The sequence below is a fragment of the Phascolarctos cinereus genome, unplaced genomic scaffold (assembly GCF_003287225.1).
Source record: "Phascolarctos cinereus isolate Bilbo 61053 unplaced genomic scaffold, phaCin_HiC Scaffold_4;HRSCAF=312, whole genome shotgun sequence".
Classification (NCBI taxonomy): domain Eukaryota; kingdom Metazoa; phylum Chordata; class Mammalia; order Diprotodontia; family Phascolarctidae; genus Phascolarctos; species Phascolarctos cinereus.
Window position 1 is genome coordinate 364,551,585 of NW_027555847.1, and position 576,716 is coordinate 365,128,300.

Genomic DNA, 576,716 nt, shown 5'->3' on the forward strand with positions numbered 1-576,716 from the left:
AGTTAGCTTCCTGCTGTGTTGGTGTCCTCCAGGGTTCTGCCCTGGGTTCTCTTCTCTTCTCCCTCTCTACTACTTCACTTGGTGATCCCACTAGCTCCCACATATTTAAGTATCATCTCTATGGTGATAGTTCTCAAATCTATTCTTCCTGCCCCAACCTCTCTGCTGGCCTGTCATCTCACACCTCCACAGCCTTTCATACACTTCAAACTGGATGTCCAGTCAACATCTTAAACTCAACATGTCCAAAACTGTTCTCATTATCTTTTCCCCTAAACCTCCCCGCACTTCCTCACCTTAGTTTTCCTGTTACTGTGGACAGCAACACCTTCCTGCCATCCCACGCTTGAAACCTAGATGCCCTCTTCAGCTTCTCGCTCTCTCTATATTCAATCTGTTGCCAAGGCCTGTCAATTTCACCTTTGCAACATCTCTGGAATACATCTTTTCATCTCTGACACTGCTGGCACTTGAGTGTAGGCCCTCATCACCTCATACTTGTAGTGTTGCAATAGCCTCCTGGTGGGTCTATCTGCCTCAAGTCTCTCCCCACTTCAATCCATCCTTCATTCAGCCAACCACATCATCTCCATCCCCCATTCGATAAATTCCAGTGGTCTCCATTGCCTCCAAGATCAATACAAAATGCTCTGTTCGGCATTCAAAGCCCTTCATAACCTAGCCCCCTCCTGCCTTCCCAGACTTCATACACCTTACTCCCCATTATGTACTCTTTGATCCAGTGACACTGGCCTCCTTCAATCAATCAATTAACATTATCAAGCACTGACTATGTTCTGGAACTGCCCAAGGCAAACTGATGGAGGCATAATCAGAGAGTGGGATGATGTGACTGTGGGTAGGTCAGAGTGAATGGACTCCATCTTACTGATGGGTTTCATCATGTGGCTACAATGCTAGAAGAAGGGAATTACCTCTGGCTGCTGTATCTGGGCTGCCCCCACTTGCTACAGGGACACTATTCCATCCCTCATCAATGGCATAAATTTCAAGGTTTATGAGTTGAACCTCTAGGGGAGGAAAATGGAGATTACTAACCTGCTTCTGCAGGTCAAATAAGGACGTTTCTCATATTTCACCAGAAAGGTTAATTCACAAATAGAATAAATTCTAGAGAGTGAGCAAAGGACATCAGAGGGCTACCCAATGTAGCTAATAAACTTCTAGTCAAAGAAGCTAATCTTTGTTCATACCTTAGATCCCAAGTACTAGCTTTTCAGCTCAGAATGTAAAGTTTCAGTGTTCCAAGGTACATTCTTTCAGGTTGAGACGATAGACTAAGTGGTAGGGAGAGCAGAGGATGATCTGACATACTAAACATAGCCAAGTCTCCATTCCTCTTGTGAAAGTACATTTTCTAGACTTTATCTGGGGGAAGAAAAACAAAGAGTAGAATGGGGAAACCATCCTTGTCTTCTATGTAAAATGCTTTCCAATACAATTCATAGATATTTCTAGGAACAATCAGATCTGTAGCTGGAATGAGATTGACTGGACTTTTGTCAGTATCCAGAGGGCACCCATCATCCCCTTGGAGTAGCTACATTGGGACACTACCAGGCTCTCACTCCTTTCCTCTCCCAATCCATATCCACATCTCAACTGAATTTGCCCTAATTATGGCTTGGAGTACAGTACAAAGGTTGATGCTCTGATCACAGATCTGCCTGTTCCTAAACACGAATTCAGAAAGCACTCTGAGTAGGAGATAGTCAGTGGAAAACAAGTCAGGTTTTTGTTACATTTTAGTTTTTCTCCTGTACAGTTCTATTTAATCTCCCTAAAAAAAAAAATTTAAATTCTTTGATTTCATTTCAGGAGTACTACATCCTTTGTAAAAGGGCAATTGATTTAAATAGGTTTCCAATATTGGAAACATCAATATAGTTTAATGTTAGATGAAAACACATTATATGTATGGGGCAAGAAGGAGACAATGGCTGATCTCCTATCACTAAGTAGCAAAGATGGGGTTAATTTGAGAAAGAGAAGAATGGAGTCTTGCCCAGTTTCTGACCCGGTAGTTTGTGAAAGCATGCTTGTGGGATATTTCTATCATGTTGACTTTGGAGGTGGAAGGCAGAGAAGAACATTTTTTGCAATAAAATAGACAACATTAGCACTCTTTGGAAACTTATTTTTGAGGGTAGGGGAGACCTGAAAACAAACGGGAAGGTTTCCCTGGCCCAGGGCAAAGGAGGATTTAGGTGAGGAAATGTGGCAATATCAATCAATAAACATTTATAAAACACTTGCTTACTTGCCACATACTGTGCTAAGCAAAAGACAGGCCCTCCCCTCAACAGTTTAAAACCCAGTAGGGAAGTCCACATGCAAACAATTATATACAAGGCAAGCTATACACTGGATAAATAGGAGACAACTAACTGAGGGAAGGCACTAGAATTAAGAGGGGTTGGGGAAGTTTTCCCATAAAAGGTAGGATTTTAGTTGGGACTTTAAAAAAGCAAGATGTATGAAGTACAGGTATTAGATTTTTTTAAACAATTTTTCCTTTCAGAGATATGGTAGGTTGCTGCAACTCCCTCCCTCACTATTGGTACTCAAGTTTTTCTCTTCCTCTTTCCTATCTTTCCTTTAAAATGACTGCTCACTTTTTGTTTTTGGAATAGGATGCCTGAAGGCTTATCTAGTCATAAAGCATATATGGGGGGGGGGTACAATGGAATACTGGCCACTTGCTTCCCCAGATCCCATCCCATGATGGGTCTCGGGGACAAGGAAGGCAAAATACTAATTTTGAAAATAAGGTCTGAAAAGTTGTTTGAGTGGGACAATAGGAGAGGCTGAAAAAGAGAAGGGATGAGAACTGAAGAGCCAGGGTGGTGTTTGGCAAAGCTCTGAAGATTAGCAACTCCTTCCTAGACAGTGAAGCCAACAATGGTGCTCCCAATCTTTCACTCCAGCTAAAGAGAGCCAGTGACTCATTGAGTATCATCATCCATGCCATTATGATCTCTCCTCTGATCTCTCCAGTATTTGTCATCTGCTTCATTAGCTATTACTCCATAAGCTGCCTTCAAAACCTGCTCTGTCTTCGTCACCCTTCTCTCACTCTTCCAAAAAAAAAAAATCATGGATCTGAACACACCTGGAGAATGAAGAGACATATTCACTGATTAGTCAAAACACAATAAATTTTAAGTGTATTTCTATCTTAGTGGTAAGGAAAATGCTTGTCTTCTAGAAACAGATACAATGTGTAGTTGCACTACTTGGTTTTTGGACAAATTTTCTGATCGATATATTTAAAGCAGTTCACTTCCTACTGATCTGTCACTGATTTGAAATAGCTTTGTACAGAGACAGAGAGAAGGATAACCTTAGGTATAGGATAGGACCTGTGATTTCATTTGTACAGAAAATTCCAAGATGAGGAAACTTCATCCACCAAAGCAGGTCTTTCTTTGCAATTACAGAGAATTTCCTAGAGCTTGGGTAGGCAAACTACAGCCCAAGGAGACCCACTTCCTGTTTTTTATAAAGCATGAAAGCTAGGAATGGTTTTCACATTTTTTAAAAGAATTTTCATTTATTTTATTTTTAATTTATGGGATAAAAAGCATTTCCATAACATAGTATAATAATAAAAAGATTGCACATGAAACTGTAAATCTAGTATGTATAACTTCCTATTCCATTTAAATATATAATAAAGTTATCATGTAAATTTTTTTTTCTTCCCTCCCACCTCCCCATTCAAGAGATGGCTACCATTAGATACAAATATAATCATTCTACATACACTTCTATTTATCAGTTCTTTCTCTGGATGCAGATAGCATTTTCCTTCATATGTCCTCTAAGGGCCACTAAGAGAATGGGAAATAGTGCCTAATTCCAGTGGACAGATCTAGGAGGTTGAGGAATTATTTTTCAAACCACATCCTATCTCATCAGTGATTTTCAGTACGTAAATAGGCAATCCAAAGGACGATGGAGAGCTGTACAAGTAGGAGGCAGCAGGTTTTCACACTTGATGCAGGTACTAAAAGCAGAGCAAGGCAATGGTGTCAAACCTCCAATAGAAACAGTTGCACAGTGCACAGAAACCCACCAATTAACAATACCTATGTTGAATTACATCTTAATTTATATATATGTGTGTGTATATATATGTATTATAACATTTCCCAATTACATTTTAATATAGTTTTACAGCACTCAGGAGTTTTGAGGGTCCTGAGGGCCATGAATTTGACATCCCTGATGTAAGGCACAGTCATTTAAGTGAATGTATGATCAGAAGAGGAAGCGGGTCCATCTTGTGGCAAGTTCAAGAGATAAAAAAGATGGACAGCCCAAATGCTCCACTGATAGTCAGAGCTACAGGAGCACCTCTAGAGTTTTAAATGGGTTCTCTACAGAGGCTTTGTAGAAGAACGTGGATAAGAACTGAGTAGCATGAGAAATCATGGATAGGCTGCAATCTGTAGCAAAGGAGGAACTATTCACATTGGTGAGATTATAGATCTATCAAAGTTGATGTTGCAGGGGACATGCACTCATATGGGGGAAAAATCTGGCCCCAGGACGTAAGAAAATCACACTTAGGAATGTAGCAAACCTTTTAAAATCATGTTTAAAGAAAAGTCAATACCTTTATGATAAAATATTGATAACACTTAAAAATTCAGAGAAAAAGAATGCAAAGTAGCAATGGCTATTTTTAAATTTGGCACAATGGCTGTAAGGTTTGAGGAGATACAATAGTTTAAGATGGCAGAACCAAGAAATAATTGGTTGTCTTTAGGGCATCATCATGCAGCATATTGAACATAGCTGATATGGATTGTAAAGTCACTCAATTTTTATCAAATTTCATCTCCCTTCTAAGCTAAATATTCTAAATCATATATTCTTCAATATTTCAAAAGATTCACGATCTCATTTTCTTTCATCAATGCCTTACCCTAATCTATTGATGCCTTTATGGTTTTCAGGAGTTTCTGTGGCCAAAAAAATGGTGGACAACTTTTTAGTGATGAGTCTCATTGAACCCAGGATGATCTATGGAAAACAAATCAGTAATATCATGTGGCCTATAATCTAAGCTTTTTATTCCTCTCAAAACTTGTACTCTACTGGTACTTTTAAAAATTCAAACTTATTTCCACACTTCAATGAGGTCTTGGAATAGGACTTTAATAAAGACAACTAGACAAGATGAAACAATTTTCTTTGGTTACTAAGCCCATTTCTTTGAATTTTGTGGAATAATAATAATAATGATAATAACTAATATACAGTTTGTATAGCACCTACTATGTGCCAGGCACTATGCTAAGTACTTTACAAATTTTATCTCATTTCATTCTCATAACAACTCTGGGAGTTAGGTGTTATTATCCTTATTTTACAGATTAGAAAACTGAGGCAAACAGATTTGTGACTTGCTCAGGGTGACAAAGGTAGTAAATGTTTGAGATCAAATTTGAACGTGGATCTTCCTGATTCCAAGCACACTGTGCCGTGTTGCTGCTTAATATTATTATTATATTTTATATTAATTTAAATCTATTAACCAGCTTGTGAATTAATCATTTGATTTCTTAGTAAATGTATTATTATTATTATTATTATTATTATTATTATTATTATTTTCCAGGAAAGCCAGGAATAGAGGTTCAGAGGGATAGCACTGCTGTAATCTTCCTTTTAGGGCCTGTTTCCGTTTGGGTTTTAGTCCTAGATTCCTGACTGTATGACTTGACCTCTCTGGACCTCATCTATAAAATGAGATTTAACTAGATGGCTTCCAAGATTCCCTTCAGCTAAACGTGCACATATTTCTGTGGTCGACACACATTTAGACAATTGTAGTGGTAGACAGCCCCTGTGATCCTTAGCATGACAGTTAGATGGAGGGCAAAGGCAATACAATGATTAGCTCTCCAATCTTCTGTGATTCTGAACCACACATCCTGATGACTTTGTTCTTTTCTACTCAGCCACCCACATGCTCACTTCAGCAAAGGTCAGGTAGCGTTTCCTTCTCCTGCTTTAGTTCCATTTTGGTGCCATGTTCCACTAAAAGCTCTCCTGGAATGCCTCATTAACATGATGAGCTTAAGGCCCTTGCAGATTATGCCTGCAATACGCATACATGCTCCAGCACGTCCTGCCAGGTGGGAAAGGCTTTGAATATGGGTCTGGAGATGGGTTTTGTGTGCCCATCAATTGGGAATTAGTCTAGTTAAATTGCATGGACCACATAGAAATTTTGCCACCAAGAAATGAAGTTTTCTGATCATAGCAACTCATTGAGAAATTGAAATCTCTGTCATGAAGGAGGCACCCACATTGGTGAAATCATTGAGCCTTTAAAGTATGAAAGATGTTGAATCGTTTTTAAGGACACATAATGAAAAGTTTAGTGATAGCAACACAAATGAAAATGGCAAAGGAGCCAGAACCACCATAGAGATGCTAGCTTTTGGGTGAGGGACTGGACCTATAACTCCACCAACGCAGATAGTGTAGAAATTGCAATTATTAAATTGTCAGTTACAATTATGAAAATTGTAATAGCTTCCAAAGAGCAGATAATAAACCATGTATGGTGTGTGTTACCTGTCTTAATAACTGTTTAAATGTGTATAGTTTCCATATTTCCCTATGCGTTACTACTCCTAAACCTGCTCCTTATCATCACTATGACCTCTAACCTATCTCTCACTCAGAGTAACCCCTTGTAATTACTCCCTGCTTTGTCTATACTCTCTCTTCCCAGTCGTGATTCCTTGGCGAATCAGTTCAACTTCATATTATCCTCTGCTCCCTTGTTCCCCGATTCTATTGCTGATCACACTTTGCTAAAGACGAATCTTGAATTATTCCCAACATCTGTTGCTAAATGAAACTATAGGAAATCATGAAACCACATTGATTGGGTCCATTCTCAATGAATGCTAGCTAATCTCACCTGGGCCCTCACTGCAGCAAGGCAACCTTGCTGTCACCTTAATGACTACCTATCTGACTCACCACAGAAGCTGTTCCAAATCTTCCATTTTCTTCTCAAGCCTCCCATGATACCTCCCTTGCCCACTCTCTGAGCTGAGGAGCTTGCTTCATACGTCACTGGAAAAAAATGAGGTCATTTTCTTCACCACCTCATCTCTTATCCCTCTGACACTTTTCCCCATTATCTCCTTTACTACATTCTCTGATGAAGATGTGACTCTTCCGTCTAGATATTTTCTCCTTTATGGGTTTGCATGAGGATGCTCTCTCATGGTTCTCCCCCCTCCTCTCTGATTGCTCCTTTTCGATCTCGTTTGCTGGTTCTTCATTCTAGATCATGCCCACCAACTGCAAGTGTCCTTAAAGGCTCTGCTCTGTTATCTCTTCTCTTTTCTCTTAAACTGTCTCACTGGGAAAACCAGCTTAGCTGATATAGCAGGGCACCCTGAGAGGGAGATAGATAGGAAGCAACATGTGCCAGGCAAGTAGAAACACTGCTACCTTGACTACCAACTCTCCTTGGACCCTGATGGAGACTATCCAGGAAAGAAACAAGGGAATAAAGATTTTAAAGACACCTAATTTGTGCCAGGCACTACACTAAGTGCTTTTTACAATTAGTATCTTATTTGAACTTCACTACACTGCAAGGTAGGTACTATCATTATCCTTCTTTTATATTTGAGGAAATTGAGGCAAACAAAGGTTAAGGAACTTGCCCAGGGTCACACATCTAGTGTTTGAGGCTGCATTTGAACTTAGGTCTTCCTAAGTTCTACTCTGCCAGCATCTGCCTTTGAATCCAAGAACCCTGGGAACAACAATGTCCCCAAAACCATCAGACCTGTTTCCAGCACAGCCATAACTGATGGGAGAAATTATCATGTAGAAGGGGCCCACCATTTTCATCCCCATGAGTAACAACTGGTGACCAGCAGCCACCAATAGTAGATGAGAACAACAGCCCCATCATCTCATCATCTCCCAATGGGATCAAATATCATCTCTGTGTTGATGATTTCCAGGTCCATAGATTCAGCCCTAGCCCCTCTCCAGTTCCACATCACTAACCGCCCATTGGACATTTTGAACTAAATATCCTATGGATACTTGACATATCAAAATCAGAACTCTGTCTTTTCCCACAAACTCATCCCTCTTCCCACCTCTCAATTATTACTTAGAGCACCACCATCCTTCCACTCACCCAGGTTCTTACTTTCAGTGTCACTCTCAACTCCTTACTCTCATTTACCCTACATATCCCATAATTGCCAAATCTTTTCATTTCTTTCCCTCTCCCAAAATTCCCTTCTATCCACTCACACAGTTACCACCTAACTCAAGCCCTCATCACCTCTCACCTGATTGACTGCAATAGCTTTCTAAATGGACTCCCTGCCTCAAGTCCTCTTTATTACAAACCATACAATTGCTAAAGTGATTTTCCTGAAGCATAGGACTACATCACAGCTCTGCTCAATAAACTCCCAAAGCTCCCTATTACTGATGGGATCAAATATACATTCATTTCATATTTAAAGCTTTTTACAACCTGGGCCTTATCTAGTCTTTTAATACATCAGACACCACTATACTCTCTATGGTCTAGTTAAACCGGCCTATTGGCTGTTTGTCTGCACAACACACTCCACCTTCTATGTCCATGCTTTTGCATTGGCTGGCCCCCAAGCCTGGAATGCTCTCCTTCCTAAACTCCCCTTCTTAGAATTTTGGTTCCCTTTAAGACTCAAGTCAAGTGCTAGCTCCTTAAGGAGGCCTCTCCCTCTGACTAATGATACCTTCCTTTTATTCTGTATGTGTCCTCAGCTCTTTGCACAGTCACTGGTTCGTAAGTTCTTAATAAATGCTTGATTGATCAATTACAATCAATTATAAGTCCCTTCATGTTAGAGGTATTCTTTCAATAAGATGACTTGTAAAGTGCTTTGAAAATAAATGGGCTAGTGCATAGAGGAGAACAAAAATGAATTTAGTTAATAATTGTTCATCTCAAAGAAGATGAGGCATCTAAGCCACTTATTTCCATTTAAAAGTTATGGAGTGGACATAGGATGTCCATGGCACCCAGATTCTAGTGCTGAATTTGCTGCTTAATTGTCTCCAGGCAGGTTATTCTTTCTCATCTGAAAAAAACCCCAAACCCAATACCTATCTCCTCAGGACATTGTGAAGTAAGTAGTTGTAATAAGTCTGGGACTTTTAAAAGAAAGTAAACAAAAGTGGATAGTTTCATATTATTATTTGAATAATGATAATGTCATATCATGATGTATGTTCTAGAACAGAAACAAAGACGATGTTGATCACAAGAAATAATCAGGGGTTCTGCTGCTTTGAGAATATGGCTGGAAGGTGTTAGATGCCCTCTGACACACTTTACATGTAAGCAAAAATGAAAGGAACTCAAATAATTTGACATGTGTCTGTAGAATGAATGGATCTGATGTTGAGAACAGAACAAGTTGTTCACCTTTCTAAAGATCCAATAACTCGTATGAAAAAGCTTCTGTGCTACCCAACTTGGGAAGATCTTGGGTAGCTTGAAAGGGTTAACAAACTATATAAGCAAATTCAAAATTGAACAAATTGTGAGATGTGAGCCCAAAATATGTTAATCATTTAATATAAAAAAAAAATTTGCCACAGTAAACACATCATAAGCTGCAGCTTTTGGTCAGACTTGCAGGCAGCCCCCATTCATAGGGATTCCTTTACAAAATGAAATGACTAACAAAAACTGGCATCTACTATATTTGAGATTTGATGGGGGGGAGGATGGAGGTGGGGAAGAGCTAAGATGTGAAAAGCATGTAAAATTGGGTGCTCAGTTCATTTTAAGGGCAATTCCAAGCCAAAGCTATTCTGGGGTCTTTTTAGTCTGTAAACAGCAAAAAGAACTGAGCATCTAATTTTTGAAGTTCTGGCTTTTCTTTTTGACCTTTGGTATTTGTATGTATTGACGCTCTCTAAACCATTGTACAAAAACACCTTGAAGTGTCAAGCTTTAAAAATGAGTCTTCTTTTCTCTTTCTCCTGTGCAGCTTGGATTATCTTGGCCTTGTCAAAATACATTCTCTAGTTAGAGCTTGGAAATATTTCCCTCCTGGCTCCCAAGTATTGATTTTTCAACACTCAGTTCTGTCCGTCAGCTGAAGAGGTGAAAGGTGAAAGTTCATCTAGCACTGCTTGGCTTTACCTTCCTATTAATGTCATGCCCTTTCCACATTTGATCAGATTATGTGATCACCAATCATACAGGGCTTTTATTGCCCCTACTTTACCCATACAAAAGCATTTAAATCATCATTGGATGCTAAAACAATTCATGGTTCCAGACACTCTAGGCATTTGAAGCGTCAAAACTGTTGTGATCAGCTCCTTTTATGCTTATCTAATTGTCACAGAAAATTATATTGTTACATAATGACTGACTCAATTCGAAGTGTCCTATCTTCTTATCTGAAAATTGAAAGAAAAGGATTACATCTACTGCTTGCACTATAAACCTCTGGAAGCAATAATGACCTATTTTGTTATTCTTGCCCTTGCTCAAAACCAATTATGCTTTTACCTTGGGGATTCGAATTCAAGTCCAAACTGAGTATTAAATGAAATGAATTTAATGATCTTAGCTTCCACAGGACAGCAGCCCCTGTTACCAAATCTAACAATGTATAATTTGGTGCAATTAACAGGATACTTAGGAGCCAGGGAAGACAGAAATAATGATAAGGAGCACTACTGCTCTGCCCAGGCCACAGAGGGTACTGGGTTTTGGCCAGGCAGCCTGTCTTCACCTGATCCTATCACACTTCTAACAGCATCCAGGGAAGGAATTTGTACTCTAATGTCTTTTTTGAGCAAAGTCTTGCCTTTCTTAGACATGATTTTCTAGATTCATTGGGAAGTAAATAACTATTTTAGTAAAGCACAGGTTTTATTTTAGTGGTGAAAGGGAAAAAAAAGGTAATAAAATCAGCATAAAATGTCATTTGAAAAGGTGTAAGAAGAGTGAATAAAATAGCCGATCTAAACAGACAGCACAGAAAAGATGTTTTTCAGTACAATTCAGTTTTATTTCACACACATATGTACACAGGGACATTTAGTACACAGAGCATCTATTAAGTGGAATCTGGCAGACATTTCAGCTCATTTGTGACCCACAGCCACTTCAATCATCACAACATTTTCATACAGGTGTCCCATCATGTCATCTTTTGCTTGTAAACTGCCAATGAAGCCACAGATGTCTCTACATTTACAAGGACAAGTCCAAATACAGTACTAACAAATCAATAAAACACTAAAAGCTTACACTGGAGTGACAATACAAAGTTTACCATGGTGCTGAGAGATCTAAGCTGTAATGAAGTTTGGGACTGTAGCTGACAAAGTGGTGAAGAGGTTTGTGATTAACTAATAGGCCAATTTTTGTGTAGTAGGTGGATATGTCTAATAGCTAACATCACCCCACTCCAGGGCTTGCTAACAGAACCTGCTCCTGGCCCGTAGCTCTGATGGTCTGCTTGGACAGATATTGTGAGAGATGAAAAGATGTTAACCTCTGGAGCATTTTGACTCATGTAGCTCTCCCAATTTATTTAAAATCTCTATGCCACAACTGTATTTGGAAGAGATGAAAGGAGGCTATTGTCTTGTCCTGTTTCTTCTTGTGAAATATTTTAATGGTTTGTTTATAAAAGAAACACAGGCAGTTTACTCTTCTTAAGGTACACTTTTACAATATCATACCAAAATATTTTTGCACACTAGAAGAAATTCTCTTTTAGATTCAGAAAATAAACATGTACGTGCTCCTTCCAAGAACATGACTCAGAACGTTCATGGCTCAGGTAGCCTACTGGAAAACAAAGTGCACCTTTTAGTTTTTCTCCATAGCTCTCTATCTAAATTGAGCACGACAGCATATTCATCAAACAAAGATCATGCTGTATAGCTCTTTACTTCTTCCTTGGAAACTACATATATAGTCTTTATAAATAGAATATTCATGCATGTGGCATAAATTCACTTTAAAAAACATCCATACTACAGAATTTGACCACCAGGAAATACTACAGCTCTTCCACAGTTAGAAATAATACACTTTACAGCAATATGAGAGAAACATTCCTAATGGTCTTAATTTCTTTTTCTGTTCTTTAAAAACTCAGTTCAGTAAAACAACAGATGTGTTGCTTCTAGACTGTGATCCTACTTTTTTCATATATTACATAAACTCTCTCTTTGAAAAATCAATGCTTTTTAAATTTAGAAGCAATCATTTGCTTTCTTCCTGTATTACCACTTTTGGTTTCCCAGTGAGTTCCATATTTTCTTTTTCTCTAATCATTTACTTATAGAACATTTTTCTTTTGTGAGTTTTCAGATAAAATGGACACTAGCTCCCTACCCCACAAATCCTTAAGCCAACAAAACTATACATGTGTCAATGTTAGGAATAATTTATACAAATATTATTTTAAGTATTTCTTTCATTACTGTGAGCATGAACTAGCATAATTTGACAAACTGATATGTAGCAGAAAAAAATGAACACCTAAAGTTTATGTTGAAGAAGGAAAAAATCCTCCTTTGGATATATGTTCAAGCAAACTTACAGAAACATAAGTCATTTGCCTTTCAAATGTTTTTCAGAATTTTTTGCTGTATTTGCTACTTTTCATTTTGGCAGAGCTTTTGCAAAAACAAACAAGACCTCCTCCTTACTCAATCAGTGGTTTTCGAAGGCTGAATTCAACATTAGAATTATTAGCATGATAACGGACATGTCACAAATGTAATTTCCTACAATTTGATTCATAGATTTGAAATATTTCTGGGGGGGAATAAACTCTTTTTCAGAAAAAAAAGTATCTCCATATATATGTATACAGAATGCTCTTCTTAGATTTTGTTTTTTATTGTGCAAAACTGAAGGTATTGTTATGTGGACTAGATACTTCTTTTGTTTAGATCACAAAAAGCAATGGGTTAAAAACAACTATTTAATGAATAAGCCGTCACTTGAGCATTACAGAAGGGCATTTGCCTGAAAGAGGCTGTGTTGAAAATTTCTCCACGTACTTTCTTACTTCTCTCAAACCAGTTAGATCCTTAAAAAGGAAGGTAACTAATAAGGCCTAGGACACTGGACCGAGTAACCACCCAGTGATCACCTGAAGAAAGTACATGTAGATGTAGAAACTTTTTGGTAAACAGTAGAATGCATTAAGAAACCCAAAAGAAAATTATGCTGATAATTAGGACTGCCATGTTACCTCAACATCCAATATCAAAGCTACTAGATTCTACTGTATGTCAGAGCTTGGGCTTAAATTCCTGAAAATGCTGGGGAGTGCAATCACAGTGTTTATTGATTTTCCAGCTTCTGCTGCACCAAGCAACAAGAACCTTCCCAATAACTGCCTTCTTTTCCCTCCCACCAATGGCAGGGAAAAACCATCCGTGATCAAATAACCATATACTATTGAGTTGGTATGTATGTGCCTCTGAATCCATAGTTGGTACAAAGGGGATTCTGCCCTACAGAAAGAACCATGCACAAGTGTTGCTTATCTGGCTGATCCCACTGGATGACTTCTATAGGCACTGATGTGGGTAAATCCAGTATGAGTAAGGATGGAGAAATATAGGCTCACAGGGAATTTTAAAAACAAAAATTATAATAATGTAGACATTAGTTCTAGACCATAAATCGATGCTCCTTTCCATCGTGGGCCATTAGAATAACATTACGATTGGAAGTCCAGATCAGCCGGGCCAGTCTGAGTGCATTATGTGATCCAGGGGATGCAGGCTGGACAGGGGGCACCTGGTAAGTTTTAATACAACGGAGTTGGGGTGCTGAGTTCAGCATGCCAATACTTCCCAACAGTGAGGTATTCATCTAGAACAAGAAACAGAAAATGACTTCATTATGTACCTTTAAAATATTTTTTCTTTAATAAGGTCAAAATCTATATTAAATAGTATTCATTCAAGCACTCCTTCTCAAAATGGGTATTCATCATCTTTAAATTATTTTCTTAAATCCTGAAGAACTTCATACACAACATCTGAAATACTCCTGATCATGTTTCTGTAAATTTTGGGGAAAAAAGGAAAACTTTTTCTTTGACATATTTGTGGGCTGAATTCCCTAATTCTCTGTTAATATTTGAATAGGAATTTACCTGAACTATAGGTGCTGATACTACATGTAAGAAAGGCTTGAATTTGAAAATAATATATGTGCTTGAAACTATTCATCTTCTTGCTCGATATCAAAGCTAACACAATTCTGTTTTAACATGCCATGTATGGATGGGAGATACCTTGCTGTGAAAGAGCCCTATAAGTCAGTGCGTTTTTTCTACCGATTCAAATGCCTTAAAATTTTTTTTTTCATTTTGTAATCAACAAACAGTAAGTACAACAAGGCCTTATATTTCCTAAAAGAAAAAAAAACAAAATAAAACCATAAACGACCAAACAAAAAACTACTGTCTAGTTTTTTTGTGAATTATGGTCTATAGGAACAAGGAAATGGTAAAATTGAACAACAGAGTGGGAAGATGCTGATTCAGATCCCACAACATAACCCTTTCTCCTCCATGTCTTACTCAGTCCTTTGGCTCTTGTCTCCCTTCAAATTAAACCGAGAGATCTTAATCAGCATTTCAGCACTGTTTCTATAGCTCATCTATGATGTTCCATGTCAGATAAAGAAAACACAAGGCTTGAAAGCTTATTATGATGCATTTTGCCAGGAAGTAAATCAAGTCTGGGCACAATATTTATTAAAAAAAATCCTTTAACTTCTCTTATCAATCCATGAAAATTAATAAGGTAATGTTAAATTATGAATTATACACTTAGGGTACATCATTAACAATTTAAAAAATTAAATTCCAAAAATACATTGGGGTATAGTTATCTTAGCAATTTCATCTAGCTAACTGAATGTTTGAAACACTTTTCTGAAGAGCTTTTCTTTGGAGATTGTTCAGTACACACTGTTGATGCTATGATGAACACCTTGAAAGTCAGAAAGGAAATCTCAGAAACAGGTTTTCCCCCCCTTCTCTTGTAATAACTTTTATTTCCAGTTCTTTTCTTCAGCAAAATTTCCATCTCAATATATTAGGTTATTGGGATTTGTATGGCCCAACTGCATATGTAAAATGTGACACATAAAACCTTGGCAAATCTTAGAACATTTAAGATATGTTATTGCTGAAATCATGTTCTGAATTCTGATCAGTACAAAATATAAGCCATTACTTTTTCTGGCCCTTCTCAGCGGCAGAATGGTGTCAGAGAGTGTAAATCACCACATCTCTAGCAGGGAGCATGCAAGCAGCACTGACATTTTCACAATTTAAATCATCTTGAGTAATAACCCTTTTAAGATGACTAATGTTACTGATTTTCCTGCATTAATAATAGTGCCGAATACAACACAGAGGTGAACAAAATCACTAGTGTATGAGGTCACATTTTAAAACCAAATGTATGGTTATGGTTAACTGTTTCTGCTAAAGTTAGCCTGACATTTAGCATATTTCAAACCAAACAGTGCCAAAGTCTTGATCCTCTCAATGTTTTAAGATCATTTTGAAAGATTTAATGAAATTTAAAAATCAATTCCTTAATGCTTTCGAAAGATCCCCAAATAGTTTACACAAGGATAATATTTCAAAAACCTTGCAGTTACAAGAAATAACCACACTTAATAATTCAATCCTCATTACAGCATGACTGACCAAATGACCCAGAAAATTAATGATTAAAAATTAACTGACATTAAAAAGTATATTATATTTTTTAAATATCTAATTTTGGGGCAGCTAGATGGCACAGTGGGATAGAGCAGTGGCCCTAGAGTCAGTAGGACCTGAGTTCAAATCTAGTCTCACACCAGACACTTGACACTTACTAGCTGTGTGATCCTGGGCAAGTCACTTAACACCTCACAATTGCCTCACAAAACAAATAAATAAGTAAATATCTAATTTTTAGTTGACAGAGACAAATTGTTCTTTTTCGTGGATTTTCTATGAAAACGTAAACACACGAAACTCATACTGTGCTCATGAGTCGCATCAGTAGCCACATGCTCAGGTACTTCCTCTTTTTTCCCCTCCTCACCTCCAGGGTTAAATCACATGAAAGAAGTCCATGAAGGCAAGGGTGATACTGTAGGCTAAAGGCAGAAGGTAGAACAAGGGGGGGGGGAGAGGAATTCTCTCTAGGGATGCCACAGAAAGTAAAACATTTAGGAAAATGCTCCGTATGGGTAACTAGGTGCCTCTCATCAACTCATGGCATGGCGTTGATTTATTCCTCCAATGACTACTGTGCTGCAAGAGAAATTCTGCAAGTCACAATTAAAATAATATGCTCAACTAAGCTAAAACTATGGAAATTCACTGAATTCCAGAGTTGGAAGGCACCCTAGAGAACATTCATGCTACAGTAACTAAAATATTTCATTTCTCTTTTCAAATTTGGGATCAATTCAATGTGTTTGGATTGATAAAGTTTTGTCAAAGAACCCAAGGTTTCAACCATTTTATTATTAAATTTCAAGATCTTTCTTGACCAATCACTATATACTATGCCAAAATGCATGACTTCCTTTAATGAACCAGTGAAGTTACAGGCTTATTTAAAATGGTGAGCTGAAGAGAAATTTCAGTGGAAAAGTTCTACACATAATACAAAAGATACAGATAATATAAAATAATGGCTAACTGAATATCACTGCCATCTGGCTTTGGAAACACATAGATACTAACACACACAAACTCATAAACAAAAACTCTCACCCCTCTACTATCGTCCCTTACCCAATCCAGCAGTCAATGACCTGAGGCTCTACTCAGGGTAGAAGAAAGGAGTTGCTACATTTCTGAAGATCATTCAAAAAGCAGAGATTTACTATGTGGATGGCTAAAAGCTAGTAAGTATTATTTTCATATTATACTCTAGATATATCAGAAAACAATGAAAGGACATATCTTAGTTCTTCAATGCACACTACTCTGGGTAAGTTAATGGAATGTAAATCACCTATTACATTTTATTCTCACTAACGTAAGAAATGAAATGCGTAAATGCTGTAAAAATGCCATTTTGGTTAGATTTCAACTTTTTCCTTTTTTAAATCTTAGTCAGAGCTATAACAGCAAGTAACCAAACAGACAAATTTCAATTTCATTTCCTTTCATTACATTTGTCTACTCACTGATGGAGACATTTCTGAGTTATGAAAAATACAAAAAGCAAGAAATATGAAATAAGCTTTAATACTATTTTCAATATAAGTACACTTCTGCATCTCTCCCCATGTTTCTCCCTTAGCCACACGTCTACATCGTTAAAACTAAATATCTAAATAAATCAGTATTTAGAAGGATTTCCAGGATCTCACACTGCAATACCTATAACACAGCTTTTGGGAATCTCCTCAAATATAAGATCTTCAAGATACTTACTGGCAGTAGTTTTAATGCATTTTCTTGGTAAAACAGAAATTACTCTTAGTAGTGTTATTTCCTTCCATTTCCTTTGAAGCAAAGACCTGATACTTTCATTTGGCTCTAATCTAAATATACAAGAAACAAGCTGCATGCTCATTTGAAAAATAAATACAACGTAGTCCAGTGCAAGTAGCATTAAACTTAGAGGCAAGGTAATTTGATTGTTGGTAGAAACGTCTTCTTTGAATATTTACTGAATGTTCATGTATATTAAAGTGCCAGACAGGACATGCTTATAATGTAAGTCTTGCTTTTCAAAAGGCAGTGTACCTTATCAGAAAGAGCCCTGGATTTAGAGCAAGAGGAATTGGATTTAAAGTGAAAGTGTGTTACTTACTACCTGTATGATACCAGGCCAATCACAACTCTTCAGTATCTCAGTTTCTTCACCTGTTAAAGCAATGGGTGTGTGTGGGGGGGTAGGGGTTGGACCAGATAACCTCAATAGTCCCTTACAATCTGAAGGCTCTGATCCTATGACAAGAGGTGCTACACCTCAACCATCCTAAAGATGCTGCACATATAGCTCTTGGTATGATAGAGTAGAAAGAGCACTTGACTTTGGAATCAGAGTATTTTGGTTTAAATTCTGACTTCAAACCTAACCAGCTGTGGGATCTTGGGAAAGTGAGCTTCTCTGACTCCTAGTTTCCTCATCTGTTAAATGGGAATAACAGTATCTGCATTACTTACTTCAGAAGCTTGTTGGGAAGAAAGTGTTTTGTAAATTGCAAAGAGAATATACATTATTTTTTCTTAGTATCTTCAGGTGAAGATCAGAAAACTGAAGCTAGGCTTGGATAGAGTGAAAAGGGCATATAAAAGAAGCTTTGTTCAGGGTTCAGGCTTTGTGCACCTAAAAACTCCCTTTGTAGGCCTTGGTAAATTAATATTTTAAGAAGGGTTCATTATGGAACTGTTAATTGGCATAAAGAATAGCTTCTGTTTTCTTTAACACCTGGTATCTAAGAGTGGAAAAAGGAGGCATCATGGGCAAGTTTATATTAGGTTGATGGGAAGGGGGAGAGGGAAACACTTAAATGCCAAGTATAAGCCAGGCACTGTGCTAAGTAATAGCTTTACAAATATCTCACTTGATCCTCACAAAAACCCTGTGGCGTAGGTGCTATTATTATCTCCATTTTGCAATTGAGGAAACTGAGGTAGGCAGAGGCTAAGTGACTTGCCCAGGAACACAAATTTGGTAAATTGTATGATTTTGGATGTGAAAGCCCAGTGCTTAATCTACTGTACCACTTAGCTGGGCCTTAAAACCCAGTATTAGGAGGGTAGGTCTAGCCCTAGTTTCATCATCTATGTGCTGTTCAGAAACAGATGAAAAGGAGAATAAATTCAAAGGACTAATACAGACAGACATAAAGAGTAAGAGGAGGAACAAGTTCAAGTCAACGAGAGTCCACTCAGTACAATAATAATGACAATAGTCAACATTTATAGAATGATGTAAGATCTGTAGAACATTTTATACATATCTGATCCTCATGAGCCTGTCAAGGACATTCTATTATTATTCTTATTTTACAGATAAGCTGGACCTGGAGTTGGGAGACTTGGCTTTAATTCCCAGCTCTGACAATAGCTTTGTGAGGGTTACACTCTGTGTCTGTTTTCTCATCTATAAAATGGGTATGGTAATCCTTTATTATACATCTCATAGAGTTGTGAGGAAAGCGTACTACAAATCTCGAAATGCTATTCTAATACAGTTATTACAGTTATGTAGAGGGGGCAGGGGAAACGAATAATTTTTTATAAAGAAATGAAGGGAAGGCTCTGTGTTGGATATGGATATCATTACAGTTCTTTTCCTTGCACCTCTTCAAATATTACAAGAGAAGAAGAACATAAGATGAAGAACAAAGTACAAATTGATATAGCAAATAAAAATTTGGTAAGCATTAAATAGGAATAACATTGGTTGGTAAACTCTTTAAAACACATACTTCTTACAAGAGTCCAATTTAAGGCCAGCTAATGGCCTCACTATGGGATCTAAGTAGCATAAAATAAGAGCACTGTGGCTACACACTGGGAAAAAATGAAGACTAGGTAATATCTTTAGGGAAAATAATTTAATATAAGCTAATTAAGATATTAGAGGTATATTCTGGAAGCCAGGATAATGAGAAAATAAACTGGAAAACTAAATTAGATGAATGAAGAAAAAGTCTGTGACAGATTTGGAAGTTGTCATGCTTTAATAGTATGTTGTTAATTAAGCAATTTATCGTATCCATTTTACATTTTATTAGCTATTGATTTTTTAAAGCCATCATCAAGTTGTGTTCAGACCTTGTTCAAACTCTTTTTTTTTTTAACCTTTTAAGGCAATAAGTAGAATCTCATAAAGTATCCTTGGATACTAGAAAAAAAAGTAAATGTGGAGAAGAATGACAAAAGTCTTAACTACCTATGGGAGGGGCAGCTAATGCTTAAATGTTAATAATTATCAATGGCAAAGGAGAAAGGCAATAGTTCCATTATCATTAGCTGTAAAAGAAGGAAAGGGAAAGGAAGGATTTACTACAGAGAAAGTAAAAAGAAGTTAAGATGCATAGAGACAGATAACTTAAAACTTGTAAAATACCTTAGAGGTCAAAACCAAACTGTTGTAAAAGTTCATCTTAATCAAAGAATAGACTAGGTAATTAAATGGCAACCAAAGTCTGTGAGATTTATAACAAATAGTTTTCATGGAAACTTATAAGGTCTAATATAAATCTACTGGAAATAAGATGCTTTATGTAAAATACAATAATTTTTTAGCTTTTCTCTCCAATGACTCTTCTTAGTATAATCTTGTTGCTAACTCAAGTCTTGATTATTTTCTAACTAGTTTCAATATTAGCTGACTTACATGTACTAAAGGCTCAAAATTCATACATATTATATGCTATATCACAGAATCAATTTATAGCAGTAGCAAATATACCTACCTGCCAGAAGGAAATGTGACTGTCAGAGTTTGAGTAGGTGGCAAGATATCGTCCATCAGGAGCAAAAGCCACAGCAGTTATTGGCCCCTTGTGCCCATGAATTGTCTAAAATTAAATTTCAAAAGTGGTTAGTGATATTAATTTCTCAGATACATTGTCATATTGTGTTATCTCAATTATACATATACATACAGATAAATATACAGAATGTTCAAAAAGTCATTTTTATGAATTGTAACTTTAATTTTTTTTCCTCTTTACAAATCAACTTTTATAATTGTAGCTCTAAAATTAGCAGGTAGTTTCTTCACTGCTCTATCAAAATGCTTTAGACCTTTTTGGGTGAATCCATCTGTGTCCTGGCTTTGGGGACAGTGGTGGGCTACTTAGTTTGGAAGTATCATTCCTGACCCAAATGTAAAAGAATTCATGAACTGGCCTAGTATCCTTCTTTTATTATCTCCTGCCTCTACATTCTTGGGTGTCTTTAGATAAACCACAGGGTTTCCATTTTGGACCTTTTTAAAAGACCCTAAATAAGAAGCTAGTTTTACAATAATTAATTGGTCATCTAATTCTTTGCAAAAAAATCTTTTGGTTCTAGTGAAATAACCTGATACTTGTACATCAATGCTCATGAGTGAAAAAAATTTAAATGAAATTATAGCTAATATAGGTAATAACAGTTAAGATTGCTTATGTATGGGAGGAGGCAGAGCCATGATGGGTGGTGTGAAAGCAGTGACTTGCTTAAGCTCTTCCCCCAAACTCCTCCAAATACCCACAAAAAAATGGCTCTAAACAAATTCTAAAGCAGCAGAACCCAACAAAAAGACAGAGTAAAACAAATTTCCAGCCCAAGACAGCCTGGATGGTTGATCGGAAAGGCATATCGCGCGGGGCGGGGAGAGAGCAGTTCTGCGTGGGCGCGCAGGCCGCGCTGAACCTGGAGCAGGCCTCAGAGGACTGAATCATAAGCAGCTGTGGCGGTTTCCACACTCCTCAATCCACGAACGCCAAGGACAACTTAGAAGGTCAGTGGGAAAAGTCTGTTTTTGCGGTGAGAGAAGAGATAGGTCAGAGCCAGTTCCACAGCGCAGAGCGTGGGTGCCGGGGCAGTGGCTGTGTCCTGAGGTTCCGGCCCACAGACTGAGGGGGAATCAAGTGGCTGATCAGAGATGGATTGCAGGGATCTCTTTGCTGGTGCTGAGGCAGCAATCTCTTGCTTTGCTCATGCTTGGATCTGGGTCACAGTTCTGGGTGGCGGTCCTGGGGTAAGGAGGAGCGCTGGCGCGGTGGAGTTTGTAAGTGGCTGGTGGAGAGAAACCCTCCTCACTGTTCCAAGAGAGAAAAGACTGCTTGTGGTGGGTCACTCAAAGACCAGAGCTCAGGCCAGGAAAAGAGTAAACACCTCGACCCTTATCACACCACCTTGGAAGAACTGAAAATTTACAGGTCCTTAGAAGTAGCTCTGAAAACAGCTATACAAACCCCTGAAGCCTGGGACAGTACATTCTCCACATTGGACGCAGACTTTTACCTTAACAAAGAGTTTAAAACTCAAGTAGTTGGCTGGGATCATGAGCAAACCTCGCAAAAAGAGTCAGACTATATTATCTTACTTTGGTGACAAAGAAGATCAAAATATACAACCAGAAGAAGACAACAAAGTCAAAGCTCCCACATCCAAAGCCTCCAAGAAAAATATGAATCCGTCCCAGGCCTTGGAAGAGCTCAAAAGGGATTTTGAGAAGCAAGTAAGAGAAGAGGAAAAACTGGGAAGAGAAATCAAAGTGATGCAAGAAAATCATGAAAAACAAGTCAACAGCTTGCTAAAGGAGACCCAAAAAAATACTGAAGAAAATACCTTAAAAAATAGCCTAACCCAAATGGCAAAAGAGGTCCAAAAAGCCAATGAGGAGAAGAATGCCCTAAAAAGCAAAATTGGCCAAATGGAAAAGGAAGTCCAAAAGCTTACTGAAGAAAATACTTCCTTAAAAATTAGAATAGAGCAATTGGAAAATAGTGACTTTATGAGAAATCACAACACAGTAGAACAAATCCAAAAGAATGAAAAATTAGAAAACAATGTGAAATATCTCATTGGAAAAACAACTGACCTGGAAAATAGATCCAGGAGAGAGAATTTAAAAATTATTGGACTATCTGAAAGCCATGATCAAAAAAAGAGCCTAGACATCATCTTTCAAGAAATTATCAAGGAAAACTGCCCTGATATTTTAGAACCAGAGGGCAAAATAGAAATTGAAAGAATCCACAGATCTCTTCCTGAAAGAGATCCCCAAAGGAAAACTCCTAGGAATATTGTAGCCAAATTCCAGAGTTCCCAGGTCAAGGAGAAAATATTGCAAGCAGCCAGAAAGAAACAATTCAAGTATGGTGGAAACACAATCAGGATAACACAAGATTTAGCAGCTTCTACATTAAGGGACACAGGGCATGGAATATAATATTCCGGAGGGCAAAGGAGATAGGATTACAACCAAGAATCACCTACCAGCAAAACTGAGTATAATCCTTCAGGGGAAAAAATGGTCATTCAGTGAAATAGAGGACTTTCAAGCATTCTGATGAAAAGACCAGAGCTGAATAGAAAATCTGACTTTCAAATACAGGACTCAAGTGGAACATGAAGAGGTAAACAGGAAAGAGAAATCATAAGAGATTTATTAAGGCTGAACTGTTTATATTACTGCATGGAAAGATGATATTTATAACTCATGAGACCTTTGTCAGTATTAGAGTAGTGGGAGGGGAAAATTATATGTATGTATGCATAGATAGATAGAGGGCACAGGGTGAGTTGAAGATGAAGGGGTGATATCTGGAGAATAAAATTAAGGGGTGAGAGAGGATGATACTCGGAGAAGAAAGGGAGAGGTAGAATGGGGTACATTATCTTGACAGTGGAGGGGAAACAAGGGAAAGTGAGAGGAAATGAGGGAATCTTATTCTCATAGGATTTGGCTTAAGGAGGGAATAACATACACACTCAATTGGGTATGGAAATCTGTCTTTCCTTACAGGAAAATGGGGGAGGAAGGGGACAAGAGAGCAGGGGGATGATACAGAGAAGGGCAGATTGGGAAAGGGGTAATCAGAAGAAGTACTTCTGAGGAGGGACAGGGTCAAAAGAAAGAATGGAATAAATGGGAGGGCAGGATAGGATTAAGGGAAATAGAGTTAGTTTTTTACAACATGTCTACTACAGAAGTGTTTTGCATAACTGCACATGTATGGCCTGTATTGACTTGCTTGCCTTTTCAATGAGGGTGGGTGGGATGGGAGGAAGGGAGAAAATTTGGAACCCAAAGTTTTAAAAGCACATGTTTAAAAAAAATGTTTCCACATGCAACTGGGAAATAAGAAATACAGGAAATGAGGTACAGAAATCTATCCGGCCCTACAGGAAAATAGAAGGGGAAGGGGATAAGACAAGGGGGGGAGAGATAGAAGGGAGGGCAGACTAGGGGAAGGGGTATTCAGAATGCATGTCATCTTGGGGTGGGGGAGGGGCAAGATGGGGTGAAAATATGGAATTCAAAATCTTGTGGAAGTAAATGTTGAAAACTAAAAATAAATAAATTTATAAGATGCTTATGTATGGATCTAGGTACCTCATTAATTTCCAACCAAAAATAGCATATCAATTTTCTGGAAATGAGTTACATATTAAAAAATTTGATATCAAGTGTGTTTGTATATATGTATATATATAAAACATACATGTACTCTATATACAAGTACATACAAATGTGTGTATACATATAGTTATATATAAGCATATATATGCATAACCAGTTATCACATGAAATATATCATACCACATTTGAAATATACTATATACCATATAATATACTTGTACAGGACATATATAATTATATATATCTACTTTATATATACTTATGATGAATACACATTTATATTGTAGTATTGTTATGGAGGGTAGTAACTATGTAAACGAACATTAAAAACAAATTAATAATCAGACAAATAACCATGAACAGCGAAAATGAATTTAAGAGTAAAACTTTGATTAAAGAAATCTGATGAAAAATACGATCAATACTTTTAACCCTAGTAGTTTTAATGATTACAGAAAACAGTAGAATGGCAAAAAGGTAAGTACCATATTGTTTTAATCAAAGACAAGATTACAAATAAAACTTCTTAAAAATTGAAAAACCAACAGCTACAGAAAATGTTAATTATATATTATTGCTTCCTTAAGGTGGTCCCATGTAATCTATTGTGACTCTACAGCTCTAACAGCAAAATTAGACTGAATCTATCATCTACCTTTACATATAAGAAATTCAGGAGGACTTCGTTAAAATGTTTACAATGATAGGTAGGGGAGGAAAAGAAAAAAGAGTATGAGAACTTTCCTAAGATATCTTTGAATATTATTTTACTATGTTACTTGTTTTTCAAGGCACAGTGGAAACAAAATTATACGACAAGGTGCATATTTATTGGAAACAGTCATTAAGAAGACTGTTACGATGCAATCTGAGCTATTTAACAAACTGAGTACATTATTCAGTGAAGAAACAGGGGAAAATACTGTAATCACATCAGATTACAAGTCTGCCTATACACAGAGTTCTGAGGAATGCCAGTTAGATGATAGCCTAGTGTAATACACACTTGGTAACTGTCCATGGTACTACCCAGACATAGCTCACAAGACATTGCTCAGATTAAATATAAGCTAAATAAAAATTTATAAAATATTAAATATTGCTTGAAAGTCATACAGACCCATCTTGTAAGAATGCAAATGCTTCTGGTTCAGAAGTTCTTGCTGTTTTAAACTATTTGGTACATCTGGTGAGTCTGTTACAATTTCAACCTAAGAAGTGCTTCAGCCCTGGTGTAATGGAAGGAAATGTTGCTATTGTCTTTTGTTCAGAATCTCATAACTTCTGCGATCGGCAAAGGCACCACCCGAACTGACTTTAACCTCTATATTCCTGTATCAGGGATACAGCTGTGCAAAGATCACAGCTTTGTGACAAGCCAAAAAACCCAGTGGTTTGGATCTTAAATGCTAGACTTAAGAACAGTTCATGCTATCTGGAAAGGCCAAAATAAAAAGAAAGAAGTTTGTTTGTTTGTTTGTTTTAATGCACAAGTGAATTTCATGCCTCACTACTGTATTGGACAAAGATATTTCTGCCTTGTAAAGAGAGAAATGGAACATAAATTGATATAATTCAGGAAATGCTATTAAAAATAAATCAAACACTTATTCCTAGCAGGAAACCAAGTGTTCTGTTGTTAAGCATCTCCCTCTCTTAGAAAAGAAACTGAGAGACAGGATTGGTAATAAGAAATGCTTGCCCTTACATAACAGTTTTCAACAGACACATCCGATGTGCTATGCAAAGAAAGGTGATTAATCCCATCTTACACAGAAGGAAACAAAAGCATGTATTTGTTAGATGGCTTGTCCAGTGTCAACATAAACGGTAACTGTCTCTAGTAGACAAGACCATTCTCTTTAAAACTCCAACTCACATGGCCTATCATTCCCTAGGGTGCTTGCCATTCAGCTTCCAAATGTCAAGTTGGAGGATTAAAACTAAGAAGTAAGACTTTATTATATCTGCTTTGGGGGTTAAATGGTGTAAAATGGAAGACATTTTACATTATGATAATTGATATCATATATCATATTATTGCCAAGTAATTATTAAGAAAAAATCCCCAAAGAATGTTTTTTTTAATTCAACAGTGACTATTTTAAAATTCCACATAGAACTAAAATCCTGCTGTAACAAGTACTAGCACAATAAAAAGCTCTGCAAAAGCCATAGCCCCTACTTCTTTTTATATCAAGAGAAACTAAAACCAAAAGAATCTCGACAGTCCTTTGAATTTCAGGGCAATGAAATGTAAATTATATTACTATAATGCAGAGGCAACTAATGCTGGAAAGAAGATTTAGAATCTACAGAAAAATTAGAATCTTTAGAAGAACTAAGATCTTTCAAAGTTCTGTTTTACACCCTATCAGAGCTCTCTCACAATCAGTCCTTGGATAAGATAAGATAGTATGATTTGAAGGATGCAAAATGATGAGACCCCAAATATCTACTCCCATTGGTTCTAGGTTGAGCTTGGAATCCCCACCATTAGAGTTACTTTTGGGGGTTTATTCATTAAGCACTTATTAAGCACCCATTATGTGCAAGGCTGCAAGAACACAAAAATAAAAATAATATGCTGTTCCTTCTTCACATCTTCCCTAGTACCACTACCACCACACACACTTTGAGAATGCACATGTTTGTTAGCAGCAAACATATGAAATGCACAAGCACAACCTCCACAATTGGTTGTCAGACTCAAAGACTGAGACAATGAAAATGTGTAAGTATGCATGGAAAAAGTCCTTGATTTGGAGTCTGAGAACCTGGACTTATATCAAGGCTCTTCCACTTAATGCTTGGTTGACCTTGGCAAGTAACTTAACCATGCTTTCTGAGTCTTAGTTTGAAAAACGAGAAGAACAGAACGAATGAATTCAAAGGTCTCTTCCAGGTCTAAACTGATGATACTCTGATATTCCCTTAAAGGATTTATAATCTAGAAGTAGAAAAAAACATGTACACACAAATGGTAATAGTTTATTTGAATTAAGAGCCCAGGAGAGGTCTAAATGAGAGATTGAAGAAAATGATTCCATCTGGTTTAGAGTTGGGTGGGGAAAAAATCAAGAAAGACTCCTGATGGCTTCTGAATTTGGTCTTGCACACTGAGAAAGATTTTAACAAGTAAAGGTAGAGGAAGAAGAAGAAAGAGTGAATTAATTTTAGACATGAAGGCACAAAAGAAGGGGAAGGCTAATGCACAAAAAATAAAGTCCCTGCTAAAATACAAGTATTCCATCTACCACGAGGAGTAACAACTTAACATATCATCCGTCATCACATTAGCAGAGAGCAAAACACTAAGGAAATGGGACACAGGCTGGATTTGAAGTCCAGAAGACTGGGGTTCAAATGCTGCTTCAGACATAAGCTGTGAGATCGTGAGCTAGTGACTTAGCCTCTTTGTATCTCAGTTTTCTCATTTGTAAAATGAGAGGATTGGATACTATAGCTTCTGAGGTCCCTTTTAGGTCCAAATCTATCATCCTATGAACATAAATACATTTTGATGAGGTTGCAAATTTGCCAATTCAATTCAGTACACATTTATTAAGGGCCTACTATGTGCTGGGCACTGTGCTAAGTGCTGGCGATATAAATAAGAAAAAGCAAGACAGTCTCTGCCTTCAAGAAGTTTACAATTTAATGATGGATGACAATGCACAAAGGAGATGTAAAGGGGTTGGGGAGCCAGGGAGTACCAGTCATTGGGGCATGATGTTTCATGGAGTTAAAACCAAGCAGAGCTGCTGCTGGAAAATGGAGAGGACTAACACTAATCATAGAATGCATAGAATTAGTCCTGTCCTAACCTAATTGGTTAAAAAAAACCATTTGCTTAAGACAGCATGGTGGAAGGATAAAGAGCTGGCCTTGTAGCCAAGAAGACCTGTGTTCAAGTCTTGCCTCTGACACATAGTGGCTGTGTGAATTAGGGTGAGTTGTTGAACTGCATTGTGTTCTAAGCAACTGTATTCAATTCAATAAATATTTATTAAGTGTCTTTTATATGCCAGACATTCTCTAAGACTTTAAGTTGCAGACAAGGTGCCAACCCGCACTTGGAGGTGGGGAGAACTTTCTCAGCTGGAAGTTCTCTATACTAATGAAATCACAGGTCCTAATGCTAACTTAGGGAGCACACCTACAGGCATGTCTCCTTTGGTATCAGTCACTGAACACACAAAGAATATATTTTATTATACTATATCACAAAGGAAGTCAAATAATGAAAGGTAACTAGGGCTGCATGTCTTTATGACACCTCAACACAAATGGCAACTTATTTCATGGTTAACTGGCATTGAGGGAACCAAGGAAGGCAGAAAGAAGACAAAGACAGCTTCCTGATTGACAACCTTGCTTGTTAGACAAGGAAAAAGGAAACCATACTTTAAAGAAAAGGCATCTCAGTATACAGGAAAAGTGAAAAATTAATACACTTTCTTTTTCTTCCAAGCAACTGATGTTTTCCAGATTTTATTAGGTATATACATTCACCTGAGGGTTTTCCCTTATGGTGAAATAAAATCTGTGACACAGTAAGCAATTTACAGAGATACTAGCAACACAGATACAAGTTATATAAAAATATAGGTGGCTCCTAACATATCTATAGAGAGCCCAGGAGTAATAAACTGTGATCTACTTGCTAACAGTTCCTCAGTCTTACTGAACTCAGGGCTATCCAATCACAGTAAAGAAAGTGCTCTTAATAATAGTTAGCATTTATTTAGCATTTTAAAGTTTATAAAGTCTTTATATTATCTCATCTTAGTCTCACAACAGCTCTGTAAGTGGGTGCTATAATTATTCCCATTTTACAGAAGAGGAAATGAGGCAAATAGAGGTTAAGTGACTTGCCCATGGTTACACAGCTAAGTATCTGAGGACAGATCTGAACTGAGATCTTCCTGACTCTAGGACCAGCACTCTAACCACTGCACCTAGCTTCCTTAAAATATTATCTTTTCCATTCTACCAAGCATAGTGAGCAGATAAAAATCTATTCTGTTTTCAAACACCTCCAGAGAAGATTCTGTGACCACCTTTGAGACTCCTTTTCAGTGTTTAACAATGTGTACTGTCAGGAAATTCTTCTTTCTATCAAATCTAAATCCACATATGCTACCATTTAAGCTATTGTCTCTTGTTACAATCCTCAGAAGAAATGGAAAATAGCCAGGAACCAGTCTTCCTGATGAAAGCCTTTTGTAGCCATGCAGACTACTATTAACAAACCTCTCAACCTTTTTTATTTTCTGGGCTGCAAAATCCTAGTGATTATAATATTTTTTTCAAATATCTTTTCCAGTTGTGATACTTCAGAAAACTTTTCTGTTTGTTATTTCTTCCCACTAGCTTCTCTTACAGTAGGTTGTTTCTGCTCCTTCCCCATTCTTGCTCTTTTTGAAAACTTCTATGCCTCATGCTTGTATGGCGTAGGTTTCTTCTGGACATCTATAGCATCTCCTTGAGAGTGCCATCAAAGATAGGAATCCAGGTGGGTCCCTTGCTCACCTGTTGATCAAGCCCATGGTCCTCACTTTCATCACAGCTTGTGCTCTGCTATGGAGACAGCAAAGACTTATGGATTCTACTTCCGGACTAGGAGGAGCAAGTGAGACGATGGAATTTGGGTGTGCCAAAACTTAGTGTATCTTCTTATAAGACCATGATTAAATTTAATTTCCACTTGCTATGGCCTGAAGACTGAAGGAAAACTCAAACACCAAAAATGGAAATATATAATGGACACTAGGGGAAAAAAATCTTATTGTTGATACTTAAAACAGTGTTTCGATTTTTGTTTGAATTTGTTTCCTGCAACTCTTGGTATTAAAGAAGGTCACTTCAATATCTACAGTGATTTGACTACATGATTTATTTACTTTTTCAGTAAAGAGGAAACCACATTAAGAATTATCATAATCCCAAATTTTGTTGTGATTTAAATCTCAGTGATTCACAAGATTTGTAAACCAGATTCAATAACAGACATACTGAATTTATAACTGTACCTGAAATGTGCAGGTTTATACAAATATACCCCACAGTCAGGTAGGAAAGAATATACCTAAATTCAAAGCAAAGGTATTAGAGGTCAAGAAATTGAACTTCTACTGAAATGTTTACTTACTGTATATCAAGGAGGAGATTTGCTGGCTTTAAGAAACCATTGTGTCTTTAATGTAATCACTATGGCCTAATGATAAGGAAAACTAAAAGGCCAATTAATTATAGAATTCAATATTTAGACCATCAAACTCTTTAGTACTTAACAAGCAATTAATATTTGTCAATGAAAAATGTTTTGGTAATACAAAGGTGAAAATCAATAGCACTAGCACACTTGTTACAGTCTTTACTACTGACAATTTATCCAAATAATTGCAATCCTTAAGGGAACAAAACTGCTTTGTTTTAATTTATGTGCTTGCTCACAAATGTTGATCCTTTAAAACAGAGTTTCACCCCTTTTTTGTCTTACTCAGAATATACTTCTTAATGATGGTGTATTTAATTTGTAATTATGATAATTTCTGTATTCCTCTTGCAAATATATTCATTTTTTAAAAAAATTATTTCCTTTTATGTATGACATTCAACATGCACTTCTATAATACCTTTTTATTTATTTATTAGGGAAATAAGCATATAATTAAAATCAATATGACTCAATCAACAATTCTCCTTTTAGGCCTGAGTGATTAGAGAACAATTTGCCACTTTCCTGAAAAAGGTTATGAGTCACTTAGTTTTAGTAAAAAAAAAAAAAACGAATTTAAGTTGAAATATAATTTTATGAAAATCATTCCTATCCATATGATCTGAGTGTGAGAATTTTTGCATCACGCCTCCCTTTGTTCTGCAGCAACTTAATTTTTATTAAAGATGAGTTTTTATATTGACAGTGAAACTGAGATAAATTTTAGTTTTTTTAAAAAATTGGGTCACAAGTAAGGCATTTTGTGTGTGTGTGTGTGTGTATTTTTATATATATATATGAGATGTATATATATCTATGAGATAACTTTACCATCAGAATAAATATGAATAATGCTTTTATTATAGAAATGAGTACAATATTCACACAAAGATGGCATTTACTAATACTTATCTTTCCCTATGTCATACTCCAGCTGAACCTATTCTTTGTCCTCCCATCCTTCCATCCCTTGTTACTCTCATGGGTCATTAATGCTGCTCTGGGTATACCCTTCTACCTTCCTAATCTTGATACCTCAGTGAACCAGTTCATTTCTATACTGTCTCAAATCCCTAAATCCCCTGTCTTATCACCCATCATACACTGTCAAACCACAAGTCTGGATTACTTCCATTATTTACCTTCTTGAATCCTACTCACATGCTGTCAGATAGAACCGGAGGAAATCAAGAAACAGTACTGAATCGGTTCAATACAAATTTCTGCTAATTAATTTCACCGGGCCTTCACTGCAGCAAGGCAACCTATTAATCCTTTCTAATTTGAGTCCCTATCCCACTTACCATAGCAGCTATTCTAAACATTATCTCCTCTTCTCATTCCCTTCTCTGCTACCATGTCACCCCTTCCTCTCAACTGAGTAACTCACATTACACATTATGAAAGAAAACTACCTTTCATCCCTTTTTCCTCATCTAGTATTCCTTTGACATCATTTTCCACCATCTCCTTCACTCCAGTCTCTGATGGAAGGGGTGGTCCTTTTATTTGCCAAGGTCAATCCTTCTACATGTACCCTTGACCCTATAGAATACCATCTTCTTTTGAAGACTGAAACCCTTGGCTGGCTCAGGGGACAACTAAAATTTCAAACCTTGACATCACTTCATTGTTATCTGAGAACAAAGCAATGGCTAATGGACCACAACATATAATCAGGCAAAGGAGTTCTCCTCAGCTAAATGAACGCGAGGTATCCTCAAGGTTTATTTGTATGGCATATCTTCCTCCTGCTAGGGCTGTTAAATGGTTATCTGGTTCATTCTCTACTGTCAATAGCCCCATCTCCCTCATCACCGAAAACCACCTGTGCTAGCTATCATTTTATCTCTCTCCTTGACTTCTTAGCTAAAGTCCTTGAAAAACTTCATCTATAATTGGTGCTTCTACTTCCTCTCACTTGCTTTTAATCTCACTGAAATCTGTCTTCCAACTTCATCATTCAATTGAAACTACCATCTTTAAAATTACTAATGATGGCCAAATCTAATGGCTTTTTCTTGGTCTTCTTGATCTTTTGCAGTTTCTCACTGTTGACGACTTTCTATTTTTGGAGTCTCTTTCTGCTCTCTCCCGGACTCTCCTATTTGTCTGACTGATTCTTCTCAGGCTCCTTTGTTGACTCTTCATCTATGCCATCCCCACTAACTGTGGGTGTCCCCTAAGGTTTTGTCCCAGGCTTTCTTCTCTTTTTCTCTATACTATCTTACCTGGCAATTTCATTAGCTCATCAGCAATTGAATGGGTTCAATTGTCTTCTATGTGTAGATGATTACCAGATTTAAATATCCAGTCCTCATTTCTTTCCTGAGCTCTAGTTCCACATCATCACTGCCTACTGGTTATTTGGAACTGATGTCCCTTAGGAACATCAAATCCAACATATTTAAAATGTAATTATTTTTCCCCCACAAACCTGCCCACCCCTCTTCTGAATGTCCTTATAACTGCTGAGAATACTGCCATCCTTCCAGTCATCCAGGCTCCCACCTTTAGGATCATCCTCAACTCCTCACTGTCATACAATATATCCACTTAGTTGTCAAATCTTACCATTTATTCTTCTATAATATCTTTTTTCTACTCACATAGCCACCTCCCTAGTACAAGTGCTCATCAACTCTCACTGGGACTACTGGAATAGCTTTTTAATTATGATTCACTGACTCAAGTTTCTGTCTGAAAGTTTCTCCACACAGCTTTCAGTGATTTTTCTAAAGAGTAGGTTTGATCTTGTTTCTCCCACTCCCTACTCAACAAACTCCAATGGCTCCCTATTATTTCTAGGATCAAATATGAACTATTCTGTTTCACATTTAAAGTTCTTCCCCACCTGGCCACTTTCTATCTTTCCACTCTTTTACCAGCTTACTCCCCTCCACACACTCTATGATCCATTAATACTGGCCTACATGCTTTTCCTCACACAGAATGCTACATCTCCTGACTCTGGGCCTCCTTGTTCTTAAAAGTGTAGAAAACCATAAGATGTTTCTATTGTGATACTGGCTATCTCCCATGCCTGGAATGCTTTCCCTCCTAACCTCAGTCTTTTGGAATCCCTCATTTCCTTTAAGGTTAGCTCATGCTCCACTTCCCAGAGAACTTTCACAGTACCCGTAGCTACTAGTATCTTCTCCTCTAAGGTTATCTTCTAACTATTCTTCACATATCATAGATAGATAGAGTCTATAAATGAATGCATATATCTCATTACTGATTTGCAAACGTGGTTGCCTCTATTAGAATGTAAGCTCTTTGAAAGATTGATTTTGCTTCTTTTTAGTACAGTGCCTGTCAAGAAGTAAGAGTTTAATAGTAGATACTTGTTGATTGATAAACATATGTATGAAAAATGAAAACAACCTTACATATCAGTTTTACTGCTTTATATTCCTATACATTAAAAACCATGTTTTTAGTTTCAAAAGACAATACATACTACTTAACTTCTACATAGTTCTCTATAACACATAAAGAGATGGAAACTGTCCAAACCATATCCCTTACAACAAAGGGTAGGTCCTCCTGTAATGAGAAAGTCTCTTTCAAAAAGAAACACTGGAATGCTCTAAATCATTATTGATTAGAGAAATGCAAATCAAAACAACTCTGAGGTACCACATCACACCTATCAGATTGGCCAACATGACAAAACAGGAAAATGATAAATGTTGGAGAGGATGTGGGAAAACTGGAACGCTAATACATTGTTGGTGGAGTTGTGAAATGATCCAACCATTTTGGAGAACAATTTGGAACTATGCCCAAAGGGCTACAAAAATGTGCATACCCTTTGATCCAGCAATAGCACTTCTAGGGCTAGATCCCAAAGAGATCAAACAAATGGGAAAAAGACCCACATGTACAAAAATATTCATAGCAGCTCTTTTTGTGGTGGCAAAGAATTGGAAATTGAGAGGATGCCCATTAATTGGGGAATGGCTGAGCAAGTTGTGGTATATGAATGTAATGGAATACTATTGTTCTATAAGAAATGATGAACAGGCTGACTTCAGAAAAACCTGGGAAGACCTATACGGTCTGATGCTGAGTGAAGTGAGCAGAACCCAGAGGACTTTGTATACAGTAGCAGCCACGTTATGCAATGACTAAGAATGTTAAACTGAACCCTTCTCAGCATTAGAAGGATCTAAGACATCTCCAGAGGCCTCAGGATGGAAAATGCTGTCCACATCCAAAGAAAGAACTATGGAAGTCGAATCGCTCTCACTTAATTTTACCTTAAGTTGAATTTTGCTTCATCTTTCTGATGGTTCCTCCTATTGGTTTTAATTTTTACTTACAACTTCACTAATGTGAAAATATGTTTAATGGGTATGTAAATGTAAAGCCTATGTCAGATTGTGCGCCGTCTTGGGGAGGGTGGGGGGGAGAAAAAGGGAGAAAAATTTTCAACTCTAAATTCTGGTCCTCCAGACTTTTTGTTAATTACATAATAAATAATGAAGAGGGGGAAAAAAAACAAAAAGAAACACTGGATCTTAAGGAAAGTAGGGTTTTTTTGTATCATTATAGTGGTAATTTTGTTGCAAAAGTTTTCATTTAAGGTTCAATTGAGATTAGTATTTAGACAGACAACTGCACATTATAATATATACTATATAATATAATAATACTGCAGTACTATAGGAGTACTTAGGCTTACTGATTTTTAATTTATGATTTCTCAGGAATAAGAGTCTATAAATGCCTTAACAAAGACTAAATTTTAAAAAATCCCAAATAGTTAAGTGTTGTTCTTAAAAGCATTGCAAACTTAAGATTTTAAACCTATGTATACCAATATCATAGTTAGGCTTTGGGGTCCTAAACATGAATACACCAGGGGCTCCACGGACTCCATGATTCAAACTGTTGGGACTACAATTATGGAAAATCATGAGCTCAAAGAAAAACTGAAGAATACATTTCCATATTCTGTTATGACAAAGCATTATCCTAATGAAATTGCAGAGTACATCTTAAGTCAAATTGGTTTTCGTTTTTTTTTTTTTTAAAAAGGCAATTGGGGTTAAGTGACTTGCCCAGGGTCACACAGCCAGTAAATGTCAAGTGTTTGGTTTGAGGCCAGATTTGAACTCAGGTCCTCCTGACTTCAAGGCCAGTGCTCTTTCCACTGTACCACCTAGTTGCCCCTTAAGTCAAATTGTTAAGTGATATATATATATATATTTGTGTGTGCTTGTTTCCTGTTTGGGAAGATATTAAACTATTTAGGATGGCTGTGAATGAATATGATGTTTCTCTTGTTTTCTTTTGGCATCTGAAAATGTCTCTTCTTTAAATATGGCTATTTGTGGGCAGCTAGGTGGCACTGTGGATTACTAACCTTGGAGTCAGGAGGACCTGAGTTCAAATACAGCCTCAGACAAATAACACTTACTAGTTGTGTGACTCTGGGCAAATCACTTAACCCCGACTACCTCACCAAAAAGCAAACAAATAAATATGGCTATCTGTGGTTTCCTTTGTACTTACAGTGATTCACAGCATATCATACTGCATTCAGCATCCACTCTATCTTTAAGCATTATGCTTGTGACAGATTCAGTGCCCTCCAGTACTTCAGCTCAAGCAGTTCTCAATTTAGGAAGGAATATGCTCTAAAAGTTTGTTTGAAATTGGTTGTTTGGAATTTAGAACATATTTGTCCATAAAAACAAAGTTGTTCATTGTGGTCAGAAATGTAACTCAAAACATCTGAAAACAGTACTATTTCAGCAAGATTTATACATTTACATCATCATCTATGTGAAAATATGGTCTAACTTCTAAGTAAGAACCCAAGAGGTACATCTCTCACCTTACTGACAGTGGGGCAGACACTACTGAGCACCAGCAACTTGTTTAACTCTTTATATCTCTACATTTGTATAAAAGAAGGTATCTCTCTTGGTCAAGGGAACAGAATTAAATTAGTCTGGAAAGCCAGACTGTGGCAAGGTGTGAAGGTCAGTTTGGATTTTATTTGGGAGACAACATGTGACCAGATTTGTTGTTAAGGAAGATTAGTCTTCGTTAGTTTAGGCCAACATTAACCAGAGCTTTACTAGGATGGTAGCAGAGGGGAAAGGGAAGTGTTGGATGCTTTGGGGGTAAAACGGACACAATTAGAAAGAGGCTGGATATTTGAAATGGAGAATGTAGAGTCAAAGATAAAAACCAGGATTTCAAACATGGAATATTTGGTGAAAGGTATTACCATTGAGAAAAAGTGAAATGAGAATGAGGAGTAGGTTTCTTGAGAAAGATAGTCAGTTTGGTTAAGTTTGAAGTCATTTTGGGGCAGCTAGGTGGTGCAGTGGATAGAACTCTAGCCTTGGAGTCAGGAGGACCTGAGTTCAAATCCAGCCTTAGACACATAATACTCACTAACTGTGTGACCCTGGGCAAGGCACCCTGACTGCCTCACCAAAAAAGAAAAAAAAATTGAAGTCATCATTTAATTTTTTTTCAAGAAGGGAGTAACTACCAAGTAGATTTCAAGGCTGTGATAGCACTTATTTCTGAGGGTACGTATATAATTTAATTCAAATCAAAGGTTGGATTAATTAATATACAAATTCATCTGACTGAAGATATTACTTGCAGTTACTTCAAAAGATGAGGGATTTCATTAAAGTATGTGGCAACATAAATGATAACTCTTTCCACCCCTTAGAAGGATGTTTCATAAGTGACAGCGGCCAAAAATATTCATTCCCTGGTTTTCTGGTTATGCTGTCCAGACTTAAGTCGGATGGTCTGTGGATAACAGTCTATCACTTGGCCTACAGTCAAAACACCAGCTTGATGGGGTCTGTCAGAACTTGTGTGCCATAGCCATAGCCTGCGGGGTAGAGCAAGGTGGTGCAGTGGATACAGAATTGGGCTTGGAGTCAGAAGAACAGAGTTCAAATCTAACCTCAGATACTAGCTTTGTGACCCTGGGGCAAATCATTCACCACCTGTTTGCCTCAGTTTCCTTATATGTTAAATGGGGATAATAATAGTCTCTGCCTCCAAGGACTGGTACGAGGATCAAATGACATCACAACTGTAAAGTGCTTAGCACAGTGTCTGGCACATAATAAGTGGTATATAAATGTTAAGTATTTTGAGCTATTATAGCCCTTAAGAAGGAAGTGTCAACTCTACAACACAGTAAGACTCTGATGTACGTATTATGTTATGATTTTTGCTTGGCAATTTTATGTGAAAAATTAGTAAGTCAATGTATACTGTGAGAGCAGTAGTTAACCACTACAATGATAATCTTATAGAATCTCTTAATGAAGCTTCAATATAGAATCATATATTTAGAGATGGAAGGGATCTCCGAGGACTCTCATTAGGCCTCTACTCCAATGCTCTTATTTTACACATGACAAATGTGTAAGGAAAACTGACAACTAAGGCCCAGGGACTTTAAGTGATTTGCCCAGGGTTATACAAGTAGCAAGCAAGAGAGGCTTAGAATACAGGTCCTTTTACTTTATTTAAAACCAATGTTTCTTCCTTTATACCATGAAATTCTATTATTAAAATATATGATGTTCCATATAATTTGATATGCTAAATGAAGACATTAAATAGTGTTCCATATGTAAATACTTAATTATGTGACATTTAAATATTGAGTTAAATTATGGTTATTTTATAACCAGAAAAATGTAGCATGGCCTTGAGTATTAGACTAGACATAAAAAAAGTCTTGTATTTTCTGTTGCTGCTGTGTAATAATTCTAAATTTCTTTAAAAGTTAAACTATTTGAATGTTTCAGATGTTACTGAAAACATTTTCTTTGGATTCTGTCAAATGTAAAATAGAACTTTCATAATTTCTCTACATATAATTTCAATAGTGTTATTTTATAAAGGTTCTTCAAAGAACTAAAAAAAAGTTTTCAAATAAAAACTATGAGACCACATAGAAAAGTCATCATTAACGTGGAAAAGTTCAAATTTTGCTCACATGTTCATTTAAAAGGGGGAAAAACATATTGGTCCAGCATCTTACAAATCTGTGTTGTAAGATTCTGCTAAATCCTTCAAATGCAGCAAAATGAGATCATGGTTATAGAGACATTTTATTTAACTCAAGCTATATAACAATTAGTGATTAATTTCATAGTTCTTTAAAGTTTTATCAGGTATTACAATTATTTAGAATTGAAATGTGACTTGCATGAATCCTATTAGCTGCATACAATGAAAGCATCAAAAGACCTTGAACAGCAGCAGTGTATAAAAATATATTTATCACTGAAATGGCATGCTGGCTGTCAGTCAATATATGCTTCTCATTTGTTAGGAGGTTCTCCTGCTGTGATTCCCTCATTACAATTTGCTTTTACTTCCTGGGCAAATGACAACTAGAAAATGAGGCAGCTTCTTTCTTGACCAAACTTAATCCAGAAAAAATTAGATGACAGCTGCAGCCACTCAAGTGTTACAGGACATTTTACACATGTTTGTAAAATGTATAATTATATATTCTAAATATTGTATCACTAAATATGACAGCTAACAAACTCATCTTGCTCTGAGTCCACTTCATCAGTAGTAGGAGGTGCATTTGCAATATAAAATGCCTTTTTTCTTAAAAAAAAATAATCCTATTATCCCCCCAGCCAAATTTGTAACTGATAAAGAATATTTAGACATAAAGTGCTTATAAACTTTAAATTTAGGGAAACACTTAGGAAATACTTTTAAAAAACAATAAGTTATATTATCCATAGCAAACTTCTGACAAGGGTATTTTACTCTTATTGTACATTTATAATTATGTATTTTAAGGATGCAAGTAGACATTATTATAGTCACGTTTAACACATTCTATATTTTCATTTTTCATGTCCATTTTTTTGCTCTAGTTATTTCCAACCCTAGTTAAGACATTCTTCTAATTTCTCTATTTCACAAGTGATATTGCAAAATTTTTTTAAATCCTCAAATCAAAACTGTTCTTTCCTTTTTAATTTAAAAAATAAATACAGGCTATGCAGAAAAGAAAAAAGGAAACAAAAAACTGAACCATCAATGTGTAGCAACTCTAAGAAGAATCACTTCTAATTAATAGCTCACTTTTTTAATCTCTACATTGGTTACGTAATTTCTGGTGTGAATATGTCAATAGGCTAGGGTTCTTATTTCAAACATTTCACTCAGTATTAGTCCAAGGAAACAGAATGGAAATAATACGTTGGGAATAGTGAGTTACTAAAAAAAATTAATGGTGTTCTGCCCGGCCCTCACCCACCCCCACCCCCACCCCCACCCCTACCTTTTCCCATCCCTTCCACCAACACTCATTGCCTGGAATCACAGAAAATGCAGAAGCAAATGGATAAGTACTTAAAGAATCCTCCAATCAGTTTGGAGCTGCTCCTTAGGATAAGTTTTCTGGTTCTTCATTCCACCTTCACAGAGAGTATGCCTATAACTTCCCTTGGGAAAGTAAACCACAACCTAAGATGTCTCAATTAGAATACCTTTCCTGTAAGTTGGCTAAAAATACTCCTTTCCTAGAATTCTTGTCAATCATTTGGTCCTTTATGTCCATCTATAGTACTATATTTTCTCTTTTGATAAAAATGCTTTTTTCTTGATTTAGAATCTTCTGTTTTAAATCAAGAAGTTTTATTATTCTTAATTTTTGTGCTTTCAAGATTTGTATCTGAAATTGTTCCACATGAAACATTTAATTTCAATTCTTAGTGCATGATATTAAAAATTCTCAGAATTTTCAAATATAAAATTTACATACTTGAAAGTTTCTAAATTTGTGAATTAAAAGCCATTTGCTAAGTGCTTAGCATGTGCCAAACACTATGCTAAGTGCTGAGCATACAAAAAGAAAAAAATGAGACCACCCCTGTTTTCAAAGAGCTCATACTCTCTGTAAAGGAAACAACACATAAAAGAAAGTTCAGGGGCAGGGTAGTTGGCAATTTCTATTCAATGGAAATAGAAATGGATAGAAATAATCTGCATCTTTTCACTGATATTCTAGCTTTTTACATGAATAAAATCTTCTATTTTTCAGAGGCTAAATGCAAGGGCAGAGCTATGATTCTAGCTCTTACTTTACCTCAGGAACTTTTAATAGTAAAAATTCAATTCAATAACTACTTGGATGCCTACTAGGTGCAAGGCAAATCCCACTCCAAATAAGAGTAACTGCATAACAAAGAAAAAGATCAAGAATTATTAGACAATATCGATCCATCCTAAGAATGTACTATAATATTCATTAAAGCAGCACACAGCAAAAGGGCAAAGAAAACTGAACAACAGTCTTCAATGGAAACAGAAAAATATCAATATTTCTCGTAGTCTCCTTAATCTACTCTTACCTTAAGATGCCAATACAGGGAATGAAACAATACAAAATCGCTGATATTAGAAACTGAAAATAAATATAGCATCAGTCATTCAAATCCAAGCATATCAATGGGAGTGAATAATTTCATTCCATCGCATGGGGATGTGCTTGTCTTCTGCCCAGGTAACATATTTTACCCATATAGTTGGAGAGAGGGAGCAATTTTCTTTGGAAAGTTTTCCCGAAGTGTGGGGGACTGTTTTGACATTTACCCACACTGATAAAATATCTGATGCTTTCTATATGCTGAAGAGGTTCCCCTTTGTTAGTATCAAAATTTTTTAATCTCTTTCCATTGCTGGTACAGTACCTTGTAGGCAGCAGGTGCTTAACAAATGTTTGATAAGCTGAATATTTAGACCTCACTGAAGAATTGCCACAGGAATTACAAAATTTGTGTTAGAGTATGGTTGTGAAAAGGGAATAAAATATTAAGTTCCTCCACCTCCCTTACCTATTTTTCTTTACATTGGATGAAAAAATAATCTTAATACAACGTAAACTTTCATTTGAATAATACAAAAAGATATTAACTCATTTACAATTTTCCCATCTTCCATTCCTGCCAATTGCTTATCTTTCCAAATTCCTTTCATTTAGGCATTTCCTTTCATTTTCATCTTTCTGACATTTGCAAACCAAAACTAAATGAGTTCAACTTGTCATATTCAGGCAGAGAGAAAGTTTTACCCTTACTGTTTTATGTAACTACATGCTTTTGAGTAAATAGTTCAAAATAGTACTATATTGGTATATTTTTCTTTCTCTAAATGAATCAAAAGTAGATCCAATTTACCATTTTTAAAAACTATTTTTATCAGCAACTTTCCCTTAATTATGTTTCCATATCTATATCTATATCTATATCTATATCTATATCTATATCTATATCTATATCTATATCTATAGATATAGATATCTATATCTATATCTATAGATATAGATATCTATATCTATAGATATATAATTTAAGTCTGTAGATATATTAGCTTCGACTTTTCTAAGATGCTCATATAACTAAATTTTCTATATCAGTATACTGATACTTCTAAAAAAAATCCAAACAAAACCTCAAAAATTCTTTGTCAAGTGCTTCCTGAAATTTATGTAGCACAAATCAAAAAGATATTTTAAAGTGTAAAAGATCCTGAATTATGTTATTACTTGTCAAAAAAATTTAATACTGAACAATACCAATATTGTAGCACAAAATACACAGTTTAATTTTTTATGTAAAAACATACGCCGGACAATAGCTGGTTTTTATAAAGTATAAAGACTTAACCAGTGTTGAACTTAGAACCAATGGCATACGACTGCTAATGTGGACAATATTTCTCGATTTCTTTTAAAAGTATTTGGAACTAAAAAAAATTTTTTAAAAATGAATGTTAAAATTTGTCTTTACGTGTAATTGGAAAAAACAAAATACTATTAAAAATATTTGACGTGTTTTTAGGAGGAAAAACCATGTAGCTAGTTTTGTTCTTTCATTTATGTTGTTCTCTTTTTAAAACAAAACAAAAACCCAAATAAAACAAATAACATTAGCCTTTTAACATACATGAAATGTACAGCAAATTACGACACTGGTTCTATATCACACGGGTAGGAAGGACATCACTGTAATTAATTATCAAATTTGACTTTTTATTGATCAACATCAACTAATTTTTCCTTGTAACATCCTTGTGTTGGAGAGATTATTCTCACTTTCTGACAAAGTAGAGTAAAGAAGGGCAGAAGTTAAAAGCCATTCACAGGACACAAGAGGCACTGCTTTCATAGCTGCCAAAGTGACATAGACCTTTAGAACTCAGTTCTGATCCCACTGGACTGTGTTTCACCAAACAACCTCTTCAGTGTAAGAGGATTCTCCTAGTTTATATTTTAAAAGATTTTACCCTTTATTTTATTCATCAGGACCTCTAAAGAAAGCATCTTAAACTGAGTAGGTGTGGTATCAAATATGCATGTCAGAAGCTAGAAGCACTTGACCTTTGGCTTTAAGATGCCCAGTGGAAGAGAGTCATGCATCTGTGCAGAAATCCCAAAAGACCAGCATTTTAAACAAAATCACTCATAAGTCCATGGGGGGAAGGAAACCCCAGAAAACTCAGGCTTCACTGCTTATACATTGGGGGTTTTGTTTTTCAAAACAGTCTTTTAAGAAACGCCCTGAGACCTCAGCAGTATGCTTGTGCTATTGAGGAGTCTTGAGATGCTCAGAGATAGAAATGATTTGTCTTCTGCTCCTTTTCTTGTCTCAAAGGAGAGGAGAAGCAGGAAGCAACACAATGATTAGAAGGGTGGCTTCTTTCCCCTCCCCCTATCTCCCTGCAAAGACAACAACATGGCTTCTCCAATAAAATAAAAGAGGAGTGAAAGATCTCTCTCTCTCTCTCTCTCTCTCTCTCTCTCTCTCTCTCTCTCTCTCTCTCTCTCATACACACACATACACACAAACACACACACACACAATTAGGGAGGCTAAGCTCAAAGAAAGGCAAGTAGACAGAGAAAAAGGAAGGATAATTACTTTCTCCATTAATTTTGGGTCTTTCCTACATATAGTATTTCATATGTCCAATGTCAGCAGCTAATCTATGATACTAACCTACCTGTACTCCTACACATAAATTATTGTTCCCTTATGAATAAATTGTAATCTGGGGAATAATTCCACTATCTTGCACACAGAATTCACTTTTTAATGTTTACTGAATTTGTTGAAGGGCTGCTGCCACCTCACCTTGCCAAAAAAATATTAAGTCATGTTATGTCATATCCTATACTTCCATGGACTGAGACATTCTAAATGATCATTGTGGTTCCCTTCAATAAAGTTCTAATTTTCCATTCTGTTGTGAAAGTGATTATTTTTTTGCAGCCAAGGAGTTGCAAGTTCTGGCAAATCCCACCAAGCTGAAATTTTTTTTAAAAAGATGTCTCAATGTCCTTCTTTCCTTCCTTTTTTTTTTTTCTGCTGTCCCATCCTTATTACTCCTCTTTTGCTGTCCCCATTGGAACAAGGAAAGAAAAACTCATGTCACAAATATGTGTAGTCAAGCAAAACAAATTTTCACATCATCCATATCTAAAAATGTATGTTTCATTCAACATCAAAGAGAGTATCACTCTCTTTCAAGAGGTGGGTAGCATTTTTCATCATGAAAACTCTGGAATTGTGATTAGTCATTACACTGATTAAAATTCTCAAGTCTTTCAAAGTTGTTTTTCTTGATAATGTATTGCTATTGTATTGTAAATTGCTCTCCTAGTTCTGCTCACTTTATTTTGTATCATTTCACACAATGCTTCACAAATTTCTCTTGGTCCTTCGTTATATTTAATAAAAATATTGCACTTTAAGGTTTCCAATGCACTTTATATGTAACTCATTTGATCCTCATAATAATTAAGATATTATCCCCATTTTACAGGTGAGAAAACTGAGGTTAAGTGACTTGCCCAGGTTCACAAAACTAATACGTATAGCAGATTAGAACATTGTCACTGATATAGTATATCTGAATTTCATAAGGCATCTGACAATGAGAAATAATACACTTTTCCTCGGTTTGCAGAATTTCCAATTCTGTATCATTATTTTTGTTTCTCACACAAATGAAATAGCTTTTGAATACCTTAGCTCTAATACGCTAACGCATTTGTGATCATACTTAAGTGGATATTCCCTCTAATGATGCATTTTGCAATTTATTCATGCTTGGTCATTGTGCGCATCATGTGGTCACCATTGTACATATCTTCTTGCAAATTTACCACGGCAGGGAAGGGATAAAATCTGCCTAACATGATAGTGGCATGCCTCTCATTCTCTTGACTTCACGTGGATATCAGTGGTGAATGTGGGCTGTTCACTGCTTTATTCCTCACTTTTGCTACATGATTGGCCCATCTTTTTCTTTTCTTCCCCTTCCTTGCCTGATAATAATATAACAACAGTGAAAGATCATCAGTATTATAAAGGTGGCTCTGTATTTCAAGGACAACAGGGAGGTCATCAAAACAAAAGTACAAATTCCCAAAGGCAGTCCTCCTCAAAGTACTTCTTTACTTCCCTGGCGCTGGGCTAGTATGTTTAACCTTTATTTTGGAGGATCAAGACCAGTTTGAAGAATTCATCATAACATAAGTTTCTAGATTAGCTTCTCATTTCCATAACTGATATCCACAGTTTCAAGTCAAAACAAGGAATAGGCCTGGCCTACAGACCTGGCCCAGAGGGAAATTCAAGAATACATATAGCCTGTTCCACAAATACCTAAGCTTTGCCTCAGATGTTTACAAGTGTTATAAACATTTATTCTTTTCGATATCAGCCACTCCTATGAGGTTATTGATCATATCATACTTGAAAACACTCTGGGAGAGACCATGAAGAAGGGATATTTTGTTTCTGAAAAGTAATTGCTTCCTCTGTGGTATATGGTTCATTTTTAATGAGTTTGCTTTAAATCTAAATTTTTACATTCTATAGCTTCTTTCTAAAATATTCAGCAGATTAAAGACAATCATCATAATTTTCATCAACACTGCATAAAAGTGATGCTGCTTTTGGTTTAAAAATCTGAGTCTGCAGTGTGGGGGACAGACAGTTTAAGGAACTAGGCCATTTGGGAATAATTCTAGTCAAAATGTAAATACATTCTGTCATGTACTTTTTTCCTGCTCTCAAATGGATTAGCAAATGGTACACCAATAAAAAAGAAAATAATACCTTGATCTTTTAAAGTTTTATATAACTACTGAAAGAGTTTTTTTTTAACATTTAAAGAGAATTTAATATTCAGGTTTTTAAATCAATAAATTTTGCTGCCTTTAAAATTTGCTTCTTATTAAAATGTTAAGACAGACTGTGAAAAACTTGGCATACTTGTGGTTTTTCTGTTTACTGTTTGGGGCTTGCTTCTTTCCTGAGGAACATGAAGGAGAACTCTGTTGTGGTTGGTAAAGTGAAAGGAATAAATATGCCAGGTAGGCTTGACCACATACCTCCTTAAAGTCAAGGCCTACCCACAACCTCTCACAATTTAATTTAAATCAAGCTGCCTGGAGGAGCATTGAATTTTACAATTTCTTAAATCTTACAGTAGCCTAAGTTTATTTGAATCTTGACTTGTCTCTGGCATACAAACAACAGCATTTCCCCCCCAAAACTACATGCAATTTTACATTTAGGTAATACTTTCCTTTCCTCTCTGAACCTGTGTTTTGTAACAGTTTACTATCATCCATGGCCTATAAATAAATATTTCTCAAAGCTTCTGTCTGACTGTCTCTCTTATAACATAAGCATACAAGAACTTTATCAGGAAACTGTTGTTGTTTAGTCATTTTAGTGCCTGACACTTTGTGACCTTATTTAGGGTTTTCTTGGAAAAGATATTGGAGTGGTTTGTCACTTCCTTCTCCACATCATTTTATAGATGAGGAAACTGAGGCAAACAGGGTTAAGTGATTTGCCCTGGGCCACACAGCTCGTAAGTTTCTGAGGTCAGATTTGAACTCGGGGAGATGAGGCTTCCTGATTCCAGGCCTGGCACTCTATCCGCTGTGCCACCTAGCTGTCCTAATCAGGACCTAGCTTTTCCCTTTTCATTGATTCTATTCATTTCCTGGGGAACAGATGTAAAACTAAAAGCAGAAGCCTGATTTCATGGCACTGGTTCTTCAATTAGTTCCGGGGGCGGGGGGGGGGGGGGGGGGGGGGGGGAGAGAGAAGAGTAACAACAACAACAAAAAACCCACGGAAGGTTCCTTATTGAATCTAATTCAATGGCAGATGAGAAAGATAATGCTCCAACCTCCTCTGGCTGTCAATCACAAATTGTTGCCATATTGTTTGAGTTTCAGTTGGGTTCATATGGAAGAAAATGGCCTAGCCACCAAAATGGTTCTAGTTGTCCTTTTTATAACGTCTTGCAGTGTTCATGTGACTGGTACATTGGACAATGTATCTTTTTAATCTTTTGTAATTATGTTCCTGAAAATGAATTCATAGTTAACATGTATATAGATCCTGGAACTATGGGTATTACATATGGGTTAAGCACAGGCAGAATATTTTAGCAGTAATTTCAGAGATGGGGTGTTTCTAAAATATTTCTGCGTCATATGTGCTGGGGAATGGGTATGGAGGGGAGAACACAAAAGGAGTTGAGGAATAGAATCTTGACATGGCCTCAGGTAAACCTAAGCTTGGTCCCACAGTCATGGACACATTTCATGAGAAAGAAATCATGTGACACAATCACAGTGATACTGAAGACAGGCAATTAATACTTATGTGAAGGAAATAAATTTTAAGATCAATTGTGGTTTCTTCAATTTAACAACACCAATTAAGCATCTATTACATTCAAGGGACCAGGCTAGGTACTGTGATACAAAGATAGTAACAAAATAGGCCCTGCTTCCAAGGACTATTTTTAATGGGGGATGAATATAAAATGAACATGAATTAAGTACCCTAACACCTGGAGGAATTAAGAAAGGCTTTATGAGGTGGCACCTGAGTTGAAAGCCTTGAGAGGTGAAAGTGAGGAGAGAGCATCTATTTCTGTCAAGCTCCTACTCTTCTCACATGGTAAAGTATTAGCAAGAGGTAGCTGTCATATACTTTGCAGTCATCTGTACTTTGGATCTTGTGCTAATATCATAGTTTGATTTAATAAGCACCATTATTAAGGTGCAGTAAAAAGAATGCTGGATCTTGAGTCCAGGACTTGGGTTCAAAACCAGTTTCTTAATACTGATGTGGTTCAGACTACCCTGAAGATATCTGGACTGCAGTTTCATCTATAAAATGAAGGAGTTGGCCTAGATGACCTTCTGGCTTTAAATTTATGATCTCACCATCATAAATTGTGTACTGTACAGTGTAAGTACTGAGTATACAAAGGAAAAAAAAAACAACAAAGACCATAATGAACAAATAAACAAAAACATCCAATCAACTCTCCAGGAACTTAAAATCTAAATAACGATGGACAGGCTGCAACATGTACACAGAGAGTATAATACAAGGCTGAATGTAGTAAGTTTAATTGAGAGGTCTAGATGAAGTACTAGACTAACAAAAGCAACTACCATGACTTTCAAATTTGTTTTACCTTAAAAAAAGTCATAGAAAACCACGGTTGAAATAAAATAAGCTAAAAATCTTTATACTGATGATGCCAAAGTGTCAGGAAAAATCCTATTTTATTGCCTCATCTATCATGATGTAATGTGATCTGGTACCTGAAGGTTAGGCCATTAGAGCACAAGGTTTTGTGGGTCCTCCCAAGCTAGAAAGATTTCCTACCTAGGCCCAGCAATGAATGTCTTCTGTTCAATGATGAGCCTTGCTAAGCTTGTGGAGATTCATCTGATTCAGAGCATTGTTGGCTAACAGATTATGACACTTTTTTAGCCAACAACAACTGACAGACTGACAGGAATTGTGATTTGCACTAGTGGAGGGAGTGCCCACAACAATGAAACTATGGCTCCTTGAAGGATTAATACATAACAAGAGAAGGTGAGCAGAAGTGACAGTCACCATAAAGCCTCTTACCATGACAATTCCCTCAAGCCTTCCTATTATTTTCACTGTTTTTTTTTAATTTTAGGAAGCTACTAGGTAGAACTTGGTTGCATTTAAAGCTTAGTTAGTGATAGCTTTATCTAGAGAAACAACAAACTTTTACTCCAAAAGTTAAAAATCCTCCTTCAGTAGGATTAGATATAAAGATAGATATTAGATATAAAGCAAGGAGCTATATCTATCTCACATGGATGAGCTGAACAAGAAGTGAACTGTATGTTTTGTAAATACATCGGTCAGACAAGCTAAATGGATATCAAAATGGCTTCGAGACAATGGTACCATTTAAAAACTTACTGAATACCTTGGAGTGCACCAAGACCAAAGGGAAGTAGCTTTTATATATATGCTTCAATCACTTAGCCTATGAACCAGGGCAATAATGTCTTAAAAACCCTCTTCATAGATCTAGAGCAAGAAAGGCCCTCAGAGACCATCTAGTACAACCTTCTCTCTTTAGAGATGAAGAAATTGAGGCCTAGGGACATGAAGTATGGTTGCACAGGGTTGGTTTCCCTTCTTTGCCACCTGAAGCATAAAAGGGTGGTGTAGAAAAAAGGAAGCCATGAGTGATTGGATGGCCTGATATAGGATCCTGGAATTCTGTGGCAGTGGAATTACAAGGGAAAAACAGGAAGCTTCCATTGACCCCCTTTGTTAGCTTGATGGATACTTAAGAAACTTGACAGGGATGGTAGAAATATAACAAAATTAAGTATCCTGTGGCTTTTTAAAATGGTTTTAGAAAAGTTGGATCACCATTGTAAGGAAAATGAAGATACATTATCTTCGGGCATTTGGTAACAGGATACAGTAGTAAATGTACTTTTCATTTTTAAGGACCATACCTTGAAAGCAGGAGAGTGGCTCACGGATCTAATAGCACCAGTGAAAAGTGTAATGCTAATGGAGATGGGAACTGATAGGCTCAAGATGAGAAGTGTGATCTCTGACGTAGAGTTTTCTCTGAAGAATGTGTCTGAGCTCCGCTGAGATTAGGGCTATAAACGAAGGGAATGGGAGCAGAAGTAAAGCTAAAGACTGGGAATTGGTGTTGGTGGAAAGAGAGCTTTGGGTTTATATCACTACTACACCCCTTCTCCTTTCCCCCCGATATACCACCTCTCATGAGTGACTTTTCACCATAGGGAAATCAGAGGGCACCAAGGAAGTAAAGGTGATGGGTTGTCACAAAAGTTCAACTACCAAGCTAATGAATCATTAGAGCAATGGATGAGGATGTGGTCTAATGAGGGCAATGCAGAGTTCTTGTCAGCTGAGAAGATCTATTAGCTTGGAAATTTTACAGAGGGTTTCTCTTACAAAGTCACTTGAAAACAGTTACAGGCTCAAGATAGGAATTGCTGCATGTGTCCTTCTCAGGTGGCTTAAATAAGGAGTTGGCAGTACTTGGTCCTCTACTTCTTATTCCCTGAAGGGGGACAGCAAGGGAAAGGGTGGAATTCTGTAAAGAAATGGGTCTAAAAGGCTAAACGTGCACCTCTGAATCACACTTCCTTTCCATTGTGGCCAGCCTGTCTAGAGTGCAATTAAATCTCAACATGTGGGTGGCACTCCATCTGAATTGTATCAGGATTTAGGTACCTGCTTTGGGAGGACAGGGCTAGTTTCCCTTTAAAGATACAGGAAGGATTTCTTAGAATCATCATTGGTTTGGTCTGTGGGGAACTTGTTTTGGAAGTTTTAGCACAATTCTTGCTGCCTTTTTGATCAAGCATGGCCAGTTGCTGTGGTGAATGTGGAGGTAGAGGAGAACAGCATTTTATGTGAATCAGTATCCTTTTTAACATTAGGAATTACATGCTTTTAAATAATTTTAAATAGAAGTCTTTTTACATTTTGTGGTCCATTAGTGTCTCACTGCATTCAAACCCCAGACCTGAATTAATGGTCTTACCTGAATCAGTTCTGGCCCAGAATATGAAGTTACTTGGTTAAAGTTACACAGGTGATATGTATCAGAATAAGGATCTGAACTTGGGATCTCTGATTCCAAAGCCAGTGGTCTTTCTATAGTATAACCCTGCTTCCTTTTGCTTTTAACTTTCAATTTGGAAATTAACTATGATAGAATTCATTTAATTTTGCCTTGCCCTACAAAATGCTCACTTAAGAAAACAATTTCAGAATTAAATACAGTCTTTGATTTAGGGGTCTATCATATTTCCCAACCTGATCTTTTTGCTAGCAGGTCATCATTATAATACACAGTAATGTTTCTGGGAAAATAATGAATAAATAATTTTTTTATCTATTATTTGTGTATGCATTAAAAATTAAATCCCCAAAATGTTGAGATTAGAAATGCTTGAACAAATGGTGGTTGTCAATGTCTAGAAGCATATTATCTGCTCTTTAGGAATAAAGCTTTTTACTCCTGTAACCTAGAATTCTGGCAGCCTTAAAACTCACAAAAGTTATACTCATATGATAGTAGGGAAGGTTCAGAATAAGTTAGCCTGGCATACATTCTGAGCTTGTTAATATAATGATTGTGGATATACCAGATATTAAACATAAGTGATGAGAAGTCTTCTATTATTTTAAAATTGGATTATGTTAATTAAAACTCATAGGTTTAAAAAGTTCAGTGGGGCATGGGGAGAAGGACTTGGGAAAATTTAGAGAGAAAAATATCTAAGTCACAACCCAACCATTGTCAGCTATACAGTTAGACTATAAGAAACTATACTTAATGGGAAGAAAATTAGTCTGGCAAGTGGAATAAAAGAAGTCCTCGTCCCAGAGAAACAGACACGCCATGAGAATAAAAACTAAGTTTTTGAAGCATCTCAATTGCTTCACTGTAGTATATAGGAAGTATAGAATACAATGAATGGACCATTTTGAAGAGTAATGGCTCAGCAGTAATAATTGTCTGCTTCTAAATTGTTCAATTTTTATCAACAGAAATGTAAGAAAAGTGACACCCCAAGAAAGAACAGCCTGTCTCACCAAGCTCTTGTCATACAACTGACCGATTACAATTTATCTGTCTGATTCCTGCCAAATCTGTATACAGTAATCTGCAGATTATCCTGGAAGCTGCCTGATCACTTTACAGGAAAATATCATTCCTGTGAAATTGTTTCCTACAAGGAAGGGTGAACAAGAAAGGAAAAAAAACCAACAACAAAACCACTGTTCTTCCCTGGACAGCAGCTCCCTTTGACAGCTTGAACAAAAATGCTTTACTAACACACTTAAAATGGAAGCATCCACAGAGTTAAAAGCTGGAAAAGGCTGATCCAGGGAAATGGTAGGTAAATTCAATACATTTCTGCATTCCTTCTGATGCAAATTCACTTTTTTAAGAGCCCACAGTTTTTTCTTCCCTTTATCCTAGACACTACGTCACACTTTTTATGATAACAACAATTTAAAATCATTGTACTGGATGATATGGCTTTGGAGACAGTCAGCATGATGACTATTTTTCCAGGCATGCTAGGTGCATGATAGCAAATGGCCTCATTTATTCCTCTCCACACACTTTTCCAAAAGGGAAAAGAAAAATGTTAACATTGATTATTGTTTCAAATTATAGTCCTTTATATGATAAATTAATCTCAGGAACTAAATTTGGATAGAATTTAGAATAAAGAGAATTTTCCTTTCTAACTGTATTTTTCCTCAGTAATTTTGACCAAACTTAGCCAATTCTTGCAGTTAGATCTAATTGATCTAACATCTAAGTGATATTAAATACTGAAATTATCTATCACAGCAAATCACCTATGGAACATTTTTCATGTCTCTTCTGGAGTCAATTCATCTAAAGGCCTCTGTTTCATGAACTTCTAACCACTAAAAAATTCTACACATTTCTATGTATGTGCAAATAGACGATATGTACTAATGACGTTTTTAGGCTTTGGGAATGTTACTGAAATTTAGCTTTGAATAGGGGACAGAAAAGAGGTATAGGGGATTGTGGTAAGTAATTTTAGAAAATGTAAAACCGTTAAGAATCATTAACTCAGGCCTCCAGGGCTTGAAACTTACTGAAAGCAGTATCACAAGTGATTTGTTGATATAGCCAGTTCATACAGAGGACATATGGTAAGCTTACTGGGCAGAGGGCTACTAGGCTTTTTAAGGAGGAGTGAACCAGTCCAGGTTGGAAAAAAATGGAACAAGTTAATATTTCTGTGCCAGTCAGTACTGGCATGAGAGCTGTGAGTGGCCACTGTACTTACAGCTTGGGCAAGACAGGGAGACACACTAGGAAGGTAGGCAAGAAGGGAGGAAGGGAGGAAGGAAGGTCCTGATATTCTTGATAATGACTTCATTGCACATCACTGATTCACTAAATTAATGCTTCCTTTAATTTCTTAAGACTGAGCATAATCCTGGAAAACCATGGGATGAAGAAGAAGGAACAGATTCTAGCTGTCTCTGGACTTAGCTTTGTATCACATTGTTTCTCATAATAATCTGTCTTTATTTGGAATGATTCTGTAAAGTCTTAGCTTCAACTCAGGCCTATCCATCTACTCAATTATTACCCTTGAGATCAGACCAAAATTTTTTTTCTATTCATCATTTTTTTCTATTTAATTATGGACAATCAGAGCTTTATTTTCAATGCAGGTATCTGTTAAAACATATTCAGACTTCATTTAGGTGGTCTATATCACTTAGTTACCACTTTAATTTTGTGAATGGCATATAGAAAGAAAAGGAGCTGTAGGAAGATCTGCAGAATCTATACCTTTGGCAGGCTCTTCCCATACACCTAAATCACAAATATCTTGGCTATAAAGCACTGCAGCTATTCCCATAAAAAGGCAGCCCACCCCACTCTCCCAGCTATCTATCATTCACTGGGATGCATTTTGCTATTGACACATGTCTAGCTTGGAACGATTCCTAGGTTAAAGGAGTGATTACAGAGGACCAACTGCCTTAATAGAGATAGGTAAGGGAATAAAGGAAGCTGTTATTTGGTTAACTGAATTATTCTTTTTCATTATAAAGCCTTTATAAAATTAAATGGTAGGGGCTCTAGGCTACTTTACACTGAGCAGACCCCATATCTTCAATTTTAATTGATTAATATGATTCATCTCTAGAAGAAATTCAGATTAAGAAAATTAGGTAAGCAATATTTATAATTTAAGCAGAGAAAATTATATATTGTGAAAGATATGAATTGTCTGAATCTGTATGTAAGGTTAATTCTGCCATTAAATTACACATAAGCTTATGGAGGGCAATGTCTAACATAATTAAAGTAAGTGAACAGAAAAAGACAAGGGCATTCTACTAGTTATTAGTTCTTATTATACAGCACTGTGATAAAAACTCCTGTATAAACTCACACTCACACACACAGATGCACACAATCAATACCTGTACTATTTCCAGAAAACCAAATTTTTATAATAGAACGTAATGCAGTTCACAGATAGATATATTTTCCTCGTATACTCTATTAACATCCAGACTCCTTGCTGGCAAAAACAGTGACGTCGTGATTCAGTAACTGCCTGGTCAGGTGAACATTCTTTCCCTCTGCTAAGCCTCTCCCACATATTCATCCCAATCTACCTAAACCCTACCAATACACTGTCTATATATTATATTCCACTCTACCTTTTTCCTTCTAATGTGCCATCTGTAGCCCCTCTGTTTTTTAAGGAATATTTTTATTTCTTTTTTTGTTTTGTTTTGACATTGCCTGTCCACCTTCCTTCCTTCCTTCCTTCTGTATTTCCCTATCTTGCCCAAGTTGGAAGTGCAGTGGCTACACATGGCTCTGAAGCTCAAACTCAAGCTTTAACTTGCTCTGTTTTTCCAATCCGGGCTGGTTTGCTCTTTCTTGGATAGCCTGGTGGCCCTCTGCTCAGCAAGCTCACCACATGAATGCTAGACTTAGTGAGGACACCCAATCTGCTCTAGTATGATTGCAGCTCAGAGCTCTCAAGCTCAACTGATCCATCAGACTTAGCCCCACCCAAGTAACAGAGATCACAGGCATGCATTATCACCCTCAGGCACCACATTTATTTATGATACATGTCCATTCTTTCTCTTCTATCTAGAGAAACATCCCCTGTAATAAAGAATTAAAAAGAAAGTTCAGCAAAACCCAAACATCAATGGTTTCTGATAGTTATATATATAATATTTTACTTCAACAGTCTTGTATCTCGGCAAAAAAGAGAGGAGGTCCATTTTCTCAACTCTTTTTGGAGACGAGCTTGATTGTTATAATTATGAGAATTAGGGTTTCTTTTTTGTTTGTTCTTTCCATTTACATTGTTGTAGTCATCGTACACATTGCTTTTTCGATTCTGCCTATACTGCTCTACACCAATTCATATGTCTTCCCACACTTTTCTGAATTCTTCACGTTTCTTACCACTTACTTCTATGTACCACAATTTGTTGAGTCATTCTCTGATTGATAGGCACCTACATTGTTTCCAGTTCTTTGCTAACACAAAGTGTTGCTATACATATTCTTTGGTGTATGTGGGAACTTTCCTTTTGTCTCTGACCTCTTGTGATATATTCCAAGCTATGACACCGGTAGGTTAAGGTTATGGACACTTTAATCACGTTAAACATAATTCCATATCACTTTCACCAATTCACAGCTCCATAATGGTATGTTTGTGTGCCGATTATTCTGCAGCTCCTCCAAAAGTCACTATTTGCAAATATTTCAATCTTTTGTGCTGGTTGTCATTTGAAATCTCAAGAGTTCATTTTACACATACTAGAGGTTTAAAGCAATGTTTATCTTGTTAATAGTTTAAAATTCTTTTGAGAACTGTTTGTTCATATCCTTTGACCACAAATCCACTCGTGAATGGCCCTTGGTTTTATGTATCTATAGTAATTCAGTATACATATATGATATTAGACCCTCATCAGAGATATTTGATGTAAAACATTTACTCCCTCCCTCACCAATCTTCTTTTACCTTAGCTGCATTCATGGGGTGGGTGACCAGGAGCTTTTCAATTTCCTGTAAGATCTCTATTGTTAACAACTCCTACTCCCTCCACCCACTCCTTTCAATCTAGGTCTCATCATCTCACAATTTTTCCATCTTCTGGCACTCCATGGAAACTTGGCTCCATATGGAAGAAACCATATCCTCACTCCAGTACTGGGTGATTTTTTTTCTCATGTCTTTGGCACACATGGCCAGAAAGAGAATGCATACACCTTTTACTGTCTCTTCCAGATAATATTATTGCCATCATTACTTAGCAAATTTCTCTTCCATTGAGGTTTCTTGATTCAAATACTTATTGTATTATCTATTGGCCTCTAAGAGTTGATTACTTAGACCAGAGACTTCCTCTCCTCTCCACCCCAATCACTGCATTCATACTCAGGTAGTATAATATAAAGTCCCCTCAAATGCCTTGGTCTCCAAAATCATCAATGACCTTACAGATCTTCACTCTACCTCAGCCAATCATAGGGGTGGTGACAGTTTAGTAATCAGTCAAAAAGCATTTGTGAACAGCATGCTATGAATCAGGGTCTGTGTTATGTGCTTGGGGTATCTATAAGTAAATTACAAAATATATGTAAAATAAATACAAGGTAATTTCAAAGGTGGGGAAGCATTAGTAACTGGGGATGAAGAAGAGCTCGATGTACAAGACTACACTTGAGCTGAGAGGATTCTAAGAGCTGGAGCTAAGGAATGATTGCATTTCTGGCATATGGGCCAGCCTGTGCAAAGGCATGTAAATAGGAGGCAATGTTACATTTAAGGAACAGTGAAAGGGAGTAATGTGTAATAAGCCTATAAGTGTAGAATGAAGCCAGGTTGTGGTGAACCTAAATGTCAGAAGAGACTATACTTTATTCTAAAGACAATAGGATATCTCTGGAACTATTTGAACTGGGGACTGACATAGTCAGACTTGTGCTTTAGGAATATCACTCTGGCAGTTGTGTGGAGGATGGATTAGAGAAGGGAGTCCAATTAGGAGGCTTTTGGTAATAATCCAGATGAAGGTTAATTAGGGCCTGGATTAAGGCCATGCATCTTTGAGTAGAAAAGGAAAGATGCAAGAGACATTGTAGAGCTAAAAGCAAAAAGACTTGGCAATTGGTGGGATAGATACAGGGGTGGGGTGAAGGAATATAAAAGATGATTCATAAATTTAGGACCAAGTTGATTGGAAAAACAGTGGTGTCACTGACAAAAATAGAGAAGCTAAGAAGGTGGCAGGTGTGTGGTTTTGAGGGAAAATAATGAGTTCTGTTTTGGACATGGCATATTGAGATGCCTATAGGACATCCAGTGGGAAATATCCAATAGGCAGTTGATGACATGGGACTGGAACTCATGAGAGACACTAAATAGGGCAGGATATATAGGAGTCGTCTGCATAAAAACAATAATTAAATATATAGGAGATATGAGATCATTAAGAGGATAAAGAGAAAACAAAAGATAGTTCAAGACAGGGCCTTGGGGTATAGCCCCAGTTGGGAGGCAGGACCATGGACAACATGTCCAGCAAACTGGACTGAGGAGTGGCCAGATGGGTAGGATGAAAACAATAGAGAACAGTGTCAAGAAAATCCAGTAGAAAGAAAGCATCCATGAGGAAAGGGCTGACAAGTACTGCAACTCCTGTGTCAAATAATATAGAGAGGTTAAAAGAAAAAGAAAAAAAAAGAAGACTGTGAAAAGGCCATTGGATATGGCAATTAAGAGACTGCCTTTGGAGATTGCAGTTTCAGTTGAGTGATGAGATCAGAAGAGAGGAGAGGAATTGGAGGCAACTAATATAGACAGGTTTTTCTAGGAGTTTGGCTATGAAAAAGAGAAGAGCAAATGCAGAAGTTTACTGCAGACAAAATCCAAGAAAATATGCAGTAAAAGAAACCACAGACTTAGTTATCTATGCATAAATAAGCCTCCAGGTAACTCTATTTTCTATCAGCAGCTCTGCTAGGTTTTAATCCGTGGAACATCTTGTCTCCTCTGGTAAGCTAATCACCTGAAATCTCAACATCATGCAGATAGACTCAGTTTTTGATACTCAACACCTTCTTAACTCCACCAGCTGCCTCTCCCCTCGGATTACAGGGCTGCAGGGTAAAGCAATTTATTTCTTGCAGAGGACCAAAAACATCAGATGGATTATATCTTGACTTGCAAGTGAATTGGATTTAAGTGAGGCACAGCTGTGCAAAGTCATCAGCCACATCTTCACTGGAGTCCAGTAGCAAGACTTAGGTCAGAAGGACTGGCAATGACCCTGAGGGTAAAGCAGTAAACCCCTCCCAAAGACATCCTTTATAAAGGGCTTAAAACTTTGTAGGTAACCCTACAGAGCATCATGCCCCAGAGGTGGAGCCTCCCAGCAGCACCCCCCCCATTTGTGTGTTGTCTTTCCTCATTAAACTTTAAGCTCTTTGAGGGTAGAGATTTTCTTTTTCTTGTACCCCAACTACTCAGCACAGTACCTGGCACACAGTAAGCCTTATTACTGAATTGAAAATGCACAAAGTATATGTGACAAGGAAGATGAAGTAAAGGTCCTAATATCAAAGAGGAAAATTTGACTTCATGTATTGAAGGTATTCAAGCACAGCCTAGACATGCCCACTTGTGTGGTGTGATGTTGAGGAGATTCCTTTTCAGGTGGAGTTGAGCTACATGGCCTTTCAGTTCCCTTTTAGCTCGGATTCTGTGATTCTTGCAGCAGCCAGGTTCCCCCCTGATTCTTCCCTGTTCTACTGGCTTCTCTTCTCTCCCCATATGCAGTCATGCCAAGTCTAGTCCCCACTCCTAACAGCATCTCTCACATATGCTCTTCTGTTTCCAGCCATACAGTCAGTGTTCTAGTTTAAGCACTCACTACTTTTTGTCTGGAATATTGTGATAATGTTCTAACTAGTCTCCCTGATTCCAGCTACCAAAGTAATCTAAGTTTCAAGTCTGACTATGTCACCCCTCTGCTGACAAATTTTCACCAGCTTCCTATTGATTCTAAGATAAAATATAAATTTCTCAAATTGACATTTAAAACCCTCTGTAATTTGACTCCTATCTATCTTTTCAAACATTTCATATTATTCCCCTTCACATACTCCAATGCTTTAGCCCAGATGACACTGTTTCCCAAATTAGGTACCTCCTCCTCTTCTTTTTTTTTTGCTTTTTGGTGAGGCAATTGGGGTTAAGTGACTTGCCCAAGGTCACATAGCTAGTATTAAGTGTCTGAGGTTGGATTTGAACTGAGGTCCTCCTGACTCCAAGGCCAGAGCTCTATTCACTGCACCACCTAGCTGCCCCTACCTCCTCTATCTTTCAACTTCCTGCCTTGGCATAAGATGATGGTCGTCCTCTTAGACCTGGAATGCATTCCCTGAACTCTGTCTTTTAGAATCCATGGCTTCCTTCCAAGGCTTAGCTCAGATGCCAACTCCTTTGTAGAACCTTTCATGATCCTCCCAAGTTTTTAGGGGCTGTCTCATTCCTCAAATTGTCTTGTATTTACTCATCTGGATATACTGTTTATCTCCTGAATAAAACCGTTATATTTCATTTTTGTATCTTTAATTCCTAAAACCCACCACCACAGTGCATTTGCTCAATAGCAGGTGCTTAATAAATGTTTGATTTCAACTGAGATAAATAGTTTTATTTCAAATTAAATAAAGTCCAACAATCAAGGTTAATCTCATCAGAACAAGGATCAGTTTTACTATTTGCTGACTGAAAAGGCAAAGCAGTTGGAGAGAGAGTTTTCTGCTTTGTTATCTCTTCAAAAGCACACTGGACTTGGAGTTAGGAGACCTGGGTCCAAATACTGCCTCTGCCTCCTACTTGTGAGGCAGCTGGTGGTGTGCTGGATAGAATGCTGTGTTTGGAGTCACAAAGATCTGAGTTCAAATCTGACATCAGACAACTGATTAGCTGTGTGACCCCAAGATGGACACCTAACTTTTTTTGCCTCAGTTTCCTCAACTATAAAATGGGAATAATAGTAGCTCTTACCTCGAAGGGCATTGTGAGGATCAGATTTGTATGAGCACTTATCATAGTGTCTGGCACATAGAAGGCACTACAGAAATGCTCATTTCCTTCCCTTTGGCAAGGCATTTAACCTTTTTGAGCCTCAGTTTCCTCATCTCTAAAATTAGGAGGTTGGACCAGATGACTAAGGACCCCTTCAATTCTGAACTTGAGTCTCTCATTTTAGAATACCTACCACTACTTTCCTCTTGTATTAAAGTTTTATTTCCTCTAATAGACTGAAAACTTTTTGAGGAGTATGACTCTGTTTTTGCTAATCTCTATTTCCAAATGAACTTATTGTACCCCATAAAAACTCAGCAAATTTTCAACTGAAATGAATTAAGTTATCTCCTTTTGCCCTATTTCTGATTGTTGAAATCCTGTGTTTTAGGGCTCAGTTAAAATGCCCCCCCTTCTTCCATGAAATCTTTCCTGAAGCCCCCAACCAGAAATGGCTCTTCCTTCTATTAAATTTCAAAACGCCTTACTCAAAAACCCTTTTATTTATTTTTATTCTCTTTTGTATTATACTTAACTAGATTCATATCTATTGCTTCTCTTTGAGAAGCAAGGGCCATATCTTACTTATTTTTTAAATGTATGCTACATGAGTTAATGACACCTTTCCTTACTTATTTTCTTTCATTTAACTGGCCAAAACCCATAAAAGATATTTATAAATATTCCTTCTCTATGTCCTTTAATAATTATGATATATTATACAGCATGATATATATGATATATAGAATTATATATGATATAACTATTCCCCAAATATCTCGTGATATTCATAAACACAGTAGATCTGTTCTCAAACTTTCAGGGACTATTTATTTTCCTTTGCTGTCCTTTTCATATTATTAAGGAAAATTGATTTGGATTGATAATTTTACTTCTGTAACACCTGTTTCCCCCGTATTCCCTTCCATCTTCCTCTCAGATATCTGATTTAGCCAAGATTCTTTTTTAAAGAGGAAGAGGGGGAAAGAACCCAGTAAAACTGATAACATATTAATAATACACAATATATATACCGTTCCACCCCTATGCCCAACTCTACCTCTGCAAAGGCACTGAGTTGTTTTTTCATATCTCTTCTTTGGTGAAATGCTTATTTTTTGTAACTGTGTAACATTCACTTTCAATTGTTTTGTGGTATGGTTCTTTCCATTTATACTGTGGTAGTCATTGCATATATTGTTTCATTCTGTATAAGTTCATGTATCTTTTCACATTTCATTGCAGCTATCATATTCATTGTCTTACAGGACAATAACATTTCATCACATTTATGTACCACAATTTATTTAGATATTCCCCAATCACTGGACATCTACTTTGTTTCCAAATTTTTGTGACTACATAAAGTTCTGCTATAAATTTTTTGGTGTCTGTGGGATTTTCTTCTTATCAATGGCATCTCTGGGATATACTACTATGTGTAGTAATGGAATCTCTGCATCAAAGGGTATGGACATTTTAGCCACTTGATTTACACAATTCCAAACTGCTTTACAAAATGGTTGTATTATATGGGAATTTGTTTTGCATGACTTGTTACAAAGATTTTTTTTTCCTGGGGGGGGGAAGGCATGAGAAAATAAATGCTTTTTATTTTAAAATTTCAATTTAATTTAAAAATCTATTGTATTAATTTATAGCTTCACCAACTATGTCTTTCTTTCTATAACTCCATCTAATACTCACTATCTGTATCTTTGTCATCTTGGTAAATTTCCTAAATGGGTGTGTGTGTGTGTGTGTGTGTGTGTGTGTGTGTGTGTGTGTGTGAGAGAGAGAGAGAGAGAGAGAGAGAGAGAGAGAGAGAGAGAGAGAGAGAGAGAAACTTAAAGGGGTTGTTTTGATGTGTACTTCACTCATTATTATTCTTTTAGAGCAGAGAGGTAAATTTAAAAGGCAAAAAACTTCTGACTGTAGCTGATTCAGATTACAATGTAATTGGGAAATGTTTAACAAAATAAAAATACAGCACAACATAGATAATGTTAGTTTGTAGTTTTCTAAGTCAACATGCTGTTCAATTTGAGTGTGACACCACTACTCTGGAGCATTCTTTCATGTGGCTGTCAATAATTTATAACTGTTTATAATTGTTTTAAGAAGTCTTTGTTATCAGAGGTATACCTACATTTGTTGCTTTTTGAAATGAAAATTATAAAACAAAAATTGATGAATCACACAATAATAGTTATATTAGCTTTAAGGGAAAATTCCTCTTTTAGGAACAAGATAATTCTTTTTGATTAGGAAGATCAGTGGCATCATATGTTCCCCTTCTTCTTCCCCCTGTCCCTCTCTTTTCCTTCTTCTTTGATTTTAAAAATTGGCACTTAATATTTATAAAACTATAAAACTGCAGATATAGTCAACTGTTTTGAAACAACTTTATCTTACTTACTTTTCATTTTCTCATGGAATCTCAAACCTGATACTCAAAATCCCATTGCCCAACCAAATTTTTTGCCTCTCAGTGAAGACAGAAAGGCCTAGGAAAAACAGCATCTGATGATTTGGTAGGAAGTGGATTGAAAATCTTTTTGTCTCACGATTACTTAGTTTTAACTATAACAGGTATATATGACATATGAACAAAGAAACTTACTGACTTTGATGTTTGAAGGAAAAAGTTGAGGTAAGGTAATTCTTATTACAGATCTAAGAAAGCCAAAGGGATGTTCCACCTGTGCTTCTGGTCCATGGATGTCTACCTATAAATCACTTAGCTGCACTCTGATGGAAAGGCAGCAATGGTACAATGGTATTTCTATTTAAAATCTGATTCCCTGTGAGAAAGAAAGATCAGAAAGCCTTCTAATTCTACACTCATCAGTGGAACTCTAAATGGAGTTTCCTATGTCTTTATACATACAAGCCTTGCTATTTCACTGGTTTTAATATTAATGAAATAAGCCTCAATGCAGGAATGTGCTTTAACTAAATATAATCAAATTTCACAACACTGGTTGCTCTAACTGTATTCAAGAAACAAACTGATACAAGTCTGATAATTAATCAATAGGTGTTTTAATAATACAATTTTCTTTTTAAAAGAGAATGATTTTACTATTTCAAAGTTTATGTTTTATAAGGTTGAGGTTAGTTGCAAATTCTAGTACCATATTACAAAAGATATCAACAGAACAGTTTTTCTTGGCAGAGGCCAAATACTGAATGGGCCATAGCAACTGAGCTATCTGCCTAATGAGTTAAGATCTGTGGCAAAATATGTTGACTTCAAGATGATTCATCAAAAGGATCAGTCATGAGGTGCCAAAGGGGTGGAGAATAGACATGAAGACAAGACAAGATGAAGAAAGAAGACAAAAGAGTTTCACAAAGTTGCTAAACTTGGATAGTATCCAAGATTTAAGTAAAACCTTTTCTAAGCTGCCTAAACAATTTCCTGCACAAGCCCAGCAGATTTTGGTTCTATCAAACTATCCAAACATTAAAAAATAAAAGTTCTATTTCACTCCACGAAATATAAAAATGGGAGCAAGAAACATGACATTTGTTATGTTTATTTATAGTATGTATCATAAGCAGTTCTGCCATTTTTCATTAATAAAAGATTTTTTAGAAAAGTAATTTTGTCTGGGAAAATTCTTAATGTAATCATGGGACTACAATATATGCTGAACACAACTGACAAGAATTTCTACTACCTGAAGACAGTAAAAATTTAAGCCGGGAGAACAGTTCTAATACAAGATATTAAAAATTCTTATATGAGTAATAACACTATAGCTGTATTCTAACATCTTTTTCATCTCTTCTGAACATCAAAAGCAATTAGATCATAAAGTGGGCTAATTACTTGGAAAATATTATTTTTTTAACCACAGCCATCCATTTCCTAGTAATTGTTCAAGAAGAAAAGATTGAATTTTCTAGGTTTTTTTTAGAAGAAAAAAGTTACCTTAAACTCATGCTTAAAATATCCAAAAGTTTGCAATATGAGTCTATTTTTCCTTAATGGTATGACCACGAAGCCTATACATCATATCATTTTCCCTTTCAAACGTTAAAATGCTGTTAGGTGGGGAGATAAATAAAAGTTAATCTTTCATTAAACATTTTCAATTATCAAAAATATTTTGATACCCAAACTGAAAAAAGTTAAAGAATCTATCTAATCTTAGTGAATTCAAATTTTAGAGTTAGAAGGGTCCCTGAGAGATTATTTAGCCTATTTGAGGTTTCTTGATTCTTAGCCTATGCTTTTTCTACATCATATTACTTCCACTAAAAGATATGTAACCTAAGATGGCTGAAAATGGTCTCATTTCATGATGAACTCTAAAAATTACACTTATGTAACAATTAAGAAAAAATAAAAATTAAATATGAAATTTATCTTTATAAATAAAAAGGGAGTTGAGTATATTGTTGAGGGAAAATAAAGACACTGGTAGAGTGTCATATGCAGAATAATGACTGTCAAGTCACATTTCAGAGCCTCAGTTTCTCCATTTGACCACCTTCTTCTTGGACAAGATGCTCCACCTCTCAACTCCTTGCATTTTTACTGGTTGTTCTTCATGTCTGCCATGCTCTCATTTCTTGTTTCCACCTCAAAGATTCCTTCCAGTATCAGCTCAAATTCTACTTTCTGCAAGAAGCCTTTCCTGATCCCCTTTAACACTAATGCCTCACCTACTGTGAACTACCTCCTATTTATCCTGTGTGTATCTTGCTTGTACATAGTTGCTTGTGTGTTTTCTCCTTTACAGGAGAGCTCCTTGTGGGCAAGGACTGTGAATTCCCAGTACTTAGACAGTATCAGATACACATAGGATGTGCCTGATAAATACTTGTTGCTTGATCTGTAAAATGGAGAGAATTGTTGTATTACCAAACTGAGCATTTTGATAAGGAATGTACTTTGTAAACCTAAGTGTGTTATATAAATCTGGCTCCAAGCTACCTTTTAAGTCTTGTTTCATGCTATTCAATTTTATACTCTAAATTATCACCAAACTGGACTATCAATTGTTCCTGGGTCTCATCCCGCCTCTGTACAATTATTCAAACTATTCCCTAAGACTGAAATACACCTCCCAGTGAAATATTTCTCTTCCTTCAGGGCCAGTCTCATCACATTTTATGCTGTTTCTATACTTGTCAGAATACATGTCCACATCTCACTCCACTCCTACACCTTAATGTAAACTCTTTGAGGGCAGGAATTGAAAAGACCATTTTGAATGGCAACCCACTGGGGACAGTGCCTAGTAAGGAATGTATGAAGGGTTTTAATACACCTTGTTTGGAAAGGCGGACTGGAACCTGACTGCACCAGGTTTCAGATAATAGCCTAAGGACTTTGTATTCTAACCTTGGGATGATAGGAAGCCACTGAAGATTTCTGAACAAAGAAATGGCATGATCAACCTTTAGGAAAATCAGCCTGGCAACTGTAGAGCAGAAGTGTCAAATATAGAGCAAGTGGCCTGAACCAGATTAACATAATTGGGAAATGTTTAATAAAATATTATTTAAAAAATAAACACAGTTAACATTTCATTTTAAAAACTAAGTCAATATGTGGCCTGCTTGGATCCTAATGTACATTTTAATGGCTCCTGTTTTCTATCTGAGTTTGACACCACTGATGTAGAAGATAGATAAGAAAGAATAGAGGCATGGAGAACAATTAGGAGGTTATTGCAATAATCCAGGAAAGAAGTAATGTAGCCTTATACAAGGGGAGTGAGCAGGTAAGTAGAGAAAAGGAGACAAATATCAGAGGTGTAGAAGCAGACTTGACAAAACTTGAACACTACCGAATATGGGGTTGAGAGAGGTAAGAATCAAGGATGTCTAGAGATGTAAACTCAGGTGAATAAAATAAGTCATCATCAAACCAATCACATGTTTAGTTTGGGTTCATGTAGTATGTTCGAAACAAAATTATTGATGCCATTTTAAAAACACCCTAGTCATTTTCCGATATCTCCATTCCCCAAACTTCCTTTATAACAAAGATGTTTTTCATCTGAACAACTTGACAAACAACCACACCTGCCAGCATATGCAACATTCAGTTCTCATAGTGCCTTACCTCTAGAGGTCTACTCAGAGAAGGAAAGTGCTTCATCATCTTTTTTTCTGGGACAAAAATTCCAGACCATAGTATCAAAGCAAATCAGAAGTCTATGTACATGTATACATATAAAGTACTATCATGATCTCTGGGTCATACAACTGATAACAATCTGGTTAGCTTAAGCACACAAAATGAGTTACATGACTTTTCCAAAAGTAAGAAATTAGTTTTTTTTAAACAAAATTCCCAACTGTCAACAATATAAAACAACAACAATCTGTGAAATAGGAGGATCATATACATCAGTAGTGTCAAATTCAAATAGAGTTAGATATCTTTAGGCCACTGATTGACTTAGAAAACTACAAATTAACATTATCTATGTTGCACTGTATTTTCATTTATTCTATAAAACATTTTCAATTACATTTGAGTCTGGTTCCAGCCAGCTTATGGGTGAGTGACATCTCTGGTGTACACGGTCTATTCCCTTGAGTTCAGTGGAATTCTTATAGTTCCAGGACTTAGGGAATGAAATTCCATTACATATTCCAAAATTATCACACCGGACAGTATTATTCCACTGTGACAACCTGATTAAAGTAATAATTTTTAAAAGTATATTTTAAATATAAGTATGACAATGTAATTTAAGCAAAAATCTTAAAAGTTTACATTTTTGGTTTGTAACTATCAGTCCCCATAATCATTTTATCCACATAACTATTTTGTAAAACCAACAAAAGTTGTTTTGCATGGAAATAGCAATTCTACCTAAACTACAGTGGTATGGACATGCTGCTATGATATCAATGAACTGCAATGTGGTGTGTTTATCATGAGATAATCACACCCCTAGAGGATTAGAAGCACTCAGCTGAACCTTGTGCCTCATAACACACTTGGGGTGTCATTATCTCATGATAACCATACTCCCTGTCAAGCCTTATTGCTTAATTAGGGGTTACGAAGGTGATAACAAGACTAAAAGAAATCGGATGAAGAACACCTAAGATGAATGATACCTTAATCAACTTAAACCTTGTTGCAGAAAGAAACATGGTCAACACATGCATGCAAGAGTTATGCATTTTTTTAGAGGAATGGGTTAATAATTGATAAAGAGAAATCAAGATCCACATATCTTTGACTTTCATTTGCCAAGTGTCATAATTTCTTGTGATCAATAATTTAAATTGTGTTTTCATATACTGTGTAAAATGCTCAAGAAATTAATGGCAACACGAAATTTAACTTTGACCTTAGATACCTAGCTCACACATGACAGTGATTCATCATAATCCAAATGTGGGATTTAAGTATTAAGTCTGCAATGGATCTAATCAATAAGACCTATGCTATGCAAGACTTTAACAAACTAATCTGAATCCAAAGATGAAGCACATGATTATTTCACTTCCTTTTTTTTAAAATTAGAAATGAAAACTGGCAGATGCTAAATAAAAAGTACAGCACTGAATATTTTGCAAAAACCATGCCTGAATACCTAATTTCAGTTCTTTTGTTCTATTTTATAAACAATTGCCATATTTGTGGATAGAATACAGCTCCAGTTACGGTACACTTGGAACTGCTTTCCAATTCACTGTGAAACATCAATTATCGTTATCAAATAACAGTATCTCATCTCAGTCCATTATCAAGATGGAGTCTTATTTTAGCTGGACTGCAGCCCTATCTGTATATCAAGGCTGGCCGCAGTGGCAGAGAGTGAGTGAAAGGCTGTGAAATAATCAATAATAATCATCAAATTGTGGTCGAAAGGTTGTGAGGATGGAAGTTTTTGATGAAACCTCAACCTTTTTTTGTGCACAGATGATAAGGCTTAACCTTTGCAATACCTGATAACTATGACTCAGTTAGAGGCAGCCCTACATACACTTTAAAGTGGTTCTGAATGTCCAAAGACAGCCTGAAATACTATGGTTTAAGTGGAATGCAAACCTCATGCCATCAAACACCATCAGATGGGAGGACTCAAAACCATTGTGAGCTTAGTTTATTGTAAACTTGCAACTCTACTCATAGAATTCAAAACCTTACTTGCTGTAGGTGTTAAATCTATACAAGTAAAGGTCAGACCCAAAAGAACAATGTTTGCATAACAATGGGTAAAGTGTATCCTGCTATTTTTCCCAGAGGTTATTGAACTGCTGCCTAAGCCTGTTCTCTGGGAGTTGAACAAAAAGCCTGCACTGAATCCCTCCCCTCACCCTTCCCCACTAATAACTGACCCAAGTCAAAATGAAATTTGGGAAAGTGTTGTTATTAAGAAAAACTCAGAGCCACTTCATATGGACATAAGGTGAAAGCAAGCTGGCTGCAGCACTGCTAAAATCAGCTTAGAGGATTTTCACTTGGGTTTTATTTTTTTTAGGCTGACCATGGAAACAAAGGAAGTCACTTGGAAAAGGTCACATTACACACCCAAAGGATAACACAGTTTTCCCTAAAAGTTAACTGGCTTGTTTTGTTTTGTTATTATAATATCCTGTATTGTTGTTATAAAATACTGTCCTTCAAACTCAACAAAAAAAAACCAAAAACCCCACCTCAACTCTTAAAAAAAAAAGGACAGATTTAAGTCAGAATTCACTAACTACCACAAATGAAATGTGCTTTTGATGTCTTCATAAAAGTGTTTTCATATACTTGTTGGTTAAAAAAAAAAGACACCATAAATAGTATTGTCTCTCTGCCTTGTTATCTTAAACGGTCAAATGTATCATGGAATACAAGCAGAGTTAGGTTTTACATTTAACATTAGTAAGTTACTGTTCATTTTAATAGCAAGCAGACTGAAATTATACCCCTGAACCATAGCCCCGTTTCCATGGCTTCATGAAGCTAGACTTTTGCTGACAAATAGAAAGGTGTTTTACTAAAGATTCCCCAAATCTGGGTTGACTGAATAACATTTAAGTTTTAAAGAAAATTTTAAGGGTCTTCTGACTATTAAAAATATTTTTAAAAATCAGCATAAGAAAATCTGAACAAATAATAATGATCATATGTGAAACCCATATGCATTTTTGCTTTGACATAATCTTTTATATAAAAATGGTCTAACAGCACTAGCAAGAACAGAAGAAAACACCTTTTTGGAAGTGTATCAACTTTTTGAAGTCTACTGATCATCATTTGGATAATAATAGTAAAGTAGCATTAAATGCTCAAGAACGATTAAGAACTATGAGCATTTTAATCCTTTTTTACTGATATGACTGTATATCTTGAGGGTCTTTGAGTTTCCTCCTAAGTTTGTGAAATGCTACAAACTAACTACATAATCAACAAGCAAGTTACAAAGCAATTTTGAGTGTATTATATAGTGCCTGGGAAAATGAAAGAAAATATATTCTTTTTAAATTTAGAACAATCCAATATTAATAAGAGTACTGAGCCCCAGAGACATAAAACTAAAAGCTACAGAGGGAGGCAAACCCATTTTTCATTATTTACATCTTCTAAAGAAAAAGAAATTCACCAAGGTAACCAAAAACATGAAATGGAAGGTTTTACATGATTTTACCAGTACAGATTAATATACTTCAGAAGAGATGTAAAATCAAAATACATTCAGAATGCATTGGTTATAGTAAATTCAGAACACAAAGCTGTTCAAATATGCTTAGCAATTTTGCAATAGAGAATCACTGTAGTAGATTCAAAACTGAGTTTTGAAAATTCATGCCACTATTACAGAAAAAAAAACACCACCTAATAATATTTATAGGGAAAATACCTTCAACTGGATCAATGTTTTTAAAAAGTATTACGGTAATAGTGTAAAATTTCAGATGTAAGGCTACTAGCAAGCTCTTCTTTTACTTTAGGAAAATAAAATTTTGTTGTGTGGTGCTGAATCTTGCTATGCAGGTATCTACTAAAACAGCACACGACACACTCTTAAAATTGCTACAACACTTTACCCCACATACAATAAATGTTCTCCAGAAATGTTGCCGTTGTTCTGAGGCTACATCAGTTGGCTCCCAGAGCTGAGTAGCAATAAGATAGTATGTTTTATTATGAGTGTCATGGAGACGGTGTGAAAATCCAAAAGCCACAGGCAGTAAGCGGCAATGGGTCAATACTGCTCACAGAGACATTGTGTAGATAATCAACAACGAGGCCCTGGGTTCTCCATGCACTGCAAACAGCTGAAGGGCAAATCAATACAGCCAGGGGAAGGACACTGCCCTGCTCCACTCCCCACAATACACTATTACCACTTTAGGAAAAACACTCTAAAAATGAAATGAAATCAAACTTTCAGTGCAACTAACAATCAACTACATAATGTAATCAGGTTCATCCTTCAATTAAAGCTCTTCAAATAGTGTTTGGGGGAAAAAAAATCAAAGAGGCTCCAAGATAATTTTAAAGATGGTTTATAACTTAAAGTCTTCCTAAAATTTAAGGGAAAAAAAAGATTGGTAAGAAAAATTGTTTTTACTCAGAATTACAAAAACATGGACTAGGATATAATTACTTTAATGTAAAATGGATGAGAAAGCTTCTTATTCATCTGGTGACATACTGCTGATAGCCATAAAAATTACAAGTAAGCATTTGAACTAAAAGGAAGTTTTCCTTGTTTTAAAGTTGAGATGTAATATTGTTAATAATTGATTGATTAGGTCCATTCTGAACATCAGGGAAAAAAATGAACAGGAAATAATATTGTACTAAATTAACAGAACTGTAAATTATATTTGTATTTCTATAATCACTATGTTTCCAGAAAAGAAAGATAACACTAATGCATATTACTGGTTCTAAGGGCAACATTTTATAGGTAGTATTTGTATCTGACACCTTGTTAAATATATGATGCTAATATTTCAAGTTTTTCAGTAAAAATTTACAGGTAGGAAAATGTTGATTTGTTATTTCTTGAGAAAAAGGTGATTCATCACATCCATCATTCTGTTAATCATAAGACGTTATTTCTAAGCTACTATGTAAAGCCATCTTTCTTGAAACAAGAAGAAAATTGCTGGATGGAAAATTAATAATAGGAAAATTAAAATATTTATTTCTGTTTATTCAAAGTTAAGGCTTCTTTAAGTTTCTAACAGGGTGAAACTATGTATACATAGATGCAGGTCTGGCCTGTATACTCCATTAACAAAATCTTACAGAAAGGAATGTAGTATGTCCCTATTGTTTACTACATCAAAAGAGAATGCAGCAGAAGCCACTGCTATTGTGGAAATGTAAAATTACATCTAAGTGAACTCAAGGAAAGAAATGTTACCTAGAATATTCAGTGTAGTAATAGGGTAGCATTCTCTAGTTTTTAAATCAATAACAAGTATTTCAAGGTGATTAGGAAATTCCCACCATATCCTTTAATGCTTCAATAAAATGCTAACATGAAGTACTACAGAAAATGAGACTATAATTGGTCTGGTGATGTCCATTAAAAAAACTACAAAGGATCTGGATTCATAAGCAAATGGGTGATTGTAGTACTGTCAGGAGACTCTACGACTGGGAGTCTGTGTGTTTACAGTATATGGGGTTTTTTTTCTTTAGCTTAATTACAGGATTCCTGTTGAGTGCTAGAACTTGAAGCTAGATGTATCTGTGGCAGTGACTGAATACAACCCTCTCACTCTGAACTACATGCTTATGAACTGGTAGTTGATACAAAATGGTTTAAAGCAATTTTCCATTTTTTTGCAAAGTTATATTACATTATCTAGTTACTATGGCAACCAAATTGTTGCACTGTTGCTAGTCTTTTGGGGAAAAAATGCTTTACAAAAAAAATACTAGCTTTTATAATGGTTTTAAGTTCTCTGAATAGAATACTCACCCCCCCCAAACAACTCATCATAAAAAATAATTTAAATAAGTGATTACACTGAACAGTTTGAACATATGAATATATGCCACTGTCAATGAAAACAGTTCAGGCTGAAATGTTAATGATGGGAAATCTGAAGAAGGAAAGAGCAATACCCCTATTCTCAAAGCAGACTGCTTACCCATGGGACTTTTTATTGTCCCTTCATATCCAACTATATAACAGTATAGAATCTATGCTGACCAAATGAATTCTGGACTTTCCACCTCTTTGTCAGATGCAGCTAAAATCAGCTTATTCAAGTTCTTCCCTTGTTATGTGACATGATGTACAATTTATTTGCATATTGTTCTCCTATTGGCTAAAGAATCTACTTAGAATCTATATATCGTGAGAAAGAAGGGCCCAGATTAAAGTTGCTTGTTCATTTAGAAAACCAAGCATATCTAAAAATCACATCACTATGAATTGGGTTTTTTTTGGTTACAGGAGAAGAGAAAAAAGATAAGAATATGATTGTTAGAATACATGCTAGCACATTTTAAATCCGTAAATTCTAATTCTATTTAGAGGTGATTCTGTTTGGTGGGATTTTTAAAAGTCTCATAACTACATGATCAATCCAAGTGATTTAAAATCAATCCCAAAGCCAGACAAAGCCTGTTATAAACAGCTCTCCATTTGCTTTATTGAGGTGAAAGATCAGACAGAAGCTCTTGCTTCAATGAGATATCTCTTCTATACAAAAATTACTCATTTCAACAATGTTATTAGAATTCACTCCCATTTTCTTGGTGGACACTCACAGTAGGAGGGCAGACTTCACAGACTATGCTAAGTAGATCTATGCATATGCTGTGTATTGAAAAATAAGTACAAAATAGCTAAAAAAAACCCCTGTAGTCATCAATATCATCAATACCTCTTTCTAATTTAAAGAGAGAGCTATTATTGCTGTGAAGTACACCAAATTTCATCATTCACTGAAAACAATATCATTTTTGATCAATTAGCACTAGGGTCAACTATAATATCCAAATCAAATATTTCTTTCTTTGGAACATTCAGAACATTATTCCTGTCAACTCCAAAATAATCCTCTGTTCTATTTGTGTGAAATCTGATGTCCCTTATGTGCTGCTGACAATGTACCGAGCAGGTTTAGGGGCAGCTAGGTGGCCTTGTGGATGGATTTCTGGACTTGGGAGTCAGGAAACTTTGAGTTTTAATTCTGCGTCAAATACTTCCTAAATTCTGTGACTCTGGGGAAATCATTTAATCATTCTCAGACTCAGTTTCTTTATCTGTAAAACAGGGATAAAAATAGTAATACCTACAAGACAGGGTTGTTGTGAGGATCAAATAAGATAATATATGTAAAGGACTTTGCAAACTTTAAAGCATTATATAAATGCTAACTATTCCTATTAAGCAAAGCATAGCCAAGTTGGAAGTGCAAACTCACAGTATGTATGTACCCCATTAGGTTCTTCTCAACCCCAGAAACAATTCAGGAGCTTCTGGAGACTTCAGGATGCTGTTCAGGAATATCATCATAAATGATATGTGTTACTGGGGATTCCACTGTGATTAACAGTAAACACGAGAGGCACATTCCAAACCGTTCTTGTGGATCAGATCCCAGGCAAGAGAAAGGGAGAAAAAAAAAGTCTGATCCTCTGACTGACTTTCTGAATTGGGAGAACCCAGACTTCAAAACAGATCTCTTCAACCCTCACTAGGGCCAGAGGCTCATCCAGTCTATTCTGATATTCTATGATGATTGTGGAGGCTCTGGAATTAATCATGGTCACAAGGGTGGGGACTGCTGACTCCTTGGAAACCTCTGCAGGAGGCAGTGGCCCAGGGCAAACATTCTAGTTGCTGTCTGATGTGGAGATTTCACCATTGCTGGCCACTGTAAAATATATTATTGGATATGATCTGACAAAATGATTAAGATGCTGACAAAAATGATTAAGAACTCTGATTAGACCTAGGGTTTTAAAAGTAGTGCTTTCCTATAAATGTAGATCATATTTACCTCCTGGAATTTTCATAAGACTCATTACTGGACCCAGGATAATAATGATAATAATAACATTTCTATAGTGCTTACTATGTGCCAGGCATTGTGCTAAGTGCTTTACAATTACTATCTCATTTGATCCTCACAACAACCCTGGGAGGTGGGTGCTGTTGTCACCCTCATTTTACAGATGGGTGAACTGAGGAAAGCAGAGGTGAAGTGATTTGTCCAAGGTCACACACAGCTAGAGGCCAGATCTGAACTCAGGACTTTCTGAATATAGGCCTCGTACTCTATCCAGCAGAACCAACTAGCATCCCTGAAATCCAGAGCAGAAAAAATACTCCATTCCCAACATACTTGGTCAGAAAAAAATGGTTCCCTTTCAAAAACAGTTTTTGTACAGTATCTTACTATATGGACACTCTACTGGAATCACAAAAGTTTCCATTGAGAAAGGATTTTTAGAGAGGGGACACGGGAGACAAGCCCCAGATTACTTAAGAAAACTACAAGTGATAGTTAACAACAGAGATGAGTCTCTACATTTTACCATATAAGTCTCTACATTGTACCATATAAGTTGACCTCACAAGATTGTTTTGAGGATCAAATGAGATTTTGTACAGCATTTTGTAAATCTTCAAGTGCTACATGAATGTTAGTTACACAATTCTAGAATGAATTCCATATTCTTCTCTTTATTTCTAGAGCCCTAAATGGATGACCCTGGAGGCAATAAAATTGACCTTTATCAGAAATGTGAAGTGAGCATTTACATGTCATATGCTCCTGATGTGGTCCATCAGCTAAACCACAATGACTTCTGAAGTTATATAAAATGTCCACATAGGCTCTTGAAACATATTTACATATGGGACCACAAGTATAATCAAACAAAATTAGAAAATCTTAGAGGCAGAAAGAGACTCAGAGGGCACCTAGTGCAACTCAATAAAAGAGGCATAATCCTTGTTTGACAAAAACAATATTTAACATTTTTATAGAAGCTTAAAAGTTTTTGAAGAGGTTTCACATGTTACTTAATTTGTATTTTTTTAAATATAAATTTATTTATTTTTAGTTTTCAACATTCACTTCCACAAGTTTTTGAGTTCCAAATTTTCGCCCCATCTCCCCCCTCCCCCCACCCCAAGATGCCATGCATTCTCAATATCCCTTCCCCTAGTCTGTCCTTTCTTCTATCTTTCCCCCCTTCTCTTATCCCCTTCCCCTTCTATTTTCCTATAGGGCAGGATAGACTTCTGTACCCCATTTCCTGTATTTCTTATTTCCCAGTAGCATGTGAAAACATTTTTTTTAAACATGTGTTTTTAAAACTTTGGGTTCCAAATTTTCTCCCTTCCTCCCATTCCACCCACCTTCATTGAAAAGGCAAGCAACTCAATATAGGTACATGTGCAGTTATGCAAAACACTTCCATAGTAGACATGCTGTGAAAAACTGACTGTATTTCCCTTAATCCTATCCTGCCCTCCCATTTATTCTATTCTTTCTTTTGACCCTGTCCCTCCTTAGAAGTATTTACTTCTGATTACCCTCTTTCCCAATCTGCCCTCCTCTCTATCATCCCCCTGCTCTCTTGTCCCCTTCTCCCCTTATTTTCCTGTAGGGTAAGACAGATTTCTGTGTATGTTATTCCCTCCTTAAGCCAAATCCTATGAGAATAAGATTCACTCATTCCCTCTCACCTTCCCCTGTTTCCCCTACACTGTGACAGACTTTTCTTTTCCATTTTTTTTTGTGAGATAATTTACCCCATTCTACCTCTCCCTTTCTTCTTCTCTGAGTATCATCATCTCTCATCCCTTAATTTTATTCTCCAGATATGACCCCTTAATCTTCAACTCACCCTGTGCCCTCTATCTATCTATATATACATACATATAATTTTTGTCCTTCAACTACCCTAATACTGACAAAGTTCTCATGAGTTTTAAATATCATCTTTCCATGCAGTAATATAAACAGTTCAGCCTTAATAAGTCTCTTATGATTTCTCTTTCCTGTTTACCTCTTCATGTTCCACTTGAGTCCTGTATTTGAAAGTCAAATTTTCTATTCAGCTCTGGTCTTTTCATCAGGAATGCTTGAAAGTCCTCTATTTCACTGAATGACCATTTTTTCCCCTGAAGGATTATACTCAGTTTTGCTGGTAGGTGATTCTTGGTTGTAATCCTATCTCCTTTGCCCTCCGGAATATTATATTCCATGCCCTGCGGTCCTTTAATGTAGAAGCTGCTAAATCTTGTGTTATCCTGATTGTGTTTCCACAGTACTTGAATGTTTCCTTCTGGCAGCTTGTAATATTTTCTCCTTGACCTGGGAACTCTGGAATTTGGCTATAATATTCCTAGGAGTTTTCCTTTGGGGATCTCTTTCAGGAGGAGATCTGTGGATTCTTTCAATTTCTATTTTGCCCTCTGGTTCTAAATATCAGGGCAGTTTTCCTTGATAATTTCTTGAAAGATGATGTCTAGGTCTTTTTTTGATCATGGCTTTCAGATAGTCCAATAATTTTTAAATTCTCTCTCCTGGATCTATTTTCCAGGTCAGTTGTTTTTCCAATGAGATATTTCACATTGTTTTCTAATTTTTCATTCTTTTGGATTTGTTTTACAGTGTCTTGATTTCTCATAAGTTCCTTGCTCAACTCCCTAATTTTTAAGGTATTTTCTTCAGTAAGCTTTTGGACTTCCTTTTCCATTTGGCCAATTTTGCTTTTTAGGGCATTTTTCTCCTCACTGGCTTTTTGGACCTCTTTTCATTTGGGTTAGGCTATTTTTTAAGGTGTTATTTTCTTCAGTATTTTTTTGGGTCTCCTTTAGCAAGCTGTTGACTTGTTTTTCATGATTTTCTTGCATCACTCTCTTTTCTCTTCCCAGTTTTTCCTCTACTTCCATTACTTGCTTCTCAAAATCCCTTTTCAGCTTTTCCAAGGCCTGGGACTGATTCATATTTTTCTTGGAGGCTTTGGATGTAGGAGCTTGGACTTTGTTGTCTTCTTCTGGTTGTATATTTTGATCTTCTTTTTCACCAAAGTAAGATAATATAGTCTGACTCTTTTTGCGCTGCTTGCTCATGATCCCAGCCAATTACTTGAGTTTTAAACTCTTTGTCAGGGTAAGAATCTGCTTCCAATGTGGAGAGTGTACTGTCCCAAGCTTCGGGGGTTTGTATAGCTGTTTTCAGAGATACTTATAGGGACCTGTAAATTTTCAGTTCTTCCAAGGTGGTATGATAAGGGGTGAGGTGTTTACTCCTTTCCTGGCCTGTGACCACAAGTACTCCTTTCTGTCCTGTATCTGTGAGGAGGGTTTCTTCTCCACAGCCACTATAAGCTCCACCGAGCCAGCGCTCCTCCTCACCCCAGTACCCCCGCCCAGAACTGTAACCTGGATCCAAACACAGGCAAAGCAAGAGATTCCTGCCTCAGCACTGGCAGAGAGATCCCTGCAATCCCTCTCTGCTCAGCCACTGGATTCCCCTCTGTCTGTGGGCCGGAAGCTTAGGAAGCAGCTGCCCACCCAGGGCCACTCTCTTGGGGAATGGAGCTGAAACCCCGCCTTCCTCTCTGAGCATGGCAGAAACAGATTTTTCCCACTGACCTTCTAAATTCTCTTTGGCATTGGTGGATTGAGGAGTCTGGAAACCTCTACAGCTGCCTTCAATTCAGTCCTCTGAGGCCTGCTCCAGGTTCGCTGTGGCCTGCGTGCCACGCTGCGCTGTGCTGCGCTCCCAGCCTGGCGCGATACACCTTTCTGATCAATCATCCAGGTTGTCTTGGGCTGGAAATTTGTTTCACTCTGTCTTTTTGTGGGTTCTGCTGCTTCAGAATTTGGTTAGAGCCATTTTTATGAGTATTTGGAGGGGTTTGGGGGAGAGCTCAAGCAAGTCACTGCTTTCACTCTGCCATCTTGGCTCTGCCCCCTTAATTTGTAAAGTTAACATAAATGAAGAAGGGAGAATAGGTATCACTTCCAGTTTACAGATGGAGAAACTGGAGTGTTATTATTATTATCATCATCATCATCTCACCTTTCTATAACATTTGTAGTTTATAAGTAATTTAACTCCTAACTCCATTATTATATTCATCTGACACATGGGGAAAGTGAGGCTTAGTCGGGCTAAATGATTTACTTACTCATTACCAGATAACTAGTAAGTGTGTGCAGCTTATAGCTGGGAAAGGAATTCATGTCTCGTGGCTCCATGGTGCCTTACGGACAAGAAGTGGGGGGATCCAGAGTTAGCCATTGTCCTTTTGACTCCTTTTAGAGAACTCATTCCACTAAATCAGACTTTGAGGGGAATTCAGCAATATGAATGTTTGATGACTGATGAAAATGGGATTTCCTGATATTTTCCACACATCGTTGTGTTTGGTATTCATCCCAAAGAGTGAGAAACTCCTGTGTGTCTAATTGCATATACGATGTGACCTTTTCTTATCTTCACCTGTAGAGGAGGCTATAATTTTACATTCTGATATAGATGGCCACCAGTACTATAAAGGCCTGAAATATAGCTGTACACTTGCAGCTTTGTAACACGCAGCTTTAATTCATTTCTGACAATGCATTTACATAAACTACAGAAATCCTAGTTTAGGATGACACTCTCAAAGGAAAATTCAAGATACTGACTAGATGCTTCCTGCACATGAGGAAGTATTTAATCTAAGCCAGTGGCCTTTACCTTCAGGGTTCTATAGAAGGCTATATTTTGCTGCTACTTTTCCTTTGGGAAAAAGAGCTATTTCATTTACAATTCTCCACATTAATGAATAATTTGATCAAAACAACTCTGAAAAGTGACAAGACTACTAAACTGGCAAACATAAATGAAACAGGAATTTTTAAAAGGTATACTTTCAGCAGAGGCACTGTGGGGTAGGGGACAGAGCTCTAGGTTTGGAAGACTTGGGATAAAATCTCACATTTGACATTTACTATCTGTGTGACCCTGGACAAGTTATAAGACCATAGGATTAGTGCTAGAAGGGACTTCAGAAGTCACTTAGTCCCACTACCTCATTTCAGAGATGAGGAAATTAAGGTCCACAGAGGTTAAATGACTTGCCAAAGGTCACACAGTTCATAAGCAGTAGAGAGGTAGCATAGGACCTCAGAGTCCTGAGCCAGTGTTCTTTCCACTGTGTCCTGCTTCCTTCTATTGATGCAGCAACCTCCGGTCTAATTCTCTTCATGCATCTTAGGTGATTCCCTAAGACTTATCTGCTGAGAAACAGACAGGTTGGGCCAAGACTTCTATTTTAGCTGCTTGACATCACAACCACAAAAGGGACAAGACTGACACTTTGAAGTAACAGTACTAGTATTGAACTTAGGAGAAATTGGCTTTATTAGTCAGACTTCCTTATCAGAGTAAAGTAAAATGCTTTTTCATATTTTGATAATCATTAGACAGCACAGGTCATTTATTCTACCTACTTACTTCCATACGACTTCACTGAACCAATTCCTAAGAAACTGTTTACTCAATGTTAGAAAATTCTAAAAAACAAGTCATCAGAAACTCCCTTGGTAACAAGTTTCACAAGCCCTGTATTCCAGAAATCTCTCTATGTTTGCCTAGCTCAAGTTCTTCCTGTTAGAATTAAATTCATTCCTTCCTGAATTTTCCACAGAAGACATTTAACTTTCCCTTCTACTTCATTATAATATTATTATACCCTTCTTATTTGGCAAGTACCTACATTTATTCCATAGCATATTTTACATTCAGATAAATAGCATTTAAATATATGATAAAATACGTGTATTTTAAAAGATCATATTGAGAATTTTTAATAGATAAATACCAACTAAACATTTATTATTTGAGGCTGAAGAAAGTCTCAGAGAATAGTCACAAGTTACAACTTAAGTTGCTAATAAATATGGTCAATAAACTATTATGTTTAAAATAGCAGAATCCACTTTCCGTGCTTCATATTTATTTTCATTTGGGGCCCTTGGTAAAGATTCAGTGTCCTATCTTGGCATAAACATTGTGAATTCTAGCACAAGATAAGACAAATTCAAGAAAAAAGAAGAAAAGAAGAAAGGAAGGAAGGAAGGAATAAAGGAAGGAGAAAATAAGGAAGGAAGGAAGGAAGGAATTAAGCATTTATTAAGCACCTACTATGTGCCAGGCACTGTGCTAAGCACTTTACAAGTATTATTTCATTTGATTTTTAAACCAGTCCTGTGAAGTAGGTGCTATTACCTTCATTTAACAGTTGAAGAAACCGAGGCAGATAGTTAAATGACTTGCCCAGAGACACAGAGCTTTGTGTCTGAGGTAAGATTTAACTGAGATCTTCCTGACCCTGACCCCTGCTCTATTCACTGTGTCACCTAGCTGCCTCACACATCAATCCATCAACATGCAGTGTCTACTATGTGCTAGAGTCCCTTTTATTAAGGGAATTTGTTCTATGAAGTTTGGATTCAATCAAAGGGCTGCACTTGAGGACTTAGAGGGCCATGTTTGTCTTCGAGGCCATGGGTTCCCCAGCCCTGTGCTAGACAATGGAGATACAGAAACAAATAACCAAACAGTCCTGATTCCCAAGGGACTTAACATTCTACCTGGGAAGGCAACAGCTCTATACGTGAGTAGACACATGGTAGAGAAAAGGAAGACAATGAAAAAGGACTCAAACTACAAAATTAGCCTTTTAATGCTCTTCTCACATTGAGGTAATGATATTTTCTTGTAAATAAAATGAATTTCTTTTAAAAATCTTTCAAAAAATTAAGTTTCACTATAATTGTGGAACTATGATAATTACATATATCGCTCCATTTGTTTTTGGACTGGGCATAATCATTCTCAAAAGAGAATTTCATTTTTAAAATGGGATACTTGTTAGGGAATTCCTTAATGCTGTGCCAGGAGGCCATTGTTCTTACCAACGATTCATCTTATCACCCATGACGCTCTATATCTGTCTATTGCTCTTAGGATGGCAGAAACAGCCCTGCCATAAAACCTAGCACTGAAAAGAGCAGGAGGAAAATGCTTCAGATGTCACTGTCTGACCAAGTGCTGTGGTCAATTCTTACTGCAATTTTTTGCAATCACCAGATAAGTGCCCCTGATGTATAAGCATTATAGACTTTTGTACTGTGGAAAGTGTGCCTGAAGCTTGAGCACTCTGTCTTAAAGCAACATCAATCTAACTGTCCATCAGGTCCCTAAGGTTCATTGCTACTCCTAACTAGGAGTAAAAATCTTTTTAAAAAGTTATTTTTAGAAGATTAACGTTTTATGAGTTTCTATCAATTTAGATGTGCTTGCTGTGGTTTCTGCTTAGTTCTAGATATGAACTTTCTTTCAGAATTATGATTATTATGATTTATATAGTTTTTGCTAGACTTAAATGTACTAAAACACATTTCCCTCCTTATTCTACTTCTGCAAAAATGTCAGTGACCTCCATGAGCATATTAAAAATTCCATACCAAAGACATGTTTGACCTATTAATTATTTAACACAAATGCCACATATCCTAGCACATATTTTTTTTCCCCAAAACATATTTTAGGCAACAGAAAATTCAAAAACTCCATTAGATCATAAGAGTCAAGTCACCTAAAATTTTAAGTATGCTTTTGTAAACAAAAATCTATGTTTCAGTTTTAGCTTTTAATAATTTATGGCATAAAAACCTTGTCTATTTGTCTCCTGGAATTAAGCATTGTTTTTCCACTGAATGTTTGGGCATTTCCCAGTAGTGTTTACCAAAAATTTACTGTATCTTGAATCATTCAAAGATTTATAGGAGGACATATTTGTAGTTTCAGAAGCAGAAATATTTATAGAATACCTGCTGTGTATAAGGCAATGTCCTATGTAATTGGGAGAATATTAAGAATGACCTATCCTATGACATTTTTTCAAATAACCTATTTCTAAAAATTAGTTATAACATTTAAATACAGGTCAAATTAACCTTGAAAGTTATAAAAAAGACCAAACCCAAGGAATGACCTCAGGTATAGCTAGAATACAGATAGTTGAGCATCTTTCACTTTTGCTTTCATCAGAAAGAACCTAAAAACTATGGTACATCTTTCCAGCATGAAGTTTATGAGTTTGCTAATGGAACTGGGATATCATCTCTGTGAGAATGGGATGCTCACAGCTTATAATCTACGATTATAAGCAAAGGTTAAAAACTTTTATTTTGGTAGCAAAAGAAATGAAAAATTGGGAGCTTTAATCTACTGATTCCTTTTCTCTTGCCTTCAAATATGCCCAGATTGTTCCCATCTTAAAAAGAAAACAAAAACAAACAACAACAATAACAACAAAAAACCAACTTTCCCCCTGACTGCACTAAATCCTAAATGTACCATCTTATATATCTCCTCCCTTTCAAGTTTTCTTCTATTTACTCCTTTGTCAATTGCTGTTATTTGCCAATGGGAAGTCAACTTCCTGAGGCCAAGGGCTGTTTGTCTTTTTTATCTTTGTGATCCCAAGGTCCAGAATAGTTTCTTCCGTTTAGTAAATGTTTACTACATTAAATCTGTAATCTACGCTGATGAAGAATAGTAACCTGCTGACAAAATTGTGCCCCCATTATCACCAAGGCAAAGTGGTATAAGGGCTCCTTCTCACCTCCTCCCAAATCCTCCACAAAGATGCCAAGTTTTGTAACATTCTCTCAGAGTTGGAGAATCTCAAATTTGGAAGGGACATCCTCCTAAAAGGGAAGTCTTTTTAGTCAAACACATACCAAAACCTGGGTTCAGATTTTGCTTCTGACATACCAGCAATGTGATCCTAAGTAAATGATTTAACTTCTCAGTGTTCTAAGCAACATTCTAAGAATGGCAAAGAAAGGTACCCACTGGGATTAGTAGAGTGAGTTTCCTTATCAAGAAGTTACCTATAGCAATGAAATCCCTGTCCCTATCCATAACTAAACAAGGATCCCTTCTACAATAGACCAAACAAAGTACACCCAGAGGTCATCTAGCCTTTGCTTGGAGTCCCCCAGTAAGGAGAAATCTACTACCTCCCAACACAGCCCATTCCAATTCAGGATGGTTCCAATTGTTAGGAAGCTTTTCTTTACATCAAGCCTATATCTGCCTGTTTGCAATTTCCATCCATTATGCTCTTTGAATCAAGCAGGACAAGTCTACTGTCCTTCAAATTCTTGAAGACATATAATGTTTCCCTAAAGTCTTCCCTTCCGTAGGGCTAAATATCACTATTTGTTTCAAGTGATCTCCACGCAGAATGATTTCAAAGGAGCTCACCATCACAGCCATCCTCCTATGGATACCTTTCAGCTTCTTAATGTCCATCCTAAAATACTTTTTCCAGAACTGAACACGATATGCCAGATGTCATCTGATCAGAGCAGAGTTTAGTGGGACTGTCACCTTCCTAGTCTTTGACACTGTGTCTCCCTTAATGCATTCTAAGATCACATTAAGTTTTGGCTGCTGCATCAAACTGTTATTTCCTATTAAGTATGCAGCCCGCTAAGCCCTAAGATCTATTTTTTCTTTTCAGAAGAACTGCTATCTTGTCATGTCTATTGCATCTAATAGCAGTGTGAAGTTGATTTTCATAACTTAAGTGTAAGGCTATGTTTATTCTGATTAAATTTCAGTTTAGATAATTCTGCTCAATGGTACTGTGATTGATTGGAGTGCTGTCCTAAGAATCAGGAAGACCTGGGTTCAAGTCTTGCCTTGGACCCACACTGACTGTGTGATCTTGGATGAAACTTTAGGTAACTGTAAAACTAGAAGTTACAGAAATCTGAATGGGTAGTAGAAGTTTCCCCATTCAGGAGTTCCTTATGTTTAGGGAATCAGAGGACCAGTTCCCATCCTTACCTCAGTGTCCTAACATATCAAAGTATTTTTGGCTTTGGAACTTGTTCAATATTTTAGCTATCCATCCTAATTTGGTGTCATATTCAAATTTAAGCCCGGTATCCAGGCTTTTGTTCAAGTCATTAATAAAGATATTAAGTGGCAAATAGCCAAGCACAGATTACTGAAGCACTGAACTACTACTAAGTAGCTGCTGGAGTCAACCTTTCAACTAATCTTAAATCTACCTACCTGTAGTATCTCCTAGCTCATATCTCTATGTTTGGTCCACAAACATAACATGTGAGACTTTATCAAATGCTTTAGTAAACCTGTCATTAATGAAAACAAAACTGGTCTGGCAGTGTAGTGTTGAAGTAAATAGAGTAAGGAACCTAGCATCAGGAAGACCAGAGTTTGAATCCTGTTGCAGACACTGGATAAGTCATTTAAACTCTCTGTACCTCAGTTTACTCATCCCTAAAATGGAGATAATAATAACTACCTCACAGAGTTGTTGTGAGGATCAAGTTAAGTAAAGTGCTTGCAAATCTTAAGATGGTACATAAATGCCAGTCATGAACCCAGGAACTTTTTGTAATCACTGTACCTCCTTTTCTAGGTGTTCATTAACCTTCCTTTGAATAATACATTCTAAAGATTTGCAAGGAATTGAAAACAAGGTCACTGGCCTATGCTATACAAATCAGGAAAGTATTTTCCCGTTTCCAAATCAGAGAAACCTCTTGTTTCCCCTGATCTTTCAAAAATCAAGACACTGAGTCAGTAATCATAGCACAGTTTTTCAGAATCCTAGGATGTAGCTTATCTGCCATGAAGGACAGCCAGGTGCTTCTCCTGTTTCTATCTCCCTAAAACTCCTGGGTTTTAATTCCCAATTAGTTATTTTTGTTCTATCCTTTTCAGGTTGAAGATTATTCAACTCTGAAAGAGAAAACAGTTTTCTATGTTTAGGCTACCACTAATGTTCCTTTTAACAAGATATTAAAAAATTGATAGTGGCGAAGAAAGGCTAGAGTACAATTCATTCTAGGCCTGGTACCCACTGGGGAATAGTTACAGATGACCACATTAAGTTAAATTATTTCAGTATACATACACAAAGACATACTAAGGAGACTTTGATATTTGTTCCAGATATAGGATATACCCATTATCTGTAGTGTAGGTAATAATTCTAGACATCTGATAGCAGTCTCCAGGTAAGCCATCTACATGAATTATAACACTGCTCTTGTGGATGTATTTTGCACAGTAAAACTACCTAAGTTACAGCAACATAATAATAATATGATATTCTTAATTAAGAGATCACAGCTTCACTCTCTGCTTCTGCTTGGGGAGGGCCTGAATAGTACGTATTCTTGTTACAAACCTAAAGATGTGTTTTCACATAAAATTAATAATTTTGTTATTGACAGTTTTCAGTAATCACATGATTATAGATTCAGAGCTGGAAGAAACTTTAGAGATTATCAATAAATTTTACATATGAGGAAAACTGAGGCCTAGAGAAGTTTAGTAACTTGTCCAAGGTCACACAGGTAGTGAGAAGCAGGGCCAGCCTCTATGCCCTGTTTCTCTGTCTCTCACTCTTTCTACCAGCAGTGTACCTCCTTTTCAAAATGGAGGTCTCTTTTCACATCATACTGCAGTAGAACAGTGAAATTTCTTTTACTGTCCAAAGTTACATCAAGTGAAATTCATCAGAGAAGGTGTGCACATATGATAACATCGTTAATTGTTATGCAAATTTATCTAAGAAGCACAACATATTCAAAACCATGAGTATACCATTATTTCCCTGAGAGTAATTTTGAAGCATTCAACAGTAGGATACAAATCCTATACCCGCAAAAAAGGCCAAAAACCTAGCCATCTGATTGGATGATAATAGTCATTGTTTTGGGCCTCGTGTGGTCCAATCTTTCTGCATAAAGCCTAGACAGACAAATGTTTCCTACTATGAACTACTTTTACAAACCATAAAGTCAGTAATTCAGTAACCGGAAAGGCACAGTTCTCTGACAACAGTAATAGTAACAATAGTTATGCCCTAGGACAGTGCTGGTGTCCATTCCGCAACTGCAAGCTCAAAGATGATACAAGTTTTCAAAATGTGGTACCTAAAGGATTATAATGCTCTTTACTGATGATTTTTTCTTTTATAGAATTAGAATGTTTGTTAAATTGTCTGCTATCACTGCTATACTTGTAAATTAACTTTAGTTATGGGCCTTTGCTTTGTGTGTGTATATACATATTTAGTGTATACTATGTTTTTCTATGTATAGAGTATAATATATATACAATATACACATCTAATATATGGCTGCATGTATGTCTCTCTCTGTTCAAGTCTGTGTGATCCAAGGTTTCTATATATATTTATATTTATGTTTACTCTGCCTGGGACCAGGAATGGAGATGGATGAACTCTCACCTCATCTACATAACTTCTCAGCCATCTCTAAACTCTACTATCTGTACTCTGCCCTCTTCCTCCTTCCTACTCCACCCCTAGAACCCTGGCCTCTGATAGATGTTTTCACCCTATCCTGGCCAGAACCTGGAGCCACCACACTTTCCTGCCATCTCCAAACCATACTGCTACATGCATATGCTTAGCAACCCTGCCCTTGGCTCTCCCATTCTAGATTCCCTGTACACACTGTTTTCTATTAGAATATAAGCTCCTTGTGTACAGGGACTCTCTTGCTTGCTTTTATTTGTATCTCCAACACTTGGTAAAGTGCCTAGCACATAATAAGAACTTGATAAATTTTTTTCATTCATTCATTCATTCATGTACATTTTGTCTCCCTGATAGAACGTAAGCTCTTTGAGAGCAGGGATTATTTCTCTTTTGTCTGTATCCCCAGAACCTATCACAGTGCCTCACACAAAATAGGTGCTTAATGAATGCTTAATTCCTTGATCACTACTATATATTATACAAACTCATTTTCTCTGATGCATGGGTTTCAACTTAATTTTTTTCTTGGTCTGCATCTTTGATTTCACTGATATAGGGAACTTTCAGTAAAGAAAATCCCTCTACCAGTGCAGCTCAGCAACTGTTCTGTAGGTAATAAACATAGAGCAATAAGTGGGGCACTTGGGAAGTCAAGTGGTTTTCCCAGGGTAATACAGACAGTATCTGCCTGACTCTGAGGAAGGCTCTTAATCTATTTATTATGCCACACAATATCTGAACTTACTGCTTGACACGCTAAGTTCAAACTTCTGTCTTAATGAAATGACCCAATACTGCCGTAAGTGATATGGAAAAGCGGGCTTCCTTTCCTTGTAGCCCAAAGAATTTGGCACATACCTGAGGTTCGTATTCAAAGAAAATGTTAGTCCTGGAATCAACTGTTCTACATATTTGCCTTTCAGAACATTCCAAAGGATATTAGTGAGAGCCATTGATGGGAGGACCACTGAAGTTTTGCTTTAAAGTAGGAGTGGCTTTTGATTGCATTGAAGCAAATGCCTTGTACATATTCAAGTTACTTAGCTCTGTGGTCAATGGTTAGATTTTGAACTGATCAAAAAATTCATCATCCTTTTTGGGAATATCTTTTGGGAATATTTGGGAATATCTTCTTTGTTCCCTCCTCTAAAGTAGTTATTTTATTATCACATCATTTATCAATGAATGAACAAAAATACTCATAGTTTCCAAATTATTTTCTCTAGTTTCTCGAAACAAAAAAAAAATCCCCTTGAGAGCCAAAACAACTACAAAAATGTAAGTTTATCAAACATTCTTGGTAGTTTTAGAGGAAATGTAATAACCAACACAAGTTAAAAGATGAGAGCATAAGTTCATATTTACAGTATGTTGAAATTCTTTCTAAAAGATCGTTAAGTAAGTATTCTGTTTCACTTCAATATACTTCCAAAGGAACAGAACTGGCTATCCTTTGTCTCCTTTGGAAGTTAATATTTTATTATCATAAAGGAGAAAGAATCCCCCTCATCTTCAAAAAAAAAGTATGCTTTAGAGTTCTACCTCCTTCCCAGAACAACTACTTATCCAAAAGATGTTGTCCCATTCAAAAGGAAAAGGAAAGACACCTGGATCCCATCTCCCCAGACCACTTCACATGTTTCTCTTCCCTCATCTCTGTGTTAAGTATTAACACTCAGGGCTAAGTCACTCTACCTTAGATTCTCATAAGTGAGTGAAGCTTATATGGAAAATCCAATCTTGACTGACAGGTTCTCGTTCTCTCTCTCTCTCTCTCTCTCTCTCTCTCTCTCTCTCTCTCTCTTCTCTCTCTCTGTCTGTGTGTGTGTGTGTGTGTGTGAGAGAGAGAGAGAGAGAGAGAGAGAGAGAGAGAGAGAGAGAGAGAGAGAGAGAGAAAGGACACAAACTTCACAGGCAGTTTCATTTTAACAAAAAAGAAGAAATTGAATTGGGCATTGGCCATAGCCTGTCAGATGTGGAATTGAAAAAGGGTGATGAATTTTTAGACCAGTTCAAAATCTAATCGAAATCAGATAGAAATAAACTTAAAAATCCTAACTTTGGGGTTACTATGATAACTTTAAAGCTTCCTAGCTCTTCACGATTTATACAGAACTTGATTTTATGATGCAAGAAAACAGAGCAGATAAAGAATTCTATTCTAAAAATATCAAGTTTGAAAGGAAAAATAAAGTGTGTCACCACAGATAAGGAAAGAATGTAATGTAATTAGCTACTTGGGAACTTAATCATGAACACAGAAAAACTGAGATCAACTACCACAAAAAGAGTAGAAATGAATGTTAAAACTATTAATCTTATTTTTCAAAATCATCTCTAACCAAAAAAAATGAGGAAAATAAAGCCAGAGAATTAGAAAGTAATAAAGTCCTTGAAAAACCAATAAAGATAAAAAGGTAAAGGAAGATTGAAATATATGCAAATAGGTAGGCTTAAATCAATAGATATGCTATTTAGAATACTGATCAGTGAACACAAGATCCACTTAAAACTACTCAAAAACATGAAAAGTAGTACATTATTACCAAAAATAAAACCCCAAAGCCACTAATCACACACATTAGTTTTATAATATTCAAATTTGAAAATCTTAATATTTATGGAATAATTTAGGATAAAAGTATTTATTGAAAAAAATTTACATCAGATTCATTTGAAACTTATTTTTGGCACTGGAGTAAAGGAATAAAATGTAAGTAAGGAAAGAAGAAAGAATATGTCATAAAGAAGAGAAGTATAAAATAAGAAAAATTATTGTCACAAGTATGGTGTTATACAGCTTATAAAGTATCAGCACTTTACTGTATCCTTGCAACAATCCTGGGTGGTAGAGTTTACAGGTATTAACCCTGCATTTATATCAAAACCTCTTAATAACCATCCCCCATTTTCTCTTCCTCGACTTCAGTCTCTATGAAAGAGGTAGCCCTTCTCCTTACCAAGGCAAACCCTTTCAATTTGTGTATCCCTGTCACTTTCAGCAGAATGCCCACATAATCATTCCTTCTCAGTCTCTCTCTAATTCTGAATTTCTCTCTATTTACTGGCTCTTGCCCTCTAACTCCAAATGACTTGCATGCTGCAGTCTCACCACTCTGAAGAAAGACTTATGTAACACTACCACCACTTCCCGCTATTGTCCCATCCCTCTCTTTCGTACAGTCAATTTCTAGAAAAAGCCATTTATCTATGCTCATTGCTTCTTCTTCCTTTCCTCTCACTCCTCAACGATCTCCAAACTGACTTCATCATCGTTCTGTCTAACATTACCAATGATCTCTTAATTGCTAACTTCAATAGCTTTCTCTCAGTCCTCACCCTTCTTATCTTTTCTGTCGTATCTGACACTTTTGGCCACTCTCTTCTTGAATTCTTTTTGGGTTTTATGATATGGTTCTTTCTTGGCTCACTACCTGTCTGGTCACTTCTGAGACTCCTTTCCTGGTTCTTCCCTATCATGTGCTCTATCAGTGGATATTCCCAAAGCTCTATTCTGGACCCTCTTCTATAGTCTCTCTTCTACACTTTCTCACTCAATCATTTCATCAGTTCTTCAATAGCATAAAAACTAATGAGCATGTGGACTGATGGCTCTTTGTTTACGTTTTTTCAAGTCCTGACTTTGACATATAATGGCTATGTGATCCTGGGCAGGAAGCTTAACCTATCAGTGCTCTAGGTCAGTACTGCAGTAGTATCACACTCAAATAGGAACCTGAACTCTGTGGGCCATATATTGATTCAGAAAACCACAAATGAACATTATCTGTGTTTTGTTGTATTTTTATTTATTTTGTTAAATATTTTTCCAATTACATTTTAATCTTGTTCTGGCAGTTTGACATCTTTATTCTAGGTAATTAAAACTCTAAGTTACAGAGGTACTAAACTATATCATTAGAGGGAATTCCCTTTGCTAATAAAATCACAGGTAAAATATCTACCCTTTCTCTGGACCTTTTCGTTTCCCATTTAAAGCCCTTTGGATAAGATTTATAAGATTCCAGGCAAAGGTATTCTGCCTATGCTTCCATGCTTATAGTTTAAGCAGTCTTCTAGAAACTCAAATCTCGTTCTCAGAAATCATCTTTTTAACTAATTATTCACTTTCCAAATCTGTTTCTTTCTTCTGGAGTCCTTGTCTTCAATGAGCAGCAATAGCAGAAATACCACCTGTGACTGTAAAGCCTTATTTCTCTAACTTGTGGATCCATACCACCATCCCCTGAGGAGAAGTAGCTGCTTTCTCCTCAGAGATTCTAGTGCTCTCCTCCTTGCTAAGAGGTTCATATCTATACCTAGTTCCCAATGTTTGGTGATCCTTCTCTTTCTCTGTATCACATTCTACTACCATCAAAACTTTCCATACAGGTCAAGATTTCTTTCCTCTTCTTTAGAATCTTTTTCTTCTTTGTTTTCATACTGAAACCCTCTTTTCATTTGTTCTAATATAAACATTTTTCTCATTCATAATTTAGTTAGTGATGTCTTTTTAGGTACGAGACTAGCTTTGACAAAACACAGATAATAGTCTCTTAGTCATGGCAGAAATACTAACATCACATACTCCACGCAGATCACTACAAAATTCTCCCTGATCTGTATGCTTGTTGGAAGTAAGATGATCATCACTTTATTTCTCAGGCTAGTAGCTGCCCTGGAGACAGACCAAATTCAATCCTCCAATCCTAAACTCACTTATGAGCTAAAGATCCCTCTCTCCATCCATTTACAGAACATTTCCAATTGGATGACCCACTGGCATTTCAAACTTAACATGTCCAAAACTGCATTCTTCCAACTTCAAGAAGTCTATATAGGATTCCTGTAGGGGAATCAATAACAGCTCCATTCAGATGCCAGGTCCCTTTGCTTGTTTTCTGATTATTAATTATGCTGTTTTAAAACAATAGTTTGTCAGTTATTGGCATTGTTTTTCATTTTTCAACTGCATTTTCTTTCACGCTTTGGAGCAGAGGGAGCATGGGACCAATTGTCTCTGAAGTGGTATCACTTTATCTCAGCTTCCAGAGTCTTAACTGGGGCAGAAAAAATGAATCTGTAAATATTTGCCAAGTGTCTACTTTAAGCTATACACTGTGATAGGTGTTGGGGAATGAACACATAAATTAAACAGTCCTTAACTTCAAGGAGCTTACATTCTATTGGACAAGGCATTGTCTCTGTTCCCTGCTTCAGGATTTTCACTTTGAGATCTTCAGGGTTGTTAACTGGTCATAGCTGTATTTGAGGGATGTACCTTAGTGTATAATCTAGACAAAATTACTTATCTTACAGGGGATATGATGTCAGGGATATTTTCAACAAGTTAAAGTTTTGTGGATATATTTCACTTACACATATTTCTTTTATTAGGGAACTTTATCTCTGATTGAATGAGATAAAAAAAAATTTCTTTAATTGTAAAGTAGAGTGAAGAATTTATACAATTTTTTTCAAACAAGAGACCTAAAGAGGATTTTTTTTTTTTAAACAGGGTTGCTCACCTGGAGTTACAAGTGAACCTCCATGATTTGGGACTGATTTAACAATTGCTTTTTGGACCTTAACCAGTCATTACAATACATTCTCACTCATTTCTCATATCAGATCTGTTGCTAGGTACAACTAATTTGACCTCCAAAATGTGTCTACCACTTCTCTCTTCCTCTCTTCCCACTGAACACAACTGTAGTAGCTTCCTAAAAGGTCTTCTCAACTCTTATCTCTCCACTCTACAATCCATCCTTCATACAGCTGCCATATTAATCTTCCATAAATTGATTTTTATATCCCTTTTGTGCTCAAAAATGTTCAGTGACTCCCTATTGCTTCACTAATAAAATTTAAATTGTTTTCCTGTTATCAAGGCACCTCTATGATCTGGCATCACTCTACCTCTCCGGCTTTCCCTTCTATTACTTTTCTCTATACACCCTATACTCTTACTAAACTGGACTGCTCTCTGAACTGAAACATACTCTACATCCTCCAACCCTCTATGTCTCTGTATATACTGTCCCTATGCCTTTCCCCTTGGCCTTCAAACAGGACTTTTAGGGTGCTTCTGTAATACTGTGCACTATAATTATTTGTGTTTGTCTTATTCTTACTGAACATTTTAAGTAAGCTCCACGAGGGAAAGAACCTTGCCTTATTTAAACTTTCTATCTCCTCTGGTGTCTAGCAAGTGTTCTACATAAAGTAGGTGCTCATTAAATGTTTGTTAAATTAATTATTAATGCGTTTGTAAATAGAAGAATAATTGAGTCCCAAAGGATAACTTGTGGGGAAGGAGAGTAGGATCACAGTATCATTATGGAAGAGGGATTAGATTTATTTGCTTTTTGAAGACAGTTCTAAAACTTATGAGTAGCAGCTACAAGAAGGCAGATTTCAGCTCCACGCAAGGAAGAATTTCCTAACAATTAGAGCTTTCCCATAATGGAATGCTTCATCTAATCAAAGGTAATGCATAGCCTCTTAACACTCCTGACACAAGCCTTTTCAAGCAGAGGTCTGATCATTTATCCAGAAATGTTGTAAAAGGGATTTATACTTCAGGTAAAGGGTTGGATTGCGTGGTCCCTTTCAGCTTTGTGACTCCAAATTACATCTACCTCATCAACCTTCTTTAATTAAACCTGCTTTTAACTTTAGAATTTAGTAGCATTCAAGAAAAAATAAAGATTTAACTTCAATTCTGATTTTCAACATTATTTAATTACAAGTATTGCAACATATTACTGTCAATTATTTTAGGTTGCAAAAATAATGCATTTCAGTCTAATTGTGGGTTAAGTATGTTTTTATGGGCTGACATGGGAACCTATGATAATTATTTCTACTGGAAAATATATTCCTTGTCCCAAACACCTGATTCATAAATGAACTTTTATAAGTTAAGGGATGTCTGTCCCCAGTTCCAAGAACTGCACGTTTACTTGTAGGCAGCAGCTCTCAGTGTCTCCTGGATGTAACTGCATTCTATTTGGATGCTCTCTCTAGAAAGGAAGAAAGGCTAATTCAAAAGGTATCTTTTAATAATTTCTTATTTTTTAGGGTCCCAGTGGGCTCATCATTTACCGTGTCCTACTAAGTCCTTTGCAAATAACTCATTTCTAATTTCCTTATACCAGTCGTCTACAATGCTCGCTACCTCAACGAAAACAAACATTTTTTACTGAGCATCTAACAGGTGTAAGGCACTATGGGGGGATACAAGCACCATCATCATAACTCTCATGTAAATGGTGTTTTCCTCCACGAAAGTCTAACTCCAATACCTCATATGTGACACAGAAGTGACCCTGTCTTCTTGAAAGCTATTTCAGCAAAGTTTTAAGTTCGGAGAAACTGAAATGTCTAGGCTCAGTAGTCAACTATTTCTATTATCTGATGATCACTCTAAATTCAGAGAGGCTCATCATGAGAATGACAGGCTACGACGCGATGGTTTGTTGGCTATAGTGACTCATGAAACTGTCAACTAGGGTAAAAAAGAGATTATTTACATATACATTGGTTATACATACATTGATAAAGTATTGTTTCAAGGATCTGAGATTTTAACAGTTTATAAACCTGCCCCCGCCAAAAAACTCCCCAAGACAAAACCTGTGAGATAGAGAGAACAAACATAGTTACCCTCATTTTCAAAAAATTTTGGCTCAGAGGGCCTTCCTTAAGTCACACAGCTAATAAATGTTGGAGCTAAGACTTGAATTCAGATCTTCTGAATAAAAATCTAGTTGTCTTTCCCCTATTCTATGCTTTCTTAAATGAACATATAATCTGGTTGAGGGGGTTAGATTGCCAAAAACTTAATACAAGGAATTACTTAATACTTAAGTGGCACAGGCAATAAAAGTTACAGTGAATCAAAGGCAGATAAAGAGACTGTAGACTAAAGTGATGAAGGAGGAATTCAGATAGTTTTGAAGAATACACAAATATGGATAGAAGGATGGATGGGCAATCTATGCAGGCATAACAGCATGAGCAAATTTGAGGTGATAAGGTACAAGAAAGTTGTATTCCTAGGATGGTGGATAGAGAGGGTCACAGAACCATAGGATCATAAATCCAGAATTGGAAGGGCCCTTGGAGGTCATGAAATCCAAAGCCCTCATTTTATATATGAAGAAACTTAAGGCCCAGATGTATTAACTGACTTGCTTAAGGTCACATAGACAGTAACTAACAGGGTTCAAGATGTTTGCAGAAGAACTAGAAGAAATAAAGAAGTGTATTGTGGGTAAAAGGCTCTTAAATATCAAGTTGAGAAGTTTGGATTTTACTCCATAAAAAATCAATGAACAAGTATTTGATTGCTACATACAAGGCACTGCAGTAGGTGCTGGGGATACAATTACCAAGAATAAAACGATCTCTACTTGAAGTTTGTGCTCTAATGGAACGTATAATGAACACATATAAAAATGTGAATATCATAAATATAAAATTAATAAATACAAATATATACAAAGTAGTTGGGAAGGGAGATGACCAGGAGTTGGGAAATCCGGAAAGGTTTCATGAAGAGGATGCCTGAGCTGCATCTTAAAGAGAAGGCTCCTATGAAGTGAAAGTAAAGAGGGCATACATTCTAGGCATGAGAGATGATGGCAAGGGCAAAGGCAGAGAATGACAGATGGAGAACTGTGTCCAACGAACACAGAGAAGATACCAGTCTGGGTGGATCACAGAATGTGGAAGGGGGAGTAACGTTTAATGAGGCTGTAAAGACAGATTAAGGAAAGGTGGTATAGGGTTTCTGTCCTTAAGGAAAAACTGGTTTGGTATCATTGTATGACAAACTGGAGTGGTGAAAGCCAAGGCAGGGAGACTGGTCAGAAGTCTATTGTCAAAATTTAGGTGAGAGGGGAGAAGGGGATGGACTATGGTAATGGCTATGAAAATAAGGAGAAGGGTTCAGCTGTCAGAGATGTTATGAAGATAGAAATGACAACTGACTGGATATGTGGGGTCAGTGACAGTGACGTATGGAGGATAATAAAAGGTTACAAACCCGAGAGAATTTAAAGATGGTGGTCAGAAATAGGATAGAAATAGGAGAGTTTGGAAAAGGGAAGAGTCTCAGAGGAAAGATAATGAGTTTGAGATATGCTAATTTTAAGATGGAGAGCCATTGAAAGTGTTTACTTAAGAAGTGATCAAGTATTCAGGAAAATCAATCTGATGCTATAAAGTATTGTGGTGTAATAGACAGCCAGCCTATGAGTTCTGGATTCAAGTCTTGCCTCTGACACATACTGTTTATGTTATGCTGGGCAAGTCACTTAACCACTAAAACTTCCCTTTCCCCTACCTCCAACTAAGACTCAAGCTGCAAAACCGGTGCCCATTTTTACTGGCAGAGAAAGTTCCTCACCAGGAGTTCTCTACGCCACTATTCCAGCCCCCTTTCCCCTCATTCCCTCCCCCACCAAATCAGATTGTAGCATAGAGTATGAGGAATAAGTGGAGAGAAAACCTGAGGAAAGAAACCAGTGAGAAGTTGATTATACCTATGCATGAGGCAATATGTCTATGCAAGGAGTAATAAGTGTCTGACCCAGTGTTTGAGCCATGGAAAGAAATGCTTTTCAGGTATGATTAAAGAAGACTCAATGGGCTGATGGGATAGGATGGTGAAAAAGAGCAGGAAGAGTTGAAGACAATCCTGAAGTTGTAAATCTAGGAGACTAAAACTCTTTCTAGAGTATATAGGGATTTTGAACCAAAAGGAGGCCAGGGTCCTGATACAAGAGGACACTCGGTCTTAATGGCAATATAGAACAGGAATTAAGAGTTAGAAGTCACCTGTAAGGACTTGATTTTTCCTCAAGGATTATGTTTTAGTTCAGGCGTGGAAACCTGTGGCCTCAAGGCCACATGTGTGGCCCTCTAGGTCCTCAAGTGTGGCCCTTTGACTGACTCCAAACTTCATAGTACAAATCCCCTTAATAAAAGGATCTGTTCCATAAAAGTTAGATTCAGTCAAAGGGCCACACTTGAGGAACTAGAGGGCTACATGTGGCCTCGAGGCCACAAGTTCCCCACTCACATAAGAACTATTCGTCATTTTGGGATAAATTTGGGGGACTGAAGAAAATCTGGCTGTAGATTTCTAGTAGTTGGGATGATCATGTATCAGAAATAAAGGCTCCCAGGAGAAAGGAAAGGGGGCCTTCAACCTAAGATTTGTAACACAAAATAACTTATCATATCTTGCTTAAGAAAATATACTAAAAATTTTAAATATGAGCTTTTCTCATAATGCTACTAACTTTAGATAAATGATCAGATAATAGCCTGAGACAATCTATCAATGAAGTCACTGGTTATTATACAGAATTAATTTTTAAAGTATTGAAAAAAATCATCAAGATAAGCTATTTTAGCAAGCATGCCAAACCAAGGGCAAATCTTGCCAGTGGAAAGATTTTTACTATAGATTTCCTCCGCACTCCAAGCTCTAAATATTTAATACCATTAACTAGGCTGACTATCCACACCTCTGGTTTTCAAAATGTACTTAATGACAGAGAAGAGAAAAAATATCACAGATTTTGGAAGCCATGTACTCTTCAGGGACAAAGACAAACTCTGCAAACATTTTAAAGCAATAGGAGAAAAATGGGGTGAGGGGAGTAGTAGCCAAAGTCAAAGGCTGGAAAGTATGACTTGGCTTTTCTTATTGTACCCTCCACCAACCAATCTAAAAAAAAAATCTCTTGGGACAGCTAGATGGTGCAGCGGATAGAGAGCTCCAACCTTGGAGTCAGGAGGACCTGAATTCAAAACCGGCCTCAGACACTTGAAATTTACTAGCTGTGTGACCTGGGGCAAGTCACTTAACCCCTTTCGCCTCACCAAAAGAAAAAAAAGAAAAAGAAAAAAATCTCTCTACTTTAACTTTAATGCTTCATCACCTCATGGTCTCCACCCCTCTAGAAAAACCCAAGCACCTGCTATTTGCATTTCCTAGATCTCTCTGTAGCTTTGTTAAAAATCAATAACATTCCCTGGACTAACTTTTCCCTACCAAATGATAACCAATAAAATTATTTAAGAATTACCTCAAAAACTTATCTTTGTTCAAGAAGTCTTCTCTGATTGACCCAATTCTACTTTGCTCATTCCTTTAGGAAATATTTTGCAAATACACAAATTATTTATTTAAAGTACTTCTGGCTGTACAAGGGACTTTGTGCTGAATACAGATGCAAAAAGAACATAGAAAATTAAAGTAAGGCCAAGCAAAAAAATTGATGAGTTGTAAAAAGTGACAGATCTGAAAACAGACTGTCAAAAGGGCTCAAGTCAAGAATGAGTTAAGGCAAGCAAAACAGAGGCTGAGTATTCCCTTAAAGCTATACTGGTGACATATGTACCTTGAAAGGTAGTTTAGAGGTGTCAGTCAGGGAGGAAAGCTACTTGTGCCTCTGACCTAAGAAGAATACCCTTTTATGAAGTAAAGTTGTTCTGGCTGAGTATATAGCTTTAAAAGTGATACACATGGAGTGGCGAGGGTGGAAAGAATTGCTTGTCTTGTCAGCTAGACCACCAAAGTTAAAATCAACAATACTGATAATAACTAGTATTTGGGGAGTGCTTTAAAGTTTGCAAAGTGTTTTACAAATCCCATTTTATTTTACTTTATTTTATTTTACAAAATCTCATTTTATCCTTACAATAGTCCTGGGAAGGAGATACTGTTACTACCTACTCCCAGCCCCTTTACAGATGAGAAAACTGAGGCAAGCAGTGACTTGCCCAGTCACCCAGCTAGTATGTTTCTGAGGTCAAATTTGTATTGTCTGAGCCAATTACTGGGAACACCAGGTTTGGATTCATCTCAGTATTCAATGTTACAGAAAAGGAGAAGTATCAGAAGAAAATCAAGTTGGGAGGAAAAGCTGGACCTAACCAAAACTATAAAGGAAATTCATGCTTGGACTGACGCGATTTTAAAGGCATGATTCAGGGATTAATATATAGCATACGATATAGCATATGATAGCAACTTACATTTCTAGAGTTTTTTATGTTTTTCCTACAACTCTGTGAAGCAGGTTAAATATATTATTTTATAGGTGATAAAGCTGAGGTTTTAAGGAGAATGGAGACTCTAGAAATGTTGAAAAAAGGTGACTGAAAAGCCAACAGTTTCTCCTGATCCAAGGTGAACTTCCTCATCTTTAGAAAGTCTTTCTGAGAATACCTTATGCATTTAATTAGCATTTTCTTGGGGAAAATGAGAACAAAACAAGCAAACTCACATAAATGATTCTTAACATCAGACCATACATATTTTCAGTTAGCTAAATGAGAGCTATAGAGAACGTAAGATCTCATTGTGTTTTTACTGCTTGATTAAAAAAAAAGTACTTGATTTGGTAGGATAAAATCAGCTTACTTAAAGGCTCTCCTCCAACAAGATGCTTCCCTTATATGTATTAGAACCTTTAAAGATTCCTTAATAGATGAAATCAGAGAAATTACTCAGTGATCCTCTGGTTACCATGGGAGAAGGATAAAATAAGGAGATGCCCCAGTATGATGGATGACACAGTCAAAATAGAAAAGGTACTCCCTTATCGATAGTGAGGTGTTCCAGAGACTTACGTTTCCTACTACGGGCAAATAGGTGGTGCAGTGGAAATAGGAACTTGGACTCTGGAAGGCCTGCTTCAAACAATTACTGGCACTCTGACCCATGGCAAGAAATAACCTCTCTCAGCCTTAGTTTCTTCATCTGTAAAATGAGAGGGTCCCTCTTGATGATATGTAAGTCCCTCACCTCTAAATCTGTGATCTTATGAGCTACAGAACGAACAATGTGCTGATTGCACCAGAACATGAAAACACTACAGGATCTCCTCAATGACATCCATAGCCACCTTGAAGAGAAGAGATTATTAACACACACGGGAAAAGCAAAGTAGATGAAGAATTCACATTACTCGCATTTTGAAATATAAACTGTATGCACCTTACATTGAGTGAATTCATCAATGCATAGATCTTGGACAAGATCTATCTGCAGACAAAGACAGGGGTGGGGAACCTGTGCTTCAAGGCCACATATGGTCTCCTAGGTCCTTGGGTGCGGCCTTTTGACTGAGTCCAAGTTTTACAGAACAAATGCCCTTTATTAAGGGGATTTCTTCTGTGAAGTTTGGATTCAGTCAAAGGGTGGCACTTGAGGACCTAGAGGGCCACACATGGCCTCGAGGCTGCAGGTTCCCCACCCCTAGACTAATAGATAGGCCTAGAATTGAATACAAAGAAACCACGTTCAAAAATCCAAGTTTGCCACCAAAGTCCACATTTTTGACATCAACATTCTCTTGATCCTTCTACAAAGCTATACTTGGATGTCTCATCATAGCAGGGAAGTAATCCTGGGCTTTCAAAGGCCACAAGCTCTGGCCAATTTTACAACGTTGGAAGAGTTTTGAATATAGACCTGGAAACAGACTGCTTGCCTTCCAAGGACAAACTTGAATAACATCACAAGAAATGAAAGTATCTACATTTTATAAGACAGGAAAAGACTGAAAATTAATGTGTCATCCCTAAATTAGGTATCTTTGTCCAGTCATACCACTGACTTATTGGACCATCAGAATTAATAGAAAGAATAATTATGAGAAAAATATTTCACATTCAATTGAAACAATTTAATCTTGAACTATTTAAACAAGAAACTGATAAGGAAAAATGAGTAATGGCAGTATAAATGACACTGGCATTGATTATAATAATTTCACACAAAAGTTAAATGGAGACCAAAAAAGTCTGACAATCACCTTAATCAATAGAAACTGGACTTACTTGCAAAACACAAAGAGATAGTGACCAGAGGCAACACAGGTTTAGAATATAAACGAGTTTGTAAAATGTTATGAAAAAAGAAGATGGATGATTAGGAACAGTATTGTTTCATAAAGGAGAGGCTAAAACCAGTTTAAAGAAAGCCTAGAAAGAAATCCAGCTAAGCACAGTCATCCCAAGGGCATTAAAGGATGAAAATTTAAGGAGGATAAGAAACAGAAGAAAATGGACAAGATGTATAAAAGTTTATACTTGTGTACTGTATGCACACACACGTACACACATACACACCATACGCACAAAGCACTTAGTAAGCACTCACTATGCGCCAGGTGCCACGCTGAGTAATTTACAAACATTACTTCATTTGATCCTCACAAGAACCCTGGGAAGTAGGTATTCTTATTATCTCCATTTCATAGTTAAAGAAACCAAGGCAGATACAGGTTACGTATCTTGTTCAGGCTCATACAGCTAGTAAGTATCTGAGGCCAAATGTCAACTCTGGTCTTCCTGTGTCAAGACCCCGGTTTTCTATCCACTGCACCCCTGAGCCAGCACAGTTTATTAAGCAGAGGGGTAACATGGTCAGATCTGTATTTTAGGAAGATCGCTAGGATAGCTAAGTGAAAGATGAACAGGACTGAGCAGAGACTTGTGGGAGGCACACTTACCAGCAGGCTATCGGAACAGTCCAGGCATGAAGTGAGGAGGTAGCATACAAGGGTGGTGGCATGTCAGAGGAGAGAAGGCGGCACACACAAGGTAAAATGGACAGGCCTTGTCAACAGAGTGGATATGGGGAATGAGAGATCGAATCGTGGGCCTTAGTAACTAGGAAGATAGTGATGCCCTCAACAGCAATAGGGAAGAGTAGAAAGGGTTTTGGGAGAAAAATACTAGCTTCAATTTTGGACATATTTAGTTGAACAGGACACTAAACTAGTTAGACCGTAAACTTCTTCTACTCACAGAGCCAGCCACCATCTGAATTCAAGCCCTTTTTGTCTTTCATCGGGATTATTTTAATAAACTTCTAACTGGATTCCCCAACTTGTTTCTTACTACTTTAGTTCATCTTTCAAATAACTACTAAAGTGATTTTCACTAGACATAGTTCTTAACATATCCTCACTCAATAAACTCCAATAGCTCCCTATTATTTCTGGGACTAAAAATAAATTCCTTTGTTTGGGATTTAAAGCTCTTTACGATCTGGCCCATTCCTATCTTTCCCATATTTAAACACATTACCCCCTTTTACATATATATTCTATGACCTATGATCTATGATCCAGTCACATCAGCTTACTTGCTATTCCTCATAAATGATGCTCAGTCTCCTTATCTCCATGAGCCTGCAATGGCTGAACTCACGACTAGGATGCTCTTCTTATTCATCTCTACGTCTTATAAGGTCTGGATTTCTTTAAGACTCAGCTCAAAACAACAGTTCCTACAGGAGGACTTTTCTGGTTCCCTTAGAGCAGGGGTTCAATTAACCTTTCTTTAGTCACTGGTAAAGCCTATTGACTTCTCAGAATAATGTTTTTAAATGAATAAAATAAAATACATGAGATTACAAAGGAAGCCAATCATATTGGAATATAACTATCAAAATATTAAAAAACAAGTGCACAGATCCTAGGACAAGATCTTCCACTCTAGATGCTAGTATTTTCTCTTCTAAGGCTTTTCCCACCATACTTATTTACGTTTATGTTGTCTCCTCTCCCTTTAGAAGGTTAGCTCCTTGAGGGCAGGTGTTGTTTTTGCTTTTTTCTTTGTATTCCTTATAAATGCACTGGGCATATAGTAATCACTTAATAGCTGATTAATTCAACTACCTTTCCTTTTCAGATGTTTAACTAACACTAGAAGTTTAATATCTCTTTAATATCTAATTTTAGGATTCTGCCAAGAGTAAAAGTTGCTTACTGGTCTACAATTTGTGGATTCTATTCTCTTCCCTTTTTCGGAAAACCACTGCTCTTCACCTTATTAATATTGAAAAAGAGTATATAAAAAACTACTGACCTATAAACCCAGGAAGTCCAGTGACTTTTTTAAGTCACTACAGGCAGTACATAGCAGTGCAAGGATTTGGATCTGAGTTGTCTGACTCCAAATCCAGTCCTCCTTCTACTACTTAAAATTTCTCTCAGAAAGAGTCTGTATCTCTTACCCCTGGGCATTTAAATATAATTTAAAGGAGGTTTTTGAACAGAGACTTAAGGTGGTTTCATCATGGCAATATATAACTTACTATAAAGGAACATAATCCATATTCAAGATTGATGAGTATTTTCAAAATTTATTTCTTAAGACCAGAAAATTTATGTAAACAAATCCAATAATTCATGATAGCCTAAGCAAATAATTTAGAAGGCTCAACCAATTCTCTATTAAATACATCTTCTAATTACCCTGTGTTCAAGCCTAATTTAGCAAACAATTCAAAATCTCAACTAGTTGCGTAATAGTTCTGAATTTCTTTATATTATCTCTTAAAATTTTTGATAGAGTAAATATATATGTAATACACCACCACTAGTAATGACATGAGGTGAAATGTTAGAAAGCATGACTCAAAATGTAAAACAAACTCATCATTGACATGGGCACAGGTAAGGTTAATTTTCATTCAGGCACGTTAATAGGTTTCAAGTTTTAATTTCAAAATTCAAAGCAGATTGCAATATATGTGGCTGAAAAGTCTATTACCTACTTCTGCTAAGATCATATCTTGGTTAACATTTGAAAAGTTATTTTTGTGAAGTCATATTATTATCAAAATGTAGCATCATAAATTGTTCTTTACAGAGAAACTTGGCAAAATATGCAGCACAACTAAATTCTGCATAATGCCAGACAATTTTTTTTTTAAAGATAAGGCTTGTTGCAAGGTAGCTTGTGAGCAGTAACACCTTACTTTGGGCTCATATTATTAACCCATCTATGGCAGCCCTTCAGTTCCAGTGAATGAAGACAGTAGGGCTCTATACTCTTGGAGTCCTTCATTAAACTATTGATCCTTTTAGCATTATCCATAATGTTCCAGCAGCTCAGCATGTCAACTGGGGCAGTGCTAGGCTCTCTTTGCTTTCAATAACTTCCACACTTTATGGAGAGGAAGTCACAATGATTTATTTACCTGACATTTTCCAGTCCGGATGTCGTACAGGGCCACTGAACCATGGCGAGCTCCAACTGCTATTCTGTGATTCCGTTCATAATAGCTGACCATGTAGAACCTGAATTGAACATTATAACAAGAAACAGGTAAAACTCATCTTGCATGTGGACAGGAATATTAACACATTTCAGTGATCAATTCTAACGATGATTTAAAAAATAAACACATGAATCCATTGCAATTAAGAATTAAGATTCTTTAGTAACTTTTAGAATCAACTGAAATTTTAACAAAACATTATGATGTTGAATTTGATTTTGGCTTTTTGACAGTATTTTGAAAGATATGGGGTTTTTAAATAGGTTGAAACAAATCTCACAATTATTAATATATTTGAATAATGAAAAATAAAAACAGGTGAGATACCAAATCATTAGAGGATATAGTCTGTTATAGTAAATAATAATATCCACATATCTGAATTTGACCATGAATAGAAACAATGTTAAATCCTGAATTTTAGTCTCATTCTGTTATATTATAAAACAAAAATACTTTTATTGGATAGAATAACAAATAAAGCTGATTCAATTGGTTATCATTTTGTCACATCTTTAAAAATAATCAAACTTTGTAATAAAACAATATTTCATGTGTAATTTGAGTAGAGGAATCATGTAACTGTAGATAATATGCAGGTATAATTTTTATCCTCTCAGACACTTGTAGAAGACCCTGGCTAGGTCAGGTATAGTGTATACCACGTAGATATAGGTATACCACAGCCACTGGTTTTCTCCCAGTGGCTTATAAGGAATTCAACAGAAGACTTTGGAAGAGAAGAAAGGCATAGTTGCCTCCCTCTTGGACAAAGACAGTAGTCTAATCATAGAGTTAAGCTCAAATGCTGGTTGGTGTTCAGTATGAGGCTAGCCTAGAATAGAACATTTAATTCTAGGTAGTTCTAATCAGTTAACTGTTGAGCACCTGAATAATTTATAACTCTTTAGAATATAAGTACAGATTTTAACTCTGTACCTTGTAAGTAAATAATGTTTGCTTAAGTGATGATTGCACTTGGGATTGTGCACCAACTATGAACACTCAGAGATTGGGGGCTTTCAATGGTAGAAAGACAATAATAGATAGTGGGTAACAACTTGGGCAATTAGTGAGGAGAGGTTTCCTGGCCTGGGCATGAGTGAAATTTGAATTCCTGAAACAGCAAGTTTTTTTGTGTTTTTTTTTCATAGGCTTGGATCAGATAACTTAAATTGACTTTAAAAATCTATCCACCTTAATAAAAAGTTATAATTTACAAAAAGTTCCCATTTTCCTCATATTTACCATGTCATAAAAATAAATGACACAGCTAATGCTTTTGACTATAAAAGGAAGCAACATGGTATCAGTAGTCTATGTCATTTTGAAATCTTATTATAATTGTCAACTATTTAACTTTACATACAAATAAGCATTTTTTTATTGCTTTTAGATGGTTTTATTGTCAAGTCAGAATGATTTATTTTAGCTTCTGTTTACTCCTCTGTTCTTGGATCTTGGGCCTGTATACATTTATGCTAATTTCCAAGACGATTAAATATTTCTATTCCTTAAACATATGATGGTAGCTTGCTTTGCTTATTTGTTGTTCAATGCAAAGTATGCAAAGGTGAAAAGAAGGATGACGGTAAGATGACTGGTTTGGGTTCCTATGCCAAATGATTTGCTAATGAGTCTTATCCATTCATTTTCCATGTCAGATCTGCTTGATTGTACATGATAGTCCATATGATATGTTCATGAGTGACTTACATCAAAGATATTAAACATTCCCCCTCCCCCCCACCTTTTTAAAAGTTCATTCCCCTTTCTTTTTCGGTTCTTCCTCCATCAACTATTAATCTATTACATACTTTATATTTGAAGGTATTTTTAATATTTTCAAACAAATATAATTTAGAAGTGTTTGTTTGATAATTTTTGGCATATCTTGATGACATTAATCCATGTTTGTGACAAAGTATTGTTTACCATATAACTAGTTGTACTCTATTGTGGTAAATAAATGAAACTAGCTATTTTTTGAAACTTAACACAGGCATTTTGTACATTACACTAAGAGCCCTAGAAAACTAAAGTGACAAGATGCATTTAAAAAATTTTACACAGACTTTATAACTAAGCTGTTAAAGTCATTTTGCAAAACATGATGTCAGTTACCTTTAAGAAAACAAACTAGTTAACTGTATTAATGTTGACCCAAATCGAATATAGAATTTTCTTATTTTGTTTAATACACTCTGTAACCAATCTTATTCTGTCACATTATCTACAAACACCATTATGTATGGTTAAAAAAAAGATCATATCTATTCTTGAAAGCAAATCTTAGTCTTTATGAAAAAAAAGTTTTACAAATCTATTTTTTTTCATGCTTTACAACTGACTTTGAAAGTAATACATGTATGTTTTTGGACAAAATCCTTAAAGAATGCTAGGCACTAAAGAACTTAAGGCACAACTTTCGTATTTAAATCTTCAGCAAAATTTTCTACCCCTCTATCTGTTCTGAATTACTTTGCCTATTACATGGTTGGTTACTACAGTTTAACCTATGAGAAGGTGTATAACTTTGATGTCTATTCATAACTGTCTGGTTGATAGGTATCTGCTTCCAGCTGAATGTGGAAAAAGGAACAAGAGAAGTAAAAGAACTTGAAGGGAAGAAGAAGGAATTGTAAAACAGGTCAGAGACTGAATCAGGGGAGAGGAAATTTGGGAAAACTTGAAAAAGATTAAGGGAGAAGGAACAGATAGATTTAATAAAGAGGAGGAAGACTAAACAGCACTCCATCTAGAGTCCAAGCCCTGGGTTCGAATCTAGCTCTGCCACTTACCACCTGTGTGTTCCTGGGTAAATCATTTCACCTCTCTGGGCCTCAGAGATTGAACTAAAAGGCCTTTGAGGTTCCTACCAGCTCTGAATCTATGATTCTATGATCTGATAAGGAAAAAGAAGCAGGAGAAATGAAAGGACCAGAAAGGAAGCAGGAAGAGGATAAGGACTTGTGCTGAATGTGGACTACTGGAAGGGACGAAGAGGATCATTCATAAAGATCACATGATATCATAAAGTAAGAAGTTGGTCAAAGGGAGTCAGGTGCGACTGTAAAGCCATGAAGAGGTACTAAAGGGCCTGTCAAGGTGTTAATGGGGAACTAAAAAATCGAGAGTAACAACTCAATAACTGAGCATTTATTAAGCACTTACTATGTGCTATTCACTATGGTAAGCACTGAATTATAAAGGAAAAACAAAATAGTTCCTGCCCTCAAGGAGCTTATATTCTAACAAGGGAGACAACATGAATGTAAATAGGTACATATAAGGTATAAACAGCAGACTAAAGGTAATCTGAGAGAAGGGAAGGCATTAGTATCTAAGGAATTGGAAAGGCCTCCTGAAAAAGATGGGATTTCAGCTGAGTGTTGAAGGAAGCCAGAGAAACTAAGAGGTGGTTGTAAAGGACCAAGCATCACAGACATAAAGGAGAATCAGTGCAAAGGTAGGAGCTGAGAGACAGAGTGACAGGTCTGAAGAACTCCAAAAAGGCCAGAGTAGCTACACTGTAAAGTACATGGAGGAAAGTAGGGTATATGAAGACTGGAAAGGCAGGAAAGGGGCAGGCTATTAATGAGCTTTAAATGCCAAAGAGTTTATATTTATTTGATCCTGGAGGTAGTTTGGAGTCACTGGAGAAGTGCTACTTTTTCATGTGAGAAAAGGAAGGAGGAGACAGTGCAGGGAAAGCATCTGAGGGACGTGAGATGAAGATGAGGAGATACAAGGAAGCTCTTCCTGAACAGCCTCAAATTTTTAAGGCAGGGTTCTTAGCTGAGAGGGTGGGAGCATGGAGGGAAGGATGGAAGAGTGGTGAGAGATCTAAGGAAAGACTATTAGGGAAATGTAAAAGGATTAACTTTCTACAGTGATGGCTCAGTTGAGATTACTTAACATAAACCTGTAATGGACTCAACAGTTTGGTGATTTTTTCTAGCTTCATTCAGCAGCACGTAAGAGCAAAAAGGCAGGAGATAGTGGGTTTCATCTAAGGTTGAGGCTTGGAAGGGCAAGACCTTTTGGCAGGATAAGATGGTAAAAGACCTGAGAAAAAAGTAAAGTATAGAGTTGAACTGGTTCATCAAGGGGTGAAGTCAAGAAAGGAAAGAGAATGTAGCCAGTGTAGGGATGATAACTTAGGAAAGAAGTGAGGGGTGGGGGAACTAGAAGTCACGATGAGGATGAAGAACAGGGTGAAGGGATGCAAGAAGAGATAGAATGACAATAGATTATGATCAGATAAAGGTATTTCAGAGTTCAAAAACATGAAACTGGAATACTTGTGGGTGATGGCAAGATCAAGGGGATGACCATCTCTGTCACCTCTGTAGTTTAGGTGAGGCTGAAGAGTAGGTCATAGGAAATGAGTAAGCTGAGGAATTATGATATTAGAATGTTTAAAGGAGTATCAGTAGGTATGCTGAAGTCCTTATATTTTGAGCACAGGAGTTGGGGAGAAGAGGAAGACAAAGTCTGGCCCTAAACTCATTGAGGAAAAAGGATACGCCTGGAGAGAAAACAGGCACCAGAATCTTGATTGGATAATAAATATGGATTGAATGAACCTTAAAGGAGGAGAGGTTAACTGATTAATGGTGGTGGAGGGAAAGCCTCGAAGTGGAAAGGGTATTCCAACTCTCTCACTATAACCAGTTAAGTTGGGCTATGAGTCAAGGTGCAATCTGTGCTGGAAAGTTAAAAGAAATGTCCTCAATTCAAAAATTTATTGAATGCCTATCATGTACAGGATGCTCTCTAAAGTGGCCACAAGAGGAGATGCAGTCCAGCGCCTGGGTTAAGTACTAAGAATGGTCAAAACGCCTTCCTCCAAGTTGGTGAGCTATTAAGTATCAGAGCAGAGACACTTATTATGCCATTGGTAATCCGTATCTCCTAACTACAAATTGAATGAGTTTTCTCCTCTATCACATAGACTTTCAGTGATATGAAAGCATGGACACATCCTTTAATGACTGGAATATTAATTGTGCTAAAAGATTCACTGTTCCTGAAAAAAAATGTATACTTTACAGTAGGCAAAACAATAATTGAGAAAGCATTAAGAACCACTAAAAAAGGAAGGCAGAGATTACCATACTGGGTATTTGTCCCCATTTCCCTATTACAAATGTATTTTTAATTCAGTCAAACAATTGCAGATTTACTAGAAGCTATTTATAATGGACCCATGAGCCAGGCTACATTAGCATGAAACTGACAAGTTTTTAAATGGAAGACACTTGATCATATCTTTAGAAAATAGGAAAATTTATCTCAGTTGAAATGCAAAAAGGCCAATACAATTAAAATGACTAAATGTGTAAAATGAAAAAATTATTATGTTGCATATGCTAAATGATGTACTGGAAAAAAGTAGTATCGGGGATTGACACAAACACTCTCTATATGTTAAAAATTTACAAAAATTTTGATGGTCAAGATACTATAACATCTAACATCATAACAAAAAAAACACCCTGGGGCATTATAATTAATTCATTATCAAGCACTAAAATGAATCACCAAGGGGAGAGTCTGGAATCTCTCACTTTCAAGTCTTTAAAAACAAACAAAATAAGTTATAAAGTTTTATGAAATATGGCATGTATGGTGGGGGAAGAGAATGGGGGCGGGAGGAGAGAGCAAGTGCATTTACCCAAGTGTTTATTATATACCAGTCACTGTGCTAATAGCTGAGGATACAAATTTAAGCAAAGAAGACTCTGCCCTCTAGGAGCTTATACTCTAATAAGACAAGACAATAGAGAAAGCATAAAGGAAGGTTTGAAAGGCTAAGGAGGAGACTTGCAACTGCAGAGGCATGATCTGGATTTGGTGTGAAGTAGTGTGAAGGCCTGGTTTGGTGAAACAGAAGGTGAAAACTCACTCTAGAGTCCAGCTTCCTAAGACAGAGTCTAAAGTTCCAATAGGAGTAGGAATGGGTAGGGGATGGAGGAAAGGGAATGAAGATAAAGCCTGGCTAGTGTGCAGGCAGCACAGTGTGAAGATGGCTTGGTAACCATGGGGAAATCATTTGATCTCTCTTCAGCCTCGGTTTCCTCATATGAAAAGCGGTATTTTGCAAAACGGTGTTGTTAGCTACCTCACATACAAATAAAATGTTTTGCAAATCTTAAAACCTTTGTAAATTTTAATGAAGTGTTATTATTTTTGCTGCCATCTAAGATGGTTAGGACTGTTTTTCCTCTAAAGGTAGTATAACAATGTAAATAAGAATTGAAAGTTAGTTTTAGACCCATTAATTTTTAAAGTAAAGCTTACCAGTTATTATACGCAAAACTTATGCACCAGTGCCTCTTTGCAAGCATTTCGGTGAGCCTGTGTTTCTAAAAGCTATGCCAGTGGAATGCAGGCTCTAATAAGTTCTACCTCTCAAGTGTGTGTATGTACATAAGTACATTGAATCTGCTTTGGTTGGCCACTGGGTAGTTAATTCTAACCCATGTCTCATTTAACTAATTAATTCACTTAAGCCAGAAACGGACTGTTCAGCAGGCAGCAGATCTTGGTACAAAACAATCATTCTCATGGTCTTAGGGAACAGTGGTGCTGTAGAAACCCACTGAGGGAACACCTGCCATCTCGAGCCAGTGTCATGCCCACAGCAGCTTTTCAATAAACACTCATTAAAATGAAAAAATATTATGTAACATTTAATAGCTGTTGATTTTCTTTTGATAAAATTTCCTTTTAGCATATTGTGGTAGATGTTCTTACAAAGAATGGGAGTTGCCACCAGCTTGCTAAAATGTCCAATGGAAACAATTTTCTGTTTCTAGGTGGAAACCCAAGCCAGTAAAAGTGTGATGCACCTAGATCATAGGTTCTTCATGTCAGAAGAACTCCTGAGTAGGTATGCATGCAAGAAGAGATACACCTAGTTAAATTGGTTTTAATGGGTAATACATTATTAATACTGTAAATGCCACAGCTGAACAGTACAAAAAAGCTCATTATGTAGGTCATATTTCTGAAATAATTCAGAATATAAATATAATATAAACATAATTTCTAATTATGTGAGTTAGAGAGGAAACTGGCAAAGGAGAAAGGTTATCTATCCTTTGGTAAAATTATGACTCTTTAGCAAAACTACTACCCTCTTTATTCCAAACAGTTTAAAAGAAAATATTCTTCCTGTTAAACAATGAAATGGGTTACTGGAGGAACCTGTGGATTTTTTTACCTGGAGGTCTTTAATAATGAATGGCAGTAATTTGTTGAGGTGATTTTTAGGAGGATGGGCAATATCATTCTGGGGATCTAGCTGGTCTTGTAACTCCACGAGTAACATATATATATATAATTATTATCAAAATCATTCTCTCATAACATTAATTTAAGATTTCACAAGTTGAGGGGGATAACTATTTTAAATCCCATTAGTGCTGCCATTCTCTACTGAGTAAGAACAAACCACAGGTTTGGACAAGATTTTTTAAAAAATGAGATCACACTGTTATTTTAAAGTAGACAGCATTCATTTCCTTACTGGATTTTAAGTGCCCATTTAGGTGAACAGAGCTGATTCAGCTTTTTTGCTTGAAAAGCAGAATCAATCAGTCTGTCTACTTAATAACAAAGTTACAGAAAACATAAACTGTCCCTGAAAATATATACTTTTAACTAATGCATAGATTGTATATCTACTACTCTATTCTTTCGCATTTTCAGTTCAAAAGCATAAATATTTCTTTAGTTCTGATTTTTTATACCATATCTTAATGCTGCATTTCCAAGAAACTTCCAATCATGTATTTTTCATTATTCCTTTCAGCTAAGTTACACTAATATTTTAATGGAAACATCTGCTAATGTGCATTACACTTTCTTTAGAGAGCACATGTGAATAATGATGAGTGTTTTACTGTAAAGTATACACTATATATGTAAAAAATGCAGTGAGTCATTTTTTAAGCCACCAATAGCAGAAGTCAGCTAAAAGACAATGTGCACAAAACAGCTAAACTATATGAGGACATTTTAAATTCCAATGGCAATATGACTTCTGAAAATCTAGGTGATTTATCCCTTCCAAATCTTGGCAGATTAGATAAATCTATACTCTGGGAGATGACTTATTATTGTTCACAGAATAGACAGCAGCCAAAAAATAAATGCTTACATAGTAGCACACACTTCATTGTCATACTCTTTATTCAACTCACACACGATGAATGGTAAGTGCTCCACGAATATGGGGTTTTGAGGACAAGATGAAGATGTAACATGGTTTATGTTCCCTTAGTTAGATAAATGTTCAGTTCTAGTTTAATTATTAACATTCAGTCATTGGTATCACTTTATATATTTTGAAGATATCTCTAACACATAAATAAGGGATATTAGATATATTTTCCAGGAATTGAAGATTTAAAATTGGGCCATGTTGATGTATAGATTACAGACCAGTGCCTACAATAACTCTCACTGTATATATTTATCTTCCTGATTTCTGAGAAAACATTTTGTACTCTGACATTGAAAGTCTGCATCTTTTAATTGCTATAAAACACAGCTAAGTGCTAGGGTTGCTCTCTCCAAGGGCTGTTATGTGTTACTGTAATACACATCCAGGTAACGAGCTAGTATATGATTGAATTCCCTAAACATTGAAATGCTCTTGTAGCCATAAAATAAATACATTAGAGTAAACTTCAGAGTCAAACAATGTAAGATATGGTCAGTAAAAAGAAAGTATTTCTGTTTTTTTTTAAAGTGTTTCACATGAACTGAAATAGTATAAGAGAGAAAACAGTGAAAAATAATTCACTGGAATAATAAATTTACTCTTACTTACAAAAAAAACAAATTTAGCTCTAAACCTAGCTAAAACTTTGTCTCTGTGTAAGAAAGACTTCTTTGCTATCTTTTCAACAAAGACTACAGTAATGCCATGAAAAAGCTTATGAACCTTTATGAATGAGGATTTTTTTCTCTTGTGTTTGCAATTTCATAAATTTATAAAACTGAAAGGAAACTTTTAGATCATTTAATCCAATCCTCTTAGTGAATAGATAATGAAACTCTAGGCTCAGTAAACTTCTAAAACCATCTACATATATTAACTAGTTACTATTATGAACAAATTTTTCCTGGACAGATATTGCATGTGAACAATGAACTGCTTCCACAATTTAAAAGGAAGTAGGCTGGCTCACATCTGGCAAACTGTGAATCATATTTAATGACCTCAAATTTCTCAAAAAAAAAAATGGAGAGGCAGTCTAGTACAATGGATAAAGAGATATGAAGTCAAAGGGTTCAAAATATACCTGAGACACTTAACTCTGTGCCCTGAGGCAAGTCATAACCCAGAGAGGTTTACAGTTTCCTCAGTGATGAGAATGGCCTAGAAGACTCCCAAATCCTTTTTAGCTCTAAACCTATGATCTAAAGCTGTGAAACACAGACTTCCATGTATCCAAAGAATTAAAGAGGCAGGTCACCTGAAGGGCACTGTAGAGACAGATACATGGCGGGTGAGTAGGCTGGAGCATATCACAATGAAGATTATGCAGGAGAAGTAGCGTAAAATATATTATTAGGGATGCATAACTGGAAGAGGAGGAAGATTTGTCATTAACCAAGAGTGTGGGATTACTGATGGATAGCCTGTTTGCTCCAATGGTACTCACACAATGACATGGGACTGATCACAAGCTCCCAAGCATCCTAAACAGATCCTATGGATGATTTTCAGGAGAACATGGAGGACAGACATCATACAGTGTAAAAGATGCAGAAGCGTTAGGATCTGTACTACTGGAAGGAGGACTAACACTGATGAGATCACAGATTCAGCAAAAGATCAAAGCAAATATTTACTTAGTGCAAAACGACCATTTTAACAGAATACATAACAGGAATTGTTGTTAAGTCATGTAAGAATCACCTATTAACTAACACTATTAATATGACTAAATAAGAAGCTACTGGATTCCATTATAATCCAGGCAGTATTTTTAAAATCAGTACATGACACTATTATGAAACACTGTCAGATGTCTCATGAAATTAGGATATACTATGTCTATGACAGTGATAGGTGACACAGTGGTAGAGAACTGGATTGGAGTCAAGAAGACCCAAGTTCAAATTCAGTCTCAGGAACTTACTAGCTGTGTGACCCTGGGCAAGTCACTTAACCTCTATCTGTATCAGTTTTCTCCTCTGTAAAATGAGGATAACAATAACAATAACCTCCCTGGGTTGTTGTGAGGATCAAATGAGATAATAACATTTGTAAAATACTCTTGAAAACCTTAAAGTGCTACATAAATGCTAGTAATTATTAGTAGCAGTAACTCTAACTAAAATGATTTGATTTAACATGTCTTGCTCTTAGTGAACCTGTATTTGATCCTAGTGGTACTTAACAATGTCAAATATAGAAAGAGATCCAGAAGTATTGGGGAAAAGGCCAATGAATCTGACATCTGGGTTCTTTGGGAAGAACAATTTCAGTGGTTATAAGGTACAAAAGTATCAAATTTAGACAACTTTTCCCAGAAGTCTGGCAGTAAAGCATAAGCAAATAAGATACTTGAAGAGTAGCAGGTTCAAAAAACTTTTTTGGAAGATTTTTTTTATGGTTAAAGAGACGCTAATTTGTTTATAAGAAGAAGGAAAAAATCTGGTAGAGAAGTAGAGATAGAAGAAGAAAAAGGGGTGGGACTTGAAGGTACAAGTAAAGGAATTAACCCTTGGGAGGAAATAATACATATTCTGAAGTGGTAATATCTTTTCTAAGAAAATAAAAGGAGGAAGAGGAGAAAGAAAAGAAGATGATGAGGAGGAGGAGATAGGTGAAGGGAAGGAGAAAACTGGATGAAATGAGGTTTGAAAAATCATTTTTTTAAATAGAAACAGCAAACTTTTTCTATGTAATTACAGAAGAAGTGAACTATGACCAATAAGCAGAAGTTATGTGAAGCCTGATTTGAACTCGTAAGGAAGAACTCCTTAACCATGAGTTTTATCTGGATATAAAATGAGTTGCCACAATAAGCAGACAGCCCACTATCATTGGATGCATACAATTAGAACCTTGATTTTCACTTACTAGTAATGTTCTAAAAAAGGATTCAGCTTCAAGGACAGACTGAACTCTAGGGTGGCGTCCAGCACTGAGATTCTATGATAAGCTGAAGGAAGCTCAGATTTCCTTGGGCAATCCCTCACCTAGGCCACTGAGGGCACGGACTCTGTCACTTTTGCCTTTGTGTGCTCAGTGCCAAGCACAGTGCCTGAATATAGTAGGTACCTAATAAATGTTAGATGATGGATTAATTAAAGGTTTCCTGGTTTTATGCATTTTATTTTTTAAAAATTCAAGAACATTATTGGTTACAGAATATTAAATAAAAGACACAATCATAATTTCAGAAAAGTTTGTTTCCCTAATTGCAACCTCAATATACCATTTGAGAAAACAATTCACTGAACCACAAATTTCTTTGGAAATTTTCAGTAAGTCAAATATTCAATGTAATACTTTGTTTTACTTCTTCCCACTCCAACACACACACACACACACACACACACACACACACACACACACACAGAGATAATAATATTGGTAGTTTTTAGAAGCCTAAACAACTTAATTCTATTTAGCCATATTACTTAAGAAAGTATAACTTTAAGGGTATAACAAAGAATATTGATATTATACGCTTCTTGATATTTTTAAATTTGTGAACTAACGAAACACTTAGTTTTCAAAGTATTTCTAATCTATTGAATTACTTTAAATGTAATACTGAATAAAGTTAATTTTAAAATTGAAATTGACAAAGAAGAGCCAGTAGTAAGTGACAGGCTGGATTGGAACCCAAGTATTGTGATTTCAAATCCAGAACTGTTTCCCATAGTCCATGAGATACTCTCTTTTTTTAGAGAGTAAAATGGAGGAAATTCCTGGAGGACTTTGTCACCCCTCCCTGTGCAAATTCAGAGAATTCCTTGAGGGGAAAATATATTCCCCAAATCAAATACGGAAAAGGCACAAGCACCTTTTTTGGTCACCCTGTCTGGGTGCAGAATTTCTGAGGGAGATTTTAATGTGGCTGGATGGGGAGACAAGAGCTTCCATGCAAGGGTTCCATGGGAGAATATAAAGGAAGGAATGTGAGCTACAGTAAGGGGCACCCTGGTATGCTTCTCTGGTGCTAGATCAGTGAATTCTGTCTACAAGGGCAGTAACCAAAATCAGGTCAGAAGAGGACTTTAATTGGCTCCACTGTACTGCCTAGGGTATATGATAGGTTTCCCATAGAATGACTCTGAGAGGTGTAAGTGGATTCACCAAGATAGGGGATTTCCCTCTGTTCTTTTATATCAGGGGAATTGTTACTCACAGATTCACAAAATATTAGAGTTAGAAAGACTATAGAGATCACTTACTCTAACATGTTCATTTTGCTCAAGAAGGGTAGTAACTTGCCTAGGGTTATACAGCAGCAGAAAAGCTAAAAAACTCAAATTGTATAACTCCAAGCCACAGTTTCTCCCTGACTCAGTTGCTGTGAGTCTCAGCAGCCTCTCAAAGGGAACAGAATCACATTGATACTGGTGATTCGGCACGCAGCTCCTAAATTAGAATGGCACACGACTTATTACATCAGACTGACAGGGTTTTGTTTTACTTTGGTCTGTTAACACCCTAAAAACAGTTCTTTAGTTTTCTCTGTAAAATCAGAAGGATGAACTAAATACCCAATATCCTTTATTTATAGCTCTAAGACTCTGGCACTTCTCTAGGTTTCTATAAAAATGGTTCAGTGAGCAAGTTGCTTACTCTTGCCCTTGCACAAAATAAAAGAAATGGAGATGGAAGATACCTCATGGGTCATCTAGGCCAATTTCCTCATTTCACAAATGAAGAAACTGAGGACCAAAGAGGTTCTATTTGTTCAAGTACCATATTGAAGGAACAGGAATAAGTGGTATGGATACTGGAAGGGAATAATAGTAACCTTAAGGAACCACATTCATTGGCACTATGTTGAGAGCTATGAAACCTATACAATAAATTAGCGGATAATGTCCCTGCCCTTCATCTATGTAGTTAGGGAGATGAAACACATACACACACACCCCTAAAATAATTTAGGAGTACATTCAGGCCACATTTAGAAAGTAGGGAGGTAGTTTATGGCATGGCCATGCATGCACAGTAGCCCCACACCAGCTCTTGATAGGTAATGCTGAAATCTGAGAATGTTGCAATCATACCGATCCTCTCAAGTCTCCTGTTTATTTTACGTTATTGGAGGGATGAGGTTTATAGCTTTGATAGTATACTGCCTAGGGTATTAACAAAGGATAGTTGTTATTAATATCACAGGTGATACGACAAAATTTATTTAGAAATGCCTGTCCTTCAGATTGAAATAAACTACAGTGCCTTTTAGAAGATTATTGAGGAGACAACATACTAGCACACATTTCAATGAGATTCTAGAAAAATGAAATGGCAGTGATGCTAAACAGCAGATACATCAGAAGGAATTCACTCATTATTCTAAAGCTGTTAACATCATAATGTTATTCTGATATAATAAATATGATAACTCTTGGCCTCATTATGCATGCTACCAAATTAACTCAGAAGAAAAAGCAATGTTGTTCCTTTGTATTTTAAGAACAGCATTTAATTCCTATATAACAATGAACACCTATTTGTCATACAGATGAAAAGTCCTTGACAGTAGAAGCATTTTGTATGACTGGGTTCTGAGTCAGAGTATTTGTGCTGTATTCAATCTCAAGGGCATAGAAATCTAAGCAATTTTCTTGTATTATTAATGGAAGTCACTGTATTATTAATAATATGCCTGGAACTAAAATGTAAATTATTAGAACACACTTAAATCTATGTCTATAATACTTGGATGTAACACTGATGTGTTTCTGATATTGTTTTACTGAAATACTATGGAAAATGTCTTCAGGTATAACAACCAGCCTATAAGGACTTACAGATGACAATACAGAGGTATCTTATTAAACAAATGTTTATCACTCACCAAATTAGACTAGGTACTATCTACACAGGGATGATATTCCTCAATTTAGAGAATATCCAGGCTTTTTCTTCTTTCTTTTCTGAGCTGCTCACCTTTTGGATATATCTGTGTTCACAGAACCTTTACCACAGTATACATAAGAAGTACAAATAAGAGGTGCTAAAACTCAAGCACGTCAGTTTTAATTTTTATCATGAGCCTCAGTTGTAAGGTTTGATGGAGAAAAGAAGTGACAGCTCCTGGCCAGTGTTGTTTTGGAGTTATCTACAGATTTCAATTATTCATGCTATTCCTATTTTGTGTTACCACAGAGAGTCAAAGAACTGTTTTTGGTAACAGGATTATGCTGATGTCCAATTGAGTGATTTTCTTTTCCTGAAAGCTATTCTAAAATAGTGGTTCTTAAACTTTTCCACAGTAGTAGGACCCTTCAATTTAAACCAAACTTTGGCAGAACCTTTACAAAATCCTCTAAACTTATCGTTGTTAGAGTTGATTAGCACAACATAAAGTTCATTAAAACAAACAAACAACTTTGGGTGTCTCAGTGTTCCTTGAAGAACAGTTTGAGAATTAATGTTCTAAAACCATACATTTTTAAAGGCCTGGATCAGAATGATTTTACCCGGAGAATAAATGGTGAGGAAATGACAATAATTCTGATTATATTACAATTAAAATAAGCGTATGATTGAATGATTTGGGCTCATTGGCCGAAGCCTAGTGCTTAGAAATGATATTCCTGTGTGCTCTTGTCCATTTCCATGTCCAAATAAAAACAATCACAATAACCTCTAACAATTTATCTAAAATATAACTAAGTAAAAATAACTGGGATGGTTAACTTTCTTGCACAATTCCTTCAAGTCCTTTATGCTTGAATTTCCTAATTTTAGGTTAAGGATTAAATGGATTTGGTGGGGGTGAGGACTCATGGAATCAAATTAGAGGGTGATTCGTTAATTATGGCCAAACTCTAAATTCAGTAACACAGTCACTTAGAAATCAATTCCATTTATATCAGTGACAACTGAAAACACCAAGCATATGATGAAGATTTGCTTAAACAAAACATTTCAATTTCACATGCAATCTAAGAAATGACTGTCACACTGTTTGGAATGTATGAAGAAAATCTTGGCAGAATTGTGATTTTAAAGCTACAAAACTATGATTTTTAAAACTGCACACAGTAGCATTTAAATAAGTAGGACCATTTTCAAGCACTAGTCCATATTTTTCCATCTCTCTCTTGTACAGATATTGTTTCCTCTGCTGGGAATATCACTTAATACACCCACCCACTAAACCAGCCTCTGTTGAAATGCTTACTTATCCTCCAAAGTCGAATTAAAGGGCCACCTCCTTCATGAAGTCTTACTCGATCTCTGTCCTCTTTGCTACTCTTCCACAACATTGAAACTCTTATGGTACCTATGCTTTTCTACATATATTGTAATTTTTCTATGTATCCTTCATTACCAGAATTACATTTTTAAATGTTAAATTATTTAAAAAACAACTCTAAATAACATCAAAATCAGGGTCACTTAGCATCTTACTGATCTTGTGACTAAGAAGCAATTGTTAGTTCTATATATGGGAGTATACTTTTAATTATAAAAGATCTTATGAACTTCTGTGTTATATATTAACTTATATTCAAAATAACAGAAACATAATTTTCCCCCACAGCAATCTGCAGTGTTTACTTATTGCCCAATTGTGAAATTATTCTTGAGAATAAAATAGTTTATATATGAGAATAAAAATACCCTACATTTTAATCATGTGTTCTTTCAAATATATGTTATTTCTGCTTAATGTATTTTTTTAAATTTTCAGATGATTTTCTAAGAGACAAGAAACAAAAATGAAAGTACCACTCCATGTTATAATATACCTTTGGCATATGTTATAGTACATAATGCTAACACTTACCATTATGGAGGACGGTCTGCACTATAAATGGAGACAGCTAAAGCAGTTGCAGAATAGCATAAGATACATAAAGATTTAAAGAATAAATACTATATGAGAGGGTCTATTCAGTTATATAGCTCTATGTTGGTTATAAATTTAGATTTAATATGAAGTTTTTGTGACTAGAGACTGTCATTTTAGCTAAAAGTTGGTATAAAGGATATAGCAATGGAATACATACAATATCCATTCAATTGTTTTCCTTCTGGTTTTTTGCCCTACTTCAGATGACCAGATTAGAGGTTCCTTCTAGCATTACCGTTCTCTTAGGGAAAACAGCGCAATACAGTGGGAAGTGTTAGACTTGATTGAGGAGACACAGGTTTTAGTTCCAGCTCCATCATTTACTAGCTGTGTGACCTTGATCAAGTCCCTTAACTTCAGGAAGACTATGTTTCTTCATTTGTAAAGTACCATCTATTTACAAATGATTGTTGTCAGGAAAGCATTTTGCCAACCTACATAAGTGTGAGTTACATTAAATGCAATATATAAATAAGTTCTCATTTTCTGAACTTCATCACTTAATGTTTATGCTACTCATTTAACATTCAGCATATGTGGCTATTATTAGTTATTTTTAGTTATTATTTATTATATATTTAGTTGTTATTATTAGTTATTTTAACTCTATCTCCCTAAGTAGTTTATAAACTATTCTGAGGTGAAGACTATGCTCTAACCTCAATGAATTTGTCAAATTATCCTCAAAATTACAGATTGTCAGATTTATGTACTGGTATAAGCCATTAAACATTTTGGCTTGAGTTTAATTTTACCCATACTTGATAAAATCAAGGAAAAACATTAAAAATGTCTATGTTGAATATATTAATCCTAGAGACACATATCCTCTCAACAACCATACAGATGCTCAATATTTAAAGGCTTAAATGAGCACAAGACTTTACATGGTCATTTGCGTGTATGTGTCTGTGCTTGTACACTATCTATATCCCATGTCTACCATGCTGCCTCTCCTATTAGACTGTATCTATACTACACTATCTATATCCCATGTCTACCATGCTGCCTCTCCTATTAGACTGGGAGCTCTTTGAGAGCAGAGACTGGGTTTTTTGCCTCTCTTTGTGCTTAGTTCAGTGGCTGCTACATAATAGGCACTTAAATGATATGTGACATGGAGAAAATCTATGGATTTTCAGGTCCATGACAGCAGTCTTGGCTAAACTCTCTATTTCCCCTAGCAGGTAATATAGTGCTCTCTAAAAATAGCTGTTCAATAAATATTTGTTGAATGACTAAATAAAAACCAAAGAATCCATGCAATGAGAAATTAGGGATGGTGGGGGCATCCTAAGAAGTCACTCCAAGAAGATCTGTTAGTTGCTTAATTGTGTATACGTGTAACATGCTATTACTAAATAACTCAAAGCCTAATTTAAAAATCCTTTTACAACCATTTTCCTATTCTCACTTAAGCTTTAGTTTATTTACAAAATACCCAATTTGGAAAACACAACTAAAACTTTCCTTAAAAATTCACTAGCTACAACATAGTCTCATACTCTTTGTACAAGGAAAAAAACTGCTCCATTGTAACATGAAAGGAAAACTCATATTCTTATATTCTAATATACCTATATATCACCCATTATGTAGAAAATATGGAAAAATATTTTGAGACAGTACAAAACTATAGTAGAACATCTGCCATTTCTCTTTTTAAATATTTCTCTTTTAACTTTTTTGATGCCATAAGCTAGACAGAACAGCAAACTAGAGGGCCTAGGATGGGTGGGCAGCCAGAAAAAAAAACCCAACAACTTTAGGGAACAGTGTTACAGAGTTAAGGCATTAAAAACTAATGATAATAAATGTGCTCATGTGGGTGGACACATTTTAGGACGGCAAGAAAACGAAATGTGTCCAGCTAAAATTAAATGTGAATTTTGGGAGATTTTAAAGTTAACTTCAATCTTGCTTAGTTTGGTACCATTTCTACTGAAAACCTCTAGGTGGACAGGCTGTTCTTTCATAAATGGATCTAAAGGCAGCTTTAAAAGCAAAATTAAGAAAAACTAATGCTAACACTTTCCCTTTTTAAATGAGGAAATTTGCTTCCACTGGATGTGTTTATGGCAATAAATAAAACTATATATACACAGTTATTATAGGTATAGTTTATGTATTCAACATGAGTCTTATCTCAATGCAAACAGAAATAGGTTTTCCAACACAAAATAAGACTAAATGTGATGCAATTAAAATACAAGTTTTGGCCTTGGCATTGATTACTGCTTGACATTTTACATGCAGAATTCCTTGGTGAAAAAATGAAGTGGAGATCAGAACATTGACAGAAGAAGAGAATTTTTCATTTTACTAGGAATGTATTTAGTAAGTAGTTTTAAAAGCAGAGTGACACTAGTTCATCTTCAAGAATGTTTTTTCTAGCTCCTGAGGAATAGATATCGGAGTATAGGCACAGTCATCAGATACTCTATCTTTTCTATTTCTTAAAATCAAAATTTTAGCTTAAAACATGTTAAATGTCATAATGCTCTAATTTCTAATCAGACTAGACTAATAAAACACAAAGTGTAAAAAACTATTGCATTGCACATAATTTGCTTCGCTATTTTATTAAAGATTTCTTTACCTGCAGATGGCTGGGAAACACTCTTGAAGTCCCTTCTTTTTAACTAAAGATCCTTCAAGACAGTACATTATAATGTCCATAACCTTTGGGAGGAAAAGCCACAGATCTGACATTATTTTCAAATAATTAATTTCCTTTTTTTCTTTAACTTAACACTTTTAATTTCTAATTTTGCTACTTTTTAGTTTCAATGTTTATGATTTTAAAATGTCTTTGAAATATTTTGTTTTTATGTTACATTTACCAATCACCCGAACAGTGAGAGGTAACAAAGTAACAAAGTAAAACAAGTAACAATATCATTGACCTCATTGAAAGTATGTATAACATTCCACATAGGTAGCCCTCAAAACAAATTTCCTAATTGGCTATATGCAAAAGTATCAATGTCTCATTCTATACCTTAAATCCATCACCTCTTTGTCATGGAAAGCATTGATGTTCTCTAATCATAGATGATCACTGTATTGATCATAATTATTACAACTTTCAAAGCTATCTGCCTTTACCATATTGTTATTGTGCAAGTTATTCTCTCAGTACTGCTTATTTCATTCTTCATCAGCTTATAAAAAGTCTTCAAAATTATTCATTTTCAGAATATTGGTATTATAGTATAAATTGATCTTTTGGTTCTGTTTACTGCTTTCTGAATCAGTTCTTTTAAGTCTTTCCATGTCTCTTTGAAATCTCTATTTTCTCATGTCTTATAAGACAATTCCATCACATTCATACACTGTAACGTATTCAACTGCTATTCAATTGACGGACATCCCCTTAGTTGCCAGTTTTTGTTTTGTTTTGGTCACCACCAAAAAAAGTTGCTATAAATATTTTTTTGTACATATAGGACTTTTTGCTCTTTGTTGGTCTCTCTTGGGTAAAGGAGCTATGTCAAAGGGCATGTACTGTTGAGTAACTTGATGAATATAATTCCAAACTGCTTTCCAGAATGGTTGTATCTATTAACAGGCACATAACAGTTCATCAACATACCTGTTTTCCCATGGAAAAATGATAGTAACATTTATAATTTTCCTTTTTTGTCAGCTGTGCCAATCTTATGAGTGTGAGGTAGAATCACAGTATTGCTTTATTTTATATTTCTCTAATTAGCAGTGATTTGGAGCATTTTTTCATGCGGTTATAGATGGTCTTGGCTTCTTCCCTTGAGAATTATCTGTTCATATTAGATCATTTATCAATTGGATAATGGCTTTTACCCTTATAAATGTGAATCAATTTCTTATATATCATATCATGCCATTTCTACATATAAATTCAGAGAAACTTGCAGTAAAGATTTTTTCCCAGTTGTTTCCCTATTTTACAAAAATTGCTTGAAAAACTGGACACTAGTATGGAAGAAATTAGACTTAGACCAACACTTTACAGCTTATACAAAGAGAGGCTATATAAAAGAAGCATCATAAATTAGGGAAACAGAGAAAACATAAACAACTAGATTTATAGGTAGAAGAAAAGTTCATGACCAAACAAGGGATGAAGAGAATTACAGAAGATAAAATGGATTATATTGATAACGTAAAATTTAAAAGTTTTTGTAGCAGCAAATCTAATAAAGCTAAAATTAAAGAGGAACCCATGTTTACTTTTGAGGTCAGTTATTCATAGATTGTTAGAAGCAGCAGAGAGAGTTGTAATTTATGAAAAGGTAGTATATTTGTTATGTTTTACTTACAAAGATGGATATACATGAGAAAATTGCATTGAAAAATTTAATTTGGTCTAGCTCTAGCCCATAAACTATAAATGGAAATTGTCAGTTACTTGGTTTAAACTAGAAATTTAAACAAGAAAAAAATCTGGAAATGATAGGGAATTCAAACAATGACAACCCCTTCCAGAAGTTGATATGAACTCTAAATGTTACATATGTGCATAAACTCTTTTAGAGATACTAGAAGGAAAATGCAGTTAGTTGCATTATATTACTGCACTGGAATATTTGTTATCTTTTTTATTTACTGGGGAAATCATGATAATACCTCAACAAGAAGATCAACAACATCTGTGGGCATTTTTTCAATAAGGATTTCAATGACTCTCAGGATCTCTCCTTTAGCTCGAGCAAGAGTTGTAGTGTGGATATTTTGCTGTGACTGGGTGTTCGCTGCTAGAGCAGTATGTCTATGTACCTACAAAAAGGACAAGATAATATTATATTAGCCACTCTATTAATATTTCATTCAATCTTATATTCTATATAAGCTTTTGCTTATATATTATTAAACCTTGACAAAAAAAATCAGCAAAACCATAAAAACATCTAGCACATATAGCACCTGAAGATTTGCAAAACCCTTTACAAATATTATTTCATTTAATTCTCATAACAATCCTGGGAGGTAGATGTTATTATTATTCCCATTTTACAGATGAGGAAACTGAGGTAGGTGGAGGGTAAGTGATTTGTCCAGAGTTGCAAAGCTAGTAAGTTTACAAGGAACACTTGCTAGATTTGGATTTAGGTCTTCCTGACTCAACATTTTCTGTGCCACCTTGCTGCCTCTTTGGGTTAGGTAAAGAAGTATTTTTAAACCGCTAATAAAAATCACTAACTTCCAAACTGTACATGGGATTATATGATCTACTAAGAAATATTAATAAAAGATAATTTTTTATACCTATCATTTATAGGGCTTAACATAGAAGCAAGCATACCAAAAACATCCAAAAAATTACAGATTGTCTGACAAAATGTTGAGTACCTTTATTTTAGTATCTGTACATTTCACAAGAGAATGGGTTGGTAAAAAATCTTTCTATGAACTAGTGAAATTATCAAATGTTATACACTTGTAATACATCAATGTACATTACACATGCAATATATATAGATAGATAGATAGATATAGATAGATAGATAGATAGATAGATATAGATATAGATATGCTAGCACATACTAAATACTATTTACCACAGAAGAAAACTGAGATAAGGTAGATCTGTCTTGGATTTAAGCCAGCAGTATGTTTTTTTTGTTTGTTTGTTTGTTTTTGTTTTTTGGGCAATTGAGGTTAAGTGACTTGCTCAGGGTCACACAGCTAGTAAGTGTCAAGTGTTTGGTCTGAGGCCGGATTTGAACTCAGGTCCTCCTGACTTCAGGGACAGCGCTCTATCCACTGTGCCACCTAGCAGCCCTCTTGCGGGATTTAAGGACATGACAAATTTAATATGAACTATAAGAAAGTATCAATATGTTACATATATTTATTAAGGTTAAATGTAAAATAGAAAGTAATGGTGACATTAATCAGAAAACAATATTTAAGTGAAAGTAATAGCTCACTTTTATATAGTACTTTAAGAGGTATAAAGTGTTTTATCAACAACAACCCTCACAGGGTACAGGGTATTATTAGCAAAATAGTACAAGTCCTATGACTCCCATTTTCCGGATGAGAAAAGTGAAGCTCATAAAGGTTAACTGGCTTATTCATAGTTACCTAGTTGCAAAGCCAGGATTTAAATTCCATTCTTCTGATTTCAAATCCAGCGATTTTTCTACTCTATATTACAATGCTCTTTTTTTAAAAAAAAAAAAAGTTGAATCTATCTCCTTGATGGCTCTTCCTATACAGCTTATAGCATGGACCGCAGTTTACTTTGGAGAGGGGAGGGGTACATGGAAAATAGATACAGACAGTGCTGGAAAGTTCCGTGAAACTGCAAACAGGAAACTGGGTTTGGGGTGTGGCTTGAGCAGGGTCTTATAAACCACAAAGTCTCTGACCCTTAGTTTCCTTTTCTGTAAAATAGGTATAATAAGAGCAGGAACTATCTTTTGCATTACTTTTATTCCCAGGCTGGCACACAGTAGGCACTTAAATGCCTGTTAATTTGATTTTACACAATACCTAACTCATAGTGTGGTTATGAAGAAAGCACTTTGTGAATCCTAAGGCCTTAATTATTAGCAATTAAGTAATTAGTAATTAAGTACTTTATTAATAAAGAAGCTTAATTATTAAAATGTAGAAATAACATTATAAATGGTAAAAACAAAACTGTAGGGGGAAATATTTACCAGTTGGTTATATTTACATGTAAACAAGTTCATATCAAACTTGTTTTGTTAGCCTAGATTAAAATGACTGAACCTGATTGTTACCTAAAAGGGCCTCAGTTTCTTCATCTGTAAAATGAGAGGACTGGACTAGTTAATCTTTAGAGTACCCCTGAAGCTCTAATAGGGCAGGTAGGGTGGCACAGTAGATACAGTACTGGGCCTGGAGTCAACAAGATTCACTTTTGTGAGTTCAAGTCTGGCCTCAGATACTTACTAGCTAGATGCCCCTGAGCAAGTCACATAACCCTATTTACCTCAGTTTCCTCACCTGTAAAAATGACCTGGAGAAGAAAATGGCAAACCACTTCAGTATCTTTGTCAAGAAAACCCCAAAGGGGGTCACATGACTGAACATGACTGAAACAACTGAACAACAAATGAAGCTCTAATATTCTGTGATATTCATGGAAATACATTTCCATTGCTGGCTTTGAATCATATAAGCAAAAAGGTTTTATGGGGTGGTGATCAGGGAGCCACCCTCAAAAGCCCCAAGAAGATGTGGGTTCAAGTCCACTTCTGATACATAGTAATATATGACTCTTAAGAAGTCATTCTGTTGAGTACTGAATTACTTCTCTAAGTTACAGAGAGGTACTGATCTAAATTGGTAGAGAAAGTGTTCCTTATCTGAGAATTCCCCCATACCAATGAAATCACAAGTCTAATCCCAGACCTATACTGTTTCCCTCCTCAGATGTGAAACTCTTTGAGGGCAGGGTCTGTCTTTAGCCTCTTTAGTATTCTCAGTTTAGCACATTTTGGAACATAGAAATTGCTTAATAAATGTTTGATGTTTGATTATTGACTGACCTTAACCCAGTGAGCTACTCAGTGAGTGTTTAGGTTCATTCAAAAGGTATTTACTGAGTTTCCATATAGAGATGGCCCTGGGGGTAGACCTGAGTTGAAGATCTATGAATTCACAAATTGGTACTTCTGAGGCTACTCAGTACTTATAAATCTATCTCCACTACCAGAAAAAACAACTCAAAGTACATAACTAACTGAGTAACATCATCTTAGCACATGAAGGACAGCATACTACTTATGAGACAATAAAACCATTTTTAGTATTCTCAATCTTGCCTTCTCTTCGTTTCCTCCCACAAGGCAAAGAACCTAGCAGAGCTTTACTGGAAAGATAATTTATTGTTCTTTCTTTGAATTTGAAACAGGTAGTAACATTAGCCCATTACACTATAGCCAATGTCGAAATCAGCTGATAGTCAACTCTTTAGTTTTGACCTACAGTAGAGGAAAATCAATTAGTAACTTCAGTAATATTTCTGCTTACACATCTACTGCCATAGCAAACTAGTTGATTTTAAATAGGCAATTCCATCTTGATTAGAAGCAAATACTTGGTAAATAGTTGTTTGTATTTCAATTTAACATAATTACTGAGCACATAACTATACAGTACAAGTTATACTAGGTTCTCAAGGGATACAAAGATGAATAATGCATAATCCTTTCTCATAAGGAAATTATAATCTAGATTATTTGAATTTAAGAAGTCTTGAGTTTCGTGGTAGGAAACCAGAACCAATAAGAATTTTTTTTTAATCACTATCTTTGAAAATAGGAATGTACACAAAGCGAAATAAATTAATCAGCTAATTTTTTTCTGCCGTACACATTAACTACTACTTAGCCTTTAGTGTAAATGAGCTTATTCATTCATCCATATTAATTTCTCTACTTTAGCACTGAACAGTTATTATTCTATAAGGTTTAAATTTCAACATTTAAAGACTGAATGTCACAATCAAAGTATTCTTTTGGAGAGAGAGGCTCAGGGATTACTCAAAAGCTCCTCTTACCTCCTTGGCAATAGTTGTGATAAAGGCGGGTGGTCTGGCAGTGGCAATGAGTGAGAGGGCATGTCTTGCAGAGCGGGCGGAGTCAGCTGCTGGACTCAGGGGCAGCCCCATTGTGATGCTAAATGAGGATCAGACAAAAGGGAAAAAAAGAAAAGCATTAGAAATATAGACTGAAAAGATTAGACACAGCTTATAATGTCGGTTCAAGGTCAATGGGAGCGCTCAAACAGTTAGAATATAATGGACTGCCAACAATGAGTAGTGATTAGGAGTCAGGGTGTTCTAGCATCAAATACAAAATCGAATAATTAACCGTGAAGATTGAAAACAGTGTGTGCATCTGTCCAAACTGTTAAAAAAGCCTTGTTAACAAATTATCAAGCCCTAGTACTGAATAAATATCACAAAGCCTAGAACAAGTCAAGAAAGAATGTCTTGAAAAGTTTTTTTCTTTTACATTTTCCTTTATAAAGTCAAAAGGAATATGCATTCGAAAGTCAGCATTTCAGACATTAAAACCAAAGTTCTCTAAATAGCATTAATACTCAGATAAATATCACCAAAGAAATGAAAAGGACAAAACTACTTCTGTCATTTGTGATGTTATAAGATGTTCTAAGTAAGACTGGCTTACCTAGACACAATGCTTAAGCAACCTGCATTATTGTTCTTGCTCAAAATACATGAAGTATTTGTAGCAATATATATGGCATATTAACCCATACTGACATTCTATAGAACAGAAAAGATCAGGCATAAGATATTTTAGGTTGTGGATAAGGAAGGATGCACATTAAAATCAACATCTTCCAAAAATGAAAAAATAAATATCACTAAAAGCTAGTGAAATGATGAAGTGCTGAGTTTCACTGCACCCCCTATCTCTCCCAATCAGTTCTACTAAAGTCAAAGTTACGTATTTTCTTCTCTCTGTAACCCTTACTAATCACAGTGGTAAAGGTATGAATACAAACATGATAACTTCTGATTAAAGAGTTAGGCATAAGTACTCATTAATCATATAAGGAACTTTCTTACATAATGAGATTGGATTTGTTTTCTAGCCTGTAATGTAAATTCATGTTTAAAAAACCATCAGAGGGGCAGCTAGGTGGCACAGTGGATAGAGCACCCGTCCTGAAGTAAGGAGGCCCTGAGTTCAAATCCGGCCTCAGACCAAACACATGACACTTATTATCCGTGTGACCCTGAACAAGTCACTTGACCCCAAGTGCCTCACCAAAAAAACAAACAAGAAACCCATTAGAGATGAATGAAAGATTAAAGAATGTTGCTAAGATGAGGCTTCATTTCTCAAGCAAATGATGCTCACTTTAAATTCTTAGATATTCAAAATCTGTTCTCCCAAATTTATCTAAGGTTCAACATTTTAAACTTTGGTTGGTACCAGAAGCATAGCCATTTATACAGTGTTCTTAAAAAAACAAAAACCTTTTATACTATAATTTTATAATCTTTATTGAAAATGTACTTTTAAAATATGTATAAAACCACATATATTATTACACACATAATTTACTTAACCCAATTAGCCTTCCAGATAAAGATATTTACATATAACACTTACCATTTTACCCTTCAAACATTTAATGTTGAATATCATTTAAAGTGGAAGAGAAAGGAATAAGAGAAAAATTGTGGAGAAACAGACAAGCGCAATTGAGAAAGAAATAGTGAAAAAAGGCCTTTTCTATACAAAGGTATGCTTTTGATTGACTGAGAAACATTGACCCATCTCAAAAAAGTGCCAAAGAAAAATAGTGTCAGTTGACTAACATAAATAATAAATAAATAACATAAATAACATAAATAATAAATAGTGTTAGGTGATTGGCTTCAGCTTGCTCAAACTTAAAAGACTTTTATAATCTGACCTAAAATTAATTCAGACCTTTGAACAGCTTTCCTGGGCTTCACTAATTTTAACCCCAATTCAATTCAATAAGTACTGAGTAACTAAAATAGAATTAGTACTGTGGTTTGAGTGTTTTATTTGAATTAGCTTAAGCTACAGAGTAGGACAGATCCATGTGCAGATGTACATTTTTAAAAATCACATTCCAAAATTATTAAAATGTTTCTGAAATTAGCCATGCTAGTATTTCTGTCTATGAATGTCGATAAACAAGTCTTGACAATACTAATAAAGACAAAACACAAAAGAATAATTTAGTATATGGAATTTATAATGTGTCCAAATATATTTTAAACCATAAAATTTTTTTTCCTATATCAGGGTTCATTTGATGTGTTATATCTAATCAAAGATGCTGAAAATATTTTGTATATTGTTAGTATTCAATGAATATTTGTTTTAAAATCTTCACAATTTGTTTGATTCAGAATTAACTCATTAAGGATAATTAATATTAACATCACAGAAGCTGATAATTTTTAATGAACTAAAGAAACAAAATAGTTGATTATAATAAAGAGCTTTTAAAACAGAGCAACTAAGCAATGCCGGTTTGACAGATTTGAGGTCTCAATTTGGGTAGCCCTATACTGTTGCAGAGCATAACCTATTCATGTCTTCCATGATGAACTAATGTCTAAGATGATCCATAAATTCCCCATAAAGGATCTACCTAACATGTCTGAGCCATTTTTCTAAGTCTTCTCATATGTGGTGGACACCAAGACAGTTCTTGGGCTGCTCACTTGGTACCCCCTCAGTACATGACTTTTACCAAACTGTCAATGGAGTCCATGATACAAGAAAAATTTGCCTGAATTGGAGGAATATGATATGTATACAAGTGAGCAAACAAATTATATACATAACATTACAAAGTACCTTCAAAGGGAAGAGTGCTAATAACTGGGAGCATCAAGAAAGTCCTCATGTAAGATGTGTTTAAAGCTATGATTCTCTTTGAAGGAAGGATTCTGTGAGGTATAAGTGAGCATTCCTTAATATACAAGACAGACCACTTATATTAAATCAATGAGGTGGGATGTGTTATATTACATATGGAGAACATCTAGCAAGACAGAGTGACTGGAATGGACACTGCACTGAGATGGAGTAATATGAAATAAAACTTGAAAGTGGGGAGACAGAGTTAAGGTCTTTAAATGTCCGGCTGAGAGTACATTATATTTTGTCCTTTTGTCAAGAGGGGAGTTGCAGAGGATTTTTTAGTGGGGATGGGGGTGGTCACATGGTTCAGATCTGTTTTAAGAATAGTAATTTGGCAGCTAGCTATGAGGAGGATGGTTTGGAGAAGGAAGAGACTTAAGGTGGGGAGACCAATTAGGAGGTTACTCATTAGACTAGTCTAGGTGAGAGGTAATACGCACCTGAACTAAGGTAGAAAGGAGAAACAGAATTGGATGCAAGAGATGTTGCGGAATTAGATAGACAAAACTTGATAACTGGTTAGATATGCAAAGAGAGCGAGGAAGATGGAAGAAATAAAGAGAATGGGGAAGTCTGGAGGACAGATGAATTTAGGTGGAAACAATGAATTCCATTTTGTACATGTTGAATTTGAGTTAAAGTTGATTCAACTAGAGATAACAAGAAGGGAGTTGGTAATAAAAAACTGGCATCAAGAAGAGAGATTAGGGCCAGATACATAGATTTTGGAGTCATCTACATAAAGATGATAATTGAACCCCATGGGAATTGAGATCATCAAGATAGAGAAATGAGAGTCCAGGATAAGAGACTTCAAGGGCTGCTCACATTTAGCGAGTGGAGAGAAGAAAAATGATCTAGAAAAGGAGCCTGAGTGGTCAGACAGATAAATATGTTGATTGAATTGTTAATGAATGGCTTGTTCAGACACAAACCCCAATACGGACAATATGCATTCTTTATCCATTCGCTTGCTCCTAAATGAACTACTATGATAGTCTCTTGAGTGGCTATGGATCTTCTTGAGGAGGCCTCATATCTACAGGACACCAAAATAACTGAATATTCAGTCAAGTAAATTGGATTTTCCTCCCTACTTTCCTGTCATCTTACAGCAATACCATCTTTTCCTCAGTCACCCAGGCTCTATAACACATAGTGATTTCTCAGTCACAGTCAATAAACATTTACTAAGCACCTATGTGCAGAGTATTCCAACACATGGGTAATGAAAAATGGCTGGAACTGAGTACCAAGGCTGGAAAACACTGGGACAGGAACAGATCCCAGGGGTACAGGAATGGTTGCCATCTGGAAGCTCTATCACACACTACTCAGTTCTGGGTCATATATCCAGGGTGGACTAAGGAAGAACTCTGTATCGAGGGGTGGCAGAGAGGAGTGGGCTCTAGATGTGTATTGAAAAACAAGCTCAGAAACAACAGAAGATGTGTGGCTTTGATCTCTGAAAGAGACCTTAGAGGTCATCTGGACCAAACAATTATTTTACATATGAGGAAACAGGCCCAGAGTAGTCATTCAGGTAGTAAGTGGCAGAGATGGGATTTGAACCCAGGATCCCTACCCTCCAAATCTAGCACTTTTTCCCACTGCATATGAGTGTTATTTCTGGCTAATTCAGACTACAAATGACACTCTAGAATGCTAGCTAATCACATAACCCCCAAGTGGTCAGCACTATCCCATTCTAATAATTTGTTCTTTATTCTCACCTCAAACTTGGACGTAGAATCTGATTTATCTCTCTTCCCTAATCCAAACCCTATCTATCTAGGAGGCAGTATAGTATCACAGATAGATTGCTGGACTAAGTTCATATCCTACCTTAGACACCAAAACCTCTCTGAGTCCATTTTGTCATCTGAAAAATAAAGGTACTTTGTAAGGTCAGCTACTTCTCTAAATCTATGATCCCGTAAGCCTATGCTTTTTCAGGGCCCTAATAAAATCCAATTTCTTCAAAAAACCTTCTCGGAGGACTTGTTTTCTACATTGAGCCCTGACTTCAAATTCTGAAACTCCATTCAAATTGGCCCTTACTCATACTGCTTCAAATTGTTACTTAATTTTCCCTAATAAACTCTGTATCTTAGATATCTTTCTATCACTCAGGGCAACTGGGCATAACAGTTTACAGAGGGCATTGATAAAATGGAGAGGGAACAGAAGAGAACAACTAGGATGGTGAAGGCCCTTGAGCTCATGTCACATGTGGACGGGTTGAAGAAATTACATTTGTTTTACCCAGAAAAAAAAAAGAAGAAAAAGAAGATGACAATGATGACTCAGAGGAACATAAAGGTTGTCTTGAAGAATTTAAAGGAATGTTGCACAGAAGAGTGATAGATTTGCTCTGTTTGGCTCCAGAGAATAGAACCAAGAGAAATGGGCAAAGTTGCAAAGAGGCCAATAGGAAAAATTTCCTAACTATTAGAACTGCCCAAAAGTGAACTGTTTTCCTCAAGACAGTACAGATAGTATGGACAGCTTCACCTTAGTGAAAGTATTCAAACAGAGGCTGGACAACTATCTGCAAGATATATTATAGTGAGCGTTCCTTTCATGTAGGGGTTGAACTAGAAAACTGCTAAGGTCCTCCTAATTCTCAAAATCTATGACTCTATTAAATGTTTTCATGCATCTCTGAATTCTTCATATTAGATCTTTTAATATTCCAGTACATTCATATGCCACAATTTGCTTACCATTCCTCAATTAATGGGACTCTACTTTGTTTCCAGCTATTTGCTATCATTAAAAAAAAATGCTGCTGTATGTTTTTGTGCATATGGGACCTTTTCTTTAACTTCTCTGGGGTAAATGTGTAGCAATGGAATTTCAAAGTTAAAAGATACAGACATTCTAGGCACTTTTTTTTTTGCATAATTCCAAATCACTTTCCAGGATTAAATTAAATTAAATTTACCACTCTACAGACAATGGACATACAAACCCCAACCCTCCATTTTAAAGATGAGGAAACTCAATGAAACTTGGGACGTTTAAGTGACTTGTAAAAAAAAAATCATAGAAACATTAATGAACAGCAGAACAAAGATGAATTTTAAGTCCCTCCAGTGATCTTTTTGATATGGCCTTTCGCTTCTTGCTTGATAACATAACTATTAAAGTTATCTCATTGGTGATATTAGGATTTCATCATCACTTTTTTGTACAGCTCCTAAAGTCAAGATTATCCATCTATAAAAGTATAAGATTCTATAAAACCTAGAATTTAATACAATACTCTTTTATAGAATGGATGTGGAGGTTATTCTGTTGATCTGTAGGGAATCAAAAGGAACTATAGGCTGCATGTTCTGATATCTAGAAAGTTATCAAAAATCTCTACATAGGATATCCATCATAAATTACCATCTGTGGGGAAGCCAAGTACTAGATGGGGAGCTAGTAGACCTAGGTTCAAAATCCAACCATTTCTGGTTGAACTTGGGCAAGTTACTGAAAATTTCTTTCTTAAGTTTTTCATTTAAAGGAAGAGATTGCATTAGGTAATTTCTGAGATCCTTTTTGGCTTTAAATACCACAAGCCTAGGACCAAAATCTTTTAAATTATAGGACTCAAAGGGTTAAGTAAACCAAGGTGGCTTTGAACTATTTAATTTTTTTTTGTCAGAATAAAGCTTAGTCTTGAATAAAAGCAATGTTATCAGGCTATATTTTGTTTATAAAAACACAATATAAAGGATGCAACAGAACAAATTAGATATGTTCTTACTGAACTCAGTGTGAACATAGTTGAATGGGCAAAAAAGAAAAGAAACTGCTTTCATAAATTAATCATATATAGAGGAATAGCTGTAATTTTCTAGGATTTTCTTCTCTTTCATATGAAGAAATCTTCAAAGCTAGACCATGACCGATTTTCCAGTCAAAAGAAAAACATAACATAATAAATACAATATACATTACAAATAAATTTGTATAGAAAAAAATCTCCCATTCACAATATGACTGTTAATTCTATTCTATCCTTCTATCCATCTGTTTCAAAGTAATTTAAATGTTACATTTAAGAAAATTTCAGTTAAATGTCACTATGCAAAACTGTCAGACTTAACCATCTGTCAAAATGAAATATGAAGCAAAAGAATAGAGTAAACACACATGTACACGTGTGGGTGCATATACAGATGCACACACATTTTAGAACTTTCTCTCAAGAGATAAAAACAACCTAATCGAACAACAATAACAGTATACTGAAGACTAAAAAAAGATTCAATGACATTCAAAAATTACTGGATATATGTAGTCAATATAAAGTAGAAAAAAGTTTGGTTGTTCTATTGTATTTCCTCCTCCAAAAAAAAAGCCTTCCATCAATCCCTTCAATTCTCTGGGTTATCTTTAAAGCATTTTTTTTCTTTCATGAATGGTCCTTAATTTTCTAGGTCAATGAGCTGCTTGAAAATACAACCAAATTTTATAGGAGATTAGTGCTGATGAATTTGTTTTTGTTTTTGTTTTCTCTAAGATTTTTAGAAATGGAAGATACAATAAGAACATGATTTTAAAATACAAATCTTCTGCTATTAACTAATTTCAATTCTATTTTATACAGATTAATACATGAAAACAAAATAAAACCCAAACCCCTTTAAGAGGCTTACCACATAGAGAATTTATACCTAGATACATAGGTTTCTGTCAGTGGGCTGTTTTCTTTTTTCCTTAAGGTTTACTAAGGTATGACTTTTCTAGAAACGCAACAGGCTTCTTGTTCATTCATTAACATCACACGGCACTGGTCATGAGTGGACAGAGATTAACCACCACCTGCAGCTGGGCCAGCTGCTCTGTATGCCCTCTTTCAGAGCAAAAGCTCTGCATGATGGAACGGGCATACTGAAGGCAAGATCCCACACCAAAACAGAGACAAAGCCTGGGCTAACATTCCCAAAGCATCAGTAGTCTCTTAGTTCGTCTGAAAACATTATTATTCTATTGTTTTACAACAATTTCACTTTTTCATATTTCATCAAGATGAAAAACCCAATCAGCAAATATAGATTTTAAAACAGGCAACACATGCAGCTATTTTCCTCACTTTTCAGAGCATGGCCCATTCTGTCATTTGGAAATAACATGCTCTCGATTTTTTACTAAACAATGTATCATGATAGCAGCATGATGCAGTACATAGAGGGCTAGTTTTGGGGTCAGGAACACTGGTAGTCAAATCCTGCCTCTAAACCCACTAGATGTGTGACCCTAGGCAAGTCACTGAACTGTTCAATGAGCCAGACAACTTTCTAATATTGCATTTTATATATAAGATGCTGATTGGCATTGGTAGGCAAGTTTCTCACCTCATAGTTGCTGATACTAATGAAATAATAGGTCCAGATTCCCCTCTCTGCTCCAATAATAAGCAAAAATAAAGTCTTAAAAATGAATCAACCTTCCAAAAACTTTCTTTTATTCAAAATACATTTATTAAGCACTTACTGAGTGTAAGACACTATGCTAGGTTCTGTGGGGGATACTTGGTGCTTTGAAAATAAGTTATTTAATAACTTAATTATATAAGGCACAATTCCTTCCTTCTAGGGTATAATTTATATTTAAATGAATATTTAATAGAGGAACGGTGTTTTTCACTACCCCAAGAAACTACAGTGACACCAAAAAAAATCATCCCTTTTAATGCCAATAATCTCATTCTTCTACTAATCCCTACTCTGCCGCCTCACTATGGAATGAAGGCATCCATGGTTCTCCATAACTCTGCCAGAGAAGTATAAGAGCAGGAAGGTCATACCACAAGGAAATGGCATTGTATATGGGTCCAAAGCTGAACTGCAACATCACTCATCTGAGAACTAGCCCTGCAAAATTTGGAGAAACTCATTCGTCACCAGGTGTTCAACCACAGGGTGACTCTTTTCAGTTAAAACAATTTTCAGAAAATATCTAGTATATGAGGTGTATCAGTGAATAAAGTATCCAAATCAATGAAATTGTGGGTAGAAAAGCATGGTGAGCATAAAGTGGCTGAAGTATATTACTAATGATTACTTCTTCATGAAAAGTGGTACAAGGGATCTTATCTAGGAAATCTCTCTTTGAAAAAAGGATGCAGGACAGAAAGGGCAAAGTGGCAAGATGGTAGGGTAAAAGATCAATAGTCCAAGTGATACAGTGGTACTCACAAACTTTTTTTAAAAGACCAGAGGAAGGTCCCCATTTCATTGTGTAGATCCTCTCTGGGAGGACTAATGGGAAGACAAAGCCAAAACTTACACAGGATGAGAAAGCATGGATTAGTTGTGATTTGAACTGATGGAAAAGTTTCACACCTCTGAGATCCTAGATCTATTTAGTGAACCCAAAACCCTTTACATAAAATACTTTATTCATTCATTTTCACTTTCCTTTTTCTTATGATCTTAATAATAAAAAAGACCTAACTTAACATAGAGAGAAAAAAGGGGGTTTGTACACAATTGTAAAATTATGTAGGTTTCTAGAAAGTATATGGAATATATAAATATTATATATAAATATTATATATATAGATATAGATATAGATATATATGAAACAAGAGAATAACAAACCTGTTGCTTATGTCCCTTTCTTGCATTTTGAAAAGTATTTTAATGTTTTATTGGTACTGTTTTATTTCTTATACCTTTATCACTACCCACTAACTCAGCTTCACTTTCCTCAACCCAAACCCAACCCCCCCCCACCCCGATCCAAACAGAAGCCTTCCTTTGGAAGAAATAAATATAATCAAACAAAAGAAATTAACACATTGGCCACGTCTGAAAAGGTGTGCCTCATTCTGTGCCTACATTCTATCATGTCTCTGCCAAAAGATGGGCACCGTCGTTTAATATGATTGACAACTGCTCTAATCAGCGTTTGTAAAGTCTTTCAAAATTGTTATTTAATGATGTCAGAACTGTATAAATTTTTCTTCTAGTTCTGCTCATTTTACCAGTTCATACATGTTTTCTCAAGTTTCTCTGAATCTATATTTGCCATTTCTTATGGTGCAATAATATTCCATTACGTTCTTATACCACATTTTTTTCAGCCATTCTTCTTTTATTATCTTGGCCAATCTGATGCATGCTAAATGTAACTTCAATTGTTTTTAATTTGCATTTCTCCTATTAATAGTGATCTGGAGCATTTTTTCAGATGTTTGATAACAACTTATACTTTTTATTTGATAACTACCTTATTCATATTACTTGACCACTAAACATAGACTTCCTAGATCTGAAAACATTATACAAGAGTTTCCCACCCATGTGTTCTGGAATGTGATCCTGTTTAATTCAGTATTTTGTGATTTACTCCCTTACATGGTTACGTAATTATCTTATATGAATCAATTTTGTTTCTGAACCATACTCTAAGCTTCTTAAGAGGAGGAACCAGTCATATACTACTTTATAACCCCCCTCCCATAATGCTTAATATAATTCTAGGCAGGTATAAAACAGTCAATTAAAAAGTCATTAAACTCAACTATAAAAACATAAATGCCCAATAAAAATAACATGAAATTATTTTAATTATCAACTCTCATAAATAAGTATAGATACACATTCACTTTTTTTGTGTGGAATTTGTGATTTCTCTAGAATACAGAACCCATGAAAACTACTCCTACCACTGAGGTCATCATCTGCCCTGCAACTTGTGGACTAAGATCTGAGTTATCAAACGGTTAAGTGTTTGCCTAGGGTCATTCAGCCAGTATATGTCAGAGGCAGAATTTGGATCCAGGTGTTCCTTACCATGAGGCTGCTACTCTACCCACTATGCCACACATTGCTCTAGTTACTACAGTACCAGCACAAGACTAGGCCAATGGAAACTCCAAACTCCCACTCTCAAAAACCTCCTAACCCTGGAAATCTGTGACTACTTCTAGCCTCCATGCCGTTTCACCGGTGTAGTGTGCAAAGCATTGAATTTAGAGTCAGAGGCCCTGGGTTCCCGTCATGTAATATATACATACACAGAATGATTAAATATTTAGCTAAAACACAGGTATATGCACAAAAGTCCTTCAAATATGGAAATGGAACTGTTTCTTATCTCTATTGAACATGCATGGATTTCTACATATAGTTAGACTCTATACTGTACAGTCTTCCTCATAGTTTTAAAGAGTGATTTTAAAGCCTGTTTAAAGATTTTTTTTTTTGGTGAGGGTTAGAAGGCGTTTTTCATTTCATGGGATACTTAACTTTACTGAAAAGTGAACTTTATTTGTTTTCCTTCACTAGTAAATAGCCTATGATATCTTCTTAAGCCTTTTCTCATAAATATATAATATAAATAAAACTATGGGATTGTAGCAAGTAGTTGTATTAATTCTACTATATTGCAGCACATAGTGGGCACTCAGTAAACACTGACTAAAATAACACTTTTAAAAACACTACTTATTTTTAACATTCTATTCTTTTAAAATTTTGAGTTCCAAATTGTCTTCCTACCTCCAACCCCTACCCCACCCACTGAGAATGTAAGCAAAATATGAATTACATATGTACAATCATACAAAACATATTTTCATAATAGCCATATTTTGAAAAAGCAAGAAAAATTTAAAAATGTGAATATTATACTTAAATTTATACTTGAGTTCATCAATTCTCTCTGGAGGTAGACAGCATTTTTCATCATGAGTCCTTTGGAACTATCTGTGATCATTGTACTGATCAGAGTAGCCAAGTCTTTCACAGTTATCATTACAACATTGTTGTTATACTGCGCAATGAAGTCCTGGTTCTTCTCACTTCACTTTGCATCAGTTCATATATGTCTTGCCATGTTTTTTTTTCTGAAATAATCCCCTTCATAATTTCTTACAGCACAATAGTACTCTATCACATTCATATACCACAACTTGTTCATTCATTGCCCAAATGATGAGTACCTTCCTCAATTTCCAATTCTTTGCCACAACAAAAAAGAGCTGCTATACATATTTTTGCACATATAGGTCCTTTTCCTTTTATCTCTTTTGTATATAGACTTAATAGTGGTATTGCTGGATTAAAGGGTATGCATAGCTTTATAGCCCTTTGGGCCTAGTTCCAAATTGTTTTCCATAATGGTTATACTGGTTCACTACTTATCAATAGTTCATTAGTGTACCTATTTTTCCCACATTCCCTCCAATATTTGGCATTTCTTAGATGTGAGGTGGTATCTCAGAGTTGTTTTAATCTGCATTTTTCTAATCTATAGTGATTTAGAGCATTTTTTCAAATGACTACAGACAGCTTTGATTTCTTTGTTTGAAAATTGCCTATTTATGGGGCAGCTAGGTGGCGCAGTGGATAGAGCACCGGCCCTGAAGTCAGGAGGACCTGAGTTCAAATCCGGCCTCAGACCAAACACTTGACACTTACTAGCTGTGTGACCCTGGGCAACTCACTTAACCCCAATTGCCTAAAAGAAAAAAAAATTTGCCTACTTACACCCTTTGATCATTTATCAAACAGGGAATGACTTGTACCTTCATAAATTTGACTCGGCTCTATATTTAGTGTACATATTTGAGAAATAAGGCTTTTGTCAGAGAAACTTCCTGTAAAAACTTTGATGTTACCATATCATCTATAGTACCTTGTAGCAAAATGTAGTTTCCCTGATTATACTTTTTAATTAGGTCTATTTTTGCTTTTGCTTGGTCTGAGATCACGATTGCTACCCCTGCCTTTTTTTTTAAAGTTTATCTGAATCATATTATATTTTGCTCTAGCCCTTTGATTCTGTGTGAATCTTTCTGTTCCAAGTCTGTCTCTTGTAAAAAACATAGTTAGATTCTGGTTTCTAATCCACTCTGCTATCCATTTCTGTTTTATGAGTGAGCTCATCCCAATTCACATTCATGGTTATGATCATTAACTTTGCAGAGAGCTTGGAATTTGATATTTCAGAAGTCAAAGCAGCTAGGATTATAACCAAGAATAACCTATCCAGCCAAACTGAGTATAATCCTTCAGGGTGAAAAATAGATTACTGTGTTTTTGCCTCTGTTCCGTTTCTTCTGTTTCTTCTTTCTCTTTTTATCCTGTTTCTCTTCAAAAGTCTATTTTGCTTCTAAATCATTATTGATTAGAGAAATGCAAATTAAAACAACTTTGAGACATTATCTCACACCTATAACATTGGCTAAAATGACTGAAGGGAAAAATGACAAATGTTAGAGAGGATGTGGAAAAATTGGGACATCAATACACTGTTGGTGGAACTGCAGACTGATTCAACCATATTAGAGAGCAATCTGGAATTAGGCCCAAAGAGTTACAAAACTATATATGTTTTTTTACCCAGAAATACCACTATTAGGTCTGTTTCCCAAGATGATCAGGGGAAAAGGAAAAGAACCTACATGTTCTAAAATATTTATCTCAAGGGGCAGTTAGGTGGCACAGTGGATAGAGCATCAGCCCTGAAGCAGGAGGACCTGAGTTCAAATCCAGCCTCAGACCCAAACACTTGACACTTACTAGCTGTGTGACTCTGGGCAAGTCACTTAACCCCAATTGCATTAAAAAAAAAACAGTAGTTCTCTTTGTGGTGGCAAAGAACTAGAAATTAAAGGGATGCCCATCAATTGGGGAATGGCTAAACAAATTATATCATTGTGATGGAATACTACTGTGAGGGAAGAAATTATGAGCTGGCTGATTTTAGAAAACATGGAGAGAATTTCATGAAGTAATGAAAAGTGAAATGAGCAGAACCAAGAGAACCTTGCAGACAGTAACGGCAATAATTGTTTGAAGAATAACGTGAACAACCAAGTTATTCTGAGTTTTATAGTCATATGAACTACAAAGGACCTATGAAGGAATATGCTTTCCATTACCACAGAACTGATAAAACAAAGTAATCACAGTATGGTTTTACATATATTTATAAATCTGTGTCAAATGGTGGCTTTCTCTAGTGCGGGGTGGGACAGAAAGAAGGGAAACAGTTTGGAACTTAAAAAGTAACAAGAATGAATAATTTAAAAAAATAAAAGGTCTATTTTGCATCTAACCATTCCCTCCCTTAATCTTCTCTCCCTTTTACTGCCCACACTCCCCAACTTTCTGTTATCCCCTTCCCCTTCCTATTTACTTATCGGGTAAGTTACATTTCCGCATATGATTGAGTGTGTATATATTCTTCTCTCTTTGAACATATTCGATTGAGTGTGAAGTTCAAGCATTGTCTACTACTGTCACCCCCCATTTCTCCCTCCACTATAAAAGTCCTACCTTGCATGCCTCTTTAATGAGAGAAAAATTCTCCCTTCTCCCAGTGCATCTCTCTTTCTCATCCATTAATGGTTTTTGATCATTCCAACATAACTGACTCACATCCATGCCCTCTGTATATAAACTCCTTTTAACTGCTCTAATAATGGTTAAGTCCTTAGGAGTTACATGCATCATCTTCCCACATAAGAATGTAAAGAGTTTAACTTTATTGAAACACTTATGATTATTCTTTCAAGTTTACCCTTTTATGCTTCTCTTGAAGTTTTGTGTTTGAATGTCAAATTTTCTATTCAGCGCTGGTCTTTTCATCAGAAATGCTTGAAAGTCCCTATTTTATTAAATATTCATTTTCCTCCTAAAGGGCTGGACTCAGTTTTCTGGGTAGGTTATTCTTGGTTGTAATCCTAGATCTTTTGCCTTCTAGAATATCATATACCAAGCTTTCTGTCCTTTAATGTGGAAGCTACTAAATCTGTGTATCCATGATATTTGAATTATTTCTTTCTGGCTTATTGCAATATTTTCTTCTGGCTCTGAAATTTGGCTATAATATTCCTGGGAGTTTTCAATTGTGGGATCTCTTTCAGGAGATAATTGGTAGATTCTTTCAATTCATATTTTAGCCTCTGGATCTAAGATATTGGAGTTTTCCTTGGTTATTCCTTGAAATATGATATCTAGGCTCTTTCTTTGCTCATGGCTTTCAGGTAGTCCAATAATTCTTAAATTATCTCTCCTTGAACTATTTTTCTAGTCAATTGTTTTTCTAATATGACATTTCACATTTTCTTCTACTTTTTTTTCATTCTTTTGACTTTGTTTTATCGCTTCTTGATGTCTCATGGATTCATTAGCTTTCACTTGCCCAATTCTAATTTTTAAAGAATTCTTTTCTTCAGTGAGATTTTGTACCTCCTTTTCCATTCTGCCTATCCTGCTTTTCAAGGAGTTCTTTTCCTCAGGGAATTTTTGTGCCTCCTTTGCCATTTAGGCCAATTTTGGTTTTTAAGGTGTTATTTTCTTCAGTATTTTTTTTTGCACCTCTTTTACAAAGCTGTTAATCCTCTTGTCATAATTTTCTTATATCACTCTCATTTTTTCCCAAAATTTTTCCTCTACCACTCTTATCTCTTTAACTCTTCCAGAAATTCTTGTTGGGCTTGAGTCCAATTAGCATTTGTCTTTGAGGCTTTGTTTGTAGTTGTTTTCATACTGTTGTTTTCTTCTTAGTTTTCCCTGCCATCATAGTCACTTTTTATGATCAGATTTTTTTGTTGCTGTTTGCTCATTTAAAAAACCTATTTCTTGACTATGAACTCTATGTTAAGGCTGGGCTTTGTTTATCTGGGATTGGGGAGGCACTGTGTCAAACTGTAGGTATTTTTGTGCTATTTTCATAGCTAGTTCCAGGACGTTCCAAGTTTTAGTGCTTCTGAGGTGGTGTGATGTGGATAAAGGTGTAGCTACTGCTCTTCTGGTCTATGCTGTGGGCTTCACCCAGGAAGGGCCCCGATCCCCTGTAGCCACCAGTGCTAATACTCCTTTGCCTTGGAATTGCAATCAGGGTCCTTGCTCCCTTGTGACTGAAGTCCAATACTTGTCCTCACTGTGGAACTATATAACCTCCTCACCATCTCTGGGTCAAGAGCTTCCAAAGTTTCTACTGCTATGGCCACTATTACTGCTGCCACATGTATAAAGACAAGCTTCTACCACAGTATCACAAACTTCTACTGGCAACCATTTAAGTTTTCTTAGACTAGAAAAAGGGTCTCACTTTGACCTTTTTTTCCCCCATTTTGACCTTTTGTTGGCTCTGCCACTCCAAACTTGATTTGAAATGTATTTTGAAGTTATCTGAAAGGGAGTGTTGAAAGACTTCAGCTGGGTTGCCTATAATCAGCCATCATGGAAGTGGTATATTGCATTGGCCAAGAATAGCATAACTCTTAAAAGTCACCAATGAAAACACTATCTTGTATTTAATGCCCTGCATTTAATCTTTTCAATGTAGAATCCAATCTTGCTGGTGATATTTAAGAGATAACATAGAGTAGTGAATAAATCTCTGGATTTAGAGTCAGAGGACTTATATTTCCTGAGCATCTGGGAATAATTTACAGTTCTGGGAGTTTCATAACCTAATTTCAAGTTTTGCCATTAACTACATGTGAGACCTTGGATAAGTCATTTGACCTTCTAAGACTCAGTTTTCTCGTTTGTAAAATGAAGGATTTGTACTAGGTGACTGCTGCAGTTCCTTCCAGTTCTCACCTATAATCCTGTGAATTTATTGTAACCCAGCTTCTATTCAATTCCAGGAGATTTTTTGTGTTGATACACATATGGAAGGAGATTGGCCCTCCTGAACAACATAGAGAATTCTAAACACAATATTTTGACCTGTGTTAATGGAACTTTTGAATTAATTCAAGAGACTCTTGGGATGGAAAGACAGAATGCCATCACCACCATCATCATCATCAGTATCATCATCAAACATTATTATTATCTTGGGGAGAGAAATGAAGACAGAGGACAACCCAGAGAGAGAGTGGAGAGAAAGGCTTTGGAATAGCAGAAATGCATAGAAAGTCAGCCACATCATGTCCTTGGACTTGCTTGAAATTCTAGAAGTATTTAAAGAGGTGAAGTTCCTTTGATAGATTCCTGTCAAAGACCTATTGTTAGTTCCTTTTCTGAAGCACAAGGACAAATAGCTTAGGCTTCATTTCATGCAACTGAGATAATAATATTTTGTCAAATACTGATTCAATGAAAATGTCAACATCTTGTGATTTTTAAATGAAAATGCTCATAGATCCTCTAGCAGTTACAATAGTATTACCTCTAATATTAAGAAATATAACGATAAACATCTCCATTTTTCATTTGAACTATAAAATGATTCCACAATTAATAATTTAAAATTTCACTTGAAATCTAGAAGTCACTTTCCCTTTTATTCAATCAGTATTTTCTAAAGGCCCAAAGTTTCTCTTAGGAATTTATCCTCTTATGTATAGGAAAAAAGGTCCCATGGAAAGAAAGCAAAGATAAAAAAATTCTATTCAACAAAATCTAGAATATTGCTCCTAGTCGTCTGACTGTCCAAAGTTAAAAGAGCTGAATATTAGCATTAGGAAATCATTTACCAAAAAGAGAATTAAATTAGCTAATAATTTTTTCATTACGTGCAAGAAGTTACTTCCTAATTATTAAGATCAAGTCTTCAAAAGTAGTTCAAGGGATTAAGGAAGATTATATCCAAAAGAATTTGCACAGTCACATGAATAATTTAATGTGGAAGACCTTAACACTGGAAATTACCTTATTTTTTATTTGTGATGATATCTTCATCAGTCTATAACATTAATAAGCTATAACAAGATTTCCTCTATAATCAACTAGATTCAAATGAAATGAAGATTATATAAATATCTTAACAAAAATCACTAGCCTCATTAAATTCTCAGTAAATGCTTAAATTAATGTGGTGAAATGTTTTTTAAAAAAAAGTAACCTGAAGCAGTATTTCTGATGCAAAAGTAAGTAGCAACATAATCACTTTCCTTAAAATCAAAGCTTAATTAATTTCAAGTAAAATACTTTGTTAATCTTTATGGGCAGAAGGTTCAGCAAGGCTTGTGTAATGTGATATGGTGACCTAGCAGAAGAAGTCTGGGACAAGTGGGGTCCAAGCTAAAGGCATTCAGTTATGAGATGCTGCAGACTGAGGTAGCAAATCTGAGCTAAGACTTTTTTTTTTTTCTGGAACGAAGAAGAATGAGGCTAAAGAAGGAAATACAGCTTGTATGTTTCTCAATAAACATGAACTGAAATTTTAAAAAGCACAGCCTGGTATAAAAGCTCTTTCATAAAACATGCTTAACCTCACAGACAGAAGTAAGGCAGCTGTACACTGTTATTGCATACATGGTAAATCAGGCACAAAAAAGGACAGCCCAGCAGGGCAACAGAAGGGTAAGATGCACACTTCAAACCCTACACAACACTGCTGCTCCATCTCTCTCTATCTTGGTCCTTCCTGCAGTTAGTACTATAGCTATCATGGATGTAACAGGCCATTTTCAATCTAAATCTTGTTATGGATTAATAAGAAAACACTTTCTTGCTTATTATGCAATTTATCATGATGAAAATTACATTGGGCTCCTCAAGGCTACATGCTGATACATTCATTTATTCAATGCTGTGTACAGAGACTCATACTAATCTTCGTGACAGAAAAGGATGTAATAGCAAGATTAAAATTACCTATTGAAAAACATAGTGTTTGCAAACACACTAACATGTAAATACAATATAAATGTATCTTTGTGTTTATTGGGATAAGCAACAAGTAAGCTTATTTTAAACAAATAATCAGACTGAATACTATAACAACAAACATACTGTTTACCAATTTTCCTCAGTAGAAACAGAATAAATCACAAATTATTTAAATTTAGTTTAGAAATTAAGAAAAAATAAGATTTTTTTTATATTAGAAAAATGCTATAATGACTCAAGATAACTAAAAGATCCTATCAAATTATGATCCAACTTTGGACACCTTTTTGGAGATTATGATAGAAGTAACGGCAAAGGGAAACTAGGCATTATATGAATGACATCTGGTACTGCCAAGTTTTAGAATCTGCCAGGCTCATATCCATAAATCCTTAGACATGCTAAGAAAATCCAAGGATTGCTATGTGTAAAAGTATTACCTGTTTTTTCTTGCTCAAAACTATTCATTTTGGGGATTAGAAAAGCTCTCTGCCTAAGCTATTTTAGGAGCAGTTTAATTTGGTAAAGATAGGGAGGGCACTGTCCTAGGTTTATATATAATAGTTCCCTATCATAAAATAGATCAACCAGGCCTTACCCAGGAGTCATTATAAGTTTTAGGAATATAGGCTCAGAATGCTTTGCATTTGAGCAGCGAACACTGTCTTATAGTTCCTAACCAAGTGGCAATTAGTCATAGGCTAGAACTTTCTAGGTAGTAGTAGTAGCACTCCTACAGGGTGCTGAAATGTTAGAGGCTTGTATCACATTGGGAAGCTAAGACATTTTTAAAAAATATTTAACACTGATAAAATATTAAAAAAAAACAAAGATAGAAAGGATTCAATTTTAATCAAAAGAGACAGTATGGTAGTGTAGCACCCTCTCTGGGCTACTTGTGCAATTCCCACTGGTGTTCACAGTCTGAGTCCACAGAGGGTAGTGGTTTAGGGTTCTCTAGTATTGTGGCTCATGAGCACCCCATTTCCCACTGATTATCATTTGGTCATCCAGAAAGTCTGAGCTAATTAGATTTTAGAAGGGGTACTAAAAAGGTAAAATAAGGATTTGTTGTTGAGTCATTTCAACTGTGTCTGACTCTATCATCCCATTATGGGGTTTTCTTGCCAAAGACATTAGAATGGTTTGCCATTTCCTCCTCCAGCTCATTTGACAAATGAGGAACTACTGCAAACATGGTTAAGTGAGTAGCCCAGAGTCATACATCTAATACGTATCTGAGGCTGGATGTGAACTCATGAAGATGAGTCTTCCTGATTCTAAGCTCATGGAAGATATAGAAACATCTCACCAAACTGAGGACACATTCTCCCACACACAAGATTTCTGAGGAAAACTGGAGCAAACTAGAAAGCAGGAACCAACTGGCATGCTTTGGGTAATGGGAAGCCCTTTACTCCCTTCACGGAGTTCTCATGAAATTCTCGGCTATAGCTCTCTGCTGGGCTCCAAGGATCAGTGATTTTGTAGAAACCATAGCCATAACTTCCTTCACCTCAAAGAGGTTAATTTTTGGAGTCAAGATGCCTCCTGTCCTCAGTGTGTCTACTTTAATCTCGGTGTATCTCTCAGGTCCTGATGTCTATAGACATCAGTCACTACTGTGCTGGAGACACTGATAGCAACTCTGGAGTATGCTGACCCCGAACCCTGAGGCTGATAGGAGCTCCAGATCTTCTGATCTTTCAAAGTTTATAAAGTTACCATACGTTTGAGAGGGGAGAGGGAGTGCAATATTCTCTCCAGCATCACTCCTTCTTGCTGGCCTTTTGTATAGATGCAAGAGACTGCTACCTATACACAGGCCCAAAGGGATGTCTAATTTTTTCAGCCAATCTCAATATTTTCCTGCATAAGGAAATTCAACCAACAGTGTAGAGCTCTTCACTTCTCCAAAAAATGATTAAGAAGGTGTTCACACTATTGACTGACTGATTCTACAACTTAATTAGCAAGGTGTTCTCATTAGATAAAGTATCAGGGCATAAACTAATGTTAGTTACTTTAACTGTCCGGGGGAGTGGAGGGGGGGTGTTGTGCATGGTGAGGCACTCCTGTCACATTAGAATGGAAGAAGCCCTGACTGAAAAAATCAGATCTGAATTGTAGTCCTGAATCTGCAACTAACTAGTTCCATGGCATTAGGCAAGTCACTGGTTTCATTTTCTTCATCTGTAATGAGGGGGCTTGGACTCTAAGGTCCCTTTATGCTCTAAAGTTTTTACGATTTTCTTAGATAATGAATGCAGCAAAAACATGGGGAACATAATAATTAAGAAAATATTTTTATTTGTTTCTTATAATAGAAAATGAGAGGCAGCATAGTTTGAGGACAGAGAGCTAGTCTTGGAGTCTAGAAGACCTGGGTTCAAGTCTAGCTTCGGACACAACTGGTTGTGTGGCCGAGGGTAAGTCACTTAGCTGTGACCCAGGCAACTTTCTAAGACTATGAAATCACAAGTCCACTCATTATCCTCTATCCTATAATAAACAAAGTAGTTTAGAAAACGCATTGGCAATTTTGAATTTAAACTGATCAGAATTTACGTCCTTTGAAGCTTTTACTACAGTAGTGCAGTGGAAAGAGCACAGGAGAGTCAGAAGGGCAGGCCTGGAGCCCCTACTCAGCCACTTACCAGCTGCATACGTCACTTATTCTTAGCTTTCTCATTTCTAAGACGAGGTACCTACCTCAAATGAAGTACTGTGAAAGTGCATTGTGACTATAAGTTGTTATATAAACATAAGCTATTGTTACCATAGCCCATTTCTGGTTATCTAAGAAATTGTAAATTATGACACTAGAAAAAATTAGGTTAACACTGTACCAACTAATAATTAGCTTCAAAAGTCATTCAAACTAGCATGAAATGATTTTTTAAAACACAAAATTTGAAACAAAGGATTTCATTTGAGTCTTTTGCTTTTTTCCTTTCCACCTTATTTCTGAAAAGATCAAGAGAGTGGAAAGGAGGATTTCTTCATTACCACCTCCAGAAACCACTGATGGCTACCTTGAGGCAAAGGCACATGGGATATGCCTTTGTTCACTCATGAAGTCCACTGGCTAACTTTGGCCTTCCTTTTTTTTTTTTCTTTCCAGGCACAGTTCAGAGACCAGCAATCTGAAATAAATACTTTTCTGGGGTAAGAGATGAAAGCTGGAGGGGTAGTGGTGAAATATCGTATAGAAACACAGGAGACCAGCTGCGCTCACTCATAAGGCTTAAGGGGAATTCAATGGTTCACAGATCAATTTCATTTTTGAGCCTTCATCTCTTGTATGGAGGACTGGGAATTTCTGAGCCTTTGAAACAGAGAAGGGAAATTATTTGGGCAATTCTAAGGTACTAAATCACTTCCCAAGTAACTCCAAATTTTAGGAAGTCTTAGAGGATAGAGTTCCTGTCTTCCATTCTGAGGAAAGGAATTTCCTAAGAAATAAGTCTTTTAGCGAGCAAAGAGGATCACTCACACAGACCCTAGCTGAAGACAATGAAGAACTCAAGTTGCTCAGACAGTGAAGGCACAGGGAAAGGGGACTCCTAGCCCAACAGTTCCATGGGTATTTTCTCTTCCAAGAGAATCCAAGCCCTCAGACATCTCTAAGGGGTGGGTGTGAATGGCTGAGTTGGCAGACAGAAGAATAAAAAGGAAAATGACATATGTTGGAGAGGCTGTGGAGGAAAACAGGTACACTATAGTACTATTAGTGGAGCTATGAAGTGGTCCAACCATTCTGGAAAGCAATTTGGCACCATGCCCAAAAACTATTAAACTGTGCATAACCTTTGACCTAGCAATACCACTACTAGGGCTATACCCCAAGGAAATCAAAGTCAGGGGAAAAGAATTCATATGTACAACAATATTTACAGCAGTTCCTTTTGTGGTAGCAAAGAACTGGAAATTGAGAGTATACCCATAAATTAGGGAATAATTGAACAAATTATGACATGTGAATGTGAAGGAATACTACTGTGTTTTTAAAAATGGCAAAGGTGATGGTTTCACAAAAATCTGGAAAGAGTTTTATGAACTGATGCAAAATGAAGTGAGCAGAACCAGGAGAACACTTTATACACTAACAACAATGTCAGAAAGATAATCACCACTGAACGACTTAGCTGCTTATGGTCTTTAAACCTTCTCTTTATGTACTTCTTTGTATTCATTTTTGGCATCCATCACTCCTCTGTATTTTGTACATTTATATAACAGAGTAAGATACTGGCTGTCACATATGGCCCCACAAAAGGATTTCATTTAAGGTATATGTTGTCATGATACCTACAATGTGCCTTTCCAAATAACACAAATATTCTTTCTTAAAAAGTTATACTACTCACCCCACCTCTCATGTGCCAAAAGCCAAACCATCTTAAAGGTATTATTATCCTTATCAACAGCATACAGGAAAGCATAATCTTTTAAGGACAAGATGTGAAATTAAACCAAGTACTAATTTACTGCTGAGGGTTTTGACAAAATCCTTGTGAAGTTATAAACTGTAATTATATAGGCTGTAGATACAAGAAAAATTATCTATAAGTAACACTTAAAAGCAAATTTATTCAAGTTTAGGACTATACACAGTACATAGCATATTCCTAGTTCAGATCCCACAGAAAAGAAAAAATGGCTACTACAAAGATGAATCTATGCTCTTTGACCACTGGAATTTAACTGTGAAAATAAATCACACCACTTACTAGGAGCAAATTACCAACTGTTTCTTAAATACATACAGCTTAAGTTGGGTTTTTAAAAGTTTAAACATTGCAAAGACTTTAAGAAGCCTCATTATAGTAATTTTCTAAATCCATCTTTAATATAATTCAATACAATTATCACATGCTCCTACTCATTTTTACACATAAGTATTCATACACACACACACACACACACATATACACATTTGATAAAACAAGTAAAGAGTAAGAAATCTAAACCTGACTTCTCAATTTCATTTTCCACTCCTCCTTCTACTTCCAATATATTTAATATTTCCTCTTTCCTTCTAATTTCAAGCAGGCACAGGGTATTCCTAATCCTTCAAGATCATTTTTTGGCCCCCAACTGCCAAATATCTTACATGGTAGACACTCATCCCCTCCATTTATTCACTATTCCTTTGAAACTACACCCTCAAGGATGAACAAAATCTATAGCTATTTGTCAGTCTTTCATTCCTCTTGCTCTATCTGCTAGAGCTTTTACTACTGACTGGTACTTCACTCTTGAAACTATCTCCTTCCTAGGACTGTATTACAATATACTTTCCTGGTTCCCAAGGCTTTTTCTTTAATCCTCAAATATCAATTATTCACCAATTTCTCTCTATATTCCTTTGCAAGGTTCCTTAAATTAGTTCTCCCTTTTCCATCCACAATGCCCACCTCATAATCCAGGACCTCTCACTACTTTGCCTCTCTTTAATGTTTTTAAAGACATATCATAAATCCAGGAACATTATAGTTCTTTATGGTTTTCTGGTGACTTTCAAAAATTTGGGGTTGTTTGCAGATTTTCCAGACATCAGAGAGATTCAGACAGGATAGTGGAAGCCATAATCAATAAAAGTATTAAAGCAGAATTATTTTTTTGGTCTGCAATAAGGATAAAGTCAACTTAAAAAAATTCACTCTCTTAAAAAAAAAACAACTATGTATGAGCCAAAATAAACTTTTTTCTTTAAAAGAAATGCCTCATTAAAACAATTTATGATTAAATATTTGTTAAAATAATGTACACACAATATTCAATCATTTGTTTTTTTTTTTTAGGTTTTTGTTTATTTATTTTTTTTTGGCGAGGCAATCGGGGTTAAGTGACTTGTCCAGAGTCACACAGCTAGTAAGTATCATGTGTCTGAGGCCAGATTTGAACTCAGGTCCTCCTGAGTCCAGGGCTGGTACTCTATCCACTGCACCACCTAGCTGCCCCAATCATTTGTTTTTAGTAGAAAGGCACAGAGTAGTTCAGTTCAATTCAATTCTACAAACATTTATTAAGTGTTTCATGTGCATAACATTGTGATAAATGTTGAAGACACAAAGACAAAAAAACAAAACAGTCCGTGTTCTCAAGAAACTTGCATCTTACTAGAACTCAAAATTTACTTGTTGGCTTCACATCTTATCTATAGCTGGAGTTGTCTGTCCCAAGGTGGCTGCTAGATAATTTATTTAAACAAACTTTCTCAAAAAAATAGATTAATACTGCTAAGATTGCCAATTCTGTAAAGTCTGATGACTTAGCTCCATATTTTAGTACAACATCCAATGAATGAGTTGCCATTCCAAAGAAAACCAGATTTCTTATTATTCTTATCAGTATTCATCATGGTAAATGGATTATGTGGTCCCACAGCATTTTTATTTTTGGAATAGGCAAAGGTCCAGTAAAGTGTCACTAATGCCTCTAAGTAGTCATGGAAACTATGAGGTGACTGATTAAAAGTTGACATTTGACTGCTGGCATTTAGGAGAGTGAAGACGTCTCTAGAATAAACTGGAGCCAACACCTGTCTTTACAGCTGTTCCTCTGCAAGAAGCATAAGTTCATTTTTATTTCAATCTGATGACATTTTTCTATTTCTTGACCATTCTTGGGTAATCAATGTCAATTCTCTTTAGGCCAACTGGTGTCTGACTGCTTTTTATCCTGCCGATATTTTTCATAATGACTACTGTCATTGTATACAGTATATATTTCTATTTGTTTTGTCTTGCAAAATAAAACCTATCAGAGGTAACATGGTACAGGGTGTGTGATATAGAGCAAAGGTATAAAAATGTGAGATATTCAGAAGACTTTACTTATGCTCAGAATTTTTGAAAAGAAGAATTTTTTTTATTTCTACAATCTGAACAGCTGACAACATTTAGATTAAAATCAAACAAAGCTAAAAATTACCAATAGTTATCCTGAGTTTTGTAATACAAAGATGAAAGAAATCTGCTGGTAAATCTAATTTTGGTTTATCAAGTACCTCGTTTCCACATTTCTTGTTGTGCTAAATGTGTTTTGTCTAGCAAAATTCATTTTCTAACATAAACTGAAAAGCTGCCTGATCCTTTAGCTAAACGATATTAGGTGAGGTCAACAAAAGTTTGAAATTTTATAAGACTACCTAAAACATGTCAAATCATTTAGATCTTTATCCTCTTTCATACACACATACACAGTGTTTTCCTTGTATATGTATGTGTGTGTGTGTATATATATATATATATATACACACACACGTATACATATATGTGTATGTATATACATACATACACACATATACATATAGTGTTTCCTTGTATTACTACTGACCCCCATATGAGTGCTTGTCTTGTGTGAGTTCTCTGTAAAATAGTCTTTTTAGGCAAAAATACATATGGCATTTGAACAACACGGCTAGCCCACTGGAGTTGCGCTCTGCAGCAGAGTTTAAATGCTTAGCAGTTCAACTCGAGAAAGGACCTCAGTTTCTGGTACCTTAACTTACCAGAGGGTCATAAGAAATGATACAAGGATACTCTCAAGGTCCCTCTAAAGATACAAGGATACTCTCAAGGTCCCTCTAAAGAACTTTGGAATTGATTGTGAGACATGGGAGACACTGGGACAGGACTGCCCAGCACGGCATACCCACATCAAAGAAGGTGCTGTGCTTTAAGAGCAAAGCATAATTGCAGTAATTCAAAAGAAGCTTTGAGATGTGCAAATTTAGAGACATCTCCATTCCAAATGTTTATATGGACCATTTGTACCCAACCTGTGGTAGAGCCTTCTGAGCTCTTACTGGTTTATCAGTCATCGTACTTTTTGACCCTCACATAGTGATGTCATTTTGGTCCTCTTCAGGCATGAAGGACAACAACTACATAGTATTTATTTCTAATAAATGTCATTTTGTATTACACACCCATAGATTACACAAATTTTGTTAAAGTAATTACAAAAACATTTTCTGATGAATTCATTATTTATAGAACAAAACAGGTACAATATTGAGAATTAGTCTAACTAGCAACTAACTTACACTGCTGAGAGATACATACGTCTTCCTCCACAAAGCATACTTTCCTCGGATGTCCTGTTGTGACTGGGGGTGGGAGCATAACCCACCCAAGCCAGATGACCCTGAAAGCATTTAAAGGTTAAAATGCAAGAAGGACAATGACTAAACAATGGAAAAGCCTCTAAAGATTTCAGAAACAAACTCTTCTCCCTCAAAGAAAGCTGAGCTACCTTAAGAAGTAAAAATGCCACTAATAAAAACAGGGGGAAGAAAAGCAGTGGGACTAGCCCAAGTATACACACAGGTATCACAATGTTGAGAATACAGAAAAACTGATTCTCAAAATACATTAAAAAGAGCTTGATACTAAACATTTGAAAAAAAAATCTGTGACCTTATTACTCTTCAAAGCGACAAAGACAATATCAGAACTACGGTTCCATATACCTATTTTCCATGTTGACAAAATCTTTATAAGAATGTCTATGCATGCATGCATCAAGGTATGACGACAGTATGAGAAGGTAATAAGCAGGCTTTTGCAAGGAATATTCTGGAAAACAATTTGGAATTGCATGAGAAAAATGAGTAAAAAATTGTTCATACCCTACCACCTAGTAATCCCACTACTGGACATGGATTCCAAAGAGGTCAAAAAGAAAGGCCTTGTGTTTACCAAAATATTCACAAAAGCACTTTTTATTATAGAGGGGAAAAAAAGGAGATAAAGAGATTGGGAAATGACTGAGCAAACTGTAATATGTGAAATACATTACAATGTAAGAAACTACAAAGATGAGGAATTTGGTGAAACATAGGAAACAGTGGATGAACTGATGCAGACTGAAGTAAGCAGAATCAGAAGAACCATATGCATAACAACAATAAGGCAAATGAAATCAGGAAAAAAAATCTATGACCAAAATTGAATCCTGATGTTAGATGACAACAGATCCATACGTGGCAGATGAAGCCATAAATCTGCTTTACCAAGGATTTTAGTGCCCTGCTCCCAGTCTTCTTTTCTACACCAGCTCCTGGACTACAAAAATCATGTTGATAGCCCTTCTAACAACCTGACCATATCATACCTCAAACCCAAAGAACTTTTTATTCACCTCCCTCCAGGGACATACCAGACCTCATTTAGACCTGAGAGATCCTCTCTCAGCATCGTGTGGCTTCTAATATCTAATATTCTGAAATTCTATTCTCCAATTACAATTTCCTACCCTTTCAATTCTTTAACTCACACACATATTAACCCTATTCTTTGTCCTTGTCCAGACTTTTGGTTCTTTGAGTCATCTATATTCTCTAAGCCATTTGCCTCCACATCTAACCTTGACCCCATGGCCTGCCATTTAACTTGTGTGTCATGAACTAACAGACGAGAATCTCATGGACTCTACAATCTGTTATTCCAATGAGTCCTCAAAATGGGAGGGAGCTAATCTTTCTGCTGCTCTTGTTGCCAAGTGTTTCAAGAGAAAACCACAAAAATGAACTGATTCCGCCTACTACAATCTCATGTTACATGAACTCATCCGAGTAATCCCTACTCTGTTTGGCACTCCCTTTAGCTTTATGGATGCCTTATCTTAATCCAAACAGTTACTGTTTCAACCTTTTTTCTTTTTTATCTTTTTAGGCAATTGGGGTTAAGTGACTTGCCCAGGGTCACACAGCTAGTAAGAGTCATGTATTTGGTCTGAGGCGGGATTTGAACTCAGGTCCTCCTGACTTTAGGGCCAGTGCTCTGTCCACTGCACCACCTAGCTGCCCCAACTTTTTTCTTTTAGAGACATTTCAAATTGCATTTCCACTTCTCGTGAACTACATGGGGTCCCCTGCTCTATCCTCAAATTGCAATATCGTCACTCTCCACCCACCTCCCTCTCATTGGTGACAGAAGTAGCATCCCTCCTATTGATGAAGGCTAATCTTTCTACCTGAAAGCTTAATCCCATCCCATTTCTTCCCACTTTCTCCAGGATCTTAAGGTCATTAGCTCTCTCATACAAACTCATTTAAGGCTTAGAAAGCATTTCTCTCAAAACTTCCTTAGAGAAGTAAACTTTACTAATCTCATTGTAAAGATGGAAGCCTACCCCATATTGTATTTTCAGTCTTTCCTTCCCACCTTGCCTTCAAAAATGCTCAAGTCTCTCTAACATCCCAAAATTCTCCCTTGACTTTTACAGCCCATTCAAATCAACAGATCTTTATTAAGCACTTCCCACACATAAAGTACTATGCAATCTTTCTCCCACTTTTCTACTTCCCCTTTACTACTAAACTTAAAAAAAAAAAACCCTTATCTTTATGCTGTATGAAACAATGAATATTATGAATTTCGAGAAGCACGGAAAGACTTATAGGAAGTGATAGAAATTGAAGCAAATACAGTCACCACAAAACAATCAAAAACAAATATCACAATGTTACAAAGAATAGGCTTGGTCCCAAAGAAGAGATATGAAAAGACACCTCTCTCTCTACTCTTTTGCAGAGGTAGGTAGTACACAGGTATGGAACATTGCATATATTGCCATATTTTATAAATTAATCATTTTTGATGATTTTTTTCCTCTGTCATATCTTGGTTATATGGGATGGCTCTCTGGAATGAGGTAGGGGGAAGGACACTAGGGACAATTTAGACAATGTAGAAACAAGATATCCATACAAATATATTTATAAAAGTTACCTATACCAGATAATACTATTTCCTCACTACTCTAATTTGTTGCCAAATCTACCTTCATACCATATACAATGTATATGTGTATATGTACATATATGTGTAAATATCTAAGTATGTGTGCATAAACGTGTGTGTGTGTGTGTGTGTGTGTGTGTGTGTGTATATACAAGTATATATGTGTGTGAATATATGTATTTACATATGCATCCTTACATACACATTCACACAGCCATCACTTTAATCCAGGCCCTCATCACCTCTGGCCAGGGCTATGGCAATAGCTTTCTAATGCATACACTTTCTGCAAGTCTCTCTCCAGTGGAATTCAGCCTCCACTCAAATGCCAGGGTAATTTTCCTCAAGCGCAGATGTGAACATATGAACTCCCCTGCTCAATAAACTCTAGTGGCTACCTATCACCTCCAGCATTAAATATAAACTGCTCTGTTTGGCTTTTAAAGTCCTTCAAAAACTGTAACCTTCCCACTTTTCTAATATTCTTGTTTCCCTCCATTCGCTCTACTGGCCTACTCACAGCTTTTTTGAAAATAGCAGTCTTTGTGCCTTTGCAGTGGCTGTCCCCCATACCTGGAATGCTTTCCCTCCTCACTCCCAACTTCTAAGTTTCCAGGGCTTTCTTCAGAACTCAGCTCAAATCTCCCCCTTCTGTAGGCCTTTTCTAGTACTCTTAGTTGCTAATACTTTTCTTTCAGATGAGACTCATCTATTCCATGTTAACTTGTATGCTTCTAGTACTTTATATGTTGTCTCCCCTATTTGATTACTTTCCCTGAGGGCAGGGACTTTTTTTTATATTTGTTTCTTTGTATCTCCAGAGCCCAGTAAAGTGTCTGGCACAGAATAAATACTTAATAAACATTTTCTGACTGGCCCGCACTCTCCTTCAAAACGCTTGTACTCACCTTGCCCCTCATGACTCTACATTATTTCCCAACTGTTAAATCCAGTGGCCTTTTTTCAGTGCTTTTCACTCATAAATCACTTTGTACCCTCTGGCATTATCAACCCACCCTTCCCAATAGGATACATCCTCCTTCCTCAGCTTCACAAATATCACACTTCTGATTCTCCTGTCTCTAATAATTCCTTCTGTGCCTCCTTTGCTAGTTCTTCTTTTTCAGGTTGACCTCATAGTATGACGGTTCCCTAAGTGTCCAGCCTTGGTGCTTTCTCTCTAACCACTTTCCCTCAATTTCATTCACTCCCATAACTTCAACCACTAACTTTATTCAGGAGATTTCCAAATCTATCTCTTTAAGATAGACCACTCTTCTGAGCCCCAGATATTCAACTGTCCACCTTGAAAGGCAACATTTCCATCCAAAACCAAGCTTATCATTACCATTAAACCTGCTCTTTTTTCTGACTTCATTATTTCTAAGTCCCCATCTTGCTCATAATCTTGGGGTTTTCTTTGACCTTTCTCTCTCCCTCAAATCTTAGTCAGTGACCAATTATGTTATAAATTTCAGTTATAAATTTCACCTCCAAAACATTTATGTCTGTTATCTCTCTATCCCCAATGCCAAAACCTTACTCAGTGCAGCCCTTATTACCATAGAACTGAACAATGATCATGGTATTCTAACAGGACCCCTCATCTCTCTTTTTTCTCTAATCCACCTCACACACTACTAGAATAATCTATCTTCAACATTCTAAAAAGAGAAAGGTTATTGAGAATTAGAACAGTGAAGTCTAAGTTTAGAGATGAAGGGAATTTCTTCTGTGTCTTAAAGGGCAGGGAAGATTTGAATCTATGGAGAAGCGAGTGAAGAGTATGCCTAGCAAAGGTGACAACAGGAACCTCAAGTAGGGCATTGCGTACATACCAAAGAAAGAATACTAACATAGACTACGTGTAGGGAGGCTAGCAGAGGAACCCTAATTCTTTATTAGGCATTTTTATTTGTATATTTGGTGATGAATAAGAGTCCTACTTTTAAAACTGAAAAAGGGGACTGTATAATTGATTCAATAATTTGGTGGATTGATTATCAATTCACTTTTTGCTCTTTAAAGTTATGATTTGCTTTTGGTGGCATTTTTCCAGTTTTTAATCAATCTACTTAAAATATGTTTACTGAGCACACACTATGTACCCTATACTGTATTAGGCATAGTAGGCATTATAAGCTGTTAGAAGATCCCATCCCTGAAGAAAGAAATAATATAATTTGGAAGTCCCTTAAAATTAGGATTATCACCAGAGAACAGAACTAGAAGGTAAAACATAAATCTGTCATTTCTGTTACCTGTAAGCAGTATTATTTGCAAATAATATGATTGACAAATATGTAAACTATAAGCTAAAATGAGATTATGTATACTACCATCTACCATACTACCACAAAATCAAGAGTTAATTGTACTTTCTACCCACATATTAGTTAGTCCTCAGTTTTTCATATGTCTATGATGTGAAAATCAATACTATGCAACCTAAAGAAAAAGAAGACTGAAATGTTATACTTGGTATTCAAACGCATTTTTACATATTCTTCTATAATACATGACTAATGCTGCATTCTACTTCCAACTACTCAGGAGTCCAACAATGCCTTCTAGAATGAAATGGGGAATTATGCTAAAGTACAGATCCATATAAAATTTATTTTTTGTGCATAAAGAACAATGAACCACAATTTGAAACAGTGATGGCAGTGAATACATTTACATTGCATATTTAACAGCAGCTGATTTTTAAAAGCCAATAAAATAGCTTAAAATTAGACTCTGCTTGCTAAAGCAGGTAAGGCTAAACACTACATATACTTATCCAAAATATTAATCTGTCATTGCAGAATTATGTAAAAGAAAACACATTTTTGTCAAGATTACATCACTTGGCAGTTACGACACAATAACTAGTCAGTATAACATTTAATATAAAAACAAAACCCAAATCACTACAGAAACAAAACTGATACTTTTAATTTGCCCCCAAAAGATGTCAATTTTTAAGCTCAATCAGTAGCAGAAATGAACAAACTAGGGAAATAAGGATGATGAGATGTTCAGAGAGATAGTAGAGGGTAAATCCAAGATAGACAAATTGAGGTCCTCCACATCCAGCCAATACACAAAAATCTTTTAGCAATATACCAATGTTAAATATTGAATAGAACCTGTACAGCAATCAAGGTTTCTGGTATAAATGCTTTCATCAATGTTAATAGGTCAACACTGTTCTGCTTAGGTATCAAAAGAGATTAAATTTCCTAAAGAGAATCTGAATTTCACTTGAGGATGATTTTCTATTTTTATTTAATGACCAGATAAGTACAGCTGAACTAGAGGCTTGTTCTGATCTGATCTCAGTCCCTTTATGATTCTCTTGCTAATCCCACAGATCCTCACTTTGCTCTCTATTATTAAATCCTAATGAATATAGCTCTATACCCTGTGGCTGTAGACTGGAGTGAGGGCAAAGGTAGGGGGAATAAAACACAATGAACAAAATAACAACAAAAAAGCAAATAAATCTGCATTTAATTTTTACCAATGCATAGTCCCCATCCTAAAAAGCTCTCACTAAGTCATCACAGCTCTATCCCCAAGGCTACTAAGGCAACTTTTTCTCATACATTTCATGCTTCTTTTCCCTGAAGAGGAGTCTGGACTTCAACCTCAGGCCCCACCACACCACCAGGAATATCTCCAAGGGAAGCACAGAACTAAAAACTGAAAATAGTTATAGTAAGGATCTCATTTTATACTTTCCCTCAAAAGAAGCATTCAGAGGAGCCTGGATTTGGGGCTGAAAAGGACCTTAGATCATCTAGTACAACATGTTCATTTTACAAATGAGGAAACTGAGATTCAAGAATATTTCAAAGCAGCAGCTAGGTGGGCAGTGGATGGAGCACCGGCCCTGAAGTCAGGAAGACCTGAGTTCAAATCCAGCCTCAGACTAAACACTTGACATTTACTAGCTGTGTGACCCTGGGCAAGTCACTTAACCCCAATTGCCTTTAAAAAAAAAGAGTATTTCAAAAACACACACATACACATCCATGTTTGCCAAAAACAGTAACTCAATCAAGATTCAGATGCACTATACTACTTTAATTGCAGTGTTTTAATTACTGATCTTATGTATTTCAGTTCTAGTATATTTACCTATTAAATTTGCAATGTATATTCTTGTTTTTATTTTTTCTTTATGGAATTCTTGTCTAGAGATAACCTTTAAATTTAGATAAAATACCTAATCTTCAGTAGGCTCATTATTCAATCACTATATGTATAAAATGAAGATGTGGGACTAGATGAAATTTAGGGTTCCACCTAATTATAAAATCATATGATTCCAAGATTGTGTTGCTATGTTATGAGAATGCTGGACTATCATCTGTCTCCTGCTTTCTAACTGTGATTTATCCCACAAGGCTCTGTCCTGGAGTCTACCTTTTCTTTATACTCTTTCTTTTAGGATCTCATTATTTTCCCTTAGGTTCAGTTATCATCTGTATGGAGATAGTTTCCAAATCTAAATATTCAATTCTAATCTGTCTTCTGAACTTTAATCTTGCATTATGAACTGTCTGCTGCACGATATCACCCAAATGTCCATAAGCATCTCAATTTCCACCTATCCTGGAACTCATTGTCTTTCCCCATAAATCCAACTCTTGTTCACATTTCCATGGTTTTATTGGGGGTACCACTATTCAACCAGGCTTTGAGGTTCGCATCTTCAAAATCATCCTTCACTATTCCCTCTCACTGACTCTTCCCCTCATATCAAATGAATTGCTAAGTCATTTTTCCTCCAAAATATCTATGACATCTCACAAGACCACCAACCTAGTTCAAGATATCATCTTTTGCCTGGATTACTACAGCAATCCCCTAACTGTCTGCCACAATAATCTTAAGTATAGGTCTTATCACATTATTTCCAATTTGGCTTCTAGGTACCAATTCCAGAACCGTCTTAGCCTTCCTTCTTCCAAAACTGGAATTTTGTTTGTGGGGATTTTATCTCAAACACAGTTTATAAAAGTTCTTTAGAATTAGTAATGGCTTGGAATAATAGAGTAAAGGGCTGGTCTTGTAGTCAGGAAGACCTAGGTTCAGGTGTAGCCTCAGTCAAAAACTATACAACTTTGAATAAACAAGCCATGGAATTTCTATGCTGCAGGCAATTCTCACATTAAGTTGAAGATAATCTCCCTGCATTGGTGAATTGAGTTTCCACAAGGAGTTCCCTACATAGATGACTTTATAAATCAAGACCACAAAAAAAAATTTTTTAATAGAATAAACAAATGAATAAAAATAACAGAAAGTGGGCACATACTTAGCAAGTTGCTTCTCAGCATCGGCACACAGCTCAAGAAGGCCCATCAGGACAGCAGACACATCCATATATGGCTCCCATACTGTAAAACCTCGTCCGATTAGATCAATAGCAGTTCTTCGGATTGTGCTATGTGGAGGGAGCTTAGGACTAGGTGGTTGTAGGAGAAGGAATGTCAATGCCTTGCCTAAGGTACAAAACAAAATGCAAAGGAATATGTTAATTTTGCTTCTTATGTTTTTTTGGGGGGGCTGAGACAAGTTTTCACATTGTATTTCAGACATTAAATTGAATTAGAATTAATTCAGAATATAAAGTAGTATACTGTGACAATAAGACACGCTTCCAATTCATAGATGAGTAAATCACAAACCTTAAGCATCTCAATAAAATGACCAAAGTAGAAATTAGTGCTCTCTATGTAGACTATAGAAAAGTCATTATATTAACTTATGTTTAATATTCCAAAACCATTTTTTAAATTGGACAACAAAAAATATTTCTACCAAAAGCATAGTTGTTCCCCTTAACAAGAGGTGGCATGGCACAATGGAAAAGGCATTGGATTTGGAGGCAGGAGATGCAAATTCAAATTCCAGTTCCACTACCTATGAGCTCCATGGGAACTTGGATTTTCTAACAAAGTGCTGGACCCAAAGTCAGGAATACTTGGGTTAGAATTCTCATACACTTACTAATTGTGTGACCCTGGGCAAATCACTTCACTTCTCTCTCCTCAGTCTCCTCATCTGTAAAATGAGGGGTTTAGATTTAATGACTCATAAGGTCCTTTCCTGTTCTAAAACCATGATGCTTTGAACTTCCTAAAAGATGTTTTTCCTACTTAGTAATCTTTACAATATAGTTATCTTTCCCTTTTCCTAAGCTAACACTGTAATTGTCTCCTTTTGAATGCATTTTAATTACTGAATTTGATGCCAAGTTGTTCTTGGGAAGGGTTCCCAAACCACTCAATTCAGACCCATTCACAGAACTCAAGGCTTTACCTGCTCAATATCAAATCCAGTTGTCATTGCTTCCCCCATCCCTTAAGAGTGGGCTCAGATTCCCATTAGGATTGACCATGGCCTATTGTGTTCCCTACAGTTCTTCAGGCACTTTATACCTGACGCTATCCTAACTCCCTCCATCTCCAGGTTTCAAAATCAGAGAAGAACAGACTTCCTATTATATGCCTTTGGTCTCTGATAGCAGGTATTTTGAAAAGAGAACTATACAGAGAGGCAGAGTGGTTAGAGCTTGCACCAGTAGTCAGGAAGATCTGGCTATACTCATACTCTAGATTTTTTTTTTTAAGTTGAGAAGGTATTTTGAAATCTATTAAGGGTAATTGACATATTATTTGTATTTCAAAGGTGGCTATCACTCAAGGAAGAATCATCGAATGGCCAATCAACTGGTAATGACCCTTTTTATATTACTCAGGTTGGTCCCTGGATATAATATATCCATGTGAGGAACTTTCATAGTAGGATTGTCAGAGCATGCCTTTTTCTAGCACAGCCTTCAAGATCTCAAGGTCACCTGACATGCTAAATAAGACTTCACTGAACATTTGTTAAACCAGTGCATACGGCCAGGTGCTGAGGATAGAAAAGCAAAAACCAAAACTATCCCTTCCCTCTAACAGCTACATCTTCCTGGGGAAGAAACAAGAAGTCTAAGAGTAATAAGGACAATCACCAGTCATTCTTGCAGGAAAAAGCACTAACAACTGTGGAGTCTGTGAAGAGAAGGATTCCAGAAGAAATGGAAACTGAACTAAGACTTGAAAGAAAAGATAGATTCTGAAAGGCCAAGATAGGGAAGGAGAGTACATTGTACGAATGGATTCAAAGGCAAGAGGCAGACAGCTGTCCATCTCATCTGGAACAGACTCTATGAAAGAAAGTACATAAGGCTGGAAAGGTAGATTGAAAGCAGACTGTCAATCAATAAGCATTTATTAAATTTTAAATGTGTGCTAAGCACCAGGGATAAAAAGGGGAAAACACAGTCCTAGCCCTTGAGGAGCTCCTATGCAAATGGGGGAGCACATGTAAATAAATAGGTACATATAAGAGATATACAATGTAGATGGAAGGTAATCTCACTTCAAGCATTTAAAGCTATCTTTCTGAGAGGTGGACACAGTAAAACTTTTAAGGTCATTCAAAAGATTGTGAAAAGCCTTAAATGCTAGTCTAAGGCATTTAGATTTTATTGTAAAAGCAATAAGAAGGGAAACATTAATATTTTTGAATATGGAAGTGATATGGTTACACCTGTACTTTAGGAAAGGGTTTTTTTTTTGGAGGGGGGAAGGGTAGCACTGTGGAAAGTGGATTAGAGAGGGAAAGACTGAAGGCAGGGAAGCTAATAAGTAGGCAATTTATAACAGTCCAGAATAGAGGTGATAGCCCTTGGTTAAAAAGAAGGTCAGTTAGAATCAATAGGATGTGGCAAATGATTGGCTATGCGTCAAGAAGAGGAAAGAATTGTGGATGATTAGATCATACAAGTAAATACCTATGGTAAGAGAATTAAAATGGCAATTATTCAAATAAAGAAAACTGTTTTGAAAAAGGTAGTCGCTCTCACCCTCCCCTATCAACCTCTGAAAACCCAGAAAATATCACTCCAGAAAAAAAAAAACCCTGGAACAGCTGAACTAGAAAAAAGACGGGAAGCAGCAGTACAGCAGCCCAGCAAACGGGTCTCCCAGTACCTCAGCAAAAATAAGGGAAGCAGCACTACAAAGGGCCCCAGGGGGATAAGCACCCAGCAGCATTCACCTGAAAGGAGCTGAAGAAGCAACCTAGAGTCTTCCTAAAGTCCCAGCCTTGCTGATTCCAACCCAACACCAGGTAAGCTGTCAGAACGCTACAGCCTCCAACTGTCAACCAGAAGGGAGATCCTGAAGCCCAGATGGTAGAGCAGGCAAACACCAACACTTAGACCTCCGAGTGTCTCAGGGAGGGTGGGGGAACCAGTGGAAACCAGCTCAGAAAACTACCAGGTGCCTCAGCACCATACCACAAAGGAATCTCCCAGTGCAGCAGCAGAAACAAGGGAGGCAGCATCGCAAGGGGCCCCAGGCAGATAAATGCCCTGCATTAAAAGGAGATGAAGAAAGTTAAAGGAAAGGAAAAGCAGGCAACCTAGAACTGCCTGAAAGTTCCAGCCTTGCTGATTCCAGCCCAACACGAGGTAAGCTGCCAGAAACCTACAGCCTCCAATTGCCAACATAAGAGACCCCAGCACACAAAGCAAGTGACCAAGACCTAGGCTCCCAACACAAGAAGCTTGGGTCAGTGCCCTCTGTTCCCCAGCAGGAGAGCTCAATCTCTTTAAAGGCCAGGGAATAAAGAAACCATGAGAAAAAAAGAAATGTACGATAGATTCATATTATGAGAAGAGTGAAGATCAAGGCAGAAATTCTGAAGAGGACAACATTGTCAACAAACCCACATCTGCAACATCAAAAGGGAATATGAACTGGTCTGAAGCCCAAAAAGCCTTCTTAGAAGAGCTCAAGAAGGATTTTAAAAGTCAAATGAGAGACGTAGAAGAGTCCTTCAAAAATACAATTGGCCAATTGGAAAAAAAGTACACTGAAGAAAACAAGTCCCTAAAAACACAATTGGCAAACTGGAAAAAAAGTACACTGAAGAAAACAAATCCCTTAAAAATACAATTGGCCAATTGGAGAAGGAAGTACAAAAACTAACAGAAGAAAACAATCTGTTAAAAACTAGAATTGGACAAATGGAAACTAATGACTCTATGAGAGAGCAAGAATCAGTCAAACAGAAACAAAAAAATGAAAAAAAAGATGAAAATGTAAAATACCTCATTGGTAAAACAACTGACCTGGAAAATCGATCCAGGAGAGACAATTTAAAAATCATTGGACTACCTGAAAATCATGATGAAAAAAAGAGCCTGGACAGTATCTTTCAGGAAATCATAAAGGAAAACTGCCCAGAAGTCCTAGAACCAGAAGGTAAAATAACCATAGAAAGAATACACCACTCACCACCTGAAAGAGATCCCAAATTGACAATGCCAAGGAATATAATAGCAAAATTCCAAAATTACCAGATGAAAGAGAAGGTATGAAAGCAGTCAGAAAGAAACAATTTAAATATCATGGAACCACAGTCAGGATTACATAGGACCTTGCAGCTTCTACATTAAAAGACCGCAGGGCATGGAACATGATATTCTGCAAGGCAAAGGAGCTTGGATTGCAGCCAAAGATCAACTACCCTGCTAAAATGAGCATGATTTTTCGAGGCAGGAGATGGATATTCAACGAAATAGGGGACTTCCAAACCTTCCTGATAAAAAGACCAGAGCTCAACAAAAACTTTGATCTTCAAGTACAAGATTCAAGAAAGACAAAGAAAGGTAAATGGGACAGAAAGATACAAAATGTTGTTAATAAGGGCAGACTGTTTACATGATGACACTTGCAACTCTTGAGAACTGTATGGACCATGTTAAAGGAGTATACATAAAGGGGGTGGATATTAGTTGACTTTGATGTAATGATAAAAAAAAATCTAATCAAGTGAGTTAAATGAATCCAAGTAAGTGGATTAGTCTGAGCTTAGAAAATGTACTGAGAAAGGAGGAGGCAGACAAGGATAAATTACATTACAGGAAAAGAGAGAAAATCCTATTACAGCAGAGGGAAAGAAGGGAGGGGGGTGAGCACTGTTTGAACCTTACTCCCATCAGATTTGGCTTAAGAAGGGAATAACATAATCAGTAAGGTACAGAAATCTAACTTGCCCTATAGGCAGTAGGAGGGAAAAGGGGAAAGAAAAGGGAGGGGGGAGAGAAGAGAGGGAAGAAGCGGTAAGGGCAAAGGGGAAGAAAAGGGAAAGGGATAATAGAAGGTAGAAGAGACTGAAGGAGGCGGTGGTCAAAAGCAAAACACTAGTGAGGCGGGGAAAGGAGAAAGGAGAAAGAAAAGCATAAACGGGGGGAAAAGGATGAAGGAAAAAGACACAGATAGTAATCATAACTGTGAATGTGAATGGGATGAACTCTCCCAGAAAACGGAAGTGGATAGCAGAATTTTTTTTTCCTCTTCTGTTGAGTTTTGTTTCCTCTTTCTGATGATTCCTCCTATTGGTTTTAATTTTTACTTACAACTTCACTAATGTGAAAATATGTTTAATAGTAATGTAAATGTATAGCCTATATCAAATTATGCGCTGTCTTGGGGAAAGTGGTGGGGAGGAAGGGGGAGAAAAATTTTAAACTCAAAAGCATATGGAAGTGATTGTTGATAAATCAAAATAAATTAATAAAAAAGAAATAAAAAAAGAAATAAAACAACAGAAGAGATAAAAATAAAAAATTAAATAAAAATAAAAAACAAAAAAGAAAACTCTTTTATTATCCATCATGTATTCTATATTTATCTATAAAAATTAAGAGAAAAGGGGCTTAAATTGTCTCATATTTGAAACCATCTATATGTGTCTATCCACATTTATACATATAATTGCAAATACAAATATGTATAATTGTGTATATAAATATGGATGACTTCTTAGCACATACATTTTTTATGGTTCCATTATATTGTGTAGCTTTATGTAGATACTGGTTAAGGACCCAACTGGAATGCTTTCGAGGACAGTCTTGTTTGTTTTTGAAGAAAGGAATTTTTTGTTGTGTTCTGTCTTTCTTGGAAGGTATAGCTAAGTACACCCAGTCATTGTAAACAAATCCTCAACAGAACAACCAGCAAAGTTCAGAAGCAAAAACAAACAAACAAACAAACAAAATTATCTCATTCAAAATCCTTTGTGTTCCTTGTATTATCCTGAACAATTCATTCCACCTTTGGGGCTGGGTACAAACCCAGAAAATGGCAAAAATACTTTTGCTGCATCACTAGGTTACTCTATCTTTAAAAGCCACAGTCTTTATACTCCATGTCTCCACTCCCCATTTCAAAGCTGCACTTAGCATGATAACAGTGAATACTATGCACTGCTGATAGTCCCCATCTTTTCCTCTTGCTCTCCAATTTCACATAAAGGAATGGAAATGACAATATTTAGAAAACATCTTGTTGCTCCTCTTGCAAAGCTTTGGGTAGCCTTGACTCTTTTCCTTCTAACATTGTATGTATGCTCAGGGGTTTCCCCTTGCATTGTTACATTGACTACTACCTCTTCTTCCTCCAGCAGTTTATCTTGCATTCCTTTCTCTAATGCTTGCAACATGACTTTTTTTGTTTCTGTTTCCTTGATCAGTTTAGACTCTGTGTCCTCCATTGGTTTAGACTCTGTATCCTCTATCAGTTTAGATCTATGTCCTCCTTTTCTTTCTTTTGATTCTTTCTTCCACAGGTGACCCACTTCTTCCTCTTTTTTCATGTTGATCATTATTTTTACTTCCTGCAACACTTTATTCTGCTTCTAACTCTGCTTCCGACTTTGCCACTTGTGATTTTACATTTTCCTGGACCAAATCTCTTCTGGCTTTAATTTATATTTTTTCTTCTGCTTTTACTGGATTACTTATCACATCTTCCTCTTTTTTTTTTTTTTGGTGTGAGTATTTTTGTTTTATCTTACATCTTATTCTCATTCATGTCATCTTTTTTTCTGCTTGATATCTTTGGGCACTATTTCATCTTCCATGTTGCTATCCCAGTCTTGCACTCTTATTTGCTTGAGCTTTAATAGTCTTTTCCTTCATGCCAGCCTCTCTGATCTAATTTTACGCATTAAATAAGAGCACAACATGTTTGAGGAATTTCAGTTATAGTATCACTGAAGTTTTCTTCCTTGTCTCAGCACATATATTCTTAATAGGATATCAAAAAGGGTTTTCACTTATCTGGTCAATAAATTTATTTTTAATATTCTAAAAGATAGTCATACGTTTAAACAAAAAGCTATCTATAGTGAACAATGAGTTTTCATATTTTTAACATTAGAACGGTGCCCAGCACATAGTAGGTATTTAAAACACATTTTGTTTTGTATGCAGAGTTGAAATGTAGGTAGCATTATTACAGGCAATTAACAGAGGGGAAAAGTGAAAATCTAAACAAACTACTGATCTTTATCATTTTCTAAGTAGCTTTTAAAAATTATAGGGGAATAGAGAGTCTTAACATCATTATTGTAACTATAACCTTCGTGAGCTTTGCTATTATCCAGACACTTTGACAATCAAAACGGAAAAGACAAAGACTTATTTAAAAACAACACATATACAATAAGACTACTGTATTAACTTATTAAAACTAAACTTATTTACCACACAAAAAGATATACAATTTGTAGGACTCTAATTACATTTTAAATCCCTCTCTACTTCTTAAGTAACCATACGGACTTTAACTAAAGAGTCTTATGATTGGCTGAAGAGAGGGACATTGGATCAGAATTTTCATTAATTATCCTTCTCACCTCATCAGTAACCTTATTATTCAATTAGCAAAAACAACAAGTTTTGGTCACCCAGCCACAAATCACCATGCAGTAGTGTTGGGTCATTAATCAGCACTCAAAATTTTTATGGCATAGAAAATATGAATAGAGATAGCATATAATGTATTTACAAGAGAAAAAGCTGTTTGATTTAAATCTCATTTCCATTCATCATTGCTAATTATTTTTACAAAGTAAATATTAAAATTAAAAGAAAAAGAAAAACAAAAGATAATAGTCTCTCTATGCTTTATAGAAGAAACAAAAGAAGTAAATATTGCATTTAAGTTGCTAAAACTTATCTCTGACATCTCTATAAACCAAAATGCTATATTAGCTTTCAATCTTGATAAAATAATTTTAAATGTTTAAACTTGAAATCCTCTAAGCAGAAAATTTTAAAATATATTTTTTCAACCCCCCCCAAAATCTGTCCTCTTAAACAAAAATTATAAATGTTCAACTTCAGACTTTCTCTGAATGATGTAAGCAATTTTTAGTGACCTACTGCAAAAACCACAGGATCTGGAAGTCCTAGAGACTTGGACCATTAAGCCATTAAGCTGTGTGACCTTAGGAAAGTCCCAATCCCTTTGAGTCTCAGTTTTCATTTCTATAAAATAAAGGAGTCAAACTAAATGATCTCTAAAGCCTATCTTGCTCTAAATGCTATGATTTTATTAGATCATTAATACTTATGCATGCATGCATTGAGTCCATTTTTTTTCCTTTTCATAACTTCAAAGTAATGATCAATGTGAAAGAATGCTAAATATATAGCAACATGCTCCTCTATCTTTTACTCCATTTGTCTTTAAGATCCATCACACTTCCTCATGTTAAGTTAAAGTATGACCATGTGAAAAACTAAAGTTGGCTATAAAGATTAACTGAGAAGAACGTATCTTTTTGTATTCAAGTGAGAACAAAAGGAAAATTTCAAAAGGAAAGCAATTAGCTGCAAACTAGAAATTAGGTAAACCAAGAAGAATCTGAAGTAAATCTTGCAAAGGATTTCCAAGCCAATAATAAAACAATTTAATTTTCTACAATTTGCATTGCTTTACTGCCATTACCATTTAAGTCATTCCTTCATCATCCATAACTTCCTACTATTCCCTCAATTAAATGTTAATAACAGCTAATATTTAGGTAAAACTTAAGAGTTTATAAAGCATTTTATGTGTTATATAATTTGATTTTCCTAATGATTCTATGTGGCAAATGCTAAGGTCCTACACATGTATCATCACTTACATCTTATAGATGAGCAAACAGCTTAAAGGAACTAAATGATTTTACCATGGTCATATAGAGAGGTTTGAACTCAGGTCTTTCCAATCTCGGACTTTTCCCACTATACCACACTGCCTCTCACTTAACTAAATATAAGTATCTGGGTTTAGTGAGCAACCTTGGTTTCTTCCGCAAGCAATTTCACAAATTTCCAATAAAAATCTAAAATATTTGGTTTCATCTGGGAGATTCTATGCAAATGAGTCCAACATCTGCATCTCCAGCACATCACATTATTTCAAGGGGTGGAACCAAGATGGCAGAGTAAAGGCAGGGACTTCCCTGATTTTGCTTAAAAATCTCTTCCAATAACTTTAAACAATGCTTCAAAATAAATTCTGGAGTGGCAAAACTCATAAAAGGACAGTGTGAAACAATTTTCCATCCCAAGACAACTTAGAAGGTTGGCAGGAAAGATCTGTCACACTGGCCTAAGAGTGGAGTGCTTTTCAATGGAGGCTGCAAGAGCACAGGCCATGCCACCAGAAACCAGCATCAGGCCTTTTGGATGATTGAGTCAGTGGAGACAGTGGCTGCTTCTGTAGCTCTCAGGTCACAGACAGTAAGGAGATCAGACAACTGGTCAGAAGATTACAGGGGTACCTTTACTGCCACTGGGTGGAGGACTCTGTTGCACTACTCATACTTGGATGTGGGTCACCGTCCCAAGGTGACAAGTTGCACTAGCACACCACAATTTGGGGAGCAGGGACTGTGGTCACAATTCCAGGGAAGAATTGTGGTCACTCAAAGACTACAGCACAGGCTAGGAGAGTAGTAAATACATCTCTCTTCAGATCATACAACCACCTTGGAAGAACTGAAAGCTTATAATCCCCCAGAAGTAGCTTTGGATACAGCTGTACAAAAACGCTGAAGCTTGAAACAAGGAACCCTTCACCTTGGGAACACAGCCTGACTTTAATATTAAGATAAACGTCAAGAAATAGGCTGGAAAAAATAAGCAAACAATAAAAAAAAGATTCTGACTGTGAAAAGTTACAATGGTGTCAGGGAAGATCAAAAAATAAACTCAGAGGAAGATAACAAAGTCAAAACCGCTACATCAAAATCCTCAAATAAAAATGTGAATTGATTTTAGGCCCAAAAAGAATGTCTGAAAGAGCTCAAAAAGGATTTTGAAAGTCGAGAGTGGTAGAGGAAAAACTGGGAAAAGAAATGACAGTGATGCAAGAAAATCATGGGGGAAAAAAGTCAACAGCTTAGCCAAAGAGGCACAAAGAAATACTAAAGAAAATAATAACTTAAAAAACAGAACAGGCCAAATGGTAAAAGTGGCCCAAAAATCCAACGAAGGAAAGAATGCTTTAAAAAGCAGAACGAGCCAAATGGAAAAAGACGTACAAGAATTCACTGAAGAAAAGTACTCCTTAAAATGTAAAATTGGACAAATGGAAAAGGAGATTAAAAAAGTTTAATGAAGAAAATTATTCCTTAAAAATCAGAATTGGACAAGTGGAAGCTAATGACTCCATGAGACATCAAGAAGCAATAAAACAAAATCAAAAGAACGAAAAAAACAAAAACAGAAGAAAACGCGAAATATCTTACTGGAAAAACAACTGACCTGGAAAATAAATCCAAGAGACATACTTTAAGAATTATTGAACTACCAAAGTGTTATGCTCAAAAAACGAGTCTACAGGGGCAGCTAAGCTGCGCAGTAGATACAGCACCAGCCCTCAAGTCAGGAAGACCTAAGTTCAAATCCAGCTTCAGATCAAACACTTGACACTTACTAGGTGTGTGACCCTAGGCAAGTCACTTAACCCCATTTGCCTAAATAAATAAATAAATAGATAGATAAATGAACAAATAAGCAAATAAATAAATAAATAAATAGCCTAGACATCATCTTTAAAGAAAATATCAAAGAAAACTGCCCTGATATTCTAGAACCAGAGGGTAAAACAGAAATGGAAAGAATTCACCAATCACCTCCTCAAAGAGAGCTCAAAATAAAAATGCCCAGGAATTTTAAAGCCAAATTCCAGAGCTCCCAGATCAAGGAGAAAATATTGCAAGTAGCCAGAAAGAAACAATTCAAGTATCATGAAGCCACAGTCAGGATAACACAAGATTTAGCAGCTTCTGCATTAAAGGATCAGAGGGCTTAGAATATGATATCCTGCAGGGCAAAGGTGCTAGGATTACAACCATGAATCACTTAACCAGAAAAACTGAGGATAATCCTTCAGGAGAGAAAAATGAACATTTAATAAAACACAGGGCTTTCAAGAATTCCTAATGAAAAGACCAGAGCTGAATAGAAAATCTGACTTTCAAATACAAGACTCAAGAGAAGCATAAAAAGTTAAATAGGAAAGAGAAACCATAAAGAATTCAACAAGGTTAAACTATTTATATTCCTACACGGAAAGATGATACTTATAAATCCTAAGAATTTTCTCATTATTAGGGCAGTTAGAAGAAGTATTCATAGACAGAAGGCATGGGTGTGAATTGAGTATGATGGGATATCTAAAAAAATAAAATTCAGGGGTAAGAAAGGAATTCACTGGCAGAAGGGGGAAGGCAGAATTAGAATGGGGTAAATTATCTCACATAATAGACGTACTAGAGAGATTTTATAGTAGAGGGGAATCTGGGGGTAGTGGGCAGACACACTTGAACCTTACCCTCATTGCAATTGGCTTAAAGAGGGAATAACATACACACTCAGTTGGGTAGAGGTAACTACCATACCTTACAGGAAAGTAGGAGGGAAAAAGGATTAGAGATGGTGGGGAGGCTGACAGAAGGAAGAGCAGGCTGGGAAAAGTGGTAGTCAGAAGGAAAACACTTTTGAGGATGGACAGGGTGAAAGGAAAGAGAGAGTATGATAAACAGCAGGGGGCTCAGGACGGATTAGAATGAAGGGAAATAAAGTTAGTAATCACAACTGTGAAAAAGTATTTACAGCAAGTACCTCTGATAAAGGTCTCATTTCTCAAATATACAGAGAATTGAATCAAACTTACAAAAATAAGAACCATCTGATAAGTGGACAAAGTGATGTGAAGAGGCAGTTTTCAGACAATGTTATCAAAGTTATCTATAGTCATATGAAAAACTGCTCTAAATAACTTGATTAGAGAAATGCAAATTAAAATAACTCTAAGGTACTACCTCTAACCTATCAGACTGGCTAATATGACAAAAAAGGGAAATGACAGGTGTTGGAGAGCATGTGGGAAAACTGAAACATTAATGCACTGTTGGTAGAGTTGTGAATTGATCCAACCATCCTGGAGAGCAATTTGGAATTATGCCCTACAGGCTATGAAACCATGCATACTCATTGGCCCAGCAATATCACTACTAGGTCTGCATCCCAAAGAGTTGAAAAGGAAAAGGACCTAAATGTACTAAAACATTTATAGCAGATCTTTTAGTGGTGGCAAAGAATTGGAAATTGAGGGGATGCCCATCAATTGAGGAATGGCTGAAAACTACTGTACTATTATAAGAAATGATGAGCATGATGTTCTCATAGAAAACTGGAAAGATTTACATAAACTGATACAAAATGAAGAGTAGGACCAGGAGAACAGGGTACACAGTAACAATAATACTACACAATGATCAGCTGTGAATGACTTAGCTATTCTCAGCAATACAATGATCTAAGACAATTCCGAAAGACTTTTGATGAAAAATGCTATCCACTTCTGGAGAAAGAACTGATGGAGTCTGAATGCAAATCAAAAAATACTTTTTTTTACTTTTTCTTTTTTTTCATATGTGTTTTGTTTCACAACATGACTAATATGGAAATATGTTTTGCATGACTACACACGTATAACCTGGATCAACCATATCAAAGTGCTTACTTTCCCAATGAGAGGATGGGGAGTAAGGGAGGAAGAGAATTTGGAAATCAAAATCTTAAAAAAACAAACGTTAAAAACTGTTTTATATATAATTAGGTGAAAAACATTAAATTTTTAAAAATGCATTTTTCCTAGGTTACTTCTGGCAGTTACATTTGTGTTAATACGAATAACCAGAAATGAGCAGTAGTTATCTGCTTTAACAAGTTTTGGGAGGTTCTGTTACATACTGCATGTACATCCCAGGAAGACAGCAGACATACAACACTTACTGTCAGGTTGACAAATGGCTGCTTCAGAATCCCTCAGCAAGGTATTACCAATCACTACTGCTCATCCTTTTCTACTTTCTCAGATCTTCTCTGAATGACCTCTTACATGGTGGTACCTGTGGATCCACAATATCATTCCTCACTGGAAAACACATCTGCTTCCTAACTGGAGGCCTTTGGGCAGGGCCTCATATTGATTACTGACCTCTAAGTACTTGGTGGCTCTTCTTCCCTTTTGTTCCTTTCATATTCTTCCATCCTCCACACACATCAGGATTCTTGTCTACATCTTTAGATTCTTTCTCTTATTTGTTTTTACATTAAAATTACTTTGGAACACAATTTTCTTTGCTAACCTGGAGGACACAGAGGTTCTTCACCTTCTCTTTAAGAAGGGAGTGTAGCCTGCACTTTGAGCACGGACAACAAGTACTATGGCAGAAAGATAAATTACTGGGCACTCCATTCTGTCACTGCAAAAGTTGTGGCTGGTACATAATTTCAAGCGGTATTTTACAAAGCAATAGCTCAACTCCAATGACTATTTCATAAAAGAATATATTAGAGTGCATGCAAATCTTCTGTTTTCATATGCAGTAAAAGTTCATAGCAAATAAGCTGGGAAATTATTTAAAGATAGCTCAAGAAATACATTTGCCTTCACAGACACATATATTCCTCATGCTGCTCACAACACTCAGTTGTTGGAATGCTATTTCAAAATGTCAAGAAATCTCCCACTTCCCTGTTTATTCTTTACTTCTAGGAAGTTGTAAGAGCTGCAGAGAAAATCCTGCTGCTACTCTCTAAGGACCTTCTCTAAGAAACCAGCAGCAGTGGCTTTCAATCTAAGTGAATAGGGCTACCTGGGGACATATCTTGGGTAAGTAATATTGCAAAGGTGAAGTAAAGTTTCCTAAGTACAATGTTTTATAGTATTTCAATCATTATTTTCCCTAAATGTACCCCACCATTGCTGTGTTCATTACAAGAAGGAGCATTCTGGCAGTAGTAGAGACACTGCTGAATTCTAACAGTCTCTGTGGTGGGAGCTCTATAGGCAACTTACTCACTACTCTGACAATTTTTTCCTAAGAGCAAAAATAAACAATGAGTAAGTGGGAGATTTCTTGATATTTTCAATCATTCTTCTGACAAAGTTAAATAGAAAGCATGGGGAAGGTGACCACTAGCCTCTCATATGCTGGTAGTGTTTTAACTATATGACAGAATAGGGAAAACCAGCAATGGTCCATAAAAGATCTTTTGCCCTGGAATGGACTACATGTGTGGCTGTTGCTACTCTGAGAGTGATTGACGCTTCGCACAAAGGCTACATGGTTGTACAGAAAATGCAGCTCTCCTAAGCATTTACTCTTCCAAATCACATCTCCTTTTAAAAAATGGTCCTACTTTGTTCCCTTATATTTCACACTACTAATTGAATCTGAGTAATTAACCATTTCCTCTGTTATGAAATAAGCAAAACTTAGATAACCTAGTAAATGAAACTATAGTAGTGAATTCACTATTTATTACTGACATCTAACATTCAACACAAATAAGATAGCAAAGGCCATAGAGCCTTTCAACTCTCCAAATACCCTTTTGGACTTTTTGATATTTCAGTGGAGAGGCAGTTTGTTAATATTGCCATAAGCAACAATCCAGGGGTAATATTTGGCTCTCTAAGCTTAATGCTTTCTTCAACATAATTATTTTTCACTGGTGTTAAGCAAATAACTTTTTAAAATTTGCTATTCATGAACATAAAAGATGAATACCAGAGAAAAAGAGTGTAACAGATTAATTTATCTTGAATATAGCTACAAAATTAATTTTCCTAAGACACAGCTTACTCCGTTGGTAAAATTTTTAAATGCCTCCCTATTATGTACGGTATAAAATCTAAACTCATTATTATGGCATTTAGGCTACTCCATCACCTGATTCCAACAAAGCTTTCAAAACTTATCTATGACTCTTGCCACCCCCATGTCCTACCAACCTCCTGGTGCATTCAAACTGCTCAATGCTTTCCCATCGCTATACCTTCGAAAATGCCATTACATCTCCCTATTATACCCCCATTACCTACCTTGTCAACTCCTCTCAGCCTGTATAATTCCTTCCCATTCTTAAGATTCAGCACAAATTCTCCCTCTTTTCTTATAAAGCCCTTGATGTTCCCTTTAGACTAAACTCTTCCTTTTCAGAACTCCTAAACCAATGACTTGATACAAAATTAATTTGTGATAAACCATGTGCTTCCTTATGAAATCATTTCATTTAATTTTTATTCTTTTAAGTCTTCTCTCTCCCATCTAAATTATTAGCAATCTGATGGCAAGAACATGTCATACATTTGGGTATCCCCCAAAAGTACTTATGCACTCAGGAAATACTCACTTACTTGAAGAACAGTGAGATATCATGACGTAAGCAATTAAATTTAGCTTTATTCAATAAATTCCTTATTCTGAGACATGCATAAAATAAGAATATCCTCAGCTGAAATCTTTTAACCAGTACATTTAAAAATGAACACAGCTTTATATCATTACTCTATATGACACAACTTGGTAGCCTAACAGGGTTAATATGTACAGTTTTTTGTAATGTGTTCCCACCCTATGGCCAAATGTGATCTCAACGACTAGTTTGCAAATGATGTCTTAGGATACAGACACACACAGACATGCAGACATAAAGACACCCCCCTCCGAATTTTTAAACCCAATCAGATCCAAATTAGCTATAACTCTGTAGCTAGTACAGAAAAAGGAATTGTGTTATACTGTCAACATAGTTCATATTTAACTGTTTTGCAGGTTTATTTTTTTTAACTGCAATAAAACAACTACCCAGTAAAATATTCTTTCCTGCCTTTAAGTCACTGTTTGTGTATTTTTTTAATGTTTTACTGTAACAAAGAACAACACTAGAAGAATATATTTTAAAATGTTTGACTGTAACAGGAAAACTGTAACAAAAACTAAAACACTCAAGAAAACTGAAATAAGAGTTGAGATATGAATAGCAATATGATCCAGAATACTAAAATGAAGAAAGAAAAATTAGATATAAATGATAGTAAAAGGGCACAAATATTTGATGTTCTGGCTAGAAGAGCCCAAGGCAATCCTGACCTAGCTAGTCTAAAGTTAGCTATTATCTTTGTATTTTTACTACTCACGATTGTTAATTTACACACAGTCATGTCAGGAATTATAAGTGGATCTAGTTGTAACATAAATATAAATTCACCTTATAAGTAAACATTCCCAAAAGATGAATATTGCTTATACAGATATGAGTAATACGTATATATGAGGAATATGTGAGGAACATATATATGAGCAATAATTCATATTAAATATATTACTCAGATATACTCACAAGTATATCTATTATTTGCATCAAATAATTAGGAATGACTACTATAGACATTATTGAATAAGCAACTAGATAGTGAAGTAGATAGAATTCTGGGCCTGGAGTCAGGAAGACCTGTATTCAAATTTAGCCTCTGACATTTACTAGCTACGGCACTGAATCTTTGTCTGCTTCAGTTTTCTCATCTGTAAAATGGACATATTAATGGTACCTACTTCCCAAGGTTGTTGTGATGATAAAATTTGGTAGTATTCATAAGACTTGTTCATCAGCCTTAAACTACTATACAAATGCGAGTTATAGTAATAGTAATAGTAGCAGTAGCAGTAGCAGCAGTCTACATATTTAGCCACATTTTGCAAAACTGTTTTGCGTTAATGAAATTTTAATGCGAAGGCTAAATTAGTTGACATTGGTAATTTTTTTTTCATCCCTTATCTAACTTTGAGCAAAACAATTTTGCAAAATGTGGCTAAATAGGCAGACTGAGGCTGGAGACAAAACTGGTAAAATTATAGTGCACAGGCAGGGTTCAGGGAACATCATCCCTGGGGCCGTGGGTAGGACTGTAGGTCAATAACTAAGATTCCATTAATGTTAGTGCTTTCCCTTTTAGATTATCTCCAATTTATCCTGTATTTTCTTATTTGTACAAAATTATTTGCGTGTTGTCTTCCTCATTAGATTATGAGCTCCTTGAGGGATCATTTTGGTCTTTCTTTGTATCCCCAGCACTTTGTATGGTGCTTAGCACCATAGCAGACACTTAATAAATGAGTGTTGATTAACTGTCCAGGGGCCCAAATCACACCATATTAACCAGCTGTCCATGTCTAAATTATGCCCTCTTTATTTGGAAAGTCTTCAATTAATAGTAAGAATGAAAACACCACCTATGCTCTTAAAGTCTTCAATTTTTAGCCCAAATCTTTATTATATTAAACATTTTTTATAAATGCTTGTTGACTTGACTTGATCTAGGACCTTTAACTTCTATTATGCATAATAACTGTCATATGATATGTGTAGGAAAACAATGACAGTGATGACACCTAAAGTATATATAACAAGTACAACTGTTGATATCCAATCTTTGGATAATCCAATCCAAAATAGAGATGATAAAGAATTTTTCAAAATGAAGAGAAATACTAAATACTTGAAGTTGGTCTGGCATATAAACCTGCTAATAATTAAAGCCATTAAGTGAACTGCTTACTATGTATGCCTAAGTGCTATCCCATACAATAATAATTATATGTCTCAGATTAACTTTCTTCTAAGTTCTTCAGAGAGAAAACTGGGCACATATGCGCAACCTTCATAATCTGCTGCTATGAGCATATGCCGTAAATATCTGCTCACAACTTTTAAAAATGAAATATGTTGTTTCCAATGTGCCTCCATCAGAACTTTTACTATTCTTGAAATAACTCAACTCTCCTTTAGGAAGAATACTAATAAGGCACAAATCTGGCAAAAATCAGTAATCAGAAGTAATCTTGGTCAAGTCACTTGAACAAGGTCTACTCTCTCAGCTTCAGTTTTCTCACTTACAAAAATAGAAGATAAACTGGAATCTCTCATTCCCCTTTCAGATCTAAAACTTTTATTTTATGATTTTCATAATATTATTTTTGTTAGATAAAACACATAATTTTCTCAGCTTTCTGTATGGACAGCTATGGACAAGCGTCATGGTAGCAATAAGATTCTAATGCCTGTAAAGAAAATCCTGAATATACAAAGGAAGAAATAGTAACTATCTATCCATGTAGCTGAAGTAAAAATAGAAAAAAAAAGACATTAAAAATAATGATACAATAATTAATAGCTCAATTACAAAGAAATTCCTGTGGATAAGATACTATATGCTTTACAGCCAAATGAGTTTATGATGATTTATGTTATTACAATAATGCCAAATGAATTAATAATGATTGGGCACTTATTTCATGGTGTTACCAAGTAAAGAAAGTCTTTGCCCACTCACTAGCACGTGTGTCACACAGCAAAGATGGCAGAAAGCCACAGCATCACAGGAACGGTCTATCTAATTGAAAATAATTGGAAGGCAGGGCCCATTATGTGGAAATGGAATTATCTAAATGCAATCACTCTCTTAAGTTAGATGTTTTGCCCTCTATTAACACAATTCTTAGATACAGTTTTTCAAAATTTTCTATGGAATGAAATCCTAGAATTTTAAAGTTGTAAGAGACCTATCTCTGAGAGATAGGTCACTTAATCACTTAGTCACATTATTTTATGGATGAGGAAAGTGAGGCCCAGAATAGTCAGTAACTTGTCTTAGGTCACAAAGATAGTAAATGACAGGCAGAAGGAAAACTTAGGCTTTCTGAGTTCTATTTCAGTACTCTTGGGGGCAGGGAGAAAGGGAAATAAACAATATGACTAGTAATTTAAGAAATCAGTATAATATAACCTAATTACATTAAGAAATCAGTTTAACAAACAAGTTTTTTAAACCTCGTTAATCTGATAATGATTTACTCAATATAGTGTCCAGTTCAAAGCAATTAGATGTTTTTTGTCCTTTCACTGAAATTCCATAGCACAAACATCCTTAACTCAAAATATATATTTTTTGGTATCCTAAGTTCAAAATTAACAAGATTTTATTTTCTAGTATACTTCATGGTTTTGACTCAGTTTAATTAGCAACATTTCATTTTTAGTAGTGCTTGATTTAACTCTTTTAAAAACAGTTCAAATTACATTAAATACTGAAGAAATATCTTGTCTCTCCTAAAAACTAAACATATGCAGCTTTAAAAGAGGAAGTCACCTAACAAACATTTTTTAAGTGCCTAAGTGCTGATCACCCTTTCCCAGTGTCTTCCCTCTAAGACTACCTTCAATTTATCCTGCCTATTGCTTGTCTTCCTCATTAGACTGTGAGCTCCTTGAGAGCAGGGACTATTTTTTTTAACTTTCTTTGAATCCCTAGCACAGTGCCTGGCTCACTGACTGACATGAGAAGTCTGAGATTATAAGCAAGATGTATTAATGGAAGTACATAGCATGAATACACAGAAGCAAGAAATGGAAAGTAGTTCAACTTGCCTATGGACAGCAAGTCTATGAAAGAAAGTACATAAAGCTGGAAAAGAGATTGGAAGCAAACTGTCAGTTAAAACAATTTATTGATTACTGTATGCCAGTCACTATTATAAGCACTAGGTATACAGAGAAAGGCAAAAACAGCTCTTACCCCAAAGGAGTCTGAATTCTCATGGGGAGATAACTTGTAAATAACTAGGTACGTTCACAACGTATTAAGCAGATAGAAGGTAATCTGAAAGGAGGTGTTAGCAGATGCTGTGTTTTCATGATACTGTTGTTGCTGTTGTTTTCCTCTTTAAGACCCCATTTGGGGTTTTCTTGGCAGAGACACTGGAGTGGTTTGCCATATCCTTCTTCAGATCATTTTACAGATGAGGAATGGAGGCAAACAGGGTTAAGTGACTTGTGCAGGGTTACACAGCTAGTAAGTGTCTCAGGCCAGATTTGAACTCTGGAAAAAGAGTCTTCCTAACTCCAGGCTCAGCACTCTATACGACGTACCACCTACCTGCCCCTTTCATGATAATATGCATCATTTCCCCCCCACACCTGACAGACCAATATTTCCCAGTCACCTTTAAGGACAGTCATCCATGTTATTGCCTTTATGTATGAATGTCACCCAAAGCTCTGACCAGAGGCCTCTCCTCTTCTCTCTCTACATTCTCTTACTGATTTTATGAGTTTCGATCAATTTGAATACCATTCTATGCAGATGGTTCCTAAATCGATATGTAAATCCTTCATCTACCTCTTGAGCTCCAGTTCTTTATCTTTACCTGAATGTCCCACAGGCACTGTAAATCCAACATGAACAAAACAGAACTTTCTACCTAAAACCATTCTTCCTCCAACCATCCTTATTTCGGTTAAGGAACCATCATTCTTCCAGTCACCAAGGATGGGAACCTGAGAATCATGTTTGATTCCTGAATGTCATCTCTGCCTTATCCCTCCATATAAATATTGTTTGACAAGTCTTCCTTCTGAAATTTGTTCCCTTCTCTCTACTAAAACTGCAACCACTCTACCCCAGACCCTTAGTATCTAACTAATCTAAATGCATTTATTGTTTCGTCTCTACAATCTACCTTCCACATGGCTGCTAAATTGATATTCCTAACGTGTAGGTCTGACTGAGATACTTTTCTACCCAATCTCCTGTCCAACATTCAAAACCCTTCATAGTATGACTTTAGCTTATTCTTTCAGGCTGATTACACACTACTCTGCTTTACACATGGTACTGATAGCCAAACTTGACTACTGCTGTTCACCATACATGTATGACAATTCACCTGCTGCTTTCATGGCTTTGCAAAGGCTAATTCCTATGACTGTAACTCCCTCTGTCTCATGGCACTCCCAGCTCCTTTCAAAGCTCAGCTCAAGGACCATCTGCCATACAATTTTCTTGATTATTCTAGTTGTTACTATCACTTACCTATTTTGGATTATTTTCTGTATTTATTTAGATGTGAGCAGACTGTATTCCTCTAGCACAGGGATCTTAATCTGGGGTCCATGAATCCCCAAGGAGTTAATGAATAGAGTGCAAGGACTCCACTGAACTTGGATGGGGGAAAAAATTACACTTTTCACTAGCCTCTAATGGAAATTTAACTTTTCCTTCAATTGAGAATATAGGCAACATGTACTCTGAGAAGGGGTTGACAGGCTTCACCAGATTGCTAAAGGGGTCCATGACACAAAAGAAGATAAGTTTTCCTTCCCTAGTAGAATGTAAACTCTTTAAAGGCAGGAACTGTTTCACTTCGGTATTTGTGTCCCACTGCTTAGGAAGGTGCTTGGCACATAGTTAGCCTTACATAAACATCTGTTGAGTGAAAGACTGGTTAAAATCAATAGGAAACATGTGAGGTGAAGAGATGACAAATGTAAAGCACTTTACAAGTCCTAAAGTATATAAAAATTCCAGTTATTAGTATTAGTTACATTTTATGAATTTCAAATATGAATAATTCAATTCAAGTCAACAAAAATCACTAAGTCCCTATTCTTGGCAAGGTACTATGAGTAGAACAGATAATGGTGTGAGCTGCATTTCCTACAGGTGGGTTTTAAGATGGTGCCAGTTTAGGGACTAGATACCAAGTCTTCTAATTCTAACAGGAAAAAGCTAATACAATTCCTTGCTTTTGCAGTTTCGATCATTTTTACAACTTTTTCAACTGTCACTTCCTGTTTATTAGGGTCATTGCTATCTGATGCTTGAATTAAAGTCCTGACTTAGGGTCAATGAGTTCTCTAATCACTCAAGTCATGGAGCTATGAACAAAGTAGCTAGAAGCCAAACTTAAGAAAGCTGGAAAAATGTACTCCAGGTGAATGAGATCCTATAATTAGAAATTTAAAATATGTTAACAGCTTAATATAAACCTTTATAAATTATTAAGAATTACTTTTTAAAGTGTAAAAGAATTAATATGTATTATGTTAAGTTTTCTATCTCAGAGCAACTATTCAGATACAAAGTCTCATGATATGTATTTATAAAGTAATATAATAATAGAAAGCATTTATGCAGTACCTTATGGTCAGCAAACCACTTTATATATCTCATTTGATAATGATATTTTAAATGTATTAAAACTTATACAACCAAATGAATATTATACCCTGAAAATACTCACTGTCACTATTCAAAATATTTCAGAGAATTATAAAATGTTGGAACTGAATGGAACTTTACAGATAGACACTGAGATCATATTTTGTAGATGAGAAAACAAAGGTCAATCAATTGATCATTAAACATTTATTAAACACCTACTATGAACCAGACACTGTGCTAAGCACTGGGGACATAAAAAGAGGCAAAAAATAAAAATAAAAATAAAAATAGGCAAAAGCCAGTCCATAACCTCAAGGAGCTTACAGTCTGATAGTGAAGTGAGTTAAGGTCTACTTTTTAAGCAACTGCCTTCTGAGTCATTATATCTTCTTTTGAACCTCCTCACTGGCAACAAATTCTCACCCTTTGAAAGTAAATGTTCCCCAAATGAAGGCCAGAACTATGTGATGCCCCATTGGGAAATGTGTAAGCTCTTCACTGCATTGCACTTAAGGTAAACACAAACTTCTCTGCATAGTATTCAAAGCTCTTCATAATCTTTCTCCCTTCTACCTTTCAAGCTTTATTGCAGATTCTTCCCTTCTACCTTTCCAGCTTTATTGCAGATTCTTCCCTTCCACATACTCCACTACCCAGCCAAGGGGGTCTTCTTGCTTTTCCTCACACATGACACTTCACACCTAGAATACACTTCCTCCTCACCTTTGTTTCTTGGAATCACTGTTTTTTTTCAACTCTGCTCAGGTGAAACTTTTTTCATGAATACTTTCTTCATCCCCTACCCATTAATACTCTCCTCTCACCAAATTATGTTAATGTTAATATATTTTGTATATATTGAGCATCTTATTTCCTCTCTTAGAATGAAAGATCCTCAAGGATAGGAACTGTTTTACTTTTCTCTTCCTATTTCCAATACTTAGCACACTGTGTGGCATACAGTAGTAGGTGCTTAATAAATGACTGCTGATTGATTAATTAGGCTAACAATCAAGCCAGATAATCATTTTTTGGTAAAATTCACTGTGGGGCTAAAAAGTTGCAAAACTAATTTTTTTTGCATAGTTCATTAATTAACTATGCAGATAAATTAAAAGGGAATTCTACAAATACTTTGATTAATGTCAATATTGTTGGAGTGCAGTCTTTCAGTAGGACAACATTCATTTGCTAAGTTCAGCTATGAGTTAGGGAAAGGGCAAGAAGAAAGTCTTATCTCTTTAAGAGAGAGAGAGAGAGAGAGAGAGAGGGAGAGAGAGAGAGGGGAGAGAGAGGGAGAGAGAGAGAGAGAGAGAGAGAGAGAGAGAGAGAGAGAGAGAGAGAGAGAGAGAGAGAGGAGCGCGAGAGCACTCAACTAATTCCATACTTCACTGAATCTTTCATCCCATCAATGAGAGAACTCCCTCCACTCAAAGAAACTGGAGCCTATTTAGGCCTTCTTCTTACCCTTATTCCACAAGATAGACATGTGTCTTTCTCCTCCCATCAATCTTCAAAATGTGATCCACACAATATACATGGAGCCTCTCTCTAGATCTTCTAATACCAATGCAGGAATGCTCTTTCCCCATTAGCAATCCCATCCTATGTTCTCACTACATGACTTCTTTCTTTTCAAGTCTCTCTGCTGGCATACTACACACCTGTCTTCTGCTACACAATTCTTTGTTATTAACATATTGCGGCCTACTCATTACTATATTATCTAATGTTAAAATCCTAAATTTATTTATATGGTTTTAACAGTACCACTTCTGAGAAAGGAGTGAGAAGCTAGACATTTTAACCCCTTAAGGAAATTTGTGTCCTATTAAAATACCATAAGAAATAATTTACAAAGCAGTTCTTAGTGGTCTTAAGTCTAAAGTGAGGAATTTACTCCTCAACAGAAGGACGATATCCAATTAATTTTATCTTCAGTAACTGCCACTTGCCTGTAGTAATTTAATTATTGTTGAAAAGTAAGTGAAGCTAAAGCAATGATATTTCTTGAGAAAGACCATTTGTGTTAACTGCAAATGTGACAAGAACCTAAAAGGAAGTAAAAAAATGTTATTTATAAGTTCATAATTGCTTCTTACTTCCTTTTTAAAAAAATAATTCAAACTTGGTTAATTAAGTTATTGGCTGCCATCAGATAAATGTCAAGTAATTCTAACAGGCATCTCACTGGAAAAAATTAAAAGTAATAAGAAAAGCAATTTGATTTTTAAAATAATAGCCACAATAAAATAAGGAAGTGGTAACTACCTTAGAAAAGCACTAGTAATTAACCCTTTACAGACCTATATTTAAGGTCAACAGTAATTTGTTCCTGATTTTAAAAAAAAGTTATGATTTGCAGACGTGCTACTTTTCACAAAAAATGATTACTATTATTAAAAACACTAGAAGATGGACAGATGGTTGGCAAGACATGTATCCTAAGTAATACTTTCTCATGTACTTTATTGAAGTTGAGTAAAATAAGAAGGAAAAAAAAATGAGCAAACAAAAGTCATTCTGCTTCCCGTTTCTCAGTCTGGACATCTTTGTTTAAGCTTTGACTTGGCTTAAATGAACGAATTAATATTGACAAAAACATCAACTAAGCTAATGAGTTGTTAGTTAAAGCAATAAACATGTCACATTAGAGTCAGCGCAGTAAAGAGGTAATTAGCCCTGGAAAAGCTCCGCTGATTGGAGCTGTTGAGATCCTTTGCTCTTAACCTTTCAGTCCATTATCTAATGCAGAACAAGTAGTGGCTATGCTAATTTGACTTTGCCAATACATATCAGCCTTGCAATAGTAGCCAAAGCCTAAATGAACAGTTTTGCAATGATGCTACTGTTTTCTAAACATATTTACAATCTAGCTATTAACAAATAGATAGACAAGCTTAAACTGCACCTCATTTTTAAACATAGATGAAAAATTCAAACCTACATAAAAATAAAATAAAAAGGTACATATCTAAAAATTATTTACATTTAAGCTTGAATGAAATATACTTAATAAAACACAAAGAATACCCCCAACCACAAAATACTCTCCGTTTCATAAAAAAAGGTTGCTATAGTACTCTACATATCATGGTGATAAAAATAATAGTAGTAACTGACACTTTTATCACATTTTAAAGTTTACCAGATGCTTTTCAATATTTCATTTGATCATATGATCAGCCCTATGAGGTTGAAACACAGGTATTATAATCGAACATAGAGCAATAAAATGATTTGTCCATGATCACACAACTGGTAAGTGTCAGAGGTAGGATTTAAACTCAGGATTCAATTGATGGCAGTTACACACTATTATCTGCTACACCATATTGTTTTGTGCCAATGGATGCCTGATGTACATAATCCAAAATACCAGATAATGTTCTCACATGTGAAATAAGTGCACAGATGCTATAATGCTTTTCAAGTGTGTGAGCTTTTATCTACAGATTCATTTCATTTTTTCAGAACAAATTATTCTCTGTTCTCACATACTCCTTTTGTATCTTATCATTAATATTTTTTATTTCACTTTGGAACAAATAACTCAAACTGCATTTAGTTTACACTCAGGAAAAAAATAAGAAAAGAACACTGTGTAGAAAGTCAGAAATGTCAGCCCAAAGGCTATAAGCACATGGAAAGAAATATTCATCAAATACAACAGCAATATTTATAAGATTCCCCAAATAATTCCCACATAGATGAAAATAATATATCCAAAAATCGACTAATTTTGCTTCTGTGTATTTCTCTAATATAAGCAAATCAGGATATCATTGATTAAATATAAAAACTGAATTTCAGATGAAAAATGTTTGAATGTGTATGCATATATATGTATACATATAGATAATTATCACTGAATTGACTTCATTAAGAGAAGTCATAAGAATAAAAGAAAAAAATAAAATTTCAAAAGGAAGGCACTAAATCCCACAATAAATCTGTCTGGTGCTTCCCCCCCCCCCGGTGTCTAAATTCCTATAAACATAAGTTAAAATACATTAAATACTTCAGTGTTTAAAATGTATACTGACCTTCCTTTTATGTGTTTAAAAATTGCATGCAATTTTCTTCCAAAGAGAATGACTGAGAACTAATCAAAGACAATGTTTTTCCCCCTCGATTTTAAGCAAGGTGGATTACCGACAAGGACAGTTATGCAGCTAACTTGCCCATGCAAGCGTGTATGTGCGTGCACGTCTACATGCACATGTGCATGTATGTGTTAGAGAAGGAGAGACAATGGGACATTTACTATACAGTAAATCAATAAGTACTATCTTCTTCAGTCTGAGTAATTTTGAAAGGGACAGGAAGCAATTAGCTGTCTCACGCCTTATTGGCCAGAGCACAGTTGTGATATTTTTTATTTCTCTCCTCTCATGAGAACTACACACTGCAAATCTACATAAACATCTAAATGGCATAATGTTCACTTATTCTGGGGTGTTAGAGCATAATTTATATTAAGTAAGTCAAAAGTTATGTTTTTCTGTCAAATCAAATGACAGAATACAATATGAAAGAATACATATATAAACATATATTTTTCTGTTGGTCATTTATACTTCTTTCTTCACCATGTGGAATTTTTTAAATGATAAAAATGTCCTAACAATAAACATTATTTGCTATCTATATTAAGAAAAAACAAAGATGAATAAAGATGTTAAAATACTTTTCATAATATAAATCTTCATTTTTAATATCATTCCTATACAAAACTTCCAAACTTGAAATAAAATAGTTCCACAATTGTTTCCTTTAACTAATTTATTTGTGCATTATATAGATATACAGATGATGTAGTGATTCCTTTTTTTTTTTTTAAAGAAAATCTGGGTAAAATGCTTGTACTTTTTAACAAATGTTAAATAAAATACACATGAAAAGTATTCAGATTGTTGTTTCAAAAGTGGCACAAAATAAAAGGTGACAGAAAAATTACACAAGTTATTAAAGGTTATTGAACTGTATTTTTTGAAATTTCAAATTAGAAGACTATAATTTGTCATATACCAGATGTCCTTTCCAAAGTTATTTTTAAGCTAGACACTTCATATTAAATATACCTCCTTGAGTTTTATCTAGGTAATCCTATACATTATAAACTGCCAGGATAATGATAAAATAATGAATCATTTTGCACATATGAAAGGTGATGACCCAAGCTAGTGAAACAAAAGAGCTAGACTAAATTAACTTTATTGAAAGGAGTTAGAGTGTTCTGAAAACCAACAGTTATAAAGCAAAGCAAAAAGGAAAATAAACAGAAATGTTATAACAACTGGTTTGCTAGCCTTTTCTAACTCTGGCCTAGTTAAACTGACCTAACAATGCTATTTTTCTTCCTCTCAAAATCTGCAGTGGGTGAATCAAATGTGAAAGCAAGATCAATTCTGTTCCAAGACAGTAAATGAGCTTTAGATCAGACTTGTTTCAATTTATGGAGAGAGCCCAACTATGCCAGCTCAAATGCATGCTCAACTTGAGAGTATAAAACTATATTACAGAATCATGAAAAGGGAGAATGATCATTTCCCCTTCCTTTGGCCATTCAAAATTTTTTGTCACAGTCTCGTAAATTGTGTGTGTGTGTGTGTGTGTGTGTGTGTGTGTGTGTGTGTGTGTGTGTGTGTGTGTGTAGGGGGGACTTAGTGGGAATTCTATGGGGTGGGAAATCAATGAGGCTTGTGACATATCACATTCAGCAACTGTATTTAAGTTCACTAAAATTAATTTTATATTTTTAGGAGATTTTCAGACCATGAGTGTTTAAATTTTCACATTTCATACAGCTATCTGGGAAAAATATAGAGCCAGCTAGCACCTTAAAGCAGAAATATAAAAGCTGTTATTCTAGTAAATTATTATGATATAGTAATATTATGGTAGAGTTTCAGAAAGTTCCTTTTTCACAATAAGTTACATAACTTTTATCTTTAGTATAATATAGATACCATCTAATAATGATAATTTGTACTTTTTTCTATGTAATTTTAAGTTTCATGAAAATCTGGCCCTCAGCATCTCAGGAAGACTATATCTAAAGGTGGAAATATTTACTAAAGATACAACAAAGTATGCCAATTTATCTTTCCTATATGTAATTAAATACTCTTCATCATCTGGAAATTCATCACCTATATTATTTTCATTTCAATAATAAAGTACTGAGAAATTTTTGTTGGCCTTTGAAGATTAGCAAACACTGACAATGAACTCAAACATATATTTACAAATATAAAAAGACAAACTAGTGATCAAAATATTTCTGTAATATTCCTCAAATACTGTGTATTTTTTCCCTAACTTTTTCATTTTCTGGCTCATGTAAGAAAGTATCATTTGTCATTACTTTTGTGACATTTCTAAAGTCATGAAGGAATAAAAACTTTAAATTAATTAATCTATTACAAAAAATAACCAAATGTATCTTTTTATTTTATTAATTTATTTTGATTTATCAACAATCACTTCCACATGCTTTTGAGTTTAAAATTTTTCTCCCCCTTCCTCACCACCACCCTCCCCAAGACGGCACAAAATCTGATATAGGCTATACATTTACATTCCTATTAAACATATTTTCACATTAGTGATGTTGTAAGTAAAAATTAAGACCAATAGGAGGAACCATCAGAAAGAGGAAACAAAACTCAACAGAAAAGAAAAAAAAAAGAGCAATCCAAGTTCCATAGTTCTTTCTTTGGACGTGGATAGCATTTTCCATCACGAGGCCTCTGGAGATGTCTTAGCTCCTTGTATTGCTTAGAAGGGTTAAGTTTATCAATATTAGTCATGGCACAATGTGGCTGTTATTGTGTACAATGTTCTCTTGGTTCTGCTCACTTCACTCAGCATCAGACCATACAAGTCTTTCCAGGTTTTTCTGAAGTCAGCTTGTTCATCATTTCTTATAGCTCAATAGTATTCCATTACATTCATATACCACAACTTGTTCAGCCATTCCCCAATTGATGGACATCCTCCCAATTTCCAATTCTTTGCCACCACAAAAAGAGCTGCTATGAATATTTTTGTGCATGTGGGTCCTTTTCCCATTTGCATGATCTCTTTGGGATATAGCCCTAGAAGTGCTATTGCTGGGTCAAAGGGTATGCACTTTTTTATAGCCCTTCGGGCACAGTTCCAAATTGCTCTCCAAAATGGTTGGATCATTTCACAACTCCAGCAACAATGCATTAGTGTTCCAATTTTCCCACATCTTCTCCAACATTTATCATTTTCCAAATTTATCTTCTAATAAAATTGCCTAAAATTTATGCACTACATTTTCCAGGAGTTGAATGAAACAAATAAGAGATTTGAGGTACTTATTAAAATGCCATATGTGACATAAGAAAAAAATGGAATATGAAAATAGTTGATTGTCAAAATCTATATTACTACTAACCCAAAGTCACAGAGCTAATACAGGAATGAAGTGATAAGAGGATCACACTAGGATGATTAGCTAAATAGCTGTAGTTTGAAGGATGCTTCAGAAGATAGACTAGAAAGAGAAAGACCAGTTAGAGGACTATTTTAAGTTCAGATAGAGGTAATGAGGACCTAAACTGTGGTTGCAGTGGGGTGGGAAGGAGAGAGATGAAGGTTACCAAGGCAAACCCAAGAAGCTACCTTTCTAGGCTTCAGGGCCATCCTTGCTATCTACTACATCACAATAACTCTTAATATTACTCCATTCTATTTGTGTTCTATACTCATTATAAGATGTTCTTTGGTTCATTTGTAGATTATATAAGCTTCTCAGCTGGGAATTCCCATCTTCGGTACTCCTTAAGTATCTACTACTGAGACACTTTCCCAGGGACTTATGGAAGGGAAACAAGAATGAAGTCTTTCCTGTTTACCTTAAATGACAGTGTAAGGTACTGTGAGACAAATACTGAATTAGATGAAAAGAATGAAAGAACACGGTCAATCTTCCCTACACAAAATTCAGCTTATTAGAGGGAAGGACTGTTTCTTTCGTTGTTTTTCCCATATAATTAATCTGCAATGCTATACAGCTAATAAACATTTGTTAAATAAAAAAAAAAGAACATGTTAATAAAATTTAGAGGCTGGTACCCAAATGAAAAGTATGGGAAAAGAAACAGTTCGAAACAATAAGACTGCCACTTCTCTAAGAGCATGGCTGCTGGCTAGTAAGAGGTTTAGTACACTGCTAATCCCTGGATAAGATCCTATCCTAAGTCACTGGTAGATCCCTTACTAGATCCCTGATGTCTCCTCACAAGAACAGTAACTATGTCTGTCCAAGGAAGCTTTATTCAATCATAATCCCCATGTTAGCATGGAGGAGCATGGACAAGCTGAAATTTTGAAGAACCATTAAAAAAATCCTGATTCTCTTTAGGGTGTCAGGACACTTACCAACATATGCACAAACCTACTAATGAATGTAATCTTTACATATGTTCAGTACATACAAACAAACCAGCGTACGATGCCTCAGAAGTCCTATTAGAAGGCTTGCTCTGCCGTCACTTTTCTTCACTCCCAAACCCAATCCTTTAGTTAATCAGTTCAACTTTATATTATTTTCTTCCCTTGTATTCCTTGTCCCTAGCCCTATCATCACTGCTCATGTCTTGTCAAATGCCAAACCTGGATTACCCACCCACCTGATCCCTTCACTCCCATTCATATGCTTTTTAACAGTGCTAATGAAAGTCAAGCAATTATGATGACTAAGTCAACTATAAATTTCTGCTGTCTAATCTCAACTGGAGAGGCATAAGGCAGAGCAGAAAGAGTTCAACGGATTCAAAAGTTGGGTTCTAGTCTTGCCTCTGACACGTGGTTGGCTATGTGATGCTGAGTAAGTTGCAATCTCTCAGTGCTTAAGGAAAACTCTCTTAACACCACAGAAAAGGTACCTTACCTGAATTGGTAAAGGGAGTTCCTCATCAAGAGTTTCCAATGCAATGAAATCATAGGTTTAGCTTTAAAAAATCTCAACTGATCCCTCACTGTGCCGATCATCAAGTTGATTCTTATTTGCCTTCCCTACTACTCCTCATCTCTCATCTCATTTCTCATTATATACCCATACCTCATACTTTACTGATAAATTGAAGGCTGTTTTTCATTTGCTCCCTCTTTTCTCACTATTTATATCTCAAAAAACATTTGCCATTGCTCCCCCCATTCCTTCCTCCTTTATTCCAATCTGATGAAGAGATTCTTGCCAATACCAACCACTGTAGTGATATCATTGATCTCATTCCCTCCCTAAAGGCAGCAGAGTGCCAGGTCTGGAGTCAGAAGACTTGAGTTTATATCTGGCCTCAGACTGGCTAGCTGTGTGACTCGTGTCAGGTTCCTCAACTATAAAATGGGGATAATAATAGCACCTAAATCCCAGGGTTGTGCTAAGAATCAATGAGATAATATTTGTAAAGTGCTTAACACAATGCCTGGCACACAGTGGGTGCTTAATAAATTCTTATTCTATCCATCTTCCCATTTTCTATCAAACTGTCTCTACAATATCTTGTCTCTTTACTTTTCAATCCCTTCGCTGCTGTTCCTTCCCTGCTGGCGACAAACATTTCTGTTTCCCCATCCTTAAAAAACAAAACAAAAATTACCTTGATCCTGCCATTCCTGTGAGCTTTTTTTCCTATATATCTCTTCCCTTTCATGGTTAATATCCTTTAAAAAAGCTACCTATCATCATTGCTTCAATTTCCTCTCCTCTCACTCCTTAGCTCCTTGCAACAAGACTTTACAACTCATTATTCAATATTACCGTCTCCAAAGTTACTAATGTTCTCTGATTGTCCAATTTAATGGTCTTTTCTCAGTTCTCAACCTTCTTGACCTCTTTGTAGCATGTGAATCAGCTGACCACTCTCTCCTGGCCTACACTGTCTCTCCTCTCTGAGTTCTGTGGAAATCTGTCTTGGCTCTCCTTCTACTCACCTGGCTGCTTATTCTCAGTCTTCTTTGTAGATCATCACCTACATACCACCCCTAACTATGGGTTTTGAAGGAAGACAGGAAGCCAAGAGGCATAGGGGAGAAGGAAAGAGAGTATTCCAAGCATGAGGGAAAACCAGTGAAAAGGCAGAGCCAGAAAGAAGGCCAACATGCAGAGAGGAGTAAAATGTAAGACAACTGGAAAAGTAGAAACGGCCAGGTTTTAAAGAGTGTTAAAAACTAAACAGAGAGGTGCAGCTTGGTGGCAAAGTGGATAGAGCACCGGCCCTTAAGTCAGGAGGACCTGAGTTCAAATCCAGCCTCAGACCAAACACTTGACACTTACTAGCTGTATGACCCTGGGCAAGTCACTTAACCTCAGTTGCCTAAAAAAACATAAAAAACTGAACAGAGAAATTTGCACTTGATTCTGGAGGTAACAGGGAGTGACTAAATTTTATTAAGTAGGGGATTGATAAGGTCTGGCCTAAAATGAAGACAGATCATTCTGACAGCTGTTTGGAAGATGTATCTGAATGGGGAGAGATGTCAGACCAAAACAGTACTCTTTCTTATTTCTGCCCAGGGCACCACCATCCTTTCAGTTACCCAGGTTCACAACCTCAGTCATCCTTGATTATACTTCATTGCTCTGACCCTTTCTGTCAAGTTTTGTTGATGCTACTCCCACATCTCTCCTTTCCAAACCCTCCTCTACTTACAAAGCCACTACCCCAATTCAGGTCCTTATCTTCTCTTATCTGAACTACTGCAATATCCTTCTAATTGTTCTTCCTGCCACAAGATGCTGCCCTCTCCAATCCATCTTTCACACAGCTGACAAAATGATATTTCTAAAGCACAATTATGTCAAAGTCATTTGTCTGTTCAAAAATCTCCCTATTGCATCTAACATAAATTTATATTTGGCATTTAAATCTCTTCACAATCTGGTTCCAACTAAACTCTTCAAGTTTATTACACATTACTCTACAGTTCTGCCTAACAGACCATCTAGCATGCTGCTCCCTGTATGTGATATTCCAACTCCTATGTTCTATCATCTTTCTACAGGTTTCCCTGTACATGCTTGGGATGTTCTCAATCCCCGCCTCCTTCAAAATGTAGCTAAAGTGCCACCTCCTGAGACATCGGACAACACCCCCAAGCTGTTAGTGCCCCACAAAGGGGAAATCACTTTTTATCTGCTTTGTATATATTTTATGTGCACATGTTGTTTCCTCTGATAGAATATAAATTCCTTAAAAAACTGTGTCTTTGTAGCCACAGTGCCTGGAACATAGTAGGTGTTTAATAAATGCTTGATGGACTGATCATAGAGTAAAGGAAGCCATAAGTTCTGGAAGACTATACAAGTTTCGGGAGATCCTACTAAACTGGAAAGACATAACACAGTTTGAACAACAGGCTCACCAATTTAAGAACCAGTCTATCTTAAACATAGAGACTCATTAAGAGTTGTTTGGCAATGAAACAGATAAAAATACATAATGGCTTTAGATGTGTATGACCCTATTCTGTTTCTGCAGAAACGACTGCGTGGGGATAGGAAAGTAAGGGATTCCAAGAATTGCACCATTTGGAGAGTTTCCCTTTTTTTCACAGGAAACAAATATTAACTATAGGTACTCAAAATATAAGATCTTTGTCCAATGGTCAAAAAGATTAAATACATTAAATGAACTGAAACAATTTATATTTATATTTCTCTATGAATAAAGCCAGAAGATTTAAAAGAATTTGAGGCTAAATGAAAGAATGGCTCTTCTCAGGGAGGCAAATAAGGAAGTGTTCCTTAAAGAATAGATACAGATATACTCCCCAGTAGATAAGTGGTCAAAGGATATAAACAAACAGTCCTCAAAAGAAGAATTGCAAATTATTAACAACCATAGGAAAGAACGCTCCAAATTACTAATGAGAGAAATGTAAAGCAATTCAACCCTGAGTTTCACTTCACATCCTGCAATTTGGCAAAGATGATGAAAGCTGGGAATACACAATGTTGGAGAGGTTGTGGCAATATAGATCCACCTCTGCACTGTTGACTGTGAATGAGTACAACTATTTTGAAAAGCAATTTGGAATTATGCAAAGTAAGGAAAATGCCCAAAAACTTTTGACTCAGAGAGTCTATTACTAGCTTATATCCCAAGAAGCCTATTGATATAAAGTCCCTATATATACAGTAAAATATTTATAGTAGCACTCTTGGTGATTATCAAAGAATTGGAAACAAAATAGATACTCATCAACTGGGTAATACCTAAACAAACTGTGAATGTAATAGAATATTACTATAAGAAATGATGTATATGATTAATAACAACAGCATTTAAAGATTTAAATGAACTGATATAGAATGAAGTAAACAGAGCCAAGAAAACAATACACACACAGTAACTACAACAATTTAAACAGAAAAAATAATCACACACCAAAAAAATCAAGTTAATATAGCAAAATTATAAACATCAAGCAATACTCAAAAGAAAATATTTGAGAAGACGGCTTCAACTCATCCCATCAAGGAGGTGGGAGGTGTAACAACCACAGGTGTTACACACTGCACATGTTTTCAGACTTTTCAATGTACTGATCAGTTTCACTGATTTTCCCCCTCTTTTAAAAATACTCTTTGTTATATGAGATGACTCTCAAGAGAGTTGGGAGTGGGGGAAGGATGCTGTGGATAACTATGATGACATAAGAAAGAAAAGACATCAATAAAAACTTATTAAAATATTATTCAAGAACAAGAAATGAAACTGCTCTAAGACTCTAAAAAGCCTTAAGCCTGTATCATAAGAACACTTCCTTTTTTTTTGGGGGGGGTGTCATTTTTTTTAAATTTGCTATTTTATTTTTCCCCAGTTACATATAAAAAAAATTTTTAACATTCATTTTTAAAACTTTGAGTTCTAAATACTCTCCCTTCCTCCCTCCCCACCCCTCTCCATTGAGAAGGCAAGCAATTCGATATAGGTTATACATGTGCAAAACACTTCCATAATAATCATGTTATAAAAGACTACCTATATTTTCCTCCATCCTATTCCGTCCCCCATTTATTCTATTCTCTCCTTTGACCCTGTCCCTCCTCAAAAGTGTTTGCTTCTGATTACCCCCTCCCCCAATCTTCCCTCCCTTCTCTCATACCCCCTTCTCTTATCCTTTTCTCCCCTACTTCCCTGTAGAGTAACAGTGTGTATGTTATTCCCTCTTTAAGCCAATTCTGATGACAGTAAGATTCACTCATTCCCTCTCACCTTCCCCTTCTCCTCCTCTATGGTAAAAGCTTTTTCTTGCCTCTTTTATGTGAGTTAATTTATTCCACTATATCTCTCCCTTTCTCTTTCTCCCAGTACATTCATCTCTCAGCCTTTAATTTTATTTTTTAGATATCATTCCTTCATATTCAACTCATACCTGTGCTCTCTGTCTATATATACTTCTTCTAGCTACCGTAATAATGAGAAAGGTCTTATGAGTTACAAATATCATTTTTCCATGTAGGAATGTAAATAGTTCAACTTTAGTAAGTTCCTTATGATTTCTCTTTCCCGTTTATCTTTTCATGCTTCTCTTGAGTCTTGTATTTGAAAGTCAAATTTTCTACTTAGCTCTGGTCTTTTCTCAAGAATGCATGAAATTCCTCTATCTCACTGAATGTCCATTTTTTCCCCCTTGAGGATTTGATTCTTGGTTGTAATCCTAGCTCCTCTGGCCTCTGGAATATCATATTCTAAGCCTTCTGATCCCTTAATGTAGAAGCTGCTAAATCCTGTGTTATCCTGATTGTGGTTCCACAATGCTTGAACTGTTTCTTTCTGGCTGCTTGCAATACTTTCTCCTTTACCTGGGAACTCTGGAATTTGGCTATAATATTCCTGGGAGTTTTCATTTTGGGATCTCTTTCAGGAGGTGATCTGTGGATTCTTTCCATTTCTGTTTTGCCCTCTGGTTCTAGAATATCAGGGCAGTTTTCCTCGATAATTTCTTGAAAGATGATGTCTAGGCTCTTTTTTTTTGATCATGGCTTTCAGAGAGTCCAATCATTTTAAAATTATCTCTCCTGGATCTATTTTCCAGGGGATTTGTTTTTCCAATGAGATATTTCATATTGTCTTCTATTTTTTCATTCTTTTGGTTTTGTTTTATAATTTCTTGATTAGTCATAGAGTAAGCTTCCATTTTCTCCATTCTAATTTTTAAGGAATTATTTTTTTTAGTGAATTTTTGGACCTTCTTTTCCATTTGACTAATTCTGCTTTTTAAGTCATTCTTCTCATTGGCTTTTTGGATCTCTTTTGCCATTTGGTCCAATCTATTTTTTAAGGTATTATTTTCTTCAGTATTTTTTGGGGGCTCCTTTAGCAAGCTGTTGACTCTTTTTTCATTATTTTCCTACATTACTCTCATTTCTCTTCCCAATTTTTCCTCTACTTCTCTTACCTGATTTTCAAAATCTTTTTTGAGCTCTTCCATATCCTGAGACCAATTCATAATTTTCTTGGAGGCTTTGGATGTAGGAGCTTTGACTCTGCTGTCTTCTGGTTGTATGTTTTGATCTTCTTTGTCACCAAATTAAGTTTCTATAGTCTCAGTTTTTTTCTGTTGTTTGTTCATTTTCTCAGCCTATTACTTGACTTTTTAACTCTTTGTTAAGGTAGGGCTCTGCTTCCAGTGTGGAGGGAGAACTGTCGCAAGTTTTAGGGGTTTTGTGCAACTATTTTCAGAGATACTTCTAGGGACCTGTAAGTTTTCAGTTCTTCCAAGGTGGTATGAGCTAAAAAGTGGTGTTTACTCCTCTCCTGGCCTGTGCTCTGGTTCATGAGTGACCACTAGCGCTCTTTTTTGTCCTGGTACTGTGAGGAGGGTCCCTCTCCACTGCTGCCATAAGCTCTGCTATGCTAGTGCTCCTCCTCACCCTGGGAATGCCACCCAGGACTGCCAACCAGATCCAAGTATGGGCAAAGCAACATAGTCCTGCCTCACTGCTAGCAAAGAGACCGCTGTAATCTCCTGACCAGCTGCTTGATCCCCTTACCATCTGTGGGCTGGGAGTTCTAGAAGCAGTTGCTGTGGCTAGCCACAGTTGTTGCCACTGCTGATTCCATCACTATCAAGGCTTGCTCTTGGTTTGCTGTGACCGGGGCCATGCTGGTGCAGCCTGAGCTTCACTGAACTCCTCCCTCACCTAATTATGACAGACTTTTCCTGCTGACCTTCTAAGTTATCTTTGGCATGTGTGAGCTGAGACATATGGAAACTGCCATTACTGCCAGGGATTTAGACTCCTGAGGCCTGCTCTGGGTTTGCTAGGGCCCGGTTTGTGCTGGACTGTGTTCCTCTCTCAGTCTGGAGCAACAGAACTTTCCTGTAAACCTGCCAGGTTGTCTTGGGCTGTAAATTTGTTTCACTCTGTCTTTTCGTAGGTTCTGCTGTTCTAGAATTTGTTTAGAGTAATTTTTTAAAGGCATTTGGAGGGGTTTGGGGGAGAGCTCTGGCAAGTTCCTGCCTTTACTCCACCATCTCACACTTCCTTTTTCAAGATAGCATGAAGACATTGGACATGGACAGCACTGAACAAAATTTATGAAAATGAAACTAGCTATATCTTAACAGACAAAAAAAAAACGGTGCTGAAGACACAATAGTCAATTCAGATTCTGCTGTGTGTATGTAGTAGGATCTTTAAATGGTTAAAGGTCAAAATCAACATCAAGTAAAAATAAGAATAAAGATGAGAAAAAGAAACTGAAACACAATTGTAACTGCTCCAACCTAGTCAATGTAAATAAGTTATTAACTTTGAAACATGGGAAACAGATAAAAGTAAAGATACTGAATTTGATTATAGCTACTTTTAAAAATTAATTAAGCCTACCTAAAACTGCTCAATTAAGAAGCTAAACTATCACATAACCCACCTCACTCTATAATTCCTTTGTCTTTTTACTAAGATCAACCTTGGTTTAGAGTCTTTATGAGTATAGTTAATTAGTAAAATATTAAAGAAGATAAATAAGATTATGAAAGGTATTGTCTCCAGAACAGTGCGTAGTAGAGGGAAAAGGAGCCTGCAGAAAGTGTATTATGACAGCAAACTAAAACAGGAGAGTCCCAAGAACATTTATAAATCAAACTGAAGAATAACAAATCGACACAAAATGCAAGAATGCTTCAGTAGAGATCTACTATCTTCATTGTTAACAATGAAAACACTATATTTGACTTCTATTATCTCAGTTTTATAACAGGCCAGATAGAGGGGGAAGTAGAAAGAGCAGTCAAGAAAACTGAGTCTGGAACAGAAGCTAGGCATAACCAAACACATATGGAAGGAATACATGCCAAATGGGACATGATAGTAAGGACACTCAGGAGTCAGCTTTCAAACTGTTGTCAAGAGGAAGATGCTGAAAAAATCACAGTATTGGTAAAAGGCAACTAAGAGGAGGAAGACATCTACTGACTTACAGGCCTACCTTTTTGTCTCTACAAAATTTATCAGAATAATCTACAAAAGTAATATGTGAGATTTGCTTGATGAAAAGATGAGAAAAGAACTGGAAAGCTTTGCTAGGGACTCTCTTCTGTAGGACATATGTTAGATTCTATTACGATCCCAGAAGTTGGGGCACCAAAGTTAAATACAGAAAAAGGATTCTTATCTCACGTGTAGATATGGCATTTATCATTTCAGCAATAAATTCTGACAACACTGTAATCTTTATAATAATGCTATTATGCTGACATTCTGTGCTTATGATCCACTCTGACTTTTGGTCTTCTCTTATTTTACAATGCTAGCTAGTCACTTCCTATTTTGTATCTGTATGGTACACTGTTTAATTTTACTTTGGACTTTTTCCCATTGAATTTTGTTTTAAATGGCCATTGTGGTAATGTGTCTAGGTCAATCTGAATTTAATTTTTGCTTCCAAATATTTTAACAATGCATCCAAACTTAATGAACATAGCTCAAATGGTATCAACTTCTATGTCACTGGCATAGCTGACCCATATGGTAAAAGTCTTTTCTGTCAGTTAATTTAACATAATAAGCCACTGATGGTTTACACATCTAATTTTGCCTCAAATTAATTACAGTCACATTGAGTATTTATGTTTAATGCTACTATGACTAGAATTAAAAATATTTAAGTAGGATTATCCACACAGGAAAAACTAGTTGGAAGAAGAATATTGTCCAGATTATGTTATAAAGTTGGAGGGGCAGTCCATAGAATTGGTCCATAAGCACACATATTTTCAATAGACAGTTAACTAAGGCTCAAATTGAATAGGAAGAGAAAAACAGGCTGAATTCTGTCAGGAAAAATACGCAATACTTTTAATTATTCCAATATTTTCCCTGAAACAAAGAATATTGTTTAAAGCCATCTAAAATATGTCTACATTGTTATGTCTATAAAATAATTATGAGGATAGTCTATGTACACACTGAGTGAGGGTTTCCTTGATGAAAATAAGTGAAGGAAACTGGCAAGTTTTTATTGACATGTCTTTATAATGGCTCACATGTTTAATGTCACAAAACTGACTGAGATGTAGCAATTATTACAAGATGTCTTGTGTTTATTACATATTGGTTATTAAAAAGGGGCACTCCTTCCATATAAGTTCCTTGAAAGCAGGAGCTGTTTTATTTTTGTCTCTTTATCCACAACAGGTGACCATCTAAATAATTAATAATGCCTGATTAACTGACATAGTAATCACTACATAGTACACTATATATATTATGTAATAGTATATATAGTATTACTATACAGTAATATCACATGGCAATAAAGTTGGCAGGCCACCCAAAGGGCAAAAGAGAGACAAACGGTAAGGATATGTAGACTGTAGCATATTACTAATGACAAATACAAGAGTAAGAAATAAGATATGAACTATTCATATGTCCCACTGCTACCCACACTACAGAAGATTGAGAGTTTCCTGTCAAGGATTAATTCGAAGACATATCACATGTGTTCATAAGGTACAGATGAGTTGCAGTCTGCAGGGACTACTCACAAAATGAGATTATAGATACAATGAAATAAAGAATGTTGACAAATATTTTTTTCTGTTAATTATTGTTAAATACTCATAAAGATAGAGAAGAGTCTTTTAAAATGACATTTGACTGTGTAAACATACCAACCAAAGGTGAGTACAGAAAAAGTAGTAGTACCTAATACTTAAATGTCATATCTCTTTTCACAGTGAAGATACAACCTATGAGCACCTAACAAAAGATGAATAAAACAGAAACAAGCTAAAGACCTAAAAATTATATTGAACCAACTTTCATTAGAAAAGAGAAGAGTTATGACTGACCAGCTATTTCTAACCTGTGAAACTAGAGAAGCATGGGAAAAACAAGAAGAGACAAAAGAGAAAAAGAAAAAGAAAAAGAAAAATAGAACTATGAAGAAAAGGAAAAAAAAAACAGCACAGATGAACAGCAGAAGCAGCAGTAAAGCAAGAAATATTCTTGAAAGTAGAAAAGAGGGAGGATTCTGGGAAGATGGCAGAGTAGGTCAGAAAATTCCAAGCTCTCCAGATATCCCCCCCACAAACAAGACAAAATAGTGCCTGAGGGAGAACACAGAGCTTTAAAAATAAACAAGAGTTAGGGTAGAACAGTGGTCCTCCTGAGATGATTTCGAAAGATCCAAAGAAAAATCCAAGGGAGGAGGTTTGGTCCCCATGAAGAGCAAATACCTCCAAGCTAGTTCCCCTGAAATGATAAGCAGTGAGCCTCGGGGCTAATGGGGTTGAGAGGTGACTACAGCCCCAGCCAGAGGAAATTTCACCTGCTAGGCAATGTGGAGAGCCAGGCAAGATTGAGGGAATCTCTGCTGATAAGGAACATCAACCCCAGCTGTGCTACTGAGGCATAGCTCTGGGTGAGAAGAAATCAGCACACCCCCAGTGAGTGCAGAAGCAATAAGGTGGCATGCTGCTGGCTGTGGGCACTTACAGTTTTGGTTCCAACCTAGAAGGGAGAACTGAAGGTGGATCTGAGGCTGGAGGCACCATCCCCCATACCCAAGGACTACAGGTGATTACAAAAAATAAGATGCTACAATTTTTTTAAAAATGAGAAGGCAAAGGAGAAAGAATCCAACTATTGAATGTAACACTGGGAATAGAAAAGACTGGGGTTCATCTTCAGAGGAGGATACTGAAGCAAAAATAACCTCTCCTACTCCAAAGAGTACCGTCAAATGGTCACCTGTCCAAAAAGAATACAGAGCAGAACTTTAAAAAGACTTTTAAAAAAAATCCAAGAAAAATAAGGAGATTATGAAAAGAAAAGCCAACCAACTAGAAAAAGAGATCCATGATCTTAAGGAAGAAAACAACTCCTTAAAAATGAGAATTGGGCAAGGGGAAGTCAGTGAAGTTATAAGGGACCAAGAAATAATAAAACAAAATAATAAAGAATGAAAAAATAGAAGAGTGAGAAACATCTTATAAGAAAAACAACTGATCTGGGGAACAAATCAAGATGAGAAAGTAAAAGAATAACCAGACTACCTGAAAGCTATGATCAAAAAGAGAATCTTGATACAATAACACAAGAAACAAATAAAGAAAATTGTCCTGAAGCATCAGAACAAGAGGGAAAAGTAGAAATAGAAAAAAAAATCCACCAATCACCACCTGAAAGAGATTCTACAACGAATCAGGAATACAATAGTCAAATTCTGAAACCCCCAGCTCAAGAATAAAATATTATGAGCAACAAGGAAAAAAAAAACAATTTAAATATGTTGGTGGCACAAATTAGAATCCACAAGATCTAACAGCGACTACACTAAAAGACTCCAGGTCTGGGAACACTATATATCAAAGAGCAAAAGAACTGGGGTTGCAGCTGAAAATATCATACCCAGCAAAGTTAAGCATAATCCTGAATGAGGAAAAAAATGGATATTTAATGAACTGTCAGACTTTCAGGATTTTGTTTAAAAAAAAATCTGAACATAATAGAAGATCTGACATATAAGATCCAAGAGAACTATAAGGGGTGTGTGTGTGTGTGTGTGTGTGTGTGTGTGTGTGTGTGTGTGTGTGTGTGTATGTATATATATATATATATATATATATATATGTATGTATGTATGTATGTATGTATGTATGTATGTATGTATGTATATCAAAGACTAATTACAAGGGACTCCATAAAGACAGACTATTTACCTTTTATATGAAGAAATGTAAAACATATGTCTAAGAATGTTATTAGTAATTGGGTTATTCATAAGAAAGATTGGGGTAGACCTGAGTATGATATGATTTTAAAAAGTAAAACTGGGAACAGCTTAAAAAAAGTAATTATTTTATACAAATGAGATCTGAGAGGAAGAACTGATGCAGAGGAATTAGGTGGAGGAGGAAGGCTGGTAGTTCTGGAATCCTACTTTCATCAGGAATGGGGTTAAGAGGATAGAAGGGTAGAAAAGTCTCCTAAATTCAGAAAGGAATAAAAGGGGATAAATAAAAAATAAGGGGATGGGGGGGATAAGAGAGGGATTTTTAGTGGGGAGGGGGAGGGATTAGGATAAAAGGTGGGTAATAGAAGAGTGTTTAGATTAATGGGAGTGGGAGGATAGCAGAGGGATCCTTGGCAAGGTGGGGGTGGGGGGCAGGTACAAACATTAATAGGAGGGCAAGGTAGCAGGTTGAAGTAAAGTAGAGGAGTGAGGAGGACAGGAAAATACGAGATACACACAAACATAAAATAAAGACTAGGAGTACAATTTGTTAGGGAAAAAAAGCAGGGATAATAATCATGATCTCAGACAAAGTTAAAGCTAAAATAGATTTAATCATAAGAGACAAATAGGGACACTACACTATGTCAGCCATATTAATCAACATTGTTTTAGACTATTTAAAATTAACTAGACAGTATAAGGATGGAATATTGCTGTGGTGTCAGAAATAATGAGTTGGTAGACTTAGAAAAATATGGAAAGACTTGAACTTATAAAGGAAGAAGTTATCCACCCTCAGACAGAGGACAAATAAGTATAGTATGGTCTCGCATAGATGCATACGAATTTATATATATATGTATGTGTGTGTGTGTGTGTGTGTATACACACACATACATATATACACACACACATGAGTATGATTACAGATATCTAAGTATGTGTATGTGAATATAAGTACATATGCATATATGCATGTATATATGTGCATAATGTATGTATATATGTGCATAATGTATGTATATAGGCATACATGTGTATATGTATATATTTGTATGTATACATACACACATACATACATATATACATACATACATATACATCCATGCTTAACCATACTTAATTGTATTTCCTTGGGGGACAGGGAGAGGAAGGGAAGAAAAAAAAGAACAAAGTAAAAAGTGCACAGCAGAGAACAAAAGAAAACTTACAAGGATGCATAGAAAAGATGGACAGCTCTGAACACAATGAGTAGTATTTATTATACAAGCTTTCTTGAAATGGAAATTTGTTGCTGTATATTTTGAATCCTCTCTCAAGTTTTGCTGTGCACATGGCAATGCATTTTTCTTCTTTCTTATTGTGTATTTAAATTTCTGTATTTAAGTTTAAAATAAATTAATGATAAAAAAATAAGTAGAAAAGGACCAACCATTAGTGGGCAGAAAAGAGACAGGAACTCTATAACTGGAGGAGAGCAGAGTTGTGTGGGGAAGAAATGCCATTTAAATCTCAGTATCACCTAAGTCGATAATTTTGCCATATCAGCCACAGGAAAACTATTTAGTAATTAAATAAATTTAAAACAGACAGCTAAGACGTACATTGTGTAACGCACTGAATAATGGAGTCAGGATGTCCTGAGTTCAAATTCAGCTTCAGACACTAGCTGTGTGACCTCGAGCAAGTCACTTGCCTCCTTGTGCCTCAGTTTCCTCATCTGTAAAAAGTAAGCATTTATTGTCTGCTATATGCCAGACAGAGTGCTAAATACTGAGGATACAAAGAAAGGTAAAATACAGTTCCTGCCCTTGAAGACAACACAATCTAAAGGGGAGACAACATGCAAACTATGTACAAACACACTATATATACAGGATAAATAGGAACTAATCAAAAGCAAGAATGCACTAGAATTAAGAGGTAAAGGCTTCCTGTAGAAGATGGGATTTTAGTCAGGACTTGAAGGAAGCCAAGAGGCTGAGATGAGGAGGGAGAGCTTTCCAGACATAGGGGACAGCTAGTGAAAATTCCTACAACCAAGAGATGGGGAGTCTTTTTCAAGGAACGCCATGGAAGTCACTGTCAATGAATCAAAGATTACTGGGGGGGCCGGGGAAGGCGGTGCAGGCAATGGTGAGCCATGGAAAGATGCAGGGGGCGTGCTAGGTTTTGAAAGGCTTTGGAGCAAATCACTTAACTTCTATCTCAGCATCTTCATTTATAAACTGTGATAATAATAGCACCTGCCTCCCAAGAGTGAGGTGAGGATAAAATGAGTTAATATTTGTAAAGCACTTTGTAAACCTTACAACACTATAAAATGCTACCTATTATTTTGACTGTTCTTGTTACCAATTCTAAAAGAAACAAATTCTTAGATGCATGATCACTTTCTTCTTTCTTATAAATTTTATCTCACCAATTCAAACCTGTGGATCAGAGTGATACTTAGAATATCAGCAGATATTTCATGACAAAGTTGATCCATTATGCAAGGACTAGTCAGGTGTTTGCACAAATCATTAATAAGTTCAACTAAACATATAATAGACAAAATGACATAACAGATGGAAACTAGCCCACAGCACCAGTATTATAATGGATGACCAAATGAACATGTTGTTACAGGATGATTTCATGTCTTTAGCTTAGGAGTTGATTATGATTTATTAACAAGTTATTATGAGATAATGTTGCTTAGAGCAACATTATGCAGAGTATAACTGTACATGACTTTCTTGTTAAAACATTAAACATTCAATTTGTAATGTTGTCTATGCCAAGAATTCTTGTAGAAGTCCAACATTAAGGAGAAACTAGGAATACATGTAAAATAGCTGTAAAGATTTCTAAAACACTTTTTTCTCCATCAATAAAAGGGAAGCAACTGCAGTCCTCAGTGGGCTGAATTAGGAAGTAGAAAATGGCACTAACAAAAACAAAGCTGGGAAGAGCAGCTGGACTAGACAAGATACAAAGAGGAGATCGATTCTAGTGGTGACACAATTTTGAGGGGAGTGAAGGATTGCTTATCAACGTATCCAGAAAAGAAAAACAAAAAAAAAAAGGATATAGCAAAGGGGCAGAAAATAATTTCAGACATTAGGGTTATAAAAAAGAACCAGAAAATATTAATAATTACCAAGCTTCATGTCTATGTTCCCATTTCTATAAAATTGTCATGAGGATAATCTACACATATATCAAAAGAATCTTTAATAAAAGGATGAGAAAAGGGAAGGGAAGCTTTCACAAATGATATTCTATAACAGACCACATCCACTGCCCACAGGATCAAATCTAAGCTCATCAGTATAGCATTCAAGGGCTTCCACAGTCTAAGAACTACTTATCTATCCAACCTAATCCCCCTTTACAAAAACTCAGGTTTAACCACATGACATTTCTCTCTGTCCCCTAAACATGCCATCCATGTCACCACTGCTTGTTGCATCTCACTACTTAGAATGACTAACCCCTTATTCTCCTATTCATGACTTCTCTGACTGAATCATACTTCAGTAATCCCACTTTCCTTGTATCACCTACTATGCCACTCATAAAATGTTAAATTTAGAAGTGACCTCATTAGTTATATTGCCCAAATTCTAACCCATTACAGTTACAAGCATCCATGTATTGACTTTCATGGCACTCAACATTAAAAATTACAGTTACATAAATCAGAATTGGCATACAGACTCAAAATTGGTATTGCTATAGATAATTAGGAAAATAAGATTCACTGGTAAGTATGTGAACATAACCACGCAAAGTTTCAAAATAGTAATAGCTTAACATTTATAGAGCATCTACTATTGCCCAGGACTATGTTAAATACTCTAAAATCATTATCTTATATAATCCTCACAACAACCCTGGGAGGTAGGTGCTATTATTATCTCCATTTTATACATGAGAAAACTGAGGCAAAGTTAAGTGACTTGCTCAGGATCACACAGATCTGATCCTAAGTATCTGAGCATGATTTCAAGTCTAATGCTCTATGCACTGTGCCACCATGGTTCCTAGTTATCAAAATATTAAAAATAAAAGTTCAGAGACTCCAGTTTAAAAATCCCTAATTTAATCCAATCCCCGCATTTTGCAGATGATTAAATCAACATGCAGAAAGGTGATAACTTGCCCAAAGTTAAAGAGACAGAAAGCAGTAGAGCTGGAATAGGAACACAAGTCTTTAGGCTATAAATCCAGGACTCTTTCCATTATAACACACTATGAATGAACTTCCAAGTATTATAGTCCAAACTTAATTCCCTCTGCTTCATGCTCAATTTTCAACATCCCTCACAAGACACCAGTTTCTCCTTGAAGACCTCCAGGGATGGGAAACTCACCACTCCTAAGACAACCTATTCCTTTTTTCTTTAGTTCTAATTGTTAGGAATTTCTCTTTTATACGAACTTTAAAACATCTCCCACCCTGTCACTTCTACCACACTACTCCTGGCTATATCCCTGGGGGCAAACAGAATAAACAGAATAAATCTCTCTTCTACTTTGACAGCATTTCAAATATCTGAAGCTGTCAATCTCATCCCTTGAAGTCATCACCATATTTCAAACTGGTGACAAGAGGTCTGGGATGATGAAGTGGGGAAATTCACCACAGAAATTCAACTGGAGAAACATTTAGGTGGCAAGGGAGAGACAGAAAATGTAAAAGGAGACAAGAGAATGAATAGTCAGAAATAAAAAAAAACATAAGGGAGAAAATTGGAATCATAAGGAAAAATGAGATCCTTGAAAAAGTGAAACATCTCCACCTTCTCAGTAAGGAGGTAATCTGCTGAAATTAGGTGTGAGTGGGATAGAAATTAACACTTACAATAAGAAATTTAAATAAAAATTAATAAAAGGATTACCACGCAACAGTGAGGGCCATACTCAGGACAAATAGTTTGAATCTGTCATTAAGCACCAATCCATGACTTTCTCCAACAGTGAGCACTCCAGAAGTAGGAGTGGAAAAAAGGAAATGTTAGGGATTGCTCAGATTTATAGATTAAAAGAGACAGAAAGGCAGTAGATCAAGGGATTGAAGGGGGAAATGGTGGAGGTAAGCGAGTATATTGTTAAAATGGCTGTCAGTAAAGTCAAGACTAGACAGGCAGAAAAAAAAAAAAGACTAGATAGGCAGGCAAGTGAAACTAGAATAGAGACTGATAGCCAAGGAGAAAATAAGAAAATAGGGTCTAGAGGTCATGAATAATACAAAACACAGATATAATAGTGGAAGAAAGGAGAAGAAGAGCATGAGATTATGATGATGGGAATTTCAGTGTCCAGGATCTTAGACGTGAGTAATGGTAAGTTCTCAAGTGTGGCTTTCTTGGAGGGGGCTTAACATACATATGGAGATAAAGGAGTTGAGAAGATTGAAGAATTCTAAGACCAGAGTAACAGAAGGATCATCAAATGGATAGTGAAGTCACTAGATAGAGGAAAAGGATGAAGAAAGTACAGTTGTAGGCCTTTGGCTGAAGTCACTGAGAAAGGGTAAAGAGTGTGAAGTGTTATAAGAGATCAATAGATGACAGAGACTAGGTCAGGGAAAGGGCACAGAAGGAGAAGCAGAAAATTCAAAAGAAGAGATGTTATTCAGCAACAGTGGCATAACAAGGGCATGAAAGAGAATAAAGATCATGAAACATGCTAACTTCCCTTCCTCGCCCTCCTGCAAATTGAAAATACTCACAATGAAATAGGGTTTTGAGGGTAATATTTAAATTGCAAAACCAATATGGAATCTTTGTCAAAAGTTTTTAAAAGTAAATAAGAGTAATAATAATATGTAAATTAATATAGTTTCCAGATATTTTCTGATAAGAAGACTTCTAGATTTCATGTTGGCTTTACATTTGTAAAAATCCTAGATTTTTCCTCTCACGTTCTATATGGAAATTTCCTTTTCTTCCTTCTATAAACATCCAAATTTATATAATCCTATCTCTTCACAATATAACCACTTGATTATGCATAGGGATAAAGATAAAAACTAAACCTGTGATTTCATTAGTATAGGAAACTTCTAGAGGGGGAAACTTCCTTCTCAAATGCACGTAAGCACCTTCTCTGCAACTTAAAATCTGAGTCCCAGTTTGAATTCAGGTCTTCCTATCTGTAAGGCATTAATATCCATGACACCATACTGCCTCTCATAGTTATTACACTTATTCCATTCAAATCTAGTCATTGTATCCTATCAACTTATTTTTTAAAGTTTTTTTAAATTTAATTTTACCTCTCTTAATGACGCAGCTCACAATCTATTCACACCTGCCCATCCTATGTAATTCTCCTCCATGTCCTTCCCATAAATTTTCTTTGGGGAGGTCCTCATAATGTCCTCAGGACCTTTCTTGCAATCACCTGAAACTGTGTGGATACCAACGAAGCATGTAGACCATTATTATCCCTTACATGAAGGTTACTTTAAGATTATATACCCAATCACAAATTTCTCTCATTACATCCTTTATGCTACTTCTCCTGCACAATTCCTCCAATGTGTTACAACCAACTCATATCCACTACGAACTTGTTTTCAGGAATCCAGTCCATTACTCCTCACTGGAGGATCTAGACAACTCAGGCTCAGGGACCACTGTGTGATCCTTCATTCCAATTCTTTAGAGAAAATAGTGTTTCTGCAGTCACAGAATAACATTGAAAGAATATTGGTGCCTTCATATCAAGGAGATAGATAAGGTCATTAAAAGAATTGTGCAATTTCACCCAAGGTAATCCAACTTAATCTCTTATTCCATTCTAGGCCCAACTCATTGTCCATAAATGAATCAATCCACAAATAGTTACTAAGTACCTACTACATGCCAGATACTGTGCTAAGTTCTTACTAACACAAAAACAAAAGTAAACTAGTCCTTGCCCTCAAGGAGCTTAAATCCAAATGGAGGAGACACCATGTATATATGCTTGTAAATACAGAAAATATTCAAAACGAATAAAAAGTAGATTGGGGAGGGAAGGAACTAATACAGGGGATCAGGAAAAGCTTTGTGCAGAAGTGGTATTGAGCTAAATTTTGAAAGAAACCAAGAATTTCAAGAGGCTGAGGTAGGGAGGAAGAGCATTCCAGTCATGGAGGACAGTCAAAACAAAGATAGAAATGTATTCTGGAGATGGAGTATTATGTGTTGAGAACAGCAAGTAGGCTGATATGATTGGACTGTAAAGAATGTGTAACAAGACTATCAAGGCTGGATGGGGCCAGACTACGAGGATCTTTAAATGCCAACGGTGGAGTTTATATTTGTAGAGGAGTGATTTGGTCAGATCTTCTTAATTTTCCTATATGGACACTTAGGCCCAATTCTCTTGAATAATTATGGATCTTATTTAAAAGCCTCTGCAATGTTTTGAAGCTTAATGCCATTAGTACATTATCATTAAATAGAAATAACTGGAAGATTCACTATATAGGGACACCGTTTTCCACTTGGTTTCTTTACTGTCTTTGATAGAACACCTTCCATGATAGTGGTGAACAAAAGATGGCCAATATTAAGCCTCGCTTGGCATTAATAATCAGAGGGTCAAAAACATTTTCTTTATTATCTTTTTTTGATAAAGCTTAGAGATTCGTGAGAGAGAGCATTCTGGAGAACCTTAAGGATGGCATTTTACTCTATTAAATCAAATGAAATTTTAATGGTCAACAAACAGTAAACACCATGAAATCATATATTCACTACAATTTTTAGTCAATTCTATTTCTATAAAATGTGTTCTCCTGTGGAGTAACACTTTTGAAAGCTTGCTGATTCCCTGATAATACCATCATAAATTATGCCTTTGATGTATGTATTAACCACAAAAACAGCTGGCAGAGATACAAAAATAGCTACACAGGAATAAAGAGAACCTCCCATAATATGATAAACAATATCTATTTAAAATGAGTTAACATTACTGCTAATGAAGAAAATCCAGAGGCCTTTCTAGTAAGATCAGGGGTAAAGCAAAGATGTCAACTGGCCACCACTATTCATCTAATATATTTCTAGAAATGTTAACTATAAGAAGAAAAAAAAAGAAATTTAAGGAATAAGTGTAAGCAAAATAATGGAATTGTCACTTTTTACAGGTGATATGATTTAGAGAATTCTAAAGAGTAAGTTGAACAATAACTAAATCAATTATTTCAATAAATTAGTAGGATAGAAATAAATCCACAAAATCATAACCCTTTCTGTATGGTGAATACAAAACCATGCAGAAAGAGAGGGAAACAGAAATTTCATCAAAATAACTACAAAATGTACAAAATATCTGAGAATCTACCACATTAATAGCCGATGGCTGGGTCATGAGAATATTAGAGTAAAGGGATATTCTATACTCCCACTTTAATAATTACAGTGGGCCCAGACTTTGATCAAATCAATTAATCAAAGGGATGAACTAAATGTGTGAGCAAAGACTAGCCATCTCTACTGAATCAATTAATCAAAGGCATAAACTAGGTATAATCAATCACAAGGAGTGAAGTGCTTTTGAAGTTATTGTTTGAAAACAAATGATCACACAGTAGTTTATTAAAGAAAATCACTGTGAATCTTATGCAAAAATAGCAAGTAGGCTCAAAATCCAGAATTTCAATATCAGAGAGGCAATGTATTCTAATAGAAAGAATACTGTTTTTCCAAATCAGAGAACCTGAGTTCAAATCCTGCTTTTGTCACCTCAGGCAAGTCATTTCACCCCTTGGGGCCTCAGTTTTCTCACATGTAAAATGAAGGGTTTGAACTAGATAGCCTCTAACATCCTTTCCAGCTCTATATCCAGGATCTTATGAAGAGCAGGCCAGCCTAATGGCAAAGCGGCCTGAGTCAAGCTTCTGAGAGGCTTGAGGGTTGGAAGGGAGTGGGGAGGACCCAGTCTATGTCTAAACCCTCCTTCCATCTACCACCAGAGGATAATCTACTTAGAAAGGTCTGAAGGTTTGGACTTTTTGTTGGCATTCTAGCAGCTTCCTTAGAATATTAGTGGCTGATAACAATACCTACATAGGGAGCTAAGGACAAACTAGAAACACTTTGGAAAGGAAAATTTGGAACTCTACAAGGAGATGGGCAAAAAAGCTATAACTAAGAAGTGAAAGAGTAATGTGAGTGATGCTTTTAAAAAGCATTAATAAAGGAGATGGTGGAGTGAAAGTAGTGACTTGCTTGAGCTCTCCTCCAAACCCCTCCAAATACCTGTAAAAAATGGATCTAAACAAATTCTAAAGCAGCAGAACCCACAAAAACACAGAGTGAAAAAAATTTCCAGTCCAAGACAACCTGGATGGTTGATCAGAAAGGTATATCACACAGGTCTGGGAGAAGAGCGCAGTTCGGCATGGGTGCGCAGGCCACAAAGAACCTGGAGCAGGCCTCAGAGGACTAATCACAGGCAGCTGCAGTGGTTTCCAGACCTCTCAACCCACCAATGCCAAAGACAGCTTAGAAGGTCAGTGGGAAAAGTCTGTTTCTGTGGTGAGAGAAAGCTAGGTCTCAATCCCAGTTCCTGAACACAGCCCTGGGGCGGCGACTGCTTCCTGAGCTTCCAGCCCACAGACTGAGGGGGCTGATCAAAGGGGGGATTGCAGTGGAAGTTCTGAGGTAGGAATCTCTTCTTTGCCCATGCTTGGATCTGGGTCACAGTTGTGAGGGGAAGTCCTAGCGCAAGGAGGAGTGCTGGCATGGTGAAGCTTGTAGTGGCTGTGAAGAGGAATTCCTTCTCACAGTTCCAAGACAGAAAAGAGTGCTTGTGGCCACTTACAGACGAGAGTACAGGCCAGGAAAGGAGTAAACACCTCGACCCTTATCATACCACTTTGGAAGAACTGAAAATTTACAGGTTCCTAGAAGTATCTCTGAAAATAGCTGTACAAACCCCTGAAGCTTGGGTCAGTACATTCTCCACACTGGAAGCAGACCTCTACCTTAATAAAGAGTTTATAACTCAAGTAATTGGCTGGGATCATGAGCAAACCTCGCAAGAAGTGTCAGACCACTGAATTTTTTTTTTTGGTAACAAAGAAGATCAAACATACAACCAGAAGAAGACAACAAAGTCAAAGCTCCCACATCCAAAGCCTCCAATAAAAATACGAATCAGTCCCAGGCCTTGGAAGAACTCAAAAGGATTTTGAGAAGCAAGTAAGAGAAGCAGAGGAAAAACTGGGAAGAGAAATGAGAGTGATGCAAGAAAATCACAAAAAAGAAGTCAACAGCTTGCTAAAGGAGACCCAAAAAAATACTGAAGAAAATAACACCTTAAAAAATACCCTAACCCAAATGGAAAAAGAGGGAGAAAAAGCCAATGAGGAGAAGAATGCCCTAAAAAGCAAAATTGGCCAGATGGAAAAGGAAGTCCAAAAGATTACTGAAGAAAATACTTCCTTAAAAATTAAAATAGAGCAAGTGGAAGCTAGTGACTTTATGAGAAATCAAGACACAGTAGAACAAATCCAAAAGAAAAAAAATTAAAACAATGTGAAATATCTCATTGGAAAAACAACTGACCTGGAAAATAGATCCAGGAGAGAGAATTTAAAAATTATTGGACTATCTGAAAGCCATGATCAAAAAAAGAGCCTAGACATCATCTTTCAAGAAATTATCAAGGAAAACTGCCCTGATATTTTAGAACCAGAGGGCAAAATACAAATTAAAAGAATCTACCAATCTCCTCCTGAAAGAGATTTCCAAAGGAAAACTCCTAGGAATATTGTAGATAAATTCCACAGTTCCCAGGTCAAGGTGAAAATATTACAAGCTGCCAGAAAGAAACAATTCAAGTATTGTGGAAACACAGTCAGGATAACACAAGATTTAGCAGCTTCTACATTAAGGGACTGCAGGGCATAGAATATAATATTCTAGAAGGCAAAGGAAATAGGATTACAACCAAGAATGACCTACCCAGCAAAACTGAGTATAATCCTTCAGGGGGAAAAATGGTCATTTAGTGAAATAGAGGACTTTCAAGCATTCCTGATGAAAAGACCAGAGCTGAATAGAAAATTTGACTTTCAAATACAAGACTCAAGAGGAACATGAAGAGGTAAACAGGAAAGAGAAATCATAAGAGACTTATTAAGGCTGAACTATTTACATTCCTGCATGGAAAGATGATATTTGTAACTCTTGAGTCCTTTGTCAGTATTAGGGTAGTAGGAGGAAAAAAATTATATGTATGTAGATAGATAGACAGACAGACAGACAGACAGATAGATAGATAGACAGATAGATAGATAGAGGGCACAGGGTGAGATGAAGATGTAGAGGTGATATCTGGAGAATCAAATTAAGGAGTGAGAGAGGATTATACTGGGGAGAAGGAGAAAGGGAGAGGTGGAACGGGGTAAGTTATCTCACAGAAAACAGAAAAGAAAAGGCTCTTACAGTGGAGGGGAAACAGGGGAAGGTAAGAAAGAATGAGTGAATCTTATTTTCATAGGATCTGGCTTAAGGAGGGAATAAGAGACACACTCAATTGGGTATGGAAATCTGTCTTGCCCCATAGGAAAATAGGGGGAGGACACAAGAGAGCAGGGGAATGACAGAGAGGAGGGCAGACTGGGAAAGAGGGTAATCAGAAGCAAAAACTTCAGAGGAGGGACAGGGTCAAAAGAAAGAACAGAATAAATGGCGGGGGGGGAATAGGATTAAGGGAAATAGAGCTAGTTTTTCACAACATGATTAATATGGAAGTGTTTTGCCTAACTGTACATGTATAACCTATATTGAGTTGCATGTCATTTCAGTGAGGGTGGGTGAGGAGGTAGAAAGGGAGAGAATCTGGAACCCAAAGTTTTAAAAACACAGGTTTAAAAAAAAATGTTTTCACATGTGACTGGGAAATAAGGAATACAGGAAATGGGGTACAGAAATCTATCCTGCCCTACAGGAAAATAGAAGGGGAAGGGGATAAGAGAAGGGGGGGGAGATAGAAGGAGGGAAGACTAGGGGAAGAGATATTCAGAATGCATGCCATCTTGGGGTGGGGGGGGTGAGATGAGATGAAAATTTGGAACTCAAAATCTTGTGGAAGTAAATGTTGAAAACTAAAAATAAATAAATTTTAAAAATTTTCGATGCAAGAAAAAAAATTAAAAAAGAGAAAAGATAAAAAAGGGTTAATAAAACATTTTTTAAATGACTGAAGAAAACAGAAGGAAGGGGATACAAATATGCAAGACAGTGTTGGCAGTATAAAATTTAATGGATTTTTTTTAAAAAAGTTATATATAATCCATTTGGAATTTCTGTGACTTAAACTGCATCATCTTGCCTTGGGATTCCACCTCTTCATCAACCCCTTGCTCGTCTGAGGGGGAAGACTCCATTTAAGAAAAAAGCTTAGCTCAAAACATCTCCTTATTTCTCATGTGACCACACTATTTTGATATCATGATTCTTCCACTATGCTGTCCCATTCCACTCCCTCTTTTTTCTAGCATCCTTTTGTATGTAACCATCCCCTGATAGACTATAAGCTCTTTGAGGGCAAGAACCATGTTTTTGTTATTGTGCTTTTTTTTTCTTTTTGTCCTTTTTTTCACATTTGTATCCCTACCACTTTGCACAATGCCTGGCATATAGTAAGTGTTTAAAAAATGTTTGAGTGACTGATAATATTCACAGTCATATAGAATCTTTTTCTGTTCTTTGTGTAAGAAAATGTTTTTATGTTTATATATTTGTCAAAGTCAAAAGAAAAAACTTTTTTAAAAAAGAAAAATGGGCCTATGGGTTGCTAGTCAATGATATTATCAGTCACTTTATTTCTAACAATAATGTCCAAGTATTTTCCGTTTCCTCTTTCAAATACACTAAAGGAACAACTTTTTTTTTCTGAGATTAGATTAGAGATTTTATAGCAAGGTACACAGTATTACCTTCATTTACTCACACCAGGAGGAAGGGATAGTGGTACCTTCTTTCTGTTCCAATACAATTTAAATAACTCAACATTATTTATTTTTGGTATTCCCTCCCCCTTTATGTTCTCCTTTACTGATTTTATTCAGCTTTCTTCAACTTAAGAAGATCACTTTGGCAGCTGAATGGAGGATGAATTGGAGTGAGAAGAGACTTGAGGCAGACACTCCAGCAGGGTACGGTACTGCAGTAATGTAGGTGCGAGGCGATAAGGGCTTGTACTATAGTGGTGCCAGGGTCAGAGGAAAGGAGGGATATTCAAGAGACATTATAAAGCTGAAATCAACAAGTATGGGGAGGGGGGTGGTTTGAGAGACACTGAGGAATCCAGGATAATTCATAGGTTGGGAGTCTGTGGGACTGTGGAGATAGTGTTGCCCTCTACAATAACAGGAAAGGTGGGAAGGGATAGGTTTTAGGGGGAAAGATAATAAGTTCTGTTTTGGATATATTCAGTTTAACATGTCTACTGATCATCCCATTTGAGATGTCTAAAAGGCAATTAGAGATACAAGATTGAAGGTCAGCAAAAAGACTAGGGCAGGATAGGTAGACTGGAGAATCATCAGCATCTTCAGTTTCCTCAGCTTTAAAATAAGACTAATAATAACACCTAACTCCCAAGGTTATTGTGAGGATCAAATGAAATAATATTTGCAAAGTGCTTAGTACAGTGCCTGGTGCATGACGATGACGGACGACGGACGACGGACGACGGACGACGGACGACAGACGACTTGGACTAGTTGATACCTTATAGCCCTAAAACCTATGATCCTATTTCAGAATTCCCAGGATAAACTTTTAAGTCCTGAAATAAACACAGAAAATCCACAGACCCTATAATATTAATCCACTATAACTGTTTTGCTAGAATTAGAATTCCTGACCAAAATACTACATTGTAGTTTGCAGTTACACTTGCCGTCTGTTGTTATTATAGAAAAGAACAGTCATTAGTCACTGTTCCACATTACTGTTGACATAAACACAGTTACCACTTCTTTGGTTTGGGGCTTACAAAACTTGTCTATATGACTTGGACCTTCTTCCAAATTTAATTTTCTGGGTAATACCTAATAACTTTGTATTTAACAAAGATATTTACACACGTTTATAAATACAGCCAAACAGGTTCACATCTATGAAATACATATGCCTATAAAACTGAAAGTTCTACATTTTGAAATGCACTAACTTTTCTCTTTTAGCTTTTAAAGTGAAAAAAAATGAATTACAGAAAATAAATACTAATGTTATCATTTAAAATATTACTAGCATATTTTTAAAATAAGAAAATAACTATAAAAACTAGCCCAGGCAATATATACACTGCAATTGTTTTTTAAATTAATTAGTATGGTTGACAGCATATGATTCTCGAGCACTAAAACACTGCTTGGACAACATGCTTTATGTTCTATATAGCCACATCACTGTAGTGTCCACATCAATATTTTAGGACTTATATTACTGTCCAGAGTGATGCAATTCCCAGAAATAGAGTGATATGATCCACCTACTGCCCAAATAAAAATTTGTAATTTTTATCATACTTTAGAATACATGCTCTAAGAGTGTTATTAAGTAATTATTCCTTAATGTATATACATTTCTGTGAAATAGGAATGAATTTTCCTAGTTGAACACAAGTTTGGAAACCAGAAATACTATGTCTCTAAGTATAACAGGGATGCTAATACTTGAAAGATGTGTGCAACTTCCTTTGAGAACAGGCCTAATCTCTTTCAGGCTTTAAGTCTGCTGCTATTTCAACAGATCAAAATCATTCAGTGAGTTTGCATCATGGTCAAAGTACCCTGCCAGATGCCAAGAGGGGGGATGATATCTTGAATTAGAATGGTAGCAATGTGAATAGAGAAAGAGATGAAGAAGAAAGACATTACAGAAGCAGAATCCATGGATAAAACAATTGATTGAGTATGAAGGGCCTGGGACAGGAAGGAGTCGAGGATGACACAGATTTCAAGTCCTAGAAGGAGGGAGGGATGGAAGGAGGAAGGGAGGGAAGGTATAAAGGAAGAAAGGGAGGAATAAGCATTTATATAGTGTCTACTACACTTTACAAATATAATCTCATTTGATCCTCACAACAACTACATGAGGTAGGTACTGTTATTATCCACATTTTACAGATGAAGAAACTGAGACAAATAGAAATTAAGTGACTTGCCCTGGGTCACATAGCTAAAGTGTCAGAGGCCAGATTTGAACTCAGGAAGATGAGTCTTCCTGACTTCAAGCCTGCACTCTATCCATTGCACCACCTAACTGTCCAGATTTGTAAGGTACTGAAGCTGGATTTGAACTCAGGCCTTCCTAACTCCTGACCCAGGGCTTTATCCACTGAGCCTCCTAGCTACATAGATACTGAATAAGAGGATGGTAGCACCATCAACAAAAATAAGGACATTGGAGATATTAGGATGAAACATGTTGAATTTGAGGTGCTGGTGGGACAACCAGGTGCATATGCACAAGGTTATAGACGAAAGACTGGAAAAAGCTATTTTTTTTCTTACTTATTAGTGTTCACCTAGATCCATTCTCTTGCTATCACAAGTTGACTCCATGGCAAAAGGTAATTCAGAAATCTCAATATCCCACACTTCCAACCAGCCAGCATAAGAAACCCTATAGAGCCATGACATAATTCAACAGAAAGATAGTTGCTTGCAACTTGCTTACAACTGGATGATTACAGAATGTGGCATTTGAGTTGCACATCAAGAATAAGGAGGAATTCAATAGAGATGAGAATCCCAAGCACAAAGAACAGCCCTATTAAAAGCTTAGAGCATTTTGGGTAAAACTAAATAATCTGTCTAAATTATAGACTACATGAAGGGAACAATGTAAAATACAGTTGAGTATATGAAATGACGTTAAATTAAAGAGGTTCTTGAATGCCAGGCTAAAGAGTTTCAACTTTATTCATTAATCAAAGGAGACTCATGGAAGTTTTTCATCAGAGCAATGACACACTAGAGGTGTGCATTAGGGAAATTAATCTGATATTATTTTACAGAGTAAACTAAATATGGATGAGCCTGGAGGCAGGTAGACCACTTAGAAGACTACTAAGATAGTCCAGACAAAACCTAACGAGAATGTAGAACAGGGAAAATAAGGGAATAAATTCAAGATAGATTTTAGAAAAATCAGTAAGACTTGGCAATGGATAAGAAAATCATCAAAGATAACCCTGAGGTTTCAAGTACAAGAAAGAAGGGAGGGGCTTTTGTGGAGATTCATTTCTGACATTTTGAGTTTGAAATATTGGTGGTATAGGTGGAAATGGTCAGCAGGCAATGGGAAATGTGGGTCATTCCTAGAGATATAAATTTGGGAGTCAGCTATATGGCAATGGAAGCTGAAGCCAGGGTAGTAAATAATTTTGCCAAGGCATAAAAAGAAGAAAAAACCGGAGGCTCAAAGACAGAGCTTAGATGAATGCCTACATTTAGGGAGATGAATGAAGGGAAAGGAGGTAAGGGAACAAGCATTAAGTGCCTACTATGAGCCAGGCACTGTGCTAAGCATTTACCAAATACCTCATTTGATCCTCATAACCACCTTAGGAGGGTGATGCTGTTATTATCCCCATTTTACAGTTAAAGAAACTGAGGCAGACAGAGGTTAAGTGATTTTCCCAGGGTCACAGAGGTAGTAAGAATCTGAAGTCAGATCTGAACTCAGGTGTTCCTGATTACAGACTATCTCCTTCCATTCATCCAACATTCTCACTTTAACTTCCTTCCATCCAATCTCTGAGGAAGAAGGATCTCTATTCCTTGCTACAATTAACCATTCTGTTTCTTTGATCCTACCACCTCAGTCTTCCACCAGGTACTTGTTCTAGCAATTATTGTTCCTTTTGTTTTAACTAAAAACAAAAACTTACAACTTCTGATAGTTTTCTTTTCAAAACATACACTTACAAGTATATCCCTCTCTCCTCTGCCAAGAGATTTGCTTATCTTTAATCTCTTCACTTTTACAAACTCCTTCCCATCTGCATATAAACATGCCTAAACATTTCTAATCCTAAAAAGAGCTTTATTTGACCCAGTAAACCCATCTAGCTACCATCTCTCTTCATTGCCCAACTCTCTTATAAAGTGTCTGTACCCAATCACTTCAGTACCTCACCACCTATACTTTCTCCATCCCCTTGCATTGTGATTTCTACCTCTATTGAAACTGATTTATCAGAGGTCTAAATTTCCATGACTTTTTATTTCAGTCATTTTCCTTGACATCTCTGTGGCATATAATTTGCTGTCTCCTCTTTCCAGATCACTTTCTTTTCCCTCAGATTTAAAAGCACCACACGCTTCTGGTTCTTCTACTTCTCTTTACTTCTTGTAGTTAACTCTCTTCTTGTCTTCTTCTAGGTACCCTGGTTCTTCAGATTCTCACTTGATCCTGTTTTCAATTATAACATCAACAAAGCTGGTTTCCTATCTCTAGAATTGACTTCTATTAGCCTCCAGATCCACATTTCTATGGGTCAGCTTCATCTTTATGTCTTATCAGCACCTCAAACACATATCCATAAATGGCCTTATTTCCCAAACCAAGTCCTCTTTCTAACTTCACTGTTTATATAAGCAGCAGCATTATTTATTCAAGTTTTCATGCTTGAAATGTTGGTACTATCTTTGACTTTTTCCTCAACTTCATATTTATTCATCATTCATGATGATTCTACTTCTGTCTCTTACCTCTCTCTTTTATTTTTGCTTTTTTTTGCTATCTCTAGCACTTACCATTGAGCTCTGCATACAGTAAGCATATAATAAATGCTTGTTGACTATGCAGGAAAGGGGGATGTGATTACCCATCTCACCACAACTGATAGAGAGAGAGAAGGCCTAGAATGTAACCACAAGGTCTTAATGAAGCAAAAGAACTTTTCAGCTCTGCTGCTCTCTCAAGTTCCTTTCCCTTTTCTTTACTTTTTTTTTATTGCCAGACTTCTAGAATGAGTTGTCAGCATTGCTGCCCTCTACTTTCTTACCACATATTCATTCCTGTCTTCTCTTCCCATTAACACACTTGTTTTCTTAAAACTTAGCAACAGCCAAATATTTTTTCAAATTGAGTATAATATTCCATCACATTCAAGTACCATAACTTGCTTCCCTAACTGATCAGTTCAGAAGTAGGAAGAAACTTCAGGCCACCGAGTCAAACTCCTTCATTTACAGATGAGTTTTTACTACTGTAAATATTTTTTTTTGTACACGGGATCTTCATTTTTAGTGTTAACCTCCTTAGTAAATTGTAATCTCTGGATCAGAGTGAGCAGACATTTAAGTAACTTTCTTAACACAATTCCAAATTGTTTTGTGGACTTGTTAAGTCAGCTCATGCTTTCACCAATACTGCATTAGTATTTCTGTCTTTCTGCAACCCCTTCAGAGTACTATTCAATAGGGAACCATTTTGAACAAATGGAAGGAAAAGGACTTAATAGATGGAGAGTGATCAAGATTTCAAGAGCATGAATGATTAATGGAGGAAATTCCTGCAGGAGACAAAAGATGATGAGAACAAGGATAGTAACAACAACAACAACAACAATAATATTTACATTGTTCTTCAAGGAATCTCATTTGAACTTCATTACAAACCTGAGGTAGGTGCTACTATCCCCATTTTATAGATTGGAAAAGTAAGGCTGAATTTAAGAGACCTATCAATAGTTACACAATCAGCAAGTGTCTAAGAACAGGATTTGAACTAGACTCTTCCTAACTCTATATCTATCTAGTACTACATCCACTATGTCAAACTGCTTCTCCAGACAAGTAGTACAAGTATAGGGGTTACACTGGATAAGAAAAAAAAAATTGGCCTTTCAAATTGATAATTTGATTTGAAGTCTTAAAAGGCTTATATAAAATGAATTCGAGTAGTTATCAAATACAAAAGGAAAGAGAAAATGATATCTCTTCTTGGTAGCACTACCAAACTTGTAGAACACCATTTTGGCATCTTAACTTAAAAATCAGAACATCTAACAGGCCTCAAGCATGCATCATCATAAAGGATCATCATAAAAAAAAAAAAAACATTCTTCCTGTGTACAACAGTGTCTAACAGTATTGGTGACCTAGAAGCCCTCACAAAGGATATTTCATTTTATAGCGTATAATTCATTCTAAGTAATTATATATAATCTCTTTTGCTTCCTTTCCAAGAATAATCTCCAATCAATGCCACACCTTTCTAAGATCACTCAACAATGCAGGTTCAAGATTTTGATGATCATTCCAAAAAGGCCCAACTTTTCCTCCCTTTATAAAATCTAAAAAAGAACACCACATCTCAGATTTTGTGAGATACTGCCAAGTGTATCCAATCCAATTTAATTTTATGTAATAATGGTCTCTGACAGAATTATGACAATTATTTACTAAAAGAGCTAGAGGAAGTAGTAATATATTATAAAAAGACCTTTTTAGTATGTGTACTAAATCAATTTAATTCAGATACTTTTTCTTTATTTATTATTAATCATTATTTCCATTCTATATGCATGGAAAAGAAGTGTTTAGGTGATAAACAGAAAATGAGTAAAAAACAGGTATTCCCAAAGAAAAACATTTACATTTTTCTGAAAGGAGTAACATTTTGAGGGTTTGTTCCTCAAACTAACCATTCATCAACATGTCAACTTTACTCTTTTAGTGGACATAAAATACCCATTTACCCTTTGAGGTTATAGGATTATCAGAAATTTTGACCACAATGAGCATTTATTTATTACACATAGGACCAATAAAATAATACCTAGTCAAAGACAGTTTCAGGTCAGTTGAATTTAGAATAAATTTATATCAATAAAGCTTTAAACAAATGCTAATAAATGAGAAATATCATGACATGATTTAAAGATGTAGGTTTACTTCAATAGGTAAAAAGGATACAGTAAATCATTTGTAGGAATACTGAGAAGACCAACAATTTGATGTATGTCACTAATGGAAGTTTTTAAATATAAAACATTAAATCAGAATGTGCCTCTTTTAACAGACTCAAAAAAATTCAGTCAAGAAAGTTGAAGGCAAAATTTTATCATTAATCCTTTTCTGTGTGATAAAGAAGAAAGGCAATTTAAAGTATATAAATCTTTATTCTGATAAACCTCACCTTTTTTTTAAGCTAATGACACGGGGTTGGGGGGGAACTATTTATCAAACTGAATTGCAGAGAAGGCATATGGTCCCATGAACACTATACAATGCTGCTTGTTTGGAAATGTGGTTTCTATTCCAAACCACATTCTAGTATTTATTCTGTTCACTAAATGACACTTACGAATCTTCTTTGTGCTTTTATTTCCCAATCTATAAATAACATCTTTACTAGACTTAACCCTATAGACAATGTAAGGCTTGCTAAGAGCACAAGAGCTATCAAATAAACACAAAGAATTGTTTATATGCAGTTTTTCTCTACTTAGGCATTTCATGATCAAAAGAGTGCAGAGATCACATTTATTGCCAAAGTGATGAAAATTACAAAAATGATAGTCAAAGAAGATATTTTAGCTGAGAGGAAGACCTCTCACAAAAAATGCAAAAAACAGGAGCACTTCAGAATAGAGCAATTAACCAATTCACTAGTATTTACATACAATAGCTGTACCGTGATTACAGTTATTATTAAAATAAGTGACAGAAAAAAGGTATCAGAAAACTCATCAGGCTTTCAGTATTTACTAAACTCTTTAGTAAAGGCATTTTTAATTATAAACAGACTTAGCAGTCACTAAAAAGTCTGGCTAAACAAGTTTAGTCACCTGCTATGGCTACTCAATGAGAATATATTTACTCATTAAAATAAAAGAGTAAAAGAAGCTTATCTGTATTATTTGCTAAAGTTTACTTAGTGAATATTATTTAAAGACATTGTAGGGGACACCTAAAACTTGATTTGGTTCAGAAAACATTTCTAACAAGTTAAGAAACACTTTCTACTACAGACTCTTTAAGAGGATCCGAGGAAATTTTACTTCCCAGTTAAAATTATTTATTGATCTTTTTTAAAAAAAATCAATTTTATTCTCGTTCCAAATTCTTCCTTTCCCATCCCTCCTTTCCTTATCCATGAAAAACAAAATCCAATATAGACATGCATAGTCATGCAAAACAAATTTTCTCATTATCCCTGTCCAGAAAAAGAAAGAGAAGAAAACAAGCTTCAATATAAACTCTGACTCCATTAGCTCTCTATCTGGTGGTGGGTTTAAATCCTTTAGAATTATGAGTTCAAATCCAGCCTCAGACACCTGACACTTACTAGCTGTATGACCCTGGGCAAGTCTTGCCAATTGCCTCACCAAAAAGCAAATAATAATAATAATAATAATAATAATAATAATAATAATAATAATAATAATAATATGATGATGATGATGATGATGATGATGATGATGATGATGATGACTGGTGAATGTTGATTAGAGTTACAAAGTCTTTCAATGTTGATTGTCTTTATAATATTGCTATTATTGTATAAATTGTTGTCTTGTTCTACTCAATTCACTTGGTACCAGTTCACAGAAGTTTCAAGGTTTTTCTGAAACCATTTCCTTCAGCATTTCTTACAGTACAATGTTATTCCATCAAATTCATAAACCATAACTTGTTTAATTATTCCTCAATTGATAGGCATTCCCTCAGCTTTCAATTCTTTGCCACTACAAAAAAAGCTACTATAAATATTTCTGTACATATGGTCCTTTCCTTGAAGTCTCTTTGGGCTATAGCCCTGGGGATCCACAATTTAAGAGATTTTGAGACATAGTTCCAAATTGCTTTCCAGAATGGTCAAACCAGTTCACAGTTCCACCAACAATGCATCAGTGTACCTGTTTTCCCACATCCCCTCCAGCATTTGTCATTTTCCTTTTTTGTCATCTTAGCCAATTTGAGGAGTGTAAGGTGGTACCTCAGATTTGTTTTAATCTGCATTTCTCCAATAATTAGTGATTTAGAACATTTTTTCATATGGCTATTGAGAGCCTGGATTTCTACCTCTGAAAACTATTTGTTTTCTTTGATTGGAGAATGGCTTTTATTTTTATAAAATTTAACTTGGGTTGTTCTATATCTTCAAGGGTGGGGAACCTGTGGCTTTGATGCCACATGAGGCCCTGTAGGTCCTCAAGTACAGTTCTCTGTCTCAATCCAAACTACACTGAACAAATCCCTAAAAGGATCTGTTTTGTAAAACTTGGACTCAGTCAAAAGGCCGCACCCAAGGATCTAGAAGGCCACATGTGGCCTTAAGGCCATAGGTTCCCCACCCCTGTGACTTAGACCTTTATCAGAGAAACCTGATGGAAAGGTTTCCTTCTTGCCTCCATCCCCCATTTTCCTGATTTTCCTTCTAATTTTAGCTGCACTGATTTTGTTTGTACAAGAACTTTATTAAAATTGTCCATTTTACCTTCTATGAACCTCTCTGTCTCTTATTCATTATAAACTCTCCCCTTGTCCTTAGATCTGACAGGTAACTTCTATACTCCACTAATTTGTTTATGATGTCTTAATTTATGACTAAATCATACACCCATTTTGAGCTTATCTTGGCATAAAATGTGAGTGTGTTGGTCTATATCTAGTTTTTGCTGGACTACTTTCCAGTTTTACCAATAGTTTTTGTTGAATAATGAGTTCTTACCCCCAAAGGTGAGATCTTTGACTCTATCAAACACTAGGTTTCTATGCTCATTTGCTTCTGTATAATGTAGATACAATCTGTTTCTCTGATAAACCTCTCTAAATCTTACCCAGTACTCAACTGTTTTAAAGATTAAGCTTTGTACTATGGTTTGAGATCTGGTACTGGTAGGCCTTCTTTCTTCAATTTTTTTTTGATTGATTCCCTTGAAAGTCTTGACTTTTTGTTTCACCAGATAAATTTTATTATTTTTTTTCTAGCTTTCTAAAGTAATACTTTGATAATTTGGTATGGCATTGAATAAGTAAATTAATTTAGGTTTTCTGATACAAATTCTCATTTGTATGCTATTGGCGTGGTCTACCCATGCACAAATAATATTTCTCCAAATGTTTAGATTTACCCTCATATGTTTAAATAATGTTTAGTAACTGTGTTCAGATAATTGCTCCATATTTCTTGGCAGGTAGACTCTCAAGTATTTTATACTGTCCAAAGTTATTTTAAATGGAATTTATTTTTCTATCTCTTCCAGTTGGGTTTGGTTAGCATTATATAGAAATGTTGATGATTTTTATGGCTTTCACATCCTGCAACTTTGCTAAAGGTGTTGTTTCAATTAGTTTTTTAATTGACTCTCTAGGGATCTCTATGTACTCCATCATATCACTTGCAAAAAATGATAGTTTTATTTCCTCTTTGCCCATGCTTATTCCTTTAATTTGTTTTGTCTTACTGCATCAGCCAGCATTTCTAATAAAATACTGAACAGTAATAGTCATAACAGCATCCTTGTTTCATGACTGATCTTACTGGAAAGGTTTTTAGCTTAACCCCATTACAGAAACCATTTGCTCTTGGTCTTAAAGAGGCACTAATTATAATTTTAAGGAAAGCTCTGCTCATTCCTAAATTTTCTAGTGTTTAGGTTTTTTTTTCCCTTAACAAGAATATGTATTGTATTTTGTCAAAACCTTTTTCTACATTTATTAAAATAATCATATTTAAAACCTAGAAATAATGATAAAAGTTCTCCTAAACTCTTCTGAAGTGCACAGGTGCATAGATATACACGAATATATGTAAATGAGGAAGAGTTATTGTTTAGCTGACAGAATCCTATGGATGATCACCTCAAAGATGACAGAGATCATTCACTAACCTATACCAGGAAAGCCCTGTAAAATGAAGATTTTTATTGGCAATGCAAAACTAAAAGCTATCTCATCATTCTGCTAGGCAGCAGTGTCAAGGATAACAGGAACAATGAAAACTGAATAAAACACCTAAGACAATCTTTGGAAAGCTGGCATAGAGCCTGCCACCAAAAATAACAACAATTTCTAGACAAAAAAAAAATTCTATAAAGCCCTGGTATCATTTAAGCTGTTGTATGTCTTGGAGGTCTAAAGCTACCATGGCTTTTACCAAGAGTAAGGTTTTTAAAAGCCATTTTAATAATTTCATATAAATGGTCTACAATAAATAAAAATAGCAGAACACTAACAGGTTTCTGAAATATAATAGGTGTACAATGAAAAAATATTCAGCATGATACAAGTCCATTGAATTGTACATGTACAGAGAATGAATAATAACAGTATGCAGAAACAGCTGTTCTATGACAAGCTTATGAGGGGGAAACACAAGGGGAGCAGAATACATGCTTTAAAGATGCACTGAAGCACGGTATGAAACATATGGCATAGCTGCAGACTGCTGGGAATGAGAGAAGTAGAATAACCAGACTGGCAAACATCAATGAAGGTATGGAGTAGGCAACTTTAAAAAGCCAAAATGTTTTTATAAAAAACCAAACCAAACAAAAAAACAAAACCCCAACTTTGCAAAGCAAAGAATAATCAATATTCCACATTGAAATTAACAATGATAATTACACTAAAACTTGGGGACAGAGCTGTCTCTGTGCCTGAATTTAAACTGAAAAGGCTGTTAGGCAGTTTTACCTTTCATGTAGGTAGTTTAGAAGTGAGGGGCCCATAATTTATCTCTAAAGAAGGAGACTCTAGAAACTGTACTCTATTAATATATAACTACACAGTATAAAACTGGAAGCAAAGCAAATGCTATCAATTAGAGGATGTGTCAAAAACAGTGGTTTTGCAAATGAAAATTTTTTTTTGTTAGAAGAAACGACAAATATGAGGAATTCAGAAAATGAGGGGATGATTTGTATGAACTGATACAGAATGAAGTAAACAGAACCAGTAGAATAATTTACAAAATGGCTACAATAAATTAAATGAAAACAAGACTAAAAGTAACTGAAGTTTACAAAAGGGTAACTGACTTTAACAAATTAATTAATGATCAATTTTGGTGTTGAAAACTAATGATGAAGCACATCTCCCTTCTCTCAATGGAGAGGTGAGGGATCAGGGATGTGGAACACGCATGCTGTAAAACAAACTACTGGTTTCATTTAAATTTGCTTAAAGTTTTGCTTTCAATGTTTTTTCTTTATTATAAAAGAAGACTGGAAAATAAGAATGACCATGGTTTAAAACAAAATGTAACAATAAAACTTTAAAAAATAATAAAACAACAGGATTCCACAGTTTCCTTCATTCCCCTTTTCTAATATTTTATAAATCCCATTGTCAGAAAGTGCATTCATAGCCAACTTAAATCTCTCAATCCGCAGATTAAGCCTATGTCATCCTAGTCTATCTTCTGTGGAATTAGAGAATAGGTATTTGCCAAAATTTTTATAATAACCCTTCAGATATTTGAATGCAGTTATTAATATTTTATCTTCAACACAAATATAATATAATGTAACTCATTTAGATTTACTATGTCAGATGCTGAAGGAGATATAAATTTTACAAAGGAGAGAATCCCTGCTTTCAAGTAGCTTAAAATAGTGGGATGCGACAAGAACATAGATAGTTACAATATTCAATATGACATGCATAAGAGAGTTAGGAAACAAAATGCTATATGGAGTTTGGAGAAGAAATCCTTTCTTAGAAACTAAAAGAATATAGAAAGTCTTCTTTGAGGGGGGTTTAAAGAACAGGCATTCATTAGGCAAAGAGAAGAATGGAGGGCATTGCAAAAATAAGACATATGCTGGGGAAAGATGCAGAAATATAAGAAAATACCATGTGTTTAAGAGAGAGAAATTGTTCATTCCTCTGGAACATAGAGTATATGTAGGGGAATAACACAAGGTAAGACTGAAAAGAGAAAGTGGCATTTGTAAGGCTCTGAATGCCAGAGAAGAGAGCCTGTACCTAACTTGGTATAACAACAGGGAGTCACCAAATATTATATCAGATTTCATCATTTGCATGACATTAACCATTTCATAATTTTAAAATCATTTAATTAATGCATGGCAGGCAAGTTGACACCAAAGAAGACATACAGAACAAAATCACATGATCACAAAACACAAATGCAACAGAAATACAGGTTTCTTAGAAAATGACTGTAGAAATGCAATTGTGAAGGAGACTGCTGCACCAGTAATGGTAACTACCTTTGTGACTGCAGGCAAGTCATTTATTCATCCTGGATCTCAGTTTCCTCACATGTAAAATGAAAATGTTGGACTAGATGGCCTATGAACTATCTTCTAGCTCCAAATTTATGATGCTATGAACTAATCAGAGCTTAGTTCACTTTCCCAGCATCTAAAAATATAACTAGTTTAATGTAAGTTTAATAATTTCAACTGTTTAATATGTATTTTCCACCTTCTCCTTCATGTGACAGATGGATTAGAAATTACTTTTATCATGATCTCTCTCATGACTGTTTTCTCTTCCTCTATCTGGTAATATGTATTTTGTTCAGGAGAGAGAAGGGATGTCCAGACTGTTTTTCCCCTGATGTCAAAACCACAGAGCTGGCAAGCATCAGTAGCAGGAGTTGAACTCTAACCCTAAGTCCAATGCTCTTTACACTATTAACATACTGTCTTATAACAAATTTATCTGCCGAATCAGGCAAATTCTATGCCACTAGATTTTCCATGTTTATAGATGATAAACTACTAAGTCATGAACTCCTACTGATATTATTTGTTGATTTTTTCACCTTTGCTGCTCACCATCTCTTTTCACTATTACTACTGAGTCTAACTCTACACAATGTTTTCAGCCCAGCAAAAACCATCAGGGAAGATTTGAGGGGTTGGCAAGGTACAATGGAAAGACCACTGGATTTGGAATCTGATGCCCTAAGTACCATTTTTGCTCCAACTAGCAAATTACTTATATGGTCTTGGCAAAGTTATTCAACCTCTGTGGGCCTCAGTTTTCTCATCTGGAATGTAAAGGGTGCGAACTAGATGATCTCTAAGGTCACTTCTAGTTCTAAATCTCATGATACTGGGGCTGTAACCCCACTTTATAAAATAGCAAAGTGAATGTTTCCACATCTGCATGCTGAAGCTGTATGTGAAGATCCTTTCTAGACCTGAAAGTTCTAACTGCCTTGTCTGACCTCCCCAGACAAAAAGAAAACATGCATTCATTGCTCTAGAAGGCAGAAGTATTCTGAGGTTCCATGGATTTCAAACACAGGAAAGAATCACTGAACAAAGAAGAGACAGATTTCTTGCTGGTTTCTCACTGCATTTTGAATTGTGCCAATTATGCCAATTGTTCTAATCATTTTAATTCAAGAGTGGCATTTTGCATGTCAAGACTATATTCAAATATAAATATGAAACTTTACCATATACCCAGTTATGAATAAGTATTTAATTATGCATAGATGTCAGTGCTCCTCTCCATTGTTGGGGATAAATGAATTGACTCTATTACTAGATTTCTGAGAACAGCTAAACCCCATTTATACCTCTAACTATATTAATAGCTAAAGTCTATCAAATCTTGTATCATTATTACGATAATACTTATCCTACTCATAATGGTGTTGTAAAGATTAAATACTTAATATACTAAGTTATTGTGAAAATAAAAAATAAGAACACTACCATTTCAAACTTGTAAAATTTCTATTCCACTGAGAATGCTGGGAAAATGTTATTAAGCTAGGTAAACATATCAAGACTTATGCTAAGTGGGGACAAGAAGAAAGATAAAAAAATCAGTTCCTACTCTGGAGGTGCTCTCATTCTAACGAGAGAGACAACATGGAAACAACTACGTTCATTCAAGATATATACACACACTGTAAATGGAAAGTAATCCTATTGTACTATAAGAAATGAGAGAAAAGATGGCTTCAGAAAAACCTGGGAAGACTTGTATGAACTGATGCAAAGTGAAGTGAGAACCAGGAGAACAATTTGTACAGTAAATAACAGCAATATTGTAAGGATAATAAATTTTGAAAGACTGAGTAACTCTGATCAACACAATGATCAACCACAATTCTAAAGGATTCATGATGAAACATTCCAAAGAAAGAACTAATGGACTCAGAATCGCAGATTGAACCAATTTTCTCTCTCTTTTTTTACTTTTTAAAAGAATTTTGAACATGTTTAATTAATGTGGAAACTTGTTTTGAATCTGCAATGGGTTTTGTTTTTCTTGCCTTCTCAATGGCTGGGTAAGTGGAAGGAATTGAAAATAACACTGAAATAATAAAAATAATAATAATCTCAGAGGGAAGCCATTACAAGCAGGCAAGTGGTTGTAAGAAGACAGGTGGCTCAGAAAAGGTCTCTTGAAAAAGTTGGGATTTGAGCTGACTTTTAGAGGAAGCCAGGGAAACTAACACGAATATGTGAGGATGTAGAACATTCAAAGTATGGAGGACAGAAAAAAAGGCATGGAGGAGGGAAATGTCTCAGATGAGGTGCAGTGTTACTGAATCAAAGAATGTGTGGAAAGGATTAAAGTTGAAGAAGCAGTCAGGGGAGAAACTAGAGACAAGGAGACTAACCAGGCATGAGGCGAAGAGATAATGAATTCAGTTTGAGACATACTAAGTTTGAGATGGCTATGAGAAATCTATAGTTTGAGATGTCCAAAAGGCAGGTGGTGATGCAAGAATAGATACAGATCAGGAAAAAGCTTAGGGCTGGATGAGAAGATATTGCAATCACCTTCATATTGATGAAAATTAAACCAATCAGAGCTAATGAGGGAGAACAGAACACAGCTCAGAGAAGAGTCTAGTGAAATCCCTCATCCATGCTTAGGATATAGGAACCATGTTGAAGCTTAAATGTTTCATAGCAATATAGTACTAATCATGATTAAACTATAATTGGCAATACTGGAAGGGGATTTCATTGGCCATATATCTCACTGAAGAGGCCCAACAGTATCCTGGGATTTTATCTCTCTCACACATCCTTTTCTCTCTATTCATGTAGCCTGGGTTAGCTGGTGTCTCTGCCATCTAGTTGCTGTTCCCCTCTCCAATCTGACAGATTAATACTCCTAAAGATAGATCCAATTGTCACTCCTTGACTCAAAAATCTTCAGCAGTTCCCTACTGCCTTGAGAATATAACACAAAATCCACAGCCAGATATTTAGGGTCCTCAACATTGTGGTTTTCATTTACTTTGACAGTTATATTTTACATTATTTTCCTTCTAGTCATAATGGCTGGCCAGCTGTTCCCCATACATAATATTCCAAAAGGTCCCATCTCTGTGTCTTTGAAGAGGCAGTCCTCTACATCTAGGGTAAACTCTTTTCATAATTCCACCTTGAAGAATTCTTCCTTCAAAATATAGCTCATGTTCCACCCTGATAGGGCCTTTCTTGCTTCTTTTCCTTTGTAACATTTTTCTCTCTTGAAATTACTAAATATCTACTGAAAAAAGGCCATGGTCTCCCTTTGCATCTGAGGCCATCGCCAGTCATCCTGACCTATGTCTTGCCACTGGACTCAATGACTCTTGAGGAGAGAGTGAGACTGGTGACTTTGCACAGCTCTGCCTCACTTAAATCCAATTCACTTGCATGTCAAGACATCACCCTCCTGATGTCCTCAATCCTCTTTGAGAATGGAGGACAAACAACAAAAACAACAAATATCCACTGATGTGTGTGTGTATATGTTGTATTCTTCCAATAGAATATAAGTTCCAGGAGAGTAGGGGCCATTTTTATTTTGGTCTTTGTATCCACAAGGTCTAGCATATAGCCAGTGCTTAATAACTGTTTATTGAATTACTGAATTGATATAGTCAGCACAATGCCATCCATGATTAGAAGTATTCTGGGCAGTGGCAGACCAGGATCATAGGAAATCACTTTTTCCTTTGTATACAAAGGGGAACACCTTTGGTGAGTATGTCTTCACATTTCATGTTTCAACTGATGCTGAGCATGAGCAATAATTTCAGCTTTTTCCCCAATAAAATCTACCTTTACAACAGTGATGCTATGAGGCTATGAATCACAGCATGGTGAGTATGATTGGCCGTTGCATATACCCAATTAGGATTTGCATATCAAAGGTTGGTCAAGTGATGTCATTTAGTAAGAATCACTACAAAAAAGGAAATGAACATACAGTGAGAATGAGCGATATAAAATGGCAGGTACCCACATATTTGCTATTTATTACCAATAGAATGTCAAAAGATCTAGAAAGACTTGAAATGCACTGGGTAGATTCTCTAAGAAGGATTTATGGGAGAAAGGTAATCAAGAATTACATGACATGAAAAGCTGTGTCAGCCCTGTTAGAGGGAGAACCCATACTGTTAAAAGCACAAATTCACTGAAATATCAATTCAATAAACAATTTTTAGTGCCTACTATGTGCCAGGTACTGTGTGAAATGCTGGGGATGCAAAAGAGGCAAAAAACAGTCCCTGCTCTCAAAGAGCTCACAATCTAAAGTCTACTACTATAAGAAGAATCCAAGAAGAGGGTATATTTAATTTTTCCTTATAAAACTCTTCTTAGAAGAGTTTATTCTTTAACAAGGGAGACTGAACAAACCCATATCTACACCCATCAACACCTTCTTTCCATCCCACCCTGACCCAAGAAACCAACACATTTAAGCAATTCTGCAGAGGGGAACAGAATGGAACAATCTCAAAAGTCCCTTCCTTGTCTAAAATTCTTTTACCATTGTTAAGGTATAAATTAACATACAAGATCAAAGACTATATCTAAAAGGTATTGACTGGCATGGCTTGAAGGAGTACAGTAGCTGAAGATGGGGTGGAATTAATCATACAAAAATTTGTGAAGGTAAGTTTTGAGTAAGGCTTTGATGAGTAAAAGGCACAGACTTTGGAAAGGATGGAAAAAAAACATCCCAGGATAGTGAGACTGGCAACAGAATAAATGAATTTTAAAAGCATCTATTAAACACTAGCTATGTGTCTGGTACTAAGTGCTGAGGATATGAATACAAAAGAAAGATAATCTCAAGGAGTTTATATTTTAATAGAAAATATATATACTATACTGGAGGCCAGAGAGGAGTGTTTTTGTCTAGGCAGTAAAAGAAATGGTGAGTATAGCCATGAAACATATGACATATCTTTTCCAAGAATGATTGTATGATTTAATTTGGTTACTCTTCCCAGAGCAAGAGATGGAAAGTTCATTGGATTTGGAGAAATGAAGCAAATATAAACATAACACTAGTTGCAAATCAGAATTCAGTACAAGATGGCTCCATTATGGGCCTTACATTAAAATGTTAAGTGTGGCTAAAAGTAAATACCTTGTTTATTTACAATGTGGTCTTAATTATATAGCTGACTCCCAGAGTGAACCTCAAGGACAATTTTTTGGGAACTCTTCCAAGCACTTTGACTATACAGCATAGATTAGATAAATTCAAATTTGTTGGAATCCTTTTTCAAAAATTATTTTAGCCAAAAAGTTGTGGAGTACAAAGTAGACTAGGCTTTGATGAAATCACAGTCTGATAATGTAGACTAGGAATGTGAACAAACAAAGTTCAGAATCCAGAGCTGCTATAAGAGAATCTTTCTTCTCATAGGATCACAGACGCAGAGAAGAAGAGACCGAAGAGGCTATCGGGCAGAATCCCTACATTTTGCAAATGAGGAACCGGAGGTTCAGTGAGGTAAAGTGTCTGATGAATGGTCACACAGCTAATGAGTGTCAGAGCCGATATTTGAACCTGAGATTTTTTGACTCCAGGTCCTAAAACTTGATCCACTACAACATAATAATATAATGCCCAAGAATTATAAATGACTTTCTATTGAACTGACACTTAAATTTAGAATATAGGATTTTTCTTTAAAACAAAAACTCAGGTGATTTAACCACTCCAATTTCCAAATATGACATATAATGCACTGGATATTTTTTGCTCTAATGCAAATATAGTAGACAAAAAGCATATGCTTATTTTTTGTTTTGTTTTGGGAAGAGTAAGAAAATATGGTTTTATTGCCAAATGATATGCACTGAAAAACAATGACTATATTTAGGAAAGAAAAAAAAATACTCACAAGTATGTCTGGCTAATGAATAGTTGGATCCACCACTGGTCAAACCAAACCCTTCAGGAATTTGGCTGGAACTTCGAGGTCTTGTCAACAATTTTGGAGGCTCAATTTCTGCACCAAATTCAGCTCCTATCACTCCTAATAAAACAATAGCTGTAGCCTGTTTACGTCTTTCTTCATATGATGTAGATATTTTTTTCATTTGTGGGAGACCTGATGATAGGCAACCTGAAATCAGAAAGACACAGATGAGCACACATCAAAATGAGCACACATCAAAATGAGCACACATCAAAATACATACACATAAACACAGAGCAAAATCCAAAGATTGCTACAACCCAAAACATTAAAAATAATTAATTTTATTTGAAACTTTTAATTTGTATTTTCATAATTAGTTTCTCAAAAGTTTGACATATGATATATTCACACATGTTTTTATTTGTGTATATGAGTCTGGCTTAGAGAAAAGGCACTAACCAGGCTATACAAAATGTTCCAAAAGTCTTAGGGCACCAAAATTTCTGGTAAACTCTGTATAACAGAATATGAATTTTTGAACAAAAAGATTATCAACTCTGGTCACTTCATTTTACTGATGAAGAAGCTGAAGATTAGAAAAATGTTATGTGAGTAGAGAAAAGGCCCAGAGAAATGTTATATCAGTCTATTTCAGGGAGATTTTTTTTTTAGTGGGTTGGACTTGATGGCTGCTGAGGTGATGAGCCCAGAGGTTGGGAAAGGGACAGTACTGCCTGGCTTCAAAGCCAGTACCGTCTCCATGCCCACTGACCATAACAAATACAATGATGGAAAGAGACATCTTGTAAATATGCAGGGTTAATGTATGTAAAATAATATTAATTAGGGAGATGTGATAATGTAAGGAAATTAAGGAATAAGAGAGAAGAATCATGGTAGAAAACATTTCTATGTAGGTGAATGAAGGCAGAAACTGAAGTGATACTGTAATTGGTGTGTATGTAACGGAGACTATCAGCCAAATCTAATGGCCTGGTTTTGACTGCATGCCTTTGACACTTTAGATCATACTCTTCTCCTTGATATTCTCTTCTCTAGGTTTTCATGACACCATTCTTCCCTGGTTCTCCTCCTACCTATCAGACTCCTTCCTTATCTCCCTTGCTGGATCTTCATACACATCACATCTACCTCTTTTCTTCTCTCTATATACTATTTCACCTGGTGAACTCAGCAGGTCCCATGGATTCAACTATTATCTCTATAGAGATGATTCTCTGATCATATTAATTATAAACGAGTGACTGAGAAGAATGGTGGTAGGGGGAAAAGATAATGAGTTCTGTTTCAGATATGCTAGGTTTGACATGCCAATGGGATATGAAAATCAGTGAAGATTTTGATAAATTCAAGAGAGATGATAAGCTGGACATATATAGATTTGAGAGTCATCTGTATTAAAGATCACAAATCCAAAGCTGAAAAGACATCAGAGGTCACATAATACAAACTTTTCATTTTACAGATGAGGTATCTGAGGCCCAGGGGGATTAAATGATAGCAGAAGATCAGGCAAGTAGTGTCAAAGAAGGAGATCTGAACCCAGAATCTTGGACTCTAGTCCAACTTCTCTTTTCATAATGTGTCACATATTTTCTTACAGAGATGATATCTGAACCACGGCAGCTAATGAGATCACTACAATAGAGAATGAAGTAAGAGAAGGGAGTCAAAAACAGAGCCTTTTGGATATATGCACATACACACAGAGGGTAAAACACAGATGATAATCTTGCAAAAAATACCGAGGACTGGTTAGGAAGTTAGAAAGAAAATCTAGAGAGCAATGTGACAAAAATTTAAAGAGAAGAGAGTACTGAGGAGATGAGGTGGTGTGTAGTGCCAGATACTGAAGAGAGGTCAAGAAAGATAAGGACTTTCAAAAGACCTTCAGATTTAACAATGCAGAGGTCAACATTTGCCATAGTAAAAGCAGTTTCAGTTGATCCTCGGGGACTGGAACCACATTGTAAGAGGCTGAGAAGTGAGAAAGCAGAGGCAATGAGTGCAGTTTTGGGTGTGAATATGATATAGGAAGTAGCTTAAGGGAGTTGTATAAGGAAATGATTAAGAAGAAAAGATGAACAATAAAAGCATCTATTAAACATCTCTAATGTGCCAGTCACTAATACAGGGGATATGCTAGGGATACAAATACAAAAATGAGACAGTCCCTGTGGGCAGTGCACTGTCATATCCTTTCCAGAGCAAGAAGTGGAAAAGCGGGGGTGGGGAATACAGCAGCAAGACATCCTGGGAGGATGGATGTAAAGCATGATCCTGGTCTGACTGGATATACTACATTAGATGAAGCTTTTTTTTGGGGGGGTCCCTTTGGGAAGGGGAGTTCCTAGAACTGAATATCACTGATATGGGAATACCACAAGGAATACCTCCTACTACTGTAGTTTGGCCACTCTCCTATAACATGGTTTGAAAGAGTTACCTAGCACACAAAGAGGTTGTGTCTTGTCCATGTCACAAAGCAAACATAAGTTAGAACTAATTATTGAATTGAGATTTTCCTTTCTCCAAAGCTGGTCCTCCATCCCAAGGCCATGCTGATTCCTTAAAACACAAGTGACAATCTGAACCTTATGCTCATGAAAATAACTTTAAGAGGGTAGTCATTATCATACTCATTGACAAAGATTGTCTGACAAGAGTACCTGATGTCAGAGTGCCGCTTTTGATCAAAACCTAGTATTCGCTAACTTGGCTGATTTGCTTAATCAACTAAACAAATCTAAATTCCAGTGGAAAGAGCAGATGTCTATCTTGTATGACCTGAACTTAGAATCAGATCTCTTGGTTCTATTTCACATCTTAGATTCAGTGAGGATAATGAATTCAAAAGCCACAATGAAAGGAAAGAAATAAAAGAGAGAAGCCTGCTTTAGATCTTTATGACTGGAAGAAGAGAAAAGGAAATAAGTTGTTCTGTGCTGTAGAAAACTAGGTGGTCAACAATAAACTCTGGCAATTTTTTTTACTTAGTTCTATGACATTTGTTGTGCATTTTTAATGATTTTTAAAAAAAGTTTTAATGTTAATTTCAAAAGGTTTCATGTGATAAATTCGAAAAAAAAAAGATACGAAATTCTATCAGCTTTGGTTATTATTAACTCCACCACAGCACATGCAGAGAAGAAAGGCAGAATGATTTCTAAGGGAATAAATTTGCTTTGAAAAATTATTCAAATTCCTTCAGGAAATATTTTAAACACATGTTAAAAACTTTAAAGCTTATATTTATACACATCATAATGATAAGCAGGCTATTTTGCTTATGTGCTAAATATTTTATCAGTGCTACAGTCCTAAAATATTTTACCAATTTGTAAATTCTAAAATCAAGAAAAACATTATTATATTAAATATAATTTCTGATTAAATGCCAAAAGGAAAATGCTTGAAACAAGCTCTTAAAATTACATTACAAAATAACATTTGCTGATAGTGTAACATGTATGTTACTTTTATCAAAGAATTTTCTATTTTTTTTTGTAATTACTAAAAAGAAAACACTACTGAAAAAAAGTATTAGCAGGTGTGTATGGGAAGGCATTCACATCTATACATATATATTCTCAATCCATACAGTACTATCTATGGTAGTTGTGATGGTCATATGGCAAGTAAAGAAGAAAAAAAACTAAAAGCTTAACCATGCTAAGAAAAAAAAATCAATAATCACTGCCTCCCAAAGAAGAAGGATGAAAATGGACCTTAACATCAGACGAAGTGATATTTACCAGTTTGATCATCTATATCCCAGTGCATACACTTAATAATAGTTTTATGTCTATACATGAGCACACACACAAGGAGTAAGAGCTCTATTTATCTACATCTACACACACACAGAGAATATTTTGCTCTTTCCATAGTATCCTTGAAACAGGAAGCAAGCCTGGCTCCCCTCCCCCAGTCCCAGCAAGAAGCATGCTCCATAACAATAGTTCAAAGGAAAGCTCTAGTCGGCAGTTGCACTGATTGTTCTGTCAGCTGACCTCTGCAGAAGGGAATTGCTAACCACGGCCATGCTCCTTAGCTGACAAATGAATGATCGCAGCTCCATCTATTTTCACTATGGCTGCCTCTAGCCCAGGTGCTCAGACAGAGAGCCTGGTGTGACATCTTAGATCAAGATGAATTGGCACAAACTCCTGATCCAAGATTGTTTTATACCATTTAATTTAGTTTCTTCCCCTGCTTGGATGAGCACAGCTCTGGTTATGGATTTCTATTCTAATGTACTGAAGCAGGCACTGAAAGAAGCCAATGAAGCAGATGCTGGAGCAAGGGACTGCAGGGATACTGATCAATAGGCAAGGCATTGACCCCAGCAGTTCAGCCTCTGCAATGGCCACTGCTTAAAGAAAACACACACACACACACACACACACACACACACACACACACACACACACACACACACACACACACACACACAGCTTCCAGTAGGAAATTAAACATGGATACTTGGTGAACTTTTTTCTCCTTGTTGGACTCCCTTTTGTTTGTGTACTACAATCATGTATTAACTCTCTATACATCCAGAAATTAGGAATTTTAAGTGGTTTTAATGACATCTTTTAAAACACAATCAGTTTGGACATTTTACCCCTAAATTAATAGAAAGAATGACAGGTACCATCTGCTGCTAAGTGGTGAGAATACGAAATTTAAATTCTTTCAAAAATTTTGAAGTAATTTCATATTTATAATAGATAGCATTGATATGCATATGCATATATATATGTGTGCATATATATGTATATGTATATATATGTATACATATACATACACATAAAGTATCTATTACATTTATATGGGAGATCAACCTAATGATCATGGTATTAACTTCTTTATGCTCTAACTACGTGATATGTAATTTTTTATCAGTATCCAGGTCTGAAAAGATAGGACTCCTTTCAAGAAAGGAAATTTCATGGCCAAAAAAGGACAGGGAAAAAAAAAAGTATTGACTATTTGATTAGCACCTCTGTATAAGCAGCAAACATGCCAGATCTTATTCTAACAATGGTCCAGTTTCTCTGTTTCTTGAAATTAAAAAAAAAATGAAATTACTGAGTAACTATTTCTCCTTGGGTTCATCTCAATGAAAATACTAGAAATAATACAATTAATTGTAATGACTTTCCATAAATAAACTGACAGCCAAATGGGAGATTCTGAAATTTTAAAAATGAAATAACATCTATAAAAGTAGTCTTTGCTACAGTTTCATTTGTCTCATGAAAATCTGGTATTTTCTCACAGCAACGAGCCTCCATTTAATCATGCTAAAGGGTGACACACAGATTCATTTTCTTGACAGGACGGTTGATCACCCTATCACAGTAAGAAAATTAATATCCTCCAATAGCCCTATGTGGAAAACAGAAGCTACACTGCACTGCTCAAAAAAGTAAATGTGTATGTTTTAAGTTGCAAACAGGATGAAATTTCTGGATTAAATAAAAACAAAAAGTCAGATTTCTCCATTCTTGAGATAGAGAGAACAAAATGTAGAGCTTTGATGCTCTATTAAATTAACTGCTATACATTTTCTCCTTTCCCCAAAAGTATACTAGCTGTAATTTAGTATAATTGTCTTGACAGCCACACTAACAGGAATAAACACTTTGCTTACTGCTTAAATAGAACATAGGTAAAATATTTGAGAAGTTTAAGCTATTTAAGGAGCTGTGAGATATTGATTACTCCATTTAAAAAGCAGTCAGAGAGTGCAACCACGAGGTCAAGATAAATTTAACAGTTTGGAGCACTTTACTAAATAACTCTAAAGATCATGTTAATTGGCTTTGCACCGTTCCAAGGTAAAATTAATTTTATCCTAGCTTAAAATAAAAGGATTAAAAGACATATTAAGTTCTTCAGGTTTAACTAGAGCAGGAATCAATTGATTTGAATTAAGGCTAAAGGCAGTTTTATGAGAGATGGACTACTAGCAGATACTTTATACTTGCTATTAGGCATATATTGATGGTTCTCTGTTATTGTATTAGGTATTAAAATCTTGGAGAAGTAGACACCAAGCCAATTTACTACCATTAGAATAACCCGTAAGAACAGGCATTGTTTCTGGTTCCTAAAACTCAGCTATTTTTATTTTGCTTTCTTTATACAGATATTTTTCACATCTGCTTTATGTTTTAATTTTTTAAAATGCTGGTCAAAAATTACAAAAATATTTAACAACTACTTTGGCTTAAACTTGCTTTTAATTATGACTTACTCCAAAAGTATAATTATGTAAATAAAATATCTCAAAGGAGGAAAAAAAATCTGATATTTTACCATATCAGTTTTAAGTCAGACATTTCTAACATATGAAACAGCCATAGTGACAATATGAACAATTTCTCAGTTGACTTAAAGTAAAATTACACGATATTTAGAAGATACTACAACATCTAGCTGAATAAAGAGAACACGGGGCCTTTTTATTTTTATTTCCATTTACAGAATTAAATAACATGTTTAAAACTGTCACGAATTAAGAAATCATAAATGGGTTAACCGGTAACAAATGCCAGTGGAAAAAATACAAAATAGAATATAATGCACATAAAGAAACACATATTAAAACATATCAATAATTATTGAAGTTTGTTATAATTTATATGAGTAGATAAAAAGCGGGCAAAAAAATCAGGGACCATGTTGCAGAAATGCCAAATGCATTTTACAAAAATTATAATAATAATAATACAAAATAATATTTGTAATCACTCTAGAAAGTATCATTAAGTATACAGAGAAGGAGAGAATTTTAATTTATAAAATGGAAGGAATATTATTAGAGGTTCTTAATAATAAAACAGTAAAAGAGAGTTTAATTTATTAGGTCTGTTGGGTAGAATTAGAAAAATTAAGTTTGGTTAAGGATGACAAGCATAAAGAGAATATAAATAAAAATTATGTCAGAGAAATAATTTTTAAATTACTATTCTGCATGCAGGCAGGAAGAATATTCTCGGCAATAAATGTGGCACAAAGCTCTTCCCATGTTAGTCAATAAAAGTACAAAAGAATTCTCCCTGTTACAGATTCTGTATCTGATCAGTATTATATTCTTCCCAATTTCTTTATCTCTCTATTCTTCTATTCTAAACTTCGAAGACCATATCAAAGAAAATGGGGGTGATTTTGAGGCGGCTATAGAAAGTATAAAAAAGAAAAAATATCAAAAAGAATAAAAGAACAATATTAAATACAATTTTAGAAAAAGAAAGACTGAGAAAGAAACTTGCCTAAGATAACAAAAAAGGAGCTTTTACTAAATTCCTGGGCAAAGAGACATAAAGAAGAGGAAACTGATCTGTGGAAATAATATTTTCAAAAGTAATAGCTCTTCTAATTAAACTTTAAATGAGTTGCAACTCTGCTATACTACCATATAACATAGTATATCCCAGCATCTAATCGATTATTAAAAATGTATTTATAAAATACAATATAAGTAATTACATTAAGCCAATTGAATTGAAATATTTCTTATCAAGATACAGAAAATATTAAAATATTTAACTTGCAAATTTCAAAATATCCTCTCAAAATCAACTGCAGCCACACTTTTTTTTCTTTTATTGTAAACAAAAAATGCCACCAAGATTCCAATTTTTCAGATAACTATCATTAGTAAATGAAATAAATGTGTTTTAAAAAAGGAGAAAAATATAGAAACTTCTCATCACTCCCTTATTTTTCAAAACCTTTGAAGAAATTAAAAGGTTACCATTTAAATTATAAAGGCAAGTTAACACAAACTTCAAAATGGTGAATATTTTGGCACTAAAGTACTACACAACGCTAATTAAACCTCTGTGTCTCCCAGCTAGCCTCATCCTGCTGCAGTCACAAACTACATCTCAAACCCCTTGAAAATGTATTAGTTAAAAATAGGAACCAGAGAAAAATGCAGCTGGGTCATCCTAGGTTGAGAGACAACTCATACCAGATACCATCCTGATAACCAAGTCATAGTTTCTAATGCATATAAGATAGCATAATAAATTTTTAATAAATCTTTAAGCATTTTAGTATGACTATTATCTGCTATTCCACTTTATTGACCAAATCCTTAGGCATTAATCAGCAAACTACCAAATGAGCATTTAACATTGGGGAGCTGCAATTAAATTTTGGCAATTCAACTCAACCAATATTTATTAAGTGTTTACTATGTGGAGGTACACTGCTTTGCATTGGAATGTAAAGCAAAGTAGCAATTATTTGGTCTAAAGAACATATTTATGAAGGATAAGTTAGTTTGCATACTTGGAAATCAAGATTTCTATGCTTGTCTAATGTGAGCTACAATTTATGCTAGAGAAGTTACAAAAAAAATTCTGGTTTCCTAGGATTAACTTCCTCTATATATTTTAGGAGAAACAGGAACTTTTTTACAGGAAAAAAAAGGTCTGTGGAAGCACATACACAAGTATTTATGTATTAATTTTGCAAACATTCAAAATATTATCTAAAAAGTACATTTTCAGAATTTTCTCAGCCTCCTCTCATATGTTATCTTCTTTTAAGAAAGAGCCAATCTGGAGTTTCTCCCATTACATTAAAGTATATATACATAGCTTCTTTAAGAGACAGCTATCATACATAATATTATTGGTTTCTTCCTACAAAATGATTGAACAAATTGAACTTAATCCCTAAGTTTATCAAGCTTTGCCTTTTTTTTTTTTCCAACATCCCCTTGAGGGATATAAACATACCATTAATTTGTATGCATGCATGGCAGCCCCCTGCTGGAATACTGTAGTTCTGCAAACATTTTATTTCTTAGTAACCTGCTTCTGGTTTAGTTTACCTAGTCTGACTCTTTTAAAATAATATTTAATACATTTCCAAGGATATGTGGGGAAAAATACTAAGTTCAATTCAAAGGATGATAAAAAATGAAATATGTTTGAAATATGGAATACTATTCCCTTCAAAAAATGATCAGCGTCATAAGAAATATGATAATTAACAGCCATAAATTTTAAGCTTTGATTCATTTATGTTTTTCAGGTAATCCCTATTAGGACTCCTTTATTCTTCATATATAAACTATGCTATTTTATGAATTTTTAAAAAATTCTCTGTATTTAGTTTCTTGAACATTCAGTAAAAGTAAATTTTTTTCAGAATGTAATGCAAAAATTTGTTACTGTTAAAATAATTGTTTTATTGTAAACAAAGTTTTTATTATAAATTTCATAAATCTATCACAGAACACGGCTATTTTCAAAACAAAGATTCAATTCTTGTTGTAACTGATATATTAGATGGATAGTTCCAGTTTTTAAAACTATAAAAACTGTAACACTACTGTGAACGTCATTAGCTCTCCTCTATGTAAACATGAAAAATGTTTTAACCATAAAAATATTTGTAAGTGATCTTTGAAAAAATTATATGAAGGTGAAAACATCAGAAATCACTGAAAATCTCTCACCATTGCTTAACTGGTTAAACACCCTTTCACAAAGGGCTAATCCTCACAACTATAATGACACATATTTGCAAACTCTGGGCATACACTGACACATGTTTCGTGTTTGTTTTTTTTAAAAACATTAAGCATAATATTTGATAGTTTGTTAACATAGAAACCTCTGAGGATTCCACCTCGCTATATTAACAGAAAAGAACTAAGTAACTTGGTTTACATGTGGTGATTTTTGCTTATAAAATGACTTAACATGTACTGGGATTATCTAAGAAGGATTTCCACCTAGGTAATTATCTCTGTGAACTCAGGGCTATAACAAGGTCAGAATGAGAAGGATAACTGCCTCAGTGGACCTCAGAGGAGTCAGTAAATATATCTGCTCATTTATAAAATAAGCTTGTTTCAATCAAGAAATGTAATTTGGACATAACAATGGAACTAATAAAAGTCCACAAAACTACTTTCTAAGCAGCATTTCAAGCTTTTCTAAGAATGATATTTAAAATTCTAGAGGGTTTTTAGCTTTCCTATTCTCTAGCTGAAAATTTATTAGCAAAACATTTTTTACAACTGAAATGCATTCACCAAAACTCTCTGCCTCTATTCCCCCAGAATCCTTCTTCCTACTCCCCTCACAAAAAAAAGGATTGGATTGTTTCTGGTCAATGACAAATTGCTACATGAAAACCAATCAGTTCAAGAAAAAGGAATGTTTTGGGGGAATGACATTCTCTAAGAACTAATGGCTAGTTTTATACTTAATAAATACTTGATTGCTCAGAACATAATTAGCCAATGTGCGGATTATCCAAACCCACTGTTTCTTCCCTGTCCATCCAACTACTCACCTGGTGAATGTTTTGTTGTTAATTACCACCTCTACAAGAAGATGGATAGAACCATATGAAATGAAACTATCAATTATTCTAGCAGCTCTGCAAAAGTTTTATAGGATAGCAAAGTTCAAATAAATAGCTTAAGAAAAAAATTTTTTTATTGAATTTCTGATGTCACAAAAACAGGCTAATCCTGGTCATGATTAGCCTAGATAAATAAGGTCTGGTCCTTTTTAGGGAGTCTTTATGAATAAAGGAAGTAGGAGGGGAAGGGGAATGGTGTAGGGGGCAAGGGTGGGAAGAACATGAGGATCAAAGCTAAGTATTATCAAAGATATTAATAGATGCTTATAGACCTTGGAATGTTCTTTTTTGTTGTTCATAATAATTTAAGAATAAAAAGTACTTTCAACAACAGAATGCTATCAATGTATTAAGTACATTCCCATGGTCATTCGTTTTCAGACTGTAGAAAACAGTACTCACACGGTAAAACTTCAGCCAAAATAATGAGACAGGATCATACTCTGGGTAGGAATACACTGTTTTCCTAATAACTTCAGCTTTCCATGGAATATCTTCCATGATTAATTTCATAAAATTTTACCTTTACCCAAATTTAAAAATTTTTAGATCTTAATATTTTCTGAGTGTCTTACAGAAAACTGCTTTGAAGTCATGAGATAAACTAACTCAGGGAGAGTTTCTAAAGTAGTTTCAAAGCACTTATAGAAAATGTGCTTCTCTTGGACTTTGGGGGAGGATATAGGAGAGGGAGAATCAAGAGTCCATGAGTACATAGCAACATGCTCAGTTTTACAAATACCAATGATAAGTGATAAAAAGTTGGATTAAGTGTTAATAAATACCTAATATTTGGGGTTGGGGACTAGTTTGGTTGACTTTTTCACATAATTAATTATTTTCTTAAGATATAAGATCAATTTACAAGTTATACAGATGAAGTCTCAAGGTTACCTCTCATGATCATTTCATATTTTCAATAAGACATACAATACTGCAGGATAACTCTTATAATACTTATTCTGTAGATAGTTTTATTTAAAATTTTTATCTGAAATTTTATCCAATAGTTTTATGGAACAAAGGGTTGATTTATTAATGAGAAGGATGAGACAGTTTGTTTGCTGAAGAAATAACCTTAGGGAAATAGAAGATGTATGTCTTCATAAGAACTGCAAGCAAAAATACTAAGGAAACATTCCTCAATGCAAAATTATTGCATCCAACAAGGTCACAATGTCATTATGTGCTGAAAATGCAAAAATTAAAATCATCAAGAGTCGACTGTAACATATACATTCAAAATTTCTAAGATATCACTTATTCATATTAGAAAAATAATACAGCTGAACTGGAGTTGTCAAGTTCTGAAAAATATTTATACATGGTAAGAAAATAAATTACATGCTTTACTTGGGAAAATCCAAATATGTGCAAGGTTAAGGTTCCAGACGTAAATACCTAACTGGTAAGTGATTTTGAAGCCATCATTACTTCTATACGAATACACTGTCCCACTCATTGTGTGGGTCTTATTTATGTTAACTTAATGCCTCCTTCTTCCCCTATTTCTAGTTTCTGTTTGCTCATCATATCACCAGTATCTGCTGAACACAATCACTATTAAAATCCCCATAAAAATAAAGATTACTACCAAAATAAATGGAAAGGAAAAAAGAAATTACAAAGAAAGTATAACTATCTTGTAGTTATACAAAGTGGCACAGAGGATAGAGCACTTGGCTGGGAATCAAGAAGACTCATCTTCATGAGTTCAAATTTGGCCTCAGACATTTACTAGCTGTGTGATGCTGGGCAATTCACTTAACTTTGTTTGCCTCAGTTCCTCATCTGTAAAATGAACTGGAAAAGGAAATGGCAAACCACTCCAGTATCTCTGCCAAGAAAACCCTCCAAAAAAGGGTCATAAAGAGTCAGACACAACTGAAATAACTATACAACAAAATCTTGTAATAACTCCAAATACTTCATTAGGCCTATACATTTATTTCATTTATTTAAAAATTGAAATTGAGAGCACTCTTACTGGAAGTCGATTAGAGGTGATATGATCACTTATCAGTGATATTGTAGAAGGGTTCTCATTCAGGCATAGTTTGGCCTACATGTTTTCTGAAGTCCTTTCCAAATCTGAGATTCCATGATCATCTAGCTTAGTCATTTCAGTTCCTCATAGCTAAGTTCAGTTCAATCAAACATAAGGAAATTGGAGCTCAGAAATACGTTGTGAATCTAAAACCAGGTAACTAGTCGGTATCTAAGCTAGATCTAGAACCTGAATCTTCCGGTTCATAATTCTCTTCACTATCCAGAGGCTGGTAGCTTGGGATCCATGATTTAAAAAAAAAATTATTTCAATATAATTAGTTTCCTTTGTAATCTTATGCATTCTATGTTAGGATTAAAATTACTCTGGGAAGTTCCATAGGATGCAACAGATTGCCAAAGGCTCCATGACACAAAAATGGTTAAGAATCCTTGCCCTATATCGCTCTACCTCAATGCCTCGCTTTTTTTTTAAATTGTTAAGCTTTGATGAGACAAGACAGAACTTTTTATCACTACCATTTAGCATTTGTCAACTTTTTTACCCTTTTCTCTAAGGGGTGTCTAATTTTTATTCACAAAGTCTTGCATTATTTCAAAGAAGTTTTCTGACTGGGCCACAATATATAAAAGAGCATGTTTTTCATTATGATGTCAAATAATGTGCATATGTTTCTTCTAGGAAATCAGATGCAACTACACAGTAACTTTTTTCCATATATTTTTCATAAATACATAAAACACTAAAACTACAATAATATGGATACAGTACTGATCATAAAAATACCAATCAATGAGAAAGTATTAAGATTATGTATTATTCAACAGGTTCATGAAATCAGTATGATCAAAAATAGAGACAACCACATATAGAAGAAAGAAACTTTTTTACCAATAACAGAGAAAATTTGCAAACATAAAAAAATCTCTCCCCCCCCTCCAATTTAGAGATGAAAATATAGGCTCAAAGTTTACAGTCCAATTCTTACATTTAATTCTGTTAACCCATAAATTGTTTTTATCCGCTATATATAGCATAACCATCAAAAATAGAAATATCCAAATTTATGTGACAGCAAAAACACTTCAAACAATTTATGACAATTTCAAAATTCATTATCATCATATTGGATAGCTAAGAGTAACAATAAGGGTTAAGACAATCCTTTTCTGCTGTATGCTAGTGCTATTCTAAGCCGATAGTGTGTTTAAATCCACACCAATGAAATCAATACAGGCCTGTTCTATTCAAGGTGAGACCAAATAAACCTGTCTGAAGCTCTGAGAAATAGGCTTTGCAGTATACTTTGAGTGCTAAATGCCTTTCAGGCCAGAGATCTGCCATTAAATAATCATTAGCCATCATTCACTCTTCCTAAAAAGCTTAACATCTAAACTTGGTTGGCATTCGCTAAAGTATCACTATAGCCTAGTAGGTACTCATTAACACTTACAGATGTTCATATCACTCTATTTAATAAAAAAATGCTTTATTATAAAACATATCAGAAAAAAACCTACTACCAAGATTATGTTAACATGCTAATAACCATGCAGTGTACTCACTATGACTTTAAGACTGATGTGAATGTTGAGTGATGGATAGTGTTTGAATGCATCTATATGTAAGATGGGCTATTTTAAATTTAATCCTTTCTATTGAGAAACTATGCATTTCTAACTGCTATTTTTTGTTCACTGCCATGTATCAGTAGGTCTAACAAACACCATATGAAATTTATCATAGAACCTTGGATTTGTTCATAAAAGTATCTCTTTTTCCCAAATTGCAAACTCTTCAATTTAGAATCTCACTTAATATCAAAGTACATTCCTGATAATTATGGACCACAATTAAATATATACAATGAGACTCAGAGAAAACAAAAATGCATAGACTCTTACTATGTGAAGTATTAAAAAGAAAATTATAAAAATGAATATTATTTCATAATAGTATATATACACAAAATATTTGATAAATTTAACATTGTCTAGCACTATCTGTAGGAAGGCCAATTCTCAAATGATCCTAAAACTAACCTTCATTTTCCCACTAATGATTATGGGGAAGTCATTTTTGAAAGCCTAACCTTGTTCTATAACTTTAACTACTCAAATAAAAATATATTGTTTGCATGTTTGTAATCATATCTACAGTAGTATAAATAATCACAAAGAAAATTACTTTTTATCATTTTAGTAGAGATTTCAATGACAATTATTTCATATGTATTTATCTAGTTACAAAATAAGGAAATTATCAAAAGATATTGAATGTTTTTGACATTTTAAATAAAAATATTCTCTATAAACATAAACTGGGACTAAACACATCGATTTCCATTCATTATTGAACCATATATAAGAAATACTGATTTTCATTTTCTTGGTCAACATTCCTACATAAATGTTTCAAATGTTAAAAGTAAAATAATATTTTGAATAGTTTGGCAACCACAACACAATATTCACTTTATTCTAGATAAAAAGAACAAATTTGCAAGTCTCAAATTTGAAGATAATATATAACATATACATATGTATATGTATACATTTTTGTATACACACACATATATATATTTAAAGATTTATGAAGTTTTCCCTCTAAAACTTCCCTTTTGCTTTTTAAGTACTATTTAGTGATCTAGAGTGAATCTATAATAGTTACTCATTTTTGTGCTTTTAAACTATTCTCAAATGATATGTCATCAACAAAACAATAACAATCTAGTCATTAGAAAAATACATTTTTTATCAAAAAGAGGAAATTTTTAAAAATCATTCCAAAACATGGAGTATTTTATACAGGGATCCCACTAAAGGTAGAAAGATTACAATTCACTGAGGAGGAAAAGAAGCAGTGATCTCTTAATCCTTCTACAAAATACCTTAAACAGTTATATAAACATTGCTTTGAAGATATAGTAATTTATTTAGAAACTTTAATATTTATAAACTAATATGCTCAAACTTGCAAAATTATTACTATCACACCTGATTTTATAACAGAGAAACTCCTCTACTGAAGGAAATTCATATTTATGAAAATATATTAACCTTTTCAGGATTTTAGGTGATTTCCTTTTCCATTTTACAAAAAAGGTACCCTGGTAAAAATGTTTCATTCCCTCAAAGAATGACCCATAATATCATGTAGTTTTCATGTAGCAATATCTAATGGCAAAATCAAGGTATATCCATTTATCCAACCACTTCTAAGCTGTCAATAATTGTGGCCTTGTTTTTCATTACAATTATTCATTAAATTAAAATGAAATAGCCTTATCACTCTTGTGGTTGAATTTACCTTATTTTCTTTAAAGCAAAATTAAGAAATAAAACTTGAATGGTATTCTCTGGAGACATTAATAATTTTGCATATACTAAGTAATTGTGATTAAAAAACTGAAATGTTATTTCCCAACAACTTGTGCATTTAAATATGCTAGATTAACTGTTAATATAAAAATGTGATCAATAAAAGCAATTCATTCACGAGAATCAAATCTCACCGGGTCTAGGTAAAACTTCAATAAAACCAGTACTCTTCTGGATTTTACAATCTGAAGTACAATTACTATTTTATTGAAAAGGAATTTAAGAGTAACATACTATTTTAAATTACAGCGATTTTGAAACTGAGTTGCAACTTACCCTGATTCTTTATGAATAGACTAGGCTCTTATTGGAAATCAATTGGAAGGCAGGTAAAATTAGATAGCCATGGTTTGCCAGAAAATCAATAAGAGATATAGCAATATCAAAATCTGAGCCCTATGCTTTTTAAAAACTAAAATTCTGTTTTCCTGGGAGCAAATGTTGAAGTTCACAATGCTTTGGATATTTTCAAATACTGTTATATAATTTGAGAGACGTAATGCTAATAAAAAGTATAGATTGAAATGTATATAGTCTTTTAATTGTTAATAGCCAGAAAAAACATATTAAACTATGAGAATTAATAAATAATTCCAAATAAACAAAACAATTACATTTCCCCTATAATCACATAATGCATACTACAGATTATATTTTCTAAGTGAAGGGAAAATATTTCAAGAACAATTCTGAAAGTCTAGAGCTGAATTAAAAATCTGAATATTTAAAATTAAGGGAAGAAATAAAGAGGTAGCCCATCATAGATTTGCTAAAACTGTACTATATAATTATAAACTTAAACCAGACAAAGTAGGCCAACAGTAAAATTCATTCTCCTTTATAATAAATGCATCCAGGAAAAAAACATAGATTCCACAATGCTTAACTGAAAATTGTATATTTATACATATACCTAAAATATTTACACTAATGCCATATCAAAACCATCCTTACTTAAAAATAAAGTATACAATGAAGTTTCCAAGTCCTGCAAATTATATCTAATAGTTACCAATAACTAAGTACTTCTAAGGATAACATTCCCATCTTTCTGAATTTTCTTTCCTCACTGTAAACATATAGACTGTGTATAATTTTTTTTTGCATTATATTTGCCCTAAAGCCTATTGCATGTTTAGGAGTAGGAAGAGCTTTGTACTTTTAGACAATAAGACCGTAAATAAAAATGTATACAGCCCATCTATTCATTTAACATCCCTCCCCCAAAAGCAACCTATGCATCTAAATGGTGTAATATTCATTTACATATCATATATATGTTTACTATAATATTCCAAATTCTAACTGTTAGCTTTCAACAATGATTATTCTTCACAGACGACTGCTAAGCATTCTTCTCTTTTTCTCATTAAACTCACCAAATAAGTAGATTTAATTTTCATATGTGCACAATCAGTATGATACAACTTATTTTCTTAGCATATTTTCTTTTAAAGCCATTTAACCAAACTAAACTTATTCCTAGAATTACAATATAAAACAATAAGGTGTTCTTGAAATATGCTACCAACAGATATGTTCAAAACTGAAAGCCAAATACCATATTAGAACACAAAATGAAACCACAAATAAGTAACAGAATTGCAGCAGGCCCCACAGTATTGTGGAAGCTCAATACTAGACTGCCTCTGCAGCTGGAGGAACTCCAGAGAGAGTTAACCTGGTGTGATAAAAGACTTGACAAAGCAATTCTGACTGTGCAGCAATGCTAAGTTGTGGTCTGATACAAGAACAGGGGGCCCAATCGCCTGTCTTTCAACATGCGCAATTTACACATGGCTTTATCAATAGCCTTAGTGCTGAATACAGAACACACTCTATTTGGCTTTCAGTCAATTAAGCTTTAAGCTGTCAGCAAACAAGACTTTTAAGTTAATTTTGAATCACCACGAATCAAGTTGAAGGTTGTGAAAGGGCGGATCACATGCCGGCATGAAAAAAGGCAGTTTAATTGCCCCTGAATAGCTATTATATGCTGCAATTGGCCTATTGAGTCTTAGATGATCTATTTATTTATCAAAGTGCAACCAAGAAAGATTGGTAAAAGAATGAATAAGAAGAACTTCACTTTCACTACTTTGCATAGTAAGCAACTGATGTCAGGTTGAGAATCTACCCACACCCATATTTTTTAAAAATGAAACATTTAAACAATGAAATAAGCTTTGCGGAAGAGTAAGGAAGAATGGAAAATTATCCAAATACACAAAAAATACAAGTTACATTTATATCAATAAATGCATATGTTTTCTATGAAATATTTCTTAGTTTTTTACATAATTTACATTCTTTGAAATACACAATCTAATATATACACATATATGTAAATTAATTTAAGATATGTGAGAAAGCTTAAAAAGCCACAACTTGAAAAGAATTTTGAAAATGTGTAATATAAAGCCAGAGATTCATGCTTACAAAATTACTAATAATTCAATAATTGCTATTTAAAATATACATGTAATTCTAATAAAAATTAGGACATCTGAGTAGTGTCCTAAGATATACTGTAATGACATTAAAGGAGTTTTAATTATATCCAAATCACCTTTAGCATCGCTTTTCTTGGATAGATAAAACCCTAATATGTTTCCTTCCTGAAATTATTTTCTCTCCAATTGCATGTGCTCTGGTTTATTATTGTAGGGTTACTCAGAAGTGCTAGCTGCTCATATTGATTTTTTTATTAGAAAAGAGCATTGAAGCATTAGGTTGAGAGGGGAAAATGCACAGATTTTGTAAACAGATGTAAACATAGATCAAATTTAGGGCCTGCAAAACTGAACAATCTCTCTCCAGTTAATATAACTAACTGGTTCTTCATTTGGAGGAATTGCATGTTTTATTTGTAAAGAGTTCAAAATCAAATGTATTTACACATGAATTTCTAACTCATTTACATATGGAAATCCAAATCAACATTAACATTTCAAAATACTTCTAGAAGTGCTCAAATACACAGAGTGCCATTACAAAATTGAGTATGTTGATGGAAAAACAGCTATTTGTAGTTTTCCCACACGAACACTTAGGTATCCTTAGAGGTTTTGACCTATCATTCTCTATTTCCAGTCAGCAGCTGTGATCTGGTTGTGAATCAGAACTGACTAGCATCATTCCAGTAACTGCTACACACTTAGGGACTTAAATTCGATGAAAGATTGTGGAAATCCTCTCGACTTTCCACTTCCCCATCCATTATAATGAAGTACTTCTCTTGTACTTTATATTTGCAAAGTGTCTGATAATCATTTACTAGTTATTCCTCACAAAAATCAATGTTATTAAAACTATAAATATGAAGACAGCAAGGCAGAGCATATTTATATATCTTTGAAAGGAAACACAACAAAGATACAGAATCAGTATTAAGGCCAGGTTTATCATGGTAAAACAGAGAGTAAAAACATGGGATTGACGGGACTCTTCATTATTGGGATGAAGCATTTACTAAGTACTATTTGGCACATGATGGTGTGTTTAAAAGTATTAAAAATCAAGACAAACCCTGTATGATTTCCTCTTTTAAACCCAGTAGAGTGTAAGCTCCTTGATGGCAGAGCCTCTTTTTGTATTCCCAGCGCTTAGCACAGTGCAAGGCACATACAAGGCACTTAATAAATACTGAATGAATTAAGATTAAAAAACAACTTGCATTGCCAGGAGAGTCTACTTTAAGCAAAATATGCTTCTTTCCTAAAAATAAAAAAATAAAATAAAGTAACTATAACTCATTATGACCATCCCTCCAATAAAATGCTATTCAGATGCTTCCCCATGTAATGTAAGAAGATGTAATGACAGATTCTTAAAGCCTGTTTGAGAAAAGCCCAAGCCCTGGAAGGCTGAACTGAGCTGGTTTCAGTATTGGTCTGGCACCATATCATGTCTGCTGTCCACAGATAAATCTGGCTGAGTTTGTTGAAGCTGATTACTAGAAAGTTAGTCACCAGATTATTTTTTTTTTTACAGCACCAGGAATGAATTCACAGAGGCCTAGGACAATTTCAACATGCATCAAGTAAAGAAAGAAATCATACTGGGGCCATTAGGTGACGCAGTGGATAGAGCACTGGCCTTAGAATCAGGAGGACCTGAGTTCAAATCTGACCTCAGACACACAATATTCACTAGCTGTGTGAATCTGAGCAAGTCATTGAACCTCAATTGCCTCATAAGAAAAAAAGAAACTTTTCCAATTGGAAAAGGACCTACATGTACAAAAATATTTATAGCAGCTCTTTTTGTGGTGGCAAAGAATTGGAAATTGAAAGGATGCCCATCAACTGGGGAATGGCTGAACAAGTTGTGGCATACGAATGTAATGGAATTCAGAAAAACCTGGAAAGACTTGTACGTTCTGAGGCTGGATGAAGTAAGCAGAACCAGGAGAATGTTGTACACAGTAACAGCCATGTTGTGCGATGACTAATATTGATAGACTTAACCCTTCTCAGCAATACAAAGATCTAAGATATCTCCAAAGGCCTCATGGTGAAAAATGCTACCCACATCCAAAGAAAGAAATATGGACTTTGAATGCAGATCAAAGCATACTATTTGCTATTTTTTTTCTTGTTTTGATTTGTTTTGTTTCCTCTTTCTGGTGGCTCCTCCTATTGGTTCCAATTCTTACTTACAACATCACTAATGTGAAAATATGTTTAATACAAATGTATATGTATAGCCTACATCAGACTGCATCTTGGGGAGGGAATTGGAGAAAAATTTAAAAATCAAAAGGTCATGGAAATGATTGTTGATAAATCAAAATAAATTAATTTAAAAAAAGAAAAATCATGTTAATGACAAATCTACCATCCATAACTTTACCTAAAAGTTTTCCTGAATCTGATATTTTTAGCCTTTCCCATGACAAGATATACAAATTTTATTCACTTTTATTTATTCTAAAGCTGCTTATTTTAAATACTATAGGAGTCACAAAAAAATTCAATGTTGAATTCAGTGAAATTCGACAAGAATTTTTTGAGATGCTCCTATACAGGGTCCTGTCATCTCTCATTAAATGACATGAGGAATAACCAAAAAGAATAAAATTCATTTTCTAGTCTAAGAGGCTTACAATCTAGACTGGGAGTGGGAAGGTTAGAGGGACACAGAACAGAAAAATTATGCATGGTGCTATTAGTAAATGTAACAAAGAAGGTTACAAAAAATAAATGATAAAAGAATCCTGGTATTCCAAGATTTGGTTACTTCAAGATAATCACAGTACAATTCAAAAGATGTTACATTTGAAGTAATAAGATCACAAGACACTGGTACAAATTTCATTTACTACTCATGTGACTGGCCAAATCCCTGTGCCTCAGTTTCTGACTCTGTAAAATGAGAGGAACTGGACCAGATGACGTCTAAGGTCTCATCTAGCTCTAAATCTATGCTATGACTCAGGTTTCACCCACTTCTCAAAGTTTCCTACTCAAGGTCATCTATCCTCATATTACACTTCAGCCTCTTACCATTTTACTTGCCTTTCCTAGAGATCCTAGGGATCCTAGAGATTCTTCTGGCTCCATAATGCCTTTCTTTAACTATAATAATTAGAGCTACATGAGTATTTCATGTTCAGGAAAACTATTACCTTATACAATGGTAACATAATGGTTTTTCATAATAGCCTGATGATGATGAGATCCAAAATTCTGCTGGCTCAAGCAACAGAATGAAGTCCGTCAATGTTTTCAGGAAGCAATTTACAAAAATCCCAAGAACTCTCTCCTGATATAACTGAAAAATCAAGGTCTATAAGCTTAAGTACAATCTGTGTAATTTTTAATTACCTGAATTACCTTATGCTTCCAAACAGTGATATTAATACACTATTTCCCAATAATTTCCACTCACATGAATTTGTAAATACTCCTGTAGTTTAATTTCATTCACCCACTATTTTGCAGAGCTTGGGGTCATCTGTGATCTTCTTAATAAAAATGCAAATCTGCTTCATGTTATTTCTCTGCTCAAAAAACTTTCCTGGTTTCCTTATGGCAAAAGAAATACATGCAAAAGTCTTTAGCCTGACCTTCCAGATTCTAGACCCAACCTTCTTTTCCACTCGAATTGTGTAATACTCCATTTCATACACTCCACAGTCTCCAACCTAGTCCTGACTTGTTCTGTCTTTCAGCACCCTTTCCCTAAAATGATCACTCTTCACATCTCTACCAGTTAAAATCACCTGCTGTATACTGTGCTAAGTGCATAGGACACAAATATAAAACTGTTCTTGCTTTCAAGATGCTTACCTTCAATTGGGGAAAAGAACATGCAAACAGTATACAAAGTAGCTTTAAAATATTTTCCCAGATAAGAAAGGGGGAAGAACTAATAACTATCAAATATTCATTGAGGACTCTGAACTAATCTCTTAAGGAAATAGGATTCTCAGAGGCAGACACGAGATTAAAGAGCATTCCAGGCACCAAGCAGCCTTTACAGAGGTACAGAGAACAGGAGACAGATGTCCTGTATGGGGAACAGCACAAAGATAAATTTGACTGTAATTAAGGTGCTTGAAGGGAACTAATGTGTAATAACTTTGGAAAGGCAGGCTTACAGGTAGATTGTAAAAATTTAACTGTTTTTGATACTAGAGGCAAAAGGGAACCAGTGAAGCTTTTTAAGCAGAGAAGTAAGAGCCTTCTTACCCTTCTTACTGGTGATAATTTTACTCTAAAAATCTCAGTCAGCTGTTTGAAGGATAAATTGGAGAGGGGGGACATGGGAATAAAAATAAGAACTGTATGTGCAGCCTCTCCCCTGTTTAATTCCAAGTATAGTCTTGAACGTGGTCAAAATCACGCTTTGGGTATCTTCAGAAAGACCTAGGATCAATGCTTGCCTCTGCCAGTAGCTGCATGACCACAGGCAAAACATGCATCTTCTCTAAGCCTCATTTTCCTCCCCTCAAAGGCTACCAAAGATCTCTGATTACCAAATCTAATGACATTCTCTCAACCCCTCAAAGCTCTTAATTTCTCTCTAGACCTAGACATTGTTAGGATTTCATAACACTACTCTCTCATTGTTCTCCTCCTACCTGTCTAACCATTTCTTTCCAGTTTCCTTTGCTGGTTCTTAATCAAGGTCCTGTCTGTTAATTGTAGGTGTTATGTTTCCCAAGACTGTCATGGTTCCTTTTCTCTTCTTGCTCTATCCTATCTCTCTTGGTGATCACTTGAGCTTCCATGGATTCAATTACACTGCTCTCTCCCTGCAGATGATTCTCAGATCTATTAATCCAGCCCTAACCTCCTCTCCTAACCTGCAGTCTGGCATTTCCAACTGCCAACTGGACATCTTAAAATGGATGTCCCAAAGACATCTTAAACTCAACATGTCCAAAACAGGACTCATCTTCTCCCCAAATTCTCTCCTGTTCCAGCCTCTCTATTATTGCTATTCTTCATCCTTCATTTTTGAAGAACAGGGTGATGTCTTGACTTAAATGTGAACTTTGTATATTTCTCTAATAATAGAGCATATGGAAATACAGGTTAAACTCCAATAGTACAATGATGTTTACCTCTGTGTAATTATGTGTAAATTATGCTACTTCTGTGTAATTCTTAATTGGCATTAAATATGTTGTTTCTTCATTCTCGAAGAGGACCAATGTCCACTGCTGACCACTATGTATCTCTCCAATGGCCTTTTAGTGACCAACAATTTTTATTCCACAAAGATTTCTGTATTTAATTAACTACAGCCATATAGCATCACTGGAAGAAATCAGATGTTTAACAGATGGGCCCTGGTTCCAAGGAGAAGTTTGTGGTTATTAAAAGAACTCAGGCAAATTTTACCAAAGGCAATTCAGCCTGCTCTACACCTGTTGTTTAATTCTGAGTCCAACTTATTATCCCTCTGCAGTATCTGTCTAAGATATACAAATTGAAGGGCTAACTCCAGTGGCTGTCCATCCAAGTGCAAATAATATTCTGAACACTGTCAGCTACTTGGTTTTTCCTATGGGTGTAGTTAGGTCAAATTTTTCTGAAGTGATTGTTGACCTAATTTAGGAATCATGTTAAATATTAAAAGGCTTAATTATTCACCACCTTATCTATAAACATCATCAACAGATAATACTCCTTTAATTTGGATTCTGAACTGTTGTTGTTGTTCAGTTGGTTTCAGTTGTGTCTGACTCTTCATGATACCATTTGGAATTTTCTTGGCAAAGATACTAGAGTGGTTTGCCATTTCCCTCTACAACTCATTTTACAGATGAAGAAACTGAGGCAAACAGGGTTAAGTGACTTGCCCACAGTCCCACAACTCATAAGTGTCTGAGGCTAGATTTGAACTCAGGAAGAAGAGTCTTCCTGACTTTATGCCTGGCATTCTATCTACTGTACTACCTAGCTACCTGGACTCTGAGCTAGGTATATCAAAAAAAGTAATAAATACTTTTGTTGAACATAAGTCTCCCTATTTCGTACCACATTTATTACCAATAATTAGAAGATCACATAAATTATCAAACAAAATTGTTACACACTTTCAAAGAACCTTAAAATATGCATCAGAGACATCTTATTAGAGAAAAGGCCATAATGTAGGGTTTGTTCTAATGAATCGCTCATCCTCTGGAGTCACCTGGGTCCAGTGGCCAGATATAGACAGGAGATAAGGTGACAGCAAGTATCAAGGAAATATAGGGAACTAGAGTTCACAATGAGGGTAAAGAATAGGTCTAGGTATGGGGAAGTATGGAAATGTTGAAAGCTCATGATCACAGATAAAGAGACTTTAGGGTTTTTAAACATAGAAGATCAAGGGTATAATCATCCCCATAAATGGGTGAGGTGGAATAAATCACAGGAGTTCTACAGGTTGAAGAATTATGATGTTAAAATATTTGAGGTAACACATATATTGAAGTCCCCTAATATGAGAGCAAGAGTTGTGATGGAGGACAAAAAAAACAGCCACTAGAAAAGAAGCAGAATGTTCTGGATGTCAATAGATAATGGCCAGGATTTGGATTGCGTGACAAATTTGAATAAAGTTCACTTAAAATGAGTAGAATTTGCTGAGTGATAAGATTAGAGCCTGGAAGTGAAAACAGGGAGCAAGGAATATTATAACAGCCCCTCTGGGTCCAGTGAGCTCAGTATGTGAGAAAAGGTAAAAACCAGATACTTGAATGGATGGCCAGGGACATAATGTCATACTAGAAGAGCAAAATCTCAATGAGTGCTAGAAAATGGAAGAAACAAGAGGAAGATGAAAAGCGGTTGGTTAAGTATAGATTAGAAGTTCCAAAGGGCACAATGGAAAAGATAGACAGATCTGGAGTGGAACCATGGGGATGTCAGCATGTATGGTTGAGGAGTATGGAAATGATGAAAAAGCCAACAGGAGTTAGGAGAGAGGGGTTTTGTTACTGGCAGTTAAGGTTTTAGTATCACTAGAAAGGGGAAAGTAAAACAAGGTAGAATTATGTCAGGAAATATTCCATTGGGAATGAATACAAGCAGAGTAGCAGTGAACCACAGGCTTTCTGATGTGCCCCATGTGCCATCTGTTCTTGAATTTAAAATGAGATAATATTTGCAAAGCACTTAGCACTCGCCTGGCACAGAATAAGTACTTAATAAATATTCCTTTTCCTTCCCCTTACAGTCTTAGGGCATTTCCTCAGGCACTGAAAATGTTAAGCGAGTTGCTGTGGTCACAATGCCAGAATCTGGGACACAGAACTTAAACCATGACCTTCTTGGCCAGCTCTCTATCCACTACACAACACTCCCTCTCACTTCACACCATAATTCACAACAAACTCTAACTGGGTTAGTGATCTAAAAAGAGTTTTTTTAAATAGAAGAAAAAGTAAGACTATTTGTCTAAAGCACAGAAAGGAAAGGGGCAGCTAGGTGGTGGAGTAGATAGAGTGCCAGGCCTGGAATCAGGAAAGACCTGAGTTCGAATCTGGCCTCAGACATACTACTTATATGACCCTGAGCAAGTCACTCAATCCTGTTTACTTAAGTTTTCTCACTTGGAAAATGAGCTGGAGAAGGAAATGGCAAACCACTCTAGTATCTTTTGCTAAGAAAACCCCAAATGGAGTCACAAAGAGTCAGACAAGACTGAAATAACTGAAATACAACAAAAATACATAAAAGCAATTTGTATAACAAAAATATTGAAATAGAAGAAAAATAAGGAAAAATATTTGCAGTCATGTCAGATAAAAAGTCTCACACACAGAACCTAATAAGGAAATAGTGACTATAATGTTAATACACATTTCCCCCATGGAATGATAGTCATAAGATCAGACCCAAAAAGGGAATTTTTAGGTCATCTAGTGTCCAACCCCCTCATTTTGCAGAAGATAAAACCTCTAGATAGGGAGCCTAAGCAACTTGACCATGGTTACATAAGTGGTAAGCATTAGAAATGAAATCTGAACCTACGTCATCTGAGTCCATAGGCAATATTCACCTCAATGTGAAGGGACAATCCACAAAAGAAGGAAATACAAATTATTTTTAAGCAACACAATACCATGCCGAATTTCCTTAACAGTGAGTTACAAATATTTAAAAAACAATTCCTAATACATATCTCACAAAGCAGCAAAGAGAGAAGAAAATGAAAAATAAAATACAACATTGGTGGAACTAGAAGAAACAGGCAATTAAGATATTACTGAGATTATAACATGATACAAATGTTTTGAAAAGCAATGGAGGAATATACTTAACATATCTTTCAATTCAATAAGTCCTGCTAAGACTTTAACCTCAAAAACATAATAACATGGAAAAAAAGAGCAATCTATACAAAAATATTCACAGTTGCACTATCTGTATTAGCAAAAAACAAAATAAAACAAAAACTGGAAACAATCTACATGCTCCTTAAAGAGGACTACTGATTGAATTATGGCATATTAATACAAGAGAAAAAGATGGTGCCACAAAAAATAAATGAATCACAAGAGGAACTATGAAAAGACCTATTATATGAAATGAAGCAAAGTTAAACTGGCAGAACCAGAACTATATACAAATTAGCTACAACTATATAAAAAAGAAAAAATAATAATTTTAAGGAAAGAAAACAAATCTCAAGGTAGCAAAATAATACAAAATTTGGAAGAAAACAGAGTAAAATTTATTTTTTGCATGTTACTTTTTTGGCAATTTATTTAGTAATACCTTTTTAAATACTAAGGGTTTTGTGTAAAATTTTTCTCCTCGTATGCTTATTTGTATTGTTGGCTGTTAAATTTATAAAGCAAGAATTTTCCATGTATATTACACAAAAATAAAATTTACATTTATCCATAAGTTACAAATATGCACACATATATACATACAGAATTCACTGAAATTAAATTTTAACCAGTGATTTAAATCACGAGTTAAGTCAAGTCTACGTGGGTGGTATAAAGTAGACAGGATTCAATGAGAAATATATTTGTCCAATCCATAAAATATTCAGCATAGAAACATTTATGCTTGAAAAGATCATTTCATAATTTTTAAAAGAACTAAAATAAATTAACTAAAAAGACAAAAAGACATCCTGATATAATTCTACAAAACTGTTTTTCTTCTGAAGACTGCATAATATTAAAATATAGGAAAAGCATAATTCTTAGAAATATAAAGAAGCTTCATACTTGCAAATATTGTGTAACCTAAAATTCATTAATAAGTCTGTGGTTTTCTGATTCTCCATATATACGTATACTTAAAACAGACATTATTACAACAGAAACTCCATTGGTTGGCAAAAATCCCACTCTGCAGGAATCCACTATAATTGCACACACTGGAACTCCTCAGATCAATTTATCCCGCCTCTGAATCATTATGTCTCTAAAAGAGGAAAGCAAATATAACAGAAAAAATTGGGTCTTAAAAATCAACACCAGCTGAAATGATGATTTTAAGTCCTACTTCCCTTACATACACAGTTCTATTTTTGTGGATATGACATTCATTTCCATGGAAACTCTAGCCTTCAGCTGAGTTGTCTGAACTCTTCTAAGTTTTGCCTGTGGCTGCAGGCAAAGCTGCAGTTGATACTTCCCATAACATGAACTCTTTAACTTAAACTGGTTAATTGAAAGGTTAAGAACTGAAATGATTTTTTCTAAATTATACATGAAATGAATGCTACTTCATCTTGCATTGCTGTCTTTTCTAATTCTCACTCTCCTTAACTTTCTTTTTGTTGTCTGGAAAACACTGTTGAAGAAAAGGAGCCAGTCTTCAAAATGAACAGCAGCAACAACAACAAAACTAACATCACAGGGAAAACAAGTATTCCTATGTTGCTCAGGGAAAAAAATGTAGTACTTTTGGAGGAAAGGATGAGGTCACTTCAAATATATATGGCAAGCCTTCTGAAATGCTATCACTGACAAAGGAAAATCCTGGGCATTTCATCAGTTTCACTATTAACGGAGCTAAAAGGAAAGGAAACTTTCTTCCTTGAAATTGATGAACTGCTCTTCCAGTCTCCACAGGCAATAGCATTGCTACTAAAAAGCAGAGCCTCCAGTTGTCCAAGTAGCAGGTTAGAAAGTGACAACCTCATGGCAAGATCACCAATTTCAAAGAAGACAAGTTAGAGGGTGAGGGAAGCCCGGGGGGAGGGGGAGAGAAGAGCGGGGAAGAGGAAAGGAATGTTACTCCCTGGACTCAGAGGCCATGGTTTGCTAATGGCACATACAGATATGCCACTGCCCTTGTGGGCAAAAGAGAGATCTGACCAAGGGCAATGATCTCCAAGGCCTTTTCCTTAAAAACTAAACTCTGTGAAACTAGGTACATCCACTAAGTAAAACAATGAAAGCTGACTAATAAACATGAGACAAATACTTTAAATTACATCTAAAAATCTTCAAATGAAAGCATTTTAGTGCATTAAAATAGCTTACAGATATGCACAAAAAATTGTTGACAAACTCCTTTAAAATACAAATCAAAGCTCACAATTACATGTTGTGTTTATGAAACAGTTTAATGCATGATTTGCCATACTTTCATTTGTTCTATAATCCATTATACTTCATATAACTTAATATAAATCTGGAAGAAGACACAGAATAAAAGTATTTTTTTGCATGTTAGTTACACCCAGCAGCTAGTCTTCTGAAATGCCTCACTGCCAAGGCATCATATGACAATAACTGCTCTAACTGATCCATAAAAGAAACTGAGTGTTTAACCTTAAATTAATAACTTCAAAACAGAAAAAGAGATGTGAATGTAGAAAATCAACAGGTCTAAGAAAGAGAGGAAAAATTGTACATTATAGAAGGGAGCATAACTAGATGTTTGAATTTAACTCCCTGCAACATTTATTATGTCACTTACTTGGCACTGAGTACATGCTACCTTAGATTGTTATTTATGTTTTTATTTATACATTTTGCTTTCCCAACTAGACTATTAAGTTCTTTGAGGGCAGGGACTGTGTCACATATGTCTTTGTATATCTGTAATCTAACAAAGAGTAGATATGCTGTAAAAGTCTGATGATGATGCTAATGATCATGATGAGGATGATAAATACAATAAGAAGAGGCTAGAGAGAATGATCACATATACATATATGAGGAATATCAACAAATTATAGATACTGCTCATCAACAGATTAACATCCTGTGAACTGGACAATCAATATTCAAAAGGAGAGGTACAACAGATCAGACTTTAACAAAGTAAATTATTTTTTAAGAACACAGGAAATTTTCTGCTTCAATACATTTCGGCAAAATAAAACATAACCCATAACACATATTTACATATTATGTTCCCTGTAGTGGATTTATGGGAGAATAAAGACAAACTGGTTGGTATGAGAAGATGTGTGTAATATATGTACACACATGTGAGTTATAATCTTCACTGCTGGAAAGAGCTGTCACTTGATGACATCATATATTTCAGAAGATGAAAAATATATATGACATTACATATGTATATTAAATATACATATACTCTAGAAACATAGTATAAATATTTTTAAGACACATAAAATGGATCTCTTTTTGGAGGCTTAAAAGAGTTTCAGGGCTCAACACAGTATATCATCAAGACAAATAATGATCTCTATATCAAATTCCTTTTTTATTTGATCTTTGCACAAGACATCATTCAATTTCAATTCAATAAACATTTATTAAGCACCTACTATGTGCCAGGCATCATACTAAGTGTTGGTATTACAAAATGAGGACCCCCCCAAAAAAAACCCTATTTCCAGTTCCTTCCCTCAAGAAGCTTATAATCTACTGGGGGAGACAACACGCAAACAAATACTTTCAAGGCAAGTTAAATACAGGATAAATAAGAAAAATGAACAGAGGGAAGGCACTGGAATTAACAGAGAGTAGGGAAAACTTCCAGTAGAAGGTAGCATTTTAGCTGGAATTTAAAAGAAGCCAGGGAGGTCAACACTCAGAATGGAAGGAGGAGAGAATTCCAGGCATAGGGGGCAGCCCGAGAAAATGTCCAGAGCTGAGAGATGCAGTGTCTTGTTCACGACCAGCCAAAAGGCCTGTGTCACTGGATCTAAGAATACATGTCAGGGAGTAAGGTGTAAGAAGCCTGGAAAGGTAGGAGGAGGCTAGGTCATGAAGGGCTTTGAACACCAAACAGAGCATTTCATATTTGCTGAGGGAGACAACAGGAAGGCACTAGAGAGTCTATCCATGAAAAATGGATAGCAAAGACATTTGGCAAGACTGTCTCTCTATCTTGCTTGATATTTGTAATCAGAGAGCCAATCAAAGTTACCTTTGTAACAGCATGATTTTAATAAATACAAGGAAGATAGCTGATTAGAAAAGAGACTTTAAGACTCCATTTTGCTCTACTTAAATAAGACCCACAATTACCCTAAAAAATCTGGCATAAATCAGCACATAAGGAAAGCAAAATAAATTACATTTATTTTCCACTCTGTGATATGCAGCTGGATGAACAACTCACAGACCTGGTCCATCAGTTCACATATCTAGGGACAGACACAGCAGAGAGATAATGGACTGGGTCCAGAATTGAATGCAAAAAAAGGATATGGGCTGGATTGTTTTTGAAAAACTGCACAATTACTTTAATGACTAAGGTTTCTCTCTGAAACTAAGACCCATCTTATTAATGATATTCTTCTAAGAATGCTATATGGCTGCCAACTATGATATATCAGTCTACAAAAAATGAATATCATATGTCACTTGAAAGGCAATGGTAGTTACAGTATGGTATCATGTGTAGGCTGGACACATTCCCAATGTAGAATGGCAAAAGCTAAGTAGTGTTAAATGTATTACCAAAGAAATGTGTGAATGGACAAGGAAGTAGGCTGGTCATATAACATGAACAAGGATAAGCCATGGAATATCTATGTATTGCTTTGTTACCCACATAGCATCAGAGTCTAGATCTAGGGGAAGGAAGACCTCTTAGAATACTGGGTAGGTCCCCTAGAGAATATTCACAAAAGGACATGGGACAAAAGTAAATAGATAATCTTGAATCTTCACTACCAGAGGGAGCATCCACATCATTGAAATAAGAAATCCAAAACGCATAGAGAATAAAATGAAATAAAATAAGTTTTAACTAGGTAATAAAGTCAAGCAGGTTTCTTTTATAATAGAAAAAAACTCATTTTATATTATGTAAAATAATTTGGGAAAGCAGACATATTAAACAATTAAGTTGAGTTTCTATATGAAGAGAAATTAATTCTTTAAAAAGCCACAGAGACAATCAATTGAATATTTTAACTAAGCACAAAAATTATCAATATGTTTTAGTTAGAACAATCTAACCTTAAGTTAGAGCCCATCTGTGCCTTTTTCAGATTTCATAAATATCAATCTAATTTGTTAAGTTCTCTTAATATTTTTAATTATTAAGTTGTGTTTTACATTAAATGGGAATAATTTCAGCTCTTATAATGCTGGGCCATAATGATAGGTAGATGATAAATTTGAAGAGAAAAAAAAATTTATGCATAAAAGTTGAGACAAATACTAAATTCCTCACAAAGTTCCCAAAATTGAGAAAACCCCAGGCATAATCTCTTCATCCATTTTATTCATTCAAAAATGTTACATTCAAGTTGACAGCAACTTTTTAGTTCTGCCAACAGCAAAAATTCAAGTTTCTGAGATTTGTGAGACAATCTTACTGATCAAATCTGCCATACTTAGAAAGTTACATGGGGAACTCCAACAGGAAGCATGGTTAGGTCCTTTGTTCTATAAAGAAAATAAGAAGTCAACACTGAAAAGAGAGATCTTCAGCCACATTGTACCCAAACTCCCAGGACAGATTAAGAGCTAAACCAGCATAAGAAAATAATTTCATCATTCTTTGTATGCTACCAGTCAAAGTATATCAACAAAATAATATGAATTTAGATTCAGAATTTGTTACAATATAGAGAGATGATTAGCTCCGTGAAGATTATTTTATACAAATAGTGACTTCATTGATGTTAAATTACATTTACAATAATAATTGGTTAGAGTGATTTATTGAGCTAATAATATGAAAGTTTATTCTGCCCTCCAAACCCCTCTATTTTTAGATGGATCTCACTATGTCCTCAGGCTTGAAATGCAGTGACCACTTGGCTTAGGAGCTCTAACTTGCTCTGTCTGTCCAACCTGGACTGCTTCATACCTCCTTAGGCAGCCCAATGACTCTGTTCCAGGGGGCTCACCATATTGGTGCTGAAATTCACGCAGACATCTCATCACTGTGAGCACTATACCGGCTCAAAACTCCTGGACTTGAAATCAACCAGACTAAACTTCCCCCAAAACAGTAATTACACGTGTACATCATCATACCAGCATGACTTTCTAGCAGTCAAATTACAATGAACATATTTGAAATTACAGATGAATGTCAACTTTGATTATAGCCATACATTGTTTTTTTGATGTTTAGGTCTAATAACTATGGTAATTCAATGTTAGTTTTCTTTTTGTTCCATTATACATAAATCTTGAAAATTTGTAGAAAGATTTTTTTCTTATTCACTTTCAATTTTCACTTACTAATAAACATCAAGGTTTTCTTTCAGGATCAAATGGAATGTATTACTTTAATATAGCTGTAGTAAAGTGACATTTTTGAATAAGCTAATCAAAATTAGAGGTTATAAAACTTGTTTAAAATTTTATAACACAAAATTGTTAAATAGATTCAGCTTGTGACATTTTTACCTAAATTTGCTAGTGATTACAAACTGATGAGAAACATTAATAAATCCAATAACATTTTTCTACACAGCCATTTTGAAATGTCAGACATTGCTAATCAATAAACATTTCTGACTGGTCACAGTGGCTCACAAAGTGGTCACAATGGTTATTTTTTACTGCCTTTTGCAAGGAATATTCATGCAAAACTAAACACAGGAGTATGTTCTCTTCAATATCACTTACAAAAGCAAATTACATTAGTTTATGGACAGCTGGAATTTAAAGGTGAAACACATGTGACTTTTTTTTAAATATTGACTCCAAAACTGAATAGTATCCTAACTGCACTGACATCTGTCATTCAAACATATGTTAACTAATAAACTTCTGACAAAGGACAAAACTGTTTATGCAAATTTACTAGGTGACATCTGTTTGAATGACAGATGTCCATATCTAAATACAGCTCTGGGCACTCATATTTGACTGCAAAGCACTTTCAGAATTTTTTGTTAAATTGTAACAATTCACATAAGTAAGAATTAATACACTAATAAAAATGTTATGATCCTATTAAAATGCTCATAAAACATAATAGCCTCATTTTAAAAGGTAACAAATTATTATAAGTTTAAGTTACGAGGTGAAATAAAATTCCCCCTTGACAAATTGGGGGCAACATCTTTATGAAAGTTTTTACTTAATCAATTTATTTCAAAGAAATAAAAATTTAAAAAGCATTTATTTCCTTAAGAAAAAAATCCAAACTTTTTTGTAGTTAATATTATCTTATGTGAAAATATTTATTATAATAAAAATGAAATGAGAAATGCAAATAACAATGTATGTTTTTTATGTCTTTTTACTTTGCATCAGAAAGAGCTAAAATCTGCTTCAGATGAAAAAAAAAATAGTCATTTATCTGGTGGTTTTCTATACAATAGCCATCCCTGGATATGGTGGATGGTTTTCATGGTTTTTCAAGAAGTGATTAAACACAAATTAAAAGGTTCTTTGATCTCTGTATGACAGGCTGAGTTAAGGGAATCACATACCAAAATGTATGTTGACAGGGCCTCTGTAAGGTTCTCAGGTTTAGTCTAACCTACTTAAATGAAACCCAGCAGGAATTTTGTCCAGGGCCTGACTCTCTTGGCACCCCTTTTGTCCCGAACAGTGGGTCACTGGCTTGTTTGTTGGGGGTAGCAGATGGTTTCATTTGTTGTGTACTTCCACTCTTCACCAAATTTTAGGTGGTTAGCTTGGCCAGAGATGAGAGGAAAGCAATACATGGTTGCACCTGTTGCTTTTGCTGCAAAGAACACTAAGTCCAAAAGGAAAGACAGCGCAAGAAAAATCTGTTAAATTTTAATTTAGATGCTCAATACAACAGACAACTAAGATGCCTATTGTATGAGATTATAGATTGTTTTCAATTAGTTGCCCTTTTAGTTCTGATGTTATCTTTTATAATTATAATCACATTCTTTAAGTTAATTGTTGTAGATGTATTTGAAAGAAAGACAGATGGCATAAGTATTTTCCAAATATGTGAAGGAGCCTAATGGAGATTAAAGATAAGACATACTCAGTTATAGAAGGCAGAACTACACTAAAAGGGTATAATTAAGGGGATACAGATTTAAGTTCAATTTAAGGAAGAACTATTTTAATTAGACTTCCCAGAAAGGTAGTGAGTCCCCCATCACTGGGAAGTGTTTAAACTCAGGTTGGATAACCATTTGTCAGGGATATTGTATAAGGGGTTCTACATCGGGAGAGGTAGGGCTGAGAATAGAAAACAATCGTTCTTTTTAACCCCAAAGAATCTATGTTTCCGCATCATGTAAAAAAAACTAGTTGTCTTAATATACAATAATAGTTATCTGTAATATCATTTTTCTCCCCACCTGTTATCACTCTTTTAATTTAACTATGTTTTATTGAAATGCTTCCTTGCTTAATTTAAGGTTTTGATCTATACATTTTGTTATATCTCTATGAGCATTTGGTTTTGATTTTTTTTTCTACAAAGAGAGGCCTCCAAACAAATAGAAACCATCCTAGAAAAAAGAAATTTAGAATATCAAATATATGGACCTGACACTTTAAATTATTAATAGTGATGACATTTCTTTAAGAAAATCTAAAGGAAATTACATTTCCAGAGGAACCAAAATGGCAAAATAGAAGGAAGTAATAAAGCTGAATTTCTGCCAACTATTCCACAAGGATCTATTAAATGTATCAGCTCAAATTCTGATAGTAAAATCTGTGGGAAAAAAAAGTCACAGTAAGTCATCTTTCTAACACAAGTCAGCATAGAGAGGACAGAGAGGTCTGTGGTCACTGGAAAATTGGTCTAGGTAGGATTTTGCCTGACCAAGCTTTTGAACTGGGGACCTGAATGAAGAAGCCCTGCCTGAAATGATGAACCAGGGCAAGACGAGGCCTGAAAGGAGATCAGAGGGGCATGACTTTGTGCAAGGAGGAGAGAGCTCTAGCACTCTCCATCCAAAGCTGGATAACAGATCCACCACAAACTAAAGAGGAAAGTTGCATCTAGGGGTAGTGGTTTAGGGTGAGGAGCAGTCACAGATCTTAGAATATGTAGTGAGTAAGGAACAAGTGAAAAATCAGTAAGTAGCTATGCGGCTCTGAGCTCAAAAGAAGAGTGGGGTCTCTAATTCAATCTAAAGCCTACATTGGAACAGCCAGGGCACAAAGCCTAGAACAAAAGAGATCCAGCAATTCTCTTGCTCTGAACCTTCAGACTGAGTCCAGCAAGAAGCTACTGAAGCTCCAACCAAGAGCAATCCTCATGAGTCAAGAACTTACAGAGCTAAAACCAGAAGGGCAAGTCTCACTTTGGCCTGGAAGAAACTGCTTTTGGTACACTAAGAGCTTATAGGTCCCCAGACTGAATCGTCCCTAATATTCTGGAATATAACACTCAATATCCTTTGGAAGAGGATCCAAGAAGACACAAAACAGGACCAAGTACATCTCAGACTCTCCCTCCTGAAGAACACAGAATTTGGTCCTAAAACAAAGTCAGGAAGAAAGGCTGAAGAATGAGGATTTTTTTTTAAAGAATCATATGAAAGAGCTGTTTACAAATAGTTGGCTGCTGTCCTTCATTCTTGACATCACTATGTTGTTCTGAAGGTACAATACCATGGCTGAACAAACCAATAAGAGCTGAAAAAGCTCTATCACAGGTCAGTCACAAATAGTCCACATGAACATTTGGAGTGGTGATGTCTCTAAATCTGTGCATTTCACATTTCCTTTGAGCCACTGCAATTCTGCTTCATTCACAGAGAACAGCACCTTCAATGTGTCTGGGCAGTCCTGTATTAGTGTCTCCCATGTCACACAATCTATTCCAAATTTCTTCAGAGAGTCCTTGAGGATGTCCTTGTATTGCTTTTTCTGACCATGATGTGAGCATCTGTCATGTATGATTTGTTCATAAAATGGTCTTTTAGGCAAACATACATTTGGCATTTGAACAACATGGCCAGCCCACTGGAGCTGTGCTCTCTGCAGTAGCATTTGAATGCTTGGCAGTTTAGCTCAAGAAAGGACCTCAGTGTCTGGTACTAAATACATGTTTTTCTGGAGTGGCCACAGTGAAAAGGAATGCCATGAAGCTGATGTAGGTTTTGCAATCAAAACTAATCTACTCAACAAGCTTATATGCCTAATAAAAGGTGAGAACAACAGACTCATGACAATGTGATTGCCACTTGCAGGAAAGTGACACACCACCATCACCAGTGAGTATGCTCCAAACATGACAAACCCTGATGAGGTCTAAGAAACATTTTATAAAGACCTGGAGATCTTTGTCATCAATGTGCTGAAAAAGGACAAGCTTATAATTCTGGATGACTTTAATGCAAGAGTAGGTACATGCTACCAGACATGGCAGGGAGTCCTTGAGGGAGCAGAGTCAGAAAGAGTAACAATAATAGTCATTTACTACTGAAGACTTGTGTGTTTCATGACCTTCTCATCACCAACACTGTCTTCTGTTTATGTAAATGCTATTATAAAAACAAGAGTGCTAAAGAAACAAATCAAAAAGAGAATAACTCTAAAACATCTATAATCAAAGCCACACATACAATAAATACACAGAAGTTCAACTAGAACTCCTGGAAGAGATCAAGCAAGAAGTGTTGGGTTTTTAAAGTTAGAATGATTTTATAAATGAAATAAAAGTACTAAAAGAAACAGCTGAGGGAAAATGGGAGTTCTTACGGGGAAAATGAGAGTACTCAAGGAAAAAGGAAAAGAAATGGGAGCTATGGAACAAAGACTTGGAAAGTAAATTAATAGCTTGGAACAAGAAGTATAAAATTTTATCTAATGACAGACTTCGTGAAAATTAGAATGGACAAAATAGAAGTTAACGACTCCATGAGACCATAAGAAATAGTAAAACAAAGTCAAAGCACTAAAAAAAATATAAGAAAGCATAAGGTATTTCATATCTAAAACAACTGACCTGGAAAACATATGAAGGACAAATAATTTTAAGAATCACTGTAATGTGGGACAGTTAGGTGGTACAGTGACTAAAGCTCTGGCCTTGGAGGCAGGAGGACCTGAGTTCAAATCTAGCCTCACACACTTAATACTTACTAGCTGTGTGACCCTGGGCAAGTCACTTAACTTGGATCACCTCACAAAAGAAAGAAAGAAAGAAGGAAAGAAAGAAAGAAAGAAAGAAAGAAAGAAAGAAAGAAAGAAAGAAAGAAAGAAAGAAAGAAAGAAAGAAAGAAAGAAAGAAAGAAAGAAAGAAAGAAAGAAAGAAAGAAAAAATTACTGTAATACTTGAAAGCATGAGGCAAAAAATAAAAAAACTAGACATCATATTTCAAGAAATCTAATTTAATTATTAAATATTTTTATCTGAATTTTAAAATTAATTTAAAATTCTAATTTAAACAAACTGCCCAGGTTTCTTAGATCTAAGTGCAAAGTAAAAATATACAGAATCCATTATCACCTCCTGAAAGAAACCCCAAAATGAAAACACTCAGGAATATTATATCCAAAATTCCAAGCTTCTAGGTCAAAGAAAAAATAATCCAAGATGCCAGAAAGAAAGAATTGAAATTCAAGGGAACAAAAGTTAAGATCACACAAGATTTAGTAAACATCACTATAAAAGAGAATAAAGCTTGAAATATTACATTCCAGAAGGCAAAAGACACAGGCTTACCACCAAGAATAACTTACCCTCCTCCAAAAACCAAAACAAAACTGAGTATAACCCCATAGACAAAAAAAAAATGACCTTTAATCAAACACAGGACTTTCCAGCATTCTAGATGAAAAGAGCAGAGTTGCACTGAAACTCTGAAATACAAACAAAAGAGGCAACAAAAACATAAAAATGTCAATAGGAACAAATCATCACAGTGGTTTTAGAAAGATGAATTCTATATGTCCGATACAGGGAGACGACACATGTTCTCTCACAACACTATCATCAGGAGTCACTGAGGGAATATAATATAAAAGTAATCCTGGGAATTTTTTTTAATGCTTTAAAAATCTTAAGAGAAGAAAGGAAAGGGACAGGAAAAGAAATATACTAAGGGAGTAGGGGAAAAAAAGGGGAAAATTATTTTACATAATTTGGGTATACAGGTAGAAGACTATAAAAAAAGGAAAGGGTAAGGGGAGCTGGTGACACTTGAACTTCATTTTCATTTGTACTGGTCAAAAAAGAAAAGAATAAACACATACAGTTGGAAGTTGAAATACATTTCACTAAACAGGAAACCAGAAGAGAAAGAAGAAGAGAATAAGAGAGATTTGTCCCTGAAGCAAAATAAACTCCAATCAAGGAGGGTGTATTGCCAAGAGCAGTTTAAAGGGAGGAGTGGGGAAGGGGACAGAGAAGCGGATGAGCACATGCAGTATAGCTCTGAGTAGGGAAAGAGAAGAGAGGAAGGGGGTCAGAAGAAAACTGCAACAAATTTAGAGTAGTGATGCTAATCACATTCCTTCTCTCTCACCACCTTATTGTTCAAATTTTTTTTAAAGGGGATAAGTTGGGCTGGGGGTGGGAGAACTCTAATCAAAACAATTCCAGAGGACTCATTATGAAGCATGCTACCCAACTCCTAACAAAGATGTGAACTCAACTTGTTATTCTAAGCAATGTTATCAAAAACAAAAAACTTTTTGCCTTTACCATTTTTACTAGCATCAATTCATTTTTGCCTGAGATTGTTATTATCAGGTCTTACCAATTTTTATATCTGATCTATAGTTATGCATCCCCTCTTATAATTTTGCATAAATTCTTTCAAAATATGAACTCATAAGAAAACTCGATATGGAGCTTCCCCATACATCTTGAGCCTAGGACTTTCAAGTCTATCCATAAGACCAACTTTTCATTCAAGTTTTAAAATCAATTTTTATAAAGTATAAGTTTCATTTCTAATCATGTCCAAAATTCCCTTTCTGCACTATTATGGACTTCAAGCTGAGGTGGCAACTTTATCTCAAGGTTCCCCTCATCAAACAGTTCTTCTACCTTGGTCAGAGTTAATTCAAAGGCTCACTTCAAAAGGAATAAAAATGGGGATCATAAGCCAATGCTGAAATGCTTAGTATATCAATAAAATATCACTAATTCATAGTCTTAGAATTTGTCATCTGTGATTATTTGAACCATGGATAAGGGAAAGCTTACCTTTCCACTACATAGAAGGAAAGGGTTTGCTAATCAAATTAATAACAAATATTTTAGGAAGTAATATTCCAATAATTGGGAATAATAGTAAACAATTACTCTAACTACATAAGATGTTTGTCTGCCAAGTAAAATAAATTCTTACAATAAAAAAAGCAAGATTACCATTGAAAGTACCTATCATTTCACTGTGCAGTTAAATTGCTATTGACAGAACAAACATGTGCTTTGATAGGAGGTACCAATATATTCTTTTCTATTTTGTGTTTTAGTTTTCTTTTTAATTACATTCTTTTATTTACACCTTTAAAGAGGCTATATTATTAGTATCCCTCCCCTCCAGAAAAAAAACAAAAAACAAAAAAACCTCTATTTTTGTTTTTAAAAGAGGGCAGGAAATTTTAAAAAGACCCTATGGCTTTCCCTATTTCAAACCAAGCACACTTTTGATTAAATCACTTACTTTAACTGGTAAAAGAGGAAAAACTTCTCATTTTATTATCATTTTATATTTCCTATGTCCTTTTGATCTAAACTGTGCTTATAAAATATACAGAAGAGCAACTTAACAATTTGATATACCTGAAAACATGTTAACTTTTAATTCAATTTCAAATTAAACATTAAAAATGTGATTAGCAATTAATTTTAATCATTAATAAATTTTAGAGTGCTTAAGTTAGATAGCTATTTTAGTGCTATGCTACTTTAAAGTGAATGTTTATACCTTCACTGGGTCTCAGTTTCCTTATCTGTAAATGAACTGGTGGAAGAGCAAACATTATATATATATATATATATATATATATATATACACATATACATATATATATATATATATATATATATATATATATAGTGGAGGAACAGTAAAGGTCTTTCCAATAAGATCAGGCCTTTCCAATAAGCATACCTATTATCATCGATACTATTTAATAATCCTAGGAATGGGACTTTTTATAGCAATAACACAAAGATGGTAAATTGAGGGAATAAACAGGCAAAGTGGAAAAATTTTCACTTTTTGCTGATGGTATGATGATTTACTTAGGAAACTCTACAGCCAACAACAACAACAACAAATTATTGAAATGATTAAGAAATAAAGCAAAATTTCAGTATATGAAAGAAATTTGCAAAAATCATCAGCATTCCTATATAGTAACAACAAAGTTCAGCATGAAGAATTAGAAAGAGGAATTCCATCCAAAATAAATAGAGAAGATATGAAAATATTTAGGGTTGTAGCTACAAAGATACATACATGCAAGAAGTATGCAAATCAAACTGTAAAACACTCTGCAAAAATAGACCTAAACAGAGAAATACTAATCATTCATAGGGAAGCAAAGTCAATATAAGGAAAATGACAATGTTACTTAAATTAATTTATTTATTCATTGCTGTACCAGTCAAACCACCAAAGCATAATTTTATAGAGCTAGAAAAAATAAGAATGAAATTCATTTGGAAAAACAAAAGGTCAAAAATCCCAAGGGTAATATGAAAAAAAAAACAGAAAGGAAGGGGATCTTTAATGATTAGATTTCAAAATATGCTACAAAGAAGTAATTATTTAAAATTATTTGGCACCAGTTAAAGAAATAGAGAAGCTGATCAATGGATCGGATTAGGTATTCAAGCAAGCAAATATAGTAGGACAGTACTAAAAGAAACAAAGAAAAGACCTAAGTTACTGGAGTAAGGATTCACTATTTGACAAAAAGTGCTGAAGAAAATGGAAAACAGTTAAGTAGAAATTGGGTACAGATCAATATATCATGCCATATTATGAGATAAACTCTAAATGGATACATGACTTAGAAATAAAAGGTGGTATCATAAGCAAATTAGAGGAACAAGAAATTACCTGTCAGATCAATGTAGAGAAAGAGTTCATGAGTAAACAAATAATAGGGAAGATCACAGAAAATGAAATGGATTATTTTATTACATGAAAGTGAAAATTTTTTTTCATAAACAAATCCAATGCAACTGGGGGGAAATCTTTGCAGTAAGTTTCTCTGACAAAAGACATCCTATCTAAGATAAAAACTGACTCAAATTATAAGACATAGAGCCATTCCCTAATTGATAAATGGTGAAAGGATATGGACAGGTAGTTTTCAAAGGAAGAAATCCAAGCTATCAAGAACTATACCTTTTAAAATTTCAACATCACTAGTAATTAGAGAAATGCAAATTAAAACAGCTCTGAGGTTCTGCCTCATATGCATCAGATTGGCAAAGATGACAGAAGAGGAAAATTACAAGAGTTGAAGGGGCTGTGAAAAACAAGCACAATAATTGTTAATGAAGCTGCGAATTGGTCCAGCCACTCTGGAAAGCAATTCATTACCAAACTGTGACCAAAAAATTATTTAACTGTGATCTTTTGGCTGGTCTATACATCAAAGAGATCAAAGAAAAAAGAAAAGGATCCCTATGTGCAAAAATTTTGTAGCAGCAATTTTTGTAGTAGCCAAAAAATAGAAATTATTCATTCACCTGATGAAGAATCGATAAAAACATATGGTAAATGAATGTAATAGAATATTATTGTACCATAAAAAATGATTAAATGAGTAGTTTCAGGATAAAGTAGGCAAAAATCCTAAAATCTGAATCAGAGGGAAATAAATAGAACCAGGAGAATAATTTACATAATAATAATAATAACATCATAGACAAAAGCAACTTTGAAAAAGTTTACATCATTAATGCAATGGAAAACCAGGAGTCCAGAGTACTAAGGATGAATCAGGCCACTCACCTCATGCCAGAGGTGTGGACTAAAAATCTAGAATAAGACACATATATTTGGGTATGACAAATGTATGAATTTTCTTTTTACTAGACTATGGTTAATTACTATCAGGGTTTTGTGACTTTTTTTCTTTCAATGGAATTTTGTTTTGCTGGACTATATATGTTTATTGTGAGGGTCTTCTCCTTTGTTTTTGGAAGAGTTATTACTCTACTGGGGACAATGGGAGGCAGACAACACAAACTTACAAAAAACATTTTTAAAAAAGAAAAAAAATGAGGTAGTTGGACTATTTGGCCTCTGAGATTTCTTCCACCTCTAAATTTGTGAAAAATACACAAAGCATCACATTGGCAAGAAGTGTGTTTTTCCTGAAAATCTGTTTTTTCCCAACTTTATAACAAAGTTTATACAGGAAAAAAATCATTCCTAGATATGTGAAATCTGTGAATTATAGAACATTGTTTTCATTAATTTTTGTGAATTACAACTTTTGTTAATATGAACTAGATATTAATTATAAAAGTAATTAATGTGTGTACATATAGGAATAATGGTAATTTATTTGTATATATGAAGTATTGTCACAAAGCTCACAAAGGACTAAACTGAGTTAATTTTGAAGGTTATTCTCTCAAAAATCATAAAGTCCATCCATGTAACACTGACCAAATTTCCTTCTCATAGCTTTATACAAACAGAAATACGGATATTTCTGATTCCAATTTAACCTAATTTCAGTGAGCAAAATATAAAATTTAAACAATCAGATGCCTTCTTGAGCCTAAAACTGAACATTAACTATTAAGATACAAACCTTATCTTAAAAATAAGAGAAATATATTCATGCCACTGAATAATTCTTTTATTCCTCTGTCTTTTAGAAAGATACAATGAATAAATTTTCTTTCTATTCTCTAAACTAAAAAACAAAAGTCCCAGTCCAGCATTATGAGGGCATATAGCCTAGGCACAACCAGCTCACCTAGGATTGCAGGAGGCAGGTCATGCTTGACTCAGCCAGTATCCCAGTCCAGAAGTACAAGTAATAGCACAATTCTAGCTTGGTTATTCCCTCTGTGACTGTAAGTGACAAGGCACCATGAACTAAAATCCCAGATTGGGCCTTTTCATCCAGGACCAAAATCTAAGTATATGTGTTCCAGAACAAGATTTCAAAAATAGAAAGAGCCAAGATCTGCATGTCTTTTTGCAGACCTATACTTTCACTCTGACTCCTGTTCTAAGGGAGAGGGGTGATAATAAATCCTGCAATTGTAGGACAAGAAAAGCTTAAAAGAAACAATAAAGCAGAGATAATTCATCTAATATTCCTAACAAAGAGATTTAAGCATTAAGCAAACAGAATAAAACTCTTAATAAAATGAATAAATGCTATAAGTTAAGAGAAGTTCAAGATTAACCATCAGAAGAAAAAAATTCCGCATTGATTTTAAACATAACCACATGGGGGGAAAATGAACTGGCTCTAAGGATTCTAAAAGTGAATATTAAAAGAAATTAAATAAAACATAAAGCAACGGGCCAAAATGAAAATAGAGCGCTTAAGGAAATACATGGAAGAATGAAGAGTTTAGAACAAAAACTTGGTCTTGGTAGAAGAGAAAGGTCATGTCTTCATCACAGACGAAGGAAGAGAAATTGAGATGATATCAAAATAATATAGGATGTAAACAAGGGGATCATTGGGAGCTCATGGAGAATGGTCTCTATTTTCAAAGTACAGTACACTTATCTAGATAAACATTAGTTATTATACCAGAAGCAACAAGTATACTCTAAAATACCATTTATACTAACATTGGAGGATAAAGGTAATAGTGGTATCATTGGCAGATAAGGTCTGAGTCACTTTATAAGCATACTCATGTAACAGCAAAACATTTTATAGTGTGTATGGGTGTGTACATGCATACATACACATATTACACATTTAGGATAATATGTAATGAAGCTTTAGTTGACATGATCTCTTAGATTTGGATTAAAATGTTTGCTAGGCCAAGAGATAATTTTTAAAGATTAAATATTGACACTTCATAAAGTTGGTAATTTGCTGAAAGAAAAAAAAATGGAAAACAGAAAGTTAAAAATTCATCATTTTGAAGAAATACTTGAAGTAAAGTTGGCTTCCAAAGAAACTGCAATTAGAAATTTACTTTTTCTTTTCCTTTAGTAAAATAGATCTGTGATTTCATTGACTCCAATGTAGATCACAACCCAGTCATGTGACTTCGTGTGTAATAAATGTAGTAAGTACCAATATTCAGTATCAATAATCAACATTCAACTATATTATGGTGTTAAAATATGAATAGCATAAATAGAAAATGTTATTTAATTGATCTTTTCTCATCCAAAAGAAAAATAAAGATGAATTATCTGGAGTGGAATATTTTATTTGCAAAACAACAAAAGTCATGGTAGTTTATTTCTCTTAATTTCTCTTCTCATAAAAACATATGATAAACAAGTTTAAGCTTTATTCATCTATAATAATCCAGTGGTGTCAACATGGTATAATATTGCATTTTTTCCATGGATAATACTCCTAAGTTAAACACAAGAATAAGGAAAGCAATTCAGAGTTGTAGATCAAAAGGCATATGAATTCACTACTAATTTTTCAATAGCTAGTCAAAACAAGGTAAAAAAATAAAAATATTTAGTTGTTGTTCAGGAGTTGCAGATATATGTGAATGCATTTGTTCTTGAAACTGAACTTAGGTTCAATAAATATAGGATGCTTTTTGTGAATGCTACTGTTATAGAAGCAGTACTCCTTTCTGTAGACAGAAGATCTAAATTTTTTCCTTCAGATATGATTTGTACTTTAGTAAAGGATAAAAATCCCATATCTTTCAGTCAGAAGGAATATATAAACGTTTTATGAGTTGAGCCTTCAGAAAAATGTAATGTGCAACAAATCAATAGTTAGTCTCAGTCTAAAAGTCCTTCAGCTATATCATTATATTCCAGAGATGTTGACATTCAGCATACGAAAAAAGTTTAAATTTTATTCTATCACTTATTTTTGAAATCTAGACAGCATTCAAAAATTTTAAACATGTATGAAACATAAACATGAAATAAACATTAGAAGAGGAAAAACATTTATATTTGTAGATTTTTCTTAGGATTACAATTCTATAAAATTGTGTATTACAGAGCAATCATACAATTTGACCAAGAAAAAACCTGTTTTGCAGAAGCTGCAGTATAAATTAAAATAATTAGTAAATAAAAATAGCTCTCAAGTATATTACACTTAGCAGATTAAACTTCACTTTTACAGATGAGGAAACTAAGTGAGGTCAAATAACTTACCAAGGATACACAACTAAGAAAGTGGCAGGGCTGAGGTCAAACCCAGACTTTCTGTTTCCTAGTCAAAGTGATCATGCCATACCACACTTGCTTTTAATGAATTTAAGTGTATGTATGTATGTGTATATACATATATATGTACATGTGTATGTGTAATATATGTGTATGTACAGATATATATATAGAGAGAAAGATAATGCTTAATCATTTTTTGATCACTATAATAACACCCTCCAAAATTAATTTTTTTTTCAATCAAAGCTGCTGGGCATGGTAGCATATATCTGTATCCCAGAAAGCTGAGATGGGTTGATCACCCTGAGCTCTGAAGTTCTGGGCTACAGGCAGGTCAATGCTGATTGGAAGGCCGTATAAAAGTGCAGCACCACTATGTGGCCCCCAAGGTGAGGTCCCTAGAGCATAAAGCCACCAAGTGGCCTAAAGAAGGTTCAAATGGCCCAGGTCAGCAAAAAAGAGAAGGTCAAAACTCTTGAGCCAATCAATACCAGGACTGTGCTGGGAGTGGTCACTGAATTTCCAGCCTGACCAAGTAAGGACTTGGCCCAGATTCCCAACCCCTCCAAAAAAAAAAAATACACACACACACACACACACACACACACATAAAGTTGAGTTAAACAAGACCAAGAATGTTTACAATACTGTTTTGCTTATAAGATCAAATAATTGTATGTGTGATTTAGGAAGCATCATGTAAGTCCTCAACTTCAGATTCCTCATCTATGAAATGAGAGATTTGGTTAGATAGACCCTTAAATCCAACACTGCTGGGATTGTATTACATATACACATACGTTTAACAAATCAATTTTTTGGGGAAAAAAAATCTTTACAAATTTGGGGATGTTGAGGTATCAGAAAATACATTAGAGATAGTTGTTAGACTTATTTTTTTTCAAGTACCACTATAAACAGTATAAATTATATGTAATCATTTGTACCCATTCCTCCCTCATCATGCACCTGTTTCTACTGTTGCTACAAATGATTATTTACTAGCTCCCAATATAATCTGCCAAGAACTTAATACTAAATTCTTGAAGCTACAGAATCTTCAATATTATTCCACGTGGATTTTTAATGAAATTTTAAATGAGACTAAAAAGTAAATAAAAAGGATACATGCAAACCAAACTAAAAACTCAGAAAAACAAAAAGAGCAGCTGAATAACAAAAACAATAAAATAGAAAGAATTCTATCTTTCTATTCTTATCTATTCTATTCTACTACTGTGAAGGTCATTTACTATAAAAACATAATTTTTTTAAATAGATGACAATATCTGAAGTAATTCCATTAAGAGAGAAAGTATGACAAGTACTGCTATATGGTATAAGAAAAAATGTTTTCCTAAAATAGAAACATTTGCATCTTTATATTCTGTACGAACATTCAACATTTGTATCTCCACTGAGCAGAATATGCTAATCCCAAAAAGTATTGGTGTGAAAGTGACCATTTGTTTTTTTAAAAAACGTAACTAAATAAAAATGTTTGGTGAACCTTGAGTTAGAAGAAACTTACGTTGACCAATGTACATTGGCATTGCTTTGTTGAGCCGATCACTAGATATTAGCTTTAAAAAGAGATATACAGAAAAAACCTATACCCTATTTTTTAAATGACATGGTGCAGATTTAAACTGTCTCACTCAAGGCTCAGTTTTTTCTTCCTCCAGTTTTCCAGCTGTTCTCTTCAGTTAAGACTATTCATTTCAAATAAATTTAATTGGATCCAATTGATCTTAGACTACATTTACACAGCATTATCTGTGTTTCTCTACTGTAATAAGGCAATGATTTAGTAAGGAAAGGCTTAAAGCTCAGATTCTGGTTATCCCATATAACATTTCAGAAGGCAACATTTGCATTTCAAATACTCACTTATTCTTCAAAAAAAAAGTGCATGGGTTTTCCTTTTAAATGGCTATTGTGCCTTTAATATAGTACAAAAAAGTAACTGCATTTAAAAATTAAATAACTTGACAAAACTAAAATTAAAATGTCAAATTACAATGAAGAGATTAAAACAATAGGGCAGATTATCCTAAAAACCATTTCAGGTTAGAATTTCATAACCATATAACAAAACAGTCAAAACCACTATGACAATATCACTTCCTTTATATTTTATAGAGAAAAATGAATAGTTCCATTCTTATGTGACAAATGAGACAATGGAATAAATTTCCCCCAAAAGGGGAAGAATGGGCTATCATTGCCCATTTTCCCTTAAAGTTTCAGTGCAAAACAACACAGAAGGCCCCAAAATAAGATTATTATATCTCATATCATTTCCTTACATTGTGCCCGCTGTATTTTTCATAACATGATTTATATAGGCTTCCAGTCAATAAAAAGAAATATGGTTTTCTTTCAAATCCTCACAAAAATCTATACACAGCTCAATCACATCACACAATCTAAAAGCAACTTGAACTGTCTGTAGACACAGCATATGAGCTGCTTTGACAATATGTTAAGGGGCCTCTTTTAGTTATTTAAATTCTTTGGATATTGAACATTCTCAACTCTGGTACTCATTATGTAAACTGGCATGAAAAGAACAAATCAATTAAAGAAAGCCAAATGACACATTTTTCATATGTTTGATTTATTTTCTTAAGGACTTACATGATGAAATATATTTTAAAATAAAATAGCTTCTCCAAAACAGATTCCTTTTTAGATTCTTGGCTTTGTTATTATTAAAATAAAAAATGTGATGGCATAGGATAATAGCTCTAATAAAGTATAATAAAGCAGCTCTAATAAAGTATATCCCCAAATTTTTGTGTGTCTATTTACTTGTGTTTTGGCACTAATATTTTTTAAAACTCAAATCAAAATAAATTGCTCTACTCTGACCCAAATATCTTTTTAATTAACCCCTGTTTTATGAAGTAAAGTAAGATTTTCATAAAACTTTTATTAGATTAAAAAGTAAGGAAATAGAGGTAAATTAAGAGACGCAAAAATATTGATAGTATGATAGGCAGTCATCTAAGTATTGTAAAGAAAACTAAAAAAAGGAGATTAATTTTATTTAGTAACCACTTCAATTCTATAAATACAAATAGCTAAATAGTTTTCACTAATTGTCAAAATTTCTGAAAAGTTTCTATTTGCTTTGGAATTAAACCATTTTCCACCAAATGATTACCATACCTAAACATTTTAAAGTTAATGTAAGAAGCAAAAAATCTATAGTTATCACAACACACAAACTATCCTCACTCTTACTTGCAAAATTTGTAAATATGGCTAAAACCAGAACCATCCCAAGTTAGGCAACTAACTCTACTTGCACTGTATGTGGCTCAAGTTTTAAAGCTCTCTAATGAATCAGGCTTTGGGTTTGCAATTGTCTAGGGAGATCATTAGGTTCCTTCAACTCTATTCCCAATGGAAACATTTTAAATCCACTCAGGTGGTAAAAGGCTGTTAGGAGGTGCTCAGCTGAACTAGGATAATAATGGATTTACAATAAGATAAGAACAGACAACTCAACAGGTTACATTTTGCCATTAACTACTGGTTATATTTGTATGTGTATGTTTGTTATACACATACATAGCTAATTACACAGTGAACTACTTAGATCACAATTTTACTTTTAGATATAATTTTAACACTGCCAACTCATAAATGAAAGTGTTTTTAAATGTTATAAATAATCTCCATTTAGTTTGTAGCTACTTAAAGGCCAGGGATGTTTTTTTGCCTTTCTTTGTGCCCCCAGTGTCAGTACAATAACCAGCATACAAGTAAGCCCTTAATAAATGCTTGTTGACTGTCTTAAATTTTACTGTGTACATAATGCCAAGTCACATATTTCATTTTAAAATTATTTATTTCTACAAAACTAATGACTGTCTTATAAGACTGTTTAACATCACAGAATCTTGCTTATATTGCTAGATATACTTTTTTTAAAGTTTCCATCAAAATGTTTATAAATCTTTCCAGACCAGCCAGAATGTTTATATCACGTAACTCTATTGCTTTAAGCACTCAAAGATTTTGCTAGAGAACAGCATCATCAACACTAGCCATTAGTCATTTCTCTATTAAGTAAATGTAGATTGGACTTTGGTTTGCCAATAAAGCTATTGTGCCTAGAGCATATTGCTATTTGTGGTGCAGCTATTTTTGCCTGATGGTTTCAAAATGACACCATCATTCCAAAAAAACAATCAAAAAAACTTCCCCAGCTTCATCACACTATATATACATAGCATTATCTGATGTAGTTTCCTAGATTATACAGTCTTGTGAAAAGTGTCCTTAAAGCATTTCTGCTACCTTTTTTAGCTGCGATCACATCAATTCAGTTCATCACACTACTGCTGTCTATACAACCACTAACAGATAACCTCCTTATATGCCCTGCCTAGAGCTGAATTAAAACAAATTACTCCTCTGATGGTGGAAAAAATACTAAGCAATGAATACTATCTTGCTATTTAACGTTAATAATAATGATGAAACTTTTCAAGCTACATGATATAGTATCAGAGGCAGTCATACAGAAAATAAATACCACCATCAAAAAGTCTTTCTCAGTTAGACTTGAAGTTAGACTATACATTGCCATACAGTCAGTTTCAGAAAGTGGAATATAATTCCTCAGTGGTTTTCATTTTACCCATCCTTTTTTTTGGCTACCCAATACTTCAATCCCATAGGAGCTATATATCATCACCCGAAGTAACCTTTTACAATTAGAGTGAAGTGAGGTGAAAGGCATGCATCAAGTCCCACAATTTCTTTCTCCAATACATATTATACATGTGTATGCCTTTCCAATATGGTACCTACACTACTACAGGTACAGGGGATACAGTGTTGGGCCTGAAGTTAGGAACACTCATCTTCCTGAGTTCAAATCTGGCCTCAGACACATATTAGCTATGTGACCCTGGGTATATCACTTTATCCTAATTGCCTCAGTTCCTCATCTGTAAAATGAGCTGGAGAAGGAAATAGCACATTGCTCCAGTATCTCTGCCAAGAAAACCCCAAATGGGGTCATGAAGAGTTACACATGACTGAAATGGCTGAACAATAACAACTTACACTATAACTTCTTGTTGACTTCTCCACCTATAGCCTCACAATACCAACATCATCATCTATGTCACTATTTCAACAATATATCTAACTCTCCCATTGGCCTTTAGAAAACTAAGACCTTAATGGCTCTCTATCAACTAATTACAGCTTCACTATTTGTGCTATCTTCTACTAAGCCACAACCATTTGTTTAAGAATGAATGTTTTTCATTCTTCCTTACCCTAAGGAATTCCAAATTCATATAATTCCATAATTGTTTAAAGTCTTCCTATGCCCTTTACATAACTCACAGTTTTTAGGGAATGGCTTAAGATGACTTCCATGAAACACCTAATGGCTACAAAATGAATAGTGAAGTAAGAAAAAAAGTGACTGGAAAGAGGCTGCAAGGGATGGGAGAAGGCAGAAGAGACACAAGGGTGAAATACTGAGAAAATCCACTCAGCTCCAAACAGGACTACATCATTTATTTTTCCTACTTACCATCAACCACTCTGAAAATGCATCAGCACAATCCCTTTATAGCTCTTTCGCACTCATAAATATAGTATTCTTCTGCCACGAATACTAGAAATTCACTAGAATGCTATCTCAACAAAGGTATTTATGTTTTCTATGTCAAAGGGAGATAAATGCGGATACATATACACACACACACACACACACACACACACACACACACGCACTCATAACATTTTAGAGCCAGAAGGTGCCTCACAGTTCATCTAATTATGAGACATGATTTTACTTGTATTTATAATGGCATTTTACTGAACTTGAACTGACTTATTTATCTTGTCTAATTTGTTAGATTTTGAAAGAAACTGCTTATTCCACCCTTACTCTATACTTCTAAGGCCCTAAACTGCCAGTGCTAAATACCTAATCACCTAACTGACTCATCTTGTATTCTCCCTTTCTACTTGTGTACATCATTAGATAACAGAATTAGATGAGCTCTTACTTAGAAAATTATAATTCCTCTCATTCTGAACAACGAGATGATTTTTTAAAAAGAACTGTGCGTATCTTGATAAAGATTATATCACTGTCACAAATACCTGCTGTGATGTCATCATCAACAAGATCGTGCTCTTCTTCTTGGACTTTAGTTTCAGTCCCCAAGGCATCTGGACTGGCAGTCGCAGTCTGAATGGATTCTGCTGTCACTCCAGCTAAAATAAATGAAATAATAAAAACTGAGTTTAATAAAATGGAAGAAAAATGGTGTGTGGGGGGGGTTCCAAATCATGTGAATTTGTCTACAACAATCAAACCATCAGAAAATATTAATATCCATTGAAAGGTACATAAACCAATAAAAAAAGCTGCACGTATGCATACACACATTTTAAGAAAAACAAACTTATTTCTGCTAGAGTTGAGCATTATAAAAGAATGGGAAGATAAAGTACTACTGGGCTAATTTTGCAGATGAGGAAACTGAGGCTGAGAAATTACATGACTAGTTCAGTTCTACAGTTAATAAATGTCAAAGCCTGGACAGAAATAAACTGCTACCTACAGTACTAATTTCTTTATTTTGCTAAAACAACGACAAAACAGAATTAGAAATATAATAATACATAAGAAAATATATATAATATATAAGAAAACAAATTAAATTTGTGGTTTTTTTCTCCCTGACTACCTAGAAGTACAAGTCATCTTGGGTATATTCTAGTTGTTGCCCTTGTCCCATAATGAATGGCATATGAAGGTAAGTGGTAGAGATAGTACACAAGTAACATGAAATGTCAAATTTGGTTTATAATTTGTGGAAGGCATTGCTAAAACCCTAAAGCTATCGAGCATTCCATCTCAAACCCTAAAAATATTGTGAAGGACAGAGTACTGATTCACCTCTAAATTTAAAAATAGAAAGGAAGAAAAATAGTTTGCATTGCAAAAAGTAGGCTTTATTTTAAGAAGTAATTTTCATAACTCACCAGTATCAACTTTCTAATTCAAATAAATTGGTACTTATAGGCAAATTATACACCAAATTTATTTGTTTTCTTATTATATTGTTTTCTTATATCTTAGTATATATATTTCTAATTCTGTTTGTATTTGTACAAATAAGGAGCATACCAAAAACATACCATCACAATCCCCCCCCAAAAAAAAAAGTCTGGGACACAATTTTCTACAAGTTTAAACAGAGACTAGAGAAAGGTGGGCACAAGGATATTTCTGGCCAAGATGGAAGACTAAACAGAGACAGATTGCTCAACTCCACCAAAGGAAAACCTGAAATAAACATCTGATCCAAACAATAATAAATCGAATGAGAAAATATTCATTTTTTCAATGGGCACAAGCATTGAACTCCTTACAAATTAATTAAGGACTTTTTCCACAACTATTTTACGTCTTTGTTCTAAAACTCAAAGAGACATTCTCACTTATAAAGATATTGGGGCACAAGTATCTTGTTAGTTACATTAATTGGGGTGGGGGTGAATTTACATTAATTGGGTAGGGGTGATTGATTGAAGTTCCTTCATTATTTCAAAGTCTGGAAGTGAGGATCTGAGCCAAAAGGATAATGATTGCTGGCTAGATTAGGTCTCTCCACAAAATGGAAGCTCTAGAAGTAACTCACCACTGGGAAAAGGGGCCTGGAAGAAGGGTATTCCAGTGTTAAGAAGGCTACAGGGATGATTGGATTATTCAGGGCAAGGAGACCCACCCCAAGTCTTTAGGGAAATTCCAAGACAGAAGTTAAGAAATGGTCTGAAAGTCAGGAACAGAGTCCATTTCTACATTCCATGGTCCAGGCAAACCGATTTTCTTTCTGTTCCTCAACTACAGCATTCCATCTCCTATCACCCTCATACCTAGAATGTACCCTGTACCCTCTCCTTACCCCAGGCTCAGAGATTCCCCTTCTTCCTTCAAATTTCAGTTTAAGCACCAACTTCTAAAACCCCAAAAACCACTGTGGCACTGAAAGGTGAGCTTTAGCCTTATCTTGCCCAGGAACAAGCCTCCAACTCACTTCCCAGTTACCACCTGTCCTGGCACATGGTAAATGCTATATAAATGTTAGCTATTATTAATAATATCCCTTACCTCTGCCTGGCTCCCTCCCTTTAAAACCCCATCCCCTTTCCAACTTTGCTTTATATGTTGTCTTCCTCCACTAGAATATAAGTCCCCTGCAGACTGTCTTATTTGCTGGATTTGTATTCTTAGCACTTAGCATAGTGCCTAGCACATACTAAACACATAATAAATGCTCTATTTTGGGAGGACATCATCTCTGGACAAATGTCCTAATACTTTTCTCACTAAGGAGGAGAGAGTAAATAAGTCTTTGTGGGTAAACATCAGAAAAGGAGGACACGGGTCCACAAAAAATACTACCTATCAGATAATCCTGATAATCCCAACACTTCACAGTAAAGCAGTAAAAACAAGGTAATAAGCTTGTTAGGAGAAAGGTATGGACATGGTCTAGAAAATCCACAGTAGAGAATGTCACATAATAAGAGTTAATTTAATAAAATACTGTCATATCACAATCAAGGCCCAGTCTGTCTTAATACATTCAGTATAGCTATCTGAATGTAACTAGGATATGTGAAGTGTCAATCATTTGGCCAAAACATTCTCATGAGGTAAAATAACATCAAAAAGTTCTGTGGCCAGACAACCCATCACAACATATTGGCCTCTCTCCCGCTTACTGCTGATACAACCAGAGAGGGCTTGTTGAGTCATTTTAGTTGTGCCCAACTCTTCATGATCCTGTGGACCATACAGTTCATCGGGTTTTCTTGGCAAAGATACTGGAGTGGCTTGCCATTTTTTTCTCCATTAAGGCAAACAGAGGTTAAATGACTTGCCCAGATCACACAGCTAGTAAGTGCCTGAGGCCATTTTGAATGCAGGTCTTCCTTAACCAAGGCCTATCAATCTATCCACTGAGGCACCTTGCTGCTTCCAGAGAGGACTGAGTAAAGAAAGTAAGTCATCATTCCTTCCCTTTAGTATATTTATGTGAGGTCTTACATTTAGTCACTCTTTCTCCTTTCTTCATTCTTTCCCACTTTACATGCAACCAAATTTATGCCACAAAAGCAGTTATTGTCAACACTGTTCCCTATCCTCTACATATAAAAAAAGATTAGTTTTGTTTTCTAGTATTGTTTATTATTTTCAATTTTAGTACTGTATTTTTTAAATAATGACCTATATTCTTGGCCCTGATTAGTCTAGTCTGCATTTCAGGATGTATCTGTAGTAAAAAAAAAAAAAATACCTGTTGTCTTTTGTTTCAACTTAATTTTTATAGGTGGGATTATTTGTCTGCTTCACAACTTGAGGGGGTTTGGGGGAAGTTGGGAACAGTGGAACACAAAAACCTACAATTTTATCTGGGTAAGGATCTCTTAGTGAAAAAACTCAATCTAAAAATGCAGATCAGCAACTTTTTGGCAGCTTAGAATCTAAGAAAGCTGGTACCTCACTATAACACTAAGAGATTTGCCCACAGTAACAAAGGCAGTTTTTGTTAGAGGTGAAACTTGATCTCAGGTCACTCTGAATCTAGGGCCAGGCCACAATACTTTATAATAAAGCAAATTTCATTTATAAATATATATATACACACACACACATATACACACACACAAATTTTTTTTTAACTCTGTTTAGAAGTTAGAAGGCTCAATGGCCTTCCTGATTAGCAAGCTACCTAATGACACTAATTTCAGGTACACCATAGGATACGGGACAATTATAAAATCCCAGATCTCCATCTCCAGTTATCAATCTGAAAATGCACAGTACATACATAATTAAATATATTTATGATCAAATTCTAATAAGAAGGCCACTTTAATTCTGAACTCATGATCTAGAATCCTATGAATAAAGATTTCTAAATTCATAATTTACTACTCCTAAAACTGTTATCTTTGATTTGAGGAGTAGGTATTGTTCTCTGTCACAGAATAAAAATCATACTGTAGCCAATTTATTGGAAACACCTTGGTGATTTTCTACTTTCATTTCCTGTTGTATTTTGTATATGACTCTTTTGGCATAAGGATAAATATAGCAGGCAAGGTATGTGGTATTGACAGCTTCATCAATAACTAATAACTGATCACACTCTAGCTTCAATAACTTATAAAACCATGTTAAATAAACAAGTAACTATCTTAATTCTGGGGGAAAAATATTCAAATCATATTACCTTCATCTCTAAAATATAAGAAAAGGATTAAAAGATTAAGTAGAAATATGCAAGAGAAGGTAAAAACAGAATTGGCATTGTTAAGGAGAATAAGGGAACAACTGTAAGAGCTCTGAGATAAAAGCCAAATCTAATTTTCTGCCATCTCTTTAATGCAGATAAAACACTGTTTCTTCGATTGACAGATTTATCATCAAGATTTTAATAAAAGCCATTTTTTAAAGTCCTTGCCCTCAAGGAACTTATAATTCACTGAGAAGAAACAATGTGTACACATTGTACATAAACACAAAACATATAAAGTAAATAATAAGTAATTTTGGTCAGGGTGGGAGGAAAAAGCATCTAGAGGGAAATTGAAATATTTCCTGTAGGAGGTAGTAAGTAGCACTTGAGTTGTTCTTTGGAGGGAAATCGGGATGCTAAGAGTCAAAAGAGAGAGCACAGTACATTCCGAGCAGAAGGGAAAAGCCTATCCAGAGATGGCATGCTCTGAACAAGGACTAACAAGAAAGTCAGTTTGTGTAGTCAATAGAGTTTGAAAAGGAAAAACGGACAATAAACTTGAGGAGCTAGGCTGAAAAAATACCTCAGTGGTATGTATTCTATCCTAGGAGCAACTGATGAGATGATAACTGAATACATGGGAACCAATGAGATCACCAAATGAAACAGGATAGAATGAGAAGAAAAGGGAGCACAGGACAGGTCCCACAGGAGATGTGACCTAAATGAAGATGCAGTAAAGGAGACTGAGAAGGTGATATCAGATAAGTAGGAGGAGAACAAGGAAAGAGTAGTATCACAAAAACTTAGAGAGAAGAGAATATCAAGGAAAAACAGATGATTAAGAGAGACAAAGGGTACAAAGAAGTCAAGAGGGATGAGGACTGATAAAAGACCATTATATTTGGCCATCAAGAGACCATCAATTTTGAACTTAGCAGTTTCAGTTAAATGATGAGTTTGGAAGCCACCTGTCAGAAGCTAGACTTGAACCCAGGATCTCCTTGTTTCCTAGCATAGTCTTCTACCTATTATGCTACTTTTCTATCTCCTTATCCTATATAACACTTGACATTTCCAGAAGGTCATCTGTCCAGTACTAATAAGGCCTGACTCTGATTGGATTCCAATAAAAGGTAACATAAAGTATGTTATATAGCACAGAACATCCTGTAACTCCACCATTTTTTCTACACTATTTTTTTCTACAATCAACACAGATTTTGACTCATTGGAAACCCTTTCAGGTTTTAAGCCACTATTGCTCCTTGCACATAGGCTCACCAAATCCCAGATAACCTGCTGGAAAAAGAAAACAGGGTTATCTTCACTCCATACCTTAGGCTTCTCCCTGATAACAAATCAACCTAGTTAAGTGTTTAATGGGGATTTGCTATGAAACAAAGCTGGGAGATAGAAGTGTGTGTTGGGGAAGGGGGGGAGGAGAGACAGTAGAGGGATGGAGAAATTAATATTTGAAATGAACAAATATTAACTACATTACCTCCATAATATGTAAAGGTTCAAATAGTCTGATCCGGTATTTATTTACTTTTTGAATTGCATAAATATTTGCTTTCATGGCACAAATTAGTTAGCATTTATTAGGCAATAGATATAAATGTATTTCATATGAAGGATACTACTGAGTAATAATACAAAGCATTATTGAACAGAAGTGAAACTCAAATAGCTGTAGAGTCCCCCTACTCCCAGAGAAATTGAAATGAGTTGGTCATTATGTCAATAAACAATAAGACTTCCTAAGTCAAATTTTATAACTTGGGAAAGAAGTAAGCAGAAAACAGAGATGGACTAGAGAAGGATTACAGTTACTAGGGCCATGGAAAAACATTGTTATCTAAGAATCCAAAGAACCTCTTTGTTGTTGTTGTTTTCAGTAGCATCCGACTCTTCGTGACCCCAATTGGGGTTTTCTTGGCAGAGACACTGGAGTGGTTCGCCATTTCCTTCTCTAGCTCATTTTACAGAAGAGGAAACTGAGGCAAACAGAGTTAAGTGACTTGCCCAAGATCACACAGCTAGCAAATGTTTGAGTCTGGCTTTGAACTCACAAAGATGAGTCTTCCTGGGGCAGTTAGGTAGCACTGTAGATAGAGCACTTGACCTGGAGTCAGGAGGACCTGAGTTCAAATCCAGCCTCAGACACATAACACTGTGTGGCCCTGGGCAAGTCACTAAAAAAAAAAAAAGATGAGTCTTCCTGACTCCAGGTCAAGTGCTCTATCTACTACTGCACCACCTAGCTTTCCCAAATGAATCTCAATGATCATCTCATCTAATACGGCTGGGCTAGAAGCAGAGATGAGAGGAAAGAATGGAAAAGTGTAATGAAAGTCCTCAGGGCTCTCCAATTTATACATATCCTCTATATAAATGATCACTTGTTATCTTAAGCAACCTGGAAATATGTAGTCATATATTTGTAACCGTCAATTTGAAATACTCTAATCATGATTAACAATATTTAAAATACTCCTTCTTTAAACAGTTTTGTGAAGTCAAAACTTAGGAAATCAGAAAACTAATTCAATAAAATAAAGATATCTCTCTGTAAATACTCTTACAATCCTCTTAAACATACTTAGACTACAGATTACTTTTGTAAATATTTAATTTTATAACGGTTGATAATCTGAGTAATATTAAATGATGCTAATTATCTAACAATTCTGATACGAAATGACTTCAATCATATGTAAAAAACCTATAATCAAATGCTATAGTTTAGTATGGCATTGGAATATGAAACAAAATTTACATTGGTTACATTTTTGTATATTATTTCAAGACTACATGAAAGTCATGAAAAACTGACTTGAATTTATTTATCCCATAAGGAATAACTTGATAGGACTTCATAAAGAATAAAATGTGCTGAAAGAATATGTATAAACATGAACAAATAAATTATGTTTCTCATTCTTACAGTAATATAGATTTCCACTGATATTGAAAAAACAGATCCGAAATTAAAGAACAGAAGGCAATTTCTTTCATCTGCTTCTCAGGACTGTAGTTTTTCAGTGGTCTAATTAAAGCACAATAGAGGCAACAATTTGATATGAACATTTACTTGAATAAATTGGAATTTAACAATACAGAAACTAGAGAGTGTTGAGTGTCTATAGTTTATTTTCAGACAGAAGGTTTAAATTTATTGGAAGCAGATCTCTGCAGTGACTGACCAACACTGCCCTACATTCCCTGCAATCCTTATGACAGACAGACTGCTTGCCTCACATTAATTCACTTCACACCACTTCTATCGATCCACAGACGGTTCCCTAGTCTCTTTGCACACATTGCCTGTCTGGCTGCCTACATCCACATCAGCACATACACACAAAGGCCAGAGAAAGATAACCTTTTGCTTTCCATTAAAGACACAGTATCCATTTTTTCCATCTGTAGTAACATCAGAAGTATAAAATATACTAGTACAGATGCTGCCTGGTAGAAAAATCTTCTAAGAAATTTAATAATGATCTATCATTCAATCTGTAAAAATTCCTATTGCAATATATTTAAAGGCAAAGTTGCTTTATCCAAGGCTACAAAGAAATTAAGGAAATTAAAGGTACACATAAAAATATCAGCAAATTACACCATTAAAAATAGAAGTGCATTTATAATACTTAAGTATTTCTGAGTCTCTGATCTTTTTTTCTTTCAAAAAGCACAGAAATTATCTTTTCCTGACTGCATTCTTGACTAAAAAAAAACCAACTACCCTCTCTCCGCATGCAAAATACATTTACAGATATTGCTGAATGCAACAGTAGTCTAGTAACTATTGAAAGAGTACACAGGGAACAGGAACAAGGTTGGGAAGTGCACAAGAGCCATAAAAAATTAATGTGAAAGTATGGTATAGCTTTATTCTTCCTCTAAAACACCTTGAAAATGATTCATGGTAAAAAAAATCACATCTAATACTTTTAATTGATAGCATACACTTTTACACAGAGTCTTGTCTGATTTGCAGGCAATCAGCTGACAACACCAATTTTGGTTTCAGAAGGCACAAATAAACAAAGATTTATTGTTCAGTCAACAAAGTGTTGTGAAATGAAGGCAAATCTATCTTGACACCAGCTCTAATTCATTTACTGTACTCAGGTGTAAACTTAGAATTATAACCTCCAACTGAGTTAGAAATCCAAATTACAAGTACTAAGGTTTGTATGACTCACAACAGGACAAAGGAAGCTCCCCTCTTGGCTACAAATGTACCTTGGAAATTCTTTATAGGGTTTTATTATTGCTCAGGTTGCATAGGCAGAGATTATACTGTCAAGAGAGTATAAATATACTAGCTTTGGTGTATGTGAAATAAAAATTTTACACTTGGAAAAATGCACAAAACATCTGACTACTGGATGCAACCAAAAAAACCTCCTTACAACACAACTAATTCATCTTAGGTCTATACTTGAACTTTCTACTAAACATTTCATTATAAATTTGGAACAAATTGCTTTCATTGCTGATGTACGATATTTTTCTTAATAGTGATTTATTATTATTGTTCACAATACCTACCAGTTCAACTTACTCAATTTATTCCACAAACTTTCCCTCTCTGTACACCTATATGTGTGTAGAGCTGTGTACATGTGTATATACGTGTGTGTATGTGTGTATATCATATACACATACATAGATACATATTTTTTCCTTAGAAGTATACCCTGCCATATACTGCTAATCAGTTCTGCAAAAAATACAACCTGAAGCAAAACAACATTACAAGGGGCAATAAGTTGCAAAGACCAAGATTATAAATAGGACAGTAAGCCAATCTATCCTCAGAGTAGTGAAAACTGGTCTGATTCAAACACTATCTTAGATCATCATCAACTATCCCATAGGCATCTTAAGTAATAAAAGAAAGCTACAGCAAGATTTCATGACATTAGAATAGGAGACTGGTTAGCGTGTATTAATGATGTTATTGCAAAATGACAGGAGTTGTGGCAATGTTACATCAAGTATATATAGAGGATCTGACTTACAGAGAATGTTCAGTGATGTTTCTTCCCTGGATTTATTATCTCTCTACTGCCTCTCAAACCCTCCTCCTCATCTTTCTGTCGTTCCCATTTCTGTGAAGGGTAGCATTATCTTCTTAGGCACCCAGGTTCTCAACCTAGGTATTATCCTTAACTCCTCACTCTTACCTCTCATATTCACTTTGTTACTAAATCCTGCAGATTCTACCTTCATAAAACCTCTCAAATATGCCCCCTTCTCTCCTCTGCACTGCCATCACCCTGGTGCAGGCCTTCATCACTTCATGCCTGTACTACTTCAATAGCCTGCTACTTGGTCTTCCTCAATCAAGCCTTTCCCCACTCCAGTACATCTTCCATTCAGCTGTCAAAGATATAACTAAAAAGCAGGTTTGGCCATATCATACCCTATTCATTAAACTCCTATGGCTCCTTTTTTACCTCTAGGTTCAAATATAAATTCCTCTGGTATTCAGAGCCCTACAGAACTTGGCCTCATCCCATCTTTCTGATCTTACATCTTACGTTCCCCTCATATACTTTGCAATTCAGTGACACTGTTCTCCCTGCTGTACCTTAGACAAGACACACCATTTCCTGACTCCATGCATTCTCACTGGCTGTTCTCCATGACTGGAACACTGTTCACCTCTGCTTCCTAGCATCCCTGGCTTCCTTCAAGTCCCACCTGGATAAGTAAAGTCTCTTCTTCAAGGTAACACAAGCAATAAGCAGCAGATCTAAAATTTGAACCCAGGTCCTATGACTCCAAATTCAGCACTCATTCCACAGCACTATACTACTTACTTGTTTGATTGCAGTCCATTTATTCTCTCTTATCTTATATGACTCTTGTCCACAGTATAAAAGGATGCATTCAGTGTTACAGCCTCCTTCTACATATATTTACATTTTGTGGGTACCAGAACAGCACTTCGGCTGATCACGCCCCAGGAGGAAACTTTCCTCTCTACTATGCCTCTTTTACAAGATGTAAACGTACTGGACAAAGATATAAATGCCCCTACTCCTTACTACTCATGGCCCTACTGATGAGGTCTTTGTTTTAACTTTAAGTTGAATTTATGAAACAGCAAATTTTTCCTATGAAGAGATATTTCTGGTAATCTTTTTATTGTATAAAGGATGTGCTTTAATATTGGTGGGGTTTTTTTACACTAAAAGTTTTTTTTCTGTGTCTTATCACGATGTCTATTTTTGTAAGGGTACAATATTATATTGAGGGGTGTGCAAATATAGATACGCATGTTCCTTAACATTACCACTGAGAAAGTCTCAAGTCTTCCAGACCTAACCTTTCAAAAATTACTTCAAGTCTATATTTTCCTTTGTGTTTATCTTTCCTCTGACAGGAAGACATTAAAGTTTCCTATAATTATAAGTGTTATCAGTGTCTTCTTACAATTCAGAAATGTTTTCAATTTAGTTTTCCATTATGAAGTTCCCTATTTATCTTTCTTGACATCATGATATTTTTTTTCCTAATAGCATAACTGTAACTACATTTTACTACTTTTTTTTGGAATCTGGTGGCACAGCAGATAGAATGCCAGGACTGGAGTCAGGAAGACTCATCTTCCCGAGTTCAAATCTGATTTCATACACTTACTAGCTGTGTGACTTTGGGCAAGTCACTTAACCCTGTTTGCTTCAGTTTCCTCATCTGTAAATGAGCTGGAGAAGGAAACGGCAAACCACTCCAGTATCTCTGCCAAGAAACTACAAATGGAGTCATAAAGAGACAGACATAACCGAAAAATGACTCAACAACAACAACAACAACAATGCATAGTAAATTTTTCAATCATATATTTTTGGTTTTTGGATAGGGAACAGAGATAGTTAGTAACTGGATCTTTATTTTTATTTATATAAGGAACTCTTGATTTAGGAAGGCCCTTACACAATGTAGGCAAGTACCATCTCCCAAAACTATAATCTTGTTTAGAGTTGTTTAGAGTACAGAGAGGCATGTGACTTGTCACAAGAGTTTAAGTGACTTTTCTGGTGTAACAGAACCAGTATGTATGTCTCAGAGGTGGGACTTGAACCCAGTTCTCTTTGGTTTCAAGGCTAGCACTCTATCTCCCATCTCAGTCCTTCCTCTCTACTGCTTTTATCCTGTTCTGCCGTAGCTCCATGTCTTGTTAAGAGATTTAAGCAGTGACTGTGTCTTCTTTGCCGACTATATGGAAATACATCTCCAGCTCCCTCTGTCTCTTAGTTTTCCTCTCTCTAGTCATACAACTTCCTTGTGTATATATGATGTTAAAAGATCTGGAAGGCAGTTTCTAGCAAGCTGGTTTAACTCTTAAAGGATTTATGGGAGTATATGGACAAGAGTTACACAAGATGAAAAGATAATAGGTGTACCTCCAGAAGAGATCAATGATATCTATGGAAGGCTATGATACATTTGGCATCCTCCATAATATAGAGTTTTGTTTAAACTGAATGTTCTTCTCCTTCAGTTTAAAAATCCTTCTGATCAGATTCTCATCAAGTCTACAGATAAACCCAGTCATACTGAGATAAATTCTGCCCCTAGCCAGGAGTCTACTATTCATAATATTGCAATGTCACAATCTGGAAAACTGAATTCTTGTTCAAGATTATCTATGTAACCTACCTGAATCTGGAAAAGTCACTATGACCTCAGTGTCATCAGCTGTAAAATAGATTGTGGGATATATACGGTCTTTACTATCCAAAGTTCCCTTTAAATATTTCACTTCCTCTTCTACTGTTCTAACCTTCCATTAGGAAAATATGTTAACACCTTCCATACTCCTCAATCTTTAAGTTTCTTTCATAGAATTTCATAGGTCCTAGATATGTTTTTATAGTTTAAGATACCTTAAAAGTTAAAATGGCTGCCTCACCAGGAGGCAGCTCACTCAGTTCCCACATACCTATTCCAGAAAACACCTGAAATTCCCACCAGACAAAATATACAATGAGAAACTATAATAAACCACCTCTGCCACCCCAGTACTAAACAAAAGAAAGGAACCAGAAGACCACATGCAATGGGAACAGGGATTGACAGCAAAACCAGGGCCAGAGCAGGCAAATAGACCAAGTACCAATAACAGGCCTGACTCACATGTAGCTTACAAAAAGACTCTGTATCTGAAATAGTAAGAACACAGAGGGTCAAAAAAGATCCAAGAAGAACAGAGAGCCCCAGGTAAAGACCTCTGAAGCCCCTGGGAGGGCCAATGACTAGTGTGGCACATGGTACCACTCAAACCTGGATAGCTCAGGGTATCAGATTCTCAGAGGTCTCTAGTACTCCTCCCCTGAGTTGCCATAAGAGAACATGAAAATCTAGAGAAGGTGCAGATCAGTGCTTCAGGACCCAAAGCAAGAAAAAGCAGCAGAGTGGCTGTGTAGCACTTCATTATTCTTGAAAGAGTCTAGTATCTAGCTAGGGCTAATTTTCTCCTCCCAGAAGCCACTTGAGGCAGATTACAAGGCCAGTGAAGTGCCCAGTGTGGAGAAAGGCTAAAATAACTTTAAAATCAAGCCCTTAGGGAAACCGACATCCAAGGGGAGAGTATGTTAGAAAGTGAGCGGAGAGAAGCAACTAGCAACAGAGGTTCAAAAGCTATGGTCATTTTGGTACCAAAAAAAGCCTAAAAACTGGAAAGCCTATGGATAAGCACCACAGTAAGAAAAGCAAAGTGGCACAGAAATATTCCAATAAAAATTCTGTGCATAAGATTAGTGCTAGAATAAAGTAATGATGAGAAAGTAAAAGCACCAAGTTACATCTTGAAATTACATATTTTAAAGTTTGCCCTAATGCATGATTTTTAAATACTAATCTTCAACTCAATTTTCAACAGGAGAATGGGAAAATCCAGTTTTCTTTTAAGGACATCAAGCTTCTCCCTAAAATAAAATCCCATCTTGTCAATACCACCATTTTTCCATTTGATGCTATATGGCTCTGAATCATGGAATATTATAGTGTATGACAAAATGAAGTTAAGGATCATCCTAAAGGAAACAGAGAAGTGCATTCTAGGCACACACAGGCTAGAACACATTACAAATGAATAATTACTACCCAGGAAGCCACATAAAGAAAATCATCAGAGAAATGAGTGATCAGAAAAACAGAAGGGCCATTCATGTAGCTAGACAACATTATGCTCAACTGACATCTACAAACTGTTAAGAAAACACGGGAAAAGTTAACAGACTGTTGGCTGACTACTGTCCCCATCACAGAGGTCTAAGAAAACCTCGACAAGAGCTGCATGAGAGAAACCCTATCCATCCTAGCCTGAGCCTGAGCAGCTGCAGGGCTCTCCATAGCTGCAGCCACAGTCACAGCCACCCTCTGTCCCCTTGACCCTGTCCTACCTTCCTCTCTAACCACACTATGGCCTGTGACATAAAAGTTCTTCAAGTCTGAAAAAAAAAAAAGGACTCCAACAAAACCACATTGCAAAAGATGGGAAAGAAACAGAATGGCAAGAGTAAGAAAGTGGAGGAAGTAGAGCCCGAGGAGTTAGCATCCCCCCCCCTCCACATATGTGTGTGTGCGTAATATGTACATGCACACGCATGTGTACATGTGCATGTATACGCGTACGTGTATGTACATGCATGCATGCACACACACACATACACATTAAATGTGGATTTCAATTCCATTCTTTGATTTGTTAACTGAGTCGGGTAGGTTTTAAAGTAGGTTTTTGTTTTTGTTTGGGCTGGTTTTTATTTTGCATCAACAGCACTGGTAACTCGGAACAAGTTAATAAAAGCTTTTCTACATTTATTTAACATTTATCACAGAAGAGAGCATCTGACACTATGGAATTATTAACTTTCTCCACACTGAAGAAAAATTTTATAAATACTCATTAATACCTTCTGTAGTTACTACTCTGAATTCTCACAAACGTTCAGCTCCCATGTATGCCTACGGTTAGCTGTCTATGCAGAATTCTGACAGTCACTTGCAACCCAACTTATTAATAAAAGCTACATTTTACAACTCTAAAAAAAGTTTCATGGGATAGAAAAGCATAGATGGGTTATAATCCATAATATTGAAGGGAGTGCCCACAGTTTAACAAACACGTACGAAGTACCTGTAAAAGGAATAGCAGTGTGCTAGGAATTAGAGCTACAAAGATGAAATAATGTTCAAGAGGTTACAATCAAGCAGAAAAGAAATAAGGGTAAACACATAAATTCCAGTGGTTCCTCCTCCTTCCTTTCCAGGCTTCTTATACCTTACACCTCAGTGCTCTGTGATCCAGAGATAGTGGTCTCATTTCTCACATTAGAAACTCTATGTCCCTATATTCCATATATTTTCACTGGTCTGAAATGCTCTCCCTTAACTCCATCTCCTGCTTTCCCTGGCTTCCTTCAAGGCCCTGCTAAGATTCCACTTTCTACAAGAAGCCTTTCCCCCCTTAATCTTAGTGTCTTCCTTTTGCTGATTATCTCCAATTTATCCTGCATAAATCTAGTTTATACATGGCTGTTTGCATTATTATCCCATTATATTTTAGGTTCCTTAAGTGCAAGGGCTGTCTTTTGCCTTTGATTTCTCAGCATTTAACTCAATGTCTGAAACATATCAAGTACTTCATAAATGTTTATTGACTGGCTGGAGTTTCAAGCCTCAAATTCCAGTCCTATGCCCCAGCTGACCTAACCGGTGTTTGCCTAAGTCTCTCCCACTTCATCTAAGCCTGGTTCAAGCCATGCTTCTATTCATTCCCTAACCACCATGCCAATACTCATAAGCCCTCTCCCTTCCCCCCATTTTATAGTTCTGGAACTGTAATCAAATCAATTCTGACATTGCTCCTGAAAAAGGATCTAGTCTCCTAGTCTCCTAGGCTCCACTCACTATCCCTATAATTTTCCAAACAAAAATATGCTTCCCTGGCCACCAGTCTCCATATATGTGGCTCCCACTATTAGAATGTAAACTCCTTGAGAGTACCTACTATCTGGTTTTGTATTTATATTCCCAGAACTTGACAAAGAGCAAGTTCTTAAGAAATAAATTTTCATTGATTTATTCATTCATTCTTGCATACAGAAAAGGAGTAGTCAGACATATAGAAAACAAACCAAGAGGTAGCTACATTTTGTAAGCCATGGGGAGAGTATCTAAAAGAAGAGAGTGTTTAACAATGTCAAATGCAGTTGAAAGGTAAAAATGACTGAGGACTGAGAGGGGGAAAAAAATTGCCTAGAAGCACCTTCAAACAGCGGGTAGGCTAAAAAACAGGACCTCTTGAGTCCTCAGCCCCAGTAAAGCTCTTCCAAACAAGGAACATGTCCAGATAGAAAACCTGTACCAGATAAAAGACTAAGAGTATATGCCTCTATTCCAAAGGATTTGTTTGTTTCTCCCCTTCTTCATTCCTAACATTGACTAACAGCCTAAGAAATGTTATTTATTGTGACCGATAGTAAACTTGGTTCGTCATTTTTGCAATCTTAATTCACCCTAAAGATTAGGATGACAGAATCACAGGCTTCAAGAAGAGATCTTAGACATCAATGCAGTCCAAATCCCTCATTGTACAGATGCAAAAACTGAGTCACAGAGAAGTAAAGTGACTTACACAAAAAGAACACCAGCAGAAGAACCAGAATTCAAACCCAGATCTAGTGATCTTCCCATTCATCATTCCTAGACATGTATCCCTCTTCACAAATGCTTCTTGGAATTATTAGTTTATGGGGCAGCTAGGTGGTGCAGTGGATAGAGCACCGGCCCTGAAGTCAGGAGGACCTGAGTTCAAATCCAGCCTCAGACACATAACATTCACTAGTTGTGTGACTCTGGGCAAGTCACTTAACCCCATTGCCTAACCACAAAAAAAAAAAAAGAATTATTAGTTTATGTTAAGATTCACTTCAGGTACAACTCTCAGGAAGTCTCTCCTGCTCCCCGTCTTTTGTAGTCTTCTCACCCCCTTCACATTATCTTAAATTTATTTATCTGCTTGCCTGCTGTGTCCACCCAGGAAAATGTAAGTTCCTTGAGGGGAGGAATGCTTTTCTTTCTTCTTCTTCTTCTTCTCCTCTCTCTCTTTTTTAAAAGATTTACAACAAAAAAATCTCTCTCTGTGCACATTACCAACTGTCTATTGGACTTCTTTGTCATGATGTTCCATAAGCATACTAAATTCAACATAACCAAAAATGCCTTTATCTCTCCTTCTAAACCCTCATCACCCCTCTTCCTAACTTCTCTACTTCTGCTACCACTCTCCTTTCAATTACTCAGTTCATCTTCACTTTCCCTCACCACTCAGATATAATCAGTTGTCAAATCCTGTCCAGTCTATCTGCACAAAACTTCTCAAATTGTTCCCCTTTTCTCCACTCACCTGGCCATGACTCCAGTTCAGGCCCTCATTATCTTCCCCCTGGACTACTATAATACTCCTCTAATTTGTTTCCTTGCTTCCATTTTCTCCTTTCTTCAATTGTTCCTCCCTCTCAGACATCAAATTAATATTTCTAAAACACAGAATTGAGCATACCACTCTTCGCTCAAAAGGCTTCACAGACTTCCTAATGTTGTAAGGGAAAAAAAATAAAGCCTCCTTTTATCTGTCATTTACAGTCCTTTACAATCTGACACCAACCTGTCTTTCCAGACCTATTTCTAATTAATTTCCCCTCCCCAACTCATCCACTACATTCCATCTTCCAGCCAGGTGGGTTTACATGCTGTTCCCCATAGACAACATCTTCTGCCATAGCACCTTTGCAGAGGTTGTCCTCCATGCACTGCTCTGCTCAAGCACCACCTTCTAAGACCAGGCTTTTCCTAGATAGCCCCAGCTATTAGAATTCCCCATTTTCACTCTTAAATTTGAACTATAAATGACTTGCATGTACTTTCCACATTTTTTTATATATCTAGGTACATCAGTTGGCATAAAATTATGTATTTAGTTCAGTATGATTCAACATTAAAGTGTATTTTTATTACTCAGTAAATTTATTATTAATTTGTGAGTTCTTAAATCACGGGGGAGGGGGAGACCAAGGATATGGCATTATATGCACAGCATTCATGTTACTTACGCAACCTTTTTTAGTAATGAAAGCATCAATAAAATTAACTTCTAATTACTTCCTTAAAATACAAACTAACATTCGTGTTTTAAGACACTAAATGAATACTTAAATAATAGAGACTTCCGATCAAAACAAGAAGGTAGTTGTATAAAATATATTCACTTCCACTTAGAAAAATATGACTAACTATTATTAAAGTGCACAAGAAATTCACTTTCATATACTGTAATGAGTGTAGTGCATTCATAGAAGCATGTCGTTACTCTACTACATTACACTGATTAAATCTCACAATTCATTTCAAAGACTATTCATATCTAGCTAATGCTTTAAAGGAGAGTGCAAAGCTGAATTAACTTAGGGAACACTAATCACTGCCTACAGAAGAGCTTTTAAAGAATTAACTTATAAACAAAGTTATAAAAGAAATGAAGAATGACCAAGACAACCAATATAGCTGAAATCTATATATACTATATATAATCAGGCAAGCTACACTGGTCATAAGAAAAACAAATATAACCTTCCAATGCCTCCCATCCCCAACCAGCAAAAAAATAAACAAAATTTAAAAGGTGGTTGCAGCAGCAATCTGTCTCAACTATTATCCTTAGGTAGTCTACAAAAGATGCAAGAGGCTGTGTGGAATAATGTATAGAGTACTGGACTTAGAGATGAAGACCTGAATTCAAAGCTGCCTCTGACACTTAAAACCTGGGTGGTAATAAGACAGTCATTTAACCCCCTAGAGCTTCAGAGAAGTTTCAATAACTTTTCTACTAAGTTAAACACATGAATGACTTAGGAAAAAAATAGTGAGTAAATAGTTAAATTTATTGCTTTATAAGAGTTTTTAAAAAGCTCAAAATTATGACATAGCAGGCCCTTAATAAATGCTTGCTGACTTGACAGAGCAGTATTTATTCTTACAAACATGCCAAAAATAAGACAGTCTATTTGATTTTGCAATACCCTCTTGCCTTCATTCCCTTTACCAAAAAAAAGAAAAAGAAAAAGAAAAGAAAAAAGAAAAGTCTATGGCATGTTTATTTTTAATTAATTTTATTTTATTCTCTCCACCCCCAAAATCTTTAAGATAATTAGGATTCTAGCTTAAAAGCACCTTAAATAGTAATGCACACAATAATGAAACAAAACAGTTCTGTCAGGCAAAGGGATGGAAACTAGCTTTTCTACAAAACTGGAAAGCAGAAAAGCCAAAGAAGATCTATAATTCTTGGTCCAAATACTTCACACTTTTGCAGATATTAATAGCAAGGAACCTCATCAGCTTCCTCTCAGACATAAGCCTGATTCTATCTTTTGTTTTTGTAGCCTCAGTCCCTAGCACAGTGCTTCATGCATCACTTGTATTAACACTTCTTCTGGACTGATTAAGTGCACCTTGGGTGGCACAGTGAATAAGAGTGCTGCGCCTGGAATCAGGAAGATCTGAGTTCAAGTTCAACCTCAGACATTTCCTAGCTATGTGACCTCAGGCAAGTCACTTAACCTTGTTTGCCTCAGTTCCCTCATCTGTAAAATGAGCTGGGGAAGAAAATGACAAATCACTCTAGTATCTTTGCCAAGAAAACCTTAAATGAGGTCACAATGACTCAGACACAACTGAAAACAATTTTTGTGAACAATTCACCAGGTATAGACAAACTACATCTTAGAGTACAGTGAAGAATTGGTGGATGTAATTACTAAAACACTGTCAGTGATTTTTGAAAGATAATGCTGGGAATAGTTGCCACTGAATTGGAGGACAAATGTCCTCTTTTCCAAGAAAAAGGGAATAATGTGAAAGCTATAAAACACAAGCCCATGATTAGGACTTCAATTCCTGGCAAAGTTCTTATAGTTAGTGAGCTCTGAGAAAACTGAAGTGGTGATCACTTGCTCAGAATGTTTTAATAAAGATTAGGCCATCCAAGCCTAACTCCATCTACCTTTTTTTTTACAGGGTTACTGGTAGACTGGTAAAAAACAGGATGATGGAGATATACTTCATCAAAATTTTATCAATGTATTTAAGAAAGTCTTTCTTGATATTTTCATGTTATTCTTATGAAAAAGATGAAAGGTTGTGGGCTAGACAATAATATAATTAAGAGGATCTGCAACTGGTTGAATGGCCAGACCCAAAGCTGTAAGTCCACTAGCATTAGTCAAGTGGCTCAGGATCAATATTTGTTCTTGAGCTATTTTAACACTTTTTCAATGACGTATAAAGACACAGCTGAAATGTTTATCAAAGACAAGGTATCTACAAAGGTGGATGGAATATATTAAGAGAGATGACAGAGTCAGAACCCAACTCAACATGTTGAGGTAAAGCAAGTAAGAGTCTTAAAGTTGAAATAAACATATCAATTTCCAATTACAAAATGGAGCAGGCATAGCAAGAGAGTGTTGCTGTTCAGTCTTTTCAGTAGTATCTAACTATTCATGATCCCATTTGGGGGTTTTCTTAGCAAAGATACTAGAATAATTTGCCATTTCCTTCTTCAGCTCATTCTACAGATGAAGTAAACAGGGTTAAGTGACTTCCTTAGGGTCACAAAGTTAATAAGTGTCTCAGGCCAGATTTGAACTCATGAAGATGAGTCTTCTTGACTCCAGGCCTGACACTAACCACCACGCCTCCTGACTGCCTCCAGCTAGAGAGTAGGTCACATTAAAAAGATCTGAGGATTTTAAAAGATTACAAGGTCCTTATGACTCAAAAGGCTGATATGGCAGGGGGGAAAAAAGGAGTTTATGCTTCAGCTACAATATAAGAGGCCTAATGTCTAAGACCATGGGAAGTACCAATTCTCTATTAAGACCACATCTTGTATACTACATTCAATTCTGGATGCCCTATTGGTACTGACAAACCAGAAAAGATCTAGAGGAGGGCAAGAAGGATAGTGAAGGGCCTGAGGGTCGTAGAAAAATGGATAAAGCATTTATTAAGTGTTATTAAGTAGTATCATTAATAATTAATAATCAACTTAATTATTAACAATAATTAATTGTCTATTATATAGCAATTACATATGATGATTAATGGTGTTAATAAAATAATAATTAAATAATATTAGTAAATATTTATTAAGTATATTACATGCCAGGCACTGTGCTAAGCAGTGGAGAAATAAATACAAGAAGCAAAACAGTTCCTAACCTCAAGGGTTTTACATGTTGAAAGACAATATATAAAGAGACTGCTGGAAAGGAGGGAAGGGATGGTAAGGAAATCGACATTAAGTGGTTTTGAGGCCTTGCCCCGATGAGATACTGCAAAAGCTCACCATAAAAGAAGCCCAGGCTCTGGCAGAAAGGAAAGCAAGAGGAGGAGGGCCCAAGAACAGAAAGCATGGTCTGGAAACAGCTGGGAAGCTCACATCATATTAAGATTAGTTGAAAGAAATGAGAGCATTTACCTTGGAGAAGGGAATAGTTAAGATGGACATGATAACCGTCTTCAAACACTAGGAGATATGTCACATGCAAAAAAAGATTCAATTTGTCCACTTGGACCTAGAGCACAGAACTAAGAGCAAAGGTGAAAGCTAGAGGGAAGCAAATTTGTGACTGATACAATGAAAATCTTAACAACCAAGGTTATCCAAAAGCAGGATGAGCTGGGAACAGGGAGGTGCACTAGAGGTTTTCAAGCAAAGACTGAACATACCACTGGTTCAGGTAAGTGTTTTAACAGATAGCATCTGAGCAACCTTCCAACTCTAAGATTTTATAATTCTATTCTTGAATAAAACTCCATGTTGCCTCTGATCAATGTACTATGCACATTTACGTTTTATGCCTTATTCCTTATTTATGGTGTTTATGGCAAGGTGTTTTTAAAAAAAAAAAGAAGTATGCCTAGCTCTGAAAGCAACATTTTACAACGTTTTAGCCAAAGACAGTTTCATGGTGAAGAAAACTAACCTATCTATAGTATGTTCCTTATATATTTCAACCATAAACTCCTGGTGCATATATTCTAATTGTTTTTCAACATAATCTCATTCACAATACAGTGTCATGATGGTGACAGTAAATAATAAATGTAGAGAGAGATAGAAAGGGAAGAGTAGGCTATGAGAGCGGCAGGTAGGGAATTTAGTCTGGAATTGTGATTTCATTGGAATTAACACTCCCAATCTAGGCTGGCACAATGCTTTTTAATATCTCTGCAACTTATAGTTGCCTAGAGCACTGAGAGGTTAAATGAATTGCCTAGGGTCACCCAGCCAGTGTGTCAGAGACTAGACTTGAACTCAGTCTTGCTGGCTGCAAGGCCGGCTCTACCTACTGCACCATTCTGCCTCTCATAATAAATGATTATAATAGAAATCAAATGCATGATGGACTGGCTATATAACTCAACAGCCCTTTAACTATAAAGGGCACAAAATTTTAATGCCCTTTTCCACAGGGCACAGAATCAAAATTTTTGGTTCTACCTAGAATATTATTTTAGGAACTTAATTTGATTTACCAGGGCATTAAAAACAAAATTAGAACTACTAAATTTACATATACAACCATATCCATGGATAATTAATTCGCTGAATCTAATGTTCAAATACAAACTATCACTGAAGTCTGTCATTGTTGATTATGGTAAATCTATTATAGGGAGTTGATTCAAGCATATACTAATCTATATTAATGTATTATCCAATTATAGTTATAGAAAAGCAACAAGTCCTCACGATGAACATTCGCTAACCCATGCTGCAAAATGTTATGAAAATAATACTTAGAAGCCAAAGTTCTATGTATAAAAATTACTTGTGTCAAAGAATTTAAATCATCATAAATACACAATACAATTGTAGATAAAATCAGATTGTGTGTCAACACACAGTGCAAATCATATTACATGAATGTTTGAACACATAATTTTCCAAATAATTAGCAACTTCTTTAAAAAATTTATTGCAAGAGTTGTTTATAGTATTATTTGATTTTAGCACATTTGAAGTTTAGCTCTTTGGAAAAATTATGAAAAAATACAGATTATATTTATGTCATTCATTACAGTCATCACTCAATAATCCTTTTCATACCAAAGAGCAGAATACCCTTTACTTTTCAAAGAAGTTCTTCCATTAGGGCATAGGAAGGACAGAGAAAGAATTTGGGGAGGTCAGGGGATAGGAAGTGCATAGAGAAGATTTCTGCAGAGTTACAGTCAGTATGATAGCTCCATTCTTCCCTCTCCTGGGCAATAAGCAAGGTGCAAGGCCTCCAAGCATGCATCCATGAAAAGGAATTGGAAAGGCAGCTAGCAACACTCTAACCATCTATCTTCATTTTGGAAAGCTTGTAGTCACTGCAGCATTACATTCGAAAAATAAGTCACTCTTCAAGACTATGCTCATTTTAGACCTATGTTAAATATATATTCTTTTCTAAGACTTTTTAGATAAAGAGGACAAACATGACAAAATTCTGCAATTAGTTCCATTTCATTTTTCTGTCCCTAGCTGCAGTTTGTCTTCAATTATAATTTCATCACTCTAACCTTCTGTTCTAGGACCACCTAAGTAAGACATGTCACTAATCCCTTAGCAGAAAGCTATTGTTTGTTCTTTGTTTTCAAAGAAGACCAATAGCATCTTTGGGTGATGTCTTAACTTGTGCATGAATTGGATTTAAGAGAGGCAGAGTTACATAAAACTGCCAGCTTCATTCTCTCTTCCAGAGTCACTGAAATCTAGTAGCAAGAAAAAAAAAATCAAGACTACTGGCAATGGCCCAGGATGCAGTGAATGACCTTGGTGTCTTCAATGTCTGACCAAGCTCTAAGCGCTCCACAGCACCTACTTCAGCTGCCTTCATGGCCACTGGAACAAACTATTCTCATCCAACAATTCCACCCGGGGAAGCCTTCACATGCTTGAGGTAGATATCCCCCTAACTCTACAATGGGTTTAAGGCCCATCAGTTAGCCTCACCCTGGTTCAGCCTATCTGTCAAGATGGCTTTACCTGGGTGTACCTGCTGTACATGCTACAACTTCTTGGAGCCATAGGTGAGAGTTGGGCAAAGGTAGACAACAAAGGTAGGTGAGCAGATCTGAAAAGGGCTCAGCAAGCCCTCACACCAGATGTGTTAGTCCTTCCTGAACACCACTCCCCTCACACTCCAGAAAGTAGAGAAGAAAATTTTCCTCACTTATATAAACGTGTAGGAATGTTAAGGTATGGCCAGCTCTCTACTTATTATGTCCATTCTTTACATTTGTTGTAATGAGTTAATAATATGCTTTATAGCTTGAGTATTAGGGAAATTGGAAATCAAATAATTGACTACTCTATCTACATAATTTAAGCATTTTTCATACAATGCTTTGATTTTACTTTACATAATACACAGAGTTACGATCCCTTAAAAACAGCAGGTAAATTCACACATACTATTCAACTTAAGAATAGAAACTTTTTACTTCCACAAAAAGTTGTGTTTTCTAGGCTATAAACAGTCTACCTTCTTTCTGTTATTTAAAGAACTTATAGAGAAACGCAAACAGAACCATGATTATAGCATTGATATAGACTACAGGTACAATGTTTTTAATCCACAAGTAATATACAAGCTTACAATTGTAAATTTCGTGTTCAAGACAACCAAAGAAAATCTTTTATGAGACAGATAAGTTTTAGAACGAATACAGAAAGTATGTATATAATCAAAACCATCACAAAAATATTGAGTACTGTTATAGATAACGGATTGGCATTTAACAGACCTAAAGAAAGTAAATCAATCTCAATTTGTCTGAGATCAAACTACATGCTTAAAACCAACCAAAAAAAATAATTTTAATAAAATATTCTTTATATTTGTACATTTTAATGCTAAAATATTTAACTGAATTTGAAAACTGCACAATAAAACATCATGCAAACATTAAAATACACAATAGATTTATATCCAAATGCAATCTGATTTTAAAATGAGTAGCCAATTAATTCAACAAATAGCCATGATAATACTTACTACAGAAAAAATAAATTAAAAGCAGTAGTGTTTTGACAGAAAAAAAAAGAATATAAGATTAGGCTTATGGCTAGCTCATGTTTAGAGTCTAATTTCACATATTTATCTGACAACAAGGAAATACTAGAATAAAATATCCCAATAGGCACTGAAGCATTAATTTTAGTAAACAGTTCATATGATTTTTAAGTTCTTTCCCTTCAAAGCAAAAACAGACTAGTCAAAAGATGTCCATGACAGGGCTTTGTACTAAGGTACTAAAAGAATATAAACCCACATATTAATCAGGAACATAAGGAGAATAAAATCAGTTAACATGATAACATCATGTATTAATTCATATTTCAATCAAAATTGGTTTTGTAAATATTCACTAATTATAGTTAAAATGTCAAAAGGTTATCAGCCCCACATAATGCACTGGGGGAAAAGCACACACAGAGAGAACAGGACTCTGACAAATTATTAGTATCTGTATTACAACAAAGCAAATATATTTTTAAAAGCTTAGTAGATACTTGTTCTACTGCAAGTATTCATGTGCAGTGTTTTGTAAAGCACTTTATTTCCATTAGCATTATAAAATTCTGTTCTTCAGCAAATCAGCAAGAGACTAATGGCACAAATCAATATCATACTCTTCATAGCAACCAATATTAGGTCATTTATTGTATCAGGGGCCACTAGAAGACCTACAGTTAAAGATATATCAGACATTTCGATTTTGAACCCCATTTTTAGAGCTGTATAAAGAATGCATCACAGGCTAAATGAGTTTTATCTTTATAAAATATACTTCATAGGGATTAAATGCTTCAACTTCTTAAACTAAAGAAAGATAACAAAAACTGAGTCATATGTGAAGAAAAGGCAGGGAAAACTGACCACAAGGAAAATTAATTATGCCATCCAGGAAAGGGGCAAGAGGGCAGAAGTGGTGCTGAAAGCTGGGAAAATAGTTGCTGTGGCTCCAAAAGATTTAATAATTTTCTTGTGAAAGGAAGTGGGTAAGAGAAAGCGGTGGAGAAAAGGGAAATGGTAGGGAAGCTTTGTAACTACAGTGGTATTCCAAAGAACAAGAAGACCTCTGCACTCCCTAGATGGAGAGACAGGAGAGATACCAAGACCAAAGACTATTATAATCCTGAAGACCTTGAAATGTTCACAACTCTTCTAGAGATTAACAGCAAAATCCTTTCCATTTTTCCATTCCTAGAAATCACAAACAATGAAGAAAAACATTGTATGTTCTCTTATTTGTGCAACTGGATATCACACTTGCTACATCAACTTCCATACAAGACAGTAGTCACAGAGCAGGGACTTAAAGCCTCAAGTTAAGGGAGAGACAAGCAGAGGTCCTAACTTCTCATATACAGTATCACCTACAGTGCAGTTAGGTGCATCTAACACATCTTGATGAAGTATAATTTACTAAGTACCTCCACTAATGTTCTAAAAGTGAATTTGTCATTGAAATGCTCTAATAACCCATGTTATGACAGATTTGCAACAAATGGAGAAACCTAAAAGGATGTTCAAGGAAGACCTACTCAAATTCATACTGCATAGAGCAAAAGGATTTTATTAGATAGCTGTGAATGATAGGAGAAAAATCCCATTGTTACTCCATCAGGGAAGGTGCCAAACCCAAATCAATAGAAGAGCTTAAAAGTATGAAATACATGACCAGTCTAGACTATTTAAAATTAAGTTCAATAGCTCTGTCTCTGGGAATAAAGACAAAAGCATATCTCTTTTATTCCAATGAATCACTAGCATTTTACCACCATACCCTTAGACAATAAAGAAAACATCTCAGAACACAAAGCTGTTTTTGTTCATTACCTCAATCTTAAATTACTACTTTTCCTTGTTAATCATACTGCAAAAATTACTGAAAAATTGCTTTGAAAGACTATTTTGAAATTTCTAAATGGTCTAGGAAAAACTAATACACACACACACATACACACACACACACACACACACACACACACACACTTCAGTGAGTTGTAAATGTAGACTGCCAGATTTAGACTAATTTAAAAAAAACTGCCCTCCATTAACAAAACATCTCTTCCTTCAAAAAACAAAAAAATTCAGTGTAACTTAAATTAGAAAACTACAGTAATACATCACCTACTTAGAACTCAAGCAATAAGCAGACAGCAAACTTAAATGGCCTCCCTGCTCCCAAAAGAGATGTTACAAAGACCATATACCAAAGCTCATGGACTTTACTTACTGGAGAGCCCCCAAGACCCTCACACAGAACCTTGTGACTCACACAATTCTAAGAAGTTTAGCTGTCTGGTTTCACTAAGCACATTAAATCAGAAGCAACAAATTATACACTACAAGAAAGAAGGATAAAGGAAATCATATTACAATCAGAAAAAAAAACAAATTTGACAACTAGGGAAGAAATGGAACAAAAATATAAGCAACAGACATAAGGATTTTTAAAGCCATAAGTTCCTCATTGGTACAATGAATTTGTATTATCAATGACCTTTTTTTAATATCCTATAATTATGGTAAAAAACAAATCTACAGCCTTTTCATGTAGAAAGGAATACATACTTCAGTAGCCACCAAGGACTGAAAACAATAATATAATTGACATTGGTAATAATGACCAAAATTCATTAATAAAAGGTCAAAATATGGTCAACATTTTGTATTTAAGATAACAAAATACATTTCCACAAGTTTTCTATTAAAAATCACTTCACTCTTACCCTGTATACTAATTCTCCCTCAAACACTATAACCACTCAGTTCCTCAACCTACTCACCTACCAGGACTTTCTCCTCCACTCCACCTCAGCCACACACAAAGCTATTAAAAGTGAAAGGAATTTTTAAACATTACCACCCTTAAAGGATTAAACCTAAAGCTTTGTAATAAACTGGGCTAGCTTAAATTCCAAAAATAAATTATCCCTCCCCCACCCCACTTAAGTCTTGACCTCCTCTCAACTGCATTTCTGTTGGTGACACAGTCATATTCTCAGACACCTAGGTTCATAATGTAAGTGATCTTCGATACTTTCTACTCTGACAGTGCCTCCCTCACTCAATCTAAATAGTTACCCAAACTTGCTAGTGTACTTCTCAATGCTCCCTCATCCACTATCACCATTTCAGATCCATTCAGGTTGAGGCCTTCATTAACTAAGCTATTACAGCAGTTTCTAAAGCAGCCTAACTGACTGCTATCAGCCTGTACCCCTTGTTCAATCAATGTGTCCAACAGCTGGACAAGTAATTTTAATGTACTATTTTACTTAATATTTTTACTATCTATATTGCTCCCTTACTAAAAGAAATGTCAATGTTACCCCACTGTCTAAGATTAAAACATAAACTCCTGATCCTGGCATTCAGGGACTTCCAACCTAAACTTCCAGATTTAATTCATAATATTCCTTTTTCTACACTTCATAATAAAGAAGCAGCATGAGGTAAAGGATAGAGTAATTAACTTGTAGTTAGGAAGGCCTTGGTTCAAATTCTGCCTCTAAGGATTACTAGAGGATTATAATCATAAGCAAGTTACTGAAACTCTCAGAACCTCTCTTATCTCATGTATAGAATGGGAACAGCAATATCTATAGTACCAACTTCCCAGGATTGCTGTGAAGCTCAAACAAGAGAACATAAAATACTTTCCTAACTTTAAAATTACTTTTATTACTATGATTATATTCCCAGCACACTGGACCATGTTAGGCTCCCCATTCTCACTCTCTGCTCTCATTGTACATACAGTTCTCCCACACTTAGAATAAAATGTTCCCAAAGTCTTGATCTTTTTTCCATAGAAACACAATTAAGGTACACATCACCCAAGAGATAAATGACTAAAGATATAAGGAAGCATTTTCCAAAAGAATTTCAGATATCAATATCAATATCTGATCATGTAAACTATGTTACAAATAAATGTAAATTAAAATAACTGTAGCTGTCACCACACATCTTACAATTTGGCAAAGTTGTCCAACACATACAAGTAATATGTAGTAGAGGGCGTTGGGGAAGATAAGCAGAGTATTGGTAGAGCTGTAAACTGATCCCTGTTCTGGAAAACAATTTGGAATGAAGCAAAAGAAATGATTAAATTGTTTGAATCAATGATCTCACTACTAGGCTCACACTACAGAGAAGCCAAAAATAGAAAGGCCTCATATAAATGAAAATCTTCATAGCAGTGTCTTGTAATAGCAAAGAACTGGAAACCAAGGTTTCCTCCAAGGTAGGAAGGTGCTAAGAAATCAAGTGGGTGAATATCTCTTAAGGAACAGTTGAAAAAACCGTGGTGGGTGAATGTAATTGAATATTACTGTGCAGTAAGAAATGACAAATAAGAGGAATACAGAGAAACACATGAAATTTTACATGAAATGATAAAAAGAGTGAAAAAGGCAGAACCAAAAGAATAAAATATGCAATTACTTAAATGGAAGATAAAAGATCCCTAAAAGGAAGCCAAACTCTGAATAACTGAGGAAAAAACCACCAAAAGGGTATCAGGAAAGAGGTAATATAAACTTCCCATCTCATGGTAGCTAAATAAGGGACTACTAGACGAGAAGGTTTTATACATTTTCAAATGTTACTACATGAGGAATTTTTGCTTCATTGTTTTTCTTTATTACAAAGGAGAATTCAAACTGGGGTAGGGAAAGAAGTATGCCCAGAAATGACTGTGATGTAAAAACAAAAGTTATCAGTAAATATTAATTTTGTTTCATTCCCTTCCCCCTACCCCATACTGCATGGTCACCATTTCCCACTCAACTCTATGCAGTACTATCTTATCTTCAGTCAGCTCCTTCTACAGGAACTCCAGTTTCCATCTTTTTAAGTTCAGGCTCTGACAAGTAAGTATTCACCTCCTCTGGCTCTGCTACCAGGCCATATCTTGGCCACCTCCCTTCCATACCTCCCTCACACCCCTGTCCCCTTAACTTCAAGCTCTAGCTCTTAGAATCATAATCAAAAATATCATTCAAAGAATGAACATCTATCATTTCCGCTATGCTCCAATTGACCATTCTTTTTGACTGTCCTGCCTAAAATACTCTTTCCTGGCCAGTGCTCTACTCTAGGCACTATCTTACCCTTTTAGAATGTAAGTTCCATAGAGGTAAGCACTTTCTTACTTGCTTGTATTCTTATCTCTAGCGGAAGATGAAAATCCCCAGTGCTTAACAGTGTCTGGCACAGAGTAGGGACCTGATATATGCTTTATCATTCATTCTCCTCAAGAAATTTCTGGTGCTACTTTGCCAAGGTCTTGCCTTCTTATAGAACCAAAGAAGAGGATGAGGAAGAAAAGTTTATATCGCATTTATATAGCACTTGGTGGTTTACAAAACACTTTGCTGAGGAGAGGCAAGACGGTACAATGGAAAGAATATTAGATTTGGAGCCAAAGGAACTGAATTTAAACCCTACCTCTTGCAACCTTAAGCCACTTAAGACTTCAGTTTCTTCATTCATAAGTGGACTGGAAAAGGCATCTCCAAAATCCCTTTGAGATACAAACCTATACTCCTATGAACCCTTTGAGGTATAATGCAAGAATTATTAGCCTAATTTTACAAATAATCAGTAAACATTTATTAACTGCCTACTATGTGCCAGGCGCACTGCGCTAAGTATAAGTACCAGGGATACAGAAAGAGGCAAAAAACATCCCTTACCCCCAAGGAGCTTACAATCTAATGGAGAAGACAACATGAAAACAAATAAATACAATGTAAAATAAACTATATACAGAATAAGTAGAAAATAATTCACAGAATTAGAAGGTGTCAAGGAAGACTTCCTGCAGGAGGCAGGATTTTAGTTGAGACCTAAAGCCAGGGAGGTCAGTAGGCAGAGCTGAGGTGGGAAAGAATTCTAGGCATGGGAGGCATCTAGAGAAAATGCCCAGAACTGAGAGATAGAATGTTTAGTTTATGGAATAGCCAGGAGGCCAGTGTCACTAGATCGAAGAGTTGGAGTGTAAGCTATAAGAAGACTGGAAAGGTGAGAAGGGACTAGGTTATCAAGAGGTTTGAATGCTAAATACAGTATTTTGCATTTGATCCTGGAGGAAAAAGGGAGCCACTGAATGGCTCAGAGGGCAGCAGGGGCCCATGATCAGACTAGCACTTCACAAAAATCACTTAGTAGCTGAATGGAGGATGGAATACAATGGGGAGAGATTTGAAACTGGAAGACCCACTAGCAGGCTATTGCAATAATTCAGGAATGAGGTGATAACCTGTTCTAGAAGGGAGGCAGTGTCAGAGGAGAAAAGGAGTTGTGTACAAGAGATGTTGCAAACGTGAAATTAACAGGCCTTGCAAAAGATAAGAGTGGGTTTGGGGGGAGAGAGTGATGAGTCCAGTTGACTTTGAGACTGTAAAAGGTACTAGGAAGGTAATGTTGCCCTAGAAAGTAACAGGGAAGCTAGGAGGGTAGAAGACCTTAGGGGGAAAGATAATGAGCCCCATTTGGGACACGCAGAGTTTAAGGTGTCTATTGGACATCGAGTTTAAAATGTTTGAAAACCAGTAGAAGATATAAGATTAGAGATCAGCAGATTTCCAGGTAAGATAGGTAGATTTGAGAATCATCAGTATATAGACGGTAATTAAATTCATGGCAACTAATGAGATAACCAAGTGAAGTGGTAGAGAGGGAAAGAAAAGAGAGACCAGGATAGACCCCCAATGGACACCCATGGTTAGAGAGTGTGATCTAGAGGTGAATCTAGCAGAGGAGACAGCGAAATGGTCACAGAGGTAGGACAAGACCCAGGACAGAGTGGTATCCCAAAAACCTAAAGAGAAGAGAACATCAAGGAAGAGAGAGAGGTGAGCATTGTCAAAGTGTCAGCAGAGAGGTCAAAGACAATGAGGATTGAGAAAAGGTCATCAAATCTGACAACAAAGAGATCATTAGTAACTTTAAAGAGAACAATTTCAGTGGAATGAAAAGATCAGAAGCTGGATTGTAAGAGGTTAAGAGTGAAAGGAGAGAAAGTGGAGGCACCTATTGTAAATGACCTTTTTGAAGACTTTAGCTACAAAGGCAAAAAAAATAAAAGATGATAGTTAGCAGATCTGGAAGGATCAAGTGAAGACTTTTTTCAGGATGGGGAAGACATAGGCATGTTTGCAGGAAGTGTGAAATAAGCCTGTAAAGAGATTGAGATCAAAAATAAGTGAAAGAGTAGGGACAATTTGTTGGAGGAGATGGGATGAAATGGGAATGCAATCAAAATTAAAAGGAAAGTAGAAAATTGGGGGAAAAAAATTTTGCAACCAGCATCTCTGATAAAGGCTTCATTTCTCAAATACATATAGAATTGAGTAAAAAATTTTAAAAATACAAGTCATTTCCCAATTGATAAATGGTCAAAGGATATGAACAGGCAGTTTTCAGAAAGAAATCAAAGCTATCTATAGTCACATGATAAAATGACCTAAATTACTATTGATTAGAGAAATGCAAATTAAAACAACTATGAGGTACCACCTCACACCTAACAGATTGGCTAAGACAGAAAAGGAAAATGATAAATGTCGGAAGGTATGTGGGAAAACTGTGACAGCAATGCACTGCTGGTGGAGTTGCAAACTGATCTAACCATTCTGCAGAGCAATTTGGAACTATACACAAAGGTCTACAAAACTGTGCATATCCTTTGACCCAGAAATATGACTACTGGGTCTATATCCCAAAGACATAGGCAGGGTACGGGCAGAGGAAAAAGGACCTATTTGTACAAAAACATCCATAGCAACTCTTTTTGTGGTGGCTAAGAACTGGAAATCAAAGGGATGCCAATCAATTGGGGAATGGCTACACAAGCTGTGGTATATATGATTGTGATGGAATATTATTGTGCTGTAAGAAATGACAAGCAGGACGATTTCAGAAAAACCTGGAAAGACTTACATGAACTGATAAAAAATGAAGTGAGCAGAACCAGGAGAACATTGTACATAGTAACAGCAATACCGTATAATGAAAAACTGTGAATGACTTAACTATTATCAGCAATACACTAAACCAAAATCATTAACAATGAAGCATACTATCCACCTCCAAAGAAAGAACTGATAATGTCTGAATACAGACTGATGCATGCTATTTTTCACTTTCTTTCTTTTTTTATATGAATCTTCTTGTACAAAAATTACTACTATGGAAATGTTCTACATGATTGTACATGTATAACCTAGATCTGATTGCTTACTGTCTCAGAGATGGGGGAGAGACAGGAGAGAGAGATAGAATCTGGAACACAAAACTTTAAAAACTGATAGGAAATTAGGAAGAGGTGAGAAGAGAGAGAACACAGCAATGGCCTCAGTTTTTTTCTTTAAAACATGAAGCAAAGTTTTCAACTGAGCGAATGGGGGCAGTAGGAACCATAGAAGGCTTGTGGAGTGATGAAAAGGTCTGGAGAACAGGATGAGTAGACAAGGGATGTATAGTGGAATTTGCTAGCAGCAATAAGTTGAGGTTGTGTTAACATAAATTTGTAGTAGATCTGGTCAATATGATTATGTAGTTTATGTAGTTTTCTCCTTCTCTATTCAGAACACATGAACAAAGGTGGCAAATGGTGGAAGCAATCCAAGGCTGAGTGACCTCAACTGAGACATAATTAACAATCTGATAAGGAGGCTAGGGATTTAAGAGAAGAGTATAGGGTAGAGATGAATTGGCTCACCAAGGGATCAAGATGGAGAAAAGAGGATGGTATGACTAGTACAGGTGAGACAGCATGGGGGAGAATTGAGGAATCAAGGGTTTGAAGGTCATGGTTCAGACAAAAAGTAGGATTTTGTAAGGGAGGGGGGTGAAAGAGGGAGAGGTGAAAAAACAATAGATCATAGTTAGGTAAGAGGATTTTGGAATTCTTAAACAGAGAGATGGGATCCACATCACATTTGTTGGTGATGGCAAGATCAACAGTATGACCATTTTTGTGTGTAGCTGAGGTGGGATGGAGAAGATCACAGTGGATGAATAAGTTGAGGAACTGAGGGATTACAGTGTTTGAGGGAGAATCAGTATATAGTCTCAGAGTGAAATAATCTTTCCAAAAGGGAAGATCCAAAGTTAGTCTTTCAATATACCATAATGCCTCTCCTTTCCAGTCAATCACATTCTGCCATGAAAATAAATATTATATATTTTGCCATGTCACCCACACCAAACTAAACTTGTCCCAGAGCTTTGTATCATCTAGACCCTATCACAGTAACTTGCACATAGTAGGCCTTAAATCACCATTTAACGAACAGACACTACATAACAAAATTTTGTTCTTCTTGAAAACTGACAAAAGAAAAGGATTTGCTGCAACCCTGGGTCTTGGAGAAAACAAAACTAAATTCCTTGCAATAGTTCTTTTCTCAGCAAACATCCTTGCAAATATCTACCGTCCAACAAATGTTCTAAGGTTCAAATTGTTTTTACCAACTAAAATAGAGTTTTCCACTGCCAATTCTTATCATCTGCAGCATGTGTATGTGTATATGTATTCTATTTTTATTTTTATCCACCCACATTAGTGCTCAGAATGACCATTACCTAAGAATCATCAAAAAAAAAATAATAATTTCAATTTCAAGTTAAACAAGTAGGTAATACAGTGTGGCTTACTGAAATTCAATCTTGAACATTTACTGGATTGGTTTTCATGGAACAAAGAAGCCCTGCTCTGTATCCAAGGAAGGGAGAAAGAAAAAAAATAATCCTAACCCTAGTAACCTTAACACAAAGGAAGCTAAAAAGGCAGACAACAAGGACAAAGGGCTATACTTTTTTAAATCAATATGTATTAAACATTATGCTGTATATTCCTTTTATAAATATCTGAAAGTAAAATATTGTTATAAGTGCATTGCTCATTACTGCAAAAAAAATAATTACAAGTGCATGCTTATTAAAAGAAATTTTGGTTTGTATAATAAAAATGGCTTACATATATTTAGAACCAAAGGAAAGGAAAAGATTGGCCACTATGACCAGGCAAAATACAAGATATCAGAAATAATTATGTTTGTGGCCTCACACCCTCTTAGGTGTCTAAGCATGACTGAAGAAAGGCGTAGGAAAGTGAATCATCAGCACTTACCTTACAATAGCTTCCACACAGAATGAAAAGGAAGTAGCAGTGTATAAACTAAACTAACTTCATTTCTTAAAAGGTTTTCTGAAAAGTTCTAATATGGAAAATATTTGAAATAATCAAAACTATGTTCTAAAAGAAAGGTAATATAGCATTATTTGTCTTCTAGCATACTACATTCAAAATCTGTGAAACTAATAATAGTGTTCATCTCAGTAGTAAATACACACACACACACACACATATAGTTAAGTAACATGACTACTTTAGTGACAGTACAATAATTCATAAGATAAAAACAGCTCTTTTAATCCTTTAAGGGCAACTTTGGGCACCATGCTCAATAATCATGATTCCTAAAACATTCAGTACATATAAATTAGTCAATATCATGTGATTACAATTGATATGAATAACTTTACTAAAGCTACCATAGGATAAGAATGAATGAATGAAAAAGCATTTATTAAGTGCTTACTGTGTTCAAAAAACTATGCTAAGAACTGGGGATACAAATATAAAAGCAAGAGAGTCCCTATTCATATTGAACTACATTCTAATAGAGGGAGACAATATCTGCAAGAAATTTCTTTTGCAATGGCCTTTAGAGAGCAGCTGCAAAGCAGATAATAACATATTATCTTTAGCATCATTTCAATGAATAGAAACCATATCCATTTCTGATGTTGAGCCATTTGGCATCAAGAACTTTCTTTTCTTTGACTGCAATAGCCATACTGACTGGAGGGCTACAGTATCTGCAATGCAGTTGCAAAGCTATATCTCCACCAGGGTTGCTTACCTGAACTGACAGAGCTTAAAACTTCACTAAGACTTCTGAGACACCTTGGACTTAAGACCAAGAGTCCTCTCTTTTCCTGGTTAAACATCCTCAGTTCCTTCCATTGTTCTCATATAACATGAGCTCACAGACCTTCACCATCCTGGTAGTCCTCCTCTGACACTTTTCAGCTTATCCATGTCTGTCTTAAACTGAAGCATTAAGAATGAAACAATATTCCACAAGTGGTCTGACAGAACAGAAAAGGACTATTGCCTCCTCCTCATTCGTGTTCACTATGATTCTCTTCACACAGAGCTGGACTGGATTCTCTTCTAGGCTTCTACATCACACTGCTGGCTAACATTTGGTTACACTTCACTGAGACCCTGAGTTCTTTTTCATATAAACAGCCCAAATCCAACTGCCCATCTCATCTTATACTTGTGGAATTTGGGGGTGTTTCTTTTAACCAAGAATAAAAGTTTACATTTTTCCCTATTAAAATCCATCTTTTTAGATCAAGCTTAATGCTCTAGTCTGTCAAGACCTTTCTGGATCCTGTCAGCCATTATGTTAGCTGTCACTCCCAGTTTTGTGTCAACTGCAAATTTGATGAGCAAGCTATATAAACCTTTATCCAAGTTGTTGGAAAAAAAGGTTTAAAAGCACAGTTTCCTGGGACCCTCCACTGGAAACTTGCCAAGTTAATAGTGAACAATTAATTATGTCTACTTTTTGAGTCTAGCCATTTAACCAGTTGTAAATCCATCTAATTATATTAACATATAGTCCATATCTTTCCATCTTTTCCATAATAAAGGTATGAGATCATCATCAAATACTTTGCTACAAGCCAGTCAAACTGTATTATAGCATTCTCCTTACCTGCTAGCTTAATAACTCTATTTTTAAAAGTAAATAAGTATTCAATGACCTGTTTTGGTGAAACCATTGCTGGCTCTTGATAATCTCTGCTTCTCTTTCTAGTTTAGTCTTCCCTTTGCAAAGCCCTTTATATTTCATCTCACTTAATGCTCACAAGCTGTGAAGTAGAGGCTATTACTAGTATTCCCATTTTACATATGAGGAAACTAGGACAGAGGTTAAGTGATCTACCCCAGGTTACTAAGCTAGTGCAAGAACTGAACCCTGGTCTTCTTGACTCTAAAGTCCGGTGTTCCACCTAACTGCATATAGAATTGAAGTTCACTGGCTTATAATTTGAAGATTCTGTTCTCTTCCCCCTTTTTTGTAAATCAGGACATCTGCCCTTCCCAATCCGGTGGAACCTCTCTTTCTCCACAATCTTCTGAACATCACTTACAACTGCTCAGCAATCAATTTACAATTTTTTGTGAATTCAAGTCATCTTACCCAGATCAACTACACCTGCAAGTTCTTTCAGTACTCCAACATGTAGTACATTCAGGCAAGGTGACTTGAATTCATAAAGAGCAGGTAGGTGCTTTCTTACTATCTTGTTCATTTATTTCAGGTATATCTCCCTGTTAGTCATTTTTGTTCTGTCATTTCAAATGCAAAGGTCATTCTCCTTGGCAGAAAAAAAAAGTTAAGTATTGAGCATCAGCCTTTTATCTGTTGTCAGTTACACTTATCCTATGCATCCCAAGTAGCAATCTTATCTCCAGTTTCTCCCAATGTATCTTTTTTGCTATCCTTAGTTTCCCTTGGCCTCAGTGAATTTAAACCTTAGAACTTTGACATTATTTTTACAGTCTCCTGATACACTCATTCATTGCTTTTATTATACATCTATCTTTTAAAAATTTAAGTCCAGGGCAGCTAGGTGGCACAGTAGATAGAGCACCAGCCCTGGAGTCAGGAGGAGCTGAGTTCAAATCCAGTCTCAGACCAGACACTTGACACTTACTAGCTGTGTGACCCCAGGCAAGTCACTTAACCCCAACTGCCTCGCTTAAAAAAAAAAATTTAAGTCCACCCATAACACACTCTTCAGACAATGCCTATTTTTCCTTCTCATTGGAATTATTTCCTTTTTTGTGTTCAAAATTTAATTCTTGAGATTTTTTCATCCCTCCTGGGATAACTTCCCTGTAACATTTTAGTCGATGGGATCATAGCTATCCTTCTTTTGAATCCTCTGAAATCTGCTTTCACAAAATCTGGAATGCTTATCATTCCTTTCCTTGCCTATTCCACTACAAGCTCTAGGAGGTAGTGGTTATTTCCACCAAAGGTAATATCATTTCCACCATAGCAACCAGTATTCTCTTGCCTCCCCGCATGAGAAAATCAGATCCAGCAGAGAATTTCCCCTTGCTGGTTCCTCTTCCTTTCAAAGGATGTAAATATCACTAAGTCAAGCCAAAAGTCATTAGCAGCCCTGCTTTTGGTAGAAAGACAGCTCTGGTAGATGCATGGATAACTGAAATATACTCTGACAACAAAACCTACTTTTTCTCCATTCACTGATATTTACCCAAATGTTCTCTATTGCATTTACCTGTTTTGGTCCCTGGCTTTCCACAAGAGCATACCATCTTACTATATTACATTACCATGTCCATATTTGATCTATCTTGATTTCCTTTGAATAATGTATACCCATCAAGAGCTACAGTCAGGCACAATTTTCATCCTAGTTCATGAATTTCTTTATACTGATATCTATAAGGTCAAATTTGCCTCCTTGCATTAGGACATCTCCTCCCTATTACTTGTTGCCTAACTTTGGGCATTTCTCTACTAACATCTGAGGCCAAAGGTAGAATAAAAAGCAAAAACTATGATTACAAAAAAATATGGAAAGACTTATACGAAGTGAGGTTAAGTATGAGACACAGAACCAGAGCTGCATATGGAACAAATACAGCCATGTAAAAAAACAAAACCAAAAAACCAAAGGAGCCTTAGAAAGGGACACAGAACCAATATACTATTTGTTTTCCGTCATTTGTTTGAGACTATGTTGTTACAGAAAAGAGCCTTTACATAAGATTCTATTCCATACTGTGTAAGGTTTTTTTGTTTTTGTTGAAGATTGTTTATAACAGAAATTTTTAAACTTCTAAGGACTCGATGAAACATGACATAGAGACAATCCTAACTAACTCTCCTCAGTTAGTAGATGAAATAAGAGATGGCCAAAGACCTATATTTGGCCACAAATTATTTTTAAAGGCCTATCTAAGCACTATATTTTTCTTTCATCCCTACTATCATGCTCAGAGTTCATGCGTATCACTCTTGGGAATGGCTTGGGTATTGCTAAGAAAAAGAGAAAACCATCACTTAGTTACAGATTTCTAAAATCCAGTATTCCAAGGTCTCAAACATCTTTTCATTAGTTGTGATTCAATTCAATTAAAAAAATAGCTACTAAGCATCTCTTACACATAAGATACTGTGTTAGATATTGAGGGTACAAAAATGAAAAGGAGCATTGTTCCTGCCCTCAAGGGGCTTAACAATCCTAACAGGCATGAAATTTCATGTATACAAATATGGGTGATACAAGGCAGAATATAGAAGCAAAGGAAAGGTACAAAGTAAGGATCAAGGAATGATTCATGGAGAAGCCAACAGCTTGGGTAAAACTTGAAGAAAAAATAAGATTTCAATATATAGAGGTGAAGAAGGAATATATTCCAGCAACAACTCACAAATGTACAGGGTTTTCAGCTTCAGAAAATGCTTTTCTCACCATAACTCCATGGAAACAATTTCCATTTTATGGAAAAGAAAACTGAGATTCAGGGAATAAATAATCTCCAAATGGTCTCACACCTAATGAATTCCAGAGTTGGAATCCAGTTCCAAGTACAGACTATGTGACTATAAGAAGTTGGGAAAGTACTAGACAAGATCATGGGGAAATTAAAAGCTGCTCAAACACCAAGTTTATAAAGGGATCTAGTATGAAACAAGACTAGAAAGATAACATGGAGTGAGACATGCCAGTATAATGAGGGCACATTTTATTATAGTCAATAGGGCCCTAAAAGTTTTGAGCAGGAGAGGGACATGGTTGGTTCTTAGGTCATGCTCTGGTAATATTTCTTTTCAAGAAACCAATAAAGTTAAGGTCAGGGCAAGTAACTTAACCATTTTAGTTCCCTTATCTGCATAATAAATAGAATGAATAAGTAATCTCTAAGGTTCTTTCCAGCTCTAAAATTCTATGATTCTAATACTGAAGAATGACATACAATATCTTTTAAAATTTGGTGTGATAGTTAAAATGGATCGCCTACTAACCTCACCAATTTAAGTAAGTTTTTTGGTTTTTTATCCTTTATTAAATTATAGATCTTGTTACTGCCTGACCCCAGGCTCTCTACTCTGCAATAAACAAATTCATGGGAGGTTATAAATTAGAGAAAGAGGGTTCAAAAATTCTTGGCCCATTAACGGTACAGTAGCACCACTTGCTGCTATTTCTTGCCAATCCTACCACTGTATTAAAAAAAAAAACCCTAGATCTATTACCTTCTCTCCCATGAACTACACACCACATTTGTGGCACATTCCAAACACCTCTTTCTATGACCCCATTTTCTTCAATGCAACCATTATATACCTAGCCACAACATGTTCAAGTCATCAATGATTTTACCCTGTCCCTCATCTTCCACATACAATCAGCTGCCAAGTCCTCACAAGTCCACTTTCATATAATTCAAATCTCATAATGTCTAGAAGGAACCTAGAACTCAACCGTTTCTACCCCTTCATTTTAGAGATAAGGAAATAGAGGCCCTTAGATGTTAAATCACTTGCCCCAGGTCATTTACATAATAAGTAGCAAATCTAAGGTTCAAACTTGGGTCCTCTGACTACCAAAAAAGCACCCTTTCTATTTTTCCACATTGCTTAATTATCTCTTAAACCTATTCCTATCTTTTCTATTCCTACTACCACCAAACTAGGCAGGTTCTCTTTGCACCAATCTAACCCCAAAACTATTAAGTGTCTGACTCGGGAATTGTGGTTGGCTAGTTACTGCACTGCTAAGAATGAAGAAAACATTAGCAATCTTGGAAAGAACAATTTCAGTTCAATGATAGATTGGAAACCAGACTGCAAGAGATTAGGAAATTACTACTCCAATAGGTTCCTAACAGGTATTCTGGAACCCAGTCTGTTTTCCCTCTAATTCATTCTTCACACCACAAGTGAAATTAACTTTATATTGCTCCTCTACTAAGACCTTCTGATGACTCCCTAAAGCCTGCCAAATAATATTCTAGTAACTTTATTAGTATTCAAAGTCTTCTCTAATCTGGGGCTACCCTACCTTTGTACTTTATCTCCCATAACTCTCCTCTATTCTATTCCCCAAATTTGATAGCCTGCCATGCCTTAAACCATTTCAAATACAGATTTGGCCTCCCATTCCCACCTTCAAAATCTTTTTCCAGGAAAACTCCACTTTGCCTCAATTTATTCCCACCAACTTCTTGAACATACAGCTTAAAAAGTCTTCCCCAAGTAAACGTTTTCTAACTATATCCCACAGTAACTACTCATTACTTTACCTCTCCTCTTTTATAGCTTGAGCTACATTGTTTCTTGATTTTGTACTCTACTCCAACCTCCCTTTAACTTGTCAATATCTCTCATATTAAAATATAAGAACCTTCACATATCTCAACAAAGTGTTTAAATTTAAAAAATAATTTAAAAGCATTTATTAAACTACTACTATGTGCCACTGCTCTAGGCCCTTGGGACCAAGGTACCAAGAATGCAACAATATCTACTCACAAGAACTTTGTCTTGCATACAATCCACAAATAAACAAAATACCTTCTCAATCCTCTACAAAGAGAAATTTTGCAATAATCTTAGGACAGACAAATTAATTCACCTAGTATTGAAATCTAATGTATTTAATCATCCTCCATTGGTTTAGAAATTTCTCCTTTTCTAGAGTAGTGATAGTTTCCAATCTCTCTTATAATATAAACATGCATCAGTAAATGCTTTTAAACTCAAGTCAAGAAACAAAAAATGGCTGAGCTTCCTTGTGAAGGAAGAGTCTACCTGACCTGCATGACATTTGCAAGGAAATAGCCATTTGGTGCTTTTGATATTTTTCTGCTTATCATAAGCTTGTAATTTTTAATCAACTGAAAATTTTAGAGGTTAAAAAAAAGAGAAAAACTTACGTGATATAACACTATCCATATATTGAGGTAAATAAGGAGCCCAAGCATCAATTGTTTCTTTTCGTCCTCCTTGTTCAATCCTTCTCAATTCGGCTAACAGTAAAGCTTGAGCTGCTTCTCTTACCTAAATTTAAACATAAGCAGAAAATCAGGAAACATAAGCATGTTTACTTATAGATATTAGGAGAATAAGGGAAGCCAAACTAAATTTGATTAGGTTTATCATTGTACAAAAACATTTTATAGTAATAAAGCAAATTTAAGAATACAGTAGACCAAATTATTTATACAAAGAAAAAAACTAAATGGAATAGCCAATAACAATAATCAATCTAAATATTAAGTGCTTACTAAGTGCCAGGCACTGTGCTAAGTGCTGCAGACACAAAAAGAGACAAAAGACAGTCCCTGCTCTCAAGGTACAGTATATATAATACTGGTGAATAACCAGAGACTTTTTTAATAAGGATTTCATAGAAAATGAAATTTAAATAAATTAACGGTTGACAACATGCTTTATCAAATTAACAGGATCAATATTTAAACCACAACTCTCCAATAGTTCTAAAGTACATGTCCTCATATTTCTCTCTTTTTTTAATAAATATATTATTTATTTACTTTTATCACTTTTTTAAAATTTTGAGTTCCAAATTCTCTCCCTCTCTCCATCCCCACCCATTGAGAGGGCAAGAAATGTGGTATCAATTATACCTGTGAAATCATGCAAAACATATTTCCATATTAGCCATGTCGTTTAAAAAGAAAAAGAAACAGAAAGTGAAAAGATTATGCTTCAATCTGCATTTAGAGTTCCCCAGTTCTCCCTCTGGAGGTTGATATGATTTGTCATCATGGGTCCTTTGGAATTGTCTTAGATCACTGTAATAATCACAGTAGCTACGTCATTCACAGTTGATCATTATACAATATTGCTATCACTGTGTACAATGCTCTCCTGATTCTGCTCACTTCATTTTGCATCAGTTCACATAAGTCTTCCCAGGTTGTTATGAAACCATCCCGCTCATCATTTCTCATAGCGCAATAATATTCCATTATCATCATATACCACAACTTGTACAGCCATGCCTCAATTGATAGGCATCCCTTCAATTTCTAATTCTTTGCCACCACAGAAAGAGCTGCTATAAATATTTTTATACATCTAGGTCCTTTTCCTTTTTTTTTAAATCTCTTTGGAATGTAGATCTAGCAGTGGTATTCCTCAGTCAAAGGTATGCACAGTCTAACAGCAGTTTAGGCACAGTTTCAAGTTGCCTCCAGGACAGTTGGATCAGTTCACAACTCCACCAACAGTTCTATATCCCCTCCAATATTTATCAGGGTCCTTTTCTGCCATGTTAGGCAATCAGGTGTGAGGTAGTACCTCAGAATTGTCTTAATTTGCATTTCTCTAATCAAAGGTGATTTAGAGCATTTTTTCATATGACTACAGATAGCTTCAATTTCGTCTTTTGAAAATTGCCTGTTTGGATCCTTTGACCATTTAATCAATTGGGGAATGACTTATATTTTTATAAATTTGACTTAGTTCTCTATAAATTTGAGAAATGAGGACCTTATCAGAGTAACTTGCTACAAAAACTTTTTCGTGCTTTCCTTCTAATCTTGGTTGCATTGGTTTTGTTTTTGCAAAAAACTTTATAATTTAATGTAATCAAAATTATCCATTTTACTTCCTATGATCCTCTCTATCTCTTCTGTGGTCATAAACTCTTCCCTTATCCAAAGTTTTTTGGTAGTTTGACTGGCATGGCACTAAGTAAATTAATTTAGTTAAAATTGTCATTTTTATTATCTTGGTTTGGCCTATCCGTGAGCAACGAATATTTCTCCAATTGTTTAGATCTCTCTTTATTTTTGTGAAAATTGCTTTGTAATTGTGTATATATTCCTGAGTCTGTCTTGGCAGGTAGATGCCCAAATATTTTGTATTTTCTGCAGTTATTTTAAATGGAATTTTCTCCTTCTATCTCTTCCTGCTAGACTTCATTGGTAATATACAGAAATGCTAATGATCTTCTTTTCCCCTACTATAGTATTCCTTGTACTGTACTTACTATACTGTGCTTTTTACAAAACCATTTCTAACCTCTTGCTATTGAGCCTTTTCAAACAATCTTTAATAACATTATTTCATCAACACAAAACAATACAAACTTTCTCCTAGCATGCTGTAATCTGATTTGATTATTGCATTTTTTAACACAAAGGCATTTTAACAATTCATACAGTCTAACCCCTGATGAGGAAAATGAAATCTATGAAATTTATCATCTATAGAACACAGTTCACAGATCAAGGTAGCCCAAAGATCAGAAGCAGAGTTTGAAGTCAAGTCCCCAGCACTCTTTTTGCTATATCATATAGATATGGAAATTACTGTAAATTGCCACTCCCCACATACCTCCACAAATTAATTAGAGATACATAGAAGAGTTTAGAGAAATTAAAACTTCACCATATCCTTAAGATACCAGGAAACAGTTATCTGAATAGCATTTTAGTAGGGACGTTTCCTAATTGCATAACTTTAATATTACCTCCAGGCATCGATCCTGCCATCTACGAGCCAGCATTTCTAGAAGTGGAGGTCTAAATTTATCCAATCCCAATAGGTCTGGAAGCATAACACAATGCATAGCAGCTAGCTGACTCCATCCTGTTGAAATATATCAAAACTATATAAAAAATCTTTTCACTTTGAACACCAAAGACTAAAATAGGTTTATTTTAAGAAAATAATATACAGGCTTGCTGAAATGTTCTGTAATATGCATATTTTTCCAACATCAGAGACATTATAAAGATATTGGAAATTCTGTTCAAAAAATATATAAAATGTTTGTACAATGTCCAAAAATCCTTTAAAGTAATATTTGTTTTTAATGCCTGTGACCACTAATAAAATCCTAAGAAAAATCAACTATTTAATAAAATTCCCACATGAAATAATATTCAGAATATGAAAACAGAATGTAATGTAGGTCATCACCAAAATGTAAAATATAGGTGAAATACCAAGTTAGCATGGAAAAAACAGCTTTAAAACCCTGATAAATATATACATCTAAATCTGATTTCAGAGTTTTAAGGGCCTCCATGTAGCAATCAAAAAATGGGTGTGTGTAAATTTAAATACAGCCGCCTGTGTGACTGTTACCTATGGCAAAAGGTAATTCATTCTTGCTGTGTCAGGAGTTGTTATTTAAGGTGCCTAACAGTCCTCTTTCTTAGACTACTAGATTTGCAGGCCTTCGATAGTATTCATATTAGAAATGGTAAACACAGCACCGACTTTGGGAGGGAAAATGAACTCAAACATTTCTGAAAACAAGTGTAATTTGAAAAATTGAAGATCCTAGTAAAAATTCTATGAACTGCAGTCAGTTCAACTAGAGGAGGGAGAAATTATTATTTTTCAGCATTTTAGCTCACAAAAAAAATCTTTGTTATTTGAAAAGATATATATGATGATCTATTAAAACATCAGTCTTTTATATGACTAAAATATCCACGAATTATTAAATTACATTCACATATTCTGTCATTGTATATATTACTAACAACCATTTCAGGTTTACTATTTAAAATAAGAGCACTACTTAAAGCCAATTTCTTGAAACATCTCTAAAAGGGCAATTTTCACACTCCTATAAGAAGTCTTAAAAGTAATTATGGATGTTTTGAAACATAAACAATTTTTCCATAACTTGGAGTGCTTCTGAACAAAGTTCATGTTTGTAAACAAAAAACAATTGTAAGTAAATTAATTAGGGACACACTCTCCCTTCTATTCATGTATCTGACAAGTTGGGGGTTTTTTTGGTTAGATACAAACATCATCACCTATTAATAAAAAAAAAAATGAGAGGTATCTTGGCATAGTTGACAGAAAGCTGGCCTTGAAGTCAGAAAGATCTGGGTTCAAACCCCACCTCTGATACCCTCTGGCTAAGTGACCCTACCCAGTGCCCCAGGCAATCCTGTAAGCATCATGGCATAGCTGCAGATTTCATCAGAAGTTTCCCAACACCAAGGAAATCATAATGCCAGATGAAAAAAAAAGTAAGGAAAAAAAATATGCTTGAATGTCACAAGAACCTGTAACCAGATTTTTTTTTTGGGGGGGGGGAGAATTACACAATATTTTAACATGACCACGATTTTCCCATTTAACACTAATGATTTTTCAACCTTCAAAACAGAACTATGATGGAGACTCCAATTAATTTATTAATTGCTATTTCCTCCTTATAGACATTATCACCACATCTTAAACAGCAATACCAAACCAAAAATTGATTCATACCAGTAAGTCCTCAATCTTTTGTATTTTTATGAACCATCCATTAAAGTGTTACAAATCGGGTAGTATTCCTTTGTTTCTAACTGAGTTACCTTTTACTAAAGGGTCCAAAATGACAGGTGATATCTAAGATACTGAACATCCACTCATTTAACATTGCTGGTGAAATTTTAGAACCACAAAGGAACGGAACAATTAGAGTTTCATTGGGGTTCTGAGGGTAGAAGGGTGCAAATGATGCTCACCTGGCTCTTGGAGAAATCATACAGTTAACATACAAATTATGAGAAAAAATATTTTTGTCCTCTTCCTACAACTAATCTACCTATTCTAGATCAAACTATATAAAAATAATAAAACCTGTAAATGGCCCTTTTGGAGCTTTGTAAAGTATCAAGTACAATATAATTATAAGCTATTATATCAGCTGCAAAAGAGGAACAGAAAAGGGAAAGAGTGACGCCTATCAGCACAAAATGGTAAGGGATTATAGCCACTGATCTAAGAATTTGAAAGAGTGAATACAAAATTAAGAGACTATCCATATATCTCTCATCAGAAACACCACCCTCCAACTAAAGCAAAAAGTATCTATTTAGCTGGGGTGATGAGACCACAAGGAAATAAATTTACTAATTGTAAAACCAGAGAACATGTGGCAAAGAAAAACATAAAACCAACTGTATATACACTTTCTCATATTGTTTCACATATAAATTTAACATTTTTGTGCTACCACAGTAGAAATTCTTATTGTAATTTGGCTTATATAAGTCTTCAAGTAAGATTAAATTCATGATAATAATAACTATTAACACATATTAGCAAACAATGTCACAAAAAAAAGAGGAATGTGGGAATCCCAAAAATAAAGAAGATGAATGTGTAAATTAGATAAAAGAACCATGTCATACTAAGATAAAGCATAAGTTGAAAGAATAGGATAAGTTTTTAGAAACTTAAGAGAAAATACCTTCATTTACTAAGAAACAGGCATGTAAAGCAGGAGTAGGAGCAGGGTCAGAACCAGAGTGATCAGTATCAGACCGAGCGGAAACGACAGGTGCAGCAGCTTGCAGAGGAAATAGAAGAAATAAAGAGGAGAGAAATTGAGGCACAGCTGTTTCTGAAAAAATAGCTCAGTATTAGTGAAGAATGAAAAAAATTAAATAGCCAAAAACTATGGTGAATGTAAAACTGAAATATGATCTTTTAATCAGAAATGTAAGATCAGGAAGAATTAGGGGAAAATTAATATTTTCATCAAACAGAAATCACAAAATATTTAAAAAATCAAACTCCAAAACTTTTAATATTTAACAATACATATAGTCAAAAACACTAACATTCTAAGCACTTCTAACCTTAATCAAGAAAAGACAATAAAATTTTCAAATAGCAAAAATGACAGTGTGGTAAAAAATGAAATGAAAATTTCATCTTACTCTAAAATATCCTATTTACTCAAATGTTTGAATTAAGCTGGGGAGGAACAGGATCTAGTCATTTAGTGTAGCTAATATGTTTTTTTAATAGCTTATTTCTTAACAGTTCAAATTATTTTTAAACATCTAAAAACTATTTACTACAATGAATATATACCAATTTGCAAATAATGCATATGAAGTATAGTTATACCAAGAAAATATTTACACAGCACTGTTTTCATTGCATTTTCTTTTTTTCAAAAGTTCTTAAGATACATAAACCAAGCAAGGCTTTAGAAACTATTGGGAACTGCGTAATTCTTAATGTAAATCACTGGACAAAACAAATAACACATTTTATTTTACCACTAACAAGCCTTGACTAAAATTATCATATGAAAAGGGAAAAGGACCTTATGGCACACACATTCTATGACAGGGGTCAATGTTTAGATTTAGAGGTCACCATTTGACACTTCCTTCCTATGGAGAAATTACCATATGTCATGCACAAGCATCTTCAAATGAATCCCTTTCCTTTATTCTGTCATTGAACTGCAGCAATAGGTTCAAGCTCCTGACCAGATTATGCATTGTCTTCTGACTGGTATGTCTGCTTTGCATGCAGTGAACTGCTTTTTGTCACCATGGGACATCTGCATGAAAACTACTTTGTCATAATTTCCACATGGATGCATCATAATGTCAACTCGGCACACACGTGTAAGGGATACAGCCTAACCAGCAAAAGTCTGTCCAATATGAGAAAATTAAACTTATCTGAGAAAACCTAAGGTTCATCTTACACAAGTGAAATTTAAAAGAAACTACCAAACGCAAGGAGAAAAACTTTTTCCTTTGACTTGTGGAATTTAAAGTGGTTTTATCCCTCCTACAGAAAAACAAGAGCTGCCTTTAATCATATAATTGACAAAATCTAACTCATCTTCCAAAGTAACATATTTATTCTAAAGAACATTATTTCTTCTTTGGACTCTTTCTTCGAAATATCATGATGTAGCCTAAATCCAGTTACAATGAGCATCTAAGAAATACACTTTCCTACACACAGAGAGAACGTGAGCCCTGGCGGCAGTGGCAGGGGACTTCGCTTCCATGCTTCAGCTCTCTTTCCTCTCGCGCCACTGCTCCAAGAGAAAGCCAGGCAAGGAGCCCTGCCCTGATGCTACTCTTGTTGGCTCCCAGGAACCTGGAAAGTTCCATTACTTCACTAAGCAAAATGAAAACTACTCCCTTTAGAAGCTAAGTAATACTAATTCTTTCTCCCTATGCCCCTAATTCACAAAGCATAATAGGAGTAGGAGAGGAAGGGGGTATCTATGTAAGTAAGCAGGTGTTTGGGAATTACTGTTTAATGACAGATTAATTAAAACCAACACTAACAACTATGTAAAACAGAATAGATGCTCCTTTTCCATTAGGCATTCTATGTCCCTTTAAAGGGAACTTAGGTCATATACAAGTGAAATTCAATTGTAGAATGAATAATATCTTAAAAGGGTAATGGGCATTATATGTATCTGTAGTTACAAAAGAAAAGTTCACAGGACATTCTACAAAATCCATATTTATCTGAGTCGTTTCACAGAAGAAACTGCTTAGGCCTTTTTGATAAATTTAATGGCCATTATAAATCTGGAAAAAATATTATTAAAACAAAGAAACCAATTTAAACATGCACTGACATGAAGTATGCTGTTTCAAGATAAGAAGGCTCTGCATCACCTTAAAAAATCTTTAGGCTGACTAACTAAGGTCATATATACAGTTAAATAACAAAGATGGGACTTAAACCTAGGACTTTTGATTTATACTACACAACTTATTAAAGATTTTGTTTTCCTAGAACTGAAAGAAAACCGTATCGCAGATGTCTGTCCTTCCTGAAAAGGGTCAGAAAAATAGAAGAAAGAATATTTTAAGTAAAATAATCTTTAGAAGGACCAAAGGCTATTTTATACCTTTGTTCTAGCTGAGGATCCAATAGTATGACTGTCTATATTTTGTCAGAATTGTCCTTTAAATTCTACTGCTGGGGCAGCTAGGCGGCACAGTGGATAGAGCACTGTCCCTGAAGCCAGGAGTACCTGAGTCCAAATCCAGCCTCAGACCAAACACTTGACACTTACTAGCTGTGTGACCCTGGGCAAGTCACTTAACTCCAACTGCCTAAAAATAAAGAAATAAATAAATGAATAAATGAATGAATGAATGAATTAAAATAAATTCTACTGTTAACTAGTTCCCATAATATTACAGTTAAAAGGGACCAAAAGTCATCTTGTATAGGCCACTCATTTTATAGATGAGGAAACCAAAAACCAGAAAAGTTAAGTGACTTGCCCAAGGACACACAGCAAATTCCTGGAAAAGGCAGGAACTAGAATCCAATTAGTACTCCTTAAAAAAACAAAATCCTTGCCTTTCTCATTACTTTTACATGAAAAATCTTAAGTCAATGCTAGATGGAAATATCTATGTGTATCACCTGTGATTTATTATACAAAATGTTTCAACACCTATGATTCCTTTCTTTTCAAACAGATTCATTTTCAGTCTTTTTGGGGTGGGGGGGTGTTTAGATTTACTATAAACTCCATTTTTTCTTACTGGTATTATATTGCAAATAAGAATGATTTCAATAATATTTTTTAATGCATACCTCTCAGCAAAAAGGTACTCTGCATATTGGTTGAAACACATCAGCCTAATAATAATCTATGACCAGTGACATCCATAATGCAAGCAAAATAAAATGAATGCAGAAAAAAAAATGAGAAATACAAATTGTATCAGAGAAGCCAAAGAGCAATATTAATGAAGAAAAAGGTATTGGTCCATTTCCAGAACAGAAAAAAAAATTGACAGGGAGGAAATAATAAGAATATAAAAATTTTTTAAGTGACTCTTCCCAGCTTGGGATTTCAAAAATTTATAATAATGATTAATAATTTAAACAAAATCTGAACATGGCAACCATCTTGTTACTTGGAAATTATGGAGAGAGTGAGGGGGAAGAAAGCTAAAAAAGAAGCTAGCGGATTCTGTAAGAATAATTTCCATCCTACTTATATATTATTTTCAATTTTCTGCAGTGGGCATGTCATTAGCAATGCTAATATGAAAGCAATGTTTACCTATTTATACATTTCATTTTTGCATGGAATGCCACCAGATGTGGTAGATGGACTTTCCACTGACCTTTTAAAAGAACATTAAGAATTAAGAAAAGACTATCAATTCTATTTTCAATTTTTTTTTCTAATGCCTATCTTTCTGAACTAATGCCTTGGATAAATGGCCCCTAGACTGCAGTATTTCGTTTAAACAATCAAGAGCTTCTATGTATTTTGCACATAGTAGGAACTGAAATACATGATGTTGATAAATTTAATTTTCTGGTTCTTGGTACTTGCTGTTACAAAAACCAATTACAGTTAAGACTTATTTAAAGCATTAAACAGCAAAACCCAGAACTCAAAAACTCCTTCATAAATTTCCCATTAAAAAGGTACTTCTAAATCTAAGAAATAAGGACACTCCCAAAGGTTTCACTAATTTTAGAAAAAACAATATTGTTTACCACAAAAAGTATAAATGACCTAAAAAGATTACCTTTCAAAAGATTTTTCATCTTTCTCACCCTACCAAACTAAGCCCACTTCACTCTGATGTCCAGCAAGTCAAGAAAGGAAAGTAATGTTGCCTGTAACAAATTTATAGTATGTAACTCCAGCACCCGTTACTATTTGACAATCTTTCTATATTCTACTCTTCTTAACTCCTTATCTTATTTCATAGTAACTACTCTAAACTTGTTCTGCTCAAGCCACAAATACTTGAGTAGATCCCTACCCCACCTAAACAGTAAATGGCTTAACCTCTTACTTCAAAAAGGACATTAAAGCCAACAGATGAGAGTTCTCTTCTATTCCCTTTTCCATAGCTCAAAGTTTCTTATCTATTCTTTTCTCCTCTTATCTCAGAGGATAAGCTATACCTACTTTGGAGTTAAGGTTGATTCTATCCCATATTCTTGTTTCTTCCAGGATCTTGCTCCAATGATTATCTCTTCTCATGGATCTTCAATCTTTCCCTCTCCATTCATTTCTTCTGACATATAAACACACTCAATTTTTCCCAAATGTAACAACAAAAAAGCCTTCTCTTACTTCTTCTATCCCATGCTGATACCATCACATCTCTTTTTCACCCATTCAAACTTCTAGGAAAAGTTGTCTACAGTCAATGTCTCCACTTTGTCACCACCTACTCTGTCCTTACCCTCATGCATTCTGAACATGATTCCCATAACAGGTCAGAAATGGCCTTTCCTCAGTCCACATACTGCTTGACCTATCTGCAGCATATGATACTGCTGATCACCTCTTTTTACTAGATACTCTCCATTCCTAACTTCAGATAGGAGAGGCACCACTGTTTCCTGCTCTCTTCTCTAAACTACTAATCCTCTCCCAGTCCTTTAAGGTGGGTGTTCTGTTACTAGTTAGCTTCTTTCTCTACACTAGGGAGTCTTAATCTTTTTAGTGTCATGGACCCCTTTGGCAGCCTGGTGAAGTCCATGGAACTCTTATTAGAATAATGTTTTTCAATGCATAAAAGAAAATATAAGATTACAAAGGAAACAAATTATATTGAAATCTTTATCAAAATATTTTTAAGAACAAGTTCAATGACCTCAAGTTGTTAAATAACTGCTTTATACTATCTTCCTTGGGAATTTCACTCACTTCAAAGGCTTTAGCTAATATATATGAGCAGATAATTCCCAGAGATCTGTATCTCTAGCCTCATTACCTCTTCAAACTTCATATTCATATCTTCACATTCATGTGAAATATGTACATGGATATCACATTGGAACCTAACTCAACATCCTAAAATCAAACTTATCTTCTCACCTTATCCTGCTTCTCCTCCTGATTTCACAACTTTGGCCATTTGTTTTACCCAGTCTCCATATTCAAAATATTGGTTTTATAAATTTGAATTGACCTTCTCCCTTTCATATCCAACCAGTTAACAAGTGCTGTTGAAATTTCTGCAACATCTCCTCAACCTCCCCCTCCTCTCTGTTCCCACTACGCCCACTCTAGAACTGGCCCTTGTTACTTGGCTGCAATATTACTAGAGAGAAACTGCTTACTGTCAGAGAATCTGGATTCAAATACTTGCTTATTACCTATATGACTTCAGGCAAGTCACTCTATATTGTCATCTTCCTCATCTGAAAAGTAAGGAGTTTGTATTAGTCAATCTCTAAGGTCTCTTCTAGATTTAAATTTACAACACATAGTAATGCTCAACAAGTGCTTTCCCACAACAGTGTCTTCCTTCTTCCATTTATTCTCCATACCACTGCCAGAACTAGTCTTACTTCCTGCACAGATCAGGTCATAACACTCCTCTGTTTAGAAATCTTCATAGTGTCTAATGAGTAAAGTTCAAATTACTTTGAAATTAAAAGGTCTTCCTTCTCAATCTAGTAATACCCCATCCTTCTAACCTTATCTCATACTATTACCCTCTATATAGTCTATTCCCCAACCAAACTTGACTACAGTTCCTCAGAACACACCCTGTGCTATCTCACTTTCCCCTATTCTTGGAATGTTCTGTGCTTCCTTATCTTTGCATCTTGCCATCTCTAGCTTTTTTCCAAGACTCAGCTCAAAGACCACCTTCAGCAGAAGGCTTTTTCCCAGTTCTCCTGATCAGGTGAACCATTCCTTCTAAGCTCATTTTCCTTTGACACTTTATGTTGCATGTACCCATTTATTTACATGTTCTCTCTCTCCCATTACTATGACAGCTCCTTTGAGGAGGACTGTTATGTTTTTGTGTCAACTTTGTCCCAACCTACATTTTCAGCCTCATTGTATGCTGCCTCCCTTCCACACAGTGTTCCAAATAGGAGCGCTCACACTCTCTCTCTCTCTCTCTCTCTCTCTCTCTCTCTCTCTCTCTCTCTCTCTCTCTCTCTCTCTCTCTCTCTCTCTCTCTCTCTCTCACACACACACACACACACACGGTTTCATCTCCTGCCTCCTTGCCTCTGCCCTGGATATCCAAATCTGAGATGCGCTCTCTCTTTACCTCCGTCTGAGATCCCCTTTCTCCCCTCAACATAAAGCTCATGCACCATCTGAAGCCCCTCCCAATTTCCTTAACTGCTAATATCCTCCCTCTAAAAATACCTTGTTGTTTATCTGTTCTGTATTTATTCTCTGCTTATGTAGGTCTCTGTTAGAATGTGAGTTGCTTGCAAGTAAGGATGGTTTCATTTCTTGTATTTATATTCCTAGAGCCTAGTATGGGTACCTAACACACAGCATGTACTTGATAAATGTTTGTTGATTGATTAGCCTTCCCTTTCCCAACCCCTTCACATACTGAATTGCCAAAATCCAAATCAAATATCATCTCAAGCAGCTTGCTCATATCTGGCCCCCCTCTGATTTGGTTATCAACCTTCACTTGTCTCAACCTCAACCTCACACAGCATTTTTTGCATCTTTCAATAATGCCCTTGCTATGTTATACTCACCTATGTAATTAATATTCCTGCTCTATTATAAACTCTGTGGATGCAGAAATCATCTTACCTCATTTTTCTATTTCCCCTCAAACCTAGCACGGCATAACAATTAGTTGCTTAATAAAAATGTACTGCTTTTGAATTCATTGAACTCTATATGTATACAAATGAAGAATCCTGAGAAATATCTTTGAAACCTCATTATCACGTCTTTTAGGACTATGCTGTTGGAATGCCTTAGAGGTCTTCCAAATGACCTCCAATGAAGCCTTTTTTGGACTTCAAAAACTAAGCTCATAAGGTAAAAAAAAATCCATCCTCTTCTGTAAGATGTAGATTATTAAAGCAATGTACCATTATATTTTTAGTTGCTAAATAAACTTTTATATGATCTGAAGAATAACAGAACTTCTAGAAGAAAAGAAATGGCTTTATACCTGTTTAGAAATACTACTTTTACTAATAATTATATTACCTTGTTCTAAACAATCTGTGGTCTACATAAACTCATAAACTTTAAAGAAAGACCAGCTTTGCACCATCGTTTTCAAAAAGCAGAAAACAAACCTCTCAACAGAAAACTGAAATTCATAGTTTCACAGTATCTACGTGCATCAACTACAGCAAGATCACATAGAAAAAGCTATGTATAAATATGGCTGTAGGAAGGCAACAGTAAGACTAAAGGGCTTCTTTTGGTAATTTCCAGAGATTATCAGCAAATACCTTTAAAATATTGAAAAAGTAAAACTTGGCAATGGCAAGCTCATAATGATACATTCATAATGATACATCTAAATTATAAAAAGGCTAAACTAAAATCAGAGACTTGCACTATGGGATTATACCAACACAGCAGATACTGTTAACCAAGACTTAATATTAGTAACTAGCCTTTAAATGTAGGATGAGAAAATGAAACAAAGAATTACATATACAATTCTAAGAACATACTAGAAAATAACAATTGAAGATGTATAGTATTGTAATAGCTCAATAAATCTTGGGCAATAGAACAGATTTTTGCATACTGATAAAACTAATACTGCAATGGAAATTGTTTATGTGGAACCAAAGAGTTTCATGTAGCCTATGTGAAGATGTGTAAACATCTCAGGCAGTGCTACCATACAGGTGACTGATGATTGAGAATACTTTTAAAAGTCTCTGAGGATAGTTTAAAAACCAATTCTGAGTCATTCCTTGACTTCATCAGAACTGGATTAAGGATGACAACTATGAGAAGGATATAAAAATCTGCGCTATGTACATCCAAAAGAGATATTAATGAGTTTCCTTGAGACCTAGGACCATCAGAGAGAACAGGTTCATCAGAGTGAAAATGAAAGTTGTAACCTAAACGTTCACTTGAATGATGCCTAAGTTGGGCCCTTGCTGTCACTAAACATTGACATGCCCATAGAAAGAGGCAATAGGAAGTTTTAGGATAGTACATGTCTTAGTGTGAGTTTCTAGTGGTTTTCCATGTAACAAGTAAGAAGACACTTCCCCACTTATCATCAGAATAATTGAAGTCAAACCTGATTTTGAAAAATAGGGGACAGACTTTTTACTTAAAACTTTTAGGTTGGTATTATGCAATGGTAATATCCTTGTGGTTAAAGAAGTAGCATCAATATTTAAACATACTGCATCTTAATTTCAGTCTAATACCAAGCTTAGTATCAACCATCAGGCTTCATCATTAATATTGCTTAGTCCCAAATTCTGGGGTAATGCTGTACTGAATAATCCTTATTCAATTCAATCTATTAAACACATTCAACAAAATAAAATGATTTTAGGAAAATGGCAAGTTTGCTTTGTAAAGCATCAACATTAGTTCTCTTTACATTTTGCAGTCTAGGCCTAAACAAGCGTAGTAATTAATAAACATAAAATTACACAAACCAGGATGTTTTCCTGTATGACAGGTACATTCAGGACTAAGGATCTACATCATTCAGTTGTTATAGGAATCATGTAAGTGAAAGTACATAAAAGATCTCTGAAAAAAATGGGAAACACTTAAAAATTTTAAGGGATCACCATTATGACAATATGAATCTGATTACCTGACATTTTAACCTTGTCCCTTCACTGATTTTTTTGTTAAAAAGAAATCAAAAAACAAAAATCTTCCAAGTCAAACAATTAGCTTGTAAAATCTAACTCACTGTTTCTCATGAATTCAAATCAGCTTCCCCCACTTCTGAACATTTGTTTTGTTTTTGAAAAAGACTCTTTACAATACAGAAGTCTTGTAGTTAACATCCTTTTGCAATATAGCTTCCTAGATTTGTATACAGTGCAGTGAAGACTATATAAGATCTATATTATCTTTCATCTCAAAATTAAATTTAAGGACTATTAGCTCAGAAAATGCAGACATTTCTCTTGCGTAGACCTTAAGGCAGCTTCCGCAGCTAACTCCAGACCAATATATGTGAATTCCTAATGAACATTGATTCTATACAAGTACTGGAATAACTGCAGATATATGGGTTTATGTGCACTGCACCAAGGTGAACATGAGGAAAAGGAAATCATAAATCACAATGAAAACAGAGAGATGAACTGGGCAGAGTAGAAAGATAAAGTTAAAGTGGTCTAACTGCTGAAGTAAAATCAGAGGACACTTCAAAAGCTCAATTCCATTTGAAAGAGACCACTACATTCCATAATGTCATCCAGAAATGTCTTAATGTCTGACCCCATGTCACTTGAGACTGCGGATGTCTGTGGACTTTACTGCCAGAGACAGGGATCTGAGAGGCTAGTGGGTGTTTTACTGCTCAATGTTATCCACATGGAAATTGTTGACCTTATTGCCTAAAATGAGTGCTCTAAAGAGTCTCAATTCTCAATGCCCTTCTCAGTGCTCTCAACACTCAATTCTTTGCCAAGTAGAAGCTGCATTAATTCAGTACTGAGCCATTTGCACCAACAGAAAGTGGACTGACTTGACCCGGTCAGCCAACTCAACACCAGTAAGTTGGTGGCATGATTGATAGAAAGTGAACATGTCACAAACTGCTGCTGAAGCACTCTCCAAAAATCTGCTACTGTTGCAGGAATGAAAAATAAGTCAAAGAAAAGAACATCGAGTAGAAGAATATTTTTTTAAACTCCTTAACAGCAGTAAGTCTGAGATGAGACTTTAAACTAATTAAATGAGAGACATTACATTCTACTATTCTTTTGATGTGAATGTTTCTTAAAAGGTATCTTAATAAGATTTTAAAATGAAGTAGGAAGACTGCCTGCCTCTTAAAATGTCACTCTCTATGAGGGCTTTCTCCTAGTGATTAGTGACTCAAGCTTAAACTAAAAACATATCCTTATTAAGCACTCAGATTTTTTTTAAATAGTAAGTTTGTGGGGATTTGGGCTTCTTATTTAAAACTGAATAAATAAATCTTGAAGCTTAATCACAAAGTTTATGTATCAACTGTACCACTCTAACTGAATATGAGATAAAATTGAAAATATTACATTTGAGAGAAATTTCCTATTTGGAGAGCTTGAACAAAATTGTCTGAAAGAATACATGAAGAATAATTTTGCCCACTAGTCAGAAAATAATTCTCATAGAAGATAAAGAAAAGAAATATGTGTGATTACTTAAATCTTGATTTTTTTTTTGATTCAATAGCTTCTCTCTTCCACAAGTAGAAAGAAACTTAAGGATAAAAACAAATGGCCAACTATACTTTGCAAGAAAAGGACAAAAATTTAGTGGACTCTACAGCAAAGGAGCTTCACTTATGAATTTATTGTTTAGCTTTTTCTCTCCTGATTATAGGATAAAAAAAAATCAGAATGAAACATTTCTAGGAAAAAAACCAGCATTTGGTGCAAGTATTATTTCATCAGCACGGGGAGTTCCTTCACCTTCCTAGATCTCAACTCCTTTAAAATACACAAGATGGTCTTTGAAGTTCTGTGGCTGAAAAACGCACAGCTCTAAGGCAAATCTGATTATAAGTTTCCTCCTCAACTTTTAACTAGGCTATTCAGATAAGTGACATATAGATGTGTCACTAGACCTTTACGTAAATCCTTTCCAGTTTGAAAGGAGGTGCCAGAGCTTGTGTCATGCTGGCACAACTCTGAAAAAGGAAAGTTATTTGCACATCACGGTGAGACATCAAAGGTGAGCTTCAGTGAAATGCACTCCATAAAGTGCTGGACTTAAGATCCAGGAAGATCTGAGTTCTAATCCTTCCTTGGAAACTTCTTAGCTGTGTAACCATGGGCAAGTCACTTCACTTCTTCTCATCTCAAATTTGCCATCTGTAAAATGACCATAAAAACAGTACCTGCCTCACAGGATGGTTGTGAGGATCAAATAATAACAATGCACGTAAAGCTCTGGGCAAACATTACAGGGCTATATGAATAGTAGCTGTCACATTATTATTAGTGAATATGAAATTGCAAATACCTAAGATAGTAGTAATATATATATATATATATATATATATATATATATATATACACACACAAATTATTATTCTAAATAGTCTGTAACTACTTCCAAGAGGCTTGCAGGCCTATGACAAGTTTCATTCCCAATCTAGAAAGCCAAACAGGAGTAATTTAAAGCAATTTTGGTTTTTTTTGAAACAAAAGTTTCTTTTAATTTACCAAAGAAAATAAAAGCTACAGCAAATGCAGTTAATTCTCAGTTATCTTGACAAAGATACAAGACCATAGAATCAAAATCAGCAGATAAACTAAAAGTAATTTAGAATTACAGAATGTTAAAACTGAAAGGAATCTTAGAAACCGAATTATGTCCTACACCTTAATTGTTACACAAGCAACATGAAGCCCAAAGAGATAATTACTTGTCCTAGGTCACTAAGCTTAAGACTTATACCCAGAATTTCTGATTCAAACTTGGCATTTTTTCCACTACACTACCCCTGCTATTTCATTTTGGGAGACATAGCTGATGTTCTAAGATTTCAGAGTATATGTCAAGCATAATAACTTCAAATATAAAGACTATGAAATCACAACTTGGTAGTAATAATTCTCTCTACCCCGTCAAGAGTTGAGCAATAAAAAGCTAAACTATTTACCACTCCCTATTCCAAATTGTAAACAGACAACACCACCTCTGAGATCAATATGAACAACAATTCCAAGTAAAACTGTTCCCTTCCCTGCCCTCTCCCTTCTCAATCTCTCTCTAGTAGCTCATTTTTCAGATGTAGGTATGCCCTAGAGACCAAGAACTACTACACAAGAAAAAAAGCATTTCCTGGTGGCTGAGTGAGGTGGAAGAACTCAAGTTTCCTTCCCTTCCAGTTCCTGTCACACAACAGCTACAGGCAGAAAACAAAAGAAATGATCAAGTCAATAGTGATAATAAAAAGGAATGATAATTTTGAAAATAATTTAAAAGTGAAAAGTCCAATCAGTGCACAATCAGGTCACTTCTTTATCCACAACATCTCTCACAGACATCTCCTTTCTTCTACTCCCACAGCCACCACCCTACTTCAGGCCCTCCTCATCTCTCATCTAAACAAAAATCTCTCATCTAGAGCCAAAGTCTCACACTCACTCTCCCGATCTCAAGTGTCTCTCCACTCCAAATCATCCTCCACACAACTGCCAAAGTACCTTTACTAATGTATAATATCTCATGTCACATGCCCCATATACAATAAATTCCATTAGTTCTCTATCATTTACAGGGTCAAATGTAAATTTCTCTGTTTGGCAATTAAACCTCTTCACAATCCAACTTCTTCCTATCTTTCTGATCAATCCAGCTATACAGGCCCACTTATTACTTCACAAATACAATGCTTCATCTTCTATCACCACGCCTTTGCATTGACTGCTTTATGGTCTTTCTCCCTGGGTCCAGGGCTACAAAATTTCTAGCTTCCTTCCAGAGTCAGCTCACTGATCACCTTTTGCTGGAGATTTTTCTTGGTTTTGCAGCTGCTATTGCCTTCTTCTCTAAGGTTACTCTTTGTCTCCTGTGTATCTTCTATGTAGCAGTATACTTGTTATTTCCCCTATAAGAATGTAAACTCCTTAAGGGAAAGGACTGGTTTTTTTCTTCTCGGTAACCTCAGTGCTTAGCAGAAAGACAGGCACATAGTAAGTACTTAATAAATCCCTTGGTGGTTGTTAATTCACAATACAGATGACATGCTTGATGATTAGAAAAGATAACTATACAGAATGGAACTCTGGATTTCTGTAACAGTTTATAATACTGATGAAAAATAAATACAACCCTTAGGTTCCAGGTACACTTCCAATTCAGCCCTTGATATTACAAAGTGAAGGTGTTTCTACTGTATGCATATCAAGTCACAGAACATAAAATGAAAAGTTCAAATGAGTTAGTCACTTGTCAATTACTATGTAAATCATATTTTTAAAGTGATATTTTAATTACCCAAATTTTCATTTGAAATATAAAAACTTTTCTCTCCTGTTAACAATCAGAAACAAACTAAATTTTATCTATTATGTATTATCTATACCTTTTCAGTTTCTAAAGCTGAAATGTCAAATCAATTACATAATAAAATTCAACTTTACCTTGTTTAATCTGTCCTTGCACAACATTACTGGAAGTCGGAGGGGAACCCTTCATTTTAGAAAAGTCTGGAGTGCTTGGCCTAGGTGGCCTTTAAAAAAAACATATATATATAATATAGTTAAACTTAATGGTAGTAAACAAATTACATTTTAAATATTTATGGCATTTAAAAGAATAAATATATAGAATGTTTTAAAATTTACTGTAATAAAAATTTAAATACAGTAAGCCACTCCCTCCCAAAAAAAATGGACCAAATGCTGACAAAATGCATATTTGGCATATAGAACATTTGTTTTGTCTGTAAGCCTAAAACCTAGTTAAGATAGTCCAAAACATTATCACTGATTATATAATGCCCATCACAAGGCATATACAGGAAAATACTTAAACATTTAAAAGTTCTTAAAGCCCTACCATCCAAGAGTATAGCTCTATTAGGATAGTACACTGCCAACCACAGTTAAAAAAAGAGGGAGGGGGGAGATAGAGAGTGACGGAGACAGAGAGGCAGAGGCATTGTGGTATACTAACAGAGAGTTGGTTTCAAAGACTGAAACATAGGGGTTCAAGCCCTACCTACCACACATAAAGGCTGTGTGACTCTGGAAAAATCACTCAACCTCACAGGGCTTGAAGCAACTCTCTAAGAGAAAGTTTCCAGTCTGTAGTGGTACAAAGTTTCCTTATCCTAGAGTTACCTATACTCATGAAATCACAGGAAATCCTTCAGTCTTCAAATTAATAAAATGAAAATTTTAGATCAGCTTGTAGAGGACAGAAGAACAAAAGCAGGGTTTGAGAAGTCAGGTTATGGTTTTTTTTTAATAACTTCAGGAAATATGAAGTCACCATTTAGTCTTAATGTTCTGGTGGCATTGACAGAGAGCTCCACTGCATATAAAAAGCTTTTTTCCCCAAAAGAGCTTTTAGTACTCCTAAATAAATTCCTAATTATTGCACTAAAGCATTAGTATACTTTATACAAAAATCTAAAGCAAATCATTGAACAGGCAAAGATACACAATAAAAGCAATCATGCTAACGAGATTTAGCATCCTGAATTGAATTTTAGAGGAAACATTTAGCAGGCAGGAATTCCATGGATAGTATTTAATAAAGAGCTGACCTCGAAATGTCATTATAAATAAAATCTACAGCTAAAATCTATTCTCTACTATATCAATCTCTTCCATATCCATGTTGCTATTTTAGTTGGTATAACTTTGTTCTATTTGCTCTTACAACCTGAGGAAAATAATACTATATAAAGAACATACTAAAAGAATTCCTTATGTACATGTCTCTACATAGCATAGAAAACAAGAAGTACTAATCAGAGACAAAGTGGACCTTAAAAAAAAAAAGCACAAAATTAATTACAACAAATGAAATTAAATCAATCAATTATTGTCACACCTGACAGGGCCCTTCTTCATATGATCACCAATAAAAGTTGCATTGGTCATACTCATTAAAGTATTTGCCAAAGATATAATAGACAGAAGGTGCTGAGTGGTGACAGCCCGGGATACTCCATAGGTTCCTTTTCCTACTCCCTCAGTGGCTGAGAGTTTTCTTTCCCCTTCAGGTTTTCCACAGGATGCCTTACATACAGGCTGGTTATGACCAGGAAGCATCAATGACATATGGCCTCCTCTTGACAAAAGACCAAAGGAGACTGTGCAGTGGGGTTTAAGCATTCCAAGGCGGTCAAGACAAACTTCATCTAGAACTTCATTCAGACCCCAGGCATGAAGACAGGACATAAACAACTTTGCAGTATCCATTGTTAGATTATACTCTAATAAAGTCAATGGCTTAGATTTGCTAGATCGGTACTCTGGATCACTTTCTTCTCTCTTCTGCCTCAGTATCTCCTCATCCTCATCTTCGTCATCAAGGAGATGTTCCTTTATGTTCTCTTTGATTGTTTCTTTGACTTGTTGGAAGAGTACGGCTGCTCTTTTGCCAGTCAGGAAAGAGCCCCCTTTGTCAGCACTGCCAGATGCTTTATGCAAACTCTCTGGGGAAATAAGGGCAGTATTCGGCCTAGAGGCTTCTTCAGTCAGTAGCTGAATAATCAAAGCTTCCACATCAAAGAAGAGCACATGTATGTCCGGATCTGTTAGGTTAGTCTTTATTGCTTGAACCATCAGAGAATTATGAGAATACTTAGGTAAATTTCCCTGCAATAAATATTTTTAAGAGACAGTTATAATTAAAGCATCTTTTCATGTCATTAATATATCAAATCAAACAAATACTAAAAATAAGAAATTTGAAAATGCATTAAACTAGTTTATTTAGAAAACCGTAAATATATGCCAACTTCCCCAATATTTGGTTACTGAGATGTAGACTTAAGAGATATAGAAAATGCTATGCTCAAACATAAGCTGAACACAGAAGAATTCCCAATTCCTACGAAGGTGGCCAAGAATCAAATTCTTCAGAAAGTCCTTCATTATGAGTTGAAAACAAAAAGAAACTGAAGTACTATATATGTAGGTATGTATGTGTGTGTATATATATATACACATATATATACAATGTTACCTTAACATTTCTCATAATACTTACATAACTACAGGAAATAACTTAATTGTACCCTACACATAGAGAAAAATAGAGAAAGTGTACTATAACTGTGTTCACACTACAAATCAGTCATGAAAGTAACCAAGATTTTCTGAATTTCATTCTTCTAATAAGCTCAAATTAGTACTGAAAAAGAAATAATTTCTAGAATCTTAATTTACCAAGAAACAACCCAAACTTAGTCTTCATTAATAATTACTTTCAGAAGTCAAGGACAGATAAACCCAAGATTATTTTGGCCTACAATTAGTCATTGCACATGTATATATGTGTGCACATACAGCTGTTCAGGCATATATATCACCATCTGGCAGAGCTATTAAAGACACATGAGGCACTCAAATAATTGTTGAACTAACTATATATGTATAATATAGGCATACACACAGCAGCATACATAGGTCACAATTAAAGATCTACATCATTTTGTTAACAAGCTAATTTTAAGTCAGGCATGGTGGCATGCTAGGAGGCAAGGCTAGTAGATGGCTTGAACTCAGAAGTTCTGAACCGCAGTAAGGCTAAAGCCAATCAAGCATCTATATAAAAGCTGACACCAATATGTAGTGAGCCTTTGTGGGGCTAGGAAGCCACCAGGCTGCCTAAGGAGAGACAAACTAGCCCAGACTGGAAATGGAGCAGGTCAAAGTGTCTGTGTCAGGGGCAGGTAACCTGCAGCCTCAAGGCCACAGTTTCCCCACCCCTGGTCTGTGCTAATCAGTAGTGGGATCAGGACCCTAACTGAGTCTATACCTTCAGCCTAGGCAAGATGAGAAGACTCATTCATTCATTCAATCAGTCAGTCAGTCAGTCATCTGATCAGAAATGAATAGACAAATGGATAAGTGAATGAAGATAAATAAAAACAAGATGATCTTGACATAAGGTAGAACATTTATTGTCAACATGAAGTTCAAAAGAAGAAAAGCATATCTGCAAGTTGCAATGGATATAGTTTTGGTTTTTTTTCCCTAACATTCAAAATTCTTTTCAGGGTAAAAGAATAAAAATATCTATATTGCTAAAAACTTTTTGTTTATAATAAAGACTCAAATTCCTCCTAAAAATTATTGACAAAGCAAGAATGACTGAGAAGGTGGAGGTTTATGGACAAAACAGCTGAAGATATAGGTAATCTTCAGAACTGTTTGTTCTACTCTCCTCCCTGTCCCCCCCCCCCCCCCCGTTCACTCCTCTCAACTGTTCCAGGTTTGCCAATCATTCTTTTAAGAGGCCAACCTCTCTTCACTAAGACCCAACAGACCCATCCATGTGCCAAGATACCTGAAAGGTTGTCTAGTGTACTAAGATCCTCATATGTGCATATGATTGTCCAAAACTCCTCTTATTTATATTCCTGAGGGCTTAGAACAAAATCTAGCTGTGATATACAGCGTCTTCATTAAAAGAAGTAGCACAGTACAGAGGGAAGAGCACCAGACACAGAACTCAAAAACCAGAGATGATAATGATAATGATGATGGTATAGCATTTACACAGCACTTAACTATGTGTAAGGCGTTGCACTGGCATAGGACCACCCAGCATGGCATGCCCACATCAAAGAAAGAAAGCACTGTGCTCTATGAGCAAAGCAGAATTGCAGTAGCTCCAAGAAACGTGAGATGTGCAAATTCAGAGACATCTCCACTCCAAATATTCATATGGACTATATGTGCCCAACCTGTGGAAGAGTCTTCCAAACTCGTTTGATCAGCAACAGTCAGACACATAGTTGGGGTACACTGACCCTGACATCATGATGTCATTTTGGTGCCCTTTGAGGACAAAGAACAACAATGAAAACATGAACTATGTGCAAGTCAAGGTGTTATAAAACACTTTACAAATATTATCTCATTTGATCTACACAATAACCCTGGAAGGTAGGTATAGTATTATCCAGATTTTATAGTTGAGGAAACTGAGGCAGAGGTTAAGTGACAGCCTAAGGTCACATAGCTAATAAGTGTCTGAGGTAGGACTTGAACTCAGGTCTTTCTGGATTCAGGCCCAGTGCTCTATCCACTTCATCACCACAGCTCTACCATTTGTGTGACCTTGGGTAAGTCATTCAACCTCCCCAGGCCTCAGTTTGCTCATCTGAAAAAATCAAGAAAACAATATTGAAATGATTCATGTATCATCATATAGTAGATAAGACTGCTGGACTTGGACCCAGGAATTACTGGGTTCAAATCCTACCTCTCCCCGTAACTAGCTATGTGTCCAGAGACAAACCTCATAATCTGTTTGAGCCTTAGTTTCCTTTTTCATAAAATTGTGATGATACCATAGTATGTTTTGAGACTCAAATGTCATAATGTTTGCAAAATACTTTGTAAATCTTAAAGTCCCATATGTATTAACTATGACTATTACCCAACTCATAGATTTTAGACAGCATTTTGTAAACCACAAAATGCTATATAAATGTAAGCTCTACATTCTCTACATTTTATCCACACTGCTCTACTGGTTATTTCTGATACACAATATTTGATCTCCCACCTCCAAGGCTTTGTATAGACTTACACCTGGAGTATACTCACTTGCTCTCTCATGCTCTCCTCCCATCCCCAAACCCCACTTAATGATACACCTACTGGAATCACTAGCTTCTTTCCAAGTTTGGCTCAGGTGAAATCTACATGAACTCTTTCCTGATCTCCACTCAAGTTATTACTATTCACACAAAAATTATTTCTTATTTATTTTTCTACATTATACTTACTCATCTCATGCTCCCTTCACACTTACTCATCTGCCTCTCTCCTTCTACCAATACTGACAAAAATATAAGCTGTTTGAACGCAGGGATTATTGATTTTATCTCTGTATCCATGACACCTAGCATAATGCTCTGCATATAGCAGGTACTTAATAAATGCCCCAGAAACTAAACTATTATTATTACCACTCTGTTTGGCTGAAGCCAAAGGACTGCCCTTTCTAAAAAGAAATGAAATATAATAGAAAAGGCCCTAGGCTGTAGTCTAGAAGGAGTCAGAAAAACCTGGGTATTGTCCTTTTTCTAATAATAAATCACTTGACCTCAGACAAGTCACTTCCCTCTCTAGGCCTCAGTTTTTCTTATCTTTTAAATTAGAGGGTTAGAATAGATGATTTTTAAGTTCACTTCCATTCTAAAAGGCTAGGTATATTCCCTCATGAAAGCCTTTCAAATTTATGAATACTGATCCCATAACTAGCTCCTTCCTCTGACTTCTATTTCCCTCATTATAGGCACCAGGCTATTTTCTAAGTTAACTTCTCCTGTTAGGGGGCAGCTAGGTGGCACAGTGGATAGAGCACTGGCCCTGGATTCAGGAGGACCTGAGTTCAAATCCGGCCTCAGACCAAACACTTGACACTTACTAGCTGTGTGACTCTGGGCAAGTCACTTAACCTCAATTGCCTTTAAAAAAAAAATGTTGACGTTGAACCTCTCCTGTTGAGGTCTTGGGGGATAGACAGATGATATCTAGCAATTTTTAAAGAGTTCCTTCAGGACCAAAGAAAGGATCTGGATTTTCTTTGGATTTTACTTGTATATGGAAAAAATGGTCAATGAATAAATGTTAAAATATCATTCTACAACTCCAAAGTATATGTTACAAATCACAAAAGTCATATATCACGTAAAGTGATAGTTGAGACACATAGTGGTCACCAGGTCACATTCCCAACATATTAGAATGACAATACTATAACTGTCTGACATTGGCCAAGATTGCTTTCACGCTAGAATGAGAAGGGAAGTGAAAAATATGTCAGACTATGGGAAGAGGCAATCGTACTTAGCTCTACATACATTATATGTTTCTGAATCTTATGAATTCACTGAAGTCATTTTGCATCTAAAAAACCCGCCCAGATCTATCTATCCAATAAAAGCACTGCATAATTTTAATAAAGACATTAGAATCTTGGTTTTGCCCCACCTTAGTGGTTACTTCTACTGTGCTTGTTTTGAACAATCAATTGATTAATCAACAATTTATTAGTGTTTACTACGTATCAGGAAATAAGTACTGGAGATACACAAAGACAGAGAAACAGTCCCAGAAGACAATACGTCCATAGACATATGCATACATAATATAAACAAAATGAATACAAGATAATTTTGGTAGGGAGAATACTACCAGTTGAGGGTGGGTAGAAGTTGAAGGGAGTCAGGAAAAGGTTCATCTAAAAGGAGACACATGAGTTGATTCTTGAAATAAACCAAGGATTTCAGGAGATTTCAGTGAAGAGGAACTGCATTGCAGGTCAGAGAGTCAGCCAATGCAATGGGCACAGAGATAGGCTTTGAGTGTGGAACAGAACAATATGATTGGATCAAAGTGTATAGGGAGGGAAGTAAGGTTTAAAGAAACCATAAGGTAAAAAGAGGCCAAGTTGTGATAAAGATTAGGGACAAAATTTAAAAATTCTCTTTTAAATACCACATAGACTTTGATAAGATACAGGATACAAAAAAAAAATCTGTGGATTATAACCACAGATGCACAAATACACAACACACACATACCCACACACACACGCACAAGCACACACACACAGTATGCACCCAAAAAAAGGTTTCTGGGATAGGTATAACAATACTTAATATTAAAACCTAAAGTAGACATATTACAACTATATATTTTCTATGCAGCAAAGTATAAATTTTAGTATTTGGAGTGCTAATTAAGCATTCTACTATCAAATGAAACAAAAAATACAGAATTAGTAAATCCTTTATTATCTTCTAAGAGAAAAAGACAAAAGAGATTTGCTATGCATGTTGAAGGGAGTAAGTGAAAATAATATTTTTATTAAAAGTTATAAGAAAATATGAAAGGACTATAATCTTTAAATTATTATTACTCAATCAAGTTTTAATTTCCTTATCCATACCCATGAATCAGCTGCATATAATGCAACAAAAAGCACAGTAACAGCATAGTCTGTAGGAGGGCAAAATGTTGTTTGGCTAAAAATGCAGTTGAGTCTACTTTTTTTAAATGGTTCATTACTACATAAATTTAGAGATACCTATTCTCTGAAATATAATTACACAAACACAAAAGCTAACAAAATTCATTTCCCCAAGAACACAGTTATTAAGTCTGTCATTTCTCATTCCTTCCACCCCACCAAACACCAATATTATAAAGGTATTCCACTGCAGTTTAAATTTACTAAATGGCTGGTAAACAAGATTGTGATAATGGTGGCAATTTTACTGTTTTACTATTTATTTCAATGTTGCTGCTTTAAAACTTTTACGTGTAATTCATTTTTTGGCATTACAATTTTAATACCCAGAATTCAAACATTACAAAATGCTGGCTAGAATTTTCTTATTGTTCAAGCAATGGAGAACCTATCATCTAAAATATTAATTTGTTCAAAGACCTAGCTTAAAATATGGAGAACCTCTGCCCATTAGCATTACAACATCAGCCAATACATATTTGTAATGGGCTTTACTTTTCTTGCCTTCTCAATAGGTGGGAGACAGAGGAGAAAAGGAGAGAATTTGGAACTGAAAATAAACTAAAAATAATTTTTTAAAAAGAAAAATGTCTATGCTAAAGCACCAATAGAAGAAATAAAAAGAAAAACAGCTTTATGAGTCAGCTGTGAAATTATAAGACACTAAGGAATCAAGTAAGAAGCATGAGTACAAATATGTAATCTGGCTACATATGCATGTAAATATGTATTATGATTAATATTTGAAATAATGAAAAATACATAGTAAAGTAAAATATTTCAATATAGACCATCTTATTTGTAAAGCAATTACTGATGTGTATAAATAACATACACTGAGGATTGTTTTTAATTTTCTAAGTACAGAGCATAGAATTGATTTTACCATAGTTCTTTTTAAATATGAGAAATAAAAAGAAAAATATTTAAGCTAATAGCATACGAAAAATACTTGTCAAAAAGATCCTTCTTTCGTTGACACATATAGGCAACATTAAATTTGAAAAGTATAGTCATTAAAATAAGTTGGCATCTTCATAAACTATTTTGAAGATATTATTAAATTGTAATGGTACACCTAAATGAAGTACACATTCTCTCACAATCCTAAGGAATTTCTATAATATTCTATTTCAATAGTAATGGCTTTAAGTCGAAAACAAACAAGACTATCAAGAAAATGTACAATAGTAAAATAGGGATAGATGTTTGGTGCCCTCTGCTGTACAACTGCCATTATTAAGAGTCACTAAGAATACATTTTTAAATGAATTGAATTCCTTTCTAGAAATGAACTTCAATTGGAACTGTATATAATCATTTAATTCTCAAAGCAAAACAGAGGCAAGGTTTAGGTAGAATGCTTTCAAGTAGTTATTATCTAATCATTAGAGCAGTCATTTCATTTCTTCTTTGGTTTTCATTAAGGGAAGTGGCTTTCACAAGAAGTCACTTCACAGCATGGGATGGAGGCTTATGGGACACCATGAGAATCAGACAGACTAAAGCTCAAATCTTGCCTATGACACTAGTTCTTGGAACATCAGCAAGTCACTTTGCCCTTCAGAGCTCCAAATAACCCTCTAAGATGATAAGTTTCAGAGGAGACAGTTTGTCAATCTGCATCAGTAGAAGTTTCCATATCAGGAGTTCCCCAAATGGATCTAGACTATTTGCCTACAAGAGGCAAGTATTAAATCCATTGATGAGTTAATGAGTATTTTAAAAGGAATGCCTTATGTAGCCATTTTTTTTATGTCTTACAATATGAGAAAACTACTCCTTACTTAAATATTTAGCAGGTTATGTATAAATCTCTTTCAATTCATTTGAAATATGCAGAGTGGAAAAAAGTAATTTACTAAAGCTGTGCATAAGTAACATGAAAACATCAATTTATTACAAGGATGTATTAAGATCTTGCTACAATACTGACATTGAATTTGATCTAATTTAACTCTAAATTTAATTCAATAAGGTTTAAGTAGGGAGAAATCTCTGTGCTAAGCTGGAGATAGTCCCTGCCCTCAAGAAACTTGCATTCTACTAATGGGATTATAACATGCATTCACAGATAAATATAGATAATTGGAGGATGTAAAAGGAATCGATGATTAAGAACATAAGAAAAGACTTGGTATAAGAGAAAAATTAACCCGACTCTTGAAGCAAGCTAAGATTCTAAAATGTGAAGCATGAACTATGTTCCAAGCAAAGGATACAGTCTGTATAAAGGCAAAGAGGCCAATGGAACACCAAGTTCAAGGAAGACATTGCTGGAATATAGTAACCATGAAGAAGAGTAGAAGAGTAATGGGGAAAAAAATCTAAAAAGGCAGGCTAAAGTCAGAGTATGTATCTGACAGGCAACTGGAAAATGATAAAGATTTTTGAGCAAGGAATGGTGTAATCAGATCTGTGACTTAGCAAGATTATTTTAGCAACTGTGTGGACAGTGAATAAGAGAAGGGAAAGACTGATTTTGAGGCTCATGAAATAACCCTGACTACAGGTGCTTAAGGGCTGAAATAGGGCTAATGGCCATGAAAGTGAAAAGAAGGTGACTGAGGTCAAAATTTATGGAGAGATAACTGGTAAGACTTGGCAACTGATTAAATGAGGGAAAGACAGAAAGAAGAGCCAGAATGATCCTGAGATTGTGAACCTGAGTGAATGGAAGGATGTGGTGGTGCCCCATAAAGAAAAAATAGTCAATCATGTGGGGAAGCAGGGTAAATCATCAGATGTGTCATCAGATGTGTCGGAACATGTTGAATTTGAAACAATTATAGGAGACATCAAGAGGAAGATGACTAGCAAGGTTCAACTGCATTTTAAGTCAACCAACATTTTTCCTCCTGTAGCATATCGTTGCTGTTGTTGTTGTCCTTTTTGTTCCAATGGATGGTTACTAATAATTGGTCTACTGATGAAGACACTGATACTTGATAGAGAATACTAATTTTAAAATCATACCTCTTTCATTTCCTTATAGTTTCTACCTGAACTATAATTTACCATTACTACCTTCAATATATATGGCAATACTTTTATGTCATTATCTACTGTAAAATGAAAAGATTAATTGTGTGGGATTAGAATTCAAGGGAGAAACTAGGATTGGATATAAATAGACTGGGATAGGATATAACTAACGTGCCACATAGAAAGAGCACTGGATTTGTACTTAGAGGCCTTGGATTCTAACCCAAGCTCTGCCACTTACAGGCTGAGTGCCCTTAAACAAAATACTTGACCTCTCTAGGACTCAGTTTTGTCACCTATGAAATGATTGGATGACGTCTGAGGTCCCTATGAACTTGTGTGTGCCATTGGGCAAATACCTTAGCCACCAGGTTCTTCCATCTACCTCAAATTGACCCTTTGAAAATGCTGTGAACTTCTAGGAAGAAAAGAATTATGAAATTTCTAGATAACACGCATACTCTACTCTAACAACTGGTACACCCACCCCCGGCCATGACAGAATTTCCTACTAGTTGTAATCAATCCAAAGTAGTAGAACTAGAAGGTGATCATGTAACAGAAAAAGGAAAATCAAACAGCTAGGAATTCATAGGATCATAAACCTAGAACTGAAAGTGACCTCAGAGGCTACCTAGTTTAAACCCCTATTTTTACAGATGAGAAAACCAAGGCTCAGGGAGATTCAATGAATTGCCTCTAGTCACAAAAGTATTAAATATCAAAAATGGGATATGAACCCTCCATTTGACCTCCAGTGTAAGTTCTATTTGTAGAAGCTCCCTTTCTGGTGACTTCCCACCTCATCCCAGAAATCCCAACCCCAGGTTTCAGAAACATTGTTCTCAGCTTTTGCACATGTGGATTTTTTTTCCCTGAGTTTTTACTAAAGGCATTGAACAATTACCAGGTTCTGGAGACCCTCTCCAAAGTAAGGGATACCTTACAACACAAGTGGATCTCTTCAGAGCAGCAATCCAATCCATGCTATCAAACGTCCATTTCCTTGTTCGCTCCTCCTCCCTACACTCCCAATCAAAATTCCTACTACTAAGAGTGATATTGATATGAATACAGGCAGCATGCAGGACTGATAGGTTCAAGCTTAATACAGGATGTTTATGTCTATAAGAAGAACTTATCTCCACTGATGATAGTGACAGTATCTATGAACAGTAAGCCTTCAGATATTTCTAATTCCAGATTTTTACCCTCTTCTTCCTTATCGACATCTCTGACCATTATCCCTCTCTTCCCCAGCGACTGCCCATTCCTTCCTAAACTTAGCCATTTATACTGAGAGCATCACCATTCTCCCAGTCACCAGAGTTCACATCACTGCTTTTTCTCTCTGCTTCATCTGCTGTCTAGTCAGTTACACCAAGCATTATTTATTCTCTCTCCACATATCTTGAATCCACCCACTTCTCCAATTACAGGGTCTCTGCACTCTAGCTTAATCTCTCATAATCTCCCCTATTTGTAAGACACTGATTTGACCATATTATTCCCTTACTCAAAAAGCTTTGTTGGCTTCCTATTGTCTCTAAAATAAAATATAAACTTCAGTCTGTCATTTACAGTCTTCTCCAATCTTGCTTGCCATCTTACAATCTTGGGGCAGCTAAGTGGTGCAGTGGACAGAGTGCCTGGCCTAGAGTCAAGAAGACTCAGCTTCCAGAGTTCAGATCTGGCCTCAGACACTTATTAGCTATGTAACCCTGGGCAAGTCACTTAACCCTGTTTGCCTCAGTTTCCTCATCTGTAAAATGAGCCAAAGAAGGAAATGGCAAACCACTCCAGTATTTTTTTCAAGAAAACACCAAATGGGGTCACCGAGTAGGATATGATTGAATAACAACTGAACAACAAAGAACAACACAATCTTGCTACTGTTTACATTTCCAGTTTTATTTCATGCTGTGAATTAGATGTGTATGACATTCTATCTCCCATCTCCATATCTCTGCCCAGGTGATTCCCATGTCTGAAATCCATCTTCATCTCAGGGGAAAATCCTAGCTTCCTCCAAAGTATGGCTCAGGTACCACCTGCTACAAAAGGCCTTTCCAAATTCTCTAGTTGTTAGTGTTCTTTCCTTTTTGATGTTAATTTGTATGTTCTGCTTGTGTACACATTGTATTCCCAGGGAAAATGTAAGGTCAATAAGAGCAAGGATTTTTCTTTTGTCTTTGGGTTGCCAGCATTAAGAATAACTGTGCCTTCCACAAACTAGATGTTTAATATATGGTTTTGGAATTGAATAACATATAAACAGTCTAAATCATTTGGTGGAATATAGGCACAACTTCCCTTCTTGATTTTCTTTGCAAGTGGCTCTCTGAACCACAAAGACTCAGTAACAACAACAACAACAGTTGTTATATGGGCAAAACTGAAGACTAACAGTGCTAGATGGAAATATAAAGGATGTCCTGTATGACCTTCTATAATTCCATCTTTGCAATAACTGTAAACTGTAAACTATTGCCAGACTACCAAAAAAGAAAACAAAGTAACTAATCACAAGACAGAATATGAACTGAATTACGAATCATTAACATTTTTTTTCAAGGAGTCTGTGATCCAGGAGAGTTAATATAAATAGAGAAACAACTATAATCCAAATTATAAATGCACAAGGAAGGTCTAAACATTGAGAAGGGAGAGAGAACTTCCATCTTGGGGAATGAGAGAGCACAGGGAAAGCTTTCTTCATAAAAGGGGAGATATTTGAACTGGTTCTTGAAGTACAAACATAAACAAAGGGACAGAAGAAGGAAATGGCAAGACACAATTGGGGAATGATGAGTACTTCAGCCTAGCGAAAACAGCATGAAGGAAAATATGCAGGAAAGCAATAAAGCTGGACCAATGATGTGGAATATTATGAATGACAAGGTAAGGAATTTATAGTTTATTATGCAAGCAATGGGAAGTCATTGAAGATGTTTATTTCTTTTTATGTAACGGAGAGATGTGATCAGATCTATTCATTAGACAGAAAAGTCCAGATGCAATATGTAGAACAGACTGAAATTACAAAAGAAGCAAACCACTGGGGTCAGCTAGGTGTAGCAGTGGATAGAGCTCTGGCCTTGGAGTCAGGAGGACCTGAGTTCAACTCCAACCTCAGACATTTGACACTTACTAGCTGCGTGACCCTGGGCAAGTTACTTAACTCCAATTGTCTCACCCCCCCAAAAAAAAAAAAAGGAAGGAAGGAAGGAAGGAAGGAAGGAAGAAAGAAAGAAAGAAAGAAAGAAAGAAAGAAAGAAAGAAAGAAAGAAAGAAAGAAAGAAAGAAAGAAAGAAAGAAAGAAAGAAAGAAAGAAAGAAAGAAAGAAAGAAAGAAAGGAAGGAAGGAAAGAAGTCACAAAAGAACAAAGTCAGAGAGACCAGATAAGAGGCAATAAGGGCCCAAACCAGGTTGGTGGTAGAAAAAAGGTAAAAGACAAACATATAAAATATTGTAACAATAATACCATTAAGACTTAGCAAATGATTAAATGTAGAAGGGCAAATGACACAAAAAGTAAAAGATAATTCAAAATCTTCAACATCAAAGACTGGGAGAAGTACGGTATTAACAAAAGAAGTAGGAAAGTTGAGAGACGGAACCGTTTTAGAGCTGAGAAGATGATGAGTTTTGTCCAGATCAAGACACTTGTAGGACACTGCACTAAAAATCCTGATGCACAGTTGAAATTTGAAGACTGAAGCTCAGGAAAGAGACAGGGTTACTATAAAGCCTGGAGATCATCTACACAGATGTGAGCACTGAAATTATGGGAGTAAATAAAGTCATTTGCAAAACAAAAAGGAAGAGAGCAAAGTACAAAGCCTTGGGGGACATCTGCATTTAGAAGTCAGGTGGAAGAAGTGGAACTGATGAAGGAAACAGAAGAAAAAAAGTGATGAAAGAGGTAAGAGGACCACAACCATAGAATTCAACATGATTCAAAGGAAGAGGGAACATCAAGAAGGAAGAAGTGCCCAACAGTCTCTATTGCTACCAAAAGGACAAAGGGAACAAGGACAGAAAAATAAAACCACGGAATCTGACAATAAGAAGATTCTTCTAGACTTAAGACAGAACAACATGAGGAGAAGAGTGAAGACGAAATACTCATTGTAGGCCATTAATGAAATAATAGTGGAAGGGAAGATGGCACTTTTATAGAAGTTCAGTAAGGAAGGAGTTTCAAAAACAAGATGACACTTTGCAAAGACAGTAACATCAAAAAAAACCCCTAACTTTTAGTACAGCAAAGATATTTAAAAGGAGAGGGAATGAAAAAGGATAAAGAAAAAAATGGAAACACATAAATACAAAATTCTTGTTCTTAGAAATTACCTTAAAAACTTCTCTGATCGGGGTTCGGGGAAAGTCTCTCATAGGCATGGCTGAATCATTTAAGTTTAAAAGATGCCAAACCATAAAGACCTCAAGTCCCACCAAACTCTGCACTAAATCATGCACTAAGCTTTGGTAAAGCCTTGAAGAGGGAATTAGGTTATTTTTTTTTTATTAACATTTCAGATCTTAAAATGAACATACTAAAAATAATTATCTAATATTTTTTAATTTTTCACTTGCACAACCAACAGTTTAGAAGAATAAAAAAAAGTCCCCTCCACATTATATAATAATGCTTTAATTTTTTAGTGAATTAAGATAAACTGTTCTTTAAAAAAAAAGAGAGAAAGAAACTCAATGCTTGGTCATATATTTTATCAGAATCATCAATAATACATTTGCACCTCAATCAGACTGTTGGGAAATAATTTTAAATTCCCACATAAGAATATGAAATACCACACATAAAGCCTGGTGAAATCTGGTGCCTGAACAGGTCACAGCCTTAAATCCAGCTAGGACTCCTCTTTTCTCAGAAGATTGCCAGTTGATTTAAGTGAGACAGAAAAGGAACTTTCTCTTTGACTGTCTCTCATACACATTCTGAAGCATTTTAAATTTTTACCCAGGCATAATGCATGTCTGATATTGTATTTCCAGGGAAAAATAAAATATTTTAAATTAATATCATAACAAAACAAAATAACCATTTTCCTAAGGTTCATTTAGATACACCTGAAGTTTAAAAGCTCTTAATAATTTTTAAAAATCAGTTACATACTATTCATTTATAGCATTATTGGGGATCATAAACTTGACACTCAAGGTTACCATATAATAGAGAATGAGAGAAAAATGTGTCAAAAACTTCAACAGAAAAAGAAATTTCTCTAATAAGTTCATCACAAAAGTAATTATCTTCTTTAAGGTACACAGCTCTCTTACTCTGGCTCGAGGAATTCTGTCTAGCTAGTATCAATCTTTACAGTTAAATAATTTGATATAGACATAAATGCATACAAATAAGTATAATTCACAGGAGAATGCAGTAATTACTTCTAAACAGAAGAATGAGGTTAGTTATCATGGAGGAAATAAAATTTGAAATGGGCTTTGAAGGATGGGTAGAAATTTGATAAGCACAGATGAAGAGGAAGAACACTCCAAGAAGAAGAAATAAACGACAAAGGTACAAAGCACTGCATAATATAGGACTTAGAGCAGAGAGACCAAGAATCACATGATCTAACTTTCTTATTTTACAGATGAATACCAGTCCAAAAGAAGACTGTTATATAGGTAGTGTCAAAATCAAAATTCAAAGCTAGGTCTTCTAACTCCAAACACAGTTCTCTTTCCATTAACCTAGAGTTCAGGGGATGAATATTAATTACATTATAGTGATAGAAATGACATGTGGAAAGGGAGTGGAAAAAGTCAAGGATCACATGAGGTTTCAAACCTGAGAGGATGCTGGTATCAATAAAGGAAACAGGGAATTAAGAAAAAGGAACACATTTCAAGAAGAAGATAACTTCTATTTGGGGAACCTTGATTTTGAAATGATGATGAAATATCTACATGTAAATCTCCAACAAAGAGTCTTCCAAAAAGAAGCCAGGAGTAGAGATGATGATTTGGAATCACCCGCAGAAGAAACTGCTGAAGCCAAAACAAGAGGGTTTAGAGAGAAGAGAAGACAAAAAAAAAAAAAACAGAAAACCTGCCATTTATTGGGCAGGAAGAGCAAAAAAAATCAAGACAATGAAGGAACAGTCAGAGAAGTAGAATGAAAGCCTAAAGATTATGGTACAATGAAAGCCAAAGGAAAAAGAAGAAAAAATTTAGCAGAGAAGTAAAAGAAAGACAGATGCCACGTTGCATCTCTAGCTATACCTAAAACATCATGATTGATGTTTATAACAATGACTAAATCACAAAGAAAAATGCTCATTTAATACTCCATAGAGTCCAACAATTCAGATAACTATACAATCCACTTCAGAAAGGTGATTTCTTAAAGGTTCCAAATAGCCAGAATTTGCTATCTGATAAAAGCTGAGGTAAAGCCATAAAACTGAAGAAAGGTCTAGAAAGGTAAGTGGTCCCCAACCTTTCCTCAAACCAGGACCCCTTCTACATAATCAAAAATTTCATAGACATCTATAAGACAGTAGTTATAGTATAAGAATTGATTTTAAAAATAGATGATGGCAAAAAGTTCTTACAAATTAAGTAATGCTTTTAAATAAAGTTGTTTTCACACATTTAAAAACCAAAAGTTTGACACATATATGTGTGACATTATATAACTCACATGCCATATTTTGTTAGAGCTAAAAATAGTGACATGTATAACCTTCAGGGGTTTGGGCTCCACAATCTGAGAGATAGATATAAAACATGGTCTTAGTTTTCTAACAAGTCAGCATTTGGGATGGAATCACACAACTCTGCCCTAATTTGTCCTCTTCCTGTAATTCATCCTAACATAAAAGGAATTAATTTGACAGAACTGCTAGTTCTCATAGCCACTACTGTTATTACTCAGCATTTGGGGAGTAAGAAAACTGTGGTCAATAATTATGTGACAGTATAGCTTCAAGATCTCTCAATGCTCCTCACTGTTTTGTGGTAGTAAAGTCGACAAAAACTATCTTCACATGACTCAGGCACCACAAGACATCTTTTCCAATTTTAGCCTTCTTCCTATGCTATCTTAAAAATGATGTTGAAGCAACAAGCAATTCAGCGAACCAAGAAGAAGTTTTATACATCAAGACAATGGTTGCCTATGAGCCTTTCCACATTCAAAGATTTGTTCTCAGCTATTAAGCCTCCTTTGCTCCAGATAAAAGGGTTCTCTCTCTTTCCTCAAATTTATCTAGAGTACTTTGTCTAGATTGCTACCTTATACCATTATACTCAAACTTAGATTATACACAGTTGCTTATATACAATTTTCTCCCAAGTCAAGAAGAATTTAAGAGCTTACTATTATCCAAGCATTGAGCTAAGTACTAGGATACAAAGAAAGGCAAAAAAAACAAAGTAAAACAAAATCCACAGCCCATGTCCTGAGGGAGTTCATATTCTAAAGGGAGAAGACCACATGTAAACAACTATAAACATATAAGACATATACCAAGGAAATAGAAGGTAATTGGAGAAGGGACATTATTATGAACGTGACAGGGGGAGGGAGTAAAAAGAACTGGGAAAGGCTACCTACAGAAGGCAAAATTTGAGCTGAGTTTTGAAGGAAGTCAGAGAAACTAAAAGGCAAAAGTGAGGAGGTAGAGCATTCCAGGTGAGGGGGACAGACATACAAAGGCGCTAATATGGAGAAGAGACTGCCATGTTTGAGTAACTACTCGATTTAGAGTACATGGAAGAGAGTATGAAAAGACTAGAAAGGCAGGAAGGGGCCGTGTTATGAGACATCTAAATGCCAAACAAAAGTGTTTATATTTGAACCTTAAAGATAACAGGGAGCTATTGTAGCTCACTGAGAAGGGGAAGGACATAGTCACATCTGCACTTTAGAAAAATCAACTTCTTTGTAAGTGAGTAGATGATAGATTGAAATGGGAAGAGGCTTAAGGTAAGGAGACCAGTTAGAAGGCAACTACAATAGTCTAGGCAAGGGACAACAAGGGCCCAAATTAATAGATTATAAACTGTCTAAGGGCATGGACTGTTTTTCTATCCCCAGTAAGTAGCACAATGAATTTCATAAGGTATCTGCTTAATTAATGTTTGTAATATTGAACTGAATGATTTGGGAACTGGTTCTAGAAAACTTAAAATATGCATTTTAACAGGTTAGTAATATATTATACAAGATATTGTGTGCATACTATTTTCACTTATACTTATCATAGTTCTGGAGTATAATACTAAACAGTTAATCTCACCAAAAGACATAAGAAGTCAATTCACCTGAAAAAATCCAGTTGTCTACCCACAAAGTCATACCCTTTATTTTTTATTGCCCCCCACAAAAAAAATTCCCCTTTCTTTGGGAAATTAAAATTCTCAATCAAAATAATCTGAAGTGCTTGTGCTGATTTAATTTTGCAAAGAGAAGACAGACAGGATGTTCTTACTAGGTAGGACTTGACTCCTAAATTGCTTTTTTCCACATTAATCATACAGAGTACAAACCTACTGACCTTTTAGAATATAGCCCCTTCATTTTCCCAGTCTCTTTCCTAATGAGGCAATAAAGTGAGATATATAAGGCAATGACAAGAGATCCTGATGATTTTCCAATTTTGTCATTGCTTTTTCTTTCTTAATCTGAGTAACAAAAAAGGATTATCATAACATAACAACTCTCCCCTACTTCATCATCCCCATGCTTACCAAACTCCAGACATTGTGTAACCTTCCTCATATGACTTCAGCATCTGACTTAAAATTCTCCTATCTATCCTAGACACTGCCATCATCCTTAGTGTCTTCAAAATCCTAATTACTTCTCCTTCTAATATACTAGTACTATAAGGCACTGTGCTATGCTGGGATACAAAAATTAAAAGCAGATCCTTTCCCTAAGGAACTCACATTTTAAGGGACATTTCAAAACATACACAAATACATGAATAAAAAATAATTTGAGAGACAAGAGCACTAAAAATTGAAATCAGGAAAAGCTTCTCATCAGAGGTGGTACAGTGGTACCTGAGCTGAGACATGAGAGGAAGTTAATGATAATAAGAGGCAGAGACGTGGAGCCTTAGGCAAAGATAAATAGAGAGAATTTAAGATGACAAATGTGTAAAGCAGCAAGTTAGCTTGGTTACAACATTGAAAGCATGAAAAGAAGTAACGAGAACTAAGCCTGGAAAAGTAGGCTGGAGCCAGACTGTAAAGAGTTTTAAATTCCAAATGCTTCAATTTATTTTTTTTTCTTAGAGTCAATAGGGAGCTAAGGATTTTTGACAGCAGGGTAATGAAAAGCTCAGGTTTGTGCTTGTAGAAGAAAAATATGGCACCTGTGTGATGAATGGAAGAGGAGAAACTGAAAGCAATAAGATCTACTAAGAACCCAGTGCCATGGTCCAGGCAACACTGCTAAGGGCTTAAAATAGGATACTGAAGTTTGTGAGTAAATAGAAAAGGATAAATCCAAGATATATTGTGCAAGAAATATCTATAAAACTTGTCAACTGATTAGATATGTGTAGTGAGAGAAAAGAATGAGTCAAACATGATGAAGGTTGAAGACCTAGATGAATGGAAAGATGATAATACCAACAGAAATAGGAAAACTTGGGGAAAAGGTGGGTTTAAGGGAAAGATGAGCTCCAATTTGGATATGTTGGGTTTAAGATGCCAACGGTATATCCAGGTAGGGATATTAAACAGGGAATTAGCATTGTAGGACTGAAGTTCATTTCTATTTCACTTAACGCACTTAAAAGCACAGCCATGCACAGAATTCTGTGCTAGGCAATAAGGTAGATTTACAGTTTGTGATTTCCAAAATCCTTAACACTGTCACTCCTCTCTGCCATTCTTCTATCTCATCCATTCCACATCATCAGTACCTCTCTGATTTTCCCTCTTTCTCCAGGAAGTAAAACCAACATTAGTAGACCCACTTCAATGTGTTCCAACACTCTGGAAAACTGCCCCTCCTTTTTTTTCCTGATGTAACTCGCCTTGCACATTGCCAGCCCAGGATTACCCCCTTGCTTTCTCAATTACTTTTTCTGGGCAGGCAAGCACAGCTGGAGTCTTGAAACTGAATCAACTGATTCTCTACAAATTTAGAATCTTTAAATTAAAATGGAACCAAAACACTGCTCAGCAATTCTTTATTCATCTGACTACTGTATTCTACAGAACATCTCTTCCAAATCTTTTAAATTCTCAAATTCCTTATCATAATTTGCCCCCCCTTCTCTGTAGGTAGTATAGTTTCTTACTTTACTAAAAAAAAGGTAACCTCCAGATATCTCCCTACTTCATGTAAAAGATCAACAGTATCAGATATGAATTGCTACAGCTCCCAAAATGCCTATGTTGTCATTAATCACCATTCACTTGCACCCTTAATTTCATTCTCTCCTAGCACCTGCAGGACCAAATTACAACAATTAGGTCTTCTCTTTCTCTAGTCTTTGAACCTATCTATTCCCCCTGCTTCCTTCTCCTCTACTTACAAAAAATTCAAATCTGCCCCCCCAAAAAGAGAAAAAAAAACCTCCTTCAACCCAGCTATGTCTTCTGAAGCAGCTTTTCTCCTTCCATTTACCTCCAAGATTTTTTTTAAACAAAAGTTTTATTTATGCTTTTTTCTTGCACCACTGTGACTTTCATTTAAATCTCTCTTCACAACAAATAAGTACATTCAAGCAAAACAAATAAATACACTGGCCATGAATGCAAATGTATGTTTTATTCCACACCTATGGGGCATCATCTCTGTGCTGAGAGGCAGGAGGCCTGGTTCACCAACAGTCCTCTGAAGTCATGGTTTCACACATAGCATTCATAAGAGATCTGAAGTCTTTAAATATTGTTTTTCTTTCCATTAGTGTTGTCATCATGGAAATTGTTCTAGTCCTGCTTATTTCATTCTGTATCAATTCATACAAGTCTTTCCAAGTTTCTCTCAATTCTTCATATTTGTCATTTTTTGTAGCACAAGAATACTCTATTACATTCAAAAAACACAATTTGCTCAGCTATTCTCCCAGTCACTAAGGATCCACTTTCCTTCTAGTTATTAACTGACTTAACCACCCTATGCCTCAGTTTCCTCAGTAATAATAACAGCTAACATATATGTAGCACCTGCTATATGAAAGGCATTGTGCTAAGTACGTTTTGCTAATATTGTCTCATTTGATCTTCACAACAACCCTATGAGCTGCTATTATTATCCTAATTTTACAGTTGAGGAAACCGAGGCAGAGGTTACATGACTTGCCCAAAATCACACAGCTAATAAATATCAAAGGCTAGATTGGAACTCAGGTCTTTCTGACTCCAGGTCCAGTGCTTTAATCACTGTGCCATCAAGCTGCCTTAAGGAATACAAACTGACATTAAAAAAGACTACAAAATGGAGATAATATCACCCATCTCAATGATTGCTGTGAGGATAAAATGAAATGATTTATGTAAATAGCTATGCAGACATAAAACACTACACACAAATGTCAACTATTACTATTATTTCTCCCTCTCCCTTTCCCTGTTCCTCTTCCGTCTTTAATGATCCCATTATATCCTATCCTATCGCATACCCCTGTTAAGGCATACAGAGTGGGAAGAAGGGATTTTCTTGACTTCAAGGTTCCACTGGCATGATTCTCCTTCCCTTAGAGACTAGTAACAACTACACTGTGAGAGGCAACTTTTTCCAAACATCACAGGTTGGAACTTGAAACATATTTTCTCCTAAAAACAAACACTTTTAAGTGACAGCTTCTCAGACCAGTGTAAAAGGTCTACTTAACCCACAATACTGATGAAAGATTTAACAAGTGCAATAGTATTATTCTATACTATTGTGTTCATTTCAAATAGACAAGAGCTTATATAAACTGAGAGCTAAACCCAGAGACCTATAAGCCTAATAAGAACCCTCTCTAAAACACACATATCAAGTAGTTATCCAACCTTTGCTTGAAGACATCCAGTGGTAGTGAATCCAGAGTCTCCCACAGTTATCCATAACCTCTAAATGAGATAGCTCTAAATGTCAGGAAGTTTTTCTTTATCTGAAGTAAAAATCTGCATTTATGTAACTCCAGCAGATTTGCTCCTAGTTCTGCAGTAGGAGTCATGAAGGGAAAAAGCCTAATTCCTCTTTCATGTAATGATCCATCAAATACATGAAATTACTTACAATGTCCCACACAAATCTCTAAACATTCCCATTTCCTTCAAGCAATCTTCACATTATATGATCTTTAGGCCTTACCCAATCCTGATTGCTCCACTTAGGACAATACCTTGCTTTTAAATGTCTTTCCTAAAATATGCTACCCAGAATTGAACACAATAATCCAGATACAGTTTGACTAGGGAAGAGAACAGTGGGAGAATCACTTTCCTAGCTCAAGACATTTATCTAAATAGTCTAATGGATCAATGATCATTCCTACTGAACACAAGCTCCTTGAAAATGGAATTTTTCTTTTCTCTTTGTATTTCCCATGGCCAGCACATAATACATGCCCAGCAACATACTTGTTGAGTAAAAAAAAAAAGTGTTAACACTCTCTCCAGTAATGCAACTAAGACCCTTTGCATGCTAGCTTATACTGGGTGACTTCTGACTATATCTTCCCATAAATAGACTACAGGGCAATCTGCTGTAGACCTTCTGCTAGGGCTAGTGACACTGCACACTCTTAAAAATGACTACAAACATTTCCTTGATCTCCACACTTTCTTGAAGTGAGACACTCGTTCACTGTCCTTCATATGAAAAGCTATCCCTAGAGAACTTCTCTGGCAAACTGATCATTAGATCATACTCCAAAATATTATAGCAAATTCTTCAAAGACTTTAATCAGTTGAAATATTTTCTCCAGGAGGGAAGACAGTAACCATCATATCCCTTAAGATATCATTTTCATGCTTTACCTTAGATAAAACAATTCACCTCCTATGTGCCAAGACCTATGAGGATATGTCTCAGAGTTTTACCTAGTGTGGGAATTAGGTAGCAAACACACAGCCTTTCTTCAGATCTGGACTCGAAGCATTTCTTTATTTGATAGGAAAGAGCCTTCACAAAGCCAGAGGCATTTCCATGTCATAGAAAGTCAGTGAAGTATGACTTCAATGAAATATTTCAGATATTTATGAATGAAGCGAGTTTTTTTGAGCTTGTTTAGGATTCATACCATAAGGAAAATTCTAGATATTAAAACACTGTCTAAAAATGAACTTTGGAGGACACAGTCCTTTTGTATGCTAGAAATTATAGAATGACCTCCTAGCTCTGTTTCTAGCTCTCAGGACTTTGCCACTAAATACCACAGCTGTCCCTTCATCCTAGAACTTTCTCCAGGACAGGACCTGGAACCTATCTCCACCTCTCTAGCCCCCTTTTCCCATTGATGAATTCTTCCAGGTGCTTCCATTTGGGTAGGGATCTATCTTTCCATCTTTCTATCCTTCATTCCCCTCCTGGTTCTGCTTTTGACACAAGGACTTGACCACTATGATCCTCCCACATGTGTATTTCCTACTCTACCCTTTCTAGCTCTGTTTTGTATGACACCTCTCGTTTAAAATGTGGGCCCCTTGAGGGCAGAGTCTCTCTTTTTGCTTATATTTTTGTATCCCTAGTGCTTACCACAGAGACTTCCGCACAATAATCATTTAATAAAAACACTCCTGTCTTGTCATTAGAAAGACCATCTAACAAGAAAAATCTAAGTTTGAAGTATTGTGCTATTCAGTCATTTCAGTCATGCCTTACTCTTCATGACCCCATTTGGGGTTTTCTTAACAAAGATACCAGAGTGGTTTGCTATTTCCTTCTCCAGCTCATTTTACAGATGAGGAACTAAGGCAAACAGGATTATGTGACTTGCCCAGGGTCACACAGCTACTAAGGATGTGAGGCTAGATTTGAACTCACAAAGATGAGGCCTAAGACTCTATCCACTGTGCTGCCTAAGTTTACAGTAAACAAAGGTAATTCCATTTTTTTAATCTATTATCTTCTGGTTAACAAAAAAAAAACCTGTGGCCAGTAGATAATTTTTTTTTGGTGTGTATAAAGTAACTCTATATAGCCAAAGAGATTAACAACATTACTTATATAAAATATTCATGACTAACAGCTGAGAATTCTATTGCAATGAGTAAAACTCAGGTTATTAGTGATATAAAAATGGATATGGATCTCCAATGACAGACATAATTTTATATTATAAAATCCTGCATTTTTAAAAGAAGCCCAGCACATTACTGGACTTTCAGTCATATTTTTCAGATTAGGAATTCTATTCTTATCTTTTGGACATTTTTTCCCCAGGATCATAATACTAATGTCATCCAAAGGATGGCTCATTTCTGCTATTTCTCTCAGAAAGACCCATAATCTGAACATGAGCAAACAGTGAACAAAATCCCTAATGGTCCCGTCAGCATACATTTTTCATAAAGTGATTATCCCTTTGCAGCCTCAGCTTCTTAAGCCTTTTTCCCCTCCTATAATTGTTTTCCTGGTAGGCTTGGCAACAATTACCACTGTTACACAGGACTGAGTATGTTCACAAGCAATATATTTTATAATACGTAAGTGTAGTGTCTCTGATATCTGGTGCTTTTATCACTAATTGCACTATAAAGTGTGCTATTAAAACTGGGACAAACAAGACTGTAAAAATCACATAATGGACCATGATCACTTATAAAAGACTTTTGTAAATGTTACTGTACAATTTATTTTTTAGTTTCTAGTTGTATAATGATTTTTTCCATATTTTTGTTTCCAGAGGATAACCTGAAGAAAGTTATTTATATTTTAAAATATGTTATATGCCTGTCTTTCAAAAAAATACCTCAAAGTTAAATATCAGAGAAAACTTTAAACAATGTCATATGTCCAAATCTATTACTTAATATTAATGGTTTACAAATCATGTTACATATAAACAGGGTTCCAATAGACATCTGTGTGGCTCTTTCAAAGAAAATGTGGTCATGACAGTCAAGTTTAAGCTATGGCTTCTTCCATACTCCCTAGGGATTGGGGATAAAGGAAAGAAAAATGATGCAGAAAAGGTTCAGCCCTCTAACATCTAAAAGCCATGACAAGACATAATTGTCAAATGTTATACTTCAGGGAAATAGAACTGGCAACAAGACATTATTACCAATTACTATCGGAAATCCAAAATTACCTATGTCTCATATGTAGTCAACTCAATTTTTCCTGGGCTAAATTTTCAATTTGTGAATTATAAGCCTTTTATTCATTTCAATGTTCACATTTTTTGCTCCAGAGGATAAGTAGCACATAGGGAAAAAAATGTTATAAATTCAAGTCAGTCATTTTTGCTACTTACTAACAGCACTGCTAAAAGGTTAAGAGAGGTAGAGATTTTAACTATTGACTCAAATGAGGTCTGGGGATTATCTCTAGATTTCAATTATCCATGCTATCCTTGTCCTTCATTCCCAGAGAGACAGCTGCATAGCAACTCTTGTAAGGAAACATTAAAAATGCCATAGAGCATATCTTACAAAGTGAACAGTGACTAAAAGCTATAGAACAAAAGAATAATTATAAAATGAATGAAAGACAATGCAACTTATACTTTTTATCTGGATTATAGGCATCATGTTAAGAAAATATTGAATTGAGTTCCTTGTTATGGAATATAACAAGTAAAATTCAAACATACTTGGGGGAAATTCAAGCATTTTCTTATATTCTTAGGATTAATAGCCTTAATGAAAGCAAATGTCAGATTTAAAACAAATGATTAGTAATTTATGAATTTGCTAAATGACATTCTCTCCTGAGGATAAATCAACTTGGATTCAAGCATTAGCCACAATATGTTAAAATAAGAGATATCACCTATTCTAAAATGCTACTAGTGATATTAAAAAGTCATGTGCATTTGAATATTTAGAATCTACTTTCTAAGTCACTGAAATTTAAGGTTTCACAATGGTGTTTGAAATACTCCTAAAAGAAAATATATGTAGAATACCTAACCTACAATAAAACATAGAAAATGAGCTACCTTCACGATAGTCTTCTTCAAGAAGTCTAAGACAAATGCTAAAAACATACTCTTAAATTTTATATATATAATATATTATATATATATATATATATATATATATATATATATTACTAATTTGAGAACTAAGTAATTGATGTATTCATAGACAAAACTTACTTTGTCAGATGCTTCAGAAGCCAAGAGGTTTGTGGCAAGGGTTTGTAGCTTGTGATGGGCCATATTTTTTAGAGCAGCAAGACTACGTCTTGTCATAGCCTGTTTTAAATTAATAGCTGGATGACTAAGAGAATCGACTGCAGCAGGAACTGTTTCATCACAAGCATTCAAAATCTCAACTGCTGTAATCCCCATCACACAACGATCCAGTGCACCTTAAAAAAGGGAACATTTTAAGTATATTGCATCATATTAAAACCTCAATTAATTTATTTAAAATGATATATAAAAATTTTTTAATCTGCAATGTGTCTATCAGTGATTATCTCAAATATTACTCTGGACTTCATCAATTCCCTACTCCAATGTTCAAAACAATGTCATCATTCTCTAATGGCATTTCACTAAGTTACTACTACCTGCCTGTAAAGCCCTTGTGTGGCTTTCCATTCCACTTCAGCTCTAGACAAGAGAAAAATCTTACTAGGCTGCCACCACATTTCCTCCACAATCACAAGAAAATTTACTTCAATAATTTTATGTGCAGAGGACGGTGTTTGGTGTTAAAGGACCTTCCCTTCTCCCCCAAACACACAAGAGTCTTTGGCCTTAATATATTTTACAAACTAGTTGCTTGATGCTCTCTTAAACCAATCATTCTATTACCAACCTTTAAGCTTTCACTCAAGTTGATATGTATGGCTGGAAAATTCTTCCCCTACTAACCATGTTATTATCTTCCCTACATTTACACAACTCACAAAGTCTCATTTTCTCCACACTACAAGATGAGTAGATAAATGTCTCTCTGGAGCCATTGTCATAGCTAAACTTAACCATTCCCAAGATCCTGGCTAAATCCAGTCTATTTCCAAATGTGCTTATAAAACAACAAGAAAATTTCAAAATATCTGTTTATCTTTTTTTCATGTATATACCCTGTTTTTGGCCATCCATTCAACGTAATTCAATAAATATTCATTCAGCACTTTCAAAGCATTGCATTCAGACAACAGGGATCTAAACACCAAAAAATGACAGTCCTCCAAAAAGAACTTAAGTTCTATTGGGAAAGATACAAAATGTACTCATGGGAAGCAGACTATGATGGACACAAATGAGAGATGCTGACAAATGGCTTTAGGAAAATTTGAGGAAGGAAAAAACATTTTCAGCTAAGAGAGATTCACATGTCCCCATCAGGCTACCAAACAGTACTCTCCCAGCAGGCAGAGAAAGATTTAGCCAAACACTACTCACAGAGAGATCTTCAGGTGTCACTTTAGATGATGACAATGTAGACATTCTTTCAAGACTATTTCAAAGCAAGACTGAGTAGTTTGGGGTAGGAGTGAGGGATGGGGAGGGCAAATTACAGAAGGCACTCTACAAGCTTGACTATTCACATGAAAGCATGCTTTCTAGTAGTTGTTGTTCATCGTTTGTTCTCAAAGAGGACCAATGATATCATGGGGTGATGCCTTGACTTGTGCAGAAATTCGACTTAAGTGAAGCAGACCTCTGCAAAATCGTCAGCCTCACTCTCTCCTCCAGAGTCATCAAAGTCAAGTAGCAAGACAAACATCAAGATGACTGCAATATAACAGACAAGAACACGAGACCAAGACCCGGGTTTGAGTACCAACTGTACCATTTATTGTGTGTGAGAGATCTTAGTCAATCTCCCTGAGGTTCAATACCTTCATTTATAAACAGATAATGCTTGCAAAGCCCTCCAAGAAAGATAACAAAAATATTTTGTGACTATAAAGCACTATGTATAAAATAATAAAAAATAAGAAGAGTTTATATCTATGTAGCACTTTAAGGTTTACAAAGTACTTTATGCATGCTATGTCATTTGGTCCTCACAGCAACTCTGTGAGGCAGACATTACTTTTATCTCCACTTCATAAGGAAAATGAGCCTGAAAAAGGTTAAGTGATCTGTCTGCTGTAACACAGCTAGGAGGTATCTCAGGCAAAATGCGGACCCAGGTCTTCCTGACTCCAACTCCAGAGCTCTAGCTCCTATACAACCTCAATTCCTCTTAAACACAGTAACATAATGTTAGATAAAACCAAAGATCCCAGTTCCTAAGAGAAAGGCTCACTATTAGGTTAACAGAAAACAGAAAAAAGAAAAACAACCACAAAAACAATTTGGCAGAAATTAGATGCAGACCAACATCTCAAATCATATACCAAGGTAAATTACAAATGACACTTTACTTAATATATAAAAGGTGACATTATAAACAAATAAGGAGGAAGAATATCTGTTTTACAGCTATGAATAAGGGAAGATGATCAAACAAGGAAGAAAAAGAATGACAAAATTTTAAAGGTTTTGTATGAACAAAAAATTCTAAATAAGCAATTAAAAAAACTTTTACAGTAAGTCTCTTGGTTAACCCTTTCCAAGACAGATAAGAAATTGATTCAACTTTATAAGAACATGAGACATTCCTCCAAAAGGCAAATTATTAAATCATATTAACAGGCAGTTTTAAAAAAAAAAAAAAATACAAGCTAACAATAGCCACATGAAAAAATGTAACAAATCACTAATAATTAGAGAAAAGTAAACTAGAGTATCTCTGAGATATCATGTCATCTCCATCAAATTGACAACAATGACAAATAATGAAATATGTCAAATTTTGGAGGGGCTACAGAAAACAGGCATACTAAAGCACTGTTAGTAAAACCATTAAATGATTTAGCCATCTGGGAAAGCAATCTAAAACTATGCCCAAAAAGTCACAAAAGTGCATGTTCTTGGGCTTATAGCCCAAACAGAGCAAAGAAACAGGGAACATAGTACAAAAATATTTGTATTTATATCATTTATTTATTTATTTATTTGCATGCACTCTTCTCATGATGGCTATGAACTAGTATCTGTGGGTGTGCCAATGAACTGGAGAATGACTGAACAAATTAGAGTATATGAATTGTAATGGAATACTATTGTGGCAAAAAATTATGATGTAATGGACAGTATCAGAGAAAATTTGGAAGATATGTATATGTTGATGCAGAGTGAAGTGAACAGAACCAGGAAAATAAATGTACCAAAAACTCAACCCAATAATCCACCACTCCTTCTGTAAAAGGCAGCAACAGAGTCTAGAGTCCCAATATTAGATTCCTCATGTCACTTCTTCCACATCATCTACCTATTTATCTTGATGAGTGAAACCCATGTTATGAAACTGAATTAAGGATCAGCATGAGATGCAATATTGGGAAAGAATCCACATTTACAAAAATACAGCATCAACTTTTGTTGTTGCAAAGAACTAGAGCAAGAAGAATATCAGTAAAAGAACAGCTGAACAAATTATGATATCTAAATGTAATGAAATATTATTAAACTATAACAAATAATGAAAGGAAATGATTCAGAGAAACATGGCAAGTCTTGCATGAAATGACATCACTAGGAGTCATTTATTAAGGACCTACTATGGCCAGGCACAGTACCAAGCACTGTCTTTTATACACTAACAGGAACAGTATAAAGGAAAACAACTTTGAAGGACCAAAGATAATTCAAACTACTCACCTTCTAACAAAGAGGTGATAGAGTTTATCAGATAGACTCAAAATGCAGAATGAGACATGTCTTTTTGGAGATAGACAATGAGAAAATTTGGTTCACTTGAATCAGAACTCATTATCTTTCTCTCTAAACCCTCCTTTTATCCTACCGTCCTGTTACAGTCAAGGGTAACACCAACCTCTCAGGCTCCCAGACTTGCAATCTAGGAGTCATCCTGGACTCCTCACTATCTCTTAGACCCACATCCAAGCTGCTGCCAAGGTCTGTCGATCTCACCTTATGCAACATCTCTCAAATATACCCCCTTCTCTCCTCTGACACTGCCAATACTCTTGTACAGGCCCTCATCACCTCATGCCCAGACTATTGTAATAGCCTGTCACTGGATCTGCCTGCCTCAAGTCTCTCCTTACTCCAATCTATCTGCCATTCAGCCACTAAAGTGATATTACTGAAGCACAGGTCCTATCATGTCATCCTTTCACTCAATAAACTCCAGTGGCTTCATACTGCCTCCAGAATAAAATACAAAATCATCTGTTTGGTATACAAAAACCTTCATAACTTTGCTCTATCTCAACCTTTTCAGTCTTACACTTTATTGTCTACCACCTACTCTTCAATGACACTGGTGTCCTGGATGTTCCACAAACAAGACACTTCCAAGGCATTTCCACTGTTTGTCCCCCATACCTGGAACACTCTCTCCTCACTGCTATCTCCTTAGTTCCTTGGGTTCCTTCAAATCCCAACTAAAATCCCATCTTCTTTAGGGAGTCTCTACCATTCCCTCTTAATTTTAGTGTTCTCTCTCTGTGAATTACTTCCTAATTATCCTGTACATAGCTTCTTTGTATATATTTGTTTACTTGTTATCCCCTCCATTAGATTATAAGCCCCTTGAGGACAGGAACTGGGTTTTTTTGTATCCCCAGCACTCAGCACAATGCCAAGCACATATATGCACTTAAATGTTTACTGACTGACTGGACTATGTATATTTGTTGCAAAGGTGCTTTTTTTTTTCCAAATGAAAGAGACTGAGTAGATAAATGTTAGAAAAAAAATAAAGAATACTTAAAAAACAATATAAAATGTAACACTTTAAAAAAAATAGGTCTCCTTTTTTCTCTCTATAATACCTTAAGCAATTCTTCATACATAGTAAAAGGTTAATAAATCCTGGTTGAATAAATATTTTGGAACCATATAGTCCAGTCCCATATTATCTTCTTAGTGTTAAATGATCATAAACCTATCCACCAAACATACCCATACACTAAAATGCTATTATTAGTTGCCTACAGACTGTCCCATGTGTACAGGGGAGGCTATAAAACTATTTGAAAACAGCTGATAAAGAGTATTTGATGGGAACTTTATCCTAAGACAGAGTAATGGTAAATTATCACTGTACTTTTTATTCCTTTAATAATTTTAATTCTAGTCACTAAATACTTAAAAAAAATAAAGTTAACTGTCAGTCTTAGAATAATAACTGACTATATTAGATAAATTTCACAAAATAAGCCTATTTATCAGAATTTTAATTCCATTTTAAAATTGTGATATTCATGGATGTAGGTTTAGTTTTATGAAAGAATAAAACTTCTTGGGAGGCCAACATTAATCTATACCTAAACTACAGCCAGCATCACAGGAACAAAGGCTCCTTTCTCATGACAGACTTCTCACAACAAGGTCTGATTCAAATAATCATAAGGTATTGTTTCATTTGGTCTAGAAATTTATATCAAATATTAATTCCTAACCTAATTATCCAAAACAAACCTTTAAAAAATTCAGGGCAATTATTTCCTAATGTAATCATTACTTTCAGATTTTAAATAACTTAAGCACCTACCAAAATACTAAAATTTCTCAATAAATACTTGTTGAATGAACTATTGAAAGATTCTAATCTTCACATGAAAAAAACTGTCATACTTAGTACACCAAAAAAATTCCAGTTGTCTCAAATATAAATTCTTTTACTGCTTTAGAAAGTATGGTAGCATTATATGGTAAGTATAAATAAAGTATCTGAATATGCATTAGGCAAAAAGCATTATTATTACTACCACAAATAGCATCTCTATAGCACTTTAAGTTCTGCAAAAAGCACTTTATGTGTTATCTCTTGATCTCCTATCCTGCCCCAATCTCCAACTTCGCATCTCCTTTCAAACATCTCAAACTGGATGCCCAGTAGACATCTTAAAATCAGTATGTTCCAAACAGAAATCATTGTCTTTCCCCCTAAATATTCTCACCTACCTCCCCCCCCACCTTCCCTATCACTATAGAGGGCAAAAGTTCATCAGGTTCACAAAGTTCACAACCTAGGAGTCATCTAGATTCCTCCCTTTCTTTCACCCTTCATATGCAAGCTATTGCCAAGGTCTGTCAATTTCACCTTTGCAGCATCTTTCAAATACGCTCCCTTCTCTCCTCCAACACTGTCACCATTCTGGTGCAGGCTCTCATCACCTCACACTACGGACTCCACACTAGTGGACTACTGCAATAGTCTACTGGTGGTGGGTCTACTGCATCAAGTCTCTCCCCATTATGTCCATCCTCCATTCAGCCACAGAAATGATTTTACTAAAATGCAGATCCGATCATATCACCCTCCTATTTAACAAACTCTAGTAGTCCCTATTGCCTCCAGAATCAAATACAAAATGCTCTGCTTAGCATTCAAAGCTTTTCTTAACCTAGACTCCTTCTACCTTTCCAGTCTTCTTACACCTTACATGTATGTGTCACTTTAACCCAGTGACACAACGAGCTTCCTGTCTTTTCCCACAAACAAGGCACTTTCTCAGGTCTGGGCACTGTCTTTGGCTGTCCCCCTTGCCTGGATCACTCTTCCTGTTCTGCTCCAACTACTGACCTCCCTGGCTTCTTTTAATGCTTGGCTAAAATCCCACTTTCTACAAAGGAGCCTTTCCAAACCCCTCTTAATCCCAGTGCTTTCCCCTGGTTAATTACTTCCTATTTATGCTGTATATAGCTTGTCTTCTTTATATTTATTTACCTCTCTCTCTCTCTCTCTCTCTCTCTCTCTCTCTCTCTCTCTCTCTCTCTCTCTCTCATTAGATAATAAGCTCCTTGAGGGCAGCGACTGTCTTTTGTCTTTTTTTGTTATCCCAAGCACTTAGAACAAGGCCTGGCACATAGTAGGCACTTAATAAGTGTGGATCAATCAATAGACAATAAGCCTATATGGTAGGTGCTATTATTATCCCTATTTTACAAATAAAGAAATTGAGGCTGAAAAAGTTTAAGTGACTTGCCTAGTGTCCAGGTAGAACCTGTCTAAATTGCGTACTCAAGACTACTGACTCCAAGCCCAGCCTTCCAAGCACTGCACCACCTTGCTGCCTCCTTAACAGTATCACAGAATAAAGAATATGAAATCCTACAGGGCAAAAAGGAACTAAATTGTGCTTGACATCCTGACAATTCCCTTCCTAATATGTTTAAAGAAGGAAGGAAAAAAAAGATTATGTATATCAAAGGCAGTAAAACCCATGATCACAGTTTTTTATGATCATAGGCTCAGAATGTTAGAGCTGAAATGGTTTAGGGATGGTTTACTCCAATTCCATTATGCAGATCAGGAAATAATCAAAGACAAAACCATACCAAGCATAACAATTCGGAAAGAAAAAAGTAGAAAAAAACAGAGCACCTTTCTCGGCTGAGCAATTATCCTTTATTACTAGATTACTAAATTCTGGGAATATGAATACAAGAAGAAAGAAAGACAGTTTCTGCCTTTACATTCAAATAGGAGAACACTCGGGGAGCTAAAGGGTAGGACTGGCAGAGTAAAATAAAGCATTAAGATAAAATAAAATGATAGTTGATGCCCAATCACCCACAAGTACTACATAACTGGAATAGTTCCTCTTCTAACTATAGTGATAACTTGGAGCATAAAGCCATCCCTCACTCAAAAAGCCCATGTGGGCAGACAGGAAGTTCTGGCAGATCACATACCAAGCTGGAAAGAATCAAGTACGAGCCCACTATGAACTGTCACCCCAGGACCAAACTCACTAAGTTAGGAGAAAACTTACAGAGACCTGGCCACAAGATAATGAATTTTTTGACCACAGTAATTCATGAAATCACTTACAGAGAGGCATGGAGAGACTGTGGTCTGTGTTGGTAACAGGAGTATCTGCATCTTTATGATGACACATTCTTTGAAATACCGAAATAATAATGGGAATGTTTCTCACTTAAAAAGCATTTTGTTAGATTTATTTTTATTAGCAGCATTTGGATCACTTGTCTAACTGACCATCTATCTATACCTTCAGGGGAAGGTACTACTCTTAGATACAAAGAAGTTGCACATGTCTCAAAGGGCAAAAAAAACCTCTTCAGAATTACACAGGTTTACCAATGTATCAAACAACTCAACCCAATAACCCACCACCCCTTCTGACAAAAGGGAGTAACAGAGTCCAGAGTCCAAATATTAGACTCCTCATGTCACTTTCCCCACATTATCTACCAATTTATCTTGATCAGTGCAACCCATGCTATGAACTTAAGGACTTAAGGGTTAGCATGGGATGCAATACTGGGAAAGAATCCATATTTTTAAAAATACACCATCAACTTTTGTTTTTGCAAAGAACTAAAGCAAGAGGAATATCAATTAAAGAACACCTGAACAAACTGTAGTATATGAACGTAATGAAATATTATTGAACTACCAAATAATGAAAGGAAATGATTCAGAGAAACATGGAAAGTCTCGTATGAAATGATGTAGAATGAAATGAACACCAACAGGAGAACAATTTATGCTGTGACTAGAATACTACAATACATATAGTGTTAGAAGCAAGATTCATGGCACAGGGAGCCACTAATAAAAGGATAAGTAAAGAAAATGATGGAAGCTGGTTCTAGACTTTTTGCTGTGACTTCAGAAATGGTACAATAAGACAGCCAACCCCAAGATATTGAGAGTCCACATCATTTTCCTGAATATACTATAACAAAACTGTGTTACAGACCCTTTCCTAGGCCCTAATGCATTTGTTTTATATAAGTTAAGCGGAAAGAAACATGGTTAGATATGATTCTGTGTTTTGTACTACACATAGGTTATTAGTATTCAATGTTTTTTCTTAAATTTTGAATAATACAAATTGCCACTAAAATTAATCAAAAGGAGAGAATTAACTTGGGAAACACAATAAAGGAACAATAAAACTATTGCTCTTTCAAATATAAAAATCTCTTCTAATTTCTGAGAAAAAAAATTAAAAGAAAAGGGAAGATTTCATTTAAAATCTTTGTCATTTAAATAAAGTAACCATTGATTCTATCTACAATTCAGTGACAAACCACACAAGAGTTATATTACAACATCTGACATTTAAATGACCTTTTGGTTTTCAAGCAGACCTTTCTGCACTCCATTTCACCTGTCCCACAATCTAAACTATGGTGATTTTAGATTCAAGATGCTGAATCAGGTATATCCCTAAAAACACATAATAAATCTAATAAACATGTGTACCTGCTACAAATAGCCAATGTATCTTTTTAAGTTCTTAATCCTCAAAATATAGTATCAGAGACATTAAAAATAAATATTTGGAATATTTCTTATAATATCCATTTGTATTTTATTTTAAAATCTTATTGTATATGTTGAAGGGAAAGGGATCAATTCAGATAATCAGCATGAAAAAATATAGATAATTAAATATAATCAATAAAAGTCTAATAGCCAAAGTATGGAAGGAATTTAAAAAAAAACCATGAAATCAAGAATTATTCCCCAATATAAAAATGGACAAAGATAAAAGTCATCACAAAGAAAAATTGCAAACTATAAATAACCATATGAAAATTGTTCTAAGTCATTAATTTTTTAAAATACATACTAAAACTACTCTACTTTTACACTTCAAATCCAAAAAAGTCAACAGAAAGATCCTGTATATACAAAAATGTCCATAATAGTACCTTTTAATAACAGTTAACTGGAAACAATGTGGTGATGACCAGCTAGAAAGTTGGAGACACACCATGGAGAATCTCAGAATGAATCAGGCTAAAGAATTTAGAATTTAGCATATAAGCAACATGGAAGATTGAATATTTTAAAACAGGAGAGTGACAAGATTAAATCAGTATTTGGGGGAAATAACTCAGCAGAGTACAAGATAGGATATAAAATAGGCTGGAGGCAACAAGATCACTTAGGATACTACTTTGATAGTTTATGTGGAACATGGATATATGGACCTTAACTAGAATGCTAGCAAGAGAAATGGAAAGGATGGATATGAGAAAAAAAATATGAAGGAAGAATCAACAGGAACTAGTGACTGTCTCAATATGAGGGATAAGAGAAGAGGGACAGAAAACAGCTAAGACAACTGTTATCTTCCACGTGCATAAAACCAAGAAATCATTCACCACAGCTTTAACCTTGACTGAACATTGTCCTGGACCTAGGCCACAGCTCTTTCTCAGCACCTTTCCCAAAACATTTCACACGCTTCTACAATTTCTGTTAACTGTTATCCTTATATTTAAATTTAAGGGTAAATGACAAAGAATATAGAAAAAATAATTCAATGTCTTTTGAAAAAAAATGCAATTAAATCCAATCCCTTTCTCAATAAACACCATCAGAAAAAAAAAGGATAAACTATGTGATAATAAACACTTGGTATTTCAAATGTGCCATTAACAATAAAAGAACTAAACTGCAGCACCACCTCCTGTTGCATGCAGGTAATTTCAGTTTTGAGGGGAAAAGCAACAATCAAATGATGCAAGGGAAAGTTACATAAACATAATTCATACATGAAAGTGGTCCTCAGAGTCTCGTGCATATGGTTTATGTTCATTTCAAATGTTTCAAGTTACTGAATCTTTCCTGTGAGTATAATTTTCAAACACATACACCTCATTTATTCACTTGTACTTTCCCTCCATTATATTTTTTTAATGGTCTTATTTTGAGCTAAAACCCCAACTTCAAGTAAAAATAACTTAAGGGTAGATTTTCTGACAAAAAAACAGAAGTCTTTCAGATTTGAAATAAAAATGAATACCATTACGTCCTAACTCAGTTTTGGAAGGTCTATTTTTTTTTAGTGGCAGGACTAAAATAAGAGGCTCTCTTTCACCACTTTCTATTCATTTTTAGCAGCTTTTCAAGGAAATCTGAATTAGTAGTAAGACAAAGTGTGTTGTTATGGCCATAAATATACAAAAGTCATTTATGTTAACATTACAGGAACTATGGGTATAAAAATCAGCCAGTGAGAATATAGCTAACAGTGACAATTTTCATTAAACTTTCTATAAAGGTGACCTGGACATGGCATTTAATAAATTAAATACAATAATTCTGTGTAATATAATCTGCACATACATGCATATATACATACATATATACCTACAGGTAGAAATACATACACACAAAAGCTACTAAAGCTAAAACTGCACTGAAACTTTTCAAACATCACATGTATATCACCTGATAGAAACCTGGATTATGATGCTTTCATTCCAATGAGTGACAGAATATTTATTTTAAATATTTAAATTTAACAAAAAAGGAAATTACACAACTTAAACTTCAAAGGAAAATCTATTAACACTTAAGAAATTCAGGCAAGCAAATTTAAAATGGAAAAATACCTACAATTCCCTGAGCTAGATTCTACAACTTCAGAGTCCTCCAAAAAACAGGGACTATGCCAGCCTGAAATGGGTAATTAGGCAGGAAAAGCAAATAGATGAAAAGATCAAGATTCTCAAAACACCAAGTATTTTGAGAGTGAACAGAAAAAGCACAGCTCCAAAAACCCCCAAATTCATTTATTAAGGGATGGTTTAGTGAAAAGGTAAATTGAACAAATATCTAAATAGCCTTACCTAATGTATATTAAGGTTGTTCTCTATTATAAGAGATTAAGCCTTGACCTTAGCTCACATAAGTCAGGATCACAATGCTGACCCCAGACAGCTTAGAAGCAGACACACAGGCTATCTGCTGCCCAGGCCAACGGCAGGAAGGCATGAAGCTCATCTGGCCAAGTGTGGTCCGTTATCAGATGACTAGGACAATTTTTTTTGTATTTGAAAATGTGATGAAATAACTATGTATGCCTCTGTATCTTGCTTTTTAATGTCATTAGAGGTGACAAAAGATAACATGAGAATAGGAATAAAAAGTTTTTGTCTTCTATACTACCAACCATAGGTGCACTGCATATTAGTAACCTTTGATTTCTTCCACAAAAATTAAGGCACTGGGGGGAAGTGAAACATCCTACATAACTAGAAAATAAAGTGCTTTTTTTCCCCAAATGTTTTAAGCTAAAAATATCAATGTATTTCAAATAGGTATATATTACACAAGAATAAACAATTAATAGGACGTTTGGGGCTGAAAGAACATCACTGCTGAGGATGGCTATCCCAAAGCAATAATAACAAAGGTCCAATACCTATTCTGAGTTTATGGAGACTTCAGACATCAAGCCTTGACTCAGCCTGATTTATCTTGCTTCATTTTTTATTTATTTAATAAATAAATACATTTAATAAATAAATAATGTCACAACCTTCAAGATATCCCCTACTTACTCCCTTGGGTCTCTTACATTTCTATCTGGAAATACTGAACATCAGGGGGGAAAAACAAGGTAACATACATCTGTTACTAATGCTGAAATACAAAACATAATTTTGTTTTTCCATTTTTACCTTGATTTTGAAATTCCCTAGCATACTTGAATACTGACTTGAATCTATAGTGACAGTCAAAATGCAGCTGAAAATTACAATATTATATGCATATAATATTATGTAGCACAATGTTATATAGCACATAATCTAAATTATAGTCCATTGTACAATCACTGTATAATGATTATAACAATAGCATCATCTAGATTCCATGAAGTTTTGGATTAGATGTTTCTTCTACAAATATTCTAGAAAATCAGCTTTCACTGACATTCAAATTTAAGCTCTTATTTACACAATTTCACATAGCTTAATAGGTTAAAAATATTTAATAAATGTGGGGAAATACCATTTCTTCCATTTTTTCTTTAACTTAAATTGAGCAAATTCTATACAGCCATAACTCCATTTTCTTTGAAAATACATCAGCTATGAATTCAATATGCTCATTCTTCTATCTAAAAGTTTCTTATATCTCTCATTACTATCATCAGAGCTCCCTTTGATAACAATACACGAATAAGACTCCTTCATAATTAACTCCGCAGTTTTCAGCACGAACGTCATTTCTAATTATGAATACACAAATCGCAAATAACCTCAATTTATTAAACATTTACTAACTACCTATTATGTGCAAAAGCACTAGAGAAAATAGTTCACAGTCTAGCAGGGGTTATAAAACATGTGGACAAAACCAAATCAGAATATAATTGTACATAAAAGAAATATAATGGAATATGAAATTGATGGGTTAGGTGAGAGTTCTAGAGAGGTGATGAGAATGCAGGTATAGAAAACAGTAAGGTGAATAAGCTTGCAGAGACAGGATCATATGGGCTTTCAAAGATTCAGCACATTGAACCAATCCAAGAATATATATTGCTTAATTCAAAATAAGCATAGTGTTTTTCATAATAACATGAAACACCCTCATAAAGTTTTTGAATCAAGGCACTGAATCTTTAAAAGTTTACTATCTTGTTATTTTTAAATATGTTTTCAGTAACCTGAAAACTATATCTTCCACATAATATTTCTCAACTGGTCTCAACAACAAAAAAAATCACTTCCTTCTGAGCCTGAGACTCCAATAGTTCCTAATCTTGATACACATAACATCTTAAACATACTTTATATATGTCTTTGTCAAATAATTACAAGTCTACTAGTCTATTGCCTATGTCCTCATCAGTTTCTTTCATCAGTATGGAAACTCTTAAAAGGCAAAGACTATCCATAGTATTCTTTAAAGCACAGTAAAATAGAAGTATGTATACTTAATAAATACTTAAGTATTTATTAGCATTATAATATCCTAAATCCTCAGGCTAGAAAGGGCCTTCAACTCATTTCATCAAACTCCCTTCTTCAGAAATGAGGAAACTGAGACCCAGAGAAGAGAAACAACTAATCCAAGGTCACCCAGATAGTGCTCAGGAGAGCAGGGAATAAAACCCAGGGTCCGAGACTTTTAGTCAAGTGCTCTCACCACTCTACTATTCAGTCTCTCCTCTTCGTTGATGACAAAAACATTTAGAAGTACCAATAACTGGAATAAAAGAAAGCAATTCTACATCTCTAAAGCTGACTTTTCTAATATTAAAAGCATACTCAAACTATGAACTCAGTATGTTTCTTGAAATATCAAGTACACTTAAATAATTTTCTATTCCATTTTTTTCTACTTAATCTTACCAGTATCCATTTGCCAGACATATACAGAGCCATCTGAACAGCCAACCACTAAGTAATCATCTGAAGGCCTCCACTTTATTACTTGGATGGGAAAAAGATGACGAGATGCCAACATGATACATTTTTTCTCTCTCAAACTCAGAAGTCCTACAGAATGGTCACTGGCTACAGAGCAGATGCAGTGTTGCACTCTTGTCTGAAAAGGAAAATAAATCTTGATTATGTTTTAAAATAATAAAGAATTAGAATTGTAATTTATTACTTGAAAGAATTAACTGTATAGTCACCATTGCCAAGTCATAACATTAATGGTAATGAAAAATTATTCCCTATATATTACACAAGTACAATTAAACATTATGACATACTGAGGAAATTACTTAATATTAGGATTAAAGGACATTTAATATTGCTACTTTTACCAAATAAATATTACTCTACTACATATGTACAGTTGAAGATGAGGAGGAAAAAACTATGTGTGATTGTGAGTCCTTTCCAGAGCCCATTTTCTTTTTGCAACTTAACTTTTTTAAATTGTGTATTTCCTCCAAACCCCGTGTTGAAAAATAATAAGCAACACCATTTTTAAAGACTATCAATCCTCTTTCTGTTGCTGCCATTCTGAATAAGCCCAGAACTATATCATATTATTTTAAATCTATGCTTCATTTTTAAAGGATGAAATTATCATTATGGTAGCTAGGAAACTAATAGTCACTCTGATTTTGACAGGGAGAAAAACCCCAGCATATATTAATATAACTGAAGTACCCCATCACTACCATGCCAGGCTTGTGATATTTCCCAAACTCATTTCTTCTTTCTAGGTCTGAAGTTTCAAAGAATATTATTCAATTACAGTAGCCTTCCTGATGGGTAAATGTCTTCACCCAAGGTGGGTGAGGCAGCCACTGAGCAATAGGGAACAGCAAACTTCTCATAAAGAGAAGCAATTGGTTATTACCACAAAGCCTTTAGATCACAAGAAGGTCTGTAGAAAGCAGCCGATGGTAGTGGTTCCAGACAAAGTATGAGGAAATATGTCAATGCCCCCCCCAAAAAAAACCCATTCCACATGAAATTCAATTTGAATTAGCAACGTGGAAGTGCTAACATCTTCTGGCCACATTTTCCTGAAGACAGAAAATAACTTGGGGTCAAAGAGAGGCTAGGGTAGTAACAACTGTGGTTCCTTTTCAGGAGAGTTTCTATCTAGGTAATACTTGTCATCATTTATATACTTCAAACATGGCAACAACTTTGAAAAACACTGTCTGTTCCAATCTGTTTTACCCTACAGGAAAAAAGGGGGAGAAGGGGCCAAGAGAGCAGGGGAATGATAGAGAGGAGGGCAGATTGGGAAAGGGTGTAATCTGAAGCAAACACTTCTGAGGAGAGACAGGGTCAAAAGAAAGAATAGAATAAATGAGGGAGGCGGAATAGGATTAAGGGAAATAGAGTTAGTTTTTCACAACATGACTACTATGGAAGTGTTTTGCATAACTGCACATGTATAACCTATATTGAGTTGCTTGCCTTTTCAATGAGGGTGGGTGGGAAGGGAGGAAGGGAGAAAATTTGGAACCCAAAGTTTTAAAAACACATGTTTTTAAAAAATATATTTTCACATGCAACTGGGAAATAAGAAATACAGGAAATGGAGTACAGAAATCTATCCTACCCTACAGGAAAATAGAAGGGGAAGAGGATAAGAGAAGGGGGGAGAGATAGAAGGGAGGGCAGACTAGGGGAAGGGATATTCAGAATGCATGCCATCTTGGGGTGGGGGAGGAGCAAGATGGGGAGAAAATTTGGAACTCAAAATCTTGTGGAAGTAAATGCTGAAAACTAAAAATAAATAAATAAATAAATAAATAAATAAAAAACACTGTCTGTTCCAAAGAGGAAAAAAGATTCTCAGTTTACAAAGTAAGAGAAATATTATGTAGAAAGTAGTCATTGAACTCTACAACACAGGAAATATAATTGGTGATTACTGTGCAAAATGAATGTCAGAGTAATTAATGGATATAACTATGTATTTCATTTTCAAACATGTGCATTGGCATTGCAAAGTGAAGAAATCCTGGTGAGTTGTTCCCTCTACTAAAAGAGATTAGCAGCTTCTCAACAACTTAGATTCTTAAAAAGTTAACCTGCCATCACTGAGAAGTAAAGTAGTTGGCTTAAGGGTCACAAAGCTAGTGTGTGGTAGAGACTAGACTAGAACTGAGTCCCTATACACTCTGTCCCACTGCTTCTCTACAGGTAGCTCACTCATTTCTGAAAGTAAAAAAATAGTTCTATAAGTTCAGAAACTGATATTTTTTCCTATTAAAAGATGACTTTCAAAAAAGGATCATATAGCATTTCTATAAATGAGTATTTATAACATCTATTGATTTCATTTTCATTAATAAGCAATTAGTCAAAATATAAACTGAGGTTTCTGTCCATAAAAAAAAAATCAATAAAATCAATGTCTTCTTCAATGAGCTAAAGGATTATGGCTCTTTCATATTTGCTTTTAGCTAGCATGGAAAACATGGCTATATAATTAATAAACCACAATGCAAAGACAAACCAAAAACTATTTAAATCCTAACAATACTGTAATAAGATATTTGGGAATAATTTTCTGTCATAGCTTCAATTTTAATCATTTCACAATACATAATATAAATATTTTATATATTTTGCCATACACACATAGCAAATACAAAACAAAAATGAGGGGATATTAATACTGCAAGTGCTTTGTTCATCCATATAGTAGTTTTCAGTAATCATAAGACTGGCAGATTAATACTGCAAAACAAAGATAACAGCTATTTTCTATTATACAACTTTTCATTGCAAAATAGTTAACATATTTGACAAGCATTTTTAAATATGTTTTATATTAGAAAGTAATGTTTCTAATGGTCATCATTTTCTAAAGACAGTGGCTAAAATGACCACTTTATTACCCATAGTAATGTACTCTGAGGGATGCTAGACTAAGTTTTTAATCAGTATATAATGAGGGTGGTAGAGAAGAGATTCATAAAAATTAAGACTACATTACTACTATTCTAACATGGCACATATTTAGGCAGCTGAATTCAAAAGTATAGTTTTCCACTTCATTGAGACTGTGCAACAACTAACGAGAATTAGCATGTAACTGTCCCCTCTTTAAAAAAAAAAGACAATACTCAACAGAAAAGAAAAGAAAAATTGCATACAACTACTGTAAATAATAAAGAACAACTGATGAGTTTATTTTAGCTTCACTGTAAGAAGTAACAGTCTAGAGAGAACCAAAATAATCAAGAATGAAAATAAAGAATCAATACTACTATCCCTAAGAAAGCATAGATAGTTAGAAGTATTTAATGCATGAAAAAAGAATTGGTTCTGATGTTTCAAATTTGGATTAAATAAATCTCATTTTTCTTCTCTCTAGAAACTTATACTCTTACCTGCATTGGGGGATGGGGAAAGCAGCCAAGAGAGAAAACATGACAATACAGTGAAAGTTTATAAATTTAGACACCACTAATTAATTCTGGCCTGAGGCCTGCTATCATACATACACACTCCACAAACAAATTAACAGTATAAACAGCAAATCTTAAGCCTACTTAACCATAAAAGTATAATAAACTGTTTTCAAGCACCATTAAAGCATCAATTTGAATTCAAAATTTATTGCAAACATTTGTTGCAATGTTTGTCATTTTAAAACAATGAATATCAGAAACATAACAACTATTCATTCAATTATAATTAGAAATATTCTTATTATCAAGAAGCAGCATGTATACTAGATAAATAGCTGCCCTGAGACTCAAGATGACTGGGGTTTAAGTCCCATCTATGACATCCAGGCTATGTGACATTAGTATAAAAAATATGTACATTCTTATTAATAATTCAGTCATAAGAATATAAGCTGGAAGTATGCTCAGAAGTCAGTCTAGTATGACCCTCATTTTACAGATGAGAAAACTGAAGCCCAGCAGAACCCAGGATATCCTGGTTCCAAATCCAGTGCTCCTTTCATTATACCATAATGCCTCTCAATATGAATCCACCCTAAAAAAAAATCTCTTAAGACATTTAACCTCTTATCACCAGTACATTCAGAATTGAAAATAATAAAACTGGGGGGGGGGGGAGTCAAGATGGCAGAGTAAAAGCAGTGACTTGTTTCAGCTCTCCCCCAAACTCCCCCAAATACCTATAAAAATGGCTCTAAACAAATTCTAGAGCAGCAGAACTCACAAAAAGACAGAGTGAAACATATTTCCAGCCCAATACAACCTGAATGGTTGATTGGAAAGGTCTATTGTGCCAGGACACGAGAGGAATGCAATTCAGTGTAGGCAGAGAAGGCAAAGACCACGCCCCAGAGAACCTGGAGCAGGTGTCAGGGGACTCAATCACAGGCAGCTGTGGAGGTTTCCAGACTTTTCAACCCACAAATGCCAAAGACAACTTAGAAGGTCAGTAGAAAAGGGCTGTGGCCACTATGAGAGAGATCAGTCCCAGTCCCCGTTATGGAGCAACCCCGGGGTGGCAGCTGCTTCCCAAGCTCTCGGCTCACAGACTAAAGGGGAATTGAGTGGCTGATCAGAGGGGGATTGCAGGGATCTCTTTACTGGTGTTGAGGTAGGATTCTCTTGCTCTGCCCATGCTTGTATCTGGGTCACAGTTCTGAGGGGCAGTCCTGGGGCAAGGAGGAGTGCTGGCGTGGTAGAGCTTGTAGTGGCAGTAGAGAGCGAACCCTCCTTACAGTTCCAAGGCAGAAAAAAATGCTTGTGGTCATTCATAGACCAGAGCACAGGCCAGGAAAGGAGTAAACACCTTGCTTTTGATCATACCACCTTGGAAGAACTGAAAATGTACAGGTCCCTAGCAGTATCTCTGAAAACAGCTGCACAAAGCCCCCAAAGTTTGGGACAGTACATTCTCCACAATGGAAGAAGACCCTACCTTAACAAAGAGTTTATAACTCAAGTAACTGGCTGGGATCATGAGCAAACTGCACAAAAAAAAAAAGTCAGATCACAGAATCTGTCTTTGGTGACAAAGAAGACCAAAACATACAACTAGAAGAAGAAAACAAAGTCAAAACTCCTATATTCAAAGCCTCCAAGAAACATATGAATTGGTCACAGGCCATGGAGGAGCTTAAAAAGGATTTTTTGAAGCAAGTAAAAGAAGAAGAGGAAGAGAAATGAGTGATGCAAGAAAATCATGAAAAACTAGTCAACAGCTTGCTAAAGGAGACCCAACAAATACTGAAGAAAATAACACCTTAAAAAAACAGCTTAACCCAAATGGCAAAAGAGGTCCAAAAAGCCAATGAGGACAAGAATGCCTTAAAAAGCAGAATTAGCCAAATGGAAAAGGAAGTCCAAAAGCTCACTGAAGAAAATACTTCCTTAAAAATTAGAATGGAGCAAACGGCAGCTACTGACTTTATGAGAAATCAAGACATTGTAAATTCAAAAGAATGAAAAAATAGAAAACAATGTGAAATATCTCACTGGAAAAACAACTGACCTGGAAAATAGATACAGGAGAGAGAACTTAAAAATTATTGGACTATCTGAAAGCCATGATCAAAAAAAGAGCCTAGACATCATCTTTCAAGAAATCATCAAGGAAAACTGCCCTGATATTCTAGAATCAGAGGGTAAAATAGAAATGGAAAGAATTCACCGATCACCTCCTGAAAGAGATCCTCAAAGGAAAACTCTTAGGAATATTATAGCCAAATTCCAGAGTTCCCAGGTCAAGGAGAAAATATTGCAAGCAGTCAGAAAAACAATTCAAGTATTGTGGAAACACAATCAGGATAACATGAGATTTAGCAGCTTCTACATTAAGGGACCAGAAGGCTTGGAATATAATATTCCAGAGGTCAAAACAGATAGGATTACAGCCAACCTACCCAGCAAAATTGAGTATAATCTTTCAGAGGAAAAAAAATGGACATTCAGTGAAATAGAGGACTTTCAAGCATTCTTGATGAAAAAGACCAGAGCTGAATAGAAAATTCTACTTTCAAATACAAGACGCAAGAGAAGCATGAAGAGGTAAACACAGAAATCATAAAGGACTTATGATTATGAAATCATAAGGCTGAACTGTTTACATTCCGACATGGAAAGATAATATCTGTAACTCATGAGACTTTTGTCAGTATTAGGATAGTTGGAGGGAAAAAACATTATATGATATACAGACAGACAGACAGACAGACAGACAGACAGATGGCACAGGGTGAACTGAAGATGAATGTGTGATACCTGGAGAATAAAATTAAGGGGTGAGAGATTATACTGGCAGAAAGAAAAAGGGAAAGGGAAATTGGGGTAAATTATCTCATATAAAACAGCCAAGAAAAGGCTTTTACAATGGGAGGGAAGTGGGGGAAGGTGAGAGGGAATGAGTGAATCTCATTCTCTTTGGATTTGGCTTAAGGAAGGAATAACATACATACTCAAGTGGGTATGGAAATCTATCTTACCCTACAGGAAAATAGGGAGGAAAGGGATAAGACAGCAAGGGGATAATAGAGGGGAGGGCAGATTGGAGGAGGGGGTAATCAGAAGCAAATAATTCTGAGGAGGGACAGAGTCAAAAGAGAGAATAGGATAAATGGGGGGCAGGAGAGAATTAAGGGAAACATAGTTTTTAACAACATCACTACTATGGAAGTGTTTTACATGACTACACATGTATAACCTGTATCCAGTTGCTTGACTTCTCAATGAGGGTGGGTGGGGAGGAAGGAAGGGAGAAAATTTGGAACCCAAAGTTTTAAAAACAAATGTTAAAAATTGTTTCACATGCAACTGGGAAATAAGATATACAGGCAATGGGGTAGAGAAATATATCCTTCCATATAGGAAAACAGAAGGGGAAGAAGATAAGAGATGGGGGGGGGGAATAGAAGGGAGGGTAGATTAGGGGAAGGGGTATTCAGAATGCATACTGTCTTGGGGTGGTGGGAGAGACAAGATGGAGAGAAAATCTGGAACTCAAAATCTTGTGGAAGTGAATGTTGAAAACAAAAAATAAATAAATAAATAATTTTTTTAGAAGAAAATGATAAAACTGAACTTCTTACAAAACTTGTTCTATAATTTTGTTTTTTCATTAAGACAGACTTTCCCCTGACCTGGGATGAATAAGTAAGTATTGTACAAGTATTGTACAATAAGTAATGTACAAGAATTCAAGAAATAGGGGGCAGCTAGGTGGTGCAGTGGATAGAGCACCTGCCCTGGAGTCAGGAGGACCTGAGTTCAAATCCAGCCTCAGACACATAACACTCACTAGATGTGTGACTCTGGGAAAGTTACTTAACCTCAATTGCCTCACCAAAAAAAAAAAAAAGAAAAAAAACAGAATCCAAGAAATGTTTATTACACCTTCACTCAATGATCAGTTCTCTAAGTTGGTATATGTAGATTAACTTCAACTTCCCTTTTTTGCTATTTTAATGTGTACAAAATACATATACCTAACCACTCTTTAAATTCAAGAGAATTATGACAAAGTATCTATACAACACTCAAAGTTCTTAGCATAATTATAACAGAATACAACTAAGCAATATGAATCTGACTTAATTCTTGTTCCTAAAAAACTTAATTGGATTCATGCCATAAGATTCCTCAGGAATACGTCATAAATATTAGCCATACTATTGTTGTTGTTGTTGTTGTGTAACAAGGCATTACTGTAAATTAACTTTTTTTAAAATGGAGTAAGGTTTTGTATGCTTTGGAGACTCAGTGCAATAAACCAGTTTTACCTTCTTTTTTAAAGACAGAAATTATTCTAATATTGGTTATAGTTGTTCTCTGCAGCTTACACGCAGCACAGTCATAAGCAGCAAGCTACAGTTCCAAACCAAGCTAAGGAATTTCACTAATAAGCATTTATTAAGCACCTATATATGCCAGCAACTGTGCTGAGTTCTGAGGCTGCAAAGACAAAAAAGAGTCCCTGCATTCAGGAAGCTTACATGCTATTGGGGAAAACAGATAAACATCTAAGTATAAGTAGGTACAAACTAATTTCAAGGAAGAGGCACTAACACCTGGGGGATGAAGCTGTCAAAAAAATAACCTGCTTGTGTAAGGAACTTGCTGTTCCTTACACAAGACACTTCACCCCCTCCCTTTGCACCTTTCAATGGGCTGGCTGCTAGTGCGTTTTCATCAAGGTTACTTTCCATCTACCCTCCATTAAAATGTAAGCTCTTTGAGGGCAGGGGCAGTTTTTGCTTTTTCTTTGTAATCCCAGCATTTAATATAGTGCCAGGCATACAGTAAGCATTGATAAATGTTGACCAATTGATAGGAGGTGGCATTTAAGCTAGCGGTTCTACAAGACAAGGGTGATGAGGGAATGCATACTAGACATGGAAGCACAGCCTAGGCAAAGACTAGGATACTGGAGATAGAAAACTGTATGAGAGGAACAGCTAAACAGTCAATTAAAACTAGAATGAAGTCTGTAAAGGCGAGTTACATATATAGAACAGGAAAGGCAGGCTGTAGTAAAACTACCAAACAGAAGAGTCTGCATTTTAGTCTACAAATAATAGAGGGACAATGGAGCTTGCTGGGAAAGGGCACTACAGAATCAGATCTGCTCTTTAGGAATGACTTTGATGGCTATGTAGACCAGTGGCATCAAACTCAAATAGAAATAGTTCCCAATGTACCACATACTGACTTTAAAAATCACAAATTAACATTATCTATGTTGTATTGTATCTTTATTTAGTTAAGCATTTCCCAATTACATTTTAATCTGGTATTATAGGCCAGGAATTTGATACCTCTGAGGTAGAGGATGGACTGGACAGTTAGTTTAAAGATTTGATGGAAGTCAGTTAGGAAGCTAATGCAATACTCCTGGCAAGAAGTAATAAGAACTTGAACTACAGTGATGGCCATGTAAGTGGAAGATAACTGATTAAAAAAAAATGTTTGAGAACTATATTGAAAGGATATGGCACCTTAATGGCTATATGGGGTAAGTATGCATCAAGAATGCTGTGCAGTTGATTCTGGGTGACTGGAAGGACAGCAGTGATCTTAACAGAACAAGGTAAATAAGAAGAATGCCTTTGCAGTGAAAGACAAACCATTATTGGCCAATGTAACATATGAGCCAAAAATGACACTGGAACAAATTAATGATCCCATTATCATATAACCAGATAAATTATAATATATCAAAGAACTCTAATATTAAATTAAAAAATAGCTTCTTGTTGGATTTGCCAGTAAATAATCCTAAAAGTACATTAGTGCTAAATAGAAAAAAATGCCACAAGCTATCACGGAATCAGAAAGAGTCAGAAAATACCACCTAGGTCATCCAGTCTGACCTGCTGCATTTTAAAAGACATCACTGTAAATCATTCCCAGAAAACTCGTATGTAACCTGTTCCAAAGTATCTGCCATGAATTATAGAAATTAGAGACAGTCCATTTCCTCAACTAACTCCTTTGGGAGTTGGTTTGTTGCTATCACATCCCGGCTTATTATCTTCTACTTTTTAAGTTTTCTATATTCTCCTACTCTTGGTTTCTTTTTATTGTAACTCACTTTTTGCCTGAAGTAACTGTCTTTTCCATTTCTCAGCATTTCATAAACACTTAACACTACTGCAGCATATGTACTACTTATAGCAACATCAGAGATATACCTTCTCCTTAGCTATAGCCATCATTAGCTAAGTAATAAATCAGCTTCTTTCTTTCCCTTTTATCAGTCCCATTATTCTCTTCATCTTTTTTTCTTGCACTTTCCAGAGCAATAAATCATTTACCACTTTAAAATTTTCTACATTAAGAGAATCAATTGTCTCTATATATTAATTTTACATCCCTATTACCATAATAAAAAATAAAGGAAAGACTGCCCTAGAAATTTGTGGCTAAATAGCCTTTTGCCATTTACCTAAAAGTAAAATAATAATAATAATAATAATGTATTGGTTCTTCAACAGTTATTTTATAGCTCAATTTGACAAACATTTATTAAGCACAATCTATGTGCATGGCAGTGTGCTCTTATCAGAAAACTCAATGATCAGTGCTAGGAGAGGATAAATATAGAGAATCAAAAATAATATTTTAGCTACTAGTTTTAAGACTGCTTTTCATTATTGTCTTTCCAAATAGCAAATGAAGAAATGACCTGAAATTTCACTTCTCTGTCCATCTCCCAATTGCTTCTTTACTGTAACAATTGCCATGGACATGGGCTATAGCAGAGGGGAGAAAAAAGAAAAGAATAAATACCAAAGATTCTAAAACTGGGTAATCCACCTAAGAACAATCAAGTTTTTATAAACTAAAAGATAAATCATTAGGAAAAAAGAAGTCTAGAAACTGAGTACTGCCCACAGCCCTGAAGAAATAAGGGATAGACAAATTTGGAAGAAAGATGTCACTCTTTTGTTGAACCAAAGAGTGGGGGGAAAAAGTTTTATGATTCATAAAAACACATTTAAAGACAGCTTACATAAAATAAATGTGCAAAATAATTCAGATAACTGCATACATAAAAATAAATCTGAGCATGATACAGTACCACTATTACAGAGGAAGAGACCACTCCTCTTTTTAAATAGAATATATTAGACTTTATTAGGTCATCAAAACATATTACAAACTTTATTCTGCAAATTTAAATGTGTCTATTACTTGTTCTATATCTCTGAGTACTTACAGATTTTGCCTATCCACTGGGAAATATGTAAATGTCTGTTGTAAATGCAACTATGTTAGTTTTTATTTTTTCAAATTAAAATTCTCTTATACAAGTAACCTAAGGACTGGACATGGCATAAAACATATTATCAAAGAAATGTAAGATTGGAGTCACATGCCAAGAAAAAGAGATAACAGACAACCAATGTACTATGTTGATATCAATAAAACATAAAAAGATCTAGAGGTAGTTTCCTAGTATGTTAGCTAGATTTCCTATGGAAGAATAAGAATCAAACAGGTGGATAAGACAAAGATGAAATCTGTATATTCTGTACTGATGCAGAGTATGCCCATATCAATGAGATCTCCCATATGCCAGTGATGTAATATGTGTAGCCTATACTTTAGGGTTCTTATGAAGAAAGTACTCGGCAAATCCTAAAGTACTATGTAAAATAAAGGAACTGTCATTATTATGAAGAATTAACTTCATATCCACTACACACACAGCAAATTAGCAAAACTGACAAAAAGGAAAATAAATGTTGAAAGGGTTGCAGGAAAACAAACAGGCATATTAATGCTGGTAGAACCATGAACTGGTGCAACCATTCTATAAAGGACTTTGGAACTATACTCCAACAGTTAGTAAACTGGACAAATCCTTATCACAATAATATCACTACGAGGCCTATGGCCCAAAGAGATTAAAGAAAAAGGAAAAAGCCTTTATGTACAAACATATTTAATATTTATAGCAGCCCTTTTTGTAGTAACAAAGACTGGAAACTAAAGGGCTGTTGATGAATTGAAGAATAGCTAAAAAATAATAGTATATGAATGTAATGAAATACTATTGTAGGGTAAAAAATAAAAGTGATGGGGTTAGAGAAATGTGGGAAGAATTACATCAAGAGACACGAAGGGAGAAGAACTAGGAGAACAATTAAACAACAATGCAAAGACAAACAAATCTGAAAGACTTAAGACCACTGACTGATGCAATGACCAATTATGATTCCAAAGGACCAATGAAGATCTATGTCACCCACTCCCTTAGAGGGGGTGACAGATTCAAGATGCAGAATGACACATATGTTTTTGGACATGGGCAAGGTGAAAATTCACTTTGCTTGACTGTGCATCTGTTACAAAGCTTTTGCTTTTCTTTTTTAATTTTAAATTGGAGTGGAAAGAAGACGAGAAAATAAAAGCAGGTTAATTGAAAAATAAAATAAAACCCCCAAAAAACCTGTAAGGTTGAAAATCAAACACAGAAAACAGGCAAAGATGACAAAAGATATCAAATAACCAATGTTGAAAATTAAGCATGCTAATATACTGTTATATAACTTGTGGGTTAGTGTAAGCATTCTGAAAAGCAGTTTAGAATGATGCTAAGAAAGTGATTAAAATGTCAATAGCCCTTGACAAAGAAATCCCCCTACTAAGTATATACTTCAAAGAGATCAATAATTTAAATAATAATAATTTTTAAAAAGGTCTATTACATAGCAAAATATTTATAGAAGCACTTTTTGTAGTGGCAAATACTTAGAAACAATTAGGGAATAGCTAGACAAAGTGTGTTACATGAATATAATGGAATACTACGACATTTTAGTAAACTATGAATCAATCAGGAAACAATTATCAAGTGCCTACTAAGAACCAGGCCCAATGCTAAGCTCTAGGGCCTCAAAGACAAATGCGAAACAATCCCAGCCTTCAAATTTACATTCTCTTGGTGAAGACAACATGTACAAATGTAAATCTATACAGAATATATACAAAATGAATACAAAGTAGTTCGAGGAGGGAAGAAACAGACAGTGGGGGTAAGGGTGGAGAGTGGAAATCTGTAAAGATTTCAAGAAGAAGGGGTATTATCTGAACTGAGTCTCCAATGAATCAAGAAATTGTGATAGGCAAATGTGAAAATAAATAGCGCATTCCAATTATTAAAGACAGCCAGTACAAAGTAACAGAGATTGGAGACCAAGCACTGAGTAACAGTAAGAAGGCTTATCTGGTTAGACTGCAGAGTTATGTGGGAGAAAGTAATGTACATGAAAGAGGCAGCCAAGAAGATCTTTAAATGACAAACAGAAGAGTTTATATTTGATCCTAGAAGTAATTGGGGGGAAAAAAGAAGTAACGGGGAGCAATTGGAGTTTTTTTGAGATGGCAGGTGACATGGCCAAACTTATGCTTTAGGAAGGTGCCTTTCACAACTGTGCAGGTTGTGTGTGGTATATTCTTCATTCTCAAAGAGGACCACATCAAGAAGATGATGCCATGAATTGGAAGTGAATTGGATTTGAGTGACGGAGGGCTGTGCAAAGTCACCAGTCTCACTTTCACCTTCAGAGAGATCTGTGTCCAGTGGCCAGATAGAGACAACTGAAGATGGCCCAGGATGCAGTGGGAGACCTTGGACTTTTTAAGGCAAGGTCTTTCTGAGTTCTTACTTTGACTGAGGCAATGCCCATTTAGTGACTAGGCCAGAGACTGGATTAAAGCGGGAAAAGACTTGAAGTAGGGAGGTCAAATAAGAAGTTAGTACATACTACAGGGAGGTCCAGGGGTGAAGAAGGCCTAAACTAAGTTGTGCACTGTGTGAGTCTAAAGAAGGAGATGTATATTAGAGATGTGAGGTCAACTAAAATAACAAGATTAGACAAGAGACTGGCTATAGAGTACTTAAGAGTAAGGAATTTAAGATGATATCAAGGTGCTGAACCTGGAAGACTGGGAGGATGGTGGTGCCCTCAACAGTTAATATTCATTTCAAAGGGGATTTTAACAGAATGTGAATTCTACTCTTTATCTTTCTCTGTTCTTTATGTTCCCCTCATACCCAGCAAACTGTCAATTAACAAAGTCCAAAGTCAGGAAGTAGGTTGGATGACTGAACAAACAAAAAAAAAAAAGAAAAGAAAAGAATCCTACCGTTAAAAAAGTTATTATGTGACTTCAAAACATCTACAAGCAACGCCACAAAGAAAAACACAACTTATTCAAAAGTTCAACTGGAATTGCAAGAAATGAAGAGCTTCTTTAAAAAGTTTTAAACTATTTTTACAAATAAAATGAGAGCACTAGTGGAAAGAAGCAAAAAATAAATGAGAGCTCTGGAAGAAAGAATAGAAGGAGAATTAATAGTTGGCATAAGAGGTTATCAAAAAAGGAAAAGAAAAAAAGAACTCACAACTTACCCAGGCAACAAAGTCCCTGAAAATGAGAATAGACCAGAGAGAAGATAAGATGACTCCATAAGACAACAAGAAGTATTAAAAACAACCAAATGAAAAGACCGAAAAAGAAAAAAGAAAAGAAAATGTAAGGTATCTCATAATAAAAACAAATGACTTGGAAAATAGTTTGAGCAGAGATTTAATGATTTAAGAATCACTGAACTACTGGAAAGCTGCAACCAAAACAAGCATCCAGATATCACATCTAAAGAAATTATAAAAAATAGTCTAGATCTTTTAGAACCGGGGACAAAGTAGAAACAGAAAAAATCCATTAGTCATCTCTCAAAGTGAAAATTCCCAGAACATTAATCCAGAGTCTCAAGATCAAAGAAAAAAATACCATAAGCAGTCAGAAAGAAACAATTCAATTACTGAGGAGCCACACAAGATCCCACAAAATTTCACAAGTACCACCGTAAAGGAGCAGAGAGCTTGGATTATGATATTGCAAAATATTCCCCTTTCCAATATTTTGAAAACCAAAGACAATGGCCAGTCCTCAGACACATCTTCCAACTCTGAGCATTTTCACTGGCTGTACCCCATGCTGGAACTCTGTCTCTCTCCCTCCTCATCTCTGCCTGCCAGCTTTCCTGGCTGCCTTCAAGTCTCAACAAAAGTCCCATTTTCTATAAGAAGCGTTTTCTAGCTTAATCTCAGCACGATTCTTCTAAGATTATCCCCAATTTATCCTGTAAATTTCTTGTTTGTTCACAGGTATTTGAATATTATCTAACCCCATTATACTTATGAGCTCCTTGAAAGCAGAAACTGGTTTTGGTTTGGTTTTATTTGGTCAATTGGTTGGTTTTTCTTTTCTTTGTATCCTCAGAGCTTAGTACAATGTCTGGCACAGAGAAAGCACTCACTAAATGCTACCTGGTTGAATGACCAAAAGTCAAAGGATATAAACTTACAATGAAAAATAACTTACCCAGTAACATTGAGCATAATTCTACAGGGGTAAAAATGAACCTTTAATGAAACAGAAGACTTCTAAGAATTCCTGATGAAATATGTGTAGAAATTCTAAAGTACAAAGACAGGTATCAAGGAAAACATAAAAAGAGAAACATGAGCAAACAATCATAAGGAACTAAACAAGGATAAACTTGTGTCCTCAAAACTCTGTCATCATCACGTACTGCAAAGAGATTCTACTTAGAGAGTGTGGGAATGGTTCCATTATGTTTTGATGATCTTAAAAGAAGAATGGAAAGAGGGGGAGAAAGATGAATACCCAGGAAGCAGTGGTGATGGAGAGGGAGGAAGAGAAAGGATAAGGAAAATTATTTCACATAATCAAGGTGCACAAGTAGATATCCCTGCAAACAAGAAGAAATGGACAGGAAAGCAGATGACATTTAAACCTCACACTTATCTGAATTGCTCAAATAAGAGAAGAATACAAATACACACATGTACAGAAATAACTTTCACACAACAGGAAAACAGGAGGTAAAGGGAAAAAAAGAAGGAGAAAATAAGAAGGGTAGATTAAGAGAGAGATTAGTCATAAACAAAATAAGTCTGAAAGATGTACAAAAATAATTACAGCAGCTCTTTTTTGCAGTAGCAAAGAATTAGAAATTGAGAGGTTGCCCATCAATTGGTTGTATACGCTATGGTAAATGAAAGTGATGGAATACTATTTTGCTTAAAGAAATAATAAAGGGAATGGTTTAAGGAAACCTAGGAAGACATAGGAACTGGAAAGTAAAGAGAGCAAAACACAGGGGCAACTACGTGGTGCAGTGGATAGAGCACAGGCCCTGAATTCAGGAGGACCTGAGTTCAAATCTGACCTTAGACACATAACACTTACTAGCTGTGTGACCCTGGGCAAGTCACTTAACCCCACTGCCTAGCCAAAAAAAAAAAAGAAAAAAGAAAAAAAAGAAAAGAAAATTAAGAGAGCAAAACCCAGAGAATAATTTATCTGATAAAACAATTTTGTAAATACAAACAACTCTGAAAGACTTGGGAATTCTGATTAACATAATGACCCATCCTGACTCCAGACAATGATGATAAAGCATGCTCTCTACCTTCTGACTGGTAAGGAACTCAAAGTGCAGAATAAAACTTTTTTTTTAAACATGGTCAGTGTAGGAATTTGTTTTGCATTATTTTGCTTGTGATTTTTTTTGTTTTCTTTCTTTCTCAAGTTTCAGGGCAGGGCAGGTGGGCAGGGTGAGCTGAAGCAGATTTTCAATGATTGAAAAAAATTCAAAAAGGTAATGTTTTGAATATTCTGAAGACTGACTAGAGAGTCTAATTTTCTTTAATCCATACATCAAGACTTGTACAGTGGTTTCATTCATGTCCAATTCTTTGCGACCCAATTTGGGGTTTTCTTGGTAAAGATGCTGGAATGGTATGCCATTTCCTTCTCCAGCTCATTTATACATGAGAAAACTAAGGCAAACACAGTAAAGTGGCTTGCCCACAGTCACACAGTTAGTAAATGTTGGAGACCACATTTGAACTCAGGTCTTCCTGACTCCAGGCCTGGGATTCTACCCACTAAGCCACCTATTAGTCCCAAATAAGTGTTGCCTTTCAAAGTAATCAGCTTAAAAAACTACTAATATCAATTTTATTTCGAATTTCAATATTACCCTTACTAAAAATATGTTTGAAATTCTCTTTCTGGAACTTACTCAAACCCTATTTATAAGAAAAGACATTCAGCCTCTGTAATTCATATGATTAAGACCAAGGATAATCAGCTTGATCTCCTATTTTATTCACTACACTGTGATCCAAATGACCTTTGACTATTTCAAAACTCAAATCCACCCTCAAAGGACAGATTTGTCACCATCAAAAATAGCCAAAAGAAGGGTAGCTAGGTGGTGCAGTGGATAGAACACTGGATCTGGAGTCAGGAGGACCTGAGTTCAAATCTGACCTCAGACACTTGACACTTACTAGCTGTGTGACCCTGGGCAAGTTACTTAACCCAACTGCCTCACAAAAAAAAAAAAAGTTGCAACTCGAAAAATAGCCAAAAGAATGACAAAGCTCTGAAAATAATTCTACAAGTCCAAAAAATACTTTCTGCAGTAGCATCATTGGAATAATTTTACCAAAGGTGAGAATATTATCTTTTTATTTAAAATATAGATAGAGAGATAGAGAGATAGAGAGATAGATAGAGAGACAGATATCTCAGTACTATTCCTTTTAATTACAAAGTAAAACATTCTTATACATACAGTGGAAAAATTATTTGTGTCTTAGTTCAACTGATCTTTTCAGCCTCACCCTCATAGACAGAAAACATTATGATAGATGCTAAACACAACCAAAGTCTATAATAAAGAAGAATAAATTTGTGCTTATATTTATATTACCAATATATTATTTGGCTTGAGACAGTGTGAATTGAGTAAAAATTCAGAGAATAAATGAAGATTATTTGTGTTTCACAAGTACATTTGAATTTCATAAATCTCCCTTAACTCGAGTTGTTGTTCAGTCATTTTTCAGTCATATCCAATGCTTCATGACCCCTTTTGGGATTTTCTTGGCAAAGATACTGGAGTGGAGCCATTTCTTTCTCTAGATCATTTTACAAATGAGGAAACTGAGGCAAACAGGGTTAAGTGACTTGCCCAAGGTCACACAGCTAGAAGTATCTGAAGCTGGATTTGAACTCAGAAACAGGAATTTTCCTAACTCCAGGCCCAGCACTCTCATGCACTGTGCTACCTAGTTGCCCAAGCTGGAAGTTAGATGAAATTCCCTTCTAAGACAATAATTCTGGATGAATTGGAAAAAGTTTTAATTAAACAATAAAATAAATTTTTTTAAACTAAAGAAAATCACAGCTCATAGATTTATAACTGGAAAGTGACTTGAAGTCAAATAATCCATCCCCTTTAGAAGAAAAAACTGTAACCCAAAGAGACTAAGTGACTTGCTCTGGGTCACAGGCAGGGATGAGATTTGAACTAAGATCCTGACTCCAAATCCAGCCCTCTTTCCACTGTATCTGTTTCATGTTCTACACATTGGTATATACATCTCATTGCTTGCTATTACATTTCTGTCTCTTGCAACAACCAAATGCCTTGAACCTCCTAACTAAATCTTAACGCTTTTTTGGAGGAAAGTAGATACACATATTCACACATATCCAGTTGTCAACTGACATGCTTACATCTTCATAAATCCATGGAGCCCTCTTCTGGATTTATATGTGGGTACAGTTAGTGAGCTTTAGTCATAACAACTACTCCCCCTGCCCTTCTTCTTTATCCTCCTTGCCTCCCAAAAAACGCTTGGGGAGAATAAATGAAAAGAAAAATTATTTCAAAATCAAAGTATAAGCAATGAAGTCCCACCATCCTCCCCCCAATACTAAGTATAGTCTTGGTATAAAATATCTCTTGAAACCATTACATTTTTAAATATTTAATAGAATAAAATTATTGTAGCAGGAAAAAAATTCTCTTTAACTAATAATCTTTCATGCTAAATGAAGACTGAGAATAATAGAATGAATTATTTAAATCCATATATCACTCCAAAACCACATCTTCAACATATTTTCCACTAAACTTCTCAAAAGCCTTTAAAAAGTTCTACTGTAATCACATTACCTTAATCACCCCTTGGCAAGGGTATTTCAATGCACTGAAACAGCTAGGTGGCAGGTGGCAAGTGGGAAACGGGTGGCTGCAGGAGGCCTGCACATCTCTCCAAGCCCCCCATCTGCCTTGTCTATTCATACTCCTGAACAACCAAGCAATACTGAAGGAAAACATGAAACTATGCTGACTAAACCACAAAAAAGATTCATGTTACCTAACTCTCTGCTGGTCCCTCATTAAGGCAGAGCAAACCTTTCACTGGTGTCCAATCTGGTTCCCATTATAGCATATATTAGCTATTCCAAACCTTCTACTCTCTCTTCAAAGCTCTCCAATGGAAGCTCAAATACCCAAGCCCCACAGGATTCCCCTCTCTTAGCAGAAGATTTTAACTAAGAAAACTCATGAATTGACTTTTCTAAGAAGAAAAAGACATTCTGGAATAAGCTCCCTCATTTATTGTCCCCCACCACACTTCAAACCCTTCAAACCCACATCTATGTCAACACTCATACCCTTCTCCTAACCTCTGGTCTCAAAGAATGATGATTCTCCTTTTTACCAAGTAACCCTTCTAGTAGAATCCTTGATCTTATGTTCTTAAATCTCTGTGATCTTGTTCCACTGATCTGTCTCTCCCCAGACAACTGTAAATATGTTCTAATTGGGTTCATGGCTCATACAACTGCTAAAATTATCTAAGGCACAAGGTTACTCCCCTAGCTGAGGGAAAAAGAAAAAAAAACTTGAACAGCTTTCTACTGAACCTAAGATAAAATACAAACACAAACACAAAGACATCAAGCATCTCCCAGAAATAAAGGGTCTTCTTTTCATACCAATAGTCTATTACATTGTTATCAGGTTGCAAGCCAAAGAATACAAGCCTCTTTAAAGAAGTGAAAATTAATGTCACAAAGAATGCCATGAAGAGGTGTACAGCAGGTGTGAGCAGACTGCAACATACAATCAATAAGAAACTCCAAAGAACAGATGTAAAAGATGTTGTGAGGGAAATGTATTATAGAAAAAGATGGCCTAGTAACAGGAAGAAGGTGAGAGAAAACAGACAACCAGAGTCCTGCTCTGTTATTCTAGTGAAAGGATATGTATGTACATATGTAAAGTGTTCAGCAAACAAGGTACCACAGAAAAGCTAGAGATGATGATTAGGATGAGGATGAGGATGATGAGGATGATGATGCAAAAAAAAAGAAAGTCTCCAGCTCTTTTGGATAGAGCCTTTCTGGCAAACTTATGAGAAAAAGGGAATGAAATAGGTATTTATATAGCACTCACTTTGTGCCAGGCACTGAGCTAAGCACTTTTTACTAATATCTCATCTGACCCTCATAAGAGGCCTGTTAAGATAGGTGCTATTATTATTCCCATTTTAACTGCTGAGGAAATTGAGGCAAACATAAGTTTAAGTTACTTGTCTAGGGTCACACAGCTAGTAAGTGTCTGAGGTTGCATCCTGACTCCAGGCCCAGAGCTTTATTCCCTGGGCCACCAGATGGTTCATGGACAAGATTCCTGCAGAATGTGTAAATTTTGATGAGCGGAGACCTGCATGACAGAGAGAACTTCTAAACAGATGAAATCACAGATCCATTTAAGGATTTAACTATCTTTTCTGAAAAGCAGTATGTATCAACCAACCAATCAACAAATATTTACTAATCATCTACTCTATACCAGGCACTGTCAGTCAGTCAACAAACATTTAGTAAGTGCTTACTATGTGCCAGGCATTGTACTAGGCACTGGGGATACAAAAGCAAAAACAATTCCTGCCCTCAAAGAGCTCATACTCTAATTGGAGAGATAACATGCAAACAACTATACATACAAGATAGTCAGTAAGTCAATAAGCATTTATTGAGCACCTGTGTGCCAAGCATTGTGCTAAGTGCTAAGCATATAAAGAAAGGCAAAAGTCAATCTCTGCCCTCAAGGAACTCACAATCTAATAGGGAAGATAACATGCAAGCAACAATGTACAAATATACAAACAAGCTATCTACAGAAAAATCAGGAAATAACCAACAGAAGGAAGCCACTAGAATTAAGAGGAATTGAGAAAGGCTTTCTGAAGAAGGTGGTGTTTTAGCTGGGACTTGAGGGAAGCCAGGGAAACCAGAAGGCAGAGATGAGGAGGGAGACAGGCAATGCTGTGAAGGGTGTTAGATGTCAAAGCATTTTACATTTGATACTGGAAGTAATAGAGAGCCACTGAAATGTAACACGTAGGGGAATGACATAGTCAGAACTGCACTTTAGGAAAATCACTTTGGCAGTTTAATGGATGATGGATCAAAGTGGGAAGAGACGTGAGGCAAGGAGATCAACCAGAAAGCCACTGCAACAGTCCAGGTATGAGGTAATGAGGGCTTGCACCAGAGTGGTAGCTGTCGGAGTAGAGAAAGAAGGGTATATTTTTGAAATAAGTTATGAAAGCAGAAACAACAAGACCAGTCATCAAATCGAGGGGACTGGTGTTATCAAAGGCTACAGAGAGGTCAAGAAGGATAAGGGCTGAAATTTGACAATGAAGAGATCACTGGTGTCTCTGGAGCACTGTGTTAAGGCAAAGAGGATATAAAGCCATTAAATGAAACAATCCTATCTAGGGAGCTTACATTCTAACCAGGAGGTCAAGAAGTACCCATGTAAGTACATACAGAAGAAACAGGAGAAAAATAAATTCAAATAAATACTGAGTAGGTAAATACAAGGTCATTTTGAGGAGGGGCAGCAGAAATCTGTAAAGACTGAAGGTTGTGCCATTGCTGTGTCTTGGAGACAAAGAGGGCTCCTGGGAGCAGGCAGAGGTGAGAAGACACAAGCTCCTTGCATGGCAGACTAGAATAAAAGAAATGGAGGGTTGTGCACGAGAAGAAATAAAGAGAAAGCTGGTTTGGCTAGATTCCAGTGTTCAGAACGGCAAATAATGTACAATAAGGATGGAATGATAGGTTGGGCCGGGATGTGAAAGACTTTAAAAGCTAAATACAGGAGCTTATGTATGATCCCACAACCACTGGAATCCAAGGTGTTTAAGGAAAAATCCATTTAGCAGTGGAGGATGGACTAAGCCGAAACTTAAGGGAAGAAAACCAATCACTGGAATAATCTAGGTATGGGGTAACAGGAGTCAGAACTAAGGGAGTAGCCCCTCTGAGTAAAGACAATGGGTTGAATGCAAAACATACTATGGAGGAGAAATGGCAAGATTTGGAAACTGATGGGATATGTGAGGGAGAAGGAGGAGTTGAATATGCCATTAACCAACAAACACTAAATATTCTTTCAAGTAATAGGGGGAAGGGAAGTAAAGTATCTACAGTGTTTTTTTTTTTCACTTCAATCACTAAGTTGGAAGGGGCCTCAGAGATCTTGTGTAATATCTTCAATTTACAGAGGAAAAAACTGAGTCCAACACAGGAGAAGTTATTTACCCACGGTATCACAGGCTATAAGTGGAAAAGCTGGGACCTGAACTCATGTTAAAATTCCAGCACAAAGTGCTTTCCACTAAGCTGTGCCTGTTCCATGTTCATGCTTGGATCCCCACCTTTTCCCCTCTGTTCAACATCACAAGCTCTGGCCAGAATTGTTTCTTCTAATGTACAACTCTAAAAAGATTACTTCACTGCTGGAAAACTGTCAAGGGCTCCCTAGTGTTTATCAAATAAAATTCTGGGACTACAATATCCTCACATGCCTTCTGAATCAAAGATCAAAAAAGTATGTTTAGTATCATCTTAAAGAGCTTTTTGTTATACTTTAATTATTTGAATTAATCCATGTGGTAGACTGTTGTGTTATTCAGTCATTTTAGTCGTGTCCGATTCTTCATGACCACATTTGAGGTTTTCTTGGCAAAGATACTACAGTGGTTTGCCATTTCTTTCTCTAGCTCATTTTACAGATGAGGAACTGAGGCAAACTGGGTTAACTGACTTGCCCACAGTCACACAGCCACTAAGTGTCTGAGGCTAGATTTGAACTCAAGAAGACTTTCTGTCTTTAGGACCAGCGTTCTGTAAACTATGGCACCACCTAGCTAACAGTGTGGGAGGGACTTGAATTACTAATTAATCAGAATATTAAATTAGCCAAAATAATCCAAATATACAAATATAAAAGATACTTTATATTTTAATAAAGTAATACAAACTCCTAAACTATTCCTTCAAAATGAAAAAAAAGACCTTTAAACAAATTAAAGTCTCTATAAAATAATCCTTTAGCAATCTTCATGTATACAACAATACAGTGGAAGAAGGCTATATTTGGAATCACCTAACATCTGTAGGCCTCATTTTCAACTTCAAAATAAAGAAGTTATGCTATATTTTCTCTAATGTTCCAGCCTAATTATTATAGTAAATTGAAACATTAAAAATAATTAGTTCCATAAATTCAAAATTTACACATTACGTTAAGTGAGGCTATACCCAGGGTATTTCAGACAGTATGTGTCAGAAATATGACTTGAACCCAGGTCCTCCTGAATTCTAGACCACCTCTCTATTCACTATTTATTCTGCCTTTCACACTCAAAAGAAAAATACCTGACAACTGGGGATGACTGAAGATAGCAGGATTAAGTAGAATAGGAAAGGAGGAGGTTGAAATTTAAAGAGCATTCCTCCAGGGAGGGGTCAGCATTTCATTTTGACTGCCTGGTCATGGATGGGTGCTGCATTTATCAACTGCCTGACAATGAAAGAGCCTATAACATTACAAGCATCCCTCAATGAAGGAGAAGCAATTGGATTTCTTACAGATGATATGTATACTCAAGCACAAAATTTCATACATTAAGTACAGCATTCCTCTCCCTTTGTAAGTCTTTGATTTAGATGACAATGCATAAAGTGTTATACGAGGAGTCAGGAAGACCTGAGTACAAAACCGGTCTTAGAGACTAATTAGCTATGTGACTCTAGGCAAGTCACTTAACAACTGTCTGCCTCAATTTCCACATCTGTAAAATGAGGATGATAATAATAATACCTATCTCCCAGTGCTGTTGTGAGGATCAAATGAGCTATTTTTAAAGTGCTTTGTAAACTTTAAAGCACTATGTAAATGCTAGTTTTAATTATTATTAGTTATTATTTAGAAAAGAAATGGAAAAAAAGTCACAACCCAAAATACATGTTTGTTTTCAGTTTAATTATGAAAAATTAAAATCTGTTGGTATTGAAAAACTAATGACATTCATCATTGATCAATATCATTAAATTGTACTTTTCTTGTAACTATAAAATTTCTAGTGGAAAAGAGTTACAAATAATTTTTATTCAGATGTAATCAATCCTGTGGAAAACAAATAATACTGTATATCACATTATACATTTATAAAATTTATGATTAATTTACCAATAAATTTATTTTTTAAAAAATAAAAGAGAAAATTGTTTTTTATTTAACATGGAACTAGAAAGAGGCAGTGACAAAGTGGGTAGGGTGCTAGGCTTGGAGTCATTGAGACCTGAGTTCAAATACCACCAAAGGCAGCTTTTAGTGGTGAGACTCTGGGACATGTCATTTTACTTCTTTATGGCTCACGTAACCCTCTTCCTACAAAGAAATCACAGATTCTTTCCATGTTTGCTATGTAATTAAGTACTGCATTGGAATGTCTGAATAAGGCTTCTAAAGTCAATTGTGAAATCATTCCATTATGTAAAATTTGAATAGCTCACTTTTTAAAATATGAATAATTGCCAAAGAAGGAAGAAAAAGGCCTCTATGTTCAAAAATATTTATAGTTACTCTTTTTGTGGTAGCAGAGAACTGGAAGTTATGGGAATGAACACAAATTAAATATAATGGAATACTACTGTGCCATAAGAAATGATGAAGGTAAAAAAGAGAGGTTGAACAGATTAGATGTAAAACATACACAACAACATAATATTTAATAAACCCAAAAAATTTAGTTACCGGGGGGAAGGACTCACTATTTGACAAAAACTGCTGAGAAAACTGGATAGCAATGTAGCAAAAAGTAGGTTTAGACCTATACCTCACACTATATGTCAAAATGAGATCCAAATGGACACACAACTTAGATACAGAAAGTCACATCATAAACAAATTAAGAGTGGCAAGGAAGAAATTACTTCTTTCAGATCTATGGATGGGTAAAGTTCATGACTAAACAAGTGATAGAGAGGAGTACCTGACACAGAGTAAGCACCACACAAATATTATTTATTATTATCACACGCAATAAAATGAAAAGTTTCAATTATGTAAAAGTTAAGTTTTTGCACAAAAATAATGTAACAAGAATTGGACCAAAACAGGTAATTGGTGAAAAAAATCTTTGAGATTCTCTGATAATGGTCTCATTTCTAAGATATAAAGGAACAGATTCAAATTTACAAGGCTAAGAACCACCCCAAAACATAAACAGACAAAACTCATGAACTCGCAATTTTCAAAGAAAGGAATCCTAGCCATCAGCAACCACTAAACACTCTAAGTTACTAAACATTAAAAAAAAGTAAAGAAACTTTGCTGTTCCACCTCAAAGCTATTAAATTGACAAAGATGACAAAAGAGGAAAATGACAATTGCTGGAAGGACTGTGGGAAAATGGGTATATTAGTGCACTACTGATGGAACTATGAATCTGTCCTTTTTACACCTCCAAAGAAATCAAAGAAAGAGGAAAATTATCTATATGTAAAAGAATATTTTATCATCTCTTGTAGTAGTCAAAAATTAAAAACAAAGGGGGTATGTATTAGGGAACTGCTAAATAAACTGTAGTGTATAATTGGAATATTATAGTGCAACAAAAATGATGAAATGGACCTTTTCAGAAGAAACTGGAGAACTTTTGAAGGTCTTTATGAACTGAAGAACAGCAAAGTATGAAGAATTAGAACAACATATACAAGGATAATAGCATTAAAGAGAGAAGCACCTTTAAAAATATTCAGAATTTTGATCAATGTAATGATATACCACAAGTCCAAAAAGAACAAAGATGAAACATACTACTTACATGAAAGAGAAGTGATGAACTTTAGATGAAGAGACAGACATCTTCAGACACAGCTAATGTGGTAATTTGTTTTGGCAGATTATCTAGATCTGTATTGAGGGATTTGTTTTGTTTTGTTTTTTTAATTTGCTCAATTGGGGTAGGAAGGGTATAGCAGGAGATACAGATTAATTAAAATGCTTGTTACTTGAGGAAAAAAAACTCAATTTTTTTTTCAAAAAATTTGACAAAAGGGAAAGTTTCAGAAGAAGCTAAGAAGACTTATATGAATTGATCTTGAGTGAAATAAGCAGAATCAGGAGAACAGTAATGATGTAAAGACAAATAACTTCAAAAGACTTGGCCCAGATCAACTCAACAACCAACCATGACACCACAGGACTAATAATCACTTATGCCACCCATTTCCTGACAGAGAAATGATGGACTTGGAGTGCAAACTGAGATATGTTTTTTGGACGTGGACTATTCAAGAACGTGTTTTGCTTAACTATGCATATTTATTACAAGGGTTCTCTTTTATTTTTATTTTTATCTAACGGAAAAAGAAGGGAGGTTTTGAAAAATGACAGATTTCTGTTAATTTTTTTTCAAAATGTTAAACTTAAAGGCAAAATCCTCATTTTTAGAGATTCCAATATCAACCTTCCTCCCAGCAAAAGAAATGTATACATTGTTTAGTGAAATACATTTAGATAGTACCTGCTTAGTAGGTACTGTTTCTGACATTTCAGAAAAAAGATTAGAAGTTCCAAAAAGGCCTTCATGAGTCTAGGCTACATGACAAGGGAACACCACATATGCCAACAAAAGTGAAAAAAAAACCTTAAACCACAAATCAAAAAAGTCAGAAAACAAGATACTACAGAGATAGTACCCCAGAAGAAAGTATAAAAAGAAAAATGTAGGATAGTCAAGAATAAGCTGTTCCCCTCCACAGACATTGTTTTAGCATTTGACTTCAAAAGTCCAGGAGATGGTCTCTTTGGAGAACCTGAACAAACATATTCTGTCTTCTCATCAGAACTGAGCTGCTGTATCCTCAAGGGTAAAACATACACTGTTGCACACAAAATATAACTAAAGACTTACGTGTCTACATCATCATATATGCTTGTTTTTCCATGCCAAGGAGAGGTTAGCATCTTGACAGTGCAAATATCTAAGATGGGAGTAAGTATTAATTCCACTCATACTGGTAGAAATGTACATGGCATCTAAACTACTATCACCTCCAAAATTACACACCTACTACTGTCACTAAAAACCTGATTAGGATGAGTTTATTACGGTAGTGTACAAAGCATATGATTTAGTCAATAGTATATAATGTGGTAAGCTTTGAAACACAGAACAGAATAGGCATTTAAATATTAAGCAAAAACTCAAATTGTCTTCTTAGCCTTTTTTCTCCCATCAACTAGATGTTTTGATCTTTAAGCATCCGAACTACACTTTAAAACTATTAAATCATGAACTTAGCGATTGTTCTTCTACTTGTAAAATATCATTTGTCATAGAGGTGGTTATCTTTAATTTTTAACTTTAACTTAACTTTAATCAATATTTTCTCATACTAGTTAAGAACAAGAAAAAAGGCACCTCAAAAAATGTTCAGTTTTACCACGTAGTCTGAATGCAAATGGAAGCATACTATTTGCTCTCCTTTTCTTCTGTTGTTTTATTTCTTCTTTCTCGTGGTTCCTCCCATTACTTCTAATTCTTCTACACATCATGACTAATGTGAAAATATGCTTAATATGAATGTATAAGTAGATCCTATATTAGATTACATGCCATCTTGGGGAAAAGGGAGGAAAGGGAGGGGGAGAAAATTTAAAGCTCAAAATCTTATGGAAATGAATGTTGAAAACTAAAAATTAAAAAATTCTTTTAAAAAATTTTTTAAATGTTAAGTTTACTAATAGTTATTTGGTATACCATGTTCTTCTATACAACTACACTAATTTGAAACAAACAGTTCCCTCCCCCCAAAAAAAAATTCTATTTTCTCTTACATACAAAGCGAATTGGGGGATCATCAAAACCATTCATTCTGCACTGTCTGGGGGTGTGAGACAAATGTTCTGGGCTGGGCCTGACTCAGGCCAGTACTCTGGTGGCTGAGATTAAATACTGGGGAAAAAAATCAGAAATCTAAAGAACATTCAGCAATTAACAAAAGGAGTTTTTTAGCTCTAGAATTCTATGAGCTTTGAAAAATATATCAAAATTTTTAAGATTCTCATTTCATAAACCTTTAAAAGGAACCTGGGAAATAGCGATTATTCTTCTCTAGTCTAAAGTGAGCTAGTGAAATAAACTAAAGAAACTATTTCAACACAGGAAAGAAATTTTAGAAACCTAGATTTCATAGTGCAAGAACACTGATGTTATGTATCAATCATAATCCAACTTAACATATATTACATGAATTTTAAAAAAAAGGATAAAAACCAGCACTGGCACTGTTACTACTATATAACCCACTCTTCCATTCAGGAAGATAGCAGTTACTCCTCATTTGTAGTTTAAGCAGAGGTCCTAGTTCTAGATGACTTATCTTAGTAGTTTCTAAAACATCCTAGTTGTGTTAACAAGCACAATAAATGCACAGAGACCAAAGTCAAGGAAATCATAAAAACAGCCCTCAAAAGGCCTCTACTAACATTCACTGAAATAATATATTTGTGGGGGAGGATGGGAGTTGCATAAATGTCTTAGAAGTTAATTAGAATTGATACAAAAATAAAGGTAAATATAACATTTTTTTAATATAAAATAGCCTCAACAGAAAGCTGGCTAAAGGAACAGAAAGGGAAGAGAAACAAAAAAGAAGTAACAGAGAATGACCTAAAGATGATAAAGACATACCGAGCTGGTACATGCTAAGGAAAAACACATGGTACTTCAACACTGTTAAAACTAAAAGTCTTCATCCTATACAATGATATGCACAATGGTAAATAAATTTAACTTGCTTAAAAAGGACAACTAGATAATGCTTTTACATTCTTTAAAAATAATTTTTTTTAATTTCATGAACTTTTTCCTTAAATTAATCTGCAAATGAAAATTCATTTATCTGCCTTTGGCAATATGACTTGGCAATATGACTCAGCACTATCTTTAACTATGACTACCATGTTAATTGTAGTTTCTTATAATCAACTTACACTACAGTTTTCAGGTGGAACAAGGAGTTGAGTAATCTCTCCACCATGCACACAGAAGATATGTTTCATTTCTCCAGAAAATATGTCCCAGATTATGACAGAGAAATCCACTCCTCCAGAGATCAAGTATCTTTGGTCATAACGAGCTGAGACCTGATGAGGATATAGTAAACATGTAATTTTGTTCCGATGACCCCGAAGAGTTCTGTGAGGTGGCCAACCTGCAAATGAGATTTTGTTTTTAAAATGAGGTAGATTCAAGTCTTAAAGTTTTTCAACAAAAAGTAACATGCATTAATTTATTTACACACACAAAATAATCCTAGTTTAAACTTACAAAGGATTATTATACCATAATTCATACTTTTTAAATTTAAATAACCCCAAAAAATTAAGTGGTAGATTCTACATATATTAATCTAAAATTCTTCACCCATTGCTCTTTTGTTGCACTAACTCAAACACTGATCAAATTAACAGAAACAAAAATAATTATTAAGTCAAGTCCAGTCAGCAAGATTTATTAAGCAGCTATGATGTGCCAGGGGACACAAAGGCAAAAACAGCCCCTGCTCTCAAGGAGTTCAAAGTCTAATGGGAGAGACAACAGGCAAATAATTATGTACAAACATACTAAGGATAAATTAGAGATAATTTCAGGGAAAAGACACCAGTATTAAAGGAGGTGGGAAAATGCTCCTTGTAGAAGGCAGGATTTTAACTGAGACTTAAGGAAATCAAGAGGCAGAGATAAGGAGGAGAGAATTCCAGACATGAGGGACAGCCAACGAAAATGCAGAATCAAAAAATGCAGTGTTTTGTGTAAGAAATGACAGGGAGACTGTTGTCTCCTGGCCCACAGAGGAAATGGGGAACAGTAAAATATAAGAAGTCTGGAAAGGTAGGAAGGAGGGCAGGCTATGAAGAATTTTAAAAGCCAAACTAAGGATTTTATATTTGATACCAGAAATAATAGGGAGCTAGTAGAGTTTATTAAATGAGAGTTCACATGGTCAGACCTGGGCTTTAAGATCAATTTGACAGAGGAGTGGAAGATAGACTGCATCAGGAAGACACTGAGACAGAGAGACCAACCAGAAGTCTACTATAATGCTCCAGGCATGAGACAACAAAGTCAAGTCAGATATTTAACATTTTATAAATATCAACAGGACACAAAGCTTCACATTATGTCAACATATGTTTGTTTGTTTGTTTGTTTGTTTTTAAAGAAGTATCTCTAATAATTCTTCTCAAAATATAAGATTGTAAAACTTTACTTCAGTACCTCTCCGGAGCATGTGTTCCCCCTGTAGTAGCTGGACTATAGCAGTTTGTGTTGCCGGCACAATAATTATGCTTCCATCTTCACGACCACAAACTAGTCGTCCATGGGATGGAATGTACACACTTGCTGTAACTTTCAAAGGTTCGTTGCTATTAGGAACCAAACTTAGTTGATCTATAATTCCAGCAGGACAAGGAGTGAGTTTACCAAAGGCCTCTTGTAAACAAATTGAAGTTGTCATTTCCAATCCTTCAGGTGTTTTGTTTAAAAATAATAAAAAGAAGAAAAAAGACAGTATTTGAACATATAAAATATATTTTTAAAAATACTTATTTGTGTATCTTATTAGCTGAACTGCCACTACCTTCTGCAGCTTCCTGTTTTTCAAGTGTGTCTGGTACATTCCAAATACACAATCTTCCTGAAGAGTCTCCTTGAATAAGTAGTTTATGGAAGCAATCCCTACGTCCATAAAAAAATCGAGTAACAGGAGGGCAGATAAACAACTGTGGGGAAAAAAAATACATATTCATTCAGATTTTTCAGCTATATGTTTAATGCGTAATAAGGAAACTTAAAACATTAGCCACATATGCTTAGGATGCAGATATTAATTATTTTTCTTTAGAGCCAGGAATACAAAATATATTATCACTCTAAATCTTAAAAATGACATTTATATAAAGTTTTAAAGGTTTGAAAAGTAATCACTTCATAAAAAACCCTGTAAGACAAGTAGTGCAAAAATAACAAAAAGGCACTATTAGACAACTCTGCCATAATATCTAAAATTGTGTAATGATATTTAAATTAAGAATAAAATTCACTTTCTATGAGTCATAAAATTTCTGAAGCAAAGTGGACAGCTATTAGTCAGTTAAAACTCACTATTATTAAATCATGTATACTGATTTTTCACAAGAGTTCTTGACTCAAGACTATATTAATAATAAAAAAAAAACACCTCTCCATTTTAAAATAATCACTGTGAGGTAGGCATAAAATTTTAAGACGGGGCCCATGATTTCATTGATGTAGGCAATTCCCAGATAAGCAATTCCTTCTGTCAAAGCAGGTTAGTACTTTAACTGCAACGTACAAGGGTTACCTAGAGAACTGAGAGGTTAAATGCCTTGCTCAGGAGCACATAAACGTCATACATTAGAGGCAGCATTTGAACCAAGGTTTCCCAAGCTCCAAGGCCAGCTCTCTCTCTCCACTATACTATGATCTTTCTTATAAGAGATTTGGTACAATACTCTAACTATAAAGATAAGAGAACTGTGTACCAGAGGACTTAATCTACTTGCTCAGTGATTAGTCACAATTTAAACCCAAATGGCAATCCCAAATAGACATTACTTCCACACTCCATATGAATGTATATCAATAATAGTTTAACAATTAGATTTTCACAGACATATATTCTATGCCACTGTAAAAATTTTGTTATATTAAGTATCATATATTATGCACATATATACACATGAAATATTGAACTTGGGCTAACATTTGTAAAATTAACAATTAACAACAAACTCATTGGCTAGGATTTTGTTTGTAGTTTCAATAGATAGACAATTGTTCAGTCTTATCAAAAAAAAATGATAAGGTTAGACTCCTGCTAGAAAATGAGATGTTACTTCACAAAATCTTTGAAAAGTCAAACACATCATTTCTTAATTAAATGTGGTATATGTCAAACACATACTAAGTACAAATTTTTGTGATAAGCACCAAAGGAAATATGAAGACTAAATAAGTAATTTTCCCTTTCCTTCTGGACTTTATAATTGAATAATCAATAAACCAAAAAAAACTGCTTCAACAAAAAATTATTAAAACTGATATGAAAACATAACTTAATTAAGTGAAGTTGATGGTAGTTGTTCCCTGAATCTGAACCGAACCAACTTTTTTTTTTTACTTGAAATCTAAAAGTCCCTAACACTTTACCATGTTACAGAAATGTAATTAAGACAGCCATAACTTCAGGCATCAAAAAGTCATTCAACAAAGTACTGTTTACTACAATATAAAAGTAACTCACTTTATGCCAATAAATGCCTTAAAAAGTAGGCCTAAATGAAATTTAACATGCCTGGTAGGATGGGGAAAAGCAGTTGGCTATTTAAAGATACCTGGGGTAATCATTTTGTCACACAGATAATAGCCTTCTAATTTAACTAGAGATGAGAATTCAAGTCAGGGAAAGGTGGCAAATTAAGTTGGCTAAATATATTAAGGCCATTTTATAATGGAGGATCTTGATTACTTATGGTTAAACAAATTTTCTTTCCCAAAGTACTTATGAAAATATTTTCTACCTCACCACCACAGTGAAAAATACAGGATGGAATTTTCACAAAAAATTGGACAAATAGTATTCTTACACTTTTTTTTTAGGTTGCATCATTTAGTTTAAAGAGTACAGTATTAGAGCTTAATATTTAATAAATTTTGGTTATAATGAAAGCTTTTCAATTAAAACAAATTTTGATTCATGTTTTTAAGATACAGTCCTGAAAAACTCTGAGAGGATTCTTTTAAATGATAAATCATTATATTAGACAGGATTATCCTTCTAAATCTTTCACTATTCCTAAAATCCCATGCTAAATAATGTAAATTAGCTTTAATATTACTTTCATCCAAAATCAGTTTGAATGTATAGGCAACATCCATAATTCCCTAAAGATCTTTGGAAAATGATAAATGTACTACTGTATATATTACTATGGATACAAAGAGACTAGGCAACTTTAGGGCCTGTGGAACATGGAGACATGGAGAAGCCTAAATGGGAATATTTAAGCCTTTTCAATGGTGTGAAGCCCCGTGGATGTAGTTAGAAGGAAGTTGAATAAATGACAATGAAATTTAATCCTTCCCACAGCAAATTTGTCAGGAAGGGGAAATGAAAGCAGAACTTGTAGGAAGAAAATCATATGGTGCCCAGGTATGTACCCAGGAGGAAATTATTATCAGAGACTGTAATATGATGAAGATGATGATTTTCAGGAGAATATAAGGAGTGGCAGAGAAGAAAACATCAACTAGTCATTCTGCATCCCCTTTGTCTAAGTCTGTGCTTCTTGGCCCTGCCTACTCAGTGTCTCAACTTTATTTCAAAGCTTTACTTTAAAGCTCTATTCACATGATTGAAACTCAGTACAATATTTACCTTTATGAGTATCGTTGCTTTATATTACAATGTGACCTGAATTAATAAATGTTTCATTCAACATGTCATGTGTCCAAAGTAAAGTATCTATAGCAGTCGCAGGTCACATGATTAGGCAGAACAACTGAACTGGCAGAAAAATGCCATGGTAACAAGCTAGAGAAAGTTACCCATGGAGTAATGCCAATGCTTTAAGGCAAAGGACACATAGGATTTGTTCTCAAGTAAAATGGAAGTCAGAGAGAAGATAGGGGCAGAGGGGCGGGGGGGAGCTCCCCCAAAGAGCTGACCCAGTGGAGTCCTATTTTACAGCTTTGGTTAGAGAGTGCAACAACTCATAAACATATATAACATAATGAATGTGCCAAGCACTGTGTATAGTGCTGGGGATATACCGAAAAACAAAAACAATGTCTCCGTTCTCAAAAGAGTTACATTCTAATGGGAAGACAACATATAAAAAATTACATATAATAGATATAAGTTGTGAAAATGGAAAGCAACCTAAGCGGGAAGGTACTAGGGGTTGGGGAGGTAGAGACAAACTCAGGAAGGCTTCCCACAGAAGGTGAAATCTGAGCTAAGTCTTAAAGGAAGCCAGAAGGTGAAGGTGAAGATAGAGGCCATTCAAGGCATGGAAGACAGTGAAAAGGCATAGAATCAGAAGTTGGAGTATCATGTTCAAGGAATAGCAAGAAGGCTAATTAGTCAATCAGGAAATCCAATAATGAGCATATTATGATGGACAGGAGATATTATGAATAAAGCTTTCCCAAAACATAGGTAAATATAATCATTAAAACTAGATTTTACAGAACTTTATGCTGACTTATAATGAACAACTCATTGTGCTGGGCTAATAAAGAACATAAATTTACATAAAATAATTTGTTTAATATAGCTGCTTCAGTGAATTTTTATATGGCCACAGTGCTCAGAATGCATCTCACCTCTTTATCCTCTCTATCCAAGAGACCGTACTGTAAAGGAGGAATTAAATTTTCAACAGCCTTTCCAACATCACTGCGGAATGAACCACTAGCAGGTAGACAACTGAGAATCAGAGAAAACACTATTTTCAATGACAATTCATACTTTAAAACTTGTTTCCATCACATAATTCCATTCTACAAGGGTTTTTTCTACTGTTAAAATTCCTATTTTCATAACTTAATTGTAAATGTTAAAGTATTACATTGCTTAATTATAAAATATCAAAGGTAATTTAATGTATCCTACTTCAACAAAAAAAATCTTAATGTCCCTTCTGATATTTCTAATTGTGAGTTAAACTGAAACTTTATATTTTAATCTTCAAAATTATGCTTTAAACCTATACCACAATTTTAACCATATACTATATTTTACAATAGTTAACTATATACTGCTTTAATTTTTCACTGCAAAAGGCAGTAAATTTCTTGACATTTGAAAATGAAAGTATTTAGTCTTCATCTACATTTCATGGTAATTCTAATGCCTAAACTTTTTCTTGTATTGTGACTTATTATTTATTGAGTTACCTGGCAGGTAGTTTGTAAATATAACTTTGTCCATTTTCTGTCCATATAATAACTTTATCTGCTGATATGAAGTCACCTCCTGTCCACGTTTGTCCATTTTCGCTGGGGCCAGAACATAACAGGGAATAATCTCCAGCATCAAATACCTACACAAAACCAGAGACAAACTCAAAATTCTAAATTCATGCTATAATCTAAATCAAAACAGTGACATCTCAGTTAAATCCTCTAGGAGCAAAGCTCCTCAAAGTCAACCAGAAATAGATGAGATAAAGTTCATGTCTCCTCAGCAATAATTAGTGGCAACAACAACTGAGTAAGAAGAGGCAGAAACACTAATCAAGAGTACTTAACAGCTGTATCCTACCAGCTTGTCATAGACAAGCAAAGATCGGAGTTCAGCCGAAAAAACCAAAGATCTTACAGTAGTACAGAGTTTGTTCATCTGGAAACATGAGACGTACTGCCCAAAGTGTGTGTGGCCTCTGGATCAACAAACAGATGAAACCATCCAGGAGAAAGGTAAGGTTGACCTTAATGAAATCTAAAAAGGCTGGAAACATCCAGCTTGTCTCACCCAATGATTTGTTTATATCACAACTATGCAGTTAACATAACTGTACAGTTGAATTTAATAAGGATAAATGTAAAGTCTTACATTTATATTGAAGAAATCAACCTCATAAGTACAAAATGGCAAAGCATCACTAGGCAGCAGGTTATCTCAGAAAAGAGCTGAGGCTATTAGTGGACTGAAAGCTGGACACAATTCAAAAGTATATAGGAGTCAAAAAATAAAAAATAAAAAAAAATAAAATAGCCCTAAGATACCAAGCTGCATTAAGTACAGTATCCAAATAAAAATTCTGCCCAGGTCAGACCACTTCTGGAGTCTTTTGTCAGGTTCTGGGTAATTTTAGAAAGAACACTAATGTGCCAAAAAAAAAGTTTAATGGTGAAGGATATCAGGTCCACGCCATATCAATATCAATGAAGGAACTAAGTGTGTTTACCCTGAAGGGAAAGGCCTGGAAACACATGACAACTGTCTTCAAGTGTTGGAAAGGAGATCATTTTCAAAAGAGATTGAACTGGTTGTATTTGTCCAGAGATAAAATAAGGAACAAGGCATGGAAGTTGCAAAGACACATTTTTAGGCTTGATATCAGAGGGGGAAACTGCCTAAGATTTAGAGTTATCCCAAGGCAGAACGAGCTGCTTCAATAGGCAGTGGGTTCCCCATGTACTGGAGGTCTTTGTGCAGAGAATCAATGACCATTTGCTGGGTATGTTGTAGAGGGAATTCTCTTTTAGGTCCAAGAATGGCCACTGAAGCCCCTTCCTACTCAAATTCTGGAGTTCTAGAATTCATCTGAAGACAACTAATCAAAGAGTTCAAGCTACAAACTGGCTGCAACTCTCCTTTGCAAACTTATTTCATAAAGCTCTCCTTTACACTATTTTCCAGATAAATTACACTATCAAAGGTTACAACATTTTAAGAGACACACATGTGAAAATAGACAAGGGCTCAGAAGGTGGCCTCACACCCAAAATTCCTCAGGGACAAATAAAACTCAGGAGAATATAAGATATGCAAGGGAAAAGACAGCAAGAAACAAAAGACCTGAACAGCATACATTTCTACCACAAATAAAGTATCATTTGGCTCTTATTCCTCCCTCCTTCCAAAGATATTCATCTCCTCTGTCCGGTTCCTACTATACAACAGAAACAGATGAGTCCACAGCACCAGCTAAGTAAGTCCTAATTCTCCCTGCTTTGATCTGCTAGCCTCAGGATTTCAAGTAGAGTGGATTCATTCAGGCAAAAGGCAGCATATTTTGTCTTCTCATCCAACCTTAGTTCAATTTCCCTTCATTCCTTAGAGTGGTAACAACTACACTCCATTTTGTGATTTCAATATGCTGTTTTCCAACTCCATGAATATTGTCCTCTATGCCTGAAAATGCCATTCTACTCATTTCTGCCTACAGAAATCCTCCCCTACCTTCCAGGCCTAGTTCAAGTGTCAGCTCCTCAACAAGGCCTTCTTCATTCCCATACCCAGAAGTGATCCCTCATCCACCTCAAATGACTCATGTCACTCTATTTGATATCTCCTATTCACTTATACTCTAAGCAGGACTGCAATTATTTGTATACCTTTTTTTATTCTCCCTTCCCCATTATATGAGCTCCTTGCATAAGAAACGATCTTTTTTGAATTTGCCCTAAAAAGAATACAGAGCTCCACAGAGCACCATCACAAATATTTCCTCCAAAGGGGAAGATTTGCTACAAAAAAACAAGGAATATAAATTCAGACATGAGTACTAAAAGATTAAAATGGTCTTTTTCAGAGTTATTCCTTAGGGGCAGCTAAGTGGTGCAGCGGATAAGAGCACCAGCCCTGGAGTCAGGAGAGCCTGAGTTTAAATGTAGTCTCAGACCAGACACTTGACACTTACTAGCTGTGTGACCCTGAACAGGTCATTTAACCCCAACTGCCTCACAAAAAAAAAACCAGTTATTCCTTAAGTTTAGCACTAAATGTCTAACAAAATCTACATCATAAAATAGGAAAAACCAGCTTTTTTACGTAACTGGGTAACCTTACCCTCCAATATTTGGAACACACAACCAAAAGTGACCTTTGGGTAAATGCACAGAAAGAAATGCTTTGGCAATTCTGACAATAAATTGGTTTGGATTCTTCTTCAAATATTGGCTCAGTATCCTGAAAGATATAAAAATAACTTGGTTACCCATGAAAACAATCACACAACCAAATAAAATGGAGTGAAAATGGAATTTGCTATGTTCAGCAACTCAATAGCAAAGAAAGAACAAAAACTACATTCCAAATAGCACAGTCACAAAAGTTAAAGATATTAAGAACTGAAAGAGTAGTGAAATAATGTAAAAAAGTCATACTAGTGATGAAGAGAGGCAGAATCAAATTTATTAACTGCCTCTTATGCAACATACACTATAGATGCTAAGGACACAGAAACAAAAAAAAATGAGTGAGTTCTAATTCTTACCAAGCTATTATGCAAACTCAGAAACACCAGTTTAGTGTTATCTTTATTTTGTTTTCCTTTTTAATTAAGTCAAATTCCTTTGCTAGAAAGACTAGCACGAGTACTGACAGGGCACAGATTTGTCCTGCCCACTAACAGAAAGCAAATATGCTGAGGCAAATGACCAGAAACACCTGTGTTTAGTTTCTGTTATTTCTTCCCTCAAGTATGTTACCATCTTAGAAGTTACTCAGTTTACTCAGAAGTAAAAACAAACTATTTCCTCCCACAATGCACTTCTCTATCTCATATTTCAAGAAAGTTCAGCATTCCTTAAAAGAAAATTTTAAAATTTACTTATATAATCATTAGGGCATCATTCATTCTAAAATATTCAAGAGATTATAGAAAATTAAGCAGGCAACCATAATAAATACCAAAAACAGAGGCCCAAAATATTACTACGAAGAATTAAGGACAGTAAGAAAAAGCAATAATGAGAAAATTGAAGAGATCAATCACCAATCTTACCTGGGTATCACTAACTTCAGATGTAACAATCCAAACTTTCAAGATTCCTGTTACTGAAACTGCCACAACAGTATCCTCTAAATAGGAAACAAAAGGATACAACTATAGTGCATTTTCTCCAATATCAATATTTTTTAATCATAATACAGTCATGACGTTTAACTAACTGCTTTTTTTCTACTGGCCAATGAGATTCCATACAACTAAGGGAAATGAACTGTTCCTTTACTGATATTCTGAACCTAACAAATATATACTAACCTAAAGTCATTGCCAGTGATGAATAACATTCTACGCAAAGCTCCAAACAAAAGACCCTGTTTAAGATGTTCTCCAAATGCTTCAATTCACTCAGGACACTGTACAAACTACATCACACCCCCAAGAACTACAAATCTTTTCAGCTTGATAAATAACAATGAAAAAGATTATTTTGTGAGTGTGAAAGGGACTGGACCTGTAACTTCACTGGTACAGTGAACCCCTGGATAAGCAAACTCCTTTTATCAATGGAGGTCATCATTTTCTCTACAACTTAAGAGCTTTGGAGAATTACTTAGCGCACTGAGAGGTAAAGTGATTTCAGGTCACCCAGCCAATATGATTCAAAGGTGGGATTGAACCCTGGTCTTCCTGGCTTTGAGACCAACTCTCTATCCATTCTGCCACGGCTGTCTCTCTCTTGTATCTGGATAGGTAAGCCAAAAGGAAAAGAAAAACACATTATTGAAACTATATCATGCAGCTGTCCAAGCAGCTCATTGAATGAATTCATCTTAAACAGGTAAGCTGAGTCAAAGTCAGAAAACACCAAAGCAGAATCATGGGAATTTTGGCCTTTATACAGCAACTGCTTTCAATACTCCAGGATCTGATTTGGGTAAATGCAGATTCTCCCTCTAGAACACAACCCTTCAAAAAGTTAATGATGAGGATGAGGTTGATAATAATAATAATAATGAGACTTGAGAGTGATAAGGTTGGCAAAGTCCTTTGTACAAACACATGATCTTCATGAATTGCTATGGCCAAAAGAAGCTCATTAACTTATAGTCAACTTGGTAATGAGTCCCTACAAAGTCAACCAGCCAACAGCCATTTACTAGGCCACAAGCCCCCACAAAGAAACAAGACAGTGAAGCACTAGGGAAAAGGAGGTTTAAAAAGCTAGTGGGGAACACCCTTAGGAATAAATATTACTGCATTCATCAGACACATCTAATCACTGAGCATTCCCTCTAGATATTTCTGCTTCTTTTCCTCACTGTGAACAGCAATAACCCTTTGCTCTGAAAATAAAAGTTAAAATTTTTCTATGAATACAGTCCCAGCTTAAACAATGAGAGCATACCTTTTCCGTGTAACTTTGCTGGTAACAACTTAACATACACTAAATCCACCCTACTTTAAAACCTCCAAACCAGACTCCAAGAATATATAAATGGACCAGTTAGAAATATTGTCATTCCTCCCAAATTCCAAGGGGCATGGGAAAGAGATTCCTCCCCTCACCTTGGAAAGCCAAGGAGGCCAGAATCAGTACATGGACAATATTTAACAATTATCTTCCATAGGATAGGATTCAATATGTAAGTTAACTGGGAAACTGAAAGGGATTATTTGGATTACTGGCAGTAATGTTCAGTTTCGAAATGCAAGAAAATCATGGAAATGGTTATAAATGTAGAAGTAAAAGAAAGTACCAGTCTCTGCAATGAAACTTGCTGAAAGGAATAATTGTTTGAACTTCCCTTTTTAAAAATTTTTTTAAAGTACACTAACCTTGTGTTCGGTGGGATCGAATGATACTCATAGAGCTAATCCAGTCAGGAGATATCTTTGACACTAAGGAGTAAAGAACCTCAAGGCTGGTGGCGTCCACAACCAGAATTTCAGGGTAATGTCCATGGCACAGCAGTCTCCCTTCACGTTGATTCCCAACAAAGAACTGGTAGAACTAGTTTTATATTAAAAGAACATTATCTGTGACAAATTTGATCTCCACTTAATATTTAAACTTATCAAATGCTTAGTTATATGGTCCTCTCAGCAAAAATCCAATTGCTTCCCTAAATGTGAGTTATTATTGAGTCTTACTAGAAGGGAGCTCAGAGGCTATCTAATTCAATCCTTTCACTTAACAGATGAGAAAACTGAGTCCTAGGGAGACTAAGGGTAATGTCAGAGGCAGGAATTGAACACAGGCCTTCTGACTCCAGAGTCAGTGCTCTTTCCAATATGCCATGTCTCTCTAAAAGAAAATTCTAATTTGTTCAGTGCTTAAGATTGATAACTTGTGCCCACAAATATAGTATTACATCAAGGTATCTATTAAGTATTATTCTTTCTTTAATATTCAGTATCAGAACATTTAAATGACATTAAAAATACAGTACAACAAGGACAATGTTCTCAGATATATAAACATATTCTAGGGGTAATAAATCTAAGATTCTATTATAATAAATAATGAAGAAATGTCCTAAGCCTTTATCCACCCACACACACACACACATTTGGTGGACAAAGTTGAAACTAGGTAAAAATGTTCATTTCCTTCAAATGTTAGAAAAAAATTAATAAAGGGAAGCATTTGGATTATTAACAGTAATGTTCGCCTTCTAAGTAAAAGGAAATTATGGCCTATAGTCTTAAGATCATATCTACTTCTCTATAAAATATTGCTGCGTCATGAAAGAAAAAAATATTTTAAAGGACAGAGGCACACTCTATAGGAAGGAGTTACACTATAGTCAAAGACCCAATACATTACAACTCTGGTCCCTGCACTGCAAATTTTTCCTTTTCTTACTATTTTTGGGAGAAAATCAGGTGGGAAAAGTTGCATCAGGCACTGAAAGTTTAAACGACTTGCCAAAGACCAAACAGCCAGTATATTTCAGAGATAAGATGTGAACCCGGGTCTTTCTGACTCCAAGACTTGCCCTCTGAAAATTCTGTATTCTAAAGAATTACATTTTTCTGCATCTTAATTTTTCTACCTCTCAGAAGTTAGTGTCCTAACCTTCTATAATCTTTCTAATTCCCCTGTATATTAGTACAGCACACACATAGTGAGAAAACTGAAGAACAGTCTGACTACAGAGTAAGAAACAATACCAGGAATGTAACTCAGGACTTTTTTCATTCATTCATCTATTCATTAAACAAGTACTAATTAAGTATGTGTTACAGGCAAAGAATTGTATTAAATACAGAAAGGACAGATGTCATGATAAATAAAATGTCTCTGCCTCTAAATAGTTTACAAAATAGGAAGATGTGATATGAACAAAAATTACTTTAAAGTAAAATAGATTATAAGACTTTAAGAGAGGTAAAAAGCACCCTGGAAGCCGAGGGAGAGAGGAATCAGCAATGACTTTCAAGTTTAGCAGTTTTAGGGAAGGCTTTTAAGGAGGAAACAGCACTTAAACCATTTTAGCACATCTGTGCTTGCAACCTGACAAATTAAAGAATTAAAATACTAACCTGTATGCCAGTATGTGTGCAAGCTAATTTCGTAAACTCAATACATCTGCCATCACTTACATCCCAAAGGCACATTTCTCTGTAAAATATAAAATACAAAATAAATAAAAACAATAAGATCCATTGTGGCCAACTATTTCACTAGTGAGCTCTATAAAATCATATGAATGAAAACATTCCTTCTGCCATTTAGTCTATCTGTCCCAAGGTTTTGCATTCTGTTACGTCTTTTTCTTTTTTTTTCAGATTCATCTTCTGTCAAGTTTTTCATGAGTTTCTTTCCAGATGAGCCTAAATCATTATTTCTAATTAAAAATTACTAACAAGAAAATTTAATTATATATTTAAAAGAACTGAGGGTTACCCAACTCTGTCCCACTCATACAAATATGCATGCCCTCAAAACTAACAAATTCCATGAAAGAAACTAGCTATTTTTATATTTATGCTTATATTTCATATATTTATTGCCTCAAATCTATAACAGAAATTTTAGAGTTTAACTGAACCATAATGACTTTGTTATATAAAAATAAGAGTCAAGCCTTACATGATACCTTTATATTGAATATATGTATATAAAATTTATGCATAAGCACAGCTTCAAAACTCAGCATTGAAAAAAATATAGCCATGAAACAGTCAATTGAAATGCATTCCACAGGACTGTTACAAATTAAATACAATATTTCACCTCTAATTCTATTTCTAGTTCTATTTCTTTTGAAGAAATGCATTCCATGGAGGCAGCTAGGTGTCGCAGTGGATAGAGTACCAGCCCTGGACTCAGGAGAAGCTGAGTTCAAAATGGACCTCAGACATATAACATTTACTAGCTGTATGACCCTGGGCAAGTCACTTAAGCCCACTGCGAAAGAAAGAAAGAAAGAAAGAAAGAAAGAAAGAAAGAAAGAAAGAAAGAAAGAAAGAAAGAAAGAAAGAAAGAAAGAAAGAAAGAAAGAAAGAAAGAAAGAAAGAAGAAAAGAAGAAAGAAAGAAGAAAGAAAGAAAGAAAGAAAGAAGGAAGGAAGGAAGGAAGGAAAAGGAAGGAAGGAAGGAAGGAAGGAAGGAAGGAAGGAAGGAAGGAAGAAGGAAGGAGGAAGAAAGAAGGGAGGGAAGGAGGGAGGGAGGGAGGGAGGAAGGAAGGAAGGAAGGAAGGAAGGAAGGAAGGAAGGAAGGAAGGAAGGAAGGAAGGAAGGAAGGAAGGAAGGAAGATAAATGCCTTCCAAAAAGATACTATCTTAAATGAAAACAAGACAAAATAGGAGCTGGAAAATGCATTATTCTGAAAATACTTACAGAAAGAAAATTCAAATTTACCTTGAGAAAAACTTATTAATACAAATAAATGCCTTTTTTGAGTAAAATATATATTACTGACCTTAACACCCACTAAGGATTACATCAAAAAATGAAAATTATAGACCAACTTCCTTAATGAATAGAAAAAAAATGCTAACAAAAATATTTAGAATACATTTTTTAATATTCTTCATGATAAAATTAGAATTTATACTAGGCAGAAAAGGCTGGTTCAATTTTTCAATAGAAAAAACTATTAACATAAAACCTCAAACAAGGAATATACCAACTGATACAAAAAAAACCTTTGATAAAATCCCACTTTCATTGATGATTTTTTTAAAAAGAATAAAAAGCAAGGTATACGGAGATTTTTCTTCAACACACACACATCTACATAAGTTAAGAGAAAATATTATGCAATACAGAAATATTAAAAGAGCAGGTACAAAACAAAGATATCCACTTATACTTCTCTTACTTGACTCAGTACTGGAAAATCCAAAATTGTTATGACAATAAAAAATTATTAAAGAGATTAGCATTGGAAATGAAAAGCTCAAAGAATAATTAATATCCAATGATATGAGTTTATCTAAAAAATCCAAAATGTCTCAACCAAAATAGTAAGAGATAAATGAACTCAATCTCCCAGAATACAAGATTAACCAGCAAAAAAAATTTACATACTTATTTACCAGTATAAAAATCAATAAATCATAAACTCCATTTACAACAAAAAAAATCATAAATTTGTAAACTAATCTACCTAAAAATACAAAGAACCTATATATATAAGGACAACCACAAAATTATGATGACAAATATAAAAAGACCTAAATAATAAAAGAGAAATTCAATGGTCATGCATAAATTAGATTAATATAATAAAAATGACAATACTCTCCAAATTATCATATATTTAATGCAATCTCAATCAAAACACCAAAGGGTTTCTTTACAGGACTCTATAATACCATTATGAAATTTATATGGAAAAACCAACGGGAAAAAGTATCACAGGAGTGTTACATACAGTCACTCAGGTGGTTTTGCTAACTGCTTTTCTGTTACAAGGGAGACTCTCACCAGAAAGCAGTGGTACACAGTAGGTCTGGAAATGTAAATATAAAAGATATCACCAAAAAACAAGTTTTTGAATGTAAGGTATTTGTCTCAATTTTTAAAAAAAATCAAGGTGCACGCTGGCAAAAAAGATGTGAAGGTGGTCCTGTACTCTCAGACGTTAAACAATACAAAGTATTTATCATCAAACCTTTGGAGAAAACAAGAGAGGTAGAGTGAGAAAAAGAATGAGAGAGAGCTACATTCAATAAACTTTCCACCACGATGTGTTATGTAAACATCAAAGTATTACCTCATCAATACATGGTCTAAATAAGCCCCCCAAAAATGTAAAGGAACATTATTTATCAAATGTACTTGGAAGAAAATTGGTTGACAATATGGCAACAAATTTATTTCCATCCACCTACATATATACCTCAGTGAATTCCAAGTGGATGATAAACATTTTTTTAATCATGTAAAGATAAAATAGAATGGAATAATATATTTCTGCCAGTTACAGAGGGGAAGCTTTTTTCCTCCCACTCAATCATTAGAAGGAATTATTTTGACAATATAGATGGGTATGAATCTATCAAAATAAAATTTTATATGACAACATACACATAATTAAAAGAAAAGTGAAACTAACAAATTAAAATTTTTAAAATTATAAAAATACAACAATAACCTGAAATATAATATTATAATATAAAATATAATAAACTGCTGAAAATTCGCAAAGGTAACTGGCAATCCACAACAATTAAAAAGTCAAAGAATATGAATAGAATATTTCCAGAAAAAGATACATAAGATGTTAATAACTTGAAAAAATGTTCAATTTGACTAAAATTGGAGAGAAAAAACTTAAACAACTTTGAGGTACCACCTCATATTCAGTCAATTGACAAAAATAATTTAAAATAAAGTTTTTTGGAGAATAATCCAGAAGCAGATAAGAAAAGTCCAAAATCCATACCCTTTAACCCCAAAATCCACTGTTCAGAATATAAACAAACTGTCCTCAAATACCTCTCTCCCAAAAAAAAGAGCTATTTATTGAAGTATTTTCAAAACAATATTTTTAACTAAAAAAATTAAATGACAGGAGAATAGTTAAATAAAATTGTGGACCATTAATTGAATGGCCATATAGTCCATTCCAGAGTGAAATTAAAACTGACAGGTATAAGCACTACAAAGAAAATTGCAAATGCTACTCTGAATAATTAAATTTTTTAAAAAGCAGAAATAGAATAGAATCAACCCAATAACTACTTAAGATGAAAATTAAATGAGAATGAATAGACAAAGGACACTGAAGGAGACTGAAGTGGGAGTGGCTAAAAAGTTAATGTTTGATGTGTTATAATACATTTAAAAATACACATTTATTATACAAGTTAAATTAGATATACTGATATTCATTATTAAATTTCTAAAAAAAATTTTGAATGACTTTAAACTATCATTAAAACATACTGTAATGCAGGGTTATTGTTGTTTTTAAAACATTAAATAGACAAAATTTCAATCACCTCTCACCATTCTAATCCTGGGAGGTAGGAAGGGCAAAAAAATGTTGATTCTTTCCCATCCCCAAACGGAAAGGTTGAGCAAATGACTGGTTGGCTTCTAAACAATATGACTTAGTGCAAAGAGGGGAACCAGAACTGAGAAACTTGGGCCTCACTGTCATCATCTCAAAGCTGAAACTCTTGCTCCAGGGTCCCACCAACCCAATCCAAACTTCAAATCCTTTGGATTTGTTCTCTGAAGCTTAGATTCAGTCAAAGGGCTGCAGCTGGGGACCTAGAATACCACATGTGGCCTGAAGGCCACAGGTTCGCACTTCTGCATAGGGTCTAAAACTAGTTCAGGGTCCCCAGTGTCCAACACAGGCACCATGGAGAGTGATCTGGCTTCATAACCAGACAGAACTAGCCTCAAGTCCCATCTCTGAAACATACTGGCTGTGTAACCCTGGGCAAGTCACTTAGCCTCTCAATGCTTTAGACCAAAGGCATCAAACACATATAAACATGTATGGTTTTCTAAGTCGATTTGAGGATCACAGGGATACTTATATACTTTTTAGTGGCCCTTTTTCTATTTGAGTTTGATACCACTACTCAAGACAACACTAAGACTCTAAATTGCAAGAAAGGTGCCAATTTACACTGGTAGAAGTTACTCAACAAGAACTCCCTATACCAGTAAAAATACAGGTCCAGTGCTCATTCCCATGCCATAGGTATGTGTTAGGTTTAATTTTGTACAAAATGCACAATTTCTAAAACACCATGTTCTAATAGATTAGATGATGCCTTCAATTGACAGAAAAGTAATGTCTTGCCTTATTTTTTTTTCTGGATCCATAAGGTGCCACTATGTTCAAAATTCAAAGCTGCCCAAACATCTGCCACTAGTATTTGAGGACTTGAGCCAATGCAATTTCCTGAACTATAAAAAGTATTTAAGAAACTCTACAAATTACTAGTGGAACCACTAGCCAGCCTCCAGCTTCTTTCTTGGGGTATAAGTTCCCACACTGGGTTAGCATAACAATATAGCATGAGGCATGAATGGAACTAGTCGATGCTCTCATACTAGCTAAGGATAACTAAGGCTGAATAATTTGAAGCTTGTCTAATAACTCAGAAAAGTGTTATGAAAATTAATCATTTTATAGGCTTTACTGCCCAAAGTTTCTCAGAAGAGAAGCAAAGTAAAAAAGTAATTATAGACATAAACAATCACGAGCTAAAGCCATTTCCTTGTAACTTAGAGACTACAGTTGATATTTTCCTTTGCATTTGGCCTGCATTTATATAAAACCAAGAAAAAGATAAGGCTTACTAACATACTAGCATTCTGTTCTGAGTAAAAGTATACTAAAAAGTATACTATTCTGAGTAAAAGAATACTTACCCACTTTCAGATGCACTCACTACATACTGCCGGTCACTAGAAGCACAAGCTTTGGACAAACAAGTAATGGAAGCTGTATGGCCAAACAAGAGAGCCCGAGGGTTAATCTAGAATTTAAAAAATAATAATGAAACATCTGTATATGAAGAAATATAGAGGAGCTAATCTCTTAAAAATTTTTAAAAGGTTTAAACTATGAACACATCAAGACATTTGGTTAAAATTATGGTTAATGTTGAAAGCTCCTTATGAGACAGAAAAAGAATTAGTTAAGACTGATTTATAACATTAATAAAATCTATGTGACTAAACAGAAGACTATCAAAGCCAAAGAGATGATAGCCAGGGACCTCTCAAGTCAGCTTCATGATCTTAAATCAATTTTCTCAGCTTCATACACTTCCAGGAAAAAAAAAAGAATAGAAAAGGAGGAAATTTATAATATAATGTTCAAAGAAGTAGAAAAACATCAAGACAATACTGCATTCATTAACTTTGTAAAAACATATACCCATCCACAAATCTAAATTTGACAGTTAAGTAAGAAGCTTTATTTGATGGTAGAGGGTTCAGTGGATAGAGCGCTGACCCTGGTGTCTGGAGGACCTGAGTTCAAATTCAGCCTCAGACACATAACACTCACTAGCTATGTGACTCTAGGCAAGTCACTTAACCCCGATCGCCTCACCAAAAAACAAAGAGTCTTCCTGGAACTTATAATCAAGAAGGCCAAAGACTTGATTAGACTACATTTCTAATGCACTGGCAAATTCTTCCAGTTCAATATGTGACAAAAATGGGAAAAAATGTTAGCTAACAGTTTAAGGGATGTGTCTTATAAGCATAAACATGAGAGATCTTGCTACATTGATTAGCAGAGCTAGCACAAAGTGAGGCTCCCAAACCAGATGACTGAAGCACATACATCCATATAAACAAGAGTAAACCTAAGTCAAATATATAGTATCAAAGAAGCAGGAATTTTTACCAGATTCTACTACTTAATATAGCATAATGTCCAATGATGTCAGCATAAGATAAAGTGGGAAAAGCACTAGAATAGGAATCCAGACACCTAGCTCCCTTATTCTAGCTCCTCTATCAATTAGTTCAATCAAAATGGGAAAGATACTATACCTCCCTGGGCCTTAGTCTCAGGCCACAAGCATTTATCAAAAGCCTACTGTGTGCCCAGCATTGTGCTAGGCAATGGGGATACAAAGACCGTCAAAAGATAGTCTCTGCTCTCAAGGACCTCCCTCTCAATAATAATTTTATTACCAATAATTATAATAACAACAACAATAAAAGGGGGGAAGGAAAGAAGGGTTAAGCTAAATGATCTCCAAGGTGCCTTATACCTCTAAAACTCAATGAATTCCAAAAAGGTGAGTGTAACGAGAAGCTCTCCAATAAATGATAGCTCTACACCAATACCAAACTATCAGTAAAACTCAAGATTCCCACAGTGCTGATAGTAGACTTTTTTTAGGCTGTAAAATTGTTACTTGCCCAAAATGTCAAATGTAAATGATAACTGTCGCCAATCCATTCACCAAAATTTCCCATTTGTTTTTCATCTTATAAGCAGCATGGTATAGTGGATAGAAAGCCAATCTTAGAGCCAGGAGGACCTGAATTCAAGTCCCACTTATGACATACTGTCCACATGACCATGGGCTAACCACTTAGATGTTCCAAGACTAAGGTATAGAGAAGGTGCTGACCTGTAAATGGCACAAGCTTTCTCTCCCTCATTTCCCACCTGGCTACACTGCTTTCAGACCTCTCTGACTTTGGCATTATACCCCCATGGCAGGTACCTTTCCCTTTCCCCTCCTTTGGCTTCCTTTTGTATACTGTAAGCTCCTGCAGTGCAGGGACTGTCTTTCTTGTTTTCATATTTGTATCCTCAGCACCTAGCACACTGCCCAGAACATGGTCAGTGTTTAATGTTTACTGACTGACTGACTGACTCCCCAAGCTTCCTATACCAGTGAATTCGAAGGTTCAGGCCCTATCTCTATTTTTAATTTTACATTAAACATTTCATTCATTTTCTAAGAATGTCATGTCAACATTATATAAGTTTCTACTTATATTTGTAGGGCCTGGGCACTATTGATTTCATTGTTACAGGGAATATCTAAAGAGTAAACACCCTAGAGGACTATAAAGTAGCACCTTCTCAGCAACTTACAATCTTAGAAAGTTTAAGTGATTTGCCCTCAAGTCATGCCAGCATTATACCACTGAGGTAGCACCTGAACCATCTTGACTCAACGCTTTCATTCTATTCGCTATACAAAGCTGTCTCTCACTTCTACTGTATAGACAAAGGTTGTATGTTTTTCCTTACCATTGAAAGAGTTAATTACACATTAAATTTTGGAGAAAAGAATAATAATATAGAATCAAGGAAAAGGTAGACATAAAGATAATTATATATAAAAAAAAATGTACCTGATTGGAGTTGTGAACTGATCCCACCATTCGGGACAGCAATTCTGAACTATGTCTAAAGGTCTAAAACACTGTGCTGGGTATCTCTGATCCATTTATACAGCTGCTAGGTCTATATCCCAAAGACATCAAAAAAAAAAAAAGGGAAAAGGACCTATTTATACAAAAATATTTATAGTAGCTCTTTTTGTGGTGTCTAAGAATTGGAAATTGGGGCAGCTAGGTGGTGCAGTGAATATAGCACTGGTCCTGAAGTCAGGAGGACCAGAGTTCAAATCTGGCCTCAAACACTTGGCACTTACTAGCCGTGTGACCTGAGCAAGTCACTTAACCCCAATTGCCTCACCAATAAATAAATTAAAAAAAAAAAAGAATTGGAAATTGAAGGAATGCCCACCAATTGGGGAATGGCTAAACAAGCTGTGGAATATGATTATGATGGAATATTATTGTGCTACAAGAAATGACAAGCAGGATAATTTTAGAAAAACCTGGAAAGACTGAATGAACTGATGAATTTAATGATCTGAAGTGAGCAGAACCAGTAAGTAGTACATTGTATACAGTAACAGCAATATTGTACAGTGAAGAACTGTGAATGACTTAACTATTCTCAGCAATACAATGATTCAAGACAATCCCAAAGGATTCATGATGAAGCATGCTGTCCTCCTCCAGAGGTAAGACTGATACTGTCTGAATACAAACTGAAGCATGCTAATTTTCACTTTCTTTCTTTCTTTGATTCTTTTTTTTATTTGAGTCTTCTTGTACAAAATAACTAATACAGAAATGTTTTACAGGACTGAACATGTATAAACTATATCAGATTGCAGGGAAGGTGAAGAAGCAAAAGGAAGGGATGGAATTTAGAACTCAAAACTTTTAAAAAATATTTTAAAATCAATTAGGGAAAAAATAAAAGTATTCTTTAAAAAAATGCCAGCTCAAAAAAAAAAAATTAAAAAGGTACCTGAAAGATCATAACCTAACTCCCCTCATTTTACAGTTGAAAAAAACTGAAATCTAAACTGAGAACTGACGTGTGCAATATTATACAGCTAGTTCACAATAATCAAGAACTAGGGGATGTAACAACTCACTCTTACATATTGCTTTAAGGCAGTATTATTTACAGATGAGGAAAAAGAGGCAAAGAAATGAAGTCACAATGGTAGTTAAAAAAAAAAAGAACGTAAAACAGCCAGAATGCTCAATATTCCCAAAAAGGAAAAAAGCTTGAAATATGGCCAACATCTTCTCTAATGAATGTTAACTGAATTTTAAGTATCATATACAAAAACACAAAATAAAACTCCCTTCCTACATAAATGTGGATGCTCTCTCTTCCATCAATTCTGGCCCCAGAGTCCCTTTTGAGCTTGATAGTTTGCTGCTAATATCTGACACAGGAACATGTTACCCAGACCTTCTTGCACCAAGGTAGAGGAAATAAGCAATACTTAAAGCAGTGAAGTATCAAAGACTTGGGCATTACTCCCATGTCAAACACATTATTAGCTATGGGTGAGCCTGTGCCAGTCATCTCTCCTGAGATCAATTTTCTTAATAGTAAAATGGGGTTAAAAATACATTTAAATTTGCCTTACTTGGTTATTAGGAGAAACCAATGAAATAACATACATAAAGCACTTCAAAAACCTTAAAAGGCTATATAAATGTCATTTTTTAATTATGCTGATATAAATCAAATATCATGAGGATCTACTGTCTACTACTGCTTTTGAACTGTTTTACTGCCATAACAAAAACTCTTAAATAAAGATTATTAATTCTAATGTAGAGTGTTAACTCACTACAAACTCAATATGAATCAACAGTATGGCATAAATGCCTCACCAACAAATACAATGCTAGGCTTTGTTTAAAAAAAAAAAGACGTATTGAAATCAAACAAGTAAAGAATCCCAATGTACAGCGCACCAGACAATTCATAAAGAATGAATGAAGGGACTAGACGTATTTAACCTCAGAAAGAGAAAGATTTATCAGGGTATAACTATACTCAAATATCAGAAGAGATGGGATTAATAATAGCTAAGACTTACACAGCACTTTAAAGTTTGCCCTCTTTTCTTTTCTTTACATACTATCTCACTTAGAAATCATATCATCTCTGTGCAGATGATACCAAGACCTAATATCTCAAGCTCCAATCCTGCAAATAACAACTGACTGTTGGACATCTTGAACTGGATGTCTCAAAGACATTTCAAATTCAACATATCCTAAACAAAACTCCTTTCTTCTCCCTCCCCCAAACACCCACCTCTACCCAATATTTATTCCTATCAAGGACATCACCATCCTCCAAGTCACCTGACCTCACAACCTCAGGTATCCCTAATACCTCATTAGCATTAACCCCACACAGTCAATTCATGGCCAAATCTTGTCATTTCTACCTTGAGATCTCTCTTATAAGTTTCCTTCTCTCCAGCCTCCCCTCAGCTGTCAAAATGATTTTTCCTAAAGTATAGGTTTTGCCCCTGTTACTCAAACTCCATTTGTTCCCTATTACTTGTAAGATCAAATATAAAATCTTCTATGTGGCATTTAAAGACCTTCACAACCAGATCCCTCCTTACTTTTCCATTCTTTTTTTTTTTTGGTCAGGCAATGGGGTTAAGTGACTTGCCCAGCGTCACACAGCTAGTAAGTGTTATGTGTTTGAGGCTGGATTTGAATTCAGGTCCTCCTGAATCCAGGGCTGGTGTTCTATCCACTGCGCCACCTAGCTGTCCCCCCCCTTTTCCATTCTTAATTTGACTCCCTTCATGCACTCTATAACTCAGGTAAACCATTCTATTTGCTGTTCTCACAACTCCCATCTCTGAGCCTTTCACTTAATATTTCCCATGCCTGGGATGCTGTTTCTCCTGACCTCCCACTACTCTTAATCTAGCTTCCTTCAAGAATCAGTTTGGCAGGCCTTTCCCAGGCCCACACCTTCCCTCTAAGATTACCTTCCATTATCTGATGATGATGGGACCTGAACCTTGTACGTAAACAGTTGTTTGCAAGTTGTCTCCCTATTAGAATGCAAGCTCTTCCAGGCAGGGAAGGGGTTTTTTGCCTTTCTTTTTATCTCCATCATTTACCACTGTGTCTGGCACATAGTAAGTGAATAATAAATGTTTATTGACTGACTTTACATACTTGGCATCATTTGAGCCTAACAACAACCTTGTGAGACAGGTGCTATTATTATCCTCATTATATAGATGAGGAAATTAATAAGTGACCTGTCCAAGGTCATATAGCAAGTAAATGTCTAAGGCAGAAGTCAAACTCCAGGTCCACAGTTCTACCCTTTATGTCTTATTCAGATCTAGGAACAATGTATACAAATTATAGTGAGACAAATTTCAATTCGATATAAAAAAGAGCTGTCTAATCAGAAGTAACAATGTCTAATCAGAAGTAATCAAAAACAATAAGGGAAGGAAATAAGCATTTATTAAGCATCTACTATATGCCAGACATTGTGCTACGCACTTTACAAATATTACCTCATTTGATCCTCACAACAATCCTGAAATAGGTAATATTATTATCCCCATTTTACAGTTAAGGAAACTTAGAACAGAAGTTAAGTGACTTGCCCAGGGTCATGCTAAGGCTGGATTTGAACCCAGGTTTTCCTGATTTCAGGCCCAAGGCTCTATCCATTGCACCACTCACTGCATAAACTTCTTTTCAATGAAAGTAGTAACCACCTGCTGAGAACAATATAAATAAAGACTCATATATTGGGTAAAGGCAGGACTAGCTCTTCATGTCCTTTTCAACTCTCAAATCATATGATTTCCAATCACAAGAATGTAGAAATTAGTCTTTACAGTGATCAACTGACAGTAACTGGAAACCATGAGTATACATTAATAAATTTAGCAAACCAAATCTTGACCTATTACCATGGAAACAATAAATCAGTTGATTCATATAAGAAAAGCTTTAAAAAAAGTTAATATTTTGATGTATTTCATAGTTTCCATGTGAAACTTCTAAAATACATAAATGGAAACTACACTGTACTTCTTTAGTCAGACAAGCAATAAAGAGGATCCAGAAAATTACGTAACTGCTAAATAGCAAAAACTGGAAGGATAACTGTAGTAAATTGAAAATCGCTAAAAATGTACTGATCACAGAGTCAACATAAACAATTGAAAATTAAAAGTTTTAACATCTTCCATGAAGCTGGTGGAAATCAGCTCCTCTGTCTCCTTTCATGGCAATGGTTTGTTCAGGGCTTAAAGTTGGGAGGAAACTAAAAAGCTCAGAGGAAAAACAAATACAAATAGCGTCAATGGTCATTAAATGGCATACATGAAATATACACAAAAATTATCACAACTTGAACTCTTCATTTATACATAATGACTCCCATCAGCATTATCTTTGAATATCAAAGACCACAATTAAGAAATTCCATCTATCTGGCCACCAATGTGACCAAGAATAAAAAGAAAATGAGAAAAATGGAAGAGTGGTAACAGAGGTGATGGTTAACAGTGAGCACACAATACTTACTTTCTAAAGTGTTAACAGTACCACCCTCAGTGCTGACAAAACTGTGAGTTCTGCTGCTACTTCCAAAATGTCATTTTAAGTCATTTTCATTCCTGCCATGAACTTAGACCAAGTTTTTGTCCCTCCTCCCTACAGACCATAGGCCAAAGAAGTGCAATATACAGGAGTTCAAATGTCATAGGTCTATCTTTGAATTCTTGCAAACCAGTAATAGATGAAAATATATGACAATAACAATATCAAGAATGCTGGTCATACCCACATGTACAAAAATATTTGTAGCTGCTCTTTTTGTGGTGGCAAAGAATTGGAAATTGAGGGGAAGCCCATCAATTGAGGAATGGCTGAACAAGCTGTGGTATATGAATGTAATAGAATGCTATTGTGCTATAAGAAATGATATGCAGGCAGACTTCAGAAAGACCTGGAAAGCCTTGTATGGAATGATGCTGAGTTAAGTGAGAAGAACGCTGCACACAATAACAGCCATGTTGTGTGATGACTAACATTGACAGACTTAGCCTTTCTCAGCAATGCAAGGATCTAAGACATCTCTAAAAGTCTCATGATGGAAAATGCTATTCACATCCAAAGAACTATGGAGTTTGAATGCAGATCAAAGCATACTATTTGCTATTTTTTTTCTTCTGTATTGTTTTGTTTCCTCTCTGATGATTCCTCCTATTGGTTCTAACTCTTCCTTATAACATCACTAATGTGAAAATAGGTTTAATAGGAATGTATATGTATAGCCTATATCAGATTGTGCTCTGTCTTGAGAAGGGAGGTGGGGAGGGAGGGGAAGAAAAATTTGAAACTCAAAAGCTTATGGAAATGATTGTTGATAACTCAAAATAACTTAATTTTAAAAAAAGAATGTTGGTCATAATCTTGGGAAGGGGGTGGCAGGGAAGAAATGTCTTGTTGGTCTTTCACGGAAAGACCTATTTTTACCTATTACCTAATTTTCATATGCTAAATACAACAAAAAAAAGCATGCTTAATCTTCCCTAGAGTAAACAACTTCATTTGTGTTACCAGTTTCTCAGAAAACTGGTTGTCCATACCTTTAAAACATTTTGGTTTTCCCTGGACTCTCCTTTTTCATCCAAAACTAAATACAATGTTCTAATTACAAAATCTGACTAATGGGCCATATAAGCAAAAAGGCTGACACAGGTCTTAAAACTCATATGCCTTTCTTGCCATTTCAGTAAATCATTAATCTCTCTCTTCAACAACACTGCATTGCTGATTCAGAGGGAGCTCTTGACCTCACAGGATCGTCTAACTATGCTTCCTTACCTTGGAACAATCTTTCTACATTTGATATTGGCATTTTGTTTCTTAATATTTTAAAAGAAGACATTTTTGATCTGTGGGATCATTTTTTCCAATCTCAAGATCTCTTGAAATTTTATTCATGTCTTCCTAATAGGTAACCTCAACTTTGTTTCTTTATTATCATCAGAAATTTTGATATGTATAACATTGATTTCTAGTTTATCATCTCATATATCACACAATTGAATATATTATCATCTATTTTCATCCTACACTGTCAGTAAAACCCTGATGACTAAAACTTCAGGTGTGACCTTTAAGATAGTTTTCTACTCACTTAATAATGGCATGAAGTATGATGATGAAACAATCATACATACATACATACATATATATATATACACACACACACACACGTATATGTATATATTTATATATACACATATATGTATATATTTATACATATCATATATTTTATATGTACATGTTTATGTTGGGGAAAGAATTGCAGTTTTTTTAATGTAGCAGAATTTATCTATCCAAATGAGACTTTCTCCCTTCAAATCATTTTGTTAGGAGAAAGTACATCAATACTATTGATAGTGCCACTGCTCAAAAATTCTTTCAAAATTCTCTTTTGGAACTGCTTTCAGAGCTTTCATCACATTCTTCTGAATACCTCTATGGCACAAATTTTCTGCTTGAAGGGGATTTGATTTTTGAAAATAGTCAAGAATCATTTGGAGTCAAGTCTGATGAATAAGGTAAGTGATCAAGCTAAAAAAACGATTTTTGTTCAAATGCTATTTCACAGAATGCATACTGTGACTAGAGCATTACCACTGTGCATTTTTCATCATACAGATTCTCTCAAGTGCTTCACCATAATGACAGCTTGACCTTGTGAATTCTATGTGATCTATGCCAAGCTGCTGTGAAAAAGAAATCAACACTGACTTCACCTGTGATTTTGGTATGTGGATTTTCTATCTCACAGATGCTGCAATTTTCCACTGTAGACTTGGCAAACTGGTTTTAAGGCCATACAGGAAATACCATGTTAGAAATGGCTGGGAAATACTAGTGACCATTTGTCAATTTAAATTTAACTCAAGCCATCATTCTTGAAGTTTTCTATTTGGATAAACCATATCTTTAAAACTGTAGGACTTAGAACTGAAAAAAAACCTTAGAAAAATCAAGTTCAACATCCTCATTTTACAAATGAAGAAAAAAGGGTCCAAAGAGGGGTCCTTCTCAGCCCTAAATCACATGAAACAGGTAACAGTGGCAAAGTCAGAATGTAAATCCAGATCCTGTATTCTAAATCCAGCACTCTTTCCACTTAACCACACTGCTTCATTACCAACATTTTCATCAGTCCTATGGATGCTTCATAAATCACGATGTTCATCTTTTTTAATTCTTTAAAATGTTTGTTTCCTAATTTGTCAAAAATTCTTACTCAAGTCTTTACTACATCTGTATGCAAACTGTATCATCTGCAAATTGGTATGACTTCACAAAAACTGTACTTTTTTTTACTTTTTAATTCCTAAATAAGTTACTCATTTCTATGTTTATATAACAAATACATTTCTGCAATTCCTCATAGCTGCTAGCACGAGACTCATCAACCTTAAAAATAAAGCTTCAGCTAAAGTGATATGTAGCATACCCCTTCCATGATCACTTTCACAAGCCACAAAAAGAGTCCCATCACTTTATTAGAGACACGTCATATAATCAAATTTATGTTTGTTGATATTTAAGTTCACAATAAAGAAATTTTTAAAATAAAGCCATATTTTCCTATCTTTCCAGTGATTTCATGTGGACTCAAATAAATGTCCTTTTATTTGTTGCTAGTCATTTATCAGTGAAGGAATTTGTTTCCTCATTTCTTTTGCTATTAAAGGTTATCTTTTATTTCAAAGCACCTTCACAAGGAGGATAAAGAAATAAGGATTTACAATATTTTTTTAATTAGTAGTAATAGTAGCTTATAAAAAACAATAAGGAAAAAATGTCACCTGAAAAGGAGATAGCTATGTCCAAAAGACACAAGTGATATTTTGCATACTTACTTCCAGTTCTAAGGAAAGATCCCAGAGGCATATTTGTCCATCATGACATCCTGTTACAATGGTAGCCCCATCATCCATTAAAAGCACAGCTGAGATGCAGTGCGTTGGTGCTTTACGGCCCCAAAGAACAATTGGTAGGACGAGGCTGTTTCCCGCCATTTTGCTTTCACACCTGGAAATTTCATAAAGATAATTTTTGGTATTTATTGCAAAAATGATTCCGCCAGAAGATCCCCACATATTTACATTTTAATGACAGATCTCAGCCATACACAATTTGAAAATCACCACCTCACCCTATTAACAAAATTTGGCCAAATGTTGACCCTTGTACAGACATAATTCTTCATATACAACTTTATCCTTATTTGTTTTACTCAAACAATGACTAAACAAGTAAATCAACTCTCTTTAGATAATGATTACTTTCAAGACAATTGATTACTATTTTATATACAAAGACTAGATAAACATATGAGTACTATTTACAGAAGGATACAATGCTATATGTATATTGTCAAATGCGTTACTATGTCTAAGTTTTTGCTTTCATGTCTTTCTTTGTTACAAGACACAGCATCATGCAGAGTTGGAGAGTGGAGAGGGATTGGAGTTTTTTTGTTCTTTTTTTCTGCCCCTTCATGCAAGAACAAAGGGCATCAAGAATACATTTTTTAAAATAAATCTTCAAAAGTATTTTGCTTAGTTTGTTTCATTGGTTTGTTGATGACATTGTGTTGCCTAAAGGAAATACAAAAACATTCAGAAGAATTTGGCCTAACTGCCGATACATTAAAAACCAAGTGGCTAAAGAATATCTGTTATGTGATCTCTGATATGTAGTTGGACAAGCTGGTTCATCAGCGTATATACAGCCATTGTAAATTGACAACAAGTACTAAGAGTGGGATGAGTAATCCTTGAAATTTGTTCAACCTCAAGCTCCTCCCTGAAACAAAAGTCAGTAAGTATTCTTGTAAAGAATGGGGCTCTGCCACAAAGAGACAGAAGTACATTCAGTACCTAGTCCTTTCCTATTTAGTGAATGCCACAGTGATCACAGTCTAAACGCGGCCACTGCATCCAGAGAGCAGAGCTCCAGCCAGGAATTTCAGGAGTCAGAGCCTCCTCCGGTGGGAGCCGGTGAGACCAAGCACCTCATTCAAGGCTGTTAGAGGGCAGAACCTGCAATTAGGAGAATGTCAGTTCAAGAGAAAAGGGGATATAAGCTGAAGACCACCAGCATCCCTGCTCAGCTACAGCACCTACCACTGTAGGAGTGACAAGACTTAGATCAGGCTCAGTGGCCCTCTCCAAGACATCATTTCCTCCTCAACATCCCAGACCAATAATATGAAAGGGAACAGAGCCAAGAAGCTATTCTCTCTTTTTTTTTTAAGGCAATTGGGGTTAAGTGACTTGCCCAGGGTCACACAGCGAGTAAGTGTGAAATGTTTGGTCTGAGGCTGGATTTGAACTCAGGTCCTCCTGACTTCAGGGCCGGTGCTCCATGGACTGCGCCACCTAGCTGCCCCCCCAAGAAGCTATTCTCAATCAGGATTGCTGGCTACCCTACCCCAGGCTCTCCACTGAGAGCACAGTATGGCTTCTTACAAGTCCTCCAGTCTCACCATGGATTCAGCATTGAAGGACCCAAGTGACAAGGCTGGCAACTGCATAGGCAAAATAAGTTCAAAACAAATAGTAAATTAATACCGTCGCCCATCATCTCTAGCAGAAAGGCTTAAAACATAATTAAGAAAAAATTTCTAATACAATGAAGAAATACACTGCTTATTAACAGAATTTTAAGGTAAAATTCCATAAAGTATATCTGCAGGCAGCAAGAATGGAATCGATAGATAAAGAGAAAATGACAAAAAAGGAAAAGGATAACTATCGGGATGATCTGTTAGAGAAGACAAGAAAAGTTTGGTTTTTTTAATTAAATAAGCAATATGACAAGAAAAATCACTCAATGAAAAAATAAACAAAACAAGCAGTAACTTCAATAAAATAGCAAGATATAAAAGAAACACAAAAATCATCAAGTTTTCTCTATACTACTAACAAAACCCAGCAGGAGGAAATAAAAAAGGAAACTTCATTCAAAATACCTACAAACTACATAAAGTTTAAGGATAAAAATGGAACAAGGCCACTACATCAAGAAAATGGAAAATACTGATTTTTTAAAAAATTATAACAATTTTCTCCAATAACAGTGGTACTACCATAATTGGATCTAACATCACAGTCCCAAATGTTTTTATATAAAGGATGAAGAAATGGAACTTACAAGAAGATAGGGAAAGCAACCCGACTAGACCAATGACACACAGAAGTGATTTTTGCCAGAAGAAACACAATTATAAAGGTACTGAATGACCAATGTACAAGGTATGTGAAAAAGGAGAAGGTACCAAAGATATGGAAAAATCCTAGGACCTAATTACTATCCCCCCAAAGGCAACTAAAAGAATGTTAATAATTAGTAACTTACATGCTTATTCACTCATCAATATATAGATGACTTTCTGAAAATTATCTAAAAGGTACTCATAGGGAATAAGTAGGCTTTCATAAATGATACTCAATAATGAACCACATATTTACCATTGCATAACCAACTAAGACATAGAGAACAGAGATTCCACTATATTTATTACTTGTTAATTGTGGAAGGGAAAGCATTTGATTTGATAGAACAATTGACCAACAGGCTATTTCACTACAGAGTATCTTCCATCCATACTTCAAAATGATTCAAGATTCCTTGAAGGATAGAAAAATAGAAATATCTGTGCTCAATAACCCTCCAATCAAAAGTCAACAAAGCATAAAACACGGAAATAGGTGCTGGTCAAAGATGTTTCCCACTGTGAAGGAAGAGATCCAAGTTGAAATGGAATTCATTTTGCATGGTAAGGTTACTTGTCTGTCAATGACAATTTACTGATTATATCAAGCCCCAGAATATCATGGAGCCTCTTGAAAGATTGAGTGTGATCACTCAATAGAGTTTGGCTCAACCATCCACACAGAAAAGGATAAAATGGATGAAAAATGTCAATTGCCAGGAACTTTCATTTACATGGACAACTTATATAGCTTTCTTGTGAGACATAAGTGTGTGTATGTGTGTATAAACACAGATATATAGATGGGTAGATAGACGGATGGATAGATAGATAGATAGATAGATAGATAGATAGATCGATCTGGGACATGCAGTACAGATAATAAGTTGGGCCAAGACTTGAAAAGTAAGGAATAGAGAGTGGATTGCCTTTGGAAACTGCCAGGCTCCATAACTGGCCCCAAGCTTCTATGGCCCAGCTTTTTAATAGAAACATTCTATCAGTATTGCTAAGTGACAACATGACATGTAAAACAACAGTCTCAAAAGAATTAAAGATGAATATCACATGAACAGCAATGAAAGGTTCATAGTTATGAGTTGACCACAGCATATAACCAATGAGGAGCTCTGATGAAGAACAGAAATAAAAGATGCCATCAATGAAACATATGAGAAGAAAAGGGCTGGTCACATGACAAGTGATGACATGTGGACAGCCAGAGTGCTCTACTGGCATTCTCACATCAGGAGAGAAAGAGGAAAGCCTCTAAGAAATTATGAGAGGCCATGGAAAAGAATGAGCAGGCAGAGAAGAACTGTGATCTGTAACAATGCAGGGAATTTCTAAATCAATGAGATCACAGGATTTATGTGAGCACAATTAAAACCACTCTTTACAGAAGAGGAAGATTTAAACAACTGAAGAGACATGAATTTTTCACGGTTGGACATGCCAATAAAACTATATTACTACCTCAAATTACTTTACAAATTTAATGTTATACCAAACTACCAAGAGATTTCTTTATAGGGCTAGTTGAAACAACACAATTCATCTGAAGGAACAAAAGGTCAAGAATCTCAAAGGATTTTTTAAAATAGGAATAAAAGGGACCTTATACTGCTAGACCTCAACTAAGACCATAAAAGTTTTTTAGGAGAGGATCTGGGAAGACAGCAGAGTAGGTCAAAGAATTTCAAGCTCTCAAGATTTTGCTCCACAAAAGAGATAAAATAGCACCTCTGGGCAAACATAGAGCCACAAAAACAAATAAGAGTAGGGGAAGAACAGGCAAGCCCTGGGGCTAGCTGGTTTTGGAGGCTGCCTCAGCCCCAGCGAGGAGAATTGGGCATCTGACCTGGGGATGATCTAGGTAAACTCTGCTGAGAAGGAACATCAGACCCACCTGTACTGCCGGCTGGGCTGAAAAGGAATCAGCACTGGCCTGTGTGTGCAGAAGCAGTGGGGTGGCTATGGGCACTTACAGGAGGCTGGAGGTCTTGGTTTGAGTTCAAGGTCAGAAAGGAGAACTGAAGAGGATCAGAGGCCAGAGGCACTATCCACCATACCCCAGGACTAGAAGTGATTATAAAACCTAAATTATTATTAGAAAGGGAAGGGGGAAAGGATAAAGGAAGGATCTTTAGAGGGGAGGGTGAAGGAATAGATCCAAAGGTGGATATAGAAAGGTGTTTAGATTTAAGGGAATGGGAGGATAAGGGAGGGATTGCTGGAGGCCGGGTAAGTTAAGTAATAGGAGGGCAAGGAAGCAGGTAGAAAAACAAGATTATGAAAAGAAAGTCAACCAATTACAAAAGGAAATCCAGAATCTTAAAGGTGAAAATGACTCCTTGGAAATCAGAAGTGGGTGAGGGGAAGCCTGTGAAGTTACAAGACATGAAGAAATAAAAAAACAAAATATAAAGAATGAAAAAAAATAGAAGAGAATGTGAAACATCTCATAAGAAAAACAATGGATCTAGAGAACAGATCAAGAAGAGAAAACATAAGAATAACTGGCTGAAAGCCATGATAAAAAAAAAAGAATTTTGATACAGTAATACAAGAAATAATTTTTAAAAATTGCCCTGAAGCATTAGAATAAGAGGGGAAAGTAGAAATAGAAGATAAAAATCCACTGATCACCACCTTAAAGAGATCCTACGAGGAAAACTCATAGGAATATTGGAGTCAAATTCTGAAACCTCCAGCTCAAGGACAAAATATTACAAGCAACAAGAAAAAAACAACTTACCTATGCCGGTACCACAATTAGAATCACACAAGACCTAGCAGTGGTGACACCAAAAGACTGAAGGATCTTGTAATATTACATAGTTAAGATTTAAAAAATTGGGCTTCTGGCCAAAAATATCATACCCAGCAAAGGTAAGCATAATTCTGAATGGAAAAAAAAAAGACATTTAATGAATTGTCAGACTTTCGGGACTTTGTTTAAAAAAAAAAACCCTGAACTCAATAGAAGATTTGACATACAAGAGCCAAGAGATATGTAAGGTACATACCAATGACCAATTACATGGGACTTAATAAGGACAGAATGTTTACCTTTTATGTATATAAAATGTAAAACCTATGTCTAACATTGTTATGAGTAATTAGGTAGTTTACAAGAAAGACTGGGGTAGACCTGAGTATGACTTCGAAAAGTAAAAACCAGGGGCCCTGAAGTCAGGAGGACCTGAGTTCAAATCCGGCCTCAGACCAAACACTTGACACTAGCTATGTGACCCTGGGTAAGTCACTTAACCTCAACTGCCTAAAAAAAAAATAAAAAGCAAAAACTGTTCAAGAACAGCTAAAAGAATAATTATCTTATACAAATAAGGTGAAAGAGGAAGAACCAATACAAAGGAATTAGATGGGGGAGGGGGCTGTTAGTAGGCTGGAAACCTACTTTCAACAGGAATGGATTCAAGAGGGGAAAATGCATATACATCTAGAAGAGTAGAAAAGTCTTCTAAATTGAGAAAGAAATGAAACTCTAAGGAGAAAGGGAAGGGGGAAAGGATAAAGGAAGGATCTTTAGAGGGGAGGGTGAAGGAATAGATCCAAAGGTGGATACAGAAAGGTGTTTAGATTTAAGGGAATGGGAGGATAAGGGAGGGATTGCTGGAGGCCGGGTAAGTTAAGTAATAGGAGGGCAAGGTAGCAGGTAGAAAGAGTCAGGAGAAATAAAAGATACACACAGACAAAAAAAACAAAGATTAGGAGTAGAATCTCTTAGCGAAAGTATATGTTTATAGATGTATGTATGTATGTATGTATGTATGTATGTATGTATGTATGTATGTATATGTATACCTGAATGTATATATTAATATCTATATATAAATATATCCATGCTTAATTGTAGCCTTGGTGTGCGGGGGAAGAGGGGAGAAAGGGAAAAATGAACAAAGTAAAAAGTAGACAACAAAGAACAAAAGAAAACCTAGAAAGAAGCAAAGAAAAGATGGACAGCTTTCAACATAATGTGTATTATTTAATATATAAGCTTTCTTGAAATGAAAAGTTATTGCTTTATATTCTGAATCCTCTCCTACGTTCTGCTATGTACATCACGTTTTTTCTTTTTATAATTAAGTTTATAATGTTTCTTTGTCTTTTCTTATTGTGTATTTAAGTTTTAGTATGTCTAAAATTAAAGAAATATTTTAAAAGTTTTTTAATGAATCGCATTATATAAGCAAGATCTAGAAGCAATCAAATCTTGTGGCATAGTTGTTGATAAATGTCAGCTCTTGAGGTAATGGCTTCCAATTCAACAAAATCTTCTGGGCCAGTTGAAAAGTGGAGACAGAGCAGCCTCATAGTTAAGAAAGGCTGGAATGAAGTCTCTCCTCAGATTTATACGGACTGATGATAGCCTTAGGCAGGAAATTTAACCTCTGAGTGCCAGAATCAACTCTCTAAAATTATACATTTCAAAGTAGATGTTGCTCTGCCTTGGTAAAGGAAATATCCTTATTTGGAGTTTCCCTATACTAATGAAATCACAGGTCTAGTCCAAAAAAAAATGAAAACACCTCAAACTGGAAAGTAATATGACAGATAGTAGATTCAGAACAATTTCTTATACCACACACCACAGTGCCAAGAGAGGACACTGTTTAAATGTATAAGATTACATCATTTAAAAAACTGAAGTATAAAGGCAGTACTTAATAATTTATTTTATTATTTATTTATTAAATGATTATCTGATTAAATCATACATAAGAATTATCTGAAAAATAAAAGATAATTTCAATTATATAAAATTTAAAAGCTTTTACATGGACAAAATAAATACAGATGGAATAAGATGCATTTAATTAGGAAAAATCCTGGCAAGAAATATCTCTGATAAAAGCCATTCCCAAATAGATAAGTATTCAAAGGACATAGAAAAGCAGACCACCAAAGAAGAAATTAAAGCTATCAACAATCAATCAGTCAGTAAGCATTTAAGTGTTTACTCATTCCAGGTACTGTGTACAGCAAAAATAGACCTTGACCTCAAGGGGCTTACATTCTAATGAGGAGACAACACGATAATTAGGATACATATAGGGTAGTAGGAAAGTAAAATCAGAGGGGAAGGCTCTAGAAGCTGAGGAGAGAGGAAGAGAAAGCAGCAAGAAAAGCCTACTCTAAAAGCTAGGATTTTAGCTGTCTTTAGAAGTCATATACCCTTAAGATGCAGAGAATCTAGGCAAAAAGGCACAGCCAATAATACAAAGGCATTCAACAGTCTGAGTAGGTGAAGTGGAATAAAGTATAAGAAGATTTTTTAAAAAGGAAGAGGCTGAGCTATGAAAGCCCTTAAATGAGAAAAAAAAAAACCACTTTATATTTGATCATTTGATCCTTAAGGAGAAAGTAGAGGTAACTGAGTAAGGGCAATGATTTGGTGAGACCTTTATTTGGGGAAAATCACTTTGACAGCTGTGTGCCTGTTGGATTAAAGTAGGTAAACATTAGAATCGGGAAGACAAATTAGAAGGCCTTTTTAATTGTTCAAATCAGAGGTGATGGACATTCTAACTAAAGTGGTGGCTGTCTGAGTAAAACACCCAGCAGCGTGTACAAAGAATATTGTGAAGGTAGAGAGAACAAAATTTGGCAACTAATTAGATATGTGGGGTGAGTTTCAATGAGGATATAAGCATAACACAGAGGTTGTGAAGGGACAATGGTGGCAGCCTAAGCAATAATAAAGGTGGTTAGAACAGGAGAAAATATTGAGGGGAGGAGAAGGTATTCAATCGTCTTTTAGAAACGTTGAGTTTTAGGGGCAGCTAGATGGCACAATGGATACAGCTCCGGCTTTAGAGTCAGGAGGACTTGAGTTCAAACAGATACTTGACACTTAACCAGCTGTGTGACCCTGGGTAAGTCACTTAACCCCAACTGCCTCACCAAAAAGCTAAAAAAAAAAAATGTTGAGTTTGAGATGGCTACAGGACTTCCAATTCAAGATGTCCAATAGGTATTTGGTGATTAGAGAAGATATCTCAAGAGATAAGTTAGGGTCAGATATACAGATCTAGAAATCTTCTGCATAGATTTGATAACTGAACCCATGGGAGCTGATGAGATTACCAAGTGAGAAAACATAGAGAGAAAAGAGTAGAAATACTAATACAGAGCCTTGAGGGAACACCTACAACTAGTGGGCTTGACAGAGATGAAAATCTGAGAAATGAAACTAAGAAAGGTTGATCATAAAGTCACAAAAACCCCAAGAAGAAAGAATATCCAAAAGGAGATGACCAGCAGTGTCAAATACCGCAGGGGTCAAGAAGCCAAAAGACTAAAAAAAAGTCACTAGATTTGGCAATTAAGAGATCATTAGAAGGGGAATTATATGATCTAGACATAAAAATTTTTATCATAAACAAAATAGAGGAGCAAGAAAAGAAAAACCTTTCAAACCATTAGAAGGGAAAAATCAAAAAGGGAATAGATGGGTTTATGGAAGATAAAATGGACAATTTTGATTTCATAAAATTAAAAGGTTATATACAAACAAAACTAATGGACTTAAAATTGGAAGGGAAAGAGTTAACTGGGGGGGTAAATCTCTGCAACAAATTTCTCTGATAAATTCTCATATTCAGGATATGTAAGAGACTGATTTAAGTTTATAAGAACAAAACCTATTCTCCACTAGATAAACCATCAGTATATCATCAAGCAGTTCTCGAAGGAAGAAATCCAAGCTATGAACAAGCATATGAAAAATACTCTAAATAATTAATAATTATAACATAATATATCACACTTATCAGATAGGCAAACATGAGGGAAAAAAAGGAAAATAACAAACATCATTTTGCATGGAAACAAGCACACTAATGCATTGTTGGCAGAGACACTGGCTAGACTGATTCCAGACATTCAATAAAACAAATCAGAACTATGGGAAAAAATATCTAAAGGGTACATATACATACTTTGACACAGAGATACCATTACTAGGGCTACCTCCCCAAAGAGACCAAAAAATGAGAAAAGGACCCATATGAACAAAAATATTTATAGCAACTTAAAATTTAGGGGATTCCCATCAATTGGGGGATGGCTGCACAAATTATAGGACATAAAAGTAACAAAACATTGTTTTGCTATAAGAAATGATGATCAATCAACAACTATTTATTACGCACTTACCCCGTGTCAGACACTGCACTAAACAATGAAAGAAACTCAAAGCTCTGACTCAAAATGGCTTACATTCTAGTGGGGTAGACACTAAGGTCATATAAAAGTATATGCAATAACTTCACATGTATAATTGATGTCAAATTGTTTGCCTTCTCAAGGAGGAGAAAGTGGCATGAGGGAGGGAGAGAATTTGGAACTAAATTTTTTTTTAATGATTGTTAAAAAAATTTACATGTAGTTGGGAAATATTTAACAAAATAAAAATATATTAAAAATAAAAAGTATATGTAACAAAAATAAAGCTAATATAATTGTTTTTTATTATGTATACATAGGCATATTATATACACAATATATATATATATATGTACACACAGACAAACATACACAGAAATTAAACACATGTAGCTTGAGAGAAAAGTACAAGCAGCTGAAGGTTGGAGGAAGGGGGAAATCAGGAAAGGCTTCATGCAGAAGATGGTGCCCCTCAGCTGCATCTCAAATGAAAAGAGGAACTCTATGGAGGTAGAGTAAGAAGCAAATGCATTCCAAGCACAAGGGGTCATGAATGCAAAGACAGGAAATGGAGTATTATGGGTGAGGAATAAAGAGAAAGCCAATTTGGCTGTAATGTAGAATGAAGAAAGAGGAAGACAAAAGGGACAGTTTTAGAGAAATCTGGGAAGACTCACATGAACTGATACAGAGTAATGTGAGAAGAACAAGGGGAATAATTTATACAGTAACAACACTGTACAGAAAAACAACTCTGAAAGACTCAAGAATTATGATCAATGCAATGACCAATCACTGTTCTAGAGAACCAATGGTGAAACATGCTATTCAACTCCTGACAGGATAGTTATAGGTTAAAAATGCAGAATGAGACATATATTTACAGATGAGACCAATACAGGAATTTGTTTTACTTAACTACGCATATTTATTACAAGGGTTTTGTTTGGCCCAGTTTTTCCCCCCCAACAGGAGCGGGGAGAGAGGAAATGATGGAAGAATGCCAGAGGCAAAAAAGGAAGAGGAAGAGAGAAAGGAAGGAGGAAAGGAAGAAGGGAAGGAGGGAGGAAATAGAATCATTTAAGAATTTTTTTAAATGCACAGGAGAGAAGTACAGAAGGAAAACAAGAAAGACAACTCCGAAAGTTACATGTTGAATGTATTATATATCTGAAAGTAAGAGCAAGCTGTAAATACTAGATTCAGTTTCATGTAAAATCCTCTTTTTTGTTCTACTTTGTACATTGAAATGTTAATTTTATATATTGTTATTCTCAAAATAAATTTTTTAATTAAAATTTTTTTAATTATTGGTAACTTTGAAAAAGGCAGTTTAAATGAATGATGAAGTTGAAAAGAAGAGAGTGAAAGGAAAGGAAGTGAAAACACAAAATATAAATAGATTTTTCAAGGTTGGTAAAGAAGGGGATGAGAGATATAGGAAGATAGGAAGCAGGGAAGGTAGGATTGAGTGAGGGGTATTAAGAATAGGAGAAGTCCTGGTAGTGTTTATAAGTAGCAAGGAGAGATTGAAGATTTCTGCATGGATGACAGTGAGGGCAATTTGCTGGGGGGAAGGGAAAGTGATGCAAACAAAAGTTCATGTAGAAGAGTGAATCTTGGCAAGAAAAAAGGCCAACTCATTATCAGAGAGTGGAACAGAAAAGGAGATGATGAAAGATTACCTCAAATAGATATGAGAAACAAACAGAGGGAAAGAGGGACCTCTCAATTTTTTCATTAAAGTGTGAGGTGAGGTTCTAAACTGAGAGTGAAAAAGGGAGTGCTATGGGAAGTCATAAGAAAAGATCAGACAGTTGGCAATGTTACTTTAGTGATTAGAACAGGGGATCAATAAGAAAAGGAGTAAAAGAATTGACTTATGGCAGTAGGAGACAAGTTGAGTTTAGATAACACAAAATTGTAGAGAATCTAATCAAGGAAGACGTGTGAGTTTCTCCAGCTCTATTCAATAGCATACTAATGAGTGAAAGGTGCACAGTGGAAATTAATCTAGGGTTGGAGTTTGATGAGGTTTGACTGGTGACAGGGTAAAAGGAGCAAGGTTCACCAAGGGGTTGAGATTGGAAAGGAAGGAGACTACAGCCAGTGTAAGGGTGATGGCCTGGGAAAAAACTGAGGTATGAAGGGACTGGAGATCATGGTAAGGATGAAAAACAGTATTAGGAACTGTAAGGCGTAGAGAAAGATGGAGTGATAAAGGATTACAATCACATAAAGGATTTTAGAGTTAATGAATGTGAAAGTGGAACATCTATGGGTCATGGCAAGATTAATAATGCAACCATTTCTCTATATAGCTGAATGTTCCAAATCTCTAATAAGAGAAAGTGAATTAAAATAACTAAAGTTTCAACTCACGTTCATCATACTGCAAAAGGTGACAGAAAATTAAAATGGTAAATCTTGAAAGAGGTATAGGAAGACAGACATACTAATAAATGTTGGTAGACCTTTTATTTGGTATCTCACTATTCTGGAAAACAATTTGGAATAACAACCCCAAAGTCACTAAATTGAACACACCTTCTGACCCAATAACAGCACTACTAGGCACATACACCAAGTAGTACAAAGACAGAGGAGAAAGGTTCCATATGGACAAAAATATTTATAGCAACACTTTTCAGAGAAGCAAAGAACTAGAAACCAAGTGATGTCTGGGGAATGGCTGACAAAATTTTTCTATGTGATATAATAGCATATTATTGTGCCAAAAAATGATAAAAAATTAAAAATTCCAGGAAACTTTGAGATGGCTTGTATGAACTGAGAGAGTGAAGTAAGTGGCAGCCACAATAGGACCATAATAATAAAAAGGAAAATGGCACTAAAAACCTTCAGAACTCTGTGATCAATGCATTATTCAATCAAAATTTCAAAATGTAATGGTGAAGCATGCTTCCTACCTTCTGGCAGAGAGGTAGTTTAAGTAGATATACAGAATTAAGCTTATGTTTTTAGACAGAGCTAAAGTGTTAAGTTTTTTGTTTGACTATACAATACTTCTTACAAGGTAGTGTTCTGTTGTGAGGCAAGGAAGGGTCTCTGGAAAGTGACAGTGGCTTAAAAAAACAAAACATTAAAACATATATCTCTCCAGTGATGCTACAAGGCACAATATTCCAAGTTGCAGGTCACTCAAAGGGCTAGGAAGAAACACACAGAGGCATGAGTAGTAGCATATTATTAATGAAAAGTTGTACAGGAAAAGTAGTCTATTTTTTCTTAACTTTTTCTTAATTTATTTTGATTTATCAACAATCACTTCCATATGCTTTTGAGTTTTAAATTTTTCTCCCCCTTCTTCCCCATCACCCTCCCCAAGATGGTGCACAATCTGATATAGGCTATACATATACATTCCTATTAAACATATTTTCACATTAGTGATGTTATATGTAAAAATTAGAACCAATAGGAGGAACCATGAGAAAGAGGAATCAAAACTCAACAGAAGAGAAAAAAAATAGCAATTCAAATTCCGTAGTTCTTTCTTTGGACGTGGATAGCATTTTCCATCACAAAGCCTTTGGAGATGTCGTAGATCTTTGTATTGCTGGGAAGGGTTAAGTTTATCAATATAATCATCGCAGAACATGACTGTTATCATGTACAACATTCTCTTGGTTCTGCTCACTTCACTCAGCATCAGACCATACAAGTCTTTCCAGGTTTTTCTGAAGTCAACCTGTTCATCATTTTTTATAGCACAATAGTATTCCATTACATTCGTAAAGGGTTTTATCAGAGAGGTGTGATCAGGAAAGGAGGCAAGAATAGGACAGGGAGAACAGCTAGTCATCAAGCGCCAGTGGTATTAAAGGCAATGTAAAAATTCATCATCAGCCTGATGGCCCAGTGGCTAGAGTACTGGGCCTGGAGTCAGGAAGACCTGAGTTCAAATATGGCCTCAGACACTTACTACCTGTGTGACCATGTCATTTAAACTGTTTGCCTCAGTTTCCTCAACTGTAAAATGCAAATAATAACAACTACTTCAAAAGGTTGTTATAAGAATTAAATGAGAAAATAATTGTAAAAGTGCTTATTAGTACAGTGCCTAGCACATAATAGGTGTTATATCACTGTTTATTCCATTCTCTTTCAAGTGATCTAGAAGATCCACCACAAAGTATATAGATCCTCTGTGAAAGACTTTTTTTAGGCCATATTGCTACCTAAATGCCTACCAGTTAGATGGAGGTACAGGAATACCTCATTCAACATCATTCACTGTCTCTGTAATTAATTTTTTTAAAAAAGCAATTAGTTCCAAAGAAACAATACTACAATTTGAGTCTTGCTATTATGATGGAGTTATTTGACATTGATGATAATGTATGTCACTAGGTAGGTCACTATTATACAGGGTTTCTCCATACAGCATCATCAATATTCATGTAAATATGTAAACATTAGACAAATATAAAGATACTGGAATCCAGGCATTCCACTGGTATCTACACAGTTTCAAGAGAATGGGAAATCCCTGAGTACACTAAGCTTATATCCTATGGTAAACATGGGAGAGTACAAATGGGTCAGAATCTATATCACTAGAAGAAAGATTCACATCAAGAACATCATAGATGCGTCAGAATACTGGAGTAAGGCAGGACCCATTGTCCAGATGATTTGGAAAGTTTGGGCTCTTCTTTAGACACTCAAAAGTATATTAGCAAGATAATTAACAACACACCTTTTTCTATATCCAGAAATCTAGAAATCAAGCTGACACTGTGGGATCCACTTTCATTTCAATAATAACTACGCTCAAAAAAAAAAAGATACTAGAATCAAAAAAAAAGAAACTCAAATAGCTTTAATAAGACAAAAATGAAAAAAATCAAGCTTCTGAAAAATTATCACGTTTAAAAGATGTTTAAAAACATACATACTTTTCCATTTCAGTTAACCCATAAATTTCAATGCCTACAATCTAAAAGAACTATTTCCTTGAGTCCCAGAACTAAGAAATACAATTTCACAAAACTGGAGTTACTATCAGAAAAATCTATCATAGTAATACTTGTTAAGGAGAAAAAGAAGACTGCACAGTACTTATAGTTAATGATATAATATATTTCTGACTGAAGAATATAGTGAACATGTTTTTCCATCTCATTCAGGCATTAAGAGAGATCAAAAAGTTTCCCCTGGCAACATTAATCAATCAAAAAATACTTCCTCGTCACAGACTCCAAAATATATTTCTCTGCATGAATAAGTGAATTCTATTTTAAATGAATAGTGATTACTGAAGATTTTTTTCAAGCTCTTTCATTTCCTATGATGATCTGGCATTTGAAGCCAGATAAGGAAAAGGCTGCTATTAAGGGGAAAGAGGGAACAAAAAAGTAAGAAAGAACAGTTGGTAGGATGGGTAGTATGGAAGAAAGAATAATGAAATAATAAGAAACCAGATTTTAAAAAGCAGTTAACTACTTCAAGGAATGAAAACATGATCACAAAGAATTCCTGTACCCGAGGAAGTGGCAACTTGTGCTTAACCCAAGATGAAAGTAGTACCATTTTCATTCTGTACTAACAATCTCCAAATTCTACTAATTTGTTCACTCCTCTCAGACTGCAAGAAAGAATCAAGATTTAAGAACACAGGCATATTGTCACCACTGACAGGATCATCTAATTTAGAAAAGGATGTTTCAAGGAATGAAAGAGAAACAACCACACCCTAAAGTGGTGCTTGACCTAAAGGTTGCTATTTCTTACCAGAGGCCAAGAAAGAGGTTAGGCTGGATAAGTAAATTTGAGAATCATTGGCATAGAGATGATAATTAAATCCATGGGAGCCTATGCAGTGAGATTAATTTTCCTTAAGCATAAATCTAACCATGTGCCTCCCCTAATCAATCAAATTCAATGGTTTCCTATTATCACTAGGATAAAATATATTCCTCTGTTTAGCTTTTAAAACCCTACACAACCTATCTTTCCAGCTTCATTGGGCATTACTCTCCCTCCCATCCTCTGCAATCCAGTCAGGCTGGCGTTCTCTCTATTCCTCATTCATGAAACTCCAGCTCTCTCTCAAAGTCTTTGTACTGATTGTCCCATACCTAGCATGCATTCCTCTTTATTTCTGATTCAGAGTCCACCTCTTCCATTAAGATGCAGCTCAGGACCCACCTTCTGCATGAAGCCTCACCTGATCCCCCTCAGATACTAGTGCCCACCCTCCCAAACTACCTTGTTCTTAGCCTACATGCTGGCTTTATATGTATGCTGTATATGTTTTATGTGTACTTGTTGTCTCCCCAGTATAAATTCCATACTAGCAGAGATCATTGCATTCTTTATACCTGTATCCAGAGAATTTAGCACAGTGCCTGACATAGTAGGTGCTCAATAAATACTTGTTGACTGATCCACACAGAAATTTGTTAACAACAATGCAAAGTGCAAGACAAAGGTGGTTAAGACCTGTATTAACTAGGTCTTGAAATGTTACAATTTATGATAAACTAATCAGGAATTTCATAATTAAACATTTTGCACACTTTACTTTCAGAAATAAGATATAGAATCTCAGCATCTAAAAGGTTATTTATTATAACCTCCCAAACTATACAATAATGTCGTTTATGATAACCTAGACAAAACTGTCATCCAGACTCTGCCTGAATATTTCACCACTTCATAAGGCAGTTCATTAGAATGTTAGACATCCTAGTTATTAAAAATACCTTCCTTTTATTGAGCCATAATTCCAGGCAATACTGATCTCTCAAAATATATATAACAAATACACTTCTTCCATATAACTTCAAATATCTGAAGATCAATATGTCATAGGAGCTAGAGGTGGAAGAAACGTTAGATGCTCAACTACTCCAGCTCCCTCCCACATTTTAATAAGGAAACTGGGGATTAACCAGATTAATTGACTGGCTCAAGGTCACAGAGAGAATAGCTAGAACATCAAGGCCAGCTCTCTTACCCGTACACCACATAAATCAGTATTAAGATAAATAAAAATTAAAACAACTCTGAGATTTCACTTCATATCTAGACTGACGAGGATGACAAACAATGAAAACATATCTTGAATAGCTATGGAAAGAATAAAGACAGGCCCACCAATGAACTGTTGATGAGTTATGAATTGAGTTAATCATCTAGAAAATGATTCAGAATTTTATCTGAAGCAACCAAATTAGTTTTGGCCCAGTGATACCACTGGGCATACACAAATCGAAGGTAGAGAAAAGGTCCCATCTATTAAAAAACAAAATAAAAAAAACCTCAAGGCAGGATTTTTTGTTATAGCAAGAAACAGAAAGGAAATGAATGTCCATAAAATAGGGAGTGGTTGAAGAAATTGTGATATATAAATGTAATGAAATATTGAGCTGTAAGAAACAGCAAATAATTCAGAGAAACCTAACAAGTATTATATGAAGCAATGAAAGTGAAATAAGAGGAAACAAGAACAATTTACATCTACAGTAGAAAATAAGGTTGTCAAATATGGCCAGTGTGTTTGTTTCTTTTGCTTACCTATTCTCTGATGGTAGAAGAAGAGTTTTATTGGAAAGAGATAATGAGTTGGTTTTTTTTAAAGCATCAATAAAACAATTTATAATTGGGTTTCTACATATGAGTTCTGAGCTTTAAAATGATCTTTATTTGATTTATTTTGTTTTTAATTATCCTTGTTACCCAGGTCACTTTACTGACTCTACCATAACCTCAATCTACTGTCTGCTCTCTCTCTACCCTTTTCCTGGCAAACTTCTAGAAAAAGTATCTCTCTTCACTGCCTCTACTTCTTCACCAACTGTACTTAACCCTCTGCAATTTGTTTTCCATTTCTACCACTCTACTGAAATTGTGCTTTCCAAGGTCTACAATGAATTCTCAATTGCAAAATACAATGGCCATTTTTCACCTCCATATCAGCTATCTGCCCTTCTTCAGGTTTATCAAAAACCCTTCCCCTTCTTCAGGTTTATCAAAAACCCTTCCCCTTCTTCAATCACCTTGCCTCACTTGGCTTCCCTAACACTTCTCTCTTCTGGTTCTCCTCCTACTATTCTGACTGCTTCTTTTCAGAAGCCATGTTATGGTCAGCGCCTGGAACATCTGTATCTACAAAGGTTCTGCCCTTTGATCTTCTCTTGTCTTCTATTTCTATACTGTCTCACTTTGGTGAGGTTAATTCCCATGGTTTCATATAACACCTCTACATAGATGCATCCCAAATCTATGTATTGTGCCTCGATTTCTCTCCTGAACTACTGCTGCCACAATTATTTGATATAGTTCTGGAAATTGGAATCATAGCAACAAGGCAAAAAAAAAATTAACGGAATAAGCAGAAGCAAAGAGGATACAAAATTAGTGCTGCTCGTAGGCAAGAAGACGTTGTTTGTCCTTTGTTCTCTAAGAAGACCATGACATCAGGGAAAGGATGTCACGACATGCAAGTGAATTGGATTTAAGTGAGGGAGGGCTATGCAAAGTCACCAGCCTCACCTTCTCCTCCAGAAGAACTCCAAAGATTCCACTAAAAGTAAATTAAAATAATGACTTCAGTAAATAACAAGATAGAAAAGCAACCCATAAAAATCATCAGCCTTTCTACATAGTACCAACAAAATCCAGCAGGAAGAGATAGAAAAAGAAATACTATTCAAAATAACTATAAAAAAAAAATCTGGGTGCCCAGCTACCAAAACATACACAGGAGTTATAATAACTACAAAAAATTCTTTACAAAATTTAAAACAGATTAAAATAAGTGCAGTCATATTAATAGCTCATGGTTGGAAAATGTCAATGTGATAAAAATGACAACACTACCTAAATTAATCTATAGATTCCATGCCATACCAAATTGCTAAAAGATTACTTCATAGAACTAAATGGCAAAATTCATCTAGAAAAACAAAAGATCAAAAAGAAATATATATATTTTTAAAGAACAAAATACAAACTCCTCAGACTGGCCTTTAGGATCCTCCTACAAACTGGTTCCAGTCTACCTATCTTACCTTATTTCAGCCTTACTCCCCCCTCACCTTCACAAAGTTCTACTTTACTGAAGCTACCAGCTGGCCTCCAACCTTTTCTCAGTGTTCAGAATGTGCTCCCTCATCATCTCCACAAGCTGAAAAGACTGGAAAGGCAGGAAGAGGCCAGGTTGTGAAGGGTTTTTTAAAATCAATAGAAGTTTTGTATTGATTCCTGGAGGTAAAAAGGATCCACTGGAATTTACTGGATGGGGGCAATGGGGAGCTCAAACTTGATTAGACCTGTACTTTAGAAAGATCAATTTGACAACTGGTGGGCTAGAACAATGAGATACTGATGCCAGGAGACCAACCAGCAGGCAACTGCAATAGTCCAGGCAAGAAGTAATGAGGGTCTACATCAGGATGGTGGCAGTATCGGAAGAGAAAAGGGACATATATTAGAAGTGCTGCAAATAGGACTTGGCAACTGATTAGATGTGGGGGGAGGTAATGGGGGGGATCAGAGAGGATGAGTTGAAGATGGCAACCTGGGCAACTCGGGGAAAGCAAAGATAACAAACATTTATTAAGCACCTACCATGTGGCAGGCGCTGTGTGCTAAGTTTAGAAATATTATCTCATTTAATATGGGAAAATGGCAGTGCCTGAAATAGAGAAGTTAGGAAAAAGGGAAGATGGGGGGTGAGGGGAATAATTAGTTCAGTTTTGAACAGAGAAGTAACTTTCCAATTGTCTCCCTGATTGTAATTTATTCTCTACAAGAGTGACAAATTAATGTTCCTGAAACATTATCTTTCAACATATCATAAATAAAGCACATATAAAATCCCCAATATTATGTATCTCAAAAAGTGTGAGAGATAGGATTGATATGTGTACGTATATAGATGCTTTATAAAGATAAATTTGTATTGAATGACAGATCCTCCCCAAACCATAGTGCAACAATTGAATCTATACAGGATTTCAGGGGAAGAAAGACAGGAAAAGTAATGAATAAAAAAGTGAGCAAGGCAGGGATAACCACAGGATCAACTACTTTATCTACTAAAGGACATACAAATGTAATTATCTATTAACTACATTATGCTTCAATACAATAACTAATTGATCTGGTCCAGTGAGCATTCAGTAAAACAAGTATTTTTAAGCACCTATGGCCCTGGCATTGTGGATATAAATACAAAAACAAAAGAGGCCTTGCCTCTTTAAAGAAGCACCATGTATACAGATGAACATAATTTCAGAAGGAAAGATACAAATAAATAGGTGGAAGTTATTAAAATCTGAAAAGGCTTCTCATAGGAGGTAGCACTTGAGCTGAGTCTTGAAGATAGGCAAGAGTCAGTGGTAAGGAAGGGGACACTTCAAGCATATGGGACAGCCTGTGCAGAAGCATGGAGGTGAGAACAGAAGTTCCTATAGGTGAACAGCAAATGGGTCAATTTGGCTGAAAAATAGAGCGCATGAAGAGGACTAACATAAAAATCTGTCAAAAAAGACAGGCAGGAGCTGAACTGTGAAGGGCTTTAAAAGCCAAACAGCAGTTCCTTTTTTATCCCAGAAACAATACAACCACTGAAACGTCCTCATTGGGGAAGTGACATTATCAGACCTGTACTTCAGGAATAACAATTTAGCAGTTATGTGGAAAATATCTTGGAGAAAGGAGACACAGGATGCTAGGAAACCATTTAGATGGTTACTGAAACAGTCCAGGTAAGAGGTGATAGAGGCTTGAACTAAGGTGATGACTATGGAGAGGAGAAAAGGGCATACATACTGGAGACACTGTAGGCATTTGACATCACATCAACTGAGAGGATATGGCAGGAGTGAGGGGGGAAATGAAGAGTTAAAAATGACCCTGAGATTAACCTGAGCTAACTGGAAAGAAAATAAGTATAGAACAATATGAACACTAAAAGAAGCGGCTGGATTTGGGAATTTAGAGATTATTGGTAACCTTGGAAAACACAGTTTATTTTAAATGGTAGAGTCACAAGCTAGACTACAAGGGGCTAAGAGTCAGTTGGATGTTAAAAATAAAGGCAAGGAGTATATTAGGCAGCTTTTTGTAGGAATTTAGCATAACACAAAGTGGCAGTCAGTTACAGAAAGGTAGTAGTGAACAGGTGATTGGGCCCTATTGGATTTTTGTTCATGTATGCTAGCTAATTTGGTATATTTTTTAGCCAAAAACTTCAGGATGAACTTTGTTAAAGTCAGGCATTTTCACCTTATGGTAGATGCCCAAGGTCTAAGGGAAAGAGCCAAGAAAAGGTGAAACAGAAAAGGAACGAGGACTGAAATCAGCTGTGGATAGGCAGAAGAAAAAAACTTAAGGAAGCTACCCTCTACAGGGTGCTGAAAAAGGAGATGAATTCAAGAGACCACAGAGCCCAGGAATAAACTTTAAAGACAAAGAGACTGAGGTTCTAAGGAATTAAATTTTTTGTCCAATGTCTATGTGTTAGAAGAACAGCCCAGGGTTACATGTCCAGAGCTGGAATGTAACACAGCCAAGATGAAACCCAGATTTCAAGTCCAATGCTCTTTCACCATACAGGATAGATATCCTAGACTCAGAAGAGAATGGCAGAATGTTTTAGAAGGAAACTTAGCATGAGTTGTTATGCTGCAATGCCTCCTTAGAATTAGTCAACCTGTATAAAATGTGTAACTCTGGATTCCCCATAATATAGAATACTTTTTTGGTATAAAAGTCTGAGCATATAATGAATCAGGCAAGAACTAAGGAAAATGGCTACAGGACAATCTAATGAGAACACCCTTTATATTCCTGGGTACTGGAAGTGGTAACTGCCAACTTATCAGTAGTTGACCAGACAACTCTTCATTGCCCAGCAGCTGTGTCCCTTGGATTCCTCTGTATCATCATCACCCTCTCCCCTTCTTGTTCCCCTCCACCCAGAAAAATTCAGGAATCAGGAAACTCATCATCCATCATTGAGACTGCACCAGCTTTGATACCCACACCTCATCAGTACCCTGTTGTCTCTGCTCCTCTGATGGAAGGGCTAGAGAGCAGAGCAAAAAATTCTTCCCAAAGCCCGCCTTTAAGGAAGGGCTCAGAAGCCCAGCCAACTCTTCATTTCCCAATAGTTGCACTCCTTTGATTACACTCCACCACCATCATTCCCTCCCACCCCCCCACCCCACAATCTTTTCAGCTTCTTTTTGTGCTGTCTTTCCCCATTTGATTGTAAGCTCTTTGAGGGCAGGGACCATCTTCCTTTTTTCTTATTTGTACTCCTAGTACTTAGCACAGTGCCTGGCACATAGTAGATGCTTGATAAATGTATATTGTACCATATTATATCATATGTAAGTGACTACAGAAAGTCTATTGTGCTTGGAGGGATCCTTGGCATTTTCATTGCTTATCACACCACCACTAAAGAAAGCGACTCAATCAATTAATCTACAAACAACTGAGCAACTAAGGCTCTCCCTACTATAAAAGCTCACCTTTTCCCTGACCTAGACTGACCAACTCAATTTCCCAGCAACTACAAATCCTACATTTCTTTCAAGTCCCAGCTCAAGCCACATTTCCTATATGTACTCTTCCCTAATTACTGCAGTCCATCCAAACAAGCTTTTTTTTCTGAATGCCTAAAGAATTTTTAGTCTCTATAAACCTATCATTTCACTATAACAAGGACTAAAAGTTGGCAAGAGGAAAGTGGGAAATTCAGGCAGCTTATGAACAGGTAAAATGTGTTCCAAAAGTTCATTTTTAAGTTAACTATTTGAAACTTAAGAATGCCTTTTCCTATCTCAAAAAATGGATATCTAATCTAATATTTTGTTGACAATACCCTCCAGATACCACTGTTTGTTTGTCTAGTTAACAAGAAAATATAGAATCCATCAAAGTACATATTTCATCATCATCATTTTGGATTCTAAATCATTCCCTACAGTTGGAGGAAAAAACGTCAGTTGGATACTTTTTTTAACAACATCAATACATAAATATGCTCAATTAAAGAGCCAAGATTTTCTTTGACCTTGGCCAATATTCTTCTCCCTACATACATACATACATATAAAATATATATATATATATATATATATGTATACATACATATATATACTGAGTTTTTTTGTTTTTCAAAAAATGGGTTCCAACATAAAAAAAGTTAGCCAATGGTCAATGTACATATGAAGGGAAAGCTCTGAATAAATGAGTTGTAATTACATTTCTTGTCCTAAGAAAAATACAATAAAATTATCTGCTTTGATTAAAACTACCAATACATGAAAATTCACCTTGATTTCACAGGTCTTGAATTTCACAGCAGGGGTCAAGGTTTATTCAACAATTTTCCATGCCTATAATTAATACATAATACTTATCCAAAGGTACAAAGAACAAAATTTTCTAGTTAGCATCTACTATAACTTCATTTACCCAATCTATGTGATTAACAATCTTTTTTTCAAACTGGCATTTTATATAGTACATGAGAGTTTGCAAAGCAACTTAAATACCTTCTTATGTGAACCTTCCAACAGCCCTATGAAGTAGGTACCACAGATATTATTCCATTTTACAGATGAGGAAACAAGCTGGGAGATGTTTAAATGCCTTGCCCACAATCACCCAGTTCCTAAATCCTGGATCCAGAATTTGGAAGCAGGGCTTCCAGACTCCAAAGTCAGGCTCTCCACTGAGCCACAGCTTGCTTAGGGTCAACATACTAACCAGCTGATGTCAATCACTGATCAGATAACCAGTAATGTTATAAATAATGGCAGATGACCAGACTGAGGCCTTTTAGCCCATCCAAATCATGTTGGTTCTACTTGGCTAAGAGATTTTGTGGTCAGATTTACTCTTTCATTTCCCTAACTCACAGGAGACTTTTCATATCTCTATGTGGTATGAATCCTAAAGAAAACAGCTAAGGGAACTATTAAATGAAGAATAGGATTGCTACTGGCACAATCTACCAAGTTTCTGACTGGTGATGAATACTAGCCACAAACACATACAAATACACAAACTATTAGCAAAGACAGAATTATTATAACAAGTTTAAAGGCCATAAGAATTAGGATGGCTAAACTAAGATAAACTGGTAATCAGTAAGGAACTCATGGTACTTTAGACAGTTTGCTTGGTATAAAACCTCCACAAAGTAACCCTCAACACTTCACAATTCTCTTCTACACAGACCTGATCAGTGTCCCATTACTTACAGGCACCACTAACCCACTCAAACACTCTTTATTGTATAATGTGTGTGAAAATGTCAAATTAGAAATAACTCACATTTACACAGTACTTTAAAGTTTCCAAGGCACTTTCTTAACAACTACGGGGTAAATACTGCACATATCCGTCTCATTTTAAAAGTAAGAAAATGGATATCTCAGAGAGATTAGTGGCTTGTCCAAGTTCACAAGGCTGGAAGGGATGTACAAGTACTCTGACTCTAAATTCAGTGTTCCCGACATTAGATGATAATGTCTCATAATAATATCTGTCCTATAAAGATCAAATGAAAGGGTAGATTCAAAAGCACTTTAAAAATACAGATAGGAGGGACTAACTCTACAATCTTGGGCAAAATTAACTCCATGCTATAAACTAGCTAATCAACTTTAACAAAAATACAACCTGCAAGATGAGTAATAAATGTAATCATAGAGTAATTCTGAAGTTCTAGGTATAAATATACATGCAAAATAATTTTTCCCCCAGTCTACATATAGGCCTATCGTGCCTATATCCAAAATTTAAAATGGCTTAACATGACTTAAGGTACCAACCTACATTTTTTAAGAAGAGCCTGTATCACCCCACACCTTTTATAGCCACCTCTGTTAAATCTGTGTCCATGGCATACATATAAAGTATGGCTTGAACACATAGCATGTTGGCATGAAGTGGGAATTCAACTGGAATGAGATGTAGGTTCAAATCTCTTAAGCTTACTACCTTGGTGACCAAATGGAAGTTGCTTAACCCTTGTGTTCTCAGTCTCCTCATACTTAAACAAGGTGGTTTATATTAAAGGATCTTAAAGGTCCCTTCTAGTTCCAAATCCTATGCTTTCTATGACCACCTATCCAAAATAAATGTAAAAAGAAAACTGAAAGAAATTAGTCTTTCTCTATCCCTGGATACTAAGTGATGTCAAATAAGTAGTAGTAGTAAACAAGCAAAGGATAGTCTCTTTGAATGTTTCCAACTCCAAAGCAAGTATTCACAAAACTTAAGGTGTCAAAAAGCATCACCAATTTTGCTCCTAGTTTGTTTCAATGTGTCTATGCATTACAGCAGTCTATAAACACGTGAACAGATATAGTGAAGTGAATTTTACACAATTAAGAATACTGTAAAAATTGATTTAGAGAATTGTGTTGCAAAAAATATCTATTCAAGTCAGTCTTTTTTTTCCCAATTTGCTGCCATCAAAAAATTCCTTCCCTTCGGATATTTTAACAAATATTCAGCTTCTAATAATGAACGCATTTTCAATATATACTTCAATGAACTACTTAAAATTTACTTCTATATTCACACTGTGACTGAATAGCTTATGAAAACACTAAAAAAAACAAAAGCCGTAAAAATTTTTCAAGAATTTAGTAGATTTTTCACACTGGATTTTAGTGACTGCAATCCTAAATTCACAGATATAATTTAGGTAAGTAAACTGTGGATCCATGTCACATAGATCATAGGCTGTCACTGCCACTAACTAAACCCAAATTCAACAGTTACAAGATCACAGATATAGAGCTAGAAAGAAAACTAAGAAATCATCTAGTATAAACCCTTCATTTTAGAGATGAGGAAACTGAGGCACAGAAAGGTTAAGTGACTCCAGATCCACTCTTTCTCCTCCCTCTACCAAGTCCCAAAACACTGGGTGTGCAATTATCCCACCATAACCTCTAAGGACTGTAGGTAGCCAGCAAGCAGCATCTTTGCCCTAGGAGCTACTGCGCAGCAAGTAACAGAAATAAACTATATGGTAAAAATCCAAAGTTAAAAAACCTAAGGTTATACAGTACCGGTCCCGGAATAAAAAACTTCAAAAACTTAAGTCTATCAGCAAGTGAAACAGTGAGGGCAGATGTCACCTCAGTTCTATGGCTATGAGGCCAAGAATGACAAACATTTCAAACATGAAACTACGGAAAACATCTTAATCTTGGTAGAGGATATCTCAAAGACCCATCCTTAGGTGAGGCCAAACAACCAACAGGCAACTAAGACCTATGCCCAAGACATGGCAGTACTGCTCAAAGGCACCATTCAATTTGCCACTTAGCACTGTCCTCCTCCTCCCCCCATCACAGCCAACAGCATCAACACCTGGAATTCGAAAACCACTGCAGGGTATCAAAGGACAACCCTGCACCATCTAGTCCCCAGAAACAAACGTGCCACTCGTCATGAAAGGAAGCCAATAGACCCTCTGACAAGACTCAATCATTTTCTTGAACTGAAGTGCCCCCCCCCGATGCCTGGCACAGTGCTTGGCTAGCGGCCTGAAACCACCTGGCAAAAGCTGCAACTGGAGGAGAGTTGGGGGAGGGGGAGGGGGCACGCCGGGCGGCGGTGACAGTTGGCAGCTGCTCCCAGATGGAGGACTTATGACCTCTGACCCACCCAGGTCAGCAGAGCCATCCATCCCGTGGCTGCGCCTGGAAACACCCCGAAGCTCCTTTACCTTCCTCAATCTTGGCTCCCGCCGCGGGGTCTGCGCGACCCCCGCCGCCGATTCCCCGGGAAATGAGAGGAGCGAAGAGGACGCAGGGGCTGAGAGATGCGCGGGCGGGGCCGGGGGGCTCCGGCTCCTGCCCCGCCGAGGTCCTCGAGCGCCCGCGGGATGGAAGCGGCTGTGGCCGTGGCTGCCGCTGCCACTGCCTCTGCCGCGGCCGCAGTAAATCAGCTGACAGCGGCCCCAACTGCCTCACCGCGACTGTCGCAAAAAAAAGGGGTAAAAAAATACCCACAGCTTCCCCACGCCCAGAGACACAGTCAGAGTCTGATCGACGGCTGCGGGACCCAGCCGGGTTGCCATAGAAATGGAGCGGAAGAGGACTGCCTTCCTCCCCTTAACTCCCGCCCTCCTCTTTCGGGTGTCTAGCTCCAGCGCCCCCGCCTCCTCCACTCTCTCAAGCAACGAAACTCTGGGCAGAGGAGGCCGCTGCTGCCATCTTTATTGTGGGAAGTGAGTGCTAATCCTTAACTGGGCTCCCGAGGATAGTGAAAGCGGAAGGGGCGGGCCTGAGGCTGAATGAGAGGCGGGCCCTCGGGCGGGGCTTCCGCTGTCTGGGAGGGTGAGCGTCGGGGCGAGGACCTCGGGAGCTCTTTTTCCCTGAAGTGATTCGGTTATTTTTGGACTCACCTTCCTCCGCCGAAGAAATGGCATGTGCTCCGATAAATATTCCCCTCCCCCCTAGTGTCATCAATCTCTGATCTGTCAATCAACCAGCATTAATAAACTTAGAGTTTAATGTTGTGTTCAGCGCTGAGGATACTAAGAAAAAGAGAAACTGCCTTCCAGGAGCTCGCTGACTAATTGGGGAGACAAAATGCAAACAACTAGATCTAAGTATTAGATGGAAGGCAATCTGAGAGGGAAGGCACTAGCAGCTAGGAAGGGCAGGAAAAGGTGTCCTGCAGAAGGTAGAGGTTACACCGAGAGTCTTGGAGAAAGCCTGCAACATAGGAGCAGGACTGTCAGGGTTTCAAACATGGGGAACAGCCAAGGCAAAGGCAATATGTCAGAAGAGGGTAATGGAAGAGAGTTATTTATAGATATGGAGCTGGAAGGGACCTCAGAGGTCATCTAATGCAACCCTTTCATTTTTACAAATGAAACTCATCCCCATGGTCAAGAATTCTGAACTAACTATAACCTCCTGCCATTTTATCTCTACCTAAGGATAGGCCTATTCTTTTTTCTTTTTTTTTTGTGAGGCATTTGGGGTTAAGTGACTTGCCCAGAGTCACACAGCTAGTAAATGTTATGTGTCTGAGGTCGGATTTGAACTCAGGCCCTCTTGACTCTAGGGCCTGTGCTGTATTCACTGCGGCCACCTACCTGCCCCAGGATAGGCCTATTCTTAAACTTAGGAGGAGACCTCCTTACACTTCACCCCTCAGTGCGCTCATAGGCTCAGGCTTCACTTTCCTCTCTTACTAACCATCTGTAGTTTAACTATTAGAACTATGCATTGTTCTCTCCTCACATTTTTCACCCTCTTGTGCAGCTTATGCTTTGCCAACCCTCAAACCCAATATCCCCTTCTTATTCACTTGCTGCAGAACTTTGGTGGAAGAAGTCCAACTTGTGTAATTGACTGGCACGCCCCACAAGGACTGTTAGAACCTCTTCTCAACCTGTCCCACTGAAGAGGTCTAGGGGTTTTGGGGTGCTGGGACCCCAAGATCGCGGTACCGGGCCCTGCTGAATGAATTCAACTCAAATCTTCTTCAGCCAGAGAAAAAGTTTATTAGTGATAAATCACATTGACCAGGTGACGCCCGTAAAGAGGAGCGGGCATGAGAGGTTCTCAGCCTTGTGGGCCTGAGATTCTCAGCATCTGAATGAGGGCCAAGGTGATCTTAAATACTAAAGTGACTTTGGGTGGCCAGAGAAGGGGGTTGGGGAAAGGGTCTAGGTAAGAATTCTAATTGGGGAGGTCAGAGAGATTGAATAGACAATGGGAATAGATAATGGAGGGAACAGAAAGGCAGAAGTTTGAAAGGCATCTGCACAAAATCAAGGTGGGGCTAGGACTTTCAAAAGGAGATAAAGGAAGGCCTTTCTGGGGCCTATAGACAAAAGGGAGCCTAAGGCTTTCAAAGGGAGATGAGGGTCTGGGGCCTGTGAGTCAGATTCCCTTTGAGGCAAAGGGTGAAGATCTTGGCTTGGGCCCCGTCCTCATCACCACTACCTCTCACCCCTACCCTACCCTCTCAGCAAATCACATTTTATACTTTACTGAGAAAACAGAGGGGATTCACTTTGAGCTCTATCTTCTCCTTTATTCTTGTCATCATCTCCCATTCTCTTCTGATAAAGAGATACCCAATGTCCCCAAAGCCCACCCCCCTACTTGTACTCTAAATCCCATCCCCTCCAGCAGATTGCCCCCTAGGTCATCCTCTCTTCCCAGTTTTCAATCTTTCCCTCTCTGCTTCCCTACTATACCTACAAATAGTCAGTGTCTCCCTAATCCTTCTTTTAAAACATCCTCATTTGCAATCAAGTAAAAAACTACTTGAAATAATAACTTTAGCAAAGTTGCAGGCTATAAATTAAACCCACATAAATCATCAGCATTTCTATATATTTCCAACAAAGCCCAACAGCAAAAGATAGAAAGAGAAATTCCATTTAAAGTTACTGTAGTCATAAAATATTTAGGAGTCTACCTACCGAAACAAACCCAGGAACTATATGAACACAATTACAAAATACTTTTCACACAAATAAAGTCAGATCTAAATAATTGGAAAAACATCAGTTGCTCATGGGTAGGCTGAGCTAATATAATGAAAATGACAATGGTACCTAAGCTAATTCACTTATTCAGTGCCATACCAATCAAACTACCAAAAAATTATTTTATAAAGCTAGAAAAATAATAACAAGACTCATTTAGAATAACAAAAGGTCCAGAATATCAAGGGAACCAATGAAAAGAAATGCAGGGGAAGGTGGCCTAGCCATTCCAGCTCTTAAATTGTATTATAAAGCAGCAATCATCAAAACTACTTGGTATTGGCTAAGAAATAAAGTGGTGAATCAGTGGAATAGGTTAGGTATGCAAGACACAGTAGTCAATGACTATAATAATCTACTATTTGATAAACCCAAAGACCCCAGCTTCTGGGATAAGAACTCACCATTTGACAAAAACTGCTGGGAAAACTGGAAAAGAGTATGGTAGAAACTAGGCATAGACCAAAATCTCACACCATACATCAAAATAAAGACAAAATGGATTCATGATTTAGGTATAAAGGCTGATACTATGAGCAAACTGGAAGAACAAGGAATAGTTTACCAGTCAGATTTATGGAGAACGGAAGAATTCATGACTAAACAGGAGATAGAGAACATTACAAAATGCAAAATGGATAATTTTGACTACATTAAATTGAAAAGTTTTTGCACAAACAAAGCCAATGCAACCAAGATTAGAAGGAAAGTAGAAAACTGGGAAATAATTTTTACAACCAGTGTCTCTGATAAGGGCCTTGTTTCTAAAATATATAGAGAATTAAGTCAAATTTATAAGAATACAAGTCATTCTTCAATTGATAAATGGTCAAATGATATGAACAGGCAATTCTCAGATGAAGAAATTAAAGCCATCTATACTCATATGAAAAAATGCTCTAAATCACTATTGATTAGAGAAATGCAAATCAAAACAACTCTGAGGTACCACATTATACCTATCAGATTGGCCAACATGACAAAACAGGAAAATGATAAATGTTGGAGAAGATGTGGGAAAATTGGAACACTAATGCATTGTTGGTGGAGTTGTGAAATGATCTAACCATTTTGGAGAGCAATTTGGAACTATGCCCAAAGGGCTATAAAAATGTGCATACGCTTTCACCCAGCAATAGCACTTCTAAGGCTGTAATCCAAAGAGATCATACAAATGGGAAAAGGACCTATATGTACAAAAATATTTATAGCAGCTCTTTTTGTGGTGGCAAAGAATTGGAAATTGAGAAGATGCCCATCAATTGGGGAATGGCTGAACAAGTTGTGGTATATGAATGTAATGGAATACTATTGTGCTATAAGAAATGATGAACAAGAGGAATTCAGAAAAACCTGGGAAAAACTTGCATGGACTGATGCTGAGTGAAGTGAGAAGAACCAAGAGAACATTGTACACAGTAACAGCCACATTGTGTGATGACTAATGTTGATAGACTTAGCCCTTCTCAGCAATGCAAGGATCTAAGACATCTCCAGAGGTCTCATGATGGAAAATACTATCCACATCCAAAGAAGGAACTATGGAGTTTGAATGAAGATCAAAGCATACTATTTTTTTTCTTCTGTTTTGTTTTCTCTTTCTTGTGATTCCAGCTATTGGTTCTAATTCTTCCTTACAACATCACTAGTGTGAAAATGTTTAATAGGAATGTATATGTATAGCCTATATCAGATTGGGTGCCATCTTCGAAAGGGAAGTGGGGAGGGAGCGGGAGAAAAATTTAAAACTCAGAAGCTTGTGGAAGTGATTATCGATAAATCAAAATAAATTAAATAAAGAAAAAAAAGAAAAAGAAAAAAATCCTCATTTGACCTTACTTTAAGCTCTCATCCTATATCTCCTTTTCACAGCCAAACTTTTTGTAAAGCCATCCATACTCATTGCTTCCACTTCTTCCTCTCAACCTCATGCAATCTGAAGAGATTACTTAATTGAAACTGCTCTCCAAAATTATATGATCAACTGATTGCCACGTCCAAAGGCCTTTTTTCAGTTATCCTCCTTGCTTTTTCTATAGCATCTGACATATTCTTTGGGATTTTGTGACAGTTTTTCTTCCTGTCAATCTGTTCCTTTTCAGTTTGTTTCACACTGTATCCATGCCTCACCCTCTGGATGTATCTCAAAGTTGGGCCTCAGCCACTGTCTCCTCCTCCTCCTCCTCTTCTCCCACTTGAGCTCCATTCCTACCCCACCAATTACATATTAGATGTTTCCAACTTAACAGGACCAAAATAAGACTTATCTTTTCCCAGAAACCTCTTCCTCCTTGATTTCTGTCAATGATGCCACCCTCCTTCACTTGGGTTCACAATCTTGGAGTTATCTTTAACTGTTTTTTCTTCCTTACCCCATATACCCAGTCAGCAGCCAACTGAGTGCAAAAAACACTGGCTGTCTTCCATATGCCCTTCATCCTCATCTTCACCTCTTAAAATACCTAGCTTCATTCAAAGTTCTGCTCAGGTGTACCCGAATTACTTTGAATTTACTGTTTACTTATTTCCCCACAGTAAGTTCCTTGAAGCAAGGACTTTTTCACTTCTTTCTTTGTAGCTGTGGCTCCTAGTACAGTTCCTGGTTCTTTTTTTTTTTAAAAATCACATCTATCATTTCATCAGTTCAGGGGACTCCCAGAGGGAAATTCCCTAATTAATGAAGATCAACACCCTCTCTGCAATTTATAGTCTTAAGAGAATTGCCTAGGGACACTGAAAGTTACCAGATTTGCCCACAGACGCAGACTGTATGTGTCAGAGAACCAAGGTCTTCCTGACTCTGAGGCTACCTGCTTTACTCACTATTCTACCCTGCCACTCACATAGCACACAGTAGGCAATTAATAAATCGATTGTTGATTGATTGAGTCAGTGACTTGCCCAAGCTCACATGGATAGTAGGCATTAGAAGGATTTAAAAGCAGGTCCTCTGACTTAAGAGCAGATGCTCTTTCAACTATACCAAGCTATCTTTTGTTTGTTGTGAACAAAACATTTTAGCAACATCACGGATATGTTTTGAGTTTACCTAATTGCTAGAGAATTTTGTACCACATTTATGCAATTTAATACAGACTGTACTCTCACCCCATCCAGAATCAGCAAATTTTCTTCAGTATAGGAAGGGAGGCATAATAGAGTACAGTTGGCACCAAAGGACCTAGATGTGAATTTCAGTTGGCTCTGCTACTTACTACCTGTGTAAGCTTGGACAAATCTCTTAACTATTCTGGATTCCAGTTTCTTCATATAAAAAATGAAAGAATTGGACCAAGTAATCTCTTAAGATCCTTCCAGCTCTAAATGCTCTGAATATTTTTTATTGGACACTTAGTGCTGAACATTGTGCTGGGGTTGAGAATACAAAGATAAAACAATACTGTACTTACCCTCAGGAAGCTACAGTTCAAATAAGAGATCTATGTACTATCTATGAGTGACCTTGGCCAAGTTACTTAGTTTCTTCAAATGTAAAAAGAGAGGGTTGAACTAAGTGATCTCTATGGGCCTTCTAGCTATATTACACATATTGATGCTATGATTGTGGAAATATATACCATGTCCCCGTTTGACTATAATTAATGAAATGGCCATAATTAACACTTTGCTATAATCTGTTGTTGTAGAAACACATTCTCATTCAATCTGTTCTGATCCACCCAAGTATAGGTTTGTATCTCACTGTAATGTACAGGACTATACCAAGCACCTATGGTTTACCCTTAGAGTGAAAGAAATTTGTCCTTATTACACAAATAACTATAATATATAAAACCATCTCTGCATTACAGAGATGTAAAATAAGAGGCTATGTGAGGTGACTACGTGGTAAGAATGTAAATTTATTTTATTTGGGGGTTTCATAGAGGCTTTTGGATAAAAGGAGGCATAGTCAAACTCTTCTGTCCATTTCCCCTAACATTTAGCAGCAAATGATCTCTAAATGAGTAATTTTGTGCTAAGCCAGTGGCCTCCTCAAAAAGAAAAAAAATACAGTGCATCCATAGACCATATATCCTACTGAAGTTTATTGAAGAATATTCTCTTTCACAGCCAACAGAACTCTCAGGGATTGAAGATAGGGGATGCTGTGGTTCTTCTACTCTGTTTCTTTGGTCAGGCCTCCATCAGTTATTAGGGATAGGCATGTTCTACAGCAGCAAACAAGCTAATGAGGGCAGAAGCATCAAAGGTGGTTTCTTAGCTTTCCTCTTATAGAGAGAAAACATTTCATCTATGATATGTTAGTAATATTTCATCAGTTTTATTTGCTTCTTCCATCTACTTCAATTTACTTAATCAATCCATCTGGGGAAGTGACTAGGTGTTCTGTTACCTCTGTACCCAGATCTATATGCCTTGGGATCTTTAAGCATTATAACTGGCAAAGGAGGGAGGAAAAAAAGGAAGGAGAACAAATCTGACTCATTCAATGACTTATTTTACAAATTTATTGTTCACCCTTCTCTCTACTGGGCCTTGTCTGACATTTGTGAAATACTTTATGAAAATTTCCCAGAGGCCAGGGGCTTCCTCGTCTACACAGATGGCCCACTAAAGCCCACTGGTAATTTGGATAAGGGGCTTCATGGCTTAGTGAATGCAAGTTAGCAAATTATTTTTAAGTGTCATTTAATTTGTTCATGCCCAGAATTTCTGACTTGATTCTTAATTCTCCCAAGCTAGTCTCCGGACTTTAAAGTATGCTACTTACATAGGTGCAGTAAGCAGTTTTAATTTAGTATCTTATAGATTGGGGTATCTGCCATTAATGAACAAGATCAACAGATACCAACATGAGATAAGAATCGGCCACTAGAATATGACTAGCATTACCAACATTTCATGGAGAAGGTGTAATTAAAGTTGAACTTTAAAAGATAGGTCAGAGGGGCAGCTAGGTGGCCCACTGGATAGAGAACCAGACCTAGAGTCAAGAGAACCTGAGTTCAAATACAGTGTCAGACAGTTGATACTTACTAGCTGTGTGACCCTGGGCAAGTCACTTAACCCCAATTGCCTTGCAAAAAAAAGAACCAAAAATAAATCTATGACTCTAAAAGATGGGTAAGAGTTCAACAGGTAAAAATAATTAAAGAGGATATTCTGGAGTTAAGGAAAGAATGAACAGAGTGCAGAGACCAGGCACGTTTGGGATGCAGAATAATCTAGTTTAGCTAACAGACTATATGAATAGGAGTTATATGAGTAAAGGCTGAAAAGTTAGTGACATCAGATTGTGGAGACCTCAGGTTGAATTTTGCTCAGTAATAACAAAAGCTTATATATATACAGTTTCTAAAGATTCACAAAGTACTTTAACAATAGACCTGTAGTTGAACTCTTGACAAATTTTATAGATAAAGAAACTGAGGCTTGTACAGTTTAAATTTATCTGCCCAGAGTCACACAGCTAGTAAATATGGGAGCCAGAATTTGAACCCAATTCTTTTGACTTTAAGACCCATAATCTAATCATACATAATTAGAACATTTGGACAATAATAATGAGCTAGTGAAGTTTTTTAACAGAAGATTGACCAGAACTATGCAATAGAAATTATTCTGGCAGTAATATGAAGTATGCATTAGATGGTGGAAAGACTATAGGTGAAAAGACCTTAAGTAGTCTTAAGGGCCCATAGTGGGGTAGTGGTAGAAATAAGAGGAAGTCATAAATGAGATGTTGTTGAAGTAGAATTTGACTAACTTCATAACTGATGAGATAACCTGGTATGGAAGAAGGAAGAGTAAAAGATAACAATGTTGTCTCAGACTGAGTGAATGTCTGGTGTCACTAACAGAAATGGTCAAAACTATAGGAAAGCAGGTTATTGGGAAAGATAGTAAGATTTAGAAACGAAAGGATCTTTAATGAATAAAGGCCATAGTTCAACGCACTTATTTTATAAATAAGGACAGTGCAGCTTTTGAGGTACTAGCAGGACATCCACGTGAAAATGTCCTGTAGGCAGCTGGAATTTGCAGGCCTGGAGCTAAAAATAAAAGACAGGGTGAGAGATATAGATTAATCTGCATAAAAGCAGCAGTTGAAGTCATGGAAGTACATACAATTTCCAAGGGAGAGAGTGTAGAGAGTGAAGAGAATAGGATCAAAGCAAAATCATGAGATTCTCCCATGTTAAAGAGTACAGAAAAGGGCAAAGAGCCAATGAAGAAGACAAAGGAGAAACCTGTCTGAGGGCAGGAAGGAGAGCCCACCGTGGAGTGCCTGCCCTTGAAGTCAAAAGAAAGAAAGAATATATTTTGAAAAAAAAATTTTTTTATGTTTAGGCAATTGGGTTTAAGTGACTTGCCTAGGGTCACGCAGAAGTGTTTGGTCTGAGGCAAGATTTGAACTGAGGTCCTCCTGACTTCAGGGCTGGTGCTCTATCCACTGCACCATCTAGATGCCTCCCAAGAATATATTTTAATAAGAAATTTCTTACAATATCAGAAGTTTCAGGGATATCAAGAAGGATAAGAACTGAAGAAAAAAAGCCATTATAACATGAATCAGGAATCATTGGTAACCTCTGAGAGTAATTTCATTAGAGTGGTAAGGTTGAAAGCCAGATTCCCAGGATTAAGAAGAGAGTAGGTGGTGATGAAGTAAAGCCATTTGTTACAGACAGCTTTTTTAAGAAGTCTAACAGTAATGGGGCAGTTAGGTGGCACAGTAGATAGAGCACTGGCCCTGGATTCAGGAGGACCTGAGTTCGAATCCGGCCTCAGATATATAACACTCACTAACTGTGTGACCCTGGGCAAGTCCCTTAACCCCATTGCCTAACCAAAAAAAAAAAAAAGACAAGAAGTCTAGCAATGAAGGGAAGGAAAGGGATGGGATGGTAAACAGATGGTATACAAGAGTCAAAGGAAGGCTATTTTTTCTTAACTATTGGGGAGATTCAAACAGTCTTGAAGGCAGATGGGAAGCAACTGAGAACAAGAGACTGAAAATGCCTGAAAGAAAAGAAAACTACTATACTAAGGTCCTAAAGGAGGTGAGCTTGCTATTTTTAAAAGCCCAGTTAATCTGGTGGTAAAGAATGCAAATATCCCGCTTTTTATTTGCTCCAAAAGCTGAGTTGTTAATATATCATATTTTAGTTGGACATTCTTATATTTGTTATGAATATTTATACTGTACCATATGATTTATTTATTTAAATTATCTTGGTAGTAATCTTTAAGTTGTAATAGTCTGAGTTTCTAATTGTTACCAGTATATTAGGAATGGAAATTTTATGGAGAGGTCAGGAATTCAGGGCTACTCACACACACATAGTCTGAACTTCCCCCTTAATCTTTCTGAGGCTAAGATAAATCCTTTGCATTGATCCATTCAAATCCCATCATGCCCCAGCAACTAGTACCTAGGCAAAGTAAAAGAGGTACTTAGAAACATTGAAGTGAAACAAACTGAAGTGAAGCTAGCAGCCTTTGCCCTACATTCTTACTGCCATGGCAAAGATCTCTCCGAGGTTTATACTTTAAACAAAAAGAATATACTAATATGAGGGAAGATATACTAATGAGGAATTCCTTTAACCTTGATGAGAATGACAGAAATAATTTTTCAGTGTATATTGTCAACCAGGTGAAACCCACCCCTCAAAATGCCGAGGAGTCCAAGCTAGGTGGAAAGCAGAAGTTTTATTAGGAGGAAAATCAGATACTAGAGCTAAAACCCCCAGTACAAGGTACAAAAGAGGCCACAGTCCAGGAGAGGCAGGGGAGATTTATGCTTGAAAGCCACAAAGGGGAGGTTCAGGGAGGGGTTGGGGAAAAGAATGGACAATCTTTCCCAAGAACAGGTGGACATAGAAGCAAGGTGTTTTACAGGAGAACAGTTGACTGCAAGGCTGGTTTGGACCAGTTTGGGGCCAGGAGGTAGAGAGGAGCTCAGCAAGGTCAGTCAGTGAATACCAGCAAAGACATCTGGGAGTCAGCAAGACTTTGACTCACTGCAGACTCCTGATTCACTCCTTTCAGCAAACAGGCTTACTCTGTGTCCACTGCATCTACCTGGTAAGGTAATTCATAGAAAACAGACATATTAATCGCAGGAGGGTACTTTCATATTCCTCCCCTTTTGATCAAGGTGGCCATAGGGCCCACTGCTGACCAAGGAGGCATGATCTATTACTACCCTGTGTGGTTTCCCCTTGCACAGATCTAACAAGATGTGAGGTTGCCATTTTTCCTAGAGCTTGAAGTGGACTCTTGAGGGGGTTTTGGCTTCCTTCTCCTCCATTAGCAATGGGGAAGGCAGAAAAGAACAGAAAAGAAGAATAAAAGGGAGCCATGACAAATTAGCAGAGTCCACAAACAAAAGAAAACCCAACGTGATTGTTTGGTGGTCAGGGGTGCCATATACTCAACCCATGTCCAGAGTCTTGGGGCAGCAGTCTTTTTGAGATGTCATCCCAGGGCACTTGAAGTAGACCTTGAGGTCTTCACCTGGTTTGGTGGTCCACTTGGGGATTGAATCCTTCTTCAGATGATCCAGGAGTCCACTCCCTCAAATCTGGCAGCTTTGGGAGTACTCAGAAGGACCTGGTAAGGGCCAATTCCATGAATTCAGAAAATATCTGTAACATGGAAACAATAACCGATTGATCAGTATGGTGCCAGTTTTTAGATAAGACATATGGGTTGCTTGAGATCGACAATTATGAGAAAATTCTTTGCATCAATATTTGGATCTGACTGACTTTATTGTCAACATATTATGGGTCCTTGCTTAAGGGTATCTAAAGAACACGTAGAGATGGTCCAGTTTCCCAGGCTAGGTTCAAAAAATATAATAAGGTTTTCTCCCAATTTCCACAATTGAATAAAGTTTTTTCACAATACAGAAGTTGGACAAGACTCATCATTGAATACATACTAAGCTAGCTCCAGGATTGAGTCCCAAGATGAAGTCAGTGTGATTCAGTCAATCCCACTATAACAATTTGCTGTCCTAATCCCTTTAATTCACTCAGTTGTCCCTTTTTGCTTTTTGGGGAAATGAGCAACCCATTCCTTCCATGGATCACTTATCTATATGCCAAATCAATGAGGTTTTTCCTAAATTTATAATCATAATTATATTGCCAGGTCACATTAATGTCAGGTTACAGATCAAACTAGTTAGGGGGCTCACAATGGGCTAGTTTTGAAAAGAGATTCACATGTCACCAAGGTAACCAAGAAACCTTAAATATAAAGATCATGAAAGGAAAGATCATAGCAACACAATAATTATCACCAATATAAACTAACATCGTCTCCTTGTACCCTACTAATCCATTCTCAGTCCATTTAGTCAGCACATTTTGAGTCCCAGATGTCTCATGTAGTTACCTGGTCCTTAGATATCTTCTCTTGGACAATAGGCTTTATTTTCAGGACAGCTCTGAAAAGGGCTCTGCTCCTTTGCTTCCAAAGCTGGAAGTTCCTAGATAATTCTGCTAGTAACAGGACTTAATAAAATTTAGTATAATAACTTAAATTTGGTTCTCCAATCTTGAAACTTCAGAGAATTTCAGTTTGTATACCATTTGCTATTTCTATCCTTACCTAAATCCTATACCTGATATAAGAATCTTTTTTAAAAAAGAATTTATGAGGTACTTTTCTATTTCTTAGCCGGCACCAGATAGTTTTGATAATTACTGCATTATAATATAGTTTAAGATCTGCTGTTGCTAAACCTCTTTTCTTTACATTTTTTATTAGTTCCTTTGATACTCTTGGCTTTTTGTTCTTCATTTTTTATTATACTGGCCCTGCCTACCCATGAACAATTTAGATTTCTCCAATTATTTAAATCTGATATAGTGCCTGGGTTTGTTTTGATAGTCGTACTTCCAGGTGTTTTATACTGTCTAGAGCAGATCTGCACAACTTGGCAATAGGTAGGATCCAAAATTAAAACAGGCTAAACTTCTTCAGGCTTCACATAAGTTAGACTAGAGACAGACTGGCAATGGTTGGTTGCCTCAGGTCACATGACAAACAGCACAGTGCTCAGTGGCAACCCTACATTTTTCAAGGGCTGGCTGAAATCTTTTGTCAGGCCACAAGTCACCCACAGGCCGTGTGTTGTGCAGGCCTGGTCTAGAGTTATTTTAAATGGGGTATCTCCTACCATCTGTTCTTTCAGGGTTTTGTTTGTGATATGTAGAAATGCTGATGATTTACGTAGATTTACTTTCTATCCTGCAAAAATTTTTAATTGTTTCAACTAACTTTTTAGTTGTTTTGGGGTTTTTCCAAATATATTACCATATTGTCTGCAAAAAGGGATAGTTTTATTATCTCATTCCCTGTTTTGATTCCTTCTATTTTTTTCTTTTTTTGCTAGGATTTCCAATACAATATTGAATAATATTGGTGACAGTGGGAATCCTTGTTTCACACCTGATCTTACTAGGAAGACTTCTAGCTTATCCACATTGCAAATCATGATTACTGATGGTCTTAGATAAACACTTTTTATCAATTTAAGAAAAACTTATTTATACCTATAATTTCAAATCATTTTAATAGAAATGAGTGTTATTCTTTATCAGAAGCTTTTTCTACATCTATTGATAAAATCATATGATTTTTTTCTTTTATTATTGACATAATCCATTATGTTAATAGTTTTCCTTATGCTAAATTATCCCTGAATTCCTGGTATAAATCCCACTTGATCATAATGTATAATGTTTGTATTATATTGTTGTGATCTTTTAGCTCATATTTTATTTAGGATTTTTGCATTCATATTCATTAATGAAACTGGTCTGTAATTTTCTTTCTCTGTTTTTATTCTTCCTGGTTTTAGTTATCAGTGTTGTATTTGTTTATAAAAGGAGTTTGATAGGATCCTTTCTTTGCCTATTTTTCTAAAGAATTTGTTTAATATTGGAATTAATTGATCTTTAAATGTTTGATAGAATTCACTTGTAAATATGCCTAGTCCTGGTGCTTTTTTTGTAGGAAACTCATTTATGACCTGTTCTTCTGCCTTTTAAAATTATCAGAGCTACTTTAAAAATGAGAAAATAATTTCACTTTCTTTACCATAATCAATACAATTGCATATGTAAAGTCTTTAATCCAATTTTGAGAACTTGTTACTAAAACATGCTTAAAGCCTGAATTTTCATGGTAGATAAATTTGAAAACCAATCATAAACATGTATATTCTTCCTAAAGAAAACAGTCTAATCCTGTTGCTTTCTTAAATTTTACTATTTCATTTAATTAGAAAACTTTTACATTGCATCTTTGTCTTATTACTTTATCTAATCATTCCCCCTTTGGAAAGATATTATCCCTATGTTAAAAATTTACAACAAATAAAGGTTAAAATTGTAAGATATTCATACTTACGTCCTATTATAGTAACTCAGAGACATTCCAGTATCAATTTATTATTTAACAGATTTAGTATTGTACTTACAAAACTTCTTGATTACAAAAATTTCCTATAAAAGGAAAAGAAGGGACATAGTTAGAACAATATCATATCACAACAGGGAGAAAACTCCCTTAGCTTTATTTGATTCTAGGCATGAGTCATATCTGACAGCCAATCATGTAGTCATAGGGTATCAGAAGCAAAAATCAGGATTAACCAGGGGGGAGAATTACTCTTCAGAAAGGAAATAGCACAATGGAGAAATAAAGTCAAAAGGATCCTACTTTAAGCCATGGTCATCCTCAAAACTTTTTTCCAGGCATACACCTTGAGCAGTTCCCAGACTACAGCACGTGCCATTTTCTACCATTGGCTTTGTGAGAATTCAGACAACCGTTCCTGTAATCAATGGTCAAAACAATAGTAAAAGAATTTTTACCTTAAGTAGCAAACTTTCACTAACCACAATTTAAGGCTTGAATATCTTTCCTGACATTTCCCTAACAGTTAACATTTCATTTATCCTTTACTTATAAATTAAAACTAACCATAGTCTTCAGATATACAGCAAATAACTGATACTTGACTCATCATTAATATGTTGAAGCTACATCTTTAAACCACTTTATACACTTTTGCAATAGCCAGGATTTTCAAATGAAAATTTGTCATAATGGTAAACATTATCATTATTATTTGTTTTATAACAAAATATATCTCGTTAAATATTGAACAGTTTTCAAATATTTGTTTTTGTCATATCCTTTTAAAAGATCAATTCATAATCTAATAACATGCAGATTAAAAAGAAGCTGTTTTGTCTAATAGCATTTTTGTTACAATGGTCTCTCAAATTTCATAATATAAGAGAATTTAGAAATACAAAACTTATTACCAGTCAGATGACATAAATTCAGTTGAATGCATTTCCAAATTATCCCATTTAAAAATCATCAATCCTATTACCTTTGGCATTTTAAACCCACTTTAGAGTTATCAGGCATGGAACAATTATACTCAACAAAAGAAATAATAATAATGTAGTGCTTAGCATATGCCAGTCACTATGTTAAGCACTTTACAATCATTATATTATTTTGATGCTCAGAACAACTCCAGGAGGTGGGAACTATTATTACTTTTCTTTTTACAAATCAGAAAACTGAGGCAAACAGATATAAGATAACTTGCTTAAGATTACACAGCTAATAAATTTCTGCAAGTGGAATGTAATTCAAGTTTCCCTACATTTTTCCAGCATTTTTTTTCAACACCTTTATTTGGGAACCTGATCTAAGATGAAAGGGGTTAACAGGATAAGAGAGAGAGAGTCTCTAAACTGAAGGGAAGGGGTGGGGGTAACAGAATCTACAAACACCACAAACATGGCACAAAACAAAGATTTTCCTACATTTTATAAAAATACAAACACAGACAAAACAATAAGACAGACACACAGAATATAAAGAAGAAACCCCTTTTAGGGGGAGGTGGTTAGAAGCCATCACTTAAAGTTGCCCAGCAAAACCAAAAGTTCATCTGATCAGAATAATTTTACTCATTTACACGTTAAAACTCTGTCATTGTGTGTGACCATCTTTTACACTTAACAATTAGTCAAGGCCTTCTTTGATTACATTGAAGGTGAAAACTCCTGTCCTTACAAAAGAAATGGTAATGATTAACAGGTCTAACTTATTAATAGAGAAATGAATAGTCTCATTTTTTTGTACTGCTATGAAATGGGTATTCTCATTCATTCTAGGTTGGTCCATCTAGTTACAGATTTGTATATTGTCTAGTGGCATAGGAAATGACCATGCTATAGTTGAAGTTTTTAGTTTGTCACAAGGGTATTCAGGATTAGGAGCTGCAGAGCGACTCTGTGCCTCCGCATTACTGATGCATTAAGCTGAGCCACCTAGAAGGTATTTAAATGAACCTCCCCCCTTCTCCCCCATTATTTCTGTTTCACTAACAAGTTCCTCCTTATTGGTCAAAATAAAGTTTAAAATCTCAGTGGCTATTGCCACTTCTCTTTGAAGAATGACATAATCATTGGGGCAAGTCATATGTACTTTTAGCAGAGAAAGCACTCTACCAGATATGTAGCTAGTTGAATTTCACTATCATATTAAGTCTCCGTACTAGATTTGTGACCTATTTCTTGAACTCATCATCTACGCATTCCTGACTAGGTGGTTTGTTGTAAATGCTGTGGAAGTATCTCTTGAGATTAATATTTCTGTTTTCTATGAGTTACCTTACCAGTCAGATGCATTGGACACAGAGTAATCCTGTTTGCTGAAAGGAGCTGCAGTGAGCCCAATTCTTGCGCACTCCCAGATGCCTTTGCTGGTGTTTGCTGGCTGACCTTGCTGAGCTATGCCACCTCAAACTGGCCCAAACCAGTCTTGCAGTCAACTGTTCCTGTAAAACATCTTGCTTCTATGTCCACCTGTTCTTGGGAAAGATTGTCCATTCTTTTCCCCAACCCCTTCCTGAACCTCCCTTTGTGGTTTTCAAGCATAAATCTCCCCTGCCTCTCCTGGGCTCTGGGCTCCTTTGTACCTTGTACTGGGGGTTTTGGTTCTAGTGTCTGATTTTTCTCCTAATACAACTTTTCTGCTTTCAACCCAACTTGGACTCCTCTGCATTTTTAGGGGTGGGTTTCACCTGGTTGTTATTTCTGGTGTCAGAAGTGGGATCCTTTATGGTGAGGAGTTTCTTTGAGACCACTGGTTGGGGAGTGATCTTTGATGTCCAGCCTGCCATCTTCCCCTTGGGAGTCCAGTAAGTGCCTCCCTACTTGAATCCTGAAATGCCCATCTGTTTCGGTTGAGTTATTTTATTATGAGGGTTTGGATACCCCAGAGATGCCCTGGTGGATAAAGGCCTGGCAGAGGTAACATTGATTAATGACTGAAGCTGAAAAGTCTCAGAGGTTCATGGTCATGGGATGGTGACTCCAATGTGGGCACCACAGGGCAGGCACCCCATTGGTGGGGAACCAATGAAGACCCCATGGGTGGGGACCAGTGAAAACCTGTGGAGTGAGACTGATGTGTCCTGGGTTTTACAGTTTAGTCAGCAACTGACTTGTAAAAGCCCCAGTTCCTAGTCCTTGGTAAAAGGAAAAACTTCTGGAATAAAGTAAGACCCTGGCCAAGTTCCCGTGGGTAACCAAACTTCCCAAGAAGCTGAAGCTATTGCCCCTAAGGGGACAGTAGCTGGCCATGTGTCTCTATATTATGGGCCCCAAACCTGCAGGTATTCAACTAATTGGCATAAATTGACCCAAGATGACCCCCATCACTGTTGGCCAACATGGAGTTCTTTTGAACAGAATAAAAAAATTACCTCAAGAAATGTTTTAATGAAGCCAGCAAGAAAAATAAATATCCTGAGTGGGATGCTTTTAATAAATGGCTGCTTGAAACCAACAAACAAGAAGGCTCTTCTAAGTTGGATTCCTTTAAGGAAACCTTGAATAGAATGAAAAAGAATGGGAACAAGGCAGAAGAGAGGATTTGTACCCTTCAGAATGATGGTCAGAATTGTACTCCTCAATTAAAACAGTAAATCAGAGATTTGCATTGGTGTAGGATCAAGTCACCTTCCCAGAAAAGATTTATCCCCCTTTCCCTTGGAAAGATTCACCCTCCTCACTCTGAGGATGAGGAAGGGAAGGGAGAGGCCCTAGAGGCCACAGCCTCAATATATCAGTTCCCATTTAAAATCAAGAAGGAGCCTGAGGTCAATACTCTGACTTATTCCTGTAAGTTGAATTATGAAATAAATTTGTAAGAAATTTAACTGGCAATTTGTGTTGGTTCTAATTTGGCCCTTAACATTATTACAAATGAAAGAAATTAAAACTAGTCACTGAAAAATCTTATTCTGATCAGATGAACTTTTGGTTTTGCTGGGCAGCTTTAAGTGATGGCTTCTACCCACCTCCCCCTAAAAGGGGTTTCTTCTTTATATTCTGTCTATGTGTCTGACTTATTGTTTTGTTTGTTGCATGTGTCTTTGTAAAATGTAGGAAACTCTTTGTCTTGTTGTGTTGTTTGTAGATTCTGTTACCTGGAAAGGTTTCTAAGAAAGAAAATGCAGCCACTAAAAGACTCATTATTTTTCCTGAATAGATCCAAAGTTTCCAGTGTTGATAGCTGATGGCCATCCTATATAACTTCCTCTAAAGGGACTCTGAAGCAGGAAACTCAGTTAACAACTTTGGTGACTTTAGTCAAAAACAATTCTGCATTTTATGAGGAATGAACTTCTTTGACTGAGTCAAGAAGCAAGCACATTGCTTGTTTAACAAAACAAGCTAATCACATACCTCCAGAGTCTTTAAATAGCTGGAAGACTTTCAACAGTTTACCTCTTTAGTGGTTAGCTGGTCTAGAAGTAGAAGAGTTCTAGTTTATTTAGAGTTCATTACTTCTAGAGTTTGAGACAGAAGTGGAGGAAAACCATCCCATGAAAGGAAATTCCTTAGGAGAGGAGGGGAGAGGGGGATTTTCTTTCCTTTGTCCCCTCCTCCCTCTATTGACTATGTTATCAAGATTTGACCAGGAGACAGACACACCAAGGATAGATACATGCAAAGACAGGAAAAAGCTTCAAGGACTGTGGCTCCTTGTAACAGAGAAGAATGCTGGCTAAGTGCCAGAAGTTATGGGTTACCCCTTTGCCATGAATGATATTTACATGTGTGTGTCTTATTATTATTTTTATTTTGAGCCCACTCTTCACATGGATGTTGTGTATATCCGTGGGAGAGTTCTCTCCAGATCTTGAGGGAAAAGACTTTATACCAACTGTTCTTACTCTACTATCTTAGTAAATACCTTCGTTAAAAGTTAATTAAATATCCTGGCTGATTGTCAAAGGAGAATTACACTGGTAGGGGCTCAGAAACTACAATGTTAGAAGTATAGTCCAGTAGGAATCCTGAGAGTAGTCAGTCCTTCCACAGGGACCCAAACTGCAGATGAGAGCCCCAAAAGGAATGCTACATTATTTTATTAGTCCTACATGGATCTATAATGTGCTATCTAATAAAGAAAGTTTTGTAACTGGAAATAATCAAACATCACCTGGTAACTTCACAACAGTAAATATAATATATTTTAAAGATGAATGTATAAATGTATTGTGCATAAGTAGTATCATATTACAGTATCCATAAAGCATAACCTACAGTATTTCTATTATAGATCTCCCAAAAGTAAAAAAGTAACAATTATTGCAACCGACATTACCACTGATAGAATATAATCTTAGACTTAAAAAGTTACTATAACATTTAATCACATCTCCCACCCATTTCAGGAATCTTCTCTATAACATCCCTAGTAGACAACCATCTACTTTCTACTTGATCACTCCCAGAAAAGGGAATTTATTACCTCGTTAAGAAGCCCATTTACTAAGCTTAAGTATGATACCCTGGTACTTCCACCCACTGGTCTTGGTTTTCTTCTCTTTTTTTATTAATTTATTTTGATTTATCAACAATCACTTCCATGAGCTTTTAAGTTTAAAATTTTTCCCCTCTTACCTCCTCCCCCTCCCCAGGACAACACACAATCTGATATAGGCTATATATATACAATCCTATTAAACTTATTTTCACATTAGTGATGTTGTAAGTAAGAATTAGGTAGGTTCTCTTCTCTCGAGTTACATGGAATAATTCTAAGTTCTGTTTCCCATGATCTTTCACTAATATAGGAAGGATGTGGGGAAAGGACAAGTTATAGTGTTCTTAAACTCTATGAGCAGAATATAGCAAAATTATTATAGCAGTAAAATTGTAATTCCCCTAAAATTTCAGAATTGGTGCCTCCAAAGCTGTTAACTGATTTCTGGTTTCTAAGAGTCCCTTTAGAGAAAGTTATATAGGATGGTCATCATCTATCAGCACTAGAAACTTTGAATCTATTCAGGAAAAATAATGAGTCTTTTAGTAACTGAATCTCTTAGGAAGCCACAAATTGTAACTTGGGTGACCTTTTATAGCACAAACACCCAGTGGCTTTCCCATTTGTTACAGGATAAGCAGGGGTACCCTTTGATCTTCTGGACTGGTGGTTTATCCAAGGAGCTGAGTAGGTGCTTTGGTCTCTTCCTGTGTGAATATTCTTGCTGCAGAATATATACCTTATAGAGATGATGCAGCAGCTTCTAATTGGTCACCAGTGATGAAACTTGCATGGAAGACAATTGATCTCAGAATGAGAGGGAGAGGGAGGGCCCCCAGCTAGGATAGAAGATGAACTGAGTGAGTAGAAACAGATTAATCTTTCTTTTGCAACTCTTCTAGCACTTCTTCTCCCTTGGACTTCCAGCAGAGGCAACTCCTCCCACCTCCAGCAGCACTGACAGCTATAAACTCAGGCCAATGAGAATGTTTTTACCTAGGTAAACCTGAATCCTTGGCCTTTGCTTTCTGTTGTTTTTCCAGGTCAGGGGTGAATGACACGCATCATAAGAAATGGAGGTTTCCAACCTGGGCAGTAACTTTGTGAGTTCAAAAGATCAAGCAAGAGTTTCTTAGATAAATACTGGAGGCTTAAAAGAAGGTAATTTTTGAAATAGCAATTCTTAGAGAAGGAGAACTATCACCTGGGCTCTCCTGTAGCTGAAAGGACTAAGAGAGCCTAAGCTATGCCCTGGTTGGTCAAGAGATTTGCACCTTATAAAGTTCAGAATACAAATCAGATATCAAAGTAAAATATCTATTTAAGCAGTCCCACAAAGCTTTCTTTACCTTTCAGGAGAGTATAATGTGCAATAGGTTATTGTTCTATGTTTCTATATTGGTTAATATATGCATATCAGTGTTTTTTTGTGTGTTTTAAGCATTTATCATAGTAGAAGAAATAAAACACTGTCCAGTACATGATACTCATTGTAGTTTGAATATGTTTTCTAGAAGGGACACTATTACCTATTTTCGAGAGAGCCCTTAGACATGAGTCATACCTAAACTATATTTTAAAGATTTCCTTGGAGTTACTTCAGTACAGGGTCAAAGACAAAGAACCTTGACCCATTTTGGGCCCCCATGGGACCTATGGAATCCCATGGACCTGAATCTGGTCCATGTGAGTGCAGAACCCATTTTGGGAAGGAGGCCTCCTGGGTCATGGGTCTCATTTTGCTCTGAAAAATACAAAAGAACCTTAACATGTTATCATTCACCCTTTACCCACCTGTTCTCCTAATGTCCTTATTTTTATTAAGGGCACCATCATTCTTCCTGACACCCAGGTTTGCACACTCAGAGTCATCCTCAACTGCTCATTTTCAATTTCCCTTATAACTAATCAGTTGCCGAGTCATGTCACTTCTTCCTCTTCAACACTGACCTCATTTGTCTTCTAATGAGAGTAAGATCTCATTAAAAAGATTCTATTCCTTTTTTTTTTGGGTCTAGGCAATGAGGTTAAGTGACTTGCCCAGGGTCACACAGCTAGTAAGTGTCAAGTGTCTGAGGCCAGATTTGAACTCAGACTCTCCTGACTCCAGGGCCTATGCTCTATCCACTGTGCCACCTAGCCACCCTAAAAGATTCTATTCTTTATGTATTTCCCAGAAGAATTATTCTTTCTCTTTCAAAATCTTGTTATACAAATTGCCAAATCATTAAATAAAAAAGCTGGAGAAAACAAAAATAGGTACTTTTCACAACTTTTACCAGGGGAAAAAATTCTTAAACTTGACACAGATGGGATCATAAAAGATAAAATAAACAATTTTTAGTATATATTTTTAAAATTACAGGGACAACTGAAAAAAGAGTGGGAAAATATTTGCATCAAAATCACTAATAAAAAGTCTGACATCCAAAATACAGAGGGGATTGACATGAATAAACATTTATTAAGTTTCTACTACATTCCAGGTTCTGTACCAAGAGCTAGGGATGTAAATACAAAATCTGAGGCAGTGTCTGCCTTCCAGTAGCTTAATTCTACTAGGGAGATAACAACATGGTCAGCAGTGAGTGAATCTAAGATATACCTAAAATAACTGTAGTAAGGTAGAGGAGGCCCTAACAAATAGGAGGATCAGGACAGGCATCTGGAGATAGCAACTGAGCTAATCTTGAAGGGATCTAGGACTCCTAAGAGGTAGAGTTAAGAAGAATGTGCATTCAAGACATGACAAGATAATCTGTATAAGAGCAAAGAGGCAAGAGATGGAATATCATAAAAGAGAAACAGCAAATACACAAACTTGGCTGAAATAAGAAGGAATTATGTTTAATCAGTCTAAAAATGATGGACTGTTATCAGATCTTTTGTTTAGGAACAGATAGATGCTGTTGGATGACTTCTTACAGGGAATGTTGGAAAAAAGCAGCTATGGAGTTGGGCTAGACAACCTCTAAGGCACCTTCTAACTCTAATAATTTATATCCAATATTGGCAAGTTTTGGAGTTTCAATTCTTTTTCTACCATCCCATGAAGATCATGGAATTTATTTGTGTAAGAGGTAGAGGAGAGACTGGCCAATGATCCCAGTTCTTTTGCAAGTGTGCAGCATACTCTGCTGATGTAATCCTCACATGGACTTCATATGGAGGTATTTTTCCAGCCTTCTTATCATGTGAAGAACAGCCTTTCAACTGGTTGCTAATCTCGACCTGAGAATGCTTACAAAAAACACTAACTGAATGATTTGGTTCTCTTTACTCCTAGTTATAATCCAGAAAAAAACAAACAAACCAACAATAACTCTGGGTGAGGAAAGAGGCCTCAAGCCTTAATCTTTCCACCTGGACCCACATGTGGATTTAAATATGGGCCTCTGTTCTTTGTTTCTTTGTGATGTTCTTTCTTGGCTTAGGTGAAGGAGTATTGAACTAGAACCATGGGGGCGGGGAACCTTCAGCCTCAAGGCCGCAATGGCCCTTTAGATCCTCAAGTGTGGCCCTTTGATTGAATCCAAACTTCACAGAACACATTCCCTTAATAAAAGGATTTATTCTGTAAAACTTGGGCTCTGTCAAAAGGCTACACCCAAAGACCTAGAAGACCACATCTGGCCTCAAGGCCACTGGTTCCTTACCCTGGACTAGACCATGACCCTCTGAGCATCAAAAGATCAGGAAGGCAAAAGTGAGCCATCAGAGGTCCTGGAGTTGATGTCCATGCTGCCAGATTTTGCATACAGCTGATCCTGGTGAGAAGCAAAGTCCTGAACAATCTGCTTGACCCAATCTCCCTTCCAGTTTCATGCCATCTGCAATTTTATAAACATGCCATCTAGGCTCATTATCCAGATCATTGAAAAAAATGTTAAACAGCGTGGAGCCAAGCTTTGATCCTTGAGGGCATGCCACTCATATACATCAGACCAGCCTTTTTATTTCTCCCTAATTGATTCTCTATCCACTCCCCTTAGTGATTGATCCAAGCCTTCTTTTCTCTCCCAGTGCTTCCCACACAACTTCCTTAGCCCATCTACTCTTTTGCTGGCCACCATGGCATTGTGTCATCAGTTGCTTTGCTCTCCCTGGAATGTCAAGGTTTATAAAGTGCTGCATGCGTGTTTTCTCATTTGGTCCTCACAGAAACTCTATGATTATTTGAATTTTGATTGCTGTGTGTTTTGGCAGGCATGAGAGGCGCTTAGGAGCTGTGGCCCTAAAAAAGTACTTAATAATAATAGATGACATTTATAAAGGACTTTAAGATTTACAAAGGGCTTTACATATCTAATCTCACAACCCAGTTAGATACTATACAGATGCTGCCAGCCAGAGAGAAGGAGGTTGGCCAGTAAACAGCACTCCCGCAAAACACTAAGCAGAGCCAAGGCCCATGATGGGCTCTTTCAGGAAGCTCTATAGACAGCAAAAATTTGGGTCCTGGATGAAAAAAATAGAAAGCACTCTCTCTGCTTCATCCCTCCTAAACTTCCTTCGTGTACCCCAAACTTCGGTCACTGGAGTGCTCCCGGTGTCCATCACATTAGATTACAGGAGCACATGTGGACAGCTGGAAGGAAACTTTGAGGTTACCTGGTCCAACCCTCTCAGCAAACAGAGGATAAAGAGAAGTTCAGCAATTTGTCCACCATCACATCTGCCTTCACTTTCTTTCCAGATTTGACACTATAGTTAACAATTTCAGCTTTACACTGGCTTAGGTATATTTCTTCTGTCCTTAGATCCCTTAACTCCTTGCACTGTTCTAGCTCATGCAATGCCAGGCCACAACAACTCTTCCAGTCATCATTTGAAACCTCAGAATCATTCTGGACTCTTCATCCTCTTTCACCACCACCCACTTATCAATCAGATGCCAAGTCCTATCTGTTATGTAGTTTCACATCACTTACATTTCTCCCTTTCTTTGCATTCACATAACCATTATTCTTGTTCAGACTTCTACTTTTTCTTACCAAGAATATTGTAATAACATCTTCATTGCCCTTCCTGCTTCCTGTGTTTTCCTCTCCAATTCAACCTCTCTACACAATTACCCAAATCATCTTCCAAAAGCACAGGTCCAACCACGTCACTCTCCTGCTCAAGAAGTATTAGTGTCTTCCTACTGACATTAGAATAAAACACTAAGTTCCTAGCTTGGAATTTAAAGTTCTTTGCTACTTGGCTCCAGACTACCTTTGAGATTCATTTTTCATTATTCTACTTTCTACATTCTATATTCCAGCCCCACTGGCCTATTTCCGGTTATTTAAACTAAACATTTCATCTCCTATTTTGTCTTTCCATGCCTTTTGGAATGTATTCTGTCTTTACCTCTGCCTTTTAACATTATTAGCCTCCTTCAAGGATCAGCTGAGGTTCTGAGAGAGACAAACAGACCAATGGATAGGCAGAGAGTTAGCAAGAGACAATGACAGAAAGAGACAGAGAAAAACAACATTGCAAAAGCAACAAGCAGAGTCAAGACTCATTGTGGATACTTTCAGCAAGTTCTAAGAAGATGACAAAGGAGATATTTAAGCCTTTCCTAATTCTCCTAGTTTTGGAGAGTTGCTTGGGGACACTAGCAGGCTGACTAGCCCATGAACATAGAGCCAAGTGGCAGAAGCAGGACTTAGAATCATAGGATCATAGACTTTGAATTGAAAAAGACTTTAGAAATCAAATTGTCGACCCCTTTCATTTTTATAGATGAAGAAACTGAAGCTAGCAAGGTTAAATGATTTGCCAGCAGCCATATAGCTGGCAAGTCAAAGCCAGAATGCAACATTGACTCCAAAACCAAGTTTTTCTATTTACTGTACTTCTTTCTACCCCAAGGCCAGGCCTCTATCTACTGTATCATAATATCCCTCAGCATTTCATTATATATTCTATGTAACACCTTGGGACCTTCTCACCCATGTGTTCCCCCCTCCCACTCATTCCCAAAAAGCTATCCCAGTTTATCCACTTAAAACCCTAGCCCATGAGCTTTTATTCAAGTGTTATTTTTACTAACTCAGAGGGCACATTAATTAAAAACAACTTTTAATAACTAATTAAATGTTTCATTTAATCAACAATGCAAAATAAGTGACACAAAAGTTCTGAACATGCACCCATACACACCAGAGGAGAAAAGGTCACTTTTGGGGGGATATGAGTCGCCAGTAAGCAAATGTAACTTGGATTTATTATTTATTAAGTGCTTACCATGTGCCAGGAACTGTCTTAAGGGCTGGAAATACAAAGAAAGAAAAAATATAGTCCCTGTTCTCAAGGAATTCACAGTCTAATGGAGGCAACAACATGCAAACAACTATGTATAAGCAAGACATATACAGGAAAAATTGATATTCAACAGAGAGAAGGCACTAACATTAAGGAGAATTGGGAAGGGCTTCTTGTAGAAGGTAAGATTTTAGCTGGGATTTGAAGGAAGTCAGAGAAGCCAGGAGGAAGAGAGGAGGAAGGAGATAATTCCAGTAATGGAGAACAGGTAGTGAAAATGCACAGATGAAGTATCTTGTGGGAAGAATAGCAGGGAGGCCAGCGTCACTGGAGTATGTGGAAAGGAGCAGGTGTAAGAAGACCAGGTTATGAAGGGCTTTAAAAACCAAACTGAGGATTTTATATTTTATCATGGAGGTAACAGAGAGCCATAGGAGTTTATTGAGCCAGATGACATGGTCAGATTTGTGCTTAAGGAAGATCATTTTCAAAGCTGAGCGGAAGATGGCCTGGAGTGGGAGATAACTTGAGGCAGGAAGACCAACCAGAAGATCTATGGCAGTAGTCCAAGAATGAGGTGATGAGGACCTGTACCAGGGTGATAGCAGTGTCAGAGGAGAGAAGAGGCATATACAAGAGGAATATCGACAGGACTTGGCAACTAACTGATTGTATAGGGGGTGTGAGCATGAGAAGTTGAGGATAACACCTAAGTTGCAAGCCTGGGTGACTGTGAGGAAGTGGTACCCTGGGAAAGTCACTGCGAAGTTAGGAAGAGGGGAGGGTCTTGGGGGGGAAAGATAACGAATTCAGTTTTGTATATGCTGAATTTGAGTTGTCTAGAAACCATCCATTTTGAGATGTCCAATAAGTAATTGGAGATGCAAGACTGGAGGTCAGAAGATAGTTTATTTTGTGGGGATAATAATTGGACCCATAGGAGCTGTTGAGATCACCAAGTTAAATAGTATAGAGAGAAAAAAAAGAAGAGGAGCCAGGACACATCCCTGGGGGACAGCCAAACAACTTGAAGGAAGACCCAGCAAAGGAGACTGAGAAAGATTAATCAAACAATAGGAAAACCAGGAGAGATCAATGTGGTGAAAATCTAGAGAGAAGAGAGTATCAAAAAGAGGGTGACTGATTGTCAAAGGCTGTAGAGATGTCAAGAATGATGAAGATTCAGCAAAGACCATTAGATTCTGCAGTTAAGAGATCATTTCTAATAATGTCATTACACTATCCTAGATGGTTATATCTGCTGAGCTTCTCTTGCTTTTTAAAAACTGTTTGCTACCAGGAATCCCTACAGCTGCATCTGCTCTTTGGTGCTATCTTTTGGCCTTCTCTTGGAATGGGCAACTTCTAGGGTCTTGGTTCTGAAAAGCTCAGGATACGAGATGTTTTGAAATGAAGACCCCAGCAAGCCTCATCTAGGCAGCTAGCTAGGAAAGCCCTGAGGTGTTTAAGACAATCTTTTGAACTCATTTCTTCTTTGATGTTGCTTCAGCTTTTTTGGACTAAATTCTTATTTGACTTAGAGTGAGATTACTTTCCAGTCTAATGCTTTTTCCCAATTCTCATCTTGACCCATCTGGAACAGTTGTCACTGTTGGCTACCCTCTTCTAGATACTCTCTTCATTCTCCTGCTTCCTACCTGGCTACTCTGCAGGCTGTTTTCTTGAATTATCATCCATGTCCCTCCCTCGAACAATGGGTATACTTCCAAGGCTCTATCCTGTGCTCTTTTCTCTTTACAAGCTCTCTCTATGATCTCATCAACTCCTATGGGCTCAATTATCATCTCTGTGCCAAGAGGTCCCAGATCTACATATCTAACCTTGGTTTCTCTCTTGAGTTTCCAGTTTTATATCACCAATTGCCTATTGGACATTTCCAATTGTGTTTACCACAAGCATCTCGAGCTCAAAATATCCAAAACAGAACTCATTACCCTTTCTCCTATAAATCCAGCCCCCTTTCCTAACATCCTTATTTCTCTTGAGGGTACTGCCAATTTCCAATCACACAAGTTCATAACCTCAGAGTCATCCTTGACCTTTCACTCTAGCTTTGTCCTCCTTATCTCCATAGCCAGTCAGTTGTGAATTTTTATCACTTCAACCTCCATAATATCTCTCTCATCTGTCCCTGTCTTTCTACTTACACAACCCTTACCTTATTTCAGACTCTCATACAGTCTATTGCAAGGATGAAACAGCAAGTAGCAATAAATAGATAGCTAAGTGGTGCAGTGGATAAAGCCTGGGCCCCAGTATCAGGAAGACCTGAGATCCAATCCAGCCTTAGATACATAGCTGTGTGATCCTGTACAACTCACTTAACCTCAGTTCCCTCAATGATAATAACAGCCTCCTCGTGAAGATCAAATGAGATAACATTTATAAAGAGCTTAGCATAGGGCCTGGCATGAAGTAGGTCCTACATAAATATTTATTCCTTTTCATTCTCAAGAAGGCAAGTTTGGCTGGATCATAGAGGGCAGGAAGGGATGTGATGTATGATAAGGCTGGACAGGTAGATTGAGGTCCCATTGTGAAGAGCTTTAAATGATAAACACAGGCATTTATGTTTGACTCTACAGACTATTGTGGACTATGACCAGGGTCATAGGAAGGATGGTGCTACCCTGGATAGTATTATTGAAGTTCAGAAGAGGGGTGGGCTTGTGGGAAAAGATAATGAGCTCTGTTTTGAACCTTCTGAGTTTGAGATACTTATAGGTTGTTTAATTCAAAGTGACTGATTTTATGGTAAACAGGAAAGATATTATTTTATACTGTATAGGGAGCCACTGAAGTGTAATGAGCAGAAGAATGTTGTGGATTGGAAAGGTGAAACACTTGAAGTAGGGTGACCAATTAGGAATCTTTTTAATGATCCAGATGAATTTATTGAGTGTGTGTTTGTGTGTGAGTATGTGTGTGTGTCGTGACATGGTTAGACCTGCACTTAAGGAAAATCATTTTGGCACTGTGTGGAGGATAGATTGGAGAAGGGAGAGGCTTGAGGTAGGGAGACTGAACAGGTGAGGTGATGCTAGGGTGGTAGTTATGTGTGGAATGAATGAATATTTATTAAGTATTTACTATGTGCAAAGCCCTAGGATACAAATAGAAAAGTATAACAGTCCCTGCTTTTAAGCAATTTGCTGCTGAGGGATGAAACTAGGGTAGAAGCTGTGGGAACAGAGAGAAGGGGAGAGATTCAAGAGATAATGTAGAAGAAGGAAGACAGGGCTGCGGGTGAGTAAGCATGAGGAGTTGAGGATGATGCTGAAGTTGCAAACCTGGGTAACTGGAGGGATGGTGATGTACTCAGAAATAGGTATGTTTAAAAGAGGGATGAGTCTGCAAATCATCCATGACTGTTCACCCTGTGTGACTCACTCTGTTTCCTAAAAACAAAAGGCTGGAGTGGGGTTCTCACTCCCAGGCCACTGCTCCAGATCCTAGGGCTAGCTGAGGAGCAGGGGCATGACAACAAGTACAATGGGGGAGGGAAGGGATGTTATCCTGTCCAGGGTGTCCAGATTGGTTAACAGCCCCAGATACCTTATATGGTTGGCATAGAAGGGGGAGAGTTTGGAAGTTTGCATATTGTTTGGAGAGGGAGAGGTGAGGAGGAGCTGGATAATAATAAACTACCGGCACTTCTTGCTTTACATAAATTCACATTATGCAGATTCTTCTCCTTGGTGGGCATATACTGATCCAGCCAGGGGTCTGGCTCCAACTCCTAGTAGGGGCAGAACATTGCTGCCCTGTGACAGTGGTCTTCTGTTCCAGACACTGAAGTGGCTCAGACTTAGGGGATGGGGGAAAGCCCAGGCACTGAAGCTGCTCTGGCTATGGGGCTCAAGGTTGCTGAGGGGTTGGGAGCACAAATACCCCCTCGAGGGGAGAACGAGGTCTGTAAGAGGGAACTGTCTGTAATAGGAAACTCCTCCTTTTCCCTTTGCAATATGCCTTTCCATCATTCACACATTGTAAACCCTCTAACCTGATCCAGGGTTATTCCTGTCATCTACCTTCTCTGCTCTTATCCTTATCCGGGGACAACTAATCGACTCAGTTTTGGAACTGCCCTAAGACCTAACCAGCCTATGCTTCCCATCCCATACAATTGCCCACCTTGGCCATTTTGCCATCTGTCCTGACCCTAATCTACTTCTCTCCACCTGGAACTGGATTCTCCAGACTAGACTTCTACAATGTCTTAGGGGAGCTAATTTACTCAGTTTTGAAACTACCACCCTAGGGCTAAGTGAGTACAAACTCTACTGGTTAGTACCAGCTCACCAATTTATTTCATTATATTTACCTGGCCCCCAACCAGACCATGTTTCACATCCCATCCATCTGCAACATTTCAACATCCAGCCTGCAGACTCACTGCTCTTCCCCCAATCCCCTAACATTCCACTTTGGCTGCAAGTCAAATGGAAAGGTCTCATGATCCTTTAAAGTGTAGCAATAAAGCAGCTAGTAATACCTCTTCATTAATGATAGGAGAAAGAAGACAAAGCAATTGAATAGATACATGGGGTAAGAGTGAAGAGTTGATGATGACACTAAGGCTTTGAACCAGGGTCATTGGAAGGATGGTGATGTCCTGGATAGTATTAGGTAAGTTCAGAAGAGGGACAGGCTTTAGGGGAAAGAAAATGAGTTCTGTTTTGAACCTTCTGAGTTTGAGACACTTTGGATGTCTAATTCAAAGTGACTGATTTTATGGTAAAGATATTATTTTAGTGTAAGACTCTGAGCTACTTTTTAAAGGAAGATAGGGACTCTAAGAGGTGAAGGTAAGGAGGGATCACATTAATAATTAATAATGACAATTTGTACATGGCACTTTGAAGTTAGCAAGGCACTTTACATATACTGTGTATTTGTTCCTCACAGCAACCTGGTTTATTGTTCAATTCCTTCTGTGATCTCTTTGTGCCCCCATTTTGGGTTTTTTTGGCAAAGATGCTGCAGTGGCTTGCCACTTCCTTCTCCAGCTTATTTTACAGATGAAGAAACTGAGGCAGAGTTAAGTGACTTGCCCAGGGTCACACATCTAGTAACTGTTTGAGGGTGGATTTGAACTTAGGTCTTCCTTAACTCTATGCCCAGCGCTCTATCAACTGCTTCACCTGGCAGCCCTTAACTTGGTTGTTTGTTGTTGTTTTTGTTATCCCCATTTCATAGATAAGGAAATTAAAACTGAAAGGCTTGTCTAACTAGTGCGTGACGTACAGCATATAAACACTTAGTCACTAGACTTGGGCATCGATCTCTCATTAGAGTCACACAACGACCTTTAGCACAAGTCAAGCTCACGTGACTCGCCCACCTCCAAATCAGTACTAACAGTAAAGTGCAAAGAACACGCAGCTCAACATCCTGTAGGCGGGGAGTTTGAGGGCAAGGACGTAACTACTGCAGGTAGAGAAAGGCGCTTTCCTTTCTGGATCGCAGTCGGAGGGCAGCGCGGAAATGACGCACAGAGAGCGGGCGCGTATTCCGCGACGCGCGGCAGGTCGCGCCTACCCGAGCGCGAGGAGGGGACGAGGAGAGGTGGAGTGAAGTCTTCTGTCCCGCGCAGTGGCTGCTGGGTGCTCCCACGCTTTCTTTTCCTCGCCTCTCCCCGCCCCCCCGCCCTCCTCCCCAAGCCGCCGGCCCCACTCCGTCCCTGGCGTGACTCGGCACGTCGGGCGCAGTGAAGAGAACCCGCTGCGGCGTCAGCGCGTCTCCGTCCCCGCTTCCCCTGGGCGTCCTCCCTCTTCGGTCCCGAAGCGGTGGTGCCGCGGCCTCGGCTCCCTGCAGGCCCCTCCCGCGACCATGGTGGGAGTGAAGGTGGTCGGGGCCGACCCGGATTTCCAGCCGGAGCTGAGCGGCGCGGGCTCCAGACTCGCCGTGGTCAAGTTCACCATGAGAGGGTGAGGCCGCGGCCCCGCTCCCGGGTCTCGGGCCTCCCGCTAGGCCTCAGGCCCTCGCCCCGGGGCCCTGAGTTGTCCCCCCGGAGCCACGACTGTCGGTGCTCGGGAGCTCCGCGGCGGCCCCGGTCGGGGCCCCTGCTCCCCAGGGCCAGGCCGGCTGTCAGCCGGGGCTGCCCTGCGCCCGAGGCCGCGCTCCTCGGGCGTGCCCGGCTCTCCTCCCGCTCCCCTTCGCCCGGCCTGGGGTAGCCGCGTAGTCGCCCGCAGGGGTTTAGGTCCGGGCTTGGGTCCAGGGGTGTCCAAACTTGGTATATTTTTAAATACATATTTTGATAATTTAATTGCAGTATAACTGACCCTCTTCGTAATATTTGAAAACATCCTGGGAAGGGATTCATAGGCTTAAGTAAACTCCATGACCCACAAAAAAAAAGATTCTGGGTATTTGGGAGTTTTCTTGAGGATATATTTTATTTATGAACATTATTTGAAACATCCCGGGAAGGAGTTCACAGACTTCACTAAACTCTCCAAAGAGTCTGAGGCACGAACAACAACAGCAACAACAAAAGATTTAGGGCAGTTATCCTTGATGGTATATTTATTTATTGACCTTGTGTGCGTTATTTACCGTAAGTTTTACCAAGTTGTGTGTGTGTTTGCATACTGTAAAATCGGCATATATAGTGTTGATCTTTTTTTCTAGGCTCCTGAATAGCCCTAGTTTTCGACTATGTGCTCAGAAGGGAGAGCTACCTAAGGAAAAGTAAATTAGTGATGTAATTGTTTCACAAGTGTTGAAACTAGTGAATCCTAGGATATTAGGATATTTAGATCTTATTGCATAAGATTCAAATTCTAGCATAAGGTATCTATATTTCTAAGAGGACTGATTTTTTCAGAACCCGTAGCTAAAACAGGAGTAGGAATTGGAGGATCTTTAACAGGAGTAGGGAGTGGAGGATATTTAACAAGGAAACTTTTTTTAGGGAATAAGGATATTATTTTAGTCAAAGAATTTGTCGGTTTTTTTTCACCCCCACATCAAGTTGTTTGTTCTCTGAATTGTTTAATGTAGAGTTAGTGACTTTCTACACACATAAGTATACTAAATGGACTGATTAAATCTTTTAGGTCCCTTCTGGCTCTAAATCCATGATCTTGTATAACAAATACCGTCAGTTGGAAGGTTTCCTAACAAAATTGAAGTAAACTTTATATTAAACACCATTTTCGCATTCAGTTCTGTTAAAACAGGAAATAGGTATCTAGTGGTAGTGCGTTTTGGAGGGGAGACAGCTTTTGAAGGAAGCTGGGGGATAAGTAAAGTTGAAGTAGAGCCTTCTGCCCCCTACATCTGGGTGGCAGAGCCAGCAGCAAACTATAAATTGAGTGTCAAGTTGGCTGCGGTGGAATTTTATCCTTAAAGCATTAATAAAGCAAGAATTGAAGTTCATACACATTGCTTCAAGAACAGTAACCACATGTGATAACTGAGTTTTCCAGCAACATAACTTCATCAGGTTTCTTGCAGTATTCCATAAAACTGAAATTCTAGGATGTAGTAACTGCATATTTAAGAGAACTGATTTTTATAACCTTTGGCTAAAACAGAAGTGAGAGTGTTATTTTTTAAAAAGGAACTAATTTTTTTGTTTCATGGATGCACTAAATTCTTCCCCAGTTCATGAGGAGAATACAGTGGAAAGTGTACTGTCTCTAGAGAAAGAGGACCTTGGTTCAAATCCCATCTTTGTCACTGTGAGACCTTGGGGGAAGTCATTTAATCTCCTGGATCCCCAGTTTCCTAATCTTTAAAATGAGAGTGTTGGGCCCCATGGTCTCCAAGCAGAGGCTCTTAAACTCTGATGTGGACTTGTTTTATAAAAAAATATTTTGACAACTATTTATGGGATTTGAACCTAAAAATTCCTCTTGTAAATCTGTGATTCTTCTTCATTTTTGCCTAGTAAGGGAAAAGGGAAATGATAGGTGGTCAGTAAATGCTTTTTGATTACAGAAAATATTCTTCTACTTAGAGAATATTCAATAGAAATCTTGGGCCATAGGGTTTTGAAATGCGTCCAGTAGAATATAGGCATTTTGAAGGAAGAAACTTTTAAAAAAATGTATCTGTATTCTCAGTGTTGCGCAATGCTTGTTGCCCGTAGGCAGTTAAATTGTTTAAATTGAATATTGTATATATTGACTATTGAATTCAATAGCATTACATTGTTCCAATGTCCTTTACTGCCTTGTTTGCTTTGGTGCATGGGATAATTTAAGTCTTTTCTGAAAATTCAGATTAAAGACAAATTTGATATTTTTAGTTCAGAAATCTACTTAGTAGGAAGTCCTTGATGATATTCATAAACATCATTAGAGATAATTGTTTGAATACTTTTAATATAGAATTACAAAATGTCAGATTTGGAGGTTTTGTGATTCTGTGTTAAAAGCTTTGAAACTTTTAACAGTCATCTGGCCCAGCCTGTCACTTTGCAATAGTAAAAATCCCTCTCCCTCTTTCGAGCAATTCATCCTTCATTTAAAATGAGGGGAAACTGATGTCCTCTTGCAACAACTCATTTTACATTTAGATAGTATTAGTACTAAGTATTAGTTTTTCCTTATATAGAAACCTGCCTCTGCAGCTTTCACCTGTCATTCCTATTGCTGCCATGTGGGGCCAAGCAGAAAAATTCACCTCAGCAATTCAGTAATCATTAAGTTTTACTGTGAGGCTACAAAGGCAAAAAGGAAGCAGTCTCTGCCTTCAAAGATCTTACATTCCACAGGTACACAAATAAAGAAGTCCAGTATTTACAAAAATGTTTGGAGGTGGAGTGAAGGAGAGCATAGGATAACTGGGAGAATCAGGAAATCTGGAGATGGCCTTAAAACTGAACCTTGAAGAGATTCTGAAAGGTAGAGATGAGGTAGAGCGTTTGAGGTCTGGGTAACTGCTTGGAAAGAGGCTCAGAGGCAGCAGGTATAATGTTTGAGGAGGTCATAAACACTAGAGAACTCAAACTCAAGGCTGAGGGCACACACTGCAGAACTCCCAAGTACAGGCAGAACCTGATTAAAATGTAATTAGGAAATGTTTAACAAAAGAAAAATACAATTCAACACAGATAGTGTTAACTTAGGGTTTTCTAAGTCAACGTGCAGCCCCAGGAATCCCTTTCTGTTTGAGTTTGACACTGCAGATAGTTCCCCTTGTTGATCCTTCCACTTCTTGACTATTACTAAGGCAATCTGAAAAAATATTAGCTGTTCATCCTTTGGCTGAGGGCTCACTAGTCTGTATAAATGAAGTCCCTCACTACTACATTAAAATCAAGGAGCAATTATTAAGCACCAGACAGTGCTATGGTGCTGGGGATTATAAATTCGAAGAATAAAACAACTTCCTTTCTGAAAAAGCTTACATTCTGTCATAAAGTCAAAGGGAGTGAGTTGAGGGCCCTAGCGTTAGGGGGAATCAGGAAAGTCTTCATGTAAATGGTGATATTTGACCTTCATTTAAGGAAGAGGGGGATTTTATGAGGCATGGGTGGGGGGGTGCACATCAGGTACGAGAGATAACAAGTGCAAAGGCATGGAGATGAAATGAGTGTTGTGTGTGATAGACAGACAGAGAAAGCCAGTTAGTTATAGTCTTAGCTGTGTAAGATTAAGGGTCAGGGGTGCGGCTTGGGTATAGTTGCTTATTCTTTGTTCACTTGAGCAAGCCACTGCCAGGGCCTCAGTTTCTTCATCAGGTCTTTGTAATTTTGGCTTGGCTCTCTACACCAACCTCTATCTATCTGGCATTCTGTGACTCAGTGTCTCTCTGTTTCTGTCTTTGTCTCTATCTCTCTATTTCTCTTTGCATTTCTGTCTCTGTCTTTGTCTCTCTCCATATCTCTCTCATATACAAACCACACACACACACACACACACACACACACACACACACACAGAGCAGACTAGTTGTGGTAATATACTTTTTGTTGTTCCTTTTCTTTATGCCTTTTTTTCCATTTGGTTTAGGGAGCAGCCTAGTTTTCCTCCTCCTAATGTAGAATATTTGATAATCTGTTAAGTAATAGTGTGAAAGAGTTATCTGGGATACAGAGAGGTTAAATGATTTACTCAGGCTCATAGAGCCACTCACTGTCTCTAAGAATATGTAAGATATAGAGAAGGTGCTGACCTGTACTGGGAACAGGCATTTCGTATACTCGTAATCAGAGCCCCAGTCCTTATCCCTATGAAAATGAAAATTTTTATTCTTCTTAGACTGTGATATTTATTCCATGATTTGTCCCTCTAAAGTATCAGCTGGAGTAAATTGGTATAAAAAAAGATGGTCCTTTTTTTGTTTTGTTAAATATTTATTTGTTTTTAGAATTCAACATTTCACTTTTATAAGCTTTTGAGTTTTTGAGTTTTAAATTTTCTCCCCCTCCTTCCCTGCCTACCTCCCCCAGATGGTGTGCAATCTAATATAGACCAAATATGTGCAGTCATATTAAACATATATCCGTATTAGTCATGTTGTAAAGAAGAATTAGAACCAAAGGGAAAAACCATGAGGAAGAAAAAAACCAAAAGAAAATAAGGAAAAATAGTATGCTTTGCTATACATTCAAACTCCATAGTTCTTTTTCTGGATGTGGATAGCATTTTCCGTCATGAGTCTTTTTGGAATTGTCTTAAATCATTGCATTGCTGAGAAGAGCTAAGTCGATCAAAGTTGGTCATCGCACAATGTTGCTGTTGCTGTGTACAATATTTTCCTTGTTCTGCTCAATTCCCTCAACATCAGTTCATGCAAGTCTTTCCAGGTTTTTCAGGGTTCTACTTGCTCATTTCTTATGAAATAGTAGTATTCTATTACATTCATATACCACAACTTGTTCAGCCATTTCCCAATTGATGGGCATCCACACAATTTCCAATTCTTGGCCACCACAAAAGAGCTTCTATAAGTATTTATGTCCATGTGGGTCCTTTACCCATTTTTATGATCTCTTTGGGATACAGCTCTAGTAGTAATATTGCTGCATCAAAGGATATGCAGAGTTTTATAGCCCTAAATTGCTCTCCAGAATGGTTGGATCAGTTCACAACTCTACCAATAATGCATTAGTGTCCCAATTTCCCCACATCTTCAACATTTATCATTTTCTTGTTTTGTCATGTTAGCCAATCTGATAGGTGTGATGGGGTACCTCAGAGTTGTTTTAATTTGCATTTCTCTAATTAATAGTGATTTAGAGCATTTTTTCATATGACTATGCTATAGATAGCTTTAATTTCTCCCTCTGAAAACTGCCTGTTTCAATTCTTTGACCATTTGAAAGATGGAATTTTTGAACAGAAAGTATTTGTGTTGGGTAATTTCCAGCTACACTAGACCACTGGCTGTTTGTTCCAGCTACACTAGACCACTGGCTGTTTGTTATAGGATGTCTTCTGACTCAGTGCATTTTCACTGATCTCCTCACCTCTGCCTTTGGGTTTCCCTAACCTTTAAGACTTAGCTGAAAACCTACCGTACAAGGAATACCTTTTCCCAATCCCCTACCCCTTTACCCCCATTCTCCCCCAGTGCCTTCTCTCTGAGATTACCTTCCATTTACACTGTATATACCTTATATATGCATAGTCATTTACATGTTGTCTGCCCCATTAGAGTATGAACTTCTTAGGACCATGTTTTTTTCCATGTTGGGGATGAAGTGATAAATGATCTTAAGGAAATGAATATACAGTTCTCAAGGGAAGATACTTAGGCTATGTATAGTCATATGAAATATGCTCCAAATAGCTATTAATTAGAAAATTGGAATTATTCTTGCTTTACCTCACATTCATCTGAAGGGCAAAGATGACATTTAAGGAAAATGGTAAATGTTGGAAGAGCTGTGAGAAAACAGGCACATCGTTGCACTGTTGTCGGATCTGTGTATGGGTACAACCGTTCTGAGAAACAGGTTGGAATTATACACAAAAGGTACTAAACAGTGTGCCTTTTGATCCAGCTATATCACTGCTATCAAGGAAATCAAAGACGAAAAGGATCTTTAAAACTGGAGGATGTATAGTCATTGAGGCATTTGTATATGAATGTGATGGAATACTATTTATCATGCTGTAGCAAATGAGGAAATAGATGATTTCAAGGAGATATGGAAAGACTTAAAGAAAATGCTGCAGAGTGAAGTAAGCAGAACCAGAAGAACAATTTATACTCTAACATCATATAAATAAAAAATTCTGAGGACTATTGTTACTGATCAGTGAAATGAGCAGAACTAGGAGAACAGTTAATATAAGTTCCTGTAATAATTTAACAACTGTGAAGACAAACAACTTTGAAAGCTGTAAGAACTATAATCAGTACAGTGCCCATTTATGATTCCAGATGACCAGTGACAAAGAATGCTTTCTATTCTAGAGACATAAGTGATGGATTTACATTGTAGAATAAGATATTTTTGTATACAGACAATAAGGGATTTTATTTTTCTTGACTATACATGTTTACAAGAAATATATTTTTCTGTGTGTTTTTCCCCCCCAAGAAGGTGGGAGATTGGAAAGAGAGAGAGAAATCCCTGTTTTTTGTTTTTTTTTTTTTAATTTTAAGTAGGGGTGTGTGTGGGGTTGCTTCAGACAAATGTTGCTTGCATTATCAGATGAGGTCACTGTAATTAGTTGAAGTTAACTGTTACACTTTGTTACAGGAGACCTTAGGCAAGGGGAGTAATCTATAAATGTGTGTAAGGTAAAAGCAAAACATGTACAAGACAAAGTAAATAGGCTTGAAGAATTTATGTAATGTGTCCAAGGTTGCATAGAAAATTAAGGAGCTAAGATTTGAATCTAGGGGCTCTTTTCAGTGCACTATTGTATATTTATACAGGAAACCTTCTTACTTTAGGACCAATAATTTAGCCTTACCTGCCATTATTAGTAAACATGCTACTTTTAACTCCTTTTAAAAAAAATTTTAAATTCAATTTTATTTTCAGTCCCAAATTCCCCTCCACCTCCATTGAGAAAGCAAAAAAAACCAAAACTCATTGCAAATAGTGTCTAGTCAAGCAAACATATTCACACATTGGCCATGTCAAAAAAAAATTCTTTAGTCTACACTGGATCCATCATCGCTCTTTCTGGAGGTAGGTAACATGTTTCTCATGAGTTCTCTGGAACTGTGGTTGGTTCCATTATGTTGATCAGAATTCCTTAGCCTTCAGAGTTTGTTTCTTTCAAACTTTCAAAGTTTTCCTTACCATATTGTTATTGTATAAATTGTTTTTCTGGTTCCTCTCACTTTATTTTGCATCAGTTCATATAAGTTTGCTCAAAGTTTTCTAAACCATTGAGAGGAATGACTTATTGTATCCTTATTTTACCCTAGTCAGTATTAAATTAGTTTAGTGTGATTCCATTAGGGGTAGTGATTATAGTGATATGCTTATATATTAATGTACATATAGTCAGTCTAGTCAACTAATATTAGTATAGGAATTATATAAATTGATATATATTTTACATATATTTAGGATAATCAGAAAAGACAGATTCTTATATTAGGCCCCTAACTTTAAACTACAAGCTATAAATTTACTGTTCAATAACCTGTTGTAAAAGTTCTAAGGTTCACTTGCCTAACCACAGGAATGCTGACTAGGGGACCTCTACCCTTTTGGTTAATCACCTTGACCATGTTCGTTATGGGTGGGATGTCTTGAAGTGATATGGAAAGTCCCCTAACTTATTTTTGTTCTTCTCTTGCACAACATGAAGAGGGGCCAATCTTATGAACACTTTGTTGTCCATTCTGTGACCCCTTATGCTGATTTCTGGCCCTCCTGGTGTGTCAAAATCAAGATCTATCAACCAATAAGACTCTGTGTTTTACTTGCCTCTTTGGTGTCTCTTGATACTAGGCACTATAAAACTAAGGCCCGGGGCCCTAGGGGCATCTCATATCATGGGGAAGAGGGGGCATGGACCCTTTAATAAAGTGCTATTGGCTTGGAGCTCTGCCTCGGTTTCTTTTTTGTAGATTGGACATTTGTACCCCACATCATCCTCTTCATAATTTCTTATATACAGTATCATTAAATATATGACTTTGATGGATTCATGATCTTGTTGATATTCCCTTTAATAGAACTGATTGCAGCTCATCCAAAAATTTTGATCTGTATCTTATCCACGTCACATATAGTTGTTTTATGGAGGACTTGGTTCTGGAGGCCTTCATCTAGATGTTTTAACATTTCATAGTACAGCTCTCTGCCCTTCTGCTGTTCCTAGTTGAATATAACTAATTACTTTACCTTGTTGTCTAAGCATACATGTCCTTGTTGTCTTTTACATTGTATCTTATTTGCAAGTCATTGTTGCAGTATGCTGTGGCCTACTTGCATCAAAGATTCATCTTTCCATTGCTCTCTACAATTACAGGCTGGTGCTCTATTCACTGCACCACCTAGCTGCCCCAGGCTGTTTATTTTTTAAAAATTTATTTGATATTTTATTTTCCCCCACTTATATGTAAACACAATTTTTAACATTTGTTTTTAAAACTTTGAGTTCCAAATTCTTTCCCTTCCTCAGTCCCCAAACCCCTCATTGAGAAGGCAAACAATTCATTGTAGGTTATGCATGTATTGTAGTCATGCAAAACATATTTCCATATTAGTCATATTGTGAAAGAAGACATAGACCAAAAAAACCTCAAGGAAAAATAGAGTTAAAAAGTATGCTTCAATTTATATTCAATCGCTATTAGTTCTTTGTCTCTGGACAGATAGCATTTTTCAGTATTCAAAGTTTTCTTGGATCATTGTATTGCTGAGAATAGCTAAGTTCTTCACAGATGATCATCCCACAGTATTGCTGTTACTTTGTACACAGTACTTTTCAGTTTGCTTCAGCTCATGTTAAGTCTTTCCAGGTTTTCTGGAGAGCCCAATAGTATTCTATCACGATCACATAGTACAGTTTGTTCAGCCATTCCCCAGTTGAAGGGCATCCTCTCAGTTTCCAACTCCTTGCTGTCAGAAAAGAGCTTTACATATAGGTCCTCTACTCCTTCCATTTTTTTTTATTATTTCTTTTTGAATATAGACCTAGTAGTGCGGCGTCAAAGGGGTATGCGCTGTTTATAGCCCTTTGGGCATAGTTCCAAATTGTTTTCCAGAATGGTTAGATCAGTTCACAACTCTACCAACAGTGCATTAATTTCTCATTTTTCCCACATTTGTCATTGTCCTTTTCTGTCCTATTAGCCAGTCTAATACATATGAGATAACACCTTAGAATTGTTTCAATTTGCATTCCTCCAGTCCATAATGATTTAGAGCACCTTCTCATGTGGCCATGGATAGCTTTGATTAATTAATTTGAAAACTGTTTATGTCTCTTGATCACTTATCAATTGGGGAATGGTTCCTATTTTTAGCAGTTTAACTTAGTACTCTATATATTTGAGAAACGAGGCCTTTATCAGAGCAACTTGCTTCAATTTTTTTTTCACAGTTATGATTGCTAAATGTATTTCCCTCCATTCTATCCTCCTCCCCTCATTTATTCTGTTCTCTCTCTTTCATCCTGTCCCTCCCAAATATATTTTGCTTCTGACCACCTCCCCCAATCTATGTTCCCTTCTATCAAACCCCTACCACCACCCTTATCCAGTTCCCCTCCTGCTTTCTTGTAGGGTAAGATAGATTTCTATACCCAATTGAGTTTGTATATTATTCTCTCTTTCAGCCAGTTCTGTTTAGAGTAAGGTTTACTCATTCCCTCTCACCTCCCCCCTCTCCCCTCTACACTGTTAAAACCTTTTTTTTGCCTCTTTTATGTGAGATAATTTACCCCATTCTACCCCTCCCTTTACCTTTTTCCTAGTGGATTCCTCTTTCTCACCCCTAAATTTTTTTTTTTAGATATCATCTCTTCATATTCAACTCACACCTGTGCCCTCTGTCTATATATACTAACTGCCCTAATAACTAGAAAGTTTTTATAGGTTACAAGTATCGTCTTCCCATGTAGAAGTGTAAACAGTTTAACCTTATTAAGTCCCTTATGATTTCCCTTTCCTGCTTACCCTTTTATGCTTCTTGAGTCTTGTATTTGAAGGTCAAATTTTATATTCAGCTCAGGTTTTTTCATCAAAAATGCTTCAAAGTCTTCTGTATCATTGAGTGTCTATTTTTTCTTTTTTTTTTATTAATTTATTTTTATTTTTCAACATTCACTTCCATAAGATTTTGAGTTTTAAATTTTCTCCCTCTCCCTCCCCTTCTTCCTCCCCAAGACGGCATGCAATCTGATATAGGCTTCACCTATATGAATGTCCATTTTTTTCATCTGAAGGATTATCCTCAGTTTTGCTGGGTAGATGATTCTTGGTTTTAATCCTTACTCCTTTGACCTCTGGAATATGTTCCAAGCCCTCTGATGCTTTAATGTAGAAGCTGCTAAATCTGTTATCCTGAATGTGGCTCTATTATATTTGAATTGTTTCTGGCTGCTTGCAATATTTTCTCCTTGACCTGGTTATAACATTCCTTGGAGTTTTCATTTTGGGATCCCTTTCAATAGGTAATCTGTGGATTCTTTCAATTTTCTATTTTGCCCTCTGGTTCTAGAATACCAGGGCAGTTTTCCTTGATAATTTCTTGAAAGGTGATGTCTAGGCTCTTTTTTTTGATCATGGCTTTTAGGTAGTCCAGTAATTTTTAAATTATCTCAATCCTGTATCTGTTTTTTCCAGGTCAGTTGTTTTTCCAGTGAGATATTTCATATTGTCTTCTGTTTTTTCATTCTTTTGGTTTTGTTTTATTGTTTCTTGGTTTCTCATAAAGTCATTAGCTTCCAGCTCAATTCTAATTTTTTTAAATTAAAAAAACTTTTTAAATTTATTTTGAATTATCAACAATCACTTCCATAAGCTTTTGATTTTTAAATTTTTTCCCCCTCCCTCTTCAAGACGGCATGCAGTCTGATGTAGGCTATACTTATATATATTCCTATTAAGCATATTTTCACATTAGTGATGTTGTAGGTAAGAATTAGAACCAGTAGGAGGAACCACCAGAAAGAGGAAACAAAACACTACGGAAGAAAAAAATAGCAAATAGTATGCTTTGATCTGCATTCAAACTTTATAATTCTTTGGTTGTGGAGAACGTTTTCCATCATGAGGCCTTTGGAGAAGTCTTAGATCCTTGTATTGCTGAGAAGGGTTAAATTAAGTCTATTAATATTAGTCATAGCACGATGTGGCTATTATTGTATACAACGTTCTCCTGGTTCTGCTCGCTTCACTCAGCATCAGACCATACAGATCTTTCCAGGTTTTTCTGAAGTCAGCCTGTTCATCATTTTTTATAGCACAATAGTATTTCATTACATTCATATACCACAACTTGTTCAGCCATTCCCCAATTGATGGGCATCCTCTCAATTTCCAGTTCTTTGCCACCACAAAAAGAGCTGCTATAAATATTTTTGTACATATAGGTCCTTTTCCCATTTGTATGATCTCTCTGAATATAGCCCTAGAAGTGCTATTGCTGGGTCAAAGGGTATGCACATTTTTAGAGCCTGTTGGGCATAGTTCCACATTGCTGTCTAAAATGGTTGGATCATTTCGTAACTCTACCAACAATGCATTAGTGTTCCAATTTTCCCACATCTTCTCCAACATTTATCATTTTCCTGTTTTGTCATGTTGGCCAATCTAGCAGGTGTGATGTGGTACCTGAGAGTTGTTTTGATTTGCATTTCTTTCTTCAATAGTGACTTAGAGCATTTTTTCATATGAGTATAGATGGCTTTAATTTCTTCATCTGAGAACTGTCTGTTCATATCCTTTGACCATTTATCATCAATTCTAATTTTTAAGGAATTATTTTTCTTTTCAGTGAGCTTTTGGACTTCCTTTTCCATTTCCCCAATTGTACTCTTTAAGGAGTTTTTTTCCTTCAGGAATTTTTGTGCCTCTTTTTCCATTTGGCCAGTTCTGCTTTTCAAGATATTCTTCTCTTCATTGGCTTTTTGTGCTTATACCTTTTGACCTAGTCTGTTTTTTAAGGTGTTATTTTCTTTAGTACTTTTTTGTCTCCTCTACTCAGCTGTTGACTCACTTTTCATGATTTTCTTGCATTACTCTTAATTTGCTTCCTAATTTTTCTTCTGCCTCTCTTACTTGATTTTCAAAACCTTTTTGAGCTCTTCCATGGGCCTGAGACCAATTCATACTTTTCTTGAAGGCTTTGGATATTGGAACTTTGACTTTCTTATCTGCTTCTGAATGTGTGTTTTGATCTTCCTTGTCACCATAATATTTTATTGTTGTTGTTTGTTCCTTTTTCCAGTCTATTTCTTTCCTTTAACTCTTTTTTAAAGTAGGGGCTCTGTTTCCAGGGTGGAGAGTGCACTGTCCCAAGCTTCAGGGGTTTTGTGCAGCTGTTTGCAGAGATACTTCTAGGAACCTGTAAGTTTTAAGTTCTTCCAAGGTGAAATGATCTAAGGAGAGGTGCATTTACTACTCTCCTGGCCTGTGCTCTGGTCTGTGAATGCACTAACACTATTTTCTGCTCTGGAACTGTGAGGAGGGTCCCTGCTCCACTGCAGCCACAAGCTGTGCTGTGCCAGTGCTCCTCCTTGCCCTGGGACTGCCACCCAGGACTGCAACCTAGATCTGAGTATGGGCAGAGCAACAGTCCAGCCTCCAGTGCCAGCAGAGAGACCGCTATAATTTCCTCCTATCAGTTGTTCAACCCCATTACTGTCTGTGGACTAAGAGCTCCAGAAGCAGCTGCTGTTGATTCAGTAGCTCCTTCAAGGCCTGCTCCTGGTTTGCTGGGGTGGCCTGCGCTGGACTGTGCTCCACTCTTACCCAGGTGTGACAGACCTTTCCTGCTGACTTTCTAAGTTGTCTTTGGCTGGAAAGATATTTCACCCTGTTCATTTCTGGGTTCTGCTGCTTCAGAAATTGTTTTATGGCATTATTTAAAGTTGTTCAGAGGAGGTTTGGGGAGAGCTCAGGTGAGTCACTGCCTTTTCTATACCATCTTGGCTCTGCCCTAAATACGAGCTTTTTAGGTGTTATTTAAGGCCTTCTGCAGTTTGGCTCTAATCTACTTTTCCAGACTTACTTTATTCCTCTTAAAGCAGTTTCAGCTGAACTAGACTACTAGCTATTCCCAATTTTGCCTTGATGTGTCTAGTTTCTTGGTATTTGTGCAGACTGTTTCTTATGCTTAGAATGTATTCCTCTTTTATCTCCATTAGCTAAAATATTTTTCTTCCTTTAAGGTTCAACTTGGGTGATAGCTCTTTCTTTATGATTAAGCCTTGCTTTGTGATTCCCTCCTTCCATACCCCCTTCCATCCATCCTCAGCTGAAAGGGTCATTCCTTCCTCAGCTTTTCCTAGAGTATTGCAATCTCTCCATTACTCCTATAATATCTACTTGTGTTAACACTCATTTGTAGATGTGTTGTGTTCCTCTTCCTAGATTGTAAGCTACTTGAGCTTGAATTTTGCCATTTTTTCTTCTTTGTTTCCTCAGTGTCTAGTATGGTGCCTTATAAATAGTAGATAATAGCAGTTTGTTAAATTGAGCTGTCTGGGGAGATCAGGGAAAGCTTAATGGATATACCATTATAATTGTGCTTCAAAGACTAAATTGGTGAGGTGAAAGTCTAAATTTGAGGTAATAATAACATTACTTAGTTAATATACCTCAGCTAGATTTGTTGTTGAGTCATTTCAGTCATATCCGACTCTTTGTGACCCCATTTGGGGTTTTCTTTGGCAAAGATACTGAAGTGGTTTACCATTTCCTTCTCTAGTTCATTTTGTAGATGAAGAACTGAGTAAACAGGGTTAAGTGACTTGCCCAGGGTCACACAGCTAGTAAGTATCTGAGGCCAGATTTGAACTCAGGAAGATGTGTCTTTCTGACTGCAAGCCCAGCACTTTACTCCTTTAAGAAGGGACATGTTAATGTTAAAGTTTTAATGGCAAACAGAAATTTGCAAGGTACACTGAATTGTTATCACCAGATGCTTTCCGTATTTCATGTGTGGGAGGTATTTAAGTTTATCAAGCATTCATTTCTCAAAATTTAGTGCAGTATTAGCAAATCGAATGCTGGCTAATGTTGACATTAACCAGTTATATAGAGATACCAGCAAATTTTTTGTTGCATTTCAGGATTAACATCATATATACATCAGAAATTTAACATGCAAAAGTTGAAAATTTAGATATTGTTTGAATCTTGGAATAGCAAGGAGATGTAATGAAAATGTTATTTAAAATGGATGGAGAATATCTTAAAATTTTGTGGACTTTAGAATTCACAAAATGTTTTCTTCACTGTACCTTGTGCAAGTGTATGTATTACCTACATCTTACAGATAATAACGTCTGGCACTAAGATAGTCTGTTAAGTTTGCAAAGTGCTTTGTATACACCGTCTCATTTGAGCATCACAACATCTCTGTGAGTTAAGTGATACAGGTATTTTCCAGATGAGAAAACAGGGTTAGAGAACAATTTGCCCATAGCCAGTTACCTGATAATTGTCAGAGCTAGGATATTGCACGTCCTCTAACTTCAGCTAAAATACTTTATCCACAGCACCATGCTGTCTCTTTTTCTCTTTTATAACTTGAGTAAATGAAACGCTTCATATTACTTTAGCTTTTGGATAAATTATAAGTTCTTGTCAGATATATTTTCTTTGTTTTTAAACAGTTGTGGACCATGTTTACGGATAGCGCCGGCTTTCAATGCTTTGAGCAATAAGTATCCACAGGCAGTTTTTTTGGAAGTGGATGTACATCAGTGCCAGGTAAGTATAAGTCTGGGATCTTTTTAGTTTCTCAAGGAAATCAGTTTGCTATCCAGCTATATTTTCATTATCCTTCATACTTTACTTTTTCATGACATGTATTCTTTTGAAAATGGATGGAACTGTACATACTAATATTATGTAGTCAAATACAAAGCCTGTAAATATAGCCACATTATTTAAGAAAGTTAGTCTTCATAAACTGTAGTCAGAAGTATCAAGTTTTTGCCTTTTAATTTTATAGCTTTTCTTCTGATGACTGTTTTTGAAACTTGTTAGTAATTATTCTTATGATAATTTGCAAAAGAGCAATGATATTTAAAAAAAATTAAGACATCATCTGGCAAAGCCTGAGGAACATATGTAGCTACATCAGCTATATCAAAGGAGTCTCCTGTTAGGATTGTTTTTATTGAACTGATAACTTTCTTGTGTATCTATGAAGCAAAGACCTTAAGAGATTGGTTGTTCATTGAGTCACTATATATTTGTAGGTGAATAGCTAAATTGAACATGAAAAGCCCAAATGCTTGTGTGACTTATGTATTTGTATTTATAAGAAGCAACACTGAGGGGAAATTCTCTCTGAAAATAGTAAAATGACGTGTTTTGGTTTTCTGGAAGAGAAGCTAGACCCCTTAATCCTAAAAATAAATTTCAGTCTTTAATCTGAAGTATAGATCTATAGCTTCTGGTGGTACAAAAAGCCAATGTTGCTCTTATGTTTTGTGTACATTCCTAGATAGGAGAATTTGATTTGTTTTTAGATATTGGTTTGGTGAATGAAAAGAAAATCAGTCTTGTATTTGTTCAGTACTCATTCCAGGTCTACTTTTTGTTGTCACTATAGGTTTTTGACCCTCAACATTTCATGTCTTAGAAGTAACATTTTTAATAAGCTTAATTCTCAGATAAAACTTTTAAAGTATTTTGTTGCCCAAACCTTTCATTTTTATTTCACAAATAATATGACTCATCTTCACCTTACTTGAGTATGCCATCAGATATCATGAAATCTCAAGGTGACTATCTTTTTAAAACTTTATTTGTTGATATGGTTTTCTTGCTACAAAGAGTCCATACCAAGTACTGTTATAAATTTTGTTAGTTATTATTAGCCCTTTTCCTTCTAGACTATATAGATTGCTACGTTTTATCAGATTATTTTCCAATATCCCTTTTTGACCAAAGTATGCTACATGAGGTAGCATTTTTAGCTATAAAATGAGATTCTCCGTACAGAGTTAACTTGTCAATAGAGTCAGACTGGTCAACTAGTCAAAAGAGCATGCTTCAGTAGTGTGATAGACCTGTGATTTTATAGATGTGGATGCTATCACTAACACTATGCATCACAACAAATTTATACCCTTTAATGATATCAGCTTTGTTTGATGATATGTCCATATTCTTGTGTAAATCATTTTTCATGTTGGGGAATTTCTCTAGCTCTCTAGCTATCATTTGGGTACTAATGTACCATACCATCTTTCCACCTGCCATGTAGTGCTTCCCAGTACCTAAAATAATGGGTATGCCTTTAACCTTGTTTGGAGAGAGCAGCAATGATTTATGGGACTATGGGAAACTCTTAACTTTGGTTTCTCCTAGGAGCAAGCTTCATCTCAGGTAATATTTAGTTCTAAATTGTCTGTTGAAATAAGGGACATTTAATGAAGTCTAATCTTTTGTATACATGTTTTTAGTTCTTGCTAATTAAGCTTTTTGCACTTATAAAGAAGGTAATATGAATACTGAATAATTTTTAGGATTTCTTTTAATTCATAACACTGTCTAACTTGTGAATTCTAGGGAACAGCTGCCACCAACAATATATCAGCAACACCCACATTTCTCTTTTTTCGAAACAAAGTGCGAATCGACCAGTATCAAGGAGCAGATGCTGTGGGATTAGAAGAAAAAATTAAGCAACACTTAGAAAACGACCCTGGAAACAATGAAGACACAGATATCCCCAAAGGCTATGTATGTAGTTATGAAAAAAATCATAGTTATATTAGTTCAAGGTAGAAATGCATATTTTAGTACTTTAAATCACAGCTAATTTTAAACTATTCATACTGTAGAGACTTTAAATATTTATTTGGCTTGTTTTTCATAATTTAATTTTCTTTCAAAGAAGTATTTTGAAAGTAAATTTATTGAGAGAATATTGGCGTATTCATATATTTGGTAAGGTAACCATTTTTCTTGCTGAGTTGTTGGATGTTCTGGCATTTGTTATTGCTACTTTTAACTATTTTTTTAATACCCATTTTTCTTAACACTTGTTTTACACATATTTTTTCATAATAAGTGAAGAAATATGCCTTGGAAAGTAAATGTTCCCACTTCTTGACAGTTGTGTAAAATAACTTGTAAATTTTAATGTGCAACCATTACATACTGAACTACTTGCACTGCTGTTTTCCTCCTGAAATTTTCTCTCCTTTTAAATATCTTCCCTTTTCTTTTTGTCATATCATTTAAAAAAAAAAGAGAGAATCTAGCTATCCTTTAGTTCTACACCTAATTGGTAGGACAAAGCAGTTGATCATCAGCACTTAATAGTTATAAATCCCTTTAAGTATTAGATAAAAAACTTGATATATTATGCTTAGCCATTCAGTACATGTGCCAGGCAGATAAAGGTTTCTCAGAGTTTGACATAATTAAAAAATGAAAATAACAGATTATAGCATGTAACTTAGAATGCATCATCTTTACCTAATTTCCCTCACCTGGCAAAGAAGTGAGTACTAGTTTTCTCTTAATACATTTGTTGCAAGGTATGCTTATGGATTCTGAACCACATTAACTTTAATGCTTTGAATTGCTATCTTTACTATTAATTTTTCATTGCTTTTGTCACAAATTGCATTATTGCTACATCAGAATTAAAATATTAATTTAAAATAAAAATATCAATTTAGAACTAATGATTACAGTTAAGGTTAATATAGTAACATAAGTAAATGCTTAATAAACAGAAAATGTGTTTGTATTAAGTATTTTTTATTGTTTTAAAATACCATAGGTGATAACTATGTGCTTTCTCCTATATTACAATTCATGCTTGTTTAAAATAAAACATGTACTATTACTGTGAAGTTGTATAATGTATGGATTGGCATGAATGGTTGTTTTATAAGTCAGGGTTGTGACACCTTTTGGAAAATTTTGGAAAGCATCTTAGTTGTAAACTGTGTTTACATCTTTTATTTTTCTTCCCTTATTACTAAGGGTGTTTGCATGGAAAAGTCTTATGAGCTCCACAGTCCTGCTGCTTAGCCACAGGGATACTTCCTTACACATCAGCTAATTGTGATATCAGTATTTTGACTTCAGGTAGGAAATAAGCAGGAAAAAATCAAGTTTAAAGAATTAGAAATTTTATTTTCATGCAAATGTTATGGATAAAATGTGAAAAGCCTTTAAAAATGTTTTCATTTTTTTCCATGAGGTGTCAAATACATATAAAAACTTGAATTATTTAGGCCAGTAGGGTAAAATTGCAACCAAGAACTCCATTGACTCTGCCAACACAAATGTAACAGACCTAATGAGATAACGCTTACTAAGCAAAAATCTGTATGTTAAGAAAAATTTAAGTGTATGTGTAACAAATGCTGAGGATTAATGAAATAGCAATTTAAGAGGCCCTGGATTCCTAGGAACCTTGATTTTTTGTCTCAAATCTAACAAGTCTAACAAAAGGTGATAGAATAACATACTCCCAAAGATTAAGAAATACTGCCTAGAAGAATTTAGTGTAAGAATTCATTGTCTTCCCCCTCTATTCCCCTCCCAAAAAAAGGTGATTTAGTCATTGGCAGTATTTAAGACTGCCCTTTCCTTTGCCTCATGCCTCTTTCTGTTTTTGGAGTTTGAGTGGTTGTTGTTCAGTCTCTTTTTAGTCAGATATGACTCTTTGTGACCCCATTTGGGGTTTTCTTAGTGAAGATACTTGAGTGGTTTGCCATTTCCTTCTCCAGCTCATTTTACAGATAAGGAAACTGAGGCAGTCAGGGTTAAGTGACTTGCCTAGGGCCACACAGCTAGTAAGTGTCTGAGATCGGATTTGAACACAGGAAGATGAGTGTTGCTGGCGCTCTATCCACTGCTTTATAATTAACAAAATATTTCTACAAAGTAGCTCCTTGAGGGTAGGTACCACAAGAATATTTTCTCATTTCACAGATGTAGAGATTGAGTTTGAGTTCAAGATCATATAGATAATGAGTAACACAGGATTTGAACTTGAGTCTTCAGTTAAGTGCAGTGCTCTTGCTTCTGTTTTCTATCAGTGATGTCAAACTCAAATATTCCTGTGGTCATATATTGACTTAGAAAACCACAGATTAACATTGTCTATGTTGTACTGTATTTTTGTTTATTTTGTTAAATATTTCCCAATTACATTTTAATCTGGTTGAGGCAATAGGAGTTTTGAAGCCACATGCAACCCAGCTGGGTGTTTGACACCTTTGTTTTATGTCATGCTGCCATTGATATCACTGCTAATTAGGATATAATAGTCCCTTTTATGATTTCTGGTGTCCCTGGCTTCTGAGGGACTTTATGGTTTGACAGGATGATTTAAATTCAGCATGCCTTTGAATATTTTGCAACCATTGAGGAACTTGAATTCTGAGTGTTATCTTTCCTCCTCAAATAGAAGTTCAGATCCATAACATTGACTTAAATGTGTTACTACATTAGAGATATTGTCACCTGTAACACTATTTAAAAGCCAAATCCAGTCATCAGGTGTTTAGTACTGCTAGTTGAGTTTAAGTACATAGGAGGCCTCCTGTTTGAGCATTTGGTAAAACTTTAGCGTGTAGGAAAAATATTTGGCTATTAACTCCTGAAAAATCTCACTGACTTCCTTTTATACCTCATAGAGACCATTGAAAAGTAGGAGTAAAGTCCATCGTTTAAACATCGCATCACACAACTCAGGTAGCATTATGTTAACTAAGTCAGCCAATCTACTATTGTAGATACTTGTTTTGAGGTTGAGGATAGTATTAGGAAAGGAAGCATAATGTACTTTTGAGAGTCCTGGAAACAGAACAGTAGTATGAACGAGATTCTGTTTCTATTTCCATGTTCTAGTTCCGGATCTGACTTATTGGTCATGTACTAAGTCAAACATTTGAGTCTGATTCCTCATATGTGAAATGGGAAGGATAGTACCTAATCTCCCTGCCTCAAAGATTATTGTTACTGTTCAGAAGAGATAATGTATCTTTGAAAATGCTTAAGATTTATGTTGTTACTGGTTTTGTTGTGCTTCCAAACATAAAGTGCTATTTCAGAAATAAAAATTATAAAAAATAAATGCCAAATAGATAAATACAAGCTGTCCCAGAAGTCTTAGTGCAGTTTCCATGGTTCTGAAGCTTAAAAGCTGCACTAAGACTTCTGGGTCATGCTGTATACTTGACAGTTGTAATAATAACTAAACACATGTAAGTGGGAAATTGCTTAACACCCTCAGAAATGTCATTGTAAGTGATATTCCCTAGGACAGCTTTTCAGAAAAAGGATTTCATCTTTTTCTATTATAAGTATTTTTAAAATCCATCCTCAAGTTTTAAGACTTAAAATGACAAAAACCCCTAAAATATAATTAGCAATAAGACATGTACTCATGGCATGAATGTTTGCTTTTGTACTATGACATATTAGACTAAATTGCAAGTTTCACAAATATTCTTAAGTGCAGTAACATCTTTTGTGTAAATACCACTCTGTCAACACTTAAAATTCACAGCTAAATATGGGGTGTATCTATTATTGAAGTGCTGATGAATTTACATGAAGTTTGGCTAATATTTTCGTTGTTATCTTTACTCAGTGTGATTTTATGTATGTATGTAAGTAATGGTTTAAAAAAAAGTGAGTATCTTGGGGTGTGAGCTTGAGGCTTGTAGTGAATTCTTGGCTCTTTTTAACAGTGTAATTTTGGACAAGTTATGTAAATTTTTGATATACATCTCCTGTGATGTAAATCCCTTCCCCTTCTTTTAAGAATATTTTAGAACACTGTATGAGATAGTCCGTCTAAAAGTGTTTTTGGGAAGTTGAATACATCACTTATATATTTTATATTATATTGTATCATATCGTATCGTATTATATCATATCATATATCGTATCATATCATATTATATTATGAATCCCCTTTGTAAATTGGAAGAAATTGATCATTTTTTTAGGTGTAATAGCTACAGGTTTCTGCTTGCTTGGCAGATGCTTTCTGGATTTCATTAACAATCCCTCAAAATATTTTAAATAGTGTACCATGATTTAGAATCATGTAACAGCTTGTATAAAATATTGTCTTAATCTTAAATGGACAACCTTGTCAAACACCTTATTCAAAATGTAGTGCTATTTGATGGCTTTAAAGCTCTAGAGTTTTTCTTCCTGTCTCTTTTTCCTTCAGTTCTGGCATCAAGAATGGGATTAAGGAGAGTTCTTTTGGGCCCTTTAAGCAAACATTCGTGCTATAAGTACATGTCTTATTGCTAATGGCTATCAGGTCTAAATGGTGTTAACTGTACCGTGTACCTTGTTCTCTTACAGAGAACATTGTCCTTCCTGCCAATTGGTGATTTTAAAAAAACCAAAAAAACCAAAACTTTAATCCACCTGTGTTTTTTTTTTTTTAAGGCAGTTGGGTTAAGTGACTTGCCCAGGATCACCAGCTAGTAAGTGTCCAGTGTTTGGTCTGAGGCCAGATTTGAACTCAGGTCCTCCTGACTTCAGGGCCAGTGCTCTATCCACTGTGCCACCTAGTTGCCCCAATCTGCCTGTTCTTTAGGATAAATATAAATGAAGACTTTTATTTAGAATGTTTGCTACAGATTAAGTACTCTTAATAACTCTTTCTCTCCCTCTCTCTCTCCTCTCTCTCTCTCTCTCTCTCTCTCTCTCTCTCTCTCTCTCTCTCTCTCTCTCTCTCTCTCTCTCTTTTTAAATAAAACAACTACAGTACTAATGATGTACTGGGAAAATGATTTCTAAATGTTGAGGATGCAGAACTTAATTTTGTTGTTATTCATTCCTGGAGACCTAACCCTTAATAAATTATTTTAGTGGGATGTAAAAATTGTAAGAAGATGCTTAATATAAAATGTTTCTCCTGACAGTAAAGTAGATACTTTCTTGGAACACTGGGATTTCACTGAATATAGCTTAATGCAATTATATAAGAATATTGTTAGGAATCTTATTTTATAGTAATACAAACATAAACATTAGGAGGAAAAACTTTTTTTTTACCGTTCCCTCAAATCGTCTAACTCGCCACATCTACTCAGTTCCCATGAGTTAGTATCATAAACTTCAGCTATACACAGAGGCTGTCATTTTATTCTGAAAAAAGAAGTGACCTTAGCTTATTACTTCTAATGCAAATTTGGTTTTTAGTTCACTTCCTCAAAAACTGTTTTTTTGCAGTATTTTAAAGGGAATGTTACTACTTTGCCATATATTTGACATATGAAGTAAATATTTATAAATATGAAAAAACTTTATTCTTAGTTTTTTACGATTATGGAATCTTATGTTGGAAAAGAACTGAAGAGATCTAGTCCAACCCACACTGAACTTCCCTCTGTCAAATAAAATAAATGATCTGACCTCCAGCAATGAGGGATTAACCACTCCCTGAGGTGCTTTCTGTCACCTTTGGATAGCTCTAATTTGTGTGGAAGTTTTTCCTTCTGAAACTGAGATTGACCACTGTTCCTAGTTCTGTTCTCTACAACCATGTAAAAGAAGTATAATCCCTTTTTCTTTCACAAGTCAGCTCTTCAGATAGTTGAAGAGGTACCATATCCATATACAAGTGTTTTCTAAGTCTTTTCCAAGCTCAACATCTCCAGTTTTATAAACTATGTTTAGTGTGGCATAGTTCCCCTTACACATCCTGGTTGTCCTCCTTTGGATGTACTCCATTCCTGTCAAAAATGTGGCACACAGAACTGAGTATATGGTACTTTTCCTTTTTGATAATCCTCCTGGGGCCTTCTAAGAAAGGCAGTGGAATCTCTGGGGCTAAGGCTATGGAGATTTTAGTAATTTTTTTTTTATTTTTGCTTAATTCCATATTCTTTGCCAGAATAATTGGGTCATTTCACAGTGCGTCTTCCTCTCACTGAGCTCAGCCTAACTCAATTTTTCTTTCTACTCCAACCTCTGTCTTTATACCAGGGAATTTCAACATAAATCTTGCTGCTTCCTTAAATAGCCTAATTCTGTTCAATTCCCATGACCTACCCTTCACTTCCGCCACACACAGAAATGGTTATACCCTTGTTCTTGTCATTACCCATGATATTCTATGTCTGTATCTGTTAATGCCAAAATCCTTTATGGGATCATTATCTTCTGTCATTATACATTTTCATATGCCTTAGAGCTCCTGTTATTTATCCTCTCTCCATTCCCTCCACTCCTCAGTGGTTTTTTTGGTTTGTTTTTGTTTTTTAGGAGGCCGTCACTCTTTGAATTAGTTTCTTTTTTCTTTTTTAAATTTTCTTTTTCTTTTTTTTTTTACATTTTTTGTTACATTTTGAGTTCTGAACTATCTCTCACCCTCCTTCCCAATCCTGAACCAAAGAAGGCCAACATTTGTCACAGATATGTGAAACCATGCAATGCATATTTCCATATGTCAAGTTCTTTCTCTAGAAGTGAATAGCATCTTCCTTCTTAGGTCCTTTGTAGTTGAATTGAATATTTATATTACTCCAAGTAGCTTAGTAATTCAGTTACTCTTCGGACAATATTGTTGTTACTGTATACAATGTTCTCTTGGTTTTGCTCCTTTCTGTCTTCATTATTTCATGCAAGTCTTTCCATGTTTTTCTGTAATCAACCTGCTCATCTTTTCTTAAAGCACTATCTTACAGACAGTAGTATCCTATCACAATCATATACCACAACTTATTCAGCCATTCCCCAATTGATGGGCATCCCTTCAATTTCTACTTCTTTGCTACCCTAAAGAATGCTACTGTAAACATTGTAGAACATGTAGGTTCTTTTCCTTTTTCCCTGATCAGTGTGGGAAACAGACCTAATAGTGGTATTGCTGGGTTAAAGGCTATACATAGTTTTATATCTCTTGCAGCATGATTCCAGATTGCTCTCCAAAATGGTTGGATAAGTTCACAGTTTTATCAATAGTGTATTAATATCCCGGTTTTTACATATCCCCTTCTAACATTTGTCATTTTGCCCTTCTGTCATTTTAACCTATCTCATTGGTGCAAGATGGTAGCTCTCCAAGTTGTTTCAATTTGTATTTCTTTAATCAGTAATGATTCAGAGTATTTTTTCATATGACTTTAGATTTGATTTCTTCTTCCAAAAACTGCCTGTTTATATGTTTTGACCATTTATCAATTGGAGAATGACTCATATTCGTAGAAGTCTGACAAAATTCTGTAGATATTTGAGATGAAATATTTATTTACGAAACTGTATAAATTTTTTCTCCTAGTTTTCTTCTTTCCTTCTAATCATTGCTACCTTGATTTTATTTGAATAAACCTTTTTAAATTTTAAATTTAATGTAATCAAAATTATGTTTTGTATCTCACAGTGCTGTCTCTTGTTTATTCATAAATTCTCCTATCTACAAATCTGATAGGTAATACATTCCATGTTTTTCTGATTTACAGACACCTCCTTTATATCTAGGTCATGTATCCATTTTGATTTTATCTTCATAAAAGGTGTAAGATATTGATCTATACCAGTTTGTGCCAAACTGTGTTCTAGTTTTCCTAGCAATTTTTACCAAATAGTGAATTCTTATCTCAGAAGTCTAAATCTTTACATTTGTCAAACACAAGGTTACTATAATCATTTACTACTGTGTATTGTATATCTGCTCTCTTCCACCAATCCACCATTCTGTTTCTTTTTTTTTTTTTGGTTAGGCAATGGGGTTAAGTGACTTGCCCAGGGTCACACAGCTAGTAAGTGTTATGTGTCTGAGGCCAGATTTGAACTCAGGTCCTCCAGAATCCAGGGCTGGTGCTCTATCCACTGTGCCACCTAGCTGCCCCCACCATTTTGTTTCTTAGCCAGTACCAGATAAACTGCCCCCAAAGCTTGCTTTTTTGTTAATTTGGTAGAATCTGCCCAACAGCATTGCACTTCTGGCCAGACGCTATCCCAGGAGGTCAGATCTTTCCTAACGTCCTCCCAAGTTGTCTTAGATTGGACAACTACTTTTCTCCAAATTTAAAATTCTCTTTCTTTAAAATTCACTTTGAAGCATTATTTTAAGTTATTTGGAGGAGCCCATTAATTTCCTGTCTTATTCCACCATCTTCCCAGAATTCCTTCTGCCATCACCCTTTTTTGACTATTTTCTTTTCTTTTTTTCTTTTTTGGAATAACAATCTCTCATTTTAATAATGCAAGTTTGCTATTGGCCATGCTTGGGGATTTCAATGTTGAGAGAAGGCACTTCAGAAGACCAGACACTTGGGATTTCTTTAAAAAAAAAAGTGAGATAATTGCATCCTAGTCCAGGTGGTTACCTGAATCCAAAGAGAAAGAAATCCTGTATTGTGTCAAGCAAGTTTCTAGCAGAGTGTCTGTAGGTTCACACCTACAAAGAAGGTTTATCATTTGACGGTGTCTACTTATTGTATGGTGTCATCAGAAGATACAGTTTTCATATCTGCACTTTTTATAGACATTTTCAGAATATATGATTTCATGTTGACTTTTATAACAGTTTGGTCAGATGCTAAAGGTGATTCATATACTGAGTTTCCCAGTTGTGATTGTCCAGTCAGACCTGTCTTTCCCTAAGGCCAAGGCCATGAGTCCAGCCAATTATGGATAACAGGACAAGGCCAGGATAAATTTGGTGTCTCTACTTATAGAATCCCTAGCTTCCTTAAGGTTTAATCCAAGTTTTGTTGAGGTTTAGGGTGCTGGGAACCCAAAATTCAAGGGCTTGCAGGTCCTGCCTTGAATGAATTCTACTCAAGCCTTCTTTCAGTCAGAGACCAGGTTTATTGCTTTGCCAATAGGAATGGGCCAGACTCTTACAGAACCTGAGCTTCTCATTTTTTTCTTATCTCTGCCTTTTGTGAACCAGTTCAGCGCTTTAATATCTACTAATCTTGAATCCCCTGACCTCTGTGAAATTAGCAGTTATGTGTTGCCCAAACCCAACCATAGGTCACTTCCACCATTCACCTTATTTGCTTCTGTTTACTAGCTGCTGAATGGAACTGGAGAAAAATCATAGAATTTTTGATTAGGTCCACTACAAATTTATTACATAATCTCATCTGGGCGCTCACTGAAATAAGGTAATCTTTTGACACCTCCCTAATTGATGCTTTTTTTTCCTACTTACCGAGAAACTGTTTCAAAACTTTCTTCAACTTCCCCATCCTCTTAACTGAGGAATTCTCACATTTCATCAAAAAATTGATGACGTTCACTTTCTCTCTTTTCTTTTTCTCATGCCATTGGGCTTTCTTCTTCCCTCACCATCTCTTCCTTACTTCTCTGTGAAGAGGTGCTCTTTCCAGTCTCACCCATTCCCTTCTCAAGGTGAGTTTCCCCTTTACCATCCCTATTTTTTGGTCTTTTCCTTATTTTATCCTTTCTCTACTGCCTGTAAGCACAACCATATCTCCCTCATCCTTAAAAACAACAACAACAAAACCTTTTAATCCAGTCATCTCCATGGCTCATAATTTAGTATCTCTGTTTCCCATTTTGGCTAAAAAGCTTGAGAAAGCCATTTTCACTAGGAGCCTCTGCTTCTCTTCTTACTCTCTTCTCAATGCTCTGTACTTTGTTTGCTACCCAGCTCATTTCACTGGAATTTCCTTTTCTAAAATTGCTAATGATCAGATTGTCATATCTTTAAAAATTTTTTTTCCCATTTAGCCAATGTTTTGTTTTTTCCAATTACATGTAAAGACAGTTTTCAACATTCAATTTTATAAGATTTTGAGTTCCAGATTTTTTTCTCCCCTTTCCCCAAGATGGCAAGCAGTCTGATATAGGCTATATGTTAAGTGTATTTCCACATTAGTCATGTTGTGAAAGAAGAATCAGAACAAAAGGGAAAAACTATGAGAAAGAAAAAACAACCAAAAAAGAGAGAAAATAGTATATACTTCGATCTGCATTCAGACACTATAGCTCTTTCTCTGGATGTGGGTAGAGTTCTCCTTCATGAGTGTTTTGGAATTGTCTGAGATCGTTGTATTGCTGAGAAGAGCAAAGTCTAACAAAGTTGGTCATAAAATGTTGCTATTACTGTGTACAATACCTTCTTGGTTCTGCTCACCTCACTCAGCATCAGTTCACATAAATCTTTCCAGATTTTTCTGAAGTCATTTCTTTTTAAAAAAATTTTATTAATTTATTTTGATTTATCAGTAATCACTTCCATATGCTTTTGAGTTTAAAATTTTTTCTCCCCCTTCCTCCCACCACCCTCCCCAAGACGACACACAATTTGATGTAGGCTATACATTTACATTCCTGTTAAACATATTTTCACATTAGTGGTGTGGAAGTAAAAATTAAAACCAATAGGAGGAACCATCAGAAAGAGGAAACAAAACTCAACAGAAAAGAAAAAAAAATAGCAATTCAGCTTTCATGGTTCTTTCTTTGGATGTGAATAGCATTTTCCATCACAAGGCCTGTGGAGATGTCTTAGATCCTTGTATTGCTGGGAAGGCTTAAGTTTATCAGTATTAGTCATCACATGTGTACAACGTTCTCTAGGTTCTGCTCATTTCACTCAGCATCAGACCATACAAGTCTTTCCAGGTTTTTCTGAAGTCAGCCTGTTCATCATTTCTTATAGTACAATAGTATTCCATTACATTCATATACCACAACTTGCTCAGCCATTCCCCAATTGAAGGGTATTCCCTCAATTTCTAATTCTTTGCTACCACAAAAAGAGCTGCTATAAATATTTTTGTACGCTTCCTTTTCTCTTTTTTATGATCTCTTTGGGATTCAGACTTAGTAGTGGTATTGCTGGATTAAAGGGCATGCACAGTTTTATAGCCCTTTGGGTATAGTTCCAAATTGCTCTCCATAATGTTGGATCGGTTCACAACTCAACCAACAATGCGTTAGTGTTCAGTTTTCCCACATCTTCTCCAACATTTATCATTTTCCTTTTTTGTCATATTAGCCATTTAGGTGTGAGGTGGTACTTCAGAGTTGTTTTAATTTGCATTTCTCTAATCAATTTTAATTTAGAGCTATATTGTCAAATCTTTTTTTTTTAAAATTTACTTATTTTTAGTATTCAACATTCATTTCCACAAGATTTTGAGTTCCAAATTTTCTCCCCATCTCATCCCTACCCTCATCCCAAGATGGCATGCATTCTGAATATCCCTTCCCCTAATCTTCCCTCCCTTCTATCTCACCCCCCTTCTCTTATCCCCTTCCTCTTCTGTTTTCCTGTAAGGCAGGATAGATTTCTGTACTCCATTTCCTGTATTTCATATTTCCCAGTTGCATGTGAAAACAATTTTTTTAACATGTGTTTTTAAAACTTTAGGTTCCAGATTTTCTCCTTCCTCCCTCCCCACCCACCCTCATTGAAAAGGCAAGCAGCTTGATACAGGTTATGTATGTGTAGTTATGCAAAACACTTCCGTAGTAGTCATATTGTGAAAAACTAAGTATATTTCCCTTCATCCTATCCCATCTCCCATTTATTCTATTTCTTTTTACTCTGTCCTTCCTCAGAAGTGTTTGCTTCTGATTACCCTCTCCCTCAATCTGCCCTCCCCTCTATCATCCCCCTGCTCTCTTGTCCCCTTTCCCCCCTTATTTTCCTGTAGGGTAAGATTGATTTCCATACCCAATTGAATGTGTATGTTATTTCCTCCTTAAGCCAAATCCGAGGAGAATAAGATTCGCTCATTCCCTCTCACCTTCCCCCCGTTTCCCTTCCATTGTAAAAGCCTTTTCTTATCTGGTTCACGTGAGATAATTTACCCTATTCTACCTCTCCTTTTCTCCTTCTCCCAGTATAATCCTTTCTAACCTCTTAATTTTATTCTCTAGATATCACCTCCTACATCTTCAACTCACCCTGTGCCATCTGTCTGTCTGTCTCTGTCTGTCTATCTATCTATCTGTCTTTCTATCTATCTATCTGTCTTTCTTTCTGTCTGTCTACCTACCTTTCTTTCCGTCCATCTGTCTTTCTTTCTTTCTTTCTTTCTTTCTTTCTTTCTTCTTTCTTTCTTTCTTTCTTTCTGTCTTTCTGTCTGTCTGTCTGTCTGTCTGTCTGTCTGTCTGTCTGTCTTTTCTGTCTTTCTGTCTTTCTGTTTGTATATATATATGTGTGTGTGTGTGTATATGTATACATACATACATACATACATACATACATACATACATATAGTTTTTTCTCTCCAAGTACCCTAATACTGACAAAGATCTCATGAGTTACAAATATCATCTTTCCATGCGGGAATGTAAACAGTTCAACCTTAATAAGTCTCTTATGATTTCTCTTTCCTGTTTACCTCTTCATGTTTCACTTGAATCTTATATTTGAAAGTCAGGTTTTCTGTTCAGCTCCGGTCTTTTCATCAAGAATGCTTGAAAGTTCCCTGTTTCGTTGAATGACCATTTTTCACCCTGAAGGATTATACTCAGTTTTGCTGGATAGGTGATTCTTGGTTGTAATCCTATCTCCTTTGCCCTCCAGAGTATCATACTCCATGCCCTCTGGACCCTTAATGTAGAAGCTGCTAAATCTTGTGCTATCCTGAGTGTGTTTCTTTCTGGCTGCTTGCAGTATTTTCTCCTTGACCTGGGAACTCTGGAATTTGGCTGCAATATTCTTAGGAGTTTTCCTTTGGGGATCTCTTTCAGGAGGTGATTTGTGGATTCTTTCCATTTCTGTTTTGCCCTCTGGTTCTAAAATATCAGGGCAGTTTTCCTTGATAATTTCTTGAAAGATGATGTCTAGGCTCTTTTTTTTTTTTTGATCATGGCTTTCACATAGTCCAGTAATTTTTTAGTTATCTTTCCTGGATCTGTTGTCCAGGTCAGTTATTTTTCCAATGAGATATTTCACATTGTTTTCTACTTTTCATTCTTTTGGATTTGTTTTATAGTGTCTTGATTTCTTATAAAGTCATTAGCTTCCAATTGCTCTATTCTAATTTTTGAGGAAGTATTTTTTTCAGTGAGCTTTTGGACTTTTCCATTTGGCTAATTCTGCTTTTTAACGTAGTCTTCTCCTCATTGGCTTTTTTGCCATTTGGGTTAGGCTATTTTTTAATATGTTATCTTCAGTATTTTTTTGGGTACACTTTTCTGTATCATACTTGATCCTGTTAAATTTGACTCATTCTATTCTGTTGTGATCCCTGGCTGAGGGAGAAAAGAAGTAGGATTTTTAAAGATTCTATATAGATCTTAAATTTGCATTGCTACTACAGTCTGCTGAGTTTGAGAAATATGTGGTTAAATCATTTGCAGTCTGTAGATTAGTGAGTTGTTTCCAAATAAATTTGTTATTGAGTAGGCTAAGCCTTTAGACCATGGATGGGGAACCTGTGTCCTCAAGTATGGCTCTTTGACTAAATCTAAATTTCGCAGAAGAAATGCCATTAATAAAAGGATTTGTTCGTAAAACTTGAGCTCAGTCAAAAGGTGCTCTTTGGTCAAGATAAATGGTACCCAGTATAGTTGAAGATTGTTTTGCTCTGTGGAATTAAGTGATGTTCTTGTCATGTAGATAGTTGTATTTTTTGAAGTATCAAGTTTTTTTAATATCTGCAGTAATACTTAGCAGCCAGTTGATTTTGATATGTGGTTGGGGCCCAGGTGGTGTCTGGTGATGAATAGTAGGTTTCAATCAATAATTAAGATGGGATAAGAATGTAAGAATTATTACAAATTATGTATACATTTCCTTTAACAACTAATAATGTGAATAATTATAATAATTTTTTTCTTAATTTTTGAGGTATTTATATTAGATCTTTTCCCTAAAATCTTAATTTATTTTTTTCCCCAGATGGATTTAATGCCCTTTATTAATAAAGCTGGATGTGAATGCCTTAATGAAAGCGATGAGCATGGATTTGATAATTGTTTACGCAAAGACCCTTCCTTCTTGGAATCTGACTGTGATGAACAGGTATGTAATGTTTAACTCAAAATTTGGAAACAATACTTAGTGTTAAAGGGTCTGTGAGTAAAAATTTGATGGGCATTTTAGAGCTAAGAAAAGGGTTCCTGCTTCCAGCTCTCCAGTCTCGAATCTCTCTTCCCTGACATCATAAAACATAAAAAATCTATTTATTTTGTTCCTGGAAAGCTTGCCAGCAGCAGCATTTTACCGTCTGAGATTCTGGTCAAAGAAAGCACTTTTTAAAAAAAGTGTTTATTCACATCTTTTGTTTTTATGTCACCTGAAGTTCCCAGTGTGTGTGTTATGTATATATAGAGCTATCTATCTATCTATCTATCTATCTATAGTGTATGTATATATACACATGTGTATATATGTATGTATCACATATACACATATGTGTATGAATATACACATGTACGTGTATGTACACACACATACCTATATGTAGATCTATACACACACATATAGGTATTGATCTGTATATAGCTATCTATCTATCTACCTCCTTCCTTCCCTTGCTGGAGCTAATTCTTCAAAACAAACAAAAAAACAATTCAAGGTAACTAACGGTTTGAAAAAGTCTGACACAATTTGTATGAGTTCATAAAACACTTCTCATATCTCAGAGTTACTCATGTTTTCTTATAATGAGATATATTTCATTGCATGCATATACCATAATTTGTAGTGCATATCTCATATTCAGATTTTTTGCGACCACAGGAAGTGTTTTCTGTAAATATTTTAGCATGTAGGGGACTTGCCTCTGACTTTGACCTTCTTTGTATATATGCTTAGTACTGGGATGGCCACATGATTTATCAGTAGTTGAGACATTTTTCTTGCATAATATCAAAATATTTTTCAAAATAGTTCACAGTTCCACAATAGTATATATATAATAGTATGTGTATAATGTCTTCCCACATTGCTCACATTATGAACTATTTACATATTTTATTGTCTTTATTCCTTTGAGGGGTATTAGGTGAAAAATGAAATGTTTTATTCTATATTTCTCTTATTTCCAACCTACTTTGAGGACTGAGCGATTTTTAATGTTATACATACCTATAATAACTTTTTCTGCCAGTCTTTGATATTTTATGTGCATTGAAGTATTGGACTTTTTTTTTTTTGCTATCACTGCTTAAACTTTCATGATGATGAAACTCATTTTCTTCACAGCTGCTTATCACTGTGGCTTTCAATCAGCCTGTTAAGCTTTATTCCATGAAATTTCAAGGGCCAGATAATGGTGAGTAAATAATAACCTTTCTTTTAACTGTTAGCTTTAAATTTTTTAGTTATTCAATTTTTTTTTGTTATTTTTTGACCTAGAAGAATTAAGTGGGCATGAGGAGTTTTTGACATCTTTAATGACATGAACTGAAGAGTACTATTTGCTACTCACTACAGAAACTTTATTTTGCATTCAGAATTCTAGTATTGATTTTAAATCCACTGGGGTGGATTTAACTACCTTAGTTTAAGTGGATAAAAAATTGATTCTGTCTAAAAATAAACTTTAAATACATTCTTTGTGATTTAATGTCATTATAACATTTTAATAGATCATTAAGTGTTGAAATCAAGTTTCATTGTTTTAACAGCTCATAGATAACTTTTTTAAAAAAAATTGAAATTTAATGGTGTCAGAGACTATGTTTCTTGAGCTCATCTTTTTTGTGCTCCTCAGTAGCTAACACAATGCTCTGCAGATAGTATGCATCCTAAATAAATGTTTAATGAACAAAATTCTACTTCTTGAAACGAACAAGTAGTTAATTTGATTATAGTAAGCATGGGCGTTAATGATTAATTCAGATTATTAGGATATATATATATATACATATATATATAATATGATTATTCGGATTAATCTGTAGGAAGATGGCATTTTTTTTAAAAAGGGAATATTTTAAAATTGGAGGTTACAAAAGGGAAATATATTTAAAGTTAAATGTCATATATTGTAAAGAGTGTATCCAAGGCATGAAGATGCTAGGTTATTTTTTTTTTTTAATTTACTGTTCTTTTGGAGCCTTTAAGGGAAAGTTCTCTTCCCCCTCAATGATTTGAAAAACCAAGTTGGCAGTGAAGTCTGTGGATTCCTCAAGATTCCAAATAGGCCTAATTTTAGCTTTGGAAACTCAGATTATTAGAGGTAACATTTCCTTAATAATATGGCAACACATTCTGCTATATGATAGATGAGGTGAGTAGTTAGTGCATATTTGAGACTTTGCAGTAACAAGAAATAATTGCTTTGTTTTGAGATTATTAGATATTAAAGTTATGAGGGAAGACAGGAAATTTTGACCATCATATAATTCCAGATTTTGAAGGTTCATCCCTTTTTTGAGCAAATAGGTAATTTCTCAATTTTGAGCAGTTGGCTAAGTGACCTTTTAAAAAAAAAGTTGATTGAGTTTCAAGTTTTTCTCCAAATGTCAACTTATATTTTCCCCTGTCTTTTTAGATATTTTGTCTGTTTATCAAACTGTGCCATTTAAAATTAGTTTATAAATTTAAAGCACTTATTAAAAAATGCTGTAGAAAATTTTTTCAAGACATATGTTGCTTCCCTCCTGTTGGGACCTTAATTACTTCATTTTATTTCACTAGGCCTTAGTTTCCTTATCTGTAAAATGGTGTTGGATTAGATCTCCAAAGTCCTTTTTAGTTCTAAAGTTTATAACCCATAAGAATCCCTTATTAAGCAAGTTTCTGATTCTTCCCCTACCTCCAAATTTAATTTAGAAATAGAAATTTTAGCATGCCCTGAAAGTGAGGGCAAATTATTAATGCTGATATTCCATTGAAAATATCCTTTTTATTCATCTCAGTCTGATTTGAAGGCCTTCTTGCTCACATGTCCCCACTAAGATATTTTTTAAATCTTAAGATCTGAATAATTATTGGATGTTAGCAGAGTATTTTAAGGTTTCCCTAAAAAGTTCCTGATCTGGAGGTTTAAAAAACTCTTTTTTCCGTGTAGGTCAGGGTCCTAAGTATATAAAAATCTTTATCAATCTACCCCGATCTATGGATTTTGAAGAGGCAGAAAGAAGTGAACCAACTCAAGCCCTGGAACTAACACAAGATGATATTAAAGAAGATGGTATTGTCCAACTTCGTTATGTTAAATTCCAAAATGTTAACAGTGTAACTGTAAGTAATGTTTCATGAAGGCATCAAAAAGATTTGTTAATGACTTATGTAACTAGTTATTCATATTTAGTGACTTCCATTCTTATATATGCTAAACTAATTTAATTTTTCTCTTTTAAACTCGTGAATTCTTCCCCCACTCTATTATGGACTAGCCAGTTTTTTATATTTTGAAGTCTCATAAAATGCATATGAAAAATGTTGGCTTAACTTAACTCTTTTTTTAAAAGTAAATTATTTTTAAAGATATATTTAATTCTTTAAAATTTCTGTGTAGCTATAGAAGGCTAATGGGTATAAATGACAGGGAGACTAATAGAAAGCCTTAACAATTAGAGCTATTTAAAAATGTACTACTTTATTAAGCAGTGAGCTTTTTGTGATTAGAGATTCCCTCCTAAGACTGGATGATCACTTATCAGCAATGTTGCAAAGGCAGCTTTGATACCAACAGAATTTGAAAAGAGTGCAAAGAATCCTGGACTTCTACACATACTATAGGCAGTGAGGTGGAGCAGTGGATAGAGCCCTGGGCCTGGAGTTGGCAGAGCTGAGTTAAAATCTGGCTGTAGGCACTTACCAGCTGTGTGACCTTGGGCAAGTCACTTAACGCAGTTTGCCTGTTTCTTCTACTGTCAAATGAAAATAATAGTTGTTATTGTGAGGGTCAAATGTGAAATACTTATTAGCACTTAGTATGTGTCTGGCGCATAGTAGGCCCTATATAAATGCTAGCTCCTGTTACTACTACTACCGCCACTACTATCATTTTCTAGCCACCTGGGCAAGTCAGCTAAAGAAATCTGTTTGCTTTTCGATTTTATTATCTATAGTACTTTATGGTTATGTATGAGAAAAATTAGATAACTAGATAAAAGAAAGAAAAAGGGATTAATAACAAAGAATTCGAAAACTAGAGAATGAGAATAAATGAGAGCCTGTGGGAATTGGGTTGCCTTAAAGTAGATTAAAAAAATAACTGAAGGGACAAACTCATGACTTTAAAAATGAATGGAGCAGGGCAGTTAGCTGGCGCATTGCACAGAGCTCCAGCCTTGGAGTCAGGAGGACCTGAGTTCAAATCTGTCCTCAGACAATTGACACTTAACTGGCTGTGTTACCCTGGGCAAGTCCCTTAAACCTGATTGCCTCACCCAAAAGAAGAAAAAAAGGGAATAGAGGGATAGCTATATGGCACGTTGGAGAGAATATAAGTTGGGATGATACCTGAGCCACTTTGGAGAAGTAAGTTAACCTTGACGAGAGAGGGAGAGGGAGAGGGAGGACCTCATAATCTGTTGCTTACAAGAAACACACCTCAAAAACAAAGACATACATAAAAATAAGAGGCTGCAACAAAATTTACTGTGCATCAGGTGAATCCAAAAAAAAGCAGAAGTTGGAATCATCAAAGCAAAAACAAAAAATTCACAACAGTTAAATGTAAGCCTTTCAGGAGAAGGGAGGTCCTATGTTGGACCACCCTCCAAGGTCTTTTTAAACTTCAAGTTCTATGATGTATTTTTGCCCACAGTAGAAGCAGTTGTTATCCTCAGTACTTGTGTGTGGCTCAGGATATGTCAGGAGAGTGTCTTTGCTCAAGATTCTTTAGGATGAAATCCTAATTTGTTACCTCTTTTTATTTAAGACAGTGTACAGCTGTTAGATGAAGTATGTGGAGGGAGTTGGAGAGTGAATGGAAAAGGCCTTCAATGGCTTCCACATTCGAGTGATATGGCTTCTGTAGTTTCCTGGCTATTTTTGCCCTTTGGGACATAAGCTTCCTGGTACAAAGTGAGAAAGTAAAAAAATAAGACTGGTCTTGTCCTGTTAGTTAATACACTCTCTCCTCTCTCTCCTGTCCTCCTGTCTTCTCTTGTTGGTGAGACAGTTGAGGTAAAGTGACTTGCCCAGGGTCACACAGCTACTAAGTGTCAACTGTGTGAGGCTGGATTTGAACTTGGGTCCTCCTGACTCCAAGGCCACAACTCTACTTTGCCACCTACTTGCCCCCTAATATACTAATTTTCATGTAATATTTTTTTTTCTAAATGTAGTAAAGAGCTTAAACATCAGGTAGCCTAGGATTTAGAATGAGAAGAGCTGGGTCCCTTCTGAGGCATCTGAAGAGTTATATTTTTAATTATTTAAATTCAAGCATTTAAGCACCTGCTGTATGCCAGGCCACACTCAAATGCTTGAACAGCAGCAATATGCCAGGTACTGTGTTAGGTACTGTGGATACAAAGACAAAGATGACAATGGCCCCTGCCATTGAGGAGAGTACATTCTATGTGAACCTTCAGCAATGTGTTCTGAAGACATCAGAAATTCTGCCATTCCATCAACAGTTATTTTTTCTTATTAAGGCATAAGACTTTTCTCTGTGTGTGTGTGTGTGTGTGTGTGTGTGTGTGTGTGTGTGTGTGTGTGTGTGTATGTATGTATATGTAACTATGGCAACATTTAGAGTAAGGGTAGGGAACTAGAACTAAGTGAGTGAAAGTCATGGTATAAGGAGGCCCTTGAAAGATATAGTGTTAGGAACACATTCTTTAAATTTCATTTTTGTTCTTTAATTCCATTTACTTTTTACCTGTAATGCAATTTAGATGTAGCCTGAAGGAAATTAATAAATATAAAAAAAATCTAACTTGTTGCACATTCATCAAAAATTCATTGGTAAATGTAGATAACAAAAACTCCTTTTCTTTTAGTTATTTGTTCAGTCCAATCAAGGTGAAGAAGAAACAACAAGAGTTTCATATTTTACATTTATTGGTACTCCAGTTCAAGCAACAAATATGAATGACTTCAAACGAGTAAGTTTGCTCTAAATAACAGTTTCCTAGAGGAAATGTAAAGTCTAAAGATTATTCTTTAAAGAAAATGTATTTACATTTATTTTGTTACTGTTAAGTGATAACAATCAGATTTTCCATCCCAGAACAATGTGAAATTTGAGTTTTCACATAAGGATTAGAGTTGTATTATCAAATAAGATGTATTATCTCATCAGCGAAAAGGCACCTTACTGGATTTAGTAGCTGTGTATCTTTAACATCTAATTCTTTTGCTGAGTTTAGCTAATGGTACTTCAGACAAGTTAAAGGGGAAATGAAAGAAAGATGGCTGGCATTAATATTGCTAGCATTTGGAACTTAAAGTTAAGAGTTGGAATAAATGGAATATTTGACTGCCAAGTAGTAACAGCACCTTGTAGTGAACAACTTAAAGGGCAGTGGTATGAAGATTTTGATTATTGTTTTTTTTGAAGATATATTTTAAAAACAAAACAGTTTAAGGAATCTGCTGTACAGAAATACTGCATTTCCAAAAGAAAAGTGGACTGAGTGCATTTCACAGGATGTGGAACTTTATAATCTAATTTTTAAATATTGTAGTATTCTTAATATAAAAAGACAACTTATATTTTAATATCCACTGACTTTTATTGAGAACTCTTAATATATGTGGTAGCCTTGGGGACCTAGGGTCTGATACTTAAATAGAAGTTTTTTCTGGGGAGTGACATCTCCCAGGCTGGAGAACACACACATCATTCCATCATAAGAAAACTATTCATCATTAATACCAGTGGGCCAGTAATTAGTTTAAACTTAGGATTCAGGAAGTGTGGAACCTGGTCATCACCAGAAGTGTCATAAAATCTAAATTCATCTATTCAGTCAAAAACATTTTTTAAGTATCTGTCATGTGCCAGGCCCTGGCACTACAGATACAAACATGAGACATTCTTTGGCACTAAGGGGCATATCTGTTCACAGGTCAGTATTTAGGGCATATATAAATAAATACACATAACCAATGGGGAGAGGCTAGAAAGGGGAAGGCACTAACAACCAGGAGTCAGTCAAGCTCTCTGGAAGGGAGAAGGTGATCTGAGCTGCTTGAAGGAGCTGGTTCCAAAGAATGGAGTCGAGGAGGCTAGTCAGTTCAGGAGTGGGAGATGCTCATATCCTTTACTGTAAGTGGTTTTATTGAATCACATGTTCTTCATAAAACAGAAAACGTTAATAAGTATCTCAGCTGGATATGGGTGGGAAGCCATGGGATATTGGAGAGTGCCAAATTTGAGGTCAGAGGGCTTGGATTCAAATCTCAGCCCTCTCTTGGGGTAAGTCACTTACCTGGACCTCATTTTTATCTGAAAAATGAGGTTTGTATTAGATGAATCTATAAGTCTATGATCAAATCAAATTCCTAAGTATTGTCATAGTTCAAAGTGTGATTAACTTTCTGGAACCATTTTATCATCCCAAACAAACTATATGCCTAGATTTGATGAATAAAATGAAAGGTTGAAAAATAACTGTAGCCAGTGGGGGAAGTTTTGGTGTGAGCAAAAAAACCCAAACAAACCAGTTTTTAGTTGATTGACTGCTTTGTCAGTCAAAGTTAAATGGCAGTTTGTTTAAACAGTTCTTAGTTGTGCTGTGCCTTATTTGGAGTACTCCAATGTCCCCTGTTCCCTTAAAGTCTCTTTGGAGGTTATTAATAACCCTGTAAATGGCATATGTTTGTGTTTCTGTTTTTCTAATTTTCTGATTCTAGCCCCATATATTATTCCTCATCCCTCACTACAGTTCATACTAACAATTGATTTCAAAGATCTTTTTAATATATTCACACATAAACTTAGTATATACCTTTTGCCTTTCATCTCTCATCCTGTTTGTACTCGTTTTCCTTACTTGTATTTATTACAGTCATATCCTGGTCTTTTGCATTTACTTTCATTGTCCCTCACATCTAGTCTAGTCACCTTTATTTTCATTTGCCAAATCAATATTGTTCTCCTCTTTGAAGACTGGTTCAGGACCTGCCTCCTTCAGGATGACCAACAAGGTGTTACAAGTATACTGTCTTTGGCATGTGTGCCTGTTTATTTTAGTACTTTGCTTTATATTTATCTCGTTAATTTGTTTAATGTTGTTATTAAAATTGTTTTATATTCTTGACACTTTTATGTTTTGCCCCTCCATTCCTGTTCTTTCAGTATAGCACATTGAGTTAGTAAGAATTGATTAGCTATTTGGACTTAGTAAATATTGCATGTGCCCTTTTTTTTCCTTTTGGAGGCCTACATGGATCTTTTTTTCTTGTTGTAGTCACTTATTTTGTTGTTTTTAGCAAATATGTTTCAGTGATATATGTAATATCAGTTCAGTCGGTTGAAAACAAAAAATCAGTCAGAAAGTAAGGATTTTGTGACACTTGTTTGAGTTTTTCTTTAGAATTGTTAGGTGACATTCTATAGAGGAGGGAATGCTTATGTTTTAAAAATGAATTTTGATATGAAACACAACACATATTGTTTACATAACTATTTAACTAGTGGAGATAGAAATGAAATCTAAAACACATTTCCTGTTAACTAAAAGTATTTCTAATCTAGTTAGGGAGGCCAAGGTAATAAATACTTGGAAAGTTATATAAGACTTTTGGAAAGTTATCTAACCAATGATAATGAAAGAAATGTCACAAAGTTACTACAAGATTGGTACAGAGACCAGTCAATAGTAGCATAGGCAACTAGTCCTGTAAGTTCAGAAGAGAGAAAGATTCTCTGGGAAGCCTTTGTGGCAAGGTAATGGGACTTGAACCAAGCCATTTGGTTGTGATTGGAGGGAGGCCATGTCATTCATTCAACAGTTTGTGTGCTTGCAAAGCACTGAAGGAGATACACAAGCAACAGCCACTGCTCCATGGACTTTTATAAATTGGAATAAAAGGCATGGGCAAAGGCATGGAATCAAGGAGCATGAAGCTTGCTGACAAGGCCAGAAGTATAACATTTTTTTCCTTTTCTTGTTTACTCAGTCCAAATGGGGTTATTAATAAATTTTTTCAGGTGAAGTTAAAATTAACCTAGGCAGTTCTGTTCAGTAGAGTGAATAAGTATTTGATGTGTGTAGTGAAGCAAATAGCAGTGAATATTTTGTTGTAACACTTTTGAAGAGCAGAAAATAGAATCTTTTAGCTTTATTATCTTTGGGGTGGGGGAGAGAATTGACTCTCATTGTAGTGCTAACATTGTATCTTTCCTGAAGTTCTGGTAATGCTAAAGGATGCATATTTGAATGTGAACAGAATTTTTTACCTTAGAATTCTCTTTTTTTCCCCATACCCCCGCCCCCACATGCCATCATGTGATGTCTCAGGCTACATAACAATTGATTTAAGATAAAGAGTGGGTAAAATTAACATTATTGATTGCAAATTGGATTGATACAGTAGTCATTACAATTAGTTTTTAATATATATTCAGAGAGGTGGGATCATTTTATGAATTTTAACTTGAGGGAAAAATAAAATATAAAATCTCCAATGTTATATAGTGTGACAAGCTAGCAGTCTAAAATCTGGGGAAGTAGAGTTGGGGTTTTTTGGTGCTAAAATATGCTGTGTATGTAGGTTGCTTTGTTTTACTACTTTTTATTAAAACCAAAATTGCAATTGTCTTTAAATGAGCAAAAAATATGTATTTAGCAAAAATGTAGATGCTTCTTCTGTCTCTTTCTGTGTGGGAATGACACTCATATAAAAAGCCAAGCAGGTTTTTATTACTGTAATGAAACTATACTTCCCCTTATTCTCTAAATTGGCCACTCACATTTGCCAGCTATTTTTGTAACACTTTTGTCTGTTTATTTTTCAGCTGATTAATCCAACTCAAATGAACTAAAAACAGAAGATTTTTTTAAATGAAGTAATATAAAGATTGATCTTATCCCACTCTACTCCCCTCCTTGCTTCTCTGCTCATCTAGCACCTGTCTGCTCTCACCCTTTCCACAGTATCACCATTCCTGGTGCAAGAGCCTTCTCTACAGCTCCTATCATCTGGATCAGCCTTCTTGTATCCATATTTCATCAACCATCTCTCTTCAGTTCCCACCTTAGTCATTTCTCTCACTTGGGCTATTAATTTTGTTTTCTTTACAACTGAGTGCTTTTATTTATTCGCCATACCATATGTCTTATACTGCTTTCTGTTAATTTTTAATTTTCTGCTGTTTTGTACTTAATTTCATAAAGCATTTTAAGGAAATTGTACTTTGAATCACGATTTGAAGTACAATTCTGCTTAATTTTTACATTTGCTAAATTAATGTGAAATGAAATAATCAGTCCTGAAGGCTGCTTTAGTTTTTGTTTTATGATATCATATATCTTTTAGTTGGTTTCATTTAGCAAATTAAATATTGCATAACCCATGATAGCATTTTCATGTTCTTTTGTACTCACATGATGTTTTTGGTAGGTAGGCTTTGAGAGTTGGAGAAGGGTGGGAGGAGAAGGTGCAAGCTGCCTTATTTCTGATTCCTTTTGTATCCTGATAGATTAGAAGGCTTTTAAGAGGTAGTTATTTCTTTTTTGTTTTTGATTTAACTTGCGTGTGTTTTAAACTTAAAGAATTTAGATTAAAGATGTCCATCATAACAGAAAGCTCAGGGCCAGATGGTAGGATAGGGGTAAATATTAAAATAGAAGGCAGTCTGAATTTTTTCCAAAAAACTAAATCTTTAGTGCCCAGTACTGATGTACCCTAGATGCTGTTAGTCAGTGGAGTGATGTATGGGCTCAGAGAAGGAAGAAAAAACCCTTAGGGCTTGGGGGTGGCAAATCCAAATGTACTGGTATGCTTAATTTCTTTTTTTTACAGAGAATACACATTGGCAAGTTGAGAGGTATCAACCTGTGAAACCAGTATGCAGATTTGTATCTTCACTGTTACACATCTGCTAACATTTTAATTAATATATTAGTGAGGTGTTTTTTTTTTGGTTTTGTTTTGTTGTTTGCTTAATCCAAAAGCTCACTGTTGTGCTTGTTGCCACAATAATACAAGTGAAGAATAAATGCTTTTAATAATCTGTTTAAATTATTTCTTGATACAGTTGAATCTCTTTCACTGCCCCTGGTAGTTCTTAAATACTCTTTACTTCTTTCTCCATTCTCTCTTCTTTTTCGGGGGGTAGTGGTGGAGGGGGGAGGTTTGAGGCAATTGGGAGTAAGTGACTTGCCCAGAGTCACACAGCTAGTGAGTGTTATATGTCTGAGGCTGGATTTCAGCTCAGGTCCTCCTTACTCCAGGGCCGGTGCTCTATCCACTGTGCTACCTAGCTGCCCCTCCTTCCCCCTCCCAATTCCCTATTCTTAAAGCTGTGTATGCTATTATTAGTTTTTAAAGTTTCTTGATGTAGTTCTTTCTGGAATTAAGAGTCCAGTTTTGTTAGTCATTAGAATGTTTTCCCCTTTATAGGAGAAAAACCTGTGCTTAGAGTCCTAAAATGCTAGAGCTAAAAAGGGATCTGAGAGATCATCTGGTCTGTTCCCTAAACCTGTAAATGACCTTCGAAGTAGTAGATGGCATTCTGAACTTAGTCCCTCACTATGTTAGGCTGAGCCATGTTCTTTACTTTTTACATTTGTCATATATAGGGTATCTCAAAAGTCTTAATGCAGCTTTAAGCTTTTAAAGCTTAATGTGATAAGAAATAAATTAAAGCTAAGGTAATAACTTAAAACTGCACAAAAGATTTCTGGGACAGCCTGTATATTGGTGACTTGGCATGAATGTTGCATGATACAAAACTGCTCTTGTTAGGAGACAGTTTGTAAGTGGTGAATTGTAGTGCATTTTATATTCACTTATTTCTGCTGTTAAAATGCAGTTTCTTTGATTTGTAGACTTTTAGGATTAAGTATTATTAGGATGTAAACATATTTTAATTCAAAAATAAACTTCTAGATCTTTTGACAGAAACATGGTTTTACTTACATTTTTAGAACTTTATATTTTTATTGAAGCCAGTATGTTAGATTCAACTGAAAACAACTGAATCTAGTAGAAAACTGTGCATTAAGGAAAATAGCATCTCTCTCTGGTGCAGAAATTAGTTGTTTTTGATCATCTTTTTATCGCATGTTTGTACATTGTTGAAGAAATTTAAAAACCTGTCAACAGCATGAAGAGATGGATTTAGGCTACTGTTAATTCGAACTTTTTTCAATAGACACTTAATTAAAAATTCATTTTAATAGTATGGAAAATATGTTCTGCTTTACTCATATAGGAGCTTTTTGTTTTCTTAACTTTTCTAAATTGTCAACCTTGCTTGGAAAACTGTGTGGAAAAGCCAGAAAAAACCCGCATGTGTTCCATTTCTTCCTTGGGCAGTCTTGGGAACCTAGTGACTGAGGGCAGAGTCACAGTTTGCTCCAACACTGAAAGTAGATTGCATGCCAAAAAGATGCAGTGATAAAAATTGATACTAGTTTTTTTGGGGGGGAAAGGTTTGTTTTGTTCGTATTTTTAAAACAAACGCACATTTCCAAATCAAATTATGCATTCACAGTTACTTTTCTTTCTTTCTAGGTAGTTGGTAAGAAAGGAGAAAGCCATTAAGATGCAGAAGACACTGGAAAACCCTTATTGCAATCAAAATGGATCTTCACTTTATCTACAGCTCCTGGATAATTGCTTGACCCTAGCCAGAGACTGTCAATGTTTCCTTTAATGCCATTACCAATAAATCATTGCTTTTGTTCAGATGGTTTCACTAGTGTTTCTATTGTAATCTTGATACATGTATTTGTAAATAAAAGTCATTACTTTTGCCAAATTTAATTTTTGTCATTTTAAGTATGTAAGAATTTTTACTTTCCATTCATTTTGAAATTTTCTGGCTTCTCATTTTAGGAGATTTAACATATCCAGTGTTATACAGGCTGATAGTTGACTTTTTAAAGTTGAGAAACTGTCATAATTAAGAGTTATCTGTTTTTGAGAAAATATCAGTTTAATACAATAAAAATTGGAAATGCAAGGGACTGTGAAGAATGGATTTTGAAGTGCCCATGTTTGTATTATGTAATATTTTTATTAAAGAACAGTTGGTTATCTAGGGAAATAGGAATTTTACATGATCTTTTGCATACACTTAAGATTCAACTGTCTCCAAATGTTACCTGCAAACTATTAGATAATGGGATTGAAAATTCCTAGGTCTAATCATTTACCACACCAAGATTTTTGTGTCTTCTGAATCATTTGTGAGTCACCGTTTCATTTATTGTGGCTTTATGGACATTAATCATTAGGTAAAAATATAGTACTTGAAATTAAAAGTCTTTTAGTGTCATTAAATAAAGTTATTTCTATTATGTCATTCATTTAACAAATATTCATTGTGTTCACTACCTAAATATGCAATATAGATGTAGAGATGATGGTTCAGGGGTAAAATACCAAAGGGAGGAAGAGTATGGCTGGAATAACGAAATATGTATATTCACTTAAAGGATGCTTGGGAAACAATTTGGAGAACTTGGACAGGTTTCTCAGAGAAACCAAAATTTGATGTCATTTTGAGCTGTAATCTTAAAGCACTGGTAAATTTACTTTAAAAATATCCCTGAATATTTAAAAAATGGAATGACTATATAAGAATACACATGGCACATATAATTGTATAGTTAAAATAACTGAGTAATATCAGTCTGGCTTTTGGGGGTGTGTGTCTAGGGATAGAGTAGAGAATCTGTTTTGTCTAGAAATAGGTTTGATTTTGGCTTTGGGAGATTAATATGTTTAAATATATAGTTTTCTGGGTGTAAATCATGCAGAAAGCCTAGCATTTATTTCATGAAACACATGTACTGGTAGAAATTTCTCGTTTTTATGTACTGTTGCACATTAAATGGACTATAGTGATGCCTTTATTTCTTAAGTACTTCCTAGCTATGTTGCTTTGGGTGAAGTAGAGGCAGAGAGCCAAGAGATAATAAGGCATGTGAGACTATATGTAGAGAATCTCCAATGAATCACTTCTGAAATTTAGGACAAGATGAATATTAAGAGCTATTTTTGTTATAGTTTTGTACACAACTACCTTTTTGGGTGATTGTTCAAGTGCCTCATATTACATATTGCTGACCTCATAACAATTTATACTTGACGATTTGATAACCCAGTGATAGTGATTTTTCATATTTGTAAAGGATTGGACATCAGACCTATATTGTTTATGTAACTTTTCTATAACTTAATTGGTTACAATATACAAATCTTCCATAATACAAATTGTAAATAGTTTTAAATGAATGTTTATAGGTAACTGTAAAATGTTTCACTTAATGGGGAGTTTTAATACTACGAATAAACATGTCTTCTGGGCATAACTTAAAATACCAAGCTGAAATCCTGATGTTTTCTCATGGTAAGAGAGTAAAATCTAAAGGACATTTGAAACTGTCTATAGGAGTAAAAGCTGCCTTGGGAAAAGACAGCCATAATCATTTGAACTAAAGCTTATTTGAACAACTTGCCCATTAAAAAGAAAACTTTGTCGAGGAAGTTAGGTGTAGAACTAAAATTTTTAGTTAGAATAGTGAAACCTCTCTAGCATTTGGGAAAACTTTTGATATTCTTTCATTAGTTTTTGATGTTATGGCTCAATAAATTGTTTTTTTACATTTGATTCATCTTTTCTAATTTAAAATAAATTGGGTTCTGATTGATAATCCTACTCTTCTCCCAGGTGACATATGTCTTGTCTTTGTCCTTAGTCTGCAGAGCATATCGTTTCTCAGTAAGAGTATGCTGTGTGATGTACACAGTGATGATTTAATATAAGAAACTCTGCTTGCCAAGTGCACTGATTAGTCCCTGCCTTTGTAGAACTTAAAGCTGCACTTTCATTACAGCTGCCATAAATCGGGTACTAGAACTTTTGCCTAACATTCATAACACGTGGACAGGAGGGTTATAGTTGTCATTTGTCCATTGATAAGATGACCAAAATGTTGAAAATGAGTTTTTTAAAACTTGGATATTCCTGTGTTATCTTTAAATTGGAAAAAATGGCATTTATACATGCTGCTTGCTGTTGACAATAGGGAGCTAGATTAGATTTCTGATGTAAACCTCTGATCCCTAATGATCACAGTTGAGGAATATTTAACAGATTTTATTGCTGTGTGAGTTATAGTTAATGGATAATTGAAATTTATGTGACATCTGTGTCAGCAGTTTTTTTGGAGAGGGAAAAAAACCCTATAGCTTTCTGACATTTTGCCTATTAGAATTACCCGTTTATTAAGTTATGTAGTAGAAGCAGAGGAAAATCTGTTAGGAAATTTCACTCAGTATTACTGAGGAAAAACCTTGAAGGAATAAGGTTTTTATTTTTTACATTAAGTCTACAATTATATGAAATTTAGTATTGTGTGTAGAATTATTTGTCATTCAGAGAGTGAAGAACAGTTTCCCAAACTTTAAATCCCTCTTCTCTACTAGGTGTGTAGGAACCACTTCAAATGTAACAACTGAGTTATATTTTCAGTAATTGATACCTACTTCCCCAGACTACAGAGGTGCTAGGAAAGTTGTGTTGAGGATGGGATGATTTCTAATTGAAATTCCATGATTCAGAGTAATTTGTATTTGTAAATCAAATGCAAATCCCTACTACTTTGAAAGGACTGTGAGGCTGGGAAGGGCAAAGGAACCAGGATAAGAGAAAACAAGATTCCTTGCCTTTGAGAAGTTTATCAATCTAGTTTGTTTTCTTCCATAGTCTGTAGGTTGTTAAACTAACTACAGGAGAAGATACTTGGCAGTTCTAGTTATGTTACGATCTGACACCAGTTCAAAGTTCCTAATGCATTATTTTCCCTCTACTGTCACTTCCCAAAGGAATGCTTTGGAAAATTTAAGCAAAGTTTGTTGGAAAAACTCATTCCTTGAGTGTGCATATTTGTACTGTATACATCAGCAAGCAACATAATAGGCACAATTGCTAGCAGTGACAATTCTTCAAGGGCTAGGTAGAACACAGGTTCAACTTTTTAACAAATGCCACACACACACACACACACAAACTAAAAACAATAGTGGTGGGTTTTTTTTCCCCCTTTAGGAGTAGTGAAAAGAAAATAATAGCTTGCTTGGTGGAGCTGTAGTAAGTTTTTGCTGTGCATTTGTCATCAGTGAAATATCATCTATACTTCTTAGTCTTGAAATGAACCTCATACCCTAAACTCTATCCAAGTCTCCAATTTGCATAAGTTTTTGTAAAACCTGTACCCTATCATGTTCAGTCTCATTGTGCATAACAATCATCACACCTGTCAAACTGAGTAGGTTACATGCTTCTCAGAGATAAGACTTGTTAATTTTTTGAAGAGGTAACTTTAAATCATGAGTTGTCATCTAAATAGCCTTCCCAAAAATAAGAATTCTTCCTATAATATTCCTGATGAAATAGCCCTCCAGTCACTACTGAAATGTTCATTTGATGGACATCTTATGGGGCACTTGTGGACAACACATTGATAGGAAGTTGAATGTAAGAGTATTGAACTAATTTCCATTTTTGTCTATATTGCCAGAACTTAGTATGAAGTGCTTTCATTATAGTAGGTGCTTAATTAATATTTGTTGAAGTTTTTTGGATTTATTTGTACCATCTTTCCCACTACCTAATATAGAACTAGTACTAAGGACTCAATGTATATGGTCATTTATTCGGCTGTGCTGTAGTTGTAATGTCACTAGTTGCATTTGAAGTTAAAAGACAAGGTTTATATCCCATCTCTGCCTTGTACCTGTGTGAACTTGGGTGAACTCTGAGTATTGGTTACCCTCTCTATGAAATAAAGAGGCTATACTAGATCCTTTCTAAGATCCCATTAGTGTTTTCATTGGGCTTTGTTGAGATAATTCTAGAGATGGTTAGGTTAGATTGAATATTAGGAACCTGTTAAGAAGAGCAAAATGCATGTTAATCCTATTCTGCAGCCTTCAAAACCTTTTTAAAGCCCATGGGATTAATTTTGCTCTTTAGCCTCCATGAAAGACAAGCAACTGTCCCTGTGACACCTATGCTACGAATAATAAACTTCTTAAAAAAAAGAAATGCAGAGCAGTCTACTATAGTCTGGCTAACTGGCCTAAAATGGAATAGAGTGAATACCACTGAGTCCATGCAAACCAGTACTCATAGAGATTGTCGATCGATATCCCCACCATTTGTCCATTGTACCTCTTCAGAGACTCCAATTCTCAAATAGCTTTTTGATTTAATAGTCCTCGATGTTCTAACATGTTGCTGCTGTGTTTTTCCTGTCATTTCTTATTTTCAAATTAAAAAATTTTAACAAAAAAAAAATCCACCTTTTTCTCTCTCCTCTGATCTCGCTCTTCATTGAAGAAGAAAGAAAAACAAAACTTTTATAACAAATGCATAAGCAAGCAAAACAAATTCCTGCATTGGCCATATCCCAAAAGAATGTTTTTGGTTTTGTTTTTTAAGAATATGTTTCAAATACCATACTGAGTCCTTCATCTTGTCAGAGAGGGCATAGTATGTTTCTTCACCACCATCATTGCATTTATATAGTACTTCAAGGTTTTCAAAGTGTTCTACAAATTTTGTTTCATCTTATCCACACAACTCTGGGAGGTAATTGCTATAATTGTCCCTATTTAATAGGTGAGGAAACTGAGGCAGAAAGAGGTTAAATGACTTGCCCAGAATCACACAGCTCATTCCTAAGTCTCTTAAAGTTGTTTGTCTTCATAATATTATTATTGTATAAATTGTTCTCCTGGATCTGCTTATTTCACTGTGCACCAATTCTTACAAGTCTTTCCAGGTTTCTCTGAAACCACCTCCTTCACCATTTCTTAAAGCACAATAGTATTCCTTCAACAGGTTACTTCAAAAAATTGAACCCTAGCAAGGGCCTTGGGCACTAAATAATTTAAAGACAAGCCCAATTTATCAGTTTGTCACATTCAGCAAACAGCATTGTTATATATAAGCCCTCAAGAAAGAAGCCATCAACTTAATAAAGGCATGATTAGGCTAAGAACTCGTGTGATAGATACCCCAGCAAATATCTATTAAGCATATCCTATATGTAAGACACTGCTAGAATCAGTAGGGAATACATAGAATGAGACACTTCCTGCTCTCAGGGGAGAAAATAATAATTGACACAGCATTTTCAGGTTTGCAAAATATTTTACCTATATTATCTCACTAGAGGTAAGACATCACTAATATGTAACACAATATGAAAATACATAAAGGGAAGTACAATTATGTTAATTCAGAAAAGGGAAAGAAAGCCTAGTTTCTAATCCTGGCTTTGTTCTTAGTTGTGTGAGCTCAGCCTGTCTTACAATAGGTGCTTCCACTTTTTCTCTTCTCACTTTTTTTTTTTTTTTTGGCAACTGGGATTAAGTGACTTGCCCAAGGTCACACAGCTAGTAAGTGTCAAGTGTTTGGTCTGAGGTCAGATTTGAACTCAGGTCTTCCTGACTTCAGGGCTGGTGCTCTATCCACTGCGCTACCTAGTTGCCCCTCTTACTTTCTTCTTTTAACCTCTTATAATCTAGCTTCTGACCTAATTATTCCAATGAAACTGCTTTTTCCAAAGTTACCAATGATCTCTTAATTGCCAAATCCAATGTTCTTTTTGCCATCCTCATCCTCCTTGATCTCTCTGCAACTTTTGACAAGATTGATCACCATCTTCTCCTTGATACCCTCTTTTTAGTTTGTTGGGACACGACTCTGTCCTAGTTCTCTTCCCTGCTATTAGATTCTTCTCAGTCTGCTTTGTTTGATCCTCATTCACATCACCTGTTTTTTAAGCTGAACTGCTATCTTCAGGGCCATCTGCTTCCCTGTTGTCTATCTACTTCTGGAAGTAACATGATTATCTACAAAAGAGAAAGCTTTTCACCATAGAGAAGGCTGCATCTATAGTTGGTCAGCCCTCTTAACTAGTGGCTAAGAAACTTTTCTCCTTGGCTATGCTGTATTAAAAGAAAACGAAGGCTGAGAGATCAAGTCAACTATTTGAATTGTTTTTAGCACTATTATGTTTCATTCTTTTATGAACTCTTCTATTAACTACCATTTTTTTCTATTGATTCCCTTGAGTCTCTCAGTTTAACAGTCATCTAATATGGTCAAAACCCCATTTTAATTCTTGGATTTTACCATTATCTCCTTGGATAGTTAAGTCTGCTCTGTACTTTACTTTCTTAAATGGAAAAAGAACTGAAGGATTTCTGCTTTAGCTTCCCTATCATTCTCCTCTGTTATATGCAAAAAGCATATGTGCTAGCTTGAGAAGGCTGAAAATGCTGGAGACATCTGTCTGAATATCTCCTGTTCCACATAATATAAGGCAGGGAGTGATGGGCAAAGGAGATATCCAGACAAAATCCTCCCAGAATATTTGAGGTGGGAGAATCAGTCAACTATCATTCATTAAGCATCTGTTATATGCCTGCCACTCTGCTAAGTGCTTGGGATACAAAGAAAAGCAAAAAACAAAAACAAAAACAAAACCAAAAAAACCCCAAACCAACCCCCAAACCAAAAAAATAAAAAAAGAGCTCAAAGTCTAATGGGGAAGACAATGTGCAAACAATTATGTGAGAATGAGATGTCTATGTATGTATGCATGTATATATAATATATGCATATATTATATACATAGGATAAATTGAGGGTGGGGGTGTTAATTTCAGAGTGACTGCATTAAGGTGGACTCAGAAAGGCTTCTTGCAGAACATAAGACATTAGCTTAAACTTGAAGGAAGCCAGAGAAGCTAGGAGGCAAAAATGAGGAGGGAGAGAATTCCAGATGTGATGGACAGCCAGTGAAAACACTCAATATGGAGACTGAACGTTGCATTCAAGGAACAACACGTGGACCAGGGTCACTGGATCTCAGAGTACACAGAGGAGAGTAAGATCTAAAAAGACCGAAAAGGTAGGAAGGGACTGGTTTATAAAAGGCTTTGAAAATCAAATGGAGGATTTTATATTTGATCTTGGAAGTAATAGAGAGCCATTGGAGGTTACTGAGCAGAAGGTGTGACATGGTCAGAACTACACTTTAGGAAGATCAATTTGATAGCTGAGTGTAAGAGAGGAGAGACTTGAGGCAGGAAGACCACCAGCGGGTTATTGTAATAGTACAAGCATACCTCATTTTACTGTTCTCTACTTTATTGAGCTGTGCAGATATTGTGGGTTTTTTTTTTAAAACAAATTGAAGGTTTGTGGCAACGGAGTAAAGAAAATGTATTGGTGCCATTTTTTCCCACAGCATGTGCTCACATAGGGTCTCTATCACATTTTGGTAATTCTCATAATATTTCAGACTTTCTCATTGTTATTACAGCTGTTATGATGACCTGTGATCAGTGATCATTGATGTTGCTATTGTAATTGTTTTGGGGCACTATGAGCCTCATGCATATAAAACGGTGAATTTAATAAATGTAGTGTGTGTCCTCACTGCTCCCCTGACTGGCCATTCCCAGTCTCTCTCCCTCTCGTTGGGCCCCCCTATTCCCTGAGACACAACAATATTGAAAGCAGGCCAATTAATAACCCACAATAGCCTCTAAGTGTTCAAGTGAAAGGAAGGGTCAATTGATGGGGCAAACTTCATTGCTGTCTTATTTTAAGACATTGCCACAGCTGCTCTAACCTTCCATAGCCACCACCCCGGGCAGAGCAAAAAAGATTATGACTCACTGAAGGCTCAGATAATGGTTAGCATTTTTTTTAGCAATAAAGTTTTTTTTTTTTTTAGTTAGGCAATGGGGTTAAGTGACTTGCCCAGGGTCACACAGTTAGTAAGTTATGTGTCTGAGGCTGGATTTGAACTCAGGTCCTCCTGAATCCAGGGCCGGTGCTCTATCCACTATATCACCTAACTGCCCCTAGCAATAAAGTATTTTTAAATTAAGGTATGTACATTTTTAAAAAAAAACAATGCTATTGCACACTTAATAGAGTACAGTATAGTATAAACCTAATTTTTATATGCACTGGGAAACAAAAAAATTCATGTGATGTGTTTTATTGTGATATTTGCTTTATTGTGCTGGTCTGGAACCAAACCTACAATATCTCCAAGGTATGTCTGCACAGGCTTGAGGTAATAAGGGTCTGCACCAGGGTGGTTATAGTATCATTGGAGGCATATATGAGAGGTGTTAGAGAAGGTAGAAAAAACAGGACCTGACTGATGATTGGATATGCTGGGAGAGACAGAGTGAGGAGTCAAGGATGACACACAGATTGTGAACCTAAGTGATTGGGAAGATTTGTTGTTTGTTGTTTTGTTGTTTTTCCTTTGTCAAAGAGGACCAATGACATCACAGGATCTTGACTTGTGTGTGAATTGGATTCAAGTGAGACTGGGAAGGTAGTGGTACTCTCAATAGTAATCAGGAAGTTAGGAGGAGGAGAGGGTTTTGGAAAAAAGATGATGAGTTGACTTTTGTACATGCTGAGTTTAAGATGTCTATGTGACATCCAGTTTGAGAAGTCTAAAAGGCAATAGAGATGTGAGGCTGGATGTTGGGAGAGATTAGGGGTGGACAAGTAGATCTGAGAGTCATCTGCACAAGGATGATAATCGAAGTTATTGGAACCAATAAACTCTCCAAGTTAAATAGTATATAGGGAGAAGAGAAGAGGGTCCAGGACAGAGCACTGGGGGACCCCATTGTTAGCAGGTGTGACATGGATGAAGAAAGAGCAAAAGATATAGAGAAAGAGAGATCAGATAGTTAGGAAGATAACCAGAAAAGAGTGGTGTCTTGAAAATCAGACAAATTGGCAAAAATGAAATGAGATGGGAATAGGAAACATTGGAAGCCATATGTCCTGCCTTGATGCCCCTTGCCTTTTTATTTTTTATTGATTTATTTTGATATATCAATAATTACTTCCATAAGCTTTTGAGTTTTAAATTTTTCTCCCCCTCTCTCCCCACCTCCCTCCTCAAGACAATGTGCAACCTGATATAGGCTCTACATGTACATTCCTATTAAACATATTTTCATATTAGTCCTGTTGTAAGGAAGAATTAGAAGCAATAGAAGGAACCACAAGAAAGAGGAAATAAAGCAAAACAGATTTTAAAAAAAGCAAATAGTATTCTTCGGTCTGCATTCAAACTCCATAGTTCTTTCTTTGGATGTGGATAGCATGTTCCATCAGATGCCCCTTGCCTTTCTGCCCTTCCTCTGAACCCTGTGAATGGGTCCTAGCAATATGTTACTATATCTCCCTGATTTAACTGTCTGCCTGCCTAGACCTGTGCATGTGCCCTGCTGCCAGGATCGCTTTTTCTTGGTTCTGGCCACCTTAGATGCCCACTCATGGCCTTTGCTGGGCTTCCTTTATGATGTCCCCTTGCTTGTGTGTCTGTTTGGTATTGCCTGGTGCTGAGCACTGACCTGATTTCTGGCCCTGTTCTGATAGGTCTGTCAGAAATCTCCATCCCATCCACCTCAGCCATCTCTTGTCTCACCTGCCATGGACTGAGTCTTAGTGCTGATAGAGAAAGGGCTGAAAACTATCAAAATTCATAGCTGTCCTGCCACACAAACTCTTCAACTACTACTACCACTGAATCCACTCATGTTCTCCCATTATATAAAGGCATATGTTCACACCTCCCACTCTCATTCAGGTAAGACTTTTAAAAATATCTTTTAAAAGATTTGTTTTTGTTCTCCCTCCACATTCATCTTGTCCTTAGGTCTGCAGACAGATTCTCTTTGGTTCCAGCAAAACACAACCAACTGTTGGGTCTGGGCTAGTATCCATTAATGCTAATTTTCACGACTATATTTTTGCCTACCAAGGTATCAATTCATACTGTAGATCAACCCTTTTAAAAATGAACTTTTACTTCCTGGGTGTTCCCATCCTTATAAACCAAGACAAAAACTGAGGTGACTTTCCCCATCCTTCCAAGGAGTCCCCTAGAATAACCACTGTCACAGTTCTGATTTTAATGACGCCTTTCAGTGAGAATTGGAGTCTGCCAACTCAAGCCAAAGATGGCATGGCCAGTCACACGAGGCCTCAAAGTCCCTGCTGATTCACTGCTGACTCGGGTAAGAATGCCATCATCTGATTCACCAGGGCTACTTCCTGCTACCCCTTGGAGCCCTGACAAGAAATGACCTTGTTCAGCCCTGCTTAGCTTCTGAGATTTAATGGGCTTACAACAACACATGGGAAGGAGATTAAGTCTATTTTTAAAACATATAAAAATGCAACCCTTCCCAAGGCCCCTGCAATGACTGCAGTGACTACATGGAACAATACAAATATATATACACATGCAATGTATATGTAATCATGTCTAATTAACTTCATCCATAACTGTAGAGCTACGTGTGAAGTCTTTAAGACTTGTCAGATTCTCTCTGCCTGTGAAATTTTATCTGTTTCTAATTGTGAATAACAATACATTCAATGCTGTCATGGTGCAAATTTCTTGGAGATATAAGGCAGAACTTAATATAATCATAGGATCCTGCAATTTCAGAGGTGGAAGGAGAGCTCAGAGGTCATTTCGTTTAACGTGACTCTCAATAGACTGACATCTCAGATGGAAGAGCTTCAGAGATGAGCCCCCTGGACCTACTGAGGCAGCTCATTTCATTTTCCAATAGCTCTCATTGTGAGGAAGTTTTTCTTCCTGTCCAACTTAAATCTGCCTTTGTGCAGCTCCTGGTTGTTGCTCTTATTTTTACCCTCTGGGGCCAAGTTAAACTAATTTTAATCCCTCTTCTGCATGACAGCCTTTTATATATGTGAAAAGAGTTCTTCTCCCTCCTCCTCTCCTCAAGTGTTCTCCAGGGTAAACATGCTCTGGCCCTTCAAGAGAGTTCCTATGTCAGGGATTCCCATCCCCTCACCATCTTAGGTGTCTTCTAGATTTTACTCTATTTACCAATTTTAAAAATGTGGCACCCAGAACTGAATGTGATGCTACAGATCAGGTCAGAGAACAGTAGGACTATAACCTTCCCATCTTTTGGATACCATGCTTCTCTTAATACAATATAACCTTTTATTGCCTTCCTTTGTTCCCACATCATGCTGTTGATTCATATTGGTCTTTCAGTCCAATAAAACTTCCAGGTCCATTGTACACAAAGCTGTATGGGATTGTCCAGCCACATCTCCCCTATTCTATACTTCTGCTGTTGACTGTTTGACCTGAAGCATAGGGCTTTATAACAGTAAAAGTGTCTATTTTTTGCCTTTTAAAATTCTGTATAAGAGTTTTGCTGTTCAATATTTCCAGAAAGAATAGGTAGCCATTACTGCTTTTCCAAAGTGTCTTTGGGGAGGGAGAAAGCTTTATTCTTTGGCATATAGGGAGAAATTTATTCTGATTTGTATAAAAATAAAGAGAGATAAGAACATTCAAAATGCAGCAAAACCAATAAAATAGATCTTAATCATGTCATAACAATTTTAAAAAATGCATTATTTAAAATAAGAATCATTAAATAAAAATGAATTTTCTTCAGGAGTTGACAGATACTCTAACATTCCACCACTAGATGTCATTAGGCGCCCAGTTAAATAAATTTGTAGTCCTACTGAGTACTTTTTTTTGGAGAGTTCTTTCCAAATTCTTTACAGATTTGGGGATTAAGTTGGAAGGGGCCAGGGGAAGAGAGAAGGGAAAGAGAGATTGACTTTGGCTGTGTCGCATTTCATCAGAATATTTATTATGGATTAATTTTAAGTAAGCTTAAAAAGTGCTGCTAGACAATATGACCAGCAATGCCTTTATGATTGAAGAACACCAAAATATCATAACATTTGATGTAAATCTATGTAAGGAATTTCAGCATACCAATTATAGTCAAGCTGAACCCCCCCATATTAATGGCAGCATGCCATTAAAGCTGAAAAGTTTACTATTTGGAAAAATTAAGATCTCACTTGAATTAGGGTTTTAATTTGGACTTAAAGTTACCCTGACATCAGAGAGTTTTTGTCCATATGACAGGGTCAATAAAAGGAACAGAATGAGTAAGAAGTCAGTGGAATATCTTGAAGACCAGATGGTGAGAATTTGGATTTCAATTTTGAGAACCATGAATAAAAAGAAGACATATTTCAACTAAAAAAAAAAGAACTTTCTAATATTTTGGGTTGCCTCAAAAGTGATAGGGGGTTGTCTCAGTAGGTAGTGAACTCCCTATTGCTGAAAGTATTCAAGCAGAATAATTATAGCTAATATTTATATAATGCTTAAGGTTTGCAAAGTCCTTTACATTTATTATCTCATTTGATTCTTATAACATCTCCATGAGGTGGGCACTATTGGTGCAGTGCATAGTGCACTGGGACTGGAGTCAGGAAGACTCATCATCCTGAGTTCAAATCTGGCCTCAGAAACTTACTAGCTGTGTGACCCTGGGCAAGTCACTTAATTCTGTTTGCCTCAGTTTCCTCATATGTAAAATGAGCTGAAGAGGGAAATGGCAAACCAGTAACCTTGCCAAGAAAAAAAAAACCCACATGGAGTCATGAAGAGTCAGCATGACTGAACAACAAAAATTTTACAGATGAGGACGCCGAGAGAATCAGTGACTTGACTAGGGTCCTACAGCTGTTAAGTATCTAAGACAAAATTTGATATCATGTTTTCCTGAATCAAAGTTAAGGACTCTATGTACTGTGTCACCTAGGCCACTAATAGAAATTGGATACCATTTGTCAAGTGGGTCATTGTAGAGATTTCTGCAGTATGTGACAATTGCTATGGTCTCTGAAGTTCCATAGTAAGTTTCTATTAGTCTACTTGTGATTGTTAATGTTTTTCAATAGCCAGGAAAGGTTCACAAGCAGAATTATGATAAATTTCCCTGGATGAATACACATTAAGCCAAATGCCATACTTAACCAAGGAGGAGTGACATTCATGTAATCACTATGGGAAAGTGGTGGGAGTGGTGATTGCTATGTATATACACTAGGCAAAATTATGAAATAGTCATAGCTAGCAGCTGATGTTCCTAGTATCCCTTTCTACCCTTTCTACTGTTTTCTTTCATCCCACCACCATGCTCCTAGAGCCCTCTTTCACATTTAGATATAAATGACTGATAATAGTTTGTGTTGACATGTTCCTGATACTACATATGAAAAGCCATAATTAAACTAAAGGGATAAAGCTCTGACCAAAATTTCAGGTACTGGGAAGTGAGAAAGAATTAGACTGTCAGATTTTCCTTAGTGACCCTGACAACTGCCTACTCTGTCCATAAGCATAACTGACCCTGTAGGTATAGCATTTCTGCTTGAATGATTATGAAAATTATGAATGATTATGATAATATATTCCCAATCTCTTAACAGCTTAAAGAGGAATTATCTGTAAGGAAGTATTAGATCCCACTAAATTTACACTCCTTGAGTAAGATAGAACTTTATTATCGCACATCATTATTATGTGGATTTGTATGTATTGTGTGTCATTGTCTGTGGAACATTATTATGCATAGTAAAATAATTAATATAACATGACTAGCCTTTAAGTCTGCTCATCCACAGGAATATAAAAGAGCAGTACTATAAGTAGAAATTTTTGAACCTGGGGCAAGTGAGTCAGGATTCACTTGGGATGTGACCTGGGTAGAAGCCCCACCATGGAACACTACAAGATCCTTAGGCTGCTGAAGAACCAGCCACTTGCATAAGGCAGTGTAGCTGAGAGAAGGGCTGAAACCAGGGGTGTGGCCACTAGGGGGGAAGAAGCGTACCTTGGGACACCTTGAGGTTCTTAGGCTTCCAAACAGGAGGAAACAGTCTATGGTATAAGGTTACCCTGTGGCCCATAGGGTCTGGGTAGGTAGCAGGGAAGTTGTTAGTACCCTCTAAATTTCCTGCCTTGGGACAATGGTCTGATGGCCCCACCCAACTCAGTTAACTCTGTAAAGGGGTATTGAATTGCCACAGATGTCGCATATTTCCAAACTCAGGCTCTTCTGATCTTTGATGTTTAGGACAAGAAATAAAATACTTTGTGTTTCATTACCCTACATGCAAAGAGCCTTCCTCACCAGGGCAGGTGCTTGAAGTTTTTATTTGTTCAGATCTAAATCTTCCTTGGGACCAATGAGTTGTATTTGTGTGATACCCTGTGAAGGGCAGGGGTAAGAGTCTGTGGCCATAGGCTAGAGTGAAGCTGACTGGTTCCTATTAGGATCAGACTTTCGACCTTGACCTCACGAGACCATTGGGACAGTAGTTAAAGCTTTGAGTTTAAGTGCTTTAGATGCTAATAATTCCACTAAGTGATTGTGGAAGAGTTAATATTTAAGTGATGAAGAATGTTGTCTGGATGAGAGAAACTACCTAGCTATCCTATTTCAAAGATGTTACCATGCCAATTGAGATTGTCAGTCTAACCAGTGCACTGCATCCAGTACCTACCTAGCTTTGAGGTAATAGTGTTGTAATCTCGGAGTGTGTTGGAACATCTGCCCTGCCTTGAAACCCTGAAGAGCCCCTGATACTGCCATGTGACCTACTTAAATAGGGCCTTCCCATCTGTACTACTACTGAATACTCAGGACCTCCAGGCTTTGCTAACTACCCTGCTGCTGAAATTTCTTTCATGCATCATCTCCCCTAATTCAAGTGTGAGCTCCTTAAAAGCAAGGATTATCTTGCTTTTACTTTTTTTTTTTTATTTCCTCAATGCTTAGCACGGTGCTTGGTGCGTAGGAAGCACTTAATAAATACTTTTTCATTTATGCCTTCATTCAAACACAGGTGCAATAATGTACAGTAGATATTTTACATTTGATCTAAGAATCAGATTCTAAAACTGGGTTCCCTTTTGACTCTGTGACTAATTTTACAAAGTCACTGACTTTACAAAGTCACAATTTTTCCATCCATTAACTGGGTCTCTTGACTGACCTAACTTATAGATGTGTTTTTAGGTTAAAACTAGCTGAGATGTGAAAATATTTGAAAAACCTTGTTAAGGGTACTATTATGCACATTCAATTTCTTCAATTAAACATTTACTGCCTACCTAACACAATAAAAATATTATTAAGGATAGAGATGATATTTCTTGGTCTAAAATTCATGCCAAACTCAGTTATTCTCTGACATTTTAGTCTCAGGACCTCATTGTACTCTTAAAAAAAGGGACCCCCCCCACCCAACAAAGAGCTTTTGTTCATGTGGATTATATCTATTGATATTTACCATATTAACAATTAAAACACTTTAGAATTATTATGAAAATAGTTTTGACCTTCTGGACCTCCTGAAAGGAACTCCCAGGTATCTTCAGATCGTGCTTTGAATATTGTTGCTCTAGCTGAAGAAATCTAGGATAGAAAAAAGTTTTGGAGGCTTACGATAAAGCTCGGATAAAAAGGGAACTGAAAGGTAGGAAAGAGCTTCTACAACTCAATGCACTAAATTGCAGAGAAGCAACAGGTAGAACCACAATAATAGAGAACTCTTCCCAGAAAAAAAGAGGGAAATGAGATGCAGGGTTGTCTGGACCGCTGCAGGTAAGGGCAACAGAAGTGGTGACTAGAGAATGTCCTTTCCCCAAAACTTTGAATGCCAAATAATTGAGAAGAATGTTCTCAATCATTTTATATTAGATAAACCCAAGACAAAAGTGAATTTTAGGTTATAAGATGACAAGATCAACCTTCCCTTTCTTTCACTTATTAACATTTTCAGTCTGTATTGTACCACTTAATACTCTGTGAGAAGGGAACATGATCTAGCAGTAGAATCAACCAAACTTAAGAATCAGAAGTTCTAGGTTCAAATGCTGGTTCCAATACTTCCTACATGTGTGACATTGGACAAGTCCTATGCTTCTGGGCCTCAGTTTCTTGATCTGTAAAATGGGAATAATATTAATCTCACCACTTTACCCTCCCCCATTTTTAAGAGGAAAGTGATTTATAAACTGTAAAACATAGTGCAAAGATACTCTGTGAAATACTGAGGTTTTTCTCTGTTTCATGGGAATTAGTCTTATCTTCTCAACTAAATTATAAGTACCTGGAGGGTAGGGATCATACTTTATTTTTACAGTCAATCCTCAACATTCCCATTTTTAACTTTCGGGACTTCAAGCATCTTATTAGCAACCTCATTTTCACTTCTGAGTTGGCAACTGGAGAGACATCTATGGCTATGTGCAGCAGAGGGGAAAAAAATGAGAGATGTGGTATACTCAAGTTTGTGGAGCAGCTGGTATCCTGCTAGGCACTTCAGTGGTCTTGTTCACCCTACCATTGTAGAGTAAAGAGTTATCTGTGCATTTGAAATGTCTGAAAAGACTTTGTTAGTCTCGGCTTCTTCCAACAACAGCAACTAGAGTCCTGGTAATAACCTCTCTTGATTTTCAGAGGGCAGCCAAGGTAGAGAAATTTATAGCAGTATAGTATTGTCTGAAATAATATTTTTTAAATTGAGATGTTAGCACAAAAGGTCACAGAATTCTAGGGAGTTAATAACAAGAAAAAATGTTTTCCATGTTACCAATTTTATTTTGTGTACTGCATTTTATGGATTATTTCATGGTGACTGTGTTAGGAAAAGTACATATTATCAGAATTAATGTTTTCTTACAAAGAATTATATGCAGAAAAGTGCATTTTCAGCAATATCTAGTGAAAGAGTACAGTTTTTGGTGGTTTTGGGAACTCAGTCACCTGTTTTCCATAGATTCAATGTATCAACATTCATGTTTTTGACATTCGTGCTGTTTTCTAGAAACTTATCCTCTCAAAAGTTGAGGATTGACTATATTTTTAATCTCTCAGTTTCTACTACAGGGCCAGGCATACAGTAGGTATTCAGGACATTTTTTTTTCTGTACATATTTATTTAGTTGGTTAAAGAGCAGTTTCAGTTGTAGGAGACACTAGAAACTAGACTGAAAACAAAACCAGGTGAACTTTCTGGAAGACTGGAAGTCTTAAAGTTTGTCTTTTAAAGAGAAAGGAGAATTGGCTGAACTCTTAGGCCCCTTCCAGCTCTAAATCATATGATCTCATGATCCTTTGATTGGAAGCATAGCTGGTGAAGGACAAGGGAAGGCAAGCAAAGACTCACAAAAGAGGAAGCTAATGATGGTGATCTTGAGTATCTGGGAAGCTATTGCTTGGCTCTCATTTGTACATCTAAGTAGATTAAGGAAACATTTCTACATCTAAACACAAGCCACATGTTAGCATGTTAATTCTGCTCAGCAAAGCCCCACATGTTTGAAAAAGGGAAGCTATTTATTTTCTAAAATTGGAACCCGGTGAAAAAGGACTTGATAACTTTTTTCCCTCAACTTGTAAGATACTGAGACAGGTATGGAGAACCTCTTTCTCCCCCCATCCCCCACCTCCCCATCCCTAAAACAAGAGCTTGAGGCTTGATGAAAAGAAGAGCAACTTTTCAGAAAACTAACATGTTTCCTTCCCCTGTGTGGTAGGATCGTAGTTACTTGGAAAACTTTCACAAAGCCTTAAGTGCTGTTTCATTGTCTTAGAAAATGCATTTGCCATAAGGTGTAGATGGGAAGCTTGCATTCACAGCAGGTGGTCACCAAAATAAAGTAGGAAAGCAGATCAGGGATGTTGGAAGAGGATTCTTGTTCAAACTCAGTAATCCATGGATAAAAAGGAAGGTAGATTTTAACTCATCACGAGAAAGAAGGACTACCAAATAAGGTCCTTTCCAACTTAGGTTTATGATTTTGTCATTCTGTGATAATGACTATGCTGTTCTGTTCAGTCATTTTTCAGTTGTGTCTGACTCTTTATGATCTCATTAGGGATTTTCTTGGGAAAGATACAGGAGTGGTTGCTATTTCCTTCTCCAGCTCATTTTACAGATGAGGAAATTGAGGCAATTGGGGCTAAGTGACTTGCCCAGGACTAATAAGTGTTTGAGGCCAGATTTGAACTCAGGAAGATGAGTCTTCCTGATTCCAGGTCCTGCATTCTATCTACTATGCCACCTAGCTGCCCTGATAATGGCTATATTTTAATTCAAAAAGCTGTAGAAAAATGGAATTGCAAAATGTCCAAGTATACTTTTTTTTTGGTTGAAGAGGGAAGGCCAAGGTTGATATCTAACAAGTATGTTCTTCTTGATTAGAACATTTTAATTATATGATCAGCAGAGAAAGAGGTATCTGGGGTGATCAGCTTTGCTGTATTCAGAGGGGGGTCTTCCAGTTCTAGTGGGAGGCCAAATTAATTCAGGTACATTTTAGGCTTTGGGAAACTTAGCATAAGTCTAACATTTGCTAGATTGATTTTCTATTTCTATCTCCTTCATCTTTATTTACTTTTTTCATTGAAAACAGTAAAAAACCAGAATGATCTCTCTATTTTGTAACAGCAGAGTGCATATATTTATACAAATAGAACCCTGTTATAATGCTGCGTCTGTAGAAAAGAAAATTGTCTGTGTGATAGGCCAACAGTTTTTTATTACCTGTTTATTCTTCAGAATTCCATTTTGACAGATATAATTTGATCCAGTCTATATACATGAGTACCTGTCATGACATTCTGGTGCTTTGAAAGATCCAAAGTTTCATAGGTGAGGGGGTAGTCCTTCCACTGATGCAGATTGCCATCCCTTTCCTTTTCATGAGTTGTCAGATGAAAAATGTGTCAAGTTGTGATCAGCCTGGTAGCAATTGGGCTCTGTTTTGCTAAGCAAAGTGAATCCTTGTATAGCTCACATACAGGTCCATCCTTGAAGTATTTTCAGGTAGGGAAGACTTACCAAAGTTTGTGCTTTATTGTTCTAGTATTTAAGAGATCCAGGGTTGCCCTCATGCAGTAATGAGGAGGAATTGGAATAATACTTTGGTGGAGGATCATAATAAGAAGTCATACAATAATGTGACTCTACTATTTTAATTATTGTCTTTATATTTATGAAAGTTTAGGTCTTTCCAGTTTTCGTTCTTAGACCTCATCCCCCTTCTCTCCTACCTACCAAACTGTGTCTATGATGGCAGAAAAAAGACAGGGGATTCTAGTCAAAAGGGGAGAGGAATAAAGATCCTGATCCTATTGGTTCTCATTAATTTTTTTTTTCTTGTTGCAAATCACTGTCTGCACCTTGGGTATTTACACCCTATACTCTGCACTAGCTTTTAATTTACTTTCAAGTGCAGTTCAGGGTGTGGATATTGATCTATAAACCCCTGATGGTTGGTCCCTGGGTAGTGAGCTACATCTCTTTGTGTAGCATTGCGACAGCTGAGGTCAATCAGAACACTGGGCTAACAATCCCAAGATTTAAATACCATGAAAAGGTGTCCTTGGTAAAGGGCCCTCAGCTTAGGAATCTACTCCCCCCTGGTTGGTCTGCCTGAGATAGGATTACAAGGCCTGCTTTCCTAGCCAAGTCTCCCTCCTGACTCATAGAGCTTCTCAGTTTTGTGGAATAAGGTTTGCTTTGGGTAGTCAAAGGCATTGGTTTCTGGCCATATATTCATAATTTTGTATTGATGCATTTTGTTGAGGCCAGTTTTATGTAAGTAGAATCGATAGCTGTCTGTATATTATGATTTCAGAGGTTCTTATATAGATAAGGAAATTGAGTCCCGAAGGGGTTAACTGATTTGGCAAAAATTGTACACATGATAAATGATAAGGCTAGCCTTTGAACTTGGGTTCTATGACTCCAAGTTCAGGGCTCATTCCACTGCACTGTGCCATAAGTTATCACCATCCACCTGCCTAAAATTTCATGTGGGAACTTCATTCCTTTAGCTTAAAAAGACTTTGTGCCTGTTAAAATGCAGATCTTCCTGGGAAAGGTAGTACTTTTAGCTGCCATCATTTATTTACATTTTGGTATGAATATGTTATAAATCCTTTCTTGAGTGAAGATTTTGAGAGGGAAAGGAGAGGAGAAAGTATGATGTTACTGGGTACCTAAAAGAGAAGGGAAGGGTCTTGTCTGAGGGGAGAAAAAAATCTGTGAAACCTTCCACCTTCCCAATTTTTCCGAGGATCAGCACAGCATCTTACCCACTTAAGATACATAATAAAATGGATAGTGGTTTATAGAGAAATAGCAAAAATCTAAAATTGGGAGAATGGCAAAAAAAGAGGAGTTGAAAAGCATTAAGCTGGGGAATTTTTTGAAAGAGTTAAACACATGTAGATTAATGACTGCTCCCCTGCAAATGTTAATAATGAGGAAAAGAATGCATTGCATTAAATTTCATGTGAGTGGAACTTGGTGGGGAATCATTCACTTATTGCCTTTGTTTTACTGTTTACTAAGGATTCTTCACAGGCTAGCTTTCCTCTACCACAGGAGAAAGAGAAAAGATGTATTCAAAATTCAACCAATAGCTCTATGGGTAACATTGCAGCAAAGACATAGGGAAACACTTTCTCTTGGTTTCCTGTTGAGGAGTGGGACAATTGTCTTAGAAGGAAGCTGCATGACTAGTGGACAAAGCTGGGCCTCTGAATTGGGAATCAGGCATTCTAATCGGGACCTTCCCACCCACTCCCCCAAACCCAGGGTGACTTTCTCACTTTCTCAGTGGTTATTTCCTCTCCTCTAACCCAGGAATAATCATAATGGTCACCTGCCCCCTCAGGCTCACTTTGAAGGACTTTGGTTGATGACAGGATTGCCCTTTATGTTTTTAACCTGCCACCAGGAGTAGCTTTACTCAATGGAACCCTCTCCCTCCCTGTCTGCCTCTCCCATGGAGCAACCTTTAATGGCTCTTCACAAAATCAATTCTGTTCACAAACTTGCTCAAGGAATCATAGGGAACTTGGAGATTTAAGTTCTCAAGCTGAAGTTACACAATAGGCGATTGCCAAATGTGAACGTTATAGGAATGAGATTTAACATGCTGAACGCAGTCGTATGCTGGATAATAATGGAACTGAGGAATGTGCAGCTGTTTGTATTGGATGTGAGCAGTACCAGTCCTTGGAGAGCAGAAAATGGCAGGAACTGCCTCTAACTATTGTAATCTACAAGATTATCCCATTAATCATATTTGTCTCTGGGAGTACCTTAGTTCTAACTCTAAGTGTTGTTTTTCCCTTGACGCATCACATGCAAGAAAGCCTTTAATTGAAAACATTGTGGGGACAAAATTCAAAATGCTCATAAATACACATTGAGTTTTAGCTGCCAATACAGGTGAAAAATGTACTGGTCTGACAAGATTATTTGGAGTTTTGGTCTACTTTAACCCTCTCTCCTACACCCTTACAAGTAATAAGTTTTCATTCATTCAGAGCACTTCAGAGAATCATCAGATTTAGAACAGGAAGAGACCTTAAGGATCATCTATTCTAGTTCCCTGATTATACAGATAAGGTAACTGGGACCCAGAGAGTTTAAGCAACTTCTTAAAAGTCACACAGCTAGTAAAATCCAGGATTCAAACTCAGGTCCAACAGTCGTTCTATTTCCACTGCATAATGCTGCCATCTTTCAACCGACTTTGCCTAAGATTTCCACCACCCCAACACACATGTGGATTTTGAATCAGAGGAGATGGCTAAGTGTTTCAGGCTTTTGATCAGTGAGACCCGATTCACCTTTCTCTTTCCCTTGGTTCCTTCCCCCACTTGCACTTATTCTCTTCTAGATTTAGATGGGATGATGGGAGTCATAGGTTAGTCGCATGCTGGGGAGGACTTTTCCCTTAAGGGAAAAAAGCCCATAGATTCCGTTTGGAATGGGGATAATGGATTTTATTAATGGCATAATATCAATAAACACTAGACCAGTTATAGCAGTATCTTGTAACACAAGCAGCTTCCTTTTCAACAGCTGTTGTGACTTTTCCTGCTGTTTCTGGAGGTGCCCCTACTGAGAAGCTGTGCAAATTTTAGGGAATGTGTGTTTTTTTCTTAATCTGTAACTCTAGCTGCATAAGAATATGGTACCATGCAATACTAGGAAAATACCAAGAAGAGAGAAATGTATACATATACCCACATGTATGCATCTCTATATATTATTTGTGTATTAGATGTCCTATGTAGGATAATATAGGATCTGTTTCTCTATACATGGTTGCTAAAGACCAAATGCTGGCTGCAGGGAAGAACAATTAGTGAATTCATAAGTAATCTTCTATTTATTCTTCAAACAAAGGAGATAGTTGTTTGTATAATAGATTCTGCCTTGATTATAAGCAAAAAGTGAACATTAACACATGGAAACGTGACAACATTTGACAAGGGAAGTTTGCACTTCTTTAATTTCCTATTTCACACTAAGGAGTTAAGTTTAGTAATCACTTTCACATGGACACACAGTTAGATTTTTTTTTTTTTTGAATTGAAATGTAAAAGTATAAAATTAAAAGACTATGTTATTAATTTATTCATAGGTCTTTTTTATTTTTTTAAATCAGACCAGTGATTTCAATGGTGTCGGGAGCTCTCTGCCAAAGCGGGATGAGACCTTCTTTGCAATCCTATAGTCTTAACAGTAGCTACCATTCATATAAGTGCTTACATTTAGCACTGTGCTAAATGCTTTACAATTATTTTCTCATTTGACCTTACAATAACCCTGGGAAGTAGGTGCTATTATTATCATCATTTTACAAGTGAGAAAACTGAGGCAAACAGTGTTAAGTGACTTGCCCAGTATCATGTAGTCAGTAAGAATCTCAGGCTGAATTTGAACTCAGTCCTTCCTTACTCTAGGACCAGCACTCTCCACTGCACCACAGTTACCAGGGGCATTGAGAACTTAAGTGACTTTCCCAAGGTCACACAGCCAATACGTATTAGAGTTATGACTTGAACTTGATTCTAAGACCAACCTACCTGCTAAGCCTTACTACCTCTCTAACTCATATGTCTTACTCTTTTTTCCTACTATTGACATTATCTGGTATCCAGTCCTTCCCCAAAATACTAATTTCACAGGTACACAGTTAACTGATGTCAATATTTCACATTTTAATAGATTTCTTTATTTCTCAGGTGTTTTGCTGTGTTTTTGGTTTGATTTTTCTTTTCTGTTACAGTGTTGTCCATAATCAATGTCATAGAGATTTGAGAAAACACACACCATTATGTATAGGTACACAGTGCTATACATAGATATACGTTTCTATGTATTAATATACCCACACTTCTATATAAACATGTGCATATATGTACAAACATACCTATATACACATATATTTGTATCTCTAGACTTACATACACACATTTATTTCAGCCTTTTTGACATTTTAACGATTTATTATTATACGTGTGAGGGATGTGGCCTCTTATTCTTTTAACACTTAACATTGTAACAGCCTCCTAAATGGTTTCCCTACTTCCGGTCCCTACTTTCTCCAATCTGTCCTCCACGTAACTGCTAAAAAAAATCTTCCTAAGGCAAAAGTCTGATTGTGCCACTCCTTGGCTAACACTCTGGCCTGCCCTCCTTCGCTTCCCCCAAATTAAACAAGTGAACAGATTTGTGTGGCTCCCTAGTGCTCCTAGGATAAAATGCAAATCAATTCTTCAGTCTGATATTGAGGGTCCTCCACAGTTTGGCTCCAATCTCCCTTTCCTTCTTGATTTCCCATTGGACTCTTCAGTGGGTGCTATAGTCTGGTCAAACCAGCCTCAGTCTCCGTGCATTCCCTTGGTCTATCCTTCCACTCCTGGAGTGCTCCCAGTCCTCAGCCTCCACCTCTTAGAATTCCTTCAAGGCTCACCTCAGCCACTGTTTCCTACAGAAAACCTTCTCTGATCTCTGAAGTTGTTTGAGTTGGCTCTCGTCTCAAAATGCTTTGTATTAATATCTGTATAAGTTTTGTATTTGCCCCCAAAAGAAAGTAAACCCTTTTAAGGATGAGGGATAGTTTTGTTTTTGTCTTTGCATCTCCAGGGCCAAAAACAGTACCTTGCATGTAATAAGTACTTAATAAATGTTTGTTGAATAGAATGACATTTGATTGCCTTAGCGTGAGCATGCCCAGCTCTGGTTCAGATAACATCCCTGAATGTCTTTTTATTTTGAGTGATTCTTGTCCATGTTTTGCTATAAATCCACCATGGATGGCTAACTAAAAGCATTGCAGGCCTTCCTCTTATTCATTTTTACTCTTGAGAATTCCAGTATTTCATTGAGATTCCTCATTTCATATTTTTTTTCCTAAACAATGGAATGACCTCCTTTTCTGGACCTAAGTATCCTTAGTGATTGTTTTTTCACTTAATCTACCCATGAAGCGGCTGCTAGGTGGCACCATAGTGTACAGAGCCCTGGGCCTGGAGTCAGGAAGACTTATCTTCCTGAGTTCAAATCTGGCCTCAGACACTTACTAGCCATGTGACCCTGGGCAAGGCACTTAACCCTGTTTGCTTCAGTTTCTTTCTCTGTAAAAGGAGCTGGAGAAGGAAATGGCAGACCACTCTAGTATCTTTTCCAAGAAAACCCCAAATGGTGTCACAAAGAGTGGGACACAACTGAAACAACTGACTAACACCTACTCATGAAGATCATCTGCTAAGGTTTGAGGATTTGTCCTCTGCTCTGGTGGAGAGAGTCCTCACACCAATGAAATAGCTATTAAAAAATCAAAGTTAAGTTATCTGGAAACTAAAACCATAGAAGTGGCTTGCCCAAGGTCATATCAGTATTTAGTGTCAGAACTAGAGCTAGATATTTATAGTCACGAAATGAAATGAAATGAAAGAAGCTAAAACCGTATTCATAAAGTGTTGCTCCAGCTACATCTTCATAAACTGTAAACTTAGATTTACAATGACTAGTGAGGAGCAGACTTTCCAAGGAAGGCTCATGATTTCTTAGATTTATGTTGCTTTTCTAGGTATTCTCTTAATTGTCAGGTACAGTGGACTTTTTTCAGTCTTCATTCTTCTTGGTTTCTCTGCAGCATTTGATGGTAAGTTGCCAGAGAATATGTGTCTGGTTTGGCCAATACCTCTTAGGTTATCAGGTCCCTAGGGCCTAACTCAATATATAGTTGGTGCCAATTTCTTTCCTCATCCCAAGGTGATGGGGGGGATGATATATGTTAAAATATTATTCTTTTATTTCCAATTAATGAAAAATTCAGCTGCTTAACCATGGACTGTGTTTTTTATGTGTATATTCTGGGACTATATATTAGAGAGTAGAATGCCTTTACTTTTTACTTGCTGTCTAGGAGTCACTGTATTTGGGGGGGAGGGAGATATGGGAATCAATGTTGGAATCACATAGCCCAAGTCATTATTTTGTTATTCAGATGTTTTTTTCAGTTGTGTTAGACTTTTTTGTGACCCTATTTGGGGTTTTCTTGGCAAAGATAATGGGTCTGCCATTTCCTTTTCCAGCTCATTTTACAAATGAGGAAACTGAGTTAAGTGATTTGCTTAGGTTTACTCAGCAAGTAAGTGTCTGAGGCCAGATTTGAACTCACAAAGAGTCTTTCTGATTTAACTGCCCTAAGTAATGATACTTCTGCTTTAGCTTCAAATTGCTCAGGAAATCCCGGGATTGCTGACAAATACAAGAATGTTGACATCTCAGACAACACAGATGTTATCATCCCCATTTGCCAGACTGAGAAACTGGAACACACAGGAGAAACTTTGGTATAAACTTACCTAAGGTCTCTTTGGACTAGGATTAGAATCCAGGTCTTCTGCCTCTCAATTATGTGATTTTACCCTCCATCATACTCTCAGGTCTCTCTTTGATGCAGGCAATCAATTAATCTGTATCTATTTAGCACCTGCTCTGTACAAAGGCTTCTTATTAGATTGGTTAAAGGATACATTAAGAAAGCAGCCTATTTCAGGAGGACTGGATTTGATTTCTGGTTTCTCTGTCTTGTGATGTGTCAGGTCACATGATCTCCTTGGGCGTCACAATTTCTTCATTTGTAAAATAGAGATAATGATACTGGTGATACTTATTCTAGAGAGTGTGGAGAGAGTAAATGAAGTTGTTCACAAACTTTAAAGTGCCATGCAAATGTTAATTATTATTGTGAGTAGGGAGGACATAAATACTACTTTAAATTCACTAACTTTAAATTCATGGCTAGATCTTTAGAATTCTCTGCATCAAGGATTTATGATTTCATCAGCATGAATCTTCCTTCTGCTGGGACAGATCACGACTCTGTTAGGCTTTAGTAATAGTTGGGCTTTGGAAGTTTCTGCGCTCAAAAAGTTTACCATTCTGTGGCCAACCTGGTGATGAAGCTATCCAGACTTGGCTAGGATGATCCTTAGATAACAGGTGCATGGACTAGATGTTTATTTGAATAATAAAAAGGAATTGGTCTGGGTTTTTCATCCAAGGTACAATCCTACTCCACTCAAGTCCTGTTGTGATGCCTCCTCAGGGTGAGGAGATGACTGTGATTCTACAAGGCTCTGATACTGGAGGGCAAGCTCTAGAAGGTCCTACCAAGACAGAAAGACCATTCCAGAAAAGGCCTGGTGAGATGACTATTGTTCTAGGACCAGCCAAATTGAGTTCAGAAGGACTCACTTCAAGATATTTTTTTTCTCCATGCAGCAAATCCAAATTACCTACCAAGACATGGCTAGGGTTTTGATTTGAACTACTGGAGGGAATAATTCACAGTAAAGATGAAGATTTGAGGGAAAGTGTGTTAGCCCTCTAGTATGAGGGGAGGGCTTAAAAAGAATGCAGGTATCAAGAGTCAGGAGACACCTGGATTCAAATTCTGTGCTATTTTTACTATATGTTTCATTAACAGTGAGTACATCTGGAATCTCAGCTTCAGTTTTGTTCATCTGCAAAAAGGGGCTAAAATGATACTTGTATTAAGTCATAGGGCTGTTGTATGAAAAGAAATTTGTAGTACCTGAAATAAATTCTATAGACATAAGATAACAGATCTAAAAGGAACCCAGAAGCTATCTAGTCCAACCCTTCCATTTTACAATTGAGGAAAGAGAAGCCCGGGGAGGGTAAGTGACATTTCCAATTAAAACACAAATAAATAATATGTATAACAAATAAAAATATAATAAAAATAAAACAATTAAAATACAAAATTTTTGTAAATAGGAATTCTTTGTACCTTCTGCAGTACCTAGTATGGAATAGCCACCTAACAAATGCTTGTTGATTGAATGACACTTACCCAAAGAATAAGTATGAGATAGGATTTAACCCAAGTCACCTGACTCCAGAGGCAGTGCTCTTTCCATGCTTCCTTATTGTCCCTTTGAAAGTCCTCCCATGGGATTACCCAATTCCTGTTCAGCATTATGGATGGGAATGAATCAGTCCTTTGTTTTCTGA

The 576,716-nt window shown here is 35.8% G+C and overlaps 2 protein-coding genes across 9 annotated transcripts; one reads left to right on the forward strand and one right to left on the reverse strand.

Moving 5' to 3' along the window:
• Nucleotides 1-11,084: 11,084 nt before the first annotated feature.
• Nucleotides 11,085-473,493, reverse strand: WDR7 (WD repeat domain 7). Of its 2 annotated transcripts, XM_020994621.2 has the most exons (28): nucleotides 473,407-473,493; nucleotides 447,115-447,286; nucleotides 436,724-436,830; nucleotides 431,421-431,499; nucleotides 429,711-429,885; nucleotides 427,929-428,005; nucleotides 426,992-427,111; nucleotides 424,372-424,517; nucleotides 423,799-423,901; nucleotides 420,029-420,170; nucleotides 419,665-419,913; nucleotides 418,377-418,597; nucleotides 389,565-389,760; nucleotides 375,549-375,763; nucleotides 350,139-350,908; nucleotides 348,719-348,807; nucleotides 335,109-335,207; nucleotides 332,370-332,488; nucleotides 329,803-329,926; nucleotides 288,416-288,529; nucleotides 236,339-236,563; nucleotides 162,042-162,228; nucleotides 127,502-127,619; nucleotides 123,592-123,741; nucleotides 121,583-121,665; nucleotides 102,818-102,917; nucleotides 20,540-20,644; nucleotides 11,085-13,945 (listed from the first exon to the last, which is right to left on the reverse strand). In XM_020994621.2, exons 2-28 carry the CDS (start codon nucleotides 447,271-447,273, stop codon nucleotides 13,742-13,744), a joined length of 4,476 nt encoding a protein of 1,491 aa, XP_020850280.1. In that variant the 5' UTR covers nucleotides 447,274-447,286; nucleotides 473,407-473,493; the 3' UTR covers nucleotides 11,085-13,741. The 2 variants fall into 2 exon arrangements, with proteins under 2 accessions (XP_020850280.1, XP_020850289.1); XM_020994630.2 differs by lacking the exon at nucleotides 335,109-335,207.
• A 31,484-nt stretch (nucleotides 473,494-504,977) lies between these two features.
• Nucleotides 504,978-549,716, forward strand: TXNL1 (thioredoxin like 1). 7 transcript variants are annotated; one of them, XM_078153249.1, is made up of 9 exons: nucleotides 504,978-505,256; nucleotides 520,047-520,143; nucleotides 521,956-522,129; nucleotides 536,225-536,347; nucleotides 537,533-537,602; nucleotides 539,346-539,518; nucleotides 542,236-543,506; nucleotides 546,201-547,251; nucleotides 548,924-549,716. In XM_078153249.1, exons 1-7 carry the CDS (start codon nucleotides 505,159-505,161, stop codon nucleotides 542,353-542,355), a joined length of 855 nt encoding a protein of 284 aa, XP_078009375.1. In that variant the 5' UTR covers nucleotides 504,978-505,158; the 3' UTR covers nucleotides 542,356-543,506; nucleotides 546,201-547,251; nucleotides 548,924-549,716. The 7 variants fall into 7 exon arrangements, with proteins under 7 accessions (XP_078009375.1, XP_078009374.1, XP_078009376.1 ...); XM_078153248.1 differs by having other exon boundaries at nucleotides 547,208-547,251; XM_078153250.1 differs by having other exon boundaries at nucleotides 547,208-547,232.
• Nucleotides 549,717-576,716: the final 27,000 nt, after the last annotated feature.

What these genes read in the sequence shown, in the direction of transcription:
- WDR7 (XM_020994621.2), bottom strand. Translation starts at nt 447,273, where the DNA reads ATGGCGGGAAACAGCCTCGTCCTACCAATTGTTCTTTGGGGCCGTAAA. An exon ending in GCTGAGAAGCAACTTGCTAA is followed by an intron (nt 127,620 to 162,041) that starts GTATGTGCCCAC and finishes ATCCTCATTTAG; the next exon opens with CATCACAATGGGGCTGCCCC. An exon ending in TCACAACTATTGCCAAGGAG is followed by an intron (nt 123,742 to 127,501) that starts GTAAGAGGAGCT and finishes TCCTTTTTGTAG; the next exon opens with GTACATAGACATACTGCTCT.
- TXNL1 (XM_020994594.2), top strand. Translation starts at nt 505,159, where the DNA reads ATGGTGGGAGTGAAGGTGGTCGGGGCCGACCCGGATTTCCAGCCGGAG. An exon ending in ATTTCAAGGGCCAGATAATG is followed by an intron (nt 537,603 to 539,345) that starts GTGAGTAAATAA and finishes TTTTCCGTGTAG; the next exon opens with GTCAGGGTCCTAAGTATATA. An exon ending in ATATGAATGACTTCAAACGA is followed by an intron (nt 542,341 to 548,923) that starts GTAAGTTTGCTC and finishes CTTTCTTTCTAG; the next exon opens with GTAGTTGGTAAGAAAGGAGA.